Below are 568,563 nucleotides of genomic sequence, written 5' to 3'. Positions count from 1 at the left end.
TAACGCTTGACTTTAACAAAAAAAATGATTTATTAGATATGAGCTGTAAAATACATACTTGTTATTTATTAATAGGTATAAGTTTCAATTTACGATTAAATTGACGTACTTACCTGATTTGCATTTGTTAGTTTTATAAACAGATCAGTAAAATATCATAGAGCTAATATGTACAACTATTGTACAACTATTATTGTAGATATAGTGCTTTATAAATGTTGTATCAAATATTATTAGCGGATAATAGTTATAGACAATTTATGTATTTTGAAATGGCGAAATAAATTGTTTTGGCGAAAAAACTACGGTAGTACGTTTCCTTTTTAATTTTAAGTTTCCATTTCTAATTTTAAATGACAAAAAACAGTCAATTTTAGTGGAGTAAGTACAAAAATCAGATGAACCATCGATTTAAAGGTACTATGCACATTTCGTTTATTATACCAATACCATAAACAGAAGAAAAATTGCATTTTCAACCCTTGTATCCTTTTTATTTATTATAATAAGGCCTATGTCTAAATTACAAATCCTTATATTTAATTAAAATTAAAAAGGGGCACAGAACTTTTAAATATTTTTTCTGGATAGATGCGAACTTTTCCTTTTCTTACCCCGACTGTACCTTTTTTTATATAAGCATGAAATATTTATTACGCGGGTATAATAAATCTAAAAAAATGTAAGTTGCTCTTTCGTAGGTGCTCTTAGGTACGTGAATGCGGATCATTTAAAACAATACCATTTGAGCTGTAATGAATCGATCAATATGTTTTTAGAACAAACGATTTTAAATATATATATTGTATGCAATATAGTTGTTTCATAATTAATTATATTTTTTTAAATGCGGCTGTATCGCAACTTTCTTGATTGAAAAATTTGAGTGAAAAGCGTAAGATATTCCTTTTATCTTTTTTTAAGCAAAGTACTAGAAACAGTAAAACAAAATTCCATTAGAAAAGTTTTAAAATTAATAAATCAATCTATGTATTTCCTGTTCCCATCTACGAAGATTAGTCCAGTCATCTCATTTTATCTTCTACAATATTATAGTAGATACATGTAGCTAAACCTTACAGGAAATGTGATAATTGCAAAAAAATTGCATAAAGTCGATTTATATAATTAAACTGTACATGTCAATAGATGGCGCTAAATTTTTAAATCGTACTAAAAAAGTATTTGACACAATATAGAGGTAGTTTTTTAATATTTTTATTTAATGCACAAACCACTAATCTTGTTGAGGCGTAACTTTCGTTGAGATGTAACTGTAAAATTTTAATTTAGTCTATAGTTTCAGAACCGACAAAGGCTACCTACATATATACTAGTGTTGCATATCGATAGTCCACCTTAACTATCGATAGTTAAGGTGTAAGCGATATTATCGATATTCTATCGATAGTATTGTCACGTGTCAATACTATCGATAGTTTTCTATGAGCACACCATATTGACACTATCGATAGTTTTGCATAAACCTTTTAACCTAAACTATCGATAGTATCGATAGTTTTGTGCTATCGATAGCCAGTAATTTCCGATAGTATTACTTTCTCAAGATAAATCATTTAGTAGGCCAACTATAGTATATATTTAAATAAATTAAATTAAATTTACCGCAACAGTTGTCTTAAAAAAAAACATTTTGTGCGGAATAAGAAATAATGAAATATTTAATGTGAAAAATGTTGTCTAAATGTTTTGTGTTTGATTTATGAATAAACGTTATAAATAATCATAACATTAAAAAAACTTTTAGGAGGTCGGTGGCATTACAATGAAACTTTTTTGTAGTAATCTTGAGTCTAGCGATTAGAATACATTACTTACATTAAAAAACCAATACTATCAACAAATCGCTGGCTATCGATAGTCGAAAACTATCGATACTATCGATAGTAGCAATAGTATTGCTACTACCAATAGTATTGCTTACAGAGAACTAGCGATACTATCGACAGTATTGCTCACGAGGAGCTATCGATACTATCGATAGTATTGATCAAAACGATACTATCGATAGTACTATCGATATCCTGAATAGTTTTCGAGGTCAACTATCGATAGTCAAACTATCGATAGTTCTGCAATGCTGATATATACTATGTTAATATATTCTATATTATATTACAGTAACAGACATTATTTTGGCGTTCTAAGCGGTATTAAAGCAAATGCTGCCAAAATTATAACAGAAATACAAACACTTGGCTTAAGACAGGATTTGACATTGTTGTCAAATATTATATAGATAACTCACAGACACCATTAATGTTTATAATGTTTCAATTTGTAGATATAACTGGAGCAATATATATTACCAGACATTTAAATTTGATCGTTGAACCCATAAAGATTGTCATAGGTTATTCAAGAACTCGACCTAAATGATATGACGTTAACTCAATACCAGTTTCTTTTTAGATCAATTCACTCATGATCACATATGATACATTAGCAGCCTGTAAATTTTCCCACTGCTGGGCTAAAGGCCTCCTCTACCTTTGAGGAGAAGGTTTTGAGCATATTCCACCACGCTGCTCCAATGTGGGTTGGCGGAATACACATGTGGCAGAATTTCATTGAAATTAGACACATGCAGGTTTCATCACGATGTTTTCCTTCACCGCCGAGCATAAGATTATAAACACAAATTATACAGATATGATACAGATATCACGAAAATCAACTACTTTTAAAAGTCATTTATTTTTTATTGGCTACTTTTGTGAATTCAAATAAAATTATAAGAATTGAATATTCATTTAAACCTACTTTTTAAAAAAAGGGTTTTTATTTTATCAAAGAGTTTGCATTAGATTTTTAATAGTTAAAATGCATATTCTAAATAAGAAAATAATATAGTACTTTATAATAATTATAACAATATATTTAAGGAGTTTAATTTTATATTTGGGTCACATTGTGTATCTCGAAATTTATGATTAAAATAAAACAAAACTGTGCTGTAGTTCTTGATTTCTATTTAAGCACGAGCAACTAATACATAGTATAATTTATTGAAATAAAACTAAATTATTTATTGCTTCTTGGGGACAGCATGAATGTAAACAGTGTGGCCAATACCAACTAATCCAAGAATACACAGCAGCATTGTGAAACGGTACAAGATACCATCAAAGGGACCACCCTTCAGGAAAACTGGCACATCATCCTCTTTCTGAAACAAGAAAAAAAATAATGTTAAAAAAGAAGTTATCTTGTTATAGAACTATGTAAGAATGTGACAATTTTTTTTTATATTTTTTATTGATAGTGTCAGAATACAATATAACAGGTAAGTAGTGATTTTATAAGCCACTGATTAACAAAACAATAGAATAATTTAAAATCTATTAATAATTAAATTCAGATTAAAAATATAAAAAAAACCAATTGAAACAAATAAATTAAAAAAAAATGAAGATATTGTGCAAATAGCTAGAATGTGAAAATGCCTTAATTTAGCCACTTTATACTAATTTATATGCTATAGTTATAATTATTTTTTGTAAGAGAACTTAAGTCAGTTAATAGGATTACTAGATTATGTTATATCAATATTATGTTATGTTATGTGTTTGTACTGTTGCAACTTTTATTAATAAAGGAGAAAATAGTACAGTACATTTGTTTGAAATGAATTAATAAAAAAAAAACTTGCTGTGTATATCTAATGAGTATTAATATAAATCAATTTTAAATTATTATTTAGTGGTATTGATTATTTCTGTTTAAGAGTTTTGTCAAGTTACCTGGAAGAGTTCTTGGCGTTTCCTAATGGTCTCGCTAACAGGCGGATAGGGAGTGTTGGTGCCAGGCATGAGACGTCTGGATCCTGGGGCTGGGCAGGCTGAAGATTCAGTCACCGTTGACATTTGAGCAGTGTTGTACTGAATGACTGGAGGGTCCACTCGTTGGAGAGCAATGGGAGCCTTGTAATCATTATAAATATTAATCATAAAAATCAAAAGATAATCTTATCGAACAAGAAAAATATATGTATATATTGTTTACTTACAACTGGAAATAGTGGACTTTGTAGATTGGAAGTGGCGATCAGCCTGCCGGTAATTTTGCTTAGTTGGTGATACATTTTGCAATCCTTTGAATAGGAGCTATTATTTCTCAAATACTAATGTGCTTAGAATCCGACCTGTTACGAAACAAGTACTTATCGAATATGGATGACGTTCAGAAATTTCCAGAGTTACCCCGTTACAAATATTAAAGCTGTAATACATCAATATTCAAATTTTATTGAAAATAAGTAGTAATATAATTAATCATAACTTATAAGAAAAAATAATCATATTATTTTGTTATTGTATAAAGCAAAATAAATTATTTAATCAGATTTATCTTTATAAATCAGGAGTTTCAATGTTTTTAAACGTGTAAATAGTCGATATTTTTTTTTTTCGTTAATTGCTAATTTAACTTGGGTAATGGGTGAATATTATATATTATTCAATTTTTTATGTGCATGTAGGATTCAATGAGATATACTTAATAAATTGTGATACGGATCGATGTAGCATCTGAGATGAACTATTTTAAAAAAGTTTTTATGGAACCGTATTTTTTATGTATAATTTAATAATTAAAAAAATTGAATACCTTATTCGTTTAAGCTTACTTTTTTTTTGTATAGTCTGTGCCAGATTTTTGCTATTGACAAGTAGTCATTTATAATCTTTCTTTTTGGTGGTGTTTGACATTTCATCGAGCACATTTCGCGAAGGTTAGTATCAATATTTTATGAAAATTATTAATTTAAACCTTTTTGGTTGTATTTTTTACTGATTATTATACTTTTTAATAGGAAATTTTGTATAAGTATTTTAGTAACAGCAATGAGTTGTTATTAACATTCGATATTTGAAAATCCGCGTGGCATGTCGTCTTGACGAAGACGGCTTCATTTTGTTTTTTTCATTTCATGTTTCAAAACCAATCAAAATTTAAAAGCGCGTATTAAGTAAACTTAAACTATATTTTTCAGCTCACAATGCAGATCTTCGTCAAAACCCTTACGGGAAAAACCATCACTCTTGAGGTGGAAGCCTCTGACACTATCGAAAATGTGAAGGCTAAGATTCAGGACAAGGAAGGAATTCCGCCAGACCAGCAACGTTTGATCTTTGCAGGAAAACAATTAGAAGATGGGCGTACCTTGTCGGACTACAACATTCAGAAAGAGTCTACACTTCATCTTGTACTCAGGCTTCGTGGAGGTTAATTTTTCTTTTAAATATAATAAATATATATATCTGATGATTGATGAACATCTCTGTTGTGAATATGTAATTTCGTAATATTTTAGATACGGTTATGAAAACAGATTGTTTCACATAGTTTGTGTATTAGGTTATTTAGAAATTGTAAAAGAAAAAATGACAAGATAATAATTTGACTTATTTATATGCTGCTATTTACTACTATGCATAGTCACAAAAAAAAAAAGATTAACTTAAACTTAGCTAGTCTAAGAGCTAGGCTAAGCTAGCTTAAGAGGTACACTTAGCTAGTCACTGAGTATAACACTGCAAAAACAAACAATTATAATTTTTTTTTCTATAATAGTTTTGTTTATGATTACGGAGCTCCATAACATTGCTGCTCTGTATATAATGAATTGTAATATATAAATAAAACATTTTCAGGTACTATTGAACCCTCACTTCGTATCTTGGCCATGAAGTACAATTGTGAGAAAATGATATGCCGCAAATGTTACGCCCGTCTGCACCCCCGTGCAACCAATTGCCGCAAGACCAAATGTGGACACACCAACAACCTGCGTCCCAAGAAGAAGCTTAAGGATTAAATTAATATTCTTTTAACATCCTCAACTGTGGCTAATTTACAAGTATAATATAAAATGTAATAAAAAACGCAGAGTGTGGTTTTTTTTCTATATTTTATTTATTATATTAGTGTTTTTGTGTTTTATATTAAATTTGTCTATATAAAATATAATATATTGCAATTTATAGTCGGCTAGGTTAGGAAACCCTGAAAGTTTTGTTGAATTTGTATATTATTTCTTAGGATAAGGTCCTATTGAAAGAAAAGAATCATTTCCAAATATTCATTTACTTTAACATCTATATACAAAACTTGCGTTTAACGACGCTCTCGACGTTAAGGTCATACACCCTTTAAACTACGTTTGCGTCGAGAAATAACGACGCTGATTGGGTTCTATCGACTGTCACGGTCAATCGGTATCAAGTGCCCTTCCTACATATGCTGGCTCGCGATGTCATCGCCAACTTCGACAAACACTATCGCGCACGAAGAAATTAGGCAACTCTTCTCTTTGTCGCAGCGCCAAAAAATAGAATTATCTACCTGCACACGTTTCCCCTCCTCTTATACCTTTCTTTAAACGTATCGTTCAAGCGTGAAGAGGCATCTACCACTAACCAGTGGCGTAGCTATCGTAGGGCCAGGTGGTGCAGTGCACCAGGGCCCCTGAGCTCTGGGGGCTCTCTAACCTAAGCTATGAAAAGAGCTTTGAATAGAGATGAAGTATAAATTTAACTTACTAATGAAATGTTCAACTCACTGTATTCTGTATCCCATTCTTATTACTAACTATAATTTTGAATGCCTATATACGTTAAAGAGGGGGCGAGGGCCCGATTCTTTTTCTATGCACCGGGGCCCTTACCCAACTAGCTACGCCACTGCCACTAACCATCAGGTGGCGAAGAGTATGATTACCCAATTTATATAGATATAAAAAAAGAATTAAAGTCATGTCATTGTATTTATAAAATGTATATCTAATAAATCATAAGTAGATAATGTAGAGGGCTGGACCGTATGGGGACGTTCTTTTTACGTAGATTACAAATTTACTTGGTGGTCGGTGCAAGCTCCTCTGGGTAGGTACCACACAAGCATATAGTCTACCGACGTATAGCAATACTCTATATTGGTCGGTTCCAGTTTGACACAAGGGACAATATTTTTGTTCCCAAGTTTGATGGCACATTTGAGGAATGATTAATATTTTCTGATACCAATGTCTATGGGCAATGGTGACTACTTGAGGTGGCCCATTTAAATAACCATGAAACATGTATAACTATAAAATAATAATCGAATGGTATGGTCGTCAATCAGTGAGGCAGTACTGTGGTTGGTGTTTAATGTAAGAATTAATTAACTTATACTACACTACCTCGATGTAGGACAAATAAAAAAAAACCTCTTCATAAATATGATAACAAATATAATTTTTCAAATGAAATCACAAAATTTGGGTTCATGAAGCATTTCACATTTAAATCAAATTCAACTCTATGATCGTGGTGGCTGTTGTATTGTATGTATTCACCATTATCGTTAAGGCTCCATTTAAATCAGCGGCGAAGACGTTGTTTTTATATTAAAAAACATTCTAAAATATAAATACGTGTATTAGTTTACAAAGTTTTATTTATGTAAATTGTTTATTTTTATAATAAATTATATAAAATCAAATTTTATAATATTGTATTTTATAAAGGCTACTGACAATAATAATTATAACAATGATAACAAAATTAAAACATTACAGATACAGTTCATGCTTCAAATAAACAATAATTAAAAAATCACAATTACATATACATACAATAAGGAAAGTTTGTTTTTAAACATTTCTCACAAAGTATTTAAACTATTTTTAACCTAAAACCATGGTTAATATAGTTTAAGAGGTGGATATATGTCGTTGACATACTTCGATTGAACATTATCGATAAATATGCAGCATCATAATTTTACACCACCTGTTATTGGCGGCAAAGTGTTATGCCGGTTCCACGAGGTCATCCAATAGTCAAAATCTTTACGGGTAGAGGTAGTTTGTGAATGATTAACGATGTTGGATGGTGTTGGCACACGATCGCTGGCACCCATGTCGGTAAATAGTATCTAAATGAAAGAAGTTGGCTGACTCGCACGAACAAACCCATCAGTGTCAATTTATAAAATGATATGTGCTATAGCTGCGCTATAGCGCAGAAGCACATATCATTAACGTCCTCATTATTGAACGAGATTGAAATGTGTACTCTGTTTTGATCGATCGCGAGTTAAGAATATCCATATCGGAATCATATTGGAGTGTTGGACAATTGGATGATCGTGTGAAGCCATTGCAGATCCGTTAAGCACGTCTCCGCATCGATTTATTAGGTGACAGAGGGATTGCATCACTATTTACATGTATCGATTATGTAAACAATATTTAAAAATCGATAAAATGTAAAAAATAGTCGAGGGTTTCCGTAGTATTGTGTTATTAAATATTTTATTGTAAATAAAAAAATCTTGTAATAGGTAGCTTAGTAAAAAAAGAAGGAATTCAAATTAAGCTATAACACGTACCTATATCCACGCCTTAAGTGAAAAGCTTGCCGATAATAATATATTTCGAGGAAATAAATAATATATTATTTATATAATCCACAGAATCAACAGCCAAACCCTTCGTTCCTGTTTCAGTTAACCAAGACAAATTGACATATAGTCATATTATTCCGTTGGTTGAATTCAATAAAAATCTATTTCGAGTTAAATGCATTTGTCTAAGCCCGTTTGTCATGTGTCGGATTGTCCGTCTTATCGACCCGTTAGAGTTAGGAAATAGTGCTAATGACTTAGTACACTCCAGATCCTTCTGTTTTAGCCTGTTCTAAAAAGGGCCACATTATTCGAAATTTAGTAAGGAAAATAACCTTAAAAATAAATCTATATATTTTACCTGAGTTGGTTCATATGGCAACTCGGTGTAAATTACTTAATTCTTATATTTCCACAAAACCTATTCAGGCTAGATAACAACTGAAGACTGCTGGTTGAAGTTTACAAGAGGTATATTCTAGATATAATTATTCAAATTTAAACATCTAAAAAGATCTGGCACATTTTAATTAATTTATTTAGTTAATTCACAATTATAATTAATACAGTAATACTTATTTCATTAGGCTGTGACCGGAGAGACAGACACGAGACTGACTTTATAAGAAATCCGTTTTTTCACCAGGAGAATAAAACTCTAAAAATAGTAGATACTAAGTTTTTTTTACTTTAGTCGTTAACGATAGAATAAATCTTAAAAACCAAAAAGTTTACATGTGGTTAATGCACAGTAGACTGTGAAGTACAATCTGTAACATTATTGTAAAATAATTAAAATAAAAAAATAAACGAAGATCGATTTGATCATAATACTAGAAGAGGTAGTCACGGTGTAAACATTGATAGAAAATACATTTTTACTTTATACTTTATACATTTTAAACATATAGCTAATTTAAAGCTTATAGCAATAAATGGACGGAGTATTGAAGATAATTCATTAACATTATTGACATAACTACACCATGCCAAAATGGACGACTTTGATTTTTAACGGCTTCGTGGCGTTCTCTGTAATATAATAACATATGTTGTTTTTATTACACTATAAAAAATTAAATACAACTTGCTTCTAGGATTTTGTGAAGAGATAACTAATATTTAATTGTTGGTTTGTGTTATTAATGATGTTTTTTATTGCTATGTATAATTTGGTTTATATATTATATACCAGAAATAAGAGTGTCCATAAAGCATTACAAGATTGCTGATACGTTGATGAGAGTTCAAATGAACAAAATCAATCAATCAATAAATTTATGCGAAACTGAATAAACATTTGTGATTGAAAATATTATTTTTTATGACAACAATTATTCTATTAGTATATAGCTTTGCTGTTTTTGTACAAATTAACATGCTTATGACTTATGAAAGTGAAATTATTTTGTAATAATTAGATATATTATTACAAATAATAGGGTGCTAGAGGTGCAAAAAACCCGGGCGCCGCATGCTTTTGTCGCTCCGCCGTTAGTGGTCAAGTCGTGGATTATCGGCGAGCGTAACTAGCTCCCTTAAATATATTTTTCAGGGGCGTTGAGATCGATGGAATACTGCTTGCACCCGGGAATTTGTTGTGCTTATGACGGGTTTGCTATCTATAAACACAATAATTGTCCCAACGACAGACGACTAGTAAGCATTATTTATTTAAACACATTTAATTCACAAGTCAAGCCTTCCTATGATGACTGATGGATGAATTTTAAAGCTATTTTTTGTGAGATAAAGCTTTCATTTATTTTATTATTATTATATTAATTTGAAACTTCTAATGATCGTGCATTACAACGTGTAAAAGACTGCAGCTCGAATACAACATCCTTCTGAAAAATATGAGACGGATAGATTATACAATTATCGACTCAAATCATGCATACATGCACTAACTTACGAACACAACAAATAGTGAATAAGGGTGCAGTCGAAGGTGCGGGTTAACACAAACATGCGTCACACTTCGACGTAGTCGAGCGTAGTACCGGGCGGGGCGTGCGGCGGGGCGTGCGGCGGGGCGTGCGGCGGGGCGTGCGGCGCGGCGTGCGGCGGGGCGTGCGGCGCGGCGTGCGGCGGGGCGGCGGGCACCGCGGGCGGCGCGTGCGGCGCGAAGGCGGCGAGGTAGCGGTGTGGCGCGCACAGCGGCAAGCTGTCCGCCAGCTCGTGTGACGGGTCCGGTCCAGGCCTCTCCTGTGTTTGGTGTTTCTTATCGATTGGAAAATATGTCATTAAATTAACGTTGCATTTATATTTCAATTAAAATGCTAATAAATTATTAGAAATAATTCTACTATGAAAACTAATTAGTCATACAAGCTTTTACGTTATAAATTGACCCCTTTAAAATGATACAGTAAAAGTGTTACGAGAGAGCAACATTATTATGAATGAAAATGATGCTACTGATTGTAAATATTATGTTCTCACCGGGACGACGGTGACAGTAACTGTGTCTGAAAACTTCACTTTGTTCTTCTCGGGTTTAACACCCGTGCAAAAGTTATCTTGGCGATACCTTTCGTTGAAATTACTATTAGTTGATGGCACGTTGGAAGAAAATTGACCATTATTTGTGTCTTCTCTCAGTTCAGTTTGAAACAAATGTTTAAAGTGAGCTGATATTCTTTCGTCTTGTGAACGAGGTATAACCTCTAACATATTGTGAGCCTGGTTTACACGTAGAGTCCCATAGCTAGTGGAGTTTTTAAGTGTTCTTTGTATATTTAATACATTGTCCATACTGTTCCATCGCATATTTTGGGAATGAATAGGTTTTATTGGTTCTCGCTTGCTATTATTACTAATATAAGAGTCGTCTTGGACATTTTTACTCCAGATTGTACTGTCTCTTTCTAAATATTGGTGAAGGTTTGGTCGAATACTTGTGGTTGTATAAGTATCATTCTGGTTTATAGGCACTGTCAGTATTGAAGGGTGGGATGGTAACGGTACCCTTGGTAATGGTGGTGGGTTCGTTTTTATTGCTTTAGATGATGTACTGGATTCTTCTTCTGAGCCGGTATATGAATGCGAGCTGCACTGTGAACAGGATTCTGAACATTCTGAATCTGAAAATAGAGTAAATTTTTATTTGGTAAACACATACATATCAAGAATTATTTATTAATACTAAAAAGTACGTACGTAATGTAGAGTATAAATAGCGAGATTTTAAAAATGTATTTAATTCTTGTAATTAATTTTATACTGGTTGCACCTTGTTGCGGATTATATTGCTATAACATTAGTTGCATGTAACATCATGTGTACGGTACTGTGGATGTTATCGCTCCAATCCATATTTTGTTATATTTCAAAACAACTTAATGAATACTAACCGGGTCTATTTAATTTTGCATAATAAGCAGCACAATTAGCAGCTTCCTCAGCGAGATGTGACAGGTTCAGTCTCTTGGCAGCCCAGCGCGCGTCGGCGAAAAGGTCCCAAGCTTCCAAGTCCACAGCTAGACTGAGGGCTTTTTCTATGTGACCTCGCCTACGCAAATAAAAAGGATAGATCTTTTGGAAATATAATTTACATAGGATTACACGTGATAGAAAGTGTTTTTATTTTAATGGCAGGCGATGCCTGCTGTCTGCCAGAATGGTTGACGTTGTTTGGCGATGTTTCCTCAATAAACGGACATATAACGCTGGCAAAGAAAAGTGGGACTGGGAGGTTCTAAAGATTCAAACATAGAAACTCAACGTTATACTAAGAACAGAGGTATTCATGTCGAAGTCCCTCACCTCACCAAATGGTGGAAGAATTTCCTTGCCAGGTCGTGCACGGCGGGCGCGTACTTGTGCGCGGCGGCGGGCAGCGGCGCGCGCGGTGCCAGGTACGCGCCCAGCGCCAGCTGCGCGCCCGTCGCGCCGCCCGCCGCGCCCGCGCGCACCGCCGCCCGCGTCGCGCGCAGACACTCCGCGCCCGCCTCGTCCCACTCCAGCGCTCGCAGCAGAGCCACCGCGTTCGCGAAGCGCTTCGACCGTAGCCACGCCTGCGGAGTGAACGATGACAAACGTGACGCCCGGGAGCCTTGAGAATCTAATATTAATATATAACGGCGCCGTAGTTACGAAATGAATAACCACTGAAGCTTTTATTGTATTAAAGGCTCTACCTTTAAATAACTTTTTTTTCTATTCGAATGAGTCAGATAACCCATTTGCCAGTCGACCTACTTATTTGAAATGGAAAAAAGAATTTTTTGCTTCCACTTTTAGGAATGCATTAAAATCTCCAAAGATAAATAATCGTATTGTATGTGTATTAATTAAAATACCTACCGTTAGTAAACGCGGGTGTGTTATTCGCAACAGCACCAGCGGTCCTCCAGCGAGCGTCGCCAGAATAAGCGACCCTCCTCTACGACTCTGAGTCGCCAGTAGCTGCACGCGCTTTGACTCACTGAAACAATTATTGTATTACATATAATATTGTAATTGAAGCTCGCTAACTTACTTAAACATTTCTACGTTCTTGTCAAAACTTATATTATTTAAGATTCATTTTTATAGTAAGTACTGAAATGCCCTACAGTTATTAGGGCCTCGTATCGATTTAACAATTGGAATAATTTACACAATAATCTATAGACTGCAAGAAATGACAGGTGACGCACAAAGTCTTACACTGCATAAAATATATTTAAATTTGATAATAAGAAATAGTTATTGGTTAACCGCATGTAAGACGTGAGGTCGAGGCACTTAGAATGGTGATGCAGTAGAGATAGGGCGCGATCGAAACACTGCAGACGACCTGCCTCCTCAGCTGCCACTATCAGTTCGCCCGCCCACCGCACGTCTGTCGCTATCTGAAATATCAACTCGGACTTGAAGTGTGTGCGTGTGTGTGTGTGTATCTATGTACAATTGTATTTATGCTATATTCCTTAATGCTTAATATTTAATTGATCAATATAATCCAAAGATAATAGTTTATGAAATTTCCTTTACTCACAAAGCCAGCTTTTGTAGAATGAGTGAGCCCAGCAACGTTGTGTATCACGTGTATGGAAGCGTCTATACAAGCTACTAGAATTCTAATATCACACGGAGACCGCCTCGCTACGCGAGCAGGCGCGGGCAATGATACTTTTATCGTATTCTCATGAAGTGAAGATAGCTTCGTCATTCGATTGCTGCCCTGCGGTAGTTCGTATCTGTGCCACACTAAACTTGCTCCTGTCTAAAATAATAAATAAATTCAAAAAAATACTTTACTGCTATACATTTATATTGTAAGCGTTTTTTATTATTATTTTATTTTGATACTCATATCTTTACCTTGTGACACGCAATTTGTTCGACAATGTGAATGATGTGATCATGTTTATGTGAAAGTTCAGCAAATAACACTTCATTCTCTAGTTGGTGGTATGCTAATAGGGATACTTGATGCCTGAAATATATGTACAAGGATGTATCAGTGAACATTTGAGACCTTGCAAAAACAAGTCGTGTTACTAAGACATTTTGGTGAGGGTACTTTGGGGTGTGGTCCGTCGCATAGAATGCTCATCCCGCAATTTTCCGGGACCGGGATCCCTCAATTGTTTCTTACAACACCCTTGGAAATGGGGAAGTGATATTAATTCATAGGTCCTCCACGAATCTCCACTCTCTTGTATGTGCTTTGCGCAATAAATATATATAAACTCTTTTTTTTGTTTATTGGTTTTTATTAATAATAAATTATTTTAATGAACATCAATTTCGAAGTTTCACATATGTTAGGAGTCGCGGGACAATTTAACGGTATCAGTGGTTTTTAAGTTAAGAGCAGTCGTTTCTATTTCGAAAATTACGAAAATTGTTACCGGTCGCTTTTGTATTATACGCTTTGAATACAATTCTATTTTATATTATGTATACGTAAGAAAAACGAATGGGTTTTTGTATATAGTAGCTGGACATAATACATTTATTAATACATTATGTACTATGGCATATAAAATCGAAAATGACATAATCTGTACATAAATAAACACTCATATGGTTGTCTCTTATGTATCCATTTTATATTCATTCCTTTAGATTTTTTATGTGGTGCCCGTGAAATACTTTAATCTTACTAGATATAAATAATTTATAGAACTCTTCAAATAGAAATAACCACCTCTTTTAATATTTGGGAATCATTGCCTGTATTTTTCAGTTTTTATGCAGTGTTAGATGATTTAATAAAATACCAAAATATGTAATTATAAGATGGTTGAGAAACAGTAATTTCATAATGAGTAAGCAGATTTATTGACCCCAATTAAGCACTATTTGCTTCTGATTAAGATGCCGGGAACTTTCTTTATTTAGGAGTGAATTATTTATTATTTTTACAAAGAAACTGGAAAATTATTAGAAAACCAATTTTGGAGATGGCAAGTAATAGAAAATTTTAAGTGTTGTTAGTAATTAAAGTTTAAAAAGAAGATAAAATATTTAAACTAATGAATGAACATTGTCAATATTAATTTATTGAAAATCAGTAAAGATAGAAATGATTTCTATACAAAATGGGATTTAGTCATGGCAGTTTACAGCAATGTACAAAACATTGTTAAAAAAAATACAAGTTAAATTAAAAATGTCCAAAGACAGCTAGTTTTAAGTTCACGTGTATTCAATATAAAAGTTAATAAAGTTTTTAAGATTTTTGAGCGATTTCATAATAGAAAAATATAAAGGCTTTTTTACCCAACAATCTGGTATAAATGAAGATTAGCATGATCTTCAAGCACAGGACTCCACGGTGCTGGTTCCGATACAGTGGCTCCCCATATCAATACCCTCACATAATTAGAGCTCTCACACCAAGAAACTCTACGATCAACTTTTCTCACACATCCTCCAAGATCTAGTATCTAAAATAAAGTAAATAAACCAATTAAATTATGTACTGAAATTTTAACAGTCTTAAGCTATTTATTTTATATTCACCAAGTTATTTAAGTAACTTACTTGTAAGTGAGGATCTCTGTCTGATATCTGACATGGTGTATCATTGTCTATTGTCTTTCCGAATGTGATCAAAGTTGCCACTTTGTCCATGTGTATTAATAATAAGAGTTTCTTACATAAAACAACTGTAATGTTCATACAAATAATAGAAATGAGAGAAATCTTGTTAAATTATAGTAATAAAATTATACATACCACCAGTAACTGTTTGACTGTTTATTTTTCCTATACAATATCTATCAAAGAGTATTTGTGTTATATCTAAAGTACTATATTTGACTGTAATGAAGGCTATGACACCTGACGAAAATACAATTACGATAAGGGATTCATTAACCCATTCACAGTAAACTATATTTCGGTCACGAAGTTTTGACTCCAATTGTCGTAGTTGGCGCGGCCTCGGTGATCGCCAATAACCTCCGCGTCTCTCACAATAACTTCTTTTTCCCATATCATGTATAGATTCGTCAAGTTTCTTCTTACTTTCATATCTGCGCCGAATTCAAAGAATTATTATCTTATCTTACAAAATAAAAAACAAAACAAGTGAATTTCTATGAAACATACTTGTAACTTTTAAAGTCATTGTTTTTTAAATAAATTAAGTCGTCGCTTGTTAAAAACTTTACATCGTAAGTAAACATAATTTTAAACTTTATTAGTTTTATTTTCAAGTTATTTGTATATTTAACAGGCAAACATTACAATTGTTTAATCTTTTATTTACTTGTCTAACTTTAAGAGTTCGTGTGTCAAACTTCTGGTCAAAACTCATATGTCAATTCATAGTATGTACCTATTGTCAATTTGTATTTATTTAATAAATGTCCATTCAGTGCTGCCATATATATTTTTCGTCTGAAGCATTAAATGTTATTTAATAAAAATACTAATTATTTATTACTTTTTATTTCAATAAAATCGTTTTATGTAAAAAATATTTGATGACATAGGTTGGCGGACGAGCATATGGGACAAGTTATGGTAAGTGGTCACCACAGCCCATATCCCTTTCGCACCTGAGATTTTCGTTCCTTTGATTTGAAATGAAAACTGTAATATTTTGGCAAAGAAGTGGTAATTTTTATGTAAAAAATAGTAAAAAAAATCCAGCGTATACCAGGACTTTGGAAAGTCGATAGCACGATAGTGAGCTCTGGGGCTGACTTCCACCAACTCACGATCGTGAGTTTTTAAGTTTTGATGAGATTTTAATGCAATGATGGCGTCAGCTTTCCTAGAAATTATTTGTAATGAAATAAAAGGCATCTAGTTATTAGAAAGGACTTATTTAAACATTATAGTTTAGGTATAAAATTAAAGTCTTGTATTTTATTGTAATACAAATTATCTTTTGACAGACGACTTAGAAATTAAAAGAAAAGAACCAAAATTCAACGGTTTTACGAAATAAGCAAATTTAAATAAACTCATGTAACTTAGGAAACAAAAACTTAACAAAAAAAAAAACAAAGAAATAAACTCAAAAGCCTTTCTGACTGGAAAAAAATAATATTAAACTTAATACTTAGATAATCTTTGAAATATACTTCTAAATCACAGTGTTATCATAGGAAACGTTGTAAAATTAGTAGACTAGTTTCTTTGGTGATACAAATAAAAACAGTCTTTATCACGACTCATGCACAAGTAAACATCACATTTACGGCACCTAATTTTAGAGCGAGATGAACAAATCTCTGAGCGACATTTGCGAGGAGCTTTCAAGTCGTCAAATACAGGAAAATGTTCATATCCATCAAACCTCTTTCCCACAGACGGATGATTAGCGGGTTTGTATCTGTCCGAAGTTTGTGCCCGCGTTTCAAGTAATGGGGATGAATCGCGCCGATCTCTGCCAGGAGTGCAGATGAGAGTCTCAGCTACTTCAAATCTGAATGAAAGGAGATCTTGAATTCGACTTTTTGGATGCCTTTAGCCAATAAGTCAGATCTGTAGAGACGCCACGAATTTACCATTGCTAGGTCTATAAAGTGGAGTATGACCTTGAGAGTCCATTTTCGGGTCTTCATGAATGTACGGTAATATTCCATAGATTGGTCCAAAACATCCACTCCACCCATAAAAGAGTTGTAAGATGTTACAATTTTTGGAGCATCAACATCAACGTAGCATTTTTCTGATTTATTGTAACGCTTTACTATGTCGATTGTCGTACCCCCAGTACAATTTGATGCTGTCAATACCGCCTTGCTGTCCTTCCATTTGACCAAAACTACGTCGTTAGCCACTCTTTGTTCAATTTCTCCTCGTATCATTTTTTTGTCATCTTTGAACTTAAGCTGCTGTCGATCTGGTACACGGTTAAGCATAATTGTTCCTGTGCCATGATAGCCCAATTTCGTCAAATTTTCCAACAAGGGAACCGTTGTGAAATATCGGTCAAAAAAAATGCAGCTCCCGCGTGGAACACTTTGACTCAGGCGAAGAACTACAGCCGGTCCAAGCCCCAAAGGATGGGAAAGTGCGGAATTGTTGCCGTAATAAATTTCAAAATCCACCATTAGCCCTTCACTGGTAGTAACCACGAAATTCTTAAGACCCACTGGGCGAGGCTTGTTCTTTACTAGCTGGCGAAGATGACACTTGCCTGTGAAAGGTATCATTTGTTCATCAATTGAATACCTGCCCGGTGTCCTTTGAATTTTGTTGCAGCCTTCTCTCACAATCGCGATTATTGGCTGAACCTTCCAGAGAGGATTTATTGCTTCCGAGATGGGTGGAGAGTCGGAATCCACGACGTGCAAACTGTTTCTTAAAGTTGTCAGTCTATCTCTTGTCATTGCAGAAACAATCATGTCAACTTTAATACTTCTGCGCCAGTACATTGCAATCCTGGGATATGAAAGTATACCCATCAGTAGATGGATACCAATCAATTTTTTTATTTCCTGTTTGGTGGTATTTAAGACTCGTCCAGTTTTTCTTAAATAGTACAAGTTTGTACACAATGCCATGCGCTCGTAAAAATCATCATTATAATAATCATTATAATATTCCACCGGCGATCTTATTTCATTGGGTTGTGGATGACCTGAAAAGTTATGTAATTTATCGACGTAATCAATTTTCTTCCATAACCTTTGACGAGCAGGCAATTTCACTTTAATAGCCTTTGATTTTTTTGTTAATTTTGAACTAGGCGTCTGCTTTGACTTTTTCGAACAAGATAGGCCTGCTTCACTATCATCCATGTTTTTAGACGTAGACTTCCTTTTAGACACTTTACCTTTGTTTTTTTTCAATTGCCCAGTTGCCACTGATGGACGAGGCGAAGAGGATAACTCGACTTCACCTTCTTCATCATTTTCCAGCTGCGAAGGAATAAACTCTTCGTCGTCGTCTTCGAAGTCCAACTCGGAACAGTTACCATCATTGAGGATGCCCAAGATGAGATCGTCGTTCAATTGCACGTCTGTCGTTAAAAAAAAAATCGAAAAATAACTTAAAAATGAATGAACTCACGATAATGCGTTGGTACAATTGCAACCCATGTATCACGACAGTGAGCTAACAATTTTGTTGTAAATTAAGTCGGTATTTACAAGAAATATAGTGAAAACTTATAAATATTCATATGTGTCATATACTTAATAATGTAATACAATCAAAATATCAATGATTTCTTACAAAATTTGCAAAAAAATAAATATTACTTACGACGTCCAGTGACTGGGTCAAGAAACGCAGCCATCTTGCCGGCGCGCTCGCGGCTACTGATCGCGCTAGCCACCAAAACCGTTTCCTATTGGATAGATCGATGAGCGCACGACCATGCGAAGTCGGTTTGACGCGGAGAAACGAATTTCGCGCGAACATATAATATTTCAAACAAGAAACTCACGATCGTTTCATTCGGGTGCGAAAGGGATATACAATGGCGCTGTATGCAATGAAATATTAACCATTCCTTACATCCCCAATGCGCCACCAACCTTGTGAACTAAGATGTTATGTCCCTTGTGCCAGTAGTTACACTGGCTCACACAACAATACTGAGTACTGTTATTTGGCGGTAGAATATCTGATCAGACGGGCATGCACAAAGCCCTACCACGACATGTAATAGTGTAATTTAGCAAATGTATGATCGTTTTATAACTTAAGATCAAAATTTATACATTTTATCTGTAAAATAAAAGCTAGAGTTTTGACGGGCTTTTACAAATAATGTTAAGGAAAAGACTAAAATGGCGGGTTTTACATTAATATAAAATAAGAATTTATTGGCGAATTATTTAAATAATTATTGCCTTAAGGCAAGGTTTTTTTTTAAAACAAAACGGTCGATATATTTGTGTTTATACCACTTAATGATTAATAATTATATGTATGTATCTGTAGCACAACAATAAGCAGAATTTACAAATTGATGAATTTATTACCTAGTGATTAATTTTGAAGTAAAGTGATTATACTGAATTAAGGAGGGATAATAAGACAAAAGGCAAGCATATGACCAGTTAATAAAAACAAGGTTAGTGATATTTTTGAATATCTAGGGATTTGCCCTGTAATAATAATAGTCGAGGCAAGACCAATTAGTGTATTATTCCTAACACTAATTGGCCTCATATCTGAATAACTGAATTTTTAGTACAAGTAATTTCTGTTTTTATAATTTTTAATTCAGTGTTATATACAGTAGAAACTTGTATACAGTGTTTGTATGCTGATAAATTTTGCCGAATTAAAACATATATAATCACAACATAGTATATGGGACCAGCGTTTCCAGATTATTTTTCGAACAAAGACGGATTTTGTAACCTCGTGTGTTAAAAAAACCGGGTAAGTGCGAGTCGGACACGGGCACTGAGGGCTCTGTACCTACTTATTTACGGATTGCTTATTCATGTTTTTTTAAAAGTTTACATTGCACAGGATAATTCCAGGTTTAATTGTGTAACTAATTGGGTTTTCATGTTCTTAACTGTTCAAAAAGCTGGTGCCATTTATGAACAGTGGCATCGTTACAATTTTTCACTACTTTGTGTAAGGTTGATTAAAACAGATTAATTTCTTCGCATGTTATGTAATCCATTGAAACATAATTTACCAAGTTTAATACAGAATACAGCATTCTCAACCATTTAAAAACTAACAACTTTATTTGGTCGGCGGGGTTCCCTGTCTTTGTCCACGTTATAATTTAAGTCTGTCATAAATGTTAAAAAAAAATTAATAAATAATTTTAAGCCATGTGTGATGTAGGTATTATTAATATCTGAATCTGTCTCAACAAAAGTTTATGTACTATTTCACACAAAAATATAGGAATAGAAATATTGGAAATATTAAAGAAACAAATTCTGTATGTAGCCTGTATTTTATACTTACTAAAAAAAAAAAACACACGCGACGAAAAAATGAAAATATACGATAACATCCGTATCTAATATATACTGCTTTTTGCTTGAATAACTGCTTGTAATTTATGCCAATGCATGCTTTCCACAAGGTTGGGGAGTCGTTGCTCATCGATTTTATTCCAGATATCCATCGAGGTATCAAAAAGTTTTTCTTTATTTGTAACCTCACCCTTATCTATGTTACGGTCGTAAATAGAGTACAGATTCTAAATTGGATTTAAATCTGGTAATTGATCCGACCAATCCAGAAGTAGAATTCGTAAAGAAGACAAAAAAGCAGACGCTTTGCGAGTTCAGGTCATTGACTCGTTGAAAAATAAAACAATTGTGTAACACCGCATATATATTCATAATAATTAAAGTATAGTGCATGTTACGGATAATCGATAGTTTTCAGAGTTTTCGGGAATTTTGTTATGCATGCTTTAATTTTTCCATGAGATCGTTTCTGCCCTACTAAAAAACACTTTCGTTCAATCTATGTTAATGTTTTTAATAGACGACATAATAGTATGTAAATAAATATTAAATTCATAATTGTACCATACTAGGTTGGCTGGAACAGACCGTGAGTTTAGGGGGCCCTGGGCTAATACTACTTAGCCACCTATATGTATGTATACACCTGAATGTAGACTTGAATTAAATAAATTGAATGGGTTTAATTAATTGCAGGATTCGCAAGGCTGCAAACCATACGATCTATATAATTTAATAAAATTAGGTAATTGACTAAGCTGGGCCCTTGATCCACGGGGTACTGGGCTGAAGCCCAAAAAGCCATATGGCAGATCCGGCCCTGTAGGTTGAGGATATATATAACAGAGAAATATGTATATAATTTGGAATTAAATTAGAACGATTAAAATATACACTCGAAACTATTTGTCCGGATTCTGTAACTTGGTATTAGGGCTATGTGCAAGCCATTTCTAAATAGGTACCATCCACTGCGAATTCACGATAAAAGGAATATTTAATATTTCTTACAGAGCCAATCTCTATTGGCAATGGTGAAGACTTACAATCAGGTGGCCCATTTGCTCGTTCGTCTACACATATTATTACATATATATTACATAAATTATAAAGATATTTTTTTTTAAATAGATAGATTGATGCAAGAGGAAAGTTTATATGTATAATATATGCACAATATTTTAGAGAAACATTGATAATTTTAGAGGTTTCTGAAGTGATGTCGTAAATAAATACATTTTTTGCGCTTACATTGCAAACGCTGGCTGAACCATACGAGATAGATCAAAATAATACACTACAGTATTGTACACCTTTAAAAGATCTTCAAAAACTCGACAATGGTATATATATGTCTTTCTCTTCGGTGTTAACTCAGAATAACTATTTTTATCCTTTACTTTTTATGAGAAATAATGGCTTATTTTCGAATCGATTTTAAGCAATAGAGCATTAATCCTTATTCAATTAAGTAGTTAAATTTTGAATATAACCTAAAATATTGAATATAAAATAAAACGAAATATATTAATGGTATATTAAATAATAAGTAGGGATTTCTCTACTTAGTTTCTTACCAGAATTGTTAAGAGTAACAATATATTTTGTTTAAATTAATTCCATTTTCCATTTTATTGAAAACTAGGTATGGGCGGCAAAGTTCATGTATTACTTACCTAAAAATCTTGTTTCGATATGATTAAGTAAAGGAAATATAAAATATTTTCTAAATGATTTACGACCTTATATTTATAAGAGTAAGGTATAAATTACATTTATTACTTTTACGAAAAAGAATACAGACGATTACTGTTACGAAACGAAAATATGGACGGACTTACCTATAATAGCGTGGCAAGATTTGTAAAAAGTGACTCTATTTTAACCTTATTTGATAGGCAAGTGATTTTGTACTTTTGAAAATTTGCAATTAGTCCTTCCAAAAGAAACACGTATAACTTACAAGATAATAGACACTTACATATTCGAGAACTGAATTGATAAATTACATATGTACATACCTAATTTATTTTATTATTCACAACATTTAAGTGCTTTTAAATTCATTTTGAATTAGTATTTTCAATGAATATTAGTACTATGTAGTAAATTTTATTATTATATAATTTTAAAAATAAAGTAATAAAGAAAGGATGCATAGTTACACATAATACAGCGTATTTATATAAAGAGATTTCCAGAGTATCTAAACCTATTTCTCCTAGCGATTAACTGCAGCTGCAGACAAATATTCAGCTAAGCCACTGTTGCCTCAAGCCAAACCTGGAAGACGAATAGTATGATTCGAGTCGATATTTTTATACGGAATTTTTCAAACTAATAAATATATGGAATAAATAGCAAATTCAGATTGTAATGAAAACATAATAAATGTAAATAATATGACATAATAACAACACGGACGGTACGTCTGTGGAAAAATAAAGAATACATAAAAAAATGTTTTACGATAAAATAATAAATATGTCATAATTGTGATCTGACCCTAATATTATAATTTCTGCCTAGCAGAACTATCAGTAGGTAATGCCCGAAATATTATCAGTGAGTAATCCTCCAAACATATTTGTATATTGTGCGATACTGGCATTTATGAAGTTAGCATACTTTACGGGCTCATAGTAAAAAACTCTGTACCGCAATAAACTCTGTCATCGAACTTTCAGCAGTCTTATGTAACGTTCTATAGACACACTCGTACGATCATGAATCAAACGTCAATGTCATAATCAGTGGCTGTTTTTCCAGCAGTTTAAAAATATTAATAATTTGCCAAATTAAATTTGGCAAATTATTTGTATTTTTTTTAAACGAATTCAGACAGATGGACTTTCAACACATTTTTTTCTATTCCTCTTTCCTATTGCTTATACACACATTCAATGGCCAATGATAACGCAAACTTATGGTAGGTTTTAAATTTTTCCCTTTTAATTTTTATAAATCAACAATTTCTAAATATATAACGTTTATTGGGGTAAGAGCCACGTATAAAATTTACCCAGCCTATATTTGGAAAATTCGTAACCGACAGGCAGTGCTGCTCATCAATATTTAAATTCAACACCCGTACTTATGATGATGGCGATGATGATGCAGACATTTCATATATCAGTCCTGGTCAGCCTACTGATAAACATGGGCCTCTTCCATGTCACAACACAAAGCTTCGATTTTCAACTCTCTTCCTCAAAGCCCTTCCCACTACCAAGGGAATATCAACGCCTCACCTAGCTGCAGGCTACATGACGTTTTCCGACACACTAATTCCACTTAAAAGAACCACTCAGCTGCAACGGCCATGGATTCACTTGTGACCTGCCCATTGTCACAACAGCTTGCTAATCCACTGAACTTTGTTGGTAACTTTGTTGTTCTGACGAATAACTTCGTTCCAGATTTGAACCCTAAGTAAACTCCAAACATAGCTCTTATATCACTTCGCTTGTGTAGTCACGAAATGCAATAACGGCCGCAATTTGATTAAATTTTCATTGAATTTGCGAGAATCTGCAAAGTGTATGATATTAAATTATATAAATAAAGAACGTATATGGTTCGTTTTTAAATTTGGGGTTGTTCTGTTATTTAAGTGATGAAAAAATTTAAAGAATGTGTTTCTAAACTAACCCTTAATAATTATTCCTTTACCTTATAATCGTAAATAAAAATATCTGTAACAAATAACTTCCAGTTGATAATATTGGGAATGAAAAAAAATAGTCGTCTGTCCATGTATCTCTCCGATCAGAAGGCAGGGATTTGTAATCTATTTATGAATCAGCTGATCGTTGAGCTCAATAGCACGAATTTTGGGTGTGATATGTGTAGTGTACTCAATTAGCTTATATTTTAAAAGTTGATGATTTGGAGTGTGCCATGTGTACTACTTAGAACTTTATTTTATTTATTTCCACAATACATTTTGATAATTCGTTCTTAAGAAAATCGACATGGAATTTTAAAGCAAATTATATAATTATTTTATACGGGATACCACGACGTACGATTCTTTCATGAGATCTGGGAAAATGTTTATTAGCGTCGTACACGAAATTTTTCCCGTTTTTTTTTATATATTGTAATTTGAACCACATTCCTTTCGAATAAGGCTTAGTTTTATTAACTTAAAATAACTAAGGGTTGGTCTCTTAGTGTTTTTTTATGTATTTCTTTCGTCGTTTTTATTGGAAATCAATTCATTTTATCGTACCATCATGGTCGACCACATAATGGGCCGCTCATAGTCCGGCTGAGAATCATTTTTATTAAGAACATTTATAGAAGAATGTGTTAAAGAAGAACTGAGACTGAATTATAAAGATACAGAAAACTGTAAAGGTTGCAGCTTACATAAAACAAGACGTTACAAAAAATGTGAAAAAAAAGTTACAAATTCGAAAGGTTTCTAAATAGGATCGTCTATAAGTCTGTTAAGCTATCCAAAATTCGTGGCAATCGATGACTATTGTGGTTTAAAGGTCAGTTATCAAGTGTTCATTTGATGCAATTAATGAGTTCTTACGGTAAGCCTACTGTTTGTTGGCACGGATCCATTAGTTTACGAATCACACTCTGGTTTCAATCAATCCAAGATAAAGCATTTTGGAATTTAAAAAGGGTGTAGCAATTAAAATATATATATACGTCAGTTTACAAAGAAAAAATACGTACTACGTTTATACATGGTACTCTAACATTTCCGACAATTGAAACTTTCTCGACAGAAAACCCTATAACATTTCTTGACATGATGATTTCCAGTCGTATAAGCTATTAGACTAACCGGGAAATTACGTGCAGATATTATCTAAGTATATAATTATTTTATGCAAACAAATTTACGATACAAAATTCTACGCTAACTAATGTAGGTAATTGAGGACAATTTATTAGGTATCTTATGCACTTAGAATAGTAGTAATTAAATGTCCTAATTTCCTTTTGTGCTAATTAAGTAAGATATAAAGATACCTAAAGTGTAAGGACTTAGCACTGATTATATACAGTACATGAGATGTGTACATAGAAATTATAAACTTTTTACTCAAGAGTCAATAAATAATATTTATGAATTTCAAAGACTTAAATTTCCTACTAAAACATTGGACACAACCTATGAACTATGGAATTAACTATAACACTATATATATTATAAATAATGAAAATGAATAATAATAATGTTTTTTTTTTTTTAAATTATTTAAGTAAATTTACGCATAACGAATAACTCGCCCGGCTAATAACTAGTACTATAATAATATTAGTAAGCATATATGAGAAGTTTATATATTACTAAAACTATTTTTATTATAAACATTATTATCCTATAAGATAAAATATGAAGACTATAACTTTTAAAAATGAACTTAATATTTAAATTGGTACGATTATTTAATTATGTATAAAATAATTTATGAAAATTAGGATTCTATGAGACAAAAAGAAATAATGAGAGTCATCTGGTTTTAGGGACCGCCATAAGGGTCGACCCACTTCGTTACGATAAACTTTAATTATTATATTAACGCTTTCCGCAGGCCCTTCACATTTTTTTGATCTCGCTTTATCAGCGTGGTAGTATGTGGGACTTGACGTCGCCGAGTGCATCGGAATACCCACAATTAAATAGTGGTACCATCTCCGTATCTCCGGGATCGCATGGACATACAACCGTAACGGTCTAATGTGGCCCTTATTTTGAGTTGGCATTACAAAAAGAACTATTTTTTTCTCAAGGTACACCAACAATTCACAAATCTACTACAACATTTTAAATACATGCGAAAAATTCTGTTTAATGAACTTCTCAATTACAGGTAGGTACGTACAAATAAAAAAAAATTAAGGAGTACAAATTATTAAAGTTAAAACATCTGAATATATTTAAAATTAATAAATTGACGATAAAAAAATATGTAATAAATAAACTACCAGGATATAATAAAGTATGTAGTTTTGGAATACAAAAAATATCGCGAGTAAGCCCAAGAATTCAATTAAGTTTAATATGCCACGGATCAATGTTTGCCCCCCTATTTAATATTTTTTACCGAGTCTAAAAATGTTCATTGCTTCTTATATTTTTTTTCGTTTCTTAATACTTAAGAATTATGCGCGATGCGGATAAGAGCGTTAAAGATTGAAGTGATATTCTTGTACTGAATAATCGTATTAGGCCGATTCAACCATTCATGAAATTACATCGATATTTTTTGTGTACTAAATATATTTGGTGTCTATCCAAACACTCTGTTTGGAAAATGTAGATTTAAGAAAGAAATGTTGCCCTTCCTAATTATGTACAAGGTACACGTGGCAGTAAAGTTTTTTCAGTGTTCCAAGGAGTTATTACCAGTAAAATTTCACAGTCTTTATTTCTAGTCCGCTCTATATGGGTGCTGATGGTCCACGTAATTAAATATTCTTTGTACACGTTCATTTCAACTTTCATGTATATTATATAAGGATCAAATCCAATAGTAATTTGATATCAGTTGTTCAAAAACATAATTCCTTTAAAAATTAAGTATAATATTTTAATGTGATTCACGCAATCTATAGCAACTTGGATTTTATTAAAAAAATATTATTAATAAAAGTTTATAATTTTGTAGTCAATATAATGTCATTATTTTTACACTGTTATATGTATATATATGGTACCGGCAGTTTGACATGCGTTAAATTTGGAGTATAACTCCACCAGTTCACACAGTTCGCAATATTGCTTGTTGTTAATGGTTACTGTTTCGTTCTGTAAGGTCGCAGCTTGATTGGTATAGCCTCAATAAACGGACTATCTAACACAAAAAGAATTAATCAAATCGGATTCGTAGTATCTACGATTAGTTCGATAAACTATTCAACTATCTTGATGTAACAAAAGCTTCTTAATCTCAGTTACACAATAGTAATGTTTTTCAGTACTAGTACTATCTGTGCTACTGTCGTTTATAATTCCGTATTGAATTGAACCCTAAAAATGCGGCAGCGGTTCCGATTCTCAAATCCCTTTTATTTTCCTTTCAGCTGGTATAATGATACCTCACAAACATCTTATTGTAATTGAATAACTGAACAAATCGATTGTCATGCAAATTAAATCCAGTAAAAATGGGTATTACCGCCGTAGTTCGGAATGATATTGGGTAATATGTCTTAGGCTTTTCTGTCTTATATTGGTATTATATAACGATAAACTTTATTCAAATAAGCTCATACAGGAAGTTTTATAACGTACAAGATTAAATTTTGTTGTTTAAATCCTACTTCTTAAAATTTTATATATATATATTGTAAGTACCCGTTACAATGGTTGCCTGGAAGACATTGCTATGGCCATCTGGGATTGTAAATTCTACCCAGAACAATGGGTGAGAAACTCAAGACTTACATTTTTCGACCAATTTAATTCCGTAGCTAAGGTAATTATAAATTATAATTCGTAAGTACCATAGCTTGCATATGTTACTTTAAATATTATTTTTTATATTTTATATTTAATTAATGGGAATGTAAAAAATATTTTTATAATAATAGATGCGAATATTTTGATTACGGAAGTATGTTTTATTTTCTTGTATCATAACCCAGTTGGGTAGCATTAGTCAGCTTCTTGTTTATATATTGTGTATTTGCTGTTATATTTACCAGAAAATGTAATCTGAACTAAACTTTTCTATGATAATGGTCTTGATTTCACGAACTCTATAAACATACAAATTACAATTACAATTGCATATATGTAAATAATATGAATACTAGGTCGTATATTAATTACTAACAGTATTTAAAACGGGATATTTACCATGTTTTTTATTTTTATTTGTTGGAGCTCGATATTTCGACATTATCTACGAATGTCTTGTTCACGAGACTGGACTGAGACGTTTTAAATACTGTTAGTAATAAAAATAACCATGTTAATTTAAAATCGTATATTAATTGTTTGATATTAGTTATTCGTATCACTTATTATTTATTTATCGTATCATTCATTATTCACAAATATGTTTCAGTTTAGAAACTTTTGTTCCGGTGAATATTTGACGGATATCTATTAAGCATATAATATAATTGAATATAAGAAGTATTTTCAATTAGTGTTGTTATAAAGATTTTCGTTAAAAATATCTTTATGGGTATAAACCCACTAATTTAGGGAATAACGTCAAAAACCTTTTGGTTAACTTGCAACGTTTATTTTATTTCGGTTAAATCTGAAACTACTTCAGCCAATTATACGGACTTGAAATTTGATTCAGTTCCGATGACAATAAATTTTCTGTAAATGTATATAATAAAATTTAGAAATGTACTATTACTTGATTTTATTTTTAAAATTGTGTGTGTAGCTCACCCAGAAGTCATAAAAGAAAAATGAAAATAGGTAAGTTGCTTCTACAATAGCCGAATAATATATATTCATCTATACTTATATCATAAATGCGAAAGCAATTCTGTCTATCTGTTTGTCTGTCGCTCATTCACGGTCAAACCACTGAGCCGAATTTTTGGAAGTTAGGTATTGAACTCCAACTTTTTATGCCCTTCTTTTCCTAAGTGGTGTTGTAAAAGGTTATATTCATTTAATCTCCACAGACGATAGTCGATAGTGATCTACATTATTTCTTTGTATTGTTCTATTCCCATCTGTAGGGTAATTCAGCCAGTTATAATTACGGGTGGGTATAAGGGATTTGTGTAATTGGGACTGTAGGCTTATGTTATCTTTTTAGACACCATAGCTGCCGGGGCTTTTATGGTGATTTTTACTTCTTGCAGTATTTGTGTCTATGGGTGAATTTAATCACTTACCCACTCACTTTTATCACCATAAGGTGGCTTGCTCGGGTCGTATTTGTTTGAATCGGATTAAAATCTTACTCATCTACGTTAAAGTAGAAAGGCTCATATTTGTATATGTTTTTAAGTATATTATCAAACATTGGTATATAGGTCTTGGGGCTCTGGGATCTTGGACTAGAAGTGATGCTAGTGATAAAAATCACAAAATGCGATATATTAAAAAAAAAAACAATTAGCTATAAATAATTTCATTACTTTAATTGCTTCAGAAGGTTGAGGTCAACCAAGTACATTTTCTTTTTTTTAATGTACATAATTACAATGTAATTTTTTAATGTTTGCTCTTAAGTCTTATTGAGTTTGTCACTATATTGTACTTGGTAATAGGCCCTTGTATAAGCCCATCTGGGTAGGTACTCTCTCATCACATTATATATAGCCAAATAGTTATAGTCATATATAATAATAGTTATAGTCTGTAGAAAGGGTGAGTGAGCCAGTGTAACTGCAGGAATAAAGGATATAACATCTTAGATCCCAAGTTTGTTGGCGTATTGGAGTTGTAAGGAATAGTTAATATTTCTTACGATGCCAATGTTTATGAACGAGGGCGACCATTAACGAAAACGTGGCCCATTTTCCGTTCGCTTACCTAATATATATAAAAAAATGTAATTTACCGTAACAAATTATAAAGACATTACTCAATTTGCGGGTATTCTGTATACGGTATAGCGGATATTTCTGGGGGACCTTCCCTTTGATATAGTATGAACAAGATAATCGACCGATATTCTGGGTCAAAGAGTACGTTAAAGACATTATATCGGATATCCTCTTGTTTATGTCGCCGTTAAAGGAGACATTAAAATGATAAAATCTTCTTATTATTCTAAGAAAAACTATTTCCTTAAGTTTTACATTTGTCCTTAAGTAATGTCTCTCACGCTATGTTGAACTTTGCGCTGTTATGTGTGTTTAAAAAAGGATTCCGTTTTGTAGTGCTTCATTATACGTAAACTAAACATGGCATATTTAATTTTGTAGTATTATTCATACATCTAAATACCACATTAACTTCACCTATTCACACAAATACATACATATAATTTACAATTACATCTTCGTTCAGCAGTTTTTGCCTTGAATAGACTAAGAAGTTGGAACATAAAGAGAGATTTTGCATCCATTGAAAAAAAGTCTCAAATGAAAAATAAAAATAGTTATTTTTGTAAATCAGTAATGATTTTATGGTGATCGACTTGATTCATACCATGAACGGGCAAAAAAATAAATTTTGTGGGTAAAACCCAATATACAAGATTTCATTAAAATAGTTTTCCATAATTGGACATGATTTATTTTGAATGAAATAATTCTAATAATACACGATGGTGCGGGAGTTTTATTAGACGAGAAGGCTAATAAAAGCACCGCACAATCGTGTAAGAACAAAATTGGATTGAATGTGTGTCTATTTTATCACCTTACCAATATTAAAATGGTGTAAGTTTGTACGAATGTTACACAAACATTAGGTGGATTTAGATGTAATGTTGTTATAGATAAAGTTTACATGTCATGGTATTTATATGCAAATGAACATACATGTCGGCGTATACATGGGATTTGATACTAAAATTATAAATAAAAATTAATCAATAATATATAACAGTTGTAGAATTAACAATAACTATTGTAACTTGGTACTATATTTTATTGTGAATACTATGTTTAAAATTAAAATTTAAGCAGAATATTGCTCTGTTAAAAATGCAAGGGTAAAGTAATGTCATCTGTTTATTTTTGTAGTGTATCACTAGTGACTAGCTGACGGACGTGGGGAATGCAATCTTGAGAGATTTTTATTTACGAGCGTCCCGACTTTACTAATTTTATTTTTAAACTTAGTTTAATCAACATCAAGCGATGCGATGAAGTTTGTGTAAGATGCGTCTATGCAGTACCATATATGTACCTATGTAGTACGCACACATGGAAAGCACTTGCTATTATCCGGCGCAATTTGCTGCCAGCATATGTGGCGTATGTTAGTGAGATTAAACGCGTTCATTATTCGTTGCGTAAATTCGATAACTTTTAAATAAAGTATCGAGTTTGTTAAAGAAATCGACGAAATAGGTCCTTTTTATAATATTTAATATTACTTTAGGCAGGTACATATCTGTAATGTTTGTTTTTTTCACATTCTCTTCGTAATAAAACAAAAAAATAAGTAGTAGTTGGGTCGTCCGGTTGCGAATCAATGTCGAAACGTTGCAATTTAGCATTTTTTAATAATTTATAAAGTTGTGGTTTTGTTCCATAAAAAAACGCTTGCTTTGCTTTATTTTACACTATGATATTTGATTTAATTCATTTGATGTTTTCCGGCTTATTATTATAATGTTTACCGAAAGTTGAAATGGTTTTTTATTATTAATTTCGAGCGTATTTTCGAACTGCTAATATAATTTTAAGGTACTATATTAGGGTTTTTATTATTTCGACTTAAAATCTCACCTGCCTCAGAGGACGATATGACGCCAATATGCATCTACATAATCAATATTTCAAAATATAAATCTATATGTGTTAGGAAGTTTTATTTACAATGAGTCAATTTGCAGCTCTAACGTGCCTATTCACTATGTTAAATTATAAAGAGAGATCATGTTTTTCCGCTCAAAATAATTAAAAAAAAAAAGAAGAATAAATCAATCAAAGCGTAATCCAAGGTCCGACAAGATTTTCTTCAATGATACACGCCTCGCCGCCGGTAAGAGCCGTAACTCGAACATAAATCGATATAGAAGATGAATATTTTTGTACTATATTTGTTTCGTATATTTCTTATGATGAAGCTAAAACTGTAAAAAATGCTGAATTCCTCTAAAATAAAAATAAAATCTTGTAATAGATATTTTTTGTAATAAGTACTTAATTCAATAAAAATACAAACAAACACAGTAAATTTTAATCAACTAGACTCTTACAAACACTTTAAATCGACATTATACAAGATTAGTTCAACTTAAAGTTGCTACCTGTTTGGAATGTCAATAAGAAAGATTTAAAAAAAAACCGGTAAGAAAACGAAGTTACTCTAATATACAAATAACATTTACAATTTATTCGAGTTGAAATTACAAATAGCAAATTTATTTAATTATTTTCAATCCAATTTCAAAAGTCCTACTTGACGTGTCGCGTTGTACGACCGGGAGGGTAAACCCATTAATTATGTATTCTACGGATAAACAGCAATATTTAGTATTGTTCTGTTTCAGTTTGAAAGATGAGTGAACCAATGTAACTATCAATTCAAGGGACATAATATCGCAGTTCGCAAGGTTGGTGACACATCAGCGATGCTAGGAATAGTTAAGATTTCCTACGGCGTCAATATCTATAGGCCATTTATAGTGATGACCACCTTCCATCAGGTGGTTCATTTGCCAGTCCATCTATGCTATAAAAAACCTGTTTTCATAATACAAGTTTTAAAAATATAATCAACGCCCAGTGACAAATCGATAGTAATCCTGAAGAAAGGTACTTTAATACCACTTCATAAACGAAGATTAATAGCAATTAAAGGCCGAAGGCTCTACCTCCTCCAATACGGAAATGTCGTAATTGTTCAGTTTATGAACAATTAAGAATTAACTTAGATAAATTAAACCGTATAATGGACAAGGAAGTCTAGTTTTTTTCTATTACTATGTCTAGAATATTATTTTAGTTATTATTTATATAATTTGTATAAAAAATTAAATATAATTGTTTGTGGGTATTATAAATCGTGTTCGTGTTCAGTTCGTGTATGAATCAACACTGTTTGCTTATTATTGATGAATAAAGCGGATACTTACTTTATTAATTTATGGAAACCCAAATTAGTTTTTCATAACAACATGCAACTTCTACTTACTAACCTTATAATGTCTATTTTTTTCTGTACAACAATTTACTACGGACATGTCTGATATAACATTTTATCACAATTAAAGGGTTAGCTAATGATAAATACAGATTTTGGCCAAGGCAGCTACTCAGAAGAGACTACTTTGCAGGAGATATTATTGTGCATTGGTGGATTAGATTTTTAAGTGTTTGATGTTTATATTAAGAACTGTTTTATATTGGCGTCATATATAAGCCTAAGCATATAATATATACAATAATTGATATAAAAAGCTTCCAAAACATTAAAATTAAGCATTAATAGTTAAGAACAACCCACGATTCCAAGAATTAAAAATTAAATAGTTTTTACAATGTTTTATTAACCGTTGATGACGAAAATAAATATCTGATATAAAAATTTAAAGTAATGTTACATTGGTTTTTCCTTTTTTCATATGTTATTCATTTCTAATTAAGCATTCCAAACCGACCACGCTCAACCAACCGTGAAGTCTAAGATGATATGTGTATTCTACCTGTAATTAAAATGTTAGTCAGTTACCCTCAAAAACGGAATACAGCAATACTAACTTTGCCTGATGTGAGGCAAGAAAGTAAATGGTAGCCGTGGGAAGGTGTAACTCACCCATTCGGACTTGCATACCGTTCTACAAACTTGTGTTTATAAAAATATGGTTTGATCAAGGGTTGAGCTTAGAGCGAGCACTAATGAGTTTTCATGTATTTTATTTAGTTTAAATTAGCGTTCATTACTTTGCCTTGAAAGTAAATATTATGATGGAACCAGTACGTGCCAGATAAAATTCAACCTTTTACGTAACCTCTAATCCGAACTGGAGAACCGTGGTGGAATATAACCAGCTTTGAAACAGGTGCGTTATGCTTCTAAATTGTACATAATTATTACATAGTTTAAAACAAAGTCGCTCACCGCTGTCTGTCCTTATGTTTTGCTTAGATCTTTAAAATTACAAAAAGGATTTTGATGTGGTTTTTTTAAAATAGATAGATTGATTCAAGAGGAAGGTTTATTTGTATAATATATGCACAAACTTATTTGAGAAACTCTAGTAATTTTAGAAGTTTCTGAAGTGATGTCGTAAATAAACAATTTTTTTTCGCTTACATTGCAAACGCTGGCTGAACCCACGAGATAGAGCAAAATAAAGTACTAAAGTATTGTACACCTTAAAAAGGTCTTTCTTAAATTTTAGAATATTATTCTAAAATTATGTACTGCACTCTTTGTATTATATAATTATTATCTTATTTTATAATCAATCCATAAATAGTGTAGTGTTTAAAAGTTTACTTATTTCTAGGAAACTTGCATTGTCGGCGTTTATTTTAATTACTTAAAATAAATTTGCTTAATATATTTCCTCTACATGTTGTGTTACATGAATTTTTAGAAAATCTCAGCGTATTATTTCAAGTATACTTAATTACATGCTTTATCATAATTAAAATAATTTATTAGTCACTAAAATATTTTCATTAAACAAAAAATAAGATAATGAAGTATTCACATGGAGTATAATGTACTTCATTCAAATAAATTTTAATAAAATTTAACGAACAAAAATAGATGAAGAAGAGAAGAATAAGAGTGCGAATTAGGAGATTCAATTTTGGTTCAAGATCAATCCTATGTTCTTAATAGAACCTAGGATGCTTCTTGATTACTGAGTATTGTTTGACATTTAGTAACTATTCAAATACATAAACCATAACACTTAACAGTAACCTTTATAGTATAGTTAAAATTAGTAAAAATTAACTTTAACTGAACTTTATCGATATATTTTTTTTAAGTTATTTGTGACAGTTGATATCAGATGGAGTAAGGTCTGGTGGGTCACATAGAGTATTTGTAGTTGTGCGACGGACGTTTTGGTTTATTTTACAGGATCCACGGGATGTCAAAAGCATATAAAATGCCACTGTAGCAAAATTTAATTAATTATAATTTATTTCATCGCTATAGACTTTTTTCGTTAGTTAGCTCCAGAAATTATTGTTGAACGGATGCGATCAACTAGAAAAAGCGGCGTGCGTTCTCTTTTGGCACCTGATTCAAATACGTCCTTGATTTTGCGTGCCATCTGTGTCGCGTTGGTTGGCATCGATGACGGAATTTTTCTCGAAAATTACGCGCATTTTATATTTTTCCATAGTCGCAGCGATATCAAATAAAACCGAACGGTGGCAAAACAAATGAACAACTGATTTTTAAAACAAATTTAATATATATTTTATGAAATTTGTAATTTTAATATATATAAAGCCTTGTGTATATACCCTAGCTAAATTAACATTAAACATCGGCAATTTTATAGACAAGCAACTAATAAAAATGAGTTTAAATTTTATTGGCAATTAGCTTTAAACCAACAGACGTGAAATAATATGTATTGCTTACCTATAATTTAATCTATACGTGATCTGTGGGTACACATGACATGGCAATTTTTGTAAAACGGTATATGAAATATATTTCTTTCATTTTATTACAAAAAATAACTGCGAGGATTCTTAATGATTTATAAAAAACTATAAAGTACACTCAAATTATTGTCTGTCTCTCTGTAAATGGTTGGCTGCGTATCACATAAGTAACACGAACAATATGTTAATATAGTTTTAATTAATGTATTCCTTGAATATCAAAGTAACATATTTTTTGTTTTCAAAACCTACAAACGGTTTACGATAATAAGTTACATTATTTTAAAATGAGTGTTTTGTGTTCGTCATGTTGTAATTGGTTATGGGAAATCGAAAATCGTAATATACGCTTGAATTTTACGTGACCCGCATGTTTATCAAACGAGATCCCGCGAAATCCCGCGTGATAAGCGAGATTAGGTGTCAGGATTTTAAAGAGCAAGCTACCGTAACTACGTTTATCTCCTTATTATCGTCGCTTATGATAATCATCTAATGATCATTTCGATGATATAATATAATATTAAGTGATATAGACTATACAGTACCAGCTATGGTAACGTTGGTCGTCCAATCAAGCTAGATTATCAGTTGCGTTGTACCCATGACCTTTAATCAAATATTGTATAAGCTATTCCAATCATAGTCGAGTAAAAACAAATAAACAAATCTGACATTAAATTGACAGTCGAGATCTAGATGGTATTCAGAAAAAATGGCGCTTTGAATTCGATAACAATTGCGTCGTAATTGTTATCGAATCTTTGTTACTAAAATTAAAGTACTTTTATGGAATAGTTCTATTATAAACAACCCTATATTCAAGTCGCATGGATGTATAAATTTAAGGATTTTTTACTACTAGTTCTTCTGCAATTGGAATAGGTTATAGATAAATCTCATAAATAGATATTCGTTTTTATTAGACGAAGAAATAGAAGAGATTTAGGCTAGCACAATAAAATAGCCTAGCCTAAATAGTTTTGAGACTAAAACTAAAAAACACATATACTAAAACAAACATATATTTTATTATATACATATATATTTTGTTCAGGTATATTATCTTCAACTAATATACGATGTAATGGTTTGGATAAGTTTTTTCATTGAGCGCTAAGGTACCTTTTTTGTATAGTGATGTCTTTTTATGTTTTTTAATCTGCGTGTACTGCAAAAATAAATACAAAAAAATTTAATCAAGATAAAAGAACTAATGAAATATCGTTATTAATATTTATTGTATACTAACAGTCAAAATAAAAATACACTTTACACAGCTCTTACAACATCTAGAAGATATATTTTTTTAAATTAAATTTAAATTTACAAACGTGCTAATGAATCGATGAGTAATTTAGTCTTTTCCGCCAATTTAATTCATAGTCTAGTTCTTTTATATCAATTAAATATATATAATTACATTTAGTTTCAATCGAAATAAGATTTTTTTACATGACCATTATATTATTTATTTTAAGCTATTTGTTGAACTTTATCGTAAAAGCGAATGTCTTGTGCTAAGGAATGAATTGTGTTTGCGATATTGCGTATGCATTATCATATGTAGAACATTGGTGTAACAAGTTTTTATTTAATATCTCGTGTTTATCACCATAATTAAATCAGTGGGTACTAAATACAGAACAAAAAACAAACTTTAATTTTAAAAACTTTCTTCAAACCGATAGAGCAATTTTATTACTCTCTTGTCTGATGTTAACAAATGTTAGCACTATAAATTGTACATAATTATTACATAGTTTAAAACAAAGTCGCTTCCCGCTGTCTGTCCTTATGTATGCTTAGATCTTACAAAAAGAATTTTGATGTGGTTTTTTTAAAATAGATAGATTGATTCAAGAGGAAGGTTTATTTGTATAATATATGCACAAACTTATTCGAGAAACTCTAGTAATTTTATAGGTTTCTGAAGTGATTAGCACTATAAATTGTACATAATTATTACATAGTTTAAAACAAAGTCGTTTACCGCTGTCTGGATGTTAACAAATGTTAGCACTATTTTATATTTATTAGGACAACATACATAACAACATATATATTATTATTTTTCGTATTTTTATACAATATAAGGATTTATCAATTAACATATTAATAAAGCGCCACCGCTACATCGAAATGTTTTATGTTTTTATTGTAAAATTAGTGGATATAAAAAAGTTGAGCTTAATTATACCTATGTTTGTTTCAAGAAAGGTTAGTTTCGCGTATAATATGATGTAGTACTATTATTTATTTTGTGATATAACGTACAGATAACTATATTTTGAAGTACGAGTACGAGACGGGTACAACTTAAAAGGATAAAAGAGAGGTCTGCGGCTTACGACAATGTCTGTTAAAATCCATTTCAAATATATTTCCAAGTATTTTTGAAATGCGGATAAACTTAGAAAAAGAAAACTTAGTAGCTTTTAAAGGAAATAAAAATTTGTAACAATATGGCTAGAGGTTGATGTAGGCTTCTTATTTACATATGTAATAACTATTACGATTTATGAGCTCATTTATGCCGGTAACGTGCTAATTAAGGTATTAAAGAAAACTTGCAAAAATAGATTACGTTCTTCTTTTTTTTAAATAACCATCTTTTACTTTGAAAATGCCACCTACTTTGAGAACTAAGATGTTATGACCATCGTGTCTGTAGTTACACTGGCTCTTAATAGCAGCAGTCTTTATTGTAAGTCTTTATTTTAAGGTCTAGTGTATTGAGAAGAGTAGAAGATTTTAACGGACACACAAAACAAAAAATAGGTATAAAATACAATATACTATGTGTATGAAGATTTAAAAAAAAATGTGCACTCGGAGAGTGGTTTTAAAATGAAAATATCACAATTTCTCTCAAAAATATTATAGGAAGAAAATAGAAAAACAGTTGAGACTGGTGGTCAAAATCCATTGGCTACATTTCTTTTCTGGTCCCTCATTTGCAACATTCTAGTCATTCGGTTCTCGTTCATTTCATTGCTCTACACAATAAAAAATCACACGATAAAACACAATTAAGTAAGTGAAAAGACATATCATATTATATTTATATTTGTTACAAATATTTTCTACATCCTGTAAAATGCTTTTCCGATTCTGGAGTTGCGTCGCCATTGACGCTAGGTAAGACACGCCGAGCTCCGAGCGACTGAATGCGCGCCGTTTTAGTAGCGTGTTGACTGCGTATGGAAGTGCCGTTCTGTTTACACTCGAGCACGTTTCGGTACTGTTTAAATACGATATAAATGTAAACAACATTAAATTAATTAATTTAATAAAAGTTTCCGACACTTTATATTACGCGTGTGTGTAAAAATAAATGTGTGTGGTGTTACAATAAAATCAGTATTAAGCTTGATATTTGGTAGTAATGTTAAAATACCGATTATATACTATTACGCTATTTTGAGGTAAGTGTTAAATTAAAAAAGGAAAATAACATTTCATTGCGTATAATTTCTTGTATTATCTGCTGTTTGTCTGTGTGACATGTGTTTCAGCCTAATATATTTTTGCAACAAGTACACAAGTACATTAGTATGAAGTAAAATAAAAACATTTAGTGTGGAAGAATATATTTTTTTTTAAATAAATAATGATACTGGAACCATATTGGAATCATTCGAATACTATTCAACTCAAATGTCGAACACCTTCTTTACAAAACTTGTCCCTACAGAATAACATTCGAGTATTCGTTTTTTTTTAATACATTTTCTCACAGGGTAGGAAAGGTATTAATAACGATTGAGATTCACATATGTATGTTAAATGTTTCGTTACTTCTTTTATTTAAACGAAGAACGCGAAGAAGTATTTATTAAGAAATTAAGATTGTTAACTATTAAACTTCGAACCGATTTCAAGAGAATATAATGTAGAGTTCCATACCCTTTTTTGTTCATTCATTAAACTTAATTATCCTAATTTTCAAACTATCAATTAATGCAAGAGGATCTAATATAAATAAAATAGTCTACTTTATTTATAAATACCAGCTTAGAAAAATGCTTCAGAATAAATGCATCACAAGAACAAACGAAATCTAACGGACGAATAATATTGACATTCAATATCAGATTATCCACTATTGATGTTACGTATTTAGATACGATTTAGCCAATAGCTGCCAATTCCACTTGTTCTTGTCATGGTGAAAGTAAAATAACTAAATAATACCCTTTGAAGCACTACAGCTTGTACGAGAATATATAACGCGAGAATTAAAATTATAAACTAGTAGAAAGGATATGTTTCATCTATTATAATTTTATATTAAAATCGTTTTTGTATCTAAAATTCTAACGGTAAGAAATTTCCATAATTACTACTGTTTTTAAAAAATATTGACGCTTATGTTTTTTATAAATCTGCTTCAATGGTTTTTTTTGTATCGTTCTAATTATATATTTTTATGAGTGAGTGCAAACTCCTTTTGTTTCAATACGACGTGTAACGGCAAACGATCCGACGTGACTTCGCACTTACGAATAAACTTTTAACCTGAAATGTATCGTAATTCCAAACATTCATTAAAACTCGCTCTGTGATCTCTCCACCCATTCTCAGCTTGCTTATCCAAATTTACTCAACTCACCCTAATTTTTGGCTTTGTTTCAAATAATAATCCATTAATATCTCTCATATTGTTAGGAAAACAACAGACAGACAAACAGATTTTTCAGCAATGATTTATTTTAATACCAAGTGTGTCACAATTTTTTTATCAGTTCCTTATATAAAAAAAGGAATTGTTAAATAATTTAGGAATGGAACTTTCTAAACGAGTACATTAAATTACAATTAATTAATATTGTGTTAGAGACTAGCCCTAGCCCCCAATATGGTGTTATATCATTAATTATATTACATTATTATTATTATTATTACATATAATAAATATATACAATTATTGTTGTAATTAATTGATCAATAATTTGTACAACTTTAATTAATATTATTTTATATGGAAGAATTTAATACTGGCATGTAACACTATTTCTTATTTTAAAAATGATTGAGCTGTCATAAGGAAAACAATTGGATGATTGTGAAGGATTGTAAAGAAATATAGAGAGATTGAAACATCTTTGTAAAACATAATTTTATTTTGCCATCCCGAACTGCTGTTTTGTTGTTGTTGTGATTGTTATCAATCGCAATGTTAATGGACCAATCCACTTTCCTTTTCTCTTTAAAAATACGATACATCAATAAGGTTAGTATAGCAAACATCGGTAATACAGACCCAAAAGATATTTGTTATTAGTTAGGTACATATTGCATTCTGTCGTTGAGGTGTTTGTTAAAGACTGTGCCAAGTAACAAATCATTTTTTGATCTCGCTTTAGATAAATCACACAGAACGTCAATAGCATTCTGTGATTTCTGCAAGGCATCATAAATATGTTTCAATAGCGCTTTTCCTGCATGTAGAACCACGAATCTTTTGTTGTTAGTTGAAAATTCTATTAACGTTCAAATGCACAAGAAGACGCGTTGAAATTTTCTTAATGATGACATTACATAAATTGTTAGCTCATTACTAGGTTTCTTATTATTGCAGAATACAGTAAAGTTTTCTAAATTTTCTTTAAGTGTCAATACAATCTTATTTACAAAAAAAAAGATAAATAACATTAGAGATTTATAAACATATTAAAATAGTGTGGAATTAGTATTTATTAATTTTAATTGGTGGAAAAGAGTAACGAGTAGTTTATTTCCGGTTCTCAGTAGAATCTGATCTGATGGTAACTGTAAATATAATCTAACTTATTAAATGACGATTTACAAGTGTTCGTAGGAGCTTACACGAATAAAGTCTATTTTGATTTTGATTTTTTTAACTTATATTTTTATCTTAATTGGTTAATTGTATTATTAGGTAAGTGTATTAAAAGAGTAATAAAAGAATAGTGATCAAACTTATTAAGTTATTTTTTTTGATACAAAATATCACACGAATAAAAAACACTGCGAGAGTAACTTGACAAGCGATTAAAAAAAAAACTATCTTTACAATTTGCTGCATTCTTGTATACATATATATAACCTCTAAAATTTGTACGTAGTATTTTAAACAAGAACATGAAATTCACGCTTGTCATGTCAATAGTCTAAATTTATAGCGCGATACTGCGAAAAGCTGCTTCTAATATAATAACGTTATATACTAAAATATTCTCTTAATCGCTGCATCTTTTGGTAACAGATTTAAGTATATTATTTTAGTGGTTTTTTCTCTACTCTCATCTCCTCGTTTATTATGTACCTCTAGATATATAAATATACTATAAAACATTGAGAAATGGGAACAATTTTCATTGGCTACAGTAGAAGTACGAATAAAATATATCATTCTTAATTTTAATAATTTATATACTAATTTACATACAAATTTAAAACATAAAAGTTACACACCTTTGTGCCGTGTGTGTTTATTTCCATATTCATAAAAAAAGTATTATTATTATATAAAAATGAATATTAAAAGTGAAAAAAAAAGTATTAAACCTCGACAATTAAAACGATCATAAAAGTATAAATAAACTATTGCTATTTCAATGTAATGTTACCGATGTTTTTGTCACTATCAAGTCGTGTAATCATTTATATCTTATAGTATATGTTGTTTTGTATTTTCTATAGAAAAATATGTAGACCTATCTCTTAGTACGATCTAATCTATTGGTTGGTAGAAACACATACATTCAACTTTTTTATATAGATATTATATATGAGCCGAGATGGCCCAGTGGTTAGAACGCGTGCATCTTAACCGATGATTTCGGGTTCAAACCCAGGCAGGCACCACTGAAATTTCATGTGCTTAATTTGTGTTTATAATTCATCTCGTGCTCGGCGGTGAAGGAAAACATGCGTGAGGAAACCTGCATGTGTCTAATTTCAACGAAATTCTGCCACATGTGTATTCCGCCAACACGCATTGGAACAGCGTGGTGGAATATGCTCCAAACCTTCTCCTCAAAGGGAGAGGAAGCCTTTATCCCAGCAGTGGGACATTTACGGGCTGCTAATGCTAATGCTAAAAAAATATACATATATATTACTAGCTGCTCGTTTCGACTTCGCTTCGATTGTGCTTCTATCGGCCTACCACGATAAATGGGCTATCTAACAATAAAATAGTTATTCAAATCGCGCCAGTAGTTCTTGAGATTAGCGCGTTCAACTAAACAAACAAACTTCAGTTTTATTCAGTTTTATAATATTTTTATAGTTATATGTTATAATTCTAATTGCTGGTAAATATATTATTGGAATAAATAATTTCGGAGTTTAGCTGTTTGTATATATAATTTTTTCTGTATGTAACCCCTAAAAGCTACCGATTTCTATAAAAATTGTGTGTAGTTGGGTCCTGGATGGCTTAGGTTTAGTTGGTTGGACTCGGTGGTGCTCGGGGTAATGATCGGAGACTAAATACAATTCTAATTTCACTTGGACGAAGTCGGGACGGTAGCATGTTATATACTATAAAATTATTTATATAAAAAAAGTAAAAACGAGCAACAGTATAATATGCTGGTATTAATTTATACCAATAAAAAATAATAATACTTAGTACGCCTGTAATTTGAATGCATAGATAGTAATTTTAAAATTAATATAAATAATCGTTTAGGGTCTTTGGGCGTCTGTTATTTACTAAAGTTTAGAATACTTATAGATGTTAGTACATTTAGATTTAGATATATTCACTACCTAAGGCGCGCCCCTCCACGTTCAATCATTATCGAGGTGCATTAATATGACTGAGTGAAGCTCCTGCTTACAGGATGTCTTAGTGTGCGTGAGACGACTAAGAGTGAAAATAATAATAATAATAACAAAAAATTACAAATTAGATTATATTTCTTAACTTTCTTTTATTGAAATTAATTAATTTTGTGTATAGGCGCGCGCTTTCATGAGTGATTGGATCTGTAGTAGAATACCATATCCAGGATATTTGTAATATCAAAAATTAGAAGTGATAATGAAAATCTTCTTTCGCTACTTTTTCTCGATGACTAATAAAAATATATACTATTAATCACTTGAAGTAGGGCAAAACAATTAAAATTTTATTGCAGGTTACTTGCTGTATTTTGACTTGGTGGTAGGGATTTGTGCAAGCCCGTCTGGGTAGGTACCACCCACTCATTATATACTCTACCGCCAAGTAGCAATTCTTTGTAATGTTGTGTTCCGGTTGGAGGGGTGAGTGTGACAGTTTACCTGTACACACACGGGTTATAATAACGTAGTCCAACAAGACGTGGCGTATTGGCGATGTAAGAAATGGTGAAAAATTCTTACGGCAGCAATATTTATATATATGTATATATCAGGTGGTGACCATTTACTATCAGGTGGTCAACTATTTCATGAAAAAAATAATGACTTGTTGAGACTATTTGACTCGTGTGTTATAGTTATTTGACTTTTTTATGGTAAAAATAATTAACGACTTCTAAAAATGATTCTTTTCTAATTAATTCTGAGATATTTATTGTATTTCCTTTATCAATTATTAATTTAACTAATAGAAGATTTCACGGTATGTTTATATAGTGGTGTTTAATTTATCTTTTATTTTCTTACCTTTCATTAACTCATATAATTTGTACGGCCATTATTTTCATCTTTTATACGTACGTTTCGAATTCATACAAAACAATTATTCAATTATCAACACTGCGATTCAGTGCGAATTCACTTTGTATATTACTCGTGAAATATTAACACCCGACTTACGGTGATACCATTTGGATACGTATATATAAATAATTATTATAGTAAATGTCGAATATCAAATTTAGACAATTCACGCTAGTGTTCCACGGTGAGTTTAGAGTTTCTTCTTAGAGAATAACTATACCCAGAGGTCTGATAATGACACTGACCTGTTATACAAATTTCGCAGATCAAATGTTACAATTTTATGGAAATTATTTTAACAGATACACCAAGTTTCTATAATATTAATCGAAGTGCTTAAAAAATGTCACAATAAAAGTTGAAGTATGCTTACGATAAGCGATGCAATGTATGAGTCCCAATGGGAAACAGGCTGAATGCAAGCGATGGTTTGCATTCAGCCAGTTTTTTGGTGAAATATTGTTTAATATTTTGGGGAAATAATAGATGCAAATTAATGTACTCGTCGCTAGTGACTTCTACTGCTGCTAAAACAACGTTTTCACACGTGGCTTGACCAAATAAATAATAGCTACAAAGAGATTTACAGATAAACACACTTTCAGGAGATCCATTATTTAACATGGAGACGTATTTTTTTATATTTGTTGCAATTGTAGGTTTCATGAGTTTTTTCTATAAGGGATACACATAAATTGCAATGTACTGTTTATTTTTCTCGTTTTGCGTTTTTGTTTAAGATAAACATGCCGCCTTTGATGTTTTTGTAAATATTTTTAAGACATACTTACTCTCACCATTCATTCTATCTAAACCATATTTAAGCCCAAACAAAACATGAAATTTCTCTACTAGTAACAAATGTAAATCGATATTAAAAGTGCGAAAGTAACTGTCTGTTTGTTTGTTTGTTTAAATTTGGTATGAATCAAGCTTTAACTACACCAAATGTCATAGGCTACTTTTATGCTTAAACACCTAGTGATCAACTCCTAAAACGCGAGTGAAGCCGCGGCCCACTACTACTTTTTAAAAATATAAAAAGTCAAAGTCAAAACTCTTACTTCCATCGCTATTTGATCGAATAAAAACACTTGACAAACGATAAATTCTTTTAGGTGCATATCATAAATAAGTAAAACTGAACTGGCTGTTTATCAACCGGACAAATGTGTCTTTTGCTCTATGACATTCGGTCAGCTCGACATTATCAACCGTAAAATCAGGTTATACGTTTATACAAGTCCGATTTACAATTTGCTTTTGCATTTCAGTACGGCTTCACGAACATATTGCTGCTCAACTATAAATTCATTCGATTTGATCGCTTTCCGAAGCCTAGATTATAGACATTTTGGTATTCATGTTACCAATATCAGTGGAAATAATTTTAATTACGCCTTTAATGTTATAATAATAACAATTCATTGATTATTGAACAAAATGCACATTTAAATAAGTTGGAAGTAATTTTTAAAAGTAATTCGTAATGGCAGCTTCGGCTTTATTCTGAAACATAATTAAAGAATTAAAGGTAGCCTATAATTGCGTTGTCCTGGTAACCAGTTATCCGGCATATTGTGAAATCCTTTTTTGTTACTGTAGGCAAAAACATAACTTTTGTTTCATTTTTTATTAGTATTATTTACAGGAGGTAAATGCTTAAAAAATAACATTATTTTTTTATAAAAAAAGATAATGATATTATCTTTACCCAAATCATTATTTATAGTTTAATTATAGTCGTCACGTACAGACAAAAATAATGAAGTTTGTATATTAATTATTAGCAATTGATTATGCATTCAATTAGGATTATTAATATCTGTTGAGTGTTGTTATTGATGTACATATGTTGTATGATGATATAGTCAAGTGCATTTAATAAATTCAATAAAACTATTAAAAAGATATATGAATATAAACTGATTTGGCAGCGGGCAACTTCAATTTAATCGACGGCGTTGCTTATTAAGACAGTGGACTCCTTAGGCTGGTAACTTAAAGTTGCATATTTAAATGTGATCCGCACTATCTAGATGTCCGAAAATCCAAAACAGCGCGATTTTTAATACATTTTCGCACAACCGCTCTGTGGAACCAGCTTTCGCCGGCGGTTTATCCAAGCCGATACGACTTGGGAACCTTCAAGAAAAGAGCGTACTTCTTCCGGAATGGCCGGCAACCCTCCTGCAAGCCCCCCGGTGTTGCAGATGTCCCTGGGCGGTGGTAGTCACTTTCCACCAGGTGAGCCTCCTGCTCGTTTGCCACATATAAAATAAAAAAATATTTTGGAAATAAATCTATGCATTCTTGGTCAGTAAATCGTTATGCTGAGCAGATATTAACGACGGCGTCAATTTAAAATATAGAAAATTGGTAGCAAGCTTGGCAAATGGATCGGTGATGCTCTGTGGTCACCTTCATCCAAAGACAATTATTATTATACTGTAAGATATATTAATTAGATTATCAATGTACCACCAACATTGGGAACAATGATTTTATGTGCCCCTATCCTGGAACACAACAATTATAGATATTGCTGTTGGGCATATAATAAATTGTAATATTAATATGTTGAATAAAGCATACACAAAAAAATAATGATACACATTTAGGAACATAAAGAAGATATAACTTCTTACTAATAAACCTGTTCCTGCAGCTTCGGAAATTAGCGAGTTCGAATTTACAAATTATTCAGTTATTTGTCAAAACATATGAATTCGTTTCTTTTTATTTATATGGAATTGATTTGCTTGCATACCATGATTGAATCATTTAAGGAAGTTTTTCTTTTATATTCTTTGTAACAATCCAATAATCCTAATTTTGTGAGCCAATTGTGTTACTCGGAAACTGAACCCTTTTCTTTATGTTATTTTCAATTATATATTCTCGTAGTTTATTTGTTCCTAATAAATTAGAATAATTTTATTTAAATACAAAAATTTTATTAAATATAATAGGTATGACTTTGTTTAAGCTTGGCGGGACGAGTACTACTTGTATACCTACACTCATTCTACCACTGCATATATTTTCACAGACACAGCAATAACAAATACTACCGTTTGGATGTAGAATAGAACTGATAAATAGGTGGTACTTACAAATCGATACGGGCAAGCACATAGTCCTATTGGTATTTATTAATAAAATATTTCATTTTTAAGTGGTGTAACATCGGTTACATATTTGGAAAGTATAAGTTCATTTTTTTATTTTTCTAAATCAAGTGGTTCTTGGACGACATCTTGTAGGTTTATCATATGTATGTCAGAATTCAGACGCTATATTTTGTAAATGGCATCATCTCTCCTCCTTTCATGTGAATAATGCATCTAGAAGAAACTTAACAGTATTATTTAATCTTGGTAAGAACTATATAAGCCGTAAAATACGGCTATTATTATTATTGCTAACACTGTTACTTATGATATGGAAGCATAATGTTTATTAAATGTCTTATTACTAATATAAAAGACATATTCTCCGAAAGTATTTATAGGTAGATGCTTTTAATGGCGGATAGGGAATTGTGACAATATATCTGAATGTCCGTCATAAATAACCCCCATAAATCTCAACATGCTGCCATTGTTGAAAGTTATCGTAAAATATGACAGTAACCAACATGGCTTCCGGCGTCATTATGTCTATAATTATTTTATTACCTGTGTTTTATTAATACATTTAATTAATTGGTATTTAAATTAGAGGTGAAAATTACAATTATACTTATTATTACTTATGTCTTACAGAAATTTAGTAACTCAACTCAAATTCCTTTATTCCATATAGAAGCATTACACTTACTTATGGATGGTCAAATTAAACACTACCACCGGTTCGGAAAAAGGAACTCCCTGACCTGAGAAGAACCGGCGAAGGAAACTCAGCGGGTCTCACTTTTTTTTTGTCAAATTAATTATATACATAATTGTATATGAATAGAAATAGCCAGGAGGCGATCGTTTCATTCCCAAGGTGTGCTATCAAACATAAACTCACTAATTGTATTAGTAATCTTTAGCACACAAGCGTTCCTTAACATTTTTTTTTAATTTGGCAACAGAAGCATTTTGAACGGTTTCCGGGATCCTGTTGTAGAAGCGTATGTTTTGCCCCACAAAAGAGTTACTGACTCTATGCGGTCGAGTAACAGGAGTAACAAGATTGTGTTTGTTCCTTGTACCAATGTTATGAGAATCACATTTTCTCATAAAAACATTAATATTTTTCCGTACATACAAAACATTACAGAATATATATTGAGAAGCAACAGTTAATATCTTAATTTCTTTAAATTTATACCTCAATGATTCCTTGGCTCCTAGATTATAGATTGAGCGAATTGCCCTCTAATAGTATTTATTAAAGTAATTTTTGTAGGGCCTCTGGATTAAGTGTTCCCATTAGAACATACATAAAATTTTCAAGAATAGCAATTATTCTGAATTCTGATAAATCTGCTAACAATAAATAAAACAATTCTAATATTAAATGTATTAAAAAATATATTATATTGAGTCATACCTTAATTAATATAGTATATCTTATTACCATATTATAAACTTCTTGTATAAGTTATTTTAATACAAAATAATCGCAGAAATTTAGCATTCTATTTATTTCGAAAAGTCCAGCGAATTTTATGAAATAATTGTGTTTTAAATCATTTACTGTTCTTTTGAAATAAAATAAAATACTTTGAAACCTTGAAATTATTCATTATTGTGTATTCAAGGTCAGTTACAATGAGGTCTGACCTGAAGATCATTTAATTTTAAACGAAAATTAACAATTGTTTTGATACTTGAACATAATTATACTTATTTAGCGTAATCAGAGTAATTTTATCTATAAAATCATCATTAGTTTTAATAATAATAACTATCAATAAAGCGAAATATTTCATTAAGATTTATTTATTCATAAATTTCATATAGGTGATAAATTACAATTCCAGAATAAAATTATTTGAGTAAATCGTTAGTAAAATATGGCGTTAATTATGTCTGTTTCGAAACCACTAATTAAATTAATTTAAATTGGATATTGGATGAATAGATCATTTATAATATAAACATTTAATTTTTACACGATTTACGTTAACGTAACTGTATGAAACTTAATAAAACAATAGGTAATTTATGAATGTAATAGAATTTTGACGCACAATTTTAACCTATTTCAGTGCTGACAGAAAATTTTGTATGCATATTATACTTCGATGACCAATGTATAAATTAAAATTTTATTTATTTCGGCACAAAGACAGACAACGAATATAAAGTAGCGTTTTTTCTTACGGAAATGCTATTCACATAATTAATTTTGAGTTCATTAATACTTGTTTTCTAGTTGTATTTTAAAGCAAGACCATGAATAAGGATGAGATGAAGTATTTAGTATTATAATCGTTTTTGACCTTTTAGTCGACCTTTATGTTATATCAAACGCGTTAAATTAAATATGTTTCAAATTTTCATTGTATTTTATGCATTTTATACCTATTGAGGTAATTTTTGCTTTGCTTATTTCATTGTAATTCAATATTAGTTAAATATGAAGTATTTTCTTATGTACATATATATATACATAAGATATTTTCATTCTCTTTATATTTTTTTAATATTTAGTCTTGTTTTATAAGCATACGATTAATTTACTACTACCTACTACTAAATAATATTATGTGCGTATTAAGCACCTAAGCCATTGAACACGTCTTTACAACATAATACAAAAAATTATATTGAGTTCAAAACAATAACCAGTGTATTATTAATTTTTTTCTCTAGAATACACTACGCCGAGTAAAAAATGGTTATATACAAACTTTAATACATACTTTTATACAAGATTTAATGAGGATACATTTAAATTTAAAATAATTATTTAAACGCAGTTCAAAATCAATGTTATGGAGTTCAACATTTTTTATATTGAGGAGTTAATGAAGATAGAAGCCGCTGAATTTTACATTGAATCGTTGTTTTATTTTCTATGTACCCATTGGGTTCTTAAGAATATTCAACATGAAAAAAATCATTCTGCGAAAGCCTATCTCTGTAGGAGATATTTATTCGAGCCACCATGGAGTGTGAGTAATACGAGTTTGAAAATAAATTGTTACACATAGCAGCAGCCAAAATAGGCGTACAATATACTTAGCATTTTCGTGGAAAAATAATTTACATTTTATATATAAAGGCAAAATCAAATTAGACTTTATTCAAGAAGGCTCTTACAAGTACATGTGAAACGTCATTTTGCATTAGGTAATTGCCGAAAATACCCTGTAAATAAACAAATAAACATTTCTTTCTTTCTTTTTAAATTGCCCACTTCTGGGCCAAGGCCCCTTTTGAGGAGAAGGGTAGGAAGCACATTCCACTACGCTGCTTCAATACGGCTTGGTGGATTCACATGTGGCAGAATGTCGTTAAAATTAGATACACGGTTTCTTCACGATGTTTTCCTTCACCGCCGACTACGAGAGTTAAAATATAAAAAAAATAATTATATATATATATAAGTGAGTGTTATATATTATATAAAGTAAATTTACTTTTTTACTTATAAGTAAAGTGGGTATAGTACGATTCTTTTACAACCTATCGTCGTACAAAGTTAGCTGGAAATAGGTACGATCCACAATAATGTGGTTAAAAGTTCGCTGTTAATATATACATATATGCACATTCACCTTTGTTGTGGGCTATCTAATCGCCGTATAGTATCCTTAGTCTTACACTAAGACGTCTTATGGGCTTATATTATGAACAAGAGGCTCGTGGAAATGTATTCATTATAGACCTTGTTACATAGAGCCGTGACAAGGTTACCTCTATAAGTATACACGCAGTATATCAAACTAAAGGTGTTACATAATTGAGTTTTAATCTTTTAATCATCTCAAACAAATATATTTCATTCGAGATTATTAAAAAAAAAGGAAAGTAGCAAAATACAAGTAAATTGAATTTGTTTAGGTTTATTTTTTTAAATATTTTGCACTCTTCGCCCAAATAGTAATATTCTAAAACCTCTTGCATAGTGTGAAGTAATTTCGGCTACCCACATTCCCGGCCGTATGAAAATAACGAACCCTCTAGCTAGGACGACAATACGGTCTAAGTGTCATGTTTTTACACCCAGTCTTGGTATAATTGTCTCGGCACAGCGACCACGACTCGACGGTTCGTAAAGGAAAAGTCTCAATTCCATAAATGTGAAACATTCGAACGAATTTATTAAATAAGTTAGTCAATAAGAAGATTATTCCTTTTTCTTTTTATGACTTAGTAAGCATATTTCAATTCTTATATTTTGGTAAAATCCCGTTAACTGATGAACACAGGCTCTCTGTCCTCTTCAGCTGAACGATTAAATACAATCATAAGTGATAATACAAATGCGTCAGTGGCTTTGTTTGATACGCTTTCACGCTTAAATACTCAAGTTAATTTTTTGAAAAATACGGAAAAACATAGTGTACCTGACTCAATACTTCATATGAAGGCGATGCTGAGGGTGGGAATACTATAAATAAAATTTGATTAAAATTAATGTGACTATTGACATGTAGCAATTAACTGTTTATTTAGTTCAAATAAACATCTTTCATCATTGAATATTTAACAGTTTTTTATGCATAATTATATATATATGTCGCAGGCAAGTAGCTTCATTAGCCATCCAGTGAAACGCCTAGCCACTTTACTATACGGCGCTGTTCAATCGGTGGTCTGAATGTAACTCAACCTATTTCTATAATGGTTTCTATAATGGTACCGGGGTATAGGGAGAATAGAACATAGCCCCCCCCCCTCTACCTCTCCTCCTGCACTCGATTATTAAACCGCAACCATATAAATATTTTTATTTAGAGAGTTCCCCCTATTCTATGAATGGAAGATGTATTAGCCGGTGTCATTCAGGAGGCTGGTTGAACGGCGCCTTTTAGTAAAGTGCCTAGGCTGTCAATTAAATGGCTAATTTAACCAGTTGACTGCGACATATATAAATGAAAACGTTAAACTGGATTTACATTAATAAACTTTTATGTTATTGATTGAAGGTTATTATATATAATGATGTAGTTAGTTCAATATTTTTGTTTTGTACGCTATAAAAATGAATTTGCTTTGTTTTTTTTTAAATTTGTATAAATAAAAATGAATGCTTGTATGGGTGATATTTTTTCGAAAGCATTGGTCCGATTGTGATGAAAATTTGGTTTTCTGCGCACGCCCGGGAGAGCAAAAAATAATCTTTTAATATAAAGCCTTATTCTACCCGTGTGAAACTGGCACGGCTAGTTAGTTAATTTTAAATTATAATGATGTTGTACAAACTTAATGCACCCCGCTTCGACTTTTATCAAAATGTAATGAGTTATATTTAACTTTATTTTTATTTACAAAACATATTACGATTGCCGTATATAAAGTAGGTTGTAAAGTAAATTTGTTACATGCCAAAGGAGTGTAATGTTTAGTTACACAAAGATTTCATGTCAGTCAGATTTGCGTTGGTTGATATGACCCTTAAATTTATTTTACGAGTATGGACGCAGCTTTACTTACATTAACAAAATATTTCGTAATACTGATGCAACTTAGTTTAGTTTGTAAACAAGTTATACGACTTTTAATTTTATAAGAGGAATTCGGACTTTGGAATAAATTCCTTAAATGTATACAATTATAACCTTGGAGTAATAGTACAGAAATATATTTTAAAAGTATGTAGGTGCATCACCTTCCGTGGTGACAGGGGACTTGGTTCAATTTTTTGCCCAGGGAAATGGTATATTTTTATTTTTTATAGAAACTGAAATAGAGGAAAAAATATTAGAGCTCTGGAACTAAAACTTATATTATCAGTATTTTGTATTCATAATTTCCGGGTTCCACAAATGAGCTGACCAAAGTTCGTGGCATTCGATAAGATCAGATAAACAAAAATATTTAAAATATAGATAAAATTAGTTTAATTTTATGTTTGTTTTCGTCATTATAAATTATATAATTATTTTAGAAATAAGATAAAAATTACGCTTCCATTTATGATTGATCTGTAAAATGTACGCATTAAATCAGACAGCAATACAATACAACAATAATTTACTGAACGTCAATACAAGAGAAAAAGGATGAAGAAAAAATACAGAAAAAGTGTAATAACAAAAGCAATCTTATTGCTACGAGTAAAACAGCTAAGACCTTTATATAGACGATATCACATAGTCAAAATTTAAGCGGCTAGGGGGTGCACGATTTTAAACAATAAATAAATAAAAACCAGATACGTCTGTAACACATATACATAAATATCGGTATAGTACAGTACCATTAGAATAGTACAATTATAAGTACTACTGGTCGCCTAATAGCCCACCTATGCAGTAAGTACCTATTTGCAGTAATTAAAATGTTCTATCAATTGTTTTAAAACGATTCATAGAAATGTTTTAATAAGTTGAAATATTGTTATAAAAATTTCTTTGTTAAAAAAATATTAGTTGTTATATTTATTCGTTTAACATTAAAAAAGTTTATCAATACTACATTGGATTATTTGATTGTGAACTATTGTAGTATAAGAATTAACTGGGAGAAATGATTGACGGAACCCAAAACTCTTACATATAAATAAATATCGTCTTAGAAGGCAGAAGTTGCGAGAATTATTATTGTTAATAAGTTCATTGTCCTTTTCCACCACATTGGTCTTCGTGGTTCCCGAACAATCGTTAATAAATTCTATTCTTATATAATTCCGATTCACTGTATTTTTAGTTAGAATAAAATTGACATGTCCACCAGTAGCGAGCGTTCTTTTTGTTTTCTTTGAAAAGTGTCAGGGAGTAATTTGACACGCTTTTACCGGTGGCCACGTCCATGTACAAGCAACACATGACATGTGTCGATATTAAAAAAAAAATCTCAGAATTACTGGCGAACAAGCCCAATTAACGTAGGAAGTTAAATTATGATATTCAGACATACATATAGAAAAATGAATTATTGCTCTATAAGTATATATGTATTTAAAAAAGAATATAAGCACCTCGAGTGCATCCATGCGAAGTTACTTTATAAATTAAATTGATATCTCACTCTTTAAAACATTATTTCTTATTTAAATGTGCTTACTTTACTAAGACTGAATTAAATATAAAAAGCGGTTAAGGATCACGTGCTCTAAGCACTCGGCTATTTCAGTTCCATATAAAAAAAAAAACATTTACACGTTTTAGAAGTAAAACCTTTTTACTTTAATGACATATTTTAGGTTGCAATTAAATTTGACCTTGAGAACTCATTCATTAAACACAAAGGAGTCTAAATTCTCTTTATTCCAGGGGATCCGGAATTGTAATTGAAAATAGTGTTGGTTTGCAATCGGTATCTGAGTGGACGATTGCCATGTATCGATCCACAATATAAGTTATACGAGCACATATCTACTCGTAGCTAATGAAATCCGTCATGTATCATGTGGAATTCAAGCAAAGGCATTATTTTTATATTGATAAATTTTATATAAAATATTTAAGTATTTTAGTAATATTTCGTATAAATTAAACTTCAATGTTATTGTTTTATGAATTGCTTTTATAATTCCGAATAAAGCATTTTCATGCCTTTATTCGCCTGCCTCTTTACTATCGAAATATTATATAAGAAAACTTAGGGTATGCAGCCAAAACCGGTCATATAACATTACATAGTATTTAAATTATAGTACGCATATATGTAATTCATTATAAATATTATCATCACATTAACTACTTGAAGCGGACTAAGATTTTTTTAGTTAAGCGGATCCATCGATATAATTTACTTAGAACTAAGTGCAGGAAGCGAGATCAATTCGTCAGCAAAAAGCACAAATACGCCCAACCCCAATCAGAAATATTTAGTATCATCACCCAATGTCAGAAATATTTAGTAGCATAACAGAAAAGAATGAATATTTTTATAAATCAGTAAATATTGATTTAATTCTACATTGGTTTTAATAATGCCAATCATAACAAAGATATTATTGAGAACAATGTAATGGAATGTACAGGAGATGCCAATTACAACACTCTTAAGAAAACTTTGAAATTATAAAGGTACTCCTAAATTTAGTGTTGGTGTAAAAGGTGTCCTAAATTTATTCAAAACGGTTGTGGTTTTTAACAAATTAAAATAAATACATCTCAAATTTAACTCTATAGACAGAATGGAATCTTCACTGCATCAATTACTAAAAGTATCAATTAACAAACTTCGTTATAAATACTCATTTAAGTTATTGTACATTCACTAATATTATAAAAAGTTTATACGATCGAAGGGCAACGGATTTGTATACGTCATTAAATAAAGAAGCGTGTTTTCATCATTCGATTTTATCATAATACTTGCAAGCAATAATGTTGCCATTCCAAAAAATCCTCTTCATGGCATTTGCAAATCTTTAAAATAACAATCAAGTTGAAAACCAGTCAGTATTTTTATTAAATAAATAAATAAATATTGGACAACATCACATACATTACTCTGATCCCAATTTAAGTAGCTAAAGCACTTGTGTTATGGAAATCAGAAGTAACGACGGTACCACAAACACCCAGACCCAAGACAACATAGAAAACTAATGAATTTTTTCTACATCGACTCGGCCGGGAATCGAACCCGGGACCTCGGAGTGGCGTACCCATGAAAACCGGTGTACACGCTACTCGACCACGGAGGTCGTCATAATTTTTATTTTATTATCTACCAACAAGATTTATACTAAAACGAAAATATGTTTATTATCGATTTAACAAGATCGATAGGTTCCATTCCCATTCAAATTCAAATTATGGACTAACCACATAAAGGCATTCACTTTAAATAATAATTATTAAAAAGCCGGTTATGTGCGAGTCAAACTCGTGTGGAGTGGATTTCGTCCTTTTTTGATAAAAAATAAATAAAAACAGAGCGTAGGTCCTTATTCAAGAATATTGCTATAGAAAAAAAGAACATGACAACAAAGTTAAAATATAAATATAAAAAATAACAGCACAAGAAATGTGCAACGCTCAACGCGGATGCATAAGAATAAATGTACTTATATTAAATAACAAACTATACAAGTTTGACATTTAATAGTATCACTTTAATTTAAAGTGTATGCTGTTGTATAAGTAAGCGAAAACAGTAGCCACTAGATCAATTAATTTTGTTATTTCTTGTATAAAAGAATATTTTATGAGTTAAGATACTGCAGTTTAGGTTTCTTCATAAATTAAGTATGTATGTATATATTGCTATTAAACGATTATCTTTTATATATATATTTTTAAATATTTATTAAATTATGCAATTTATAGTTGAAAATATACATGTATAAAAATATTTCATAGCGAGCCCGTTCACTTGATGCCAAGTGATACTCTGGAATATTTTATTTACTCCATCAATTTCTCCTACTTATTTCTATTTTAACCTGAATTTATTTAATAACAGGTTTTTGTTGTGTCATCATCGTCATTTTAGTCAGACGTGTCCAATTCTGATAATTTTAAAAGATTAAATAGCTCTAAATTTGGTAGTAACACGTAACTTACTTTGGTATTACACGTGAAGCTACTATACGTTTAACTTAAAAAAAATGGTTTTAAGCAGCTCTTGATACAAGGACATTTACTTTTTGATTGTATTGTCAGTAGAGAAAACAATTTACTCGGTCGTCTTTAACTCGGTTGGATGGAGTTATACAAGTTTAAAATTCAATTGTAGGATTGGACGTACACACAGTCATAAGTGACATTTTATAAAGTTATAGATGGAATTCTTTCAAATATTTATAAACGAAATTCTCGACCTTAACAATTACAACAGGAAAGGCCGTGACAGCATCTATTTATAAATAAAAAATAGTAACTACTTGAATAAATAAAACTTTTGCGAATATTTAATGGTAACTTTAATTTGATATTTATAATTTATGTCGCAATGCTTATACATAAATAAAGCGTATTAAGGTGTAGTTTGATAACCCGGTCATATTTTTTAAATAATGTGAGAATTGCACCTACGGGTCGTAACTATGGATTTATTATTCATACATATCTAGTATAACCGTTGTGTACGAGCGATAAGATCGTTCAAAGGGACGATATTTGTAATTTTTTTACCTTAACCTTAACTATAATTTATGCAAAGCGTTATTTGTATATTTTTATGTTGTTTGACTAAATAGTTTTTATTGGGATTTAACTATTTATGTCTCTACTATGGAAGATATTCGAAGAGTCCCTTGGTAATATTAATGGCCTGGATGTAAGATTCATCGATTTTATCATTCAATCTATACGAAAGGAATTTAATCATCAGACTAAGAAGTAATCGTGAGATGTAGAATTTTTTTTAATATTTCAAAGCGCTTACCATTGTGCTTAGCGCAGCGCTAACTACCATGATGGCAGACTAGACTATTTTTAATATTTCTAAAGTTACATTTATCGGTATTAATAATTCAATTTAAGAAACTTTTGTTCTTTGGAAAGTAGGTTACAAATGAAATAGATTATTTGTGTTATTGAAAATATTATACGATGAATTGTTTAGATGCGGTTTAGATCGCAAGGATGTTTGTTCATGACAAAAAGTTTTTATTGCGCTTTCATTAGGCAAAACGTGATTGTAAAACTCTTTAAATTGAATCTAATTAGAGAGCTCTAATGAAATTTCGAGACTATTAGAATTTAGACTATTTTGTCTATCGAAAAATTGTAGTCGTTTAAGTAAAATATATATTGTAATAATTTATCACACAATTGTTGTAAGACAATTATAATGTGCATTGTTTTGTTCGTCTTATTTCATATAAAAATTAATAACTTACATTAAAATACCTTTTCATTCTATATATATTCATTATTTTGCTACTTATAGCATCTTTATCGATCTACAAGACTATAACTATCAAAGAAAATCTTTTCGTTGAAATTTGTACATTGGTGTATGATCATATATTTTTGTAGCGCCATTGAAAAACGTTTGGAGCCGCCAATTTCTAATCTATTATAGTATTTGGCACACAAAATAGTGTATTCAGTTCTAGTAGTATATTCAGCATAAAATTGAATATGAGCGCATAAAATGTCATATGCTGTAGGAACAGGAAATAGCTAAAATTATTTCATGAATGCTTAAACGTTTATCTATATACATATGTATATAAAAGCGAAATACCACTAAAAAAATGATTAATCATGAAATCTCAGAAACTATAACACCTACAAACTTGAAATTTGGCAGGTAGGTTTCCTTATAGGGGGTAGACATCCGCTAAGGGGTATAACGGGTAAATCGCTTTCGAGATTATTCGGTAACAAACAGACAAAAATTCTAAATATCATATTTAGGTGATATATTGCGTTAATAGATAATATTTTTTACCGAGTAGTGTAAATTATTTGGTCGCTTTGAAATCTTATTTTATAGTTTATTCTTTACATCTGTTTTATATGATATTTTTGTGTAGCAACATTATTTGGTGCCAATCACAATACTGCTGAACACTTATATTTATGTACGTTGTCGTCTAAATTTTCGTTGGTAGGGGTAGGACAGGTACCGTACCACTCACTCATCACATACTCTACCGAATATTTCACTATCAAGCCCTTTCTGAACAGCTTGATCCTTTGATTTTGCGTAGAGATGTTGTATCACTCTGTAAATATGCGTTAGAAGATACAGCTTTTTTCATGGTGAATGTTTCGAGGAATTGTTTTGGAATTTCACCTTTGTAGATATCGTCAATATTCGAAGTAACATCCGCACCACCAATATGGACATCTAGATGGTGCGGATGTTAATACACAACAGCGCGACTTTTAATGCATTTTCTGCCTTGCACAATCACTCTGTGGCACCAGCTTTCGCCGGCGGTTTTCCGAACCGATACGACTTAGGAACTTAAAATAAAGAGCTTACACATTTCTTAAAGGCTGGTAACAGACCTGCAAGTCGCCCGGTATTGCAGATGTACGTGGTTACCATCAGATGGCCCATTTGTCATACTACCTACCAATTCAAATAAAAAGTACTTTTATCGTTTTCTTTATCAAACAAATTCTTTAAAATTGTTTTGGAAATTTACCGACACACGTTTATTGGTGTCTTCTTAAATACTGTTGATAAATCATATACATAGCTTTACAAATAATTAAACTAAATAATTCCGAGTACTTACCCTGCTAGTTTTGTTTAATAATATTCTTGTTTATTATATCATAAGATTTTAGTTTTACAATTATTTATGTTTATTTTAATTAGAAGACATTTAGTTACTTTTATAATGTAAGTGTCGTTATTTCGGAATATACTAATATTACCTCTAAAAGAGGAAAACATAAAATCATATACGCTACTAGTGACTAAGTATGAGCCAAAAAATGCGACTACATAACGGACTTATGTTACAAAAGTTGTGTGAAGCTTTAAAATCGATTAATCACTGTCGTACCGCGCTTCAGTAAGCGACGAAACAGTATTCTTAAAGATATATTCTCAATTTATTTCCCATTGTTGAACGATTGACTGGTATGTGTAACTTGTGTATTTCAAAGCTGTTCTATTTAAATATAGTTTACTAAAAATATATATCCTTTTGTCTTGTAATTACGTTAATGAATTAACTTACTATGAACTCGCTTCAGGGAGTCGAAGGTTCTCGTAATTAAGAAAAATAGGGTTGAATTATTTACAAATTTATCTCCAATTGGGGTAAAAACTGGGGAAGTGTTGTATATTGTAGTGACGTAATTACAGGATAAGTTTTTGTTTTTATTTTGTTTAATTACGGTTACACGAATCATGTGTTAAAAATTGTATATCAAATTTCTGATTCCCGATATAAACTATAGGATATAATGTATTTATAGAAGAAATAATTGGTCGTTATATTTAGTAATTCATATTTAATAGGTTTAAAAAATAAACCCCCGTAATATGGTGAGCGTTGCACGTTTGGTTAAGGTTTATTAAATTTGTAGAATACTAAATAAGGAATACAATTTTTGAATCCCCAAATTTGTCTTTTAATAATCCAACTATCTAAAACATTGTCGTTTTTGGAATACACTTAAATAATTCACAAACGTTTTATTTTGTATATTTCATGCAAAAATTAGAGCTAAAAGAATATTACGGAATTACGTTGATCATTTCACGGAATTAGGTTATGGCCGGAGTTTTATCAGGAGGAGGAGTTTTATCGGAATTAGAGCCGTTTAGCTGAATTTGTAGGGAATTTATAATTCGTACTAAAATAATAATGTCTGCACGTAAAAATCTCTTAAATTTATATGAATGAATTAGTGCCATATTTTAAATGCGTCTAAATTTATCTATTATTTATCTTGTAATTTAAGGTATATTTTACCTTACTACCGTCTTGTACTAGCAAAACTAAATAAAATCAATATGGTCCTTTATAGCATGTATAAATATTTATTTGTAATAAATATTTTCGAAGATATTGCAGATTTAAAACGCATAGCGGTTTATCTAATGACTGGAAAACTGTGAACGTTGTAAGACATTCGAAGCGAAGACGTGCGAAGCCGGGGCGGTTCGCTAGTATATTATATTAGTAACTTTTACGAACGAGCCAACAACAGTTGTACGAACTTTCAACTCAATCGGATGAACAATATTCGAACGCATAGAATACGTGCACGTAATAACAAGATATTAATGTATTTTATTTAATTACTTATAATCTTATTAATCAATAGACATATATAAAATAATGTAAAAAAATCTATACGAAGCGTGCGATATGTTTTGTAAATATTGTTTATAAATATTTAATATTATGAATAAACACTGAGTGCAGACGGAGTCATAACTTGACGGTACACTGATTGTAATAAAATATTTATTTATATCTCTTTGTGTATAAAAATATTATATAGAGTTAAAAACGAAATGGTTTGTACGAAGTATAATATAGAGCTTTGGATATATGTAACGTGAATATTCATTATAAAGTAAATAATAAGCTATATTATTGTTAATGAAATCAGTAACGTGTTTTAGGCATATATATATATAATGAATTAACTCTAATTATTTTTAAACAAACTTAAATAATAAAACTTTTTATTGGATTAAACTTTTAATTTTGTTTCAGGTGCTACATTTTAGTGATATGAAAATGGAGTATGATGACGAAGAAATATATTTGCTGAACGGAACGAATGGAACTGACCAAACTTCCAGTTTCTCGGAGCCCGAATCTCTCAATGTGATCATTCCTCTCACAATTATTTACATCGTTATCTTTATTGCCGGCGTGTTAGGAAACATAAGCACTTGTGTAGTGATCGGTAGGAATCGATCGATGCATACAGCCACGAACTTCTACCTATTCAGTCTAGCAATTTCCGATCTACTTCTTTTATTGTGCGGATTGCCTCTAGAAGTATACCGCTTATGGAAACCACTCTCTTACCCTCTCGGTGAAGTGGTATGCATAACATTTGGACTTATATCCGAAACGTCTGCGAACGCAACAGTGTTAACAATAACAGCATTCACAGTGGAAAGATACATTGCAATATGTCGTCCTTTTATATCACACACGATGTCTAAATCGTCCAGAGCAGTGCGTTACATAATACTCATTTGTATTTGTGCTCTTTGTGCGGCTGTGCCTCAAGCTATGCAATTCGGTGTAGTGACATATAGTGAGAAAGGTCAAAATATTAGTGCCTGCACCGTGAAAGGTCATGGTGTGCATCAAGTGTTCGTTACGTCAAGTTTTGTGTTTTTCGTAGTACCGATGTCGTTGATCACAGTGCTGTACGCGTTGATTGGTGTCAAACTTCGTTCATCACATATCCTTCATATTGTGAAAAAACCTTCGGATGAGAGTAAGCGCTTTAATGGAGCGCCGCGGTTCAGAAATGGTGCATCGCAAAGAAAGGTCATTAGAATGTTAGGTAAGTAAACTTTGTATTTTTTTATTGTGTATGCAAATTGTAAATACAAAAGTAATGAAAAACAATTCGTATTTAATTGCAGATTACTCAATGTAACTTGGTGGTAGGGTTCTGTGCAAGTACGTCTGAGTAGGTACAAACCACTCATCATACCGCCGAACAACAACAAATAGTTGTTCTCCGGTTTGATGCGTGAGTGAGCCATTGTAACTACGATGAGAGAGCTGAGATAGAAAAATTATTAACATTTCTAAAAGTAAGCAGTGGTGATCACTTACCATTAGGTGGCTCAGTTGCCAATACGATTCTTTTTTAGTGATGTTAAGATAAATTAACAAGTGTCTTTGTTAGACAGTGGTACTGTCTAACAAAGACACTTGTAAATTTATTCCGGTGTAAAAGGTTAAGATGTCAATGTAATTTTGATAAATATATTTATTAGTTCTTCTTACAAGACTCACAACATATTTTTAAATATGTATCAGTGTTTATAACCAACTTCGTAAGAAGGTCGCTCTTGTTCTGATTTAGTTCTCGTGTTTAATGTAAATGAATATATTTTGAAATGAATACTAAACTTTTTTACATACGCTACATACGGCAGCTTAGACATTGACTAATACACTAGTATACACAATTAAAACGGAATCTTTTGATGGAATTAATAATATTTCTGGAAAGTATTTCAATTTTTATTTGAGATTGTAATAAAAAAAAATATCATAAACATTAAACAGCATGTGTACTATAAACTTTTATGCTCACTAATAAACGTTGAGTAGTGACTAGTTACTCACCGATATTTATCGTAGAGTTAAACTGTAAGAACAAATTCAATTACCAACTCATCGCGGAACACGAAAGAAAAGCGACCGAAAGACTTAGTGACATTAAATATAATAACTAGTGGGTCTTCGATCTTCAAAACTTTGCGTTTATTTAAAAGATTTTTTAGGAATTAATTTCGAAACCTATGACAGGTTTTATTTTGATTTCATTTCATTGTAAACTGCAAGTCTACATTTGGCGCAAAAATGATGAAAACTTTTTTAAATGTAATTTTTAATGTCAAATAATATACATTAGTTCAGTTAGATTTGGAGTTTGTCAATAACAATTTACTTTAATTTTGTATACGTTTTTAATTTTTTTTTCTTATACAGCCGCTCTCTGTTGTATCTGTATCGTCCCATAATCACTGGGACAAAAATCGGCTTAAATAAGATTACAACATTTAATACACACATCAAAATAACATTTCACGATTGAGAAACGAAGTGTCTTCTTATAGAATAGCACTGTTATCATCGTTAGGTATATTCTAAACTAGCATCCTTCTATTTTAAGCCTAAAATGGTGTTGATTTCTAAATATAAATTATTAGTAAACCTCCACACCATCTATAGAGCTTACTTCAAAAACATAGAACTTTCATACAAACTATCAACGACCGTTTTACCCCCTTAGGGGTGGAGTTTCGTAAAATTCGTAAATTCTTAGGGGGTGTCTACACCCTATAAGTAACCTAACTGCCAAATTCAAGTTTGAAGTTGTTATAGTTTCTGAGATTTCGTGATTAATCAGTGAGTCTTATTTCGCTTTTATTTATATAGATATATAAGAAGACGAAGTATAGTGAACAATCGCTATACTGTGTTATTTACAATAGTTGACACGCGTTGTATTTTTACTGCTTTGGCAACATTATTAAAAGCAATTAAGGGGAATAAAAAATGTAAACGGTTATAAACCACGCATACCTACTAACTTATAGGCCGATAACGTGCAGGAGCTCTTAATAGATATGACTATGTAATTTTGTATATCCAATAATCATTTCGTAATATATGTTTTTTGTACTAAAATATTTATGTTTAATTTCAGTTGCTGTGGCGCTATCATTTTTTCTCTGCTGGGCACCATTCCACGTGCAACGGCTGATAGCTATTTATGGAAAAAATTTAGAGCATCCGACTGATACATTTTATAAGGTATGGATTGTCTTTTTTATATAAAACAATATTATAAAATATTTAATAGCAGACAAGCATTTGATATTTATCCGATACGCTAGAATATGGGACAATAGCTGCACATAATCGATTATGGTTTCATTTTGAATAGCTCCAGCCATATGCAGAAATATAAAGAGGATTCTTTATTGCACAAAGAATTAAAACAAAATTAAAGTGATTTGTTATCGACAAACTCCAATTCTAACTGAAGTAATGTATACTATTTGACATTTTGGTTTCATCATTTTCAAATTTAGATAAGTAACTTGCAGTTACAAAGAAATTAAATCCAAATAAAACCTGTCATAGGTTTCGAAATTCCTACAAAATATTTTGAATAAACGCAAAGTTTCGAGAAAGACCCATTAGTGGTATATAAGTATACATTACAGTAAATACAGACGTAGACATATATTATTTGGTATGCTTCTGTTTCTATTATAAACGATCAGCTCGGCTTCGTCACATCACATCACATTAAATTTGCCACTGCTGGGCTAAGGTCTCCTCTCCCTTCGAGGAGAAGATTTGGAACATATTCCACCACGATGCTCTGATGCGTGTTGGTGGAATACACATGTGGCAGAATTTCATTGAAATTAGACACATGCAGGTTTCCTCACGATGTTTTCCTTCACCGCCGAGCACGAGATGAATTATAAACACAAATTAAGCACATGACAATTCAGTAGTGCTTGCTTGGTTGAACCCGAAATATTCGGTTAAGATGCACGTTCTAGCCACTGGGTCGCCGTATGAGCTTCGTATGAGAGCAATTTATTAATAAAGAAAATTATACGATATGAAGGTTGTTGTCCATATGAATACAATCTAATAAATACAAAAATAAATAAAATAACAATGTATTCATGCATGCAAAAAATATAATTAAAAAAATATACAATTTCTTATAGTACCTACAAATTTTGGTTGGCAATTATTTCTTAACTCAAAAGTAACATTCGAAATAAATAGTGTTTTTCAAAGCAGTAATCGACTGGAATAAAGTAACGCTTGAACTTAAATTTAATAGACCGATAGCAGTACATATAATAATGATGTTATATTAATTATGTAAATAACAATATCTACTAAGTACTTAAAATACAATTTGAAAGTAAGTTTAATTCAATGTTTATTATCGTAACTACTTTTAAATGAAAAACCAACGTCTGGAACGGAAATAAAACTCGTTTTCGGTTTTTATATAATTGTAAATATTATTGTAATTAAAATTAATAAAACATGACAAGAAATGGGGTCATCGGCTTAAACTTTACAATAAATACACAGAGTCATATGCTTCACATACAGCTTAGACATATACAGATAAATTATCCAAGTTCATAATGCTATTAAATACATCATTAAGGTAGACCGCCACCATTTAAGCAATATCTAAAAAGGATGGAATATACGAAAACTATCTCAAATCACATCTGACTAGGCCTTCTTGGATATAATATCAGTAAAACTCTCTGGTAAAGTTTTATACAAATATCATAAAGTTATTAAAATGATATCTTGACCGTTTTTTTTTTTCTCGCTGGAAAAACACTTTACGCGCTTCCCCCACGTGATGGTAAGTGGGGGGGTGTGTGGGACTCCCCGGAGCCCTGGACGCGGAGTGCGACAAGGTACGCCGGGTTTACCCACTAAAAAACCAGCGGTACCCTTTCCGTCTTTCGGCGGGCGCCACGGGATCGCTTACGCATGCTACCGTGACGCCCTGACGGTGATATCTTGACCTGAATTACTTAGCGGATTTATTTATTTAGAGTATTTCAAATTATACTTGAAGCAGAAAGTAGTTAGACTGACAGAACGGACGGACAGAAAGATAAATCAACTTTAAAAATCAAGACTAATTCTGTGAGCAAAACTTAGTCAATCCTACGTACTGCACCTGAGTGGGTTATTTTCAAATGTCAGAAAATTTGGGAATTTCGTCATCTCGACTGAAAAGTATTTGTTTATTTACGTACATCGAAAGGATAGCACAGGTAGAGCTTATTATACCATGGGAAACGAACATACCTAAAGACTATACAATAAAATTTAGTAAATACTACGACTTTTTTAAGATTCTATGTTAGAACGAATCTTATATATTGATAGCGTGAGCTGATTTTTGTCTCAGTGATTATGGGACGATAGCTGCACATGAAGATCGGCTATGGTTAAGACCATGCATTTTGAAGAGATTATTGATTGCGATTTACAAAATTTTTACGATTTAACTAAGAATTCATTTTATAGAGCAGAAATAAGGTACTGGATAGAAAGCGGCATTATGGCTCTATAAAAAACCAAATGTAATACGTGCGTCGTCAGTTTAAAATGAAGTTAAATCAAAACAAAAAGTGTCAAAGGTTTCGAAATTCCAAAAAATCAGTTAAATAAACGGGAAGTTACCACTAGTATCTCTAAAGAGGGCTACATGAACAGTTTAGGGCGGCTTTACACTCACCGACACCCATGTCGTTTCTCCCTCTGTCACACAATAGACTCGTCACCAGCACTGTGATTCTATGGAATGCTAAGAAGTTCCTCTGATTATGTTATTTATATTATCGTGACGACGTAACCTCTCACAGAATAATATTTAATACTATATGAATAATACTTAATATTTAGTTTTTCTTTTGAAAATATAGAGATAGTCCTACATGCATATATAAATGAATAATACGGAAAATGCAACAACGTAATTTTGAATTTCCTTTCTTATAAAGGAAAAGGAAGTTGGTTTTCTTTCTCGCACGTGTGTTCTCAACATAATATTATTTACTAACGACTCTCCCCGGCTTCGCACGGGTGCAATGCTGATACTAAAGACACTTACAACAGAATGTCTTTATAGACACCGTTCACAGCTTTTTCAGCCAGTTCAGGGCCATATTGATCTTTAAATACACAATGTATTCACAATTGGATAAGAATTAATGCTGTATTTCTTAAAATCGCTTCATAAATAAACCCCTATTTCTCGTAAAAAGTAAAGGGTAAAAAATATTTATAAGATATGCAATAAGAGATAGATAGATACGATATCGGACTTTTTGGTAGACATTTTTAAGGTGTGCAATACTATAGTACATTATTTTGATGTATCTCACAAGGTTCAGCCAGCGTTCGCAATGTAAGCGTAAAAAAAAAAATGTTTATTTATGACATTACATTAAAAACCTATAAATTTATCAATATTTATCTACTTTATTATGCATTATTACACATACACATAAACCTTCCTCTTGGATTACTCTATATTTTAGAAAAAGCCGCATCAAAATCTGTTGCGTAGTTTTAAGGATCTAAGCATAAATAGGAACAGACAGACAGCGACAACTTCAGAAAGACGTGCTCACTTTTTGAAATGCTTTATCACGAGGGTGCAAGGTGCTTATGGTGATTCGCTTGTTTTATAGTAACGCCGCCTGTCGTGGCAAAGATGGTAACAGCTGCTATAAGTACATTTATTTTAAGGTAATATTTTATATAAAAATATTTAAAATCTTTATGTTGTTGCGTGAAATAAAGTTAGACTTACGATATTGTTTCATAATGAATAAGTCAAGATAAGGATATAAATCCAAAGTACATAAGGCACGAACGCCAAGGAACATTTGAGCACTGTAAAAAATCAGAGCTGACCTCCTAGCATGGGCGGAGGAGGCACGCCTTGAGTCTAGGCGCGTCCACATTTGAGGAAACGGGCGAGATATCGGATGCGTACGCCTCTTAATAATTACTATTTTATTACACACAGACACACTATTTTATTATTGTAAAGACCGAGTACCCATTTATTGCTCGGTACTCGTTGTATAACATAAGACATAAAATTCCTCCACATCAACAAAACCATAGAACGATTACTGTAGTGATATGTTTTTGCATATTGAAGATTTTACCAAGACATATCAATTTTTTACTTAAAGTGTTTTCTAACATATTTAAATATTAGCAATGTAGCAATTAGGTTATTGTGATAAATACATTCTCTGTCGCAACTTTAAGTACAGTTTCCTATTATATTAAGTTATGCGAGTTAAATGTACAAAATATAGGACATATGGAATTATAGGTGGGGTTATTATGTGTCGCGTGAAATTACAAACTGATATAACTAAAATTGGTCCTTTATATTAATTCAATTAGAGACGATCGACAAAATTCCCTACAAAGTTATAAGTGATAAAGTTTTACTTGAATTGGCCCATCTGAGTTGGTATCACTCATCAGATATTCTACCGCACAGTCAGCACAATAACATATAGTCATTTGGAGTTTCGATTTGAAGATTAAGTGAGCCAGTGTAACTGGAGCTTACTTGCAGTGTAACCTAAAATGAACTTAACATTCAAGCATCATTGCACATTGACGATCTAAGGAATGGTTAATATTTTTTAGAATGAAGGTGGTGGTGACTTACCATCAGGTAGTCCATTTGCTCTCTTTTTATTCATATTTAATTAATTTTTATCCAATAAATTAATCGGATTGCTTTTGCATAAAGAAGCTTCAAGTTATCCTAACCGAACAACATTTGGTTCAAATAATAAATCTATTACATATTCATGTAAATTACATTTAATAACACACATTACAAATTGTAACCTTTCACTAAGTATATAAGTTTTATAATTCTTACCACTCAGTGAGAATGTATGGTCGGTCTCTTAAAATATTTTCGTAAAAAATATCGCAGTATATTTTCATTAGGTATACCTGAATGAAAACCATTAATTTATTAACCGTTGGTGATCTTAAAATTTATTCGATCGAAAAAGAAAAATAATTTGAGCTATCTCATATTAGTCTAATTCGTTGCCAACTTCTCTATTATTGCATTTGTAAAGAATCTCGACTACAGATAATTTTGCATAAGAACAAGAAAACATTTATTCGGGACAAACAAACATTGCAGTCATAAAGTTAATATCATTGTACTGACAAAATATAAATAAAATAACGTTAAATAATTAATTATTATCTAGTGAATATTCTTATATTCCATAGATAATTATAATATATAAGCAATATATATTAAATTATGTAGTAAATTATCGAATAAAAGACCATTTTATCAGACTTGAATATTTATTTCAGTAATTTATTCGTTTGTTTTATCTTAATACACGTTTTTGTTAACAGGTATACATTGTACTCACCTACCTGTCTGGAGTTCTCTATTTCCTCTCCACGGCGATTAACCCGTTTCTATACAACATCATGTCGAATAAGTTCAGGAACGCTTTCAAGGTGAGTTTTTAATGAATAAGCGCAGTTAGATTAGTTAATGTTTATTTAATTATTTTTGAACATTTTTTTGGTCGATTGCAAAAACCGAGATTACAATTTATTTTATTCGTTAGTTTTTGGATCGGTTTTAGAATTTTTTATTTGTTATTAAACAGACACCGAGGGCGATCTAATTGAAGTTTTAAGCTGCAAATCCAATAAAAAGTAGAATAAGGGTTTAAAAATAGACCCAAATTATATTTAGTAACATTTACAATTTTACAGTTTGAAAGGTGCATATACAAAAATACTGTCTTGACAAAATCTAATATAATAATAATTTAAAAAATTCCGAAAATTCTATATATCGAAAATATTAATTGATGTTATTATTTTCATAGCAATAGGGGAAGACTCGATTTGTTTTGAGGTAATATCTGAAAATAAATTATAAGGAAATCAATAGACTTCATAAAAAACTTACACCATACTTTGATCGCGCGCACTTCGCTGAACATTAAAAAAAAATGTCAGCGGAATTCAAAAAATTAAAAACGCATCTACGGATGAAAATGTCGCATATCGATACGGTTTTGGTCGTCATGTTATCGACGCACATAGAATATATTTATATATATAAATATATGTTTATTATATATAATACTGTACTAAAGCCACGTGCATTTAGGCCGAGTAAAGAAAATGCCGACAATGATTTTTTTGTGTTTAATGCACCCATTAATACCATCAGCGCTTAGCAACTCTAAAAACTCTAAGATGTCGGGAAACAAACCGCAAGCAAAAGCATTACCATTAAATTAAGTGGCTTGGCGGCAGGCAGGCGACCTGTTATAATCCGCTTACTTATTCCTGCAATTTTATAGAATACGGGAGACCAGCGAATGATTAATTGTATTTAAAAAATTATCAACCTTATTTTTTTATAATCAAATAAAACATTAATCCATCACGACATTTCTAAGTTTCGGTATAATTTAATATCATTAAAGATATATCAAATTATCTTTTGTTACTGATTCTCAATGACAAAGACGCAATTTATCTTAATTTGATTGAGGACTATCAATCTGGCTTATTTTCGGGCTCCGAAACGATGACCACATATTTATCATATTGCCTCTCAACATTCCAGTGACTTCACATTTATTTTCAGGAGTGAGAATAAACATGGCCGTGTTGGCAAGGAATTGGCAGTATTTACACTTTTGTTTGACAAAATAATGTAAAGGTACTCGTTCTAAATTTGATCTCGCCCTTGCCGAATCGCCACTGTAGCCAGAGTATAGTGCGCGAGTCATGGAATATTCGGATAAACTGATCTTCAGAAAATCTCAGTCACAAATAAACTATTTATATGAGAACATTTTATAAAAATCTATCAATGTGCCGGAAGAAAAATAAGATCAGAACATAATTTTCAAAAATTAAATTTCACTTAATATTTATAGGTATGGTTATCTTATTATTGCCGCAATGTTCTGCTATAAATATGTACGAGTAGATAAATGTAATTACAACACGGTATTATATAAACATTGTAATTACTCGGATAACCGAGCATGTTTCTGTATTTTTTAGTTATAAATTTGATATGTGTAACATTAATGACAATTAAGGGCTTAGAGATAAATTAATAATTTAAACATCTTCCTCTTATAGTGCGTAGTAGTATTACAGTACAATTAATACCTGTTCCTAGAATTGTACATCCATTATCACTTTAACATCAAGAATATACTATTAATATAAATTACAACACAAAAAATAGATACACGAACAAAGTACTCTTTAAATTATTATGATGACTAACGTGAGAATAAATAAACAATATAATTAAATTAAATTTAGGTATTTCTCAAAAGAAAAACGAACATGGAATAAAGACTGTGAAATACTACTATTTAATCGTTGCTATACGTAATTATTAAACATAATATAGTAGATCTTATCGTATTTGTCTGGGTTCACCTCAATTTGAAAAAAAACACTAGGCAGAATTTTACTCTTAACCGCCTTGAAAATGGTCATATTGTAGGGTTTTCCCGCCAATGTTTTGACGTTGACTTGATATGCTCTTGATCCGCTTAATAAAAATTCCATCAAAGTACTAAACTATAAGCTACTAAACTATTTTCCTCGGAAAGCACGTAAAGCCGTTGCTCCTGCGCCAGAACTCTTTCCCGTCCTATTGGATTATGAGAGTGCATCTGTGTTGGTGCAATTGTGCAATAGTATGTCTGGCGTCTCCTGGTCTCCCTTGAGATTGGCCGTACCAGGTACGAAATCGGTCAGGACGACATCATCATCTTCACATTATTTAAGATACGATTATTGCATTCAACCCTGTCGGAACGTATAAGGAATAGGCATTTTAGAGTATTATTTAATTGTTTAATGTAAATTGTATCAAAAAATCGTTATTGAGAGATTTATACTAATTCATTAGCATATTGTGAACAATAACCATTTTAGCTAATCTTAACTGCCGACCGACGGACAGACCTCCACTCTTTACGACCGCCTTAGTAACACATAACATTAGAATAATCTCTACCAAGAATTAAAGATTATCGCCTTATGTTAATACCAATGCTAAGACCAATCGTGTGAACTCATCTCCGAATAGATTTATACGACGATTGGCATGCAGGGAGGCGTTGCTTTAATCGCGTCTTAAAATACGAGTTTAGTTTATATAAAATTAAACAGTAAATCATCTGATTATATCGTTTATACTGGTCACATACATCGAGCCTATATATTTATAAAATAATCTTTAATGTACATGTAATTAAAGTATAATTTAGAGTTAAATCAAAATAGAGTTTAATCAAGAAGCAAGTAATTAATTCGTTGGGGTTTTTTTGAGTGCATGTTAGTGGATGTTATTGTTAAGCGATTTGAATCTTTTTTTTATTGAAAAAGATTTATCTAGAGATTTTATTTACGTTTATAGAACAGAAAAATCTTTAAGGTGGAAAAACTAGATAATTCTTGATTTGTCTCTTTTAAACGACGCCGTTTCCCGTATTCCTCCTAGCGACCCGTTCCAGTTTCGCACGGCTACAATTTATTGATAAAGAAAATAAAGCGTGCTCGAAGGAATAAAATATTTAGTAGATAGGTTTATTCATTTTATAACATTTATTAATTTATTAATTTATTAGTTTAATAAAGTATGTCATAAAAAAAATGTTAATTGATTTGAGTCGAAATTTCAATATGGATCAAAAACTTTCCACGCTGACTTAATCATAAGAGTTATTTCAAAACAATGTATTGGAAAATTGTAGGTCTTAAATAGGCTTTAAGAAAGGTTCAGAATAGCATGTGTTTACCTTTAAAGATACCCATTATAACTATTGTTAACTATAACACGTTAGTAAAAAACAACTGGGTTATTGGCGAAGCATTTTTTTTCTAATTAATTATTAATACTTATTCTGATCAATATGTTAGTTACCTTGGGTGTTTAATATAGATTAAAATAGTCTCATATGATTTATGGATACTTTGGAATAAATCACCGGTTCCAAATTATGTACAACCACAAAAAAAAATCACTACGAACTAACTATGACGATAAAGTTTTTCCCCCAAATTGTAATCTTTAAGTCATGAACAAATTTTGATCTATGTTTTACTATAAAATTACGACTCATACCAATTTTGGTATTATTTCATGTATCATTAACATTTTCCTGCTAAGCGCACTCTTTTCTTTATTAGTAAATTGCACCCGTGGGAAACTGGGCGGTATACGTACTACAAACCTTATTTGCCGATGTTATATGCCTGCAGTATGTACTTCAATAAAAAACATAAATAAGAATAATACTTTATTAGTTTAAATAAAAATAAAAGTATGAACAATTAATAACAATATTACTGTAATTTAAAATATATATAATTTATCCGGGGATTGGATATTGTAAATAAATATGTATAATGCTTTATAAAAAACAATCGACAAGCAGAGTACTAATAAGCTTTACTGTATTCAAGAACATATTATTAGATTTATTCTGTAGCCTTTTTATGAGATATGCACACATCTTACAAAACACCTGATGATAATGCCCCAGAATATATAACTCATTACACAATTATAATATTGTTATATCAAGACTACATATCGTCTTTCTGCAACTACGAGTATAATGATAATTACATCAAAGTTTGAAAGTTTCATTTTACTTGGATTCGCTCACGCGCTCGAATTCGCGGTACGCTGTTAGGTAAGTTAGACATTTAATGGACGTGGACATAATATGCTCGTTTAATATATTATTCAAATAAAAAAAAAAAAAATGTTCTGTAATAATAATAATTTAATAAAACAAATATTGTATGTAAAACTACTAAATTTTTTAATGTTGAAACATTATGCGATTTACTTCAATTTGTCGTTAGTAAATTATGACTTATTGTTCACTGTGGGTATTTACTGTTATTGTTTATAGAATAGCTTCAGTAATATATTCATAAGAGGTAATTTACTAGAAGTACGCATTAAAATAGTTGAACAATAAAAGCGTATTTTTTTATCTGCTTATCTGAAATATACACACGGTTGGTGATTCGCAATTTTTTTTTAAATAATTAACACATCAGTAATATATTTTTGTATGTATATGTATATAATATATGTAATTATTAGTAATAAACGGATTCTATTTTTTAAGTTTTTCGTGAAGGTCATAAGTTGTGTAGTTTGAACGTTAATTATTATTAATATGTTACTGGCTACCCGTCTCAGTTTCTTATGGGTTCCTCGCTGCTGGCAATCGGGCCCTCTTCCGGAAGCCGCAGAGGGTCATAGCGGTGAGAGATACCACACCCTGATTAAGTGTGCTGCGTGCGACGACTATGGGAGGAAACCTCTCGCTGCCAAACGTCACCAAAGCTATGCTTGGCAGTGAGGCGTGCTGGTCGGAAATGTGTTCCTTCTGTGAAAACGTCATGTCGCAAATGGAGGCAGCGGAACGGGAGCGGAAGGTTAACGCTGCTGCAGATCTGATCCGCCGAAGAAGACCGGGGAGGAGGAAATAACGTTTCCCACACCTTTTCTTCCCATCTCAATTGGCGCCGCAGACACTAGGGGGTTCTCAGTACCCTGAGAATTCCCCCCACATAGCCGTGAAGCCCTGACAGTCGACCCTGTCAGGGCTTCATGGTAGCATACGAAAGCGAACCTGTGGCGCTCACCGAAAAGACGGAAATGGTACCGCTGTTTTTTTAATGGGTATTCCGGTGAACAAAGGCACACTAGGCATCTTGGGAACCGGCGAGTCCCCCATACCCTCCCACTTCATGTAAGGGAAACGCAGAATTCCTTTTTTAAAGCGAGAAAAAAGGGATACACAGAAAAAACATTTCAAGGACAAAGATACAAAGATTAATGATATTTTTATTTAAGCTTTACTTTCCCGGGCGTATCTCGAATTTTCATTACAATTGGATCAATGTTTAAGGAGTTTATACAAAACATCCAAATGCCATTATGGATTGTTTAGTTTTTCACGATTTTGATTTCACTAGTAATCTAAAATTAATCTGCTAGTATCTGGTGTTGCGTTTATTCGCCCACTAAGTAATATTTGGATCAAATTAGGTGAATTTTTTCTATAGGTACATGATATAAGTTTGAAACATTGATTTTTGTAAAAGCCTACTGTTAAATCAACAAGAATAAGCATCCAACGTAGACAAAAACAATTTAATAAATACAAAGCTTACTTCCGCCACGACATTTATTGCATTTTGTGTTATTTCGCTACGCGGAATGACAGAGAAGTTTTTAATGGAACAAAAATGTCTTTCTCGGTCTATTATTTCGGTTAGTGATTATTATTATTATTAAGTACTTTGTGGGGTTTATTCGGTAAATTAGTGATTAATGTATTTTTTAAGGAGTAACAGTGCGTACATTTAGATTATATAAGATTAGGTTGCGATTACTGCTTCGTCCGTTTGTAAGGACTGGTTATGATGATCGGTTGAGCATAATAAATAAAAAATACATTCAGTTTTACAATATTAGCTAAGTAAGATAATACATACAAGAAATTATTGACAGATCAATACTATTGATAATGAACCTCCCTTTTATGTGTATGTACAGTCAGAGTAAGAAAACCTTCGACAGTTTTCAAATTCATTCCTTTATCAAGTCATAAACTCTTAGTACATTTTGAAACTAAAGCATTAAACAGAAAACTGCACATAAAATTAAACTAACATAGCATGATAACTAGGTTCAAAATAGTGTATATTGCGACGTAATATGTCTTACTCAATCGGCAAAGCAGATTATCGCGCATACTGAGCACACAAAAATAGACCTTAAGGTGATGAACCTTTTCTTACCCCGAGTGTACATATGTCTAATTTTTAAAAACTTTAATTTAAAACGAATGAATTCTATAAATAAAATGCTAAAGCTTATCTTGGACTTCGAATCCACTTCATGAATTAACAGACTAAATAAAATTCAGTTTAAATATTGCACTTTGTAGTTCGGATTAACGAAAATTTAAAAGTGAACTAAAAATATCTCGTTTAATTTATTCAGCTGGCTTAAAAGCTTATTTTTATTTTTGTCTCGAATACTTTACTAAAAATAATTGGTTTTCGTATAAACGTTGAATTCGGTCGTATGTAATATAATAAATAAAAAGCATACCCATTTTTGTTCTACGGGTGTATAGTACATATTCATAGATACAGAGAGAAATGAGTGCTATGTTCCAGTTTGATGGGTGCCAGCCAGGGGAACAATTCTACTAACAAATTGTCACTTTATCGCAATGAATTCGACATAATAGTTGCCATTTAGCTGTTTCTCTATTCAACTAACACAACGATCCAGTTGCGGTTCAGTCGAAGTTGGATCGAAGTAGAATCTGGAACGTATCGTACGTAACCGTTATAAATAAGTAGAATTCTTCCCAAGTGTAACGAGTTGAAACTGAAAGGAATAACGACTTCAACTATATTTTTCTTTTTATCATATGGCAAATTTATTAGATACTTAATTTAATTGTAATTGGCACAAAACAAGGGACAGACACCTCAGTTCCCAACATTGGTGATACATAGGTTATGTAATAAATGTCACCAATGCCTTTGGCCAGGGGTGACAACTTACCAAGTGGCCATCCGCTTATCTATGTCATAAAGAATAGAATATACGTTAGCGTCAATGCTTACCATCCCATATTATGATACACCTAACTATTAGCACAAGGGACAGACAATTCAGTTCCCAACGTTGGTGATGCATTGCTTATGTATGAAATAGTAAAAATTCCTGCCCCACCAATGTCTATAGGTAGTGGTGACCACTTTCCAAGAGGCCCATTTGCCCAACCTCTTACCTATGTCATAAAATATGCGGCGTCGTCAATGATTACCATCCCATGTAATTAAATACCAAGAGTGTATAGTACGAGTGTATCGTAAATTTTGAGTTCTAAAAGGACTGTCCTTGTATGTGGCTTGTAAATCTTTGACTATTGTTTATTTCTTTCAATTTACTACAATTTGCTCAACTCGAAGTAAAGTCTTGCCAATTTATTATTTTCTCGGATAAAATTGGTATTGGCCAACGTTGCTTAATGTTCACAAATAAATAATTATAAAATAATAAGTGAGCTTTTCGATAAAAAATTAAAAAATACAATTTTAGAATTATACGTATATATTTTGTAGTAACAACTCCACTAAGTTATTTTAAATCCTAGAGATTTAAATTAACGAAAAACGATAATCATTTACTTTATAATTTAAAAATAAAGACTGTTTTTTATCTAGGTATTAACTTCAGTTAAAAAAATAGCGGGAAGTGCTTAAATAGAAGTTTGAAAATTTAAATGTAAATATATTTTAATTTTAATTACGCAAGGAATTTATTTATCATTTTATTTAAGTTCATTCTAGTTGACTAGATATTATATAACATACTATGTGTCTTATAACACTTACTATGTGTCTAATTTGTTAGTAACTAATTAGACACATAGTAAGTGTTTCTTCGTCCAAGGAGACTTTCACTGTCACCTGGTATCAAAATCAAAATCTTTATTTAAGTAGGTTTTTATAACTTTTGTTGTTGATTCTCTAATCAATGCGTTGCTACTCACGGGATTTATTGTTCTCATTTATACATTTCTGGATCAAGGCTACCTCTCTCAATGAGGAGGTATGGAGCTTATTCCACCATGGTGCTCCAACGCGGGTTATTAGATTCATTAAAATTAGACACTTGCAGGATACATCTAGATGTTTTCTTTTAACAAAATTCATGGGTAATTGTAATGTGTAAAAAATTCAGTGATGCTTGTCTGGGTTTGAACCCGTATTCATCGGTTAAGATGCACGTGCTTTTACCACTACGCCATCTTAGCTTGATATGATTACGATATTATATAAGGATATTTTTCTCTTATATAATAATCGGATAGCAGAACTATTAATTAATTATGAGTGTGATGTACCCACTTAGATGAACATGTAATATTTTGACAGTCTGTTAAATGACGTAAATAGTAAGAAGATGACAATGACATTCGTACAATTATGTTATGAAATTTCAGTAGATCAGGATGACAATATAAATTCAAGCTTGATAATAATTCTCCAACAAATATATTTCTCAATCACTCGCAATCATCAACTCATTTATCGTGACAGATCAATCTTTTAAAATAAATAGAAGTAAGTATTTGTGCCGTCTTAAATAGAATAGTATTATTTAAAGTTTAACAAATTATTAAACAACTAATTTACATCATTACATTACATTAACAGCCTGTAAATTTCCCACTGCTGGGCTAAGACCTCCTCTCCCTTTGAGGAGAAGGTTTGGAGCATATTCCACCACGCTGCTCCAATGCGGGTTGGTGGAATACACATGTGGCAGAATATTGTTCAAATTAGACACATGCAGGTTTCCTCACGATGTTCTCCTTCACCGCCGAGCACGAGATGAATTATAAACACAAATTAAGCACATAAAAATTCAGTGGTGCCGGCCTGGGTTTGAACCCGCAATCATCGTTTGTGATGTACGCGTTTTAACCACTGGGCCATCTCGGCACACTAACAACGACTAATTACAACAATAATTTTATAATTACATAATAATATAAAATAAATAGTTTCGATTATAACCATTATATGTAATGTGATATTATTAATTATGATATAACACCGTATTGGAGGCTAGGGTTACTCGCTAACAGTTATTATTATAATGGCAAGGTTCAGAGCCAAAAATAATCTTTCTGTGTATGATTGCCTTATATAAATATATTAAATATATATATTATTTATGTTCTATGTAGACAATAAGTTAAACGAATTTTATTTGTAACTTGCTGTTTCCAGCGGCTTTGCTCGCGTGGAAATTGATTATATTATCTACAGAATAATATTACGTTAATATAAGACCTCTTTGTATACCATAAGACAATATTTGTGGTTCGACTTTTGTGGGCTAGACCAAACTGCTCGTAGAGCTCACTGTCGAACAGAATATTTAAAACTGTCCATGCGAAAAAAATCTTCTCTTAGGCCTACTCCTGCCTTTTTAAAGATTTGACCTTTTGCTTTATCAATTGTCATCACAAGCAGAGGTTAAGCACGAACTGTACTCTCTTGAGCTTAAAGAGTTATTCTGATGGTATCAAAGATATTCTTCCAGGTCTTAAATTCATCTGTATATATTCTTGGCGCGCCAATTTTCTAAGTTAAAAAATGATGTCAGGGCTAAAATATCCAGAAACGCTTAATTCTCCTCATTTTTAATAATATTCCCAAAAATAAAGTTTCATGTTTCTAACTTAAAAAATGACGAACTTCCATTCAAACTATAAACCCCTATTTCCCCCTTAGGGATAGAATTTACAAAAATGCTTTCTTAGTGGGTGTTACTCAATAAAACAATCCTACTCACCAAATTTCATAGCCCTAACTTTAATAGTTTACGCTCTGCGATGATTAATCAGTCAGTCAGGACATGTTATTTTATACATTTTTGTTACAGCTGCCATGATTATTTCCAGCATTATATATAGTCTATCATTTGCTCAATCCCATGTTCTTACTTTATACCAATTTTTAAAAGGATCGATTCAATCGTTCTTGAGTTATAGCGGGACTTACATACAAAAATTTGTAAAAATGGTAAAACTCATGTCAGTGAGTCATAAAACGAATATTTGTGACGAAATCGACAAAAAACTTGAGTGCACAGACAGACTCTACAGATTTATATAGTAGTAAGTATATATCGACATCGTTTTATGGCATGAGCGGGACCTATTGAACTCATTTCCTCTAGCGAAGGCCAACTATAAATCTGAACTATTTTTAGTAGGGAGGCTCTGACTTTGGGTCGTTTGGGTGAACAACTTGTTATGGAGTCTATTCTTTTGCTCATGAATAATATAAAACACATTGTGGTTATATATTTTTTTTTATTCGTTTGAATGACCAAATGAACTTTTAATATTTGTAAACAATAAATACAGATTTATTGTTGTATAAAGTTGTTTTTATACTCATGTGGTTTCTTAACTAGAGTTTTAATGCTTTTTTTAATTAATCTTTATGTTAATCAAATTAATGTTGCGAAACTTTTAATTGTTTTTTTTTTTAATATTTCGTTTAAAAACTTATTTAATTGCTACGTCTAACAAGATATAATTTTAATTTTGTAAATTAATCTGAATCAAAAAGATAAAAAAAATATTGTAAATGTATACACTGCTTTTTGTTGTAATTATTGGGTTTTGATGATATCATATATTTTTTTTATCTAGGTGACGTTGTCGAAGTGGTGTAGGCGAGGCGGCCCGCGGCTAGAAAGATCATACAGCGCTATATTAGCTTCTCAAAGGCATCGTGCTGCGATAAGAGCTGCACAGCGTCAAAGGCAACCTCCCAACTCCCGATTGCTCCGGCGTCTGTCCACCGCCTCCTCGCAACTGTACGACGCGCCACCCATAGCGCAGGTAAGGTCAGGCAAATAACATTCATTATAGCTTTGGGTTACAGCACAAAGCGCATCAGATGGTGTTGGTTTGCAAAATAAAATATACTTTTAGATGCAAAATGGAAAATTGTAGTGTAGTAGTGTATCTAAAAATTTGAATCACCCGCCGCGTCTCTTTTTATGATTATACCTATGTTTCCGCTATTTTTTTTTACTACTCCGAACATTTTAAATTTGTTTTAGTCTAGCGATATTTAAATGTTTTTTGCACTTTTATATAAATGGATGGATGGATAGACGTTACATGCGCTGCCCGTCTATCAGTAGGATTTATACTTTTATTTATGTTGTATTGGAGTCCTAAACTTTTTTCAGAGAAACATCTGTATTTAATCCGCGTTGTAACTAAAACAACATGACCCTATCGCAAAAATGATTGTAACGCCTTTGGCACTATTACAGTCAAAAACTTTGCCGTTAAGATTTGCTTTTAAATCACCGGTTAAAGAAAGTATATATAAATACGTATAGATTTTTTATGAAGAAGATTTTGTTTCGTTTTAGGTAGATGACGCGATTTATTCAACAATTGGCATACATAAAGCAGGTTTACATTAGCCGGATTTTGATAGATAAGATCAGATACTGTATTTTGACGACTAATATGACGGAAGGAGATAAATTTACTTGGTATTAAGTGTGTACCTTCACTCGTTTGATATTCCACCGCCCGATAGCAATGCAAGAATTGTTTTGTTCGATATATTTGAATGATTACACATACAGTTAAAAGGCAAAACTGCATCGTTTTTTGTTATTTACATTTGTTTTTGGCGATTATGAAGGCAATTTACTATTACGCATGTAATGTTAATATCTATAAGTGTTACTTATTATTGATAAGAAGTAGTAGGACGAAGAATACGTCCGCAGCAATCTCGGTATACGCGTAATTACATTGCAAGAGAGCGTGCAACGTCTGTATGTTACGTCTGTATTAGATTGGCAACAACATAAGTTGTTGCCAATCTAAACATCACAGGGTCTATACTCAGAGGGCGAATGAAGACAAATATAATGTTCGTAAAGTAACAAATATAGACTTATTGTAAAGTATTTTAATAATTCTAAGATAAAGTAATTGTATTTTATTGATTCTAAAGACCCAAAACTTTGTAAAAGTTGTCCAAAACTATTTTATATAGTTTAAAAATGATGCCTCGCCCAATAAAATCACAGCAAAATATTTTTTGTCACTAACAAACATCCACTAACCAAAAAGCAAGGAAACTTAATATACTTATAGGCAGTTCTGTAAACTCGAAATTAGCTTTAGATCCTTTTATAGATATTCATTTAAACGAGCACTTACAAAAAATAATCTCGAAGTGGGTCGCGGAGGTTTCAAAACAATAAATCCTAACTTCCCTTTTTATAACCTTTTTTAACTCTGTATCTCAAAGATTTGAAATTTGGAAGACATATTTGCGACTATTACTACACACGAGGGACACGATAATTTGCTTTTAAGTTGTAACAAAATCTCCTCCTTAACTTTTATTTATTGGCGGGTGCGATGAAAAGTGACATCATAATAAATATCTTCGACGTGAATATTTCAATGACAGAAAATTTGCTTTTTTTTATACTTCCTACCTCGAAAAAAGGTCGAGGGGCGGAAATGTCAATCCTTTAAACTAACTGCCGTTTCATATTTAAGGGTCGCATTTTATGCGCACATTAATTATAACGTGATTTATTTTATAAAGACCATTATCTGGTTTTAGTAACCTCAATATCCAATTGCAGGTTATTGGTTGCTGAAATTTCTATATTTTATTTAGGAGCTAACATGGCCCAGTGGGTAGAACACGGTATATCTTAACCAAAGATTAAAAAAACTCAGAAACTAATGTAATATTTGCAGGATTGTATTAGTTTGATTTAGCCAAAATAGTCATCGAAGAGTGTAGCATACTCGATAGTTAGAAATTACTAAGTAAATAGGTCATATTTCTGATTGAAAGCTTTTACAAATTATAGAAAAGGGCAGTTCGGGTGTGTGCCCTAGATTTTTCGTGAAAATCATAACATTAATCACTTCACATATTCAGGACAGGAATCGTCACGGGCATCATACCTAATTTTGCGAGCTAGAAGTGAGTCAGCACTGTCGTATCGCTGTTGGTATTAATAGTCTCCTGATACGCTTGCGTGTATAGTCTTTTAATGTCGGTATGATGTTTTTAATATTGGTAATAAGTCGAGTTAGTCGTAGTATATTAGGTATATCTGTCTCTTTCTCTAGCTTTATATTTTGGTGGTATAATAAGCATTAAGTCTTTAACTATATACAAATAAGATGTAAGAATGGTTTTAGAATAAATCATGACCGCAAAAAATGAACCAGCCCTCTTGTCTCCAGTGTAGGCATTAAGGCGAGGATATAATCATGTATTTACTACTTTCATGAAAAAAAAAATTCGTTTTACTGTAATAAAATTAAAACAGCAGCTTTAAATACCACACATATTTATGTCGTAATATATTTTTCATGCAGTAATTGTAATTGTATGAATGTACATAATATTAACAAAATTAATATTTATAAACCAAATGATATTAAGTAATTGTTAATTGTATAAGTTTTTTTGTTTTAATTTTTGTATAACTTTGAATATTTGCGTATGAATTAATAAATTAATTTCCGTTTTCCTGTTGCCAAATGATGGGTTTGTATTGCAGTACCTAATTAGGCATAATAATAATGTTCTGACTAAATAACACGGTCAATGATTTTATAACTGTCCATTAGATGATGCAGATAATGTGTTTATTTGTTCCCCTTTTGATTAGAGGAGTCTCTAGAAGTGGATGTTATGCTCCTTGCTCAACTTAAAACACAGATCACAATCAATTCAATTGTGAGATCCACTACAATTATATAATGTTAAACAATCATCACATGAAAAAAATATCAAGTCTAATGTAGTGCACGAGTGTGTGCGTAAACTCACACTAACACGATATGTGAGAGGAAATCAGCTGCTGAAAGGCTTTACGTATTTTGCAAAGCCAAACGTCTGGCTATATTTTTATCAAAATATAATAACTTTTATCGAACCTCGTTATCTCCACTGTTATTTTTGATTTCGTTTAACCATTTGACCACCGACAGAAGTCAGTCAAATAGTTAAGCTTTTACAATTTTATTGCATAATCATGTTTTTTCTAAAATCTTTTTAATATGGAGTTGTCATTGAATAAGTTTGCTTCGTAAATATGATACTTATGTGCCTACGGCATGTCATTGATAAGACAAGACAATGAAATGAAATGAAAAAAAATTCCACGTAGTAAAACTATTTATTTTTCAAATATTTCTTATAGTTTTGCATATTTCGCATAGTTGTGTCCATGGAACGACTCATATCGAGTAGGTCGTTCTATGCATAGAACTATGCGGGCCAATTATGTACATATGTGTATACAAGATATTTAGTTGCAATAAATTACATTTTTTATGTCAAAACGATTTTAAAAAAAAAAGAAATACCATACCTAATGTATTTGCAGTCAAATCTTAATCTTATCGCAAATAAGAATTGAAATAAAATTAGTAAGCTAACAACATTTTTGGTATTAAAGTAATAATATTTTGATATATAAATATTTTTGATCTAAGTGAATTTGTTAAGAAAGTCGCTCCTTGAACACGATTATGGATGGGGTTCAGAAGATTCAATAAAATATATTACGCGATAATAATCGACGATTGCTCTACATCAGTGTATTAGGATTAGAACGATGGTTGGAACTGAAAATATATCATAAGGAAAAGAAATCGTTAAAATGTTTTATGGTAACAAAGTCCATGAAAGTGGAAAATATTCCTCCATGCTCACAAATGTGAAAATAGTAGCGAATAGTCTGAATGTGTGAAGAAGTGGGTTAAGGAAAAGGAAAGAAATTCTGAAATAGACACCAAAAATAATACGTCAAATGGTTTTGCACAAGATTTGGCGCCACTCTGTTTTGTGATAGTCGTCATTGAGACTACTTAGTTTTACAAATATACAAAATATGCTTGATTCTGTTTAGTTTAAAGGACATAATCGAATATTGACTAGTATAAAAAATAATGTGCAAGAAAATGTTTAAGTGCATCTCATCAGAACCAGAAAGAAGCAAAAGAGTAAATGTCGCATTAAAAGTAGTAATTCTATTGATTTATAATTACTTTATGACATCTTGTTGCTGATTTAGGATGCCTTAGGAAGTTCGATCTCATATAGGAATAAGAATTTCGATTTCTGTTTATTACATTTTCATAAATCAATTTAATCGAATCGCTTTCGAATGATTTTAATCATATTTTTAGCATGTGAAATTATATGTTGGCATTATTATTAATTTTAAGTACTTTAAAACAGTTGTCAAATACGATATTATAATCTTAGTAATAAAATAAATTAAATAATAGTTGAATTATAGGTTATGTTAAAGCACCTTAAAAATGTTTCTCCCTTAACTTTTTTAAAAATAAACTTATTATGAGATTTTCTAAAGTGTGACATTGTTGTGTAACTTAAGTCAGATGCATTATTTTTCTTCGTTTTTATCATAAACCGAGGTTCCTCAAACAGATGAAATAATAAACTACATAATTCACATAGATTATTAACTTATAGACAGTATAATAACTCCGTTAACCTAGACAATTAACATTAACATTCGATAGCCACTTTTATGCCAACTTAAATATATATCAAACTAGCGACCCGCCCCGGCTTCGCACGGGTTCAATGCTGATACTAAATATACTGCGATTGTCTTAATATACAACCTCCACAGCTTTATTTTGTTTTGTTATTATATCTATCTCGTAGGGTTCAGCAAGTGTTTACAGTGTAAGCGAAAAAAAAAATTTTTTATTGCTACATTACTTTATAAACCTCTAAAGTTATCAATGTTTATACATATAAAACTTTCCCTTGAATCACTCCCACTTCTAAAACCGCATCGAAATCCGTTGCGTAGTTTTAAGGATTTAAGCATACATAGGTACGGAAGCGACTTTATATTATGTGTGGTATATTCTTGACATAAAGGACTAAATTTTGCTTTTAGCATGTAGTAGCATATAACTCTTTTCTGATATCACTACGAATTATATTTTGATTGAAATGTCAATTTGATTTTATATTATTAAGAAGAACAAAAAATATATTAAAACTGTAGCTAAACAAAAAACTAAACTAAACAGAAAAAAGTCCTTCATACTTTAATATTATAACATCAAGGTATACAAGACGTATGTGGTAAAGAGCACGAAGTAGAATTGTTAAAGGAATAAGGGCTTGTATGCTCTTGTGCATTACAAAACAATGGCTGTCATCTGTCAGTTTGCGTTATAAAGATATCTAATAGGATAAATACGTTATTTTTAATGTAAGTAGATGTGTTGAAGAAGCGTTGTTACGGGTTAGGTTGGTTTTATTCTTGCAATATAATTTAAAGCACACATGTACAAGTATGACATTAAAAAATTGAGTACAACATAAAATAATAACAGAGATATTAGCGAAAAAGTGTATGTAGTCTACATGTACAATAACTGTACAATAACTGTTTTAAAATGATAACAAAATTCGATATTTTGCAAGATTAAAGTTTACGGGGAAGATGGATTAAAACTTCATATAAAATTTCCGATGGTTGTAAGAAATGGAGTTGGTAACGCATTAGGAACACTGATTGATTGGTGCTCGAGCTGTCAAAAGTAAAATAAATGGTTGGACGGATAAAAACAGACTTAAAAAGATATTTAAATTATATTTTTTTGAGTTGCTTGTCCGATCTCTCCGGCAATATCTCTTAAAATGACTAAGCCTACTTGAATACTATTTATATTTAAATTTTTATTTTCGTTGTTTTTGGACGCTTTGATTTTGATGCAATTTATGAACAATCTAAAATGTGGCTCTATAGAAAATATAAAAATCGAAAAAATAATATATACTTCTACTAAATTTATATTTTGATAACCTACACGAATATATAAACGCTACATTTAACCATTGCAATTACGATAGATTTCTATAAATTTCTAAAAGTCCCTGATAAATTGTTACTGTATAAATCTTGACCGCGTGGAATGGTGGCAAGGATGTTAGCAGCATTTCCCCGTTGAATTATAATTAGAATATACGCTACTTCTAATATGATTTTCTACCTGGTAATAAAAATATGCAGACAGTCCCGTGAAGTGGAGACACAAATATAACAAACAATAATATACATATTTTTATATTATTTTTTGTTTATTAAGTAATAAATTTAATATAATACAAGTTATAAAAATATACATTAAATATTATTTTTATAACAAAAATAACCACACGAATGTGTCGTGAAAAAGAATAAAGTATTACAATACTTTAAATTAAAATACTACATTACGATTATAATTATGTACCTATGTTGTAGAAGCGGATTCCAAGATATATATACATATATGATATAATATATTATATTATTCTTAAACAATGTTTTATTCAATAAATTCCCAGCAACGTTGTATTTTGGGAATCAAAATGAATATAATTATGAATATTATATAAAAATGTGAGCAATAAGTACATGTTTGTTTTATGCGTTTTTTTATTTCAAGTTTTATATTCGCAAATTTTCTCATCCTTCATTTTAAATGTCAGAACACAATAAAATAATAGAGTAATTAAAATATGTTATATTACTTAATTTTATGAAGGTTTTTTGTTTTTTCTGACACTTGTTCAAATAAATATTTTCATTTATTATTATTAATTACAAGACTCATCTGTGTGCTATTCTCCGTAGTTCCCTGTTCCCATTTACACATGGGTTTTACTTCATAAAATTATTCCAACTATTTGTATTAGGCGGCTATGTCTACACAATTGGGAAAGGGATTGTATAGAAGTGTGTGCATAAACCCAAATGAAAGTATCTTCACTCTCTTTATCTTCACTCTCATAATCTGAAAGGACAGTAATCCGATATGACTGGAAAGTGTTGACGGGAAAACGCAAAAACTTTTTACTTTTTAGCTTTTATAGCTGGCTAACTATAAGACTAGCTATTCAACCAACGGGAAGTCAATTACATGAATACTACTTCTACTCCTAACTTGATAGTTCATTTGTATTCAATGGAAGTAGATATTCGTATTCCTAAGCTGAAAGGTGAAAGGTAGAGAAAATTATGACCGGAACAGTTTTACTACAAATATAATCCATGGGACGTCGAGTGCAAGATTCTTAAAATAAAGAAAGAGAAAAAGTTTTTCTAAAAGTGCCATAACATTATCATTATATTTGGGAGTTATTGAGGCATTTGAATTAGCGTAGCGAATAGTAATACGGTTATTTCATAGATTTGATTAGTAAAATAACTTGTCGTTTATTTCTAAATCGCAGTAAAAGAACAAAAAAGAAAACAAAACTGTATTTTCCAAACCACGTCATCGTTAAGTAAATCGGAGCAAGCGTACGACTCTGTTATATAACTTATCTTTGCGTTCTCTTTTGTTGCGATTTTTTGTTTCAAGGAACGCTAATCTTACTTGGCTTTTACGTCAAGTTTGTTCTTAAAAGTAGAGAGCATTCGTTCATTTCATGCAGGACATATAATTATTTTATTTTATTCAAGCTATGCAATTTCATTATTGGAAAAGAGTAACTACTGTGTTTTTAGCTGGTTCGATAGAATCTACATTGCGAACTGTCGATGGCTTTGAATGCATCTTGTAAAATGATCATTCAATATTCCTCGCAAGGACCTACTTGAATTAAGCATATTTTATATAAACGGAGATTGTTGTGCGTGTGCAAATGCCAGTTATGATATGTAGTAATGTTTTAATTATTAAAGTGTAATAAGAGAATTACACTTTCAATAAACTAATCTTTAATTATTTTTATTTTCAGTCCTATCATCGGTCCGATCTCACCATCGTAAAGGAGGTTCCAGACGTCAGTTGGATTTGGAAGCAACATCTACCTGAGAGATCAGATTCCTGCACTTCACCACGGAGCATTTCAAATTCCAGTCTTCATGAACTCGATCAGGAGCTAAGTAGAGAGGAGTTAGCAACCTTCATGTACCAAGTTAACTGCAATATTGGCGCAATTACCTGAGACACGTCAGTTTAGGGTGCTCGATAGACCATCCTAAACTTATTTTTGAAGGAAAATCTGAAATGAAATCAGTAACTAGCTAATACCCGGCATGGGCCGCAATGCCGCTTTAAATTGTTTTGTAAACAGTCATTCGATACGACACGCGCGCAACTTATGGTATTAAACCCGAATCAGGACAAATAAAAATACATTAATTTTTACATATATAAATAAACGAGATACTGGGTGTCTGTTTTATGTATAATGCGAATGAAAAAAAGAGTTTCATGTTGGTAATACATTATTTTGTGTCGTCTAATGGTATGAGAGCTAGCAAAGTGTTCGGTAATCTTTTTAGTCAACTGATTTCCTGTTCTTATTAAAGCTCGGGGATGCTGCCCATCTGGCTGTTGGGACCGGTCGCGTTTCCCTGTGCGTATCCCATTTGTACAGTTGCTAATTACTAATTTTTAAATAATTTTGCTGTCGATTTTTAATTTCATCATATTTTTTTGTGATTCTTTTAGTAATACAAAGTTAAATGGCCAGACAATTTTGACTCTGCTAACTCCGGAGCACTGGAGCTCCGATGTTAGTAACGGTAAACGATTTTTGTTCGCGACTTTGCTAGGTGTTATACCATAACGCCCGGTTACTATTTTCGGAGACAATTTGTTTGGCTTATGGAAGTACGTTTACGAGACGTAAGTTAAATTCAGCTTCCATTGCGTTGCGACTTACGGATGGTGCGGTAAATGTTAAATATATCAGTGTATAAATAACAAAAAAATCGACGTCAATTAGATAAATTTATTACCCATAAGCGTAACAAATATTATTTGAATAAAGTAACCGGGCTTAAATGTGATGTACTTTGATATATAATATTAAGGTGTTTATATAAGAAGTGGTAGTGCAATATAAGTAATTATATTTTTAGGCAAAAAGGAATATATATTATATTTTGATATTAATGTGTAAGTGTTATGTTTGTGTTTATGCGTGAAATGTGATATAAAATAATTATAAGATTAATAAGGTACATTTTATTTAGCAGTTTTGTTTGCGGACATTGAACATGAAAATACAATTTTTATATGAACGAAGAACGCTTTCATTTTCCAGTGTGATATTACCAAATAAAATAAAAATAATATTGACTCCATATCAGATATAGTTACATTGAATAATATGAACATACGTCACGTTAATTCCATTCCAGAAGGGGTGCAGCTAGATCCAGAGAGAAGATATATTCAAACATTAAATTAATAAGAACATTTATTTATTTAATTTACTATTAATTTCAGTTTTAAGTTATATGAATGTGTTAGGAAGTCCTATTTTTATGAGAATAAAAATACGTAATATATCTGTTTGAGATATGACTATATATGACCGATTAATAATAATATTTATAAATAACTAAATCATTAACACAGTACAACAAAAACTATTGTATACTGTTGTCAAAATATATAAATAGTCCAATGTATATATAATTTTTTAAATTTTAATATATATATTAAAATACAAGATATTTTGAGTATTTTATCTGACATTGCATACTCTTTAATGCGAAAAATGTAAATATTTTTAACTTAATAAGTTTTGTTTCAATAGTTTGCTACACGGTTTGACTGCCAGTGGCCACTAGAGGGCGCTGCAACAGATCAACTCTACGATTAATATTACGATTAATATTGGATTCAACTGATCTAGTGACTAGAAAATTACTTTACCTCTTGCTCTGTGGTCAAGGAAAATATCAGTAGAAAACCTGGATATGTCAGATGGAACTATCTATCTACAAAAAAGGAGATAAGGCGTTTCTTAAGCCGTGGGCACTTACCAACCGTTACTTTACTTTATTTATCAAAGCAGTTTTATTTTACTATTTTAACATTGCAGAGAGACAGTTACCTAAATGTACATAAACTTTCTATGGAAGATTGCCTTTGAAAGATGGAAAAACGATGTAAGTAAATCATGAAAACAAAGCAGCGCTACCGGATCACCTCTTATAAATGAACTGAACCACGAAGAACTATTATATTTACAATCTCACAACAAGTTTCTTAAGCTTTTGTTTAAAAGTTTTTTTATATAATGAAAGAGCTGGGTTTTACATAGATTAGCAGTTAAGAAAGGTAGTTTTCTGCGTACAAAGTCACAATAATCTTTTGGACGGCGTGTATTTTCTTTAGAATAAAATATAACAAAAAATATTAAAATTTTATTCTTAATACTGTGATGATATTTAAATTTTAGGGTTCATCTAGTATCTAGTATCAGTTCTACAAAGCATGTGGTAGCGGAATAAGGGCTACTTTTACGATGACGGTGAACGACTTTTATACATGACGATAAGCTTTTATTTATGCATACACTCGTATGTAGTTTGTTTGAAATTAGTAATTTATTGTTTAAAAAAAATGGGTTTTTCCGATCAGGTGAAATAATATTTCTGGGTACTTACCGCTGACCATGGGATAAGGCGTAAAATGTATTTTGTTAGTGTGGTTATAAATATGTGTTCACTTTTGTCTTAATTATTGCTTCAAGTTTTGGTTTTGTTATTTTTTTGTTATCATTGTATCGCTTATTCTTGGAATCGATTTTTTGTCTGGTTTACATTATGAGCACCATGTGAAGTCTATTCAAATCATGATCTATTGCAAAAGAATGGTTGGTACTGTAAAAGAAAGTTATTTGTTAATTAATTGCTGCTAGTTATTTGTACGGCGTAATTATATGAGTTGTATGTATCACTCTCGAAATTAATTAATAAAGGTTTTCTTTATTTGTCAAGTTAATCAATGAATGTAAAACAATACAGTGATGTAAGATAATGTTATAACAATGTTAACGGTTCCAGCATATCCAGAAGAGATCTTAAATTTCCCGCCAATGTTTTCTTTTTTTTTAATGCTGCCCGCTTCAAAAATTGTAGCAACAACATCTGCCGGTTTATTATTTTTCCAAGTAAATCTCTTTTTTTAATTTAATCAATATTATAAATGAAAGTAGTTAACACCTAAAATCTCATTAATAGGACATGAAATGGCTTACATATATTGAATACATAAATTTGTACAAGGTGTTGTAAGGAATGGTTAATATTTCTTACGGTGCAAATGTCTAGGTTACCAATTACAACCAGGTGGCTCATTTGCCAGTCCGTCTAACTATATAGTAAAAAAAAAATGTTATTTTGATTTTTTCATTTATTTTATAAAGGTCTACCAATCAGATTTTTTATAAGGTTTTCAGCAATGGACGTACTGATTTATGAGGAACGTAGGTGTATAATTTATTAAGGTTTTGTGTAAATTCACTGAGATAGACTGACCAATAAAGATATGTATGATATATCGTATGGAGTATAACTCAACTGCTATGTTGATAATTTATATTTAATGGAAGTTTGTCATCATGTGTACCTACGTTTTTTTGCATTTTCTTTCTATGGAGCATAATTAGTGATAATAATAGAGTTGGAGTTCTCATAACACCAGATCAGCAGCTCGTAACATCGAATCAGGATTTTGTTAGAAAAATATCTTTCAACCGTTTAAGTTATTTAAATAATTTACTGTAAAATTAATTTCAAACTCTCATATGTATATAAATAAACACTAATCGTAATCAGTAATCTTTGAATTTATTTTACAAATTCGAAGGCCACCATTTTTATAGCTGTCAGTGCATCTTTATCGTAAAAGCCCGCCAAAAATATCAATATTTTTTTCGACGGATAATAAAATCATAATTTCGGTCATATTAGCAAAACGAACATTCGATTACAAAAGGTATTATTAAATTTTGTTCTCGCATATAAAGTAATTAATATTTATTATTTATAAAATACAATATCACAGATTATCATTAGCTTAAATATTGTTTGCTTTCAAGTATTAGGACTGACTGTTTGGAAATTATTTGCCAATGGACAGGTTACATAGCACCGTAATGTTGGTTGAACGCTTACGTACTCGGAAGATTAATGCGGTTAGCATAAATTTCCTTACTTGGCTCTTACGGCACCCACAGATTTAAGGGTACTACTCTAGCGAAACCATGCTGTATGATAAGTGTATGTGTGAGATTTTTATTTAATTAACGCTACCGGTTTGGAAAAAATATAGATTCTATAGAGAAGACGGGAACCAATAAAATATATGTATGTTAAATATATAGAATGCTATTTATATGTTCGGTATGAAAGCTGAAAGCTGGTTACACAGAGTCGTTGTGCGAGGCAGAAAATGTCTTAGAAAGCGCGCTTTTGAGGATTTTCGGACATCTAGGTGATGCGGGTGATATTTGGATTTTGATGAGATGTCCGAAAGTGAAATTCAGCAGCCGGGATTAATCCTAACAATTCTTCGGAACATTCCCCGTAAAAATTTCGGTAGAAGATGCAGAGTGATCCAACATTATTTATATGATATTGTTGTATGGTAAAGGAAGTATTTATAGTGGTAATTATACATATACATAGTAAAATAGTTACCATAAAATATGATATTGTGAATATATCTAAAATTTATAAATCTGGAATAATATTGGGTTGATGTGGTTTTAAATGTCTTTATAGTAAAAGCTACGAAAGAAAATATTAGAAAATGTTTTTGCAATTTTACAGAGGTGGATTTATCCCAGAAACAGAGAAACAATCCGGTGAGGGGAGATGACCCCGTGGATAGAATGCGAGATAACCTGAACCGATTATTGCGGGTTCTCACCCACACAAGAACTACTGAATTTTTATGTGCTTAAAAACCTGTAATTATAATTCATTTCATGCTAGGAGGTGAAGGAAAACATTGTGATCAAGCCTGCATGTGTCTAAATACAATGAAATTCTGCCAATGCCTACACTCTACCTGTTGGTAAATGGTAGTGAAGTTGGTATGATAGAACGCGAAGACGGCCGTTAGGGAAAATGAATTGCACCAGTCGCCCCCGCCACGCCTCGTTTGAAGAAACCCAAGTTATAAAAGGAATAAGCTTCAAACCTCCTCAAAGGAAGAGGACTTAGCCCATCAGTGGGAAATCTAAAGGCTATTACTTTACTTTTTTTAATTTACTAACCGAGAGGGGGATTAATCGATAAGGTATAAGGCATAACACATCGCGTCCAAACCTATAGAAAACTTTTGGTTACTAAAAAATTAATGCAAAATAACTGTACCATGTAATTTCACTATAATCACTCGGGTGGGATTGCAACATTTTAGAACTGCAATACGCGATATTTTGTTTGATGCTCGCGAGATGATGTTACTTTTTTTTTTTTTTCGCTGCAAAAACGCATTACGCGTTTCCCCCACGTGGAAGTGGGGGGGTATGTGGGACTCGCCGGTGCCCAAGATGTTAGCGGCACACCGTAATACCCACTAAAAAACCAGCGGTACCCTCTCCGTCTCATCGGTAGGCGCCACGGGATCGCTTTCGCATACTACCGTGACGCCCTGACGGTCAGCCCACCAATACGGGCCTCCAATTCCTAGGGGGGATTCCCGGGGTAAGATGTTGTTACTTAGGTATTTGTTAGTGTGGACTTTTGTTTGTGATTTATTACTCTTTTATTTCAGAAAATATTTTTAACGCTTATTCATTTGATTACTCTTATTTTCGATATACTTTGATATAGTTCCATACCAAACTCATATCATTCGCAGAATTATAAAAATAAAAATATATGTGATGTATGAATATAACAAATTAGCTTATACCTAGATACATAATCAATCATTTTGCAATGTTCACTTTAAATATGCTGAAGAACATAAATTGCTAAGAAAAAATGGATATAAATAAACGTAAGAAAAGTTAATTTTCTCTTTTGATATCTCAGCGGACAGTTAGTAATAGAACATTGTTCTTGTAATAAGTTTAAGTAAAACATTATTAATAACAATAACACAGTTGCCTTCGCGTCATTGGACAAAGTAGCGCACTCATATAATAATACCAGAAAGTTTTGATTGCGAGTTGTTTGCGATAGTAGGAGAATGCTAGTTAATGTTAGTAACAACAACGAATGTAATTATGATAGTTATCTCTTTCAACTTAGCATTATCTTAGCTTAGGGCTATCTAAACCAGATCTAACTAATCTAGATTTTTTATTTTTTTATTTAATTTATTGAAAAAGTTACAAGATCAACTTATCACTAAGCACTTAAAATTAATATCTGATGTGGGTTACATTCAAAGTGATATATAAAATATTAAATCAAATTTTAATAACAATAATAATTGAAATTAACACAACGAAGATAAAATACCGTACTGAGGAATATAAATCCAAATTAGAAAATTTTAAAACGGGAAAACAAAACTTAAATATATTACTCATAAGGTATGAGATCGAACAATGAGATCTTTAGAATGTTTAACAAAATTAGTTTTATTATTATGAAAGATGTCAATATTATGAAATCTTACTTAAAACAGAGTTTCGATTGATATTACTTATATGTAATATGATAAACATTTATTTACTTAATAATTATTTACATTAAAACCTTAATAATATACAAATAAATATTAAAAATAGGTACTGTATAAATCATGATCTCGTGGAATGGTGGGATGAATTTCTACGTGGAATAGCCATTCCGATCCTCTGGGCAGAAAATGAACCGGCCGTTATGTGTAAAATAAGGCCGGCAATAAGGCGAGGTGTTATATTTTAATGAAGGTTATAATAAAATTAATACCCTTTGTTGTATCGAGACAAAACAATTCATTAAAAGCAATAAAATAAAATAGGAAAGAAGCGGACCTATAGCTAAAGAGATATATATGTCTTTCAGGTAATCTTAGAGCAATAGTCTGTTAGCGATTCGATGACACATATGTACGAGAGTTACATAACGATTTGAGATTTGTCCATTTCATTTGTTTCTTTTCATCGCTGTCGTCATAGTTTCATATTACTCGGTGAAGTCTATAGTCATATACATTGATCATATGTGTTATATGCAGGATATATGTATTTTTTCCTTATATATATTGGACAACATCACATACATTATTCTGATCCCAATGTAAGTAGCTAAAGCACTTGTGTTATGGAAAATCAGAAATAACGACGGTACCTCAAACACCCAGATCCAATACAATACATAGAAAACTAATGAGCTTTTTCTACATTGACTCAGCCAGGAATGGCGTACTCATGAAAACTTGTGTACACACTACTCGACCACGGAGGTCGTCAAAAGGAGATAGAGATAGAGTTTCCTCGATTATTAAAGCAATGGTCGTACAATGGAAATGTTAATCGACACGGTTACAGGTTCTCTTTCCTATCGCCGACCAAAGCTTCTCTCTAAATATTAGACGGTCCGTAGGTTGTCTAGTTGATTACGCCTATATTATAGCTAACAAACTAAACTAATATTATTATAAACTTATATTAAAAATAGACTTATTAGTATAACTATGTTGAGAATTTAAAGTAAGTAAGTATTAATAAATAGTATAGATAATTCAATATTTCCTTTAAATAATTTTATTTAGTGGCTTTGTATGTAAATCTTCTATAATCTAAATATGTGTATATTTTTCCTTAACGGTGATGATGTCTGGTGATTTGATAATATAATAATATATTTTTTACTATAGATACACTCATTAAAACTATGAACCTAAATGAAGTAGGAAGGCAGGTTTGAACGTTGCATCAGCTAGCGTTATAATAGTTGTTTTTGATTTATATATTTAATTTAGTTTATTAACAAACACAAATTGGGGTGAATTTCACATCTTGGTTGTCTCTGGTTATGTAAGGTTGGCGCGCTCTACCCCCACGAATGTAAAGCACGAATATTTAATGACGTACAAGAATTATAAATAAGTACTGATGCTTACTGGCACTACCACTTGGCAATGTTTAATTAATGTTTTTTACAGTGCTAATAGTCTAGTCTAGTCCTAATGCTATTGATAACCACTTATCATTAAGTCGCCCATTTGCCAGAAAGCCTGCCTATTTGAAATGAAAATAAAATATAACTGACTAATGCCCCACATTCGTTTTTCGGCGCTAGTTGCAATATCTCATAAATTGTAAGCAATTATCCGGTACGACTAGCGCGACTATTATTGCATGTATAGTGATGTTACTATGCCCGAGACTAACACGTTATTGTCAACAACAACTGTACAAACTCAATCGGTCGAATATTATACGAACGCAACGCACAGGACAAACAAAGAAACTTTTATTTTTATACATTGAGATAAATATCAACGTTAGTCTGAATGGATATTTGTTACAAGCTTAATAAACTACATTCCTATTCTGTGGGAACGAACTCGAAATTCATCGCAGAAAACGATCATAAAGTGATCTGAGACACTCACTGTAATAATTATAGCAATTAAACGAGACACCTAATAATATAACGTATGACCAAACTAAATTACGCCCGTAATGATAAATATAAGTCGGTTTTCAACTTTGCACGAGTAGAGTGAGAAGATAAGAAGTTTTTATAAAATAACCTTGCTAGCCGAATTTGAATGTTAAATTTAAATTTAGAATATTACGTTTTATTTGAATTTTAAATTTAGAATGGAATTAAGCTAGTTCGTAACCGAAGATAGGATAACTTATCATTTTTTTATTTTCATTTAATTAACCCAAATACTACTTACATAAAAACAAAAATATTTATCGGTAAAACATAATGTAATGTACGTAAGGGTGACTTTCTTATTCGCCTTTTCTTTTATATAGTTCTTGATATCTGTAAAAAGCGAATTTACAACTTTTCTTAATGGTGGAAAGGATTTGTGTACTCTAGTCTGGGTAAGCACCACCCACTCTGCAATAACTCCAACGTCAAACAGAATGCAAATTTCCTATTACTGGTTATAGTTTGAAGGTCAAGTGAGCCAGTAATTAATTGTCATTAAGTTATTACACGTAAAGCATAACTCCCTTAAAGACGCATTGAAGTTGACTTACAATCACGTGGCACATTTCATGGTTTGAAATATTGTAAAATAATTATTATAATACATAATTTTTATTAAAAATTAAAAAAAAACTATTTTCTTTCAATATTATAACGACTTCCTATGATGGAATTTTAGATTTCATAGTTACGGTATTCAAATCAAATCAAATATATTTTATTCAAGTATACTTTATAATAAAGCAATTTTGAATCGTCGACATTTCAACACGACCACCCACTTTATGATTTTTTTATGGCATAGTTTGGCGAACGAGCGTATAGGCTACCTGATGGTAAGTCACCGCCCATAGACAATGACGCTGTAATAAATATTAACCATTCCTTACATCACCAATGCGCCACCTACCTTGAGAACTAAGTTGTTATGCCTTATGCCTGTTGTTATACTGGCTCACTCACCCTTCAAAACGGAATACATCAATACTGAGTACTGTTGTTTGGTGGTAGAATATATAATATATAAGCCAGACGGGTTTGTACAAAGCTCTACCTACATTACATATAGTATTGGATTAATATCCTGGGGGGTTATTTAATGTAATATTCACTTTTATTAACATCAAGCAACACTGCTATATCAATTATGTCTCGGCGTTTTTACCTTTTAGATAAACATTAAACTTTTAATTTACAAGTGTAAATAAAATTTTAATGTTTTGTAATGTTTTGTACACTACAAAATATGGTCCAATACCGACTTTGTGAGATCTAAATTATTTTAACTATAGTTAGTTGATTGCGTGGGAGCACGGTGTGGGAGGGATGTCAAATGAAGAGTCGTCAGGTTTTATTTCAGAAGGGTCGAAATAATAACCTTTTGGTTCGACACAAATGCGATTTCAAGATGACGCAAATGAAAAAACTATTGATAATGCCTCACGTAGCTGTCATTAAGGAGATAGTCGTAGTGCGCAATGTTATAATATTAAACTATGACGCAAATAAGGAAATGTAAATATGTTATTTTCCATTTGCGATACTTTATACTTTTGACCCCTTGGTTCCAGTAATTTCGAGAGTCATATGCCAATATTGTACGAACTAAATGAGCAACTTTTTTTCTTTTACTATTTAAAAAATTATACTTGTAAGCATAATTTTAAATTAAATTAAATTATTGTTTATAATTATGCAAAGTGTGTAGTAATGTATTAGTTATAATTAAGTTTTAGTTGGTTCGCTGGCGCTTTTCTGCTCTTTGAACTCTAATAAGGCTCAGGTATTTTAGGTAAACAAGTTCGATCCATTTTTGGGGTCAGAAATATGGAACAGTTTTGAAGAAAGTAAAGTAAAACAAACGGTACAGCCTGTACAAGTCCCACTCCTGGGCTAAGTCCTCTTCTCCCTTTTGGAAGAAGGTTTGTAGCTAATTCCAACACAGCTCTGTAATATTAGTTGCTAGATGAACAAGTGGCCCATTTTTGTTGAAATAAGACACAGACGCAGGTTTTCTCAAGTTGTTTTTTTTTTTATCGCCGAGCGGGATGAAATATAAACGCTAATTAAGAGCATGGAAATTCAGTAGTGCTTGCCTGGGTTTGATACCAGTATTTGGCCATCTAACCATCGGCTCTTTGAAATTTATTTTATTAATTTTAATGGTACTGATGACCACGGCTCTGTAATTTCAGAAATTCGGCCTATTTTCAGTGGACCAAATCGTATCGCTGCGTTTTATATGACAGCGCTTTAAAATTGTAATCATAACAAAGGTCACACAATCACAAACACAATCTGCTTAAATTTTTCTGTCTTTACGACTGATGTTCCAATTAATCCTAAAAACATCAGACGTGATACCAAGTGTGATACAGGAAGTCTCCTGTTTTATTATGCGCTGCTAGGTGTGTTTTCTCAAGGAACATAATTAAAATAGTTCAAATTTTGTAATTAAGATTTGTGTTCATTTATAATATAAATGAGTTATACATATATAATTGTGTTAAAAATACCTAAAAAGTTGATAAATCACACCTTAATAACAATGCACTGTATACAATTATATAGTATAAAATATATGACAAAATATTTCGAATATGGGTCATAATCGTTAATTAAATAAAACCTTGTATGATTTTGTGTTTATATAAGAAACGACAATATGTAAATAACAAATTATATAACAAGTTTGTTTGATATATTAAAAATGTATAGTTACATCCTTTAAATTATCTCGTATAATATGTTAAAACTTATTATAAACATTAATGGTTTCAAATGATTAATGATTAATGATTAATATTAAATGATTATTTGTGTACAAATATCATTCAAATTTCAGGTAATGAAAAAATACAAATATTCAGTATGTTTAGTATATATTCGACCAGTAAGTAAGTGTGTATTGTAGCAAAACAATACTTCAATCGAAAGTCTAAAATTTCAACAATTTTGTTTCATGAGCTTATTGGCCAGCTCTTGATAACCAAACGTCAGTTAACCTTTTTATCGTTTTGGAGATAGGATATATTTTTTTAAATTTATTTTCATTGTATTTAATGTAAACTTTAAATTTGTTAAATGGCAAAATGAGAAAATGCGTGCTAGCATAAGAATTGATATATCAGAAAGAAGATATTAACTTTTCTGAGTTGGCCGGGGCGTGGTGTTATAAGTTTATCTTTATTTTCAATGTTTGTACAATGTCTGTATCTATCGAAATAATCAATATTATTGTGATATATATTATGGTCGTAAGTATATTGTGACGCAACTATAACATGTGATTTGTTGTGCTTTGATTAAAACATATGTAATTTCAATATTATAAATATATTTTGAATGGTTTAGACTTGTAGAATATACTTTGTTTAAGTATGATGAATTCAATGTTATACGCAATAAGACAATATCCTGAAAATTATTCCTAATCGGGAAGTATAAATTAAGTTCGTTCTCTATGTTTTCTAACTTTGTATGCCTAGATAAGCTGATATTCTAATTACGAAAAGTATAATTTGACTACTTGCGACGAGGGCTAGCGGTGTGTTAAAAAAATAACAATCGTCCGCCGCACCCCTACGACGCTAACGATGTTGTTTGTTTAAGCTCTATGTCACAAAATATACCGAGCAGAAAAGCGTATAAATTTTATATTTTTTTGTTTTTCGTTCTTAAACACGGTATTTAAAAAAATAATTATAGGCTGGTGGAAGGGCAAAATAATGGGCTATTTGATGTTAAATGATCACCGTTGATGATAGATATTGGCATTGTAGGAAATATGTATAACCCCCTTCTTTACATGCGTTACCAATCTTGCGAACTCAACAAGGTTAGCTCGTTAGTGATGTTTAGTGACGAGTTTGTACAAAGCCTTACCACCAAATAGATCAATATTTGAAAATCTAAAAAATCATAGGTGTGAAATACAGGTTCCGAGTCTCAATAAGGTTATTAATTTTTGCAATTAATAAATTATAAGTAACGATGTGTACGAAACATGTGAGATTTTTCGGTTAACACAATGCAATCATTTTTCAAATGATCAAAACGTGAACATAAAATTTTTTATCGAATAATTATGGTATCAAACCAGTTTAAATCATAGTTAAACAATAACGTTTTATTTCAGTTGAATTTAATTTTTAAAAAAAGTTGGATTTCATACGTCACTCTTGAATTAAATAAATAAATTATCCGATAATAATAGTTTTCTTAGATTTAATTTTCTAGACCTTAATTAAAATAATACACAATTTGCACTTTCGATGTATATTTACAAATCTGGCACACATATAATATATATATATATAGTGACAAAGGGTGTACATATATAAAATAGCTTTTGCCGTGCACAATTATTAGTACTAAGCGTTTTTACCTTCTATTTTCATGTTCTATGTTTGTGTAATAAAGAAAGTTTTTCTTGGGGTATATAATTCAACTGTTTGTTCTCCTGACTATATCACCCACAGTGATAACATCGAACGTGTACAAAAAACGTTTATTTGTTTCTTATGTAATAAATTGGGTTTATAAAGGAAGTCAAAGCTATATGACGACAGTATGCTTACACTTAAACAAAGACATTACACAAAAAAAACACTCCAAAATAGATTCTTCTGCCTTGTTATCATATATTCATTTTAACAAAAAATTTAGATCTCGTCGTGCACACTTGAATAGTTTCGTACTCAGTGTTCACAGTAATAATACATCATATTACAAATCAATTGTTAGATTTTGTCGTACTTACAACGATTTACTTTTAAAACACAGTGAAATATTCAATCCCAATGTCCCAAAATTTAAAATCCTTGTAAGGTTAAATTATATCAACGATTCAATGATTGACTGTAAATACTTAATAACTTAATAACGGATATAGAAATAATAATTAAATACATTAATTCAGAAGAATTTATGAATTTAAATTTTTTTTATCTATAAATATTCAATGTTATTTAGTTGTTATTTAGGTATTAATGTTACATTATTTTGATTTATTTTTTAATTCTATATATTTACTGTAATTTATTAATGTTTGATTATTATAGAAAAGAGCACCAGACTGTTTTAATATAATTGTTACGAACATGCCGTGTACACATGCTTAGGAATGTAATCTAACTCAAATTTTGTAAGGCCGTAATTTTAATGTATGTTCTGATTGTATTATGTTTTTGTTTCATACTAGCAATACGAAATGATGACGAGATATATGCATATTGTTGTCATTAAATTATTACTGTATTAAAGTATTGACAACTGCAGAAAAAATATCTACAATTATAAGCGTTTTTTTTACACAATTTAAGAAACATTTTTTTACAAATTTTCCAATATTTATATAAATATAGTATGTTAATAATTTCGCTCAGAGGCCCAATGCCGTTCCATGCCCTTATGCGCCTAGTTTCGACATTGAATTAAACAATCGTTCCCAGGCCGTTGTGGTAGATTTGACAATCAATAAGCAAGTGTCATACTAGTATGTTAAATAAATATTTAAATTTGATTTGAATATGTTGGTTTCTTGGAATAATTATTTGAAACGATGCATATTCAATTTACTATCAAAGTTTAAACGAAGTAATTATGACCATTTGTTTTATAAAATGCATATTAAGCGTATTTATTTAAATCGTATCACCGCCAAAAAATAGTAAAATAAATAAAATATTTTTTAAATTAACATGGTTATTTTTATTTCTATAAGTATAGTCTCGTGAACAAGACATTCGTAGATAATGTCGAAATATCGAGCTCCGCCAAATAAAAATAAAAAACACGGTAAATATCCCGTTTCAAATACTTATAGAAATAAACTATTGTTCTTTGATAAATTTTAAATAAATTATATATAAGTTATCTACACAGAAAAATAAAACTGACCTTTTTTAAATAAATAATTAACTATAATTATTTACTGGCTAACATATTTTGTACTTACATACTCTAAACTGTTGTGTTGAACTGAGTTGAAGTCGAAATAATATAAAAATAACTTAAAACATTCATATTGTTTTTTTTATGTTCATCATAATAACTATTATTAATGATTATAACTTTTTTGTAATAGTTTATTTCTTACGCTAATATTACGTTTTATATTTATATAATATATAATATTTTAAAAAGGGAGCTTCTATTAAATGACTTATTTAATAAAATAATAAGTATATTATTTGTTTTTTATCAATATCCGGAATCGGATACTTGTTAATGCTCAAATATGGAACTTTTTGGCAAAAAAATCGAAATGTGCATTGTTCACGGTTACTGAATTCTTTCCCATCAATATCTTCTCATCTTTTTTGTGGGATGACATCACTGACAATAGATGTATCATTGTTTTGGCTGTCTGAGCTCGATGAAGAACTTAATCATTTTTGGGATGTATTATCTTCGATGAAGGCTATTAGTTCCTAATATTCATTTCAACAGAGACGCTGATTATAGCCTTAAATACTTTATTTAATGTAGTAAAGTATACTTTACATAAATTTTAAGGACTGACTTATGACAGCGTGAAATAAGTGACGCTATAATGACAAAACGTCACCTAGAAACAAGTTTAAAGAAAGCAAGGGCTCACTATTAACGGAGAGGAAATACGAAAAGCTGATTTTAGGCAAAAAGATCGGAGCTTGACTCAAGATGGATTCTGTGGTGTGGATTCAAGACATCTCATCTGTGGTATCTTAGAAAAGTGTGGTAAAGAATCAACAATAGAAAGAGTGTACAAATAATAAATTTGCATTTTGCCTAGTAGGATTTTATTTATTTTTTCTTATATTTAGGTTAAACTAGACTAGATTACTCAAATCATGTAATTCTCTTAAAACAATTTTTACAATTAAATAATTCAAATTGCATTTGCAAGAATCAATCGTATTATACATTAAAGTCTCCGCCACATCTGTCTGGTTTCGCGCTAATCGTAGGCGCTGCTATGGGAATTTACACTCCGTTTTCACAAACAGATTTATTCAAGAGGTAGATAGGTATATCATTTAAGAGTATTCTGTTCAGATATATTCAATGAGAATGATGAACATGAGCCGGATCAATTTACAAATAAAGACTAAAGAAAGAAGTATTTGGGAAAAGGTCTATAGAAAAGACTTTAAGAATTTAGTTATAAAAGGATAATTATTGTTGTAGTGATTGGTGGCATGTTAGTTTGACAATATGTTAGACAATATGTTATGTTAGTTCAATTTATTATATCTTTTTAAAGATTATTCACAGTTTTTTTTTGTGGTGAAAATCATATAGATGTAGTGTTTATTTTCGAACCATCTCTTTGAGCTTTAAGGTGTCCGTTTGCTCCAGTTTGGTTTGATATCTTTCTTCCCTTCAGAAAATCCTAAAACAAAAGAGACAAAATATCAAGAAATTTAAAACGATAACGTTATAAGCAATAATATTAGATATATGCATACATCTTTGATATGTCGTTTCGTAGTTTATTATCATAATCCAATGTTTTATTAATTTTAATTTAATTAACAGCTTTTACATTTTTTGGAATACAGCCAGATCAGTACATGAATGTGGATGGATATAGAGGTAGGGGACGACCCAAGAAACGATGGATGGATTGTGTGCAAGACGTTATGGTTAAAAAGAATGTTACTTGTGAGATGACATCTGACAGAGAAGTATGGAAGAAGAAGACATGCTGCGCCGACCCCAAGTAAATTGTGATAAGGGTTGGAGGATGATGAGCCAGATCAGTACATTTTATATAAATATAGCTCATTTTAGCATTTAAAAAAAAAATGTACGTAAACATTTTATATAAATATAGCTCACAGAAGACATATTATATTTGTACAGTCATATTACATAGCAAATGTAATAAAAATAGTCACAAGTTTTATTTTAAATAAGAAAAAACGAAACAAAGTTAATATGTATGTCGTTATTTCAAAGTTTAGTTAGTTTTAATTTATAATAAAAATAAAATAAGAATAATTCTACATAACTTGTAGGTTTCAGTTTTAATTATTTAGTGTTGCTAATAATACACATCGACTCTTTAAAAAAAATTGTCTTTTGATCTTTAACAATATCGTGTTAGGAGTTTTTTTATATTTCAGTTCGTGGTATTCAGCTGGTTTTATTTTTATTTTATGTTAGATTTAAATGCGAGCAATTTTATTTTAAATATAAAATACATTTATTTATAACATACATGATAAGTTAGCCTGTAAGAGTTGATGTACATTGTAATATTTCTAAGACTTGATCTATATTTAGAATTAGATACTTGGTATATCAAGTTGGCTTCTCAAATAAATTAATAAATATTTACATACAAAAAATTGTCTTTAAAAAAGAGCACTCACCTTAAAAGCTTGTCCAAATTTTTGTGACATAAGTGTATACAGTATAGGATTGACTGCTGTTGACAGGTAACTGTTTATAGAGCTCAGGTATATCACTACACGCCATAGCTGAAATCATTTTTTATTTATTAAAAAACTAGTATACACAAAGAAAGAGGTGAATATCTCCTAAGGAGAGGTTTTCTTTATGGTAAAGCCTTGTGCAAGCCCGTCTTAGTACCACTCAGTCATAATATATTCTATTTCCAAAAAGCAATTAATATTTTTGTCTTCCTTTCCTTTCTTTGAAGAGTGAGTGACCCAGTTTAATTACAGGCACAAGGGACCTAACATCTCAGTTCCCAAGACGGTGGTGGTGGCGTATTGGTTATGTAAGAAATTGTTAAAATTTCACTCGGCGCTAAAGTCTATGGACAGTCTTGAACACTCACCACCAGAATCAAAACGAAACTACGTCACGCTCAATTATTCGTCCACGTTTTTCTGCATTACGAAAAGAATTATAAAAATACTGAGGTAATTATTTATTTGATGTTGTTCATTATTATAATTTATTTATTTAACAACTTTATAACATTTCATTTGATACAAATTTTGTATGAAATCTAAAATCAAACATTCTTTATTTTAGAAGCACGTTCATAAAAGCACTTTTAAATCGTCATAAATTGAATGTTACCACCGGTTCGGAAACCGTAAACTTCACTACTACTTCACTAGAATGTATTAAATCAATCAGTATAATTCGAAATAATTCACTTAAAAAGAAATTATGATATTCAAAATTAATTCGACTACCTTTTCATTCTTTCAAAAAATACTATATTAGTAAGTTAACTAAACTGAAATACTAATGGTGCCTGTGGTATATTTTAAATTTTATGTGTTTTTTCATATCAGTTTCACTTGAAACAATTAAATATCTGCAAGTTTTGATCTTATGTGACTTTGGTAGTTTTGGCAGTCTTCTTTATTTTTTGTACATACGTATGTAATTTATCTAAATTTAAACACCATTTCAATTTAAGCGCGTATTTCTTATTTTTAGACATTCCGAGTATTTATGTCTTATTTTTGCGGTATACGAGGCATTATTACGTTTAATCCTCGTAGGCCTCAGCATCTTAAGTATGATTTTTTTTAGTTTATTCACATTAGAAAAAGTTTTATAAGAAAATAAAATACTTACGGTGTGATGATTTTCATATTTCATATTTGGAATTACTATCATGAGACGTAAAATTGCATATGGCGACCAACAAATAAAAAACGAAGCAGCCACCGCAGCTGGAAATCAGAAACTTGCTTAAAACTCCTTCGTAGATAATTTTAAATAATATAATATCTAAATTTTCTATTATTAGCTTTTTCTGTTATTGTTATTTTTATTTTATTTAATCTGTTCTTCGTAAATCCGCTCGTATCAAATATAATTTTGATATTTTTGGATACGTATGCAGATAGCACATGTCATATCATTACAATAGGTTCAGTGGTTGTTGATAAGGTAACAAACAAACAGACAGAGTTACATTCGCACTTTTAATATTACTTTGATAATATTCAAATATTAAATTTTATATTTATTCAGTCATAATTTGTAGACTAACCCAACATTTTGACGGCTTTGTCTCTATTTTTCTTTCCGGAGACTGGGTTAGGTCTGGACTTCGATTTGGTAGACTTCAGCTTTAGCGCCATCATCAGATAGAGAACGGATATCACTGTCATTGGTAGTACGAAGAAAACTAACAACTCCGCAGCCACTAGATAAGCTTTATCCTTATCGGAAACAGTGAAAAAACAATAAACATTTTGTTTTCTTTCAACAAAATAAACAAAGAGTACACTTGGGAATGAGAAAAAACACGAAACCATCCAGATAACAGTGACTATCCTCAAGACGCGCGAGTTTAAGACGAGTCTTTGTCGTAGAAACGGTTTCGAGATGACCAGATAACGCTCGATCGTTATCGCTGTTATTGTCAGAACACTGCAATTACTTCCCATATCCCATAGAAGGAAATGTATTCGACATCCTTCCTTTCCCAATGGATAAAAATCTGGTACCCAAATTATGTATATTTCAACGGGGACAAAGACGGTTATCGTGAGATCTGTAATCGCAAGGTTGAGGAGGTAGAAGTTGGTTGGAGTTCTCATACTCTTATCGCGAGCAATCACCGCACATATGCAAACATTTCCTAACAAACTAATTACCATCGTGGTTGCGAGGAAAACGCTAAGTAAAATTTTAATTAAATCTTTTTCTTCATAAGTTATTTTTTCGTCATAGAACGACAAACCAATTCCGTACGACGAATAAGTATTGTTTTCTTCTATACTGTTATTGGGTATCATTTTTTGTGTCTTTTTTTATTTCTGAACAGACGTCCAGCAAACCGAACAGCGCGAGGGTGACACTATTTACGCTTACTAGCTTTTCGTGAAAACAGTTAACTCTACAGGGTGGACTAAAATCATTTTCATATAACAACACACATTCATAATAAAAAATATATTTGTAACAAATATATACTTGTAATTTTAATTATAACTGATAATAGTCTTAAGAAATACATTAAATTGAAATATATTCTGTCTAAGTCTTTAATGTAGATGTAAAAAATAGTAATAAGTGCCTCGTTGGACTAGAACAAAACTTAAGATAAGAGTCCGGGGTTAATAGTTATTTGGTTCTACCATCAAGAAATTCAGTAAAAGTCTGAAGTCGTTTGGATTGGACTGCGAATTTAGCTGATAGTGCACTGGTTTTTGCACACACATTTTTGCACTATAATTTATCCTGTGCAATTGGTAACGGTGTTAAGATTGGCCGCTGTGGCTGAAATTTGTTAGAATAATTTCATATTCATATTCATCATTTAATGAAGTTTGAGAGCCGAGATGGCCCAGTGGTTAGGACGTGCTTAACCGATAATTTCGGGTTCAAACCCAGACAAGCACTACTGAATTTTCATGTGCTTAATTTGTATTTATAATTCATCTCGTGCTCGGCGGTGAAGGAAAACATCGTGAGGAAACCTGCATGTGTTTAATTTCTGAAACGAAATTCTGCTACATGTGTATTCCACCAACCCGCATTGGAGCAGCGTGATGGAATATGCTCCAAGCCTTCTCCTCAAAGGGAGAGGAGGCCTTAGCCCAGCAGTGGGAAATGTACAGGCTGTCAATGTAATGTATGTGAATAAAGTTTCTGAAAAATATTATGAGAACACCATGGATAAACGTAATTGGCTGTACCCAAACAAGCACTTAATTTGAAAGCAGCCATAGCGAGGCCGCAGCGCCTAATTGAAATTGCAATGTAGGGTACGGTTCTCAGTATTGTATGAGGCCACGAGGCCGACGATGCAAAGAAAAAAAAATTAACAAGGAGGATTAGGATAAAGGAAATATAATTTACTCCTAATATTTTATTTTCTAACAAACTAATAGTCTTCTAACTCCATATAAACATTTAATAAATACAAAATGAAAACGTTTATCTTACAATAAATATTTATCACAAATCATTCACTGTTTATCTAATACAAAGCGTGTTGGCTGTGAGATAAAGAACTAAGCAAGTGAAAAAGATTACTATATGAGCAAATACCCATCCCTAATATTTGGTATTCTTCAACTAGTTTTTTAAATTTAATCCTGACTAATTTTGGTTTGTGACGAGTCGTTAAGTTCTTCGTAGCCCCATTCCTTGTGTGAGCCGTCGCCTGTTCTTTTGACTCTTTTCATTATGACGTCACTCGACACGGTTTTTAGGTCGTATGCCCAGCCGATTATAGACATTGTGTCAATGAATAACTTCGATAAGTTTAACGAATATTCACCAAGTTCAGCGGTTTTGTAGTCCCATGGGAATGTGTGGTGGTAGTTATGGAAACCTTCTCCGAGTACTACTAATGACACCGATTTCGTTTCAACAGGGTTGATGTTCTTGTCGTAAGGCTTGCTTCCCCATTTGTGAGCCGCGGAGTTGACTAGCCAAGTTACATTTAAAACGTAAACGTATCGGAAGATAGCACACACGAAGTATCCGTTCCATAACGATTCTCCCCAAAGCGTAGGAATGATTGAAGGTAAAATGAAGCACGCCAACGGCATCAGGATCAGATAGTACCTAGAATGATATATTTTTTAATTATAAGCATTTTGAACTGAAATAATGTATTAACCTAATTTATTATTTATTTCTTGTTAAAATATTACGATGTAAGTGGAAAACTAAGAATATCATATTTTTTTTTGCGTTTTGGTGAGGACGCCTAATTCTAGATTAAATTTTATATTTACATTATTCATGTTTTACACTCTGTCTTTCGAATAATTGAAATATCGGTTTTTTATTCTAAATGATAATCTAATACTTTCCATTGAATAGTGTCGATAAAATCTTAAGAGTTATTGATTTTGTAATACATTTTAAACTCTGATCAAAATTTGTCAAAGGAAATTTGAAATCTGAAAAAAAATCTACTTAAGTAGAAGCCCTCTTCTATATCATTCTCAAATCCTTCTATAAATTAATATCTTATACGAATATTGTATAATTTTTCCTGCAACCGTCATAAACTACGTAGGTATTTAGGTTTGATTTATTTTGAGCCCAGATAAAAATAAATAACAAGACGCAACAACGGGATAGGCCCATAATTCTTTCTTAATACATTGTTCAGCACCGCAATGAGAATAAAATACTAACTTTTTCTGGAACCGTAGAACAGGATCAGCCTTCAGATCACTCATGTCGATGGTGTGGCCTTTCTCTTTGATTTCCCTATGTTTCCTGACAAGCAGCCATCCAACATGCGAGAAGAAGAAACCACGTGTCGCATTATGTGGATCTGCGTCGGTTTCGGAGTATTTGTGGTGCATTCTGTGGTCTCTGGCCCAGTCCAGTACGGAGTCCTAGTAAAAAATATATATATGTTAAAATGAAATATAATCTGAATATTTTTAGGGTTAAGTAACAATTTTTATAACAAATTTTCTAAAAATCAAGTTTTTTTAATAATTAACATTAATATGCTTAGTCCCGTAGTTCAAGTAAAAAAAAAACTATTTGTGCTGTTTCGGCGTATACATTTATATCAATGATAAAACTAAAATAATCTGTATTTTAAATAATGCCAAATACCTATTCGTTCTGTTTGGCTATTTATTTTATTCATATCTGTAAATAATTAATGAACATGGTTGTGATTTTACTTATAAACGTGAAAATGTATTTCTTGGTAGAGAAAGTAATAGATTTTGGGCCGAAGAGGTGGTGGAACAGACCACGTTTTTTTCGAAGAGTTAGCTGCGAGAAGAAAATAAGCTTTTAGATAGATAACATTCTCCTACATATAGATTAGAGTTGTTTAAGCTACAGTACACTTGGCTTGGGATCATTTTAGCCACTGATAGTGAGTTGGACATAGTCTACATTTTTAAGAAAATTGAGAACATCATGATCTTTAGAATTTCCTGATTAATAAATAAATAATAATAAATAAATATTGGACAACATCACATACATTACTCTGATCCCAATGTAAGTAGCTAAAGCACTTGTGTTATGGAAAATCAGAAGTAACGACGGTACCACATACACCCAGACCCAAGACAACATAGAAAATTAATGAACTTTTTCTACATTGACTCGGCCGGGAATCGAACCCGGGACCTCAGAGTAGCGTACCCATGAAAACCGGTGTACACACTACCCGACCACGGAGGTCGTCAAATTTATGGGCTTAATACTAGACCCTTAAGTTTGGATATCCTCTGATCTGAAGCGGCCCGTCTGGCTGAGGTATCTCTCATGGTGGATCGGATCGGCATGCCGGATTTGAGAGTCTCTGTCACAAAAACAGAGGCAATCTTATTCTATGGCCCAAGTCCCCGACTTGGGCCATAGAATAAGATTGATTGATTGCCCGATCCAGGGATATGTATCACCGTTTGTGGAACGATTATTATGGTGCAGGCCATATGCGTCCTAACTGGGGGCCTAGAAGCTCATGAACGCAGCTGCTGCCGCGGCTGTTATCTTCACTGCATCGCTTTTACGCCTTCATATCACTCGTACCCATTTTGGTGGATACTCTTTTCATTCAAAACAAGGATCTCTAACTTAAGTATATATTATTTATTTAATTTTAATTCAAAACATATATCACAAGTAGGTACATAAAATAATGCGCATAAAATACTTAAAGTAATCGATATCCGATAGTATCATAATCTTTGATTATTTATTGGGTTAATTTATGTTGTCAACAACTTTATTTATGACACGTTAGAGTCAAAGAGTATCATAATATTATTAAAATTAATGATTAATAAACAAATACAATAATTTCTAGATAAAATTTGACATTGAAATTGACATTGGCCGGAAACATTCGGAGAGTTGTGACACGACATGTATCACGCGTCGATTAATCACGACCGACGTGCTTTACATGAGATTGCATAAGTGTGCAGAAATCAAATAGCTTATCTTATTCCTCATTAAATGTTTCAAGTCCTGCAAAGGTGAATGACCTATCATTGTTTATTTATTTTTTTTATTTCTGAAATTATATCGATCATCATATAATATAGCGTACCTAGTAATAAATATGAATTATTTTAAAGCCGTCAATGGGCTCAAATCATGGGAATTATATAATGTATCCTTTGTCTATGTTTATAGGGTAGACCTATTCACTCTGGGCAAAACAAAACATTGGTATTTAGCATTGCAATAAATGATGAGAATGTGTTACTCACACTGACATTCACAAATCAGTCTAACTGTATAAATAAAAGGGAACTTGCATTTGTTTTAACATATGTACCAGTATTCAAGTAACTTATGATTATAATTTTCCTTCTTAATAACGCTTGTGTTACGATAGGGTGTATTAATTCAAGGATATGGAAATGGTTGCTCGTGTTTTAGGTCACGTGATAAACAGATTAAAAATTACGACTTTTAATTTTAATATAATAAATCAATAATGTGCTTATTGATTTAAAATGAGAATATTTAAATATTTTTCTACATTATTTTTAATTTTTATCAAATTTCATAATTTATTTTACACCACCGAAAGTGCCTTATTCAATTCGTATATTCTCCATACTACGTGACATTGGCGTAATAATCTATGCGCTGTTGTACAGCTCAAATCCATTATGCTAAATATTTAATTGAATTACATGATGACAACCTCTTAACCTTTTTTATCTTACTTACCAATTAATCTGTTTTACTTTTATATTGAATTACAGTTATCAACAAGTGTTGGTCATGTCTTGTGGAAGGAATAGACTTATAGTCTATTCCAACTACAAGGGAACAAAAGCCATAAACGACATTCGACTCGAGACAAACTTTGTTCGCGAGCTGGAATATTCTATGATACTCGGTATGGATTTTCGAAAAAATACATTTTGAACGTCGACGAAGCTGTTACCGGCACATTGGAAGTGAAATTAGAATGGATATAAGTTGTTTAGTGGAATAATGTTGAATAACCAGATATATTAATCAAGAACGGTTAGTAGCGCTCAATATAGCTGTGCCATTAGCTAGTCGCATGTAATACGTAATTCTAATGTTTGTTTATCTTCATTCCTATTTGAATAGGATATATCTGTTATATCAACCAATACCTGTTTACTATGGTTAAATGCAAATGTAATCTTCTTTATGATTATTTAATACTAGCTACTCATCTTAGCTTCGCACGGGTAGAATAAGGGTCTATATAGAACGTTTATATTGAAGTAAAAGATACAGATGAATTCTTAATTCTTTTTTTATATAGGCTAATCCCTTCACAGGAACTGACAAATATTTCATCTCATTCGAGTGAATGGAGAGCATACAGGACAAACAAACACACATTATGTTGATGTTTATATTTTAGATAGATTATTACAAACGCACTATTGAAATAGTGTTTATTATAATTGTTTAAGAGTATTTACTCAATTATCATAACCTTATATAATTAAATGCTCGCCTAACGAAAAAGTAACAAGTAAGTTCCATTGCCATGAGAAAATTACATTATATATTATTTTTTATTATTAAATTACTTCTAACTAATTTTTCTTTGGCCATACCACAATATCCGTATCACCCTGCTTACAAAAAATATCTGCAATTAATTTACGATAATATTCCTAAAATACTTCACGGTATATTTTGAGTCCAGATCTGGAAGTCAACCCGTTAAAAACTAAGTTATGGAAACTGCTAGAAAAACTAACTACAATTCAAGCTTTTTATTTAAGTAAATATAATATAATATACTTTTTATTTAGGGAAATATTTAATCAAATGATAAATGAAACACTATTTAAGATAAGTATATTAGTTTCAATTTTGACATCACAATTACTTTCGTATATATATATATAGATAAAAACCCGGGTATATACTCTGTACCAAATTTATCTTGAATGCGTGATTAAGAAGCACACAAGTTTTCGCGCCATTTTTTGACGTTAGGCTCTAAAAAATGGACTCAGCAGTAACGAAACTTGAACTATGCGTTTTAAAAAAAATCGTTTTATTTAATTTTAACAATTCGATCAAAAATTTAAAATAAATTACGGCGATATAATTTCTGTAATCCAATATCGACATGTTCCACGTTTTTAATTTGATAAATATCTAACATCCATACAAACTTTCATCCCTCATTTAACCTTTTAAGGCAATTAATATATTTTACTTTAAACTGAAAGTGTGGAAGACATAAATGCTGATTTTCGTGTATCTAACATGAAATTAATGAAAATAATGAAATAAATTATTCATCCATTCTTTTACCCCTTAGGAGATGAATTATAAAAAATCCTTCCTCCACGTTCCATAAGGAAATTCTGGGTAAAATTTCATCTTGTTAGAATTAAACGCCCCCCGCGTTGCCAGTCAGTAATTTTAAAGTGTTATAAAGTACATAATATTTCATTTTATATTTAGTTTATACAATAATATATATCGCGTGTGAATATACGGATTGCAAAAGTTGCTTGTTAGGAATTACCTAATAAGCGTTGAGTCTGACTTTAATTAATGCGATAATTATGTCTCTACGTAGTATAAAAAAAATCTCTTCCCGCCCTATGTCGCTTAGATCTTTTAAGCTACGCCACGGATTTTAATTCGGTTATCGTCAATAGAGTGATTCAAAAGAAAGTTTAATACATGCTTATATTAGTAAAAAAAATCCGGGAATGTCAACTTTTCTAGCCGCAAAAATGTTGAATTTTACTTTTTATGTTCTTCAATCTAAAATTTATATAGAAACCTACAGATTATTGGATTCGTGTAAAGCTGGAATGGGTAGCTATAACAACAAATAATTAATAATACCGAAAGGAAAAAAAATGACAGACAAAACTAAAAATCGTAAAAAAGACAGATATTAGATTTCCATTATAAAGTAAGTTGCCCAAACGAGAAAATTTAAAAACAAAAGCACGAGGGTAAATTTGGTATACCAATATTGTAAAAAAAAATTTACAGTAACAAATTATATTGCAGCTATTTATTTCATATATTCAAATACAAATGCATGCTATTGATTTTTTCATTGCTATACCTTTTCATTATTTTAAAAGATGTTTAGATGAAGTAACATCTCAACATAATCTACAAAACGTGTATGGAATATATCTGGTGGAAGCTTAAATTTTGAATTGTAACTCACCTGAAAAGCTATTGTGTTGAAAATAGTCAGTAGTATACGCAAGGGAAGTTTAGCTTTGTAAGACTTGTGGGCCCATAGTCTGTGCGCGCCCGCTGTGATACCAAGGCCGGAACATAGGTAAAGTATCACCGCTGCAAGGAAGTCATATAATTAGTAAATAAATTCTCAAATTGCCTGTTCGTCCGAATGATGTAATATTATATATAACTATTCATTGTAAATTCAATTTAATGCTAATATATTAAGTAATAAAAAAGGTACATAATTTGTAATGTGGCATCGTAAGTTCACATTGCTTTTTATATATAGATTTGTTAAATATAGTTTTTGCGTGAAATAACAATAGAATTCGCGCATTTAAAATATATTTAATCAAATGTTATGTAATATTAATATTAATGACACGCTTAAACTTTTAAAATGTAAGAATAATTGTAACTTTTAAACATACCAAATAGACGAGTAGTCCACATTGCTTTTGTTAGAAAGAGATAGCCCCCATAGACTCCTCCTATATGGAGAAAGACGAAAAGTATTACATTTCTCCAAACAATCTCCCATTTCCTCTTCTCAGCCGAAGGTGGGACGATCGGCGTGGTGGCGTCTTTGTTCAAATCCGACTCGAATAGAACCCATGATCCCGTCTGTTGCCCTTGAGGAGGCATTTTGTTCTATAAATAAAACAGTAATTGTTTAAATAAATAAAAATCATAGTAAATTCGTACTTACTTTAAAGTTTCTAAACGGAAATTAAAAATATATATTTTTTAAAATACTGTCGATAATATTTATTATATAATATAAATACTAAATTAATCTAGCTGATGAATACTATTTGTACTGGCTTAAAAATAACATTTTTATATCAAACAAAATAATTACCAAATCAAAAATATATTATTTAAAAATATGTTAATCAGTGAATCACGTCATTGCAATTATTATTTTAACTATTTAGTTTAACTTTTTTACAAAATCAATTCTTTAAAATAAAACATTGTCTTTCGTTTTAACACTATTTCAAAATAAAACTTATTTGTATTTTGAAGAATTTAATTTACTTTTTATGTTGCAACCTTTGTACTCGTCATAATAATCGTCAATAATAAATTAATTATTTTTTAATAAAATAAACTTAATAAATATTATCGAATTTCTATTTTTTAGCTGTCTTTACGTTTTCGTATTTTTTGTAGTCGTCTCACGTACACTAAGACATCTTGGAATTACGTGCGTTACTCGCTCGTGCTAAAGCATTCCGATAGAGGGTTAATATGGAAGGGCACGCCTTTGTGGGTAAATAGATCTGATTAAAGCCCACATGGTTGATTTTTTACATCACTGTCAATATTATTCAACATTTGAGTATGTGTTTTTGTTATAAGAATCGTTGATTCATATAAATCTTTATGTATTCGTATGCTAATGACTTTGTGGCTAATTTTATATCACTAATCGCGAATTTTTTTTTTGTGTTTTGTAGTTTGTTTATGAGATTTTTTTTGTTTACATTTGTAATATAAATAGCTTGGGAAAGACTGTTGTTATTAGTTGCTTACACATTTATTAGATTAAAGATGTGACAATAGATTTAAGTCATTTATTAAACATGTATTTTTTATTCATTTTCGTTATGCTTGTAATGAGCATTATTTATGTTTATATTTCATCTTTCGGACAAAATTCCAGTCATATGGCTATCAATCAACTCAAAGTGGCGGCATAAGCTAAAAGCCTTTTCCAAACAAAAGCTGACTTTTTACAAACATAAACGACCGACCTTATGTCTGACTAAACAAATGGGATTGAAAAATTAGGTTTTGTGATATAATAATATTTGAAAGATTTTTTTTTCTTTTTTCTGTACCCAATGGATCTTTCTAAGAAGCTTATAGTTTCAGGACGACCATATTCATTGAATTGAAAAGAAAATTGTAAATCTGACACGAGGTTTATACAAAAATATGTAAACAAAGTTTTTATATTGAATACTGCGCAAATTATATCATCTATATATTTGGTCAATATTATTAAGAAAAATTATTACTTTAGCTTCAAATACGAGGTTAATGATAATTAATTGCTTGATTTAAACCTGTATCCTGTATCCCTACGGAGTAATAGCCAATAAGACTAAGATATCCTATCGAAATAATAAACAATCCAAAACTTGTAAGATTCAATTTTATGACTTCTTTTATTTTAACAAGAAGGCAAGTGGGCTATATAGTAATTGTATTGTCACTTCTGCCCAAGATATATCCAGTGTTGGAAATAAAAAAAATACAAATATATTAATGATATACACGACCAATGCCGCCAATTGTGCTATCTGAAATTATTACTCTATAAATTGTACTAATTTTGTAAAAAGGTGAGTTTTGCTTGTCGGTTTTCTTTGGATTGATTGTTAACTTTTGGAAGTCGGAAAGAAAATTGGCTGTCCGGCCTCTTTCCAAGCGCTCGCTATTAAAGACAAAGAAGACCGCGGAGTTTACTACGCGGGATCTTCTCAGGTCTGAGATATTTATTTTCGAACTGATGGTAGAATATTGACGATCAATAAAAAAGTGTAATGCTTCTATGATCAATAATCAAAGTTGAATTTGAATATATTACTTACTAGTACAGCTAGTTACTAATTTTTATGTTTAAAAAACAATTGATAACTTTAATTTTATATTTATTTTATTCTTTTTTTATGAACATTTGGTGTTTAAACGTTGATGAAAACACGTGTAACGGAATTTCATCCGACTCCCGCTGGTTTGCTCATGATGTTTTTTATCCTCGACGTTGAAACGAACTATTATTATACAAATAAAGCACTTTTAAAAATGCTTTAACAGGGATTTTTTTAATTAGCTTATTAACGTATTCTTATTTTTTAATGAACGTATTCTGTCTGAGACTAATGTGTATTAGTTGTTATGGTTAGGTTAAAATAGTGTTATCAATCATACGCACCACGTCAATGTGATATCTAAGCACGTATAACGCGGTAGTGCATATCTTCGGACTGCGATTTAAAATTACTATAAACTATTTTCATTGTTGTTTCAAGAATTGCAGCGATTTCGTGAAATTGTACGTAATTTACAACGTTTATTTGAGTAATTCAGTCTTGATCAATTTATGAATTAAACCAAATTAGTCATAAGTGACGTTAAAACGTAGATAGACGTAGACGTGTGAATAATTAAAATAAAACTTTTTATTTATTTATTTATTTATTAATTTTCGAAACACCATCGGCATATTCACAAAATATTTAAGAAAAAGTAAGAAATACATTCTTGTACGGTGTGATACACCACTACAGGCGTTTACATTTTACACATCAAATAACAAAGTAATAACAAAACATTACACTCTTACATTAATAAATCTTTAAAATAACAACAAAAATATGAAAGATATGAAGTAACAAAAAGGAAACCAAAACAATAATAAATTACTCCAAATTAAAAGAAATAAAAGCAAAAACTAAAAAAATACAAAATCTTGACACAAATTGAGCAAACAGTCTAATTTTTTCTTAAAACTATTGCTGTTATGGCTAAATATATCAATCTCATGAGAAGTGATATTATTGTAACGACTCATATATCGGATAATAGGCGAAAACTTTCCTACATTTGTACGGAATCTAGGAATAGCGAAGGTGTTTTGTATTGGGTGACGCGGAATCGTTCTTGGGACATTTATATAGATTTGTGAAAGTAATTTTTGCGAGTCTATTGAACCATGGATTAATTTATGCAGAAACATTAAGTCATGATTGCACCTACGTTTCTCCAATGTGGCAAGTTTGAAGTATTTCAGTCGTGTATTATAGTCTGCGCGATATGGACAGCTTCTATCTTTATATGCCAAAAACTTTGTAAATCCTTTTTGAATTCTTTCAAGGCGATTAATGTGAATTTTATAAGATGGATTCCATGCAGGTGAAGCATATTCAATAATACTACGGCTTAGTGAAAAATATAAAGTTAGAATGGCATTTACGTTTTTAAAATCATGACATGTTCTTTTAATAAATCCTATCATTTTCAAGCATTTTTTTAAGATTGTATCTATGTGATCTTTTAATTGTATTCTTTTATCTATAATTACACCTAAATCTCGTAACTTTTCAACTTCGGATATTAATTGATTATCTATGTAGTAAGTTGATGGTATGAAGTTTTTCTTTTTTTTACTAAATTTGATATGCTGACATTTATTAATATTTAGTACCATTTTATTATGAATACACCAAGTTTGCACAGCACTCAAATCTTGCTGCAGTAGTACTGTATCATTAACAGTTTCAATAGGCCTATACAGCTTTAGATCATCAGCAAATATTAAACACTCACTGTGATTTATGTAGTCCGTAATGTCATTTATAAAAAACAGAAATAGTATAGGACCAAGATGGGAACCTTGCGGAACGCCCGAATATGCAGTATAAGTCTGTGAATTATAACCTTTGACTACTACTTGTTGCAGTCTGTCTTTTAAGTAAGATTCTAACCATCGCAGTAGCTCCCCGTGTATTCCATAATATTTTAGCTTGCGTAACAAAATTAAGTGATCAACTTTGTCAAAAGCGTTAGTAAAGTCTGTGTAGATGGAGTCTACCTGAATACCGCTATCAACGCAATTGGAGATATCTGTAACATAACTTACAAGATTGCTAATAGTAGACTTATTTTTACAGAAACCGTGTTGTTTTGTTGAGATAACTTTTGAGCTATATTTTGATAATGATTGACAAATAATGAATTCAAATACTTTAGCAAAATGATTTAGTATGGATATCGGTCTGTAATTATCGACTAAGTCTTTATCACCTTTTTTATAAATAGGAATAACATTAGCTATTTTCCATACTGACGGAAATACCCCGGTCTTAAACGAAGTTTCAAAAATTAATTTTAGTGGCAAAGTTAGATTGTTGTGAGTTTTTTTAATGAATATGGAAGGTATTCCATCAGGGCCAGCTCCTTTACAAGGATCAATTGATTTTAAAATTTTATGAATGGAACGTTCACTAAAGTATACAGAGCTTAGAGAAAATTGGGGATATGTATTATGTGAAGAAAATATGTTGGTATTTTTGATAGTCTTATCTTGAGTAAAAATGGATTCAAATTTTAATTTAAAAAGATTGCATATTTCTTCGCCAGTTTTAGCAATATTTTTGCAATCAGACTTCCTCATTTCTTTTGGAATATTAGAAGAGCTCCCACGAGTAGTTTTAATAAAAGACCAAAATTTTTTCGGATTTTTAGTAACGGTTCCCTCAACACCTTCCCTATAACTAGTATAACAACTACTTGATACTCTTGTAATACGGGAATTTAACATTTGGAGTTGTAAAGCGTCTCTAGGATTACCATACTTTTTATATTTTAATCTAGTTTTCTCTTTTTCGGCTATAATCTTCAATAAAGCTAAGGAGTACCAAGCAGGATATTTTCGATTTCTAAGTTTAGTTTTAGGTACATTATTATTGATAATTAATTTTAATACATTGTAAAAAATAGACACCATATCATCCACATTGTCGGCAGCTGATCGAAATTCCGATTCCCAATTAATAGCTTTGAGTTTCGCATTTACAAGCTCATAGTTAGCTTTTTTAAAATTATGAGTAGCAAAAGGTTTTTCAGTTAACATACAAGGTTCGAAAAATTTTAAATTAATTTCCAAAGGTGGATGGTGCGGGTCAACCCTTGTTAGTATGTGTGGGCTATTATTAACCGTAATACCTGGAAAATTTCCGAAAACTAAGTCTAGAGTTCTATTATTGCTATTTTTAACATTATTGTATTGTAAAAAATTATTTAATGCCATGAAATCTTCTAAAATATATCCTAAATTTTTGGTATTATTGTCAGGTAAATAATCTCGTCTAGGACCAGGTTTCCAGTCTATGAAACCCAAATTAAAATCACCGATAATTATAGTTTCACATAAGTTGCTATCCATAACACCATTTATGTTATTGAAGATATTATCCAGTACGTTAGACGCTACTGGTGGAGATAAGTACACTACACAAAACAAAATATTTTTGGTTATACCACTTTCACTTAAACGAACAGAAATCCATAAATCTTCATTGTCACTCTCAAGATGTTTTACTCGTTTTGAGTGCAGACTATTGGATACTGCAAATAAGACGCCGCCACCCTTTCTTTCTTTTAATGAAGTCGTGCATCGATCTCTCCTGTATATCGTATAATTATTATTCAATATTTCATTGTCATCTATTGAGTCATCCAGCCAAGTTTCAGTTGCAGCTATAATATCGTGATTGTTATTCAAAGATGCAAGTCTTAATTCCTGTAATTTGGTTTTTAAACCGCGGACATTTTGATAGTATACATTGAATTTACATATAGTGATATACGGACTTATATTCCATATTGGAAAATTTAAATTTTTCCTAATGTTTCAATGTGACGTATCTGTTTGGCTGGAGATGTATCATTTTTACGAATAAATATGCGTCCGTTTCTAATCCACACGTATGCAATGCCCTTTTCACGAGCTGTTTGTCTTGTTCGGGCGTATAAATATTTACTGTGAGGAGATAGATGTTCAGAAACGTAGATAGGTGTTTTCTTTGTGCCGAAACCAAGATGACCGCTATGTAATTTATTTTCCTTGTTTGATTTATTAAACTTAGAAACAGCGGCTAGTACCTCGTCTCTGGCTCTGGTGGAAGTAAGCTTTACGATTATGGACCGAGGCTTGTTACTTGTTTCATCCATTTTTTTCACTCTTACACAGTGTACTATATCCGTGTCTTTTAAAGGAGCGGAGACGGTAGAAGCTAGCTGCTTTACTATTGAAACTAAATTTTCAGTTTTATTTTCGGGAACACCGTTGACTTCAATGTTATTTTCTCGGGAATGTTGTTCCAATAAAGCAACCCGATTAGATAGGTCGAAAATAGTATCGGATAGTCTCTTGTTATCCTGAGACAATTCTATCACCCTACTCTCACATGTTTTCAGATCTACCTTAACTTTATCATAGTCTGCGCTAATGAATTCAATCGTAGATTTTAATTCTTTTAATGTAGTTAGCTCGTTTTTTATTAAATCGAACTCTTTTGAAAAGTAAATGGATACAGCATTTTGAACAGCTTCGGCAACTGCACTTTGAATTTCTTTTCTAAGTAAAGGCATTAATTTGTCGGTCGAGGAAGGTGAAAGCATTAAACTTAGATCCTCTGTTGCAATTTCCGAGTTGATAGATTTCGAGTTTATTTTTCGCGTAGTTATATTATTACATACGTTGTCTTCATATGAAGATTGAGATGATTTTATAGGGGTTATGTTATCCGCTTTCGGTGGTTTATTCCCACATTTTTGACACTTCCATTGTTTCTTTTTGTCAGACTCCATATGCGTAAAAGATTTCTCAGACATTTTTGAACATGTAATATCAAAAATATGAGAACATAATATGCAGCGTAAAAATCTACCATCTTTAATGCTTTTCTGACAACCTGTACAAGTTTTAGTAGAAGATGCCATTTCACGATGTTTTAATGTGGTCAAAAAGTTATTTTGTATAATATAACTAAGTACTATAAAATTAAATAATTTCTTGTAATCCAATTAGAATAACATAAACCAAGCTGTGCAATACAAACGTACAACAAAAAGCGTACAGCGCTTTTGCATTACAGCCAATTGTTAGACTGACACAGTATCCAACAGTGCAGCGCTTCAAAGTTGTAAGACACGGTTCGGCTTAGGAATGTTAGTTTTATAATACATCAAGCGTTGACAGTACTTGCATTCATAGCTTTAGTGTTAGATCCAATAACGGGGTAGTGCTGAAGCGCCACAATTACGCGGCGCGCTTCGATGCGTTGTTTATTGCGTAGGTCAGGAATTTGTCAGTTAATGGTTTAATTATAATTTGTTTACCTTGATTTCTTAAGAAGGACTTGTAGTTTTGTAGGATATTTTACATAATTAGGATGCACTTTCTTCGGGAAAAAAACTGATGTAACAATTAAAACTTTTAGTTAACTTTATACCACTTAATATCAATAAAACTACGGAGCGTAATGTAATGTGCACGGGCGTCGCGCGTCGTCGTAATTCTAGACTGATATAAAATATTTAATCTTGAATTATTTTATGTTGAAAACGTTTCGACATTTTGATTTGTGTTATATGATAAAGATCAGCTTCAGAGAATCTCAAATATAATTTTATTATATTTTGTTATATAATATTGTGTATACAAAATTATCAACGAGAAAAATATATTTTTTAAGCTGACTTTAATAGTTTCTATGCAGGCTCACGGTATTTCTTTTGAAATCGGTGATGTAGATTTTTGACATTACAGAATGGTCTTTAATGTAATGGTCTTTGTACATCTAGAATAGGAGATTTAACTTTATTTTTTACAATTCAATTCAAGTTATTGTGTTAGATTTCTTGTATATTTTATATATATATCATTATTTTAGCACGAAGGAAATTATCGATACTTTTCATCTACGATCATAAAACGTTATAAACGGACTATGTATCCTCTCCTTTAGATTATATAGCTTGTCCACGGCTCCTATAATAACATTTGAGTAGTTTTAACTACCGAGGCCAAAATGTCATTGTTACTGTTAAGTGATTTTATACTGTTTGTATGGATATTGAACATTATACAAATGAATGTAATAATAAAACGGTTCTCGCCAAGCCATGTAATATTTCTGATCATACTGTACTATGCTATTAATATGATAATAATAATAATTTTACCGTTACCCCCATGTTTTATTTATACTTAATATACCTAGTGATATCTGTCAAACTACTGGGCCAAAATAGTAAATGCAATACTATCAAAAACATCAGTTCAGTATCAGTTTACAAACTCAAATTAAGTTTAGAGAGCCGAGATGGCCCAGTGGTTAGAACGCGTGCATCTTATCCGATAAATCATCGGATAAGATGCACGCGTTCCATCATCCGATAAATGATGGTTTGAAACCGAAATCGGTTTCAAACCCAGGCAGGCACCACTGAATTTTCAAGTGCTTAATTTGTGTTTATAATTCATCTCGTGCTCGGAGTTGAAGGAAAACATCGTGAGGAAACCTGCATATGACTAATTTCAACGAAATTCTGTACATCTGTGTTCCACCAGCCCGCATTGGAGCAGCGTGGTGGAATATGCTCCAAGCCTTCTCCTCAAAGGGAGAGGAGGCCTTAGCCCAGCAGTGGGAAGTTTACAGGCTGCTAATGTATGTAAAATGTAAAATTAAGTTAATTTATGATAAAAGTTATCAGCACTACAGAAACATTTATAGGTTCAACATGATTATTCTCCGAGATATTATCTAACTAACGGAAAGAAGCAAAAACTGTTTTTGTTTTATACTATATATTTTTTTTCATTGGATAATATTCTTCTGTTTTTTCAATTCTTAATGTTCCCTTAGTCCATTAATCGTTTAAATTGGTGCTACCGTTCAGAAGAAGTGTAAATTATGTTCAGAGAATGAAATATACATCGCCTATATAGCTTAAATTAACTAATTTCCTAGACTACATTCGGACCCTTTCTAATAATCTCTGGAGTTCCGTGTTGATCTTTATAAGTCCAGTCTTGACACTATCTGTGGTATCGTAATCTGTTAATTTAGGCCATAAATGTAACCCCACTGTTATCACTTTCCAATGATAACGAAAGTGACCCTCTTAACAATTTAAAACTATCAATATAAAGTAGAGATTTTAATAATCAGATGTAGTAATATTCGAGGCAATTCCGGGAAATCATCGATCCTAAGAAACTTTGAAATTGAATCTTTTATTTTATATATCTCTTATTTGTATATTATTAAAGAAATAAATCCCTCTTTTTTATTTCCTACTCGTTAAATAAATTATCAGCTAAAGTAATCGCTAAATAATTTACTACATTTCGAAGTGACATTGTGATTTAAAGTAAATTCAAAATTACAAATATGTTTTTCGCGAACTGCGTCATTGTTTTGTTTTCAAATAGAAATATGAATACATTGAACATAAAACTTTGATCAGACCGATTATTAATATTTAATGTTTATAAAAATAAAACGTGTGGCGCAAAAGTGTATTTTGTTCTCTTACGTTGCCATGAATGATAAAATACATAATCGAAAATATATTTATTTATATAACACATAATATCACGGGCTCCGGCCTAGGGGCCTTAGTAGTTTAGTGGTAGTAGATTATCTAAAAAGCGAATCTTCATGTCTGACAGCCTAATAATATTTGAACTATTTTATGCATTGTTTATGGAATGACCCAAAACTTTATACATTAGAGCTGTTCTGCGAGAATAAACTCGAAATTTATCGCAGAGTACAATCGTGAAATTCCAGGAAGTGATATGTGACTAAAATACGATATTTAAAGGACATTTCACTATATTAGGCTCGTATAATAAAAGTACCACCACCATCACCAATCCATCAACATTTCCTATCCAATCTAAATTCAATATCTGATCTAATACTTGATAGTAGGTCTATATCCGGAATAATACGGGATAGCAAGGTAAATTCAGGTACATGGCATCAAATCCACATACGAGTACCTACCGTGAGCATAGACAGCTTATGAGTCCGAATTTACTACCTAATAATTTTATGTCAAAATAACATTTATAATGTTTAATGTAGTGATATCAGAAACAACATAATTTAAGTGTGTAATTATGCTTTTTCTAGGTTTTACAAACAGGTTTAATAGTCTTATTTATGGAATGGTCGACGTTTCTATTTTTTACTTTTAGCTTAAACCTTAAATAGCCGTATAATTTAAATCAATACAGATAATTTAGCGAAATCAAAACAGCTGATTTATATTAAATATTAATCGAAAAGCGCGCTTAAAAGCGTTAACAAAACCACAACATGTATGTATGTACATGAAAATTTTATGTAAGTTTTGGGGATCTACGAATTGTCTACAAACAAATTGATAAAATATTTATAGATAATTTCGAGAAAAAATAAAATATAGTACGATAACTTTAGCCCAATCTATTTGTCACTCGTATTATATTAATTCTTATCAAAATAAATAAATTAAGGCTATCTTCCATGTATAATAATTGCTGATTATACTTTGAAATATTAAGATGACGTTTTAGAGATAGATAATATTTGAATAAACATGTGAAAAATAGCGGAAGGCATGCGATATGGTGTTTGTTTTCGGTAGAGGCGCGTAGATCGCTTGGCGCGGTGTTTATTGTATTTTAATAATATTTGTTTTTGTCTCATTATTGAAAAAATATCACTGAGCGAAACCGTAATGTTAGCCTTGAATGTTGACATAGACGATCTTTAGATTTATTTACATTTTCAGTTGTCTTTTCTTTTCTTGGTGGTCGGACCAGATATTTTTCTGTTCGAATTGTGTTAGGTTGAATTTGAAAGGTATGAATGTAGGCTCAACCCGAAGCTTTGGTGCGCTTCGGGAGAGGTCTAAGTCCCAGTGGATGACGACTGGTTGCCGACGTTTTTGAAAGCATTAGCTTGTAAGTATGAAAAACAGAACCGAACTTATATACACTATATATATTCTTAAATAGAGAAACAAGGTCATGGTATTTGAGTTTAAACGTATGTAGGTAAGTCAAAGTCCGATATTTTAATTTTGAAATGCAAGCTACATCATTTTTATTAAAACTTAGACTGGAATTAAGATTTATTTTAAAATATTTCTACTTGTAGCAATATCATTGTAATATACTAAAATAATTATTAAAGTTTATATAAAAAATAACCTTGAGTATAATTTATATGTATATTTAGTATTATAATTATATGTATAGTTTTGTTTTAAAGTGCGTTAAAACAAAACTATACATTCAGCCGTCGGTTTCTCGTGGGTATTTTTTTAAGATTTTCATGTATTAGAAATGTGTTAAGAGATACAACAACAAACTTTCGCGATGTACATAATCCATTATATTTTATCAATGGGTACAATGATCATATCTTGAGACGTTTAAAAAAAATGATTTCAGTGTTACATCAGTAAGTTAATTTTAATTGTGATTAGAAAATAATTTACCTTGTCGTAAAAAATATTCCGCACATCTGAAGTCCTAACTGTGTATATTTTATTCATTCGACGATTTAAATCATCGATTATCAATATGAGTATTAATTAAAGTTAAGAAAGGAAAGTTAACACGAATAACTATCGTTAGTCGGAGTTAACGATGTATTGCACATTCTGCTACTATTCCATGTTTCTGTGACTCATGACCACGGTGGCGTGATCGCGATGTGGACAATCAACAGCAATCATCTCAAATTGATAAATTATATGACAGTTCGCAAGTTCACAACAAGTTTTGATACTTGAATTTTTATTTTATTATTTATTTTTAAATATTTATATTTAAATTTTTAATATTCGCATGCGAACTCTAGACGCGATGGCGATTTTGGAAAACATTTCTGATACATTCATACAAAAGGGAAGAGAACTTTGCTATTTGTTTAATTATGCGCCTTGACATAAAAAAAAAATAGTTTTTCTATATTAAAAGCCGGTTCTCTATAGTCGATGGTTTATAGCTCCGCCAAATGTAATACTGTAAATCTCATTTAATGGGAATTTTAAAACAAATCAAATTAAAAGGAACGTTTTTTTATGTAATTTTATAAATTACCTAAATAGTATTGAAATATTTATAAAGTATAAAAATAGATGTATTTAGTTATTGCTGTATAAAATTCCGCCTTTTACTTTAATCCTGTATCTTTCATGAGATGTTTGCAGATAAATACAATATTTTTATATCACGTAAAATAATTTCTTTTTAATTTGAATTTTGATTATTTTTTTTATATTACATTTATGTGTATTTGTTTTTAACGATAATTTATTTTACTGAAGTTTCGTAGCACTTTAATTATTCTTATTAAGTATCAAAAAAATAATCTTATAACGACTTAATCAGTATAATTAGTTTATTTTCGTTGCAAAAATTGAGTAATATAATTTTTTTTTTAAATTACTTATATGGCATATCCATGTATTATGTACAAAAAAAAACAAGTTTATATTAATTATAAAAAAAAACAAAAATAATTTAAAATAATCCGAAATAAAACACGATACTCACTTTAATTTACTTCAAGGAATAGCACTGTAACTTATTTCACCAAAATGGTTTATTCAGTTAGCACTTAGCGGGTTGCGGTCGGATTTAGACGTCTCGTAAGACTGCAAAGAGAATTTTGTTAACAGCGACTATATATCTACAGTCATTAGGATACACTTTGACATGTCACGTTGTCGCACGTAGCGTCTAACTTGGCCCTACGATTTACCACAAAATAATCTATAGACACAACACGGTAAAGAACCTTATCTATAAAAAAGGTTATATAAAAATGAGGTTATATATTTACTCAATTAAATATGCGTACGTGCGAATGATTTTTACGTCGTATTTAAAAATGGCAGATCTATACGTCGTGAAAACAACATAACGATTGACATTCAGTAATTGTTATCAATAAGTTTTATAGATGTAGATTGTTTATTAATTAGGTAATCGAATAACGAATTCTGTGAAATATGTAAAGTAAACGCTTTTGTTCATCATTTAATGTTAGACTTATTTATAATTTATAAATGAAATCTAATTTAAATAATTGTAATAGTTACGGATTTCAATATTACTTGTCAAGTTCGAGAGAATTATAATGAATTAAAGAAACTAGAGTATGTTCTGGAAGTTTGTATATATTTTACTTTAATACGGTTATTGTTGGTAAAAATTACGTAGCGATATTTTATAAATTTTATCTTTATTGATTATTTTTTTAGGATTGTTATTTGCAGTGATTATATTGCTATCATTCGTGCCTTATATTATTATACAGTGGGTTCTTTTTCTGTCATAGACAAATATTTATATTGGAGTTGCAGATATTCCTCATACTGGTTGCCAGCTTTGTTTATGGTTATAAACATAAGTCGTTATCTTCCAAAGAGGAAAATTTATCTGATCCAATGTATCATTGTTTCGCCAGTGAGTTTATAGAACATATTTAGCAATAGGTTTGCGGCAGAAATATTGTAAGTTTGTAACATATATTACAAGTAATCTTACTCAACGCGCCTGGAGATAAAAACATGCAGCTATATAAAAATGAGGTATTTTTAACAATGGAATCTAGAAGATACACCAAAGGTACAGTGGAAAAGTCAGGATTTTTGTTTAAAAAAATCGTCAGATAGAATACTTTGATTAAGAAAAACTTCAACATACAAACATTAACAGCCTGTAAATTTCCCACTGCTTGGCTAAGGCCTCCTCTCCCTTTGAGGAGAAGGCTTGGAGCATATTCCACCACTCTGGTGCAATACGTGTTGGTGAAATACACATGTGGTAGAATTTCATTGAAATTAGACACATGCAGGTTTCCTCGCGCTGTTTTCCTGCACCGCCGAGCACGATATAAATTATAAACACAAATTAAGCAAATGAAAATCAGTGGTACTTGTCTGGGTTTGAACCCGAAATCATCGGTTAAGATGCACGCGTTCTAACCACTGGGCCATCTCGGCTATTATTATAAGAAAAACTTCAGTAATCAACTATCCATGTTAAATTGATCCCTATTTTTAGGTGTGGTAGAAATTGCTAATTAACCATAAAACTATAAGTACACATTTCAATAATTAATTAATTTTTCTGACTATGTTATTTAAAGATAAAATATTTATTTGGCTATCGTAAACCTGAAATGATAATAGATAACAAAGGCCGGCAACGCACCTGCAACCCTCCTGGTGTTGCAGATGTCCATGGGCGGTGGTAATCACTTTCCATCAGGTGAGCCTCCTGCTCGTTTGCCCCTATAACATATAAAAAAAAGGAAAATTTAAAATAAATACATTTTAAATTACCAACAAAATTGACTGCTAAAAACAAACAATTATATCGTGTTTAAATTCAAATGTAAATAGTAAAACATATTCATTATAAGTTTTTTTTTTACTTGCAATGTTTGTTTGTTCAGGTCAAATCTTGCAAGTCAAATTAGAACCTTTTCCTCCACCTTTCTTTTCGATGCCATTTTTATGGTAAGCATAGTTTGATTCTACATCCAGAACGTGTTGAAGATAATGTAGATTTGAGCTCAAATTCATAGATATGAAACTTCGAGCACGCGATGGATAGTGAACACAAATAAAACACATCAAAAGTCAATGGTCCTTATATAGATTTCAACTCACAGACATCTATTAAAGTTTGAATTTTTCATCCAATAAGCCATCTTGTTTTTACCTATTTATAAAGCAAGATCTAGGTGCGATCGATGCGTAGAAGTATTATTTCCCTTCAGCCCAATTGAAAGTATTATACTACAATATTTGATCTACACGCTAGAACAATTGTTATCTCAAATACAATAATAACACTCTTGGGCAATATTATACAAGTCCAAATAAATTTAATAACAATAACAATAGTGTATATAAAAAGCCTTAAGTATTATATATACTTTTAAAATACGCGAATGTTACTAGTTGAAATAAACCAAATATTGTTTGCATAATTTCTCATAGGGCCACGTTTATCCTTAATACATAAATGATATTGGTAAATTGGGACTTATGGGAAAATATATGTATGCTAATGTATATTCTATTTTGGAGATTAACGTCTCAAAATAACTTCAGACGTTATAATAGTTACTATATATTAACTAAATGTATCGTTGCTAATCTTCGCCAATGCTGTTTGCTACTAATTGCTCTTAAATCAAAGCACTGAATTATCGCGTTACAGGAATTAATTGAATGTTATACCGAAAGTATCTCCATTTGTTACTCGAGTTAATGAAGGCTTTTGCTACCGTCTTTAAAATCTGAAAAGCTGTACAAGTAGCAAGGCAAGGTCATCACTACTATTTTTTTGATCACGAGCTGGCCGGTCGTTACATAAAATATTATAGTTTTTGGATAATATTTAAGTTTTCAGGTCACAGAAACACATTGATATCTCACTTTCAGTCGTCATTGATTTGACATTCAAAAGAAGAAGACGGCTATTTTTAATTAATTACCCCCAAAATAAGATTTATACGTAAAGCGTTGATTCTTATCCTGAATATTATAATCATTTTTGTTAATTGTTAAAATTTTATTCGTGATATTTTAGTGATGCTCTTTCATGATTAGTTTATTTTTAAATTTAAATACATATGTAATCTCGTGAAAACGTTTCAATAACGTTATTCGAGGTTGTGCGAATAGATAAATTGGAGATCGTGCCATTGTATTGTTGCCATCAATTGCGTAATAGTCTATATCCTTGTCCTGGCGGAGTGTCTGTGCAGTATAACATATAACTACATAAAATAAGAAATCATCCTTTGAATTCTATATTTAGAAGAAATTGTTTAAATATTTTTTTGATGTGTTTTTCGTTTTTATCTTATAATTTGCTTAATATGTTCAATATATTCAGGTGGGCCTTAAGTAGGAGTTCGTTAGTCTTCCATTATTAGGCAAAGAGCTCAGTCTTCTCTTGGGCCGTGTGCCCCAGTGCGGTGGTGGGCACAAGGTTTACAGAATTTAATCCGATACATGTAAGATGTCTTAACAATGTTTCTGAACCGCTAAATACTTCTATTATTAAAAGTAAAAGTCAGCGTTCCTACCCTATGTTAGACACTGTGATGTCTGTGTGTTATGCATCGAGCCTTAAGGCATTCGTGAATTAAATAAACTATAGATAAATAAATTTTTAAGAATTAAAAAAAAACTTTTTTTTAAGAACATCTATAACCAATATCAATATTTTGTAGATGCATTAAGACGAAACAAAAAGTTGATTTTAATGGAAATATTAGTCGAGAAATGTTGATCCAATGAAATCCGGAGATACGTGCGAAACGCAATCTAGATAGTTACGATACTAGTGGAAAGTTTCAAACGAAGGTCTGTCACGTGAAAATCATTCTATGAAAGACTGCAACATGACCCCTTATCTCTCAATGTCTCAAGGTGATGATACAAACTTGTGAACTTTGCTGTAAGTAAACTGTTGCTATTATAGCAGTTGCACAGTAAGAATCAAAACGATTGAATCAGAAAATATTCCATTAATACTTATACTTATTAGGCAGAAATTAATCATATCAAAGCATTCTATGTATATTCCAGTAATTTCTACTATAAATATAAAAAAATAGTAATGCATTTGTTACTTGTCGGCGGCAAGAAAATTAGATCATTTTAAAGAATATGTTCTTTTTTTAAAAATCTTAAAAATTATTTATTTTTTTGACTATATCCTTCACAAGTTCGCTTGACCTTTTTGTCAGACGGGCTAGTGATGGGAAACAGAAAATATCTAGTAGTGCAAAAAATAACGTTTTAAAATACTTGTAACTGTGACGAGATGGTGTGGTGGTATTATGTGTGAAATTCTTTATTGAACTAGACATATAAAACATCGGGTTGAGAAGCAACGATGGGTCAATATTCATAATAAGTATACCTATTTAATATTACAGTAACAGTTACTGCTTGTTATTCGTGACCCATCCCATCCGTCCCACCGATGTAACATTTTACAAGTGTCTATTATTTTCAGTTCCTATTTAAATTTTACTTTGAAGCAATAAAATAAAGATTATCAATTCAATTCATTCGAAAAATAAAGAATTTCATTTGTGCTCAATTCATGTTTAATTCATATTTTCAATAATTACATTGTGTAATATGATAATGCATGGTGAGACTGTATGTAGTAGAACTTTTGCCTTTTTTATTTTGGATGTGATATTGTATCTACTGTTGGCTGTCCTAATGAAAATAAAATAAAAAGACTCAAAATTTTCGGATAATGTTTAAAACTTTTGTGAATTTTGTGTTATATGTATTTTTTAAATATTTTAACAATTTTTGAAATCATTAAATTAAGAAAATAATATGTTCGTCATTGCAAAGTTATGTCGATCAGAAAAAATTCTCATCAACAACATCTGTCAAAATGATCAAGCTAACTTGTACAGAGTATAACTATATTTTATTTATTTATTTATTAACTTTATTGACTACCACAAAGTAAATGGAACAAAAGGCGGACTTAATGCCTTACGGCATGTCAGTCAACCTTTAGATCTACAAATCAAATTAGTCTTTAGTTAAAATATGTGCATTGTAGATTTCATGAGAACTAGGGGTTTTTTGGAAATACATTGATTTGTTGAAACAAAAGGCGAACTTCACTTGAAGGTATTCTCCGTATTCTCGAATCAATCTTTAACCAAATCAAAAACATGAAGGCAGTATTATAACTGACAAATTCCCATATACTCATATGAGCTGAATATGAATATAATTGTACTAGCTACTTAGCTAACTACTCCCGACTTCGTAAATGTAAAATAAAGATTTTATCTCGTGCTATTTTCATTTAACCAATGCGATACATAAACATTCGCCAACCGATCTATTCGCCCGTACTGAGTTTATGTACCCTTACTTCGTACAGAACCTGCTGACCATTTCTAAAATTATTGGTTCGAATTGAATCCTAACTTTTCTTTTTTTTTAAACAAATGCTCACTGTATATTGTCTATAAAACAGAGTTAGTGTTTCTGACGTTTTATAGACATTTATAGATTTACGAATCTTCCGAACATAGTTTTCGTGTAATTTGGACAGCGTTCGCATTACAAGCGCCCGGAGCGACAATTTTCTCTTTGACTAGGTTGTCCTAGTGAGTCTCGAAAAACTTACACCATAAAATAAGAAACATAGTCTATCTCCATAAAAAATATCTTAATTGTATAAAATAATATGATAGTTGCATATCAATCCGATTATTGTAAAACCGGATAAAACTAATTTAAATACTAGTACCATAAGATATAAAAATTCGCTAACCGATCTATTCGCGCGTTGTACTGATCCATTGTACAATATGACATTCATATTTTTTCACGCGTTTATTTACATATTTGTGTTAAAGATAATATTTATCAATTCAGAACCGCCACATCAATGCGCTACCTGGAAGTTAAGATTTGATGTCACTTGTGCCTGTTACACTGGCTTACTCACCCTTGTTGCATGCCGTTTGGTGGTAGAAAAGCTGATGAGTACCTGGCTAGGAAGTCCATCTGGGTGGATGGATTTGCACAAAGTTCTTTTACCGAATGTTTTTTTCTATATTTTTAAACATAGAAAACTGAACATATCCTGACACTGTATTTTTTGCAGAAATTTTAGAAACCTAAAAATATGTTATCTTTAATGTTTGTGTATCGGTTATATTTTTGGCAACATTCGCTTCGAAATCGCCGCCAATTGCTCTGCAAATTCGTCGGTATATTAAGCTATATCTCACGTAATATAAAACGAATTAAGATACCACATAGCCCCTGACCTCTGACTATAAACTAAAATAATAAAAAAGTCGAATAGTCCATATGAATCGGATTAAATTTTGCATGAAATCTGAAACAAACAAACAACGATGATGAAACTAATATTATTAAAATTTTATATTTTATTTATATCAGAAGTATGCAACGCTAATATACGTTTTCTTTGATAAAAGAGTTTCATGTTAATAGGCTAACGAATTGACAAAGTTGTTAGGCAACACGCTGATTAAAAAAAATATATATATAAAAAAATTAAACCGACATCCATAATTAAAAAAAGCCAATGAACTAAAAATAAGAAAAAATATATTTTTTAGAACTCATAAAAAGGAAAACAAAATTCAAAAACGGACTTGTCTAAGATATACCTAATTCAAATCAGTACACACCGATTTTTTTTTATGTCGGTGCCAGCACCGCCAGCCAGCAGCAGACTCGTGTTAATATTAAGTATTATTATTTGTTATTTTACCTTTTCAATTTTTGTTTTATTTGTTCTTTAAATAAGACAAACAAACAAACATACACTTACGAAATTAAGCACACATGCTTGGAAGCCTAAATGGATCATCATATTCAAATATTATTCAATTCTTACAATGTTACATACATACATGTCGAATTGATAACCTCCTTTTTTGAAGGCGACAAAGAAAGAAAGAAAAGAGTTCCTATTGCTTAAAAAAAACTTGTTCGACTTAGGGTATAATTACAGACAGCTAAAGATAATTTTTAGTATGATAGTGCAAATACTATTATTATTAATATTCTCGTAACATTAAGTACTTGTAAAACACACGTAGACAACGCTACACCAACGGTTGCAATTGAGAACAATCACATAAAAATCTCACACTACAATAATTCTGTTATAAGGCGTAACAACCATCTTAGCTGTGATAACCTTACAAAATTACATAGCCTGCGAAACTGTTTGCTTAATTTTATAAGTAACAAGGGCGTGTGATTTTTCGAATTAAATAGTAATAATCAGAGTTCTAATATATTGGTGGAAAAACATAAATTCTGTACGCAGAAAGCAAATAAAACGCAAAAAAAAAACGCTGACGATCGGTTAATATCATGTTTAAATTAAAGACTTATGTTACTTTAAACATATTGTGAGGATTATTAATAAATTATTTAAATTGTATTGGGTTACGTTGTTACATTATTTTACAATGTGAAATTTTAATATTTAAAAAAAGTGTGCGAAAAAATTCTTATTTCCATAAAATATAATTTAAAGTAAGTTTGTAATGTTAAATTACCCAATGATAAATTTTACTACGTAATTAATAAATATAATAATTAATTATTATAATATAACAGATCATTGCTAAGACTGTAGAAGTTTACTAGATATGAAACCTCTTCGGTTTATATGACTCCGTCAATGTATTTCACAATAAATTATTATTGATTGCGTAGAAAATTATTCAACTTCAAAACATGCTTTGTAGCGCCTAGGTCTAAATTATAGCATTGATTGTTCAATAATATAATCCATCTGATGGTACCAGCTGATAGACATAGATAGATGGCTCTATAAGAAATATTAACTAAGCCTTACATCGCCAATTTGGCACCGACCTTGGGAACTAAGATCCCTTGTTTGCAGTACCCAGTAATGTTTTTACAATACTAGTTACGCTGTTTGGCGGTTATAATGAGTGGGTGGTACCTACCCAGACGGTCTAGCACAAAGCCCTACAATTAAGTTACATATTCTGTTACAAATATTTGTCTTAGTTTGTCAACATGTATTTAAAATAAACAAATATTTAATGTTACGAAATTTGCTATTGTTCGTTCGCTCCACTCGACATAAATTAAATATTTACTTCTTTTTAATATAGCAATTACTTTTTCCAGAATAATTAAGGAAAATATCCTACGTCTCGTCCTTCAGTAGGTGTATTAAGGTGTAATTAATTCTGGTTCGTAAATTTCAGTTTATCGAGCATCAAGAGCATCATAGCAAACTTGCATTTATTGGAACATTTTTAATTTACATAATATTGAATTATATTATTGACCTATTATATGATCGCGCAGTCCTATTCACGGCACTAGGAGGAGACGTAGCGCTTCCGGCCTTAATAAGAAGGATGGACGCTAGTGAAGAGGCATGGGCGGCAATATGTGACTTTAGCGAACACGTAATGTCCGCAAAGGAGGAGGCAGAACGGCAGCGGGAGGACGACAACAACTCCCTCCCGCTTCGCAGGTCGAGCGCTGCCGCATTAACACGGCCTGAAGAGTTGTTGGTTGCGAAGCAAGTTACCTGATCTACTGCGGGGCGTCGGCCCCAGCCTCCAGTGGCGGATTCGGGGGAGTCCGGGAAATTTTCCACCTCGTAAAACAAAAGTTGTGATAGACTTATGAAATGGCCTATCATTTCATGAGGGTTAATTAGTAACGTCTGCTTACCTGCTTGGACCTGGCAACTTCGTAGTTGTATTAAAAGAAAAGAAAGCAAACTATATTTTTCCAATTACTAGTGTTACATACTCTCGACTAATGCTCTATTGAAGCGGCCAAGGGCTTTCAGACAGTCGACACTGCAAAAAAAGCCATTTAATGTATAATTTAGATAATCGTTATGCATAATTTGTGTAACGCCGATAAAGCTAATTAACTAGATTGTTTTACATAAAACCAATAACATTAGAAGCAGAAAAACAAACTGTAAGTATGTATATTGAAGATCTGGGCTAAATAGGAAATATTTGTTTTACTGAGTAAAAATTACGTAGGTAGCTAATTCAATTGTATTCCCATTGAACTCGTACTAAAAACATTTTACAATTAATAAATAAGAAAATATAATGTGCTCTTAGCAAGAAAATATTAAATAAGTATATTTATTTTATAACGTTTATTAATGTATATAACCATGATATAAATGAGATCTATTAATGATATAAAAATTGGTTTTTGTTGAAATATATATCAAAATTTGTCCACGACTTCATGATGTCACAATAATTCATATTTGTATAAATCCCATCCATTTCGACGCGAACCCTTTTTTTCGTTGCACGGAATTTGAAGTTGAAGGTTAAGTATTAATTCGAATGATAATGTGTAAAAACAATTTTAATCTATATTAGATACCCAAGATACTAAAATATTTATCTGAATAAGGATTAATAATAATGAATTGGTGAAAATGACTTTGCAAATAACCTATCGTTTTTTAATAATCTTTAATAAATGAAAATATGTGTGTATTTTTAAAGATACTCTCGATATCGTGGATACCTTATTATGGAATATATTGTTTGATGTATCTCTTAAGGTTTAGTCATGAAGGTTAGAAGATATGGTGCGCCGACCCCAAATAAAATTGGGATAAGGGCAGGAGGATTATGACTTAATAATAAAAAAAATATAGACGTTACTCTATATGAAGAATCGTAATTTAAATGAACTATCAAACAAAACACGTTATTTGTAAGTTGGGAAATGTGCTAAGAATACGATACAAGTAAAGGGAAGTTTTGCATTAACATAGGAATTGTTTTTATAATAGAAAAGTTCCGTGTGGGTAAGAGACATTTTATTAAAGAAGATAATCTAACTTTTTAATTAAATGTTTACAATATCTTATATTATATTTTTAATACTACTCGTTCCATCTTCCAAGGTTTAAATAAGTTTTTTTATCCATGATAACTGTTGAAATAATCAATTATAACAAAAATTACAAGGCAATAAAATCGGTCCATTGACTATGGATATGGATGAGGTTGATAAAAAAATTATAACCAATGACAATTATTGTGTATGTTTTAGATAAAGGTTAAGATTTTAGACATTGCCTGAAATTTGGTGCTGAGGACATTATCGAGACAAGCGATCAAAAAATCCATAGTGTATTAATATATTACTGCACATCTAACTTTTTTAATCATGCTTCATTTATTAAGCTACTGGTTTAAATTACAGTGTATCTGTAATTATTATGGCAGCGTTTTTTTATAGCACCCAAACCGACTATTTTAGCTTCGACTAAGTTGTCTTAATAAGCTATTTCAATATTTAATTTAATTTATTCACATTGAACTTGTAATTGACCTTAAAGAGAATATTGATTTAATCTATAAAATTATACTTTATTATACAAACTAACAACTCTAAGTTTTACCTACTGTTTATAAGAGTACAATTTATTAATTTTCGCACGTGTCATTGGCGAAATAATCTGTATGCCGTTGGTAAAAAAGAAAAAGGCATAAAAAACTGTTAAAATCGATGATATTACATATTATTATACAAAATTACTATACTATTTAAATAAGTGGAATACTAATTTAAAAAAAGTAACGATAGAGTTTAAATACTACTTCTTGTAAATCTTGCGCACGCCTATTATTACAGAATTATAATTTATAATTTGCACATATAGTAATGACTTATGAATTTATCGCTTGGTGTGCCTTTAAATAAATTTATTATATGACCTACGTCTGAGAGTCCATATAAATAGGATTAGTTGTTTTTGTGGAAAATCGGAAAAAAAACAAACATACAAAACCGATCTTTTTATTTAATTAAAAACATATTAAACACGACATCATTGTACATTAAATAGTCGAATTATATAAAGTTACGTTGATGCGACAGATTGTTTGCTATTGAGAGTTTTTAGTTTGTTTAAATGATTGAGGCGGATTGGCTCGGGTGTGACGGGCCACGGCTCACGGCCTCACGATCAAACTACCTGTTTTGGATATTTAACCTAAGTTATGGAAAAAAAATATTGTACAGTACGAAAAAAATGTCACAGATTCTTTCGTAACTTAAGCGCACTAATATATATTATTTAATCTTATATATTTCCATTCTTATAAATAGAAATGTTTATTTTTTAAGAATTTCATTCACTGTCTAACGCCGAGTCCATAATTATAATCCACGCTATGTACTATTACACCGCATACGCCGTGTTTCATTCCTTACCCATATTACTTGTTTACAAGCTTTTTATAAAATGTGGTAGTCTTGAATTTTAAACTAGTGTCACCTTAGCGATTAAGTACATGTTTCGCACAACCTTGGTTGCTGGTTAAAAAAAATAATGAATACTGATTATTATTGTTCGTCTGTGTGCCAATAGTAATTAAAAAACTTTAATTATTTTTATTTTATGAATGTTATAAATTAAATAAAATAAAAATAAAAAATTATTAAATTTATTATTTATTTAAATTACTTTATTTTTTTTTTTTCACGCATATGACGTAGTATTTACTTATATAGTTTAAAAAAAAATAACGTTAACTGTAGCGTAGTTTATATGTTTCCGCCGGAGACCATTCTTCTGTTTTAATATAAAAATACAATTATTCCCCTTGCGAAAGATCATTTAGACTATCTATTATTCGATATAATTAGCTTCGTATAATTAGCTTCGATGTAATTAGCTCTGACCAACCACACAAAGAGTATGACTGTTACCTTCAAATCTAATGGATTAGGATTAGCTATTGACTATATAGAATTTGTTATATTATGGATATTTGTTACTAAATGAAAACATTAATAACATTAACATTAATTATTTCCAAGCATTTTTGTTCGATTATACGTATAAATATAATTATAATATGTTGGTTTTGAAGATAAAAATAAATCATGTTTCAAATAAGAAATATGTTCTCCGTCCTTCATATTAAACAGATTATAAATTGCTCCTAATTCAAATAAAAGAACTATAAAAAATATATCAAAGCGTTTACGGTCATGTATCACGTATCAGTTAAAATCCGCGTTTCATTTCAATGAACTAAACGTGACAAAGTTATTACTTGATTCATGTAATTAATAGCATGTCGTCCTACGGCGGTGTCCAAAATATATATAAGCAGGAACATAGTTGGCTTCTCAGAAGTACTAGTTGTAATTCCGATCTCTACGCACTTAAAAATGGTAAGTTTTTTTAAATAATTTCATACCAAACTAGGTGGCCCGCATGGTTTCGACCATGTTTAACGTGGTGCTCTGATCCGTTAGTTCCAGTTAGGTTGTGGGTCGTAGCGTAATGTTGTATAGTCTTTTTTTCTCAATAATTTTACTATCAAATCTAAAGATAGATGTTTCTTTCAAATCCAACTGATAGATTAGTACGTTCGTAGAAATAAAGACACAAATATTTAATACCAGAACCAATTTCAGATATCAGAATCTTGCTAGATGTTTTAATAATATTATAAGAACATTAAATTCATGTTTGTCAATTATTTCATAACTGTGAAGCCCAGTTGATACTACAATCATCTCTAAACGTACTAAAGGAACATCCTGTAAATGTCCCACAGTTGGGCTAAGGCCTTCTCTCCCTTTTTGGAGTATGTTTGGAGATATTTCTACCAAACTGCTCTAATGCGGGTTACTGGATATACATGTGGAAGAATTTAATTGAAATGAGATACATGAATTTTAATCGCTAAGCATGAGATTAATTATTAATAAAAATTAAGCACACGAACGTGATGTCATAGGTACGGGAGGGGTAGGCTACGGGAGAGGGATTAAATTCCGAAAAATAAAATGCAATTGTATTCAAATTCACTTGCCAGGCAGCTTGCCAACTAAGTTGTCTCTTTGTGTCCGTTCGGCTTACACCACTGTCTACTAAATGTATTTTATACAGTTTGCTAAATACTCGACAATGAAGAGAATGCTTTTATTTATAAACTGGCTGTAAATGTTGTTATACAAACTTACAAACCTAATTTAGACTGTTGCTATTAGAATCGAATTATTTATATGACACGTAAAAATAATTATATAAAAAAATTAAATGTAATGAATGAAAGATTTGTATTATGAGTGTGATTTAGAATGGAATGAGAAAAAGGAAATAATTTCAATTTATTTTTCAGCCAAAATATGTATGTGCAGAATAATATGTATTTATGTCTTTAGCTATATATAATATAGGCATAATATATCTTTTCGTCATAATTTAATTCACATTCAAAAGAAGAACCCAGCCTTGTTTAACTAATCATTCCATATTCTTGTTGTGTTCTTAAGCAACAAATATAGCCTAAATCATCTACTGTTAATTTTTATTACACATTTTTTATCATTTTGCAGTTGAAGTTATTCCTTATCCTCTTCATCGCCGCCACCGCGATGGCAGATTTCGAAAACATTCGCAGAGTTCGCTCTCCAGGTAAATAATAATTACAATACGATAAAACAAACTTAGACATATGTTATGAATCAAATACTGTCACACAAAAAAGAACTATTCTATTATATCTATTTTATTATAAATAAATCGATTGTATGATTAAAGTGAATCAATATATTTGTTTAAATTAAGGTGGCAATGGTTGGCAAGGAAGCAACTACAGTCCGCTATCCGGTGGACTGACCCGATCTGCTGGAAGCTGGAATAGTGCATCTGGTTTTGGACGCTCTACAGGGGGTTGGGGAAATTCTGACGGTTACGGTGCGAGATCGAGTTACAACTCTAACGGGCACAATTCCAATGGCATCTCGAGTAGATCTGGTTACGGTTCTGAAAATATTCGTAATTCAAATACTTGGGATGATTCTGGAGCCGACCTTTACTCCTGGTGAAATTATTATATAAAATATTAATGATTTGTATCGAGACAGAATTATATACTTATATACTATGTTCCAATATTAATGATATGATGATTATTTTAGGATAAATAATAAAATTGCACCTTTTCATTATGAATACCTTTTATTTTAATGACCTGTTAAATACGCGCTACCGATGAAAACAATGAGGAAATATTTATTTTTTGTCTTTCTTGACTACGTATCCGGTCTGCATGGATGTTCTATGATATTAGCTTAAAGAAGCAAATATTACAATATAACTCCTAGTATTGACCAAGAGGTCTACCGACTGAATCGTTATACACCTTACATTTAAAAATATCATTCCAAAATATCTTAATACCTATGTCAAAAACTTATTTGTTTGAAAAATTCCCGGAGATAACATTAACGTTAACTTATTATCCAAAACATATATATGGTCCATCCTTTTAAATTGATTACAGTATTGAATTAAATATTACGCTGTCACCGGTTCCGAAAGTGGATTCCAAAATATAAAAATCAAAAACTAAATCCACGCTTTTTTCACAGTAATATAATATTCTATTGAGCAATATGTTTTCTTTTAATATTAAATAGAATTAGTCTTGCCTTTAAGATTGTTTTTGTAAACACCCTTGTAAAGTACCTATTATGCTAAGCTAATTCATGACAACAGCTTGTATTGACACAGACCGTTAATTAATTGGTTGATAGTTTAACGTTTACTCAATTTAACGGTTGTTTGCGAACACGGAAAGGGCTGGTTTCGTAAAACAATACTTTAATAATTTTATGAGTTAATTGCGTAGCTTAGTAGTCAATGCATAGTACCCATTATGGTTTTAGAATAATAACATTATGAAACACTTGATTTCTATTTAATACAAATAAAAAGTATTTCATTATTTGTTTATATATGAACTTACAGTTTTTCCTTTAAATATTATAAAGAGCCGATTAGCTAAACAATTTCCAGTTTCACACAGGTTCAATAAGGGTTTATACACAACATTTAGACAGAAGAAGAAACATGAAAAGAAAAATTATTGTCATTTTCCGACTAGGAACGTTAAAATTATTGCCTTTTCTCTACTATATTATGCGTGTTTTATACAAATAAACCTTCCTCTTGATTCATTCTGTTTATTAATGAAAGCCGCGTTAAAATCCGTTGCGTAGACTTTGATTTATACAATGTAGATTTTACAGCATTCGGGAAATCACCGTTTTACTAAACATTCGATAAACAACTTTTATAGAAAATCACTCAAATCTTATTGGGTATAAACAAATTGTTCAAAAAGCCAGACCTAAGGCGTAATGAGTATTCATAGTCGGATAATGTAATAATCGAATATTGTCGGAGACAATATTAATTATTATTACGCTGCGGCAAAAATGTGTCACTTTTCCCTCGTCTTCCGCTGCTCTGACTAAGTTCTCTTAGCCATTTTTTAAACTTACAATGACTGAACTGTTCAGACTTGTTGAAGGCCCTGTCGCTCGCTATATTTTAAGTTGAATATAAATTATGCAAATGATTTTCTTAAGCGTAATGAAAATTTTCCGATGTGGATTAGAACGCTTGCTGTTTTTAATCACCGAAATTTTTAAAAATACTTTTTTATGTAGTTATATAATATCATATATTTAATAAATAAATATTTTGTTCCTGTATTTTATTTAAAAGAAGACATGTACAATGTTCCCGCTGTTAATTATAATTTAGAAATTTAATTACTGTCATCGAATTAATTGGGAACAAAAGGCGGAATTAATCTCCGTAGGTGTAAATGTGTGTAACATAATTATCTATTAGGCAATCTTTGAGTAAGTAAGAAATTCAAGAAGGTGGTATTACACCGACAAAAACAATGCGTAAATAAATAACACTCATAAATATATATGTATATTTAAAGAATGTATAATGCCGTTTTTTGTTAACCAACTAATATCATAATAATGACGAGGCCGTGTTTAGAGTAGGTAATAATTACTAAAAATTCAAGTACAATTTAACAAGTTTCAATTTATTGCTACTTTTGCTTAGAAATACAAACTTTAAAATTACTTCATGTTATGTTAGTTAATTAAGGACCTTTAATTAGAAGTACTGGAAGTTTGTTAATTATAATCAAGACTATAAGATATTTTTTTAGTTAAAGTTTTGCTGCGGTTTGCGTTATAAAATTAAGAATATTATTTTACATTTTTAAATATATTCATTTATATAAGAATTATTTACATTAAGTCCTTATATACAAATAAAAATAGCTACTGTACAAGTAATGACCGCGTAGAAAGGCAAGAATGATAATATTTTCTCGTTTTATAGCAATTCCGATCATGTGGACGAAAAATGAACCAGCCGTCCTGTGTGTGTGTGTGTATGTTTACATATGCTTAAATACCTATTAACTATATGCTAGTATAAAATTTTAGATTTGGTTTTGACTTAAATTTAATTTAGTAGTTTATATTACGTTTTTATCAGCTTACCTTTTGACGGAATAAAAAAATACTGAATTCAGAGTTTAACTACGACATTAAAGAAAATTAAGTCAAATGGGGCTATAATTATCCGCAATTTCTAGTTTATTGTTCATTTGTATACTAACACGGTGTTTATTACATTTACTCTCTAGCCGTTGCATAAATAGTATCAAAACTATAGCACCAAAGGTAACAGGTAAAATTTCAGTTAATAGATCTGTGTATAACTTTGGTATTTATTAATTGATTTACCATTTTTATAGGATAAAATGAGTTGGCTAACAAATTTTTTGAGAGATGTCTTTTCGCCACAGTGTAAAGGAGTTAACTTCAAGAAAATTGTTGAAGGACGTATTCGCGACGCTGGTCTTTGGCACGACCGTGACGCTTATGGTATTCACCGAATAGCGAAAATATCCATAGTTTGTTTTCTAAGTACAAATTTGACACAAATAGTAGCGCTTTTGTTGGCCAAAGATGATCCTAAGGCACTTTTTGCTGGCATTAGCGTTTTGTCATTTTGCATGATGGGTTTCTTAAAATTGTGGTCACTCTTAAGTAACGAGAAAAGATGGCGCTCTATTATTAACCAAGCATTGTCATTGGAAAATGAACAATTAAATAACTATTCCCCTTGTGACTATGAATCTGATGATGACGAAAAACACAGTTTTACTAAGCACATCGATTCTTATACGAGAGATATATTTTTGATTTCATGTAATTTAACACGAATCTATAGCTTCACAGCAGTGGTATACATTGTGTCTCCGTTCCTTGAATACGCAATATACATGAAGACTGGGCGAGATATTAGTAGCATGCCACATATATTGCCGGAATGGTCGCCTTTAGATTCTTACACAGTCGGATACATTGTGACGATTTTAGTAGAAGTAGTGGCAGCCCTCTATTGTGTTAAAGTACATATAGCTTTTGATTTGACTGCTGTGGGTTTGATGATTTTCATTCGCGGGCAGTTCTCTTGCCTACACAAATACAGCGAGCTAATAGGGGGACAAGGAAAGTCGTCTAATTTGGAGGAAAAGAGAGATAAACGAGCTTACTACAGGATAATTAAATGTCATAGCATTAATGTTTTATTAATAAAGTAAGGTTTAATAATTTGTAATATGTTTTTTTATGAATGAACAGCAAATGGTAATCGACATAACATTTTTTTAGTACTGTTCATGAACTTGAAATACTACTTCGAAACATTTTGGGCATATATTTCTTCGTGGCGACACTAACGCTCTGCTCTGTTGCAGTACAGTTGAATGAGGTAAGATACGCTGAGTAAAATACTATAATGAAATACCTATTCACTTTTACCAATGCCTAGGCCTAGTGCAAGTATACAAAGCGGTTTGACTGGAGAGTACCAGACAAACCAAAGTCCGCATTTGGTTGTTAAAAACCTTAAATGTATCCGTATGGAATTGAGAAGTAGCTAATTTTATTATTAACAGAATTAAATTATAAACTTTCAAATAATAAATCAATTGTGTAAACTGCTGGAACTCGTTGAATTCTAATTTTATGATACGTTTTTAGTATGGCTTCTAATATAAAATTTGATAAGAATAAAACTAAGGAAATGCATTTTTCAGGACCAGGTTAGCACGACGCAATTGATATCTCTTTTACAGTACATGGGCGCGACATTAACGCAGCTGTTCCTGTTCTGTCGTTATGGGGACGCAGTATTAAATGAGGTGTGATCATTGATAGGGTATCAATATAATGGCTGCACTTCTTTTTTAACATTAAATATTAAGCTTAAGGCTTAAATTGTGATGCTGTCTGGTAATAAAAATAAACAGGCACATTAAATTACAAATACAAATTAAAAATAAGATACACTAAAGGCACGAATAATATATCTTTGGAGATACAAATATTGAAATATATTTTTATTCGATCTAATAATAGCAATAATATACCGAAAAATAAAAGTAAAGCATAGAATTTAAAAAACAAGTTTTCTTTTCTGGGTTTAGTCTTCATATGTATCTTACTAATATATTTTTATTAGGTTCTTTATTTACATAAGAATTATTAACATTGAGTCCTTTCTATATACTTACAAATAAAAATTAAAAATAGTTTTTGTACAAATCACTAGTGCGTGGAATGATGGTAACAATGCTAGCTTTTCCTCTGGTCAAAAAATTAACCAGTTGAAAAGCCAAAAAAATAATTATTCGCTTCAGTCCTGTCACAACGTTTTTAAAGAAGGTTTTTGCACTATTAATAAGGTCCAAGTGTTTCAACTGCAATTATTATGTTCGACTTCATATATTCGCGATCATCTTAATTTTATGAACAATTACGCTATAATCACTTTCATTTACAGATTTCTGTTGGACAAGGCCAAGGTCCATTTTGCTCAGCAAGGTGGTGCCTCAGCCCAAAGGTTCATCAAGAGATAGCCATACTTGGAGCGGGAATGTCTCGTCCTTACAGACTACGCGCTGGGCCTTTTAATTCACTCGATTTACCATCGTTTATTCAGGTTCAGAGGTTTTATTTATTTACAATAAATATTTGATTGGGTTAACTTTGATAGATGTGTACCGACAGGTTAAGGATAGGTAAAGTTAAAGGTTTATTTTAAGCAGGTTTTAGGAATTTTCGATAAACCATGATAATAAGACAGCAGCGTAGGTTTGTTTTTATGCCCAGAAAAATTATTATTTTTCTTCTAATTGTCGATGTTATTTTCAGATTATTCGCACAGCCTACAGTTACTACGCGTTTTTACGTCAAACATAAAAAGAAAATTATTTAAACTACTTCGCACTTAAGCTTCGTAGTCATGCTAATTTTACTGTTAGTAATGCTCTTCTAAATATCTTTACATAAGTAATTATCATCCATAATATTTAAGCAGTTTCCACGAGTGCCCGTTTCTGTTATTATTATTTTATTTTACATTTATAAAATCTTTTATAATATTTAAGCTATTTAAGGAATTTTATTGAAATATTTTATTTTATTGAAATATTTTATTTTGGCTTTTTATATATTTATTGTTTAGTTAGATAATTTATAAAACATAAAATAAATATCTTTAAAAATTCAAATGAATTTTTAAAGATACTTCTTACGAAAGCATTAAATAATTTGTATCATCTTGCATTTTTATTATGATTATTATCGAGAGCGAGTATTATCCCTTAATCCTTTATCATCATGATGGAATTTTCAATAGAAAAAATGAAACAAATGCTATAATTTGTAGACCATAGTATAGTATTGTGGTTTAGATGTCGAGTAATAACTTTACTTATAACTTAAAATAAGGTTAAATAAAAAAAGAAATACATAATTTTACATAAATACAAGTGACGACGTAGATGATGAGTTTGTCATGATGACTTCTCTTTAAGACGAATCCAGTTTGTCGTGACTGGTCTCTGCTGTTTATCAATAATGTTTTCAACCTCCTCAACGATAAAAAGTACGCTCTAGTGTTGCCGTCGACGCTACCTTTTCACGAGTATTGCGAGTAGCTTGTGATTCATAGGTAACGTTACAAATTACAGTTGTTCAGAGCTTTAGTGATAATGGTTTAGTGAAACATAACAGGGCGTCGTAGCTATTTTTGGCCACTTCGCAGGCCACACAATAAACTCCCCTTCAAAATTTATAACGACACGGAGAATATAAGTGTAAAATTAGACTGCTCATTAGGTCACAGGTGCTGGCTATAAACTTCTGTGACGTCAGTAATGATAATGTCCCTTAATTACTTATTACTGTCTTGTGAGTAGCGAAACGTAGTAATACGGTCTATAACCGGGGTAAATGAAGCGCGTCTGTAATTTTCCGCGGCAGTGCCAGCAGCTACGTTGCCTCTGTGTTGTTGGCGCCCCACTCACCGTTGGGAATACTTAGCAATTTAGTTGCTTTGCCTGATTCTCAGTTCTCTTATAATAAAATGTATAATGAGAAATTTGCCTCAACAGTACCTACCTAATTACAACGGCGACGTGATCACATGCTGTTGCGAGATCACATTTCACATCTTGTAAGTATTTACAAACATAACTACTGAAAAAATCATCATTCAAATTGTTGACAAATAGTCAATCAGTGCTGATAAAACTGACATTCCCCAAACTGGGCGTTTTTAAGAAATTTTCGCATATATGTATTTATAATTTAATTTTGAACAGAAGTATTTGCCTATTGAGCATTGCTGACACTTTACAAATGCGACTTCATCTTCTGCATCGAATCTGAATCACAAGAGGGCACGAAATGTACCCTCTTGTATGTGTAATGTCATTCACCTATTTTTTGCCCCAAATATTTCCAAAATCGCATGTGCCGCGAAAGGTTTCTTTAGGACCGCAAAAAATCGGCACGTGCTCCAATCTCGTCGGGCGCGATGCGTAAGAATGGATGAAATGAAAATAATATAATGATTCTATTGACTTTATCTATTACCAATACATTATTACACATTGGTTTACTCATACCAAAAAATGGGGAAACCAACTATAGTGTTATAAATCGGAAAAGATTCGGTAAGCTTAAAATATAAAATTAAAACAAATACATTATATTAAAAAACTATTAAGTTACTTTAGAAGAATAATAATAAATGAATTAGTATTTTTTTATAATTCTGGTTTAAACTGTATGATTTTCTATAGCTCATTATACTTAGTTTATGACTTAAATTCAGAAAATTGTTTAATTCTTCATTAATTTAAAGTTTACGAGTAGTGGTAGCAATAGTAATATCCTTAGATTGATTCAGTATAGTTTGTCATAACTACTATAATGTCAAAGATATTTATTACTTTAACCTCGCCTAACGGCTAGACGCATTAACTTTTTTGAAGATGCAAAAAAAAGACATATATATATATTGTTAGTTTCATTAACACCTAATATTTTTTGTCAGCACGATAACCATGATTCTTCTTTACTAAGCGTAATAATTTCGAGGTTTGGAGACCTAAAACACCCCTTGCCTACGACTATGTATGTATTTGATAGTACATACACCAAATTGTCCCGGGAGACGAAAAGAAACTTTTTTTTGCTTAAACAAGTCTTTATTACAAAAAGTTATGTTATGAAATAATTCAATTAAAATTATTTTATATTACACAAAAATCAGGAGTGGGGGTGGTTTGCCGACGTTGATGGTATCTGGTCATGAATAATCAGAAGATTATTACTACAGTAGGACTATGTAGTAAAAAATAATAATCAGACAAGACAAGACTAAGAACTCAATAGTGAAAAAATTATACATAGGTATGTGAAAGTTGGTAACACGCACAAAGGTTGGTAATTTATCAGACTGAGCGTTTGGTTGCCGAGCGTCACAGCTCCAGCTTAGACTGACAGCAGCAACAAGGGCTGAGGACTTGGACGTTCCCGCAACGACTGTTGTTTACAGTGAGGTTCGCGTATCACAGGAGATACCAATGGGATGATATGATATTTTTCAAGCAAATTGAGCGAATGATATCACTCTATTAATTCGACGTCTTATATGGAAAGGATATTATATGAAATAGAAATGAAATAGCATATTTATACTCGTTATAATTTAGCGCAAACAACTACTGCTTTTAAAGGATGTCTGTCTGATGCCTTCAGTGGCGGACGCGGGGAAGTCCGTCACAGTACAGACGTAGACAGAGTCATGCACACTCTAACATCTTGGCGCGCATAAGCGAGTGTTTCCGTAACCCTGGCGTCCTTCCGTAACCGTGCGGTGAGGCGGAATTCCGGGGAGGTTTTAGGCCTATTACACCGGCAGCCATAAGGCATACCCGTCCCGGTCCCCCCCGACCGGGCGGGATGTGTCAATGCATTTCTTTCCAGAAAGCAAAAAAACAATGGGTTATTAAGTATTTATTTATCATCGTTAAGTCTTACAATATTTATGAACACATTATTTAAGGCTTTTATTATAATTCATTGACTTTTTCTTCCAACCACGCTGAGACAGCGCTCTGGTGTGTGTTTGTCCACTTTATGTTGTTTCGTACATTTTCAAGTGCGCGAATACGGGATGACTCACCGGCCCCAGCATCAGGGTACTGCGCGAAAAATGCCTCCATCTGAAAATTATTTATTGATTTAATCATTTTTAGATATAACGAACATTTTCAAACATATTCCGCCAGTTTACACAAAAGTAAACGTGACGCCTATTAATTCTAACGATATGCATTGCTTATGTATAGAATATAATGACAATAATTATTCTGCATGATAGTTACTTGGTGGTAGGACTTTTTGCCCGTCTGAGAAGGTCCCACTCATCAAATATTCTTGCAGCAATATCGTTATGTTCCGGTTTAAACAAGGGACATACCATCATGGTTCCCAAGGTTGGTGGTGTATTGGCGGATACGATGGTTAATATTTCTTACCACATCAATATGTATGAGCGGTGGTGACCACTTACCAGAATAGCCCCCTGTAAATCTACCTTCACAGATGAAAAACGAAACTGTTTCACTTAATTTTAAATTAAACATAGTTACCTCTTGAAGCCTGAGCTCCGAGTTGAAGGTGTCCGTGATGCCCGGTATGAGGCTACCCAGATATCTGCTGTTGAGCGTGAACCGCTCCACCAGCCGCGGCCAGCTCGCCCGCACGTGCTGCCACACGAGCGCCGAGCCGGACGGGTTCGAGCTGATCGCGTTTAACACGCTCAGGTAGTCTTGGCTTCTTATATATTTTTCATCCCATGCCAATGTAAGGTATCTAAAATTTTAAAATGGATTAGTATTTAAGATTATATTTTGAATATTTGCTTCGATCATAAATTTCCTTCATTTACTAACTGTAACTATAATATATAATAATCATAACAATAGATTTACGTTTGTAAAGTTAGGACAAAAAAAAATAATAATATTATACCTTTTCAATATATTTATGTCTCGAGGAGCAGATAAGGCGTTCCGCAGTTTCGCCTGCTCTTGCACGTCTTCTTCATTCAAATAAATTTCCCATAACTTGTCCCATTCCTTTTGCGACGCCGCTTTCATTCCTATTCAAGGTCAAAACATATTAAATATAAAAAACTAACAAATTCTGGTCATATTATACTAATTATTATCATTATGATTTAGACAGCTAGTTTAGTAGCTCAATCATTTAGTTGATATTGAATTGGATCAATGAGTAGTTACTATACAATTGGGAATTGAAGCTAAAATAAAGTTCTTTCAATATCATTATTTATTTTTATTACTAATAAGGTTAGGTTAGAGTAACCAGAGTTTTATATCATCTTGATTAACATCATCCTCATATCAAAGGAAAGTTATGACACCGGGACTAACTTCTGTTATAAGCACTTATAGATTTAAGTAGGAAAATATATATATCTATATATATATAGATAGCCTTGATATCATTTGTTATTGATCATTTTAAATAAAGTATTTCGATCAGTAATATTGTCAAAAAGAGTTGAATACAATTAAATACAAATTGTAATTATGTGGTGGCTTTTGCTTTTTCAAGTCTTTACAACTTTTTTTAGAGTGCTTTCGTTTTGTTACATTTCCGCACATAAAGATGATGATATGAAATTGGCGTGTAAATGATGGCGAAGTTTTATCGGAATTTTTGAAGTAAATTAGAGTGGATATATATATATTTATGTATATATTAATTAAGAATTGTCTGTAGAGCATAATATATCAGAGCTGGAAGCAAATCGCATGGTATATGTTTTTCTTTTCGGTTGGGATAGGGTATATTATCTCATATTCACCAAAATAATAGACGAAATCTCTCAGGTCCGGCTCGATTGTTGTCTCGTTCGGTGCATTTAGCCACGTTAGGAATATATTCCTAACCTTGTCTTCGGCATCAGACATTTGATAAGTCGTGGATAGTGATAAAATTCGCGTTCTTAATAAGCTACGGAAAAAAAAAAATTAAGAAAAAATAAATAAGTTTCATTGTAAAATCGACAAGCCCTTATTTAATTACAAATATAAACATTTTTGCAATCTTCAACTATTTTTTAGAATTTAAATGAAGGAATTTAGCTATTTTTATACAAGTGATATGTCGTTTACAAGGATGGACGACATGGGAGGCTCAGTTTTGAACACGTGTTTTCACATTACAAGAGAGCCCGTATGCCACTTAGCTGTCTAAGCAAATATTTAGTACCTTTGCTACTATTATACAATCAAAAGGTACATTCAATCATTAAATTTACATATAACGGACGTAAATGAGGACCCTTGCTATTCAGATTCGCTCATTGTGATGACACATCGTAGCAAACTCAATTAATATTGTAACTCTCTTAAAATCGTTTATTCCCTTTTTACATATATTTTTTAATAATTCTTTTATTTTTCTACTGACGTCCGTCAACCTATGAACGATAATCAACAACCAAATCCAGTCGCCGCCGCTTCATCTATCTCACTCCACCATAGGTACTAAAGTCGATTGTATAACTATTTTAAGAGTAAAAAAAAATAATGTCGAAGTCAAAGTCGACGTTGTCGCCTAGTATAGAGTTACAACAAAGTGGATGCATATTATAAAAAATCTCTATGAAATAGCATCCACTTTCATGGTGATAACCAATCATTATAACAACAGTGTCGAAGTCTACTCATCTCGAACATAATGTATACAAATATACTTTTTTATTTATAACATAACCGATATAGATCTGTTTATACACCCCCCCCCCCCATAATTTAGCGTGGAGGGACCGTACCGTCTTGAGTGAATACATATATACAAATGATAGGTCATATAAATATGTTTGACACAGTCTCGTTACTTGCGCTAATTTAAATAATAACAAACTCTAAATTTTACCTTTCGATAACGCCTAGCTTCGTTTTCTCCCAAGTTTGCATCAAGTATAAGGGCTTTACTAAATGTTGTACATATTTCTGAAACAAGTAATATATTTATATATAACTTTTTATTGTTGAGCTTAGGCAAACTCGCAAGTGTGCTATCCGATGGTTAGTGATCCCCACCTTTATATTGCCAAGGCGTTATCAACCTCGGGAACTAAGAAGTCATATCCCTCGTGCCTCTAGTTAAACTGGTTCACACCCTTCAAACCGGAACAAACAATGCTAAATATTGCTTTTTGGCGATATACATGAGTGGTATCTACAAGTCACGAAGCCCTACCACCAAATGATCTATGTAATCAAATGTACTTATATGGCAAAGTTTCAAAGTAGCCTTTACGTAAATTTGAACATTCAAATATGTAATTATAAAATATAATCATAATCATAGAATTAATATATAATCGTAGAATTGAACATACCTGTAGATTATCATGAGCAGTTGTATTCAAAAGTTTTTCGGAAAGTATAGCGAAGATTGAGGTAGCGGTTTCCCATGGTACAAAATCTTTTTCAACTATTAGGTAGGTGGATAGATTCAGAGCCGTTTGATACGGTATCACTTGAGCTTCTGCTAGAGCGAAAACGTCATCAAGGAGGTGTGATCGATCTGAGATTGTAAACTGAAAACGAAAAATAGTATGAAGCAATAGGTGGTATTACTGCAATTATACCCAACAAACTTATCATCAATTACTTCCTATAAACATTTAGGGGTGTTATAGTATGCATACACGATAGTAATTAATGTTTAATTATCAAGCTAAATAATTATTAAATGATGTAATAAATGTTCCATTTTAACAAAAGTCATTCAACGAGATATGCTGATGTTGTTTGATTGATTTACGAATTTGTCGATCTGCTCTTTAATGTACGGATATTTCATGAAACATACGATAAGTAGACATTGTGGCGCTGTGGCTTCTAAGAAGTACATTGCCAATGAGCCTAACTACTAGCTACTAACCTTGAGAACTGAGATGTTCCTTGTGCCTGTAGTTACACCAGCCCACTCCTTCATACCGAAACACAACAATACAAAGTATTGCGTTGTCGTGGTAGAATGTATGAGGAGTGGAATACCCAATGGCGAATCTTTATCGTACATCGGTAACCGATTATGAGTTACGAGTTAAAGTCGTCCCTATACATCACATACATACTTCGAAACTTACGAAACATTTTTAATAGGGACGCTTTTGTAATATGCCTCGTAGAAAATTATATCATCCGTAAGGAAACGAATCGTTTCTTTAATATAATACATACCTGTTCGGTTTTATTCTTAAGTTGTTCTGTTAAACCTCGCCACATATCATCCGGGTAATTTACTCTGTAATATCCGACTTGATTGTTATTTATCTTCAACCAATCTTCTCCCTCTTCCAAAGTCAGCGTAACTGGTAATGAACAAATCATACAATATTTAAAACCACTACCCCAAGTGTAACAGATCAATTGTAGATCAGTGGATAGTATTTGAGGGCTTCGTATTACTTCTTAACTTTTTAAGAATATGTGGCATATTGGTAACAGTCACAGGCAAATTTGAACAGCATTAGACAGCAGACAATGTCTTTATTTTAACGGTTTAATTAGAACCGTTCGCTGTTATCTTACAATGTGAACCATCTAAAGGATGTGAAAAGACAGAGCCACAAGCGACAAGAACGCAGATAATATCATATAGCAAACCTACAAGAATTTTGACAAAGTATATGGAAAATAACAGATCTCGAGCGAAGGAACTTTAGCAACGATTTTAGAAAAAATAATTGTTTATCAATTGTTCAGCTCTGGGATAGCCAAAAGGGAAAAAATAGCACGTTATGAAAGCTGTTTGTGTGTATATATGTTTAACTGCAGGAATTATTTCGTATGATTGATGTTTTAAAATGTTATCTCTCTTTCTACTTATATTATATTTGTTATACCCCCACCACTCTCCACTTCTCCCACTTCCCATCCTTGAATGGAAAATGTAAAAAAAATCTTCATATGCTGAAAGACTGCTTTTAAAGAAATATTACATCACATTTTGACCGCAATTGATGGATTTAGTTGGGGACAAATCAAAAGGCATTAATAAGTTATGTCATCGGTACTCACCACTGTCAACATTATCCGGGAACCACAGTATGTTTTCTTTCGGACCTTGTTTAGTGGCATATGTGACCGGAACAAACCAACGATATCTAAAATGATAGCGATTATTTTATTATTAGTATTATATTATTAGTGTTATACTTTTTTAAAAATTGTTAATTTAAATACATAAGAAACTTTGAAGAAAATATATCAATAAGTAAGTGTAATGCTTCTATGTTGAATAAAGGAATTTGAGTTTGAGTTGAGTTTTGAGTTTTTTATATATATAAAGTTTAACCTCCTCAATAAACAAAACAATAATAATAAACTGTTTTGTATTTGCTTCATTACAAAGTAAAGTTTAGACATTATTAATTAGATTAATTATAAATTATAGATATAAATATTCATATTATAGTCTATGGGTGAAGGCAGTGAATAGCCACTTCCGATCAAAGAGTCAATAAGCTACTGTAATAAATTAGCCACAGAAATAAATTATAAAAATATTATTGTTACACTCTTGAAATTTTGTCTGACAGTATTTTGTGTCCAATTGGATTTTCTTCATAATATATATAATATAATATTTAATCAACAAATAAAACGCTCATTTAATAATAAATTTTATTTAATAATAAATGAGCGTTTTATTTGTTGATTAACTGAAAATATTACTCAATAAATACACATAAAAATTATCTGTGATGATACGACGAGGTTTGGAGAAGGTTTTAGTGTATAATATTAATTATACAAGTAGCTGCGCTTCACAGTTTCACTTGCTTTCAATTTAGACGATAGACGTGACAAGCATGATTTTTATATTCTTTTAATATATAAATGCAATATAGTGCCTTACTTATAGCTCGAATCTTGTTTGACAACAGCCTCTGGGTCAATGAGGAATCGCTTTTGTGTGATGACGTAAGTATTAGTTTCGTCACCCGGTGTTACAGTTAGCAGCGGGTAACCCATTTGCCTCGTCCACGTGTCCATTATATACCTAAAATATTACAACACTGATAATATAAATTGATTATTTTTTATTTAAATTATGCATGAATTATTGTTAATTTATTTCAATGTGTATGTAAGTTTTTGTATTATATATTTTTTACTGGAACGCAAAATTAATAAGGGTACTCAGAATGGTAATAGTTTCCACGCAATCTTTGGCCAAGAGACTGGTTATAAAATACTGAGTGAAGCATAATCATTAATAAATATCTAAATAAATGTTTAAATAACCATACATTTATAAAAATATCAAACGCACAATACATATCGCTGCTACTAAGTAGGTAAGTTATCTTTGTTAATTTTTTTCGCATTGACGGGAAATTTTCTTAACTGAAAGGGATTAGGTGTAGGGTATATGGTAATATAGTTTTAGAAAAAAAATGGTAGATCCTGATATTAGCACAATCGATAAAAAAATATGGTAACATTTTAATACTTTCTGAAAGAAGGCAATACTTACATTAGATTTAAACCAGGATTGTTATTATTAAAATACGGTTCTAGGGATGTAAGTAGATCCTTCGTAATGGTGTTGCCAAACTCATATTTCTTTAAATAGTCTGACACTCCCTTTCGGAAATTTTCTTCTCCAATAAATCCTTCTAACATCCTTAAAATAGACGCACCCTGGAAAAGGGCTATTTAGTCAATGAAATTTTACACACCTTACTTACTATAAAATAAAGTAATAAGCTAAAAGTGTCCCACTGTTGGGATAAGACTGTCACTATTTCTGCGATTTGGAGCTAACACACTGTTCCGTGTGAAGCATTTAACAGAATTACATCCACATCATGCTTTCCTTACGATCAATACATATTAAGCACATGAAAATTTCGAAGCCCTTAGTTACTATGCAATCTTTGGTTCGTGTATTGTAACCTCTGTGTCATCTCTCATCGTGCACTGTAATATCTTACGTATACATATTACATTATATTAGCAGTCTATAAATTTCCCACTGCTGGGCTTAGGCCTCCTCTCCCTTTAAGGAGAAGGTTTGGAGCATATTCCACCACGCTGCTTCAAAGCGGGTTGGTGGAATACACATGTGGCAGAATTTCGTTGAAATTAGACACATGCAGGTTTCCTCACGATGTTTAACTTCACCGCCGAGCACGAGATTACACATAAACACAAAATGCGCACATGAAATTTCAGTGGTGCCTGCCTGAGTTTGAACTCGAAATCATCGGTTAAGATGCACGAGTTCTAACCACTGGGCCATCTCGGCTCTCTATGTACATATGACTAGTCTTTAAAATCGGCGTCATTATTGCTGTGGTAGAAAATCAGTTTGAAAGTATTATTGTTATTATTTAATAACGTCGCGGCGGGAAAGGGCAAAACGGCAACTACAAAGGAGATTCTGGACAAAAAACTTAATGAGACGATATATAATCGAGGCCACATACCGTCAACTAATTAAATAATTGGCCTAGGAAACTAGAATCCTACTAAGATTAATAACACAAGGAAGACACAACAAGAAAAAAGAATTATAATCCTAAAATTTTGATTGTGATACTTCCAGGAGATAAAAACATGCGCAATATGGTACTTTAGAATGTAAGTAAGATTATCGAACAAGCATAGTATATTTTCTTACCTTGTTATAAGATATGGAATCAAATATGGAAGTAATTTCATCTGGAGTCTCAACAGTTTGAACAATAGGATGACTTGAAAGTTTGGCGTCGATCACTAGCACTGAGTGTAATGTCCTGGTTAGAAATTGGTCCAACTGAAATATTAAAATATTTCATTAAAATATTATTGATTAAAAATTTACAGCCTTATGTATAAACATTGCTTAGCAAGTTATTAGTTAAAAACACTTTTTCTTCTATCATTGATTTGACATTGGAAATAAAAAGATGTGGCATTGTTTAACTAACCATCCTTTAAGAACATTTATAATTAAAGCCTTAATTTATTAAGTAATTATTATATACCATTGTCCATGAAGGTTCTATAGCATTTAAAGATTTCACTTGCATATATGATGCAAAACCTTCATTCAACCAGACTTCATCCCACCATTTCATAGTAACTAAAACAAAAAATAAAACAAAAGAAAATAAAGATTATATATAATATAGCTTTTCACTAGCTTGTGCCTGCAGCAATATATCAGGTAGCCTATATTTTAAGTGAAAGTTGGAATTGAGATGATTTATCCTAAGTTATCTCTATTCCAAATTGGACTTTTCCACTTGTCCTCTACTAAATCTTACCTAAATTTCCAAACCACATGTGAGCTAGTTCATGAGCAACAGTGTTAGCAACACCGATTTTGTTTCTAGATGATGCAGTCGCCTCATCAATCAAAAATGAGGTTTCTCTGTATGTGATCAAGCCCCAGTGTTCGGTGGCACCTGACACATAATCAGGAATAGCAATCATATCTGTAATGAAAAATTTTTATATTGTTTAATTAATTCTATCATGAAAAGGCATCTTGAAAATGTTGTATAGTCCATCATCGGCCAAATATGTATCTACTCATGTAAAGAAAGTTATCAATAAGCAAGTGTAAACACTTCTATATTGAATAAAGATTTTTGACTTTGACTTTAATTTAATAGTTCCAGGTTTTTGCCATAGATTCTTCGGATCAACATTCTGAATGAATGGTATTTACATTCTATTTAATCCTATAATATGACAATTCAAAAATGCTTTATTAGGTAACTTAAATTAAGATTTTCTTTTGTGTAAGGCATAGTCATTGAAAGTAGTAAAATTGTCTGTGGAAAATTCTCACTGTCTTTGATTAGATTATTTGTATCTATTATACATATTTGATAGTATGTCAGAATGACATGAATGACTAGGATTTTATGTTATAGTTATTAATACATATATTAACAACACTAATACCTCAATAGTGATAAATAAATAAAATTTTATTGACTTTAATAATTATATTCCTATTTATGAAATAAAATTTAAATTTGGAATTGTGGTATCATTATTAAAATAAGCATAGAGTTTTATACTTACCCAATTTAGGAAGTGGAAAAGGTACCTCATAGTATTTGATATAAAACTCGGTTACTCTCTTTCCAATATCTTGGGCAAAATCAATCTTGTGAGTTTGATCCTTTTGTGCAAATGATCTCAATTTAAAATTATTTCCAATACCATTAGCAATGATTTCAGCTTCTTTGTGATCAAAGTTACAAATGACAAAGCAGGCTAGATACGTTGACATTGGAACGCTGGTCGCAAAAGTGACTAACTCAGTGTTAGTAGAAGAATCTGTCTCTTTAGATATTTCCTATAAACAAACATATAGTTTAATATTTTTACATATATTCATTTATATATAAGAGATATGTTAACATACTTGATATGTCAAGTTATCTGTAGTCTTGATAGTGATTGACATATTTTGTTTTTGTGCTGATAATATTGAAACAATGTCAGTCAAATTACTGTTATGCTATTTATTTGTAAATTCGTGATTTTATATTTTTCTGTGTATCTTAAAAACAAGGAAATTGTATATATTCTCAAGAATTTTATAAACTAAAATAAATGTTATTTTAGACTGCACTGAATATTAAGAACTATAAAAATATATAAATTAAAGAATTTGCATGTTATTTCATGTTGAAATAATGAGCTTCTTTTGTGAATTTAAGTGGATGATTTATCTATTATCATATCTATGACAGACATATAGATAGACAAGAGTGACATAAAAGATGTTACCTTTTTTTAAATCAGAATACTGTTTTTTCAAATGTAATAACTGTTAATCTACAGTGTGTAGTCAATTATTATCTATGGCTTCTGTGTATGTTTTAACAATTACATAAAAATATTTTATTTTTCCTATATTATACTTCAATAAACTACCTTTTCTTTATATTTTACAAGTTCAGTTAATCTTCTTTTGAATTAATTTATCATGACTGGAATTCATCTTAGAAACTCAGATATGCTTCACAAGCTTTTGTTAAATATATATGCAATGAATAAAAAGAAATGTAAAAATAATTAATATTAGATACAAGAGTGTATTTCGTTTATTTTATTACTAGAATTACCTGTAGAAATTTATCTTACATTCATATTAGAAAGTGCCATATAGTCCACAGGTTTCACCAATGTAATATCATATGTGGCTTTGAATTCTGGCTCATCAAAGCAAGGGTATGCTTGGCGAGCATAAGTCGGTTGGAATTTACTTGCTACCATAGTGCTGAAATACAAATTCATTAATTATAACATGTGACATATTATCATATGTTTCATTACATATCATATCACAAAGTACAGATTATACTTTTTACCTTTTATCTTTTAGGCGGGATAAATAAAATCCGACTATATTGCGAGTTAAGTTACCATTAAATTGAATATTTAAATTATATTTTCCCGGATCGAGATTTTTATCAAATTGAATTAACAATTGTTCCAGAGATTTAACTTCTAAATATTTTGCAACAGAAATTTCTGTTATATCTTTATAAACCTTCACATCACTGATGTCTAAAAATTTTGTATGCAGGGATAAAAAGTTCCTTTCGTGTTCTAGATTTACATCTATTTTGACATTCCCTTGAAAAATACCAGTTTTCAAATCTGGCTTTAGAAGTAGTTGATAATGTAAAGGGCGAACAGACGACGACAGTCTCTCAGAGAGTTTTATTTTATAAGAATTTTCCATTGCATCGAAACAATTTACAGATTTCAACCGGCAAAATTGTTTAGTCACTCTAAACCTCAAAATATATCTAACACTTATGAGACTATATGCAAGTTTTGTAGTCATCTATTTGAAAAAAGGATGATTTATTTTTTTACTATCCTACTATAAACTATCAAATAACACAATGGTTAAAAAAAAATACAAATAAGGATTGCGGGCAATTTCTAATTTATTTAGTACACTTATGTCAAATTGATTAATTTACTGACACTGACAGTTGAGCCTATGAATGTTGCCAACGGGCAAGTATAAGTATTCTCTTAATCCCTAAATAAAAATAAAGATTAAATAGAGATCCAATGGTACCATTTTCATAACAGATCTGAGTTTTGCATGTTTTATTATTATTAAAAACAAAAGTAAAGTTTTACGTTATGTATTTTATTACTATGACCATTGTCAAAAAGGGAATAACTGTTCAGACCGTTGGATACTGAACAGGATATAATAATCACACCAAACATAACTATTATTATATTATGTGCTATTAATCTGTCTATTTTATTACCTCCTTATGGTACATAATAGGTATCTAACGTTAAGTAAATTGTCTATAAAGGGATCTAGGTTAGATATTGTGAACAAGCTACCTCGTCAACATTGATTGGGCTGGCAAAGACCTAAGTTTAATTTAGGTATTCTTTTTTTTATTGGATTAAAAAAAATTGTACTTAATAATTAAACTCGAAAAATTAAACAACAACTTAATGAAATTAGGTTGTTCGGTGGAAATAAATCCTTTAATCGGCGTATCAAAAATTTTCTTTTCAATAATAGCCTAGGCACATGTTAGATTTTGGGGATGACTGAAACGATAAAAATATTATGCCTAATCAATGGTTTTTTCTCTTTCCTAAATTTACTTTTATTCATTCATTATTCATTCATGTATAATTTTACCGCCAAGCAGGAATTCTTAGTAGGTATGTCTATGTTTCAATTGATAGGAGAGTGAGTTAGTTTAATTATGGCACACGGTTTTAGATTTAATTAAACTTCATACCATTCCAATCCTATTAGACAGGCAATTGTCATTTTTTTATTTACTGGATTTGAAACCCATAAATATCTTAATTTCGATCCATTATCATTCTATATAGGTTTTATACAGTTGTCCGAGAAAATGATGGATCATTTACTTTGTAATATTTCTTTTAATAGTTGAAATTCCATATAATATTGGGTACTTACTCTCCATTTTTCATTGTACTTTCATAAAATCCTACGATTCCTTTGTCTAATCTTCCAGAAAACATAATGTCAAGCTTATAATTCGCATTAGGTTTTATTTCACTTTGCAAATTCACCTGAAGAACTTCTGCAGTATTTAATATATTAGTAGACGTAACTAATATAGTTTCGTTGTAGAAGTTTTTCAATTTAACTTCAAGTACGTTTAAATCCTTAGCGTGCAAATATATTAAATCCGTAGATTTTAAAACATTAAGCGAGATTGTAACATTGCCTTCAAAAGTTTTATTTTTAATATCAGGCCATAGTTTTAAAATATAATTGGTAGGTATTACATATTTTGAAAGTCTGGTACTCTGAAAAAAAAAAATAATTGTACACTAGGTACATTTTTAAAGGCCTAAAATTTAAGTAGTTATGTAGCCTGGCAGCAAGAGTATTTCGGAACATATTATTAGAATCAAATACTACAGCCTATCAAAGGTGCTTGTTTAAATGAAAATGCAACTTTTTACGTTTTTTCTATTTATTATACTATTTTTGAAAATGCTATAAAGTTGCTTCTTTTCTAAGTACAAAGTTATGGGTAGGTAAGAAATTTAGGACAATGATGTCGCATCGAATTAAAACTTATGGTTATTAGGGTTACAATAATTTGGTCGAAGAGCGGGCTTGGAGCTATATTCCACCAGGAAATTAATAATAAGCACAAAGTAAGCATATGAAAATAGAGATCTGCTTGCCCGAGTTTAAGCCACCGATGTTCGGTTAAGATTTAGTATAGTATCTTATCTATAAGTATCTTTTCATGTGTTACCTCTGTGCTATCTCGGTGATATGTACATATCTCCATACTTAAACTAATTTAATTTTGAAATGATCAAAACGTTTTAATGATCTTGTACTAACCTCTGGCATACTCGTATTTATTCGTTCAAGTATTTTTCTATTCGTTTTTTGACCGATGACCTGACTGTTGAGTCGTATTGATCTTTTAAGGTTTCTATTTTGTATTGACAAAACTAAAGTAGAAATTAATAGGCAAAATGCTACCGTCGCTAACAATATAAGAAGTTTGTTATTGAACACCCACTTGTAGATTCGAGGGCCCATCTGAAAATAATATAACAACATCAATTAATTAGTAATTAATTTACCCTGAAATATGTGTACATTTTATACCGTGTATATTATTATCACAATTAACAAATAGTCTATATTATTTAAATATATTAATCGCATTAAAACTGTTGACAGACGTTATCAGACATCTAATATGTATGTACTTAAACTTTCTTCGAAACGCGTTGATACGACTGGTAAAGGTTTTATGTATTGGTTTGGCATTTTTTAGTATTTTATACTATCAATATTATCAACTTAAATATTGATTGATAATTTTGATAGGAAGTGCTCTTCCAAGCATACGCATCCTGTGTGGGGCTAGGTATTCATTTCTATAATGAAACCCTGCGGGATATTTTGAATTAATTTATCATCTAATTGTGTATTGTGAATTTGGTAAATAGAACTACAGCAACGCATTACATTATGTCGCATCAAACCCTTTCTGGTCGTTTTGGATTTGCTGTTCCATCGGATTATAAGACTGCATGAATAAAGTCTACCTGTGTTTGTTTCTCTTAAGATTAGCTATCCTGACCAAAATCGGTGAGGACGGCGATACGAGAGCCAAAAATGCAGTTTCATGACGCAATTGCGAGATCGTCGTACACCATAAACTATATTATTTTTTCTAGAGATAACAATAAAACAGGCTCTAAATTACATGTTTAGTGGACCAACTTAAATTAAATCTACCATCATACATATATGGCATATATAACCTCCAACTTGTATAAGATTACATTAAGTTTATGATATCGTTATTTTGTTAGCTAAATTGTCAACTTTAAATGTGTTGTGATACGTGTTATGGCTCATTGGGGTTACCAAACCAGATGTGGATTAATACAAATTATAAGATTCGGTTTGATTAGAACCTAAAACCTTCAGTTCTGATAAACCTGTTCCAACTAGCTATCGAGGCGATGTCATGAGACTTATAAGGCTAATTATTATTTATTATATTATGTAAAATACCTCTTTTTTACGGATTACGACTACTTACTTTCGTATTTATTTTATTAGCTTTTTGTCTATGTATCTTTCTGTTGTTTAGTAATTTAGAATGTTATTTTAACTTTGTCCATGTTTTTTTTTTTTAATTTAGTCGACTATTTTATTATTTTTGCTACATTTTTTTAAATTAAATTATCATATTAATCATAGGTTAAGTTATCATTATGTTCAACTGTATGTGGAATTGCATTTATAGACCATTTTATACATATTTTCTTGTAGTAATGCTACTTTTGAAAATAAATTAACCATAAACAAATAAAAAGTACAATTCTGTTTTCTTTTTACGAAAACCACGCTGAGGCGACACTCTACATGTCCTTGTAATTAACACGAAATGAATTGAAACACAAATGAGTCATCAAACGTAGCATGCATTATTTTTTTTATGGCATTGGTTGGCGGACGAGCATATGGGCCATCTGATGGTAAGTGGTCACCACCGCCCACAGACAAAGGCGCTGTAAAAAATATTAAACATTCCTTACATCACCTATGCGCCACGATAAGATATACATACATAAGATGTTATGTCCCTTGTGTCTGTGATTACACTGGCTCACTCACCCTTCTAGCCGGAACACAACAATACACAGTACTGTTATTTGGCGGTAGAATATCTGATGAGTGGGTGGTACCTACCCAGACGGGCTTGCACAAAGTCCTACCACCAAGTACCATGACTTGCATCTGTATTTTCAGTTAAGAGCGTAAATAGCTTAGCGGTTTTAAAACGGTTTTCTTTTAATGTTTTCGGTAAAATATTCTGAATATTTTATCAAAAAATTTTAAAAATACTAAATGAGACTATGATCTCTTGTCAAAAGTTTAAAGAAACTGTAAATTAATAAATTTGTAAAAAAGAATTATAAAAAAGTTATTACTTAATAAATGCCTTGAACCCATCTGTAATTTCTTTCGTAGAAGATTTAACTCACGTTTGGTTCGAGTGTGTTTCTGTTAACTGGATAAAATTCTTATCTTGATTTATTATGATGACGTATTATACTTAGATATGTTTTAGTCACTATCGATTCAATGTCGATATCTAATTGAAAATCGATCTTAGGAGATTAGAGTTAAGTTAGAGTTAAGTAAAGTTAAGGATATTACCATTTAAGTGATTATAATCTATTTAAACAAATAATCGATAGTAAATTATACACCAGTGCCTCCATAGGCACGTTAGTGAACACATAATCAGATAACCAATTAATTTTCCGGAATAAAGTAAAATATTAGCCTGTAAATAATCTTTTCTATAATAATTCTAATAATAATAATTCTTCACTTTGTTTCACTTCAGTTCCAGTGTGAGTTGATAGCGTATGCCTACAATAAAATACCTATTAGTATTACTTAAATATTAATTTTACATAAAAAAATATTTCGGCAAAATAAACACGACTTGGTTATATGCGTCAGACCATAGCGGCTCGTGTTAACGTGATACAGACAATAAATTACGAATTTTAACATGATAAAAAAATAATCTGTTTTTATGACTCAAAATCAGAATATTTAATTATATTTCTACATATATTAATTTTTATCAATATTCATACTTTATTTTTATATCATATTTATTTTTCACTAACGAAAGTAGCCTATTGAAGCCTCACGACCTTCAATTCAGATTCATGATTTTTACCCACCGGGTAATTTTAACGCTGTCATAATACTTATCGCGGATGTCGAATAATATCTCAATACGATAATGTTACTTTGGTTACCGATTAAGAATATTTTATGACATGCAGGCATGTCAATAAGAAAATATTGCGCATGCGCTGACATACGTTATTTCCTAACGTAGCTGCATGAAAGTATAAAAATGGTTTAATCTATTTTTGTAGTACTACAGCGGCCTTTAACGGGAAATTTACTTATTCTTCTGAACAACCCAATTAAAAACGCATATTTTATATTAAATTTAAGTACACGGTGTAGTTATTGATTTAAATACAGTCTGCATACTGACAACTAAATTAATTAAGTAAAGAATATTTTAGAAGTATTTTTTAAGTGAAGACTAATGTGAAATCATAATATGTACTTACACTTAATACTTAATAAATAATTATTAGTTAGTGGTAGGGCTTAGTGCTAGTCCGTCTGGGAAGGTACCACCCACTCATCAGATATTCTACCGCCAAACAGCAGTACCCAGTGTTTTTGTGTTCCGGTTAGAAGCGTGAATGTGCGTGTACTACAGGCACAAGGGACATAACATCTTAGTTCCCAAGGTTGGTGGCACATTGGTGATGTAAGGAATGATTAATATTTCTCACAGCGCCGTTGTCTATGGGCTGTGGTGACCATTTACCATCAGGTGGCCCATTTGCTCGTCCACATACCTATATCATAATAAAAGCAATGATGATCTTATCATTTTATAAGATATTCTTTTTTGTTTATATATTTATATTATGCATAAAAGAATTACTCGTACAAGAGTGATACAAGCGTAACTTTACTTTAGAAACTGCCTACCCATGATCTTAGTTTAGTTGCGTAACCTGTATGCAAAGTATAAAAACGATTTAAAGGAAAATAAGGTAATTATTACTGTTAACGTACTGTGACCTGAACTGTACCTACTATAATAGTTTTTTTTTAGTAAAATTATTCAGTTTTTATTAGATATTTAGACAATTCTCGTGTAACTTTTTTCAGTCATGAAACAAAAATAAAAGAAGAAAAAAATAGGTGATCGAGATAGTCTCAGTTTGACTAACAGGAATTTAGCCTTAGAATTAAATTTGCCTTATCAGTCAGCTACACAGTTGCATAAATCAGTGTTTTGATATTTTATACTTTGTCCCAAACTTGTGCGATATTTCAGGTCTAAGGCATCGAAAAGTTTTTTTTTTACAAATATATAATACTCAAAATTATATTATTATAAAGAACAGTCATTTGTAGAGCTTGATGCTCTACAAATGACTGTTTGGGTCTAATGCTCTCTTAATTAGGCACAAATTCGTTTTCGGTAATCACTTAAACGAAAAACTATTCAACAATAGATGTAAATGTATTAGTTCCCTAAGAGTTTTACTATATTATACCATAAGGTAATCTTGGCCTGTAGAAGATTACGTCAAGTTTATGAAGTTAAAATATTACCTTGTTTTTTATGTTTAATGCTAAATCAATGTAAATATTACTAAGCGAGTAAATTCATTTTAAACATAATTAAAATGGCCCAGTTAGGCGATTCTGTAACCCGTATTTTCGATTGCACAAATAGAGTTTTTAATTAAAAAAAGTTTTTGGTATTCAGCTACTCGAATCAAATCTACGCTAAAGTAATACGAATTAATTTACAATGAGAACTGTTTGGTTTGACATTTATTAGCATTCCATTTCGAAACTAAAAAATGAAACTAATTTCGACTTAATACGGCAAATAAAGAGTTGATAAAATTCTAGTGAAAACTGAAAATAAATGTGATCTATTCAAAACGTGTCTGTTAAAACTACTAAGTACTATCACTCGTAAGATAGTTTCACAAGAGAGTCACAAATATGTGTGTAGCGATGTAAATAATAATTTTGATCTTCTTAAACAACATTTTTATCAAAAATTTGATTACAAAAAATATTTATTGTCATAAGAGTACAAAAGTTCTTCTTAATTGTGCATAAAAGCTAAGAAATCTTTTTTAATTTTTTAGATACCTTTTGTTTATATACTTATATATATATAAGTTATCATGTAACCATTCAAACAGAACTATGTTATCCTTATAATTATTTAGCGTACGAACCTTAGTGAGATCACTTTTAAAAAATCAATTTTGTATTTAACACGTACACTTTATTCCACTCTGTAACGTTTTTAGCTGCACTGAATGTCATTAGGGCCGTGATAAAGATATAATGTAAAAGAAACTGACTACTATGCGCAATAGTTAAGTTACGAAATAATCTTTTCACTCGCGAACTCGACAGTTGATTGTGCGATGGCAGTGAACAGACTGGTGGTAGGCGTCCTACGTTTATTACAAACGTAAATATACTTACGTTTTAGTTATCAATATCACTTCAATGGCTGTTAACATTGAAATATAAAGATATCGCTAGAGTCACTTGAGAAGACTCTTAAAACTGACGAGTTCAGATACCTGACCTTTTTTCTTTAGTTGATAAGAGAACTCAGATAACATTTGGTTTATAATGGGCGTTGAAATCTGAGCGATATATTTTCATAAATAAATAATTAAATCTTTGTTGTTTTTTATATAATTATTGTTGTTTTGACGGCATCATTATAAACGTCCTTTATTGTGTTTTCTTAAAGTAAGATATAAGAAAGTTGCATTACATAAGCTTAAAAAGATTTGAAAGCAAAATTTCTTATTTATCATTATGTAACTATCTCTGGAGCAACTAGTACCTTCGTACTTGTACTGTACTTGTACATTGTTATTTTATTGGATTAACTGTTCTCGGATGTAATATTTATACCATAGGAGCTAACAGACGCCAAAAGTATAACGAATAGTAAGTAGTTGGTAAATATGTAACAGCAGCGTTGGACTCGAATGAGCACGTAACATCGAATTATATTCGAAATATTGTTATTTAATTCTGCGAAAGAACCGTCTTTTACTTGCTTCATTCTTTATGCTACACTCCACGTATTAGTAACGGTGCAATAACATATTACGAATAAATATATATTCTGTCAAAATCTTTATTCGTTCAAACGACGCCAAAGTTGAGTAGGGTCTATGTGAGGAAATTCTATTATAACAATAAGTGTATTGTAAATAAAAAGTTAGGCAAGACTTATATATTTAATAGTGATAATAGTACATATATACACATGTGTATATTATTTATTAAGTATATTAAAATTTGTAGGCAGAAGTGAAACATTAACAATCAGTCAAACTCTAATTGACCGAACAATAAGTCAGAGTTCACAGCCACTAAGCAATCATAAAACATACAATTTTATCTTCGTATAATTATGATTGTATTTATTGTTTGTCTATTTATATTCTTTTTCTATTTTATTTTTATTCCGTATAAGGTTTCACGTTGTGTGAGTCACGTTGTGTGAGTTTGACCTCTGAACTCTCGTTAACTTGGAATGCATAAGTGCCACAAAGTTATTTTGAAAATGCGAGTTTCTTTTTATATGTCTTTTTTAGATTATTTGAATTACATTGCTTATTGTGAAGAACGCCTATGAAAGTTAATTTAAACTGACCAATGAGCTTGCTTTTGTATATTCTCATTAATCCATCTATTTCCTATTTTGCTTATCAATCATATGACTTTATAGCCTTAAGATATACAGTTATGAGCGACACGCTTGTGTGAAGATCATGAATGCAGCATGTTTTAATTAATACAAAAAAAAAAGTTCATGAGCTACATATACAGACAGAGAAGCAGTGTTTTATTCAAAAATGTGATATTGGTATGGATACACGAATATCAACAAACGTAGGATACTGTGAATAACGAGGAAATTTATTGTTACTATTAATTAGTACTCATTCAATTATTGGAATATAGCGACACGGGTAAATAAATAGAGTCAAATGCATTCGTCCTCTTCATCAAATCGAATCAATCGGTTTTGCATTGAAAAGCATGTTAAGCCGTAGTTTCGGAACTATTCTCTTGGTTGTAAGGTTTTGTACAAGCCCGACAATGTAAGAAACACCTCACGTATAGCCAAAAGTCAGAGTTCCAAGTATAGCCAAAAAGCAATACTTATTTTCGTTTTCCAGATTAAAGGGTAAGTGAGGCAGTGTCTGGTACAAGTAACAGATTAATTGCGTATTTCTTGATTATTAAAAATAAAACCTTGTAAGCTAATTAATTAATTAAGAAAATATTAGTACGCGCAAATGAATTCGCTCATTTTATTAAATTCTTTATCGAAGTTTATTTTATAACCGCATTGTAATTTTATACAATTCGCATCTTTGTCTATTTTTCTTCTAAATTTAAGTAAATAATTAATCTTATCTTGGAAGGATAGTAATGTTTGCTCACCTTTAATATTTAAAATAAAACGACGTTATTTAGTATATGACGTTGTGAAAAATGCAATTCATGAAATATTGCCTTCGTATATTGTTTCTTTAGTAAATAAACAAATTGAATTCAAAATGTCGAACATATGTTTACATAAACTAAAAAAGGTCATCTTTTATTCAAAAATATAATTTCGCTGAAAACAGACATTCGTTAAAGGACTGTATTTAATGTGTAATTATGTATATGTATATCCCATCAAAAACATAAATGTAAAAATGAGAGCCAAGTCCAATATATATACCTTGGTTGTTGACTTCAACGACAAAAGAAGTGAGATGTAAATGGGTGCCAAGTACAATGGTCCTTCCTGAAATTTATTTATAACTACATAAAATATCATTTCTTCTTATAACTTAGGATAACATATTGTAGCCTAAGGTCTATCTTGGCTAGTTCTTATATGTTCATAAACACAAATTGTAGTTTGTGTTTATAATAACAAATTATAATTCAGAACATCTAAGAAGAATGGAGGACAGCTTAGTATTGCTTAGTTAGTATTAACGTACATTAAGAGCTGCGATGGTCCAGTCACTAGAAAACATGAATCTTAACCAGATATTGGGAGTTCATATCCAGACAAATACAGTATCCATTGAATTTTTGCGTGCTTAATTTGTGTTTATATTTCATTTGTGACAGGCTTAGAACTTGCGAAGGCTATATATTAATTCCTATATGAGAACTATCCAAGTTCCTGTTCCTAATAGACCCAATAAAATGAAAAATTATAATAAAATGATAAAATTTTTCCAGTTTCAGATTTTTTCCTTTGGATTGGCCTAATTATCTAGCTGCATGCCAAATTTTAACTTTCTAGGTCACCTGGAAGTAGGTTATAGTTTTGATCTATAGGTCAGTCAGTGATAAAAATGACAATTTTTAGACGTTAATATCTAAATAACCGTTTGAGATGCGCTTATGAAATTTGAAACACATATGTATATCGCAAGTCTCAATATATGAGCCAATTTTGACACGTTTATGTCAAAAAGTTTTTGAGTTATGAGGAGGTCAAAAGTGGCTCCAAATGGTTTGTGTAATATTACACACGGTGCTGCTCGCCAGTTCTGTTACTTGTACTTGGCTGACACGCTACCGCGTGTCTAGATAACGAATATAGGCATTCGACACATACTGAGCGTCTTTATATAAAGCTTGTATATGTCTACTTTAACGTACTAAAATTTTAGTGGTTTATCATATGGCTCCCAATTAAGTAGTTAAGCAATATGCTACGCCATTCAAGCATTCTTAGCTCAAATATTTTTTTTAATTTAAACATTAAAATCAATAAGATACTGAACATTGAGTTTCCTCGAGCTACAATTGAATCGGCTCCTGATTCTAAAATAATAAGTTTATATATTACGGCTGGACTTGGATCTTGAATAATCACCGCCTGAAAGGTTTCAGTCTCCTTAAATCTCCAACTTCAATTTAGTCATCATGAACCTTGAAAATGTTATTTTTAATCTACGAAATGATTAAGTAGTAAATATTACCTATATTTGGTTTTCTCATTCGTGGTCTAATGTCACAACGACCTCCAAGATGTAAGAAAGATAACCATTATTTGGTCAATGCATTAAAATTCGGTGCAGATGTTAGGTATCTGACGGTCTTTCTGTATCCCTGACAACTTATATGGAAAATTACAAACAAACTTACATACATAGATTATGGCTACATTTGGATACAATTACAGCTTTATGTTAAATATTTAATATGTTTAATATTTAACACACATAGGTACTTGTGAATAGAAATAACCAAAAGTAAATTACCAACATCTTAACACTCCCCCAGGAAAAGCAAGAGGGCGGTGAAGGGTGGAATTGCGTAAACGTATTCCATTCCAGATTAATCTGACAGTCGTTTAAAATTTTTCGTAAAACTAATAAATAAATAGGTACCAGTTTTAACGATTTTTTTTATAAATACGGTATTCGGCTTTTGAAAATTGCCACCTGGTGGTAAATAGCTATCACCACTCTTGGCATTGCACTGTAAGACATATTCTCCATTCCTTGTATCACCATGTTATATACCTTGTATCTGTACTTAAAGTTGCTTACTCCCTGTGACATACACATGGTCTGGATAAAAGGGGACCTAACAACTGAACCCCAATCTCACATACGGGGAAACCACGAATATAAACTAATATATTCATCAATAAAATGTTTTTGCTAATTTACGGGTAGCAATGGCAGAATAAATACTCATGAACTGAGAAGAACAGACATGACGTGAACAACCTCAACGGGATTTTATATTTTTTTCGTCGTTATTATTTGTTTCCAGTAATTTGTGATTATTTGAAACTGCCTGGATCGTTTCATCGCCCAAGATGTTTCATCAAGATCATCAAGAAAGTTGTTAGGTATGTAATAACATTTAGCGTGTTTTATGTCTTTTTTATCTTCATCCTGTTGTATAGACGCCTATGCTTTGTCCTACAAGTGTACCACCTTCTATTATTCAATAGAGGTACCTACCAAGTTTGATTATTATGGTACAGTATGAGTACTATACTGAACTGAGCATAACTGCCTGCGCGAAAAATATAAAACTTTACATATGCCACACATATATACATATCCTCAGCCCCCATTTTATCCTCTCGAGAAAGAAAATTAAAAGTAGTATATGCCCTTCCCCGGGACTCAAACTATCTTAATATCAAATCTCATCGGCTTAGCGGTTTAAACTTAAAGGGTACGTAGTTTCTAAAAGTATCTTTTGGAGATATGTCATAGTAATTATTCTTAATAATTAAATGGAAAAAAAAGTATACTTATTCAAATGACATTTTGCAAATTGGACAAGTAGTACAAAACATTAACGATTTTTCAGAATTAATAGAAAATGTATGAATTAACTTTTAATAGTTTTAATACTTTGCGATAATTATATTAAGCTAAGATTGCCGTTGATATTTGTACATTTATTCTAAAAGATAGAAATGTGTATTGTGATTTATTTATAAAATATAGCTATATGCCGTCGTTGCCATTTATAGACCTACATATAAATCTCTCATACAAAGCCTTTGAGCTAGATCTCAAAATAAAGTATTTGTCTTTGCGTTTGAAATTATAGACTGAAATAAAATGAACGTATACAACGTTCATTTTATATCAGTCTATAGTTTCATACAGTTACATTTTTTGCGTAAATTTAGAAAAATACAAACAAAGAAACAAATTTTACATCTTTCACATTATAATATTTATTTAAATAATTAATTTCGTAAATTAAGTTCATTTTTTTATTGCGAAGTCGGATTGAAGTAAATTATTTAATATATCTATCAATAGCATAAAACTTTCTTCTCTAAACTCCTTAACGCATTATTATGTGATTTTTACTAATAGAACGAGTGATGGCTGAAATAATTATAAAATAAAATTATTTTATAAGAAATTGCTTTCCTTTGGTTACACAAATAACTTGCTGGTAATAAATCTTGAGATATAAATTTAAAAGAAAAAAAAAACAAAAAAGAAAATAATCTTCTAAAAACTATATTTTAATTAAAATTAATTATTATTTTTAATTAAAATTTTGGTTACGCTACAAAAATCAAATGAATACTTTACAAGATTGCTTCGTTTCCAAATTACGTGTAACGACAAAAAAACGTTCGCTGCAAAACGGGTGGTCGGCATTACCTGGGCGCAATTCTACTATCTTATAACGGTAATAATACGTTCCCGATTCTACTTCGATCCAACTTCGATTATTCTTAATAAAAATAAAACTCAGCCTAATCGTAACTGAGGACCAATTGTACTCATTTATATCGGTTACGATACGATCCCGATCTTATACCGATAACTTCGACCGAACTGCAACTGGATCGTTGGACTTTCCTTAAAAAAAACATACCTACTTAAAATACTTATGATTTTCTTGCTAAGCGCACTCATTTTCTTTATTAATAAATTGTATATTTGCGAAACCGGGGCGGCTTGCTAGTAATATAGTATAGAGAAAACAATTTTTTTTCAAAAAGTAAAACAAAATGCTTGTTTTTAATTTTATGTCTGATATTAAAATTTATTTGTAAGCAGTCAGCTTTAAGTAATGAAAATTACATTCCGGTATAGTTACGAGTATCGTGAACAAAGATTATGATAAACTTGGATTGAAAATTATTATGCTTCAATATAGGCAGAATTATATTTCGACATACATTGATTAATTTATGAAGCTTTCCATTTTATTAAATTCTAAATAAACTTGAAATAAGTTTTCTACTACAGTTTACTAAGTTTGAACAATCACCATTCTTATATAAATTTAGTTAAAATTTATAGCAGTTTTGGAAATATTATCGTGGTATATTGATATGTTACATTAACCGCCTCACTGGTCTAGTGATTTATAAGTTAGCAGTGTGCGAGGTCCTCGATTCAAATCTCTGGTCGTTCTGGTAAAGACGTATTGGGTTTCTGTCAAGAAATTTCAGTAGCAGATGAGCATTTGGAAGCAGCTAGTATTTACTTATTTGCCTCAGAAAAGTCGTACAGCCGACGATTCTGCGCCTTGACTCATGGAGTTATCACAGTGCACTTATCACCAGGTATGCGTATGTTATGTTTACTTATATGGGTTAACAGTGAGTGTGTCAAAACAGTCATAAATCCCTCAACGAAAGGATCTATTTAAGTCCGCATCACATGAAGATGAGGTACTTAAAAATATGAGTATTTGGCGGTGAATCTGTTACACACTGTCACATATACAAAATTTTACTTTACTTTACTGTATATAAAGAGTTAAGTAAAGTGTACGCTTTTATCGTGTTTAATATTTGCGAATGTTATATACGAATTTGTTGATTACGTTTACAGCAATACGAAATAATTACAAACAATCACTTGTTATTAATTTATCTCTAAATATAAATTTCATCGAATTATGATACCTAAGTAAAAAGGGGGGCTTAAATTTTAGCAAAAAAAATATTAGATCAAGTATAAATGTTTCCTCCTATGATTCAGACAGATTAGATTCTAAACACGAAAATATCTAATTTGCTCCAGGTTGATTTATATACTAGTTGATTTTATATTTATAACTAGAATTTTAATATGATATAAATAGAATATTTTATTTTGTAACAGCAAATTGAATTCATTGTAGAGCTTGAATTACTTAGTTCGACGTCGTTTACCTACTTGAAACGAAATAGAAATCATTCGCAAAATTATATCCGTTATATGTCAATATCAAAATAAAATGGTACGAAGCGCTCGTAGAATCAATCTGGGTAGATAGATTTTAAGCTGTTGAAAAAATTGATTGGATATTTGTGAAGGCATTCAAATCGAATATATGCTAGCTTATAATCTTTTCGGTTATAATATAAAAGATAGATATGGGTATTGAATGGGAAAATTCGGTTTGGTTCGTGAAAAGACTCGTGAGTTTATAACAAATACAACATGGTCCGTTATATTACAACAGTAAGCGCCGTTCAAAATATTTCGAAAGCTTATAATCTAGCTAGATCATACAGCTTATTAGAGGTCCTTACAAATTCTAGATAACATATGTAATAGAATAACTGTATCAGTCTAAGCGCCGAGATGGCCCATTGGTTAGAACGCGTGCATCTTAACAAATGATTGCGGCTTCCAAACCAGGCTAGTACCACTGTTTTTTCATGTGCTTAATTTGTGCTTATAATTCAATTCGGGCTCGGCGGTGAAGAAAAACATCGTGAGAAAACCTGCATGTGTCTAATTTCAAATTCTGCCACATGTGTATTCCACCAACCCGCATTAGCTCAGCAGTGGAAATTTAAAAGGCTGTTAATGTAATGTTAACTGTATCAGTCGTAATAAGCATATGAATACATAAATCAGTTTCGCATGGATTGCAGCCGCTTTGTAAAAAAATGGAAAGCACGAAATTTAGGTTTAATAATTACATTTTATGCTTCTTACATTTATTCTACGTTTCCGTTTCGTTTTGCATCGTATAAGTGAAATGTGAGCAATTAAAACTAACTTCCTTGCTTCATTTCGAATAGCCGACACACAGAGTTTACCTATTATATTTCCTTATTATGTTATTTATTGATTTCATGTTACGTACTAACTAGGAAATATGTAATTTGTTTCCCAAGTTTTCATGTTACAGAATAATATAAATAAAATTTTATATATCCACTATATTTATTATATTTATTCGTTATTATTATTATTGGCTATAAATTATGTTTTTCAGGCAAAACTTTCACAAAATTTTAACAGAGCACTCGACTTCATCATTAAACTGACACGTACATAGCCCGCAATGCGTTGTTTAATTTAAATTACACTTACAATTTATTATCTTTTGTCGTGTGCACGTACACGTAAATGTTTGCTTGTCGGCCTTTTCTTTGTATTTTAAATATAAATAAATTACTTAATTATAATGAAGTATAACTTAAAAGATTGGTACAGTTGCTTATTGTTATTGAGTATGAATATTTTTTAAATCTTTGGCCATCTGCAATTTGTTGAAGGAACAACTTCTAAAATATCTGGTAATCTCACGAGTTGAAATATGATCCGTATTCATCCATCCCGTGTCCATGGTAACCGTAATGTATTTTAGCTATATCTTCGTCCTGCCTTCCTTTGAAAGAGTTGCTGTTCTTGAAGGCGTTTATTATAATTAGAACCAAAGCCAACTTTCCGATCATCAAGGATTTGAATAGCATGAACTTGAGCACTCCAAGGAATAAGGGTACGATGGTAGACTGAAGTACAAACGGCATGATAAAGAGAGGCAGCAGCTTCTGCATCAACTTCTTTTGTTTACCGCGACCTGAAAATAATAGATCACTTATTTAAATACGTAAACACTATTTAAAGGAATCAAATTATTCGTGTAGGTACAGATCTAGTCATTCAGTTTACTTGAGCTTGTTAGTCAAGTAATATACGTAAAAAATGTGTTATATTTATTATAAATTAGGTTTTCGAGAGCCGAGATGACCCAGTGATGAGAACCCGTACATCTTAATTCTTAGCTGATGATTGCGGGTTCAAATCATTTGTGTTTATAATTCATCTCGTGCTCGGCGATGAAGGAAAATTTCGCGAGGAAACCTGCATGTGTCTCATTTCAACGAAATTCTGCTACACGTGAATCCACCATGTATATGAGTAGCATGGTTTACACCATGCTACTCATATAGATATTGAAATACTATTTATTCTGCAGAAAAGACCTATCTGAACTATTTCCAATATAAGCTCTAGGACATCATTACGCGAAAAATTTAAAGAAATAGGTGTATTAACGGCTGCATCACAATATATTTATGATAATATAATGTTATAAATTAATCTTGGTGGTAGGGTTTTGTGCAAGCCCGTCTGGGTAGGTACCACCCACTCATCAGATATTCTACCGCCAAATAACAGTATACTGTATTGTTGTATTCCGGTTAGAAGGGTGAGTAAGCCAGTGTAATCACAGGCACAAGGGACTTAACATCTTAGTTCCCAAGGTTGGTGGCGCATAGGTGATGTAAGGAATGGTTAATATTTCTTACAGTGCCTTTGTCTATGGGCGGTGGTGACCACTTACCATCAGGTGGCCCATATGCTCGTCCGCCAACCAATACCATAAAAAAAAAAAAAAAGTTTATACAGAAGAATATACAAAAGTATTCTATAAAAGCTGATATACATACTATTAATACAAGAAATAAGAATAAACTTGTAACTTTCCGTTTGCATACGGTACAGAGAAATGTAACCAATTTACCATTTACAAAATTTAAAAAGTTAATGAAGACTAAATTAATAAATAAGTCTTATTATCCATTAAAAGAGTACTTTTTAGAAAAAAACCCCTGGATTTAGGCTCGGGTTCCATCACGGGACACTAATTATTGTAAAAAACAACATTGTAAATCTGTTTATTTGAAAAGAGCAACTATGCGAGTTTCTTGCCGTTTCTTCTCGCTGGAGACTGCTTTTCGAAACGGTGGTAGTATTTTAATACCGACGAATCAAAAACGCTTCATTGTGAAGTTTACTTGAATAAAATTGATTTGATTTATGCTCCTAAATTTCTCCTCCTCCTAATGGAAAATTTACAGGCTATACATGTAATGAGGTTTTTGAGATATTATAAAAAAATTAAACACAATTTGAGAATGTAATAAACTATCAATAACAACTTTGCAATCGTTTTTGTCGTTTGTGTGTCATTTTACTAAATGGTATCTTGAAACGAATCAGCCATTGCTTATTTTATGATTGTATGTAAATAATGCGTTTTTCAATGTTTAATCTAGCACGATATATAAATATTCATACAAATAATGACTCTCATAATGTTTTGGTTAAATTCGGTACGGATTTTGCTACGTTCGCACAAAAACTTTTGCATTTTAAGTTCAACGAAATAGTTTTAGATTGTTACTATTTATATTAGTTTGTTTCTAAAATGTCATATGAAACACGCGAGATAGCAAATGTTTCAACAAATATAATAGGAAAATTCAATGGACAGAATTAATTTTAACCTTTACAACGATACCAGTTGTACCAAGGAAACCTTTTTAGTGTTGATATTTCGATATTAAACGATTGAAAACTCCATTTGCCGAAATTATTTGATGATTCCAAACGTCATCTTAACTTTATAAATTATAATATTAAGCTTTAAAAATAACATATAGGTAGGTTTTTTTCTTGATTAGTAGAACTAAAAACTACTTACCCGATTAGTTTAAAATTTACTGATTACGAGAGATTTTATTACTAAAAATATACCACAATATGAGATTAGAATGAAGTGACAAAATGACTGATCATTTTGATGATATAAATTATGCGATATATTGACCAAAGTTTATTTACTATGGTACAAAAAATCATGCCTTTAGTAATCTGGATATCTGATTAGCGAAACATGACTCATGGAATAAAATTAATACCAAAAAGTATTTATATGGGTGAAGAGTGTTATATGAAATTTTCGCTGTGGAATATAAGTAACTATCATTACTCACACAAACTTGAGATAGTGTGAATATTATACGACTACTATGTGGTGATTTACTTACTACTTATTTGCACATATTAGGGCACAAATGCAAGTGAATGTTGTTTTTTAATTGTGTTTTGTTTTTTTTTTTGGGTAAACTAATTGCAACTTTTTCATAGCATATATATGTACAGTACAAAAATTCCAAGCCTTCTTCTTAAGCACATAAGGCCTACGCAGTTACTTTTATTACTACGTTTATAACTGATATTTAAAACGCGTGTATCTAAAACATGTTGATTATCCAAAATGATTTCGTATCTAAAACCGGTAAAATATTACCATATATCCGTGTCTATATCCAGAACCGAAATTACATTTCTACAACAACCCTAATTTATAGTGTAAACTATCAATTATATTTTATTCAACACTCTAGTAATTATTGTAAATATTATGGATTTATCACAAGCGTCGCTCTCTACATTGATATAAAAATGAAGAATAAGCTGTTTAGATTGAAATTCCAACGATTATATCTCGATGGAAATTGTATATTGCTTTTCAATATGCGCTTTTCTATTTAAATTGCAGAGATAACGTTAAAAATACTCATTCAACATTACTCGATATCGATCATAACGATTAGTGTAAACGAAAACGTTTTGAATGGCGGCGATGTTTTAATCGGAATTTTGAAAGCGATTATAGGTAAGTTGGACGGAATAATTGTATAATCTTCTGAAGAATTAACTATCATCCGTTAAAAAAATATTTTTTTTACGTTTTATTGGCGAAATCACATTACTTCTTTGGAGGAAACATTTGTTTTGTTATACGATAGGAATTTAAAGGAAAATAATCGAAATAAAGATCTTTCGAACTGATCAAAGTTTAAAGAGTATTTCGTTTCAACAAATAATTACTGTATATCTATGCATAAAAAAATATTTTTTTTGGGATTTTTTGTAGTTGTTGATGTTGAGTCTCAACTATAACTAGATTATAAATAAAATAAATATTACAAACATTTACATAAAATAAATAACTTATAATATGTTTCTGTGATGTGCTTACAATTTTTAAATATTTTCTATGTACGGTCTCTGCGCTCGTCACGCCGTAACGCGTAAACGATTGGTGTGACATGAAACTCTTGAGCAATTGAATTTCCTAATTTTTATTTGCTGAGAAAATAAATCAACTCTCTCTTTAATAAAAATAAATTTAAAAAAAATTTCTCGAATAACATCACCCCGTGAACAGATAGTGTTAGTTCAGAAGATTAGTGTTATCAAATGGAAATCTATCAAGACTAGCACAAGGTAGTTTAGCTGGAACTAAATTGTGACGGTTATCTTGAAAACGTTTTGTATATCTTGACAAGAAAGTAATCAAATGTGCTTTAACTTATCATATAGAAATAGATTCGTCTCAAATATATACATTGTTATCTAAAAAGTTTTGAATGTAATATAATGAAAATTTCATCTCAATAAAAAAATAAAATTTAACCACGAAATTTATTTCTAACGCTACCTGGAGAGTTATGCATCAGCTATCAAAGAGCAAAATTAAAATGCTGAATTTAATTGACCTTTTTGATGTTGAACTTGATTAAAAAGGGTTCATCCAAAATCCTTTTTCCGGTTTTTCAAGCACAGCTTGGTTACTATATACTAGTACGTTCTATTTATATATATATATCTATATTACTTTTCGTCTAAGATTTATTAATTCTATGTAAAATAAAATACAAATCAATCACAAAACTCGAAATGTATTTGTATGATCGTGTGTTTGACTGAAAAAGGGGCAAGATCAAAGTCGATTAGAACATTTGTGGCTCTGGATCGTATACACTGGACCCGTTGGCACATTAAAAAAAATATATTATATCACCTGAACGAGTAGTTAGTAAGTACATATATAACTCAAGAAGTATACAGTTACTATTTTTAATTCAAGGAATTAACGTTAATAGTTCTTATGTAAATATATTTTGGTAATAATTTTTTCTTTTAACTTCAGTCAACAAACAAAAGAAAGTCACGGTAATTTTTCTCTTCAATGAAACAGATAAGAAGAGGTAAAATTTACTAACTTATATCGAATACGATTCATTTTCGATTCTCATCCGATCCGCCTATTCATCACAAAAATAAATCTCGGCTGAATCGTTTACTGATTCAACTAGTTTATAACGGTTACGATACATTCATGCTCCGTTTCATATATTTCCATAGGTTGTAGCGTGATGGTAAATATTCTAGACACTAACTAAAAAAATTGGACTATTGAATGCAAAAATAATTTGTCAAATCTGACTGGAAAAAACAAACAAACTTTATTATATTAATAATAAAATGTATTTGTTTCTCTATACTACTCTATATATATACTATGTTTTTCTACAATAATGTAAAGATTGTGGCAAATAGATCGTTTTATTAATACATAAAATAGGGGCTTACCTGTTTCTTCATTCCTGTTTGCGTTGATTTCAAGGGAGATAATTTTATTATTAACGTCATTCTTTTCCGGTATTGTCACGTACACACCATCATATATTTCATATTTATTCACATCTGACGAGTTTTTTATATTCGATTCTTCTGTGCTCGAAAGGGTTGCGAATGTAAGGAAGTAAATAAAACAAAGTAAGCTCGGTGCGTTCATTCTGACGGTCACTTAGTCAATGCACTGCGCTCGCGCCCCTCCTTGAAACTGAATAATGCATCATCCTGATCGAGATCAACGACTTACTTGTAATGTTTTCTCTCTAACTTCCATTTCGTCTACTTTTACAATAAAACAGTTAAAAGGAAAAGTAATTTCGTTCGGTTTATTTCAACATGTTTGCTTTATTTCAAAATATATTTTCACGTTGAGCGCTAGATTTTCCAAACCCATAATTTTTTTTTCAATTTCATTTTTTTTGCTTAGATTTTTTTTTTAATTTCAGTTTATTGAAAAATAAACAACATGCGAATATAATATTTTTACCTTAATGGCTCAAAGGTATGCGGTCCGTGTAGTGATGTGAAAGTCGCAGATTCGATCCTGACCTCTTGAGCTAATGTGGTACTAACTCCTAACATAAGCTTCACGCTTAACTGGAGAAGAAAATCGATATAAAAGTGATTCCTCGAAACCTGGCCTTTCTAGTATTCTATTATTATTATTTTTTTCAAATTAAGTCACTACGGTAACTATATTTGAAAAGAGAATTCTCTGATATGGGGTCTACAAATATTTTTTTTTTATTTAAAAAAAAAGAAAAATCTATAAAACCTTTTTTAGTATAAATATTCTCTAATGGTTTTCTAGCTACTCAGTCGCTTATGCTTTAGAAAAAAGTACCGATTTAAGGGATAGGTTATCATTATAGGTCTTGTATAGAACTGGTTAGAAACCAGCCGCTTGACTGGTTTATATCACGTGACCTCTATCAACGGTCTTACGAATGGGATTTCGTAGTACCAACATATTTAGTTACGCTTGCGTTTGTTATACGTGATCGGAACATTTATAATCAACTTATCAGAATAATGTATGTGAAAGCAACGAATGGTTATGAATTAAAAAAATTGACGGTCATACAATGTTGCGCTACAGGAAGTCAGTAATAGCACTAATAACCTATATACTATTAATGTTATAGAAAATCTAATTAAAGAGTTTTCTTTTTGTATGCACCATGTAAAAACATCAAGATATTTTAAATTATATTGATAACTTATCCAGCAGGTAAAAGATAAAAGTAAACTTATTTAATAAATAGCATACGAGTTTAATTTAAATAATAATTATTATATTTATAAAAATTCTTAGAGTTTGATCAGCACTTGAGATACCGCACGCTCAACGGATCGTAAAGTGATACGCCAACGATACGCTTTAAATGAATATTATATGTTCTTTCTTAAATAAATAGCGTACCACTGAGTACCGTATCGGCTACTTCTTATTATAACGCTGTATATTTATTTGTTTAAAACGATTACATTCAAGTATATCTTTAAAAAGCTATATTTAAATGTGTAACTATAAATCGGTGTGTCTGTATGTAATAGTCTTCTGGTGACACTAATAGTTTTGACAGTAAAACGTCGATTGGAAAACGTCTTCTTTGAAATAATGGACTGTATCTAAATATATATATGCATATAAGCGTGTTACATAGTTTGGTTGGTTGTCCTGAACATCTTAACTAATATTTCTACTTAAACTAGTACAAATATTTCTTTAGAAATTTTCTTTGATTAGTAATTTGGTAAGTATCATTTATTATTAATTTTTAATATAATGTAATGATTGTAGTATGTAAATTTAATGTTGAAATGTGTTAATATTTAATTTTGATGTTTGAAACCTATTTAATTTTAGAGCAAAGTATTTAAGTAAATTTTAAAATTAAGTGCAGTTTGTACTACGAATACTGATCGTTCATGTTTTATAGGTTCTTTTTTGGCAATTTTATTTTAATCTAAAATAAATAAATACCTTGGCATAATACAAAAAATATATATGTTGCTGTTCTCGACGACTCAGTGGATATGACTTAGATTTAATATAATTTAATAATTTTTGGGTGTTCTTAATTTCCAGGAAAGATAAATGCACAGGAAGAATAAAATAAAAAACAAAACTTCATTGAAAATTTTTAATGTTTCTTTCACTTATGATATAAATAAATAAATAATACTACCCTTAAGTCGTCGTCTGTCTTTCACAAATATTGTGGTTCGCGAGAGACAGACGAAGGTTGCACTTATACACTGCATTGTGCTGTAAAAACTGTAAAGACATGCTTTAAAGTCTAATAAATGCAAGAAATATACAAACAAAAATTGTATAGATTCTTTTTTTTTCGACATTTTTCGCTCTATTTTCGTGTATCTCTAATCAGATATAGGTGCGTCGTCAGATCTGCCCCAAGGGGAGAGGAGTGGTCCAGATGCAGGCCATGGGGCTGGTAATGCAGGCGCGGGTAGAATTTCAGCTCGTGGATGGAACACGAGAGGGGCAGGAGCTACTCCAGCCGAGAATAACCTTGATACGGCCTAAAATTAAAGTATTAAGTGATTACCGATATATAATTAAGGTCACCTACACGTTGTAGATTGATTTTATGGAAATTTGGAATATTATTTTTGATGCAGAATTCAATGTAATTTTGTTAACTCCGTGATTCGTTTATTACGTTAGTGCATGCATCAAAAAGTAAAAGTAATTATAACGGAACTAAACATTTTAAGAAAAGTTATATATAATGTCTAATTTCTAATTTTTTTTTTTAATAAAAGTCTGACGGAATGTGAATTAATTAAATTGGTTCTAGTAAGAGCATTAATATATTTAATATTATATGCTTAATTGTATGGAGTTATTACCTGGCTAATAGATACAATGAGAAGGATGACTCCAATTGCGAGATTCTTTACGGATATTATAGCCAAAGCCATGAGTAGTGTAGATATTACTCCCAGTGTGAACATCACTGGTAAGAAGATGAAGGAGAGTCGCTTCAAAGCATTGTGCCCAAATGTACGGCCGACATTTACATCTGAAACAAAGTTTATATAATTCAAATAATGAGCAATCAGGTTTAACTATACAAGTACGCTCTATCACAGTATTGTTGTTCAGATGTGATTGTGGTAGTCACATCGTCTATACAATGTTAAATTCGTATAAAAGTCCTGACTCCCGACATGCTTATCTATCCGGTAACGATTACGTTAAATTTTGTACGATTTTTACTTGAGATACATTTGTTGCTAAAGTTTTTCAAAAGCTTTAAAAACATGTTTTATCTACCTTATCTAACTAATCAGTTAAGTCTGCTTTTTTATAAATTTAAAAATCGTTCCTTTTTGAAATTTTTATCGTATATTTTCTATAACTAAGCTATTTCTGAAATCAACTGAAGTTATTATTATGAAGACTTGTAGTTACATATTATAAATTATAAAATAATTATGATAAATAAATATACAATCATTTTATATAATTAAGCAACTAAAGTTTCTGAAATTTGAAGCAAAATAAATACTGGTATCCTTAAGATATTTCCCACCAAAGCTAGGCTTAAGCTAAGCTGGCTTATAATTAAAAAAATAAAAAAACAAATGATTCAAATTACCGTCACGTCATTGTCATTAAATGTAAACAAATCCCATTTTACACTAGACTTAACGTTGTATCTAATAATCACGAAACGAATACCGTCGTTAATTAATAACTGCTTTGAATAAGTAACATGATAAATGACAAGTAAATTCGATTAAAATGCCGATGTTTTTAATGATCTCGTCAAGAGAAAATGGAATTTAATAATAATTGAATCACACAATATATGATTTGAATTATTTTTATGTTAATTTTTTTATATTAAATGTTTTGGTAAAATCAGATAGCATTGTTCAATAAGTTTTTTTATGTTTTTATAATTATTAGTGGTATGTATTTTCATCTAAAAGATACATGCTGTCTAATTTAATTTATCATTTTTGGTTGACATTTATGGTGACTCCTGCTCAGGGTGAAGTAAACCTGCCGTCCTAAATTACCGGAATAATGTTACAAAAAATATCTTTCAAGCCGGACTGGGCTTAGATCTGAGTTTCTTCGAATAGCTTGTTCAAAATACCACCTATTCAATACATGTCATTTTGTATCAGATGTGAAAAAGTTTTAATTAGGAAGATCTTAATATATGTATTTAGGTTTAAGTTTAAACATGACAAGGAGCTGACTAAGTCAGGTTGTTATCACGACGAATGCAACCGTTAAAATTATTAAAAAGATATGATCGCGGTGAAAAGTCGAATTTAATTAAAAAGGGTAACATAAAATGCGATAGTTCAAAGTTTATAAAAATATTGCAAATACACTAGACAGGAAGCAATTAACCAGTTGGACTATGATATTTTAGAACAAAAAGCTTAGGCTAGAAATGCGCATACGGTTATTGTGCGTAATAACTTCATTTTAATAAAATAGGTAGGCGAACGGGAAAATGTCCATATACAGGATTGATTGTAAGAAATATTAAGCATTCCTTACATATACTGGCTCACGCACCCTTCATATCGTAACTTAACAGTACTAAAGATTGCTGTTAGCAATAGAATATGATGAGTGGTTGGCGCCGACTTCGAGGGACTTGCAGAAAGCACTAGCACCAATTAAAAGTAACAGTCATAACGTTTTTTTTCAGACGGGAAGATCTCGAGGACCTTAACTTCAGGTATCTTAACTTATAAAGCGCGACTAGCTTTAATTACTAACAAAGAATGATTACTATCAAAATCACATAATACTTTATTCATATAGGATTTTGCGAGCACGTTTGAATTGTCATTACACAAGATTAAATTAATTTTAAAATACTTTGTTATATTAAATGTAAGAAAAGTGTTTCGCGAGACAACGAGAGACAAACGCCCATTGAGTCTTAATTCGTAAAAAATAATACCTTTGCTTTGAAAATCCAAGTTAATGTTCGATACATCTTCTTCACAATGCACCAAAGTTAACATAAATATAGCAACATAGGCTAGAGACATCACTGCGAAATTTTTGCACATTTTGGAAGAATATTGAAAAATCACCGAAAAAAAAGATGATAGCTGAACGCCTGCTCGAGTTAGACTGGTGTCGATATGATCGATTGCCAGGATATAAAGTATCCTACGGAAGACAATAGTCGGCAAGACCAAACAACGAAAAGAAAGTGCAGGACAACGTGAGCGTGTCGTGGAAATATCGACCCAGATATTGACCACCGCTTAAGGACTAATACCGCATCATTAACGGACACGCTCCCCTCGGACATGAGAACTTCCTTAGATCCCTATCGGTAGAGCGTGTGTGAAAGTCACTATTGAAAACGTACGTCAATAGCTTAGTATATTCAATTAGGAAGAAAGGTGACCTTAGAAGGTCATCATATTTCACGGTATCGTAGACGTTGTGTGAAACTAGTGGTGTAGCTTGGCACTGTTCGAATCATTTAGATCAGTTAATAGAAAAAAATATATACAAAAATTAGCAACTTCTACTATATAACAAATATTGATTAGGCGTATGTACGTATTAAATGTGAAAAAATTGAAGTATAACTATACATAGCATAAAAAATATTTTTTATAAAAAACGTTACATGAATTATGTTTATAAGAATTGTTCTAGAACATTTACTATTGCTATTACTATATAAATAATAAATTTAAGCATAGAACATATTTGTTATTTCAGCAATACAGAGCCTCACCCATCAAGAAAAAACTCTAAAAACGTGTGTGAATATGGACTTTCAAACTAACAGTCATTAAGAATGCCATTATAAAATAAAATACAAACATTTGTAATGTTTCAATTTCTATGTTTGTAATAGTTATTGAGAATCTCGACAGTACAGGGCATACACTTTATTTCTGTAGAAATGGCTTCAATTAACTGAATTTCTAAATTTCTCCCGACAATATTGAAATTAATTATACTTATAATCCAATCATCGCATAACACATATTCATGTCCCATGTAACAAACAAAGAGTTTCTTGATAGCGTATAATCCGACAGTTTATGAGAACCACAATACGTGTGAATGCCGCTTATGACTACATTTTCATAATTACCGTTTATACTTTTCATTTCGTTTTATTTTTTTACACTTTGAATAAATCGCCTTAGAAATTATGTCTTGCGTGTGTTGTCGTATAATTAAACAAACGTATCAAGCACTCTGCGCACGTAATTATGTCGTGGTGAAACTATGGGGCGATGACACGAGGCGTTCGTCGTCAGTCTGTGACCGAGCATATGCAAATGGCATGCATTTGGTAATAATATAGGCCATTTCCTGCCAACACGGAATGCAGAAAAAAAAACTTTCGCCCAATATTTGGAATCATTCTATTGATCACTGGAAACGACTTTGTACATGCAACTTTACTTAAGTTTGGTTTACTTTTGATTGTTGTGCTTCGAATGGCTTATGTTGGGCTTTTCGAAGTGATCTCCTTCTTACCCTGTCCTTCCAATCAATCCTTTACCAAAGGCTGTCTAGAAGAGATCGTTGTCTTAACTACGAGACCACCTTTTATATATAGCATTAATTTTATTGTTATTTACCTATAATTGTGTTTTTTTTACAATAAAACATATTCTCTTATAGTTGAAGGTAATATTTGTTTCAATCAATTCATTAGTCATCTTAGGATAATTTTACGTATCGTTCGAGTCTGAGCCAATAAGGCATACTAATTAGAATACATTCATCATAATCTTAGACTGCGGGGTTAAGCCCTGTCTAGCAGTATTTAGGTTTCAAGGGCATAAATGTATTTATAATTAACCTCGTGCTCAGGGGTGAAGGAAAACGTCGTCAAAAAACTTGCATATATAAAAATCATATCATATGAAATATGTGTATCCACCAATCTGCATTGAAGCAGCATGCTGCAAGCCCTTACAAAGGGAGAAAGGCCTTGCCAACCGGTATGATGTTTACAATCTATTACTTCTTAGGTAGTTTTAAAACCGTCTAATTAGGATGAGCAGTTTAGTAAAATTAATTTTGCAGAAGTCAGATGGAGGGCATTTTATTTAATTTCGATTTGAAGATAATGTGTAAGGATAAAATTTTAAATTAAAAAATTGATTTATTGGTTAACGCAAATGAGTACGTCATAAATATATTAAATCTTGTAGGAAATGAAAATTTATGAAATATATTGTAGTATTAGGTATATAACAACAGCAATAAATATGTCTTATTTTATTATGTTCCATGCTGCCAGTGTGTATTATTGTTTAAACAAACTGTCTATTTTGTGCGTTAGTTATTGTAGCATAACGAAATTGTTAACGACAACGTCCTTTCTAACGTTATAGCGCAGGCGCAGTGAGCGCTGCCAACTCAGTCAGCTTGCAGCGATGCGCGCATGCGCCGCCATCCTCATATTCTCGGCGTGGCCATGTTTTATTCAAACGTTAAATACGCGTACAAATCGCGAAACCAGTTCAAATTTCGCGGATACAAGTGATAATGTAATTCACCAAATTTCTACGTGTGTCAATAAATTGGGGCTCACGAAATGCATCGGGGCTTACGGTAACTGGCGAGCAGAAGGAGCTCTCGATAATGAAGTTCGACCGCTCAAAGATTATCGGGAAACGTTCCCATGGCAGCTATATAGAAATATTTCCAATGAAGAACTTCAAGCAAAACTATGTGACAGTACAATAAAGCTCCTCGAACAAAGAAGCCTTAAGCTTAGTTTGTCTCAAAGCTATGCTCTAGCACTTGGAGGCAAAGGCAATGGATCTCTCAGCGTCGATATCCTCAAATGTAATTATTTTTTACAATTATATTTGAAAGGTTATTGTTATCTAGAAACAAATTTTCGATCATATTTTTAAAGAAAAATGGTATTATATTCTCTATTTCCATTTCACATTGGTTTAATGAATTTGAGTATATATTATATATGTATTTTATTTTTTGAAGCTATCAAGTGTACATACAATGTACATAGAATCTCATTGTCACAGTCAGCCTTTAATAAACACCAATAAATTTAGCTTAAGACATTTCTATGTATTACTTTAGATTACTTAATGCGATTTTCTTGGAACTATTTCAAATACACAGATGTGATATTTTTCTCTTTTATACGGATTTTATAAATCTATCGAAGATTTTAAGTTGTTGTCTTTTACGATTTCAGCAGACTGAATTTTATTTTAATAGTATCTTCCTAACGGTATGTGACTAATGTAAAAAAAAAACAATATTAATTTTCCACGATTATTGTCATCAGATATGTATGTATATTAAAAATATATATTTTCAATTATTTTCAGGCGACGATGAATTCGTTGGACGGGGCAGTATGAAGAAACTTCGAAAACATTTTTATAATATGATGCCATTTTTATTAATACCTGGTCTCATAATGTCCGCCGTCTTGCCTTTCTTCTTGCCTTCATTGAAAATGATGACTTTAGTAGCGGGTATGCTAAACAATATGGCTCTCACGGGAGCAGTGTTCACACTTCTCAGGAACAATGCGTTCAATGATAAATATGAAAAGAAAATAATTTATATAAATGACGGTTATTATAATGATAAATACGAACCTCTTGCCGACACACCGTCTCAAGTTATAGTCGATGGAAATTTTGATAATAAATACAACGGTTTCGATAATCACGACCTTAAACAGTTTAATTTCATCGAAAAACAACCCATCGATAACGACTATCAATTAAATTCAGAGTGGCTGAAGGGGCTTACTGGAGGAAAAGTGAGAAATGTTAAAATTATACCGGAAAAATTTAACACAAACAACGACTGGAGGAAGCAGGATGATATCGACAAAACCGTCGAAGTACCCGAAGAAAATAAAATTAATTGAGCATTTGTGAAATTCTTTGTGTTCTTTAGTATAAATTGCTACTGCTTTATTATATTCAAGTGCGGTAGTAGATCTGTCTATGTGTTACGTTTTTACGACTTAACTTATTAATATAAAATTCGCCATGGGTATTCTTAAATCCACTCTACGAGGGAAAAATATGAAAAAGAAATTCTTGGCGATCAAATCGCGGAAAAAAACTGGTTTATATACAAGGTGAAAGTGAAATCAGTGAAACGTTATTATATTACCTGAAATATTCATTATTTTAAAAATGGGTTATTACACAAGCTTTAATTTATTATTTTATATTTTAATTGTACTTTTTTTTAATGGTGACCCAATAAAATTTTATTGTTATGGACGAGTAATCACTTCCAAAATTGCATAAAAACAACATGTCACTAAAAAAAAAAAAAAAATTCGTAGCGAGCTGTTTAAATCAATATAAATTTGATTTTGTTCTTCATAATGATTACAGAAAAACAAAAACGAAATTAAGTTATTGTAATATTTTTAAAGCAACGAATACTTTATTAAATATAAACCTATTTTATTGCTTATTAATAATTAAATAAATATTTTTTGTTTCTTATTTTAAAATATTCTTACCTAATTTTCATTCCTAAGACATCAAATACTTGCGATGGTATATTATTAAGCTATATTTGAAAGATAACGTCTCTCTTCTTTTAATAGTTTTAACTCTCAGGATTCAAATCCAAGTATACATAATAGACGTTGAATCAATTTCAGAACTTATACCGGTAGTTACGGTACACTTTAATAGGTTGTAATATTTAATATTTATTAAATAAGCTGTATTTAAAAATTTTGGTCGCTTAAAACTATTGACGCTATAAGCGTGAATATCGTGTACGTGACATTATAGTAAGATGTAAAAGACCGTTTTTTTTATTAATTAAATAATCAATAATTAATACACCCATAACATCTTATTGAAATATATAACATGTAATGTTTCTATCTTTTTGGATTGGATTTATTGGATTTGGAAAGCATGATGATGCGTTCTAAATCCTTTCGACTCAGTTAATTAACTTTCATCCGATGAAAGTTAGTTAATTGTTGCATGCTTATACTCCAAAACAAAAACTTTATACAACGCGCAAGATATTTCACCAAAAGACCAGGAGAACTAAGTCGCAGGCAATATGCTAGATTTCATATATTCTTGTAACTCATAGTTTTAGAAAATTAAAGTTGTCCCAATACAACAATTCATTTACGAGACTATTATGAGTTAGTACAATGAATCATTTAAAAAAAATACAAGATTACGTGAGACGTTTAATCAAAAGACCAGGCGACCTAATTTAATAATAGGCAATTAAAGTACCCTCTAATATCTTCTTTTTTTGCTTTTTAATTTTGGCTTAGAGGGCCCAGATTATTACGCCAAGCCATCTATTGTAAACGAGGTTATTGCTGGCTGATTCTGAGAACATGTTATTAATAAAATAATTAACCTTTAGAAAGTATTTTTAAATATTCTTACCCCTTTAAAACATAGTAGTTATAAATGTAGTTTTTTTTGGCTTTTATTTGTGCCTAAAAGGTCCAGATTATTTGGCCAATGTCACTTGCGAATAAATAATTCTGCCACATGTGTATTCCGCCAACCCGCATTGGAGCAGCGTGGTGGAATATGCTCCAAACCTTCTCCTCAAAGGGAGAGGAGGCCTTTATCCCAGCAGTGGGACATTTACGGGCTGCTAATGCTACTTGCGAATAAAGGTAGCTATTTAATTCCTATGAATGTCAAATTGCCGATGACAAACAGATAAACTCTTGTGCTACTATTCAATAGCCATACATCGTTTATCAGTAAAACCGTTAATGTATTGGTATTTTGTATACAGTTGCAATGGCGTTTAAGTGTGACGTATGTATATATTCATCAAGCTTTGTAAATCGAAACAGCAGTATTTTTCTATAAGTACTCACTTCGTATATCACTCGTGAAATGTTAAAATCTGACTTGCGGGGAAACGTAATTTGTATTATTCTAAATATATAATTATAATTCAAGTATAAAATAAGAATTATGTGTATAATTACTATATATCACAGGCGTATCATGATCGATTTTCGTATTTAATTAATATATTTTCAGTGTGAATTATATATTGTAGCAAAAGCGAAAGCGAAGCAACGTAATTGTGCTTGTTAAAATAGGCGAGATGGCCCAGTGGTTAGAACGCGTGCATCTTAACTGATGATTTCGGGTTCAAACCCAGGCAGGCACCACTGAAATTTCATGTGTTTAATTTGTGTTTATAATTCATCTCGTGCTCGGTATCCGTATTCTCGTGTATTCCGCCAACCCGCATTGGAGCAGCGTGGTGGAATATGCTCCAAACCTTCTCCTCAAAGGGAGAGGAGGCCTTTATCCCAGCAGTGGAACATTTACGGGCTGCTAATGTAAAATAGATAAAAATAGTGATATAATCTGCTTGCAATTTTGTACAGAACTTACGTAATAAAATATTACACTAATGGCAGTGTACAATATAAGTAATGTATTTGTATGTAAATATAAACAATTATGAATTGAAAAAAAAAATACACAATAAACATATTTTATAAATAAAAAATAACAGAAATCCATAATGTCCGTATGTATGAACGATATTTCTTCAAAGACTTAAAGAATAACATTAGTATAAACTGACATATTTATTATAATACACAGAAATGGTGCCTATATCACTTTTAGCTTTGCCAATTAATAAATCTTTTGATCGATAAGGCATATTACTTGACAATATATACTAAAAAAGTGTCAAGTTCATTGATTTTATTGTAAGTACAATTATTTAATTGCATTTGTTAGGAATATATCAAATTAGTAAAATGTAGTATAATTATCTGTTTCTAGATATAGTTGTCTTTGATTTACTCTATTAATCAGGCCGGAGGATTAATAATTAGTACATACTGTCATTAGTAGTAAAATAATAAAAAAAAACTTAATAATGATAAAAGGTACACAGTATTTAATTAAAATACGCATGTATATTAATTGGTAAATTAAATTTATGTAAAAGAAAGTTATTTGTTAATTAATTGCTGATAGTTATTTGTACGGCGTATTTATATGAGTCGTGGGTATCACTCTCGAAATTAATTAATAAAGGTTTTCTTTATTGGTTAAGTTAATCAATGAATGTAAAACAATACATTGATGTAAGATAATGTTATAACAATGTCCCGGTTCCAGCGTATCCAGAAGAGAGCTTATCTTTCCCGCCAATGTTTTCTTTTTTTTTAATGTTGCCCGCTTCAAAAATCGTAGCGACAACATTTAATTATGTTAAATGACGATTCAAATGTGCTCATCGGAGCCTAATTCAATAAAGTATAATATTTTGAATCGATTTGATATAAAAAAACTATTTTAAAAAGGTTGGACCCATATTGACGCCGTTAGAAATATTAAGTTAATTACTTGCAACAAAGCACAACTAACTTTGGACAATAAGATAAATAATAATAATAAATATTTATTTGTTTGGCGGTAAGTGAACGGTACCTACCTAGACTTTCGCAAAGCCCTACCAACAAGTGATAATCATTTTTTTTTAAACAAAGCCGTTCCTTTCATTTAATTAACATTAAAATTGGTTGTCATTAGACTATTATACGTTAGATCGCGTGATTATTGATTACTGATATTAATTTTAATCAATCAAAATCGCAATCAAATCAATTCTAAGAAACGGAAAATAATGAAAGATATAAAGAGAAAATGTAAACAGAATAATATAAATAAAATTATTAAATAGTGAGCAAAAATCATGGATGTTCACCAAAATGTTTATTTTGAACCCAATTTTGAACAGTAGAATTGACCGTTCAAGGAGGGTTTGATTAGATAACGGGGTGTGGGAGCTCAAATCCTAGATCTGGGGTATCTCGGGTACGGTTAATTTCTGTAGCATGAGAATATACTAGTCACTAAAGAAACGATAGGCAATAACAACAACTAAGTATATTAAATATATTTTTTGTTATTAATCTTTTATATTTTTTCAACCCTCTTATATTTTACCGCCTTGTTGATAGCAACAGGTCGCAATAGAACGACGTTATATCGTTATATCGGTTGCAATGGGCGACAGTCTCTTTTACATAATAATGAGTAACGTTCGGAAAATAATGGCTTGGTTTGGCTCGGCTTGGCTTGGCTAACCTTGGTTTAGCATACATAGAAATTTAGGAATTCAAAGTATTATATAACATAAAATAATGTTCCAAATTTCAGATTTCAAGACTCACCAATTTTGCCTATGCGTCGATTCCACAAGTATAGATTTTTTGTAATATCTACAATTTACCGTTAGGTAATATTCATACTGACAACATTTAAATAAAATATCAATATTGGAACTGGTGGATTGATATCATACTAAAATGTTTCGTAGGTATAAAGATACGTACACTTTTTGACATATATTTATTCAATTTAGCCAGCTGTTGCCTGGCTGTTCTGAAAGAGCAAACTCGATAATCGCAGAATTCGATAGTGAAATATCAAAAGGTTCGCACAAACCAACACACTAGTGTGTGTGCGTGTAACCGTAAATTTTACGGTGCTTAGGATTTCTTGAGGAATTTTATTATCATTTTTTGCCGTCAAAACTTGTAGTCTACGTGTTGTATCATGTATGATAACACAATATTGCCCTAACCTTTAACAACACTGGTAGTCTAAATATAAATGGCAACTAAATTATGAGATCATAAATAAATATAATAAATTAAAGACATTACGGTTTTTTTTTTTAATTTAAGGTGGTAAGGCAAAGTATATAATAAATGCGTGGTACCTGGATCTGAATAAACAAAAATACAAAATACAATTGAATTGAGAACCTACTTTTTTTGAAGTCATTCCTCCTTTTGAGAGCGCTCGGCGCGGTATACCAATTTACGCGATGCGTTTTAATGTTATAAAAATAATGAATCGTAATGTTTATCAAAACAATATTTTTTTTAAATACAAATTTATAATTGCGTAAGTATTTCTTCGTTTATCGATATATTTTTGTAAAATGATATGAAGTTTGAAGTTTAATTTTTTCGCAAAAAATTGTGTTGTTTTTTTTATTAATACATTCTAGAGAAGACAAATTACTCGTGTATGCTTAAAGAAATAACTCAGAATTCATTTTAATAGGTTCAAATAGACAACGTTCAATTTACACTGAAATGTAGTAATTTTTAAAAACTTGAATTTTTAACAAAAAAATTGTCAAATATCAGTACTGTTTATTAAGGATTTTTTCTAAAGATTCTATTAAAAACGAAACTTTGGTACATAATTTTTTGTTCAAGTAACTGGTAAATATTTGGCTCACAATCAAGTGTCAGTGTCGTGAAAACGACTAATCCGGCTAATAAGTGCTCTTACTGCATTGTGCAGCATCCTTAGGCTCTAGTGAGGTAATTGATCACTAGCTATAAATTAATATTATTACAACATTAAACATAAAACGTGGATCGGGCGGGGAAATCGCTATGCGATATTAATATTCGTTTATGTATAAATATATTTATTTAATAATAAAAGTGGATTTCCTCAATCGAAACCGTGAAAAAAAATTGGTAACAACGATTTGATTAATTTCTGCACCAAATTCATATCTTAATACAGGTAATGAGAAAGTGAGAAATTTCATATTTTTTTTGCCTTCCCTGATCCCTCAAGATTACGATAAACCATATACTTAAAAGCAAAGTATTATAGGAATTTGAAAATATACACAGATGAAAACAAATGTTTGCGTTTAATAAAACACTATTACTATTTCACAAAGTTATCTCTTAACATCTCATAATCTAAATTCACTGAAAATAAATAAAACTTAAACAAAAATTTGACTTCTTTATGAAATAAATTAATGTAAATACTTAAGTACTTATATAATAATATTTATACATAATTGTTTCAATCCTTACCTAAATATTATCTAAAACAATAACGAATTATTATTATAAATTTAATTTTATATAACCAGTATAAGTAGAGACGTGATTTAAAAAAACCTACATATATATCTAAGGATTTTTTTCGGTTTAACTTTTGTTGCGACTTTTGGAGATTATATTATATTTGAGTTGTATAATTTAAATATACTCTCGCAATAATTGGCAAGCTTTTTATGTGTGTTTGTATGATACGAGATTTGTACTTTTAAAATAATTAATCGAGTTATATTAGAAATTGACCCATTTAGGAGTACCCCTCGAAAGTTTATGCTACAAACTTTGGTTAGTCTTATATATTAAAAATAGTTTACGAAGATATTATAGGAAAATAATTACATATATATTTATCAGTCGATAGAGAACACAAAAAGTACCATAAACCAATACACCATTAGAACCATCTAAAAATGGCCTCAAATTTGTTTTAATGTGAATACTCTAAAAAAATATTTCTTAACTATCCCAATTTGTGAGCAATTTCAGCTAATTTCCTTTCCTCTTCGGACATATCTTTGTCGTCCCAGCCCCAAACTGGATTTTCGGGGTGATTGTGATCATCGTCGGAGTCTTTGACTTTCTTGTCGGAGGGGTGGCTACCATCGCCCGTCCTCGCTATTCGCTTGCGGATCATTTCAAGGGATACTGTTTTGAGATCGTAGGCTAACCCTGTTACAAAAATATATATATAATTAATAATGTTTTATCAGAATCTTAGTTAGTTAAGACATAAAAGGTAGTAAAGTCAACGTATTTAAGTCTACATTTTTTAAATTATTAATTAATGATTCTTCTTATTTTTTTTTATAAGATGTTAAGGTGGAAAGGCTAAAGGCCTACATGATTGCAAGTGATCACCAATAACCATAGACATTACATTTAAGAAATATTAACCATCCCTTACGTCGCCAATCAGCCACCAATCTTGGGAAGTAAGATGTTATGTCCCTTATGCCTGTTGTTACACTGGCTCACTTATTGCTGATTGGCAATAGAATATCTAATGAGTGGGTGGTAGCTACCAGACTTACATAAAGCCCGCAAGAAGTAAATCTCTGATCTCTATATAATATTTAAACGATGACGCAATAATATGAACTATCTGGTAACATCATAAATACAAAATAAATATTTCAGACAAATCGGTCAAGCAGTTTGGAGAAAGGAACAATTAAGAACGCTCAGCGGAATGTTATCTACCTACATACCTATATAGATTTTTATTGAAGATAAACATTGGTTTGACAATTTATATAACTCATAAATAAAATTTAATAAAATATTATTTATATAAATATCTTACCATACTTAGCGGCAACATCAATCAAAGCTGTTGAAAAATTTGTACTGTAATTGCCAAGTTCAGCCGCTTTGTAGTCCCATGGAAAGACGTGGTGGTAATTATGCCAGCCCTCGCCAAACGCACAGATCGCCACAGCTTTGTTATCTGTAGCGCCAATGTATCTGTAATTGTAACATTATAATATTAAGTATACATTTGTTTGAAGTTAGTAAAATCAGTGGAGAACCCGTGGATTTTAACTGGACAATTCTACTTATATTAATGAATGATCCACTTGAGTTATAACCGAGATCGTGTCATAACCGATATAAATTAGTAGAATTGTCCCTCAGTTATGACTTAGCTGTGTTTTACTTTTGTAAGGAATTGTCGAAGTTGGATCGAAATAGAATTGGTAACGTATAGCAACCGTTATTTGTTAGTAGAACTGTCCCCCTGAAGATTGCGGGTTCAAGTCTGAGCAAACACCATTGAGTTTTTTGCCAGTCATACGTGCTTATAACGGGGTCAGTGACCGGCACTTGTGACGAGTACCTTAATCATTACAACTTTCACTTAATAGCGAAGTGCACGCTTTTTGGACATTAATAGTAACACAAATACCTTTACATATCATTATTTAATGTAGTGTGCGTGCTTTCTCTATTATCTGAAGGAGCCACACGCCTGTACTATATACTTAAATATATACGTATAAATATAATAAATAATAGTATAATAAATATAAGTGTATACTTAATATCATACATAAGAACATTTGTTTATTTGCAATCGCTAAACTGATCTTACGAAATTTATCATAATAATTATATCACCATTATAAGGCTTCTTTATATAAAAATACCAACGTATACATTTTATTATACATGTACGTATATGTGTACTCTTATAGATACATATTGAATTCCATACAGGCGAATTCGTAGGCATAATATTAAAAAATATTTATTAAGCGTTGTGGAATACTTAAATAGAAATAATATTATACGTCTAACAGTAATTATAATTCATTGTTGTTTATGCCGTATATTTAACGCAAATAAAAAAATAATAATTGATAACCGTCGATCAAAAGTACCTGTTACACTTTTCTTTATTATTTAGTTACACATATAATGTAAAAAAAAAAAAAAATATATATATATATATATATATAAAGACATGTTGCCATGAAACCTGTGTAATAAGTAACGTGAAACGTTAACTAAAATTATTTTGGCCGTCTCTTTTGTGAAACCTTTCAAAGACATCAAAAGGTTTTAGTAGAGCTTCGTTATAGGAAAGTTTATCTATTAAAGCTTGTTTATTTAAATGTACAGTAGCGATACCCCAAATTAATTAAGAAATTACTAATATTAACCCCTCTTTTTAAGCTTATCACCTGTGTTAGGATTGGATACGACAATAGTCCAAGCGGTCAGGATCGATCCTGCGACTTTTTACATCGCTAGGCGGTCCATAAACCATTGCTCTATTAACGCTTAAATGTATATAACAACTGAATAACTTATCATAATAACTTTATACATTTAGATGTATATACAAGTAATCATTATAATATGCGACCTTATAATTTTTCAAGCTTAGAATGTTTCTAAATCCTATAAAAAGCGTATAGAAGTCCAAACTTTGCACTAGAGAGATGTAGGTATCGTATCCTTTATTACTCTTTTAATAGTAAAGGATATATTAAATAAAGCAAATATTATCGAGCATATTTTACCCTATAGTATATTCCAATCACCGGAGGACAAATAAACAACAATTGACATAGAGTTAACGCGATATCATTGGTCAAGAGTTGGATTAATCTTGATATTCATTACGGATTGGCGAAAAATTAGCGTTTTCAACGTAGACGAATGTGCTATCGGAACTTTAGAAGTGAAATTAAAGTGGATATAAGTATTTAAGTTGAATCTATTGTGTGTCGTATTATAAATAAAGATACATTATTCAATAATTAATCATGATACAGCTGAGCCATTAGTAAGTTGCATGGAATACGTAATTGTAAGGTTTGTATATATTCCTTCCTTCGATTGGTAAGGGCTGTAGAGATTTCGTTGGTCTTTTTAAATTATAATATTCAGATATGCTTACTTGTCATAAGGTCTATTGCCCCAAATGTGTGCAGCGGAATTGACGAGCCAAGTAAAGTGGAGAGAAACAGTGTACCGCAGCATGGAGGCCACGTACCAGGAAGTCCAAGGGCTTTCGTTCCACAATACCACTGGTATCCAAGAGGGTACGAGGAAGCACAAAAGCGGCATCACTACCAAATAAGTTCTGTAACGAATTAATAATTATATGTTAAATATTTTATACATCCGGAACACGATTTGAGAAAATATTAATTACAGTCGAACGGTAAAGTGATTATATTTTAATAAATTAGAAGCCCTTGACACAATAATTATTTTTAATTCTTATTTGTTTCTAGTTCAGGACTTAATTTAATTAATTCCCATAATAATATATAACTTTTTATATTGCAAATCACAGTTACATATCATAATAAGTAGAGATATTTGTTTAAATTTTAGCTTTTTTTTTATTTATCTACTCAATGTTGTTTTTTTTAGTTTTTATTAATATTAAACAAAACCGTTATATAGTAAGTGGAGTCATTATTAAGATACTGACGACAAGTGGAATACTATTATACTAATTTGAAAATTGAAAACCCGGCAGACGTTGCCTGTCTGTGGCAATCGGTTGAACGGTATATAACTATATTGCGGCACCATCTAGCGACGAGTTACAGAAAGTAGATATAATAAAAAAAACTTATTAATGTAATTTATGTATGCAGAAATCTACGGACAAAGTGCATATATCGGGAATGTCCGTTTACATGCATGTATAACTTCTAGTGAAGTTAGTCCTTAAATTCTAGACTAACGAAACATTCAGTAGCGTAATATTATATAACTTCTTCGTCTTCCGTCCGGACTTCGCAAGAATGTTTATATTGAATTTCGAATTTACGCCAAAACCCACAAAAGAGTCATCACTACCGGATAAATAGTTTAGGAACTGCACAAACACTCAAATCACTTTTTATTTATATAGAAATAAAACGATACTTTTAATTAATAAACGTTACGTTACGGTACGTTAATTCGAGATAACTAATACATAATAATATACATACCAAGTAGACAAAATAGTTATTGGCTCATGTTTATGGCTACAGTAAACGATCTTAACCTTTACATCGATTAAGTTTGATGATATATCCAATAGAATTCACAGATAACAAATTGGCCCAGTAAGAAACAGTCCACAATCAATTTAATTATACCTATATATTTTTAAATATCAATTTCAGTTAGCGAAACTAATGGATTATCTTCTTTACCACATTAGTGTTATCAGTCTGTCTGTCAAACAGTCATTTAAGAAACCACTAAACCATAATTTTCTAACATAAATCGTTAAAGTTAAGAAACAAAGTGCAGCGGTAACATTTTTTCAAGTAAAATTAATTAAGGAAATAAGTATTTCGGAAATTATATAAAAATAAAAGGGTCCATCCATCATCCTTAAGGTGCTTAGATTTTTGACGCCCTATATCGAGTTTTATTCCTAGGAAATTGTGAAAGCGTTTTTTATAGGTCCAAATTTAATATGAATTCGTATCTATTTCATTATTTTAATTTTTTCAGTAGATAGATAATAACTATCATTGTGTTACAGAGATTTTAAGATTTGTTAAATATTGTAACATTATTTACAGATTTTATATATTAATCATAGTGAAATGTGTTACTCATGATAACGAATATTTTTTTTTTAATTTTTGGTATGAAAGTAACAAAATGTAAACAAATGAGAACCTGTAAGCATTAGTTAAGTTTAAATTAAGAACAAGCAAAAAATAAAGATCGCCATTCTTTTTTAAAATTAACTTACTTTTAAAAAAAATATATAAGTAAATTATAAGGCACAAAAATAAGGATAACAAACCGAATCAAGACAATAAACTGATGTATGATCCGCGCGATTGCCTACGTGACCAGATACACATAGCTTTACGTAATTTTCCACCTACATTATACATTTTGAAACTTTCAACTATTCACTTATTTTGTTGTAAAATATTTCCTTACGCAATTGCACATTTTTACGATTCATTTACATGTTGATATTTAATTACATCCTCTCTTTTCATTGTTTAATTCTTTTATAATATTGACTAAAACCATTTATTATTTATTTTAAATAATCAATCATAGTGTTTAACGTTCAATTAATATGTTTGTCTTTTAGTTGTGTTGTCTTGTAATCCATGTTTTTTTTTAACTTAACACAGACACGAATCTGTTAAAAAGGTCACAATGTGTCATCCAATAATTTACCTGTTATTGATTTTGTTGGAATAAATATTTTTTTATTACATTGTTGCTACTCATGTTGCAGTTTGATCCAAAATTATTTTGATTGTTTTCTTATTAACTCAAATTAAATCATAATTTATTAGTCCACCGAGTTTATACCTACTGGAGAATTGTTAAGATCGAACATTTTAATATGTATGAACGTCTGAAATCTGAATTGTGAATAAAAGTGGAACCAGTTCCACTTTTAGAACTACTTAGACAACCTTTTTTTTCTTCAGTGACTTTTGGAAAGGTCAAGGCAAAAAAAGTATCTGCGTTATTGCTATAATGTAATGTCAGTAGGTACCCATAACAACTTCTATAATAACGCCTAAGCATTTTAATAATCTTTTCTGTTTTATAAATAGTATAAAGTCCCATTTTATTTTTAAATTTGCAACCAAACAGTCTCTTGCGTATCTTTTCTATTATATTATGTGAGAATGGCAGAATATTTTGTTTGTAATTGACGTAGATACGTTATAAGGAAAAAAAAAATATTCCCAAATTTTTAGTATTTCACACGTTCGACACAATCACGGTACGATTTATTATTATTAATTGTTCTTTTTAATATCACTTATTATTTTGACGGCCTCCGTGGTCGAGTAGTGTGTACACCAGTTTTCATGGGTACGCCACTCCGAGGTCCCGGGTTCGATTCCTGGCCGAGTCGATGTAGAAAAAGTTCAGTAGTTTTCTATGTTGTCTTGGGTCTGGGTGTATGTGGTACCGTCGTTACTTCTGATTTTCCATAACACAAGTGCTTTAGCTACTTACATTGGGATCAGAGTAATGTATGTGATGTTGTCCAATATATATTTTTTTAAGAAGGCCAAAGTTTTGAATTGTTTCGAATTATTTATATTAACTTTAGATATTTAGTGACGAATAAGAACTAGTTGTTATTGAATCCTTTTTTATATCTTTACATTATTGAATTGAAGTAAAAGGAAATTGAAAAGAATATACATGTAACAAGGATTTCATGGTCTATATGGGAATCAAATAATAAGTAACAATTAAGTTGATATCGAACTTACTTCTTCTGAAACATGACGATGGGGTCTTTTTCGAGATCAGACATATCGACAGACGCTCCCTTTTCGAATACGTCTTTATGCTTCCTGACCATCAGCCAACCTATGTGGGAGAAGAAGAAACCTCGGCGAGCATTGTGCGGATCTGCGTCTGTTTCCGTAAACTTGTGATGGACTCTAGATAAAATAATTATAATAATGTTCAAGTAAGACTGATTTAAGATTAGCTTGGGAAAATTTAGATAAAAAATTATAAGTAAGCCCATCATTTAATACAATGGACATTTGATAATGACGTTGTTTGCTTTATTTGACCTTGATCTTTGAACTTCTTAATTAAAATTAATTACCTGTGATCGCGCACCCATTCATAGATATGATTTTGAAATGCCATCGTTTGCATAAGGGCTAAAAACAACCTCAGGGGCCAGCGTGCCTTGTAAGCTCGATGAGCCCACAATCTGTGCGCTCCCGCCGTCACGCCCATCGCTGACATAATCGCGAACACTACAGCTGGAAACATTGTTATAGATAACATTTGAAATAAAGTACCAATGAAATAAAGAAAAAATAAAAAAACAATGTTTAGTTAATTTTTTTGCTTATGTTAATATGATAGGAGTCCTTAAGATATAGTTAAGTGGATAAATAATATTATCATAAAGCTATAAGGCCCTAACATGAAGGGCCATGAATCTAACAGCGCCAATGTCTATGGGCGGTGGTGACCACTTACCATCAGGTGGCCCATTTGACGGTCCGCCTACCTATTACATAAACAAAAAGCAGATCAAGTGCTCTTCGAAAGAATTTGCTACGGGCCCTGCGCTTAATTAATCCGGCACTGATTTAAATAGTTTCAAATGCTATCAACTACATTCCAATGAAGTATATTATTATTATTATATTGGTAAAATGTATTCAATATATTGTAATGTTTTTCCAACGTATATTATTATCGTAATAATAGGAAAAAAGTAATAATAGTTTTGCGGAAAAATCGAAAAATTGTTGTGGAGTTTAACACGTTAAAAACATGTTTTGAAAGCATTCACAATCTGTGGTTGTTGTGATTAATAGAGTGCTATTTCTTAAAAACCGGACCTCATTAATTTTAAAAATTAACTAAACAAAATATTTATTGTCCACCAAGAACGTCTGAAATTAATAAAGTAAACAACAGCATAGTATGGTAAACAAGTCCGCACTCCGTAATCCGGGTAAAAGTTAATATCTTAAGAATAAATTGATAAATTTTCAACGGAAATATGTAGATCGCAGGTTTATATACGATCGAGAACAATGGAATTTGCATGTGTATTGAAAATTCTTGGGAAACCTGTATGTAGGTTTATTATTAATATAACTCTACATATTTCACACAATCGACTTTAAAATAATAATAATATTTAAAAAAAATATATAAATATAAATTATACTTACCAAATAATATAGTAAATATCTTTGTTCTTCCTGTAAATATAAGATAAAAGCCATAGAATGTAGCAATATGTAGATAAATAAACGCCAGCACGTTTCTCCACACTATTTGCCATCTGAAAATTTAACTATTACGTAGTACATGCTTTCTAACATTTTCATGTAGTATTTGTATCAACACGATACCGAACGAGAAGTATTTGTAAACATAAAAGTAGAAACTAGTCACATTAATAGTTTTTATTCCATTTGCGACTAAATAAGTAAACCCATCACTTAAGTTTGTACTTTAATCAAACAAATAAAAACTACTATAATGTTTTATGAAGTTACTTAAGTAACATTTGTAAATTTACTTAAACGTATGGCGTATCACCGTAGGTCGGTTGTCGAACAATTCTGACGAGTGATACGAAGCGAATTCTTACAGAATGGACTATCTCAGTGGAGAATAATTGGGAGAACAACTTCGTCGTCATATTGATATATTAACATTGACATCCATTTTTGGCCAAACACCTTTAAAGTATATTTCATTAAATTAATTTACTTTATTTAAAAATGTTTTGCTTAAAGTCTGTCTTGATTTTAATTTGAACTAAATAGACCGAAACAAAAATCGTGCAACTTCAATTAGGTGAATATAACTCGGTATTACTTTTTTAAGGTTCCGTGCGCAGGGTTTAAAACCCTTTTACTAAGTTTATGTTCTCTTTTTGGCTGTATTTTTTATTACATAGGTAGACCGACCGGAAAATGATGGTAAGTGGTCACCACTACCCATTGACATTGACAACTTTGGGAATAGATATGTTATGTCTCTCGACCCATAATTATACTGGTTAACCCACTCTCTCTCATTCTTTAAGCCAGAACTCAATCGCCAAGACACTAGGTATTGCTGCTTGGCGGTAGGATATAAAATGAGGTGGTGGCACCTACCTACCATTTTTTATTACTTTAATTTAGTTACTGTCTTCTCTTTAAACAATAATTAGTGGCGTTACAAACACCGGGGACATAACATCTTAGAGCCTATTTTTGACGGCATAAGCAATACTTAACAATTTTTAGTTTTAATGCTTTTGGTGATGTCCCAATGGCCCAACTGCATTCCTTTTTTGAATTAATAATATAAGTGTTTTAGAAATAATTACACATGCCTGCATCTATATATAATAAAGGAGGATCTATATATATAAAACTTACTCATAATCTCTCCTCTTTCCTTGTGAAATAACTGTAGGTGTATTGCAGTCTGCGTTCTTTGTAAACGTTGCGTCTACACATAGGAACGCCGGCGCTGTCATTGTGAATACAGTTTTCCTTTCCTGTAAATAAAAACTATAATAAGTAATGTTCTATTAAATGCTGCAACTAATATAAGTGAATTATTACTAGATAAGTACGTATACACATATACACGTAAATTGGACACGTTGTGCTGGTAGGCCTTAGCAGAACTCCGTCTGGTTCGATACAACTTATGGCTAAAGATATTCTTTTCAATGCTTAGTATTATTGTGTTCGGGTTTGGAGGTTGAGTGAGCCAGCGTAATTACAGGAATGCATGTAAGGAATGGTTAATAATTTTTACAGCGACAATGCGGTGGTGGTGATCACTGACCATTAGGTGGGTTACTCACCAGTCCGCCTACAAATTTATTTGTTTGAAAATATTTTATTCAACTGCGCAAGACGAATTATTTTATTTATTAACTTATTTAAAGATTTCTAACATGAGATACACCCTAACTATTATTAGTAAAAAAATAGTTCTAAAGCATAATTAAAAGATGTGTTCCTTAAATTACAGGAAACCACAGATTGCACAAGAAAGTTAGAATAACAACAAAACATTAAGCAACAAGAGTGCACAAGTATGGGTGTCAACACAGCTGTGCACTCTCTTTTCTCTCAATCATACTCGTAATTCAATGGGACTTCAAATCCAATACAACCGGAAATAATTTATGCGCAATTTCGACTACTACTTCAATGAAATTACTACGCACGAGAACATTTTAGACTCCGGGCTGGAGAATTTTTCAATCGAAAAATCTTGGGGTTTGAAGTTACGACCTCGGGACTTTATATCTAGTCTTTAGACCAACGTGTCATTTAATCGTTATATATAGCCCAAGACCCAGATAGTTTTGTTGCTTAGATTCAATGATATGATAGATAACATCATAAGTTCCTTTTGCATTTCTTACTTAAGTGCAACAAACAAATTCAAGTTCAGTTTCTTATCAATTCCGTTGGAGCTCTTTGATTGCACTGAATAGAAGTGCTATTTTTGTTGACCTTATTTAAATTAACTTAACGGTAATTGGATAATTAACTATATCTATGTGTGTCATATTAATGATGATTAATTAAATTTTATTTGGATTATTCTAACGGCTTCACGCGGGAGCGGTGGGTTAGTCTACTATAATATTCATTAGAAATGTATATTTTAATTTTTCTTAATATTTAATTAATAAAGAATATGATGAGTCAAATAACCCATATTTTTACTTATCTATAATAGATATAAAAATTATTAATATGACTGTATCATATATAAACGATATCGTGATCTTTTCTATAGGTCTTTGTAAGACCTAAAACTTTCTTTACATCATATTGCTGTATCTCCTTAAGTTTAGCCAGATTTAGCTATGTAAGCGTACGAAGCTATTTTGTATGAAATGTTTACATATAAACAAATCCTCTTTGTTCATCGTTCTTTCTATTCATTAAAACCTTATCGAAGTCTTTTGTGTGGTTAAGAAGAAAGCGTATATACAGAGAGTAACAAAAAGTGACTTTGTCTTATACTATTTATAGATAAAAAATGATGGAAACATTGTAATAATAATAAATAAATGTATATAATACTTTATATATTTTTAATTCATTTTAGCACGGCAGTTGACCAAATCTATCGGTTTATGTATACCTAATTAGATATAGACACATATAACCACTCGAACTAAAAAGTCTTATAAACCATTTCTTACACCGTCAATGTGCCACCAATCAATTTAAGATATCTACTTTAAGCCTGTGATTATAATAACTCGCACGCACTCTAAAACTGAAGACTATAAAAATTAATGATGATTAGTTGGGGAATAACTAATGAATTGTACCCACAAAGATAGACCGTCACGTAGCTCGTCAAAGCGTATTAAAATCTATTGATATATTTTACGAAATATTTTACGAATCTAAATTTAATTACGAATTAAAATTATTAAATAAATAAATAAAATTTAATTATTTAATAATTATTATTAATTTAATTTAATTACGAAATATTTTACGAATTTAAATTTTATCTATGGATATATTTTACGAAATATTGCCCAAATATTTCGTAAAATATATCCAAGAAACATGTCCACACTACACACACGTATATATTAGGAAGACTCCAGACAAAGGTTCATAACGTCAGCGTGATAGGAACCTGTGCCTGGAGATATATATTAGATGCAGTGTAGAAAGTACTGCTTTATTATACAATTTTTGTTATGTTGGATTGTTTATTCTATTTACCGTAAGAGAAAGTCGTGACTCGCCAAAATATTTGTAACTAACCGATGTATTATTTATACAATGATAACAACCTACTTATGAATTATCTAAATATACATTTTTAGCTGTGCCAATCAATATCAAATTCAAATATAATGTTTAACAAACACCAACTAAAATATATAACTCAATACAAGATTATACAGATGATAAAATTATAAATGAGAATATATATATTTAATTGATTTTCCGGCAGAAATTAAATTCCGAAGCGGAAGTAGCATTATATTTAATTTAATCATTTATCTAGGGTAGTGAGAGCAGAGCATTTAAAAGAACTAATAAACCTTGACAAAATCCAACTCTTATATTTAAAAAAAATATATATTAAATTTCGAAAGTTCGAGTCTCATTTGTTTTGAAATAAAAATCTTTAGTTTAACACATTTATTTATTCCTACGTTTATAGCATTAAACGATATGAAAGAAAGCATGGCTTTGAAGAGCACACAGACACAGCATACACACACAGACATGCTAAATATAAAACAGAAATTAAATGTTTAAGAAAATGAAATAAACTTAATTATTTAATTTAGCGTTTGATAATAATTGACATGATCTAAATAGCTAATCTACTCTTCGTCAATATGGTTTAGTAGGTTGAAACTTTTCGATTGGAAACGAGTTTTTTTTTTCAAATGTTTCCGGAACTTATTTATAGAGATAATTAATGATTTTATATGTACACTATCACAAACTTGATAGATTTGATAAAGGTAACAAATTAATCGGATTATTATTGGTAAAATGCTAATAAAAATTACAACCATGAAATACCTAAATTAAATCTACTATATTAAGTTTAAATTAAAAACCCCTTAATGTACCACAGTTGTCCACTCCTGTCCTCCTGAGAAGATTGGAGCTTGCAATATGTTGTTCCAATACGCCTATGTGGATATCATACTATTTATTTTACTAACAAAAGAATATTACTTTTTCTTCTTTTTCGACGAGATCTTTTTTATAAAAACTCTCATAGTTACTAGCAAATAAAATATATTACATTTACAATAATTTGTTTTTTATTACCGTGCATGCGTTTAAGAATGTGTAATAAGGTTACTTCAAATACCAACATCTCGTCTAAAAAGATACTTTAATTTGACGCATCAATGACTTTCGATTTGTTTGAAGAGATTCTAAATATAATCACTAAGTAGCGATTGTTATGAAATTTAAGTGTTACCGGTTTTCAACATGTTATAAATTATATAAATTAATATTTGTGTTTATAATTCATCTCTTGTTCGGCGGTGAAGGAAAACATCGTGTGCAAGCCTGCATGTGTCTAATTTAATTGATATGTGTCTAATTTAATTATATTGATATGATAATGTCACATGTGTAACCACCAACCCGCATCGGAACAGCGTGGTGTAATAACCGCTAAGCCTTCTCCTCAAAAGAAGATGAGTCCTTAGTCCAACATTGTTTCATTTATAGGCTGTTTCTTTAATTTTATTGCAATAAAAATTATAAACACATGTACGAAAAGGTCACAAGCTTCATATCCTTATCCGTTTCATTTAGAAATATTGTAGAGGTTTCAGTAAAGAAAACAAATCTTGATTAGCTTTATAAAATATCTTTCGCATTTCCGCACAGCTTTAAAAAATATTGAACGTAAGGTAGTTTCGAAAAATGCCATCTTTTCTTTATTAGTTAGCATAAAAATATATCCATCGTTTATGTGTAATTGTTCACTTGATTCGCAGTTAAACCTTTCTTTTGTAAACGCAGCATCTTTTAACATCTAACTGTCAGATAATTGTTACTACCGTTAGTTTATAATAAGTCTAGCGAAATTGTAACTGAGTGTTTAATATTATTTTAGGTAACGTTTGATATAATGTAATTATAATCGGTGATAAAGAAATGATGAATTTAAATTGCAACAAAGCCACCAAAACTTTAAACAATTGTGGCAATCAAATATTTTGTACAAAAACGGAAGTAGCTGTAAATGTCATAATGTAGAAGCCTCTTTTCTTAAGAAGAAATTCCAGTCCGCTGCGCTGGAGAGGGTTCGTTGATGCACATGATATATCATTTTATACGACACGAAGTTTATCTCACTATATCTTCCACAACTGCCGTAACCTAATAAATTTAAACGAAAATTAAATTAATTTGAACTGTATTTAAACTCGGATATTCTAAAACACAGTTTCTATCAACAGCACGTGAAGTGGTTATCTTAATGAACACTTTAAACATTGAGCTATCATAAACCGAATCGATGTCAGTGGAACTTTCAAACGACACCATTTTTTACGTTTAACCTTCAGAATGAAGAGACATTCGGACGCAAAGGTCTCAAGACTCCTTCTGAAAGAAAAGTAAAATAACGAAACCTGTTCCGTGGTTAACCTCGGCAGTGGCAGTGAGTCCATCACTTTCACCGCGACATCACTGACTCGACACTAAGACCGGAACATAACGAAGATGCAAAGAATTTACCGTGACTTTTTACAGTTAATTCAAACGAACAACGCTTTCGAATGCTTGTAACGATGTTACATTAAGAATACGTGTATACATCTGTAATTACATTAAATTTTAATTTCATTCCGCTCTTAACTAATGATAACCTTTAAATTTAATTTATATATATATTTATTTATCTTACAAATGTAATCATATGTATATATGGTTAGGGCCAATAATTAATTATCATTAATTTCATATTCATTTATCATCAGATTTAAGCATTAATTATACTTAAATTATATTTATAAAATATAAAAGTATTAATTTTTAATTTTACTGAATGTTAGCTTATCTAAAAATAATAAACTTGGGATGTAAATTGGTAAAACGCATTACATACCTTGATGCAGCCGCGTGCGTTTGATGGTGGTCTTTACCACTTTCAAGATCACATCGTAAACTCGTTTTACTTCACTTTCGATCATGGCTTTATTATCTACGTTTCGTATTAGTTTTCTCTTATTTAATTCAATGATATATTTATGACAAAATAGTTGATTTATCTATTTCAAATTATTTTAAATCACTCAAAAATATACTAAACGAATAATATTATTTAATATTTTACTAAGCCTTATAAAAAATTTATATACAAATGTAATTGTATCATATGATAATAAACAATGAAAAAAGTGGATAACCAGATTTGAAGGCACAGAACATTTTCTGCCAATCAATATTAATAATTACATTTATTTATTAATAGTAATTGTTACTGTTATTGATACATAAGCAAACGTTTAAGAATTTTAAACAAACGATCAATGAATTATAAAATACTTTTAGAATAATTATTACGAATTTCTCTTTTGTAATTTGCTAAGGTAGAGCATTTATAAGTAGGATTTCGGAAACTAAGGAGTCAAGCTTATGATATTTATAATAAGCCGTTTTACAACTGACTCGTGGCAAAAAGATAATTTGTTAGTGAAAGGATGAACATATTGATAGAATTCACTAGGTCATTACATACAAAAAGTAGAAAGGAATTTTAAATGATCCGATGAATGAATGAACAAATTTTAGACAAGATTGACTAAGAAAATAAACAGAGGCTTAACAATTAATATATATTATAAAATAATTTGAACATGTATATCGAGTTTTGATATTGAGAATCGTAAAGATAATATACATTAACTGAACGTAGCTTAAACTTTATCGAAAACTAGCTGCCCGTCCTGACTCCGTACAAGTAAATTTATATAAAACACCATTCCCAGTTTTCAAACTTAAAAATGTTAAAAAAAGTCCTTTCTCAGCGAGTGTATACGTTACAAAATCAAAATATGTTCTGCATTTCTGAATTCCAGACTCAGTAGTTTTACTTTGCTTACTTACTTACTTACTTACTTTGTAATTGATAACAGTCAAACAAACGACTTTACTTAATATACATATGTATGTCATATACATATGTATATCATACTATGAAAGTGAGGTCTGTGTGATCATATTTGTTATTTATAATACCTTCTGAGCATCTCAGTCAAAAACAGACAGACCGTAAACGCCGAAATTCGGTCAGTCGGATATTTTTTAAGCAAACAGGTTATTATTATTTTAATTATGATAAACGATATTTATATTGGATTTTTTTATATGTATTACATATATTTTAATAAATTTACAGGTAGTGAATTGATTACGAGTGCATATTTTGTTCTTAAATTTTCTGTCCTAATTTATTTGACCGCGGGCACACTTCAAAATTGCTGGACTAATTTTAATGTAGTTCAGCGTATTGACGATTCGTGCTTTAGATCGACAAGCAATATTTTTATGCCGGCAAATATCTAATTGGATAACAAAGTACCATACATATTTAGTATTCGTTAAAAAATGTGAAACTACGTTAAACTAACATAATTATTGTTAACCTTAACACACGTCAAAATATACTTCATAGTTTATATTATAATATGTGTGTACGATTTCTCTGGTTTTTTTTTCTTTAATCTCGATATTGATCTTAAGTTTGATTTAGGAATAGTATTTACGTACAAAGTACGAACGTCGTTTGTTTTGAACATATAAATTCAATTGGTTTATTTGAAATAATAATAATTTTGTTCGGCATATTACATTTACGAAAGACAATCACATGACTACAGCTTTTAACTTAATTTAGCATAAATTTCTTCGATCTTATTAAACAACAACATCTTATAAACTTGGTTATATTTTCATAACAAACTTGTCAACATCAAAGTCCTCTCAAACTGTAAGTGGATTTTCTCTGAGTACCTAAAACACATGAAATATTGACACTACTTAACAATATAGTCCGGTTTTAGATTTTACACAGAAAACTTCAGAATAGTCTGATTAAAAATTATCTATTTTTTTTCTAAGCTCCTCCGGGTAGATGGCACAACATATTTCGTATGGAAATGTGAGTCGCAGAGAGAAGACACACGTAACTAAAAGAGTGATGAGCATGATTGTAGGGAGGGGAAGAGGACGACCTAAGAGTAGATGGATACGAATATACGACCTAAGAGTACATGACGACGAATAATAGAAGAGAATGGGAGAGATATGCTGCGCCGACAACAAATAGATTGGGACACGCGCAGGGAAAATAAAAGAAAAGCACTACACTACTATAACTGGCACTGGCTCATATATAACTACAGGCACAAGGAAGAAAACTTCTTACTTCCCAATATTAATGGCGTATCGGCGATGTCAGTAGTAAACACTTAACACGTGGCCTATTTGCCAGTTCACCTACTTATCATTTTAAGAAAAGAAATATTTATTTAACTTATGTTAATAGTTTGAAGTGTCAAAAACTATTGAGGTTTCTTTCAATTTAACGGTTATGTGTGACAATAGTTAGCGTAACGGAAGTTCATATCAATACTTGTTTATTTTTACATTCACTTGGTATTTTTTCGTTGTTATATTTGCTATACTAATTTTTTTAGACTTTTACGATGGTATGTGGTTACCTATAATCATTACAACCTACAATCTTCAATGCATTAAAGTACATGGAATCCAGAATTTATGTATGGATCAAAAACGTAGCGCCACCATTGAACGCGCCGAAAACTATTTCGGCTTATACCGAAGCATCGTTAAAATCTTTCCAGACTCAGAATCATCGTAAGAGAAACTTCTAATACTAGTGTAATCACAGGTCGTGTAACATTAACATTCTCACGAGAGCACGATATTTTTTCTTACAATGTCCCCAAGTCCAATTAAAGTCTAGAAGAAGGCGGTGATTACGCATAACCACCTCCAGACTCCGGCCTGCTACTGAGAATTTAACAAAAATAATTCCGTTTTTATCAGTCCAACCCGAATTGAACTTAGATTCTCGGGGTCTGCGGCCGTATTAGCTCGCCACTAAACCAACGCGGCAGATGTTTGAACATATACTAAATAGCTTAAACGAGCGTTTAGCATTCAAAACGCTTATGCAAGCTTACTATACAATAGCACTTGTGCGACAGTAATGATTGTTGTAATGCTTTTAAAATCTCTTGAAATTCGACTTTGTTTCTATTTTACAGCTCATCCGTCCTAGATAAATCAGTCATAAAATTTATTCAACAATAAAGAGTTCTATGTGAAAATGTTTTCGTTTAGTAGCTTGGTCATAAAGAAGTTTTTAAGTTACCGTTTACTTTGCTGTCATTATAGAAAATACTAATTCTAGGATTATCATAATGTATTTGATTAGTTCAGTGTGCGATATTTTAACTGGAAGCATATTTATGAAAGAACAATTAACAGTCAGTAATAGTCACAGTGCTGTGGCAGATTTCACCAAATACGTTAATATATACTATTGAAGTCGGTTTTTTTTGTCACTTTTTATGATCGCCACCTTAACGGTAAGAAGTAAATGATTGCTTTCTATAGAAAAGTCGAGAGCCTAAAAAAATCCATGGCGACGAATCAAATCGATAAAATGTTGAGAATTAATTTTATAGCAGAATACGTCACACGTATACGTATTTTATTAAATAAACAGGAAGTTTTGTTCTAGATTGATTTCAAATCTATAATTTAAAAGTTCCGATAGCTTAAATTTCACAAACAACATAAGAAAAATTAATATATAATGATGATTTAATCTATACAAATATTATAAATGTGAAAGTAACTCTGTCTGTCTGTCGGTCTGTCTGTCGCTCTTTCACTACCAAACCAATGATAAATGATAATTGTTATTATTAGTAGCTTTTATAATTATTTTGACTTATTCGTCCAATACAAATATATTTCGTTGTGGGCTTTTCTGTTGAAATATTTAGATTTAGTTCAGTAGTTAAAGTAAATATTCATGTCATGGGTATTCATATCTTATAGTTAAGATAGCGTAAGAATGTAAGCGCCCGAAATCGTTTTTATCGATGAAAGAACATTAACTTAGATGAATTTAATTAGAATCTTAATCTTAAAAAATATTATACTTTTAGAACTTTCGGACCACATTCTCTCCATGAAAGCGGAAGCAACTTCTTATAAAAAATCCACATTCTGCGCGCAAAAATCACATTTGTAACTATATATTTTTTTTAAATAATAGGTGGCAAACGCGCAGGAGATTCGCCTGTTGGAAAGTGACTACCACCGCCTGCCTACCAGCTGGTTCCACAGGTTGGTTGTGCGAGACAGAAAATGTCTTAAAAATCGCGCTGTTGTGGATTTTCGGACATCTAGGTGGTGCGAGTGAAACTTGGAATTTTGACGAGATGTCTGATGACGATGAGATTTATTTATTTACGACAACCGGCTATTAATGAAATATATATATATATATATTAATATGTACATATATATATATAATATACATATAAGTACCTTGTGATTACAATTGAAAAATAGAAAATTAACTGAATCACTCACGACGTTTGCTTTCACCGACGAGCAGGAGATAGTTAAGCGCAACTTACATTGCAGGGGTTTCTTGTCCTTTGGAGAAGGTTAATGTATGTGTCCATACAAATTATTTACAAAAAAGAGTACGTATATAAAACAAAATTAGCTGTTAAATTTCAAAAGGTTTCGAATTTCGAATTTATATTAACAGAATAGACCTGAAGATCACAAAACCTCAAGTGACCCTGTAACGGTTAGGAATCTAAAAATGGTTTGTACAGTTTCACGACTTAATAGAGTTCTAAGTAGTTTTGATATTTGCTTAAATATTATTTTATTACCACGACATAACCGAATAAAATGATGTAGGTTATTTTTATCGGTAGTATCTATATCACAATGTTAATTTATACTTTATATTTTACGTACAATAAAATGTATGTGGTACAGTTTACCAAAATTGTTGATTATTTAATATTAATCAGAGAAAATAATATTACTCTTGGTTCTCGGCAAACATCCCATTATCCGAGAACTTATATGTTTCATTTCCAATTTTAGATGAACGTGGCGTTTATTTTAATGTACTTTATACTTATTTTATCATGATTAACCACAATAATTTCTTCGAAAGTTGACAATCTCGGTTGGTTGACATCTGTGATGGTTAAGTTAATAAGCTAACTGATAATAAAAATATTATACGGAAAATGTAAGGTGCTTCCAACACGCGACGCAAGTAAGCTCATTCGTGTTTTTTTTTACTCTTATAAAAATCTTAAGCTAGTTAATATTAAGAAACAAATATATTAAAAAATATTAAAGATGCGTGCAACTTGTAAAATGCGATTTCGCTTCTTTAATTTTAATAATTAAGATATAAAGAAACAGCGTAAATAGATTTCCCGACGGGTACAAATTAATATATATATAATTATTTTATGATTGTATTGTATTCTATAAAGAAAAAAAAGTAAAATATTACCTTTTTTTTGAAGACACTAAACGATGATGTTTATTAAGGTCTATAAAATACAGACAAGTATAAAAATCTAGTTTCCGCAAAATCCCTCAAACCTAATGAGGGGTGTGGTCAGGTCTTAGGGATCCAAGTCCTTTGCTGTATTTCTCCCAACGTGTATACAAAATTTCACGATGATCGGTTGAGTTGTTACGAAGTGAAAGCGTAACAAATAAATTCACTTTCGCATAGGATAGATTTTACCTATATTATATTTTATTGTATAACTGGCTGTCGCCCGGCTTCGCTCGAGTTTTAGGGATTGGTTGTCAGGTATTAGGCACTTATGTCCTTCTTTGGAATCTAAACTTGCTTCATGCCGAATTTTATCGAATTCGGTTCATTGGTATAGCCGTGAAAGAGCAACAGACAGACAGACAGACATATAACGTTACTTTCGCATTCATAATATTGATACAGAAGTATAGATTAGTATAGATGAAAGAACACTGGAACACGAACTTTAACTTAACTTTAACTTTAACGATTCCTTGTCATGACTATACGTTTTTGTTTGTGTATTGTTTGTTGTTTTAATTTATTTTATATGGTTTTTATAAATCAAAGTTCTAGAATGAACTCGTCATATTTATTTACTAAACTAATTACAAATATGCTAAAAGTAGGCATCACAATGATGAAGCACAATTCTTATCACATTAAACGAATTTAAACCTTAAATATGAATCTTTGTATAATATTTAAATTATTATTTTGTTTTCATCACTATGTAGCAGTCTATACTAATTTTCCCACATAGACCGCTCAAAGTCATTCTCAGCATTGAAAACGAACGCCAATAAAAAATGTCCAGCCTTGTAATAATAATAATATTATTATTACAATAAATAAAAACGCAACAATATTAAAAACAAAAATTTTGATTATGAATATTATTTATCTTTTCAGCTATTATTTATCTCAGTGTAATCGACGGCGCATCGATGATTTAAAAAGTGATTTATATAGCTCAGTGTACCAGTGTCATAGAAGAAAGTATTTACCATCATGTGATCGCCGTTATACAAACATATATTATTATAAAAAAATATTATAATATATTTTACCTTAAACTCGTATGTTTTATCTCGCTACAACTATATATATAATAATCTTCTAATAAAATATATATTATGTATTTAATGAATAGAAAATGCGGCCTCTAAAATCAACAAAATTTTATTGCCTCTTGAGAAACAAAAAATCTTTATTTTCGCAACTGTTTTTAAATTTCGAATATCGAATGTATACATCGTAAGCAGCTGCCAGGACTCAGTCGAGTTTTGTTGTTGTTATTAATCTCATTATTGTGCACAAATTATCATACCAGCTATAAACTTAAGAATATGAAAGCGTGCAAAGGTACTCAGTGAGAGATCTGCATCGAGCAAATATTTAATACTCAAATATTTGATATTCAAGAGTAGCTTAAACATTTAACTAGGTAACTTTTACCCGAGAATTATGACGATAGTTTATCTTCGTACTCGGGACTCAGTAATACTTGATACATACTCATATTATTATTATTTTTTATGATGTCAGTAGGCGGACGAGCAAATGGGCCACCTGATGGTAAGTGGTCACCACCGCCTATAGATAATGGCGCTTCAAGAAATATTAACCATTGCTTATATCACCAATGCGTCACCAACCTTGGGAACTAAGATGTTATGTCCCTTGTGCCTGTAGTTACACTTGTTCGCTCATCCTTCAAAACGGAACACAACAATACTGAGTACTGCTGTTTGGTGGTAGAATATCTGATGAGTGGGTGATACCTACCCACACGGGCTTGCACAAAACCCTACCACCAAGAGATATTATTACAAATATTGCTCGTTCAATATTACTATCACTTACGGGCGATAATCAAACCTTTGACAATCAACACTGAGGGCAAATTTCTTTAATTATTTTTCTAAGTATTTAAATAATTACATTTATCACTCCACTATTCCATCTCATAACAATCTGATTTATTTTGCTTTTTCGCTCTCAGATTTTCTAACTTCTACGTACAGATCGCATATTTTATCTGCACTCCGCACATTTAAATCTCGGCCAAATGCGTTCTCTTTTCACTCGCCACTCGTGTTTAGTGGCCCAACACTCTAATTCATTATAAGAAAAACAGCGTTGAATATATTTTAACTTTTGATTTTCATTTATGGCTATACTTGATAAGCTAAGGAAAGAAAATTTAAATGTATTTGATGAGCATTATCCTCTTTGTAACGAGTTGTGAAAACATTAATATTTACTCAGCGAGTCTCAAAGTTTGTTTGTCGTAGTGTACAAACTGTTCGTGCAGTACTTAATGTTGCTCACATTTCTGTGGTCACATCTTCATTGATAGTTTCTGGCTACATCGGCCTTCATTTCTTGGGTTGAAGTTGCAAAATATCAATTTTTTCAGTATGAAAACTAGTTTCGTAACGTCAGAGACATTCGGCAGGCAACGTTCCTAGATTCCCTAAATTAAAAAATGACGTCATCAATTCGAAAACAATTAAAAAATATAAAATATGCATAAGTTTATTTTTAAATATATTGTATATAGTTATCATAATTTAAAAAAATTAAACTATTTATATAATATCAACATTCATATTTAAGTTGTCTAGATATCTTAAATTATTGATTTTCTGTCAACTCTGTGTTCAACTCAAGCAATTAAAAGTTGTCGTGTTTCTGTTTAACATAATTTGATTACAATAATCTAGTTGCAGTTGTTGTCATAATAAATTGCTGCTCCTTTCAAATATATTACTGTAAATATAAAAGTATCCGTTAATTATATGTAGATAAGTTCTTCAAATATAATTTCAAATGCTTTTGTTAAACGCAAATGATACTTTAATTTCCTATGTATTCGTAGAAAAAGTGTTCAAAATTTATAATTTAGACCTTATACGTAGATTAAAAAAAAATATTCTTTTCATTTTTATTTCAAATGACATTAAAAAGTTGCGGTGAGAAATATAATTTATTTATTAACTAACTGTGAAAGCCAAATCTACGAACGACAAACTTAATGCATTTTTTTCACAACAAAAAAGTATTCATGTCCCCTTAGACGTGCTTCGTTTTTTTCTATCATTTGGATTACCGTTATTTTTGATGTGCATGTTTGTTTCCATTTCCAAGCAGAATCACACTCGCTTTATGCTAAACGGATTGATTAACATTCAATTTTAATTTATGTATTAATATGATAAATAGGCCGGCAAATGGAATGGATGGATGGATGGAACCTTATTGAATACATATTGATGTTGTACGAAATATTAGGCATTATTTACACAGGCCTCACCAACCTTGGGAATAAAAAAGCTATGCCCCTTGTGCCTCCAATAAAACTAGCGTATTCACCCTTCAAATCAGAACAAAACAATAATAACAGGAGCTATTAGCGGTAGAAGTGTCAAGTGAGTGGTATACAGCCCTTCCAAAAGGTGATTATCTTACAACATTTTTATAGTAGTCAATATATTAAAAAACTCATTAATACCCGTAATTGCACCTCAAGCCGGGGCGGGTCGCTAGTGCAATACATTGCTAATGCACACACATGCGAGTACGTCTCGTGCTTGTAATTACTTCACCTTTGCATAATATTTATGAAACTCAAGCGTTTGGATTTGTCGGCAGAATATCGTTTCTCCCGGCAATCTTCGGGTAGTCTCTGCACAAACGAGATTTATTAGTTATATCAGTTTATTTTGTCATGACGCTCCCTATCTTGTATGAGATGTTTTTGTATTATTTATAAAATACATTGATGCGTATTATTCTTTTTATTTATAATCGTATCTCCAATATTTTCGAGTACCATTTCTTGCTAAATTGATGGCAGCCATTATATAATTATATCCCATCTAGACTCACGGTAGCGTGACCTTAGGCTACAATATAACCTCCTAAGTTATAAGAAGAAATGATATTTTATGTAGTTATAAATAAATTTCAGGACTGACCATTGAACTTGGCACCCATTTAGATCTCACACTTTTTGTCGTTGAAGTCAACAACCAAAGCATATATCATAATATTGAATTTGGCTCTCATTTTACATTTATGTTTTGATGGGATATTGTTTTTATCTTAAACAATAATATATACTAATCACATAATCTCTCGCTGCGTAGTAACTTGACACCCAAATTCATGGTTATAAATACAGTTGGAAACAATCAAACATTCATTGGTTTTTCACACAGCATAGAATGTAGGTACTTGTACTTAGGTAATTATTATCTTCTATACGTGCCGAAGCATACCTACATATATTTTGACATTATGTTTGTGCATAATTATATTTGCAATATGCATAATGAACAATGATTGCAATATCATGAATTCCATTAATAAAAAAAATACCTTTTTTACTAAATTCTCAAAGTTCTGAGCATCAAATTTTAGTATATCAGTGCTTTAAAGAATTTATTTATAATGAAAATAAACTTTATTAAACGAGGTCTTAACAAGCATCATTGAATCGTCAATTAACAAAATTAAAAATTATGGATATACAGACAATTAACCTAAGTCTACTACGATATATTGAGTTTTGGTTGGTTTAAAAAACAACTATAAATAAAATAAATTAAAATAATGGGACGAGCGTTTGGAGAGCGGCAGCGAAGAGAAGGAAACCGCATATAAAAGAACGACATGCCATTTACTGTCACCGTATACGAGTCAGGCTCAACTCCAAGGCGGGCCAAAAGTGTTTCAAATTAAAGAACCTGCTACACGTCACTTACGTATCGGCAAGATTAATATGTAACGATTTTATTTCTTTATGCATCAATTATGTGAAATCTACTGAACGTATCGGTATAAGATCAGCTGACGTGAAGTCTTCCGCAGATGGTTAGAAGCTATTGATTAATTGAATTCCGTTGCGAAGCAGGTTTATAACAGACAGTTTCTTTATAAAAAGAATTGAAGAAGATTTTCAAACACATTAATAATTATCGTTCCACTCGACAGCACTGAAGAACAATGTACTAATAAATAGTGAGGAAATAATTATTTATTGTTAAAAATATAAAGGTTTTTTAATTCAAAAAAAGCATGAGAATTTTAAAAATTCATTGTTACTTTTGAGAGATAAGGTTGGTCGTTTGAATATAAAAATTAAAATACTTACGTTTTTAAATAATAGGACAATGAGGGGTAATAAGACGCTTATCTTTTTTCTTTTTTTGCACACCACAGTCATAGATAACCTCCTTCGTTATTATAACATTATTTATTCAAATTGGCTCATTAAAATCAATTTTGAATCATGTCATGTTTTTAGTATTGATTTAAATGTACCACAAACATCGTTTTTCAATGTAGATTCTACCAAGAAGATCAGGACAACAAAACCAATAGTTACTCTCTTTTAATTTGCATAGTTAATGAAATACAGCACATTATATTAATATGTTAAGTTTTTTGGCATTTAAGCGTTTCTTAAGTTCTACTGACGATATAGTAATTATTATACCTCGTCAATTTGTAGTGAAAATTTGGAAAATGCAACAATTATTCTGGATAGAAATCCTAGTAAAGCACGTCCTAATAACTTTGTACAGTTTTACGAGGATAATCTGATTCCATTTTGTGTGTGATGATTTACACAATGTTGTTGTTTTTTATTCAAATCAAACATATCTAAGCATCTATAATATCTAGTCATCATTTACCGAAAGAGAGAAAACAATGTTTAAATAAGTACCCGCTAAACACTATTTTTTTTAGAAGGCAGTTACAACATTGCATATTAAAACACATTAAATAAAATAAAATTCAGTGTAATATTTTTATCTTCCCGTTAAGTTAACTCTCGTGCTCATACGCGACGTTAGCTCAAACGTAAATGAACCATTTATAATATATTCTCATGAATATTTTATTTCTAAATTACAAACTATAATAATAATTACAAATTTGGTTTCCCTGAAAGATTGAAAAAACACATAGTGTAGTCGGTGTTCTTTTAATCTATCACAATAACCACACACCTCGGGAAATTGTTTATGTTTAAAAAAAAAAAGCTTTAATTGAAAATATTAGCTCAAAATTAATTGAAATTGTCAAATTCGGTTATTTAGATGGATTTGGTGTAATACTAAAATAGCACTGAAAAAATATTCCAAATAAAATGTATATATTTTTTACGTTTTATGTAGTAAGTAGGTATTTTTTTTTTTGTGTATGATAACTTGTTATTTTTGTGTAATATAAAGCGAAAAAATAAAAAAGCAAAATATTTTTCCCCTCATAAGTGTTCATGTATGGAACTCCTCTTCCCTTAAGGGGATGGCTTGGAATTTATTCTACCACACTGAGGATTGTTAGATATTCATGTGGTATAATTTTGTTGAACACGTGCCACGATGTTTTCCTTTTCGCGGACAACGAAATAAACATTAATAAATACAAATCAATCACATGAAAATTCAGTGGCCGAAGCCTGGATTCGAACCAGTGTATTCATTACACTTTCTCGGTTTTATTTCTATACATTTCAGTGGCAAATTAAATATTATTAATTTTATTTATAATATAATAAATACTATTATTTATTAATAATAAAACACCAAGGACCGTATTTTTTGCTAATGTCTATGGTGAAAGACATCGTCGGTAAACAACGGAATTAAACTTTTTGTCACCTATATTTCCACTATTTACTAGTTTTTGCATGATTTAGACATACGACAGTCAACGGATAATCACATACAAATCCTTAAAGTTGCATTTTCAATGAAAATGTTATAAAATAACAATTGTTAATATGGTATTAGGTGAATCACTATTTTAAGTGTAACGACGTATCGAAATATTGGAAATCTATTGATACTGTTCGGCCTTGCATTTAAGTTGTTACTATAATTATATAACAACACTCGCTGCACCGACGTTTGTTCATTTTAAAACATTCACGTATTTTAATTAGCACGTGTGTTCTATTTCATAATTAACATTATCATACGACAATTATTTTGGGTTAAACGGCGGAAAACGTGACTTTGGATAGAGTTCGATCGTGATCGTTGATTTTATGATGATGTTTTGTTATTAATATTTTGAAAAGTCACAAGTTTATTTATAATATGATCATTGTAATGATACAATATATTTTATTCAATTAATCATGCTTATAAACTTAGATTAGAGAATTAATTCACAATATTACTTAACACTTTCGTTTTATTCGTAATAATATACTCTAAAAATCTGTTAGTAAACAGAATCTGTTAGTAAAGTTCGTCTAAATGAATTTACATTTTTTAATTTGTTATTTATTGTAATATGTAAATTGAATAATAAAAATAATAATTAACTTTGACAATTAAAATAAAACGATAAGTAAGTAGTACGTACTATGAATTTATTTTGATAATTTTATAAATAAATATATTAAGCATGTCTAAAATAACTGCTGACATAAATTCGTGTATAATTAAATACTTTAGAAATAAAGAAGGTGGTCTATCTTATGCATCTCATAAATAACTATGGAAATAATTTACTTTGTGTGATCTAAATTCAAAATAAAAATATTTTCCATACAAGTATAATTTAACTGAAGTAAATGTTATTAGTTACAATTGTAGAAAACGCTGTATTGTTTCTCATGTTCAAAAAAATTTAAATCACATTATGAAATATAGCTGAAAAGTCTGTATCGTTTAATAAGGCAATAAATATATCTCAAAACAACCGCAGGAGCAATAATTATCAATCGATAATTAAAAAATTTTGAAAACTCGTTTGTTTTATACAAGCTATTTAATTATATTTTATTTATAAAATATTTATTTAAATTTAATTTTATATATATTTTTAATTAATTATAAATTAAATTAAAATATTTACCTTTAAAAGCTGCCAAAAAGCACGTTGCACTTAAGCGACACTCACTATCATATCACTAATGAAGCCGTTCTATGTGTGGTGTGCTATAAAGACTTGGTTATATTTTAACACCACGCGTGCACGCATCACTTGAGGCTGTGGACCGCGCGCCGTCACTGCCTCTTACTTATAGTTTCAGGTGCACCGCGTAACACTTTCCCCACCCAACAGCTAATAATTGATTTTCTCTTTTAAGATCTTCCTCAGATCTTGACATCTATCTGCTTTTGATAAATTGCTATTGTTTGTGTTAATATCAGTAAAGTGACCAGCAGAATCGTTTTTAGATCACGTGTTATTCCTAGTCTCGTACTAATGTTCCTATCTGAAGGCCGTATTTACTATTTGAGCTTCATCTGTGCACATCTACATCTACATCTACACTACTATTGTAAAGAGGAAAACATTGGATTTTTGTGTGCGTGTGTGTATATTTGTAATGAATAAACTCAAAAACTACTATGCCGATTTCAAAAATTCTTTTACCAATTGAAAGCTACATTTACCTCGAGTAACATAGGCTATATTTATTGCTAGAAAAGATTAGGGATCCCTAAAACTTAAATAACGTAACCCAAGGTGTCAAAAAGTGCCCTAAAACGTCTTTCGTCGCATGCGCTGCTGAAAATATTGATGATAGAACAAAAGTATGTTCTACAATAATAAAGAATATATCAATATTTGCAAAAAACTTTGGGACACCATATGCTCAATTATTATCGTTATTTCACAATAATCACTTTTTACATTTTAAAAGTTAATAGAAATACCGACCAAAATTAGACCATGTCATTCGAATTTGTTTAAATACTTATCCAAATAAATAATATTGTTTTCAAGACTGTTTCAATCCATATAGATCACTTTTTGAGTCGTTCAAATCGGCTATTCCATTCAATAGATATTACGAATTTAATAAGTCATAGGAATAGAAAAAAAAATAAACGCTGTCGCGTTGCGCATGCTATTCATACCTTTTCATTAATCCGTATCCAAATAAATTGATTCGATACCTATAGATTACTTTTTGCATTTTTCAAAAGTAAAAATAAAGCAAAAATGTCGACCTCCGTGGTCGAGTAGTGTGTACACCGGTTTTCATGGGTACGCCACTCCGAGGTCCCGGGTTCGATTCCCGGCCGAGTCGATGTAGAAAAAATTCATTAGTTTTCTATGTTGTCTTGGGTCTGGGTGTTTATGGTACCGTCGTTACTTCTGATTTCCATAACACAAGTGCTTTAGCTACTTACATTGGGATCAGAGTAATGTATGTGATGTTGTCCAATATTTATTAAAATTTATTATTATTAAAGCAAACAATAAAAAAATATAAATAAAAAATGTAAATATATAAAAAACTTAGGAAATTTAATTAGGTAGGATCAGATAAAAATGTAAAATGTTGTAAAAATGTAAATTAAAAAAAAAGATCAATAATCTCTCTCCCTTCAGATTAAATACGTTACTTTAATAAAAAAACGACGAACAAATTCGGATTGTAAGTATGAATAGATAATATGGTACTGCGTTTAAAAAAAAAAACATAAAAATAAAACAACAAAAAAATATAAATAAAAGGTAAAAATATAAAAAAATATTATGTCCACCCGCTAGTATATTATAAAGACATTATTTTTTAATATTTTTTCTATAGTGTGTAATTAGGTCAATTGTGGGTTTAAGTCTAGAAGACTGTACGTATCAGATGAAAATCTGCATTATTTGTGTTTATATATCTTCTCTGCTAGAAGGGATTACGCCTTAGCTTAGCAGAGTTAGAGTAAAGTAACAACCAGTATATATGTACATACTGGCTGTTACTTTACTCAAACTATTAAATAAATTAAATATACAGGATATGTAATAAATAAGTAAGCTTATTAAGCGTTAATAACGTCCGTCAATTACCGAATAAGCTACAATTCTTTATAACAACTTTGGACTCCACGTTCATGTTTCATAGACCCGATGAAGTCTTCGATTTTCCAACTTAATTGACGTTTATGGTTTTTGTTCCAGCCGTAAAGTTAAGTTATACCTTTGTCAATAAACAAACTCTCTAATCCAGAAAAAATATTGTTATTATATTTTTTTTAAATAAACATATGCTTTATAAATGTATTAATATTCAATTATCAGTACCAAAAAGTTATAATTAGATACATCATAAGTTTCTACAAATAATTACACAACTTTTTCATAAAGATCTTGTTAAATTCAATATATATATAATAGCTGCTACCCGCGGCTTTGCTCGCGTAGAATATGAATATATTTACAAATAACTTAAAATATTACGTTAACGTAAGACATCTTTGTATACATTGGTGTGTATTTCAGCCCTTAGGGTAAAATATCCAGAAAAGATTTAATGCGAATAAACTCATTTTTATTATTATTTATTTATTCTGTATACGAAATTTTTATATTCTTTAAAAAATTATTATATTCTGTATACGAAATGACAACCCCTACTTTTTCCCTTTAGGCGTAAAATATCAATAAACACTTAAATACCTACTTCCTGTTTCTAACTTAAAAAATGACAGACTTCCAGACTAACCTGTATACGGAATGTTAGCCCAATTTCCCTCCTGAGGCGTAACTTGGTAATCGCAAGTTTCATTTAAAACCTTTTAAAATTATTTATTCATGGAGTCTAGACTAGTAAATATTGTGTACTCTTGATATTACATAATGTGTTTATCAGCACATGGTTTTGCTCGTGCCTAGGTCATAAGATTGCAGATCATGCAATCTTATGACCTACACCATCAGTCATGCATCGGCAGACATGAACACGTAATATATAACTTGTTACGTGTTATCATATTTTGTATTATGCAAAAAAATCACAATATACAACCGACATAACCTATCCTTGCAAGAGAGGGCCAAACCAAAAAGGTATGTATACAATAGATACGCAAAAACTTAGAGTAAATAAAAAATAACGGACAGTTATTGCCAGTAAACATTGTCTCGATTCATAAAAAGCTACGGTTGCAGTCAAGAGGTCGGCTATCGGGCCTCATCATAATAGGGTCGACGTTACGCTGTCCTTTAATGTCCTTTAAATCATTATTAAATAAAATAATAAAATATTGTAAATTAAAAAAAAAAAAGATCAATAATCTCTCTCCCTTAAGATTAAATACGTTACTTCAATAAAAAAAAGAAGAACAAATTCGGATTGTAAGTATGAATAGATAATATGGTACTGCGTTTAAAAAAACTTAAAAATAAAACAACAAAAAATATAAATAAAAGGTAAAAGTATAAAAAAATATTATGTCCACCCGCTAGTATATTATAAAGACATTTTTTTAAAATATTTTTTCTATATTTTCTGAGTGTAAATGGGTCAATTGTGTAAAGTAAATAAAAAATAACGGACAGTTATTGCCAGTAAACATTGTCTCGATTCATAAAAAGCTACGGTTGCAGTCAAGAGGTCGGCTATCAGGCCTTATCATAATAGGGTCGACGTTATGCTGTCCTTTAATGTCCTTAAAATCATTATTTAATTTATTAAATTTTTAGCAATTTAAAACATATGAATAAACAAAATTAAAAATATATAAAAATATTAGATGACCTGTCAATACACCTCCCTCAGAGGTAATCTACCTAGCAGACTCAGGCGACCTATGCACGTCCTGAACGACAACGACGATAGCTTTACTATCGCAAACACGCCATTAGTAGTAGGGAAAACCACCACACTACACAACTCACACTCACAGCGCTTCCGCCGGCGGAAACGAGGACCCAGACTAGCTGCGTCTCGGAGGCGGCCGTGACGTCAGTAAATTCTATCAGCGCTTAAATTCACACCCCACCGACTACGTTCTGAGCCGAGGTGCAATCTCATAGGAGACACCCTCCAGACACACGGACACAGGAGGACGAACGTCACTCTCGAGCCCAAAAGGGTTCACCTTAAGGCAGAGTTTTAACACTCGCCTAAATTCTAACACTTGCCTTTAACGTTCGGTGACGCTGTAAAGGCCAGTAGAGCCAACAGCAATACTCAATCAAGATACAAAAAAAAACCAATTACATATGAAATTAGCGTTTTGTCGCACCGACCACTTTAATCTGAAATATCTCCTCTTTAGTTAAGAATTCCAAATTCAAATTTATAAATTCATTTAGCTGGTACATTTGAGTTTTGAAAACAGTCATTCATTTGTTTCTTCCTTGTTATATTCTTTTTTCATTAATCCTTCGTGCTGCAGAAGCAGCTCAAAGGATTAATGAAAAGCACGGTACGTAATTGGTTTCCACGTTTTCGTTCTGGAAATTTCGACCTTCAGAACCAACCCCGTGGACGGCCTGGACAAAAGTGGAAAATTAAGAATTAAAAGCTATTGTGGATACGGATCCATCACAAAGTACTTCAGAGATACTGCTGACTTCAAGGTAAGTGATAAAACCACTTGAAGCAAATCGGCAAAGTAAAAAAACTTTAACGATGGTTACCTCATGAATTAATCATTAGTAGATTTGAGCTGCATCGTGTAATCAATTCTAGTTTTATGTATTACTAGCGACCCGCCCCGGCTTAGCACGGGTGCAATGCTGATACTAAATATACTACAGAATGTCACACAACTTTCACAGTTTTTCAGGCATTAGACAATACAAACCGCTATGTCCTTGCGTTTTAAATCTGTAATATTTACGTAAATATTCATTTAAATTACATGCCGTAAACGGCTATATTAATCTACATTAAATACACAATGTAATTATATAAAGTAATTGGATAAAGATTAATGTTGTCTTGCTTAAAATCGCTTCGAAAATTAGTCATTATTTCTCGTAAAAAATGGTCATTGTGGGTTATCCCTAAGAGATAGATATATACCATTGCGGATTTTTTTTAAGATCCTTTTAAGGTGTACAATACTGTAGTACATTATTTTAATCTATCTAGTAGGATTTGGCCAGAGTTTGCAATGTAAACGCAAAAATTTGTTCAATTACGACATCACTTTAGAAACCCCTTAAATTATCAGTGTTTCTCAATATTGTGCATGTATTATACATATAAACCTTCCTCTTGAATCAATCTATCTATTAAAAAACTGTATCAAAATCCGCTGTGTAATTTTAAAGATCTAAGCATACATAGGGATAGACAGCGGTAAGCGACTTTGTTTTATACACTTTTTGGACTATATACTATTTATTGTATATTTACTTAGTCGTATATTGTCAGGTTATTTTTTTGTTCGAAACATTTTTCACTTTATAGATCTCTATTATTACGTCCTTATTGTTGGAATGTATTAAATTAACGCTTAAGATTATTTTTATTCTATAATAAAATGATACTTTTTCATACTAATGATCATAATAATTGTGTACGTTAATAAAAAAAAAACTTGACACTGATTTTAGAAATGTTATACATAAAACTTTTTAATAACACCAAATGGAATTGTAAGTACTTTTTTGTCACTCAAGTCTACTTAAGTCGGTTTCAAATTTATTACAGATCACATATTTAAGTCAATAATGACAAATGCTTGTTAATTGTTGAACGATTAAAGTGCTATAAATCACTGTATAACAAAACGTATTTGGATCTCTGCCATTCCTTTCTTTGATTCCTTACCAAATCTTACAGTATAAATAAATATTATTATGAACAGTGAACATTCACAGCGTCGAGAGCCGTTAGCTTTTGGTGTGCAAACAAAGCTTCCTGTAATCTGTTCCAAGCAAAGGATTCTCAAGAGAAGCAAGAGCTCTTTTGGTACAAGCAGATTAAACAACTTCGAAATTGAATTGAAGCGATATCATTGGCCGACATCTTGATCTCATTTTGGATTCACGAGAAAAAATACGTTATGAATGTCACGAAGCTGTTATTAAAATTTTGGGAATATAATATAAATATTAAGTGAATGAAGTGAAATTGTACTTTCAATATATTTAGAGATATATGTATTTATCAATAATATGTGGAACTATGAACAAATTGTGTAGAGTATTTAAATATAATCTTTGTCTACCTTTATTCATTCTTCGATTAGAATTAGATATTTTGTTGATTGTACGCATTGTTAAATTGGTTTTATAGCTACCTTATAAGACTGTAGATCCTAGATTCAAACTCGGGTTGCGCTAAAAGAACGTTATTAGGGTTTTTCTATTATGTATAATGTCGTACATATAACGCAAATACATTAGTTTTAAACACATTTTAGATATGAATCATTTATATTCTTCAATCTCATAGAATACTAGGAAAGCCTTAATTGGAAAATATACTAAAATATCACTCAATTTTGGCTTTCAAATTATTAAAGTTACGCTCTATTATCTAGGTCTGTATTATACCCATAGTCCGACCATCAACAATCTGACACGAACGAAAAAAGACCAATGACATAGCATAATTTAAAAGACGCGGAAATGATTCTAATGCTTATTTCTATCTCAGAGTAACTATCAGCTAAAATTTCTATACAGAAAACCCTTGTAGTTTTTATCGGTACGATCTTTGAAACCACAATTTCAAAATAACTTTGATATTAATACTGAGCCTTATAAACTTATGAACATTTAACGTTTGAATATAGAAGAATGTGTTTTTAAGGTTTTGTAGGTCAACTTTTTACTAGGACAGATAGATTACTAATTTTGATTACGCTAAGCAGCGATTATAATAATGGCGCAAAACCATACAAAGAAATATACAGAAAAACTACATTATTAAAATAAAAGATTTTGCACTACCTATTGAGTATTTCTTTGTATATTTAATGTACTTGTACGTTACGTGAAGACGAAACGATAAATACATTACAAAATAATTAAAATACTAACCTAGGAAATAAGTTTTTATTGTTAACAAAATGAGTCTTTGTGTTACTTGATAAAATATAATAATATAAAATAATAAATAAATAAAGCTAAATTAAGTAAAAAATATATTAAAGAATATGTTTGAATTTAAAAATAGAACGTTTTTTTTCGAAGGCTAAATTTGGAATTTATCGAGTATCATTTTAGAAATTTTCCATAGTTTTTGTAACTTATTCATATTTCCGTATTTCTTTATAAATAATTGAATTATTTATATGTGGTATAAGTATGTATTTTGAAATTTTTTCACTAAAACATTTCTAGTTTAGTTTTAATGTGAGTATGTGTTTTTATTGAACTGAAATATTTTTTATTTAGTTTTGCATATTATCCAATAAAAAATTATACAGATGATAAAAATGTGTGGAGCTAATGCTTGTTTTATGCAATGCAAACTTATAAAAGTTGTCGGTCATTAATTGACAACTAGTCAAAAAACAATTGGACATAAAATATATCCTGAGGTTTATTATCTTATGTTACAGGAACAAATAGATTGGTTTAACGGAAACATGACCAATTATGTTAAGAAAAACATTTTTTCGTTGGAAATGAGTCTTACGATGTAAAAAATAAACTGCCAGACTCATAAACTGTATCAATGTTCAAGACGCTTTTGAAAACAAAATTTTAACCAAGTATTCAAACTTTTTATACAAATTAAAATTGTAAACTATACTTTGGTTCATTTTTTATCAATCAAAATATACTTTATTCAAGTAGGCTTTAACAAGCACTTTTAAATCGTCATTTAACAAACTATATTAAGTAAACCACCGTATTAGCTTCATAACAACATAGTTTTATATCCTTAATCACGAAAGTAATCCTCAAATTTGATGCAGTTTATGAGTCCATCAATGCAAACTAATTTGTTATTTTAAAATACATTTGGTTATGCAATAGTATGCACCGGAAGCCAATATATGCGTATACACACAGAAACCAACACAAACAGCAATATGTACAGCACTGTGGTCTTTCTTCGGCAACTCGCATCCAGCTCCTGCCAACCGTCTTGCGCAAATCGTCACTCCACCGTGCCTGAGGACGTCCTACGTTTGCCGAGACGCCGTCTCCACTCTAGAACACGTTTTCCCCAACGGTTATAGGTTCTACTATAAATATGGCCGGCCCACTGCTACTTCAGCTTACTAATCCATTGGGCTATGTCGATGACTTTGGTTCTCAGACGGATCACCTCATTTCTGATGCGATCCCTCAGAGAGACTTCGAGCATATCCCTTTCCATAGGACGCTGAGCGACTTTAACCCGGTGGACCAGCTTAGACATAACTTACAGAAGCAAAATCTATGGGTAAGGGAGACCATGAGCCATTTGCGAGTCCTCCTCCCTATGACATAAAAAAGGCAAATGAATATCGTATGCCTTTAGTGAAATTTTAATTACATCATAGTATACAGTAACAGTAACAACTTGTAAATGTCCCACTGTTGGGCTACGGCCTCTTCTCCGTTTAAGTAGTAGCTTATTCCACGTCGCTGCTCCACACGGTGAACGCACATGTGGAATAATTTAATCGAAAATAGACACATTTCACAGGTTTCCTGGCGAGGTTTTTCTGAGTCGCCGAGCTTGAGATGAGATATAAACACAAATTAAAAACATGGAAATACAGTGATGCTTGTCTGGGATTGAATCATTGAAACCGAAAAGATTTACTGGTGATGCACAATATCAAACTGACATACGCCCAAGCCGAGAAGCCGCCAGGGGTCTGGGTCAGGTACAGATAACTGGGCTGCACATCCTAACCATACACGGAGCACAAGGACGGACTTATGATACAGTGGTAACTGTTTGATCTGTATTAACATAGCAAAGTTTCCCACACGTCATCTGCTTCTATGACATCACACGAACAGTTGTAGGTACATATGACACGGATGATGTTGAAGACGATATTATTTTTGTTGTTTGTTGATTGAATCGATTAATTCATCGAAAAAACGTCAGCCACAAATAGCGAGATTAGAAATTACACCATAAAAATAGCAATACGTGACCGAAACGTGATGGACGCGCTTACTGGGACCGAGTGGAGTGAATTTGATAATTGAAGAAAAAGCAATGAAATAATTGGCTGCAATTCTTAAAGCTTTTATATTTCTGTTTTTACATTAATTTTTTTGTTAGTATGTATTTTTTCTCAGGTGATTGAGCGTATCACAAAAATATTGGACTGCAATATGTGAAAAAAATATTGCAGAAAAACAATATGCATGATTACTAGTTTATACACTCACGATCCAAAAGCCACTTCTGTATTTCCGGTTGACACTTAACTAGTAATTAATGGTGGCACCATTAATATAATTGCAATAAAACACAAAGTTTCCAATATGCCAACATTATTTATTCATTGTCGAGAATTGAGATATATACCAATCCAAACGCTAGCGCTATTCAGAAACCAACCCCATCATACGAATTTTCAGTACAGTCGGTTTAACATTATTAAAGCAAAAATCACAGTTTTTTTACTATAGGTACAATATAATATAATATATATAATGTTTGCTTTGTAATACCTAATGTCGTATATTTAATTTATTATATCTGTATTTTATTTTGATGCAAGATATTATTAGCATTTTTATACGAGTTCATTTTAGCATGTGTGATTTATACAAGTTAAAATAGGTTCCGTTGAAAATCACATACGGAATAAAACACAACACATACAAGGCAAAGACTTACTAGGTAATTTTATATTAAATACTCTTCATATAAATTTTGGATATATTTTTTTTAATCCATATTAATTATATTTAAATTATTTAGGCAAATATACAATGGGAATTTTATAAAAAGTTTACTTAAAGAAGGCCTCAAATAATTTTAATTCTTAGAATATTAATATGAGAATATATCAGATAGTTTTTTTTTTTTTTTTTAATTTAAAAGATTGGCTCAGATTACTGAGCACAATAATTAGAGATTATTTTTTCATTGTCATTCCCAGCACATATAATGTGACTGACTATGTCCAATGTTATAATCTTCTACTTTTCTTCACAGACTTAACTATGTCTAATAATAAACTATACGTTCTTGACATTGTATGATGATTATTATTAATTAAATTACATTTCTCCCCGGGTGTTCGTACAATACACATTATAATAAAGGTGCATCTTTGATGTTTGACAATCGTAAGATTGAACGATAATATATTTTATACATATAGCATCAGAAACCCTGTTTTATTACTTACTATAATACAGCCAATATATTAAGCCATTATAGTACAGACTATACAAAGTAACTTTTAAAAAATATTTATTTATTTTTTTGTATAATGTAATATATCACCCGAAAGTGTTGCCAGTCTCCCTCGCTCACGATATCTCTGAGGAATTAGGATGTTCTTCCCGGATTATGGGTCATTATTACTTACCCCTGATGTCGTTGGTTTATAAAGGTTGACGAAATTCTTAAATAAATATGACTTAACTAAAGTTTCCATCGTCAGGACAAAAAACTATACCTCACTTTTATGAGAACAATGCAACAAAGACAAAATATCCAGCCTACCTCAATAGCGAATATGTATAAATAGCTTCTTTTATTTGCCTGTATTTTCTTAAGAGTGATTTGTAATAACGTAATTTGAAAGATTGGTGTTGAATGCGTCTGGAGTGAGCATTCTTCATTTCACATTTCATTTATGTTCTGTCAGAGGTTAGTGAATTCGAGTATTATTTTTAATTTACTACTTCTAATACAAAAAACCCTGGCCAAGTCCAAAACTACGGAAAGCATCCGTATCACCATCGAAAGCACCCGTAACACTGTTAAACTTTTTTGAACATATATTATGTTACCTACGTTATGTACATGGTTTTAGATGTTTTACAGAATCAAAAATTTCCCTCTGTTTATTAAATGATTTTATTTTTTTGATATTTTTAAAGGAATAAATTAAAAAAAAATACAAAAAATAGTTAACTCGAAACATGTAAATTCCTACAATTGTGATTTGCTATAATACCATATGTGTTAGTTACACAACTCTTGTTCATCTCAAAATACTTTCCACAGCGTACTTTGAGAGAGTTAAACAGCATAGCAACCCGTTGATAGCACGAGCAAGTCAATACACCTCCCTCAGAGGTAATCGGTCAAACAGACTCAGGCGACGACGAAGACGATAGCTTCACAAACGCGCCATTCGTAGGGAAAAATACACTACATAACTCACACTCACGGCGTTTCCGCCGGCGGAAACGAGTAGCCAGGTTAGTGACGTCACGGAGGCAGCCCTGACGTCAATTACACCCCTCCGACTACGTTCTAAGGTGCGATCTCATAGGAGACACCCTCAGGACGAACGTCACTATCGAGCTCGAAAGGGTTCAATTTCAAGGTTTTCAAATTTCAAGGCCAACAATACTACTTCAAACATGATTTAAAAAAAAACAACTCTTGTTCAAAACAGTACATAGCACATACACGTATCAGCAGCAGTGATATATATAAAATCGCAAAACTACATAACCGCAACTATGTACCTAAGTATAATATAATGAAGTTCTCCAAATACTGATAGGTTTACAAATACCCTAACAATAATGAATATAAATCTCATAGTAAAAACCAACCAAATATTTATTCCGACTAGTTGTTCTATAAAATATTTATAATATATATGTGCTATTTATTGTATGCCAATATAACAGTTGGTTGCACTGTATAAATTTTTTTAGTTAGCAATTGATGATTTTCTTGTAAGATACTTAAATAATTATTCAATTGTTTTTAATCAGCATACTTGTGTTTCTTTTTTTTATTCGCTTTTTATTTAATGAAAAAATATCCATTATATTTTTTAGGGAAATATTGTAAACACACTCATTTGAGTGTTACAGATCATCTAACGTCGTCAACAATCATTGGTCACGAATAAAATGAATTTCAATAATAAACTTTTTTTGTGGCTTTTATTTGTGAATAATAAAATTATACTACGTAACATAAATTTTAAACTTAATGCGGGTAGGCAAATATACAAATAATGATTAAGACGGACGTTACTTTTTAAGAGTAAAAGCTGCGCTCTTTCCGGCTGTTCGGTGACATAGGAGAATGCTAATTCTTGATATTGGTTTATCTTGCGCTCGTAAATAAAAATAATACAATAATTATTTTCTTTATTTTTCTACGCGTCTACCTGTCGGATAGTTTGTTAAACCGCTGATTTTTAATATGAGATAAAATAATTATAATATTGATCAAATGAAGGCCCGAAATAATTTCAATTCGTCGAATTAAGTGTTGAAATTAGTTCCAGATTATACTGATATAATATAATAATAGATGTTATGTCCAATGTACATTCGTATTTTGTGACATGTAAAGTAATTTTAAATTAATTTACAATTATAGAATATAGGAAATTCGAAAGAAAATACGTTAAATCGTAGTTTGTTTATAGCTAACATAATTGATTGGTTTAATTGATTTGAATTCCGAGATAATTTTTAATTAAAAATCAAGAATATCAACCACTACTCTCTATAACAACATGCTGTCCGGTCAGATCGGCCATTATGTTATTCATTGTTTGTTTTAATCACTAATGAGTTATTCGTACTTTACTCTACCCTCAAGCAAATACATACATACATACATTAGCAGCCTGTAAATGCTGGGCTAATGGCCTCCTCTCCCTTTGAGGAGAAGGTTTGGAGCATATTCCACCACGCTGCTCAAATATATGATATAAAAAATATTTTTATTTTAAATTAATAACATAAGCGTGTAAATGTATTATCGACTCGAATTATTCGTATTTATTGTAACTATTGTTTTGTCAGATACGTTGGTTTAAACGTAACAAATAAAACTCAAAATTAATCGTAATATCTAATATGAATAATATCACTATTTTAATATTAATATTACCTTGGATTCGAAGATTTCTATAAAATTCTCATTTTGTCATGCCTCACAACATGTACATATTATGAAAAATATCTTGATGGCAAATTGTGTTACAAAGTATATTCAAAACGATATTTTCGTTTACAAAATAACTATTAGAAATATAATTAAAAAGCAAATGATAATCCACTTAATATGTAAATATAATACGGATTACATAAATAAAATAACACGTAAATTAATATTTTGGCAAATGGAAATAACCAGTAATTGCTATTATTTTTAATAAGGCGTTATACAAACATATTATAAAATGAAAATATTGTTAACAGGTTGAGATCTTAAACTCGATTAAGAATTAGAGTTAAAAAGTATATCTATAGTACTTGAGGTTAATTTAAGCTTGAATATTACAGTATTTTTCATTAAGGGCATAACACATTGTCCGTAGTTAAAGTTTGCATTTTAGTATCACTGACCATGATGTCAAATACGAGCTGGACGAGGTCACTGATACTCTCAAAGTGGTCACCACCATAACCGACCGTGACGTGCCAAGAACACGGACAAAGAAAACTCGTGATGGACGCAAGGAGGACCTAGTCAGACCATGACGAAACAATTGACAAATTACAAAAAATAGATTTGGAAGATACTACCGCAGTTAAAACCTGAATATAATTATTAATAAATAAATATTTATATGTATATGATTGATATTACGTATATTCATTGTGTTTATTACGTTGCATGCAGAGTGAATTTATATTAAATCTCATGAATTAGTATTTACAGCGGAAAGTTTACCTAATCGCAGGTAATGCGTATGTGTCTTTCATATGACAACTATTTCAGAATTTTACAAGTGAAACTATTTTAGTTTATAACTCATTACGTATTAATTTTACATAAGTTCTCATAATATTTTATATTTATTATTTTTTCTATTTAAAATATAATTTATATTACAATATTCATGTATTTAATATACTATTCTTCATAAAAGGCAAGCACGAGGGTGATATGATATTAAATATTTTCCCTTCATGTTAGTTACTATGAAATAAATTTAATATTTTCGTCGATATTGATCTTTACCTGAAATTAAAAAGTTAATAATTCATAAAATGCCGTCAATGGTCAAAAAATGGTTTCGAATATTGCATGTTAATTTAAATTTTAAAGGTTTCTCTTATGTTCACTCATATGTTGTGCAAAAAAGTATTTAAATAGAATAAAATAAATTGTTATGTACGATGTAACTAATAACCAATTTTGGAGTGGAAAAAAGTTACTAGCCGGTTAGAGAGAGATGCTATAAAAAACCTACCTACCTACTACGACATAGTTACTCGTTCTTTGTTTTGTGTTTTAATAAAAAATAACTTTAAAGAATGTGTAGTCAATGGTGATGGAGTTCCAATACCACGACAGTTAATGAAGGCGTTTATATCGAAACAAGTAAGTATTATTTTGTCGCTACTGACGTGAAAAGATTTTGGATGTGGTTCTCGCTGATGTACTGAAGTTACCCTAAGTAACATAATATAGCGTTGGTTTTATTAAAATCGGGATATTTTGGAACCAGGCCCGATGAGGCTTAAAGCTTTTTAAAGGGTTCCATTGGTATTATATCATTTCTTTACATTTATAAAATAAATAAAGACATATAGACAGACGCAAGATACACAGATATATCAATCGTATAATACTAATGGTATTATTACTTAGGGCTTTCGAGGCACAAATAACAGTACACTGTATTGTTGTGTTCCGGTTAGAAGGGTGAATGAGCCAGTGTAATCACAGGCACAAGGGACATAACATCTTATTTCCCAAGGTTAGTGGCGCATAGGTGATGTAAGGAATGGTTAATATTTCTTACAGCGCCTTTGTCTATGGGCGGTGGAGACCACTTACCATCAGGTGGCCCATATGCTCGTCCGCCAACCAATGCCATAAAAAAAGGCGAACGGAGTCGCGTGACTTTAAGTTAACAAGCACCAGCTAGTGCCTAATAAAATTAGACAGCACAACTTCGCACTGTCCTTTACGTCATTGGGGGCTAACTAGGTGCCACCTCCCAGATTCTAGCCTTACTGCTTCCGTGTACAAGGTCCTGTCTACCACGTAATTTCAGACACATCTGATCAGGGTCTACCGCAATTTGGACAATTATACATATGTATATACTTGACTATGACGACATGGTCCATTATCGCTCGAGCCGTAACAAGAATCTCAACCAAGATCTTTTACGGCGGTTCTGTCATGAAATTGAACGCGTTAATCATTTTGCGCAAAAAAATGTGTATAAATCAATGATTACAATATAAGCCTTATAAACAAAATTAAAGTAACTTAAGCTTAACTTAACTTAAATATTGTACTTTATGTACTAGAAAACTATTTAGCAATAAAAATTTCACGTTAATTTTATTATAGAAACGGATAACTTTATAATATCAACCCAAAGATAAATTTATTGACTTTTCTGAGTCGGAAACTTGGCGTTATATTCTTAACGTCTCGTGTACATACAATGATTACCACTGATTCTATCAAAGTGATCAATGTTACTGTGAATGTACATAATATTGTTGTAAATAAAACATAAACTAATAACTTCACGGAAATAGTTTTAATGTATTAACTAGTAGTAGTTTCAATCTCGTAATAAGACATGCAATATAACTGAAAGAAAAAAACGCTGGAAACCGATTACTTTATTCTGTTAAGTTCTGTGGTCATAATAAATTTGTAACATCTACGAAACTATTTAGACCAAAAAATGCTTGTATTGTCGATCGATCCTTTAGTGAAAAAAAATATTGGATATCGCCAACAGCGGACTGCAACTGAGTTAGTAGGTAATTGAGAGAGTTGCATATTGCACACGATAGCCGCACTTGCAGGAAACGTACAATAATTATATTTTGTGCAAATATAAAGACGTTGACAGTATGATGGAATGGCTCGGCTTAAAGTCAAACCTATAACATTTCTAGATATAATTTTTTTGAGAAATGAAATTGTATTATGTGTAAAATTACTGATTTGTTTTTTTTTTTTATCCACGATTTGGTTTGTTTGGATTGATGAGATAAAAATAATAACCGATTTGATTAAACTATAATTACTAGAGTTGGGTATATATTTAAATTTCTAACTTATATAGCACACACCTATATTTTAAACATATTGAATTGGAAATTAAAGGGCTCAGATTAGGTAAGATCCTTGACAACATGAAAATTTAATGATAATCAGTTGAGTAGGTATACTATGTTCTAAGTGCCATCGTGACATAGCCATTGCACTTAGGTTTGACAGGGTGGGGCAGGGTAGGGTTAAACATTTCCGATGACGGACTACAAACTGCTTAACGAACAAAAGTACAGACATAAAAAATTGTATTACAAATTATTTTTGATACCACGTTCTAAACTCTGGCATAACAATGATAGTATTCACATTATTTAGTCTAAATTTCTGGAATTATCGACGAAATATAATCACGGCGTTGCTGACCGTATAATGTTACAAATTATATTACGCCGGGCTTGCACGGTACACAAAATGCAGGGTATTATTGTCGACCACAGATTTGTCATTTTAGGCTCAAAGCGCTTCGGTGTTTTTTTTCCTTTGTTGCAGCCTCTTTTCTTTTAAGTACGGTTAAATCACAATGTATCCTTATTAAAGAACCAAATTGTAGTAAATTAACAGGCGAGCCACTGAAAAGCAATGTTATATTAATTGAATTGATAAATGTCGAAAACTGAAAATGAAATAAATATATCGAGAGTAAAACAACATTTTTTAAATCAAGCTTTTATTTCATGTTGTCAATATGAGAAATAAATTTTGAAACGATAGTTAGTTAGCTAACTAAATTGAATAACTGTTAAAGGATGAATTTTCAAAAAAACTTTAATAAATCTATAACTAAATAATAGAAGCCTATAAACTTATTTTCATATTTATAATATTATTATTATTTATTACTATTAACATGACGAAAATCCATATAAACTTTGATTAATCTGCTTATTTATTTAACACCCTAGGAGTTTAATTTTGTATATTCAATAGGAATTATTGTGCAAAACTTCTATCCGCTAGACCCATTGGTTGAGGCCATGCATTGTATGTTAGTCAGATTTTGTCAATAGTTTCATAAATGAAAACTGTCATACAAGTGATGGCTGACAAGACCCTATTTTCCCGCTTGACTCAACGCAATAAATAAACAGGTGGTCTTAATACTTCAGATACGGATGACACATCAGAATTACCGTGAATATTGTTTCAATAATCAAAAATTACGAGATAGCGAAAACGATACCTGTAGAGAAAATAGGGCCGCAAGCGTTATTAAAACATTTTCTTTATAATACGAAGACTCGACTTTCTAACGCTGTGAGGGTTTTACGGCCATTTAATGTTTTTCCATCGTGCTTTTTTCTGTGTACGAATAATGGCTAAAATAATAAATTATAAATGACTTTAGTTGCGAATTAGATTAGAATTAACTATATACCTATAATGTTATTTGAATTTATATTTTGGGACACTGTACATTGGTAGTCTTATAAATATGTAAGTATATAGCACAAACAAAATTCGTATACGTAATACATGTTACAACTGTTATATTTTGTCGATTATACCAAAAATTTTGAGTAAATAACCTGAATGCTATCATTGTTATGCCAGACTTTAGAACGTGGTATTAAAATATAATTCGTATACAAAATTTTATGTCTGCACTTTTGATCGCTATGCAGTTTTGTTAACTTACAACCATCGATTTTTAACCCTCAAGAACTAGAATGGGTTTTATACTTAAGACGGAAAGGTTTTATTTTTTATGTATTGAATTCTGGCACGTATAATAAACTGTTAAATAAATAGGGGTTGATATGTATTGTATGAGAAAAAGTAATAGTAAAATTTCTAGTTTTTATTTCTAAGTTATTGTATCCCTGGAAGCAGAGCCCTTATAATATACGTGCGTAGGCCGTTACCGCCGCGCCTCGCTGCCGCCTGGTGACGCATCGGCGCTTGTCTCTGCATAACTTTCTGAAGATATATCCCAGCATTAATTTTACAGAATATCTTTTTTTTTTGAGTTCATAGATCAAACAACCCGCACGTTCGAACCCACAATCTTTAGTTAAGATACACGTGTTCTTCCGTTTGGGATTTCTAGGCTCTAAATAATTACTTTTATTTCCTTAATATAGAATAATTAACATAACACAACTTTACATCACTAAAAAAGATATATTGTACAATATTACTATTTGAATAACATAAAGAAATGTAATTGACGCTTTTGTCATATATTTATACAAAGTGTTTAGAAATAATGACATAAGATCATATCTCCGGACATTAGCGCCTTGTGTATGGTTTTTAAGACGTGTTAACTATTATAGGTAGGTATGCAATGTTTGAATGGCCCCGTCCCCATCCCATCAGTGCTATCCAAAGCTACAAACCACCTCACTAGTTCACTATAGCATGTCGCGCGCGCCGGTATTGTTCGGCCCATTGCATTATAAGGCCGTTAACTACTTCGCTAGAATGACTAATTCAGTCCGTAATTTTCCTTGAATTTTGTTACACGATAAAATTGAAAATTGCTATTAGGTACCTACGCTGTTCCTACATTTTATTTGAAATTTTAAACATTTTCAATTTCAACAGTTTGTTTTGTCACGTGCGTAAACAGTTTTGTGTGTGTCAAGGTTGGATGATACTAGTTTCAATACAACGACGCTCATGAATTGTTCAGGAGTCTGAAAATCTACTTGGTATGTATAAACTATTACAATAAACGGAAAATACATTGAATTATATAAATATTTAAACGTGATTCTTAAAAAATATTAAATTATGCAATAAATATATTTAAATGTCTTAAATCTTAATATTTCAATGTAACTTGCGATGTTTTGCTTCTGTTATCAGTAGAGTAAATAAAAACAACAACATACATTACCTTTTATTGTACACTGATACATTTTACAACAATTATCGCTCTAACAGCGATTTCTTTTAGGCAACGGAGCATAGTATTACGAGTTAATCGACATACTTATTTTTATAACTATTCATGTTATATTGACGCCTACGCTTATAATTACGAAAGAGTTTTAACATACATCTATACTTTACAAATATAAATAAACGTAACTTTAATTGAGTTTGATAAATAAAAGTACTTGATTATGAATATCGCAAGACAAATATTTTTTATGAAACATTTTCCTTACTTTGCATAAGAAATGTGTTTTTCATTTAAACCTCGAAACGACGGCCTTGGGCGTGTGACAATACAATGATATCATTCGAGTATTTCGAGTCAGTAACTAGGTACATACTATAAATTCTATCAATGTCTAACAATAACGGACTAATTGAGAGGAGACATTACGTAATGCAAAAACCCATAATTTAATAGCTCTCCAGACTTAGTTTGCCTCACATAAATTATAGTTATAAGGTAAATGTTATTTTAAATGATCAGTTACTTGTTTATTTTTAAGTTTGTATTAAAAAATATTACTTGACATTTAGATATTTTTTTTAATTTAACCAATAGTTTCTTCTTCAAACCGATTAAGTATTTTCTTCAATTTATTACGGTAAATATTGAGATAGAAACATTTTATTTTGATGCGAAACATCTACTGACGAATGCCAAATTAATCCTTTTTCCATTAAACAAAAAATTGTGACTTATACATTGAAGATATTTCTGATTCTGATCTTGTTGATGACTTTTCTACAACTGATTAGAGATTTCCAAATCTCTTGTAAATTAATCGGTTAATAAGTCATTATTTTAACGGAGTTTACCTTGAAACGTTAACGGATATAATTTTCTTTTCAAATACGATGACGTAATGATTATCTGAAAAAGGTATACAATGTGTATGCATACTATAATATATATAAATGTGAAACTGTTATGAAAGTTAAACTTGGAACAGTTTGTAAGTGCCAGCTCTTTTTAAGCGATTTCAAAAAAAGGAGGTTATCAATTCAACAGGTATATTAACATGTAACATTGTTAGAATTGAATTATATTTGAGTATGATGATCCATTTAGGCTTCCAAGCATTTGTGCTTAATTTCGTAAGTGTATGTTTGTATAAATATCCACGAATTTCTCGAAAACTAAAAGTCGTATCGAGATGATCATTTTTAATTAGAATTAGGTACACTTCAACTTAGGGAACAATATAAGTTTCATTAAAATCGGTCCAGTATTTTCAGAGACCTCAAAATATATTGTCAGCATGTGTACTGAATTAGGTATAACTTAGGTATAAATTTTGTTTTCCTTTCTAAGAGTTCTAAAAATATTATTTTTAGTTCACTATCTGTTTTTAATTTGGAAGTTGGTTTAATTATTTTATATTTTTTTTAAGGAAATGCTTTCGAGCTTTTTCCAACACACCGCACCAATACCGGTTGATACAAACACATGCACATGTGTCAGAATTTAATTCGATACATGAAGATTTTATGAGGCATTCATTCACCAATAATGGATGAATTATAAATACACTCGAGGCACTTTTAAAATTCAATAGTGATTGATTGATTGAGATTCGCGTGTTCTAACCACTCTTGAATCTACCAAAATTTATACATATTCATATCATTAGTATAAACACTTTAATACAATTACTATCATGCTAAATTATAGCTCTGCTAAAATCATTACAAGAAGTTTGGAATGCCTAGTACATCTTTTACAAATACTTTTCGTGTACCTAACTGTTTTGGCCGCCTTAGTTTTGCGCCTCAATCAGCATCAAATCTGTACAAGATATCCGCATAAAAACAACGTATATTAATGTGAATGTTCCTTATATGAACTGGAGCACTAGAAGTTTTTAATCAAAAAAATATACAATACTTTACCTGTGTATGATATTATATCGTTGAATGATTTATACCACACTTTGAAATAGAACATTTTTTTGTTCATTTTTTTCCTATTTTTATTTTTAAATATATGTAATTGTAAAGGTAAAAATCTACTGATATATTCAGGAAATTCTGAGTTTTCGCCTTGATAAACGGGGAATTTACCAAAATCACAAAGAGTTTTATCATTTTGTTTATGGCTTAGGGTAAATACTCTTACATTATTCTTGACAAGAACGCATAATGACAGCACAAAGTTACCAATTTTCCTTTGTGTGGAGGCGATCGGGATTGATGATATTCACCTGACCGATTTCAGTCACGGCCACTACTCTCAACGGAAACTAGTCAACTGCGCAGCTAGCGCAGTAGATATCATTGTGTATAATTGTGCGCGAAGACACAGGTTTCTCTATTCTCTCACACTCATTATGTAATGGCAAGTCGAAACGACAAGCGACCTCAGGACCAATAATTTAACGTGCGTTCCGAATACGTTAGGGCGTGAGAAACTAAATTCCAAACTCGCGTAATACCGCGAATCGTTGGACAGAAAAAGTCTAAATACCATTTATCCCTATCCGGAATGTGAACCCATGATGAACATGTGACCCTTATAAGCTAGTCCCTATACCAACGAAGCAGATACATAACTGTATGTTTAATCTACTCAGTCTAATATTAAAATGTCTGACTGACTGACAACCTAAGGCAGTGAATTTTTCACAGGAATTTCTCAAGGAACGTAGATAATAATAATGATTTGTTAAAATATATGTACTTATATAGAAGATTGCCAGTTTTGGTAGCCTTCTGAATAATGTTTAACGATTTGCGATCCGATCAGGTAGTTCTGCATAGAAATAATAATTCATTTCATAGTTTCCACTAATAACTATTTAAATCAGTCTTATTTTATGGGACATATTATCGCTGCAGAACTGTCTCGCACGTGCATAATGCAGGCATGAGTAAACGTTTCTCGATAAGATAAGATAAGTTACCTTTTATATGATTTTATATGATGTGGTGAGGATAACTTAAAATAGGGAAATATTTATATGATATATATATGTAGTCGATTATTATATATAACCTCTTTGGTGATTCATTTTCGAAAAACGCTATATCAGCTGTAAATATATATGTATGTATATTCACTGCTAAACGAAAACTTAAAGATCGATTTTAATAAATCAAATGTCAATATTACTATAAAAAAACACATTTTACATTTTTTTTTCTTTACAATAAAAAAATATTGAATCGTCAATATTTCAACTCTAGCACCGTTTCGCAATCGACCTTCACCAAGAAGAAACAGCAAGAAACTCGCATAGTTGTTCTTTCAAAAACCCATATTAACAATTATGTTAGTATTCACAATCGTTTAATAAGTACTGTGTTGAAGCCGATTTATCTAGATTTATTGATTAAATTTGTCTTAATATAATATTAAAACAATTCTGGGTTCATAATTCATTCTATAATAAAAAAATCTGGTGTGTTTTTGTCCAGGATTGACCCAACCTTCAGATTTATCTCCTCAATATTAAAAATAATAATATTGGCGTGTCTGATAAATAAATTTCAATAATCAAACTAAAAGTACTGAGTCAAACTACTGACTAAAAGTATGTACAATATTGGTAATTTCTATTAAATTGTATTAATGATAAAATTTAGGTAAATATATTTGTGATATATTTATAAATTAGATAGATTTACTTTTTTTTCTGAAGCGTGGCATTAATTACTGACACGGTACTGAAATAGTGTATACGTAATTATCAGGTATTAATTGGTTAGTAGTTAAATCGCTCTCTGAATTATTCCTCGTCATCGAATGGGTTGTTTTTGTCCTTGCCAAATATTCAATTTACATACTTTGTGAGTCCCAACTTCTTAAAGAACTGTAAACAGTTACGACTTAACTGAGACAATTTCTAACGATTTTTTATTCATCTATTGCTGTTGGTAAATAATAAACAAGACAAGACTATTATGCCTAGCAGTCATGCTGTTTCGAATTTAGGTAGTTTGGTATTCCGTTGTCGGGTCGAACCGTCACATTTGTTCCGCCCTTTTGTTATGCAGTTGTCATTTATAACTGTTATACAACTACTAAATTTTCAACCGGTTTTTGTGGCCTTTTTTATAAGCACAGACACAGGTATTATGAAACAATTTGTAAGAATATACCAAAGTGTTATATATTTTACGTCTTTTATTTTATATTTTTTTTTTTTTTTTTTTTTTTTTGATATCGGTAGACGGACGGTTATATCGGACGAGCAAATGGGCTACCTGATGGTAAATGGTCACTACCGCCCATAGAGAATAGCGTTGTAAGAAATATTAACCATTCCTTATCTCACCAATCCACCACCAACCTTGGGAACTAAGATGTTACGTCCCTTGTGCCTGTAGTTACACTGGCTCACGTACCCTTCAAACCGGAACACAACAATACTGAGTACTGCTGTTTTGAGGTATAATATCTGATGAGTGGGTGGCACAAAGCCCTATCTCCAAGTAATATGTGGACGGTGTATTTGTATTTACATTTTAGAATCGTGTGAAAAGTCTTGCAACTCTGTGTTAATTTCATACAGGCCAAACTACACTTTTTATAGACGTTTTATTTTAGAATACATGAAAGCTTTTATTTAATTACGATACATTTTTCTTCTTTCACTATTGTTTAAAAAATACTAAGCGACCTTCAATTGTGCATTACTTTGAAATGATTATATAGTACAATTTTTATTGCCGTGATTAAGCCAAGTTTATAGTCGCAATACAATATCTCAGATTAAACAATGAGCACTGATGTTACCTAGGTATATGTATATATATTTTTGTTCATTTTTTTACACAAACCAATTAGTATGCGTACATCTAATAACTCAGTTGGTAATGATAATAATCAAGTGAATGTCAAATATAAAAATTAAACAAATATTTATAGGCAATATTAATGTATGTAGGTATGCTTATAATAAAAGCAAAAACGTTAGATATTTTCTCAGTAATTCATTTATCGATTCGTACAAATATCATCATAGACATTTTTGCTCCTCCGACCTAGCGTGCCCGAAGTTTGTATTACGCACAAATTTGACGCGCCATATTTAACTTGTGTTCGTACAATTATATTCTTATAAACTGTAAAACTCATCTAGGGTAGTAAATCAAGTTATGGAAGTATTACCAATCATCGGTTAGTAATTTTTTTGCTCAAATGACTGTAATAAATTGTAAATTCGTTTATTGTAATGTTCAAGTGTGACTGGGGTTACGCCATCTTAGGTGTAAAAAAGACGACTTGGTCGGTTTTCAAAAATAAAATCAAAATAATCTTTATTGAAGTAAGCTCTTTTTACAGACTATTTAAGACGGGGTAAATGTTTTTTTTTTTCAATTATTTTTTCCGCTATATTATACAATTCTGGGTATAAAAAATTCACTTGTAAACATCGAACAGTTAAGCGCATGTTTATTATTAATATACACTAGGTCAGACATGCACCTGATTGCAATGGTTGATTACACCCAGTAATTATGTTTCAAGTTAATAGGTTGAATATTACATATTTTAAACACTTTTATATAATCACTTTCATATTGTTTGTTTCTTTAGTTTTTTGCTCACGAGGAATTCAATAATCTACTTTTACTTGGTGGTAGGGCTTTGTGCAAGCCTATCTGGGTAGGTTGCACTCACTCATCAGATATTCTACCGCCATACAGTAGTACTCAATTTTGTTGTGTTCCGGTTTGAAGGGTAAGTGAGCCAGTCTAACTACAGGCACAAGGGTCGTACCAAGGTTGATAGCGCATTGATGATGTAAGGAATGGTTAATATTTCTTACAACGCCATTTTCTATGGGCGGTGGTGACCACGCACCATCAGGTGGCCCATTTGCTCGTCCACCTACCGATATTACAAAATAAGAGTTTATTTAATCTTCCATAGCAAACGAGGACATAAATGAAAATATAGATATTTATATGTCACGACGTCAAGACGATCGCGGTTATTCGAGACACTGAAAACTAACATATATGTATAACAAATTGCCCATAACCCTTTACCTCTATCAGCTGGTCCGAAAATTTGATTTATTTAGGTTTGCTTTCAAAACCAGCCTGTATATTTTGTAATAAAGAGACTACACTTTTGCATGAAAACAGTCCTGTAATAATAGAAATAAATCAATGGTGGAACTAGAAAATGCTTTAAACTATGTTCGTTTCAAACTATTTTTTATGTTTTATTATTTTTAAGTGTTTTCAGTGTAAGTCCAATAAAATCGTGATCAAAAATTTGAATATACAAATATGTTTTGCATCAAGATAAACAAATAAAACGGTTGCAAGTGTGTTTCCTACGTGAAACATAGGAACGATATTTACCTCATCGTTGTTTCAAATAGTTATCCGATATTTACTGGTGAAGTTTTACCATTAATCGTTTAAAAAAATATAGCACGATCAATATTATCAAGAGTCTTCTTAAAATAGATTAAAACGTCATCCATATTTTTGATAAATGTACAAAATACAGTAATGACTTTCTTAAAGTTTTCCGAGTAAGCACAGTTTGCTTATGCTTATGCAACATGTTGCAATGCTTATAAATATTAAAGATCTTATAGAATAATTTCATAATTATTTTTTATAACAGAAATATCAACAACAGGGACGGTCAGGGACAAAAAAAAAACAAGTGAAAATATACAGTTAACGCTAAATAAATAGTATTGTCTGTTTTTCGTCTGTTATTCGTTTTATCATTATTGTTGCTATTGTTATGTTTCAATTGTGTTGCACCAGAAAAAATATGTATTAAAATCAAAATTGTACACCAATAAACACATACTTTAGTCACGTTCAAGGAATATGCACAAAAGGCGGCCTTAACGCTAAAACAGCGATCTCTTCCACGCAACCTTAGTACCTTATCTAAATTGTTGTATTTATTTAAAAATTTAGATAATAGATCTTAGTGATAAATTCGAATTTCTTAATTCAAATGATTTAATTTAAATTGGTTTTTCTGGAATATGTTTCGCAAAAAGAACAACTAGAATTATTGTATTTAAAAAATATATATAAAGTAAAATTAATGGATAAATGTATTTTACTAACATCCTAAAAAGGAGTAGATATCTTAGGATTGAAAATTAATATTAATTTTGTCGAAAAAAATATAAATATTTACCCAATTTTCTTTTCCCAGTCATTCAAGTGTCATTTAATAATAGCTATAATACATTTTTGATATATTTGTTTAGAAAAATATCTTAATTGTAATTTATATTAGGAATTAAAAAAAAACATAATACTATTAAAATAATATAATTAAAAAAAAAAATAATTTATTGCTTTATTTTTTCCATTTTAATTATTTGAGTTAAATAAAAACATCAAAGAAAAAACTAAAAGCTATGTGACAATGATGCAAGGAGCATTTCTTTGCAATTAAGATTTTAAGTGCAGCAACAAGACAAGGTGTATTTGTATTATTACTTCAAACTAAAAGTGTTTCAACTGCAAACGACACAACGATATAAAAATAGAAAAAAAGACCAATATTTGTGCTGTTTGCGCGTTTCAGCAATGTCGCCCTTTGCACTGTGTCCGCAATATGGAATGAAACCATTAACACCTGTTGGCGTATGTGGCGTCCCATAATGCAATTATTGTAATAATAAAAGTTTATTTAGTTTCCCAATTGTGTTCAATTTCCACTATATTTCGCTTAAAATTTAAATAATTAGTAATTATGTATATAAATAAATATACATATATATACATATATGAATATTTAAATCATATTTTTAAATAATTTTATCAATAGAACAAATACTTTTAAACTCCGTAAATACATGGGCGCCTAGTCCATGCTTATTATGGTGCCACCAGATATACAAAACAGTGAATATAATTTTCTTTGTTAAAATGCTTTAAAAGGATATAATATAAGGCCTCAGATAATAAGGTGATGGAATCAAATCCATTAATGCTGTTGGTTTTTCTAAAAAAATTAGTAGCTACCCAAAATTAAAAGATAGACCTTGCAATCCTTTGTTCCAGACAACACGTAACGTACAGTTGGTCTTATACCTGAAATGTCCTTTCAATTCTCAGTAGTCTTTAATTTTTTTTTTTTTTACAATAAGTTTGTTAGATCCAAAATTTTGAAAAAGTGAACCAAACAACATTCAACTTAAAATACATTAAAAAATTAATTTGGAACAAATATTTTAATTCTTAAGAATATATTGGAATTCTATGAAGAGTATGTTCTTAAATAATAAAATAAATGTTCCAAAACGATTTCTTATCACTAGTAACTTAAAATACGACTATTTTATTTTTAATTTATTTCAAGATAACAATATCTAGTTTTATGAATAATATTGCGTGTATTACAATATGAGAATACATGTTAATAATTATTTCATAGTCTATAACAATTGACATACCTAATAAATAAAGTCATTTTCTGCCTCTGTCTGTTCATCCGCTTACGTCTTTTAAACCACTCTACGGATCTTTATAAGATATCCACTAATAGAAAAAGCGGCAAACAAGAAAGTTTTATTTTTTAATTTGGACATATTTTGCCCGAAATGGCTGAAATATGACTCACTTTATCCAAAAATATGTTTTGGTAAGCTTACATTGCGAACGTTTACTAAGCTTTACATCAAAACAATGCACCAAAAATTGTTGATCTTAAAAAGACCTACAGAACAATTACGTAACATGTGTTTATTTAAGGTACATTCATATTAATCTTGTCATTTTTATATCTGTTACAGATTAATAAAAAACATATAGGTACGTTAAAAGTCTCTCTGTCTAAATTTTCTCCAATTTATTATTAGACCATATTCATATAACATGTTACCTTGGGCATTTAAAATTGATTTAATTTATTTTTTATACTAAATCATTCGAATTACACCTCACAAGATACACATTGCCGATTTCGTTAAACTAAAATGTAATGAAATATTACAAGTGCCTAATATGAAAAACGGCAACTATTAGTAATTTTGTTCTGTTCCTTCCCGGAACGTAACACAATTAAAACAGTCGCTATCGCATCGTGTCACGCACGTATTGTCGTGATCGCGGCTGCTTATAATTATGTGTTTTGCGTTATTGACATTTACCTGGGCACACAACAACTGGCCCACGATATAATGCCAATATAACTATGCCAAAATATGTTCACAACTGACCTGTAACTGCTTTAATGAAGACGGTTATTATTGACCGCTCTGTGGCGAAATGGACTGATATTTACGCTGTAAAATTTATATCTGTCATGTAGTTAAAAAAAAGTTTTATAATATTTTCGCAAATGTATCAATAATTCGAATAAATAGGAAAGTGTGGATGGATGTGTGTAAATCAATCACACCAGAGCAGCTGATCGGATCTGAATAAAATTCGGTTATTTTTATCCCGGAAAATATTCATATATGTATATAACATCTGTCTCCTTCCACCCCCTTCACAAATGCGGGGGAAGCCCCGAAAACTCGCGCCTATAATCGTTCTATATCGAACTTATTTGGCAATTCAATTCAGTTCTCTTCTGATTCCATGTACATTGCGTGGATATGTTAGTTTATCTACTTCATCAATATAAATTAAAATGATTGCTGCTATGTTTGTATTTTATGCAATCCTAAATTATTGATATGATTGTGATGAATCTTTTGCGTAGCCCGAAAAGGTTTCTTGTCCAAAAGACAAGATTTTATTTTTTGTTTGTGTTTCAATAAAAACGTTTTGTGTAGGCCCTTTTTCCACCCGAAGCCGAGACGGGTAGCTAGGTACTTACAAAAAATAAATGAATAGTTTTGTATGACTAGTAGTTTTTTTTACTATATTTACAAGTATGTAATTATAAAAATATTAAGCGAGCCAAGTTTAAGTGCATTCGTCGTAAAATATTCCAATAACACACTTAGTATTTTATAAGACACATTTAATTTCTTATTTTATATGGTACGTATAATATGTATTTTTACAATATCTCGTTGTGTATAGCACTGTTATCGATCTGCTTTGGCCATTAGTCACTTATTGCAGGCTTCGTGACGGCGTCTATTAAAAACATTTTATCGACTTAAATATTCTGAAAAACATTATGTATTCGTTAAGTACAGAGTTTTAAAATCAATTAATTATTCAGCATTTACATACAATATCTATGATATTACCCTATGTATTGAATTCAAAAAGTTATTTATAACTAGGATAAAACAATTACAGTATTACATTACTAGTTTCTGCTCCAGAATTTAGAAGATCTATGAGCACAATACAATATGTGCATAGATATTATCTTATATATTTTATATATACCATAATCTATCTCGTAGAAAGTAAGAAAAACATAAATTGTTACCCAATTTTTCTGGAAGTAATGGCTAGTAAGCGATATAACTATATAAAATATCTTACCGGTTGTAAGCCTTTTAGTTTAGTAAATTTATTTTAGTTCACATACCTTACATATAATAGTCACAATAATCATTTTAATGATTTTTAATCTTTTTTCACAGATACCGAAAATTGTTATCTGCTAAATGAAACGGCTGACAAGATTCGACGCGAACCATTCAAACTTTCTAAATCTCTCTGTGTAAAGCAGTGACATCGTTTAGATAGAAAAAATTGTCAACAGTATGGCACCGACAGTTCAACATTATAAAATGATCACCATGGATTTGAATAAAGAACTTCACTTTATGGACAACGACTACAAATTAGACGACGATAAAACGCTTGAAAATAATAATACATTACTAAGAAAAGATACTAGTGATGATATAAATAGTGATACAAACTTTGACATCGTTAAATATGAAGCGATGGAATTCAAATCACGAATAAAGTGGCCTGATTTATTAGCGCAAACATCATTACACTTAGTGACGATTTATGGAGCGTATCTTATTTTAACTAATAGAGTGAAATTCCTTACAATAATATTTGGTAAGTATTTTGAAATATTGGCTTGAGTTAGTCAACATATAAATGAGCATTTCTGGGCTAATCTCTCCTTACTTCTTTTGAAGATTTGAACCATGTTCCATCACGCTTTTTCAATGAGAGTTAGTTATGGTGTTGGAATCATACAGGTTTTATCACGATGTTTTCCTTCACCACCGTACAGTAAATGAAATATAAGAACGTGAAAATATTTGGTATTTGCCCGGGTTTGAATCCGCAATCTTTTATTAATATTTATGCGTTCTAACTATCGTGGCATTATTTACATAAATATTTATCGAAATATAGGTGTTTGCAAACTTTTGAGTAAAAGTATTGCTAATCTCTGACTTACAGGGTGAGAAAACCAGCATTATTACAGGCACATAAAATCCAAGGTCTCGTTGGCGACGCTTTGGTGATGTAATATGTGTACTTAGGTGAAAGTAACCAAAAAAAAGACGATTGTATTTCTCTGTAATTTATGGAAAAAACATAGAATTTCCTTCTTTAATAAAGATGACCGCAATAATAATTGTACCGTCTTTATTTTATTTTCCGAAATACAGATTATGTACGAAGGATAAAATATGTGAGCTATGAGTCTGGGCACGTAACAATACATAAATACTTTTTTGATATTTGTAAAAGTTAAGGAATACTGTACTCATTGATACCATTTCGTTAAAGTTTTCAGTATTTAATTAAATTCCTAAAATCAATTATTTAAAAATAAATATTGCGTTTATCCGCTCGAAATTTTTTCTCAAATAAAATGACTACCCTTTATTTGCATTTTTTTTCAAAAAATGATCAATATGATGTAAGTTTTAATATTCATATACCCGGTTTTTTTATGTTTTTATTTTAAGTAATACGATATGGACAACAATTGTCATACAACCAGCATTGCGTACATTTTACCGTTCGCCTCAAATTTAATATCTTGTAATATATCTAAGTGGTCTTAATTTTAAAATATTTACTTTTATTTTCCCTTTGTTTAAACATAATACTTATTGTAACTTTTATTTTTCTAGAAATTTTATTTTTTCTGACCTTACTCACTTTTACCTGGATAACGCCCAAGCCGACAATTTTGAAGTTGCGTTCATATAATAGTCCAAGAATACAGGGCCGCCATACGTTACTTAATGTCTTAGTAATAAAATGTGTCAGGTTGAGTAATATCGGTACATACTTTGAAGGAACCTATACCTGCTAGATTGGGTCGCCGGTCAGTTTACAGGTAGCTGATGCTAAAGGTACACAAATAAAACAATCTCCTTTTTAAAATCAGTGGTTCGTTTTTATGTATGTTTGATATTAAATATATAATCGATTTTACGAGACACTTTCCGTTGGTAGTGATTTCCGTCAAAATAAACAAAAATACCGTAAATTTACTTATACATATATAGTTTAACTATACTTTAAGTCCTCATTTTTTTTAAGAAAAGCAATTTACTTCTACATATATATATGTATAGGTGGTTACATCTTGATGATTGAATGCGAACCCTAAACAAAGTATAAATCCGAAATAAGTTTTGTTTAATATGCACCCAAATTCCCGTTACAGACTACACAGTCCCTAGTATTTCCCGCTAAAACCTTAAGATACCGCCTGGACCCTGTTCAAGGGGTATCCGTATGATGCAATATTACTATAGGTGTTTTTTACTGATACAAAGAAAATACTCTTAAAATTATCCAGAAATTAATTTGTTGTAAATAAATGGTGTAGATGATAAAAGGCTTAATCTTGCGGGCCGGCAGGGCGAGGGGAGTGCAGCTTTTTTATGTTATAGCTGGTAAACGAGCAGGAAACTCACCTGATGGAAAGTGACCACCGTCCATGGACATGTGCAACACACACAATAACACGTCCACTTACCATCTGGCGGAGTGGAGTCATATGTCTACCCGGACAATATGAAAAACAAAAATCGATACTGACACTACTTCCAACGTAAACGAAGAATTTACTCGGAACAGTGTTCAAACTTTTAAGCGAGCGACTTACCCCGTGTAACACTGAGCTTCGACAGCAGTTTCTGCGAGCAAATTACATTGCTAGTCTCTGGAATATTGCTTATATGGAGTTTATATGGTGCTTATACTTTCAGTCTTGAAAATAATGGATGGAAGTTACAAGACAAACAGTATCAATTCAACTAGTAGGAAGGGAACCAAATACAGGTTTTCGTCAGTGAATCGCTTACTTCTTAACAACTATTCTAGTACTATTTTTTGCTTTAACTTAAATTTTTGTTATTTTGTTAGCTACAAATGACATAACTTTTAATTGGACCATTCGTTTTAACAATGGCAGCAACTAATTACGATTACGAATTATCAAATGTCAAGGATGACGAAAAGTCAAAACTATCTTTAAATTATTAGTTTTTTAATAAGACAATGAAAATAAACCTTTATTTGATAAGATTAAGTGTCATGGATGGAAGTAAATGAGCCTGAATTTTGTTATTATATTTATTTTCATTAACATTCGAATTATTATATAAAACTTTCCTCTATAAGTCAATATTTTTACCATACTGTAATTACTGTTCTGAATGAGACCTAGATTATGGTTTAATTATTATTGAAAACTTTTATTAGACAATAAAAATGATAAGATTAATTGCTTATATTATAAAATCTTCCGATTAAAAAGAAAACAAACAAATGGCGGAAATCGCTAGGAATCGTCTGGCTGCTTATAAATATTATTGGGAATAGTTGTTAAATAACGTTTAAACGTTTAAATAACGTTTGTATTTATTTCCATTTAATCAAAGTAGTCAACAGAACACAAGTCTAGTAATAGCTAAGGTTAAAAAAAACGACGAAACGCTTCGAGAAATGTAGGTAGTGCCCTTGCGCTTCGCTTGGCTTGTCACGGGGCACTATCGTGCCCCAAATAAATATTTCAAATTATTGGTAATTTGAAGTATTTATAGAACATTCTCAATTCTTACATAATCGAAATCTCTATGATAGCTTTAAATAATTTATTGCGTATTTTTAAACCATTAATTTAAACAATATCGTATACATATTATTTATAATTAATATTTTAATGAGATATCTTAACTTTTGTACCCCTAAAACGAAACCGCATACTTATAGCATGTTTGAAATCCTAAGAAACCTTCTCGAAGAAAATTAATGAATATTTATGTTAATGCTGTTGTTGCTAGTGATTGCAAAATACCTGCTATTGTATTTTCATATGTTTGTAGAATTTTTTTATTATTATTGTCCCACGGAGAAAACGTATGATCAGACTTACTTAATACAAACAGGAATTCATTACACACAGACAATCCAGACAATTTCACGCATAAATGTTAAAAAATATAATGATGTTGACAAAACGGAAAAACAAGAAAACACGCATGAAGAAACATCCGATCACATCAGATAACGAGAACTAACAGCAATAGAAAATAGACGCTTCGATAATACTAAGCTTAATGTTGAGAAGATTATTGTTAAATCAATCAAATTTTATTTCGGGTCTACAAAATCTTGTATATAAATTATTAGTAGGTACTTATTAGTAACAAAATTAATACCAATTTACGGGATATATTTTTTTTTTATACGTTCTTATTTTTCTTGTAGATACCTCTGAAATTTTCAAGTGAATTGCCCATTCAGTGTCCGGATTTCTTTTACGCGTTTTCTGTTTGTACTTAATTTGGCCAAGTAGGGGTGGTATAACATGCGCAGACGGTTGTATTCTACAATAGAGCTCTCTTGTGTCTTGATTTGACTTGGACCTAAATTGATAAGATGTACTCCATCTAAGATTTTAACTCTGGAGAGGCCAACGTAAGCCCGCTTACTTAATATAGAGGAGGCTATGTCGAAAAGAGCACCGTCAAGGCGAAGGCCTTGTGATTTGTGTATAGTAGTAGAATATGCTAAGCAAATAGAGAATTGTTTCCTTTGAACATATATGTACATTACTTAATATCTGTAACTTGGTTTTGACTTCTAGTTCGCAAATTAAATTATGTTTAAATTGAATTGTTATTTTACGTGCGCTATTGCTGTTGTCGACGTCCCAATGTACCTTCCCTATTTTTCCATTGGACCCATTCACCAGTCCTTTGATGACATCAGCATGCTTGCTCGATACTGTTCTTCCAAGCAATAAGGATCCCCGTTTGTAGCGTTAGAGTACAAACTTAAATCATTCCAGTTACGATATACATACTCTACTACAGTTTCACGAAACCTATTTTTTTATTGTATACTTGTATACTCAAACAAAAAATATGCTGTCAAATAGACTAGGCAGCTTCCATCGGAAGGCATTGAAATAATTCTTATGAGCGCAGTTGCCACTCGCTCAGACACGTCCGCGTTAAGGTTTAATCGCAACGCTCCTATCCCGCTGCTCCGGCGTCGCGTCGCGCGCCGTGTACCGAAATGCCAATATATTTTTTTTTTTAAGTATAATGATTTTGCACCATTGATGTGCGCTAAATAATAGTTAATAACGTAATAAATACGAAATTCGGCTATACTCATAAGTAATAAAACGGAAATATTTGGATTTAAAAAACTTAAGGGTGGTATTCAACTTGTTATATATTTACGTGAAGACCTTAAAATCTACATTAAGACCGGCTGTCATAAGTTTTGATTGCTGGTTCCTACATCATTTTTTTTTATTACAGTTATTACACTAACTAAGTATATAAGTATTCCTAATAGACCCAATAAAATGAAAAATTATAATAAAATGATAAAATATTCCAGTTTCAGATTTATTCCTTTATTTTGGCCTAATTCTACCTGCATGCCAAATTTGAACTTTCTAGGTCACCTGGAAGTAGGTTATAGTTTTGATCTATAGGTCAGTCAGTGATAAAAATGACGATTTTTAGACGTTAATATCTAAATAACCATTTGAGATGTGTTTATCAAATTTGGAACACATATGTATCTCGCGAGTCTCAATATATGAGCCAAATTTGACACATTTATGTCAAATAGTTTTTGAGTTATGAGGAGGTCAAAAGTGGCTCCAAATGGTTCGTGTAATATAACACACGGTGCGGCTCGCCAGTTCTGTTACTAGAACTTGGCTGACACGCTACCGCGTGTCTAGATCGCCAGTTCTGTTACTAGAACTTGGCTGACACGCTACCGCGTGTCTAGATATTCATAATTTGGTACAGATCTACGGTAGACCCTATCGAAAAATATCCACAATTATAAATCGTTAAAAAACAATGATTTTTTAGTCGATATCATATACATGTTATCACACAATATTAGTATAATTCACCGGGCGGCCATGTGTGACGTTTACGGGTGCTAATTATTTTTATGTTTACAGAAAGCGTTTTCCGTTTATTTAATTTGTTTCTATTCGGACGTTAATAAACTTTCAGAATTCAAAAATCATTATATAAGGATGGTTATAATCAATGGTATATATTCTAATCGGTGATATATGATATAATATAGTATCACAAATAAACAGAAATAATATACTTGATTGTAGGGTAGGTACTCGGTAGATACTACCCACTCATAACACATTCTAGCGCTCAACAGCAATTCATAGGATAGTTGTGTTTCAGTTTGAAGGGTTAGTGAGCTAGTGTAACTACAGGCACATGGGACATAACATGTTAGTTCCTCTGGTTGGAGGAGCATTGGTGATGTAAGGAATGGTTAATATTTTTAGCAGCGTCAAAATGTATGGGCGATGAAGATCACAGGTAGCCCATTTGTCCGTCCGCCAACATATTTTATAAAAAAATAATAACAGTGAGAAATATGTATAAGATATTTAGAAATAAGGTATTTTTTGTCAATTAGACCGTAATAGTCAGGGTTTAATAATTATTTCATTCATAGGAAATAAAAACTTTTAGTACAACACTAAGCTGTGAATAGTTAATATAATAAAATACTTTATATGGAATTTAGTAATGAAATGAATATCATTGAATGAAAATTAAAGAAGCAATATCATTTATTCATTGTATTGTAATAAACTTAAATACTAAAAATATGAATCGTAAAATTATTTCCCTTTCATAAAAGATCTATTAAAACGACTTCAGAAAGAAGTTTCTCCCGGTGACGGTCTATTAAAAAGAAAATCGTCTTCTAGAAACATTTCTAACGAAATGCAAATCTCATTTGCGTAATGAAATTGTACTTAGTATATTTACAACGCTGCTTTATGTGATCAATTCAGGTAATGTATTAAGTGCGTTTTTCCATTTACCAAATTATTCTATCTCACAAATGTACTGGGGACATTATTGTACTATAATTGTCATAAATATGCAGTAAATCTAGCATGTTATATAGTAAAAATGTTATCCAATACAACTCAATAATATTAATGCGTCTGTATATTTTCTATTCGCCGAATAAATAAAACTTTCTGAAAAAAAATCTTCTGTTTATTTACTTGATGGTTACTCGATAAAAGTCGGAATCAAACTGTGTCTGGCAATACAAAGTACCCTTTATAAAAATCTTTTTTCAGCCCGGTTTCCCTTGATACTGGCGAAGAATTATCCCGGCTAAAGAAACACGAACCCAGATTGGCTATTGGTCGGTCAGAAAGAACCCGATCTCTCATATTAAAAAAATAATAATATATGTGCTACTTCTATGTGTATTATATAAACTAGTTTATCTTATGCATAACAACTAATCAATCTTATTTATAACTATCATGAGCTTTGTAATTTATATTGAATACTTTATATGATTACTTGGCTCAATCACTACTGTTGTATATTTTCAAATACTTAGATTATCAAGTTACATCTTTGCTAACCCGCATAATTAACAATAGGTTTTTATTTTTATTAATAGTAGTTGTGCGGACTAGCTAATGGCCACCTGTCAGTAAGTGTTTACCACCGTTCATAGACATTAGCTCTGTATGAAATATATATATATATATATAATTTTTTTTTTAAAATTAAATAATCAATAACATGTAAAGGTATATGCCGTCAAACATATGTATAAACGACTTTAATCGTTAGTGTCGTTCAAATTAACCATTTTTGTATGTATGGTTATATTCTTGGTGATAATTTGTGTTATTTTAATTCACGCAGCTTTTGGCACAATATATACATCGGGTTTTGGAATAACCGCAGGCGTTCACAGGCTTTGGTCTCACAGAGCGTACAAAGCACGGCTGCCGTTCAGGATTTTACTTGCCATACTTTTTACAATAACAGGACAAGTGAGTATAGTTTGTTGTACCTTTGATTAACCGTCCACATTAAAAATTATTTTTAACATATACTTATTAAGAAAATACTGCTGACAGTACTTTCGTTGTCATATGTATTTGACTGGTCATATCCAATTGATATCAAAGCGATTATATAATCGTCGGCGCCTTTTATCGCTTAGTCTAGTCGTAATTTTTAATTTCCATTTGAATTTGAGCTTATTTTGGTTTTAAAGATAAGGTGAGGTATCACTAAAATATACATCTGAAGAATAAAGATTGGGAGAAGTTTTTTAAGTTTTTTTCTTTTATAATAAAATAATACCACAGCTTTAGATAAAATTATATAAGAAGACATGGTACTTATTAAACAGGGTTTCGAATATTGGAGTCAATTGTACGAATTGACCTCTTATCATTGTAGAGCGTACTCGAATGATGTAAATGTGTTGAAGACCGTCGAGCTCTATTTATTATACTATGTTACGAAACTCTTATGCAAAACAACAAGAAAGAATTCCAATCTTCAAATAAATTCAGTAAATATTGATTGCTTCCTACTAGTTAGAATTTGATTTGCGCCTCGTTTTTGTTTTACTTCAATAGGATGTTTAATTATTCGTTAGCGTAATGTGTTCGATGTTTAAATCAAAAGTTAAACTTATGCAGCTTATCATTTCCATTCACAATATTTGATATTTTATCACAAACTACATCAACGTTGAAATAAAATTTAACTCCCCAGGGTAATCTTTTAAATAAATTCCTATTATCCAGATCAATTGTCAGTGGATTTTAAGCATGATACGATATTAAAATTATAACACAAATTCTCAGAATGTTTACAATATTACAGTTCATTCAATTATTATAGTAGATTCAAATTAAAGTGAATTAAAATTGCTTATAAATAGTACATTTTTGATTATTAATTTACCGTATTATCTTGTCTAAAGAGTATAACCCGCAACATACTGCTTACATTTAACAGATTAATAATTAGTAAGACATTATAATCTATCGAACTACATTTCAGTTAAATTATAAAAACTATAACAAAAACATAATACTATACGTTAAATTGTTAGTTGAACAATCGGTCACAATTTTTCGACAAAATATACATTTTTAATAACTAGTGAGAATTTTATTCGGCAATTCACTTTTAATTGAGTATAAATGTGCTATATGAATTTAAAACATGCATATAATGAGTGGGGTTAAATTACCCTCTATGCCTACATAACCTACCTACCTAAAAAGTCCAACAAGGAATTTGGTTTTAGTTTTAATTAAAATAACTCTGTTTAACAAAACAATTATTAGGATTTGTGTATAAAGGAGTGAATATATGTAATGAAAGAACTATTTGAATTACCTTTTTCCTCGGTAATTGTTATAAGATAATTGGATTGCAAAAATTTGCAATGAGGAAAACCTCATTGTTTAAAAATAATTTCATGCAATAGAAATAAATAATCTTTTTGCTCTTAAATTTTTATCACGATAATATTTTATTTTTATACAAATATATTAAATGGTAAAAAACCAGGGGAGCATTCGGATTTGCAATTTTTGATGAGGGCAAATCGCGTTGTAACTTCTCTTTCGCCTGATAAATACAAACAAAAAAATATATTATTTGAGGCAAAGACACGCCCAATCGAGCGAGGTCACCGACGTACATTACATCCACCTCTTAAGTGTATAAAATGTACGAGGTCGTAGTGAAAATAAGTGAAAATTATTACTCGATTTATAAAAGATATGAATATAACAGCCAGAGGTTTTATTTTTTTTTATTTGTTCAGAAAGACATCTACACGTGGGCATTAGACCACAGAGTACATCACAAGTACTCCGAGACAGTGGCGGACCCGCACGATGTGCGAAGAGGGTTCTGGTTTGCTCATGTCGGTTGGTTAGTCCTGACGCCTCATCCAGCGGTAGAAGACAGACGAGTTGCCTTAAGAAAAATCTCTACAGATCTCATGGATGACCCCGTAGTTAGATTACAAAGGCAGTATGTATTAACTTAATATATCTTACAATAATTAACCTGAAACTTGTGAATTTGTTTCTAAGATATATATTATTTGACATGACATCAATTAGTATACCTCGCCTTTTGTAAGGGCATATATTTTTAATATTAGTAAATTGTAAAATTTTTAATTTTAATTATTTTCTTTTTTCTTCATTCACAGATTCTTCATACCTTTATTTATATTACTCAATGTTATGCTACCCATTGTAATACCAATGTACTTTTGGGAAGAAACGCTTCTGAACAGTTTTGTTGTGAGCTTCGTTACGAGGTTTACGGTGACACTTAACATCGCTTTCTGCGTCAACAGTTTCGCACATCTATGCGGGAATAAGCCGTATGACAGGTTAAACTTTTAATTTGTATCATTATTAAATATTTTTATGTTAACCATATATATATACATATTGTAATTTTGGACATAGTATCCGCTGTTATAATAATAATAATATAATATAATATTATACGAAAATATAACCTAATGACAAACAGGTAATTTAACTACTATGAATAATTTCCTAGTTCCCACAGTAATTTCGCTTAATATATGTATATTTTTTTAGTTTCACGATCTGTAATTTTAAAAAGTTAAGCAATACGCGTAATATTTACTACATTATAGCATTTATAACATTTATGGAATAAGACAATTTTAATTCATAACAATATAAGAGAAGTCAGTTCTAGACAGTTAGACGGCATTCTAGATAGTTTATATTTTGTTATTCCTTAATTACTTATTCCTTTAAGAAACAGAACTAAAGGACACTCAAATAAAGTTTTAATTGCCAATCGAAATATCTTAAAGTATCATCAGAAGCCTTTTGAAATCGTTAGTTTAATGTAGCTATCACCGTTAAGGTAGCAAACCCTAATGTTCCCATCTCATAATTCCGTTTCGTATAAATTAAATCCCTTGAGCTCAAAATATTTTCGATTTTCTCAGATTTATCAAATCAGTTGAGAACTCAATGGTGAGCTTGGCAGCGCTCGGGGAGGGGTGGCATAATTACCACCATGTCTTCCCATGGGACTACAGGACGTCGGAGCTAGGAAGACTAAACTTGTCAACTAAGTTCATCGATTTTTTCGCTAAGATTGGTTGGGCATATGATTGTAAGAAATATTTTTGTAATTTCATTAAATAAGATCTATCTTTATCTGATGAAGATAATGAAGTTATTCGATTATGAATTAATGATTTTGGAAGTCTTGGTATGAATATATGAGCGGGGTAAATGGGCAAAAGACGAGGAATATTACGACGTAACAAGAAGAGAGTAAATAAAATTAAATACAAAGAAGAAAGGAAGAAAACCGCTGACCACTAATTAGAAAAAATGTTAAATAATAAGAAAACTGATTCAAACACTGAACACACACGACGTAGAATTAATATATGTTGTAACAACTATTTTCAATACTTTTAGTTAATAATTTGAAACAACCTATCTAAATTTACTAATCAGTAAATTTTAAGGCAGTGTAGTGACAATGGTACAATATTATGAAGTATTTTAAGTTCAAACTCGAATCAATGTTGAAGTTCGTCCTTATCAATTAATTCTTTATACGTTTCAGTAAAAGCTGCTACACCGTCTATGATCCTTAAGAGAGTGAATCGAAGTGGGGACGGCAGTTTCGATGGTATGGAAGAACCTGATCCGACTTCCAGTATAAATTGTAAAGCAACAGACTAACTCATTGTGTATAAAAATGGACGACGCTTTTGATGTTTCCACGACCACTGACTGTACCCCATATTTTTAAATTTAAACTTACTATTACTTAAACTTGAACTTTAAACTTATATGAATTTTACTGTCAATAAAAACAAATGTATTAAAATAAAACAAGCCTCAGTGTAATTAAATTTTGCAATGGAATTCTATTTTTTCAATTACGCCTTAATTTTACCCAGAATATACTTTAATTTTTAGATATATTATAAAATAATTTATAATATAACATTAAATTGTGTAAATTAATTTAAAATAGTTCTTGTATATCTTATATATAAAAATAAGTGGCATTTTTCGTTGTCACTTTATAACTCAAGAACGTGCTCATCTATCCAAACCAAATTTTCAGGGTTTGTTCTGACTATTTAGTAGACGGTTTATATGAAGTTTGCACAAAATCAGTCAAGTGGTTCTTCATTTATCACATTTTTTGTAACAAATGATTTCAATAAATGCCGGGTCATTTTGTTAATGGAGATTTTTTAGACGGGGAATTGTCTGTCTAATTAAATATAAGTATCAATTAAAAATGAGTACACTCATCCACCAGTTTCAATAGGTAATACGTCTTAATTCAATTTATTATTTCCAAATAACCCATGGCATAACAGTATATACTGACATGTAACACAATTTCTTATTTTAAAAATGATTGAGCTGTGATTAGAAATAATACAAAAATCAGTTAGAACATCGAATCATTTCTTGAAAAAATATGTTACTTAATTGCTAGCTATTTAAAAACTCATTTAAATATTTATTTACGTTTGTCATTGTTTTCATGTAGTTAGCAGACTTTATTTGAATTAAATCGTCAAACGCATTTACACAAACGGGTAAATACGGGTTTTGAACTGTTGAAGTGATTACATGTATGTGTGTTTCTTAATTAAAAACAAAAAAACATATTGCTCTGTATTTTATTATTTTGTAATGGATTATTTTATTGACATTTTTTTATATATTGACAACGAATGCAGTTATATAGGGACAAGGTGAAATTTTGTTGGTTGTTTTCCCGCAAAGAATTGATTTAGTAGTCAATACCTACTCCTTTTGTATTTTCATTTTTACGCGAAACTGAATCGATATCTTGCGGGAAAATAACCACCAATATTTCATCCCGTACATTTCCAGACACAATTGTATAAATACTGATACACCACTATTAATGTAGCAATTTGTTTTCAATTTAATTTTTTCTTTTGTATATGAAGGATGAAGGATCAATGCCACGAGCCAGACGAGCCAATATAGGTCGGCGAACGCGTAATACAAATTATGTGACATCACAAAGACGATCACAGACTGCAGATGAACACACACAAGCTAATGCATCGCAGTGTGAACGTAGTGCACGAAATAGATCTGCTGACCCTGTGCCTGTACTGAATCTTCCACGGCGATCACTATATACACGCGAATACGTCGTGCTACTTTGACTGAAACGATGTGTGCTACTTTTAATTACAACAGTCAGATTGATTTTAGTATGTACGGATACATTGGAATGATGGACGTAATATGTCCACATTGTGATGCGGCAAAATTTTCAGGTGAAACGCCCGGCATGTGTTGTGCTAATGGCAAAGTTAGAAATTCCACCCGAACCATTACATTCATTAATATTTGGGACATCTCAATCATCGAAGCATTTTTTGAGTCATATTCAACAATACAATTCGGCATTTCAAATTACTTCTTTCGGTGCTACTAAAATTATTAGAGATAATTTCATGCTGACGTTTAAGGTTGGATCGATGTTCTAACTCATTTTTGTATTATATCACTTTATACGTAGCGAAGTACGTACCGGGCCGCTAGTGATTTATAAAGGAATAAAACACTGAAATAAATACATTAAATATATTGTAATTAATAGAAATCAATTGTTATAACGAATCTTAATAAAGAATTAAAAAATTAATCGTAGGGAAAAAATGGTGAATTCTCAAACCAATTCACATATGTATGTTATCTCTCTGCATATTACTTGCGACTACAATTAAAAATTTTTCAACGAATATAATTTTAAAGTTTAAATATTATGACTTATTATAATTTTTTAAGAAATTCAGTTACAAGTTAGAGTAAAACTAGCATTCAATGATATGTAGATTATACGTAAATAAATCTACTCGTTTAAAAAAAATATATAGGTATTTTCACATTAAAATAAACTGGGCAACGGCGGATAATGATTAGGCAACTAAATGAGATATTATTTTGGTTGGAAATGTTTTATAAGGATCAAATTTCAAATAAGGGCCCTTCAATCCAGGTCTTAATTAATGAAAAAAAAAAGTAAAAATAGACTTAATATACAATTAAGTCTATTTCATTCAGTCCTTATTAACAAAATTAAATCCACTTTTTAATTGATTTTGAACAGTCCAATATTTTTAAATAAATGTAACGAAGCTTAAACTTAAATCGCTTATAAGTGAAATATCTTTATGTCTTTAATAAATAAAATAACATCGGGTTAGTAGCATCTTTTAAAAATTAGGAACGGCTGATCCGATTTTCATGATCTTTGATCTGTCGAAGTCTTCGCCCCGCACAGCAGAATAACCATAAAACGCGTAATTTAGAATTTGTTAGAAGTCTAGATCACCGCTATCTTTAGCAATTGACAGCTCACGTCACGACTAGACAAGCTAATTATAATTGTATCACAGTGACGAAATATCGAAAAAAAAGTGGAAGAAGTTAATTCAGTGATTAAGCCGAAACGATCGCGCAGATGTGTCACAATAGCTTTTATCTTTTTCTGTTCGTCTCTGAGAATATTATAGCGAAAATATTTGATTCGATACTGGTCATGATTGTAATTGTATTTAGTGGTTTCGACAATCATTATATAAACATATGGTCAATGTAACGGAATTAGGTTTGAACCGCATCAAAATCCGTTGTGTAATTTTAAAGATCTAAGTATACAGCATACATCCTAGGGACAGACAGCGGTAAGTGACTTTTTGTTTTATACTATGTAATTATTATACGAGTTTTATTATGAACAATGCCGCGGCCTAGAAATTCGAGTCTTCCCCGAAAAAGGTGCAAGGTGGACCATGTTGTGAGGAAGGTCTTGAGCATGGACGTGGATGAATATAGAGGTACGGAAAGGAAGAAAAGAAGAAGATATGCTGCGCCGACCCCAAATAAAATTGGAATAAGGGTAGGAAGATGAGGATGAGATATAAATTAAATTTTTTATACTATTATACTTTTCATACAAGAATAAAAATTACATTTTCGATATTTGAAATAGCCAGAAGGCGATCATCTCATTCTCAAGGTGTGCATTCTAGTTAAAAGTCATTAGTTTTGTAATATTTTCGTCCAGTTTTCACAGGCAAACATTTTTAAATTACTACAAAATTTCTAATGTTACTGTATTATCTCGTTGTGTTATTTAAAAACTATTCTTGCACCAAAGCTACTTACTTACTTAATAAGTAAAAAAGTAATGTTTGGATAATGCTGCAGTTTAGTGGATTCTCATGAGGATTTTCTTAAAATATATACTTTTTATAACTATAATATAAAAACATATAAGTTTTATCTAAATCTTCATCATGTTCTAAAACAGCATTTCATTTCGTTAAAAAAAACACAATTAAAAATAATAGACTTAAATACGCTGTTTCCTCTGAATTTGTTTTTCTTTTTTTTAATATGTCTATCAAACATTTTTCTATTTAAATCATAATATTAAGTAAGGGAATATTTGGCTTATTTATAGAAAAAGCATATTTATATTTTTTCTCATAATCGATACGCTTAAATCGCGATTAAACACCTTTGTACGCCTACAAAGTGTGGGATGAGACACTGTGCTGAAATACTTGTATCACTTTTCTTAAAAAATAAAAGGGGTGTAAGCAGGTCAACGATGTATCCTTTATCCACCTTTTAAGTCAGTTAACCCATTCTAAATCTATTTTTATTAAAACCAGTTTCTTCCGCGAATGCCAAATACGTAAATATTGTTTCCATTCTATTTCTGGAATATCCACTCCTTTTAAGCTCTTGACGTATTTCGTTTTTCCACAGATTTCTTTGCCGCGCGCCTTTTTGTTGAGTTTACACTAATAAAATTTGTATTTCATTTAGTTTTCAATTTTGACATATATAACAACCAGATTCTTTACCTACTGTAATATATTTGCCGCTTTACTGTTACAATTATTTGCTAATTTATCTGAATTTATGTTTTAAAACGAAACTTAATTACTTATTAATAAATATATTTTAAAATGTTGTTTATTATTAAAAAGATTGAAAGAGAAAACTACTTCTTATACTACTTGTAATATATATATCGGATCGTGGTTACTTTGGCTGTTGATTTGGATAATTAATGAATCGCGTAGTTGGCAATAATGCTTGATGGCTGATTTACTTTTAAGAGCGGGTCACCCCGAATGTAGTTGTAAGTGTCATGGCAACGCAAGTCATTAAGTTTTGACAGGCGATTCGAATGCGATGGTTGCTTGCAAACCCATTTGCTCTTAATCGAGATGAATTATTGTAATCCTTTGATATTATTGTGGTGTACGATTTATTGAATCAATTAATACAATGATCAGACGATATTAAATACGTTTTATTTTGTGAATATCTCCATTGCATGCCCACATAGTCTTACAAATGTAAGATCAATCCCCGAACCCAACTGTTCGGCATCCTGCTCCTCCGACATATATATGTAAAAATATTTATTATCTGTATTAAAAAAAAAATCTTTAGTTCTGAATATATACACGAGCGAATAATCGTTGCTCTTATTCGTGTCTATCCACTAACAAAGTATAATGTAACTAGTACAATTAATAATAATTCAATACTTAATTTATAAACATACTATTATAATAATTTTTCCATTTGATAAATCGATTATGTTCAAATTGTTTTGTTAGTTAATGAATATTAAAATCGAACACACTTGTTTATTTAAGTATTTCATAATACATACTTCTAAATAGAAAAAAAAAAACAAATAAAACTTACCTGATTATTTATACTTACTACTTAATAATATAGGCTAAGCCACTGAGCTTATTTTGATGAAGTTGGAATCCTGAGGATGAGGATAGGACGTAGGCTTAAATCAGTCTTCTAGGCGGATACACTTAGGTATGAAATGTTGTTGTGAATGTTCTTCAGTTGTGAAGTTAAAAATGTAAAAATATTTATGTAGGGTATTGAAAAAAGTTACAAGTTACAAAATATGAGATATAAAGGATGAAACATAGTAGGCCTCCATATGGTGTTGTCATAGTTTGAAAATATATAAATACTAAATCTGATATTCACTTGCACAAATAACTAACAGTTGCATAAGGGTTTTTTTTTCAGAATTAGCCCTAATCCGTTAAATAGGAATGGGATGAAATTAAATGAAACAAAAAAAAAAATTTTGATGATCGTATCGTATTGTTCAATTATTAGTTATTACTTATGCTAGTTAATTCATTTATTTAGGTAAGTAATTAATTTATAAATTATAATTATTTATTGAGTATATCAGCAATTCTGAACACAGGCCTCTTGTCAGTCTTGTATCTATTCAAATTAGTATGTTAGTAAATAAGTATCGAGCCGAGATGGCCCAGTGGTTAGAACGCGTGCATCTAAACCGATGATTTCGGGTTCAAACCCAGGCAAGCACCACTGAATATTCATGTGCTTAATTTGTGTTTATAATTCATCTCGTGCTCGGCGGTGAAGGAAAACATCGTGAGGAAACCTGCATGTGTCTAATTTCAACGAAATTCAGCCACATGTGTATTCCGCCAACCCGCATTGGAGCAGCGTGGTGGAATATGCTCCAAACCTTCTCCTCAAAGGGAGAGGAGGCCTTAGCCCAATAGTGGGAAATTAACAGGCTGCTAATGTGAAAATGAATGTGAAAATAAGTATCAATATAATAATCAATAATGACCTAAAGCTGAAACTATCAGCTTAATGGTCGAGAACTAAGTAAAGAAAAGAATTATAGTTTGGGCTGATTGAGAAAGATTCACCAACGGACAACACATTTGATCAGATTTGACAGTATAAATTAAAACGTGGTTTAATTTGATAATATTTATCGATTAAAATATAAATTAAAAAAGGTAAGAAAGCCATCAATTAATAATTACCTTTCAATATGAAACTTTTTATGAAAGACTGAATTAGATTTTATAACGTGTTCATAAATATTTTAAAGCAATAGTTCGAAAAGTGCTACCAAGTTATAAATAGTGCGTGGAAGAAAATCGGGCACGTCCAAGTTTGTCGATCAGGCTGATCTTGTAAAACTAAGTTCTGGTGAATATTTTAGTGATTATATTGAATACATAAATAACTTAAAAACCAATAGACTATTGTAGAGAATATCTGTATAAATAGGTATTGGTAGGTACCACCCACTTACCACATATTCTGCAACTAAACAGCAATACTTAATATTGTTGACTCTGGTTTGATTGATTGTGCCAATGTAACTTTGTAGATACATTGGCATTGGGCCTGTGCACAATAGACATCTTAGTTCCCTAGGTCGGTGTAATGTAAGGCATGGTTAATATTCCTACCACCGGTAATATCAATGGGCGATCGTGCAACTTACCATGGCGCATTATTATCGGGAACTAATGGGCCATGGCCAGTCACACCAGCTGCCTATTTTATAAAAAAAATGATGATAACCATTGGTACTAGACAACTTCTGGCACTTTTCCAGACAGTAAAAAGATTCAGAACATAATTATTTGTTAAGAATAAAAAACAAAATCAGAACTACAATGAATTTGATAGAATGTGTTACTTTAGCCGAAGAATATGAGTTCGAGCCCGAGCAGGCACCACTGAAGTTCACGTGCTTGACTTATGTGTCATCTCGTGCTTGGCGGTGAAGAAAAACATGTTAAGAAAATGATCTGATCATAGTGTTCCTTATAGATATTGTATTCCACGTCAACCCGTTTGGTCTAGTGGCTAAGAATAAAGCTGCAGATTTTGAAGTCCTGTATTAAAAATCGAAGAAAAATTTAATTAGGGTTTTCAACCGAATTCCATAGACTTCCTTGAGATTAGCTGCCTTGGTCCAAATCGCTCAGTAGGACTTAATCTATGCAACAATTGAGTTATGTGTGAGATTTTATATATAAATATTTAATACCTAATTGCTTATTATGTAATACAATTATAGTATATAATTATATATTTCTTGTCATCTTGTTTTCTTAAGGAAAATAATGTAAGAAAATTTCAAAGCAATGATGAAACATAATAAGAACAGTAATGAGGGAACAATTAGTATTTCCCACAATGTTAAACATAATTAAAAACTAATTAGAATTGGGATGAAGTAGCAATTATTTAGTTATTCTATATATCTGAGAATGTTCTAAGAAATTACTAGAAACACAGCGCAGTGAGATATACAAATATAATGTTTTATTACAAACAAGTACATGACTTTCAAACTTGTCACGCCAAAAATCTAAATTTAAAGGCCTTCGCACATTAGGCAGGCTCGATACCAAACAAACACTAAAACATTCGGTTGAGCATCGTCAAAGAGTCGTCGACAAGACTACTAACTCGACGGTCACAATTTGACAGCATAGTGACAGTGAATGGGAAGCTTTCTGTTAGAGACGACACGTTGGCAATTTCACACTACGCTTATTTCTGTGTCTCTTTATTAAGGATCAACAAAATACAAAGGATACAGAGATCATAATTAGACAATCCTTCAATTATCATCATCATTCTACTTTTAGCAAGATAAGTTAGAAAATGATATTTGATACCTATCAATATACAGAATGTCTTACAACGTTCACAGTTTTTCAGTCATTAAACAATACAAACCGATATGTATTGACATATCGGTTTGTATTGTTTAATGACTGAATTATTGCGTATTGAATCTGTAATATATTCGGAAATATTCATTTAAATTACAAGCTGTAAAAGGTCATATTGATCTACATATATTACATAAATACACGATGTATTTAAGATACTTAATTAGATAAGGATTAATGCTGTATTGTTTAAATTCTTGTTGTACATTATTTTGATCTATCGATCACTTTAGAAACCTCTAAAATTATCAATGTATCATCTAGTACATGTATTATCTAGGCTTAAAACCTTCCTCTTGGCCTCAGCCTATCTATTAAAAAACGCATCAATATCGTTTGTGTAATTTTAAAGATCTAAGCATACACAGGGACATACAAACAGCGGTAAGCTACTTTGTTTTATACTATGTAATGATTGAAAATACTAACAAAATAATTACAGAATAAACGTCGCATTTCAATGTATTAGTGTGTAGATAATTGAAAATCCATTTGGCATCGAAACTACGAAGCGCAGTTAATTATATAATAGTATTATTTTATAAAATCATCATGCATTTACTGTTATAATTTATTGTTTAGTAGTTTATTCTATAATGGAAAAACATCCTCTCATTTATTAGTATAGGAGTTAATTGGATCTCAAATCATTTAGCACAGAAATCATGTACTATACGAAATTTGAACTCTCATAAAAGGGTCACATATAGGACGATATTTTTTTCTTTTTTGTTATGATATAACGTTGCTGATAGCCGAGAGTATTCTTTTTCATATTAAATAAAATGTTTATATATTTAAAACATTATATTTTAGATCAAGAATAATAGTGAACCAGGTAGAAAAAAGGCAAAGTTAGTTGATAATTTACAAATATAATTATGCACCCATATTATAATCAAATTATGTTTATAAAATGTGTTTCTTTACTTTCTGTCAAAATACGTTTGTAAAAAATTATTAAAAATGGACGGAATGATTCATGAGAAAGGTCAATATCTACCCATGCGAAGACAACGGGTAGCTAGTGGATATACAAATATGAAGGGTTTGGGTAATCAGCTAGTAGCCAAAGTTTCATATTATTAGGAAAGAACAACACAAAGCGATCAAAAGTTATCATTAAATTTATATTTCTCTAAGCCATATCCGAACAAAGATCTTCCTTTGTATATCAATAATATTGTTATTTTCTATTACACTTGATATGATATTTAATATACCAAATGTATTCCCTTGAAGCGATCTGGACGAATGGAAGACAGCCGTCATGATGTCGTACTACGGCGATCGGTCAACCACGACACGCGGTAAATCCTTCGTTGGCGCAAAGTCGCCGGCTCCCCTAACAATAAAAATGAACACCAGCTAACTTCGAGCGAACGATACCAGAGTAATAACTATGTATGCCTGCGGTCGATCGAAATTAAATGGTAGATTGAAAATCCAATTCCAGGAATTTCGGTCTCACAATTTTAATGTTGCTACAAGCCATCTGCTTGAAGAATTATTAAATGAATTTAAGAAACTTTGGCCTCACCATAGGCTACAAGAAAAAATAATTTGTTGACCTCAAGATAGTAGAATCCTAAAAACATTGACGGGATTGAATTATTTCACTGAACTCGATCCCAACATTTATCTAGGCGGATATATTACGTATAAATATATAATGTATTATATACAGAGAACGAGGCGTGATATTGGGTATCATTAAGGATCTATTGTTGGGTAACGAACCTAAAGCTGCAATCCCGAATCGCGGTATATGGAATGGGCTAAGCATCAAAACAATATTACTCCACTGTCACAATTCATATACCTTATTTTATTATTCGACATGGGATTGAGAAGGAAATCTACAATACAGTGAGAGCATTTTTATTTAACGTAATAACTTAAATTGTTTGTAACAAGTTCTGTTTAGAACCTGCCATATAATTCTAACTCAATATATAATATTCAAATTTTGAATAGTTACTTACCTGCTTTTCATCATTAGACCTTTAGATTCCACAAAAAAATAAACCATAGTAAATATATTTTGTTACGTTCGTCACGCTAAGCATCGGTTTAGTATTTTTTGTAACTATAAGCATTTTTAAACTATTTATAGAGAATAAAGAATTTATAGAACAACAAATAACGCATTCTTGTTGAAAGCTTTTGTATAATATTTGCAATATTTATTTTTGGGTTCAGTATTTAATACCAATATTGTTACAACCTAGTCATAGTTGATGTACATGTGTGTGGACGATTAATAAAACTGTTGAATTAATCCTTTGCCACACCAAAGTATTACAATCTATCAGTGACAGTATAAAACAAACACTAGATAGCAAACTTCCGCTGACATGGCGCATCTGTCTCGTTCCGATTTCTTCTTAATCAAAATGGCTGCCTCTACCAGACACGATGAATGCCAGTAACAAGTCGCCCTTTTCATAATTCGTACCTATGCAAGCCTTAATAGCTATTCATTTGAATTTAATATAATAAAAAATATGATATATGCAAGCTTTACTGAATGGTAAGTGGTCACCATCGCCCATAGACAATGGCACTGTAAGAAATATTAACCACTCTTTACATCGCCATTGCGCCACCAACCTTAGGAACTAAGATGTTATGTCTCTTGTGCATGTAGTTAAACTGCCTCATTCACCGGAACAAAACGGAACACAACAATACTGAGTACTGTTGTTTGGCGGTAGAATATCTAATGTACCGACCCAGACGGGCTTGCACAAAGTCTTACCACCAAGTAAACTTATGATACGATGACTGACAAAAGAATGCCGCCCTGAGTGCTGCTGGTCGACGCTTTATACGCTGTCCTACGATATAATTATAAATAAACAAATTGAGAAGAACAAAAACGAATATAAGCGATATAGCTTTACGCATCTCAGAGGTATGTCTGAGCTTCTTTGACGTAGGTGCGACAACTTAGGCGAACACAATCACGCTATCGCATGTCACTTTTGGTTAAAGTCTTTATCCCTCTGAAGCAATTCTATGAAGCTCAAACCAACTACTATACAATAATACATAGTATGAGAAAGCCTAGTTAATTAAAACGAAATGACCGAGTACTTATTCTTGTATTATTTGACTCAACACGAACTCACCCTATTCACGTCAATAACATATATCAATAATCGTAAAGACATATTTCTATGTATGACAAACATCTTATTGTATAGTGTACCAAATAAAACTTCATAACGCTTTTCTTAACAATTTCATTGCACTTTAAAACAAAATCCAAAAATTTATACCATATACATATGCATACTGTTTACTATTTTACTGTAATATTATAAATGCGAAAGTAACTGTGTATGATTGTCAGACTAATATATCACTAAACCGATTTTGATGAAATTTGGTACGAGGTACGCTTGAATCCCAAGGACGGGCATAGGTTACTTTCTTTTTTTAATTTACCCTTCTAGTGGGATTAATATATATGGGTACGTAGGTCCCGGTGGATTTTCGTACAAAAAAATACTTACACGTACCCCGGACGCTGAGATGTGTACTTACAATGAAAATGAAACTGTATGAATCCCAATCTCATCCGTAAATCATATTATCCCGTGGCAGACTCCTACTCTATCGACTTACAGCAAAAATGTTGAATAAACAGCGTTAGATGTTGATGTGAGACTTGTATCCATTTTAGACCCAGAAAGATAAAGTAGCACCCCATATAAGATAGATAGAAATGTCAACACTAATATTTAAGATACATAATGTTCGGTTTCGTAGGTATCGGTTTTTGAAGAATTAGTCGAGCTTTGAATAGGGATTGCATATCAAACTCAACAAGTTAAGTAATTTTAATTTTTGGAGAGAGATATGTAAATTTATTTATTTAAGTATCTAAGTAGATATTATTTAAACATAGTGATTTAAACGATAAACTTTCCCCTAAAATGATTTAGAGGTTGTGAGCCAATATGAGTTTCATTCGTTTTTGAAGATATAAATTTAAACCATTATTATTATTTTTTATTTTAACAAAATATTATAAAAATTAAATATAGCTGCAATTTGGTGTTTCTTCTCAGTATTGAAAAAGTGAGCCCATGGTCTACCACGCTGGCCATTCAACAGTTGTGTTCAAGCGTGGATAAGACTTGACTTACGCTATTTCTCATCGAGAATGACACTTTATGTCTGTCTGTTTGATTATATTTAGTATGAAGTAAGCTTGAACCCGAAGACATAGAATTACTATTTTAATGCCTGACATCTAACACCTAGTAATTTATTTTTTATTGTCAATAATTAAAATATGGATGAATACTGAATAACAACTAATGAATAAGGATGAATATTATAAAAGGACCTAAACGTTAAAATAGCCCGAAGACGATGGATTTTCACGATAAGCTGAATTCCACGCAGATGCAGCCGTAAATTTAGATGAACGTCATATAATAATTACAGAACAAAAACTAATATAAGCGATATAAGCGATATATGTCGTGTGGCATCCTGCTCTGCGGTAATGCAGCTGACATTAATACTATTTTTGTACTGCAGAAGAGGGCTATTCGTGCAATTTATAACCTGGGCCCAAAAGATTCGTTAAGAGGTAAATTTAAAGAAATTAAAATAATGACTGTCGCTTCTCAAATTGTTTTTGATAATGTTTTGTATGTACGCAAAAACATAAATGATTTTCCCAGAAATGGTGACGTACATTTTATTAACACTAGGAACAAGAATAAACTTGTTACTCCATCATACATCAAAGAAATAATTAAGGAATAATTATTTAATTTAATAAATATAAGTCAACATAAATCGGTTATAATAAATATCCAACAATTTTCATACAAATATTAACCTTTACGTTGGATTGCAGCTAATAAATTGATCTAAAACCATAATGACTTCCAAACAAATGCAGCAAACAAATTAGAAAATAAATGGGCTAGCAACACCGATATATGGGAAGTAGGAAATGCAAACGGCACGGATTTAAGAGAAGACCTTATTCCCTTAATTCCGTGCCGTTAGTCCATATCTTCTTCTTCTTCTATTCCTTATTAAGGAGGCCTTATACCATTGTATCAAAACTCCGAAAGACCTACCTAATAGTATTACTTAGAATAGAACACCAGACATTAATATAAATACAGAAAACAAAGAACTTATATTTGGATTTAATACATTTTTACCTACTGTTCACATTTCCCATAGATCATAAATAATAATCTATTTACGAGATGTAAGCGTATAAATACTATTATTGGATAGTGCTTTATTTATTCGTCTTACGATGATAGTATATTTTGATACGAGTATTCTTGAATAATTGCCTTATCTCATATATAACTTTTTGACATTTCACGTTCGTATCCTGCTATGTGTATAAGGTTTGAAGTCACAATAAATAAATAAACAAAGAACCTTAAGCTTAACCATTTTACAAATCAACATGAAAATCGCTACACAATTATATAATATCTGTTATTTGTACAAACATCCTCCGTAGTCGTCACTAACAAGCTAAAATCCCCAATACGTGGGCGGTACACATAGACGTGATATAAATAGTTTAACAATACATTTGATAGAGATAGCTGCAGTGTATTTTAGAAATATTAGTTACAGGGCGCGGTTTCGCTTGTGTATGAGGAGAGGTAGAGAGCTGTTGCAGGCATAAAAAGTAACCTATGTGATATTTCAGACTGTAATCTGTCTTTACGCCTTTTATTTTCAGATCCGTGCAGCCGTTCTGGCGTGATTGAGTAAAACATCAATCCATCCAAACTTTGGCATTTATAATGTAAAAGAAAAAGTAAGATATAGTAACATATATGTAAATTATTGCTTATGAATATCAATGAGACTGCGCGAATCGCATACAATCCCCAGAACTTTGATAAAATTCACTTAAAAATATTTGTAGGTACTTAACGCTAATTAATATATGCATATAAATACGTTTCGATTTATTTTTTATATATGTAGTATTATATATATATATTTCATATAGAAAATACAATTGGTACTTACGTACTTAATAAAGGTATTACGTACTTAAATATTGGTCCTAGTAAGCTAGTTTCGTTACAATAAATATATTATTGATCTTGAAGGAATACACACAAAACAAGTTGTAAACACTATGCGGCTGAGACAAGCTTATTGATCTATTATGGCTGTTATTTTATTAACGTTTACGATTTCGGACGATCTACCGAGAAAAATATATGACCAAAGTCTTCTATTTACATTAAACGTAACAATTTCCTGAGTGTAACAAACACAATCCAATAAACTATACACGTACAACATTTAATAAAGATTTGTGTATTTACTCGTAGATAAAATAGATTGTTATTCTTACTTTTCATCTAACTTTGACTATTTATACTGTGAGAAAATTATATTTTATGAAGCGAGTAACAACTGAAGTAAGTAAAACTTACACAAATACCAAAAGGAGAAAAAAATAACATTAATTAAAAGAGAAATCAGAACTGAAGAAAATCTTTAACAGTCAGAAGTTCACAGTTAAAAATTAAATATTATCTTAACTTTAGGAGCGCATATTCCAATTGCCGCCTTTCATGATCTTTAATTTTTAAGCTTGTGTGCGTGTAACTGCGTATGTGGTATAAGCACAACTACTATACTAATAACCGCTAACCGACTTAAAACATCGTGATGCTACTACGTTATTTATTCCATATATATATTTTATGAGTTTTATTTTCAATTGTATAGAAAATATGAAGACATATGAATCAAAATAAATTATTGAAACAATTATAATATTATATTGGATTTACACATGGTTACATATAAAAAATCAAAACATTGAGTGAAATATTAAAATCGATTATCACTTTTAGTAAATTTACGGAATTTACGGTGCTTACGAATATTGAGTAATTTTATTATTAATTTTTTTGTCGCCAATACTTGTAGTCAACTTGTTTATGATATGCAAATTCTACATAAAAAATATTTATTACATCAAACCGTTATCGATACTGGTAGTCTAAATATAAGTGGCAACTAAACTATGAGTTCATAAATGATTACGGTAAATTAAAGACTATAAGGGGTTTTTTTAATTGAAGGTTGGTGGTAAGTTCATGTACCTAATAATGCGTGGTACCTGCTTCTGAACAAACAATAATACAAAATGCAATTCAATTGAGAACTTCCTTGATTTCAATTCGGTTAAAATTTATTTTCATCAGTAAGTTAAAATAAATACTTCAGACCAAAACGTCTTTTCCGCTCTATAACTGTCCCGAGAGGCAGTTTACGTACAAAATAGCTATGTGTATGTGAAGACGAGCGATACGTCCTCCCTCTGTAAGCGCTCCGCGCGGAATGCCAATTTGGGATTTGCCTTACAATGTTGATAGGTAATTTTGAAAAAAAAATTGTAATTAAAATAAAAAAATATATTTTTCCGTAAAAATAGACTTAAACTTTATAATTGTACTCGCGACCCGCCCCGTCTTCGCACGTGTGCAATACTGTTACTAAATATACTACAGTATGTCTTTATATACAACGTTCTCAGCTTTTATTTCATTAGACAATATAAACCACTATGTCCCTGCGTTTTAAATCTGTAATATCATTGAAAATATTTATTTAAATTACATGCTGTATAGGATCATAGTGATGTATATTTAATGCACAATGTATTACGGTACTTATTGTATAACGATTAATGCTGTATTGCTTAAAATCGGTTCGTTAATATGCCAATTTTCTCTTAAAAAGTAAAGAATTAAAAAATAGTTATTGTGGGTTATCCCTAAAAGATAGATATATACCATTGAGGACTTTTTTAGACCTTTTTAAGATGTGTAATACTGTTGTGCATTATTTTGGTTTAACCAGCGTTTGCAAAACAATGTGTTTATTTATAACATCACATTAGAAACCTCTAAAACCATCAGTGTTTCTCTACTATATTATGCATGTATTATACAGGTTTATAACCTTCTCGAATCTGTCTATCTATTAAATAAAAACGCATCAAAATCTGTTACGTATTTTAAAGATCTAAGCATACACAGAGACAGACAGACAGCGGGAAGCGATTTTGTTTTATACTATGTAGTCATAAGTATTTGTTCGGTTAACAATGTTTGTAGAAATAACATGAAGCATGAATCTTAATATTTAGCTTAGTTTTCACTCCTTCCACAGAACTATCCTTGACTAAGACTTGCTCCAAGTTTTTAACGTATGAATATAGTTTTTATGTCTGAAATATTAAATTAAAATAATGAAACATAGCACTGGTACTATGAATATAACAATAATTGTGTTGAGCTAAGTAAGGAATATAATAATTGAGAACTCCACTGGAACTTTAAATCTTAAGTAATTCTACTACTAACGGGACATAAAATCGGTCATAGTTTTTTTTTAAAAATTGGACCAAAAATGATCAATGATTGGTAAAATTAACCAATAGCTGACTTCAATTATGAGTTTTTGCAGTGATGTTGCAGCAGCCACTTTTGCAAATCATTTTATTTAAAAACGACCTTACGAATAATTTAGTTTCAACAATAGACATGTTTCACCACTAATTCCATCGTAGAATCGTTCACAGTTACAGCTTGTGTACAGATAAAGCCAAATTTACTAGAATATACAGTATACTAGTCTATTTAATATGCATAACGAACATCGGTGGTGTGTCGTGGGCGCAACCCCCACGTAACACGACGTGAGTCTTTTCACGTTTAATGCATTGACATTTTAAATTAACATGTAATTAAGCCGGAAATCATTGAAGAAACATTAACTAGTGCGTGGTGTTACGTTGTTGAAGTGGAGTTGAATCTAGAAGATGTACATAACTGTATACTTACTCGCTAAATTATACTACGCAAAAGATGATGTCCCAATACATTTTTAAGGCGATGTTCGTACGTACTTAATAGAACTTTTGAAGAGCCAAGAAGATCAAGGCTAGATTACTGTGGCTGTCAAAAAGATCTGACATCGCTAGATTTTTACCCATAGAGTGAAATAAGAAACCTCGATTACCCGTGTACAAGTTATTCAAGGGACTAATTGAAGAATAAAATTACCCGAAATAGCAGAATTTGAAAATCTTTAGTGTTGGTCAAAGTGAATGTCAATCTAAGCCGTGGAAAGAAGTGTTGATTCTTTTAAATACTGATAACTAAATTATTTTAAATACGACATTACATTTGACAAAATAATTTTGAGTTTGAGTATTCGGTAAAAATTCAGTAAAATCACAATAGTTACTTGGAATTGGTTAAATTAAATAAACCCAGTCTGAGCTTCATCGAATTACCTAACCACTGTTTCAACTTGAATGAGTGATTAATTATTTTTGTTCTAAGCCAATAAAGTATGGAGAGAATATTGGAATAAGAAAATTCATTGAGTAATAATAATCAGCTGTTTCGACGCGAACGGGCGTTACGGTCGTCGCATTAAAAATCGAAAACGCATTAATTGCTCGTAATTGTACGAGCAATTGTCGAAAATTTACTATACATAAGGGACTAAAAAACTTTTTACTAGTATTGGCTTAGAAGTAACCAAACTGGTTCAATCTCCCACAAACGCCAGGTCAATTCACTTTTTATAACACCATTTACAGCGTTAAACGGTTCTTGTATTCTGTCGTCCGATTTTACTTTTATTTATCCGTTTTCAGACGTGCGGAGTGCGGTACGAGAGCGCAATTGCTTTCTTTTTGCTTTCTCTTATTTTATTCTTCGACTTAGGGTAGGTTAGGATATTTGTATATTAAGTAATATTTCAATTATAAAAGTGCCAGCAGAGAATGCCTGCTAGAAATCCTAATTAAATATAAGCAATGATTAAAAACGTTTCGTGTTGGAAATAAGAACAAAGTTTAATAAAAATGATAAAAATATTATAACGGAAAAATGTTTAGCAACGGTTTAAAACGGCAATCATCGGCTAAGATGCACACGTTCTAACCACTCGGCCATCTCGGCTTGGTTAAATTTTCAAACGCTTAATTTCTGTTTATAATTCATTTCGCGCTCGGCGGAGTAGATAAACATCGCAAGGAAACTTGTATGTGTCTAATTTCACTGAAATCCTGATAAAATTTGTATCCCGCATTGGAGCAGCGGTTTAGAAAAAGCTCCACGCCTTCTCCTCAAGGGGAGAGGAGGCCTTCGCACAACAGTGGGGCATAAACAGGCTGTTGTATTTTACTTTATAAAGCAACGAATTATATTGTATCCAAATATTGGCCAAGTGGGGAATGAAAGGATAAGAAAGTGTTATGTTATTTGCCGCCATATGAGTCGGTCTTGCTCACAAGGCACGTCAATAGATATATCACATTAAAAATATATATTTTATAAGATGCACCCCTTAGACCTGTTAAACCTGCCTACTGAAGTTCTAATTAGTAACGTTATTAGTATCTAATTGTGAACAGGAGGATTCGCTAACTGTCTGTCTGTTAACTATTAACCTTAATCATTAAAAGTATTTTGTTATTTTATTTTACTTATTGATAGTTTAATTTTAATTAAAATAACAAAAATAATATTCCAACATAATTTGTTTCTTTATAATTGACACGCCTACAAACCAATCATTCTATAATATGTAGGTTTATCGTATATATTTTAACCTTTTTTATGATATATATACGGACGGGCAAATGGGCCACCTGATGGTAAGTGATCACCACTGCCCATAAACAATGGTGCTACAAGAAATATTAACCGCCAACCTTGGAAATTAAGCAGTTATGTCCCTTGTGCCTGTACTTACACTGGCCCTTCAAACCGGAACACAACAATACTGGGTACTGCTATTTGGCGGTAGAATATATAATGAGTGGGTGACACCTACCCAACTCTAGCATAAGGCCTACCACCAAGTTTTAACTACCGTTATGTAAAAGAATAAAGTTAAAAAAAAATGTTACCTATTTATTAAACTTTAAGACACACCACGAATGAAAGATCGAGCTGAAAACGCATAACAATCTCACACATTATGTATCTATATTAGTAACTAACCTATATAGTCAACATGGAGGGAAATTCGAGGATCGATTTTTGCCACCATTCCAATATAATTAATGCAATAGTTAAGTTGAATTAATATTAATTTTGCTTTTATATGACTTACGTTAAGTTTTCATAATATCAATAGGCAGTCGATAACGGGATTAAAATGACACTGACTCACTCAACAATTTAAACCGAAACAAAGTAATACAAATAAATTTATTATGAAAATAGATTACCTAGTGAATAGATTTTACCCACCCAAACCGTCCTACACATATATAAGGCCAATACAAAGCCTCATCATTTTAAATCGAAGCATTTTATTTTAAAAAATATTGGAATGTTTTCAAGATTCGACACATTTTAATTTAAAGAATTAATAGTTGATAAAATTGTGTTTTTCATATTACACAACTCCGTAGTAACTGAAGTCGTTTTTCATTTTATCCAATTTTGCGATTCACCAGTATACGAATTTCAAGCTTTTCACGTCAATAGACTGAATAGAAACGAGTTTAACTGCGAAACGCAGCTACATACATAATAATATTAAATACTTAAATAATTAAACCTTCTCTGATACGCTCTGCATCTTCTGGTGTAAGTTTAGTATATTTTTCTTTTATTAGATCTAATAAAAAACATTTTATTTATCAGAATAGATTCGAACAAACATGCCTTCTTTGTTTTTAATGTAAATAAGAAAACAATAGCAATGATTCGCATATCGTATAGTAAAGCCATTGGCCCTGCTCTTAGTAAGACTAGATTCCGGACAGTTAATGAGAATTTTTTGACGGAAAACTTTTTACCGGCCCGATATATATACCTATATATATATTATAGACTACATGGCGTGAATTTTATATTACTATCTATGAATAGGTACTATATATCCAATTAATTGATTCTAATCGAGCGTACCTACAAGCACCTAGGACATAACGTCTTAGTTCCTAATTACGATTATTACCATTCCAATAGCCCATTTGGCATAGCGCCCACCTATTTATAAGGAAATAAAGGTATAATTTTCCACCGATTAAATTATTTACTATTCTCCGTAGAATTTACATATCCGCAACCCGTGGTAACTTTAATAAAGTAACTATTCCAAGTACAGTCAAAGTAAGAAAACCTTCGTCAGTTTTCAAATTCATTCCTTTATCATGTCGCAAACTCTTAGTACCTTTTGAAACTAAAGCACTAAACAGACAACTGCATATAAAATTAAACTAACATCGTATGATAACTTGGTTCAAAATAGCGTAACATCTTTGGACTACGTCTAGTGTCATATCAACATGAACCTAATTAGTCATTACAAGATTTAAATTAGATATTATATCTTCTACTGAATTGTCAAAGTCTGTCACTGTCATGTATTTTCTTGCAATATCTTGCAATTTTACAACAATTAGATTAAAAATCTTGTAATATTATTCGGCCGTTATTTTGAGTGACGGTTAATATAATGTCGTGACGTGTGTTGAGTGGTTCCATCGGCACTGGGAAGTGGTGGTGATTCCTTGGCCTGTAAAAGCGGCGGATATAAACACTATCGAAAATCTATGGGGTTTGATGGTACAGCGGTGGATAAATAATAATGACAGAACCAAAGCAGCTGTCTTAGAACATTGCCGAAGTGTTTGGGAGAGCTTCAGAGGAACCAACATATGCTCTCGCCTTGTTAGATCAATGCGACAGCGACTACAGCTGTGATTGATACGAACGGCGGATATACTCGTTTTTAATAAAATAAATAAAATTTATTTAAATGAATAAATTTTACCATAATTACTATTTATTTTTACTATTTTATTTACTACTTCCGTCCTGCGGTTTCACCCACGTTCCCGAAAGATTTTATGTTTTCCCGGAACAAAAAGCGTCCAATATATTATTCCAGTACATATTCTATCTGTTTGCAAAATTTTATCCAAATCTGTTCAGTAATTTTTACGTGAAAGAGTAACAAACATTCATCCATAGCTCAGAGAAATCAGCCAGATGCATACACACAAACTTTCGCGCTTATAATATTAGTAGGAAATAGGAATACTACTACGCACTCTCTTTTATAAGAGACAAGATAATGTCCTAATCTCCGATGTTACACGAGCATTCACGAAGAGCTATGAGGTTTCGTGAAAAGTTGGTAATTGTCATCCCGTTTGACGGCTTCTTCTTATTATTATTATAGCTTTTAAACGCTATTTTACTCTTTGCTAGATGCGACTTATATTGACATTGCGACGCAATATGTCATACTCAATCGGTAAAGCAGGTTATCGCTCATACTGAGCACACGAAAATAGATCTTAAGGTGACGACCTTTTCTTACTCCGACTGTACATTTAAATTACTTGTAATTTCATTTTATAAAATAGGTTGCTTTCCTGTAATCTATGCGAGAAATTTGCTAAAAAAGGGTTGGAAATGTCTAGCAGTAATACTCCAAACGTAGACGGTGAGCCGAGGTCCCGCCTCAAAAGAGGGACTCGTAGGACGCGCGTAATCTGAGTTCTTAAGTGAGTTCTCAACACACAGGCTTGAATATTTTAACTCGCCTCCCTGCTCGGTGACGCTGACCATTAGAGACCGTTAAAAAAATAGTAAGTCAAGGCGAAGTGCAGTATTTGATTTGAGCATTGAGCGCATTCGGTACTAGAGTTAGCCGTCAGATGGAACCAACTCTGGTAACAACTCTGGTAATCTGGTACCAACTCATTTTGCAAGAGGATCTGATGTTAATGTTACTTATTCCCGAGGTGAGATGTTCGATTTTCATATGCGACTACTATGAGACTTGTTTTTTAATGCTCTACGACTTTATAATTTAAATAGTGCTTTCAAGGGCATATTTACAAAAAGCTAATTAGATTTTATATTTTGCCTTTATGATATCAGATTATCACATTTTCAGTAAACTAAATCTTCGTCGTTTCATCTTTTCAGTCTTAAGGTTCTGACCATTTTAATCTCATCCGACAATCAAATGGTCTGCCCACTCGCCGATTCGCTTCTCTAGGTCGACACTCCACGATTTCATTTATTAATTAATAATTTATAATATTTTAAACACTAAAGATAAAAAATATAGGGAAACTAGCAGCGTGTTTATGTCCCAAAAGTGGACAACGACCAGCAGTGGTACTTGCCCGGTTAAGATTCACTTTTAGTCATTGGGCCATCCAGGCTTATATAATACAGCTAAGTTTTAATTTATACCAAGTGCAAAATCCTGTTATTCCTATAGGCAATCAAGAGAACTACTCGAGAACTTATAGGCCCGGTGCAGCTTAGGGCTTCAATAAGACGCTCCTTTGTACAAGGCTTAAGGAATCATTTAAAAAAAATACTGTACGTTATTTTATTAAAGCCATGATACATATTTTTTTCTAATCCAAGGAAAGGTGAACCCCGAAACTAACTTTGCCAAATTTTCTGTGTCTAATCCGATCACTAGAAAAGTAAAAACAGTAATATGTTTGTCTTAATAAATGCTCCCCGTGACGCCGGCATAACCTAAGACAAAAAAATACAGTTTAAATATTACTTACATAAATAAGAATACTTAATAAACAAATAAGAAGTCATATATATTCGTATTTTGTAAGCAATATTGAGATTGATAAAAGAAAACAATTTTCTCTGACCAGTAGCCACTTCCCGATGTCAGTAAGCGCCACGATTTCACGGAAAACGGACGACTGTTTGTCTATTTGTGAAGTGAGATGTGTTTTAAAGACGGATTAATAAAAAGTCCAGAAGTTTTCTAATATATATAGTTAAGTATTGTGTTTATTGTTATATATTTATTGGATTTCATTGGATGCCATGAATGGCTCAAGGTAAGCAGTTTGAATAACATTATAATTTTTGCAACTATATTTATTTCTATAACGATAATATTTTAATTTAATCGTGCACAGTAATAATATACTGCAATTAATGCATAATATAAAATTGACTAGAAACCTGGATTTTGTTTATAATAATAATAAAAAAAAGCGTTTAGGTATTTTATTTAAATTGCGTAATGAATGCGTCTATCAACAAATAATTCATTTCATTTAATTTAATTCAATATCAACTTACATATTGGAAATAGAAATCCGGTAAATTTCTGATCGAATATTGATTAGTTTTGGCAATGATTGCGACTATTTGTTTTTATAAGTGTTTGATACAATTTGTTATTAATATGGCTTCCAGTCATCGACATAGCAATGACTAAGCGAAAATATTTTTTTCAAAACATATACCTACTTAACATTATTCATTTTATTAAAAATAATAATAAACATTTACATTGGAAATGATACCGAATTATTTACTAAAATGAAATAATGAATTACCTATTTTAAAAAGGTTTTCATTGATTCATTGAATATGTTAATAATTAGTTTTCGCTTAACACAATGTAATGTACTTACATATATATTTTAAAGTAGTAAACTTTTTGTGATTGTAATAAATTTCATAATATATATTTTATAACTCACGATACAATCACAATAATTATAATGTACCTGTAATATTATTGAGATTTTTTTTTTCTAGCCTCGACTGCGCACGCCTTTGTCTAATACATCATTTTTTTTTTAATTCAATTAATTAATTTTACAATAAAATAAGCTGTCTAAATTTAAACGAGTTAATTCTCCGTGAATACAGTTTTCCTTTTATGACAACTCACTAACTACCTATTTGAAAATTAATGAATTAGCCAATATTATTATTGCCCTTGCCATGTCACAAATAACTTACTTTTATCTTGATTAATAATGTCATATTTGGTCTGTGTACGATTCACATAATAATAGATTAAATAACAAAAATATATCTTGGCGAATATTGCCTCAAATGGTGCAAATTGAATATTTTACTTCATAGAAAATATTGAAGGTAAACGTGTGATAAAAATAGTTATTCAATGGTATTCTATTTTTAACTGCCCTAAAAAGAAAGCTTTTGAATGTATATATATAAATATATGTGTGTGTGTGTGTGTGTATGTATATGTGTTTTACTCAATAATTACCAATTTTAAAAATTAACTTTTAAATATTTTAACTAAGTATTATAGTTACTCCTGCGAAGTTTATACATTTTCTTGCTGAAATCTTATTTTTAAACCTAGTTGCTATTAGGTATATATAAATATTTAGGTATAAAAGCAAACGTTAAACAAATTGAGTTTTATTTCAACCATAGAAATGTAAGCGTTCTTTGTATCGATATAATTATTAACAAATTAATTTTGGAAAAGCTCTACTACTAACAAATTATATTAATTTGTGAGTAGTAGGGCTTTTCCAAAACATCACTACTACAATAAACTGATATTCTCTCATTGCTGCTCTGTAATTGATAAAATTGTCTAAAAAGTTTTCATTTGTCACAAATCACACATTATGGTTTTAATGTATGTATAATAGGTAAGCTGACAAATTTGCCACGTAATGTGAAATTATCATCACGTGGTAAGAAAGTTCGAAGGATATTACTAGCTATAATTTGAATAGTGGAAAATATAAATGGTATCACGGGTTATAAATATTCCTTAACGTTAATATCGCTGACGGGTGATACTTACAAAGTTTTAGGGTACAATAAACAAGTTATCATATAGATATGAACGGAGCATCAAAGTCGTCGATTCGTAAATTCTGGTATTCCACTAGGACGCGTGCTATCTCCTTTCACCGCTTTGCAGACGATCACGATGTATATTTCTTGGAAACGTCGACGAGAAACATATCAAACTTGCGTCTGTAACGAGTCTTTGTTAACCAATATTACCCAAATTTAATCAATATTTTTTATTCATTAAGACCATGATATATTCATTTATTTAACTTAGTTTTACGCGGAGTAAGATTAAATTAACCAACGAACATTCAATATTAATCACATTGTCCATGTTCTTTGTAGACATTTTGTTTCTATGATTCCTTAAGCAAATACATACATAAGTAAGCTATAAATAATAAGCCTTTTTGATTTTTTGTTTTTAATTAATAAATTGGCAATCGTTTTATATATACTGTTTCTACCTTGCCCAAAAACATACTATTTCGCATTAATGTATGTATAATCTTTGGAGACGGACTTACTTATGTTATATATTAAAATAATCAAAATCATATTAGATATACCTGATGATAGTATAAATATAATTTAATTGTAAGCATTTCTGTTTTCTTAAAATAAATCCGAATGGAACTTTGCTAGAAGTCCGAGGAACTAATTTATTACGTCAGTTAGTCTTACTTTTCTATCCGCAATGAGCAATACTACTTTTAGGGTTGATTATATAAAGAAAAGTATTTGTTGTATCGGTAAAATATTAGTTAGAAAATAATTATTTGTATTTTCTTATTACTTACAACAATATGACAAACTTATTATAATATTATTATAAATTTAATCGTTTCTTGAATTAGGATAGGCTTAGGATTGAATTACTAGTGTGACAGCGTTACAGATAGAAAAGCCAAGCACTTTTTCATTTCGCAAACCACATTTACACATTCATGCGCCTCGCCGCTCACGAGACGAACAAGTATTTACGCGTTCACTTATTCGTTAATTTTATAGCGAAAACCCTTTTATGCAAACATCACAAAATGGACTGGATCAACAACAACGTTATATATATATAACGTATACGTAACGTACGTACGTACGTACGTAACGTAGCTTTACCGAAGTCAACCAGTCATTTGGAATCTGAGGCATGCTTATCATAAGATTAAAGCAGAAAGTATTTAATACTATGAGTATATCAAAAGTAACTAGTAAGCAAATAATAAATGTAGCAATAGTAAAAAAAACCTGTAAATCTAAATAATAATTATAATTACTTTGCAAATGCAATGCAATGATAACGTTGTCAATTTTGTCAAGTTGAATTAGAATACAAATTAACAGCCTGTAAATTTTTCACTGCTAGGCTATGTCAAAGTCAAAGTCAAGTCAAAGTCAAAAATCTTTATTCAATATAGCAGTGTTTACACTTGCTTATTGATAGTCAAAAATCTACCACCGGTTCGGAATTTAACACCTCGGACCTGAGAAGAACCGGCAAAAGAAACTCAGCAGGATATGTTTTTTTTCCATTTTGCATGTACAATAATAATTATATTTTAGTTATTTGAAACAGCCTGGAGGCGATCATTTCATTCACAAGGTGAGCAGTCAACTAAAAAGTCATTAGTGTTGTAATATCCTTTAGCACAAACGCTCTTTAACGATTCTTTTGAATTTTATAATTGAATAATTTTGAACGTTTTCTGGGATCCTGTTGTAAAAACGTATACATTGCCCCAAAAAAGAGTTACTAATCCTGTGTAATCGGGTACTTGGAGTAACAATTAAATTAATTAAAAATTAAAATTAAATTAAAATTAAAAAATTAAAATTGTTTATTTCTGTAACTTATACCTAGATACAACAGATACAGCTAGGGAGCTCCTTTTAAGTAATGGAATTAACTTGTGTTAGGAGTCCCCGCTCTTCCACAAACGGAAACAAGTACATCAAGGTAAAAACAAGGAAAAATAACATTATTATACAAATTAAGAATCGTTTAAACAGGTAACATATAACTTCAACGTAGTTATATTCGTATAACGCCCGTGTAGGTTTGTGTGTGTGTGTGTGTGTGTGTGTGTGTGTGTGTGTGTGTGTGTGTGTGTATGTGTGTGTGTGCGTGTGTGTTGTGTGATAGTCAGTTGTACTATTAGTTTTTAAATAATTATGTAATTATTTCCATTAATTTTTCAGTTTCATAGTAATCCAATTTTTTTTAACCAGTCTTTTAACGTTTTTTTGCAATTATATGTGTTCATACCATAAATTTTCACTTTACGGTTTATTTTAGTGTATAGATAAGTAGCTTGTCTTCTAAATTGTTTTCTAGTAAAACTAGATTTTGCAGGGGGAAATGTGCAGAGCAATTTAATATCCTTACGTCTTTTAGTTAATACTTTAGGGTCAAATTTAATGGACTTGTGTAATTTTATGATGGAGAGTAAGATATATAGTTTTCTCACTGACAGAAGGTTTCCATATTCGTAAAGATCGGTAGTTGGGAATCTGTAGGACTTAAAGTACATCACCTTTAAAAGAGATCTTTGCACTCTTTCCAGTTCCAAAAATTTTGTTTTTGAAGTCCCACCCCAAATCGGAATACAATAGGATAAGACTGATTGTGCCAAGGCCATATATACTTTATTTAACAACTCCTTATTAGCAACGTGTCGTAATTTCTTAAAAACCCAGGTAAGTTTTCGCATTCTGTTAGACACTAAATTAAGTTGAGCATACCAGTTTAAATTTTGATCGACCATAATACCAAGATACTTTGTTTTATCTATCTTAGATATAAGCGGACATTTACAAGGTAGAGAAAGTTTATAATATATAGTAACAATTTTATTCTTGTTCCTAGTGTTAATAGAATGTACGTCACAAATTCTGGGAAAATCATTTATGTTTTTGCCTACATACATAACATTATCAAAAACAAATTGAGAAGCGACAGTCATTATTTTAATTTCTTTAATGGCCTCCTCTCCCTTTGAGGAGAAAGTATGGAGCATATTCCACCACGCTGCTCCAATGCGGCTTAGTGGAATACACATGTGGCAAAATTTCGTTGAAATTAGATACATGCAGATTTGTGTTGTTGTGATGTTTTCCTTTACCGCCGAGCACAAGATTAATTATAAACACAAATTAAGCACATGAAAATTCAGTGGTGCTTGCCTGGGTTTGAACCCGAAATAATTGGTTAAGATGCACGCGTTCTAACCACTGGGTCATCTCGGCTCTTAGAATACACGCGAATATATAATCGGTCACTCTCGTAAATCTAAAAATGTCGATGAAAACACAAATATCTGGCAAAGCTATTAATTGAACGGCGACGCGAATCATGAACACGTATGTGTAAATACGGTATTAAACTGACAAATCTCCGCCGACGTGTTGTCTGCGCCTCTCGCGTGGCGAGAGTTTTATTATTTTGATTGATTGTAGTAGTTCTATTTATTTTTTTCCAATGTGCTAAAGGTAACCTACTAAACTGGTTATGGTGAAATATTAGTATATTACGCTAGTCACTATTAATTAGTTACTGCAAGTATTACGAAGTTTATGATGATGTATATTAAATTGCATAATGCATCAAGAATTTTTAAAAACTAAAAACACAAAGCTCTCTTAAGACGCTGGTATTTTGAGAATAATGAAGATCATTTTCCAATGCAGCTACACGTAACACGATATTTTGGCTGGATAATTTTAGTAAAAATTAATTTATAGTAAAATTGTTGAAAAATATTTCGTACAATGTAGGTACAATAAATTTTGACAATGCACTGTATTATACTTCGACAAAGCGCTCAAATACTTTTTTTAATTAGTCGCTGTGAATAAAAGAGTGAAATTGTCGCTATTAATAAATACCACAACGTAGGTTATAAAAACGATTTAAAATTTATTACATATTTTTGTGAACTATTGACAATAGCGTATTTTTTTTTAAATTTTATTTTTACTTTGAGCCTTAAAATCAGTTTTACCTATTATGTTTAATTATTAATATTTTGTATATCTATTTTTTTCTATAAAATATTTAATATAAATCTGATCTAGGACCGGCTATACTCAGTTCTGTAGAGAAACCCGAAAAATAAAGTCGAGATGGTCCAATCGATAGACTTGTGGATCTAATTAAGTTCAGAAGTTCAAAGGGAGGTAAGCACCATTCGGTTTCCACGTGGTTAATTTCTGTCTATAACATTGAGCGCGGTGTAGGTACTGTTCATGTACCAAATTAAATTCTGTTACATGTGTATCCATAAACGAAGCGTAGTAGATTTTTTATTTTCGTATAAAAGCAACGTTCGTTAAAAGCAATCTATTCAGTATTCATAACTTAACTTTAGTTCATTGACGATCAACGACCATCCGCGACCATACGCGTGCCTTTATAGATCCCATAGCAGTAATGCCAAAACCGACCGACTGGTTGAGCACGTCTAAATGGCTACAGATTCCGTGCTGCAGCAGATCCCATACGCAGAGATCATAATTCTTGGCGATTTAAATACCCACCTTGCCGAATAGCTTGTATCACGCACTAACGACACTACCTTGTGTCTTGCGTACAATGCCACAGGACAATCTTACGAACGGCGTATTTCTCCTATAATTTTTATAACAGGTCTGTAAAGTTTTATTCATTTATTTTCATTTTATTTCATTTTTAACTAAGGTATAAATAAGTAATATATTAGACTCTTTTACCACACCGATTTAAATATAATGTGGTCCAAAAAAATAAATATGTTTCATGAAAGTAAGAAATATAAACCAATCCTTGCGCCTGTAGTGACACTGACTCGATCAATCTTCAAACCAGAACGCAACATTACTATAAATTATTGACTATTGGTGTTTGGAGGAAGAATATTCCCAACCAGACGGGCTTGCACAAAGCCCTACTACCAAGCTCCAAATGTGGATATCACAGTGTTGGTCCACCTTTGCCCAGCAGTTGTCTAGCCTCTCTTAAAAAGGCCAAAATGGCCTCGTGGGACATTCCTACATAATAATCGACACCTTAAATTGTAATATAATAACTATTTACAACATCATATAATAGTAAAATACATAATTATATATTGGTTCTTAACGAAGCATTTTATGATTGAGAATGGATCATTAAACAAAGTTATAAAAACCGTCACTGTTTAAAAAAAACATTGACAAATACCATATGTAACACAAAGTATTTAATTTCATTAGTAATTACTTTCAGAGATATAAGTCATTACTGTCAGCGATCTTTATACAATATTACATTACGTCGAGTCATTCTTAAATAAATTGCTCACGTTTTTTTTTTTTTAGTCTGAATTAAGTAACAGTTGCTTGCTATGAATAAAGTATTTAATTGATACATTTACTAATTTATTTTATGTCAAGTTTTTTCGCAGGCCCAACGTATGATTCCTTTGCCATTAAACTAACAACAGCAATTTTTTCTCATTTGAATTGTCACTTAGTATTTTGTAATAGTACACTATCTACTTAACTGCATTTAAAATGACTGTTCCTCATACAGAAATGAAATATAAAAAGAGGGTTCAATGGGTGATGAAATTTCCATACCTTGTATGGAAATTTGTTATTTCTGACGTTAGAAATATGAAAATCGGTGTTCAGGCTTATGTTTTAACAAAACACAGATGGTTAAACATTGTTGAAAATTCAATATCAAGAGTGTCAAAAAGAGGATAGTGCAGTGGAATAAACCACAAATCTTCTCCTCAAAAGAAGAGGAGGTATTAGCCCAGCAGTGGGATATCTACAGGTAGTTTATTTTCTTTTGTGCTACAAATATAAGTAGAACTAATTATACATACATTTCTAAGAAACATCCTTGGTCCACTTTAGTACTATAATAATGAATATTATTTCTTCATTCGTATAGTTTTTTTATGTTTATGTAGTGTGTAACTGATTGAAACATTTAATATGACGTATTGTTATTCAGTTCCGTACTTTTATTAAATAAATATTTAAATTATTTTTATGTCAAATTATGTTCTTGTCATCTTGACACATGACAAAAATCAGTAGGGCTATTCTGTAACAAGAAACTCGCCGCAGCACACGAGTGTGAAATGTCGGAATGTGATATGTGTTGTTGTATTGACTATAATAATTATAAAATGTATAGGATACTCGGATCAAAATGGCGTATCACTGTAAGTCAGTTATCAACATTTCACGAGTGACATACGAAGATCTTATAGAATCGCATTGCAGTACCAAAAATAGCCATTTTATAAAAACTACAGTCAACGACGTCACGCTATACGCTATCACGTGTCAACCCCGTCTACTTAAAACTGAATCGCCCCTGCCCGCTATGCTATCGCACCGCTGGGCGCTGACTACAACAATATGAATTTGAAAATACCTGTGACTGACCACCACGATAATATTATAATTATTTACATTGCGGGACCGTTTTCATTTTAAGATAACTCCAAAGATATTAATTTAAATTATTATTATGTAAAGTAAAATTGTTTTATAAATTAAACAATTAAGATAATAAAACTATGCTATATTATTACTAACACTAGTAGTTAAAAAAGTCAGGTAATTTGTTTTATTCGAAATTTAAAAGATTAAATTATTACAGTGAGTTATCCTTAAAAGACACTAATACCGGATTGTTTTTAAGGACTTTTCATGAGCAATAATATGTGTTATGGTTCCTTAGTTTGCGTTCCGCATATAAATGAAACACATTTTTTAGCGTTGTTTTTCATTCTGGAGCCTTTATTGAGTATCTCTATGAAAGCTTTATTTTTAGAATGTTTCCTCACGTTTAATTTATTATGAATACGAGTTTTTTCTATATATTTTAAATACCTTATATAAATTGACAGCGACATTTCTTTTTGTCTCTTTAATTATGAAAAATCCTCGACGTTTATATTACAAGGTAATAAAGTTGAAGCGAAAAAATAACGATACACAAAAAGCTCGACCATATAATATTTTTATTTTTTGTATCTGAGCGCGAGAATCTCTCAGGTAAGCTACCGTACTTGTACGTATATAATCAGGAAATCATTATATACAAGTTCCGTGAGCTGTTAGTCTTTCCTCGTTTATACGTTTGCCGGTATTTATAGTAATTCTCGTTGATTTTTTGCAATCGATAGACGCCATAGAATGCGGCCGTGTTTATTAAAATTAACTGATTTCTGCTAAGGTCAAATTGTTTCCGATACAATATCTGTCGTTAGTGGTAGTCTGGATAACACCAACTTTTAAGCTAAGATTAATGATTTTCACTTGTTAATTTTATTCTTTAGTTAAAGTATGTAGACCAACTGCTCGAGTGGACCACCTAATGGAAAGTGGTCCATCACCGCCCCTATAGTTCCTATTAAAATAGCATCTATAAAAGCCTTTAAACATTAACGCCTTGTTTAAAAATATAGACAATTGTATTAATGTGATATTAATATTTTATTAATATTCGTTAAAAATTTTCGACATATTTAAATTTACAGGAATAATCAACGCAAACTTTACAAACATATTTCATGTTACATGTAACGTAAAAAAAACTTAGTATATTTTACTATAACAAATTTTAAATACAAATAATTTATTACATTCGAACCATACATCTCGAGCGAAAAATTTATGATGAAAAAATTAACGGTAATATAGAATTTTAAAAATTTGAATTCAATGTTGTACGAACGATTTCAATTAGAGATTTATAAACACCGATGAGATTATGACCGCCACACACAGAGCAAAAACTCAAACAAAAGACAACTAGAGACAGATGCTTGAACTTGGCGCTGAATAAGGCAAAAGTTAAATCTGCTTGCAAAGTATATTGTAATGAGAAAATATTTTTGGTGATTAATTCTTTCCAAAAGGAGAAACAATATCTGATGTATTTATGAAAAAAAGGCAAAGTTAACCATGTAATAAATAAATCCCTCATTCAGACAACTGGTTTAAGCATGCATCATTTTTATAACAAAATTTAACGCTATACATAACAGTTTACTTCACCATCCATCTTATTCGCCAGATCTTGCACTGTCAGTCTTACCCCTATTTCCTAAGCTAAAAAACTTTTTATGGGGCCATAAATTTAAGACGGCGACTGTAAGTCTGCCAGAGCCTACTATTTATAAGACAGATATAAGACTTGGTGGTAGGTGCAAGCTCGTCTGGGTAGGTACCACCCACTCATCAGATATTCTACCGCCAAATAGCAGTTCTCAGTATTGTTGTGTTCCGGTTTGAGTTAACCAGTGTAACTACAGGGACAAGGGACATAACATCTTAGTTCCCAAGGTTGATGGCGCAGTGGTGATGTGAGCAATGTTTAATATTTCTTACAGCGACACTGGCTATGGGCGGTGGTGGTCATTTACCATCAGGTGGCCCATTTGCTCGTCCGCCTACCGATACCATAAAAAAAAGATGAAACTCGATTCGAGGATGATGGTACGATTATAAATTAAAATGGTCATTAAAACATGTTCCCAAGTATGCTCCCATCACTCTACTACAATCTACCTAACAATTACAAAATTTAACTGAAATGCCTAACATTATATTAGGATATCATACCAATATGATTGGATTGATTATTGAGTCAAAAGCGGATAAAATTAATTATATTTACTCAATCTATGGCTGATATTAATAATTTTTTGTAATTAATTTTCGACCTATATTTATTTCTATAAAAATCTATTAGCGCTTGCTACAATTTGTTTTTACGAAAACTCTGCCTAAAAAATAAATCTGTTCCTGTCGATGTCACTGGTAGTTTATTCCGACCACGAGAACACAAAAGCCAAATAAACAACATTTAATATCAAATTTAAGCTATATCATACGTCGTGAGTTTAAATGATCTATGAGCTTGAATAATCATTTCTAAATGGCGTTCAAAACGCCATTTTTTTATCATGTATATAATTAGTTAAGTTTTGTATTATAAATACCGATGTATTATTAATCAAGAACTGTTAGCAGTGCACAGTGTTGCAGAGCTATTAACAAACCCCATCGAATACGTAAATCTAATGCTTCTTCATATTCATTGCTTCTTCTATTGGAATATACTACAAACCGTTAAATTAACTACACCTTTATAAAGTTAACTTAACAATTATAATTGTTCTTTTTCTTTCATTTATACTCTTTAGTCGTTTCACGCACCCTAAGACATCTTGTAATCACGAGGGTCACTCACGCATACTTTTACACGCCAATAAAAAGTTAACATAGAGAAGCGCGCCTTTGTGAATGAATAGATCTATCAGTATATATAAATTAGTCTCTACCACTCCGTTAAAACGAGAGGACTACGAAGAAATTGCTTTGTAATCATTATCATATTCTAGTTAAAAGAACCCTTTGAAATTATTTGAATACTGATTTGAATACCGGTGAACATTGGAAATTGATTCAATATAAAGAGAGATAAGATCGCCTATTGCTACCTGTGAGAGGAATTGAGATCCATGTTATAAGTCCCATCGCGGTGGCTGCTACATTTATACTGCCATGCCATTGTACTAAGCAGCATGAAAATATATATAATTTATAAATGATATTCTTTCTTAATACATATATTTTTAATACCTTACGAACCCATTATAAACTTTTGATAGTTCAATGTTTGTTATCAGATGTATTAGAACTCCCGAAGAATCCCCGAGACAACGTTAATATAATTTAAGTGCGGATGAAATATGCAATTTTAGTGAATTTATATGCGCCTTTAAGCGTTAAGCTTGCGCTCGGACTGGTTACGACAATATTCTTGCGACGCTAACATCGCTAAGTGGTCCATCAGCTTTTGCGCAATTAGCACTTCTAAAGCAATTTATAATTAATAAAAAAAATATATTGCAGTGTAAATGCTTATAACTATGGCGACTGCTTAATATTCAAAATAAAAATCAATATATTTTTATTCAAGTAAACTCAAAAGCACTTTCGAATCGTCATGTTAAAGTGTTGCATTAAATTGTAATCTACTACTGGTTCGGAGAATAACCGGCAAGAAACTCAGTAGTTACTCTTTCCCAACATTTTAATTACAGAATATCTCTTTAAAGTACAATTAAATTGTTATATACCTCGCCTTCTATGTAAGAAAGATACCAAGTCCATGTTTTTTATCTTTAATATAATCGTGTAATTAGTAATATGCCTTATTTATCAATATTTTTCTGACATGAGCCTTAAAATAAAAATAAATGTGGAATCTCATTATTGAAAGAATACCGAGCCTCGGGGAGGATTTATTAACTTTGCGATGTCGGAAACTAGGTGTTATTAGTTTACCTTAGCTCCTCGTTGCTATACAATTATAGTCACCGTTTATTAAAAAAAAAAAACAGATCTATATTAGTGTAAATATACATAATATGTTTGTAAACATACTGTGAAGCAATGAATGAATGTAATTATTATTAAAAACATTCAGAAGGGAGTCCTGGGCTCAAAGATGGACCGGACTGCTCTATTTTGCAGGATGAAAACAGATTCAATAAATGAAGCTTTAACCCAAAATACCATAACATAACAAAATAACTAAAGAGCAGTATATATACTAATTGATATATACTAATTGAGTATATACTAATTGAGCAGTATCAACATCAGTTAGTCGAACTTTTTTAACCGCATAAGCTGCGGACCTGAATTTCCCTGTCAGGGACGATAAATGGGGATTCCCCTGAAATTTTGAGTGAAGTGATTTCTAGTATCAGTTATATTTAGATCATTATTGTTTAAAGCTAACTAGAAATTTTGCTTTTTAGATTACGTAAGGCAAATAGTACGAATTTTGTCTTTTTATTTTTATTTTTGTTTAAATCACTTTGTATCAGTGATAATGCATTGAGTGAGCCATTTGGCTGTCTGCCTTCCAGTGATAAATTAAAAGAAAAATCATTTCCTTATACTTTTGTACATAAATGTATAAAGTAAAAAAAAGAAGTAAGATCTAAATATAAAAAAGAAGAAAAATCTAAAATTTTCCACTGCTAGAGAAAGGGTTCCTCTCCCTTAGCTATAGCACAACGCTGTTTCAATGTGGGTTGGTGGACAACGTGGCAGATTTTCATGTATCACAAATGAAGGTGAACAATAGTAAATCAATGTAATACAATAATGTACTGTATGCAATTACAAATTTTATTTATACATAACAAGTTACTAACAGTCGCTTTTCACCTTTGAGTTATTTTTTTTTATTAGAATAAATTAAATATACAATATATTTTTCTCGTATGTAAATTTCGTAAATATTCAAGTCGTAAATAGATTTTGTACAAATTGGCATGTCTACTCAAACATAACATAGCATTAAATAATTTTTTTGGCTCGTGGTTTCGTTTTTTTTTAATTTCATTACAAAAAATGCAATTGCGTTTTACTGTGTGAGTTCATAAATATAACCATTTAACAATAATTAATTTTATTCAATAAGAACCAATATCAACAACTGTAACCTTCGCATTTATACATTTCCTATTTGTAATTTAAAGTAAGAAGGTTATAATTTCTTATTTCCTACAGACGCCAGTAATTATTTGTATGTGTCACAGCTTGGATACGTATACACAAAAGTGTGTCAAGACGGGATTGCACAAAGCCAGACGGACAGGCTTTATAATTAGTTAATGTTGAATATTATGTGACAAACACATTAATACGTAGAAAGAGAGTAAGAAAGAGTAAAGAGAAAATTATCAGTCGAGGCGCTTTTGAATGAACGCTGCTTTGAACTTTGAAATCCATGAAAACCTTTCGATCAGAGATTTATAAGTCTCTAAAATATCTACGGTAACTTCAGTGATACCTCGTATTGTGTACACCATCTATTGTTTTATAATTAAGACAACTATGTCTTATTTTTTCTTATTATTAATATTCTTATTATTAATAACTATGTCTTATTTTGTCTTATTTTTTTGTCGTTATTTTTGTTTTATTTTATTTTGCATTTTTCAATTGTCTAAATTCAATGGCGATCAACATCGACTCCCAACTTTAGCCACCATCTTGGTTTTAAGAGTAAACTTTTTTCATTAGTTACTTGGGCATTTTCAATTTTTGAGAAAAAGTTGATCATTATTCGATTCTCTGCATTTAGTGCCTTGCTCATTATTCTGTCCGACCGATATTATTAGCATTAAGCGGTTCAAGACGGAGAAATGCAATTATTGGAAAATTTCATTCATAATTGACTATAGAATTCCAATGATGTTCATTGTAGAATCGGCTGGATTATCGATGATGTCGGAATCTTCGGAAGTTGAGCTGATTTAGTTCTACAACATTATCGTAGGTCTCACTACTGCAGCTCTTTCTGAGTAGATGTAATGCAGCAATCTCCATGTTGCTTCTAAATATTGACTTCTACATTTTGCAATTCGACCTTCTAGTTTTAAAAAAAATACGCAATGTTTAGATAAATGTGTGAATCGATAAGTGGGAGATATTTGAACGAAGCTTTAGCAACAACAGACCGATCTGATGGTTGAGGTTTTTTGTCTTTGGTTAAAAAATATCTCAGTAAATATCCTTATTTATTATTTCTATTTCTATTCATATAATATCATCATCATTTCATCCTCCTGCCCTTATCCCAATTTTACTTGGGGTCGGCGCAGCATGTCTTCTTCTTCCATACTTCTCTGTCAGACGTCATCTCACAAGTAACATTCTTTCTAACCATATCGTCTTTCACACAATCCATCCATCGTTTCTTGGGTCGTCCCCTACCTCTATATCCATCCACATCCATACTCAAAACCTTTCTCACAACATGGTCCTCATTCCTCCGCATAACATGCCCATACCAAGACAGCCGGTTTCCAGATAGCTTCTCGGTTACTGGTGCCATTTTCAAACTTCCTCTTATGTACTCATTCCTTACTCTATCCATTCGCGTAACACCACACATTGCTCTCAGCATTCTCATCTCCGCCACATGCAATTGTCTTTCAGTCATCCCTTTTATAGCCCAACACTCTGATCCATATAGAATAGCAGGTCTGATCATGGTCTTATAGATCTTCCCCTTAAGTCTAAGGGGAATACGGACTATTCTATATATTTATTTATATATTTTTTTCTATATATTTTATATTCTATTCATATAATATATATGTATTTAATTAGTTTTACACAAAAATAAGACCCGCTGAGTTTCTTTCGCCGGTTCTTCTCAGGTTAGGGTGTTTTCTTTTTCGAACCGGTGGTAGTGTTTAATTTGAATATATTTAATATGAATTGAATATACTTCTATATTGAATAAAGGAATTTGAGTTTATTTCAACCGTGACGTTGGAGTAACTAATTTAAAGAAACTTCTAAGAGTAATATTTAATACATTGAAGTCTGACGCACTAGAAACTGAAGAAGCTCTACGATCTAGTATACTATTGCAAATACTAAACCAAATATAGACACTACGTCAGCCAAAAAAAATCGAAGTTCAGTCTATAGTATTTGTTTTTGTGCACTTTTTTTTTAATTGTGTTACCATAAAAAAAAACTAGTAAAAAAATATACATCTCAACCTATATGTATTATGTTGTAGCTTTACTGATATTTTAGTTTTTATTTTGACTGAAGTAAGAATCGTGGTAGAAAATAGTCGGAAGATTATCATCGTCCATTAATAATGTTAACATGGTCGGAGTGACATACTTTCACCATCCACTCATCAGATATTCTACCGCCAAACAGCAGTATTCAGTATTGTTGTAATCCAGTTTAAAGTGAACCAGCGTCAATTACAGGAACAAGGAACATAACTTCTGAATTCACAAGGTTGCTGGTTGTGGCTCGTCCACCGACCAATGAAAAAAAAATAACCGGATGCCTACATAGTTAAAAAAAATAATACAAAAGTGCCATGTTAAGGAATTAGTATTTTTTGCTTGAAACCGGAAAAATCAGACACAACTTACAAAAATCATTATAAGGATGTTAATTTAAATTCTGATTTGGTTATGAATAAAAAATCTAAATTACAAGGCACGAACTTATGACATAAGGCACTTTGCTTATGTTAATATCTAAGTGTATATTATGTCGATAATTTCATCCTCGTGATTGATGCAAATGTTAATTACAAAATAAAAATAAATCATTAGGAAGTATAAAAAGTACACTCAATTTTGTTTTTCTATATTAAAAAAAAATACCAGGTTAACGCTCGTACTATATAGAATATATTATATACATAGTAACTAAACGCATCCATATTATTTATAACAATATATATAAGACAAACTTTTATTATATGTAAACATAAGTTTTTGACAAACTATATGTAAAATACCGAAATAGTTTTCTTAAAAACTATTTCGGTATTTTACAATAAATAAATAAAAAAGATACATAATTTTTTCTATTTTAAAAATACTTATTATGATATTTTCATATACAGAAACATTATAATAAAACTAAAAAAATACGTGAAACAATATTTGATTGATTTAATACATTAAGCGTAGTAGGTACGAGTATATGTATTTCATTTTTTCGTAATTGTCAGGTAAGGTCAGATAACTTAAGCGGTTACAACGTTCCTAACCGGTTATAGCTTCTTATTATTCAAAAGTACTTTAAATAGGTATATGTGGTTTATTTATTGACTGCAATCACATGGATACATTTGTAGTTAGTAAAAAAATACTTATATTAAAAAACATTGTAAAACCTAAATTAAGTAACGGTCTGCGATGTTTCCTTTTCTGGGTATATTTTATGAGGCTTTATAATTGATCATGATGTTCCAAATAAAAAGAAGTCGAACCAAAGAGGTACATACTATATCAACTATTTTGTGATTATTATTTAGAATTAATTATGTATCCTTTTTACATTAAAAAAAAAAATAACCATCTTATTGCTCAATATAATCCATCTTATTGCTCAATCGGTATCAGGAGCGTAGGTTCATCTTTTGTCCAGAGTAACAATTATGATTCGGATACTCGGGTACGGATAAATGCTATATACATTCTTGCGATTGTTCCACACAGCCATGATTAGTAAAGTAACTCCTATTAATTTTGGTCTATATATAAGAAACTGCTTATTGTAAGTACTTCGTATTGCACCATAAGTCTGTCATTGTCACCTCCATCTACCGAAAATAATAAATAAACGTCAAACAAGTCAAGTATGTATTGAGAGCCGAGATGGTCAGAGCGCATGCAAACGTGCATTCTAACCGATGATTGCGGGTTCAAACCCAGGCAAACACAACTGAATTTCCATGTGCTTAATTTAATAAAGGAAAATATCGTAAGAAAATTTGCATGTGTCTAATTTTAATGAAATTCTGCTACATGTTTATCCATCGATCCACATTGAAGTAGCATGGCGAAATAAACTCCAAACCTTCTCCTTATAAGGAGACTCCTCTTCTTAGCCCAGCGGTGGGACATTTTCAAGCTGTTACCTTAATATTAATAACTATATACCTATATGTGAACGCTTTAGTAGAAATATTAGTAGAACGCTTGATAAAACGATCATAGGTACAATTAGTAAATATAATTCAGCTTATCTTATAACATGACGATTTAAGTGTTTACAAGGAGCTTGAATAACGTATCTCTACTCTTCTTTTGTTTTTTTTTCTTCTTTTAAAATATTCATATCAAGTCAGGAAGTTGAAGTGTATGCACTCGGAAAGCACGTGCAGCCGTTAGTCCTGCTCCTGAAATATTTCCGGTCGCTTCGGAATTTCCTTCACATCGGATTTCAAGTGTGAGGGAATAGAGAGCTCTTTGAGAATAGCCGCCTTGTTTGAAATCGGTCACGATAACATAAAGGTTATAAAAGTCAATAACATATAAATACATAGTAAATATGTACACACTACCTCAAAATATTCCTCAGCTTAAAATTAACAGTGATTGATACGTTTCTTGCCGCTCTTGATATGAGAAGTATGTTATATATTCAGTGAAATGTATTAATATAAGTGTATAACCTATCTATGAAATGGCAAAACGAAGCGAAATTTAAGTCGTAATAAAAAATATCGGCTCATGTGAGCCGAGATGGCCCAGTGGTTATAACGCGTGCATCTTAACCGATGATTTCGGGTTCAAACCCAAGTAAGCACCACTGAATTTGCATGTGCTTAATTTGTGTTTATAATTCATCTCGTGCTCGGCGGTGAAGGAAACATCGTGAGGAAACCTGCATGTGTCCAATTTCAACGAAATTCTGCCATATATTCTACCAACCCGCATTGGAGCAGCGTGGAATATGATCCAAACTTTCTCCTCATAGGGAGAGGAGGCCTTAGCCCAGCAATGGGAAATTGACAGGCTTCTAATATAAAAAATATCACGTCAGCTGAACCAAATGGTTTCGCAAATTACAAGATCAGTCTTTTTATCTGTTGCAGCAATCTGTCTTACTCAATTTTTGATATGATTTGTCTTAATAATTTGAGATACTAATAAGGTTTTTGTTAATTGCATCGGAACCCTAAAAAGACGGAAATAACCTTTGACTAAACGTTCATAAATCAATAATACTTCATTTGAATACAATTTAAAATAACAATGAAATTTTAAACATAAGGTTAGTTATTTCAATGTCGTAAGTTCACCAGCTATTGTTGTATTTAATTATTTTTGTTGCTCATGATTTACAAATTATTCTGAAGATAATTCAATAAACTGTGTCGATAATTTTTACAAAGCTATCTCCTCTTAGTCCCCTTTTTTTTCGCTGGAAAAGCGTATGTAAGATATGTCATAGTCCTCTTGCCTCAACATATAAGTATTTAGGAATCAAATGATATGTTATGTTTGAAGTACAGACGATATGCTACTGATTATTTTGCTAAAAGCAAACATAGTAAAAGCTCAAAGCTTTTCGTCGTTATAAAAATAAAAATAAACTCACAAATAATATCATAACTTATTAAACATATATTAAATCTTACCAATAAACTTAAAGCATAATTTTTTACTAGCTGTTAACAACCATGGCAATCAAGAACATATAACGTTATTGTACAGAATAAATATAATACGCGTTTATAAGCGCTGGTAAACTTAACGTACCCAGAGTCACTAACTACTTTTAAGACAGAACCCTGAAAAAACATATTCCATACTTTCATAATGATCTACCAGCTAACATATTGTATGAAAAGAAAGAAAAATATATATAAGGCTAAACTAAGAAAATACAACTTAAGTTTACTTGATGTCTAAGCCCTAGAAGGTGTTTGTTGTATATATTTTATTTATCTCTAATATAGTAAGTAATATGTGTTAAAATATTAATTACATTATTATTACTTAATTAGAGTATTATATATTCATAATAAGCATGTAAACACTAAATTATGTAATATGATACCCAATTATCGATCTCGCAACCAGACACTTAGTTTTGTGGGACTGTAATCACATACTCTTTAAATATCAAAGACACAATAAATTTTTAAAAAAACTACCTTAAGTCGAAAGCTTGGTGAAAATAGTCAGCTCCATAAAAAATAGATTGCTCAACATGTATTCGTTGGACAAATAAGTGTCACAGGCGCGTTATATCAAGATTTGTTTAATTCACTCTATTAACCTCTGCTTCGCACGAGTAGTAGAGCATATTCTGCCGACATGTTTTTTTCCTTCGAAGGGTCCTATCAGCTTGTTCTGATGAATGTAACATATGTCTACACTGCTTGAAGTACGTTAATGTATTCTATAATGTGGGTAAATATACATAAAAACAAACTAAAATATTTCTTTATATTGCTTACATTTGCCTCATTTAGCGAAATACTAATATTATGTTTAGGAGTTACCCATGACCGGGCAACATTGCAATAGCATTGAGTGGTCAATTCAAAACTTGATTAAATTTTAATTCAATTCAGTGCAAATACGTGCCCGTTGTCGCTCGGCTTATATGTCAACAGTGGGCGAAAACGAGGGCGCGGCGCGGTGTGAGCTATACCCGTGGTCACGTTGGTGCGAAACCACAATAATTTTTTTTCGCGTGTGGTTTTTTTGTTTTATTATTTATCCACAGACTCCTGTGTGCTGTCCGTTCTGTTCATAAGTCAGATTATATACAGTAACCTTAAAAATATTACACTCCCTTCTGATTAGTGATGTAAAAATGATACTTTAATTCAACAGTTGTTACACTAACTATTTACCCAAATTTTTTACTACTTACCGGGTATTCTCGGGTCTACCAGATTATCTAAGCCAGTGATAGCTTTAAATTACTATTTTTTCTAGAATTTGTGTAAGTTAAGTAATTATGATGTACACAAAAAGTTATTTAAAAAATAAATAGTCATAGATACTAATTCTCGCCCAGCAGCTTCCAATTATCTACCATTGACGATTAGTCAGCATGAGCTCGCTCATCTCGATTCAAAAAGATCAGGACATTCTAAGCAGCAAAAAAATTATCTGAGTAATTTTGACCATTTTCGAGGTTTCTCTAAGTCTATGTGCCAAACAAAATCACCTGCTGAACTTCCGAAGATACCGTTTTTGCTTCAACGCGTTCGTATTGTATCTTACGGAGACCAAATTATTGAACCGTATTCAACTATCCGTCCGACAAGACTGTAGCATAGTATAGTAGGAACATATTGTAGATTTCTCAATTCAATTATTGCTGAAATTGTTGCCTTATTAGTATTAGTTTATTTATTTATTTAATAATTAGGAACACAAGCAAAAGTACATTCAGTTTTAGAAAGATATATTTCACATATCAAAGATACATACACACAAGGGTACGACGCATATTAGAATACTGTTTAACCGTGTGGTCATTAATTCATAGAACACATTTTGTCAGACTGGAGTCAGTTCAACGTGGCTTTGTAAGTACTTTATGCACTAGACAGGGCCTAAGAAGCAGTAGTCCATTATGTACCATGATAAACTAACCAAATTCAATATTAAAAGTTAGTTCAGATGTTTGCACTCTGCAAATTGCAAATGGCTCTTTGACAACGAACAACTTAGATCTAAAATTTTTTTTTTTGTAAAAATCTCAGCCCGTGGTTTGGAAGGTGCATGTGTGTACAATCTCTTAGCGCAAAATGCCTACACTTTTTCCTGTCGTATCGGATTTTTCGCCTCATCCTATTTTGAAAATAAATGTAGGTACACACTCTCTATCTTTTGAACAAACACTTGTGCACTATAGTATGTCTTACGTAGAAGATTGATCTTCCTTGAGATTGGTTACAGTACTCGAAATTGGTCAGGATGATGTCACCATCATACTTAAATATAAATGTCCCAATAAAGTCTGTACGCAATCCTCAACTCTTTAGCATAAAACAATCCCATAATCAGAATGTCTTAGACCCATCACATAACGACATTAATTTAATTTTAAAACTTAATTGATGTGCTGCTTTATTTTAGAATGATTTTTTTGAAGCGAAATTCATTGAGTAGTATCTGTGGAGATGTCTTTTGGAGATCGTGGCTCAAGCATTAATATTTTGATGTTAGTACGAGCTGTCAAGAGCACTCTTGAGAATAGTTTTAAGTATACTGAGTTATATATTATGCAAATTGAAGTATATGACATTCTATTGAAATGTTATTTTGTTATTAACATTAATTTATACATACATATATGATTTTTTCATTTTGTTAATTACATTTTCTTGTTCTTTGAACTGAGGAATTTTATTACGTTTTTTTGAAAATACTTAAAAATAAATTACTACTAAAAAAAATACTTAAAGAAAAATTGTAAAAGAGAAGTTACTCAACTCAAGACAATGGAAATAACAAATCGATACTTGAATTTAATTTCAACTGAGAAGAAATTAAAACGCTTTTAAAAATATATATTTTTTAGCAGCACTTTAAAGTAGTTTAGCGTGATCAGAGTTTAATCTTAAATTAAATTAGAGCTTAAAACAAGGATATATTTTTTATTAAATTAGCAATAAATTGTATTTAATTTTGGGAATTCACCTGCGTTTGTGGAGAACACAGCATACACGAGAAAAGTATCAATAACATTAATTAAAATTAATTAATAAAACTAAACCTAACAAAACTTAATTATATATCACATTAATAATGAGGTGATACTTAATAACAATTATGTAAAATAATAATCATAACTGCTTAATTTTTGAAAAATATTTAATTGTATAGAAAGCATAATATTGCTTTCTAAAGACGTTAAAATTGTATTTTCTTAAAATGAGTCAATGACCCCAACTGACGTAGTAATGAACGAGTTGTTGAATAAAAATGATTGGCGCCACATCAATCAAACTGTTTACAGGAAATTATATTTTTGTCGCCGTTTATTTCTGCACGTAACCGCATGTAGATAAACATTTGAAATTAGAAAATCTTATAGTAATGCTGAATGTGGATAAAATAGTAGAGTCCAAATTTATGATGATATGATGAAAAAAATATATAACTTTTCAAAATTTAACATCTATTTATGGTTTGATATTTAGTTATACTTCTAACCCCTTTTTTATTACAAACTCTTTCGGCTGGTGAATTAATGGTTGTTTGTACAATTTTTCCAATTCCAAAGGTAAAATTGATTCATAGATTTTTCTTAAAAAAAAAATAATAATAGAGCGGTTCAATTATTATCAAATAGCGCTTCAATTTTTCGATATTACTTATAGTTTCTGATTTACCCAAGTACGTACATTAAAAAAAAAAACTCTTACATGATGACGGCGTCGGCGACAAATCTCAATAGAGACTTGCATTTGCGCAGAAATAGTAGCGCACAGGTGTGTCCGCAAACACAAGAGCAAATTATATTCCTCACTCTCGTAATCATATGAGGCTGCCTCATGGCCGGACATGGCCAATAATTAATTTAGACGCAAAACTGCTACTGAGTATTGAGTGACAGAAAATGCGAAAAAATGTCAGTAAATTCTTATTGTCTAGACTAGGGGCTTAAAACCCAGGATTTTAAGTAATACATTCCCATTAGCTACCAAGAAGCCGCTCGAGAAACTGATTGATATAAACAATCACTTGGTGGTAAGGCTTTGTGCAAGCCCGTCTGAGTAGGTAACACCCACTTATCAGATTTTCGACCGCCAAACAGCAGTACTCAGTATTGTTGTATTGCGGTTTGAAGGTTGAGTGAGCCAGTGTAACTACAGGCACAAGGGACGTAACATCTTAGCTCCCAAGGTTAGTGGCGCATTGGTGATGTAAGGAATGGTTAATAACTCTTACAACGCCATTGTCTCTGGGCGGTGATGACCACTTACCATCAGAGGGCCCATTTGCTCGTTCGCATAAAAAAAAAACACTATCAAACAGTTTCAAGTACCTTTTTTAATTTTTATGCACAAATAATGAATATTGCAAGGTTACTAACACTTTGACATGACATAAATAGCTATTTAGGAAGCTGTTACAATTTATTATACATAAAACAAACTGAGTCCAAGAACATTATCATCTGACATCATTTTATGGGAGTAGGGAACAATAAAAAGTGGAGCAGGTTTCCGATAGCATCTGCTTTATACAACATCAATTTGTAGCTTTATTTCATTGTGCAAATATAGTGACAAATGTGTTATATTGAATCGTATGAGCGCTTCGGACTAATTTGCTGCGTTGTCCACAACAAGTTAATTTGCATAGGTCTATGTTTATTAACCTGAACACAACGATTCTAAATATGAACAGCTTTACTTAGTATTGTTGATTCCGGTTTTGAGGGTATGACGACCTCCGGGGTCGAGTAGTGTCTACACTGGTTTTCATGTCACGGATTCGATTCCCAGCCGAGTCGATGTAGAAAATGTTCATTAGTTTTATATGTTGTGTTGGGTCTGGGTGTTTGTGGTACCGTCGTTACTTCTGATTTTCCATAACACAAGTGCTTTAGCTACTTACATTGGGATCAGAGTAATGTATGTGATGTTGTCTAATATTTATTATTTTATTTATTTATGTGAGGCAGCGTAACTACAGGCACGAGCACATCTTAGTTCCGAAGGATAATTTGGCGATGTAATGTCTAATTATTATTTCTTGCAGCACCAATGTCTATAGGCGGAAGTGACCACAGTAAGTGTACTCTAGCAGACTTATCTGTATAATATTTTATAGATATATCCTTTTCACAAAATGTTATTATATTATAATTATATTATAAAATATTGAATGCATTCTAACTCACTATAACTTGCTTACTTTACTGCTCACTGACCCGGAAGCTCGATGAACATAAATATAATTAACAATAAAACTGAATATATTTCCACATACCAAGTTGCTCCATCGTCTTTTTCTTACAAAACGACTTACATTTTTAGAAAGAGAGAATAATGTTTGGAATGCTTGTCATCGGAACACAATAATACAATTATTGTTGCTTGGCGGTAGAATATTTGATGACGGTAGAGAGGCAGACAGGTTTGCACAAAGGTAGGTAGTAGGAGTAGGTATACCATTATTATACGGATAATACTTTAACTATAAACAACGCCTACACACGGTTTAAAAATTTATTTGGTTAACAATTTGTATTAGTTCTAAATTCATTACTTCATAATCAAATATATTTTTCTATATTACCTATCACCAACGCAATAATCAATCTTGTATTGGTGATTTCATCACCGTAAACATTATGTAAATAGGAAAGGACTTAAAGTTGATCCTTGTAGCACTCCTATCTTAGTATTCAGAGGATTTTATCGGGTTGACGGATACGCTGTTTCTTTTCTAGCTAATTGTTCATCTTCTTGTTGTCGCATTGTTTGTCATTAGTATATTATATGTGTCGCAACAATTGTTCTTTGGAAAATTTCAATAACGGCAGTGAATGTTTCTGACAATGATCTTATCCAAAAAATAGATTTTTCATACTTGTTATTATAACATTTTATGGTTGCATGAATGATAAGTAAAAATGAATCCAAACATTTTGTACCGTGCCATTCATTTATTTAGAATATATATTCATTTGTAAATCTAAGAACGATACAGACATCTATGTTATGTCAGATAGCATTAGGTGAGATGTCTGTTTCGTTGGAAATATTTTGTAATACAACGTTATACTAGATCGGCGATAAAAGTAAATAAACTCAGTAACTCAAGTATTATGACCTGCTGCAATGGTCATAATGCTTTTCATCTTGCGAAAATAATATGCGTTGTAAATTGTAACGATATCTCATAGGATCCCGTTGATGCCCAAGTGAAAAAAATATCGGACCTAAAAAAACAAATACAAACTACACACATGAAATCAAACCAAAATATACTTTATTCAAGTAAGCTTTTAAAAGCACTTTTGAATCGTCATTTAACCAAATATATTAAGGAAAGATACCACCGGTTCGGAATGTAGATTCTACCGAAAAGAGCCGGCAAGAAAATCAGTAGTTACTCTTTTTCAACGTCTAAAAATATAGTCATGTTAGTTAAATACAATTATATATGTATGTAATGTACACAGAGAGCAGTTGATTTATTGTTTAATTACTATGGTCATTTTGGCAAAACATTCATATTTTATCAAATAGATTATAATAAATATAATAACGTCCTTCAATTAGATACGTTTTGTAGCATAAAGCTAAAATTCAAAAGTATAATTAGTTTTAGCGCAATATTTACTGTTGAATCATGTATTAAAATCCATAAAGAATGTTTTCAAATAAAAACTCTTTCAAATCAGTTTTTGTTTGGAACGTACAAATAAATACACCGGCATTCACACGAAAAATAGGAAATTTAACCGGGGTCAAATAAACTCAATTTTAGTATCTTTTGTAGCGAAGCCTTTACGGGTGTGAACCCGTATTTATTTTTAAATGTTTTTTTTTTTTTGTGAATTGATCTTTGTTGAACACGCAATGAATGCGGTGGGGCAGAATCAGGCATCAATTATTATTATTTTTCTTTTTTAGGGCATAGATAGACTAGGTAGGACGGGCAAATGGGATATTAAGTGATCACTGTCGTGGTATTGGTTCCAGAAGAAATAGCAACCATTCCTTACATCGTCAATGCGCCACCAACCTTGGGAGCTAGGGTTTATGTTCATTGTGCCTCTATTCAAGAGTCAAACCAAAACAAAACAATACTAAATATTACTGTTTGACGATAGAATATATAATGAGCGGGTGGTACTCAGGCAGACATGCACCAAGCCCTATGTTAGCTATGATTTATTATATGGTCTGTGTCGTTTTCTTTCTCGGTTGTCAACCCTAACGTCAAACGAAACGTTTTGGAATCTAAAAAAAAAGAACGTCATCCTCCTCTCGAAAAATGCGGGTTTTTATAACGGTAGTAATTTGATTGAGTTTATGTGATTTATTGAGATAATACACGGTTCTAAAGAAGTATTGTGCAGTTAGGAGTATTATTTTAACCTACCACCTAGTAATTGTTTAAATCCATCTATAAAAGTCCGCTAAGACAATAATACAAAATCAAAACGCTCATATAAATCCCAAGTACCTACTGAATAAATCTGAAGTGTAGCAAAAAGTTTATTATATAATATTATAATTAGCTATCGAACAGTAATATTAATGTATTACATACTTTTTTATACTGTACTGCACTTACCATTTTTTTGATAACTGGAATAACTAATCTCAATCACAAAAGTATTCATCGAAAATGATTTTTTGATATCACATTATTGTTTATCTGTATATGCAATCGAAGAAAAAGTTTCGGTGTGCGCGTTATCGTGATGATTTTTGATTATATTTATAGGGCTATACGGGCTTGCACAAAGCCCTACCAGGGCTTTGTGCAAGCCCGTATGGGTAGGTACCACACACTCATCTGATATTCTACCGCCAAACAGCAGTACTCAGTATTGATGTGTTCTGGTTTGAAAGGTGAATGAGCCATTGTACTTACAAGCACAAGGGACATATCATCTTAGTTCCAAAGTTGGTGGCGCATTGGCGATGTAAAGTATGATTAATATTTTAACACAGCCATTGTCTATTACCTATGGTGACCACTTCCCATCAAATGGCCCATTGGCTCGTCTGCAACCCATATCATAAAAAAAAAAAAAAAAAATTGTAATTATTATATCAACAAGTGTGAAAAATTTATTAAGAGAGTCAAATGGATTTAATATAATTATGTATGAAGTAGACATTTAACACAAACATTGTGTAAGTTTTTTTAAAAATTTTAAAAAATTAATAAAGTTTCAAACTGCTTGTTCATACATTTTTGTAAGTTTATTTGTTTATCCTCGAGTAACTAGCTAGTTATATATATACTCAATCACACACAAAAACTACTTAAACTTTATTAACATATTCTACGTGTTAATGAAGTCTGCAGTGCACTTTGGAAGTTTAAGTAGCAACTTTTTATTTTATTTACTCGATAAAAAACTAATGTTAGTATAGATAAATGTTTTGTAACACAATTTGTCATACTTATACCGACCTTTAATAGCCATATATATACATTTTCAATAATGATACGATTTGTTCGATATATATTACGTAATGGACACAGCTTTAAATTCATCTATACTTATAATATAAATACGAAAGTAACTGTCGGTATGTCCGTATGTTGGTCTTTCATGGCCAAACCACTAATAGTCCAGTCATTTCGTCCGAAAAAAAGGCAAATAAAAGAAAATGAATTTGCCCTTCTAATTTTTTAATATGTTGTAGGGGATACCTAGAAAAGCTTAACTTGAGATTGTCGACCAAGCTTTCCTAGGTGCTTTCGCCGCCATGTTGAAAAAAGGGGTAAAATTTGTTTCTCGGCAATAACTCGGCTATCCGATGAGATTTCGAAAATTTTTGTAGGACACTTTTTGTAGCTTTCTTTGTGCTCTACAATAACGCTTGAATCATTTTTAGCGTATCATGCATCGTTATCGAGATATCGATCGATAAAGTCAAAAATTTAGGACACAATTTTTGTTTTTTGCTTTTTTTTTCTTTGGGTCTTAATAAACATGAAAAATTGTGGAATTCAAACTTGTAGAGCATATTCAGACCTACAATTTCCTTCTTGGATTTTGTTATGTTGGACAAAAATTACGATCTCCAGCGCGCCGCAAAGTCGGTGAATCCACGCTCAGCGTCGAGCGCGCTCAAGTTAGTATCGTGTTGAGTTTTTGCTGTGCGTAGTGTAAATCGAGGGTTCCGATATTCTGGGCAAAAATTTCGATATCTAGTTGGCTGTAAACTCGTTATAACGGAGTGCCCGCATAGAGCGTCCGTTGGAGTTGGAGGGGTCAGGTATAAAGGGACCCTTTTGTTAGGGTCTACGTGTTGAAACGTGTTCTTCTTTTCGTAGCATCTCGGTTAGTTGCCTCGAGCCTTTCGAAGTGAGCACACGTGTTTCAACAATTTTGTGACCATGGGAGACTGTTTTATTTGTAAAAAAGCATTAATCGACGACATTTATGTTGCTAAAAAAAGAGCTGTTCGAACTCTCTTGACGGTGAGTGAGAAAAGAGGACACGTGGACCATCAACGCATGCTAGAAAGTGTCGAATCTGTGAGTGTGCATAGGGCGTGTTACAAGAATTATGCGAACGAAAGACTCGCGTCGTTTGTCGCTCGTCGAAAAAAATCAGTCTCGGAAGAACAGGAACCTGAACCTGAACCGAAACCCGAACAACAACAGCAGCTCGTACTCGCCGCACAGTTTCAAACACAAGTCACTTCTGGAGCACATTCTTTTCATTCACGCTTTTAGCGGTTGCGACACGACATCATCTTTCTATAACATAGGCAAGTCGAAGTTCATTAACACTCTCGAGAAAAATCCAGAGCTACGGTCATCGGTGGAATTATTCAAACAAGAAAAGGCCGATCCGGAGGTTCTCACTTGCGCGGGAGAGCAATTCCTTATCGCCCTATATGGTGGTGATAAGCACGAGAAGTCCATAAATATTTTGCGATTCCATCGCTTCGAAAAATTAATGACAGCGAATAAAGCGAATCACCTCTCACTACTCCCGCCAACCAAAAGCGCTGTGCGTCAACACATTTTCCGGACGTATCTCCAAGTTCAAACCTGGCTCGGATTTAACGATCCACAAGGATGGGGTTGGCGACAGACCAATCGAGGGCTCGAACCAATCATCAGCACCGCCGAACCCGCTCCGCCTGAACTATTAAAGCTCATTTCCTGTAAGTGTAAAGGAAATTGTGAGGCCGCCTGTGGGTGCAGAAAAGCGGGAATCAGTTGCTCCGTTATCTGCAGTGGGCAAACAGCAGTAACGTCGCCAGAGTCGACATTTTGCTTGACGACGACGACGATGTCTGTAACGATGATGATGACGATGCTCTCATCGAATCAGCATCATTTCCAACGTTTCAACAGACACAACAACTCGAAGAGTTTACGGAGGACGAAGAAGCCTGGACCATCCAAGCGAAAAAAGACATGAAAAAAGTCCATCGTTCGTGTCTCGAGTGCAGAAAAAAAAATTTTTCTTTCCGTTTATTTTGTATTGTAAAAAAATATTTTTTTTTACTGCACAAACAAATTATTTGTTTAATAAATTACTATTGTGTGATCCTTAATTTGTTGCTCTATGTACTTATTTTTTATCCCATCAATTTCCTGAACAATTTCCCATTCGATTCGACATCCAGACACAACCGAGCGAGCAGCTCGCTCGACGCTGAGTATGGATTCACCGACTTTGCGGCGCGCTGGAGATCGTAATTTTTGTCCAACATAAAAAAATCCAAGAAGGAAATTGTAGGTCTGAATATGCTCTACAAGTTTGAATTCCACAATTTTTCATGTTTATTAAGACCCAAAGAAAAAAAAAGCAAAAAACAAAAATTGTGTCCTAAATTTTTGACTTTATCGATCGATATCTCGATAACGATGCATGATACGCTAAAAATGATTCAAGCGTTATTGTAGAGCACAAAGAAAGCTACAAAAAGTGTCCTACAAAAATTTTCGAAATCTCATCGGATAGCCGAGTTATTGCCGAGAAACAAATTTTACCCCTTTTTTCAACATGGCGGCGAAAGCACCTAGGAAAGCTTGGTCGACAATCTCAAGTTAAGCTTTTCTAGGTATCCCCTACAACATATTAAAAAATTAGAAGCGCAAATTCATTTTCTTTTTTGAATGTACGTAATGACTGGACTATAAACCGAATTTAAGAAAGTATACCAATACTTTCTTAAATTCGGTTTAGCGGTTTAGTGGTTTATACCAATAAAGCAGGCTTCAACCGATGCGACGGTCACAGGCTACTTTCTTATGCTTTACATCTGACGACCAACCCCTAAAACATGTGCGACGCCGCGGGAGTCAACTAATTTGTTGACATATTTATTTTGTTAAGGTATGTTCGCTATACATATTATATTTCAATATAATTAGATAATAATAATAATGAATAGCAAAGAGCCGAGATGGCCACATAACACAAGTCGACCATAACAAAGTATCGCTGGTTCAAATCCAGACAAGTGCTACAGAAAATTCATGATTTATATCGAAGAATAATTTCATCACAAGAGGAAACTCTATAAAATTATGTCAATTGTCTGTACTTGAGTTGCATGATGAAATCCGAATCCAAAAGAATCTATTTTTTCCTTTTTCCTATTTTAAATTGAAAAAAAATATATCAGTGTGGACCATGTCTTCCAAGAAGACGACAAGCTCGAAGTCCAGCGAAGATCTGCTGATGTTCAATAAAAATATATAATAACGCCAAAATTTATAAAAATAAAATGTAAAAAAGTCACGGGCAACTGTGAGCCCGTGGATGTTGTAAAATAAAAAAAAAAAAACTAAGAAAATTTTGCACCATCGAGTTATTTATTAACCTAAATTTTTTTCTTGGATTGTAAGAGACAAGAGGTCAAATACGATTTTGCAAATTTTTATTCTGTTCATAATATCCCCATATTATCACTACGAATCTACACATAAATTAATATTTTCGAACTAATTAAAACAAAATATACGTAAATTTAACCGGGGAAGTAATTATTTTAAATCATTGAAAAAAAAATACAATGTTTTAATTTAATTACAACACACTTTAACCGTGTGAAAGGCGAAAATCTATTTGATATTTTTTGTCAAATGGTTTAGTTTAACATGTCAATACAAAATAAAACCAGTGTTGCTCAATGTCACCTGTTATAAAGTTTTGCCACAACTACGTCATTCCAAAACAAAAAATTGCTGCTCTATGTCACCTTTTTAAGCTAGGAACTCGAAAATAAAATTCATCAAATATTTAAAATAAATAATCTTTCATTTTGACCGCAACATGTAAGTTGAGATTACCCGAAATAAAATGCAACCATTACATGACATTATTGATCTCATTTGTTAGTTTAGTTACAGGATAACTAAACTAACAAATGAGATCAATAACTTATTACCATTATCTGAACTTTGTCTACATGAACTCTACAAGGTTGTTCCAAATGAAACGACAGAAAATTTTGTTAGTACTGCTTATTCCTGAGATATACCGACTGAGAAAATTAAGGAATTACGTAATTATAATGTCAGAAAAAAATATCTACTAAGTAACTTGCCACATCTCTTAGATAGAATCTACGTTCCGAACCGGTGGTAACATAAATTTCCAAATAATCTTTTAAACATCACCTCATAATTAGTAGTCTAAGCCTACTAGAATAACTTGTATTTTCATCTGGTTTGAAATTATTCACAAATTTAGAAAATTACCTGATGCTTACCTACATATTAAGCACTTTGTATATAATAAGCAAGCATAGACACGGATATAAACTAGTTAATATATAATAATAGTAAATTACGTTGATTTATTATTGAAAGATAATTACACTTATTGAACACGTGTTAAAGGCTGCTATTATTGCAATAATCTCATGGTCGTAATTGTTTTACCTGCTTATTTCATTTTGTTTTTTCACCGTTAATTATATTGAAATAGATTTTATAATAACAAATAAATATATCAAGAAAAATATAATAAATTACATCAAAAACAAAATATTCATCTTTATTGTGCGGTTTTTTATAATTCTAAACTCATAACTACGTTAAACAGACGTAATTGTCATATACTATGCTATATTTTAACCGATACGTATGTTCGGTGATAATTTTTATCATTTTGCTTATAAAAACGATTTTTTATAGATTGTTGAGATTAATAGCCGTCAACACTGTTACATTTGTCACCATAAAAAAATTAAAAGAGAAGGTTTTTAGTGTCCTCTTTTACCGCCGCTAGAGGGCGATGCAGCACGTCAACTTCGGTAATGTTGAATCTTTATACATACTTACATATATTTGTAATTACTATACGAGTGGAAATTATGTTTTGAATTTCATCCCACTGATTTTCTATCGAAAAGAAATTCTTATTAGCAGACTCGAAATAGATGACTTTAATGCATAAATAATTAGATTCACGATCATACACATCATTATTTTCCCAACGCTACATGACAAGTGCAATCTAAGCTGCTAGAATGTGAGTTCTTTTGCAACGCTCAGATTATTCTATCTATGTAGGTACACGCACACTAACATATGTACATATATGACAGAAGAGATTCATCGACTTGTAGTTGTATTCTCTACTAAATATTTCCGTTTTCAAATAATGATGTTATTTATAAAATGTGTAATATTCAGTATTGTTGTCTTCCAACAAACATTAATTTGTAATAAAAGTATTGCGAAAGATTTTTACAATTTATTGCACCACATTTTAGCACAGTATAAAAGTAAAACATTATGCAAATAAAATATTTAAATGAATTAGTATATAGGTATATAAATATATATTTAAATGGCAGATAAAATACTGTATTTTTATATACATATTCAATTTTAGTCTGTTGTCATTTGTTAAAAAGTTCGATGAAAATGACATTTGTAATAAAACTAAAATCAAATTATATTTCAAATACTGCCTACTTCTATTTTTAAGCGTGCCGACTTTTATAGGCGCAAATGTCAACGTTTACTTTATCAAAGGCTTCTTTTAAAATAGAAGCTATTCAAATATAGCTTGATCAACATTACATTACTCCCTGTTTTTGAGATTAAGTTCCGAGTGATAGTTAGTGGTAATGAAAGACTACTAGTGCATCTTTCGAAAGATTGAGCGCAATAGTACCCTTTAACCATTTAAGGTATTTTAAAAATCATAAACCAATATAATAATAAGAGAAACTTTCTGAGATGACTCGATACCGGGAACAACGAGAATTGTTCTAGCCAAGGACACCAAGTCGCGGTCGTCCCATGGTTAATTCGCTCATGTTGAGCTTCCCGCTCCCCGCATTTTTGTGTCTTTGAAAATTGACCTGACTTTGCCGCGACGTGTTGCAATGCCGAGCCTCGAAAATGCATTAAATCGTGAATATTTGGAAAATCACTTTACAAATATTCACGATTTAATCGTCGTTAACTAAAAAAAACTAAAAAAATATTATGTTAATCTACAACATTCATAGCATTCAAAAACAAAACAAAAACCTGAAATAATAGAAATAGACGAGCAATATTTATAATATATATAATATACATATATGTATATATATATTATATACGCGGGAGATATTAGACACCGTTAAAAACGGCAAGGAAGACCGAATTTGAGCAAGGAGATATTCGATGCAGAAGATAATACATTACAGTATTTTGTTTTTGTATAGATATGACTATATTATATTACGTATATATAATAAATAATTATTTTCAATAAGGCAATTCCCGTTACTATACTTTTAGACTATATCTTTTGGAGTGTACACTATGAGGCTGACTATTTTTCATATCTATATAATAATTTTAAAATTTAAATTTTATACAAAAAATATCAGTTTCTATCAATCGAATGAGCAGTAATTACGCATTTTCGGTGATACTGGCAATAAATAGTATTAATAATAAAACACTACTGTACACAAAATAAAATGAAAAACGATGCCAAATCTGTAATAAATATTTTATGTTTAAAAACAGAAATACTTTTTATGCAACTACTTATTTTTTTACTATATTTATTTTGTTTTAAATGAACGATAAATTTTATAACAAAGGTAATGAGTAGTGGCACTTGGCAGCTATAAATCAGTTAATTCTCACAATAGTTTTAAATATTTGATTTGGTTTAGTTATACGTGATACGTGAACTAAAAATCAATTTCAAATTTTTAAGTAACTAACTAAACGCCAATGACTACTCGTAAAACCTGCTTGTTTCATTCGCGTATAAAATCAAAATCTAAACCTTAAAAACTAAATACTATTTAATTTGCATTTTAAAATATTAATCTAGGCGATATAGGTGACACACCCATAGGAACAACGATAACTAGACCTTGAAAGCCTTCCTTATCCAAAATAAATTACCTGCTAAATGAAATCGTTTTATTAATGACACATATACCTAAATATATAAGTTCGTTGGTTAGGAATGTAAGACGTTAAAACAAAATGGTTGTCGGAGGAAGACATTTGTCAATGGTACTACCACGAGTTCTGCTATCAATAATATTTTGTGTCTTATGTATCTTTACTAAAAATAGGAAGTTTTTTTTTTTTGTTTAACAGAAAATAACTACAAAACCGCATACACTTTGCTTGACATTTATGTTCATTTATTTATTTATTTGAAACACCATCGACATATTCACAAAAACCACTACAGGTATTTACAGCACTATTGAATTAAATTAAATTAATAATAAAAAACTGAAACTAGCATACGTTTTTGTTTCCTTCCTGAAAGGCTGGCAACGCACCTGCAAACCCCCTGGTGTTGCAGATGTCCATGGGCGGTAGTAGTCACTTACCTTACTAACATAAAAAAACGTACATACATACATACACATGTATATGCTAAGAAATAGTTGAATATTTTTTTTTTTAATTTACACTGACTTAATTTTAGTTTAATTTACACTGACAAGTCTATCGTCAAAAATAAACTCATATTTCTACAATTAATTCTACGCATTTACTTTCAAATAAAAAACAATTTTCAAACTATAAGCGATTTGTAATTAAACAACTGTCAAAACGCTACAATTAGAACCAATTAAAAAGGTACGGTGTGATGCGATGCGAATAAATGGAAAAATCTGTATAACCGATTTTAGAATCGGTTAAAATCTAATATATTTAGATATATTACAATCTTTTATTTATATAAAAATATTTAAAAAAAAACAACATTTTAAAAATTAAATTAATCTTAACAGAAAAACATAATAATAAATGACTTATAATGTTCAAATAATTAAACAAAAAACTTATTTGAAAAAAATATGAAATATAAAGCTAATCACCTTGCCACACTGACCACGATAGCCGAGTGGTTAGAACACGTAAAACTAAACTGATAATTGCTATTCAAAATCTCCAAAAACACCACTAAATTGTATGTGTATAAATTATATTATATAAACTTAATCAGTGTCGACGACCAGCGCGCCCATCTCATACTCACAGGAGCTCTGAACATAAGCCAAGACGAAACGACATAGGAACATCAAAGCTCCGATGGATGCGCAGACAGGGCTCCCTTCTTGAAAAATAGCTGATCATTAAATGATAATATAATATGATATTATAATCTGATTTATGTCATTAAACAAGGCAAGATTCCGGAAAGTTGGAGCAAGAGTGAGGTGGTACTATACTTCAAGAAAGAAAAACCAAAGAGTCTCCTGAGCCAAGTATATAAGCTGTTCTAAAGAGTTAGCATGAACTATCTCGCCAGACGACTTGTCAAGTTTCAGCACTCAGAACAAGCCGGCTTTCAATAAGGCTACAACACCATTATAAACCACATCTGGATTGCTTGGCAAATTCTGCAGAAGACCAAAGAGTATGATCAACCGCTGCATATGATTATGTGGATTATACGACTATTATGAGACTTTGATACTATCGAAACCGGGTAATTCTTGAAGACTGCTGAGATATCATATCGATAGGAGATATATCGAGTACATCACACACTTTCGATTTACCGACGTGTTAATCTCTGTATGAATAAGACAAGACCAAGGTGTATCATTATTTTGATAAATTGACAAGGAACATCAACTATTCCTAATTTAACATAAACATTAATAATGCTTCCAATAAATCGAGACACAACTTGTGACCTATTTCGAACATTTACTGTTAGCCCAGTTGAGTTAAATTTTCAAATAGCGAAAACTTTCTCGAACGTTCTAAAAGAACAAATATAAGGGACGATTTCTGTCTCACCTCATCATTATTGTATCTCATCCTATTGTTGACCGACGATTTTACCATTCAAAAAATACTTTAATTAGCAAATAATCAATCGCATTGAATATAAAAATAAAGGCTGTATAATTATATATTCTACCACCAGCAATACTAAGTATCGTTGTGTGCCGGTTTGAATGGTGAGTGAGCCAGTTTATTTACAGACACAAGGGACATAACATTTCAGTTCCCAAATAATAGCGCGTTTATATTTCTTACAGCGCCAATGTTAACCTTATTTTATAAAAAAGTATAGTAATTTTAGAAAAATATATATGCGAAATAAGATATTTTATCAAGATTTTAATGAGATCGTATAGCAAAAATAATAACACGACCTATTCCAATGAGACAAAGAGTAAACACACCTAGAATTATACATTCCATTAATTCACTAGTGTAAACCCAATAAATTTATATTGGTTTGAAAACCTCGATATCTGCGGCCTGATAAACTGACCACTAGACCGACGCAGCAATCGTATACCAATTGTCATGGCAGTTGGTTAACCGCTTTAAGAGCCAGTGTGCTACAGAGCCGTGAGAATAATTAAGTTTCATCAACATAAAGTATAAATTCGAAATGTATAAATCACATAAAGATGTACTAACAATCATCAATACATAATATAAAACAAAGTCGCTTTCTGCTGTCTGTCTGTCAATATGCATGCTTAGATCTTTAAAATTACGTCATGGATTTTGATGCGGTTTATTTTAATAGATAGAGTAATACAAGAGGATGGTTTGTATGTATAATACATACATAATATAGTAGAGAAACACTGATAATTTTAGAGGTTTCTAAACACTTTTTTTGCGCTAACATTACAAACGCTAGCTGAACTCTACAAGATAGATCAAAATGATGTACTGTAGTAGTGTACACCTTAAGAAGGGCTACAAAAATGTCCGCGACGGTATATATCTATCCATTTGTTAGGGATAACCCACAATAACCATTTCTTATCCTTAGTACGAGAAATAATGGCTTATTTATGAAGCAATTTTAAGCAATGCAGTATTAATCCTTATCCAATTCATTAAATTGTTAATATTGATCCATATGGGCTAAAAATGACTAAAAAAACTATGAACGTCGTATACAAAGACAATATGTAGTATATTTAGTATCAGCATTGCACCCTTGTGAAGCCAGGAGGGGTCGCTAGTCTTAAAATATAACATTAAATATTTTAAAATATTATAAAAAGTCATTTAGTAAAAATAAATCGTTCCACATTTAAATACAAATATGTTAATAAAACCAGAAAGCTTTATACAAACAAGACATAATAATAATTATGTATTCATCATGTTCAAGTGAAAAGTTTTCTAATATAGAACAAAGTAATCCAATTATTCCATTTAATTCTGAATAGTATATTATTCTATTTAAACGTTTCATCTTCCTTGTAAGTTATTGTTTTGAAATATTATCTGAGAGCTTTAAGGATAGATCTTCACTGAGTGGAATTGCTCATTGAATTCCTGCCAAGCAGAATTGAGATTTTATGTACACTTCAAATGTTGTAAAAAAATATTAGTGAAATTTTTCGTACATTCATTATTTATAAAAGATTATTTTATGTATAAATGTATCTGACACTTAAAATACAATATCGTCTTTAGTACGCTGGAGTGAAGTAGATGAAGCGGGGGCGACTGAATTTGCGTCGGTCACGGGTTGCCAGCCGTCATTGAAAAATAAATAAAAAAATAAACGATTTTAAAAGAGTAAATTATTATTTGAGTTTGATACGATGTATCATCCATCTAATTACGAATCTGATAAAGAAGTCCTCATTTACCTTCGTTATATATATAATTAGTAAATGGACAGGCAAATGGAGCACCTGATACGTGGTCAGCATCGACAATAAAAATTAGTACTGGAAGAAATATTAACCATTCCTTACATTGACGATGGGCTACCAATCATGGGAAATAAGATGGCCCTTTGTCTGAATTTACACTGGCTCACTCCCCTTTAAATCGGACAACAATACTGATTATTGCTGGTTGGTGGTAATATATTTGTGGAGTGGATTGTATCTACCCAGACGTTCTGGCACAAAGCCCTACCACCCAGGGAGCACTTTAAAACGTTTAATATTAAATATAACCATTTTAATATAAGTAAATACATAATGCATATAATTTCTAAATACATGTTTACTCCGTAATTCAAATTTAAGCATGAATATATGAATAGAAACAATTAATTAGAATGAAATCGTTTCTGAGGTGGAAAAATACCAGCGTAAATGTCTTTTAAGTAGTGAATCGTGTACGATAAAATACATACATAAAATATGAATTGAGATACGGTGTTAGCAGGATTACTCATCTTTTGCAAAAGTTTTCTGTCTAACCCTCGAGTATTTGGAAATTATTCACGTTATTCGTGAATAATTCGCATCACCTGTACAAAAATAATAACGGAATTGTAAGCATTCAATAGCAAAATAAGAGTTACAACATAATGTCTGCCAAAACATATTAAATAATAGATCAATTTAAAATTTAAAATGTTTATACTTTAGAAAATGTCTAACTGTTTTTAAATTTATCTTTCAAAGTTTATTGCTATTTTCTTACAGTAAGTTACTTAGGTACGTAGATTTGTAATGTAAATTACAAATTTTAAAATTACATTTAAAATTAATCTAGATAAATTTATATTCGTCGTAAAAGTAAAAATGATGAACTTAATAAGTGTTAATTAACTTTCTATTTTTTTCATAATTGAATTCTATGGTATATCCTTTACTCAAAATATCCTTTTATTATTTACCCGACTTTCATATCTTTCTACTTGATGAAAAGTGGTCACCACTTATACATTGAGACTGTAAAGAAATCTACATCTATACTACTATACTGTAATATTATAAATGTGAAAGTAACTCTGTCTGTCTGTCTGTCGCTCTTTCACTGCCAAACCAATGAACTGAAATGAAGCCGCGGGCGACAACTAGTATTAACTAAATCCTATCATCCTATCCATCGCCAATGCGCAACTAACGTTGGGAATCCATTAGGGTCCCTCGTGCCTATAGTTACACTAGCTCACTCATACTTCAATGTTTAGCGGTAGAATAGACATGTATTTATATTAATTATAACACATTATTGTATATATTATATATACGACAAAAAATAAACAGTTTTGATAGAGCCACTTGCGAATATTAATAGTTCGATTTTCAATACCATTAAATATATTACCATCCATTAGTGCTGTCTTAATTCCATTACTGATTTGATTTCTTATAGCAATCGACTTTATTTAAGTATATAATAAGTTTTATTCGTTCCTCGCAGTAAGGTTTATACTTATAAAATTCGAATTGGACTTAAAAGGCAAGGGCTTGTAAGCAGCGTCGTGATTGTTTTGAAAAGAATGAACCGGTAGGCCGTAGTGACGTAGTGGCGAGTACAAATAACCAAAGAAATCCACGTCAGCAATGGCATAGAACTTATCTTTGCTAAGAAATAAAAGTGCGATTCTTTAAGAATTCACTTCGTATCTCATTCTTGAAATGTTGACGATCGATATACGGTCATACGCCATTTTAATACGTGTAACCTTTAGATATTTTTTAAATTTTCGCTTTCTTTTCTGCCAAGAGGGCACAGATTATTTCGCCAATGTCACGTGCGATGGAGACCTATAGATTTAATTATTATTATAATCAATGTCAAATATAAGAATTTGATATTTCACGCTCGTTTTCTTCGGAGATATTCGGAGTTTCTTGTTATAGAATAGCCCAACATACCCGTAAAGTGACAGCAGTTGACAGTTAAACGCTGGCGCTATTCACATATATGTATACAACAAACGCGTAAGAAAAGAGAATCAACAATACAAATCCAATAGAATCTTTAAAAAATAATGGGTAATTCCGCCGTTGGGTAAATTAATAGATAATTCGATCTGGCAAAGTTATTAATATAAATTGGTTTCCTATTGATAAATGTTTTATAAGAAAAACATTACTTTATTTCATGGCGATAGTGATAAGCGAACAAAAATAGTGGTTGAGTGCCGGTCGATTTCACAGCTAAAACTTGGCTCTATGTGAATCATACGCAGACGTTAAACAAGAATGTCTCATGACACAGTAGTGGTAGCAACACCACTACTAGGAAATAGTTAAACATAGAATAATATGAACATATTACTAAACTGACAGGTCGCGGTAACTACTTAACAGTATAGAGTCAACCACTTAAGGATTCTATACTTTTATCTATCTAAACTTATAGATAGATAAAAGATATCTCTATTTACTTTTAAGTATTAGATTACTATTTTAAATTAGTATAGTAATCTAAATTTTATATTTAAAATAATTCTGATTAAAGGAATAATGGTCTAATACATTTTTAATTTGCATTAGTAGTTTTATATTTGAAAAATGTTCTAGGACTAATTCATTTATTGTATTGAATAATCTGCATTACTGATCGTCGGAAAATAATAACTACTAAGGTCCTTGTCAGTTCTTCTCAGTGGAATATAAATTCCGAAGCAGTAGTGTAAAAAAACACACAGAAGTGCTCGCAAGAACCTCTTTGAATAAAGTTTATTTTGATTTGATTTGAACAATGATTAGATATGATAAGATGTCCTAGCACTAGAAAGCAATCTTAAAACGTGCACCTGTATTGCTAGACATAAAGGTGATCGTTAAAAGTGTTTATAGCGTTTTAAATATATATATTATGTAAATGACCTCATATAAAGTGCGAAGCCTTGAAATCCCATCCAACTATCTCTAGTTATATGCATTTAAGTCATATCGAATATTGCTAATATTGTTAACTTTTATCGTTAAATTTCGTAAAATAACAATTCAAACGTGCTTGCAACATTCTTTCTGAATAATGTAAATTTTGAATGCGCTTAAAGGTTGTTACTAAACTTTATATTTAACAATTTTGGGTTGGTGATGCAAGCTGATAATTATACCATATAATTGTACAGAATTATATTAAATGGAAGCTGCCAAATTCGTAACGTGTATTCTTTAGAGAAGACCCTGAAGGGACTTAATTATTTAAATGTGCAACTATTGAAAATATTTTAATGGAATAATATTAAGATAAAATCATTAATATCTATAATATAGCAATATTTTCTCAAGAAAATAGTAACGACACTAAAATATATATACAACAAGGATGTTTCCAACATTTATTCGAGAATAAGAGTATATAAAGATCCATATTTATGATAATTTATTAATAAACTAAATTCCAATTCAGTCATGTATATTAAAACGGAATACTATTTCTTTGATTGTAGTATAAAATAAAAGTTATTGTTCCAGGTACACGTAGTTCCGGAGGAAAGTGAGAATGTAAACACGTAATAAAACAGTCATGACTTCTATAGATGAGATCACAAATGTGACAAAAGCAATCCTGAATGAATCGCAGGTTGTAGATTCCACCCTTATTTTCGGTCCTCAACGAGATTCAATGTTTATAGTGGTCCCTATAACGATCATTTATACTCTTATTTTCATCACAGGCTTATTCGGAAACTTATTTACATGTGTGGTAATAATTCGCAACAAAAGCATGCACACAGCCACAAACTACTATTTGTTTAGTTTAGCAATATCCGATCTTCTGTTACTAGTAAGTGGTATGCCCCAAGAGATGTACTCTATCTGGTCGAAATGGCCTTATATCTTCGGACACATTTTTTGTGTTCTACGCGGCTTGGCGGCGGAGACGTCGACAAACGCTAGTGTCCTGACGATCACTCTATTTACTGTCGAGAGATACTTAGCCATATGTCATCCCTTTGCTACTCACAAAATGTCGAAGTTATCACGAGCGGTAAAACATATCATAATTCTGTGGGTAGTATCTTTTGGACTGGCCTTACCGCAAGCCCTTCAATTTGGGATAAGAATCCATAAAGGAGTCACAATGTGCCTACAAACAAGGGTAATTATCGAGCACTCGTTTGAGATCTCTACTTTCTTTTTCTTCTTTGCACCAATGATCATGATAACTGTATTATACTCCCTCATAGGACTAAGATTAAATAAATCGTATTTGAGTGAAGATTTACAAGACGAAGAAGAAGCTAGAAGGAATTCAAGTGTAGTGAAAAATATACATCGAAAAAATAACACTAAATCAACAAAAAGAGTTATTAAAATGTTAGGTTAGTAGCCTTTTCTGATATCTTTATATAATATATGTGTTTAATCCAATTGTTGTCAATACATTTATCGTTATTCGCAGTCGTTTGTTTTGCACACAAATGCATTATTCGCTTAACAAAACGAGTTGTTTTGTATACTTATTGTATATAAATCTGTTTTAGGAATTCTATTCTTAATTGAATAACCAATATTCATTTAATTTAAACATAATAAAAAGACAAAAACTAATTAAAAAAAATATAGGTATATTGCGTATTAAAAATCGAATTTCGATTGAATGAAAAGATTAACTGATTAATTTATAAAGTAATGTTTATCAATAAGGTAAAGTAAGGAGTATAATCGAGACAGCCATACTTAAATATATCATTAAAAAAAGAGGCATTACCCAAATTAATTATTTATCTTATAATTTAGAAAAAGTGATGTGCCCAATTATTAATAAACATTAACATTAAAAGTATTTAATACATAATGATAGAGAAATAAGTAATGTCACTATGTAATAACGCATGTGTGGGTGGGTGTACCACCCACGTAAAAACAGCAGAGGCAAAATTGTGTATCGCTTTGTTTTGATCTGAATGAAACTTTATTTTCATTTAAAAAATGTTGGTCATCCCAGGACGCCCGGCAGATGTGCAACATCGAAATTGTTGTTTATTGAAATAATTTGTAATACCAGAAGTACAAATGAAGTAAATAAATAAAAAATATACAGTTTTATTTGTAAAATAAATATTTTTTTGTTATTGTAGTATTATAAAGTAAACGTGCCACGCAAACAAGACAGTAGAAAGCAACAATCGAAAGGGGACACGACGGCACAAGAGAACATCATGCCAAATATTACAATTTATTATAATTTTGTTATACGTTTTTTTGGTGTTACCTGATTTTAAAAACTATAGAGGTACGTCTGTAGTGCAAATTAAAAAAAAAAAACCATTAATTCCAAACATACCGATGACAACTATTTTTAGTAAACAGTAGGCGGTTTCGCGATAAGGATTGAATGTCCTAATCTCTTGCCATAACTCTCGGTAGTCACGGCACCTCTTGAAAAATGTAATTTTCTACATACAATTATTATCAGAAGAACACTAAAATCGATTTACTTATTTTAGTTAAAATTAAATATTAATTCATAAGTATAATAATAATTAATCTAAATATAATGGAAGTACACAAATGATGGATTTAAAGAAGTTTTTATGAAAAAGCAACAACGTTATAAGAAAACTAATGGAATATATTACATTAACTATTTTTTTATTGGAGAGTTCGAAATCAATGCAATATTGAAAAAAAATAGGAATATGAAACTCTGAATATGTCACTCCACTTGATATTATTATCGTTTAATTATTACAAATATAATCCAATTTGTATTTTTCAGCTACCTTTGCTGTACTATAAAGTATGCCGATAATTTATCATGATTACGCAGCCGAATAGTACAACAAAAATTTTAGTGATGTGCTATAAAAGCCTTGATGTCCTTGCCTAATCTTACTATTACTATTTATTTTTCTAAAATAACTCACCCATAACTCTTTGTACAGCACTATTTAGCTATACACAAAAAAGTATACAGTATTCAGAAAATAACTCCACAAAATAAGTCACAGATACAGGAACAGCATAAAGCTGAAATTATTCTATTTTAAAAATGAAACTTTTTTTGATGGTCAACGTTTATTCATATAATCCCTTAGAAATTCTAAGTAACTTACGTAACTTTTTTTGGATTTCTTTTATTTCAACTATTTATAATTATAATAGAACTATTTATAATTATAAATATGAATCGAAATATTATTTATTTATATAAGAATTATTAACATTAAAGCCTCTACTATATACAAATAAGAACTAAAATAGTTAGTGTATAATGATGAACGCGTGGAATAGTGACAAGAATGCCAACAGCATTTCCCCGTGGAATAGCAATTTCGACCCTATTGGCAAAAAATGAAGCACCCCTCCTGTCACCAGGTGAAGGCAATAAGGCGAGGTGTAATACATTTAAGGTCTTTGCACTACTACTCAAAGTTCCGAGTGTTTCAACAGCAAATGGGACAAAAACATAATTTCGACATATCATATTTATCAAGCAAAATCACAATATAATAGTTATAAATATAATAGTTTTGAAATCCTATTAAATCATATTTTAAAAAGCAGTAAAATAATTACATTTTCCATTTTGAGCTAGTAAGCTACAAATCGTAGGTCGCGTAGAAATTGCTGTCCCAACGGATTATAAAAGTGAAGGAAAACAAAGTGATCCTGTGTTGTATTGTAGGTATAGCCTATTTGCGTAACTTTCCTGTTTGCACACACAATTATAGACTATATCTCTCAAAAGCATAAATAACTGAACCTTTTAAAAAGTTCTCCTTAAAAGTTTTGTATTTTGCAGTCGCAGTCGTCATAGCATTTTTCGTTTGCTGGGCACCATTCCACGCGCAACGGCTAGTTGCTATCTATGGAACCTCAGAGGACCACCTCGCCAAGTCGCCAGTTCTACTCTCCGTATACTACTTCTTGACCTACTTGTCCGGAGTTTTCTACTACATATCTACATGTATAAATCCTATATTCTATCACATTATGTCCAACAAGTTCAGGGACGCTTTTAAGGTATGTATGTATTACATATTTTTTTATATTAATATATATTACATAATACATAATTAAAATTAATATCAATCTATTTACAAAAAACAAGTATATTAAAAGTTATTAATCTATTTAAAATTTCGTGATTATTAATAAACGTGTATGTATGCGTGATCAGATACATCATTTATTATTTTCTCTATAAATTAGTTTAAACCATTCGTACACCGTAATAATAAGTTTTGGCGTAATTTTCAATTAATATAAATAATATATAAAAAAGGAATATGTTTATATTGTATATGATATAAACAAACTATTAGACAAAAGTTAACATATTCGAGTATCAATGTTGTGTCACTATATTAAGCTAAAGCGGAAATTCTCTAGGTGTTTAAGTAGGTTTAATATGAAGTCTTACTTCCAGAACACAATAATACGGTGCTGTTGCCCAAGTAAAAACCTTCCCATCGTGCAGCGTTGTTCCTACACAACCGTACCATTGTCCCGACATGTGAATTCATTGAAACCCGCACACAGAGGTAAATGATCGAAACGTTACAATTGAAAAACATACTATAAAATTAGCTTTCAGTAATGCAATCAATAAATAATTAATTATGGTTAGTTTTTCAATCAAGGTAATCTATTCTATTAACTTTTATGAAAAAGAAAAACTTAACTTATTAAATTAATTTTTAATTAACAATCGTCCTTATTTATTTTATGACATGATAAATGATGGACGCGACACCTGTGTAAATGTACCTTGAGTGGTCACTACAGTGAAAAATATTAACTATTGCTAACGCGCCACCACCCTTAAGAACAAAAATATTATGCTTTATGTCCCTTACACTGGCTCACTTGTCCTTCAAACCTGTCCAAAGCCCTACCACTAAGTACGAGTTATAAACTTTATTTAGGGGATTTGTTGAGCACTGATTATCTCTTTCTGTCCTCATTGTTTTGGCATTTCAAAGAAAAAGACAATGTTCTAATGAATTACTCGCTGTAATTGTATATTGTTTAGTATGTATAATAGTTTTTATAGAAGTATTTGCATATAATTATATTCTATGGAATGTTGTAAGTTATGTATGTATATTGTATGTAAGTTTAGTATTAAATATATTTTACATAACCATTATAAAGCTTAACATTTTTGAATTCAACATTCAATTTTTTTTTCAGAAAATAAAGAAAAAATGAAACGAGACTGCATTAGACGGGACAACAATTAGCAGTCAATCCGATCGCGGAATTGTAATAATAAGGATAAAAACAGTCAGAATTTTATCTTCAAGACTGCGCACTTAACTCCAGTCAAACGTACATTTTAAAACTATGTTAAATTAAAAACATATAAGTTTTTAACTTTTTTTATTAAGTCGTCTATTTAAGGCTCCGTTCCTTTACATAACGAATCATTATTGTACTAGCCGACTGTTTTTGATTTACGGGTAAATATAAGTTAAAGCGTTTCTTCTATGTTTTTACGTAACATATTTGTACATGCGATTTAAAAAAAACGCCTCGTAGACAATTTACCATACCATAGCGCCGAATATTAGCTTTACTAAATTAAAATCTATTCAATATTTATTAGCTGGGAAAAAACTGTATAATTAATATTTTTTTGTTAGCGGTTTAACAATTTACCACCAGATTTATGTCTAATATGTACAAAGGTAACACAAATATAAAAACTCATTCTCATGTTAAGCTGAAACCAATTTTGATGGACATGACGGGCTCCTCCTACAGGCGTGTGCGCTTCCGACAGCACACGTTACAATACGTTACTTACAAATTAGGCCATGGGAAGCCTACTTTATACGTATACATATTCATTTTTTTACATTTATAAATAGAACACATTTTTTTACCTATTCTTAAACTTTTTTTACATAATGTTTATATATCCCGATTTTATTGTGGCAATTTAAATAAACAATGTATTTAAAAAGATTGTTCCGATTTTACTTAACTTAAGTCATTACACGTAAAATAGGGAAATCCGTTGATATTAAAAAAAAATCGGAATATTTTTAACATTATATTTTCTATACGTTATATCTGTGTTATTTTGCATGAGACAATAGTTTGTAAAAATTTTACGTGAATTGTTTGGTGACGAATAGGTTTGAAGCTCACCCAACTCATAGTTTATAAGTTTTTTTTTGGGTATACAGGTCTAGACGTAACTATAAAGATGTGTCGCTTGCAAACATGTGTTGTTTGTTTTAAAATATAATAATATATTTATATTGTATATATAAATGTATGTATATACTCAAATTACAACGTTTAATCAAAACATTTACATATTAATTGTAGGCATAACGACCAGTCAATATATTTTTTAGTATTGTTAATAGTGGCTTTCTTAAATCTATACTAGATGATATTTATAAACGGTACAAACAACTAAATAAACATAAATTTTCCTAGCCAATTTTTTTTAGCAGATTTAAATTTAGTAGCCTGTAAATAAAAATATCGATTTTTACTCAGTGTCAATATTTAAAATCGATATTTAGCTTACGATGTTTTTTTTTTTTTGTAAACTAGTATTTGTCTGAATCCGAATGAGACGGCGTTAATGAATAATATAAATATAATCGACAGAAGTACTGAGTTAATAATTTTAATTACGCGTATTAATAATATAATTTTAATATAGTAATTTCTAATAAAATATGTGTTTGGCAGGGTATTAATTTTTTTTATTATCTGATAATATGTTCGTAAGTTTTAAAGTGGGTATGTTTGATTATTTAATTTATTAATAATAAGATTAGTTACATGTGTATATACTAGTTACGATTATTGTAATAAGTAAAAATATGGTACTATGGATGAAAACGCGCACTCGTTAAATCCTCAAGAATTAGATTTTAGCAAATATCTAAGTATGTAATATAGCATTTGGTTGAATGTTGTAAAAAAATATTTATAAATACGTAAACTCCGAATTTTAACAAGTACCTTAAATATATAAATTTATATGTAATGTCGTTAAGGTCATTACTTTTATTAATATAATTTTATTAGCGAAATATATTTTATAAGGGTGTATTTGTGTTATGTATTACCAATATATTATTTATATGATCAACGCCAACTAAATTATAATTTAAAGGTTTGTAGTATTACAAATTTGTAAGTTTGTATCAATACATTTTCCAGGTAATAATTATTACGCGCTTTCAGAATAGAATGGAATTTTGACAATTAAATTTCGAAATTCTCGAATAAAGGTCCGTTAGCGATGGATTTCTGAACAATAAAATTATCCGATTGGCAAAACGAAAACGGAGTAATGATTTTAGCGTATTAATTCTATGTAAATATGTATATAAAAGTGCCATTTATGTCCATATTACTAAATGTATTTGATTTCTCAAAATGTTACCTGTTCCCGGTTTTAGATAAATAATTCATATTTAATTATTGTAATCACTAAAATAATCGATTGCTCGAATGTTGAAAATGCTTAAAAATAATCCTGTAACAAATCACGAGCATGAAAAACATTGCAACATATGTACTAATAACATTCGCATCGATACGAAGTCGCCGAAACTAGCACCACCGGGCGGCCACGCGTATCTCAGTTGTAAAAGGTCGCATCCCATTCTGTTGGCGTGCGTATTATGTATGTATACCGGACATTTAAGAGTTCTTAAGCTTTTCTTAAAAAAGGTTACTATTTGCAAATTTTATCGTATGTAATAATATATATTTTTAATTTTTGAATATGTTTAAGGATAACAATTAAATAAGATAAGAAATGTAATGGTATTTTTTGTACTATTTATGCGATATACGAAAATTTGAAAAATAAAAAATGTGACCTCAGTTGCCCTTTTAATACCTTAAGACTTATCCCTTCATCGACTCGTTTATGTGTGTACCACTAATCAATTAATCTACTGCCAAAAACTAAACTTAAACTTGTAATGCTTTGTGCTTCTGGAACACCATGACGACATTTCAGGAGCAAGCAGTGTTTTAGTCGTTTATTGTTTACTTCTTCCAGAGCCAATGCCTCTTGGCAAAGTTTTCTCACTTTTTTCTTTTATGTAATAAGCAGGTGGACGAGTAAATAGGCAGTGCCAGTACTAATAGGTGATGGTATGTGGTAAACACCACCCATCGACTGGCGCCGTAAGAAATATTAACCTTTATTAACATCACCAATGCCCCACTTACCTTGGGAACTAAGTCATCATGTCCCTTTTGCCTGTGATTATACTGGCTCACTCACCCTTCAAACTGGAACACAACAATACAAAATATTGATGATACAGTACATGATGAGTGGGTATCTAACCAAACGGGCTAGCACAAAGCCCGACAAGCGAGTATCACTATCATGTTTGCCATAATTAATCGTCTCCTAAAATAGGTAATTAGAGTAGGTAGTAGGTAGATAGTGTCAAATACAATTGCTTACAAAGTTTTAAATGGAGCTCGCTCAAACCTTATCAAGTTTCGTCACTCCATTGTAATTAAATAAAACGAAAGTTAGTGGGTCCATTTGTCGAAGCTATGAAATAAAATGTCAAAGGCGTAATTATTTCGATGCTTCAGGCTATTGGTCCTTTGTTGCAGTTTCAAAATATTTTAGCCGTAAGCTTAAGTAAAAATCAAACAGCCAAGCAAGTTGCTGTTTATAAAAATTAACCGCTAATTATTTCTGATAGTCAACATCTTTTGACAACTTTTGTGTAATAGTGTAAGTGATTTATTTAAACGGGTCACTAACTTACCTTATTTCAAATAATTATTGCAAAACACTTCTTAACGAACGTTATAATATTTTTATCATTATACAATATTAACTAATTACATACATTGAAATTACTTTGTAGCTTAAAAATATATTTGCTACTAGCTGGAACTGCGGCTCTACCCGCGCGAAATTTATAAAACTTCCAACCTCCGTTTACCCCGTTAGGAGTGGAGTTTCGTGAAATCCGTTCTTAGCGAATATCTACACCTATAAATGTAACTTTTTAACATTACAAGATTATCTTCATCTTCTATACAAATAATAAAATTATAACTGATCGAAATCTGTACATGGAAGATATTTGAGAAAAAATAGTACTGGGGGTATTTATTAACGCAATAGATCACAAAAATATGATTAAAAATATATGCTTTAATCCCCGACGGCACTACGTGTAATATACATTGCGCAGTTAGACAAATACATCACAACTTTTTTAATATTACAAGAATAAATTATAAATTTAAAACGTTCGGTTGTTAGTGAATTGATTTTTATCGATGAAAAAGCACTCAAATAGAGTATGTCCATCCATTTGGGAACTAAAATACCACAACAGACGCAAAGGTACACAAATATGTCAATCATATAATATCCCTACTTTTGAGGCTTAAAGTCACGCGAATGGAATCGCAGGCACCAGCTAGTTATTAATATATCTTGCGTGACGCTATTCAATTCAAATATGAAATTGAAATTAATTAGAATATGATTTAATATCATATCTATATACAAATATCGTTTTTTTTAACTTTCATCACGCAAAACCGACAAATATTTTGACACGAAATTGGTACCACTATATTGAGCGTGTTTCAGAGAATGTTTGAAGCTAAACAAACTGGTATTCTACCTAATACAAAATAATTCTACGTATAACGAAGCCACAACCCACCGGCCATAAGCTAACTAAACAAATTACTTTAGATCGGAATGCTACAACATAACTAAAATATATTTTTGTTGACATTCCTATTTCTAAAATTAAATAGCTTATCTCTCCTCCTGATATCGCAATTTCACTACTTGAGAAAAATTTCGAAGAATGTGATATTGTCTTTTAAATGAGATACTTACCTTCCTTCTAAAGATGCCTGTGTATTCGACTTTTACAAAACTTATCAATCGAGCTTGTTTTTTTATAAGTAAGAAAGCGCAGGTTAAATTGTTCAATATAAACATGTGACTAAAACCATTAGCTCCGATATCGGTTTTATTTGTAAAAAATATTGTAACAACGCCAAAGTTTCTACTTTAAAAGAAGTTAGTCAGATCCTTAATCTATAACAATATTATAAATGCCAAAGCAACTTTGTCTATCAGTTTGTCTGTCTACTGCTCCTTCACATCCAAACCTTTGAACCAAATTTGACGCGATTGGGTACGAAGGACATTTTTTTATCAGCATTAGCAGCCTGTAAATTTTCCTACTGCTGGGCTAAAGGCCTCCTCTCCCTTTGAGGAGAAGGTTTGGAGCATATTCCACCACGCTGCTCCAATGCGGGTTGGCGGAATACACATGTGAAAGAATTTCGTTGAAATCAGACACATGCAGATTTCCTCGCGATGTTCTCCTTCACCGCCGAGCACGAGATCAATTATAAACACAAATTAAGCACATGAAAATTCAGTGGTGCCTGCCTGGTTTGAACACGAAATCATCGGTTAAGATGCACGCGTTCTAACCACTGGGCCATCTCGGCTTGGCCATTGGCTACTTTTTATTACTTACGCCTGACGACTAACCCCTAAAACGTGCTTGAAACCGCGCGCGATCACTTCTATACATAATAATTAAAATATTATTAAATGCATAGGAAGTATTTATAAATCAATAGATTTAATATTATCAGAACATAAAGCTCTCTGCGCAGAACATAAGAGAGCGTGAATTTGTATTACCTTTAAAACCAATATTTTGAATTTTCAACTGCATTATTATTGTTACGTGAAAAGTGTCATGGAACGTTAGTGAAAATTGTATATTTTGACAAAGTGAACGTATCGGATATTGAACATCCAATTTTGCCGTAGGAAGTTACTATAATATTTGCTGTTTTTTTGGCATTACTTTCATAAAAAAGAAAACTCACGTAGAAAATATATCGACATGTTCTTGTCCGATTTGCTACAATCGTTAAGAGAAAACGCACAAAATATAATATGCTATTATTTTTTATAAGGATTGATATTGAATTAACAAATAAATTGAAGAATCTAATTTTTGTATACTTAATCCCATTTTTTCAAACATAAATGGCAGTTTAGGTATGTATGTATAAATAATATATGGATAGAATAGTAGCATCGACTATGAGCCAGCCAGTCAGCTACGTTATATATTTTTATCATAATTATAATGTTTAAAACATACACGCATAAAAATAGCGCAACACTGCAAGTCGGCTTTCAACATTTCACTTGTGACATATGACGTGAATTCTTATAGAATAGCGCTGCATTACAGCTTTTGGCATCGGTCGAATTTTGAGGCTGTAAGCAATCATAATATAAATTTCTATACTGTATATAGTGTTTGCGTGAAAACCGACAAAAAAATTGACTTGCTTCGTTATTATACTATTGTACCGTATTCGTTACATTCGTTATTTTTCTTTTATTTGAAACTGAATAAACACAATCGTTATCATTAAATCCTGTAAATTATGCAATATAGTATGGGCTATTTATATCTTAAACTCTGGAACCATCATACAAAATATAGACTCACGACTAAATAAAATTACCAGTTTACTTAGATACATAGAAATACATATTTCTATTAAGTCTCGAGGGATATACTGGACCTCCTTGCCCAACTGAACTATACTATCCAAGTCTATCAGCAATCAGCATCGCTTTCTACATCATGGTTGCAAACAGTGGCGTAGTACAGGTGGTGCAGTGCACCAGGGCGCCGGAGTACAGGGGACCCTAGAATCTAAGCTTTGAAAAGAGCGGGTTAGCCAACTCTTCAGCTCCTAAAGCTAGAAAACATACCTGTATCTCTGAGTAATTCTTGCACTGCGCAATTTTATTGCACAGTATAATGACCCTAAGAAAACACATGAATATGGCGCCAAATCGAATGCCTGTGTTATAGATTCAGATGTAGGAGTTGAAGCGACGTTACGTTAAAAAAAATCTACCACAACTTGAACGATAAAAAAAAAAGCGCGCGGACAGTTAGATCGCAGTATTGGTGTCAACGGAACAACAAAATTAAAAACCAAATAATGTATGAACTTATTGAGGTATAAAGAAGTATATATTTGTATGCGAGTCCGTTGACTTTTTAACCGTCGTGTTTAATTTATACTTGTATCAAATTAAAAGTTCGTATAAAGACCAAACTAAATTATAACAAACCAATTTAAAATAGTAATATTGACTAACTTATTTAGTTACTCAAATTACTATTTTAACTTTGTGGTAGTGCTTTGTGCAAGCCTGTCTGGGTATACATACATACATACTCTATCCCCAATCAGCAATACTTACTAAGTATAGTTGTGACTTGTTTTGAAGATTGATTGAAAGAATCTTTAAAATTTCTTGCAGCGGCGATGTCTATGGGCTGTGGTTAACACTTACCATCTGATGACTCAATTTTATGTAAATAAAAATATTGGTATAGAATATTTGTTGATACCTTATATTTGTACAATACTAGAAAATGTTTAGAGCTCAAGAACGATAGCGAAACCCCAAAACTCATCGAAACAAGTAATCTATATTATTATCATAATCTATTATTATAGTATTTGGTGATCCAAAATTTTGTAAGTCATTTATATATATTATAGCACCGCTTGTAGTGTAATTATTGCCTTATTTTTAATTATAAATATTTATTAGGTAATACTGACGACTTTTGTACCAGTCATTGTTTTCCTATTCGAGTGACAGAAACAGAAAACGCGGACGCGTTCGACGGTGCCTAAGACGGGTGCCTGGGTATGGGTAAGTAAATAACATTTATTTTTTTTACTAAATTTGAAGTAAATAACTAAAATTCCTGGGTATGGGTAAGTAAATAACATTTATTTTTTTTACTAAATTTGAAGTAAATAACTAAAATGCCTGGGTATGGGTAAGTAAATAACATTTATTTTTTTTACTAAATTTGAAGTAAATAACTAAAATGCCTGGGTATGGGTAAGTAAATAACATTTATTTTTTTTACTAAATTTGAAGTAAATAACTAAAATACTTAAATGTTCTCTTAAACCAAAATTATCTTAATTCAAAAGTAAATAATGCATATGAATTACTAACTTATAATTTCAAGGATAATATTATGTACAAAAAATTAAATATTATCTATTTTTTTATATGGATATTTTTAGTATATTATATTTTATTTGTTTAAAAATTTATGATATTAAAACAATCTAATTAACGGACTAAGCTAGCGAGCACCTCTGGATTTACCAAGGGTTTATTGGTGCTTATATTAACATCATGCTTATCAGGGAAGGAGATGTTTTCCTTCTGTGAGGTAACTTGTATCTGATGATATTCTGCTATATATGACACAGTTAGAATAAACTCCGAGCCTTAAGAACCCTCTTAGGAGTACTTTCCAAGCAGTGAGACATTTAAAGGATATTGATTTCTTCAAGTTACTATATTTTATTAAACCGTATAATATTATTTTGGTAAGTTTTCATCTATTAATCGTCGTTGATAATTTTTCATCACTTTTGCATCGATCGTATTGTCTTTTAATTAAAATACACTATGTAATGTTATTGAACTTTCAATATTTACTCTTAATGACCTTTGGATAGCGTCACCCGTGATAGAAAAAAGGCTAAAGGCTAATTAAGCTATTGTATTTAAATAAGGTGTTTGGTTGGAATAACTTTAACTAAAATCCAGTTACAATTTCATAAGTATATAGTCGCATATCGTAACTAATCATTTTAAAATATAAATATTGGATAAAAAATAATTCGAAAATAAAATATATAAAAAAATAAATGATAACTAGCAAAAACTACAAATATGACCACATGACAATAACGTTTTGCTATTAAATATAGTCGAATATTGTGACTGGCACAAAAATCTTTAAAATCTTTGTTCGCAAAACATCTACCCTATCTGCAATAACGCACATAGGGGTCTTGAAGAGCAGCTTTGAGAGCGGTGATAGCACTATCAGTATTAATTCTTGTGGACTGCCAGAACAAGACATATTTGGTAAAAGCGTCTACCAAAACAAAAATGTATTCTTTTTCATCATTTTTGCCATTGAATTTACCTGTGAAGTCGATGTGGATTGTAAGCCAAGGAATATTAGCTTTTGGTATGGGGTGTAATTCTATCTGTTGTTTTTCACTTCGCGATTTAGCTACTCTACATAATGCAATTTGCAACAAATTTTCTGACGTATTTTGACAAATTAGGAAACCAATAATTTTGATTTGCCTTTCTAAAGTTTTATCCCATCCCAAATGAAGAATTGCTCCAAAGAGCTCTAGGTACAATTGATAGCCAAACGTTAACATGGTTTCTTTGACTTTTTCTGTAGAGTATTAGAGTATACATATATATATATACCACCAGTGCGATTCTGTAAGAATTCACTTCTTATCTCACTCCTGAAACGTCGACAACCGAATTTCGGTGACTGTACGTGTAACCTATAAATTTAGTAATTGTTTTAGTCAATGTCGCATATCGCGTTCTGATAATGGAAGTTCTCGTTCTCCGGTGGATTTCGAGTTTCTTCTTGCAAAATTCATCTACAAACGACCTTTTTTTGCGACTATATGCAATAATAATTGATTATTGTTATTTTTCATAACTTAAATTTAATCTTTAAATTTTCGCTTTTTGCTCAAAATTTAATCTAAAAAATGATTTATTTTGCTTCTAGTTACTGGCCCCAAATTTGTACGGGCAAAATAAAGATAAAAATTGTAATTTTTCTATTATCATACAACCAAATCTTTCATATAGTTGACTATTTCTCCCCATAAACATGAAATAGTACTACTATTGGTATACTATAGTATACTATAGTATTGGTATATGAACGAGAGATTGTAAATTTAAATTAAAGAAGAAGGAGAATTCAGAAGAAAGATATCACAAGTATCTCATCAATATATATTTTTTGAAAATAACTGAGAAACTTCGCAATTTTGCATCGTAAAACAAGTGACTTATGAATTGTTATAACAAACAAAGTTATTACAATTCATAAGTCCATAATAAGTTAAATATTATATTTTTGTTAATTTGCCGTTTATTAAAAAAACATCGTTATGATGCAAATCTGTATAATTAAACCAACTAATTAAATAAACCAATTAGTTTTATAGACGCTCGTTATTTTTCGTCGCTGAGTATTATCGCCTACAATTATATTGTTATACGAATTATCTACACTAACATTATAGAGTGGGTAAATTTGTTTGTTTGTAATCGATAAACTAAACGTGTTTAAATAATTATTTCAATATTAGTAGCTTGTTAATCCAGAAGTAATAAACTCTATATAATTTTTTCAATAGTAATAACATTCTTCACTTTGCAAAATGATTTCACGCGGGCTCAGCTCAGATCAATAATAGTATAGAACAAAGTCTCTTTCTGCCTTTTACTGTATCTCTGCTAACTTCTTCTAAGTCACTCAACGGATTTTCGCATTTAAATTATTGAAAAATCTATAAACGAGGTTTGGTATTTATAAAATATATTCAACAAAATGGCTAAACTATGACAGTATTATATTTAAAAAAAAAAAAACAGTTTTCTTATACTCACATGACTAACGGTATCTACATATATTCTAGATTTATACAAACAACTACAATTATCTAGAAAATTGTATGCCTCAAAAAAGTCTACGAATCTGCGACAGCGCCTCTATCTACAAAGGGAAATTCATAATATTGTATCTATTTTTGTCTATCACAGATGACACGCTATAGGGTATTTGCGAAGCCAATTTCTTCAATAATTATTATTCTTATTCAGCTAAACAGTTAAGTTACCTTGAGTATTTAATATAGATTAAAGTTGTCTTTAACACAATAATTATCTTTCGAATGAATACTTAAGAAAATATATCGCCGATTCGAAATTACGCGCAACCAAAGTAAACCAAATAGTTTGTTGCGAAACGAATGGTCTAAACTGGCTATAATAAAATCAATTTTTATATGATTCATAATTCTCATTTGTGACATACTTTAATAATTTATTTCTTGTTGTATGAAACAAGAAATAAATTAATAAGAGTTATAAAATAAAATATAATACCTATTTAATATTTTATATATATAAATAAATTGTACCGGTGTGAAGCTGGGGCGGATCGCTAGTAATATTATAATCGTTTTACACGTGGCTCATTTATTTCCAAAAGTTATTATTATTCGCTATCAAAACTTTTGGATCACATATCATATTCACCATTGAGCCTTTAGTCAAACTATGTGATGGATTATCATAATTTAAGTATTTTTGGTTGTTTCCGGAAGACTTAATTATTTAATACAAATTTAATATTTGTATAATTACAAATACTACACAATAAAAAAAAAATAACACAAGGAAATGAATGTATCAACTCGTTAAACTACACCTCTAAGCGGTATAATAACACTCGGTGCCTAAACCTTAAGAACGGCATCAATGTTCCACAGAATCGTAATATCTCTGTGATTTATAGACAAGTCACAGTTACCATATTTAATTTTACGGTAAGATAGATACAATATAAATAACACCGTCCAAGTAAATAGTTATCATATGGTAATTAATACCTTCATAACAATTTAGTAGTGAACAAAATACTTAATACTTTTGTATTTGTAAAATCAGCGTAAATAAAAACTCACTCAAGAAAAGATCCACCGTTGCATAATACAATGCTTGAATATAACAACCTAACGACACATACATACGTATACATAAAAGTCAATTGCGATACCTACGACAAATTAGTGCTTTGCTACAGTTGCACACATCCACACGCGACTCAGACAGTCGACCTGCTTGTGTTCGACACAAATATATTTCTCACTGAATCGATATCGATTGATAAACTTTTTCTTGTGTTATGTACTTAAGTCGAGTAATTGTAATGAGTTGAATAATATAAAGTGCTTTCGCGTCTTGCATGTAAGTACTAATCAATTATTATACAAAGGTCAATTTATTGCAACGTATCGTTACAATTTGCCCGTCACAAGAATTAATCACAAGTAGGTATACAAAATACCTTTGTACACTAACGTTACATTGTGATTTATTTATACAATATTCATTTTCAATAAAGAAATATGGTTTTATTTCTAGCCGTAAGGCCAAAGGGAATCACATATTTATCGAAACAATTATTATGTTTTTCAAATGATCTAATCTCTATCTTTCTTTGGTTTTAATTAACGTTATTTCATGTTGATATTTCCAGTCAACGACACTTTGTAAATTTTAGGATTAGTAATGGCATTTTCTTGATAGGCCTTGTGCGAGACCGTCATCAAATATTCACCGCCAAACAGCAATACTGAGTATTAAAGTGTTGCGGTTAGAAAAAAATACTGATGTTTATACAAATTGTGACATTTTGTTAGCTGTAAGCCTACATCTTGTATTATTAACAGTATTACAATTAAAATATTATAATATATGTATAAATGAAGTCCAGAAAATACAAATCAAGGTAGTGATCAATTGATTTGCGTGTGCACCTACATGACGTGGGTATTTTTAAGACTTGAATTTTGTATTGTAATATTTCATACAACCTCTGAAATTTTACTGACAATGCGTAAAAAGTTTAGCATATATTTAGTATTTCAATGGAATTATCATTGACACGGCATTCTTGTTTTTACGTAACGTTATTCATTAACAACAGAATACTCTGTAGGCATTATTGTCATATACTTATAACGGAAAAGATTGGTTTTGTCGGTGTGTGTTCTTTAGATTGACACCAAAATAACGTAACCAATCGATATGGAATAAAGTTATATATGTCTTGTAATATCGGGACGGATATCTTTTTAATTAAATAGTTTGGCGCAAAATTGGGCCACCTGATGTTAAATACTCACCCGAAGACATCAGGGCTATAAGAAATAGCCATTCCTTACATCACCATTGCACCACCAACCTTGGGAACTAAGATGTTCCTATAATTACACTGGCTCATTTTTACCCTTCAAATCGGAACACAACAGTACTGCTGTTTGGCGATAGAGTATCTGTTGAGTGGGTGATACCTATCCAGACGGGCTAGTACAAAGCCACTACCACTTGGTTACACTAGATATCTCAGCCTTGAAGCCGGAACAGAACAATACTTACTTACTAATTATTGCTGTTTGATACATTCTCGCAATATTTAGTTAAATCAAAATTACTAAAAAGCAAAACATAAGCTATTTAAGTTATTTACTATAAGCCGTTTATAATTTACAAGAACACGAATTTCTCACCTGTCGCATCAATAGTCTTAAAGCGTGTAATATAACTGCGAAGCGGAGCTACTTACATCTTTCAACTTTCATCTCGTATAAATTTTATGTATTTTAAGTATAGTATTTTGTATAATGTATATTATATTGTATGATCCAGGGATGTGCTAGATATTTTGTAATTGACCACGCAGAATATTAAGATTTAATTAATTAGGTATGGTTTGAATACTATTCCGCGTCATCCCTTGGTCAACTCGATAATCTTTGCGCCGACGGTAAAATTGATACCAAATTATATACTAAAAAAAATGTTGTACGTTAACCGTACATATTTATAGTTCTTTGAGTTAGGTATTCAGAAAATATCTTCGTCTTTTATTAGATAGCGGGATTTAACCAGCTACTCTATGGCTGTTTCTAACAAAATTTTATTTTACAACAGTTTCAGATACACCGTTAACAATGACTGCAACATCAACAGAGGATCTGTCGAAGCTGAGTAAAGCCAAAGAACCCAATTGGCCGGCGGTACTTTTCTTCATACACATACACCTTCTCTCTTTATATGGCATTTGGTGTTTTTTCTTCGAAGCGAAACTACTTACCGTCATATTCTGTAAGTGTCATTTCACTATCGTTACAAATTTATTTTTACTAGAAAATCTATTAAATTGTATCCTGTAAGATAACAACATTATCGATACTCTCTAATACAGAGAACTCATACACAATGCATAATCAAAGTTTCACTTGTTTATTATCTTCTAACTATAGAATACATAAGTCTTCCCACGATGCGTTGAAGCATTCTCAATTAAATTGTTCTGCACTATAAATGCATATTTTAAATAAAGATTAATAAAGAAGAAACATTACATTTAATTATTACGAATGCAACAATTTATTTTTATAAATAATTCGGGCTTTTAGACGTTCAAACTAAATTGACACACTTGGTAGTGTTCTGTTAAGCGATGATTTCTCTCTATCGTCATAAATTTGACATCCGTAAAAAGAAGATATTTTTAATTTATAAGATCACGATATTTAAGTATCAAAATTAAATTTAAATTAGTAATTTCCGTATCTTATTCTCCTGTCATATTATCTCCTCTGACCAGCCAGACTCTCATTCTTAAGTATAGCTTCAATAGAACTATATAAATTCGTGTAATTTATTATTATGACAGTATCGCAATACATTTCACATTTAACAATAACTTGACAATAATTATATTTATTTTCAGTGGTATTTCTTACATTAATACCTATATTAGGCGTAACGGCGGGTGCACATAGGCTATGGGCTCATCGGACATATAATGCCAGCGTAGAGCTGCGAATCGTACTTATGATTTGTCAAACTATGGCCGGACTAGTAAGTTGCATATATGTTGTTTACTTTAGTAACTGTCGTTTATATTGTATTTAACATTGAAAGTTCTGTTACTATATGCATAAACATTATCACATTTTTGTTTCGATATCGATCATCATTTTTGAACTGAGTCAGTAAATTTCCAATGTTCAATCTCAATGTCATTGCTACTAGTCTTAGTTAAATTATTGCTTAAAAAAATATATTTAATACATTCAAATTTGCGTACCTATTTAACTTTAGTAAAAATAAAATAATTTACTAAGAAATTAAATTCTAAAACTATGTTGTAATACGTACGATGTGCCTTAACAACGCGTTTTTTATTTTACAGGGTCCCATATACAATTGGGTACAAAATCATAGATTTCATCATGCATATTTTAAGACAGATTCAGACCCCTATGACACAACAAAGGGATTTTTCCACGCACATTTCGCTACAAGAATAAGATCAATTAGCCAATACGGAGCCGCATTGAAGAACTCTATCGATATGTCAGACCTTGAAGAAGACTCAGTTGTCATGTTCCAAAAAAGGTAAATATAATGTTTATATCAATTCGTATATGGCCATGTACTCCACTATTCTTAAATTAGTCGCAAGTAATCCTCTGACTTTATTTGAAGTTTAAAACATACTGGCTCTTAAAGGCGGGCACAAAGCGTGATTGCAAATGACTGACACGGTTACGCATGTTAAAATCCAGTTCAAAGTCAGAAACAAAATATTTTATGGTAAACTAAATACAACCAATATCCAAAACATAAAATATGAATATTTTCTTGATGAGAAATATCCCAAGCTGTAGTCAATTTTTTTTATTTTTATTTATACTTTTAATGCCATATCGTACGCTAGTACTAATTGTAATTGTTGGGAGAAAGACCAGATAATTGATTGTACTGACTCATAATGGAGGGCTGACTTTAGAAATTTTGTAAATTCCCTTTGAATTATATTTATTCTGAAAAAATGCTTAATATCTGTCGCAAGTCACTGGTATTTCTAACATACATATATGTATGTATCTTAAATAAGTTGATCCATTGAGACGAGAGAAGAACGAAAATAACTCTGATTACGTTATATAATAATTCATAGTACATAATCTTATTAAAATTAACTTTCTTTACAATAATTTCTGAAGTACAAAATACAAAACTGGTCGTTGTCTAGATACAATCAGCATAGAAATGAGATCTCGTACTAAGAGGAACGTGTAAGGGACGTGCGGGTGAAATATGAAATTATTCTGGCTTTTCTGATCTTAACTAATAACCATAGTATGAATTGTAATGTATTAATATATTATATTCCACAATAAAAAAAAAACAAGTCTATATAAATTTTAACTGTATACATAAAATCAAAGAGCGCTTATTCCAAATGCCACTTCTCAGTTTCTATCATTTTTAAGCTTGTGTGAGTATGTGTGTATGCACAACTACTACAGTCAAGCCAATCGATATAAAGCATCGTGATGCTATTACATTATTCATTCCATTTTGATTTTCATTTATATAGAAAATAAATAACATGCGAATTATAATAAATAACTGAAATAATTATAATACATATATAGACAGACAGTCAATAGATAAAAAATAAAAACTGTGTAAATTATTAAAATCCATTGTCACTCATAGTAACTGCAAATTTAAAGTTAAACATAACTTTTAGTCCAAATGTTGTATGACACGAAAATTTCACAAAAATAATTATTACCCTAACCTCTAAGGGAACTGGTCTCATTATAATCATTCATCAGTTCATCAATGAATACAATAAATTAAAGACAATAAGGTTTCCTCTTTTTAATTTAAGGTTAAAGTAAAATGTGTGTTACCTGGTTCTGAACAATAATACAATATAAAATACAATTGAATTGATGCCCTCCTTTTTATGAATTCAGTTATAATGTATTGTCATCAAAAAAATATCATTTTTTATCGTTGAATAAGTTTAATATAAATTAAAATAAATTTGTCAATACTTCAGATCAAACTTATTTGCCGTGCTATAATTGTAACCACGTATAACCTCGTGACTGATTTCGTCGATACGTCCTCTCTTGGTGAGCGCTCGGCGCGGTATGCTAATATGGGCATTACGTTTCAATGTGAATGGGTAGTTTTAAGATAATAAATAAAATATAATTAAAACTAATTTAAATAAAAAAGTGATCAAAAACTTAAACTTTATAATTGAATAAGTACCTATTTATATGGTTAACGATGTCGTTTTGTAGAAATGACATGAAGTTTGAAGCTTAAGACTTTGCATTTAGCCTGGTTCTCGTTCCTTTTTATCTCAAAATTTATACAGGAAGACATCTCTACATTTTAAAGAAGGCAACCTGCTCGTTAATGTATTATTTACAGAAATAACTTACAACTCATTACATGTCTTTTTAAAAAATAATTTGTCAAATATCAGTAATGTATATTTAGGATTTTTTCAAATGATACTATTAAAATGAGATTAAAATTTTGTGCAGTATTTTTTATTTATTTGATAAATATTTGGATCACAACTTTCATGAAAACGGCAAATAATTAATTTATTTTTATAAAAAATATTTAATTAAAAAAAGAGCGAAACTTTTTTCATTAAAACTTCAATGTTTTATGCATTTTTTTTTTTAATAACGTTAGATTAATTTAAATCGTTCACTACAATTTGTAATTGATTATACAGCTGTGGTACTACCTAATTCAGATAAAAATTTCATAAGATATATTTTACATAATGGACGATAAACTACTATTTTTATTTGATAACAAATTTAAAATTTCAAGTACAACGGAAAATTAGAAATGGTATAACAATTAGTTAATTTCAGATTCTATTGGGTACTATACGGGATCTTCTTTCTGCTCCTTCCTCTGAATGCGCCGCTAGAATACTGGGATGAAACAGTTTTAAGTACAGTATTCGTGATAGGCTTCCTCCGATATGCACTTTTGCTACACGGCTCTTGGCTATTGGAGAGCGGTGTTTGCCTTTGGGGACTAAAAGAAGGCGAAAAGTATGATTGATGTTCTTATTTACTTTCCTTATCATTGATATATTTTGTATTTTTTTGAATTACAATAATTAATACGAATGATAAAAATTTACGTAATGTGATATAAAAACATACTAAATTTTGAAATAATTTTCCAGGTACCCACCAGACTCAAACACGGTGTTCTTACTAAATAGAACGTTCTGGCCTGAATATCATTATATTTTTCCCCACGATTACAAATCAGGGGAATACGGAACCTATGGTGAGATAATACAAATCCCAAAAATAGTGATGGATAAAACATTTTCTCTCCTTGTGACATGGTCTTGAAATTTTTGCCACCACATTGCACAGCGGATATAAAAGTGGCAGATTTTTATTCGTCCCAGTCCCATGCGGGCTTCATCACGATGTTTTCTTTCACCGCCCAGCTACATATTGAGCGATGCTCGCCGGGCTTCAACAAAGAATCTTCGCTTAAGATTCACCTGTTAAACCCACTGAGCCATTTTATTTCATCATGAAATCAGTTTTTCACTATTCAATCATAACAATATATTTTAGTAAACAATTATCGCTTTACTAACAATATTGATTTTATTTTTACTTTTTATTATTTTTATTGCACATAATTCATGCCCGATATTTACCTTATTCTTCTTTAATTAACATACTTCAATTAATCTAGGTTATTTTATTTCAGGTTCTGGATGTACGACTGCTTTCATCCGCGTGTTCGCAGCTCTAGGCTATGCTACAAACCTTTCAACCATGAAATCAAATACATTACAGAAGGCACTAGCCGAGTTTGCAAAAACAAAGCGACCAATAAAAGAATGTTTTAAAGATGCTATTTCTAAGCAAAGTCTAGCAGAAGATCATTTTCTATTAAATTAAATAATTATTAAATTATCTGAGTTGTTTTTTTTTTATGTTTATAAAATAAATATGACTTAAAAGTTAGAACTTTATAAACCACATAATAGATATATATCATAATAGATACACATAACTATAGATGAAAAAAAAGTTTGTTCTGTTTTATCTTTTAACTTACAGTAAGTTAAAACTAAAAAAATATATAAAATATATATAATTATAAAATATATAATACTATTATGAGTGTAGTCGCGGTCAATGCCCGTAAACTTTTCACTATCTATCAAATTGCTCAATATTTTTGCTTTTATATAGAATACTAGTTGTAACCCGCGGCGTCGCTCACGTTTTAAGGGTTGAACGTCAGGTATTTGACATATAAAGTTGCCTATGTCCTTCCTTGTAAGCTTGGTTCATACTAAGTTTAATCAAATTCGTATCAGTGGTTTCGCCATTAAAGAATAACAGACAGAGTTACTTACGCATTTATAATATTATATAGAAATAAATATATAGTGACGAACTACATGTGCTTACTACAAGTACTTAACTTATCTAACGTATTCTATTAGCGACATCGCTTTATTTGACAAATTATTAGTGAATTTGCAAATATTATAAGCACATGATCTACACATGGACTACAGTAAAATAAAAATGAAGGTAAGAGCGGTGCAATGCTACCGATAACCGAGTATTTAGTATATCAAGTGACGGTCGACGAAAATATTTGGTTATCATGGTATGTCAGTAATATCCGATAATAATATTACATAATATTTAAATTCATAATAACTGTATAATATTAAGATATTTATTTATTCATAATATATGATCATTTTGTTTAAAAAATCCCGAATATAAAATAAATTCTTTTTCTAGGATAAATAATTACATATTTAAATGGGACGGGAAATATTCTATCCATACAAAAAAAAAAATATCAAATATTCAAATCAGTTCATAAATGAGGAGTCCTGAGTTAATATTTCCTTAGTTATTGGCCTTTTTATAAGTCGGTAAAAAGTCCTACCTACATATTTAATTTTTTTTAATATATCAATTCGAACAGAATTTTAAAATCCTGTTCGATCATGATTTTGTAAACAATTAATCTTTACAAATGTGTTCTATAATATATATTAATATTGCTCATTATTATTATTTAGTCCGATTTACAATTACGATGCTGAATGCCAATACTTTTTAATTGCGTTTTAATTTGTAGTCCTAAATGCTAGACTTATGTGCGAATTTATGTTCGATGATATTTATGGTATATATGTTTACCAAATTTTCAACAAACAACAACAAATCAACCGTGAGTGTCTGCTATTGAAGAGATGAATTTTTGTTGACAATGTGATCTTTAGAATTGAAAATCTGTCGCCAGCGTCGCCTCAAGTGTCGTTTTATATCCTTTCGATTTTCCCACAAATATTCAGCGATACCTGCAAAATAATATCGAGGGTAAATATAATATTGAACAAAATTTCAAAATATTCACATCCATATATACATACACTAAACATATTGTTTAATTTTATTAAAATATCGAATAAAAATTTGTATTTGTAGATGAATTTTTAAATTATAACGAACCTCTTTTTAATAATACGAACTATAATTTAACAAAATGTAACTAAGAGTAATAATTTTATTTAGGATTAGACCGAAATTCTAAAAACAAAATTTATATCTAATAAAATTATTATTAAAAATACCATGAATATAACAGAAAATCAAAAAAATATTTATTCGCGAATCCGCCTTAGGGTAAAATTAGTCCTTCTTTATACATCACAATTTTATTTAAAAAAAATGTTGACATAGTACTAATACAAAAATAGTAATTAGCTTTCGACTGTTCTTATTTTATTAAACAAAGTACATATATTATATTATATTATTAACAAAATGTCTGTTATTAAAAAAATATTTATAAATTATGATGGTGATGTTCCCCTGACCGTTTTTGTTAGACATGTTACAATGCACAATAGTGTGTGCGCTAGCACAAAGACGCTCACTACTCCCTCCTGTTTATAATAAGAACTGCTGGCATAACCGGATAGAAATGAACCTAGGACCTCGGGATCTATTCTAAACCAACGGGGCAATCAATAAATTATCATATAATTTCATGAAACAAGTTAATTATAAAAATAAATATGGAGCTTGTAATCTCTGGTTATGACGACTGTACAATTGTCGAACAATGTTCCCTTTTCAATCGACAAGTACCCAAAGAAGCTTACCTATAAGAATCGCAATAACGTATCCTGTAAGGATGACAAAGAGTGCTGTCTTAACGTCAGCAGCGCGGGCGGAAGCGAAACCTGAAGATGGTTCACACTGGGGCATACTCGGAACCAAAGCTGCCTCGAGCCGTGCTAAAATACCTCCGCTTCGTAACTGTAGTAAACTAAAAACTCAACAATTGATTAATTAATAACGAAGACCATGATATAATAAACATTATCAGCTGCAGCAGCAGTTTAAAAAAATGTAACTTTTTTAGTAAACAATTACAGCTACTACGTGACATAAACAAATAACTTCTACCTAATAAGCACAGGTCTTGCATATGGCGAGCCACTAGGAAGAGGAAAAGCCACCTGCGCACGCGTCGACAACACTGGCAACTCACGTAGCGCACAACGACCACGCGCTTGGCTCAAAGACCTATCTCATAAAATACAATAATTTACATTACTTCCATTAAATATATCATTACAAATCACAATCAACGAATAATTAATCATTTAAATACCGAATAGTAGTTCGAGCCGCTCGCTGGCCTGAAAAAAATGCATAATCTTGAATCGCAGCGCGAACTAATCCTTCCTCGGTTGACGACACTAAGTTCTCGGCTTCAGAATAACCACGGATATAGAATGCGTTAAGCTGTACATCTTTTGTTGACTGAAATTTAAAATAAAATAATATATTATTTTAATTTTACAATTGCTTTGCTGAGGCAACAAAAAAGTGCAATATGTCAGTTCAAGCTGGAACTGGAACAGGAGTATAACTGCCAGATTTACAATGTAAAACCTGCACCTCTTGAAGATTAGGACCAATAATAAAGGATATTAAAATGCGCTATAAAGGTATCACCTAAACACAATATAGAATTATAGATTTTACAATTTTCCCGATAGACAGTTAATCCTTTTAGTTTTTTTATGGTATGGTATGGTAATAAATAATATATAATAATAAATTGCTTGATTTATCAATCAGTGTTAGTACAACACTGATAGAGTTCACTTGTTAGATTTTTTATAGGTTAGTATAAAAAACATATATATATATATATATATATACATGTTTTTTACATTTAATTTTTCTTATTTTATATTCTATTTATTATAATTACTAAATAAATCTGTAAGTATATTAGTCTCATTAAGTGTTTAGTATCATCGTTCTATATATTTTTTTTATCTATGAATAGAAAACCTTTCGCCAAAAAATGTCTTTGGATTTGGATATTTCCAACCGAATCATTTTATCGAATAAGTGCAAAAAAACTTAAAAATGTAAGCAAAAGAGCCAACATCAAACATAAACTATCTTTTATCTCAAATCGTTGTGACGGTAGAATCGTCAATATTTAAACAACATCACCATTTCGAAGCCCAAAAACGTTCTTTGTGTCTTATGTGCCTTATGTAAGCGTAGAGAAGCGGTTACAAATTTATATTTATTTCCTTTATTAATATTGTACACGTCAGGTTTTATGTAATATTTTTGTATGTTCTATAAGCAGCCGTTAATACATTTATTATTTTTTCATTATAGTAAAAATAATGCATCATCGTAGTTCATCACGATTCTAATTTCTCACGTCGTTCTCATATTCCAGGTAGTTTAGTGACTGGATCATTGGATAGATAGGGAGTTAAATAGATAATTGTTTTATAGCAAAGTAAAGATTATATGCAGATGCAGATCTATGCAGATGTAAAGAAATAATATAATAAATAAATAACACTCTTGAATTCAAGTTGGGTATAATAATAGTAAAGTTTTTAGGGTAACTAATTTTCAATATAAATATATTCGATTCTTAATTATAATCATCCGATTTTCAATTACAAATAATTGGACTAAGTTTTTTAGGTATGTGGTATTTGCTTCCGAAAAGATACATTTTCGACAAAAAACAGCCGCTTTTATATTGGTAATTAAGCATAGTTAATTCTATGGAATTAGCATCGCCTTCAAAGAGCTTTGCAGTACATTAAATCCCTTTGATTAAAAAATCCTGTTTAGTTATATGACTACTCCCTTTTAACGTATATCCTACTGTTTTTGATTTTTTTAGAGTAGAATAACCATTAATAAATAGAATATTTTCCGTTCGAAATGGTGTAAGGCTAAAAACTTTTGTAATTAATGTTTACAGGTCGTTATTTATTTTACTTTTAAATTAAAGTTATATTGTGATTGCGTTGATGATCTGTACTGTTCTTCATTGTATCTATTAATGCATTAAATCATGTTCACATACCATTAAATACATTTGGTCGGCTCCATTTCTCACGTATCCGATTTTTATGTTAGATGACTGCAGTACGTCTGCTAACGACGCTACAGTAGCGACGCGAACCGAGAGCACAGACGTTATAAATGCAGCGTATGCATTATATATCACCAATGCGAATAATAAACTGACTATTAATACAACACTCGCCGCTGCATTACTTGGTCTCCAAGAACTACCTGAAAAAAAGTTACCTGTTTTAAATATCTGGGACTAACAAAACAAATATATATCCATAACACAAGTGCTTTAGCTACTTACATTGGGATCAGAGTAATGTATGTGATGTTGTCCAATATTTATTTAATATTTATTTATTTATTAAATATTATTTTTTCAATACGAAAATGTATTTATTCAATGAATAAAGATTTTCGGGTCTAATGGAAAACACCCGTGACTAAAGGGGAAACTGGAGAGGGAAGTAGAAACGGCACAACAGCCGCAAAATATAAGGCAACCAGGACAAAAAGAACCATAGAAAGGAACCTGCCCCTTTTCCCTATTCCCTAACTCATTAAGAGCAACCAATTAGATTGGTGCTGTCTTAGAGACGATAAAACAGAGAAGGAAGCTTCTTCTTCTCCTTATCAGTAGACGACCGTCCTTGCTGCTTTTAAGTATCAGATTGTAGATCGCAGAAGGCCAATAATAAATTTGATTTGTTTGGGCTTTTTTGCAAATAGGTCTAATGAAAACTGTAAATTTGTAGACCTTTTTTCGTAGGTACAAATAAACATGTATAATATATGTTTTGATGGCACATTATTGAATAAATATTTTATATGTAATGTAATTTACCTACTTACCTTGCTGACAGAGAATACCCATGGACCAAATAATAGCATCAGTAAAGCTCATATATCTAGCCGTAAGACATGTTTTGCTTATTATCATCATTGTTATGGAAGCTACCAAAGCCACACAAACGGCACAGGCTATTAATTGAGGGCTGAATGGAGCTAAGAAAATATCCCGTACAGCAGACGTTTCTTGGTGACGAATATATATGTTGCACCTGAACAATTACAAAATATAAAACACCTCACAACCGCTCCTCTACAAATAAACCAGTAACATTATTAACGTTATTATAAATATTAAAATATTTTCTGAAACGATAACGAAAATATACATATTTTTTTTTCATTTAAAGATTGTCATATGATTTTTCCATTTAAATATAAATCGTCATCTTCACTGATAGACATTAGCACTGCAAATTCGGTACATCAAAATTTTGAATCCAATCGTGAATGTTATTATGCAGGCTCACCATTCAAACCAGAGCAGATACCAGAGTATTGGATATGTTTAGCAGTAATCACTAAGTAACTAATAAATGAATATAACCTATCCAGCCAGACCAGCATAAAGCTCTCACCGGTAGTTAGTTTAACTGAGTAAAATATCAATTTTATATTTTTTCTTTTTAAATTTTTGTTTATAAATAATTAAATGCTGTAATAATTAAATCGTTGTATCATTGAGTGAAACGACAGGAACGTAAAGATATGAATGATAACATTCGTTTGTTTTATTTTATTACTTACATTGTTCTTGTAATGGGAAATATGAAATCCATATCAGATTGTCGCGATGTTACAGCAGTTACTGGCTCGAGAGCTATATCCACTGAGTGTTCCATCAGGGCCCCGAGAAGTCCAGTCCAAGCGCCTTCATATGACCGGTAACCCAGTTTAACGTAGTATCGAGATAGTGATCTAGTATTGTAAAATAATTCAAATAGATTAAGCGCATCAGCGCCTTCAAAATTTTCAAAAACGAGCCCGAAAACTAAGTGTCGTTACAATGCTGCTTTCGCGCTGCTATTGGTGGTTTCGAGAGTAGAGTGTATGCACATCCAGTTTATGTTGGATTCCGACTAAGAAACTTCTACTAACTGTTCTTAGAGTTACTCTTGAAACAATTGTTTTTCTATTTGATTTTATTGCGTTCCTTATCGGATCTCGAATGCAATATAACTGGACGACTCTCAACTTCATCAACAATATTTTCAATCTGAATTTAATTTTTGTTTAGATCGATTTACTAGTTGATCTATGAACCGACTTGCGTGTAGCGCTGTACTCGTTTTTTATTTAAATGTAAATGTAACAAAGCAGTGCACCCGTAATGCTGCAGCCACTTTACTGAATGTAGCATTTTGCCCCAAATTTAAGATATTCTATATGTATGGAACATTTCAGTATCACATATGTAAACCATACAATAATTGTATTATATAGTTTATAACCTCATATACGTCATAAACGTAATTATGCCACATCCATGCTATAACGATGTTAAAACATAAATACATTAATCATTTCAATTTATAAATAACATAACAGAAATCGAATCGAATAAATATAATATCATGTACACATCATTCAGATTTATTCAGTCATTAATCAATTAATAGAACAATTTGTCTGTTTGTGGCACCACTTTCGAATGGCTAGCCTTTATAATATAATATTTGAAATAGGGATTTGCGGTATTAAAGTTTCAATTATCATAATACATATTAATCAATGCAATCTGGGCACGTTACGTTTGCGCAGAGATAATTGAAGAGTTCCGATAAAAATACTTAAATATATATTACGTTGCATTTAAGCGCTGCGTCAGAAAGTCCAAAACGTTATCTAATAATTCTGGTGTTGAAGAAGCCTCTTCGTCAGATACAGTTGAGCCGTCCTTAGAAGAATTACATCTACCAACGATAAAAATCTCGCCCATCAAGTTGCGAGCCTCAACTGGATAAGGAGCGTTGACAGAACGCATCGATTGCTTTTGATTCCATTCACCTAAAATCATTCAGGTTACAATTTATCTTGATACAGCCAGTAAGCTACAGTAGCCATAGCAATAAAAAACTTTTGTCGAAATGCAAAGTAAAAATTATTCGCCGATATTTCTTAAATCGTCGCCCTAAGCGTCTGTAATTAGTCATCGTATTATAGCCAAATAAAAATAAAACTAAATAGGTAGGAGTCGCTAAACAAAGCTACTGAAATACATTTAAATTAATACTCAAGTAGATTTTTCAAAAATTCTATTGCTGATCTACACCTGAGTGTTTATATAAAATTAAAATAACAGTAATAGAAAAAACTAAAGCAATAAAATATATATTTAATTTCACCATTTAAAAAGCCTACACCTGGTCGAATATTTTTGTTTTTTTAATAATAGATTTTTAAGCAAAATAATTCAGCTATGCCATCGACCTGTTACCCAATAGATAATTATATGAGTTAATGTACATTTCTGAATTTATTGTGTTTAACAAAAACCCGTCATAAATTTAATATTTTGAATAAACTATAAGAGCCAGAAATATTGTAAGACAAAGTTACTCTGTGTTACAATAAAAGTGTAAATTCATTTTGCGATTACTGACTGATTAGTAACGGTATATATTATCAATTTAATTCTTACTCAAATGACTTTTATTCTATTTCGCCATATCACGTAGGGAGTATACTAGTTTTCTCTACAATCAACTCACTATAATCAATCTTACCTAAAAAAGCCACTAATAGAGTTGAATTCAGTCGCATTTTAAAAACTTGAATAACATAAATATTAAAATAAGCATTGTGTAAATTCATTTGATTTTGAAATTCCTTTGCAAATATCTCGGTTTCCATTACTCGAAATTTTCTCGACAAATTGTAATTAAGAATACTTGATCTCCATAGCGGAAGTGTAACCTCGATCTCTGTCCTTTGGTACGTATTGAATTTCCTGTATCTTGCAATATTTGTAAATCGTCCTGTGCTTCGATAGTAACTTGTTTCGTATTTAGTTTGATTACAATTATTATAAGCATATTTATTATTTCGCCCAGAGCTCGATTGACATTTACTATCCATGTTCTGTGATCTATGAATTCTGCTGATTTTATTTTTATTGTAATTGAAGTTATGGTCACACAAACCCAGATTTCCTTTCTTTCGCCACCCATGATCAGGAAAAGCTACAACAATATTCTGATCAAATCGTACATTAATTGCGTTTAGCGATTCACTTAAAGCCTTAAGACCTTTTATTGATTTGGCCATAATCAACCAATCAAAAGGCGCTTCATTCATTTCAAATTCTGTAATCTAAAACATATTTTTATTACTTTTAAAATATAAAATATATTTTTTAAAATAACGATAAATCATAAGTTTATTTCAAGTAAATCTAAATAACGGTTATAAATTTATAAAAGTATTGTACCTGATTGACAGTCGCTATAAACCGGCTTGTAGCATTCGATCTGAGAGTGCGTTGAAACATCACAATACCGAGATGTGTTTTTAGTTTTGCTCTTTCCTTTACATTCAAAGCAGAAGCTATTCCGTTTATACCAAGACATTTGACCAAACTTAGTATGCTCCACTTACAATCTATAAGCAAAATGTGTATTTGAGATTTTAAATAATATAATAAATTTAAACCACTGTCAAACATAGGAATTAAACTAAAATATTTTGCCAAATTTGCCTGTAGTTACAAATATGAAGCTCCACAAAGCCTATTTGTGGACAAGCCTACCATTAAGCGTTACTAGTTACGTATAACAATACTGTTTTAGTGTGTAATTTGTCTAAGTGCCGTGTTAAAATTTATAAGATACCGTATCGTAACAATTCTGTTGGAGCTTATACGAGTCTCAATTTTCACTGTAATTCGATGGACTGGAAAATATGAAATAAAGTTACTGTTAATGCCAAAATTTGTATGGATTTTTTTAAAAACAGAATCTAGTACTTCTAAAAATATTTTTTGACTGTAATTTTATTTTCATATTATACACAAAAATATAGATATGGTATAATTTTAGTAAATAAAATCTCTATTAATATTATAAATGCGAAAGTAACTTTGTCTGTATGTCTCCGTGTTACACTTTCACCGCCAAACCAATGAACCGAATTTGATATGAAGCAAATTTGGTACGAAGCAATGTTGAAGGAAATAGGCTACTTTTTTATGCCTACCAACTGATGACCAAGCCCTAGAACTACCTACCTAGAAATATATCATATAATTCTTAGAAATTCATATCGCTCTTCTTCATCATTCTATGATTAACATTGACAAAGGAAAAAGATAATAACTGGTTTTATGCTCTGTTTTCAATAAAACTGGGCATTCGACCTCTTTCTCTATCAGTACTGTAGTACTACAGTACAGTATTTCCGATGTAATTTAAGAACTTTGAAAAATCATACAATACCAAATTATCAGACACATGCCTCCAATATTCATTATTGAGAGCGCTTATTCCAATTGCCGCTTCTCATTTTCTGTAATTTTCAAGCTTGTGTGCGTGTAGCTTCGTATGTGTGTATAAGCACAACTACTATAGTCAAGCCAATCGATATAAAACATCGTGATACTTGTACATTATTTGTTCCGTTTACATTTTCTATGAGTTTTATTTTCAATTGTATAGATAATAAAAAATATACGAATCATAATAAATAACTGAAATAATTATAATATGTGGGAGATACACACAGTTCATATTTACTAAAATATTAAAATCATCAAATAATTAAATAGTATATGTAAATTTTACGGTGCTTAAGATTTCTGAAGTAATTTTATTATCAAATTTTGTCGTCAAAGTTTGTAGTCCGTACGAAAATTCTACAAAAATAAATATTACCATAACCATTAAGGACGATGATAGTCAATAATAAATGGTAACAAAATTATGCGTTAATAAACGAATACAATAAATTAAAGACACTAAGGTTGTATTTACCTATTTTATTTGCATGAAGGTGGTAGGTATGTAAAAGTACCTAATATGTGTGTGGTATTTGATTCTGAACAAACAATGATATAAACACAATTAAATTAAAAAAAACTCCATTTTTGAAGTCGTTAATATTGACAATAAAAAATATCAATATCCTTATCGTTGAAAAAGTTTAATATATCTAAGTTAAAATAAATACAGAAATACTTCAGATCAAAACGTGTTAAACGCGCTTTACCTGTAGGTACTGATTACATTAAGTTTGAAGCTTAATATTGTGCATTTAGCCTGGTTTTCAAAATTTTTTTCTCAAAAATTGTATAGGAATAAATTTTTATCTATCACTCATCTGCATCTGCGTATTTATGTAGTGTTGTACAGAAATAACTTACAACTCATTTTTATAGGTAAAACAGCGTTCCATTTACACTGATATGTAGACATTTTTGAAAACATGAATTTATAACAAAAAAATTGTCAAATATCAGTAATGTTTATTTTTTCTATAGATTCTATGAAAAAGGACTTAACTTTTATACAGTATTTTTGTTCGAGTAACTGACAAATATTTGGCTCCGAATCGCTATAAAAAAGTGTCGTGAAACCGGCTAATCCGGCATAAGCGCTCTTAAGTGAGTATCATAATACGATATACAACTTGATGTAATCTTTTAAAGGGTGTTTGATAAGAAAATCAAAAAGTTGTAGATATAAATTTCCTCTGTATTATAAAATAATTTGTTCTGATTCACAATATTGAGATAATTCACACAGTCAAAACTATAATGCCCTTTAATGGGCAAGCATGCGCACCTAAAAATAAATGGATGGAGAGTATGAAGAAGGACTATGAGAGAGATGGATGTGAACGATCAGATGATGAATAATCGAGGAGGATTGAAGAAAAAGTCATTCTGAGCCGACCTCTAATTGTTAGGGACAAGGGCAGATAACAGATGAACAATAAGAGTTCAGGGCGAGCAGCTAGACATTATGTACTTCCCTATTTGGGAGTATATAACACTAAATATATATCCAAATTAATATTTGGATATATATTTAGAGTTCCATATAAGAATACAGTATTCTAAAGTACTTCAAACGTAGCAGTAGTAAAGTAATTTTATGATCACATCAGAAAAGGATTTCGAGACTCTTAAAACAACACAAGGATTTTTGTAACCTCTGTATCTCCCAGTAGGTCAACCATAGGTCGAGATATATTAAGAATGTTAATTTGCTGAGTACATACACCAATATATTTAACAGAATACGCGTTTAAAAAAATTTTCTATTAAAATTAAACGCTTTATTTTATTGCTTTGAATGCAATATGTTTTGAAAAATACATATTATGTAAAAAATCAAATATGCACTTCATTACATCTTGTGTGACAGATATTTTGAGCCTTTTGCGGGCACGCCATTTTACCCTACAATAATGTAGTTTGGTCGCCAATTACTCTACCCTTTGCTAAAATCTGTTCCGTCGAGAAACGCATCCAAACATTATTATTTTAGGATGGCCATGGCTGAAATTTAGTCCAGCTTATGCTTTGCTTTTATTAAAATATCGAATATTTTCTAGTTGTGTATTTGAAATTTAAAATTCATTTAGAACCTTTGACTCCAATTAATTATCGAAATTCCCTTGACGACGACTTCGTTTTGCATGATAAAATTTTGCTTATGAAAATTTGGAATATGGTACAAGTACATATCATAAAATTTTACAACAGTTAAATTTTCCAAAATAAACAACTTTTTAAAATTTGTCGATAGCAGATTAATTGCTTATTCAACTTATTTAGTTAAATTTCATTAATTATAAATAATTTAATAAGATGAATGAATTTATTTATGTAAGAATGTATTTTGAAGCCTGATTATCTGAAACTCTAATTACAAATTTAATTTTAGGAAGTAATTGGAATACGAATACTAAATACGTATTTTGAATTTCAATTTCATGTAATTCAAGCCTGCACATCCCTGAGAATGGCATCAGATACATTTACCTGAATTGACAACTATACAAGTTTCATAGAAATATCAATTAATACACATAGATACACAAACTAACTATTCATTTTTATTTTCATTGTTATTGATATCCTAAATCTTCCAACACAATTAGATGGCCCTCGTTTATTTTTATTTTTTATTTTGGTAAAGTTTTTTTTAGAAATAAGCTTATTCCTTTATGCTACATTTTACATAACGATAATGTAAGGTTTTTCTCATCTACAAAACGACTCTATTGATTAATGATAAATAAATACATTATTTGATCACTACTATATATGTAGTTGTAGAAACTATAAATCTTAATTGAGTGGAAGCTAATCTTCAAGCTCAGAAACTCACTTGATATTAAGTGTTGTGTCATACTGAGTAATTCGTATCTTATCGCTCTATAATCTGAGACAGTTGATTCATAGACCTCAACGGATCACGACTTTGTGTTTATAGTCATAAGATTGCTTCCTAGCGTAACAGAATCGGAACTGGAATTTCTATCAGCCTATTGAGCAATTTTTTCGCTAATACTCTCTGCATATTGACGTTGGAGTTTGATAATTTCTTTGCTGATTATTTCGTAAATCATAAGTAGACAGTAACCCCGATCACCAGTAGTAGACGACTTAATAGATCTTTCTAGAAAAGTTACATGTTAATTTAAAATTAATATTTTGAAGTAGGCTCATAAAATAATCTCATGTTACAGTATTGAATAAAATTAAATGTAACCAACTACCACCGGTTTTGAATGTAGATTCTACAGAGAACAGCTAAGAACTCAGTATTTTCTCTCGTTGTCTGACTGGGCTGGGAGGGCTCGATTGTATCCTTAGCAACCCATTATTTATGAATATATTTTTGAAATTTAAATTTATGAATCCAACTTTAATATCCATACTTCCATTCTATTCTAATATTATAAATGCGGAAGTAACTCTGTCTGTCCGTCTGTCTGTCTCGCTTTCACGCCAAAATTACTGGACCGATTTAAATGAAATTTGGTACACAAATAGTCTAGAGCCTGAGAAATGACATAAGCTACTTTTTATTTGGAAAAAAATGATGTAAAGGGTTGAAAATGGGGATGAAAGGTTGTAAGTTCTTGAAAGTATTGTCATTTTTAGAACTAGAAGCATAAAACTTATATTTTAGGATGTACACTTATAAACTAACATATCATGACACCCACTAAGGAGTGAATTTTGGAAATTCTATCCCTAAAGGGGTGAAATAGGGGTTGAACGTTTGTATAGAAGTCCGTAATTTTTTAAGTTAGCAACATGAAACTTTATTTTTGGGATACTGATTAAAAAGGAGCAGATACTTATTTAAGTGTTTTTGCATATTCTACCCAAACGGGGGTGAAATAAGGGTTGAAAGTTTGTATAGAAGTCCGTCATTTTTTAAGATAGAAACATGCATTTTTTGGGATACTGATTAAAAATTAGTAGATACGTATTTAAGCGTTTCTGGATATTTTACGTCTAAAGGCAGAAATAGGGGTTGACATTTTGTATAGGGATTAGTCTGGAAGTCGTCATTTTTAAAGTTACAAGCATGAAACTCTATTTTTGGGCTACCGATTAAAAATAAGTTGATTCACATTTAAGCGTTTCTAGATATTCTACCCTAAAGGCTGAAATACACACCAATGTGGTATACAAAGATATCTTACATTAACGTAATATTTTAAGTTAATTTGTAAATATAATGTAATTCTACGCGAGCAAAGCCGCGGGTAACAGTAACATTTTTATTGCATGTATTGTAATTATTCATGTTTTTATTTATTTACTTATAAATAAATAAAAACATTTTTTTGACTCCAAGTCAGTCGTGTAAATAATAATTGCCTGATGCCATCCGCGCCAAACTGCTTGTTCAACTATATATCCCATAGATGACAGCACGGGCGCCGGGCATTTCGCCTTTGTAAATGACGACAAGTAAAACAACATAGAAATAGTCCATATTTTAATTTTAGTATTACATGGCAACCTTATAATTAATGTTAGTAAAAAGAAATTATAATAATAAAAGCAAACAAAACAAAATATTAACAAACACAAAAACAATAATCGTCATTCTTAGACAGCATGTATCCGTATCCAGTGGCGCAGTATTTCCGAGTCTCAACGGTCAGCCAGTGCACACAGAATGCCGTTCGAGCTAGTTCGTAACCTCTGAAGCGCAGATGCACTCCTCTTGCGAATAACAGCATAAAAGCTATCAACACGCCTCTCAACAAACATTTCGGAGGCGCTACAGTAGCGCGGCAATCCGAACGGCACTCTGAATGCATTGTTGTACTGAACTCTCAGAGCGCTGTACGCGCGCTGCGTATACTTAACCCAACTATTAAATGAAAAACTTTGCGTATTTAATTTAAAAAAAGCTTTATATTAAAGTTAGCCGTACATTACGATTATATACTATATTTTTTACCGACGAAAACAATAGAAGCAGGTTCTAAATTAGACTTATAAATTACAAATGTTATTACACCGAGCTCTGATATTAGTAATTAAACTACAGTGAGAATAATTTATTATGACATATTAAAATCATTTACTAGTTGACCACGGACCGATTCTGTCAGCATATTAAATAAGAACGACATTACTTGGCTTAAACTCTAAATATGCTTCCGATTTCACAATAGTCTTACACAGCATTTAAACCGCATATAATAAAGCATTTACATGCTTAATTATATGCGGTTGAAAAAACTTTTTATTGTTTCTTGTTTCTACAGTTTATATTGTTCTATATATTGCTTTTGCTTTAATTCATTAAACAATATATATTGAAAGACATGTTTTGATTTGTACAATTAATCAATAATACTCACATATATTTGCAAATAATAAAACAATCTAGAACTTTATTTGTAGTAAGTCCCACAAACCTTAGGCATTAAACTTGTTTATCGACTTTGTTTCAATAACTAGGGGAACATATTTTACCTTTTTTTATTCTTGTTGGAAAAATACATTTTCGCTTTTCACGCATGGATGGGCCAAAAAAAACGGCACTCCGCCTTAATCAGTGACTACAATAAATGATCGATCATATCCTTCAATATTTAAAATTATCATGCATAGAATCATAACAGGTTATATTTTAGATCTTAAACTTTTTCAATTTTCACACAAAAATTGGGTGATCTTTTCCTTTAAGATTTGATTTTTCTGCAAAATTGGCCACGTTCTAAACATCGCAAGAATGCAATGTAAATAACTTTAACATTACCTAAACGTACTGAAATTAGAGTCCAAATTTTTTTGAATATAAATGCACGTGTATCATTTTAAATTAAGAGATAAATAATAGTTAAGTTTTTAATAGTTATGTCAGTGTCTATGTACGCTGACAGTCACCTAACGCGGCATGGCACATAAGCCAATCCGATTACCTATTATAAATGAAAAAAATAGCAGATTCTCATTGATGCCTCACACTTCACATCTCTTCACGTTATGTTTTTTAACGGTAACTTAAAATATTATGTAACTGCCTTGTTTTAATAAATAACAAGGATTACAACTTACATTTGAGCAACTTTCGTTTCCTAACTGTATATGATGAAATGTTTTTTGAGAATAAAGCCTTAAGTGATAATCATACTGCCGTTTGTTAGTTTTTTGTACGGTCTATAATTTTTATTATAAATGTTACTTACAATATTTATTCTTAATTGAGTAAACAAATTTAAAATAACAAAAATGGCACAATACCTCACGATTAGGAGATTAATAACAATTTAAATTATGGTGAATGGTGTATTTATTTATACTAGGTAAATATCTTACTGCTGAGCTGACTTCCTCTCCCTTTGAGGAGAAGGTATAGAACTAATTCCAACACGGACTCCAATGCGGGTTGATAAATAAAAATGTAGCAAAATTTCATTCCAATTAGACACATACAGGTTTTCTCACGATGTTTTCCTTTACCGTCCAACACGAGATGGATTATAAACATTAATTAAGCCCCTGCAATTTCAGTGGTTCTTGTCTGGGCTGACCCGCAATTATCGATTAAGAAGCACGCGTCTAAACCACTGGGCCATCTCAGCTCAATCAATATATATTATGTCATTAATAAACTATTATTTAAATTTGAATACCTGACTCCAAGTCAGTCGTGTAAATAATTGCCTGATGCCATCCGCGCCAAACTGCATGTTCAACTATATATCCCATAGATAACAGCACGGGCGTTGGGCATTTCGCCTTTGTAAATGACGACAAGTAAAATAACATAGCAAAAAATATAATTTTCAACTTCATTGCTATAGAAGGAAGTAACTATTCTCTCCAATTTTCGAGCTACAAATGACTTTCACCCATAAATTTTCCAATTCAAAGACAAACAGATTAATAATAAAATAACCTGGAAGATTTATTATTTTGATTAATTACAAACAGACTTGCCTTTTATTGAAATATATTACAGACCGACACAAAGCCCTGCCCTGCCAATAACCCATGACAACACAATGATTCATAAATATATTATGCTATTACCAAGTTCATTCGTAATAATAAATCTATGAAAATATTTTCAAAAATACTAGAAAATTTTACGAATACATAAATAACGCTTATAGTGTTAACGTGTTTATATATTCACCGGTTATTATTAAAAAAAGTTCTTTAACATCAACAATTTAAATTAAACTGAGAAAGAATAAACAAAAACTTATACGACAAATAAATAGTAATTAAAAAGTACAATCAAATTTATTAGATACATAAAAAGAAAAGTCTTTCGTGAGTTATTTTGTAAATGATTATGGAAATGCTACATTGCTTCAGCCGATGACTCAATGGTCAGAATACATGCATCTTAACCGATGCTTACGAGTCAAACCCAGTCAGGCAGGCAGACTGAACTTTCATGTGCTTAATATATTATAAATCTCTTTGTTATAATTTGTTATACCTTTCCTTAACGGGAAAGGAGTCTTAGCTCAGCGGTGGAACATTTACAAGCTTTAACTTTACTTTACTTTAACAACGCAATAAACGTAGATATTGACAGAAATTTTGCGCTAGGATGGAATAAATATTGGTTGTGCAAAGTAATTTTAAAAAATGACATACCCACTCCTCTAAAGAAAAAGGTATATACTCAATAATCTACGGATGTCAATGTTGGCCCTTAACACAAACTTTTGCTCAAAAAATGAGATCACTCTAGAGAGCATTTGAGAGATCAATGCCTCAAACTTAATGACAGAATGCAGACTAAAGTGAAGAATGGCAGGACACACCGCTAGAACCAACGACAGATGATGAAGCGAAAGGATCCTAAACTACCTAAGGTACCCTCGAGATGGAAAACGAACTCGCGGAAGACAGATAACATGGCAGCGGATAGAGAGCGACAGACAAAAATGGAAAGACATGGAGGACCTTTGCCTATGGGCAACCTGAGGTTCGTTTTTATAATAACATTAAAAAAACAATTACTATTTATATATCTTTAGAATTTCTGGCATTAAACAGATTGACGCTCGATTAATCTAATTAATTTTATTTTATTACTATTGTATAATTTGACGAAGATAGGAAAACAATATGTAAATTAAAAATGTAGATATAGGGTATTTTATTTTACTTTACTGTCTAGTCACATTGCTACAAAAAACCAAGAGTAAGTAATTTAATCAATTAGAAGGTGCATAGTCAACTATTCATACAAACTTATATGCTTAAAAATAAAGACTCATTAGGAAAATTACTTTTGTTACACAGTACAATACTTTTTAATGGTTTTATTGAAGCTGCACAGACGTCCTGTCCGTGTCGTTGTTTAATCTTATTTATGCTATTTTGATGTACTTGTATGTTACAAAGTATTAAGAGCGCTCAGATTATAAAAAAACAAAAGTCAGATGGAGCGTAGAAAGCATTAAAGTGAAGCAACAAAAGCGAGTATTTGAAGTACTATGACGGATTTATTTCGTCTTACATAGGCCAGCTTTGGTCAAGGGTGCATGGGGTCCGAAAAGCCAGGCACCGCAGACCCTTGCCAATGATGGTCAAATCTTGGATCATCGTTGAGGCGCCCCAGATAGTATCTTAGCCATTTTTTGTAAAGGAGATCGAAAAATCTTGACAGATTTGTACTTACGGTAATGATGATGATGATATTGTCCGGCCTGCGCCAACTGCGCAGGACATCTTATGTATACGTATTAATAGCGTAAGCCGGTTTATTTTCGAAATAATATTTGCCACTCGGACCAGGTATACGACAGTATTTTGACGGTTATACAATTTATCAGCATTACCTGACAACTTTGGTAAAGCAAAATGTAAAATATGAGATACACTTTATCCGAATATTTTTGCACCTTTGATAGCCATAAATCTAATTCCGACTATAAGCTGTTATTATGTGTTAAACTAGGCTTTTTAATGTTTGAACAGATTTAGCAAAATCGCTAAAGCTAAAGAGAGTAATCTCCAGTCTGTAACTCACTTTCACCGTTAACGCTATCTCGTTCAGTCGCAGAATGGAGTCTTGGAGTCGCAGGATCTCATCCGGTTGCAACTTCCATCTTGTCTCATTGCATAACTGTTTTCAATCAAATTGATGTAGATAATGTTCTCCAGTCGCTGAAGCTATGGTTCTATAGCATTGGCTGATATGTAATACTACGTATATATTATAATACTAGACGTGCTGTTCAGAAATAGGATTTTGTGCTCTAAGTAATGGTCAATTAACCAGTGGCGTAGCTATCGTAGGGGCCAGGTGGTGCAGTGCACCAGGGCCCCGGAGCTCAGTGGGCCCTCTAGCCTAAGCTAATGATAAGTTCAACTCGATCCTGTGTCCTATTCTTATTCCTAGTTATAATTTTGAAGGGCAATATAAAGTTAAAGATGGAGTGGAAAGGGGGCGTGAGGGCCCAATGATTTTCTATGCACCGGGGCCCTTGCCCACCTAGCTACGCCACTGCAATTAACCACAACTCATTCAATCGAATTCGAGCGACCGAGAGGAACGGAAGGAAATTATTGTTGACATCAGCGATTTATTCTTATTCTTAATAAATTCAGACAATGTTCGTGTAGTGGATCATAAAACGACATTTATATTTAATATTTATCTAAGGTAAATTATTTCGTATTTTCTTGTAAATAAATTATATGTACGACAGACATCTTGAATTGCCATTTTACCTACTCGTTACTAAATTTACATTAGAAGGAATAGTACAGCCGATATGCCGATATGCCAACATAGATTACGGAACACAGATATGACAAAAGAGAAAGGAATAAAAAAATTATTATGAATTTTGGATATTAAATATCGGACGGTAAAAGTACAATTGTCACGATATATAAATACACGTATTTACTTAGTTTGAAAATTTTAATAAATAAAATTATTCAGATCAAACTATTTACTTTACTTGTTTATCTACACGAGTGAATCTCACAACAAGCTTTTATATCATACAAATTGTGTCGAATATGCCGAATGCGAAATGACGTTATAAGTTAACAGTAAAAGTTTTTGTGCAAAAGGTTATTTTTTACTTTTTAGTAATTAAATTCGCATTCGTATTCTCGGTGAGTCCTTTCATTTGATATGCATATTATAGGCAAAAACTAAAAACTTACTCCGCCGTATTGGTTTACAGTAACGTCACTTTATTCTTTGACTTATTCCCAGCAAGCTCTTTCATTTGATACCCATATTGTAAGAATGCATTAAATAAAATTATCCACCATCTTGGATATTCCGCCATGCAGGATTTAGAATGACGTTACATAGTTTACCATGCATTGTCTTCCAAACTGAACGTGTCTACAAAATTTCAGAATTGTTTTCTAAGTCGTTTAAATATATCTGCTTCTAAATTGAGTTGCAAGATTTCACCCGTACGTATGTACTTATATTACAAGTTGAATAAAAACTTGTAAATTCATCTTGTGTTTAGCGGTACAAACATCGTGAACAAACTTGAACGTGACAGATATATATTTTGAACAGACATTTTGAAGTTATTCCTTGAGATGAAACGCCTGTACTAAGAATATGACGATAAAAAATTAAGGCTCTTTGTTAACATTTCTATCATTCATCCTTACTTAATAATATAATGTTAATAAACATAATATATTTAAAAACTCTTGTCAGCCGTTTTGGAGGCACGTTATTGTAGTCATCATTGGCGATTGATGACACGTATTATTTAATTTTATTGTTTCAAATTTGGTTCACTCCTATAAATTATAATCACAACGATTACGTATAAGAAAGCAAAGTTTTAAAGTATCGAGGTTATAATTTTTCTTATTATACCTTTATAATATTATCATTATATAAATTAGCGTTGATGCGTCTTTTAGTGATAGTTTGAATTCTTAACGAAGTCATATTCACACAGTATATAATATAATTAACAAATTATGGGTAGGAATTTTGTCAAAGCGACTGTTCAAAGACTAACTAATAAAGTTAGAATCAGCTATATTTTGATGTAAATTAAATAACTATAAATATATTTATGGGTTAGAATGAGTCATATTCACACATAATATATCTAGTTTCGCGAAAAAACAGAGCCACAAAGAAAATAGCTTCAATTATTTCATATGATAAAATACAAAAGTAATTACAATCAATGCCGAAATTTCGTTCGTGCAAATATATATTTTACATGAATGTTCAGTATAAAATCGTTGGTACGTGATTAAATAAATCTGTTTGAAAATTCATATGAAATAATTACTTAACACGTTTCTATAAACTAACGTGACCGTTTCGAACAATTTGAGCATACACCAGAATCCGCACGAGCGCGGCTGAACGGACGTACCTAAATGCTAAGTGCAATTTGTGTCAACATAGAGAATAAGTGAATATTATATTATGTTTCAATATAATGTAAGTATTTCAGAGAATATAAATTTTAATACATAATATATTTTAGTAGTAACTTTAGTATAACTAACCACTATATATTTTTTACAATAATATAAAACGTCTCTTTCTGTTTTTCTAAATTATTATTTTTTTCCAATCACTCATCGGGTTATGGTACAGTTTTCGCTGCTAGAAAAAAATACACGACCTAGGTTTTTATTGATAATTTGAATAGATTTAATAGTAAAATACTGAACTATTACATAAAAATAATGAAATAGAAAATAGTAGACAAGGTAAAATAAGTAGACAAAACTTAAACAGGCCGAAAGGAAATTTCATCTTCCTTCACCAACAAGTGCAATATAAATTACAACATCTAATTAACCACTTCGAAACTCATTACTTGCGATACTTGCTCGGATTCGAACATGCCAACTTCGGTTAAGATTCACCTGTGCTATGATTCTAAATGTTATTAATATAACCCCCGAGGGTTATAAACACAGATAGGTACAGTTTATATATAAAATATACTTTATTCAAGTAAGCTTTTCCAAGTAAATTTTACAGAATTTTTCACTTTAATTTTTTTTGGTATAAGTATTTCTTCTACGCTCTTTAATTATATCAGGTGTTGAATAATAGGGCGCTTTAATTAATGTTTTGAATTACAATAATGCCAATAATGTTATGTTAATAACCATTATTTCCCAGTTGAATTACGACTCTCTGGGTATTAAAAATGAACCTATTACTAACACCTAGACTACCTACATATATATATAATGTTCTGTTCCTAAATACCGTTTGATCGTAATAAAACTTGTAAGATTGGAAGCTATCGAAAAATTATTAACGGAACATATAATTTACAATAAAACACAAAAAGTTTCGACAGTTAATAATATTTTATGTTAGTAGGTATTATTTCAATTAATAATTCAACAGAAGTGGGTTGTAATATTCTAAATTGAATCTTTCACAATTTTTCAATTGCGCTAGAGTCCATACAAAATAAAAGTTTTTTAATACGAAACAAAAATATTTACGCTATTATAATCGGAATTTTGAGATTATTTAGGTATGGTTTATTATGTGTTTTAAAATATTCAATATGCTAATAAATGAGGAAAAGTACTGAATCAGAATAAATGGAGCGTGTTTCTTTTTGACAACTTTAACATCATTGTAGTATTTTTCATATTATTAATAAATCAGATACTCTTTTAAAATACGTCGATGGGACGTCGGATAACAAAAGATATTTCCATTTATAACTTAAACTTTTGTAGGCGGTTTACCATCTGGATAAAGCTGGATAAAATCGTCTTTTATTTTAGCTTAGCATTTCTTGAATATCGATAATTTATATTTGGATTCAATTAAAAATATATAAAACATCTACTGTACACACCATGACGACGTGATAGTAATAAAAATGCTCGTATAAGAAAGTAACAGTCCTCCTGTAACCAGCAGAACCAATTTATTTAATCACTATGAATATATGTAATGTGTTGTTTGTAAGTTACGTTAGATTGTAATAAAACTTTTAAGACTGGAAGTTGTCGAAAAAATGTAAACGGAATATTACATAAAACTTTTTAGTAAAATTACCTGTGATCTTGCTTCCTAAATGCTTTTACACAATTTTTGGGCCGAGTAAATCTCGCTCGATTTATTACAATATGAGAGGTGCTTCTATATGAAATAAAATGAAAATAGTGCAAAAGACATAAATTGTGGTATTCAAAAGAAATTAAGCGTAAATGAGGGCGAGTCTCAGCACAAGTAGGTACAATAGCTACGTAGAGCAAGACTGAGATTTTTTGGTAGAATCTATGGGAGGCCTATATTAAAAGCCAGATTATCGAATTTTACATTTGTCTTACTTCAATACTGTATAGAAACAATGTCATTTTATAATTATCACTATTGAGTTTTTAGTCAGGTTTATTCACAATTTGCACTACAAGCTGATTATTACTACAGAACTAATCAAAGACAATGAGATTTAAACATAGATAGTTCAGAAACACATATTTTTACTAATTTGATATATTCGTAGCAGACATATCGTCAATAAAGCAGATAAACAATAATAAAATAATATATATTTAATGTAAAAATTATATAAGTAACATCGCGTCTTAATATTCATTTTAACTTATTATTTTTGACAGAAAAAAAAATATGATTTATTTTTTAGATGATGCCGTCTTCGATCATTACTGTGACGAAGAAAAGATTCGATAATGGGGAAAGTATTGAATGCAGCCTACAAGCCAAGCAACAGGACAAAATGGACATAAATATGGCGTACAAAATTAATGATTATTATGACGAAGCTTTGCCGAAAAATGAATTTAAATTAATGGCACCAATAAGGCGATGGGAAAAGCGTATGGGGTTCGTAACCCCTATTCGCTGGACGAGTTCTACGATCATGACGTTATTTCATATTGTAGTAGTCCTTTATAGTCTACATGCGATTACTTTAGATGGGGCTCCTATTTGGAAAACTGTAATATTTTGTAAGTTTCAAAAACGTTTATTTATTTATTATTTATTTAATAGCTTAAAATCACAAAAAATAATATTTTATATACACCCAAAAAGATCCCATGTACACAATTTCGTTGCTGAATTGTTTATATATTAATCAGAGTCAGCGATTCAAAAAATTACCTATATATAGTATATTTGCGCATTTTTTGAAATAGAATTAATACGTTTTAGTCATTTAATCGTCTTTTGAATTTATTTATAAATATCAATACAAATCAAAACCATGTATACTATTTAAATGGAATAAAACATTTTATAGATTATATATGGAAGCAATAATGATTTATATTTTATAAAATTGATGACAACACAATCAATACGAGTACAAATTAATTGAGGATATTTTTAACATAAACAAAATAACAACTCGCTTAACACACGTATGCATATAATGTACACGTACATATCAATTACACAGCATTTTATGTAAATCATAACAAAAAATGAAAAAAATCCAGATTACGACTTAGACATTGGACTTTAACTTTGGGACTTGGTATAATTCTATTATATAATTAAATGATTACCTAAAAGTACTTTGGTATTATTCAATTTTACTTCTTATTTAGAGAACATAATACCTTAATAGACAAAAAATACACAAAAAGGAGACCGAATTATACACACGAATTAATTTTATCAATGTTCGTGATTTACATTACTTTGTGACTTTGTTCAATATTTACCGTTTATATACATCTCTCAGTATTTGCAATATTATAAACTGTAAAAATGATATATATGTCGTACCCAACTTCTTCACGTTGACTGCTTCATGATTTGGCCGAGCATATCATGAAATGGTTGTATTTCATGACATGGCCAGTTGTAACTCTCTCCGGTGGATAATGCAATTATTTTAAGCGAGCAGGAGGCTCACCTGATGGAAAGTAACTACCGCCGCCCATGGACATCTGCAACACCGGAGGGCTTGCAGATGCGTTGCCGGAAACGTTTGCCCTCCCCTAAATCCGGCCCTGGCCAGACCATATCATGAAATAAAATGATTTCATTAAATGTTCAGCCACATTACTATTCAATTCTAAGATGAGACATATATAATATACAACAGTTTAATTATGGTATTTGATTTTAAATGATTTGGTTAATTTTCTTTAGCATTATTTTGCGGAGGTGTTAGCGGCTTCGGTGTAACTGCAGGTGCGCATCGATACTGGACGCACCGGTCATTTAAAGCTAAAATTCCTCTGCAAATTATAATGATGATATGTTTTTCACACGCTGGACAGGTATATTTGATTTTTATTACTTAATGTAACTCTAAATATCTATACTCTAAATATTGCTGGGCTAAGACCTTATTTCCCGTTAAGGAGAAGTATTTTCACTATTACACATATCGATGAACATTAAACATTTTTTTTAATATATTTGTTTAATAATCTCACTCCTAAATTTAGTGTCCCATAGCACAATATTACTTTTTTTGATAAAGTGATAATCAGAATAGTAATTCCAAACAGAACAATATTCCCAATTGGGTGCGGGATCACCGTCTACATCACAAAATGTCAGAGACTTCTGCGGATCCGCACGACGCCAACAGAGGGTTCTTCTTCGCACACATGGGATGGCTTATGATGAAAAAGCATCCACATGTGATTAGAGAAGGCAAAAAAATTTACATGAGTGACATTCTGAACGATCCATTAGTCAAATTTCATACAAAGTAAGTTGTAAAAAACGATACCCGTAACAATACACATTACTTTTTTAATACAATGGGAGTTAGCCTGGTTCTGTTGTAGTCAGGAAGCAAAGAGAGGTTATGTGTGAGGCCATCGGCTTTAAGGTATCTTTCAAGACACAAGAATGTTACATTATAAAAAATTTCTCGACAGAAAAAATCAATAACCTTTAGTAACTCAAATCTGGGTTTTAGACTAAAAGAGTCTTTTAGTTTTGAGACTATTAGAAAAGAGGTAAATAGTATATTAATAGCATAGGTTCATTTTTTTTTTATAAGCAAAGAACAAAATATAAATTTGTTCCATTTTGCAAGTTTTTTTTTTTGTTTTAATCTTAAGTATATTGTTTATTTTAATATGTTCTTTAAAAAATATATATATATTATTTAAAATATTTTTTCAGATACTTCAACGTTTTGAAATTTCTATTATGTTTTATACTGCCAACACTCATATCAATATTTCTTTGGGGCGAAACGATAAAAATAGCCGTGGGAAGCACATTGATACGATATTTGCTTAGCTTACATTTTACATGGTCAGTTAATAGTTTTGCCCATTTATGGGGAAATAAGCCATACGATGTGTGAGTACAGTATATTACTTATTTATCATATTATCAAATAATAACCGTATATGTATAATACCTAAGAGTAAAATTATTTAAAATAATATTCATACTATTTTAAATATTCATTATTAGACATAAAAATTAAATTAATGGTTTGTTATAACACCAGCTGTTCACTTTCGTGTACAAGCACAGAATTATTCTTTGAATGTTGTCAGGCTTTAAAAACGAAAATTTCATAGAATATAAAGTATAAGAAATGGAAGTACGTTTTTAAATCTCACATCACTTGAATAATATTCGATGTATCCTCGCTCACATCGCAAGTGACACATTACACTCAGTTATAATATAACGATTTAATTAGGCCTTTTGTCAATGAGAAAGACCTAATAAAACCCGACGAAATCAGACACATAAAAATTAGCCCGGACACGGCCGTAAAAAAGCCGAACATAATCCGGATTTAACCGACAACGATAATTAAATCCGACATAAATAAACCAATACGAAATTGTTGATCATCATTCTTTTGTTAATTTTTAATTATTTTTGAAATAGACGATCTTGATTACTACCATTGAAATTAGAGTTGATTTTTTTTCGATCTAAATTGATATATTTTCTTATCTGAAATATGACAATCACAAGCTATGTTCCTCCCCTTTATAGTTTTCTCTGCTCTTCTACAATCTGCTACTTTGCTTCCAATGATTTATCACTTAAATACTCTTAACATGGAAATAAATCAAATTATTCAAATCGGTTACTTACCACCTCTTTGATTGTATTACAGCAAAATAATGCCAGCGGAAAATTGGAAAGTGTCATTAGTAGCGATGGGCGAAGGCTGGCACAATTATCATCACAGCTTCCCATGGGATTACAAAGCGGCAGAGCTCGCCTACTTTTTGAACTTGACGACATTTTATATCGACTGTTTCGCATCAATTGGTTGGGCGTACGACTTGAAGAGAGCATCGCCATTATTTATAAAAGCTGTAATAAATAGTCGAGGTCCTAAAGAACATAATCATTGATTATGATGTAAATCATGGAACCTTAAAATGTGATGCTCCGAATCCTAGGGTTGATAATATTTAAGATTAGACCACGATCTGTACGGTATAAATTATATAATATAATTATATTTGTTTCGGATTTTTCTGACGATATTTTGTCCCACTGTAATGGATGAATTTAAAAAGAAATTAAATCACAAATGCATGTCATTATTACTTATTCGGATAAAATTCGGATAAATTGGGATAAACACATGTACGCTTTTATTACTTTCTTTCCTCATAATATTTAAGTTTTATTTAAATGTAAGTTTAACTTATTTTGTATTAAATTTTGCTATAAAAGAATGTTTAACTTATTTTGTATCTAAATAAAGAATTATTGTTATGTATATTTTGTATATATTTATATTCTTCTACCTACTTCCATTATTTTTAGCAAACGATTGGCCGCCTGTCTTGGTCTACAATTACTTGGACCCGGCTAATATGCCAATGAAAATATTGAAGTATATATATTATAATCTATCATTCATCAAAATATTGAAAAATATACACAAGTACTCATTAGTTAACAAAGTTATAATAATATTCTAGAAAATGACAAAAACATTAAGGACTATTCAATTCTATCTCTTATGTCAACTAAATATGGCTGCCTCGCCGCGTGTGTCATATATTTTCTTATGCCACGTCGTCTGTCCGGTGACGTCACTTCCCAAGCCACGTCACTCAGTCTGCGTTCAACACGGCCTCTCCTGACATGAGAACGTCCTCGTTCTCTTTTGTTGAATGTGTCTGTACTTCTCTGCTAGGCCCCGCTTCTGACGAGGTATTAGGTTGAACATCTTCAGTTCCAGCAACTTGATCTCGAATGGCCTCATCATTTGATGAGTCTGCACCTACCAAAAAAAAACATAAAACATCTTAGAAGATAAATTACGCTATGAAGCTATTAACAAGTGAGATAGAGGCACAACGTGAAGCATATCTCATAGTTTGTGACATAAGGGAGGAAGCACGACGTGAGGCTATCCCAAATGTACGAGATAGAGGCACGACGTGAAGCATATCTCACAAACTAAACATAAGGGAGGAAGCACGACGTGAGGCTATCCCAAATGTACGAGATAGAGGCACGACGTGAAGCATATCTCAAAAACCAAACATAAGGGAGGAAGCACGACGTGAGGCTATCCCAAATGTACGAGATAGAGGCACGACGTGAAGCATATCTCAAAAACCAAACATAAGGGAGGAAGCACGACGTGAGGCTATCCCAAATGTACGAGATAGAGGCACGACGTGAAGCATATCTCAAAAACCAAACATAAGGGAGGAAGCACGACGTGAGGCTATCCCAAATGTACGAGATAGAGGCACGACGTGAAGCATATCTCAGGTATATAAGACAGAGGCACGACGTGAAGCATGTCTTTTACTTACTCTCACATTATGCAGCATAGGCTTCATCAGTTCACTCGCCTCGTCAAGGTACCACAGATCCCTCTGTATGCTCGGCTGTTCCTGACATAACTTATTGTACACACTTCTTGTTGATTGAAAGAACGCTTTCATAAAGTTATGGAAAATCGGACATCAGTTTAAATTTTCAACACTTACATTTAGTAGTAAACCTGTCTTTAATCATGTTACTCAAAATATCATAGAAAAGGACTTTACCAGATTCGACGGGGTGACGGTGTTTGTTAAAAATTATCCACTGTTCAACAATCAGAGGGGGTAAAAGTTGCTCGCGAAAATCAATGCACATACGATGCGTGCCGTCTTTTTTCGTGGCTAAATGGATTCTCTTGCAATCTTTATGTTGAGGAATTCGCTGACACTTACCTCTACCTAAGAAAGGCGATACGTTCGAATATTTACTGATTGACATAATACTTTTTTTCTGTTGAAGTTACCGTTATAAAATATCCTGAAAACTTACGAATAACTTCGTGTAAATGTTGTAAATTATCATCAATAACTTTGGTTTTTAAGAGTATATTTCTATGAGACTCAACCGTAAACACATCAGTCACCTCATTGGAAACATGTTTTAAATATTGACGATCACGTACGAACGTATGTAGCTCATTCACGGCTAAGTACATCAGTGCCTATAATTACAGGACTGTTCATAAGTTCTGATGAAACTACGAATAATTCTACCTCTAATGTAATTTCATCAAACTCAATCGGTAAAGTGACATATTGAGTGATTTCTATTTCTTGTCCTCCTATACCTCTTAAAACAAGAAAACATGGTTTCCGAACACAATCAAAATGTTTCAGTAAGGACAAGGAAATTAGAGAAATAGTAGAAGCGCTGTCAATTAAAATGTCTACAGGTACACCACATATAGCTGCTACTACCACATCATTATCGCTTGTATCTTTTTTTTCCTTACAGAAGTTAACATTTTCCCTCTTTCTTGTTTCTGACTTCAATTTAGCAAAACAAGTATCAACGCTATGACCAGACTTTTGCAAAAAGAACAGGGCTCAGTTATCGTAACAGATTTTGAATTAGAACCATTCACATTAAACGAAGAACCTAGTTGACCTGACCTATCCACTTTGGCTTTCTTTTTACAAAAAGCCTGCCTATGTCCTGCATGGCCACAAGAAAAACATCTACCATCACCAAATTGACGTTTTCTAAAATTAGTGTTACCACTATTAATTTTAACAAAATCATTTCTATTATGCGACACGGAAGCGTTTAGAGAAATCAGGTTTCACATATATAGAAACGAATTCTAACAAATAATTAAGCATCAATTTCGCGTTAGTCGCTGCAGTGCGTATCTGTGGATCTGTGACACCACGAATAATTATTGTAGACATTAATTCATCACTTAACCCCCGAACGATTCGGAGACGAAGTAACGCACGACGTATATAATCTGCATAGGTGGGATAATTATTTGAATCCGTATTCATGACATCACATAAAATATTTGCAGCGTCGGGTTTTTTGGACATAGTGGCTTAAATTCTCTCTTAAAATTACTCCAACTACGATCTGTTGTAACCCACTCATTAAGCCATAATCTAGCGTCACCTTTAAGACAATTCCCTATACGAGGGAGGCATTCATTATCACTCCATTTGTTAATAGCTATCGCGCGATCTACCTCACCGCACCAAACATCAATGTCATGAACACTGGGATCAAAGTGAGAAATATAAAATGAATGATTTACCAAAGTATTTATAGAACGAAATGCATCTACAATTCGCTCAGTGGTGGTCATTTCTGCATCAGTGATACCACTCACAGATTGAGTCCTCGAGGAAGACCCTGCGCCTGCCCCTTCCACATTCTTTGTCACCTGCGGCGTCCGTGTGCCAAGGTCCGAAGGTACCCGTGTAGTCGCGGCTTCCGACGTTGGCGATTGTTGCACATTATTACCTTCTAATTTATTTAGACGTTCAAGAATCAAATCCATCTGACGTCTAACATTACTAGAGGACTTGTCACGATGCCGGCCATGTCGACTTCGTCCTCTTTCTCGGCTACGTCTTTCACGCTTTTGGTCAAACATTATTAACAAAATACTAACAACGTTAGTATAACCATATAGCATAAAATCTGAAATCAAAAAATCAAAGTAATCATCACGCCTTTAAAGATAAAAAATTTAAAAACGTTAAATTCAAAAAAATATATGGAGGCTATGAGCGTCCATGCGTGAGAAATATAAGAAAATGTCAGAAGGCGAGTCGGATAGGGCATAAACCCAATCCCACTTCTGATATAATCTATCATTCATCAAAATATTGAAAAATATACACAAGTACTCATTAGTTAACAAAGTTATAATAATATTCTAGAAAATGACAAAAACATTAAGGACTATTCAATTCTATCTCTTATGTCAACTAAATATGGCTGCCTCGCCGCGTGTGTCATATATTTTCTTATGCCACGTCGTCTGTCCGGTGACGTCACTTCCCAAGCCACGTCACTCAGTCTGCGTTCAACAATATATATATCTTGTTACATTTGGAACATTTGTTTTTTTGTATCATTAATCTGTTATGTTCGTAATAAGTTTATGTACAAAATGCTGACTTTGAATGAATGGTTAAAATTGACCCGAATATAAAATACATAGTTTTTATAGTCTGAATCAACTAACAAAATAATGAATGTATTGTTGAATTTTTGAGAAACGACATAATAAATACAATGTACAATGGCTAGTTCTATTTTGTTAGCTAACGCCATTTTACCTTTCTTCCAGTCTAAACATGGTTTAAATGCCAACAAAAAATATATCATATTTTATACGGTGGGAGATCAAATTGACTCAATGTAAGTATTGGTTGCGCATTCAAAATTTACTTATTAATATTTATAGAACATTTTATAACGCGAAAGTTCATGTTACAAAATAATCATTACAAAACATATTGGCGTTATTCACAACTATTATATTTAATTACACATAATTGCTTTTGAATATATAATTGCAAGATGCAGCATTGCATCTCGAATTTTTTAGAATTAAAAATAGTAGGGTATCATGATTCCACCGTCATATATATTTTTACGACATATTACGTATGTAATTATGCAAAAATGGCAAAAATTAGGCAATTTAGGTTGTAAATTTCGCATACAATTTACAGACTGGTGAAATGTAACATTTCAATACGTCGTATATTACATTGCAAGTAATCATACAACTTTAAATAGAATAAAATAATTTCTAACTTTATTTAACGATCCTGCTGATGTTCATCTCGTCTCTTAATGTTCGACTCAAAGTGGTCTATCACCAAGCATATTATTTAACGTTATATTCTAGTAACTGTTAAGAGCCCGTGTAATTAAGGACACAAGACCCGTAACAACGTATTACCCAAGGTTGGTTGCGCATCGATGTGATGGTGATGTAGGGGATGGTTAATATTTCTTACTGTTCCAACGTCTATCGACAGTGGTGATCACGTACCATCAAGTGGCAGGCGAATCTAGTCAAGCATTATATATTATAAATTGTGATGCTGTCTGGTAATAAAAACATAACATTACATAAACTTAAATAAAAGATACACCAAAGATACGGGCAGTATGACAGCATTAATAATTAACATTATTGGTAATTCGACGTATTTCCCTTTAAGAGGTAATTGGACGGATATTTGCGATAATTTTAACTTCCATATGCAAAAGTGAACCATTTTGAGTTATTACGTTTTTTGGCTTTTTTTAAAACAAGTCAAAAATGTTTTTTTCCACAAATCTATACTTATAAGATAACATGTACTGACTGACTGACTCATCATCGAAATTTGGTGAGTAGGATCGATCAAAATCGTTAGGATTTTGGAAAATCTATCCTTAAGGGGGTGAAATAGAGGTTGACATTTCGTATATAGGTTAGTCTGGAAGTCCGTTAATTATCAAGTTAAAAGCATGAATGTTTATGGTTGAGCTACTGATTAAAAATGAGTATGTATATAAATATATCAGATATTACCGCCAAACAACAGTACACAATATTGTTTTCAAATATTATTAATTCTATTCAAAAGCCGCGGGCAAACAGCAAGTCCTGTATAACAATTAAAAAAGAAGAACACAAATATCGAATGTAAATCGGAACAATTACTTATTTTACCAAATAATAACTTACTCCTGGATATAGGACAAAAATTGCAATGCCCAATTGTAATAATTGGTTGTTTTCAAAGCATATTGAATAAATTATAAAGTAATAAAGACAATAAAATTGTCATGGAGGTAGACGAAAACAAACTCGTGTAGCAACCTCGCAGAGCGCGCGTTATCGCCTGTCAGAGCATTACCGCATGCAATTCTGACGAAAAAGTTCTAGTATAGTAAAAGTATCTACCAGATTACATACTCGTAAAATAAGGATTTTATTCCATGTTCCACCATTCCTTTCCTCAACTTATATATTTACCAATCTATATACTTAAAACTTAAATAATCTTGTATTTATTTCGATAACAATGTTTGTTGTTATTAAATTAAACTTAAGTTTTTGGTCATCTTTTTTATAGAAATGATAGTAATAATTTTAATGACACTCTCTAAAAATAATATTCACTATGGATTTGCGAAAAAATGGCGTTTGGAACATCGACGAAACTATTATCGGAGTTTTGGAAGTAAAATTAAAGTGTAAATAAGTAGTTAAATGTAATAGTGTTGTATTATAAATAAAGATATATTAATCACAAACTCTTAGTATCGCACAATATAGCTGAGTTATTAGCAAATCGCATGAAACATGTAAACCTAAGGTTAGTTTATCTTTTTTCCTACTTCCATTGGAATAGGCTATATATATTGTATTATTTGTCATAGATTATTTGAATGTCTAGATGGACTTTCAAAGCTGAGAACGCGTCAAATAGTGGCCAACTCTTGACCATTAATACACGCACTAGTTTAATAGAATTAAATTTTGCGAGTGTCAAACGTAGCTAACCCGCACACTTAGATTACAAAGCTGGCCCGTTTATATTTTTGTAAGGTTTTTGTATATTTTACCTATAGTTTTGACAGCGATTGGAGCCGAGGACTATCTCTCCAATTTGTTTAGAAATAATTTTAAAAGAAATTTTTCTATTTAGATTATTTTTTAATTGTCATTTTTTTTTCAAATGTAAACATTCCTTTATTATTACTTCAGGATAACTGTCCTAGGAAATAAATCACCTAAAAATTAATAAAAAAAAACGTTTTTTTAATGTAGGTACCTCATATTCAAAACTTTATATTCTAATTTGCTTAATCTTAAAACTTTGGTTACTTTATTATTTATTTTATAATCTAAACATACACTTTTATTATATTAACGTTTATAATATTCTAAGGTAGCAAGTTGTATCAAAACATCAGAGTTCTTTTTATGAAAGGATTGTGACAATAATTAATGTTTGATAGAACTTATGCATCTTTATTACTTTTTTTTTAATAAAACTTTTAGCCTAAGACCACAGAATTATTTATATATATAGAGACCGATACTATAATGCATAAAATTGTATAAAAACCAGTGTCTTAGCTAGACGGATGAAATCGGTGCGGCGTTGCATTGACATAAAACACTGCAGAAACCTAGCTTTGAAATATAATATAGTTTTATAAATAAATCTTAAAATTATCAGCTCACCTTAGAGGTCGTGCCTGATGCACCGCAACGCCTTGCCCTATAATACCTACGCCATTGAGCCCACTAATGAAAACCATAATAATATCATGAATTAGTTAAAGTAGGCGGCTTAAACCAGTTCCGTGTTGAAAACACATTACGTCGTTCATCCTTTCTGTTCTAGCTAAGCTAACTTCATCAAACTGTATCCAACATATCTTGTGCTATATGTTGGTGTAAAGCTAATCTTATTTCGACATTTTTATTATATTATCGATTTTCGTTCGAGTATCGAAAAAATAAGAATACAGTAACGGCTCTTAAAAATAATAACTTTATTTAAAGATCACAAAGCACATTTTTTAGCCAAAAATTAATATAAAGTGTAAACTCCATGTAACGTCACTCGATTTAACGACAAACTTCCTAAACCGTCGAAATCACTCGACTTTGGTTCATCTTGTCTTCCATACAATGATACACTCTATATAGCGTTACACCCAGTCTCAATAACGACACATTAAAGAATAAAAAGTTATTTTTAGTTGCCAAAATTATAGTTATATATATATTATAGTTGTACGTTCTTTTGTCGCTTTTTTGTCCTAACCCGTAATAAACTGTAGAGATCATACCGAATTTTCTAAGAAAACCATTCTTTAGTTTACAAATTTTGATTGCTTGCGCGCATAAACAAGCTATGGAAGCAACAAAGTCGCACTTAAATAAAAAAAAAAAAAATACAACAAAACTACTGGTGCAACAGAAGACGTCAAAAGCGTTCAAATAAGTTTTTTTTTAATTACTATTGTATTTAATTACTAACACTAGTCTGAAATAAACTTTTTCTTTTTCTAATACAGATCTTTCTTATGATACAAGTCTACTCTATAACGTCCAAATTCACACAGTCCCTTGAGTGTCGTTATATAGTTTACACTGTATTATGTACCTGCTGGTTTCAAGATCGATCATTCATAGTGTATCAACACTGTCTACAGCAATATTGGATACGTTGGATAAAATAAAAAAATTACATGTAACACACACCGCACGTGAAATCAAACACGATATTTTCAAATATATTCATTTACATTGCGTGTTAAAAAAACACGCCAAATTTAGTGTGTTGAGTAAAAGCTGCAATGGATACAGAACTTAATTGCTCATTGATGATAGTAGAACCGAAACGAAACACTTCGATATAAAAAAATAATTTCTTTTATATCAAATTCCAGGTATTTTTATAACAATTTACTGTCTAGCTACAATTCTCTGAACGAGGTTTTGCAGTTTACTGTAAATTCTGCCTGACATGTTAATGTAAAGCCAATACTGTCTGTTTACCAAATTGTGCATTGCAGAAGTGTACATCGCGTTTCTAACGTACATGCTTTATCTATCTCTATAAATATCACAAAAAATAAATATTCTTTTTTTTTTACGATCACCTAAACTAGTATAATTGATAAATGAAATAAATAATTTGTGCAAATACTATTTACATTTTGCTTCTTTTATGAGCAATATAAATTCTAAATCATTGCTACAAATTTTATTTATGAGTATGTTGTCAAAGACAGTTCAATTTTATAAATGATCAGTATTTGCATAAGGTGTGTTATTATGTAAAAAAATTCTATTTAACATTTTCAGTCATCAACTATTGAATAAATATCAACTTTTAAATTATTTTCATCATCAGACCTTTGTATTTCATGTATGACTTTGGCTTCTTTGATTGGCCTAATATTTTCATCCTTTTGTAGTTTACGCTTTAAGCTTAATCCTTTTTTAATACATGTATCCGTCTGATCAGTATTTGATACCCTTCTTTTCTTGGATTTGGTGATCACACAGTCAAAGTCTGATGAGTCATCATCATAATCAGCATACAGTGGAACAGAACGACCACTTCTTGTTGATCTATGGGGCTGTATTCTAGTTGACTCAACAATTTGGATGGGCGGAGACCAAGCAGTCATATTTGATGACTGCCTTGCTTGGCGGTATGAATTTATTGACATTAACTTTATATATACAGCAAGAGTTCTAGCTTTTTCGGCCGGTGCTAAAGTATGAGGAATAAGGCTCCAAGGCATGCGTCTGTCTCTCACATTTAAATATCGTCTTGTCATCATTTTGGGTGGAGTGATGCTGGATTTTTCCTCCTTCTACATAAATTAAACAAATAATATAACTATTTATAATAATACATATACATTAAGAACAAAAATTAAAATAATACAAATTATTTGTTTTACCTCTTTTTGTGGTGGTTGATCTGGTTGAACTGTTGCCTTTGAATAATTAAGTGCCTTAAGTATATCCATCATTTCTTCTTTACTTAAATTATCTTCATCCAGACCAAATTCTATAAAAAAAAACCCACATTATTTTACTTGTATTTCGTCAATATATTTTCTTGTTTTAGTAAATAATAATTTTAACGATAGTAATATTTGCAGAATATTAAATAAATAAATTATTAATAATTACACTAACCGTTCAACTGATTTTTTAAGCTCTTTAAATCATGATCACAGCTATCGTCTGATGACAAAACTGAGTCCATAATAAAATCTTTATAAAAAAAATCGTTTGTTAAAATTTATTTTTATCTTTTCTGGTATAAAATCTAATCTAGTTGAATGAAATAAAAAAGTAAATCTTATCCATTTAAATTATATCCACTCTAATTAGAAATCAGTGTCTATTTCTAGCAAATTTTTGGCTTTAAACATTTCAATTAAGCATAATTTATTCTGGAAATCTCATAACATTTTAACCGCTATCAACACATAAACAACAACTATTTTATTTACGATATCTCGCTTGTCAGTGTCAAAACGTTTTTAAAACAAAAAATAAGAAACAAATAAGGCATACCCTATACAGCCACATATTTTATAAAATATTTTCCTAAGAGTTACATGAGTAAAATGAAAATAATTCACTATGTTCCAATACAAATATTAATAAAACAATTTTAGTGTACTTATTTGGTCATATGCAAGCTGTTTTGCACTCCTAGCTCGATTAAATGATAATACTTCATAACGAGATTCTTTAAGTTAAATATATTTATTCCCACGCAATATTTTAATCATTTATTTGTCTAACATATTTGCTGTTAATATGGCATTGCTTACAATCTGTACCTGCAAGTAATAACCATTAAGACTTTGCACATAACCATTATGGAATCTTTTACCTGTGATAGCAAATATAACAAAAAAAAGTAACTATAGGAAGTTTTTTTTAAGTCTATTCTTAATTCCTTAGGTGGATATAAAAATAAGTAACAAAATAAAATAGGAATATATTCAATTATCTAATATCTACCATTATTAAATACATATGTACGTCTGTGCTTTGATTGATTGAGTAGATAATTTATTGTCTGTGCCTTTGTGGCTGCAGGTGAACTTAATGTTTCGCTTTTGTATTTTTTAATATTATTTATTTACTATGTTTACGACTATACAGACTACAGTGATTTGAAATGTGAACATCTAAGTAAAAATGCAGTACAATAATGTTTTATTTAATTTAGTAAATTATTTTTTATACCTGAAAGAGTACTTATATTAATATCCAATTTATTTAAGTTATACGATCGAAAATGGAAGAAGAATTGAGATGTTTTATATGTAAAGAATTCTATAGAGAACCTGTTCTTCTCCCTTGTGGCCATGCTTTGTGTCGTATTTGTGCTGTCGGCTTACAAACTCATGTCCATGAAACAGACAATACATCGACTGTGACGACTGATTATCAGGAAGCTGATAAAGCATCTGTTTCGAGTGAAACCGATAGTGGTGTTGTTTGTGGATCAAGACCCAATAGTTACGCAGGTGCTACCGCTGCCACTGCGTACTCTTCAGCGGCATTTAGCATTACCTGTCCACTTTGTAATAAGCAAGTATACTTAGATGATAATGGAGCAGAAGGCCTTCCACCGTTTCGTGTTATGCGAACCATTGTAGAACGTTTTGGCGGAATCAGTGTGACACCTCCTGCAGAAGAAGCATGTCAAATGTGTGAAGGAGAAAGAAGGGCAGCTATAGTGCGTTGTGAGCAGTGTTCCGTTCGGTATTGTGCAAGCTGCAGAGACGCCTGGCATCCCACGAGAGGGCCTCTTGCACAACATGAGTTGAGAGCATTAGGAACTACATGTAACGACCATGGCTCTACACCTATCCTTTATTGCAATACCTGTTTGGTTCCAATTTGCCAAAGTTGTGTTGCAGAGAGACATTCATCACATGAGACACAGCAATTATCCAGTGCAGCTAGGGCACATAAGGTAGACATCGTAATAATTATGCTTCTTAGATTTATCAAAAATCCAATTGTCATACCAATTATTTTAATGTTGGATAATGAAATTTAATTCCTTTGCATCAACTAGTTCATAAGCACAGATGTGTTTATATAATATATATAATGGAATATCACTTTTTGTGATATTCCATTAGACAAACAATTTTGACAAAACAATATCTTCAATTTTTATTATTGACTGCTTACACAACTGATAGTGTCTGATATAATTAATTACCATCATCTCATATCATTCCTGATATCAGTGTTTTTGTTATGTATTTATTTATTTACATAGATAAGATTCTTTATTTTGATCAATGTAATGCTTATTTTTGCAATAGAAACACAACAAATAATTAAATAGTATAACTCATTATCTGTTGTTAAGGCTTTAAGTATTTAAAAATACTTTGAGAATAAAAATACATATAATAAAAAAAAAAATTGAATTTACCACCGAGAAAGATAAACTAGGATAGTCCAACGATAGTAGACCAATGGGTAGGAGTAAATAGGTAGACTAGTAGTATGGTAGGGTAAATTCTACTTATATTAATGTTTTTGAAAAATTTAATCCCATAAAAGCATTATATGTACAATGTACTAAATTACTTTGGACAAATTTAATTTCACACTCAGTTATGTGAAAAGAGCTTTACAATGTGTATAAAAATTTCATCTAAGATATGTTTTTTGTTTTTTATTTCAAATGGAAGCAAAGGTCAGACTCTTCAGCCAGTTATTCTATAATCTTATTTTATTACAGGCATTTGTTAGACCATTGTTTTGTACCATGCTAAGCAATAATGTATCTAGCCATACTAAGTCTTATAAAAATAATTGTAAATTATTAATTTAATATTTAATTTGTTTTAGACTGAATTATCACAAACACTACATCAGCTGTCTGAAGAAGCTAAGGCTATGACTGAATACATTCAACTAGTCAAAGGATCAGGAGATAAAATTAATGTAAGTAAAACAAAACAAAATGATTATTATATAATACATAATATTAATTGAACATACATTTTACTATCCTCAAATAAATAATTGCTAGATTGTATACTACAATAATTTTTAAAATTACCTAGAATTTTTTCTATTTCATACTACTTAAACGGTTAAAAGACCCAATGAATAGAATCATAATCGAAGTTCCAAGACAAAATCGATTCAAAAATTTTTTTTTATATTAAGAAATTATTATAATTATGTAATATATTACATGAAGAAAAGCAATGTAGAAAATTAATTCAGTCACATACATAAATTAACAGCTTGGTATTCTTTTGTTTATGTATGTGAGCTGTTTCTTTGTTTTATTAAAATACCTATGATTTGATACTACATATAGTTTAATTAAAATTAGGAGTCATGCGAGGAACTGGAAGTGCAAATAGATCAAGCGTGCGCAGAAATTACCCGAGCAATAGAAAGAAGACGGGATGAGCTAATAAGAGCAGCCCGTAACACAAGATCTCAAGCCGTCACCAACATGCGCTCACTGACATCACAAGCCGCGCAAAAACTGCGCGAAGCGACCGCGTTACTACATTTCTCGATAGAGGCCTTGAAGGAATCAGATCATGCAGCATTTCTTCAAGTAAGATCTTAATAATAGTGATATATTTTTTTAAGGCGTTTTTTTGTAAACAGTCATTGCTGTTACCCTGTCTGACGTATGTGTCCCCCCAGACGGGAGACGCCTCCCACCATTTCCTAACCTTTTTTAAAAGGACTATGCCACCAGTAAATCGTAATTATATTAGTTTGAGTGGTTTTTCAAGGCTTGGCCAAGAACTTTTATCTTAGAACAATTGGCAATTTTCTCTTTTATTTTATTGGTTTCTTTCGGATCAACTTATTTGGTTAATTATTTAACTTATAGATACATATATATTCTCTTAATGAGATCAAAATTGAAATGCGTTCCATCCCACGGACATTTTTTTTACTATTATCCAATCTACTTATTATTGAAAATAATTAATATACTACAGATGCAACACATTTTCAGATATTAAATTTGTAATAAGTATACAAATTTAATTAGGCTATTTTATCGGTTTCGTGCCCGTAGGTGGGTAGGATTCTGTCTGCGCGTGCGCAGGACACCACGTCGGGCCTGCGGTCGTCGTTGGACGCCCCGCCAGCTCCATCCGCGCTCACACTGGACATCGAGCCAGTACTACGCACTGTAAAGACGATGAACTTCATAGAATGTATACGTGAGTTGGTCCAAAGAAATATTTTTACTTTATAACACGAAGACGAAGATTGCAAGAATATTTATTTTATATAAATGTTTTTATTCTCGCTAACATTTGGACTGCAGCTCCAGAGAAGGAAATGAAAACAGCAGGTAAAATAGTCATAACATTACAATTACTTAAAAACAACTTTTCCTACATTATTAACGCTTTAGACAAGCATCTGATAAGATTAAGTTAAGTATGTCTAACTACCATCGTAAACAATTAGGAAAAATAACAAAATGAAAAATATCACAAAATCCTTATCTTCGGTCTTATCCGTCGTATATAAAAAAATGTAGTCTACGTCCTTCCTTGGGCCAAGTATTATTAAACTTAACAGACAGACAGACACATAGAGTTACTTTCACATTTATAATATAAGTGTAGGTAAACATAAGGGTCATCTACCTTGCAGGCGAATTGTCAAACAGGTATGATTTAACAAATCATATAGATGAAATTCATACTAAATTTATCCCTAAAGTGAGGTATAGGCGTTAGGTACATATATTAATCAATACAATAATAAAGCAATATGATAATAATGATTCACAAACTGTACCCACAGTTATCAGTAAGTGTATTTCGATAAACTGGAAAAATTTATGACATCCAAGCACTATCTTTAACACACACCCTATTTATACAACGTACTTTGCGTGTAATCTGTAATTGTTTTTATTTTTATAAAGTGAACATATATATTATTTATTTATGTTTTTTTGGGAATGCATACAAGTAGATAATTATGTCACGTGATGATAAGATCCCTCTCCTCATAGACACTGTCACTGCAAGGAGTACGAACCACTCCTAACACTGTCCCGCCAATGGGAAATTCCATAATTCAGAAATACTTAAAAAAAAATGTACATTCGTTTCGAATTTAAGTTAAGATTTCATAGTCAAAAGGGGGGAAATCCTGATCATCGTGATCGGTCGCCTCAGCCGAAAGCGGTCAGGAGGACACGACAGAGAACGCTAGTATAGAGATGTGTGTCGCAGCGCCGGGCGCGCCGGAGATGGCGGTGGAGGCGTGCGCGGCGCGCGGCTGCTCGTGCACGCTGGCGTGGCGCGCGCCGCACGCCCCGCGCGCCGTGCGCGGGTACGTGCTCGAGCTGGACGACGGGCTGGGGGGGCCCTTCCGGGTGAGCTCCTATTATTATACCGATTATTATTTTTACATTGTAATACATATATTGCAGTTGGGCTAAGCTAACAAGCGAGGCATGACTTTGGTTTTAGGAATTACTAACTTTTGAAATATTACAATTAATGCGCTATCTCATCCAATCGCAAATCACCCTACGTAATATTACTCGTGTTTGTTATTCGTAATGACACTAGCTCACCTAGCAATTAAATCAGAACACAGCATTGCCCTGTTTTCATAAACCTTTTATCGCTTCCAGGAGGTATACTGCGGTCGGGAGACGGTGTGCACAATTGACGGTCTACATTATGCGTCGCTGTACAGTGCACGTGTGAAGGCGTTTAATGGAGCAGGGGAGGGACCGTACAGCGAAGTTATAGGCTTACAGACATCACCTGGTGAGTGAGATACGGAACACAGTCTAAGCTTTGCACGTTGAATATAGTTAATGGGACTTAAGATGTACCTCGGGCCCTTTAATTACACTGACTCACTCATCATATATCAAACCGAAACATAGCGATAGGAAGTATTTTTATTGGGTGGGAAAACAAATTATAAGTTCTGTCTGGGCAGACGCGTCAATATTCTAACACGGACCTCATAAAATGTGAAGATTAAAATAAAGAAATCATAGTTTACTACATAGGTTTAACTATGTCACTTTCCCAGCATGATTGAAAAGTGAAAATTATTTATGTACTTTTAGAAATTGAGCACACAGCAAACTGTGATTATTTCAACCCTTGCTCTCTTAACGATTTAGCACGGAATATTAAAAAGATCTCCTTTTTAGTGGCGTGGTTCACCTGGGACGCCCGATGTGCCAGTGCCGAGGGTGGCCTGGCCATCGGCGCAGACGGACTCGTGGCGCGCGCCAGCGGCTGGCAGCCGCGAGTGGCGCTGGCCGACCAGCCGCTGGCTCGGGGACTGCACTACTGGCGCCTACGCATCGACGAGTACGACGGCGACGCCGACCCCGCCTTCGGGATCGCGCGAGCCGACGTCGCCCGGGACAAGATGCTCGGTGAGTGGGCCCCGCACACTGTAGATCTGTACTAATGCGGCTCGATAGAGCACCACTCACCACTCCCGCACCCGCGCCCGCAGGCAGCGACGCGCTAGGCTGGGCCATGTACATCGACGGCGTGCGCTCGTGGTTCGTGCACGGCGGCGCGCACGGCGGGCGCGCGGCGGGCGGCATCGCGCGCGGCTGCACGGTGGGCGTGCTGCTGGACCTGACGCGCGGCACGCTGCGCTTCGCCGTGGACGACGTGCCGCAGGGCGACGTGGCCTTCACGGGGCTGCGCGGCGCGCTGTACCCCGCCGTGTCGCTCAACCGCGGCGTGGCCGTCACGCTGCAGCCCGGCCTGCCGCCGCCGCCCGCGCTGCTGGCCGACGCGCTGGCCGACGACTAGCTGGCCGCCGCCTTGTATCCGTGCAAACTGAGCGCACCCGTCTATCGGCCGGTTCCATGATGCATTGCTTCTTTCTTTCCTCTGTTTGTACTTAAGCAACGCACGTGTCGCCGTTGAGGAAATCACCGAAACCTGCCCAGTAATGAGCCCATTAATATGGATTCCTGTGCTCACCTGGACTCAAATGTTCATTATTACAAATAGTCCAATTCACTGCCTTCCCACTGAGTGGGCTTTGGGACTGTGCTGAAAAATGCCTGAATCGAAAGACAATAAAAACCCGAAAATATAAACCGACTTAAAACGTACACGTAAACTAAACTGGACTCGTTTGACTGACTTTTATTTGTTTTAGTTTCCATTTCCATATATAATTTTCTTCACAAAGTCAACACAGTGAAATTCTCGTGATTATTCTATTAAACCCGCCATATTGACTTTTTGGGAGGTCAGTGACCAAATAGAGCGCATATTCTTGTAAATAATTCATGTAGGTAAAACAATATTAGCAGTGAAACAGTCTTTTCTGACAGCATCTATTTATATTATGTCAAATATATATAATCGTATGTATTATATTTTGATTGAACATTCGTTACTTGCCACTCGCATATCATTCGTCATATAACATATTGTATATTTAAAAAGTTATTGTTAGTGAAAATATTTCGCCTACGAAGAGTAATATAAAGTAATGAATGTATCAGCTCTGTTATTAGTAGCCTGGACTCGTTTGACTGCCTCTTTGCTCTAGCGGCTAACTCATAAGACTGCATAACCCTAGGTCCTTGGTTTAAAACCATGATGAGCCAGTACAATAAATAAAACTAATGAGTTTTTCCGTACAGAAAATCTGAGTAAGTAAGTCTTTTATATTAGTAAAAACTGTTAGTCCTTTGCCTGTCTATTCCTTCGAGTGAGATTGTCGTCCCATGTCGATTAGGAGAGTGAAGGAACACAGTGTGTTCTCACACAGTTGCGCACTCTAAACTTGTGCCCTGTAATAAATATTGTACGAAAGAGTGACGAAAATTAATCAGAAAGATGTCGTCATAATAATAAGTATTAAAACATTTGTGTTTTCTAGTGTATCACTTTAACTTTTAACATTGACAAAGTATATTTAAAGGAAATTTCTGTTGAAATAATTGCTAACAAACAATACAATAAATTGATCAGATTCAGCGTCAAGGCTAATTAGTTATTGTACTAATATTATGTATTTAATAAAATAAGTAAATATCACAGCTGCATGTAACGAAATATAGTTATAATATAATACATTTATTCCGATAATATTAACTAAGTAAATTCAATTTATGACCTTTTTGAAGAAGGAGCGAAGTTGTAATAAATACGGAAAAACTGTATTTAATGGCCGTGTATAATCGAAATGTATCGAGCGAGAAACCGCGTGGTACAGCGTATGTTATGATTCCGTTCGTAAAACATGTAAATATCCGTCTTTGATATAAAAATAGACAATATTATATTGATAGTATTTAGTTTACATTGGCGTTGCAGTTATTCGAATACTAAATGAAAAGTCGCAAATAAAAAGAGAATCGAAAGGTGTCCCACGACAGAACGAACGAAGTTGTTTTCACTATGTATTAAATATAAAATAACACAAACAGACACGATAAAATTAATGAACAACGTTTGAGAATATTTAAATGAAGATGTCAAAATTGTTATTAAAAATCAAGTGTGATTTAAAACAATAACAAAAAAGAAAACCCAATTTTTTTAATATTTAAAAACGGACAGCTCGCCTTGAGTGCGCATAATGATTTTTTTCCCTTAGTAACGATTTCTGACATTTCACTCTACTGTGAACCGCGTAAAAAATATTCGTTCCAAATATTACCGAATCTTAAAATGGCCTATTGTTTATATATTCATTTTTGCCTCGATAAAATTAAATATACATAACTGACTGCTTTTAACTTTTTATTATATAGTATTTTGAATGATTTCCTGTCAGTCGTCCAGCCATGCCAATGTACTTAATGTAATATATTATTCGATGTTGTTATACATAAGATAATGGCTTGTCAAGTCTACATGAATGTAATGTATTTTAGATAGTTTTAGCAACAAATTGTAATGTTATCCAAGAATTTAAAATGACAATGAATTTAACATTTCATGACTTAATTAAATATTGATAATATATATTAGAGTAATTCGTGTTAATGGTTTATTTATATATATTATTATTATATTATTTAACTTATAGAAATAGGTGTGGACGCTTAAAAATTCAAAAATACTTTCAGAATAAGTATGGATAAATAAAACTACAACTACAAAGTAAAACACTAAACTTGGCATCTACAAATCCATAGATATCTGAGAGCTACGTCATAATTACGTATTAGTTCTGCTTTTTAAGTAAAAGGTACGTAAATTGGCATATGAGCCACCTAATGGTAAGTGGTCTACACCGCCCTTAGACATTGGCGCTGTAAGAAACATTAACCGTTCCGTACATCCACACCAATGCGCCTTGTGTCTGCAGTTATACTGGCTCACTCATCCATCAAACCGGCACATAAGAATACTATGTCTTACTGATTTACGATATAATAACTAATGACCAGTCCAGGTTCGCACCAAGCCCTACCAACAAGTAAAATTTTCTCGCCCAAATACCATTGCATAAGACAAATGCAGGTACATGACCGACACTCATTTAAAAATATTCACACAACATTGAAAAAATGTCCTAGGCATACAAAATGACATTTCTACCTTGTCCGCATTCCATGGCATATCCATTGATATCCGCGTACAAAGCCCTCCCACAGAACCTACTATATATATATATATATATACACACACATAGTTCTTCATTCGTTGGTTAAATTGCTAAGTCATACCTTCATTTTAAGGAGTTTGTATTTTTATTTAATAGTTAATTTTAAGCAATTTTTCATGTACTTTAGGAATCAATTTAATGTTTGTATACTTTGTGTTTTTATTTAATTATATATATAAATACTGACAATGTTTAATAAACTTGAAATTTCTTGTCACAAATTTAGGGGACCTGACAACGCAACATAAATATTCCATTTCCCACCTCTTAACCTTAAATTATATTTGGGCTAGTTTAATTTTAAGTACCTAAGTCATTTTTTTATAATTTCAAACTTATATATTTTATTTTCAGTATTCAAAAATATATATATAATATATTTAAATATGTATAATAACTTTCTTTACGGATTTTTAGTTTATATTGTTGCGTTTGCGTATTTCGCGGTAGCAATTAATTTCGAATAAAAATCATTAACGTGGGTATTTTCGTAAATTTACGTACTGTTGTAATTAAAATGACGTGAATATAAGATTAATTTTCTTTTAATTATATTAATAACATGTCGTACAGCGCTGAAAAATTCTAATAGCTACTAAACTTTCATGTTCATAAATAAACCTATAATTATTAATGAGGTTATTAAGTAAAATATATGTACAAGGAATTGTGTGCAAATTTCTAAAAATTATAATTACGAACCGCAGCTTTATTTTATTTAACAATGCTGTACGTTGACGCCATTTGACTCAAAATGTAAAGACTTGTAATAAAGCCCAAAAATATTTATATTTAGATTTGTTTTTAATTTTGTATTATTATATTGCTTTTTAACTGAAATTACTGAGTTCCACAAAAAAATACTAACCTGTACTTAATTAAATCGCTTATATTATAAGTGCGAATAAAATAGATCACAGTCGCCGTTTTCCGGCAGTTTGACTTAAGTATTTTGATGAATTTATATGATTTTATAAATATTAATAAGAAAAGGCTTAATAAATATCTTATATTTATTTAGAACGTGTTTTCATTCCATTTCCAAAAATAAAACACTGAAGGAAACTGCAGTAAAATATAAAATTATAGGCGGGAGATTAAAATGCGTGCCGTCTCAAATTCGTGTCTTATTACAGTAAAGTTAGAAATTAATTCTTTTTTTTTTTCATTTACAATTTAAATGTTTGTTACCAATAATAGTATTGACTATTAGTCTTTTAAATTCAAAAAAAGTTTTGTGACTATAAATATGAATACTTCGTTCGAACAAGCCGCTCAAATTGTGGCATTCGTGCGGAAAGGCTTGGATCAACGAACAGTTGCTAGAAATTTAAATTTAAACCAGTCTACGGTTTCTAGAGTATATTGAAGGTCTGTAGCGGCAGGTTCTTAGAAAAGGAGCCTGGTACCGGCAGAACTCGAGCAACCACCAGTCGTGACGACCGATTGCTTAGATTGTTTCAACTTCCCTACGATAGAATTTCCTCACATCAGTAAACATCAAAAGAGAGCTGAATGAGGTGCGTGGACTAAACGTGAGTGTAAGAACAATAAGGAAGCGGTAATTACCCCTTTTAGACCAGCAAAACGTCTAAAGCTATCTATAGTTCATGGACAAGCTCGTTTAAGATTTGCGTGTGAACTGTGAACATCTTAACTGGACTAAAGCCTCCATATTGTTCACCGATTAGTGAACTTCGACTGGCTAACTCTATAAGTGTTTAGTTAGCCTATTCTAACAAATAAAAAAAAATATCATTAGATTAATTGTATGATAATCTAGTCTATTCCAATCGAAGAAGGAATAAAGAAAAACAAACCTTCGATTTACGTATGCCACGCGATTTGCTAATAAATTAACAATATTATGAGTACTATAGTGTAAATACTAAGAGTTCTTGACTATTGAATCAATACTGTACTGTTTATTTCAGTCCTTCGGCATAAATCTTATTCCTAGTCTTCTGCACGTACTGTCAAATATTATAATATACTAACTCATCGAAAACAGAGTTACGACATGGAAAATTGTTGTGTTCTTTACAGTATTAATAGATAAATAAGCTATAGGGACATGAGTACATATTGGATTCAATTTGTATGATTAAAATTATGTTATTTCAAAATTCGAATTAAAACAAAAACATTATGTGAAGAGTTTATTTTTGGCCCATTTTTTTTAACAAAAATATATTTATGATATTACAAACATTTTTGCACATGACGTAGAGCATGTGTAAATATTTCCATTTCCACATTTCTCGTAAATTCACTATGCATTTAAACGAATGTGAGAAAAAATCAACATCTTGAAATATATAATTGGATGAAATGCAAAGGTTAGCTTGAAGTTTTATGGTATATATATTTAAGACTGAGTATTGGAAGTTTTGAAGAATTTTTCTTGTAATGTAAACAATATCAAAACAATTTTAGTTAACTTGTTAATGACATTTTAATTCAATTGATGTGCTCAATAAAAATAGGATTTACTTTTATGATATATTCTTGTATAGTTTTTAGGTTTTAAGTTCATGATTTATTGTTTGAAATAGATTTTTATAAAAATATCTATGATATGCTGCCTTTTTTCACTTGGCAAACAGATGAGACGTCTAAAATGTAAGTTATTCCATTCTTAAGACAATCCAAAACACTAATATTTTTGTACTAATCGAATATCACTATTAAGAATAAGACGATTTATATTAACTATAGCACATTTGTCACTTTGTTTTTAAATAGAAATTAACTACTTTACCCCAATTAATTTAAAGAGTAATCGGAAGACAAAATTAAGATAAAACATCTCATCTCATTACCATATTTGTATAACCTGGTGATGAATTTGATATCACAGTTACAGATATTTCAACAATCTTGACACTTCTCTCTCTAACAATTGCTTTGTTTTTAAAATGAAAATCTGTTAAATATTTATAAGATTAAAACAAGGCAATACAGAGAAATATTTTAAGATAAATTAAACAATGATGTCAAACAATGGCAGTATACAATTAATGTGTTTATAGAACATATTTTTTTATAAATATAATATGCATTTAGATTTACCTTGACTGTGACCAATTATATAACTCTTCACGAGACATCCCAAATTTTTAAACCCCGAGAGCTCATCATTTTTAAATTTAATTGAACACAAATGGCTCTCATTATAACCCCTCAAGAAGCAGAGCAATATTCATAATGCAAGCCGTTAAACATAATGAATGTATTCCCCTGCTTTGTTAGCTTGTCACAAGTGAACTTTTCAATTGTAATCTTTGATTTGAGAAAAGGGCTGTCAGTAGGCAGACTGTTGTTGTTCTTTAAAATGCCCCCATATGCCAATATCATCTTTTGAAAATTACTGAACAACCCATTCTCTAGATCAAGACCTTACATTTTTTCTTTTTACATTGTGACTTTTACCGCTTTAAATTAACAATAAAATATAAGAACTGCAAAATCAAGTTAATGCAACAATGACTCTATATCCAAATAAATAATCACATCACAGGTAATTCTAGTTCTTTTTTTGTGACTTTTAGCTTATTTAAAATCTTGTGTCAATTTGCTGCTTTAACCTGATTTCAAATAGGAACGGCTCGAAGTAAATGCATTGTTTCAAGCGGCCAGAAACAACAACTATGACGCTGATATATTCAATGAATTATTTTTCGATATGTTTCATTTGAGCTAGTCTTATTACCTACCCATACGCGGATAAATATAAATGTTAATTTATGTGAAGTTTCAAATTAAATATGCGCTAGCTCAAATTTTTTCATAAGTATGGGTAGGTAGAGTTGCACAAGTTAAAAGTCTACCACAATTTATGTTTTGATCACTGACAAATTTAGATAGACTCTCACAAAGTAGGATAATCAGATAAATATTTTACTTTTTAACAATCGCAGGAAACCGCGCACAGAATCCAATATGGACAAAGAGCTCAAGGTGCCTTTCGTAAGTTCCGATGTTTATTATATACACTTTTAAAAAATTAACCTTTTCTAGGTTCAAGTCTTATTTCACGATAAACTATATACACGCACATATCGTTACAATAAATTCATTACACTTTTTACAAATAAGTTTTTTGTTTTTGTAATTTTATCCTAATTCCATTCACCAGTCAGTAAGTCCAGGAGGCGAAGGGGCCGGCGGCGTTACTTGCCGACGTCGTCCTCGTCCGCGCGTGCCACGTACAGCGCCGGGTCGATCACCTTCGGGATCGGCTTGATCTCCGTGCCCAGCTCCTGCTCGATGCGGTGCAGTGCGAACCGGTCGTCGTACGTGATCAGATTGATCGCTATACCGAGGTGCCCGAACCGTCCCGAGCGGCCGATGCGGTGGAGGTAGGTCTCCGCCATGCGCGGAAAGTCAAAGTTGATGACCACGTTCACCGCCTGCACGTCTATACCTCTGGTGAACAGATCCGAGCACACTAAGTTGCGACAGAGGCCCGCGCGGAAATCGTGGAACACTCGATTACGATGCGCTTGAGCCATGCGCGCGTGGATGTAATAGCAGCAGTAACCCAATTCGGTTATTTTCTTTGCGAGCAACTCCACACGTTGCGTTGAATTGCAAAATATAATGGACTGGTTTATTTGCAGCTGTAAAAATATAATACACAAAACTTTTATGATATATCGTAAATGAGAATAAAAAGGAAAAATCTTTACATTGATGTAATTCAGTACTAGTCATTAAGGCTTTGTGTGGATTGAAAACCACTAAAAATATATTAAATCCTAAAATGTATATACATATATTAATGCTGAACTAAAATCCGTGAACTTTAGGGTTAAGATTATTTAGTGATGGCGAAAGTTGAACATAGGATAAATACTACAAGTATTGTGCTAAATGCATAAATAACATTATTCAAAATTGCATTTTAATTGTTGTCAACCATTTATCTTAACAGTACTATAATAAACAACTTTTTATCTTATTCATGTATGTTTTTATACTAAATTTATTTTTTTTATACAAAGATAATATCTCATTCAATTTATCCGATAATTAAAATAAAAAAATATTTTGGTCTATGAATAGATTATTGATAACATTAAAAATCTAATTATAAAAATAAATAATTTTATCATAAAGAGCTGAATGTTAATTATATATATATATTTATTATTTGCTCTTTGTCGTTAATTGTTTTAGAATTAATTATGAAAATGAATAATATTATTATTCAATATTTTTATTTACTTGTATATTATAATTAACCCTAATTCAATTCAGATAAGTTAATATTTATATTGTTTAGTGAGTGAACTCAGCACTAAATGAAACTTTGTTGTTGTTACAATAATGTTATCAAAAGTTCGAAAATAACCTAATTTATGTTCACAAAAATAATTTATTGGCCAGATAAGAAACAAGTGTATTACAGGCCTGTTTATCCATTCAATTGACGTTCAAAGCATAATAATACCAGATTCGTAAATTAAAGCTATCTTGCTTTAATTGTGAATATCTTCACCATGTTTGATTTTGTATTTTTTTAATCTAATTGGGACACTGCTATCCTGGCTTATACTATAAATCTCAATATTTCCAATTTAATCATGAGCACAAAACAAAGTTTTTAGAATTCAATAACCATGTCATGAGGTATGCACCACATATACATCTTTTTTTTTTAATCTTAAATTTATACATTTATTTAATTATTGCACACAGCATGCTACAAAACAAATAACAGTTTAAATATAAAGTATGCATTTATCTCTTGAGACTTCTTGCAAACCATAATTCGAAAAGCAAGGGAAGCACAAAATGCACATTTGGTTATAGTGCACATTAACAAATTAGTGCACATTAACAAATTAAGTCTACATATCTTAAATAATATCAGATTATCGGATTTTCATGCAGGATAAATATAATTGTATATTATTTATTTGTAGACAAATATTAACTGCTGAGTTTTTTGTAATATTCAATTTGATTCAATCTTAATAAAATTACTAAAACATATTATTTTGACTTTTATGTGTTGTTTTAAATAATTAAGTTAATAAATGATAAATTTATAATTTATTAACAAATATGTATAAAACTATGTATGACTCCATCTATCCATCACTAATAGCAACAAAATTGGTTAAGGACCTCTGCAACTTGAAGCAACTAAGGGAGGATATTATTAGCTATAACCCAAACTTTAAAGATTGGAAAAAGTTAATTACAGAAAACAGGAGGAATAATGGGAGCACATATTTGGACCGATTGTGCAAGTGGCAATATTAATGTAATTACACAGAGTGCAATTCAGTTGCATGCAGAGCTTACAGTGAAAGCAAGGCAAGGCACCATGTTATACATGATATTGAGTTATGGACATGAGCAAAAGGTCCAGCTTAATAAACAAATATAATTCTAATTAGAAGCAGTGTATAAATCATGGTATTACTTAAGCCCACTACAAATAACTAAGCCATCAGGAAGCACAACATTATTGTAAAAATTAAATGCTAATAAAAAAACACCATTTTTCAATACAATAGAACTTTACCTTTCTTTGGTGTGAACATTGAGATATGTGAAAAGGCTTTTTACAAATTAGTAAGAAATTTGGTCAAATAAATTGATTCAGAAAAGAACATAGAAAATATATTTTATATTATATACTTTTTTATCACTATAACATGTGTTGCATAATATTACTTTTAATAAAAACATATTTCATTTACTTTCTTTCCTATTTCAAGTGTCAAAAAAATGTATTGCAGACTTAATAAAACTATTTTTTTTTTTTAATTATACATTTCCTAGTCTTTTGCTTATTGATTGTAAGGTATTAAGGACAAACGCATAGATTATCATTACTATAAAACTTTTAACTTTTGAAAAATAATTTTATTTCACTTAAATAATTATCATATTAAAAATATTGAATAGTTAGACAGCCTTACCTTTGAAAACAGTGTATTTAAACAGTGCACTTTCTGTCTCTCTTGCACAAATGCATAGTACTGTGTTACACCTTTCAATGTTAATTCCTCCATGAGATTAATCTCATATGGCTCTTTTAAATGTTTCTCCATAAACTGTTTAACACTCAGCGGAAAAGTTGCTGAGAATAACAATATTTGACGTTCTTTTGGTAGTCTAAAAAATTTTTAAACAAATTAATACAAATTTACGAAAAATATAATAGGAAATTTGCAAAACAAACATTGAATAGTTTAACCTTGAAATAACTGTATCCAGCATGCCTTTGAAGTCCTGAGAAAGAAGTTTATCTGCCTCATCAAGAACCAACATCCTGCAGTTTTCCATCTTTGCAACTTGCTTATCCATGAGATCAATCATACGCCCTGGTGTGGCAATTATTACTTGAACTGAAAGTATATTGCAAAAATTATATGGCTAGTTTGATATTTGTTAGATGATGATCAAGTTTAAGACTCTTCCAAATACACACAGAAGTAGTAAAGACCAATAAACTATATTAACATTAAATTGACATGACCATTATCATTATATTCCATATCAGTCAAGATCTTATATAATCTTTGTTATTTAAAAAGGACTCATAAAAAAAATGCACCTTAATTGTTGGCAATGTTTATATATAACCATTGCAATTAAAACTAAAGTGCATATTAGTAGCTAAGTGGAATATTGTTGTATTATAAATATCTATTAATCAAGAACTGTTTGTAGTGCACAATATAGAGCTAGAGCAAATAGCATGATATATATAAATCTATGGTTTGTTTATTGCTACTTAAGGATTGTCTATAGCAATTAATGGGTTAAACATGGGTTTATATTATGACCAATTAACATTGTTTTTATTCAAACCACTATTACCATTTTGGTAAATGCGCATTATGTCATCTCGCAGGTTTGTTCCTCCCGTGGTTACCATTACACGAATGTCTGTGTGTTTTGCTAGCTCAATGCATATTTGTGATGTTTGTAGAGCTAATTCTCTTGTAGGTACCACAACTAAGGCTTGTATAGTATCTTTTTTTGGATCAACCTACAACCAAGACACACCAAATAAGAAACAAATAAAATTGAAATACTATTCAAAAGAATTATGAAAATGTCATAATCAGAACTGTTTTTTCTCACTTATCAACAAGTGAAGGGGAATCCAAAAGTATCATCATTTCTTAAAAGAGACATGTTTGATTCAGGTTTGAAAAATTAAAAATTATTTTTTACCTGTTCTAAAACCGGAATACAATATGCCCCTGTTTTACCAGTGCCGTTCTTGGCCCTCGCTAACACATCTTTACCACTAAGTGCGATGGGAATTGAAGCCTCTTGAATAGGAGATGGTTTCTCCCAACCTTTTTCAAAAATGCCCATCAGTATTTCCCTTTTAAGACAAAATTCTTCAAACTCATTTCCTCTTGTGTCTGTCACATCCTGTTGGAACAATTATTAAATAATTTAATCATGTAACTTAATAAAACTTAAAATAAAATTTTGTTTTTTTTAAATGTGGGTACTTTGTAAACTTACACTGGTTTTGATTCTTCTGTCTTTAGGCGGTAGTTTTAATTTTGATTTCCACCCAATATCTTCCACAGTTTTATCAACATCTCTGTAATAATTATAGAAGAATGTTAGAGAAAGTCGGTTGTACAAAACAAAGAAAAAAAAATATATTCCTACCCTTTCTGACTGCTCATGTTTCCGACGTGATTACTTGAACTAATTCTATTTTCGGTCATCATTTTACCAAATAAGCCCTCTATGGGTGACTAAAATTAGAAACTTATCAAATCTTTATTCGAGTCCAACACTAAACAAATTTCACGATAAGTCACTTTTAAATACATATGCTACTTTAGAAGTTTATCACGTTAACCAACTTAGTCCGGAAATATCTGTAACAAACAAAAAGCAAATTAGACAGATTTACCAACTTAGACCGAAAATATTTGCAACAAACAGTAAGCAAATTACAAAATTCATTCAAAGTACGCTTCCATCAAAGACATTTGAGACGCGTCAACAAGCAATGTATACCATCAACTTATACGACATAATATACGTTTACTAAACTGGAGCTACTATATATGAAAACAATAATAAAAATGTACATAACTAAAACTTTAGTCTTTAACAAAAAGTTACGTATCTTAATTACCAAAACTATTTAATCGAGATTGGCAATCGATCAAGAAGATTTGCTGCGATGAATTTTACAAAAGAACTTCTATATTTAATATGGCCGCCATATAAACTATTAAATAGAAACAGTTAAATGAAGGTGAAAATTTTTGCACCGAATATTTAGTTTCAGTTATAGAAACTTGTAAGGCGAATATTTAATAGTAAAATATCATTAATAAAACAAAAATCACCTTGATAAAACTTTAAAAAAGACGACGACACTCGATACTCGAAGACGACATCACAAAGTAAGCAAGCAGTTGTGTTGCTATATGTTAAAACCAAACAATCATAGATATTTTAAACTTTTATTGTACCCACTGCGAAGTATTTTAATGTATATTTTTACCACACATAAAGTAGTTAATAATTGATTTAGTCGTCTAAAGGTTTTTCTTCGAGTTTAACTTATAAATAATATATATATATACGAAAAATATTAGTAAATATATTTTTTCTAATGTAAATTATATTTAAAATATAATACGATTTTTAAAATTAATATGTCAATTAAAGCCTTAAATATGATATTGATGTCTATACGCACTTGTATTGCTGAGTTGAGAGTTCTAAGTTCCAACTTAAAGGTTTAGTGACCCACTGTTATTGATTGAGGGTTCAATAATAATTATAATTACGCAGTTCCTTTTTTTATTGACAATTATCATGCTGAAACTTCAACACTAGTATTTCAATAAGACGAAACGTCTAACTTTTGCCACTACGGAAATTTACGATATTGGTAAACAAAATGGAGGGATAAAAGAGAACATGCTAATACGGTGTTTATGTAAAACGGATTAACAGGTTGTTTTGCAATTTAAATAAGACTTCATTTTAAGTAAAACTTATTTAATATTCTGCGTTCTTTATAATAATAATTAAATATATATTCAATCATTTATTTATACATGTTTATAAAGATTATTTAACATAATATAAGATACCTGCAAACTGAAGTTTTTTTTATTACACAATGATAACATCGTTTAATTCACATCGTGTAGCTAGAATTTATAATTATGTGCATTTATTTCATTATTAGAAGAATTAGAAGAATCTGTTATATTTTCTTTGTATCTGTTGGATGGTTTGACCTGTATATATATACTCTGTAATATCTAACTAAGGTTGATGAATGAACTGTCAAAAAGTGACATTACTTCTACAACTTCATAAGTTAATTTCAATTATTAATTATTGTATTTTATATTTTTCAGTCCTATTAGTAAATAGTTTACTTAACAATTGCAATTGTAATTATTTAACATGTAAGTAAACCTAATAATATAATTATTCTTGATGGAACAAACAATTGTCAAATATTTAACGTGTATTCAAATTTTTAATATTATTGTGTTTTTTGTATCATTTAAGGACTACATACTGGAAATCGCAGGATCGTAAATATTGCGAATTTTGCAAATGCTGGTTTGCTGACAATAAAGTTGTAAGTATTTCTTCCGTAAACAAGTCTTCGACCATTGTTGATATTAATTAATAAAAAATCTTTTTAGTCTGTATCATTCCATGAAAATGGTAAAAAGCACAAAGAAAGTGTTAAGAAGCATATTAATCAACTGAGTAAAAGAAGTGCAAAGGAATTTAAACAGAAGGAGAAAATCGAAGATGATATTAAAAAAATGGAAGCCGCTGCGATGACTGCCTACTTGAAAGACATACAGAATAATGCTGACCTAACTTCACAAGTAAATATTGATTATATTTAATTACACCTCTTGAATAATTGTATGTATGGGTTACTAATATGATTATAAACGAACATACCATTCTTGACAACAATTTAGTGTAATTATAATGTAAATACAATTAGCAAATTTGCTATTATTACTAATTTATTAGTTTTACTCAAGATAATATTATTTTATCTTATAGAGCATCAATGAAATGTTGGAAGTAAGTGGAAACAATAGTAAAGATATTGTGGTATCCAATAACATTAGCACAAAAGAAACACCCTTATGGAAAGAAGTTAAAAATGAAGAGAAAGATGGTACATACTTCTGGAATACTCAAACAAATGGTAAAAACTGTCAATATAATAAAGATGATTCCATAAAAAACATATTTTAAATTTAGTAAATCAAAACTTTTGACCATAGAATATGACTTAACTAAGCTAATATCCTTATGCTGTGTATTTTGTATGAGTTTGTTCATTGTTTAAAAAATATTTCACAAAGGGTTATGACCATCCCTCTGTCCGAATATTGCCCTATATAAATTGTTGGCACTCTTGTACTCTGCAACTGAAACTACACTTAGCTCCATAAAATAAACTTTAAACAAGTAATCAATAATGGACTTACTAATCTTACCCCTTTTTTATTATCTACTAGGATTTATATTGTCATTTATATTCGTAACTGAAGAAATCATATACTCTGTGTATATCTCTATTTCAGAGACAACCTGGGACCCTCCAGATAGTTATATATCATTGGCACAGCAAGAAGAAAAGGAGAAGGAGACACAGAAGCGTGAGAAGAGAATAAAGTAATAATTAATGTTTATGTTGGTATAAGTAATATTTGAATACAAAGCTCTAAGGTGAAGGAATTACGAAAAGAGTAATAATAAAAAATTCTGAAAATGTATTTTTAATATAGTTTTACAAGAAAAACTAAATTACATGTAATTAAATAAGCAACAACTTTTTATACTATGTACGATTCTAATTTCATAAAATAATCCTTAAAGAATGAATTAAGGTTATTATAATTTGTAACATATGCAGCTAAAATAGTAGCATCCTGGCCATTTAAAAAAAAATGAAACATTATTATAATAATAAATTAAAATAAAAAGAAAGATACAATTGAGTTTCTTCCACTGCTTCTTTGGTCTGAAGTATTTTTTTTATAATGCCTTTATAATTAGTAAAAAATATTTTCCTTAGAAAACAGAAGCAAAAAGAAGCTATAATGGAAGTTAAAGCTCATATGTCAAGAGAAAGCATGAGAGAGTTAGCTGTTGATAAAGACAAGCCTCCACCATGTCGGACTGTACATTTTGGACCAGCACCTATCAGTAAACCTTATGGGTCTTGGAAACCGATTGTGAAAGAGTGAGTAAATTATAATATTAGATTTATAAAAAATACAGTTTGTTAAGAACAAACAATAAATTATGCACAAATTACAATAAAATATTAGATTAAACAAACCTAGTGATGTTGCTGTGAAAATAGCCCACTCCAATCGAAGTAGGAATAAAGATAAACAAATCTGACATTTACGTATTTCATGTGATTTGCTAATAACTTTGCTATATTTTGCTCTTCTAAGAGTTTTGATTAATATATCTTTATTTATAATATATTACTATTACACTTAACTACTCATCCAACTTAATTTTACTTCCAAAATTCCGATTACAGTTTCGTCGACGTTTAAGACGCCATTTTTTCGCCAAGAGTATCATAGATTAAAAAAGCTCTCGACCAATGATATCGCGTCAATTTGATGTCAAAAGTTTGTTTTGCTTTTCTCCTATTAAGGTCGCAATAGATTAGACATATCATAATTATGTATCTACCAAAATGCATTGGTGGAATAAATCAAACTTGCTCAAAAGAAGAGGAGGCCCTAGCCCAGCAGTGGGACATTTGTAGGCTTACTTTTACTTTTATCAAATGGACTTCTTGTTGGTCAAACAGTCACCTCTGTTCCTTAATATATAAATTGTAAGAAATACAAATTATTCCTTACTCATCATCCGCATAACCAACCATAATGTTAAATGTAACCTTTTATTGCCCCGGCTCACTCAACCTTTACTATAACTTATCAACTTGAATGAAATGATGGCGTTTGTTATTAGAACTTTCGAAGTTAAATTGAAGTGGATTTTAGTAGCTGCAATATAAATAAAGAAATATGATTCTATAACTATATGAGCTGTTTGTAGTGTATAATATAGCAGAATTGTTCGCATATCGCATGGAATAAGTCATCAGTGTTTATAAAATTATTACTTTTATTTACAACATCTCTGTTTTCAGACCAGAGGTGAAAATCGACTTGCAATTACCAAAATCGCAAAAGGAAATTATTCCGCCACCCGTAGTGATGGAACCAGAGATTATACAATTCAAAGAAAAGCGCATAGAGTCACTGGGTGAGGGTCCAGTTGAATTTAAGAAGAGAAAATTAAATAAGCGCAACGCGAGACAAAAATTAGACGACGATTAAAACAATATATGATTTAAATAATTGTTTTTATTTTTATTGATATAACAAGTAAATTAAATGTACCTATATATTTTTTTAAAAGTTCTACCAATGAAGAACAAAGAGTATTGTCATATCTGCTTAAAAATATTTTATTTCCCCAAAAAAAGCTCGTGGCTCTCGGAACATACCTGGACTTATGTGTTCAGGAGAATAACTAGTTAAACTAACCAAAGGAATTAAAATAAAGTAATAGTTTAATCATTTGCTACAAAATTTCATATTTTAATTCAATATGTTGAGTACATGTTTATTATAAATGTGAAAACGATATAACTTCTTAAATAAACAACTTTTTACTGTACTTTATCACTATTATGTTTATAAGTCTTGCTTAACTATTATAGTTTATACCCTACTGGTAGTCCTTGCTATCCGTCTTGGCATTTTAGATTGAAGAACAAAAATAAACTAGAAAAGTTGAAATTTTTCTCTACTAAAATATGCACGTGTTATGCATATATATCTTCGTTTTGAATTACACTGTTTATTGATGAAAGCCACATTAAAATCCGTTTTGCGTAGCTTAAAATATCTTAGGGAAATAATTATAAGGGAAGTGACGTTTTTGACTCTAAATATTAACAGCGAAAGTTCGGACATTATGTACACTATCCAAACATTATATATAAAATCTACTTTTTATAAAGTAATAAGTGAGCACAGAATGAATAAGATTATCTAGCTGATTTACAAGTACGTATAAGGTTTTTATTACAATTTCCTTTATCTACAAATATAAATGTTGTTATTTGAAGTAGTAAAATCATAGTAGTAATAATCATAATTTTCAAAATATTATAATTAACATTGTCATAGGTAGACTAAACGTTAACAAAAAAGTAAGTTGAAACTTGAAAGCTCAATAACCATAAACGAAAATAAAAAATTAAAAAAACAAATCAATACGAGCATTTGGTATCACTCTTGAACTTCTACGGTCATAAAATATTTGAAAATAATTGAAATGGTTAATAATATTAGAAACATTGCAAGAAAACTTTTATAGGTGCTCATGAGATTATAGTTTTTCTTTTTTTTTGGTATCGGTAGGCTTACGAGCCACCTGATGATAAATCACCACTACCCATAGACATTACAGCCTTATGAATTGTTAACTATTTCTTACAAAACCAATGCGCCACTAACCTTAGGAAAATTAATAAATTAAAATCATTTATTAGGAATTACTTTTTATATTGTTTTATAGAAATCTTAGTGAAGTTGTCGTATTTAATTTTTCTAAATACAAAATGACTTTCTAAAATTGAGAATTTCATTATTTGGTAGGCTAAAGAATAATTACGCTATGATGTAAAGCCTAAGGTTTTTAAAATATTTAATTGAATAGGCAAACATTACGAACTAGCCTATTAAATATTGTATGCCTTTTTTATCGCATTTAATATCTGACCTGACGGACTGTGACTCGATCAAGTTTTTATTAATTACTTTGATTAACTTAGATCTGCTATTATAATATATCAGGTTTCTAGGATATAGGTAGGCGGATAAGCACATGGGCCACCTGATGGTAAGCGGTTACCACCGCTCATAGACAATGTCACCAATGTCCCACAAAATTTTATATGCTTTTTTTTGTCTGTAGTTACACTGGCTCACTCACTCTTCGAACTAGAAAACAGATATACTAAATATTGAAGTTTGGCAGTAGAGTATCTGTTTATTAATCAACGTTATTTTTAACATGGGACTCATTTTAAAATAACTTATTGAGAAGGGTAAGAATGTTCAAGCGATGCCCATAGTAATTTAATATCAGTTACCTACTTAAAAAAACTCAACATGATCTATTACCATTGAAACGCAACGCTCAAATTGGCATGACGCACCGACCACTCACGCCGAGGACGTAATGAAAATGAGGTTCTCAATTAAATTGAATTTGTAATATTGTTTGTTTAGAAGCAGGAACCCCGCATTTATTAGGTACTTTAACTTACCTCAAATTAACAAATAAAAAACCTTGTTGTCTTTAATTTGTTGTATTCATTATTTATGAACTCATAATTTAATTGCCATTTATAATTAGATCAGTGTCCTTAAAGAGAAATATTTTTTTTGTAGAATTTGCCTATCATACAAAAGTTTTACGACAAAATTTTATATTAAAATTACTCAACAAATCGCAAGAATCGTAATATTTACGGTACTATGAGTGAAAATCAATTTTAATATTTTACACAAAGTTTTTATTTTTTTTACTTATATTAGTGTGTATTTCCGATATATTATAATTATTCCTATAATTTATTATAATTGGTATGCCTTTTTATTTTCTATACAATATGAAATAAATGAATATGTAAATATAACCCATAGAAAATATATACGGAAAAAATAATGTAATAGCATCACGATGCTTTGTACCGATTGGCTTGACTATACTAATTGTGCTTATACACGCATACGCTGTTACACGCACACAAGCTTAAAAATGACAGAAACTGAAACAACAACAACTTGATGCCAACAAAAGGTTGTTTTGCAGAAACATTTGGAAAACAAAAAGCTTATAATTTTCTACATCTTCGTCGGTAGTGACGTAATCGACAAGGGATTAGCTACTAGGTAATAAATTTGCTACTATCCAAATGAAAATAACATGATAGTTATTACAATAATAATATATGTCCAAAACTAAATATAATAAATTACCGTACATTTTACAATAGAATTTATAACAAATGAATGTTTATTAAAGGCTCAGGTGAAAATCAAAAGTTAAATACAAATACTTTTTCTGCAAAGAGAGAGCCCTAGGTATTAATTATTCTATCTTCAAAACCTTTAAGTCACATTGAAGGTTTTAGGCACATGGGTAGTCTTAAATGAACGCATACTTAATTGGCCTCAATTAGTAGGACGTGTGTAGAAATTCATTATCGTATTAGGATATGTCAGTTAATATAACTATACCATATGAATGATAGCAGAGGTTACTTGTTTGTGATGAAGTGAAATATCTGGGAGATTGTGTAATGAATACCTACTTATGTAATATAAATATTTCATCAACCTGGTAACATAAATATCTTAGGAAAAACATCGGATTTATTACATACACATGTACATCCACTCAAAATAATAGTTAAATTATGGTAGGTACCTATATTTAGATACGTATATTTTATTAGTCATATAGTAAAAATCGTTATTAATTTAAAAAAAATGTCGTCATCAAAAATTAAAATTTTTAATGGGAGGAAACTGACGTAACTGCGGCGCGAGGGCTGCGAGGGCGCGCCGTACTCGACAGTATATGGTCATTGCAGCGTAACTTTATTATTATTTCATATAAAAGTCTAGCTTAAGTTAATCCTTATTACATCAGCTATCTAACAGTGAAAGTCCCGTCAAACTCCAGACAAACAGAACAATTGTAAAAAATGTTATTTTGGTATAAGAACCGTGTATACAAATGGCATATGTATGCGTGTGTGAACGCATACATATTAAGATAAAGAAAATGAGGAGGGCGCTTAGCAAAAAAGTGTTAAGTTATAAGAAATATTTATATTATAAAGTAAATATACTTTATAATATAAATATTTTATAAATAAGAAATATGAATAGTAATTTTATTGTCTTCGGTATCTTCGAATCATCCAATCAGGATTAAAAATTAATTGGAGAAAATAGCTTCGCAAACAACCTATATTTTTTTATTAATTTGTAATAGACAGTTAGTTGTAGTACTTAGACAGAAAAAAGTTATAATGAGTTGACCTAAAGAGATAGATAGATACTATCGCGGACTTTTGTGTAGGCGTTTTAAAGACCTACGATTTTCTACATTTTTTTTAGTTATATATATCTCCTAAGGTTAAACGAACTTTAGCGATATATTTATAGATATATTATCGATTCTTTACAAGTAATTTAATGATGGTTGATTACACCGTAATGTAAACACGGCAGCTTCTGCTCCTATGTACTAGTTAAAAAATATTTGCTACAACAATATTTAATACTAATTAGATATAAAGCAACCCTAAACAGATTAAATTTGATCTATCCATTGTAATGTGTATATTTAAAGTTGTTTCAATGTTTACCAGAAGTTTTTAGTAGGTACTGTACTCACACTTCGAAGTAACACTACTACGAAATGTGTACCTACTGAAGACATTTGGTATAAGGATAGTAAAAACCTTGCTATATTATTTTTATACAAAATGAAAATGTAGTTTAAGTATTGATTTAATTTAAGTATTTTTCTTTATTACAATTTCATTGCTAGGTCTTATTCAAACTTTAATATATTTTATATTAGTTCATAAAAAAATTAAAAAAGAAACCCGCTCCTAACATTGTAATTAACCCACCCTTGTAGGACTTCGCACTCACAAAATTGGCGGCGAGCGCTTAAAATAATTCAAAGCTTCTTACTTGTCAGAATTTTCATCTATTACACTCCTGCGGCATCGTCGTCCTATTAAATAAAACATTTTATACATTGAAAGTATGTTAAATTTTAGTTAGCTATTTACTGATTTATAAAAATTAACGGATGAAAAAAAAATACCTTATATTTATTAAATTTAGAATACTTTTAATATATTTCACTAGCTTCCCGTCTCGACACAAAGATGCAAAGTTACGCTTCTCATTTCCAAACCGTTTGAAATTGAAATATGCAAAAATCCTTTTTTAGTAACCGTTTTAAGTCGTGATATGACTAACAATGCTATATCTAGACACGCGGTAGCGTGTCAGCCAAGTTCTAGTAACAGAACTGGCGAGCAGCACCGTGTGTAATATTACACGAACCATTTGGATTGGAGCCACTTCTGACCTCCTCATAACTCAAAAACTATTTGACATAAATGTGTCAAATGGCTCATATATTGAGACTCGCGAAATACATATGTGTTCTAAATTTCATAAACGCATCTCAAATGGTTATTTAGATATTAACGTCTAAAAATCGTCATTTTTATCACTGACTGACCTATAGATCAAACCTATAACCTACTTCCAGGTGACCTACAAAGTTGAAATTTGGCATGCAGGTAGATAATTAGGCCAATATAAAGGTAAAGACCTTAGGCAACAATATATTACCCCAAGTTATAAGAAGAAATGATATTTTATGTAGTTATAAATAAATTTCAGAAAGGACTATTTAACTTGGCACAAATTTAGATCTCACTTCTTTTGACGTTGAAGACAACAACCAAGGTATAATATATATCATAATATTTAACTTGGCTCTCATTTTTACATTTATGTTTTTGATGGGATACCAAGACAAGCACATCTATAATTTCTGAGATATCGTCAGTCAGTCAGAGTCAGTGGTATTTCGCTTCTACACACAATATATTTATTTATTTAAAGATTATTATTTTATGCCTGTCTAATACGCGTAATCCTTTATTTCAGACACTAAAATTGTGTGTAATACGAGTGAGTTCAAGAACTTAAAAAGAGAACTAAGTACATATATCATATTATTTTAGGTAGAAGTTGAGAAGGCTAGGTGTGACTGATAATAACTGCTTTTAAATTTTATACAATGAGTTATTTTTTATATAAACTGTAGACTCATTACTGGCCATTTGACTCTATTGTTTACTATTTATATTTATATAAAACGTACAAAATCTGCCTGTACATTTATAGCTTATATGCCAACTTCGAATATATATATATATATATAATAATGAACTTGAATCAATCTGGTAATCTTATTTCTTTTTTCTTTAATTAATATAAAAATGTTAAGCCATAAAAGTTGTAATGTAAAAACCCGATACGTTTCAAGGTTGCCACTGACAATAGCATTGTTTTATTCTGAGGATTTGTTTTCATTCCAAATTGACATAAATATGTATATTGATAAGATTGTAGATATGATAAATGGATTCTGAAATTAAATGAACTACGTGAAACCCTTTTATATTACTAAAAGTAAAACTGTTGGTTGACTTTGTCTGCCATGAATTATGCAACTTTTTCCGAAACGCACTGCTTTTTCTGCTGTAAGTTTTATGAATATTGATGCAGTATTTTTTATTAAGGTCAAACTAAAACACTTTCTAATTCATTAATATAAATGTATAAACTAAGTGCTTCTGCTATAAAAAATAAAATAAAAGGTATAATAAGAATAAGCTTATAAAAGATAAGGTATTTTGGTTTCAGACTCAACTGAGTCTTCATATCTTTTAGTAATAAATTTTGTTACAATCACGACAGTACGGAGTACATACGTACTAACAGACAATATAAGAAGCGTAAGTAACGTACAACAAACTTACATACATATTATATATTTATTGTCCATGTTCCTTGTTTGCTCGAATAAAATAAATGTCTTTTGAGTCCTTCACGTAGGCATATCTATTGTTACGGTGATCCGGGTTGAATATGGAAATGACATAGTTCTCTTAACGTTTAATGTGACATTGTGTATAGTAGGTAGATGTCCGGTATCATTGAACGTCCAAGACGGTGTGGTGATTAGTTTTTCCAATCACGGACGGGACATTGTTCTTCGTATATATAAGAATTGGGATTAGGATCAAACAGTATTATAGTCACAGCAGCTGACAACATTCCTGTCTAGTGTCTCTAGATTCGACGTTGTTGTTTTAACGAAACGGATTTTGAATACATTTCAACATGTTCAAACTGGTAAGAATTTTTATTTTGATTGTTTTTAGATTAAATAATTAACAAATTAAATTTTCAAAAACATTTTGCGTTATTAGTTAATGGAATGAAAGTGGTGACTTTATAGGTGAAAAGGACATTTGTTTCAGTTGATTTTCATACAAAACTAGATATTGAACGCCACTATGGTTGGAATTGTTAATTTTTAACCGGCTTCAAAAAAAGGCGGAGGTTTTTTTATGTTTATTAGATATACATTACCTCTCTTATACGTATAATATGTTTGTTTAGAAGGGTACTTTTCACGTTTGGTTTCTATTAAATTTGAAGAATCAAATTTACATGAATATAATATATGATAAAATTAAAAAGTTTTCCAGGAAAATTATGGCTAAACCATTTGAGTCAACTTTGGGCTTAGAGTTACTTCTTTAAATAAACTAAAAAAAAATAAACTAAAAGTGAACTATTTCTCTTCGTGTTTTGTTTAATGGAATCGCCTTGGTAGATTGCGCCTCATTAAAACTATAATAATAAAATCATAATCAAAATATACCTAGTAGATGCAGATGGTTATATCTGCATCTACTAGGTATATTTTGATAGAAGAATTCAATTGAATGTAATTCCGGTGTGGAAATAAAATTCTACCGATGATAAAACTGGCAAGAAAATCAATATAATCTTTTTCTCAAACTAAAATATACAATCAGTAAATAAAACTTTCATAATAATCAACTATATTATCTCTACACCTATAATTTGCTATAATATTGTATTGAGTATTACGAATCGTTATTTTAGATCAGTAACGAATCGTTTTGCGCAACGAGAGAGTAATGTTGTTCCTATACGTCACATACATGCACCTTCGAAAGTCAAGAAAGAGTTTTTAAAAGGTCATTTTTCAATTACGTCATGTAGACAAATATATCAGACCGTACCGTAATATACAAGACAAATCATTTTTTGAAAATAGAAACCGGAAATTATTTATTAAATAAAATGTATTTAAGTACTTACAAAATTACTTTTTCTTCGTAGATGTTGCTTTTCATCGCCGCGGCAATGCTCTTTGTAGCACCAGTTTCCGCAAAGCCTCAAGTTCTCGTCGACTACGGATACTACGCGCCTGCCTACGTCGCATCCTATAACACTCCCTTGGCCTACTCGTACCCATACGCCTACGCTTACCCTTATTCCTACCCGTTAGCGTATTACTAATTTACGATTTTTATAAACGATTTTATTTAATCGCCATCGTTATGCAACAATTGTGTTTGTTTAGTAGTAATTTCATTTCTCATGGACCAAGTCGAAACGTAGCTTTAGGCTGTGGGTGATATGATTATATTTTAAAACATAATAATACACACAATATAGTTTTATAAATATTATCAGTGTTTATTTTGCGCTAATAATAATAATGAAAAAAAAATGTGATGTCGAGAAAGAAATCTAAATATTATTTATTTATTCTTCAAGATATAAATATAATATATAATTAAATAAATAGAGGTTTTTATTTCTTATTATTTAACACCTTTTATTTTAATAATATATAAATTTTAAATTGATTAATAGATTGGAATCCTTAATTAAAGCATTGTCAGTCCTTATGGCACTTTATGCTTTCAATTAAATTCATTACAAAAACCTTGACATGGCTGTTTGACAAAGGAGGTATTAAATAAATTCGCACTGCATCATGATAAAATAATAATAATTATGATCTCATTATTGCACACTTCATACGCGAAAATGCGTGATAACTTTCAGTGATCTATTATTTATGATGATGATGTCGTCCTGACCACAAGAGCAATGAGGCAGTCATTTAAATATATTCTGATTGTATACATTATATACAAACATATAAATAAGTTTGGTTGGACATTTTATAAATCGACAATTACGAATAAAGCATTTATTTTGTTATTCTGTATTTAAATAAACGATGGTGATATAAACTTTATGCTGATGATCGATTATTTTAAAACTTACATATTTCGAACAATAGTACTGTTTTGGCTGGTGATAAATGATCTAAGATAGATTATTACAACTACATTTAATATGAATGTATTAATTCTGCTTATTAAACTCCGCTATTTTTCTAATATTTATCAAATTACCTTTTATGTATTTTTTGTGATACATTAATACTTGTTTGGTATATATAATATATATCAAGTGTAGTCTATAATAATTGTATCATAGCTACTCAAAAGGGTAAGCACGCAAAAGTCTGTAAATGAAGAAAAATATAATAAATTTAGTCTAAACCTTATATCGACTAAAAATTTAGTAAAATTTTTATTTATTTAGTTTTTTTTAAGCCGCACAAGATCTGAGAATTTAACTACGGTTGTTACTTATGTAGTTCTGATGGCATAAAGTCGGATGTTAATGTTATTAGTTAATACTGTCGAAGATAATCGCTCATCATTACTATTTGAGGATCATGACACAATACAGTCCGTTACTGAATAATAATTGTATGTACAAGGTCACGCAGCCAATCGTGGTCTTCCCCATCATTTGTATGCAGGGATCAGACTGATTTGACAGTGTCAGTGTGATTGATATGTGAAGTTACATGGAAATATTATTTAATATATCAACTTATGTAATTTAGTGTTCCAATATATTTTGTATTAGAGCATATTTTCCTTATGATATCGTTTTAAAGAGTCAGTAGATAACCCAGTGGCTAGGTCACTTGAATTATAACAGAAGATAAAAGGCTCAAATCCGAGCAAGCACCTTCTGTTTTTATTTTCTTCATTTATGTTTTTAATTCATCATGCATCAGATAAAATTCTGACGCACAGGCATCCACAATTTGTGTTAGGACAGCGTGGTACAATAAGCAGCAAAATGAAACGTGCAAATTTGTGTGAAAAAATTTTTCTCCAGCAGTGAGACAAATACGGAGTGTTACTTTTTACTTAACTTATGGACCTAAAAAAATGTGGACACAAACTTTATAATTAATAATAAGAGCTACTAAATACTCGAACATTCTAAAATATACTCGAATTTTAAAATGCAGGTACCTAATTTCTTCATATAACCAACTGAATATTTTTTAAGAAGATTAATATATTCATTTGGGAATCAACAAGAACATCTAGACAAGGAAGAAAGAAGGAAGCATTGTATGATAGTATATAATAGAAAAAACTAATCTCTGAATTATTATAAAAATATTAATCAGGATATCATTTATTTATTTTGTGTATTTTATAGATTAAAAAATCAATTTTCCTTTGTGAATATGCTAGCGACTAAAACGACATCGGAAATATTAATGCATGCATTTATACGCAGTATTTACGAGTTTTTATTACTTTTGTTATTTAGTTTTTAGTCATTATAAGTATAACTATTTATTCGCCAAATAAACCAATTATATTAAAGTTTTTCCCAATTATCTATTAAATGGTGTATTATTCGTCAATATATATTCCTATATCTTAACTTTAGAAACTGCGGAACCTACCTAAACAGTATATAATTTAAATCCATCAATTCCATCCGTGTCTAGTAACCGGTGAACATACATCAAACCAAATATACCTGTCAAATATAGAACCTCATCATTTCGATGTAAGTTAACAATACAGTAATTTATTTTATTTTGCTGACATTTTCTAATATTAAATTTCATGCATTACTAATAAATGAAGGCAATCGCTTACGGTTTATACTGTAATTGTTTTTAAATTACGATCATGCTTAGTCAGACACTTTCTGATAGCGCGATATTCGTTTTTCTCTACAGTTCCAGATTTCTTCCAGAATGAATTATCTGTCGAGCAAATACTCGTAAGTTAATGAAGTAAGGAGCTTAAAATGTAATTCATATACAAACAATGAGTTCGCAATTAGAATGGTACTAAACAAGTAATCCTATCCCACACCATCCCCTCCAATCCGTGAACTTTTGTTCTTCCCCTTTCATATGCAATTAGGTTCTTGTGTATTATACGTTCTATTCTATTATTATTTATTATATTATATTATTAGGGTCCACTTTGCAATTCCTATTTAACTTTAATCTAACTCGATTGGCATTTCAACAGCTTTTGTGTAATATACTTTTTAATTTCTGTTCTTCTGATAAACTGATAAAATTTTATAAATTTCGTTGCTGAATGGTTACGGTATACTTATTTGATAAAAAAACCCAGCTCAATCCATGGCTGCAGAGAGCTGATAAACAGAAAATATTTTATTTTGTGGTAATCGCACGTCCTAAAGTCTTAACAACATAACAACCAACCTAATTTTAAAGCATTCCCAAGTGGGTTTCTAAAAAAGTTTGTATCCTATTTTTTCCAGTTTCATCCCAAGTGAATGGAATCAGTGCGAACGAATAACAAATACTTACTTATGAAATGTATTACGATATAAACGCCCTGTACTTGCAATTTATTTTATTTTTTAACCAACTAAGCAATTTATTGAATATTATTTTATATTAGAGTTCAACGCGTCGACCAGTATAGTATAGCTAATCCGAAAGAAACAAACTTCACAATCGATGTTCAACCCGAATTAACGTATCATACATTAAGCTAATTGAAGAATTAGAGGTCCCGAAACATGTGTTAACTGAAAAAACTGTTAAGCCAATATGCAAAAAAATATAGCAGAAAAATGATTTACTGTGTAATATATGACAAAAAACATCGCTCTGGTATGAAATAAAAGTCGAATCGCATTATGCCAATTTGCGATTGAGTTTTAGTTAGTTACGGAATTTTTCAACTCTTTTCTGATCGACTTGTGTATTAAGTACATTAAGTACTTAAATGTTCTACTGGCACTATTGAAATCCAAAATCATTTTAATTTATTTGATTTGCGTGTTACAAATAAACTTATTTTATTAGTAACAGTACAAGTGTTTAATATTTTTTCTTTAAAAGAACTATTCTTTTATTTTTTTTTTTATTTTAAATAAGACTTTTGCGTTAGCACTTTAAACTAATTTTTTTCTGGAATAAGGCCATCAAAGTACAACTAACGCGAAAGTAATAACAAATAAAATTAATTATACTGTTAGTGTATAAATCCGCAAAATAAAACAAATCCTAATGAAAAACGTTCACTCTTATTGATTATTTATTTATTATTTTAGAATATATTGCCAATAGTAAGGTATATTTCATAGATTCTTATTGCATGAAGCGGGTAGTTGATATAATGTTATGACCAATAAAAATGTATCTCTACTTGAACTTACTTTAGACAAAAATAGACAAATATTGACGCTTTTTTGCACACCTCAATCACGTTTTATTTTATAAATTAGGTACACGTGTTTTCCTCAGTACTTTGTATAATACAATACCACTTCTTTTAAAAGTAAATTATCCTCATAGGATTAGAGTAAAACGTATTGTATACTGTTTTTAGAGTGACTTTCCAAAAACATGATTCATTAGAATTTTACGTAATAGCTTCAAATCTTTGAAAAAGAGAAGTTAATTGAGATAAATATCTAAAAAGCAATTATTTGACATTCATGATTCAACATTAATGTATATTCAGATGTAATGTTATATTTCTAACTAGAATACGAGTGACTGAGGTGAGCAATTTTCTTGTACTGGGCATATTACTTAAAGAAAAAATCAGTGACTTAAACTTTTTTTGCCTTGAAAATAAATGTGATACAACACAAATCCAGATGTAATTTCACAATAGCATCAAATATAAGTTTGGAAACGAAGAGATGAGACAAATACAATTAAATATATGGGTATGGTACCTACCACTTACATATCAAGATGCAAGAAGAAATATACAACTTAGAATATATTTATTATATTACAATTTCAAGACATCAAAGCTTGCGATACGAGTAGATAGGTACTTGTCCATTTAACTAGATACATTTACACTACAATCATAAAATAACTTATAAATATATATCTATAGATACACTCTAGACGATACAAGAATTTTATTAATCTAATTAATTTAATTATATAACAATAATTACTTCAGTAATCAAAATGTTATTATTACGAAGTCATGTTGAGTCCTTATTGCTAAACGTTTGTGCACTTCGTTTTAAAGTATTTTTCCATATTTAAATATGGCGATTTTATTAATGACACCGATTCACTTCCAAAGACTTGCACTTTTATGTTCACTCTATGTTTTAATACTAGCACTTAAGCGACTTCCAGATCAGAGTCCTCGGAATCGTCGGTGTAAGGACGAGGTGTGGGCGGCGCAGGGGGTAGTCGAGAAGGCGGCGAGAGGCGCGCTCGCGCTGACACCATCGCGCGGCTGCAAGCGCGCTCCTCTTGCAATTTACGAAGTCGCTCCTGTTCCTCCCGCTTCTGTTTACGCCATTTCGCACGTCGGTTCTTAAACCAAACCTGCAAATTTCAGAGTAAACATATACTTTTATATAAAATTATTCGTCAGAAATGTAATTATTTATAGCATAATTTAGGCAGGGATTGCATCGAATGCACAATGCATCGACCATTAATTTTAAAATACAATTTTAGATTACATCAAGATTATAGAATTAACAAGAAAATGCAAACTTTTAATAAAAATATTCAAAATTTATTTAAATTAAGCTTGTGTCTAGGCCTATACTAAGCTAGCAAAATTGTTGTTTTTTTTTTAAGTGAATGTATTTTCAGTCTTGTATGTTTTGCGGTAAAATTTCGATATACAGCTATTTACAATAATATATATATAAATATATACTGTATTTGACAGTTTAAAATCGCGCCCACGCCACGCATGAATCTATCGGTGGTGATCAAGATTTTATTTGCACGATCTAGTTCTATCACACCGGTATTTTTCATAAATGTCTTACCATTGCTTCCAAACTAAATTTTATTAACTAGATATCACTCAGTGGTTGTAATTCGACCATAAACATTGTTGAACATTTAAGGAAAATAAAAGAACACACTTTCTAACTCTCATTTCACTTTTTTTATTGACGGAGGAGAAAGATTATCTATAGATAAATCATAAAAACGCACATAATTACCAGCTATACATATTATAAGAAAATGTTTGTACTAAAAATATTAAAACATATTTCTTATTGCTTGTATCTTAACACAAATGTTAGTTAATTATGTTAAGAAAATATATAATATGTGTATATATTATTGGTTTTGTATTGATTTTAAGAATACGGGTAAACCTATGCGGTAATCATAATATAATTGGTGCATATTTAACTTCTCATATAATTTACAATACAATCCATAAATTTCTGTATAAAAATCCATATATTTTTTTTATTTTCAAATAATTAAATAATAAATAGTATTAATTAACTTCAGCACAAAAGAAAACACAGTAATATTCCTATTAAAGTATTTACATTCAGATAATATAATAGAATATATAACAATGTTCTATGAACATTCTCGTTACAATGAAAAAACTAAAAATATTCAATTTAAATATCATATTTACAAAATAATTCAAGTGTGAAGTACACAGCGTATACATTTCAATGGCTCTTTCAAATATGAAATGCATTCAAACGCAAGTAAAATTCATTCGTATGTTGTGATCAATAATACATTTTAATGTGGTGTGTGATCCATGGACAATTGTATGACCCAGTTTTACACAGCATTGACCGCGCTACTGAACTAACACCGGGAGTAAAAAAAATTTTTTGTTTGCTGGAATCAATGATGTTTCTCAGTACGTCTTGGTCGCTTCCACTCGACTTGCCACTCACAAGTGTCGTTGGGATCCGGACTGCGGGTGGTCGCGGCGGCTTAGTCAGACGTCACAACAGTGAAGGCCTTAAATTTTCTTCATTCATGACTATGGAATATAGCAATACTTTTATTGTAATGTACTACAGCTTAGCGAAAATACTTCTTTATATTCCATTGAAGATATATGTAGGTATCTGTTTATTTTTGTTTTAATCGAAATTAATTCCTATACATTCTTAACCGATATATAATATTAAATTTTTAATTTTTAAATAAATAATTATATAGACGGTAACAAAAGAGTACCTATTATTGAATTAGTAATCTTTTTTTAACAGCAGGTAACTGCATCAGGCAGACAATACACAGAGTAGGATAATATTCAATTGAAATACTTAGTCATAAAATAACCCAAATGAGATTGAGAAAACATCACTTTCTAAATGTATATATAAAAAATAATAAATTATAACAAAAGCGGCAAAGAGCAATCCCAAAGTGTGCCGAATTTTATCGAAGCTGGGAGCTTAAAATTAATTCGTTAACGATACCACCATTGTAGGAGTTAATTGCATTACAAGTGTCGGTGGGTAGCCCAACAATAGCCCTATTAACTTTCGGTAAATGAGTGAGATGCTCTAGCACTTATCGGGTGCTCTGACATTGTGCGGCGTTCATGCGGCAAATATGGCGGCTGCCATCGCCAGACCCGAGGGCGGCTCCTCACTCGGCACGGTGCATGATTTCAGCTTATCTCATTTCTCGTGTTTTGTCGATGCCTTCCCGCAACAAGATTAACTAACCCACGTCTTTTGAACGCCATTCATATACTAGTCGATGTTAATGCTCATTGTTTATTTTCATTGAATATCAATTTATAAAACCAACGCCTCCCCCCCATTCTGTTCATACAACGGTTTATTACATAGGGCGGATGAATTAATAATTAATTTATAAAAGTCTCGTATATTATTATCAAGTCTTATATGTGATTTTGTATGAGTTATTGTATATTCTTCAGTTTTCAGGTTTAAGGATAATAGAGACCAATGTCGCTATTGTTTCATGTCCAAGATATACTAAATTCCATTATGGCGCTGCAGTGATTCTGATATTCATACCTACCTTAATATGTTATTAATAGCTCGTACTATACCAGAGGCAAACATTGCTTTATTGAAACTTTAAACTGCATAGTAAATGTGTATAAGTTTCACCTTTGTTCCGGTTTAACGAGATTGTGTCGTAAGCATTTAACCTGCCTAGGCTCCAAATGCTTTAAGCCTATAAATACAATATTTTAGAAGTATTTCACTATTAATATATTTATTTATTTTTAGAAAATGTATTACTTAAAACAAATATTTTTTTTATTTTTTATTGATGCAATAATAATTATATTTTATGAAATAACTTTGCACGAGTATGATAATTAATTGTGCATGTTGTGTCGGGATGACCTATTGGATAAAACACGTGCTCTTGGAACACATCCGGTGTTCCAAAGCCGTGCAAATGAACAAATAAAACTGATTTAATGTGCTACCTGTCAAACCTAACGGTGCGGGAAAGAGTAGTCAGAAAAGTGGGATGTTTGAAAAGAAAGCCTAGCCTATTTTTTGCCAATCATTGTGGTAGAATTAGCTACAAATAAAATAAGCAAAAATTTTCAGGCTACACTTTTCTTTAAACAATTACGTATACATATGTTTTGCATGGCATTGACGATTTTGAATCTTTTAAATTAATTATTATTCTATTGTAATTTTCAAGAAAATTATGCTTTGTGATTTTTATCAGGATGACAATACAAATGTATCTATGAGGTACGAGAAGGCAACATATGTAAACAAATTATCCATATCTTTTAATTATAGTATTGTAAGTTTATCACTTATACCTTGTATGTTATTCGATTTGCTTTAAAAATAATATGTTTTTATAAAAAATACACATCGCAAGTCTCTCTAAATGTAAAGAAGATATGTTTTACTAAATTTCAATTAATTAAGAATTGATTATAGACGGTGTAAGAAATTATTAACGTGACCTATGGTCAAAGCTCCATAATGATAAAAACTTGTTTTACTTAGAACGATTTACTTATATGTAAATTTATTAAATAAACATAAAATTAACTTTACATATCAATAGTCAAAATCTAAAAGCCAGTCAAAGGATGTTCGGTAACAATATAAATATTTAATCATATTTTTACATTGAGAGCAATTCATCATATACATTAGCTATGATCAATTGCTCTCAATGTTAAAATATTAAAATTTGTTGGCAACACCTCGATATATTAAAAATAAAGTATTAATGTTTAACTTTAACAATTGCTACCGACTACGTAATCGCAGATAAATAATGTATAAAAACAATTATCATCTGCAATTTAAAACAAAAACATTATGTAAAACTAATGACTTTATAGATTATAAAACATCGTAGGAATGCAAAGACCATATCCATACAGTTTCAAATATCAAAATTTATTATATCGTAAGCAATATATTATGTATTAGACGAAAATAAAAAAATAATAATCCTCAACCGAATTATCTTAATGATAACGCATAGTTATAAATTGTCAATCGTTATTAGAGAAAACAAAGAATACGAACCGTTAAGAAACCTAAGATTTAAATGAGATAATTTTAAATTTATTACTTGTTCAGATTAAATTATTATTAAATTAACCTTATTAAAAAAAAACTCAATTCTTAATTAAAAGAATATATAGTTAAAAAATTTATAACGCTTTTACCATAACACAACAAATAGAAAATTATACCTTTTACAATTAATGTTGGTACCTCCATTTTACCTCCTAAAAATCAGAAATTTTATTAAGTATTATTTGTACTATTAGTATTGAATTATAGCGATTTGCTTTTGGGTTTTAATTAAATTGGTACATGTGTTATTGTTGTTGTATACCTATAATATCGTATGTTTATTTTAAATTAAAGTTTTTGAGTACTTATTGTCTCTGGGCCAGAGTTCAACCCCCCTATCAAATTTTATGAATATCGGCAAGACATGATGATTTTATTTATTTATGTAATTTGAAATGGTTAGTGTATGTGGTATGGGAAGAAACGCAGATGATGTCGGAGAATCGGACTTCGCCCTCGGCTATGCGCTCCACGCATCGACGCCTAGCTCCTGTCGTCTGAATATCTACAAAACGCCGGCGGCGTCTATACTAAAACCATCATTAGATTTCTAAGCTTGTTTTGAATTTCCTTTAATGGAGGAAATGCTGTGTTGTTGATATCAATAGAATGTGGTTTGATACAATTTAAATTGGAAATATTGAAATCACACCGAAATAAACTAACAAACATAGAATATTCATTATAGAACACATTATTTATTTTTAAGGTAGTATTAATAGATGGCATAAAGTAGATTAACGCTTGCTGGACAATACCTTTAAATTTTTTATTTCCAGTAAAGAATGGGAATTCTGTGATCTGTTATTAAAGAGAAAATGATTATGATAAGATAGTTCTTAAGTTTGTGTTTAGGTAAGGTTGGATCATAAAATGAGATGAACGTTAAGCAATATAGTCGTAAGAGAGCATCGTGTGAACCACGCGGTGAGGTTGAGTGGCGGACGGGCGCCGCGGCGAACCGAACCCGAACTTATTGTAATAATGTTGTTAGAACAAACATTGCCGCTCCCTCCGCAAGCCTTGTTTGAGATTACAATTACGGTTTTAGCGAACTGATTTATTAATGGACCACCTGATCCGCCTCTGATACTTTAATGTCGATTTAATTTACATTCACCGCTTATTTTGGTCATCGGGCTTTAGTTTATGAAAAAAAAATTTTCGACATTGTTATTCAAATATGTAAATGTATAATTATTAATAAATTTACTCCTTCGTATAAAATATATAAGTATGAATCGAACATTAAGTAAATCAAAGAGCTTCGTAATGACAAAATGCGAAATGCGAAAATAAAAAACAAAGAAAACTCAATTTAATTGAAGACATTTAATAATAAAACTAATAAAGCTTAACGCTATTTCTATTGAAAAATCACCTTCTAAGCCACTGCAAAGCTCTCACACCTGTCGTATTTCGACTCCCCATTAGCTGTGAAATGCATTAGTCAATATTAAATATGCCATCCGCGAGTATAATTCCACAAAGGGCACTTCAAATCACACCCATCTCCTTTCGGTTAACGTCAAAACATTACTCCTCTTCGCGGCCGGAGGCTGAAAAAGTAACCCCCAGTGTCTGTCACTTCATATCAATTACCGCACGCAAACAACCGTGCCAGCATCTCTTTGCTGCCATAAAGACCTATCTGCACACAATGCGCCAACCAAATCGAAATTCAGTTGTCAAAAGATTGCATTAATAGTACCTCAGTTCTATCGTAAATCAAAAAAGTATTTTATCATTTCTATTATGAAGTAAAATAAAACTTACAGTCAAAGTTATAAGGGTGATCTTCGTCGAGCTGTGACATAGCTTGGGGTACCCCGGAGGGTCGTTTTACAAACATCGAGCTCCCCTAAACGTTATACTTTGAAAACAATAATTTGTATTGCGTATCGAACGCGCCTATAAATAATAGAGTGATACTTCAGCCAGAGCCGAACCCAAGAGTCCTACATTTCTACGATTATTATTAAATTAACACTCACTTAACTTACAATAATGTATATGATAACATAGAACTTTTAATAACTTTGTTTATTTATTTTATTTCTTAGTATAGTCTCATAAATAAATGTATCTAACAGTTGCGAATTTGATCAGAGTCGCTTTGGAAATACATATCTATATCGAGAAAACATTAACTATAGTTTAATGTTTGTTTAAATTCAATCGATAACAATTCTGACAAGTTATGGAATAGACTTTACAGTAGTTGTGTAGCTATTAAAATTTAAAACTATAGGAGCGCGATTTTTGATATTTCGTATTTCGCTCGTGAAATGTTGACAACCGACTTAAGAGTCTTAAGAGTTGTCAACATTTTATACGTCATTTTTAATATGTGTATCCTATAAATTTTAAAATTATTATTGTCAATGTCGCATATCAAATTCTGACATTTCACGCTCGTGTTCTACGGTGAGTTTCGAGTTTGTGCGTAAGGAACAGCTCTACTGGAAACAAAGTTTTTTTGTTCGCTTATATTCAAGTTTTCAGTTAGCTGATTTTACCAGTTGATTAGTTAGGATCAACTGGCAACAACGAGTAAAAGGATAAGATGAAATTAGAAGTTCGACGAGAGATTTCCTAAACCAATATTCCATAATAATTCTATTGCGTTACTTTATATCGTTTTAAAAGGAATGTCCGTATTTTTTTTTAATTTCAAAATTTAACTATACAGAGAGCCGGACATCGAAGTATACGGATTCTTATTTTTATTTCAACGTATGAAGCCTTAAAAAATCAAATAGGGATATAAAGCGTACTCTAACGTACGAGCAACTACGCGTCCGCATGGATGATGACTTTAATTAATCTAAGCAAAATATGTGTAACTACGTATATGACGAAATAACTGGGATGTACGATATGAATCTTCTTTTTTATTTGTTTATATTAGGTAAGCGGACTGGCAAATAGGCTACCTGATGGTAAGTGCTGGTCACCACCGGTCATTGGCAGTCTAAGAAACATTATCTAAGTACTTGGCAATGTTATGTCCCTTGTGTTTGTAATTACACTTGCATGCTTTCTGAAACTCAAAAGTGCTAATTGCCAGCTTCGAAACCTGTTGATAATTATTTTATTAGAATATTTTTGTCATACTTATAATAAAGAGGTCAATTTTGTTTATTTCTTAGTATTTTTTGTTTTATAAGTTGTAATTTTAGAGTGTAGCCACTTAAAATTGTCATTGCTAATTAGGTATCCTAATTACTCAGAAATTTACAGTCCTCAACATTAGCATAGTATATTTAAATTAATTGTATATTTTTGACATAGACGTAATCTAGGAGACTCTAAAATATCATTCAGGCCGCTCGTTGTCCGGTGCCGTATACTAAAATTGCTGTGCTGTTAATTAAAAGGCTAATTAAACTAGTTGGCTGCGACGTGTATAAGTTAAACCCAATTATATCAATTACGTATATTCGATGGTTTTGAAGTCAAATTTCTCTGGTTAAATCCTAATCAAATCAGATATCACCATAGTTTTATTGGTTAAATAAAATAATATAATTAAGTTAATATTGTAATTTAAAATCATTTATATCGCATAAAATGATGTAATCTACCAAAACAATTGAAAGTTAGATCGTATCGTTTGACATTCAGGTATGGCCAACAGGCGTAAAATGAACTGAAACAAACTCTTTGATCAGCGACGTCGGATCACTGCTCAGCTCATAAAAGCGTTATTGCTTTGAGTCGACGCGGAAGCAAAAGACAAAATGGCGCCGCTTTATTACTTAGTAACACATTGCGAGCGTATCTCTTTTATAGCTAGAAGATAATTCCTGCCGGAGGGAGGCTGCATGCGACTAGGAAGCGACGTTGGGCCGCTTGCTACTGGGCGGAGCGACACGCCCACTTTTTCTTGTTCATTGCTATCTGGGGATGTGCTTTGTCATTCAGTTGTACTTGTTTCCATGTTTTTTTATATTATTTCAGGTTTTAAAAAAATATATATTCATATACAATGAAACGGTACGGTTTTTATTTTGTCACGTAAATACATTTCAACAATAAGTATATTTTTTATTATTAAGTAATCGTTACTGCTTAATACAAATATTAATAAATTGCGGAATATTTATGAGAATAATATTCGTAAAATAATTATTATATTGAAATGTACCTAAATAATTTCATTTCATTGTTACCATCAACGTTCTTATAAGCTATAAACATACACAACTTTCAACATATAATTAAAAACGTGTTTTTATTTAACAATTCTAACATGACGTTTGTCTTCCATAGAACGAGTATTGCATAAATAGATAATTTCATTACAATAACGTATTTTGCAAAGAGTCATAATGTGAGTATACGCTTTCGATTTAATCAGACAGTTCTCAAAGTAAAGATCAACAGTGACTCCACGTAGTCGTACCTTATGCTCGGGGCGATGGCGGCTGAGACCGCCGAGATTATGTGTCTCTTTAATTATTAATTATGTAAAGAGTTGAAATGCAATGATTGAGTCTCAAACAAAGCAATGCCACCCCTTCATTGTCTTTCGTTTGCACAGCGTTGTTCATCATCTTATAAAACAAAGAAATTAAAAATGTCCTCGTTCTACTGTTATTACCTCGGTATTTGCCTACTTGGAGCAACAGAAGCTGTCCTGATGATATGAAAAAAATATAGTTTTACCAGATTATTAATATCGTCGTGTTATTGTTAGTGTGATAGCTTATTATTGTAAGTGACTATAATTTGTAATGTTTTCCATACTTGCAATTACGTAAATTTTAGATTAAAAATTAAATCACAATCAGAGGCTGCAGAGTACATTGTTGATAGACTGTATCATGTCGTCTTATAAATCATAATTAGGAACCGACATTACTCAATGTAAACCTGGGCATCTAAACCAAAGAATGCGTAATGAATATACAGGCTAGCTTTGTAGAAAACATTGTTAGGAAACCTGCTTGTGTCAAATGAAATTCTACCTCGCGTAGGTCCGTTGCAGAGCAACTTCATTCAAACCTTCTATAGGCTACTTTTTATTTTTTGCATTATGAGAAGAAGGTACCTATATTTCTTTTTGACTCTAAATTATAATTTCAATGAAAGTTATAACCTGTAACTTCGAATTTATCGAATTTTAAATATATATATATATATATATATATATATTATTCTGAAATTTTATAAACTTAGGTACATTCAAATTATAGACGTGATCACTATTGACGTGCAAAGATAGATAGTTATTATATAGATTAGATATTTATCTGAGAGGTTCATGCCCTGTCCTAAACTAAACTTACTAAAGATTTCAATTTAGAATTTGAAAGCAGTTAAATTCGATCACGTTAAAAAAAGTTAAGATATGTTTTAAATAATTCAGAACAATGAAACAAAGCACTCGGCTGTGAGGGTAAACTCGATTTTCAGTAAGTGTTGTGATGCCTAAACAAAAGCGTTTTAATAATGCAGTTTCCAATTGCCGCTGCGCAAATAGCGGGGAAACAACGCTCTGCAACTGCGGAAACAAGCATTTTTAAAATACCTCGCTGTATAAATATCGAATATCCAAAAAAGTTATGTTTTTTAATACGTGGCTTGTATGGTTTGTTTTACGTACTTTAGTACAGGTTTACCGTTAACACTTTAAGCTCTACGGTGGGTACGTACGACCGTTTAATTTTATTATTGAATTAATCGGGGATCATAAAAGTAATCGTAACTAATAATTAACTTATACATTTTTGTATTTTATTTTTACAAACCCATACTATTATTTCTATTTTTAATAAATAGATAGATATGTTAAATCACTTTGAACAAGTAGGTAAAAGTTTCATTGGCCTATATTTTTAACTGTATGTACTGTTTGAGCTTTATGCAAATAATGTGAAATAAAGTTTTAATTGTTTTATTAACTTAAGAATTAATAAAATTAAGTGCTTAAATATATATAAACATAAAGTATAATTATACTTTATAAGTATAAGTCTTGGTTAGTGGTAGTATCTAGACTTCTTAAGGCTTTGAAACGGTAATTTTCATATGGGTTTCTTTTAAACTATACCCTAGTGCAGTTTTTATTCAAGTTCCTCTTGTAGTGTGTGATATAACTTGCGATACGAATAATCGGAATCGTAAGACTATATACGTCACTTAAAAAAACTGAATGCTGGTTATATTTATAAAGAAAACAAAACTTACTGTAAAACGTAGACATTTTTATGTGGTTATATGAAAAATTAGATTCCGCCTTCAGCGACTTCGGCGCGTTTAAAGGGACTTTGCAGGTGATTGGTACATTTTTCCGGAATAAAAAGCCTATGTGCCAAACAATAATTTATCTTTGTGCCAAATTTCATTCAGATTCCTTTTATTTCAATCTAATTAACATGCATGAAATAAATTTATTTTAAAATAATATTAAGCTCTTTTTGCTAGTTCATCATTCGTTAGTAAAAAATACTATATAAATAGTCAGACATTCTGTGGCATGGCAAGTGTTAAAGGACACAAGGTCACGCACAAACACTTTTGCTTACGCGAACCCCATCTAGCTTGTATTGATCTTAGCATATAGTGATTATATACAGTATACAATTATACCTTTTATTTCTCGCTGGAAAAACGCATTACACCTTTACCCCAGTAAAGAGAGGGGGTATGTGGGACTCACCGGTGCCCAGGACTTACGCTAATTACACCGGAATACCCACTGAAAAACCAGCAGTACCCTCTCCGTCTTTTCAGGGGACTCCACAGGATCGCATGCTACTGTGACGATACAATTATACCCTACATAGTAGTATAACGTAATGATCCAAGCTAAGTGCGATTTTTATGGAATCAAAATATTCTTTATTTAAGTTGGCCCATAAAACCACATTTTGTAGGTCAATTTACAGTATTGAAAAGAACCGGCATGATACTCAGTAGTTACTCTTTTCCACCATTTTAATAACAGAGTTTATGACAATAAATTACAACCAAGTTTATATTTTTTCTGCCTGGAAATCAACAAATACTAAGTACTTTCCTCGCTTTTTTATCATCTTATCTTGTATTTAGTAACATGCCTTAAATACAAATGTTTTTATGACAGATATTTAAATTAAATTGAAGGTCAACCACATCCAAATATTATATAAAAATATATAACATTAAAAAGAGTCGAAAAGATTTGAAGGATTTGCAGAAATTATGTTGTTTTATTATACGACGCAAAAGGTTTCACACAAAGGTTATATTTCATCGATAAATTGAGTCACGAGTTACGCAAATCGGAAAAACACAGTTATCCTCTGAAAAGCCTTATAAGTGACCCTCATTAGCCTCATTGTTGTACTTTTATCGTTCCCGGCGCCCTCAGCTCAGTCTAACATAAATAAATCAAATTTAATTAACTCAGATTAATTTTCGCGGCGCCGCTTCACCCGCCGTCGAACGTCCCTTTTTATTTGCCCCGAGGTAAAATTCTTAGCTCTCCATTCGACTCGCGGTGATTTTATAAGGATTCTTTAATAAAAAGTTTACATTTAACAAATTATACTTGTCGCCCAATACTTTTTAGCCGAGAAGCCGTATAAATAAGATTAAATTTATCACATTGATCTTTTTAACCATATTCAAGTAAAAATAAACTTTAATTAATTGTGGAGTTTAAATGTGATCCTTAAAGTGTGCGGGTTACAAAATGTAATTTACCTACACTGACTACAGTTATAATTTTGATTCACTCCAAGAGATGTTTATGTCTTTATAAAAAGATTTAAGCCAATATTATCCTACATTTTCGGTGTAAATGATCGCTCTGCCTGAGTAGTTATGAACACTGTCACCTAGATCTTATCGCAATCCATAGGCCATTTTCTATTACCTATGTGTCTATGTATGGTAACGTTGTAAATTAAACTTCTTTGGGCGTAAATCGTACATAACTTTTGCGTATATGATATTAAAGAAAAAAACGTTTTTGAAGCAAAGGGTTTCATTTCTGTCACGTGTTCCTATTGAATAGCGAGAGATTTTAATTTTTATTTACTCAACTGTTTAAAGCAATATATTTTTATACAAATTAAAATTATTTTTAACTACTGTTAGAAGGATCATAGGCAGTTGAGCGATCTACAAACCTGTTTTTCAAATTTTTAGTAAGTATATTTCTGTGTAGAGTTGTATTAGCCTTTACCACAACAATGAGATAGATATGTTTCTTTCACTATTTATAGCACAATCTCTACAATATCACAGTATTGTCTATCTATGCCTATGAGACTGTCCGTCCTTTAAGTCCTCATCAAGTAGATCGGATTTTAGCCAGAAACTTCAGATGGGGCTATAAATATGAATGTACGTAATGTCCATACGTGATCTTAATGTGTCTGTTTTATAGCAATAAACATTTTGAATTCTATTTTTTGTTTAGGTGTAATATATTAATACATTTGGTACCTGAACACATTTTAAGATGCTCTTTAGATAAATGAACTTTACATTAATCTTAAAACGGGCTAAGTTTTCTTTGTTTTATTTTCTATATTCATAAAAAACTATTCATCTAATAGTAATAAATATACTATTCCTGTGATTTTATTATAATTTTTTATACTAAGAACTTATTATATTATATACAAATAAAAAATAAAATGACTACTTTACAAATCACAACCACGTTGGGTCGCAATTCCGATCCCCTGATTCATATTGTAATAGTTTATAGTCTCAACAGACATATTATGTATGATATGATGCATATTCTTTGAGATATAGGTTGTTATGTCAATTCAGTGGGAAAAATATTGTCTGTCTGTATTGTCTGTTGGTGAAAAAATGTGAAAGATATTTTATATAAAATTTCCATCCTATATTAAAATTTTTGTTTCCTTCAAATGTCATGTCTTCCGCCACTTCTGTCTGTACTCAAAAACGACTACTAATTTATATAATAATAAAGTGGAAAGAAAAGTTCAAGTGTAAAATTCACTAATGTCTTTTGTAAAAATGTGTGAAGACGTCGAAAAGTATGATGCTGACTGTGGGCAATAATGGCGTGCGCCGCGTAAACCAATAAAGATATTTATATATGTATGTACGTCTAACAGTATAAACGTTTTATTTAGACTCTTCTACCCTTATTATAAAATAAGTCATAGTGAGCATTTTAATGTTTATAAAAACAAAACGTAATAAATGATAAATTTAGTTCAGCAACAAAAATGGTTACATTTTAAATAACGTAGTACGTGTTATCGCTGCAGAATTAACCAATTTTATTTATTTTATCAGAGTGAAGTCGTGTTATATCTGTTCATGTAATTTCTCTAAAATATTTGCTAGTTCCATTGAATAAAAATACATTTTTATTTTTCGCTCTCATGACAATACAAAATTATAAAATGTTTCGTTAAAAAAAGAAATAACTTAAATAAATAGTTTTTTATGAAACAAGTAATTCGTATATTTTATTACCTACCTATCACAAGTAACATGTAGAAACTGAACGGATATGAACGGCCGTCGGCCGAGCAAAACGTGGGTGGTGACGACTTTATGGTAGCTGATTATAAATTGTATCGGTTAATAAAACTCAGTACCATATCGACAGAAACGCTAGTGGTTCAAGTATTATTATAAATATATATGTAATTGAATTAAACAAATAGCTTATTAAACAGCATAAAAATATAATTAAATTTGCGTAAAAGTAGTAAAAATGCGGGCATGTAAACAACCGCTGAATCGCTGTCTGGGTGGCGATGAAGAAGTGGAGTGGACGGCACACACTCCAGCAACACCGGTAGCCCGCAAACATCTCTCGCTTACAACCGATGGCCCAAATACTGACCGGACAGTTAAGCTACATAAACACACTGTGTAACAGTTTACTTAAGGCATTGAAAACCAACAACTGGTAACGAAACCGTAGATATTCTATTTCGTAATATTTTTTAAATTAAATTAATATAATTTAATTTTACTTTATATTTAAAACAATTAAATGTTTTTTTTCTTATTCTGTTTTGTGATCCATGACTCATAAACTTACATCAATGTTGAAGATAGGTGGTTTAACATTAGATACATTTATTCCTAGAAATTAGAACTCTTAACTAGGTAACTTGTGATAATACTGCAAATGGTCAATGTTCGAATAAAATTATGTATTTACATTCGTGAATAATATTATCCTCAAAAGTATTTTTTATAAGTATTACTACTTTTTAACTTTGAAAACAAATTAGAGATTACAACTAAATAGGGTACTTTAAATGGGATTTATTTTTTTGGTACAGGCCACCCACATAATGTTGGCACACGAAATGCCGCGTCAGCTTTATTGACACTTAAGACCGACCCTTTCACTTCTTCTAAACTTTGCGCTTTGCTTCCCGATAGAAGAAAAACGAAGCTAATCTAAGCTTTTTTAAAAATAAAATGAAACTAATTTTAAATTAAAAAAAATGTTTGTTTTTACATCCAAATGTAAGTGTAATTAAAAGTCTTAAAGCTACCTCATTTTATGCCAATATAATTTCATATAAAATTGAAAATGTAATCGTATCTACACTTATATTATAAAGCTGAAGAGTTTATTTGGACGACCTAATTTCAAGATCTAATAGTCCGATTTACTTTGATTTTTTGCTCTGACTTTAGAGAGCCCATTTATTGAGAAATGTTTAAAGGATATAATGTAATATTACGTTACGTTTAATGTAGGTGAAATCACTCAGAGCTATTTATAATTTATACTAATGTTATAAATGATAAAGTACCTCTGTTTGTCTGTTACGTTTTAACGACCGAACCACTGAACCAAATTTCATGAAATTTAGTATGGAGCAAGTTTGAACTCCAAGGGTCCTTTGAGATTACTTTTTTATACCTAACATCTGACGACCAACCACAAAAACGAGCAAAGACGCGGAGTACAGCTACTTATGCCATAACTAACTTATTTCAGGAAAAGCTTGGATGCCAGTGCCAATATAAGGAAAAAAATTAATTTAATAAAGTAAAGTATTAGACAAAAACGCAAAAAAAATATATCTAAATAATGTAACACACTCGACTGGTGATCGCCAGTCAGATTCATTGTTGGTCCAGATAATCTGAACTGCGGTCATGATGTAAAGTTGTGAACAGTTCTTATTTTTTAAGCAACATCAAATATAATAAATATTCAAAATAAAATCGAAACTAAATAACATTTACGGATTTAAAATACATAATGTTTTTGATACCCATTAAGCTTTAGGCGATTTGCTTATAGGACGTTTTGCTGTAATTACAAAATAAATAAAAAATGAATTGTTATATTTTAAGGTTGTATACATTTTTGAAGCAAATTATTACGGTTTAGACGGATATAAAATATCCTATTGTTTGGTATTTTTTTACGACTAGAATTCGTGGAAGTGCATTTCGGCCTACGTCACCAAAGTTTGCTCTTTTTATTTAAACAATTAAAAAATTGTAAGACTACCAAATGACGAATGCAGTATGAATTTATAGATATTGAGGGTATATGTACGTTTTATTTAGATATTGGATTTAGGTATATTGATATATAATTAATTAAATACTATTATTACATACCTCAACTCGTTCCTCCTTTAAGTCGACTCTTAACGCCAGTTGCTCTCTTAGAACAACATCAGGATAATGTGTCTTGTCGAAGGTGCTCTCCAACTGTTCCAGTTGTTCTTCTGTGAAGATGGTACGGTGTCGGCGCTTGCGTTTAGGCGGAGGACCCGAAAGTCCAGCTAAAGCCGCTGCCGCGTAACCTCCGTACAAACCCGCATAGCCGCCGGCTGATGTCACCACATTCCCTACACCTGTGCAATTTATAAATATTTTAGTAATGTTTTCTTTCGCCAAATATTGATAATATATATATATATTAAAAAATTGATCAAAAGTATATATTTATTGATACTGTTATTTGTTTTTTGATATTAGTCTTCACGGACCAATATTTTAGTCATGAACGTCGACGTTTTGGCCATTGTTTTAGGTTAAGAGGGTTTATAGTTAAAGTTAAAAATGGATAGTAAAATCAATAATACGCTACACAATCCCCCTGCCGACACAAATACTAAATTCTCAACGCACCGCCACCTCTACTTTGTTTTTATTCTATTAATATATTTTTATTACTGTTCCGTGATTAGTGGAGTATTACACATTGAGAGTAAGAACTATTTAAGGCTCTTACTATAAAACTATTTTATCTATAGGACAGAGGCTGGCATGTTTTTCATCATAATTATTGTCATTCAACTCTTTGAATGCTGTGATTACATTAATATAAGTAGTTATATTTAATTTTGATCTTAATATCCAAAAAATTGTGTAACCGAACGCTTACTATAACAGATTAGGTACTCATTTTTTTTATAATTCTTTAAACTACAGAGATTTCACATAAATACAAACGTAATGTATATAAGTATAATTAGTATGTAAGTACTTTTAATAAATGAGTAGACGTATTTTTTGTACGCGTCACTGAAAAACCCTACTATAATAAAATGTACACAAAACTTGCACCAGCTGCAACCAAATGCAGCGCCTTTCGGAGAAGGTTTTTAAATATAATCATCAATATTGTTCTATTAGTAGCTGCTCTTCGCAATTTCAACCGCTTTTAATTTAGTCTAACGATGTGACAAACAGATATTTCATCTTCTTAGTCTTTTATCTGATTTAAAGATAGTCAGATTAATATAGTTCAATAAGATCACAGCTTAAATAATATGAGATACGAGTTATCTACATAGTATAGAACAAAGTTGTTCTTTACGTCTGTACGCTTAGATCTTTTAAACTACTCAACGAATATTAATGCGACTTTCATCAATTAATAGAGTGATTCAATAGTACGTATGGCAGGATATCGTAGCACAGGTAAACAAAAAAAATTGTTCAATCAAAAGTTGTATATGGACCCTTATTGTATTCGTGTGAAGACGAGTGTGATAGGTAGGTAAGAAATACCTATAGATCGTCATGTGTTATTTCAGGGTGACAAGAATTATAAGTATACAAGTAGAAGCCATTGAACTGAGAATTTAATCGAAGATTATATGTACATGATATGATATTATGATAAATCACATATGTAGGTAGGTATGTGTTGTCTAGCTACATCACGAAAATGTTGAAGTTAATATTAACTTTAATTAAGCTTTTTTGATCAATTTCCCCGATTTGTTCTTGATGAAAATCGAGCATTTATCGAGATAAAGAATAGGAGAATTATAAATTTACCTTGATTGCCTTGTCAACGGTGTACCATTTCTATGATATTTTAGGTTTTAAAAAAATTAAATTAACAAATAATGAAATAAGGTTATATATTTGTCTTATCATCATCTTAGACTAAAATAATAAAAAAAAAATAAAAAAAAAAATCACAGATAATGAATTTTTTTCGTCACATTGAAATGGTAAAACATAGTAGTAGGTATATCTGGTGGGTGGGGTAAATGGGTATGTTGGTCCAAACAAAAAAAGACTTTTTCAAATCGATTTATAGATGACGGAGTTCTGATATGTTAAATATTAAAAAAATGCAACCACATTCAATATCAATCAAAATATAATTCGAGTAGGCTTTTAGAAGAATAATACTAAAAGTAAAGCTACCACCGGTTCGGAATGTAAATTCTTCCGAGAAGAACCGGAAAGATATTGAGTATTTTCTCTTTTTCAACATTGAAATACAACCTTATTCTTTTTTTGAAGTCAGTTAACAAATACTTTCGAGTTTTCGCAAGGATTTATATTTTTAAATTATAGCCCGAAATGCTTATTAACATGAAAATAGTTGTAATATCCAATCCAGAATCTTTGCGGAGAATGATTTCCATTAAACCAATTTTTAGAGTATCTAATTGTGACTTTGCAATAGTTTAAAATTTCATATAAATTTACCGATTGGTCCAATTGATACCAGTGGTATAAGAGTAAATTAAAAATTACAAAAACAAATATACTAGCGTACTATATACAGGCTTTCCGATTTACATGAATAAGATGAGGATGTACCTACCCATTTTTTCTCGTGTTCTTTTTCATTATTGTGCCGTTATAAATAGAGTTATAGATTATTTATTTTACTTAAGTAAGTGGGATGGCTTATATACATATATATATAGATCTTTATGTAAAGTTGCTATTTTTTAAATTCAATTGACTCAATTTGATTCAACTGACTCCTTCATAACAGTGCCGTAAGTAAACACGAGTAAGACTCCGCTATGTCCATACATAGTATTATAAGTTTTTAGAATCACTAGTTTACTTTAATGCACCTCAAGGTGGAGGTGAAGCTTGAATATTTTTTTATAATAAAAATGTTCCCGTCTACTACAACAGGTACCTTATATATTTGGTTATATAAAATGTGGGACTGACTATGTTTGACTAGAAATAACGGAGGGGCGTACAAGGGATACAATTAACTCAAACTAATATCGGTATTAATATAAAACACATATCTGGTTCAACCATAAATGGAAACCAAATTTTAATATTTAAAAAGCTAACCAGACAGACGTCCTGACTTTTTGAAGAGAAAATTGCTTTCAAAAACGTATTGTTTATTATTATTATTCTTTATAATACACGACATTATTACTTTCATTTTTAGCGCGTATTTGAATAGTTTTGTTGGTTTTACGACACGGCTACATACAACTGGCCATGCAAAAACGCGGATTTTCAAGATTTATGCCACAAACACTAGGGCGACTGCCCTGCGAATTTATTGCGGGACATTGCAAATGCTAGCCGGCTATGAAAAATGCACTCAGAAATCGTAAATTAATTATTTACTTACTATATTTCCGACCGATGCATCTGTTAGGTATAAACGATATTTGCAATGCGCATTCTGTCAATTGCACCAACTGTTAAAAAACTGACAGTTATATAAAACGGTTACATCAACGGTGGTTATATTAGAAAAGTTAATATGATAGTTAAGGTTTCTTTAATTTTTTAATGTTGAGAGCAACTTACTTATTTTTTTCTTTTATAAGAACCTACTCTTAATTACTCATCTACCAAATTATTTATCGAGTTTTTCATGATTTCCGAAATAGCAGAAATATTAAGGGAAAAAAATTGTATATAAAGAATATTTATATTTAAAGAATAAGGATGTTGCATATAGCTTTACAATCGTAGATTCAATTATTATTTTTTTATCTGTGATCGTTTATTTTTCTTTTAGTTATGCATTTTTTGTTTCGTTTAATATTATCATGATAGACCGAACAAAATAAGGGAAAATTAGTTACTATTTAATAACAGAGAGATACAAATTTTGTTATTGTTTATCATACATAACATAAAGCATGTTTTATATTTAATATTTATATTTAATAAATATATTCCTTGTTCCTTCTCTCTCTAGAATTTAAGCATTTGAGGTGATTGTTATTGCGAAGCAATTACGAATGTTAGGAGGTTTACTTGTAGTTCTATCAATTCATCCAATTAATCAAACCAATTTATCTTTAACTTGTAGTACCTAACTACAGTTCTGGTAGCTGAAATTCTGAACTGTAGATTAATTATTATGTGAACACTATACAGATATTGTTCAAAGATAGTTAACGATCTAAGGCGCTCCGTAGTATTGAATGGAGCGCTTTAAGTAGCTAACTGTTAAATGTCTATAGTTATCTATATAAATAACTAAAAAATATGGACACTACATAAAATTAAATAATGATTTTTATTTGTACATGAATTGTTTCCAACAACTATCTACAACATCAATGAATCAGATTAAAAATTGAAAATAATTGAAATTTAATACTTATTGAAATTATTTAAAATATGTATTTTCCAGTACAACAGCCGTAGATTCAGTGGGTATGACACCTTATACTTAATACATATATACTATGATATCATAAAGATGGAGAGTTTATTTATATAAAATATTCACGTTAAATAATCCTAAACCAGATTAATAATGCTTAAGAAAGTATATATAACCTTTCATTACTTATGTATCTTCTCGCTACGAATCTAAAGACAGACACCTAACTATAGACGTGGTAAACTTAGCAAATAAAGCAAAGCAAGTATAGCCGATTTCAAATGCAGTAAGAGAAGAGAGACAACCCTATGTGTACGAGTAGATTCAATACCATATATTTATTGCTCTATTAACTGATAATTTCTTCATATTTATAGTATAACACTGTTCCACTTAACTTCTTCTGAATATTAGCTTTTATTACTTATAAAAAATCCGATAACTACTTCGCCGACATTAAAAACGCCATTTATTCACGAATCCATAATGAAAACCATAGACTATTGTAACTTCAATGATATCAGATGAATTCCTTTTCAGTTGTTTATTTGTCTCCAGTTATTGGAATAGGTTATAAGTACGCGAAACATGAAGAACGACGACGGGTGTTCATTTTTCCATTTAGTTAATGAGATTACATACCTATATCCCATATACATATAAAAATAGCATAAATAAAAAATAACGATGGTAGAGCCGTTGGCATTATTATTAGCTAATGCGGTGATAAAATTGCAAAATTACCGTATAAAATTGAACAGTTCAATGCTAAATCTTTAATACAACACATCAAATTAAGCTTTACGTTTTTTTTTCTGTGTTGCACCACAAAAAACAATCTGTTTTTGAATACAATAGTACTGTCCACTCTAACGTATGCGTGGGTATTTAAAAACATATTTTAGTTTCGATCTGTTTACTTAAAACGCTTATGTTTATAGAAATACTCTAAATATACTTGAATTAATATCGCACACTATGCCTACCAAAATTATCAAATCGGACTAGTTGCCGGAAATTAAGTCGTTCTAAAAATCTTTTCAACTTAAAATATTAATACAATAGCAAAAGTAAAGATACTCTTAAGACAAGAACGTTTTTATCTTATTATATCGCCAATCAGTAATACATAGTGTTTGTTCCAATTTGAAGAGCGAGTGAGCCAGTGTAATGGCACATCATCATTTTACTTGTTAGATTGGCGGTGCTTTGGCCATGTAAAGAATTGTTAACAATTCTTAGAGCGCCAATGTCTACGGGTAGTGCTTACCATCAAGTGGCCCATTTGTCCGTCAACATATAATATAAACAAAACCTTTTTTAAACGCCGAACTGTCAGTAAATGAGAACATCTTATCATATATCTGCGCGTCGCGAATTAATTACATATTTAATAAGGATAATAATTAGGTAGACAAAAATATAGAACGTGTGGTAGAGAGTCGGGAACTTTTAAGTTATTACTGCCGTAAGTACTGAAACTAATTTCGTTTAAAAATCAAAAATAAAAATACGTTCTATTCACGTAGGCTTTTATAAGCAAGTTTAAATCGTTCATTTTACAGAATATAAAATTAAACACAGCTAAAAACATTCGCAATATGATTAAATAATCACAAGCCGCCAATAAAAAATTAAAACAAATAATACCAATTGTTCTTTAAACACGCATATTTTTTTAAAGCACCATGTACAAAATAAACATCGAAATTTAAATACAAAATAAAAATATTAGGTTGAAGACGTCGTGGGCGATTAGAATTAACCGAACAGCAAAGCAGTCGACCCGTGAATATCTGAGCTTAAGGACATATAAGCGCTCCCTAGACGCGGTTGAAACTGCCTGACTGATTCCAAATACAACGCTATAAAGAAAAATTCAATATTTTTGCATGCTTCCGGCGTCGCTGGGGTATTACAATGTATTATTTTTGATAAAATGTAAAAGCTTTTAAGGCCGCCAGCGTATTTCTAAGGTACTATCGATGGTTTTTGACTCACCGTCTTCACATTTATACGAGAGCGCGCCCGTCTAAGCAGTATTGATTTAAAAATACTAGGCTACTTGTAACATGATGCGAGTCGACGTATTAGGGATTGTTTCTGTACTTCGTTTTGCATCTACTTATTATTGGAAGTATAACGTTTTGTATGTGTGTGTTTAAAGATTCACGAAAAGAATCATACAATTGATTTGCATGAAAACTTTTTATCATTACAGCTTCTAAATTATAATTTGTTGTTGTTGTTTGAAACATTCATAAACATATAAGTATTTTGTTTGTAAAAATATATCGTAATAATAAAAACAAAAAATCTAGTTTTTTGTTTTATTTAAGTAAAACACATAAATTTGTGAGTAATAAACATGTTTCGACCGCTTTTTTATCTTCCTTCATATTAATATCATTTTCTTTCAGCTATAATAATTATTTAAAACATAACTATCACTGTGCTTTTTAATTATAGATAATTTAATTAACCTTAAGTATTCTTAAGGTTAATTTAAGTACTAACCAATTATATTATCGTTTATCGCTATTATCTCTGAGAAGGACATTTGTCGAATGTAAAATCGTAAAATTTTCTTAGAGTGAAAGTCGTATATACATGAGATAACTCTATATGAAGTGGAGAAACTGCACATTTATGCATTATCATTAGCTTTTTTTTTACATGATTTATGTTTAAACGTAAAGAAAAATAAAAATCCTGTAATTGTCATTTTCAAGTTTACGAATATAATTCACATAATACTACTTATTATTTATCAATTCCAGCAATTGGCTATGAATTTACGTAAAGTTTACCGAATGTTCTGCCAGTATTTAGCTGTTATGTCTAATATTCTTACTAGATTTACAGTATGAATAGCAAGAGCAACTATGTAAACCAGCTAATGTTAGGCATCAAGAAAATAAAATGATTATATGGTATTGTAGTCATTTTAATAATATATTAAATTTTTCTATATGGATTTTATGCTTATCTTGTTAAAGATTTATCTTAATGTTGAAGTTGAAATGGATAAACTTTATTAAATAACAAGATTGATTAACGGCTGCTAATGTTTAGCCGGACTCTTTCACAGAAGGCTCTATCTAACAAGGAACCTTATGTTGCAAAAACATCTGCAAACTTCCATAGGAAAGCACAAATACAAAACCCTATACATATTTTATTAAAATATATCTTTAGAATACTTACAAATTATTTAAATGGAAGTAAAGGTATAAATAAGCGTAAAATGCTAATTATATTATAATAATGGTGTTTTATTGCGTTAATAATAATTATGATATTCCTTCACGTTCCTTCCTACTCGCATGGATACTTAAACATATCCTTTGTGGTCGAAATTCACCCAATATTTGAAAACCAAAACCTTGACGTATTTATTTAAATAACTAATAAACAATAGCAGTTATTATTATTATTGCTGTTGTATTGATTTGCTTGTTTCCCCTATAAATAATAATTTAGAATGTTCTGTTGTAAGGGATATAAAAAAAAAAAGAATAAAAATTTTAACCATAAATGTTTTTTTTTGTGGTTGCGATTTATAAAAGCCCGAAGATATTTTTCAAATTTTAAATACTTTTCCAGAGAAAGAAAGACTTTAATTGGGATAAACCCTGTCTTCACCCCACGATCCCTCTCGCCACGGATAGCCCGAGGCAACTTATGCGCGCTACTTAGCTTAAATGTGAATATACTTAATATTCTATTACTTAAAATAAACTTTAAAGTAATGCTTAAAGTTGTAAAAAATCTTGGAAATTTAATAAAAAACTTAAGAAACTCTTTATTATAATGTCATTTTAATAGATAGATTATTTATAGAATAATGAATGGTTGGTTTATTAAAGTTTAAATTAAATACTAACATTTATATATATTATAGACAAGCTTAAATTATGTAACTTGCATAATTTTGTAAGTTAAAATACATTAAGAAGTATAAGTAGCAGGAGGTGTAGCCAGTTATTATGTATCTAATAACTGGCTACACCTGACTACCTAACTAATTAAATTAAATACCGTTATAGATTTCTTGTTAATATTGTATATGTATTGTTTTGAGATATTATCTACTGTACCTACTTGATACGTCATACATAGTACAATATTAATTATTTAAATTTATACGTACTTATGTATGTATTTTTATTATATATATATAATATATTCGGAAATTCACAAAAAATACTTAAATTTTCAGTGAAAATATATTTCTACTTGGATGGGATAAGCGAAGTGTCAAAGTGTGATCTCCGCTCGCTGAATTTACAATAAACTATAAGTACATGTAAATAAGTTGACTAGGAATCTATATACTGTAGGAACTAGACTGGGACAAAAAGAACCAAGGGGATAAATATAAAAGAAAATCATTCTTAATTTAATCCGAAACCATTTATATAATTATAGATTGTAAATAAATTTAGGGATATCAGTATCCCTACTAAGAGTTTGTGATTAAACTAAGGGTCCGGTATACAATTAACATTTATTTACATACCAGTTATTTTTTAAGTAATTGATAGACGGTTCTTTATTTACTTCACCAATCGGTAGCCGTAGTGTAGCTTAGTTGCGATCTAAAACCCCACTTAGTACCAACTCAATTTTCACTTATTTCAATTATTTATTCGTAGCGTGCAAGTTTATAAATAAAGAAATAAAAGTGTTCATATAATAGTATAAAATGGCCAGTAAGTTCTAAGGCCACTTTTGCTCACAGGAATTTGCTAAGATAATTAAATAATCTCTACAAAAATAAATGACTCTTTTTTGTTAGTTCTTTTACTCGTCTACAATTATGACAATTTCACTTGTAACTAAAAGTATAATCTGTGCCTACGTCTGATATATTAATTATTTTAAAAATTACTTCCTTTCAAAATTAGTTAAATATATTTTACACATTTCAGATATTCATATAACATGCTATAAAAATATAGTCAAATATCTAGACGTACCAAAAATATCGTGAGCTCTGTGGAAAGGTGAATGGGCTAGATGATGCAGCTGCAGCGGCGGCATCGGTGGCTGCGGCCTCGGCGCCAGGATGCTGTCGATGGTGAATAGCGGCGGCGGCGGGCGGTCGACCAACGAGGCCCCACCGCCCGCGCCGCCCAGCAGCAGCGCCGTGCTGAGCAGCGCGGGCGCGTCGCGTGGCCAGCCACCCGGCCCGCCCATGCTCTCGCACTCTCGCTGGCTGCTCGCACCTTCCGCCACGCTGCCTCACCGTCCTAGCCGTGGCGCGCACCACTCCGCACAGGATATCCTCTCGTATACACCACACCTCATCATACTCCTTTCGCTCTACTTACGACCATTTTTCGATATCCGATCACGACAACACAGAGTTCTTAAGTATATAATTACGCTCAAGGGCTTAATATATTATTCGATATAAAAAAAACTGTAGTTACAAGGAAAGCTTTTTCGTGATATGTACGCGAAACCGGAAACTCACTGATTACTATAACCGAAATGATAAGATAATAGGGTGAACGCGTGATGCGATTGCGAGCAAATCGTTTTAGTGAGATGTCGCGTTGAGATTCGAGTGGTGGCCCGGAGCGGTGCGCGGCGCGGCGTGGGGTGGCAGCCGCCCGGGGGCGTGCGCCGGGGCGTGCCGCGGCCCCGCCCTCCGTGCAACTTAATGGATGTGACAATACGACGCTCCCAAATACTAATAATAGTAATCTGTATCCCTCCCTTTTGATAATACTTATATCTGTTGTGCGCTTTTGACATGCCCGGAGTTTGTTAGCAATGAAGTTAATATTATATTGTTAGACTTGACAAACATTTGTATGTCAATTGCTTTTTTAATAAAAGTATAATACACGAGAAATAATATATTTAAGTATTAAATTATTTAAATTAAAAAAAATACCTTTTATTTAATTTTTTTTTGTTAGTAAAGCTACTTGGTACCAATAAAGTTTCTTGCTTTATATCAAATACGAATCGGGTATCTTGACCTTTAAGAAACAAAGTAAGTATTGTTTACAATTTTAAAAATTTGGAATGTAATGATTTGAATATAAAGTTTAGAATTTGAATTATAAGTTGGTAAAATGTAAATGTTCCGTGCATAAATTTATAATAGGGATTATTATATTAAATAAGTACAATACAATAAGTCTTTAGGTACAAACTTAGCTGCCTAGGTCATGATAATATAACCTTAATTAATTGTACCTTAATTAATAAAATATATTTTTACAGACTTATTACAAGCTTATCTTTTCAGTGATTTTTTTTTAATAATAACCTGCAAGGTGCTTCTTTTGTATTGAAGATAATCTTAGAACAACCAGCAATGTACAACCAACAAAAAAAATACAATGCGAGCACGAGATAGGTATATGAGTAATTTAGTAACAGTAATTTTGAGGGCAATTTACTATTTTGAAATCACCAAACCTTATGAGAATTAATAATTATTATGAAGAAATAGAAATCAATTATATGAGCAATTATAAAATAATTGCTGCAAATTAAAAAAATATTAGACTAATTTATTAGACTAACAAAAAAGTTATGACCATTTTCAATGACCATCGATACAATATATCCGTTTTAATTCTAAATAATTTTAATACTAATTTATTAAGATTAATTATTTTTTGACATCGAAAAGTTTAAAATAATATATACTTATTTATTTATCTGCTGAATCTAATAAATTCCATATTAAAAACTGTCTATAAAATCGTTAAAGACTATTCAATTACACAATCTGAGCTACCAATCACATTACATTATCTGAATCAGTCTTCGCCACACACAGGGCTCATTGTAAGACGCGAGGATTAACATCATCTAACAGCCAACAAATTGAGCGAAGGCTTAGTTGCTGAATGTTGCGCCCCCGGCCTTCACGACGTGTTCGCCTTTTTGCAGCTTACAAAACAACAATATATAATACAGACATACCTACATGTCAATAAACGACACATGTCCTTTTTAACAAACAAAAAATGTAGAAACATGCCTCAAGGATTAATGTAAAAAAGTTTATACAAAAATAAACTGGCAACACTTCAAATTATTTTTTTAAAATCAAACGAAACGAATGCAAGTTACTACCATATTTTACTTATTCCTTTTTTAGTTACTCTCGAGCTAAATAAATATGGGCACATACTAAATTTATGTTACTTAATATATCTTTTGACAAAGCTAAAAAAAACGGGCATTTAAAATTCTATTTTTTAAACAAAGTTACGCTAGAGGACGATTATATTATATTTTTTTACGTATGTTACCAAAGCATTGAGTATATAGTTAGAGTGAAAACCTGTTACATACCGAAAATACAATTTTTATGATAATATTTATAATATTTGTTTGGGTGGAAACCCTCAAAACTCGTAACGGTTCCTTTAGGTTTTCCTCATAAAACATTTGGAAATTGTAATATACTTACTTAGTTCATATTGTTAGTGACTCCCAATTTAACGCTAATTAATATAACTCATTAAATAAGAGTAAGGTTAAATTATATTAGACTTTCCTTGCGGATTTTTGTCTATTTCAGATTTATTAGATTATGCACAAAATAAAAGAAAAAAAAAACACATTAAAAAAGGCTAAGTATGTACCAGGTACATGTAGACATTATTTTAAAAAAATATCATCATTTTATATAATAAACTAGCAAACCTTGTACCAACTTTTAATGTAATGATATTACTGGAAGATAATGGATTCTCTGATTTGCAGAATGATGTACGTGCCTTTACCTACCTGTTTTTTTCCTCATAATTAAAAAAAAATCAACTTCAAACCAATATCATCTAATGCATAATAGCATAAAGAACACGTGAATCATGTGATAAATTTTGCTGTTTTTATTTATAATTATTATATAAACCCAGATAATCTGGGAGCAGAATTTTCTATCTTATTGTGACAAGCGATGTTGAGTCAAATCTAATTCAAATAGGTATATCTATGCTTTACTTACGTGGGTCCTTTAAAACACTTTTGAATTGTCATTTTACAAGATTATAGTGAAGATAAAGTTTTAGTAAAGGTAAACCACTGTTTATCGAGAAGAACCTGCTAGAGACTCGGTAGTTACTCTTTTCAAAAACTTAAATGACTATATTAACTTATAATTATGCTTGGAAATTCGTGAAGACTATCAAGAGTCTGATGTGCCTCGATCGTTTTAGCCAGAAGCAAACATTCATTGAGTGAGCAAAAGCTGTTATTGTAAAAATCTCGCGTCCGCGGAGTAGAGTGGAGCGGAGGCGGCGACGGGCGGCGCAACTCTTCGCAAATATTGACAAAGGTGGGAGCCAGAAACCCGAGCGCGCTTCTGTTTGCCTATAATTGATGTAATTAGTCGTGTCGACCAGCTGCTGACGATAAAACCTCACATTTAATGTTTAAATAGTTAATACGATACTTTCACGAACCGGAAACATCTTTACGGTGTCCTGTTCTAGCAAATATTGGTCACACTCGTTGATGCGTGACGACCATTGGCTTTAGATTTGACATTCTACAGGTGTATAAAGAAAAAATAATATGAAACATAACAAGTAAACATGTAGCCTTACCCGCATTCTAACCTTGTTCAAATTATTCAATATATAATTTGTACCATTCAATTGTAAATCATTTTTAAGATTAAGAGTTTTCGAAATTATATGTTCCAGAATCACGAGCGTTCGAATGCATAATATAAATGAATAATTTTCTCTCACCGAAAAATTAAAATTAATATGAATTAATATCGATTTCATTTTGTTGACAAAATGTAATATTATGTACATAATGTAGCTATAACGTGTATAGATGTCAACGATTTGTGTCGCTAAACGGGCAGCTGCCAATCCCGTTGATACCGGCAATGCAAAATTAACTGCGTATAATACGACGATTATCCACGTATAACTTAATACGGCCGTTCGCATAAAGAGCATAAGTATTAAAATATCTAACAATAGAAGGGATTATCCCGGCTAACCTCCCAGCGCCACAATGTACATATTCCCTCACCACTTTCATCAATGTGAATAGAGAATTTGTTCAGTTTATTCATATGAGATAACCTATATTAAAAATATTTTAGAGGCACATAGTTAACTTTATTTATATTCTTTCATGTGTGGGACAAATCATGCAACTGAATTTAAAACAAGTTCAAAATTGATTCAAATGAAATTTCGCAAGCTCAAGTAAATACAAAAATGCTGATTATGTGCCCTCTGAATAAAACCATTTGCCGGTTCAATTTTAACGCGGTCTTCAGCTGGTCGTTAGAGACATCCTGTCCTTCTTTTTTCAAGTTGTAGAATTCCATTCCAGGACTTTTCTCTCCCTCCCGCAATCAGTCCTTTGAAGCACGTGGCCTGGCCATTGGCATTTCAGCTTGCTCCCTCGGTGAGCTATGTGGGTAAACTTCATTCGTTTAGGTGCGCTTATCGATTTACTCATAATTATTTCAGTCTCGTAGTTTTTATTTAATTTATTAGTTCAACTATTATTAGATATTGATTAACAGCTAGATAACAATGCGTGTCAAAAATAACGACAAGAAGACTGTATTGCATATAAAGGTAAATATTTACCTTTACACAATACATACACACATATGAATATAGGTGTAATCAATTTACTGAATAAAATTTGAAAAGTCTAAATAAAATTAAATAAAGGATGAAAGTTTGTTTGTTTACCGAACCGGTGGAGATTCCTAAGTAACAATAAGGAAGTGCAACGCTTCAATATTGAATAAAGATTTTTTAGACATATAGTAATTCGTCATTTCTTAGAGATAGTTCGGTATTCTGTATATAGGCTTCAACTTATGAGTTAAAGGGATGAACGTTTGTGTGCACGTTCGTCGCTACAAAGCCTGTGAAGAGAACTCAAATTAGATTCGGTGGTTTTCCGAATTATGTTTCATGGGATATCCAATCGGGTACACGGCTAGTAAATTATAATTTTGATAATTTGCCAATCATTTAATCCGCTCACGTGATCTATCGAATTTCAAAGGATGTGTGATATGTACTTATTACAAATGCATATCACACACATGTAAAAAAAGTATTTATCGTGGGTATATTGTGATGCAATTTAAATGTAATATCTAAAACCGATAAGCCGTTTGTAATCCGTATGAAAAAATCGCTTAGTATTTAATTATAAGCTTTATTTACATTTTTATTTTCATTAAATTTAGGCATTCATTGAATGATAAAAGTCTATAAATATTTATAAATATTTTGTGTAATTCTGAATAAATATAAAAACGGTTGTATATTAAATTTTATAAATAAGTCTTTTAACATCACACATAGGCTTTCTTGTTATATAAAATATAAATATCAATATTATATAAATTGTTAGTTTAAAGATATTTTTTTATAAACACTACTCTAGTCGAATCTATTGTTCTTTCAGAAATAAAAAATATTTATAACCTCAATATCGTATTCTGATCAACGAATGATTGTTTTTTTTTAATCAACATAAAAAATGGCTCAATATCCAGCTCTTTTGTCTCTATTTAAGATGCCTAAGAATTATCGAAAACGTAGACAACCAAAAATACTATGAACTGGCTTTGTACACCAACTAGCTTTTTAAAAGGGGTATGGACACATCAGTTATTCTACTGTTAAACATTAATACAATACGTACATCACCGTGTTCCGGTTTGGGTAGGTTTAAGCGAGTGTAACATAGTATATTGTCTAAGGACGGTGAGAAATGAGGAGCGGGGGCCATTTAACATTTTTTGACCCATTTTTCTGTTTTCTTTTTTTTTTTTTTTAAATATTGGACAACATCACATACATTACACTGATCCCAATGTAAGTAGCTAAAGCACTTGTGTTATGGAAATCAGAAGTAACGACGGTACCACAAACACCCAGACCCAAGACAACATAGAAAACTTTTTCTACATCGTTCGGCCGGGAATCGAACCCGGGACCTCGGAGTGGCGTACCCATGAAAACCGGTGTACACACTATTCGACCACGGAGGTCGTTTTCTTTCCTACATTAAATAAATATTAAAACACATAAAAAAGGCAGAGTCTTCAGTGATGTTTCAATAGATATGTTGACCTATTGTAATTTTATTTCAAAGTTAATATAGGTATATATATATATATATATATATATATGTATATGTATATATATATATATACATGAAATATATATACTATGAAAATAAATTATATCAGTTAGAGGTACATGTATGCAATTTATTGAATTTTATATCTTGAAATAAAAATATGTTAATAAAATTGCACGTAGGGTAGGTAGGTTAAGGTACATTTATTTGAGAAAATAATATCTTTAGTTAAATCGAGTGATGTTCATCTAGCGATATGTTGAACTTTATTTCGGCCTATGAATATTGTCAGTACATCGTTACGCATAGTTCCTTTTATTAATAATGATTTATTTTATTAATCGCCGCGCACATGCATCGGTATATACATAAATAAAACGAACATTTTACGGTATTGTCCGTCTAATTTTAACAGTTGACTTTTATAAAATCAATAAATTAGACGACATATCTGGATGTAGTCCGCGAAGAATACGATACGATTTAAGGTCACGAATTCCAACGTTTTAAACGAGATCGTTTATTTTAAAAAGACTTCGACATGATGTGCCCTTAAGTATTGTTCAACGAATATTATCGTGAAACATTGGCATCGACGTGTGAAAAAAGTATGAAACGAATGAAAAATAATTATTTTTTCGTATATAATGATTATTAAATAAAAAAAGAGTTTGAAAAACGATCGTTTTTATATACAATAAAATTATATATACTAAATGAACACACTGTATCTTTTAAAAACTTCGCGTGTAGCAATTCTCCTGTGGTCACACGTCGCACATCAACTACAGTATATCTACAGGCTTTTATGAGGATAGATTGTAGGGAACGCAACAACTTCGATAAGAAGCGCGTAAGACGAAGACATAAACGTGCCTCCGTCGATCGCCATATATTTACAGAACAAAAAGAATCTTTTACCATGTGTATCGCTATGCACATGGTAAAAGATTCTTTTCGTGCCACGTTTTAATATGACAAAGCATATAAACGCTAAAGCGACGACGACGACGACGACAAGTCAAGACGCGACTCTCTCCGTGAATAAATTAGTGTTGAATAAAAAAGGCGCACCCTGCATATAATACCATCTAGTAGTTATGTAAGAGCAAAAATGTCCGTCAGATATAACTTACATCTTAGAAATAATCTAAGACTATCTAATTTACATTGATTATTATCGACATAAAGAGCCGAGTTGGCTCAGTGATTAGAGTACGTGACTGTTGAACGAAACTTACGGGTTCAAAGCCGGACATGAACATGAGTTTTCATGTGCTTAATTATGTGTACACGATGTGTGTATATTAAGTACACGAAATAAATAATGATAAGGCCGTTTGAGGAAAATATCGTGAGAAAACCCCCACCACATAAGTATGCCACCAACCCGCGTTGAGATAGTATCGTGGATTAAGCTCCAAGCCATCTCAAAAAAGAGATGAAGCCTTAACCCAACAATAGCACGTTTACAATATTACTATCGATATTAATCGCCATACTAAAGTATATTTTTTATTTTATTAAACTTACATGAACTAAATCACTCACAGTCTACGACTAGTTTTTGCGTAAGTTTTACTGAGCCAAGTTATACTAATTACAAAATAAAGAAAAAATATTATCCAATATTACAAACGTAATAGTATTATCGTGGTTAGTCTAACAGGATTTAGCGATATAGTAGGCTAGGCTTCTTAACTATCTACTTGGTATTACGCATAAGCATGACGCCCTCGATGCTAGGTATAAGAGTATTAGTATTTAGTACAGGACTTTGTTAAAACTAGGTCTTGTTTGAATTATCGACGCGAATTAAACAACAATAGCGTTAAAAATAAATCGGTTGCATTTCGAATAACTGTCATAAATTCTTCCGAAACCAAAAAATCATTATTGTCCATGAAGACATAAAAATGTATAAAAAAAAACTCTTACAATAACCTTGAGAACAGTACGTCTAATGAAAGCGAGCCTTTAGAAAAGCACTCAGTGAAGCGTGTCGATCGTGAACTTATTCAGTTGTGTAACTGCATCAGCGAGCTGTCTCATGTCCAATATTAAATTAACAAACTCGTTAAATGAGTAGAATATAACATAATAATCAGCATTATGAAACGTTTTGTAAATCAAACTATCAATTTATCGATACTATTTTAAAAATACATATAAACATACAAAATAATGTCCAGTGTTGGAGCATAAATTCGTTGTGATGAAATATATTGAAGTATCTAAACAATTATGTTGTACTGAAAGTTACAAAATTGGCCTAGATTCGATAGTTTTTATTTAATAACTTTTTTGTCGACCATCATTCATATATTATTAAATAAAATAAATCTTTATCACCAAATCTTCGAGCCAAGATAGCCCAGCAGCTAAAACACATGAATCTCAGTCAAGGTTCAAATGTTCCAGCTAGCCAGCCAGAGTTCAAATCCTGGAAAGCACTACTGAATTTTCATGTGCTTAATAATTTTAACAGCACGTATCGCATGAAAATAATATATATTGTTTTCGTTAAATTATTTTTAATTTTTCATACGTTATGTAATATTAATTATAAATTTAGCAAAGAGCTGATGCCTATTCCATAGCTTGATATAATAAAAATTAATATTTATAAACATTTACATGCTGACAATTTATTAAAATTTTGTACGTCATAAATCATATAGGACATCGACTATAACTTAATAAACGAAAGAAAAAAACACATCGTACTTACAATTTGTTTTTTTTTCAATATGTATCCTGTCATAATCTTTTACCTATTTTAAAAAATCACTCTGATAGACTCAAAGGCGTGTATAATCGAAGTGAATGTACAAACAGAGAGATAATGTAGAGGACGTATGCAGGAAGGGAGTACATTAAACAAGTTTAGTCGCTCGGAAGAATTGTTTAACGCTAACCAAATAGCGGCCTTTCAAAGAATCCACTAAGCAGATAATTTACGATTGGTTCGGGATTATGCGCCTTCAATCAACTAGCATGAATCGAGACCTACGAACATGGTTGACTTTATAGAAACATTTCGTATATAATACCTTACATTCATAATAGATATAAAATTCAAAGAAACTATAATCTGTGAATTACAGTGTAAAGTTATGAACACGTTTAGTTAGGTAAAATGATTTGTAAAATATAAATGAAATAACAATAATAAACATTAATACTTCATTGCCCCCAAACTGCAGTGATTAATATTGTTGTTTTACGGTTTATGGAATAAGTGAGCATAAGGGAAATAATTTTAAAATAAAAGATTGTTGACGCAGGAGATTGATATTTCTTATAGATCATGGCGTTATCCAGTTTGCCTACTTTTTTAAAATATAAATATTTCAAAATTTCTTCAATATTTAATTTAATAAAAGATCAAAAGTATTGTTGCTTAACCTTATTGTCTCAGATTTAATATTAGGTACTTGTTGTGTGCACTTTATATGTTTTTTTAATGCAACATGCTTCGACGTGTTACGAAATCACTCTTCAAGGGTTTTAGTTTTTTAAACTATTGGTTTATAATTAAATACAATTACAGCGGTAGCTAAAAAGCGTCCCTGAACCAGTAGTACCGATAAAACTGTTGCGGAATATTTATGTTTCTCCACCGCAGTAGATCACTTGCTAATATAAAATAGGCAATCTGTGTTTCAAACGTCAGTTACAACCGGACTTCCGATAGAGAGTCACAATAACTCTCTATCATGAGGGTGTTAATACTTTTAGTAGTGCTATGTGTAGCAGTGGCGTGCACCGCTCATGAAGCGGAGGACCAGGCCGTGGCCGCCAGCAAGGGCCATAAACACGAACACGGTGGAGGCCATCACCACCACGAACATCACCATCACGAACACGGTGGTAAGGGACACAAGGGTCACAAGGGACATCACCATCACCACAAGGGTGATGAGGGGCATCATGGCAAACACCATCATGAGGGACACCACCATGAGCATGGCGGCGGTCACAAGAAACATTGGGATGAGCATGATCACCATGGCGAACATCACGAACATGGTCACCACCACAAAGGTGAAAAACATGGTCACCACGAACATCATGATAAAGGTGAACATGTCGATGGATACCATAAGAAACACCACAAGGACCACTTCCACAAGGATCATCACTTCCACGACGGGCACCACCACGAAGGCAAACATCATAAGCATGGACATCATCATGGACACCACGAAAAGCACGGCGGAGACCACAAGAAGGGTGGTCATCATCACTCCGGTCACCATGAAGATCACTATGGCAAACATGGACACCATGACAAGCATCACTATGACGAAGACCATCACGGCCACAAGGGTCATCACGGACACGATGAACACCACCACCATCATCATGACCATGGCAAGAAGGGCGGCCATGAAGACCACAAGCACTGGGGATTCCATCATGGAAAGCATTAATATTATACTTAACCGTAATTATTGTTATGAATTTTTGTTGCCAATTATGAAATTTGTTATCGTTGATTTTTCTATGTTTTATACAGCAAATAAATATAGCTGAAGTTATACTGTTGAGTAATTATTAAAGTTTTCGTAGTAGATCACTTTTTATTTATAATTAATAGTAAATAATAATTCTTCGAAAATAAAAATTATCATTATATTGTTTCGACGACGAAAGATATATTCGACGACGTCTTGTATATACGCCCAATAGATAAGATTAGACCATAACTAAAGGACGAAGGTTCAAATTTTGCTCAAAGTGTTTACCTATACATATAAGTATAGCCTGTTTTGATATAATATAGATATACATATATATACATATTGTGAAAAAAATGGCTGTGACAGAAGGATAGACATACCTACACGTTAGTTAAAAAAATATATGCAACGCATAAAAATGTACACGAATATTATAAATGCGAAAGTGGGTCTGCTTATTTGTTTGTTACGCTTTCACGTCTTAAATACTCAAACGATCGCGTTGCAACTCCCTCAATTCATACGCTCGTAAAGCCGCGGGCGAAAACTATTACTACTACTATTATATAAACCTACATCCATCTTAAAACTATATCGTTATATGAAATTCACTTTACAATCTGTAATTTCCAAAATGCATTATAATTTAACACCAACCTGTATCACCTGCAGCTAACCTGTGCAGCTATGGCCGATACGGGTTGGTGTAAAATCTCCATATATTTTCTAGTAAAGAGAACAGGCTGATGTTTTAATTTAATTTTAAACTAACTTACTAATTAGATATTACACCCTGGAGAACCGGCATGAATTAAGTATAAGATTTATTTTATTAGCTTGAATTTCAAATTGATGAAAATAATATTAATATTCGCCGTCATTTATACAAAAATGTTCATCGAAATTGGATAAATTATTAAGGACCGCTTATGGGACCAAGTAAAGACATTATTTTTTTAATACTCGTAAGTGTCCGAGCGAAGGTCGATTTCCGAACGATGCTGAAGTCGATCAATCTGCTATCGATACAACCTTGGGCCAAAACCGAAGCTGAAGGTTCGGTTCAACACATAACAAAACAGTTTTATATAATATTCCTATTTATTAACACTAAAGTTGAATAAGTAATTAATTAATTAAGATTAATATATTATTACTGTTCAACATTGATCAATAACGAAATATGATGGTGATGATGTCGTCCTGACCGATTTTCATCATAATCTCAATGGAAACCGATCAACTACGCAGGACACATTACAATGTCCAAGTGCGTGCGCGCAAACACAGGCGCACTAATTCCTTCATTCTCATAATCCGATAAGACAACGAAAGGAAAGAATTCAGAAGAATGCGGAACCACTGGCTTTACATGCTTTTCGAGGCACGGGAACACTTTCTTCCAACTTCCAAAAGACTGAGAATTTTTTTACAGAAAAGCCCAAAAAATTTTATCAGCCCGATCTAGGTTTTAAACCTAGAACCTCGGGATCTGTGACCTTATATTTAGCAAATAAATCAATGAGGCAGTCAACGAAATATTAATGGTACATGGTCTACGTTGCTATTATAATTGTGTAGGAGGAAGTACAAATCTTACATCACAAGTATCTGTGATAAATTAACATAGTTTATTATATATTATAAATATAACAAAAATAATAATGACTGAATTGTTCCCAGTAGAAGTAATTTTATTAAAAAGTTTTTATTGAGTCATTATAGCACACGAAAATAGCAGATAGACATCTTCGATGAAGTTATCCTGCGCTGATTAAGTCCATGAGGTCAACTATAAGCTGTCTGATACTGGGTGCTATTTACGGCTGGTGTGGAGTTTTGTTTTATCAAAAAATAAGGTTACAAATGATTCTTGAATAATTATAAACAGATAAGCTACACAAAAATTAAACCTACACACAGTCAGGGGTCACCACTGCCCATAGACATAGGGCGCCGCGAGAAATTTTAACGATTCCTTACATCAGCTTGTGCTCCACCACACTTGGGATGTCCTTCGTGCCTGTAGTTACAATGGCTCATTAAAACTGGAACACAACATTCCCGAGTAGTGCTGCTTGGCGATAGAATATATGATGAACCCACTCTTCATATAGAGCTTTGTACAAGCCTATCAAGCCTATCACCATGTAAAAATGTATTTCATGTAGCAATTCCATAATTATTCCATTTTACCATCTTTATGTGACATCAAATAACTAAATTCAATTATTTACTTTTACAATTACTGTTACAGTTACTACCTACAGCTGTAGATCGTGAGGTCCCATCCTACACTGGTCTAAAAGTAGCAGTCGATGAGAATCGGACTTTGAGGTAAGTAAGGGAACAAAAAGTGCATCGATTAATTAATTCACACACACTGCGATCCAAATTTTTTCGCGCTCACGAAAGATACATTTTACGAGAATATAGAGAGAACAAGTCAGATAAATTTTTATTTATAAAAATTCAAATGTTAGAAGAAGCGATTAATTAGTACTCTTATTGTTTTATTAACATTTTTATTTTCTGCTCACACTTGTGATATTATACATCGTTGTTGCTACTTGTCTCCGTAAAGAATGGGTACTTTGACAGAAATGCTTGGAACGACATCTTCAAAATTATTTTATTGCCACGTGCAATGAAATTTATTTCTCACCCTGACTAATCAGAGTTTAAAACAAATCGTATAAGTAAATCAATAACCAAAATAATAAATAAATCAGATATAAGACCTACCTAATGACGACAATATATATTATGCATATCTACAATAATAGAATAAATATATAAATCAAATATTCAAATGCTAAATAACAGTCATAAATATATAACAGTCATAAACATTACATTTGTCAAAATAAATCGTATGAACCCATAATTAAGAAATTTACTAGACCCATTTTAAGTCTACTAATCTCACTTGTACCATAGTTTTCATTCGGTCGATATTAGGTACAATAAATGAATCTTCATTCGAATTACTAAATTACACAAAAACCTTGCAAAGTTTCAAATCGATGAGAATTGTATAGAATTTCACCAGATTCATTTAAACGGCATACAAAGAATCTAATTATCTCTAGGTACTGCTACTCAATTACAAAATTTATTCATTGTACAATCTATTGCAATGTATCGTATTATATAATTTGTTTATCGATAAACTTTAAGAACAAATAAAATATTTTATCGGGATATTTTTTATAATATTCGAACATCAACTCTAGATAACTATCAATAAAAAAGCTATATCTTCAAACGTTAAGGTCTTCTGCATACTAATTTGTAAACATAAATAAGTCTACTAATTAAATAAAACTTGTATCTATTTATATTGTTTTTGTACGGCGCAACCTAGTAGTAGTTAATAAATTTATTGTTTTAAAACAACAAAACAATTTGAACTAAACAATTTACTTACCTATTTAAAACTAGCAATGTAGGCTTAGCCCCTATAAATTTTAGTTTGTGACTGTAAGAGTACATACACATACATGCATACACGCACGCGGATAAATACCTCGGCAGCACTTTTTCTTCTGACTTGCTTTACATAAACAGTATAGATAAACTTTTATTACTAATTACATATGCATTCAAAAAATATGTATTAAATGATTATAAAGTGCGTTGATGTAATGTTGTAATAAACAAATGGCACGGGCGTAACGGTTGCTCCGACGTCCTTGCCCGGTAATTTCACCAGCTGCAATCAGCTACTTTAATGATTTATATAAATGCCCTGTCGAGCGGTTGTAAAGTCAGTTGAGTCCCAGTGGTAAAACCATAAGCTTAGTTATCTAAAATACTCGTAACAATGAGGACGCTTGTCGCCCTTACCTTATTGGGATGCGCCTTAGTTGTTTGCTCCGGCCGCGAGATCGGCAAGGAGGAATCTGACTTGGTGGCTGCAGCTAGCCATCATAAAGGCCATCATCACGAAGAAGGTGGTGGTAAAGAGCACCACGGTCATCATCATCACGAACATGGTGAAAAGGGTCACAAAGGTCACAAAGGTCACCATCACCATCACAAAGGTGAACATGATGAACATCACAAACATCATCATGCAGGCCATCACCATGAAGATGGCGGTGGACATAAAAAGCACTGGGATGAACATGATCATCACGGCAAACATCACGAACATGGACATCATCACAAGGGCGGTAAACACCACCACAAAAAACATCATGATAAGGGTGAAGAAGTTGAAGGTTACCATAAGAAGTACCATAAGGACGAATACCACAAGGACCATCACTTCTATGATGACCACCACAAAGAAGGAAAACATCACAAGCATGGCAAGCACCACGGTCATCATGAAAAACATGGAGGTCATCACAAAAAGGGCGGCCATCATCATTCCGGACATGACGAACATCATCATGGCAAAAAGGGCCATCATGATAAGCATCATTATGATGAAGATCACAAGGGTCACAAAGGACATCATGGACATGAGGAACATCATCACCACCACGAGGATCACGGAAAGAAGGGCGGTCACGAAGATCACAAGCACTGGGGATTCCATCATGGGAAACACTAAACTTTCTAAAATTACGTTTAAAATAAATTATATAATTTTTTTACTTACATTTTGTTATGCCAATAGTTTTGTAAATAAATAATTATTGTTATTATTTTAAGGGAAGTTTTATTTTTATTCTACAAATAAAAATGTTATAATAATAAATCAATCTAATAATATAATAGGCACTGTAACGGAACTAATTTTGTTTAACCGTAAACTACTGATGTCGTCACCTTAACCGTCGGAATCAGTCGTCCAGAAATATACAGCAATGTGATTGCTAAAGATCACTCTGTAATCGACAACAGATGAAAGCGACTTTATCAATATAAATGCAAACTATTGCAACGACTACACCACAACGAGCCCAGCTCAGCAAGCCTTCATATCTTCTGGTAAGACAATTTCAAGTACAATAATTATTACCTTATGCGAAAAAAAAATAACACTTAAATCTTTTTACAGTAAACATGAAGGCTTTATTCTTTCTCGTGGTGCTAGTTTGCAGTGCGTTACTGGCAAACGCTCGTCATCTTGAAAATGAAGAAAACCCAGAAGCATCCGAGTCCTTAGACCAAGTGCTCGCAGGAACGGAAAAGAAAGAGGCAAAGAGCAGCCACAAAGAAGAGGGCGGTGGGAAAGAACACCATGCTCATCACCACAAGGAAGAAGGGGAAAAGGGTGAAAAGGGATATAAGTCTCACCATCATCATGATAAAGGAGAACATGGTAAACACGGCAAACATCATCATGAAGGTCACCACGACGAACATGGTGGACACAAAAAGAAACACCACGACGAACATGACCACCATGGCGAACATCATGAGGCAGAACATGGTCATAAGGGTGGCAAGTTTGGTCATAAAAAAGGTCACAAAAAGGGTTCAAAGACCACTGGATTCCATCACAAATCTCACAAAGATGAATATCATAAGGAACATAAGTTTTATGATGACTTCCATAAGGGTGGTCATCACCACAAGCATGGAGACTTCCATGGCCATCATGACAATAAAGAAGGGCATCATAAGAAGGGCGGTCATCATGAGAAAGGTCATCACGAAAAACATCATGGTAAGAAAGGAAAACATGACAAAGGACATTATGATGAAGACCATAAAGGACACAAAGGTCATCATGGACATGAAGAGCACCATGCCCATCATCATGACCATGGTAAGAAGGGCGGCCATGCAGGAGGAAAGGAGTTTGGGTACAGTCATGGAAAGAAAGCATAAAAATGTTTTTACACAGAAAGTTATACTTTATACATTGTTATATTATTTTATTATATCAAGTCATTTTTGAAATTTGTTATTTAAAATTTTATAAAATAATAAAAATATATTTTAAAATTTTAGTCTTTTATTGACTGTATTTCAGTAAATAAAATTATGAAACTGATCCATCTGTTTTAATTATGTTTATTTTTCTGGCGATTCATAAATATTACTTTTCTATTTAACATTCTCTAAAATTTAAAAATTCTAAAACATATGCACATATTTATTTTAAAATGTTAAGATAATTTAATTCACTATAACATAATAAATAAAAAAAAAACGCATAGTAAGTTAAGAATATTTAATCTTAATTAAAGTAAACTGTGCAATGTAGATTAACACAAATTGACAATATTTATTTTCAATCAAATATTCTTTACAAAATAGCCATCAATGGAGCTAGGTGTTCGAATTCAATTTTCTCAGTAATATTCTTGGTCTTGATGTTTTCATCTTGATTTGCTATAAAGATAAGATCTCCTTCATCACGCCAACCATATTTTTTTACCCAATGTTTCAAAGTAATGTCTGGAAATAATTTAATATTAAAATTATTCATTCTGATTGGTCACATGAAAAACAGAAAGTTCATAGTTTCTGTTTTTTTTCTAATATTACTTAATGATCATCTTTATACTAACCATCAATGCCTCCTAAAAGATTTGCAAGATTATTCTTATCGATGGTTTGGAAGGTGATGCCTACAACGTGGCAAACAAACTTGCGAATGGAGTCATAAAAGCTGCTGATGCGATTGCAAAGCTCTGGCATCTGATGAACTCTGTTCCAAAACTGAGCGAAATCACATTGCTCTAAAATGTCAGCCAAATATTTAATTTGAGATATTGTTTCATTTTCTACCTGAAAGTTAATAAATTTGTCAAGGTTTTAGAATAAAAATTTGATTACAGTAAAAAACAAATATATATAATATTATTTTAGCACTTACAACTGACTCGAGAAGCAAACACTTGCACAAAGTAAAATCGGTGTGAGGAAAATTTGTAAGCGCTTTTAGTAGAATTTGACACGTTATATCAGGGTTAAACTTTTCAGGATTAAATTGGTAAAGTTTGAGCACGGCTAAATTTGCTTCCAAATCATAAGTATTCTCCTTTGATTGCATTTCAACGTAGCGTTCTAACGTGTGAAGATTAGCTGGGTTATACCTTTCTATACTTTTTAATATTGTAGCAACTGTTTGTCTCATTGTCTCGGCCATTTTAAACTTTTAATTTTTTTTGATACAATTTTAAATGAGACTTTTTTTTAAAGTATTTCAGCAGATACTAGACTAGACAAAACTTACGCGTGGTAAAGAGAACTATTTGAGATCTATTTGACACTTCAACAGTCAATAGCACAGACAATTATTGCTCGATGGCATAGATAAATATTGAAATATGTTTATTATATACATCTTTAATGTAATATCAGGTATCGATTAAATGTAAGTATAACAATTATATCATATGCAGATTTTTAAAATTACTCACAAACAGTAAGATATAAGAATAGAGTGCTTTATTAAGACCAAAGTGATTAAAACAGATTTAGGACTATCTGATTGAAGCTTAAAATTTTTATTACGTTAATTTTCAAATATTAAATATCAATCTGCTTCTAGAATTAGTATCACCATCACGACTATTTTGTTAGCTTTTAATATTTCATAGTAGTACTAGTTATAGTATTATTTTATTCCTACTATATTCTGTATCAATTTGATATTGTTGTTTTATTATTAGCACTTGTACTTATTCCTGAGAATAGAATCTATGACCTATTTTAATAAAATAAATTCAAAAGTTATTAAATCTTATACTGTGCAGATCATTCAGTACCATAATTTCTATGTCAAATAAAAAGAATCGATGAAATTAATGATGTCGATGATTTTTTTTGTTGGTTCTTGGATGATTTACCCGATCCTGGTACTTAGTACGTGGTGCTGCGATCGAGTACATAAAATTTTTATTTCATTTGAACATGATTGGGACAGGACTTAGATATTATTACTATTTTTTTTCTAATATTACTTTTTTTTTATGTCAAAAGGTGGCAAACGAGCAGTAGGCTCATCTGATGGAAAGTGACTACGACCGCCCATGGACATCTGCAACACCGGGGGGCTTGCAGGTGCGTTGCCGGCCTTTCAGGAAAGAGTACGCTCTTTTCTTGAAGGTTCCCAAGTCGTGTCGTTTCGGAAAAACCGCCGGCGAAAGCTGGATCCACAGAGTGGTTATACGAGGCAGAAAATGTCTTAAAAATCGCGCTGTTGTGGATTTTCGGACATCTAGGTGGTGCGGGTGATATTTGGAATTTTGACGAGATGTCCGAAGGTGAAATTTTTTTCCCGTGATTAATTCTGTAGAAGATGCAGAGCGATCCAAAATCTCTACGCAAAGCCAAAGGATCAAGCAGATCGGAAAGGGCTTGATCGTCGATAATTCGAGCCGCTCTACGTTGGATACGGTCAAATGGAAGGAGCTGGTACTGGGGAGCACCCGCCCAGAGGTGAGAGCAGTATTCCATGTGTGGCCGAACTTAATGATCATATTTATACATCATCATCAATGTCTCCTAAAAGATTTGCAAGATTATTCTTATCGATGGTTTGGAAGGTGATGCCTACAACGTAGCAAACAAACTTTCGAATGGAGTCATAAAGTTTCAATTTATGTAGCTATCCATGTATGAACGTCACATAGCTAAATTTTAAAACTTTTAAATTATTGAAGTTATCACAAAACTATTTTTACAGTAGGTGCGTATCGAAATAACGATTAAAACGGCATAAATAATATAAATTAAAAAATACATAGCAACTTTTGCAGGCACAACGACGATATATAATAATTAATTTTAAATATGTTTTTAATTTTATCACTATATTTTTCTAAATGATCTTAAGCTTAACCTTATCCAAGAATTTAAAAACCTAAATCCTATGAATGTACATCACTATTCACTAACACTATTGCTATTTGCTAATTGCTATGCGGTATGCCAAATGTCAAATAAATAATTTTTTTCGTTTCAAATTCTTATATTGGGTTTAATTTATTTAAAACTACTTTTTGCTTTAATCATTTATCCCGAGATTTTTAATATTGATTTTCTTCTTACAAAGAAATCATTCAAATGATTATAATTTGTGTATAATCATAATCAAATATATATTATTTATATAGACAGCAACCAACGTAATTTTATATCTTATTCATAAAAAATGGTATGTGACGGCCCAGATCCACCTGACGACTCTCCACAAAACTTAATACCTCCTCCTAGACACGATTTGATGGCCAATGGTAATCACGAAGACAGTGATGATGAACATAATGATCATTTTGGTTACGAGCCCTTGCCACAAGGTCCTGAATTAGTACTTTCGGATCGAGAAAGTGAAGAGGAACCAGATGTAAATGATAATGTTTTCTTTGTGACATATCAAGCAATTATTGTAATATTTATTAATACATGCATATTTTTTAGAGCAATGAGCACAATGCAACTCCACCTAGCAATGTACCACCTATAGAGCCAATGGAAAATGCTTTAACGAGAGAAGTTTGGAGTGAGCCTCGCCACAGTGATCCAATTGAAATGGATAATGCGAGAGCACAGCAGGTATTTCAAAAAATTTATTAAAACATTTAACATTAAAATGTTAATCTACATATGACATCTGACAATAATTTATGCTCGTTTTTGTAATGTGATGTTTCACAATTCCAGGTTGACAAATATAATGACAAAGACAAACTTTTCAAAAAATATATTTCATTAAAAAATTCACATACAGAATGTTAAGTTATATGTGTTGGTACATATACTTTTATGTAACTATAGGGCAAAAGGACTAGATTATATGACATTACTTGTGCAGAAAAGGAATAATTCAGTATATGACTAGAGGTATAGTTTAATACAAGCAAAAAAAACACTGCACTAAATTCAAAATGATTGAAGGGCAAATGAGTAATGATTTACAAAGACATTTTGAATTTGCACAGACCGTTCAATAATCCTGTCTTACAAAGGATCTTGAGTGTGTTGTGTATATTATTCCATGTTTTACTCATCAAATTACATACAAATTATTAACAATAGCAATTTTGTTACATTTAATAATATGCCAGGCATACATTGGAATTCTAAATTTTGAAGTGAGAGAAGTGGAAACAGTCATGTGATGTGATATGAGTTAGGCATAACATGTGCTCACTCATATCTATTGTACTGTGATGGCATTAGGAAACCTACATATAAAAAACATTCATTTTTTAATATAAAGCTGATCTTTTTCAGGTCATGTCATTGATGGCCAACTTTGCATTACCTCAAGATTCCATACCAGATTGGGCACAGAGTATTTCAGAAGAACAGTGGAAACAGACTCTTAATGACAGGATAGAAAAGCTACGCAGCAATAGGTAATCATTTAATTTTATAAATGATACAAGTTTTAAATCAATGTAAATCTAGTTCTATAAAATTAACATAATCATTTTCAACACATTATAATAGTAAAAAACTAGACATAAAATAAATATTTTTTAATTATCATACACTATTAATTATCTGTATAATAAACTTATTTGAATATTATACATGGATGTATTATTATATTATTTAATAAATTCAATGCTATAACAATTTTAACAAGTGGGATCAAATATAACAGCACTGAACGTAACAAGTTTAGTTTTGTCATTTCTTATAAACATATAAAATGGTGAATCTGCGTAAAACATTTCAGCTGATCTACTCAATATTCCAATAGTTGCTGCAACTGCTTCTGTTCCATATTCTGTAAAGCACAAAGTAACATCAGTTATAGTAAATGAAACACAAAGATAATAAATGGTGATTGCAGATTTTAATTCAGACAATAACCATTGATTCTGCCATGTGTACCAAATTTTTGAAAGAAGCACCCAACTTTTTTGTACCTTTATTTATATACTTTTTTTGTATCTAATATCTAATGTAATATTGTTTGCTTGTAAGCAAACAGAATTATCTAAAAAGTTTTTTTAAGACAGACAATGAATCAAAAAATATTTTAATGTATGTGTCTGTATTTATGTTATGTTTAAATATAATTTTGTTTTAAGCTATACAGTGATAACTTTGAAATCATTAGCATCTTTTTAAAATAATAATCCTCTATACTAAATTCTTTTGAATGGAAATAACAACAATGCTAATGCAGAAAGTACAATTTTGAGAAAATTTAAACCCTTTGATTATGGTTTCAAATAAATAACAAGATGTAAAAATTGGTACCATAAAAACTTTAAGTATCAAAATTGTTCAAACATAGTATACAAAATTGTGCCTCCTACAACGTATACTGAATAAAACAAATAAATGGCACCTTCATAGACAAGGCTATGCCACACCTAAGGTCGCGCCTTAAAGGCCTATCTCGCGATAAATTAAGTTCACTTGAGTATAACATTCAGGCTTTTCGTTTTTAGCTGATGAAGACTGGATGAGCCTATAATGATAGGAGTCATGAGTTCAAATTTCCAACCTGATTTAAAATTTAATATTTAAGTGAAACCATTTAAAATTAATTATTGTTTTTAATGCTTTATTTTGTCCATAATTATTTTACTAAGCTATTTTTCATGTAATAAGCCGGTAAATTGTAAAAGGAATGTTGATATAAGAAAAGACGTTATTGTTAACTGTCAGCTGTTTTTAGTGCAAAAGCGTGTGTCGCAAGGTCAAGGTCACGCGCGTCAACTCTTTATTAATGAAAAACTTTAAAGTTTAGTCCTTTTTTTATAAGAACTGACTTCGTAGAGTTTTTAAAACCGACTTATGTCGATTATTTGTTTGGGAGTGTGTATATGATTCTTTAAATATTATAATAATTATTTAGAGTCGATACAGAATCATTTTCAGTCAGTTCACAATCGTGTTTTGTATTCTTTAAATAACACGACTAGCTATACTTTGCTCACTTATTATTTATTTGGATTTTTGACGTGATTAAACTATAAAATAATTTAGAATAGTTTCAAATATTCAGTAACGTAAGTAGAACAATAAGGCTTAATGAATGCTAATGATTTTAAATTCTCATTCCTGTGTACAATATTCTATATTTATAAAATGCAAAACTTATTCTTGTATGTTTACTGTCTGATTCAAATGTAGGTGTACAAATATACAGTGTTATCTCATACTGATTAACATTTATAAAACGTTTATATTCATTAACGACGTCTATATAACACCTTTTACATTGATTTAACGATGAAACGATCTGTTAGAACGGTTGATAAAATTTGGTCATCTTCCTAAGTGCTAATTGTACACACAAAAACTATTCTCAAAGACTTTTAGAATAGTTTTAGTGGAAGAATAAATAATGTACGCTATTATATTATCGGGATTATCATTTTTGTAGAGTAAAAAAAAATGTTCATAGTAATTTGTAATTTTGTCTATGTAAGTGGATGCATAAAAAGGGCTTTGGTATATATAATAGTTTTTTTTTTAAATCTCTACGTTTCTTATTATGTGTCGTATTATGAGTCACATCCAGTTTCTGAAAAGCCGATCACCCATTGGTCGATGGCAGCCATCAAAACAATACGCGACCAATAGGTGTTCAGTATTAAGTCAGATTAGTCAATCTGACTTTGACATTTTAGAAACTGCCTGTTAATTTTATGGAACAGATGTAATTAAAAAAAAATGTTAACTTTACTAATAAGTGAAATAAAGAGATATGTATGTACAATATTAAATTACTTTTTTGTAGCACTCACCATCTATCGTTATTCTTACATCATGTAGTATAGAATCCACGTAAACACCAGGATTGGGTAGATCATCAATGATATTCCTCAAGTTTAGGTCGAAATCTTTAGAATCATTTATTCTTGCAATTAATTCATTCTCAGTCTTGTTTAAGGCATTAGTACTGTCAATCATAAGAGCAAAGTTTGCTTTCCCGGGTATAAAAATAGATTTAATTCCTAATGCTTTTAGTGGATCTTCTAAATTGGCACTAAAGTTTAGGTCCATTTTCGGGAACCTAATGATTATCTTTTTACTTTGCATTTTATTGATAAGATTGTCGATCTTTGTGTAGTTTAAATTGTTCATGAGTTCTGTTAGGTTCTGCTTATGAGGTTTTCGCGGTTTGAGTGCATATAACGTTGTGCCGTCATTGTAAGGAATCGCTACCATGTGAACATCTGAATAAGAAATAATGGTGTTAACTGGATTATCAGAGTGTTCCAATCCAAGGGTACTTACTTTTCCTAAGAAAGCACCTGCTTAAAAATTGACATTTATTGTTGAGTTACTCAAATAAAGTTTATCTATAATTGTATATAATTAAATAAATATTATTCAAAAAGCATTTTGAAATGGATAACAAAATCTGGTTCTGTAATTAACATCAATAACACATTAAAACCTAATTCACAATCTTTTATATTATTTCATTATTTTAAGTAAAAAAGTGCTATTGGAAAAAACAATTGTTGTTGTTGTTAAGGAACATTTTAAAGGCTCACCATCTTCCACCGAGTAAATGCTATCAAAATTTCCCATGTTCATCATCAGGTCTGTCATTACTACTCCATTACTTTTCTTAAACGGGAATCTATAATATAAGATATTACAAACAATAAGATATTAAATACTGCACTGGTCAGTAATGTATCTACAAACAACATGACTGATTGGTAGAGTATTGAAACGAGATAGTAACAATATAATAAATAAATTTAGATTTTAAGACTGTTTATAGTTTCAGTTAAATCGAGATATTTCGTTTCCGTTTTGAAGCCATTCTTTAAAAAAAAAGATGACTAAGTGAATACGTATTTCTAACTATCTAATATTTTATTAATGACCATCAATTCCGGCAGTTCAAAAAGATACCTTTCGATGATAAGATGATTTCAAGATTTAGTAATTATGAGACCTTACTACAACTAGATTTTATATTTTAGTTGGAACTCTATCCTGTCCAACCGCGCTCTTTCTTTAACATTCATTAAACTTGTTTTGAAATATGTTGAGAACTTACTTCATCGTGTATTCTTGAAAGAACGGTGATTTCCATTGTCCACTAAAATATAAGGCACTCATTAAGACTGCTTTGGTGTCGCCTCGAAGTGGTTCTTTTAAAAAGTCGGAAATTTTTCCATTTGTGTGATTACTCACCCACCTAGAATGAATCATTTTAATTTAATAATATGTGAAGAAAGTTTTAAAGAATGTATTCAGTCCGAGTCTAATCTTTACATTTAAAACAATACAATAACAATAACCCATTTTGTCGTCTAAGTCAAATCAATTTCTTTTACATTTTTCAATAATAAACCCGTGACATCAATTGTTCATGTCGCTCATGGTATATTAGTCAACAATGTCTTTACTCATGAGTGAAATTACTTGAAATGGAGACAAGTACAATTGAATTGACTCACTCGTTTATTTCCATTTTAACGGTATCTCTGTCGGTGAAGTCAACTGCTCTTGCTTCGCCATCGTAAACAGTTTTCAAGTATGTTCGGAACGCTTCTCGAAGCTTTGACTTAGAATCAATGAAAAGTGCGTCGGCGTACATCGTTTTGGTTGTTGTATCATTTGAATTCAAACTCTTTAATAGATCGCCAAAGTTTTCGTGATATTGACGATTCATTATTATGTCTGTAAAATATATATATATATATATAAATAAATGTATATTTACGGTAATATAGCGTATACATCGACTAATCGAAGATAGTGAGGTTTGGTTGCTTTATTTCGTTTTGAAACATTTTACCACTATTCTATACGGTACTTAATCTTAATAAAATAAAATATATGTCAAATATAAATCTAACAAAGTATCAAGGAAGTTATAATTATACGATTGTCAATTATTATTCATAAGCAAATTAACGTCCAAATTAAATATAAAACTAGCGTAACATTTGTTGCGGAAAACCACACCAAATACCCATGTTTCCGCGAAATATAATTAAGATGTATATACGTTCTAGCTATGGCTGTTTGAAAATGTATATATAGGTATATAACATATTTAAATAATTGACACATAATCTCAATTATTGACTTAGCAATTGGTAAACGAATCATGTCAAACGTTTTAGTGCTTTTGCGATATTTTTTTATTTACTTTTCACATATTGGACGAAAGGCATAATTTATGATGATTACGAGATTTCAATCGATTATGTGATGATAATATAGGGAACTTAAAATTAGAAAATGATTTGGATTTTAATCAAAAACAAAGTTAGGACAAAATATTAACAATAAAAAAAAACACGATCGTCTTAATTCTTTTTATTGCTAGTTTTCGGGGACAGGTTCTAGGTACTACTTATATCCAATTCTGTATCTGCTGCAACTTACATATATACAAAATTTCATGTTGATCAGTTAAGTAGTAAAGAATATAAGCATAACGAACAAACTAACTTACGTATCCTATTCATATTAGACAGTAATAAACACAAAGTGGCTGAGAAGCTGCGACCATCTGACTTTAAGGAAAAAAATTACCTATTTTTTTATTCTAGTTTTTAGTACAATTTTACAGTAAAATTTACAATATTTTCTATTATAAACTATATCGAGATTGTAGGTACTTATTTAATTTGAATTTCGACAAAGTGTAAGTGGCATGCGGAGAATTATCCTATTCAGTTAACAAATCCTTTATTTTAGTATGTACCATGTCCACGCAATAAAGTTATTTATAGTGTCGGCACAGGCTTACCTTGAGAAAACCCGAGCGTCTCGGCCAGCTCATCGTATGACTTTCCGGCACTACCCAAAAGAGTCATTGCCAGCAATCCTGAAATAAACCAATTTATTTATGTATTTATTGTTTACTTTGCGATGCATTTTTCATAAGGTTAATTGATCAAATCAATCCAAAGACAAAGGCATAATTACGTTATACCATCCCGAAAGCAAAACGGTCTTACCAGTTGTTAATATGTAAAACTAAATCGGGTTGCGGATTTTAACCCTGGCAAGCACCAATAAATTTTTATCAATGTAATTCATTTCATGTTCGGTCGTAAATGTAAATATTATGAGGAAACCTGCATGTGTGGGACAAAAATCTCCCGAATCCACCACCATCAACCCGCATTTGGATCTACGTGGAACTACGTCGTGGAAGAATCTTCAAACCTTCTATGACTTTAACAAATTATACACACCTACCTAACTTACATAAAAAATATTGAATAATTATTTTAATAAGCTGTTTATGGTTATAAATACTAACTACTAATTAGTATAAAAAATATTCAAGAAAAAATTAGGCTTTATTGTTGTTAAACAATAATTAATTATTATTGTAATGACATTTTTATTCATCTTTACAATTTTTTCTATATAGTTAGTTGAGTTTTTTTTATATATGTTCTTAGTTGGGTAACGTTTCAGTTGTGTTCTGGGCGACTCTCCTATTTATATGCTGTACAAATATATACGCAATATGTTATGTATTTATTTATTCGATTCGATCATTTATGTATTGATCCTGTTCTCCAGGCTATACCTACAAGCTAATAAAACATCTATCGATTGAAAAACATCATATACAAAATGATCAAATTAGCCAGAAATTCAATTAATATTAATATTGTAGTTTTTTTATTACCGATTTCTTTGGCTCTTTTTTTTGCACAATTTCTTAACTTCCCATTAAATTACATGTAAATATTACCTTATCAATTATCGTGATGACAATGATAAAATCAATTGTGAAAAGGTTTTTCCCTGTGTGTATTTAATAAACAGTAATATTAGTCGGATTAACCAATGAGTAGGAAAAGGTAGGAGATCCGTTTGAAGGGCAGATTAATGAGGATTACAAATTACAAACATTACAATAAGTGCTGAACGAAGTTCTTTAAAAATTAATGTAATGTATGTGTATGTGTTTTTTGTAGTGTTCATTGTTATATTGTCCTTTTGTTTTAATAAAATTATTACATAGGTATATACTCTTGTACTGTATAACTAAAGCAGAATAGAAAAGCTGCCAAGAACATGTTCTTTGCACATGTGTCGAACAATTAACAAATTCTTAAGGTATGCCATTTATTATACTTATTATCAACAACCCAACTTTTTTAGCCTTGTTACAAACATTCAAACGTTTTTCGACATCAAAGTTCAGCAATATTTAAATTCCGTTAACGCAATTCTTACCTGCAATTCCCACTGGAGATATTATAATATTTTTATCGATTTCTGCACTCATCATATTTTTCATAATTTTATATCCAACATTATTAATGACATTCGCCATATCATCTTTGTCGATACTTTCTGGCGTTACTGTTGTAGTCCTAAAAATATTTAGTAGTCCTAATTCAGTTAAATAAATATTTCAATCAAAATTATTTAATATATCTAAGTTAAATGTTGCCACTAATTATATATCAGCTAAATATATAATTTTACATTTAAATAATATCATTAAATGATCAACTACTCCCTAACGGCGTTCAGGATTTAGATTAAGACAAGTAACTTTTCAAATTATATTTAAATTAATTTATGGCTTTTTTTCAATAATTCACGAGACTGTTTTTTTACATTCACGTGTATGTTTGTTTGGCAAGAATATGAGTTCGAGCGTAGTAGCCACGAACATCATAATAATATAGTATTTGACTTACCCATTTAGGTCTTCAGTTCGCACTTGTCCACAAACAGCAAATAAGCAAATAAGACTCAGATTAAAAAATGTTTTTACCTTCAAGCTCATTTTTAAATTCCCACTGAAAATTCAAATAACGTATTACAATAATATTGCGAATAAAACCAAACCTCAGCGTTGTTATTGCTACAAATAATGTAACACGTAAGTTGGTGATTGCATTCGCAGGTACAACAATTTACATGTTGGTTATTTATTAAAATGTAGAATAAATGAATGTTCAAAATGGAACCGCGGTTGAAATAAAATTAGCCTTAGGTAAAAAATCCAAGGAAAATAAGTAAAAAAAGACAAGGAAAGACACAATGTTGTTATATTGATTGCAATACATTTTTATATATTATTATTTTATCAATCAATCTAATTTAAAATATATAAAAATATGGTAAATTACTTTTGAAACACGGATATCTTTTTTGGAATATGAGACCGGCTAGTGGGTCACCTGGTGGTTCATGGTCGCCTGATCGTAAGTGGTTACTACCACCATTATATACTACCATTATAAGATATACTAAGTATTGCTATTTGGCGGTAGAATATCTGATGGTACCTATTCAGACGAGCTTACACAAAGATCTAAAACCATGTAACAATGTTGAATAATCGCTTCAATGAACAATAAACAAGTGAAAATAATCGTAATTTTAAATATGTTAACGAAATTAAATTTAAAAATACGAAAACTACTAATTAATAGTTTTTTGTCATTTTGTTCGATTATGCTTAGAATTTACTGCTTTTTGAGTAATTAATTTTCGTTTTCTTTTTGTCATTTTCGTCATATTAAAACGGTACCTTAAAACATGAGTAAATTTTTACGTTTTGTTTTCAATATTTAATCTTAGCTAATTTAATAATTAAAGAGTAAATTATGGATGCTTGATATTGTGATGATAATATTTATTTTGATTTATACTTAATAAAACCTAAAAATGGACACCTATTCGTGTAAAGGTAAAATAACAAAAAAATAGTAAAATACTAAATATTTACTCTGAATTAAACTTGTTTCACATTTTTTATTATTTATTTAAAAATGTTCAATTTAATACCATAAGCCGGGCCTGATTATCCATTAGGCAGTGAGGGCAACTATATAGGGCCTAGGTACTCCGCGTGGACTAGGGGACTCGGCGACAGGCCAACAATTGCGAAATTTTAAAAATAAAACATTGATATCATAAATAAAATTGCATTGTGGTAGAAATAATATATTTTAGAAAATTATTAATAAAAAATAAATTATCCTCTAAGTGCATTACCTAGAGGCCCCGACATGGTTAATTCGGCCCTGACCATTATACTACATACATATATATTTATAATCACGTAGAAGTGTTAAATAAAAGTAATAAGTGAAATATTAAATAGTAGTAATTTAAATACCTAAATATTTATTTTACTATGTATCTATATTCAGAAAAAAATATATTAAATCATTATTAACGTTACATAGTGTGTATATTAACTGCTTATCGTCTAAAAATTTTTTTAAGGCTGAATGGCACCCCGTTGACCTCATTATCTTAAAATCATATCATCATAATCATGTGTTTGATGTATATTTATATAACTTCTAATATAAAAAAACATCTACTCTTTTAACGTAACCCGCACAAAAAAGTAATGCATACGAAATTACATTTGTTTATTGGCACATCCATTTGTTTTAGGTATATACTAACTTAAATCAGAGAAAAATTGTCAACTTACCAAAAAAATATTTTTCAAAATAAATTATTTTACAAAATTAAAATATTTGATATATTTAATCACAGTGTTAAATTCAAAACGTAATAATTGTATCTGGTTATTGACTAGATATTACACTTCGAAACGGTCAGTTCATCACGACAACTTTAAAGCAACTAAACTTAACTAACCTTGAGACTTGACTGTATAAGAGGAGTGAGGCTACTGCCAGAGGACGTAACGGATTACGGAAACAACAAACGTAGTATTATACCATACTATATATACCATATAGCTACTATCTAAAATCTCTTTATTCAGTATTCAACACTGCATTGCATACACATAATATTTTGAACCTAAAGTATTAAGTTAGTATATGTACATAGTTATAAAATATTTCAAGCTAATGGTGCGTATCGTTTGATACGATATACTAATACAAGAAATAACAATTTTTTGTCTTTTTTTCCCGGATTCATACTAAAACTACAAATACAATTGATATTACACAAGTTGAGATTTTTTCAGGATACCATAGAGAGTATTAAATATAATATGTGCTAGGAATATGTATAACGATTGGTAAAATTGTCTATGTCAAAATCTCATTGTCTACTTTTAGTTCTTTCGTTCGTTTAACTAATATTTGACAGTATGCTAGAAGACTTTCTTAGAGTAGGTTCTGTGACGAAGGGCTCTTTTATAATAATTAGTATATTGTATAATTAGTAATTAAACAATACATTAACTCATTCGTGATAATAAACCACTATGTTTATGAGTTGTTCTCTTTCAAAGATATTTCTTGTTATTTTATGTGACGGCACAATATACTTATTTAATCTATTTTAAGTTATTTAGTATTAATCCTCTTCAAAATGAATTTTAAAATAACACAATACAATTTGGACTAGTAGTTTTATGTATATGGAATATAAAAAGACAATTTTAAATACCTAATACTAAAGAAAAGGTGAAGATATTGTAATTAATTACTATTAAGACTGATAGATAGCTCGGCTCCATTTGGTAAAGATAATATAACAGCTTTTGAATACAGCGAGATTACGGGTTGACTCTCCTTTTCAAGCTAAAGTTTAAAGCTGATTCACCACTCTACGCTAATCCAATATGCGTTGGTAGATACTAGATATACGTGGTAGAACTCCACCCGATTATTTACTTATTGACAACATTTCTTATTCCAAAATTCGTGAAAATTAAGACACATCAGTGTACATTGTAGTGTATGATGATCTTCTGCGTTGGGTTAAATCCTATTTGTGTAACAAAATCCAGGCAGTTTCAATTAAAGGTTTATGGTCATATTTTCATTTTTTGCCGTCCAGGTAAATTTTGGGTGCCACAAGGGTCGCATTTGGGACAATTATTGTTTAATATTTATATAAACGATATAATTTAGTTTTAAGCGCTTACCGTTTTTATAGAATGCTGATGACAGTGAGATATATAAAATAATCATAAAACCGGAAGACTGGTAACATTGAATGAAAAAAATATACCGAAACGACTTGGGAACCTTAAAGAAAAGAGCGTACACATTTCTTATAGGCCAGCAACGCACGTGCAAACGCCACTAGTCACTTTCCATCAGGTAAAAAACCTACCCACTAATTACATAATCCTCGGGACACCTATTTCTCATCTCAAAAAGGTACCTAATATATATAATAAATCTATATTTTGTCTTATTGTGCATAAGAAATGGTATAAAAAGAGTCGAATTAAATTGAATATTAAGGGTACGCTTTTATGCGTCGTGTATCATGTTTTAATGCGCCTTTATGTTAACAAAACGAAGTACCTATGTATAAATGACGTTAAGCTAATCCCGTAGACATTTACCACTTTATATTTTATATATTAACTGCCCGTCCTGAATAAAAATGAATGAATATGAAGTATGCAATCATTACCTATCGAGATGACCCATTGGCTACACGTGAATAAGATTGCGGGGTTAAACCCGAGCGAACACATCAAGCATTGATTGCGCCTGAAGAAACGTGGTCGTCCGCGACATCAACTTTGCGAGGCCACTTTCATTTTACAGTCAAGAAATGTACGTTTAAATATTCATTTAAATCAAAAATATTCATCAGTTTTTAATTCGTTTATTTTATAACTTTTACACTGTAGCTAGACGATGCTGCGACTCTGGACTCTGGATAAATACTACTCACGTGTACCTAAATAATTACGATGGAATCGATGATTAAATGGAACGAATGATAGGATTTTGTATAAAGGAGTACGTACCTATTTATTTTAATAAATGTTTCATTCGTTAAAAAATTTAAATAAATTACAAACAAATGTATATGACCATTATGAGGGCTTTACGTGACCTTTCCTGTACAAATATTCTTAAAAAAAAATATCTTACAATCTCGTAATAATTATGAACATAATTTATTACGCTTTTTGTATGGTTTTAATTTAGTTTAATTACACAAATAAAAATCGATTCCTACAAACGAAATATACTTACGTACGAAAACCAGTTAAGCCACATTAATTAAGGTAGTTTATAAATTGAATTCGTCAGGATGCTATAAAAGTTATATTCCTGCCAAATCAATTTCCAATTTGAATATTTTTTCAAATCCAAATCGGAAACATATGTAGTACACCTGTCTTAGTAATATTAATATCATAATTATACTTTAGGAATAATTATGTTATTAATATTACCTTTATCAATATATTATCTTTATCATCAAACTGCATAAAGTGTCTTATAAGAGATCTATTAAAAATTTGGATGGTAGAAAAGAGATAGTAGAGAAAAGATATTTGGATGGTAACATGATGAATATATACTTGCATATTATAAAAATGATTTATTATTTATTGTTGTACAAATGTTGATTCTATTGTTCTAAGTTGTATTAATAATAATCGCCTAAAGGGATCACAGACTTTACCTCATAGGTGGCAGGGAAAACATTCAGAAATAAATAAGTGAAATTGTAGGGATTCAAATTTTTTTTTCGAAATAAGAGTTGTCGCTACGATTTTTGAAGCGGGCAATATTAAAAAAAAAAGAAAACATTGACGGGAAATTTAAGCTATCTTCTGAATAGTGGATACGCTGGAAGCAGGAACGTTGTTATAACATTATTTTACATTACTGTATTGTTTTACTTTAATTCTTAACTTAACCAATAAAGAGAAAAACTTTATTAAATTATTTCAAGAGTGATACATACAACTTATATAATTATACCGTACAAATAACTTGCAGCAGTTAATTAACAAATAACTTTCTATTACATAAGTATTACAATAAAAACAAAACATAAAAGTAAGATAAACAACATGTTGTATTAACCGGGTTGTCATGAGCATTGACGAACACGGTCAAATTTTGAACGTAACAGCGTTTTAAATTCAGGAAAATCATCGTGTATCCTCTACAAAATTGATTTGATATAATTTTTTGGTAAAATGAATAGAAAAAAAGTTATTACGCAAAACTGGAAATTTTTGATGAAGTTTTTAGTCATAGTTTTTTTTAATTTTTGATTTTATACAAAAAATTACATAAACATAATTGTAATTGCAAAGCGAGTTTCTATAAATAGATCTTTATAAACTTTTTGTAAGATTGATAGTTATATCGCGAAAAACGTGTTTATACCATTTTTCCAAAATGGCCGCCCTTGTCCCCCAAGGGCAGCAACCCTACAAAATTGGGGTTAAGCTTGTATTGACGCCCCATACATGTTCCATAAGCAAAATTCTTATTTTAATTTACGGTCGACGCCACATCTAAAAAAAGCGATCCATTTAGATCTAATCATTGTTGGGAGTATAATAGAATAGATCATATTAAGAATAAATGGTCCACATATAATAGGTACTATGCCAGTCATTGCGACACATTAGAAAGTGTACAAAATAGTTATTAATCATCGAAAAAATCATATGCCGTATTTCACTGACCTGAATTTTAAATATTTATCGGGAGCTTGGCAAACCTTAACTTGTAATTGTCAGCCAATGTTTATTCCCAGATTTAAGTCGAAAATATATTTATTTAATACTTTTAGATAGGTCTATTCTAATGGAGTAGGTATGTCATCGTCTCCAACAACCCTATGGTGGCAAGAAATAAATCCAACGTGAACCGAGTAGGCATTTCCTTCCTTGGGAATGCCAGCACAAGTACTAAAAGTGACTTAGGCGATATTACCACATCTGGCACTAGGGAAATAAAATTCAACAAATACAAAAGTAAAGTACTTTTATAGTATTGGTAGAGATACTACCCACTGCTGAGCAAAGATCCTATCCGCTCAACATTTGGAACTTATTACACCACGCTGCTGCAGTGCTGGTTAGAAGTATATTTAGGTAGTATAAATGGTACAATTACAATACACAGGTCTCACAATGTTTTCTGACACTGTAGAGCAATATCCTATTAAAAATCAAATTAGCCAATAAGCAAATCAATGGTGCCTCCGCGGGTTCAGCCCCGCAATCTTCGCTTAAGATCCATCGAATATATCTAAAACAAATCCCAATAAGCACACATTTGAGTCATATTTTTAGATCTATCAAATTAGTGTTGTTGTCACAAAACCGAACCGTACAGCTCAATCACCAATAATCGGCTAAGAAAATCGATGGATACGAAAGATGATTTTTTTTTTACTTTATTCCACTAATAAGATTTCGATCGTACAGATAATTTAATCAATAGTTACATTGTGATCAATCATACTACCAATTATTATTGCACACATTTTAATTACATAAACCCTATTATTTTTGCGACATTATTTAAGATTAAAGGAAGAAAATCTGTTCAATTCGAATCTCACATTGATCTTTGTCTGCTGAACTAAGATCAAAAGCAATTAAAATGTTAGTATTTTTGTTCGGTACAGGTAAACAAATGAAACACAATAATATCAATATTTTATAAATATTCGTAAATGTAGGTCAAATGTGATACAATTAAAATCAGAGGAAATATTTTTACCATCTTCATATCAAAAAGGAAACATTCATGCGTAGTTTTCTACACTTTATCGTTAATATCCTTATTACGAGCTGTAAAAAATATTGATCATAACTATCTATGTATAGGAACTTGAGTCAATTAGAGATTGGATGAAAATATATTACAATGCGCCTATAACTACATAGAATATTTATTTATAATAAAAGCAGGTGGTTTAGGATTACAAACTGTACACTAAAATTTACTATTTCACCCCATCTCTAATTACAAAATGACTCTTCAAACTGATTTATATGTTCTTTAACATAATCAATTATATTTTAACCGAATACTAATTTAAAAATGCATAAAAAATTGTATGTATTATGGAATTTATTAAATTGCTATTACAATATTCATTTCTAACAATAAAGAACATGAGATAGAGTGTAGAAAATGTATTAAGTTTTGATTGACAACAAAAACTTTATACCTATATTTATTTATTTTAATACAATAGCACTATTCAATATATTTATTTTCGCAAATATAGACATGATCTAAATGTAGTAATTATGAAATAATTTTATTTAAGATGATAAAACGTTTAATCGTTTTCGAGGGCGCAGAAACAAAGCTGTAATGAATATACTGAAGATTACGATTTACAAACTAATTAATAAGAAATAACCATTTTAATACTTTAAGACATAAATAATAACACATTTTAAACAATTTAACTTGCTTTCTTTGACTTAAAATCTCTTAACACCTAGATACTTTGACTACACTAATAGTATAACCAAGTCCGTTATGTTACATTCTTTTATTATCCTATACTGACATAATGTAAAAGGCGGTAGGCAGACAACTCCTTACAACTAGGGACTCAGAAACAGAGTGTGTAAATTAGTTCTAAAGATCTCGTTTAATTAACAGCAGAGATAAAAAAATATTATAAGAAAGTCACATTTCATTATCATATTATGTAATTAGTATCTTAGTTTATTTACATAAAAATAACTACATTATCTGATCAATGAATATGTTTTCTTATTAAAAAACACTGGTTTGTTATGCTTACTCTGCAATTAACTAAAGTACTGTCCCTAATAATTCAAGGTAAGAAACACATGCAAAAATAAATTACAATCAGTCATGGAACAAAAAAGCTTATTTATGAAAACTAACAGAGTTAGAGAGATTCTAAATTTATTTATTATTTTCAATAATTTTATTTACCTATAACATTGACTCAATTATTGCTAGCTCATAATTAAGAATCTCAGATAAATCTGTCAGTTTAAAACCTACTAAAGACTTCAGCATCACTATATCATACACACATATAAATTATTACATAATTAAAAATGCACACATTCACACAAACATGACCAGTATGGTGGATCGAACTAGCGTAACTTAATAATGAATTAATGATCAGTCTTAATAAATTCAATGATCCAATATCTAGGATCACGGCACTATTTTTCATATAATACATTGTATATCACTCTGTTGCTGAGTCAAATTAAAAATATCAAACATACTAAAGAAAATATTAACAAAAAGCACTGCTGGTTAGATTTTAACAAAAAGTTCAGCACATCAAACCAAATGATAAAATTACTTTTAAATATATAAAAATTACTAGTTATGGCAATCCATAACTGGTACATATCCCACAACATAGAAAAAAAAAACAAATAGATGATATTTATTTCACCTTATATTAGGACAGATCACACTTGATTTTTAAATAGATATTTTGTCTTTGTGTAACCAAATTGCAAAACAGCTCAGACCCGCTATATAGCTGTTTGCAATAAATTCTTTAGCAATGTAAATTGCAAGCATACATCTCATCTCATTGAGATTCTATTATGAATTAAAAAAAAAAACTGTTTTTTGTTACATACAAAAAATAATATTAATATGGCTACCTATTAAACCAAATATTTTAAGAATGTTCAAAGGCAATTATATATAGTCTTTATACACAAAATCTAACCAGATTAATTCATACATAACCTACATTTTGTAAGTATATTTACTTATAAAGCGAGACTTGAATCACTTGGAATGCTTTACTAAAGGTTGACAATAGCCACTAATAATAACCTACTAATATCAAATTTAAAGTAAGCACTGGAATTTATTTTAAAGAGGACATACACTGGACAAGAAAATTTGATTTTATAAATTTCAAGTTAATTTTGGCATGACATTACCTTAACTATCTAAGGTAAACCTTTAAACCAAATTGCATTAAGAATTAGTAAATGGTTGCTTTTTTAATTTAAAAAAATGATTTGTACGATAAGCACAAAACATAACAAACTTAAGTGTAACAGAGATAATAAATCCAATGTTACTGTTGTTAACAAAGTAAAACATTAGAAATCCATTTTACATACTAGACATCCTGATATATGACTAAATATTCCAATCTTGTAAATAATTAAGTAACCAGTTATTATTGCTTTTCTACTGCTAACAACCATCTATCATCTATTTTTTTATTGCTTTTTACACAGATCCAATGCTATTTATAGTTAAAAAGAAAAAAAAGATTATAATTTTTCCAGTTTCAATTTGATTTAAATATTGCTTATTAGCCTTTACATACAGAATGACAAATATAGCAATACAATTGCTAAAATAAAAAAAAAAAAACACAAAGTTACATTTGACAAATTTAAATTAAAAATAATATTTACAACAATTCAAATTAATTTTATCAGTATTACTTGTAAAAAGATATCGGCAAGTGACATGCTACCCTTTTTACCAATTCTTACTCAACTTCAGACATTCTTCGGTCCATTTACTTATCTAAAATAAGCCTGAGTAAATTAATAATCATTCATCATAGTAATATTTGAGACTAAACTAAGCACAGCGCCAATAGACTTATGTCACATATCATGCATCTAACATTAATATTTTATTCAACTTAACTTCAATATGTTAAAATAAACAAAACGCAGACTTATCAATTTGTCACTTTGGAAAGACAACTATACAACTAAAATTACAAAACTATATTCGAGGAGGGTCAGGAGGGATCTTTCAACAGAAGCCTTTTATTGAGCTGAAAGTCCGAGACTAGTTCAATGCAATCACGAATGCTTCACTACAATAACTCCAGGTCTTTGAGGGGGCGCACGATCAACCTTTTTGGTCAATGCAAGTGGTGCATCACCTGTTTCCTCTCTGAATAAGTGATCTCCCTCTAGATGACGGATGGCCTCTACTATTGTTTCTAAATTCTGACGGCTAGTACTAGCAAGATACAAGCGTGACGAAGCATCATGAGCAGCATCTGGTAGTACTTCTACTTCAACTCTTGGTTCAGCTTTAATTGCTGCTTCTAATAGAGGAGCGGCAACTGGTGCTTCCACTAGCTTTGTTTCACCCTCTTCTTTTTCCAACTTACACTCAGCAATGTCAGTTTCTTCATAGTGTACCACCGGTGCAGGAAGCTCTTTATCAGATTCAGTGTACACTTGTGTCTCCAAAGTATGGAGTCTCTCTTCCAATAAACGACGCAATCGCTGCTCACGTTCAAGCTGCACACGTAATTCACTATTTTCTGGTTCTTTTTTCTGAGACATATTTGATACTGTTATTACTGCAACTGGTTCCGGCGATATTGAACTTGTAAGAGTATCATCAGTTGAGTCAGGAATTATCGATGGAACATGAACAGGTATAACTTCATTTTTTCTTTTCTTAATTGGTATTTCGCCTCCTTCATGTTGGTTCAGCAATCTCTTTAATTGACAGTTTTGTGAAAGAAGTCTCGTCTTCTCTTGCTCAAGAGAATAAATGTATTCAGCAGTTTGTTGTAATATGGCAGCCTTAAAAAGAAGAAAATTTTAATATTAATTAGTTTATAATTGAATGTATCAATACTATATAGGATTAAGGAGGGTTATATTTTTAAAAAAATACTTATAACTATAAATACATACAACTATAAAATTACAATAGGATTTCATGAATGAATACTTTACTACTTGTTTAACATTCTTAATTAAAACCAAAATATCCAATCAAACAGGCTATGTATTCTAAAGACCATATCCAATATATTATTTATGTGACTAATGAAATGGCATGTTTTTAAATCATCACACTCTCCAACTTTTACATGTAGTAGAAAATAGAATATCAACCTAAAATATTTTTATTTTTTATTAATAACAATGAGTAAGCATACTTACTTTACTAAGTTTTTCTCCCTCATGGCGCGGTAGCAAAGTGCGCAAAGCTTGAAAGCCTGCATTTATACTCTGCATTCTTCTACGTTCATTGCTATTAGCAATTTCACGCCGAATCCTCTTTTCCGCCTCCATAGTTTTACTTCCTGGTGAAGAATTTTTTTCACTTCTGTAACCAATTTTATTCAACAATAAATAACACAGTTTTAACTACAATCCTTAATGTAAACATTAAAATATCATGAAATACATTTTCTTTTTTCATTCTTTGACAATTTTGTTTTTGTTATATTGGAATATGCATCAATTTATTCCTATAGTTATTAAAGAATAAGACCATAACTGAGATACAAAATGTAAAATATTTATTTTTAACATTATATAGGTAATGTCATGTGTTTGTACAATACTTAAAGGCAATAATAAAAGAGAAATAACCAATATTTACAAAGATAATGAGTGTAATTCATGTGTTTAGTAAGAAATACGCGGTATTTTCATAAAAACTAAAAAGATTTTTGCATAAATAATATTTTGAGTTAAGGATGAGTACAATAATTTGTAATAATATGTACAGCGTTTACTACGCCTATTTCATCCGTCCAAACATGGCGGCTCAACAGCTGACTACAGACCGGCACGGGCGGGAGCAACCACAAATGACCTCACTATCATGTGTATAACATAAACATAAGAAATTAATGTTAATATACAGGAACTTATTACTCTCAAACTCAATTAAAGGACCATGTTTAAGGCATGACAAAAAATCTATAACCACGCCGGTTACACCTACCTTGAACTAGCGTGATCAGATGCTTCTTCTTCGTATAAGTTATAGTCTTCTATTTCTAATAAACAAACGTCATTACCGTGCAATGACATAACTCAGCCACTAAATAACACAAATTAATGATTCTGCATCTAAACTGTTCTAAGATAGCAGAAAATCGAAATTAGTTTTAGCAACCACAATGGCGGGAAATGACAATGAGCTCAGTCAGGTGACGCTATACGATTTCAGCACTTCACAACAATTATAACCACGTCAATCACATGAAAACACTTGTTACTGTTAAACAAAATCTATTCAATTAAACTTTGTCTAGATTATTACGATTTTTTAAAAAAAAAACAGTAATTTTATGGATGGACTCAAGGGCAACACGAGCAACGCGACATATCGATGGCCGATGTATCACCATAGATAACAGATAGAGACTATAGACATTGCATGTTTCGATTTTATTTTTGCGGCAAAGATGTTATTTCTTAAGAAGGAAGGTACATTATATTTTTATAAAAAAACAAAAGTAGTATATCATTTAAAGATAAAAATAAGCTAATTTTATTGAATGGTTTCTCACTTATTTTTATACTACAAATATTTTTAATAATTTATATTTAAAAAGTATCACGTACATTAAACATATCAATTTATTTTATTGTGAAAGAAGGAATTTGTCCAGACGTAGTACATTAATTAATTTTATATAATATTTAACCTTTACTTCTTTTATTTGTAAAAGTAAAGTATTTTACATCTTAGCATAATTAAGTATTATATTGAGTAAAATTAAATTTTTTAATGTTTTATAAATGTACTATGTATACAATTTCGAATTTAATTACATATTTATTACGTGTATTATTTAAATTTTGGAAAACTGTTAAGTGTAATTGAATTCTAAAGTAATGATCAAATTTTAATGTGTGTAGGGGAAAATGATAAATTAATTATTAAGCACTCTTATTTACAAAACTTATTAGTCTTATTATAACTTAGATCCTTAGATTACTGAATGACCTATTTATTGTAATAACTATTTCTATCGAATGTAATCTATAATATAGCGAATGTAGAATTAGTATCATTATTATAAATTAAGATATAATTATAACAAGCTAATATTAATATTTTGAACGCATTACTTATTTTTTCAATATTGTCAGTATGTAAGAATCATGTTGGCTATACTGAAGCGTCTTAATTCTACCGACCAATAGAAGACTTTCAATTTTGAATTTGTTCTCAGTGGGTGGAGATTTCGTCCTGTCGCCATATTGTGAATGCCTGTGAGTGCTGGAAGTGAATAAATTTGATAATTTAAGTGTAAATTCTTTGTCTTCATATTTTGGATTAAAAAGTCTAAAGGTAAGAATAAAATAAGGTTAAGTTTTTGTCATAAGTTTAAAAAATTTGATAGTTAAAATAATATTTTATGAATGATGCCGGCGGTTTGATATAGTCGAACGTTGATTTAAAATAATATGTTTTAGGCATTTTATTAAATAACACACAGTCTTCAGTATTTAAAACGAAAATTAAATTTTATTTAAAATAATAGATTATCAGATATTATATGAATTATTGAATAAAAGTACCTAATTATGCTTTAAAACACGCTTCACTACTTTACATTTTAAATTGCTTTATGATATACAAAAATTAAATCGATAAATGTATAAGTAACCTATTTTTTAAGTCACCTAGACAATTTTATGACGATCAATATTCTTTCATTTCACACCAAATGCATTTTTCCGGGTAACCCATTCTTCGTGCATTCACTAATCGAATCCAACGATGAATCATCAATGTAAGTGAACCGACAATCTCTAAACAAAGGTTTTTGTTGCTATTCCTTCATAAATAAGGTATTTATTTTATTCGTGACATTAAAATTAAGGAATACATTTTAATTTAACGGTATGGTTGTTTAAAATTTTTGGTACAAAAAAATGATTTTATTTAATGGATTTTTAAATCAATTGTATTTTTCTAGCGATGGGGAATGTGACATATTTGTTATATGTTTATTGCACAAAGAGAAAAATATTACAACCATTGCTTCCTTTTTAAATTTGAAGGGGTTTCGGGTCTTTCAAAGATAACAGGTTACTATTATTATAAAATCGCCGAACACATGTGGACCACATATGACATAGACACACCCATTCCACTCATTCCATTATAAATGGTACACTGTGACACTAAATATTTCACGTTTTTTAATTTTTAACTTGTATTGACTTTAGAAATATAGTGTAAAAGTTTTTTTATTGTAATATTTCACCAAACATAATATATAGAATACTAGTTCACAAAAAACTAGTATTCATTATTTTTTTTAAAACTAGTTTTGAATGAAATAATATTTTTAAAGTGGTATAGTCTAGTAGTAGCATCTAAATCAAATCATATTAATTTAGATTTCTTCAAATTTTAGATAAGGAATATTTTATGCTTATTTTTCCATAATCTATAACTGCCAAGCTAATTTTAGAGCCTTTACAAAGGCTTTCTGTAAGCTGTGCACAAAGGCTGATAATTGTAGACTTTTTACGAAAACTACGTGATAATTCTAAAACTTCATACACTATCTTAATTTATTAACATTTTTTGAATTTCTAAAATTCGCAATGGTATGGATCGGGACACGATGAAAGATATTTATAAGGAGTTGCAGTTTTATGACCACGATTTATTTATATTTTAATTTTGTAAAATAATTTGCGTTATATTTTCTTTATACGATAACCAAAACTAGTAACGGTCGGGATAGAATTGTACGGAACTGAATATTCGATAATATTTAGAGCGCTGTGCACATTATAATATTGCATTTTGCAAATTTACATTTTTCACGTATGATGCGTCATGCTTTAAATGGCGAAAAACAAAGACTGTTGAAAAGAGGTCAAACATTTAGTCATTTTTCGTATAAACAACATGTGCTGTTACGGTCTTTTAAAGAGATTAATACGACACGGTTTTGGAAGGAAAGGTTCTACTGCGAGCAAGCACGTAAATATATGTATATCTTTACACTTATCTTGTCACTTAAGTAAGGTAAATAAATATGTATGGCTGGATTAAAAAAATTATAATCATCATCTAAAATATTGACAACTTTTGACATGTATATTTCCAAAAATGAATATTCGTTAGGGCTTAATTTATGTACATATTTGATAATACAACTGAATGTCGAATATAACACGTATGTTCGAACCGTCACTATTATAAATACAGCTTCACCCATAAACTTTGTAAGGGGCTGATTAGTTAAGCAATGTTGTCTTCTTCTTTCGAATGTTAAATCAATGATGAGTGAAAGAGAGAAATCAGTGTTTACTAAACATGCGATATACAAAGTAAGGAAGGCATTTTTAAACAATTGTAACGATTTCATGAGTATAAATGTCTATTTTGATGCCAAGTTTAAAGTTTGTAAATTATGTTTTAAATATTAACTCTATTTATCGACTTAAATATAATTCATAGATGGCTTACGATGTATTCAAAATGAATACTGTCACTACTTATACCTAGTTCGTTACTATAATTGCAAAATCCATAGCGTCTGCGAGCAAAATGTATTCTTGTTATTATTTAAAATGAGTTTATGAAGGGAGATAAGACCATATTATCCGTCTAAGGGCCTAGCCTTAAAGATTGTCTTCGGGCGCATGTTTATATCGCTCTTAAATATAATCACGGCCGAGTAGTTGAGTTGTTGACCTTGAATAGGTTGGAGTCAAGGTCGTAGTCCAGCACTGGTGAAGTTAAATAAAAAATAAATAACTAGCCTAAGTGCCTCCTATTGTTACATAGACGATAGGTTCGGGATGACGACAAAAAGTTACATTAGAGAGGGAAGGACGGAGGTCGTTCACCCAGTAGCGTGAAGTTAGTTGATATGATGTAGTGGCTTTACAGTCGGTCATGTTAAACAAACGCTATACTACTATTTGAGATTTTTTATTGAGAAACAACACTTCAAGTTGCGCTTTGTTTACTTACGTGTGTTCTATATATTGTAATGTAAACAATATATTACATAATGTTAGCAGGCAAATAATGTATCTCATTGCGTAAATATATGTCTTTGTTGTTTCTGTTTATTTTTGTTGAACGTCTAGCAAATATTATTGACAGCAACAATTTTGTTTAAGCAATCAAGTGTGTAATGAAACATCTGAAACAAAAAAACTATGATAATGATTTAATATTGTGCGAACGGGAACGTTAATTCTGTACATAAAATTATACTAAGTAGCAATATGTGTAATGTTTTAATTGTTAACTTGCAATGTGGATCATAAAATAGTTTCGTCGTTTTGTGTATTTAAATATTTAACAAATATGTTTCATTAATTTAAGGAATATGCTTCATTCAATCATAGAAAGAAAAAAATTACAACTTACCACGTGAAACAAATAATGACAATTAAAGATATTTTCATCGTGAATCTTTGAGTCGTAAATAATCTTTATATAAATATAATTTACCGTAAAAGTGCTTCAAAGGTCGCTTTCTATATACGTTTTCATGTCTTACTTACCTAAATGAATGGCCGTGTAAAATAATACCCTCGGTGCTTCGTTTTTTGGCTGTTATTACGCCATTTTATTTTATTTGCGGTTATAATCATCAAGTCGTGATTTAAATTGCTAAAAACAATGAGTTGAAGAAAGATAAAAGAATGTATTTTTCAAGATGAAGCTGAAACGAATGAATGAAAATGTCTGTGACAGTAGTTATTTCCCGACGCGATGAATCACATAATGATAAAAATAATCATTTATTGGCGTTTTTTGAGGCTTAGTAATTATTTTTTAAGTAAAAAAACATTCTTTTACAACATACATTTATTGTATTAAAACGTAATGTTAGTTAGTTATATTTAAGTTATAATATTTTTTAGTAGTTAGTTAATATAAGCTGATTGAGTCCCCTTTATTTAATCATCTTTCAATAGATGTATATTTCACAGAAAAAATAACGAATGATACTCGATGTATCAATTTAAGAGGCAGAATATCATAACAATAAAAAGATCACAATTCTTTTCCAAATATCTAATTTGGTTTCAGAGTGTCAAAAAAAGTATGGGGACCATTTTTTTTTCTAAACAAGTAATCGAAAATAACGTAATGTAATGGCTATCTATTGAAAACTCAAAATATCGTAACAATAAGAACGATCTCAATTGTCAAAAAGTGTACAACTTCTTTCTCCATATCTAATTTGGTTTGAGAATGAGAAATAAATTATGATTACGGGTCCCCAACTTAAATGTTTATTTTCTAAGTTTCCTTAAGTTTATATAATATAAAACCTGACTACAAAAAGCACGAGACATTATTATAATTTTATAAATTCGGTCAGACTCGAAGCATTTGGAGTTTAATTGTTGCTTGGCGTACTGTGCAAGTCATATCGGCCATTTTGGATTTAACTTCAGACATCATAAACCCTAAGACACGCGAGTCTCTTGAGACGAAGCTAACGACACCTCATTTGTCAGAAAAGGTATTTATCGTTTAAGCTACACGGAGACAGATACTACAGATGAATGCACTAACATACATACATGCATTCATTTCTTTTAAAAAGTAAAACAATAGTCTTGACTAACTCACAAAAATCATTTGTTGTAGGCGCATCTAGCGCTCGTATGCTAAGGGACATTAAAGCGAGCGAGTTGCATCTTGATACTATTTCGGTCGTTAACATTTATTTTGAGTTTTGTTCCCAGCACCCTGACCTATTGACGATTCTATAATCGGCTATATTAGCTCTTCTTCTGCTGCATCTATTTCCATCTATCGAGGATATCGTTAACATTTGTTTTTATATTATAAACACGATTGGAACACGGTTTTTCTACCTCAAAAAGTAGGAAACAAAGATTTCGATATTATTTTTTTTTCTTAGAAAATAGTTTTTCACTCTTGAGTAGTTTAGTGTGTTGCAAAGTTCATGTCTTAAGATAAAATCATAAATTTAATTCCCTATGTGCCGGTAATTACATAGATTCTTTCACCCTTTAAACCGGAACACAGCGACACGCTAGAACATGATACAGAGTTATGTTTGACGATTTGGAATAATTGACAAGTGGGTGACCTAACATGACCTCAACCTGACGGGACTGCGCTAAAGGTAGCTGCCAATTTACGCTGTGATGTTGGGATATTGTTACGGATTGTTAAGTTAGTAGTAATAGTATAGTCGCTTTAAAAGAAAGTAATGAGTGAAGATTATTTTAGGGGTCATTAGTAAAGTAATGCTGTCTTATTCTTCCATTGTGTTATCAATGCTTACAAAAAGAAGGAAACTTAGTGTTCAACTGAACACTCGATGAACGTTGGTCATAATAAGACAGTAACATTTTATAAAAAATTTTACGTGATCTTAAAAAAAAATTGTACCTACTTTGAACATTTTATTACAAAATAAGTCGTTAAAAGCCCCGAACATATTATTTACTGTGTGTTGCATAAGCTGTATTATTTTTTACTTTTATTATTGTCCGTTTGTTATTAAGAACTACAATAGCCGTTCATATTGATAACCCCGTATTATTCATATTTATTAGACTGCGGTGTATATTACATTTGAAATATAAGTCATGCGGTTAGTCAGTGATATTAGTCGTGTTGGATTTAATAAAAACGCTATACACATTACATATTGCCTTTCAAATCAGATCAGGGTAGTTTAATTGTAGGTGAAGATTGATAAAGTAGATATTTGTGTTTTAAACCAGGCTATCAGCTAGTATGGGTGCTAAGCAGAGCAAGCGCTCGGTGGACATTAGTGGTAAGGAGGCAGAAGGAGCCGGGGAGGTGGCGGCGGCGGGCGCGGGCGGCGAGGGGCGCGTCGAGCAGCTCGCCGACGCAGATGCGTTGAAGCCGCAGCTCAACGGCGATGCACACATACACGAGCCTTCGGTTAGTTCGCCACTATATGCATGTTTACCTTATAACGGAGAGAGTCGCGGCCTCGCGACCTGTTTCGATAATCGAATACATATTGATACGTATATGCCAGGCCAATGTTGAATATTATTATTAACATAAAAAATGAAGTCACCGAAACTAAACCTGTATAGATAATCATTATGTTTAAATTATAATACGATATGACAATGTAACTAGCATGAATTACCATTTCGACTAAAAAGACTCATCCGAATAGAATACAATTCGTAAATTGAGTGCATCTCAGTGCATTTAAATTGTCGCTCATCAACAATGTGCTGTGTACACAACACAAGCCATTAACCATAACAATTAAACCATGGGGGCCACCTAAATATCACAATTGAAAATTTATTGTTCGACAATACACTGACCCGCATATAAAGTCGCACAAATTGAAGCTTGTTCCATCAGACCCTAAAAATAATCATGGAAGAATTTAGTTATTAGTATTACTTCTCGTGGCATTGTTACAGAATAGATAAGGGTGTGTTATATTGGTAATGGAATGCGTCGTTTACCTTTTTGAGATCGCAATAACGGAATGTTAAGTAAGACATACCGAACTCGTCACTACATCCGGTCGATGGATATTGTTAAAATGGTTATCTACATTTTATATTGTATTATAGGACAAAGAAAAGCAACTCGATAGTGGAACACCGGAAAACGAAAAGGACGCGACTACTGAAAAAGAGGGTAAAGAACAAGAGGAAGAGAAAGAGAAAGAATCGTCGCCCGTAACAAATGGAGACGCCGAGCAGAAGGAAGAGAACGGAGAGTCCACCCCATCGCCAGATGACGGCAAGAAACCCAAGAAGGAAAAGGTAACGGTCACGTTGTGTCATGTTGTGTATGAGCGGTGTGGAGGAGCCTGTTTGAAATAAAGCTAAAAATACTCGTGTTAAAACATATAACGTCAAACATGATAAAATTAACCAGAGCTTGTCGATTCCATATTTTACCAACATCTCCAGCTATTAAGTTATTCTGTAAAAAGTTTTTCCTCCAAGGCAATGAAACTCGTTACGTTATTATTTTAGCATCATTAATAAGAATAGCCGATACTGATTATACTAAACGAGTTCTATTGTAACACGCCTTTTTTCGTTTTAAAGATCATATATGGTTCAAAGTATGACCATGTTGTCTTCACAGCCTACCGCTTGGTTTAACGTGTAACACGACTCTGTCTCATATTTATAATCTGCAATTTTAATTCTATATGACAGTTATTGCTTTAGAATGGTAGAGAATGTCTTCTAAAATATAATACTACTAGTGTAGTGTATTAGAGATCGTTGTTTAAAATAAAATACAAAAAATATATTTTGTAAGCACGTAAACAATTATTTATGTCAATAAAACATTACAGCTGTAAGTCTTAACAAGTAATATATATTAATGTTGCTATTAATAATCTTATAATTTTCTATAGATGACATTTATAAATATTACTAGCTGTTAATTCTTCTTCTCTTTCGCTTCGCTAGGTATTTAATAAAAAAAGCGGAAAGGATCAATGGACTTGAAAAAATTTATAGCCATTAACAGCCATATATAACCATCTAAGGGCAATTCCGCCTCGATTGGACATAGTCTCATACCGATACGTTCAGTAGTTACCACGTGATTGAAAAAAAAATCTCTATGAATATAGAGATAAACGAATTGGATGTTTTGTAGCGAAAAATTTATGTGAATTAATTGATGTAACTTAAATGCTTAAACAATGTCAAATAGAAAAAAGGCTTATCCGTATATCCATATCACGAGCACGACCTATTGATATTAATTAAAAACTCTTTTAACAATTTGAACCATTTTAACTTTTAATTATTTTTGTTTGGCATTTGGCCTTTCAGTCGGGCGCAGCCGTTATTCGTTGATTTATTTGTGTGCGGCTCTAAGCTCGTGTTTCCTATTACAAGCATTTCAATATTAGATTACTTATAGATTACTTTTAGCAATCGCTTATTTAAAACGGAATTATTAAAATTATTAATTACTTATAGCACGCGATTCATAAATTAGGTTTACCGTAACTGGATATGTTAGAATGACCAGTGGCTAGAACTCTTGCATATTGACCGATGATCGTGGATTCAAATTCCGGCCAAAACTAACAAACTTTTACTTATTTTTTAACCGACTTCAACACAAGAAGGATTATCAATTCGGTTATACTGTTTGTTTTTTTTTTGCACGAATGCTTCTCATGGGATCTTTGCCCAGCGGTGGGACGTTAATAAATTGTAACTGTATTGTAACGGTGTGTATGAAATTAACAGGTCAAGAAGAAATGGTCGTTGAGATCGATTAGTTTCAGCCGAAAGGACAAACCGAAACAGGAGAAGAAACAGAAAGAGGAAGAGCCCAAAACGAACGGTGAACCCGAAAAAGTACCCGAGGAGGTGAGTTATGCTAACAAAGTTGTAAATTTTAAGATTAGTGATTGTTGTATTTTATTAGTAGGTTCAAACTTCAAAATCAAAGAGGTAGTTAAGATAAAGAAACCTTTATACAACTTAACTCAGTACTTATATCCACTTTAATTTTACTGCCAATGTTCCGAAAATCCGTTTACATTTAAGAAGCCAATTTTTCGTGAAACTATTATAAATTTCATAGATTGTTCATATTCTCGACCAATGACATCGCGTTAATTCGATACCTATCTGTCTGTCGTTTATTTGGGTTTCACTCCTCTGGTGATGTGAAATGACGACGTCGACTGCTAAAGTACCGCTCGTCACGAGAATCTGATCTTATTAAAGTAGTTCTACAGCTAAAAAAACGTCTTGGAAAGACGTAATCGTACTCAGTTTAATACTGAAGATTAAATTCCTTCTTCCTTGTGATGGCGATGTCTGGAACAAATGGCCAATAACCCTGAGTACATTGAGAAAGGCTCGCTTTTAACGACCAGTATTGATCAGTGACTGTCAATGATTATAGTATAATCAATAACTTTCTACTTCGTACTACATCTTATTCGTATTCCGTCAACGCGGTCCGCACACAATGCGGCGAAGGCGGTGAACACTCGCCCCTCGGTTGCCGACCATCCATTATTGTACTCACTTGGCCTACTTTCGACGTGCGAACTCTGTTTATACTCTGATGTGTTGTTGTATATTTTAATTGTTAGCATGTGGTCGTAATTGAACCTTAAAATTGTTTGGATAATTATTCGAGTCATCGACCTAGCCGGAGAAACTCCGAGACGATGTGCGTTGTGAAATCACTTATTGCAACTATTCAACGCACTTTACGGATATTTATTTACAAACAAAAACGATTCCTGAAGAGATTGTTTGATTAATAAATATTTCGCAATACAATTTAATTGTGATCGCGTTAATATTTGTCGTTTCGGTTCAACCTTGCGGCTTGACCGGCTAGGAACCGGCGATTTCTATGACAAGTATCTATTGCGACGTAGCTAGTGCATTGCACCCAAACCGGAGCGACGCGAAGAACAATGCACATTATAATTCAAAGTGGTGCTATATCCGCGCTCACCAAACGTGAGCCGACATTGTCTACCGGCTATCGACGTATCATGCCATTGTAGATACTAATTCATTGATGACAAACGACTACCCATACCATATAACATACCCAACTTATTATGCTTGCGTTCTTTATTGGAATTCAGACAACACAGCTGACTAATTCATTATTGAAATTTACAAATCAAATTAACGAGTAAAATTCTAGAAGGATCTGTCAAGACAATTATCAAGGTTTTTTTTTATTAAATTTGGATGTGAATACTAAATGGGTCATCACATTATGACAAGTGGTCATATAACGACCACTGCTCGATAAATTGTCTCTTTATAATAAAGTGACTAATCCATACACCATCAAAGTGCCGGCAATCATGTGAGCCTTGTGTTTAATTACACTGGCTCACTAAACCTTCAACCCGTTAAACATTATACAAGGTATACTACATATACACTGAATGGCGATAGAATAACTTATGAGTGGGCGGAGCCTACCCAGACGAGCTTACACAAAGCGCTTCCAGCTCTGCAAAAGTTCAAATTTAATTTGGTTATAAGAATTGACTATTAAGCTATATGTATTATTATATGAATGACACAAAGGGTAAATATAATTACTGCTCAGCATTTTAGCCTCAATCTTCTAGAGACCAATCAAGCGCACCACGTGTTTGTTGTAGGGTCATTAACTCTGATCTCCCACCACGAGATTTTGATACTTTCATCAATAAGTAATCTTTACAGTTAGACTATATTTAGACAAAATAAACTGTTGGTTTGATTTCTCCTAACTTATTTATTCGTATGATATTGCAATGAAATATAATATTACTTTATAGGATATAACATGGTTGTCCGGAGTAAATCGGTTCCTTGCTTAGCATTCAAACTTGTTTGTGCAAAATAAAATTAGTAGTCCGTGGCAGGTTTTCCGAGGCCTGCAGTGGGCGCTTGAACCGAAGGCCGCCTCTTAGATTGGTTAACATTATGACTTTTTTATAACTTTTTCAGTTTTCATTATTACTGAACATGTTTATATTATTACATGAGAAATGAAAAAAAAAAACATGATTCGAAAAAAAACCGTTACATAGAAGTGTCACATCTGTTTAGTTTCGCTAAATATATTTAAAAAAACCCACCACCACATTCGTTCATTAGGCATTCTTAATGGCATTAAATACCTAATGTCAGCGATCAAAAAAAACACCAGAGCGATATCTATAAATGGAACCAGTTTATATCGAGTCAGTGCGTATATAGTATCGTGTAGACAATGGTATGCTTGTATTTGTAACGAATACTTGTATCAAAACTCGCTACCGGCAAAGTAACTTGAAGAGCGAAGAGTTCATGTTGCATGTTTACCAAATGGCCGACAGTACATCTATCGTATTTTGATAATACTGTCGCTGAATAGAGCTTTGGAATAACAAGGAAGGATTTCATTTCCATTTAATACATGCTTTATGTTCTTGTGAGAATGTCGAGCTCTATCGTCTTGTTTATTGTTCTAAATTGATAATTCTGATATATCGTCTCATTACCAAGTAAATATAAAAGGCTTAATGACAGTCGAAGTGATATTTTAAGTACCTTTATCTGTTAATTATACATAAACATCCAATTAACTTAATATACATTTATTGAACCGGACAGGATACTCTAAGAATAAGATTCTTTCTTTTTGATATTTCATTTAAATACTTTCAGCAACATCATATTCAATAACTATGTTATAAATTGTGCCCGTAATAAATATCCGGTTCCACATAAACTAGTTATACTGAACTGATTTTAATCGTTTTTTTTTTAATAATTGAATCTCGACTTTAGTGAACTTATGTAACGAAACTTTATATAGCTTAACATTTATTTAGCTGAATGAATTTAACCGAAGTCGGGTCGAGTGGCAGTTGTTATTATTTATAAAGGTCTAGTCTTTACGAAGTGAAGGTAACTGGATACGCATTCAGAGCGATTGGTGTAATCGGTGCCAAGACAGGGCGACAACCTCTGATAGCGAACTCGGACAACTATGAGTTACATGATAGTGCGCCCGAGCCGGCCGAGATGCTACTGCTATCTCCACCGTTATTTATTGCCTATGCAAATTATACCCGTCCGCCGGTCACACGACGCTGTCTGCAATATGACCACTTATGTCGTTAATATCATTTCTAAGGTTTCTTGTTAGGTTCGGAGTAAGCTCACATTTATTCATGTACCTACGTATATACATACGTGGATGATTAACATCCGAAATTTGTTCAAAGGAGCACCCTTACACGGGCCCGATTATATTTAGCATCTTGTTTATTATTAATGTTGGGTACTGCTTCGCGTCTTCGTGAATACATGATTGTGTGTAGAAAATTTAACATCAATGTTTGTTTGAAAGTGTATTTAAAATTATTAATCGTATTAGTGTATTTTATTTATTACTTGCATTCTGTCGTGGCTTCGTTGCTTAGAAAAAGTTGCCGAACTGTTGGAGAAAACAGACGTCATTTGATGATTTTCGTGTTATGAGTGGACTGTCGGCCCGTGACCACGACAGGTGCAACTCTGTAAAAACGTCGGGTAAAATAATACAAGGAAGGCATCATCGAAACCACGGTATTTATATAGCTTCGAAAATTGGCTTTATTTTATTACTTAATATAATTTACCACAGTTTGAGCCTTGCCCGTGTTTATTGAAAATAGATTTTTGCAAAATTATCAGACAAGATACTCAGCTAGATCAGACTTTTCAAAAATGTAATAACTATATTTCTATAGTTATCAAAATAGAGACTGTTTGTATACAAAAAAAATAGCAATGCCTTAAATTTATTAAAGAATTATTAATTTTCACATTTACCCCTCCATTTAAGCTTAAAGCTTGTGTTAATGTGGGACCGACAATAGCCCAAGGTGTCAGGATCGATGCTGCGACTTTTTACATCGCTTAAACCATTACATTATTGACGCTTTTGAATTTATGTTTTGGGTAAACTTAGTTTTTTTTTGTTTAGATTTCGGAATACTACAGTGATTTTTATTATTCGTTATTTCTTAATATTATAAAATGTTTTTTTCTATATTCGCCGTTCTATTATGATATTGCTGACTCACTAACAGTTTACCGTTATCGGAAAAGTTACCGCTCATTTGGAACATTGAATACTGAAATTAGCAAACATTTTCTCATTGTGACTCGCTACATTCACGGTACACAATGCATGTCAATTATCTAGAGTAGTTATGAGCCGTTTTTAAATGTTAAACATTTATTTGTGTCACTTAAAACGATCATTTCAGTTCTTAGAAAAACTGTTATCTGAAACTAAATTGAAGGTCGAACTGCATAATTTGCATATTTCGTTAAAATAAAAGACATAAATTACGTTATCGGAACTTCATTGTTGTTTTATTTCAATATGAAAGTGACTGGTCGTTCTTGAAACGTAAGAACATCAGAGAGGACACACCGATGTCAAAAATATAATATCTTACCGATAATAATAAATACGATCGCCTTTCCATGATGGTGTGCAGCAAACTTTCACTATCCGTTTCCTACTATACAGCAATAAGTAATTGCTAATTACATCTTTAGTATTTCTTAAACTAGGAACTTAGTTTGAAATATTATTTCATTGGGTAACTATTGAGTTACGAATAGATGAACGGAGTTTTTCTTTTTAAATTAGCTAACTATCCACTAACATTATGCATCAGAGAGATTGAGTGTAATAACAATTTGTCACTGATCGTCATGTAAGTGCTTGGGGAGGCGGTTTTTTCAGACTATATTTAATAATAATATCTCAATATGAACAAAATACAACGTATTGGTATGAATGTTCTATAAAACATAAGAAATTATGTTCTATTTTCAACATACATATGATGTTTGTAAATATTACTAACCGCCGTTATAATTTTAAAACAATGTCGTGATAATGACCGAAGCAGTTTGAGCGACCAGTGATATAGAATAAAAAAAAAAAAAAACAATTTATGTACATGAATCTGTTCAACAATGCCAGGTAGCTAGCTTCCTGTGCGTGCCGTTCGGATGTTTGCCGTACATATTGTGTTCGTCTCGGACACTGATTTCGTTCATCGTTTCGACCTTTATTGTACAGTTTGCCCGGTTAAAAGTAATTAATTATTATAGATAGTTAAACAACCGTCAAAATAAATAACACTTCAATTAGCTTTTAATATTTATTATTATTTTAACAATTATTAACATTATCTAATTGGAAACGGCTTTTTCTTTGAGTAGTAAATTAGTTAAGTGAATATTAATTATCTAACAAATTGTTACACTTAATGGTATTTATATATATATGCCCCGGAAATATCATTTAAATGCGATTGTACTAAAAACTTTTCCGTTCCGATTGGCGCGTTGACAACTGTACAGGAAATCCTAGTTTGGGAATGTGTGGATATATTTATTTAATTGAGCCGCTGCGAAGGTTCCCGCGACACCCGCATAATCTTCATTGAGTTAATTCGTACGAAATAACTTTAGCAATTCGATATTTCTTGAACTCATTGAAATAAACTATAAGTGATGTTTCTTAATAATTTATGTATAAAATATGGTTTTCTATCAATTGTTTATCGAAAAAGGACCGATTCACATTGGGAAAAAAATGAAACGAATATAAAAAAAACTTAATTTTAATTAAATTTTTCACATGTTTTTGCGTTTATATTAATGAAACATATAGCAAGTTATGAAACCGGCATGATTCATTCGATGTCCATACACAAAGTGTAACTAATAAGCTAGCTAGCTACCGTTTTGTATACCGACATGTAGGTACGTAGGAACGACGAACCACCGTAATCTATTGTTATTTAAGGATCTCGGTAAATGTATGATACGAGAATACAAAATAGGGGTAAATGAAATGAGTCCTACAATTACTATTCAGATAACACAGTAAACGGTTGTTATATTTAAAAGTAAACTTATAGAGAGAAAACGGAATATTTTTCTTATTAATAAGTTATTTACGGTGGAAGAATTGCTCGTCATCTAGACTATCGCTCAAACACGGAAACTAATTTATTATATATCACCTTTCATATTAAAGACATTAAACATATCTAACAGTTAATGAAATATATTTAGAAGATTACATCGTCAACAAATCAAACAGCAATACTTAGTATTGTGTTCCGGTTTGAAGGGTGAATGAGTCGGTGTTACCACGGGCACAAGGGCACTTACATAGTTCCCTAGTTTGGTGGTGCACTAGCGATGTAAGAAAGGGTTACTATTAGTAACTAACTAAACTAACATTGTAAATGGACACAGTGGCGATACCAGTAGTGACCAAATGTTAGGTTCCCCATTTGACCGTCCCCCTAATTTAATTACTTAAAAAACAACAGTATTGTATATGGTTATAGTCACATAATTAATATATATAGCAATGTACATGCAATGTGCATATTAGTTTATATATACGTTTACGAAAGCAATCATTCTTACTTAGCAATTTTATATTTTAAAATATATACAAACGGCATATGTCCAGTAACGCTAAAATGTATTTTGGCAAGTTTAAATTTGTTAGAATTTAGTTTCTGTGTGCTTATCAGTAAATAAAAAGTTGTATATATTATTACTGACAAAGAGTTAACTATTTTTAAGATTTGGTGAAACTTGTTCAAATATGCTTTTAAAAGTATTTTGATAATTATTCAGTTCGTATTTTTCGATGTCCTAGGTAGCAATTTTGAAAGAGTTTTTTTTTTTTGTAAATAATTATATATTTTTATCGAAAATGCTGCAATATTAAATGCAATACAGCGGACGGCCACCCGAAAAAGACAACCGCCACTAAACATCGCTTAATAAAACAGTTAATAGCGGATGATGTCCGAAAAACTGCCGTGCAAATTAATAATGAGTTACAAGAAAGTTTTGGCTTAAACATTCACGTTTCACCTTTCACGTTCAGGATGGTCGTGGTGTGATCGAAGAAAATGTAATTTAGTTTAATCTGATGGAATACGGTATGCAAGACGTCCTATTAATTGAAGATTAGTTCTTCGTTTTGGATGTTGACCAAACAAGATATTTGGGTAATGCAGGTGTTAATATTATTATTTTTTGAGGATGTTTTTCGAACCACGAAATTGGCGCTTTAGTTATAATAATAGGGACTATGGATCGTTTCTTGTATGCATATACATTAAATAATAATAACTTTCGAGTAAATATCAAGTTACTAATCTGAGCTTGTAACGAACTTCATGAATTTTGGAAAATTGGCTTCACGTATCACTATCAAACTTTTAGATTGACCAAGCCAAAGTGCCAATTTAAACACCATAGAACATTTTTTTTTTGTAATAATGTACACCTACCTTTTTTATTTTGTATAATGTAATGAAGTATACTTGTCAATACTTTAGAGCGTTACTTGTGTATGCTGTTTAGGAGGTGATAGGTTAAATGTTATCTATGTTATCTTCTTCTCGAATGTCAAATTAAAGAAAGAGGGAAATCAGTGTTTCACTGAACCGCTAAACAACTTTTATATGTAAGGTCGGTAACCACTAAGTAAACAAATATTAACTATATTTGATCTGTAGTTAATAATAAGCAATTACAGTTTTACAGTCACATAAATTTAAGAGTCATACATATACACAGTCAACATAAGAACGTAATACATAACGTGATTCACTTGTCAATGACTAATTTCCTAGAATTTTTTCTTAGTCATGACCTATGTGGGAAATGCTTATAGAAAAAAAAACTGTGACCGTATTAAATTAGGAATTACCGTCCATTTCTGTGTAGCTTTTATAATTTCGATATTTTTAATGATATAATATTTATAACGATATATACAATGGCAGGAAAATGTCGTGAGTGAACGCGCGCAAAAGCAAAACTTAAGCCGATCTTGGATACTATATCAAGTAAATATAACCTTGTATAGATCTGTGCATTTGTGCAAGCCGCAACGCTGTGGTTACGCGTGTAATAAAATAAATATGAAATTGTATGCCTTATATAGAAAAGTTACATAGAGAAATTGTTAGTATACAATTAATCTCGTTTAATTTGGGAATGATTGATATTGTTTAGGTTAACGCATCCAAACGAATTATAATTTTATAACAAAAGCTTAGGTATATATTTTTTAGTGAAAATGAGACAACAATTATCCTCCTAAGATATCCTCGAAATAAAATGTACCTAAGTACTTAATTAGAATAAAACCAATGATAACGTAAGGTATAAAAAATGTTTGAATATTTTTATATTAGGGCGATAGAATCACAGACAGACCAAAATTTTTTGACTGCACAACAACCCCTTTCTCACTTTTTAATTTGTCCTTCACCTCATTTCATACATAGTTATATAGTTCTGTTTTATAAATTGTTTTTTAATAATTATAATATTCGAAGGAATTGCAAGATAGTGTCAACCCTTATTGTCTGTAAGATAATATCATAGTCATTGAAGGGTGAACGTATGTAAGTCTCTGGTTACCAAACCTAGCGATATAAATGTTCTGGTCAAATTGATTACGTCCTCAGTCATAAAGTAAACTCTGTAAAGTATTGTAATTGTATGTTTACATTAATTTTTAAATAAATATATCATTTACGTAAAATTATAATGGCAGACGATAAGGTATTAACTATTTTAATATTATTTGTACATAACATAACATAAGCAGCCCGTAAATGTCCCACTGCTGGGATAAAGGCCTCCTCTCCCTTTGAGGAGAAGGTTTGGAGCATATTCCACCACGCTGCTCCAATGCGGGTTGGCGGAATACACATGTGGCAGAATTTCGTTGAAATTAGACACATGCAGGTTTCCTCACGATGTTTTCCTTCACCGCCGAGCACGAGATGAATTATAAACACAAATTAAGCACATGAAAATTCAGTGGTGCCTGCCTGGGTTTGAACCCGAAATCATCGGTTAAGATGCACGCGTTCTAACCACTGGGCCATCTCGGCTTATTATTATTATATTATTTGTACTTATGTTTATTAATTTTAAAATTTCAAGCTTATTAAACCTTTGCCATTCTCTCTTTATCATTAGTGGAGCATAATTTGACTAAATTACTTGAGATCTTATAAACTTTTATAATTTGAATATATTATACTAACCTGTAATTATTATGTTCATGCTGGAAATAATTGCCATTATCCTCAAATTATACCATAATATATCTAATAATGTTCTCCTGATTCTATATGCATCTAAACTAAACTCGTTTCGGTCTTTACTTATTAGACAAATACTGCCTGAAATAACTGACAATAAATGTATTTATTCTATTTTCAGATTGCCGAGACACCTGACACAGAAAAAGTTGATATTGTCCAAGAAGATAAAGCTGAAACAGAGACCAAAGAAGAAAGAACCCCTGAAACACCAGTAACCGAGCCCATTACAAATGGCAGCAGCACTCCTGAAACACCAAAGGAAGAATCTCCTACTGTTGATGAGCCAATTGCCACAGTAACTGAAGAAAATGATAGGCCAGAGCTACCTAAAGTTGAAGTAACAACGGAGAAACCCTCTGTCAATGGTCTCATCGCAGAAGAATCTAAAATCGAAACTCCTGTAGCAGTAGAAAGTGAGAATAGCAAACCCGAGGAACCAACTATCGAAAAGACTGAACCCGTTCCAGCTACTGAAATTCCTGTCATAAATGAGGTTTGTGTTGAAAAAATGCCTTTAATAGAGCCTACGCCTCCACCACTCCCCGCAAATCCTCCCCCTTCTTCGGTGGTTTCCTTTGCCGCGACCACTATGGCACCGGAATTGACAGATGCTTCGCTCGCTAATAATGCCGATATAATTTCAAATGCAGCTCACAATGAGACATCCGACACTAACACAGAAAAAACGGAAGCAATTCCTTCCGACATTGAAGTCGAGTCCCAACAAAATTTAACGAACGTAGTGGAAACTGTCGAGACATCAATACAAATTACAGATTCTTCAAATGAAACACTTTTAAATGCTCCTTCATCAGACGTCCAGTTTGAAAAGACGGAAGAAATTATTTCAAACGACATTTCTCATGAATCAGACCATGCTGAAACAAATGTTCAAACTTCGTCAATATCTGACACTGACATTACAAATGATGCTCCAGTTGAAATTGATGATTCCGTTCAGAAAGACACAGATAAAGTGCTTAGTGAGAATCAAACCGATCTTGTACTTGACGTACAAGTAGATAGTGATAAAACTAGCGCAAATGAGGAAAACGTAGAAAAAAGTGAAGAAGTCATAAAAAATGAAATTATTCCTGAAAATATGGTAACAGATTCAAATGTAGAAAATCTTAAAGAAAATGATGAAATTGAAAAGGAGAATCTTTTAAATGAATCGAAAACTTCCTTAGGGAAATTGGAAACAGTCGAAACTAACGACGATGAAAAGGTCATCATGAACGGTGACTCGAAATCAGTAATCGAGGATACTGCGGAATCGGTTAAACCGATAGTAACACCAGAAGACTCCATGCCTCCTTCACTGTCGGAAGCGATGGAGTCGTTGCCGCAGGGTGGCGGAGACGCGGCCAGTAATGACGCGTCAGAGTCGTTCCCGCTCCCGCCCAGTGAGCTCTGCCGCTCGGAGTCGGACATGTCGCCGCCCGACACGCCCGAGCCGCCCGCGCACACGCATCAGGTGAATACCGCCGGATAGTCTTGCTCTAGTAGAAGATTAGTATCTTATTTAAGGAGGTTTTGACATTCCGTTGAAAAATGTTGTAATTTAGTTAATATCCAATTTTTCCAGCATGTGTGAAATATCAATAACTGAAGAATATCTGGATCATGACCGTGTCGATGTAGAGACTGCCGTCTTGATTTGCAGCTCGTCACCGCGCTCGTTGCTTTCCTTTCCTTTTCCTGTCTCTCGATATGCTTTTTTTTATAAACCCTTGCATGTAAACTAGCTTGTGCTAATATTAATTTAGATTCATTAATTCAGATCTGATTGTAATAAAATATAAATTTCTTATGTTAAACTCAGAGTGATAATATATTTAGCGTTTGTTTTTTTCATAATTAATAAAAAAGTGCTTAATGAATTTTATAAGATCAGTTATTGATCTTAGTTTTTTTTGTAAATATTGTCACCGTCATTATGGCGTCGTATTCAATGAATAAATTTAAGTAATATAAAAATCTATCATAATTACAGGAAGTTATTTCAACATCTGATAAGATGAAGGAACTAATCCCAGAGGTCCCCACCATACCAGAGCTAAAAACCGAAATGGTAAGATTTTGATCCTTTGAGTTGAATATAATATAATATGAAACTAGTAATTGTATTAATTGCGTGTACTTTGTTACAGGAGACGACGACCGATGTGGCGGTAGCTAATTAATAGCCCCGCAAAGAGTTTCACATACAGCAGTCCACAAGACGTATGTCTAAAAATGAGCCTTTAATTTATTTCCATTAAGTATCGCGGTGTGATATCGAACTAAGTTCGATTACAATTTCTTACGTCAAATATGAGAATTTCAATTTTGAATAAGACCTTACATCTAGAACGAGTATAGTTTAAGTTTAGCGTGCTTTGCTTTGTTAAATTAAGGTTTTATATATATTTTAATTCGCTAGAATGATCTTTTACGATTTTATACAATAACAAAGTTATATAGGCAGTATACGGTGCGATAAGTTGGTGCCATTATTACAGGGGTATTAGTTATGTCGTCTGGCGTGTGACTCGCTCCTTAAGAACTTCGCAATTTCTATTTGCTCTTAGAAAATTTTTGAACATTTTGTAATATTCGTATGATAATTGGCATTCAGTAGCATAAAAATTTTACTAGTACGTATAAATAAAATTATCTAGTATTTAATCATACGAGTTACAACAATACTTATTACATTTCAATGTAGTTTCCACGAAGGATTTTGAATATACCGTTAATCGATGTGAATGTATGCATTTGTTGTATAATAAAATATCGATATATAACAAATACATGTTTACTTGCCTCACAGTTTCGATCATGTTACAGCTTTTACAATGAGGAAAGCTTGAAACATTACATATTAAATACAAATATTGATAATTAAAAAAGCGTTACTCGAAAAATATAAAAATATTATAGGTTTTAATAATGAGACACTATTATGTATATACGAATAATTACGTTTTCATAAACTTATTTTTCTTAAATTCTATCGTCGAATTAAAGTTGAAATTTGCATTTGTATATTGTTATAAGTGATATAAAAAATTAATTTCATTTAATTCTTTAAGTATATTTTATGCACCTATGTTATTATTCTACTCCTTTAATTATAAGTTGTGTAAATTTGGATCTGAGCTCTCTTTCTAAAGCGCACGTGTGAAATTCAACTCCAGTATATTTAAGTCGCTCTTTCGCCTAGTGAGATACGGTAAGATGTTAGGCATTTCGTGAAGAAATTGTGTTACTTTATACATTTAGGCGTGGATATTTTTAAATAAAATTGGACTTAATATTCAGTGGCCAAGTTTTCGATTTATCTATACATTTTTATGCATATACAAACCTACAATCAATTATATGTACTATTTAGATGTGTAGTATTTGTAACGATTTAGAGAAAGCAGTGGGTATTGCTGCTATTAGTAGTGTATTATTTCACACTTATACATACGATTAGACTATACCTATGTAAGGTTTTATATTACTGTCGTTTGTCGATTTGTGTCCAACAAAATGATTTCCTAAACATTTTTGTAATTTTATACATTTTTTATAAAATTTGAAGTGACACATCTGCATGAATGGAGGACGGAAATACTTCCTAACATATTAGCAGTTAATACGAGTGAGACATTCCATATCAAATGTATTTCCAAATAATTCCTGAACCTATCGTAGACTGAACATTTTAATATCTTCGAATCCGCTAATTTATATATAAAAAAAAAATTAATTGTTTCGGTTACATTCCTTGTTAATTGACTGATCATAAAGACGAAATGATTTTTATAGGCTTACTGGTAGTTAACGTATTATTATTAATAAGTGACTAGTTTTTAGAATTTATAAAAACTAACCTATAGAGTATTTTTTAGAAATTACGTTCGCTCAAAATTATTAATAGTAAGTTAGCGGAAAGCACAAACCCTAAAAAAACAATCCCATCGAACTGCTTCATTCACCTAATACATGAAATTTATATATATATATAATGCAGAAGTGCCAATTCGAAGTATGTATATTTTATTATAATGCTGAAATATTATTTGTATGTTGTCTGCTCATGTTACTATAACTGTACCTAAAATAAATAGGAATTTAAAATTTGTATTCATTGAACATTTTTATATAAATATTTTTAAGTTCTATTTTACCGAAATTTAATCTTGATGTGTGAATGTCTCTAATCAATAAAATTTAAAAATACATATCCGATTTTTATTTACCTCAACTTCCTTTTCTTTTCCTGTAACGTATCGACTCCTCAGATTATTAGATTACCTTATCGAAAAAAACGACTTATCAGGAGAACCAAAAATGAAACAAATGGAGTTTATTTCAACACAAAATATTGATGAGTGGACACACGGAAAATAGTCATTTCAACATATGCAGGTTTCCTGACGATGTTGCCTTTCGACATACAAAGTATAGGTAATCGCGATTTTTATTTAATATATCGGTTAAAAAATAAACTAAATTTTAAAATGTATGACCGTTTGTTTATTATAATTTCGATTAGGAGTGCTTTATAAATTCAGTCTAATAATGTAGTTACGCTCGTTTAGGTATCTAAATTGAAAAGTATATAATTTTTAACAATATTTGTTAACCCAAAGCAACAATTTGTTAGTGTTAATTACGTAACGATCCGATATCCCATTTCTGTTGACATACAACTAAATACCATTTTTATCCTAAGAATGAATTACATTTTGAGATATACCTACGTTGCAAATAAAGGATTCCATATTGGGTGACATGTGGTGGAAGCGCATATCTGAAGATATGAGTAGGTAGGGAAGAGATGAATGTGTGAGTATCATAACTCTTTACCAAAATGGCAATTGAAAGAAAGAAAGTAGGTGTATACTCTTTTATTATATATCGTTAGACTTGAAGTGATAAGATGAATGCCGATTCCGTTGTTGTTTTGGCAAAAAAGTAAATGGTTTTTTTTTTTTCAAAATATCTTAGTTGTAATAGTAGTCTTCTGGTCTTGTTGAATTTACGCATCATAAGTGAGAGTTCACTTGTGAGAAGATGTAACAAATGTGTAGTATAATTAAACGTAGTAGTTTTATTCGCCTCTGCTTTGATTAGCCTCTTGACGTTTGACGCCGTGCCCGAATTCATTAAGGACATCGTCACGGTCCGCATTTATGAATTAATTGTTATTAAAAGGAAATTAATGTATAATGATTATTTATAACCATTATAATTTTTTAACTTTAATACTGATATATCAGAATTTATAACACTTACATTGAAACAATATATTTGTTACATAAGCAATTACATAGAGTAGACATTATTTATTTATTTATTTTTTTGAAACACCATCGGCATATACACAAAAACAATTCAATCAAAAGTACACGGACCAATGCAGTGTGATACACCACTACAGATATTTACAGCATTAAAACACATTCATCGGTAATACCTCATTAAAACAAAAATTTTAATACATTTTGTTAGATGTTTGATTATAATAAAAATAATATATCTCTACAATGATTGTTAAATATATATTGAGTACTGAGGCAAGAAATTTTTGATTAAGTAAAAAAAAGATAAAATAACAAACTGTAAATGCTGGCCTTGCTGGTCTTCCACCACGCAAATACATGGCTTACATTAACAGCCTGTAAATTTCCCACTGCTGGGCTAAGGCCTCTTCTCCCTTCGAGGAGAAGGTATGGAGCAGCGGCGGCCTTAGAGGGTGGCGAACGGGGCAATCGCCCAGGGCCTCGCTCTTGCAGGGGCCTCGTGCAAAAATCCAAGCAAAATTGAAATAGATGATTTATTTAAAACTTTTGTATTTGATCCCTAATTATTTATTAAGATTATAAAATAACAGTAAATTAAAATAAATTTGTTAACTAATTCATTCATTCAGAACATAATATATCGCACTTCGAAACACTTGAAGATCGGTTTTTTAATCGCATAGTACTCGGCCAATGCTTTAATTAAAGATTTTAGTCTAAGGAAGACGACAAAAACATCAATTTAAAAAATTATAATTTCTTTATTTGTTAATTTTGTTCGATATAAAATATTATAAAAGTACACAAATTTTATTTATTTGTATTACTTTACCATCACTCGTCAAACATAACAAACACCTAACCAAACAACCAGACCTATTTTCGAATCACATACATACATTTCACCGAGGACAAGGGGCCTAGCAAAGACCTACCGCCCGGAGCCTCGCAATGGGTAAGGCCGCCGCTGGTATGGAGCATATTCCACCACGGTGCTCCAATGCGGGTTGGTGGAATACACAGAATTCAAATTATAAACACAAATTAAGCACATGAAAATTCTGTGATGCTTGCCTGGGTTTGAACCAGAAATTATCAGTTAAGGTGCACATGTTCTAACTACTGAGCCATCTCGGCTCTAACATAGCTTGATGGTTGTTGAAATAGATCCGAACCAACATCTTCAATATTTTAAAATTCAAATAAAAAACAAAATGGTTAATTCATTTTAAATATTATATAACATTCTGATTACTTCTTAATCAATATTTTCCAAGACATTAATTATTTTTATTAACATATCTTTACTAATATCATAGTTTCTTTGTTGACATTTTCCATCATTGACCGTTGTCAGTGCCAGTTGGAGCAATGGATATTTTAGATTTTTGAGCTCACTTGTGCCATAAACCAACTTCAAAATCCAATCAAATTTTGCTACTGTTTCACCATAAGAACTATTGAGATTAACTAATGTTAAATAAAGCAATTCATCTCTTCGGTTTTGAATTAAAGAAGAAAAAGTATGAATTCTTTCTTCATTATAACCTTTTGATAACAATAATTCTTGGATCTTCTGGTTGTTGAAATTGCTTTTAATAAGTAATTCTTTAATTTCTTTTTTAGCTGTTGCAATAATTTGCTCATTTAATATAGTAGAGTTAATTTTCTTAACATATAAATGTTCCATTGTGTCTTCAATAACCTTAAAATAAATGATTACTTTTATAAACAAATAAATATATTGGCAAATGAAAACAGTATACAATACATACGGTTCTAAATTTATCTTCTAAATCAACTTTAAATATAATATCCATTATTGCTTATAAACAAAGTATTTTAATATATAATTGTTTGTATTTAATTTTCTTTTCTAATTCTTTTTTTTTACTATGATTGTCTTTAAATTATCTATGCAAGTTTTCCTTTTTCTTATTTACAAAATATGATTAATATTTACATACATAATACGCTTAAGTTACTGAATAGTGAATACTGAATTATGACAGCTGGTCAGCTGATGGCCGTTAGGATGTCATTGTCAATCTAGAATCTAAGTTTCTTTGCATTTGTTGCAAGCTTTTATGTGTTTGAGTCCGTAACGTAATCAAAGTATTGTTTATTACTCACCAACACTATACTATAAGATTAAATTGTAACGTTTTAATTTAAAAAACAGAAATTTGTAAATTTTGAATTTTCCAAACACAACGAACAAAATTGTAAATCTGGGTAGCACATACTAGTACGCTAGCGTTCTCAGCGATTATTAAAGGATATAAAAATGCTTTTATGTCAAAAAATTTTGCATACTAGTAGATTGACACATTGCGATTATAAAACGAAAAGCATATGGAGCACGTATAATGTACATTGTGTTTCAAGAAATTTACTGTGTTCGTGCTTCCAAAGTGCGCATAGGGCTACAAAATTAATTAAAAACATTCCACATTTTTTAATGAAATCGTATTATTTATTATATTCTAATCAAGTAATTTTGGAAATTACTGTCTTAGATTAAACTTTAAAAAAGGAATTGTTTTTTTAATTATTGAAATAAATATATAATTATGTAAACAATAATAAATATATAAATAAGGGTTTCTACTTATAACTAAAGTACCAAGACCATTAATAGATTGGGAAAATAGATTTAAATAATAGGTTTTGTACAAAAAGATAAAATAACTATGAGAAATAGAATTTTGACAACGGAGGATATTTAAGCTATTATAGTCAGTATATATTCGTAACATTAACACGTCTTGTCATGGGGCAAAAAAAAATTAGATAGACGAGAAAAACGATAAATTACATATCATTTTTCGTTGAATAATTAGAAAAACTTTTTAGGGGGACTTTCAGGTAGTTCACTGAAATACCTGTGCCTAATTTCATGACGAAATTCAGTTTCCGGTTTCGGCAAATTAAGAGAATAATAAAGATGAATAAATTGTTCATGTATAATATATAAAAAGAGGAAAACAAAATAAATCAAATTCTATATTACAATTTTTTTATTCCTGTATTGTAATTATTTGATTAAACAAACAAAGAAACTTAAATTTTTGAAGTTGCTTGCTAAAGACTTATTGTTAAATAAAGAAAAAATTTGGTAAATCTTGAAAAAAATATTTATTGACCGAAATTTAACTGTATAATTGCTCCTAGAAGAATGTTTTATTGTTAGGAATTTTCATATCATTACAGTTATTTACAATTAACTCTTATGTTATAAAATATAAAAATTACACAATTTAACATTAAGTTTACGTTCTTTTTTTCATTACGTATTTAATTAAAAAAAAGAAACAGTATAGGCAAGATACAATACATAATTAATTTCAGCTGCGAATCAACCTATGACATATATATATAAAATCGAATGTACATACATACATATCTAGGTAAGTAATTTGTTACTTTTCACACTTTTTATTATTTTAATAAGTACAAGTTGAGCCCTAAAAATACCAGAATGAAGTACTTTCATCGATGCATGTTAAAGTTTCACATGTTTATTAAGTAAAATTGACTTAATTGACTAAATTTGTTGCACTTTTATCAATGTAGATGTATTGCAAACAAAGACAGTTAGGTTACCATGTTAATGAGCATTATAATGAAAAAATAAAAGCGAAAAATGACATAACTTAGATATTCTATTATAAACGATTACAAAACTAAGTAAATCCTTAATGTCTCAGACACAAAATCTTATACGTTTAATTTGCATTTTTGCTTTTATCATTAAAATAATAATATTAACACTATTTGTCCAGTTAACAGTTAAGGTAACTAAAACAAAGTTTTTTGTAAATAATTTGTAACATCTTACGACGAAAATAATATTAGTACGTATTTATTTAAGTTAACAAGTTCGAGGTTTGAATCAAAATGCTCTGTTCATACGTCTATCTTTTGTAAGAGGTACAAAGACTTTTAATCCTAATGAAATAGTAATATAACTACAGGCATGGCATATCTTAACAAAAGTTAAATTATAATAGAAATCTATTGTAACCTCCTGTATCTGAAACGCAGATCAAAGTTAGATTAACTAATTGACTTTAGTCTAATTGTACATTGGTCAATAACAAACAGACAAGATAAAGTAATACCCGACCAATGAGCGTTCATCTCATCATTTCAGAAACAGGCGGTTAGTTGAGGGTTTTGTGCTATAAATTCTGATTAAAATACATATTTAGTTATTCGAATTCGTAAAATATCTGTACTTTCTAAACTTGTAAGTTAGTATGAACACGATTTACTATAAATTAAATTAAAACCTTCAACAAGGCATATAAACAACAATATGTGGATTACACCTGTTAATTGTACAATAAAACTATCAGCATATCGATCGGTTGTAACAAATAATAGCTAACTGGCAAAAGTTTAATTTTATCTGGCAGTGCTTTAAGAGTTAAACAGATTTGTTTTATTATAGTGGAGAAACCGAGATAAAAAAATTACAAATGCTAAGATTTTGTTAAGTAAATATTAATTAATTCTTTATTTATGAATTTTACAGTCTCACACTTTTCAGAGGTCTTTTAAAGACAAATAAATTCGAGGATTTTAATTTAAAGTCTATGTAAGATCTCAGCCCATGACCATTTTTATATAAGAGCAATTGTTCTTCTACAATGTAATCTAATATACTATTCGGTGTAATTAAAGCACTTAACAATTAAAAAAATCTTAGTTTCCAATAAGTACGCATTTTTTCAACAAACAGGTACGAAATAATCAAATGAATATTATAATTCTATTATTATAAACTAATTAGCAACATTTAATAAAATCTCGTGTATGATGGCTGACATTGGCACACACTACGAAAACAAAAAATACTGAAATGATTAATTATGAATTCTGTTAACAATATTTTCATTAAAATTTTATATAATATAAATAGTATAAAAAACGGGTTGTATATTTAATGTCATCCTCGATTTAACGGGATATTAATAATTAAATTACTTAAAAATAAGTACTAATGTGAAGGTATATAAAATATAAATAATTAAGTAATGGGCGGCCTGGAGTGGTAACTATACATGAGTAATTATTGCTACTGTTTAGAGCAGATCAATTAAATGTGAAGTATATAAAATGTCTTGAGTTTTGAAAGATATATTAATAAAATTATTTATAGAGGTTTCTTCATAACACCAGAGGTAATGCATCCATCATGTCAAACACGACACTTATTGTTAATGTACATCGCCCCTTCATCGTGCTTATTGTAGATTAAGTATTTGCTAGTGACATTTCGAGAAAACCGGTTAGATAGTAAAATATGTTCTAAAGTAAATTATAAAGCTATTCAGGATACATTTTTCATATTAAGAAAACAATTTTTAAGTATATTTGTGACATACTTCGGCCTTATCGGATTAATCGTCATGTCAGTAACAAATATCAAATTGAACACGTGTTTATATAAATGCATAATTATAAAACTCAGTTAACAAGACCGGCGTCTTTAGCCATGCCGTAGAAAATAGAATTTTTGTCTTGCAATAGCTGTTCCGGTGGTGCGTACTCCACTAGCTGTCCTTTGTCCAGTACCATGACTTTAGTGGAGTCCATGATAGTGTTGAGACGATGTGCGATGGTCAGGACCGTGCAAGATGCGAATTCCGATCTTATTGTTTTCTGTAATAGTGAATAGGGCAATATGCATTATTTAGGCGTTTCGTTTAGCTACTTAATCCGATCAATACCTATCCGACATTAAACAATATTTTTTATGTAAAGAACTGTTTACCTGTATGAGGTCGTCGGTCTCCAAGTCGACGGCAGCCGTGGCCTCGTCCAGCACCAGCAGCGGCGTCTTACGCAGCAACGCGCGCGCCAGACACACCAGCTGCCTCTGACCCACCGAGAGATTCTCTCCACCCTCCGAGATCTCATGCAGAAGTCCCGCTTGTAGACCTGCGGGAGAGCGAAAGTCGACCGAATCGTTTAAATTAATACCTCTAGTACAAAATCGTTACGGCAATGTCTATCTTTAGCATCTCACCTTGCACAAACGATTTAAGATGCGCGTGCTCCAGAGACCGCCAAATCTCCTCGTCGGTGTAGACGCCGAACGGATCTAGGTTCATCCGCAGGGAACCCGAGAAAAGCACGGGGTCCTGCGGGATGATGGTGATGCGCGACCGAAGCTGATGCAGGCCAATCGTCGATATATCGATACCGTCGATGAGTATCCTGCCGCTCATCGCCTCCACAATTCTGCAACGACAACGTCAAGCATGAGGCGGGAGGGGGCGGGTGGTGTCGGCGTACAGGGGCGCGGAGGGTACCTGAAGAGGCCGAGCGTGAGCGTGGACTTGCCGGCGCCGGTGCGGCCCACGATGCCCAGCTTGTCGCGGGGCGCCACGGTGCAGGTGAGGTCCCGCAGCGCCGGCTCGCCCGAGCGGTACCCCAGCGACAGGCGCTCCAGCTGCAGCGCGCCCGTCTCGGGCCACGTGGAGCCGGGGCCCTTCGCCACCGTCCACGCCGCTTCCTGCGCACGGAACGATTCTCATAGAACTGGACGTGTCTAAACGGTGATCGCTTTAGTTGCCGGCAGTCGTGAGTATGGCTGTATTTGTTCGGCCGTATATTTACCTGAGTCGTCTCTGCGTATTCTTTTATTCTCTCTACGGCTACGATGTTAGTTTCCACTTCGGAGGTCATTCTCACGAGCCAGTTTAATGTTTGAGTTATCTAGCAAAATTATATATAGTAGTTAGAATTAAATCATATTAACAAAATTTGTAAAATTGACTATGTAACCATGTCTTTGATAAGAAAAACGAAAAGAACTTTTTATCTTTTACTGACAAATTTTGTGTTATGTCAAAACAATAACTACACTAATTTGTACTTTAAGAAAAAAAAAACAATTACAAAATCACTAATTTTTTTTCATTCTTCATTTCTTGTTTCTTAGTTTATTTTCATTTCGTGAGGTAAATTCTCATTCAATCGTTCTTTAAACTTATGGAACATGAAATGCAAATATGCAATATAATAGTTGTGTTTTATGAAGGCAACCGTACTACGGACCTGCAAGGCATAGCTGACGGAGAGGCCGACGAGACCCGGGTTGATGGTGTCTCTGCCCAGCACGGCGAAGAGAGCCGCGAAGAATATGATGAGGTTGCCGATCATCTCGAGTCGCACGGCGAGCCAGCGGTTGGCGATGCAGCTCGGGTAGTAGCACGACTGGTTGTGGTCCACGCCGCGCTCGGACTCCTCCACGAACCTGCGGCCAGAGACTATGAGAACCGGTCGAGTTGATCGCAGCATTGAGTTCTAAGATCATTTAAAGTAACGCAATTGGCATCTAGCTGCTACGATTGTTTATTTATAAATAATTTAGAAATCTCTTAAAGTATTTTTTTCGTCTATAAAAAACAGGAAATATTAGATATTGTATTATTAACCGATATGAGCTTCAGAAAGTGCTTAAAAATATAGCTTGTAAGTTATTACAATATATGTATATACATACACAAATTATGTATGTGTATTATTTTTTAAAAAACAAACCTTTTAGTGACTCCATACGCTCGAATCGTAGTCGCTCCGGTTATACTTTCCCCAAAGTGCGAGTATATGGGGGACCTCGACACGGATTCGAGTCGTTTCAACTGACGCGAAGTGGCCACGTAGAAACGCTGTATGACGTAGTAGACGACGCCGATGGGCAGGATCACAGCCATGAATATCGGTGTCGAAAAACTAATAACGAATAGAGTCCCCAGTACCTACATGAAACATTTAAACAATAATTTAACAAATTCATGGAGAAGATTTTTTAAAACAGAGTATTCCAAAAATACAGTTTGATTTCTTAGAAAAATATTTAACTTATCTTAAGCATAAAAACCACTATTTTGAATACTATACCTACTTATTAAAAGCATATAATACCTTAGTATTGCGTATGCTCGTAGCTGTATAATAAAATTTTGCGTAAATATCCTTTTCATACAGAGGAGTTTTCGCAAGCTCGAATTTATAAACATACCTTGGGATCAGTTTATAATTGATATTATTACACGTGGTAATATAAATGTTGGCAGGTATCACGTTATTCGATGCAAATATGATGAAAGGCGAGATCATGAAGGCAAATAAGCAATTTATACAGATAATAGAAAGTAAACGTTACAAGTGTACATTGTAATGCCGTGTACAGTAAGAAACAAATACCGAATTGATATTTAAAGTGTGTGTAGTACATTTTACCCTCTAATTGTGCAATTTGTTATCAATAACGAAAAGCTAAACATTAATTTTAAGCAAAGTTAATAAAGTATACCAAATAAAAAAAATATTGCAGACTTTACTAGATCAAGGTGGCCTGATTACCTCAAACGCGCAATATATAACGTCCGAGGCTTGCGAGGGGAGCGACGTGTCCACAACGTCCATGTCTTTAGAAAACCTAGAAAGTATCCGGCCAACGGGGGTCACTTCGAAGAATTGTAAAGGAGCTTTTAGTACATTGTCCAACAAAAGCTCATGCAGAATCCGCGCAGCCCGCCAGCACGCCAAATATGGCATTAAGTCCGTGAAAAATGACGATAAGGCTGTAAAAACGTCCACGAAATATATTAACCTATCCCGATAAAATCTTAAATTGGCATTAGTCAACAAATAATGAATACATCGTTTACGGCGTTCGTCGAAAAGTCGGATCGGAGCTATCTAGTGTCGACTGTCGCTACCGGTCGATCGAAACGAAGAAATTTTTGAAGTGCATAATCGAACTTGGCAGAGTGCGCTAGATTTTCTATAAAAACATGCTCTAAGGTTTAATAAAATAACTGAAAACTAAGCAAGCCAGAGTGAGATGAGAGACCGATACAGTACATAGAAAAGGGCCAACGAAATGGAATCTGTTCACGAACGTCATCAGCGGAGGTCAACGCCCGCATAGCAATAAACTGATCCCAAACGCATCTACGGATCGAACGAATCTCCGAGGGTGAGGGGGGCTCGGGGCCTACCGCAAAGAAGCAGGAGGTCCAGCCGCGCAGCGTCATGGGCAGCACGTTGTCGAGCACGTCCACGTCCTTGCTGAAGCGGTTGAGCACGCGGCCCACGGGCGTGCAGTCGAAGAAGCCGATGCTGGGCGCGCGCAGCACGCCCGCCAGCAGCCCCGCGTGCAGCGCGCGCGCCGCCGCCAGCGTGCCCAGGTACAGCACCAGCGACGACACCGACACCGACGCCACTGCGCACCACGCTTACACTCGCACCGCCGCCCGCCGCGCTCCGCCCGCTCATTCTCGGACATTTACGGCTGAGGTTCGTGTGTACGGTAATAAAGAGGAAAGACTTCTCGTTCGCTCTCTTCCAGCTACACATTCACAGATATGCATTCATCACTCATTCGTACATAACCGGATATATTTTCGCCCATACGAACCTCTGATGTCTTGTTGAAATCAAGTAATTGTACCCTCTGTATTACGTTATTGTAGTACGTATGATACCCGTTGTTGGCTTGTCGGTTCATTTGCATTCGACTAATGTTTTTCAAATCACAATTTGGTGTTTGTGTCGATGAGCCGTAAACTTGATTCAATCAGTTGAACTTTGGATATCAAGTAAGTGTATTTAATCAATTATAAATAAATATATACTAGTTAACATGAAACCTAATGATTTGCCCACAGAGATTCTGAGCAAAATCGACCTGAATATCTTATCGATGTTCGAACTATTTTGTGAAAAGGAGCACCAGCATAAATAGACGTGATGGTGCTCCTTTTAATGCCAGCTTGATGACATTTTATTTATATAACCTTAATAAACTATAAACTTTCTTGATAACTATACTATTTAAATTAAAATATTTTTACAAATCGAACTGTTAGATCTTGAGATTAGCGCGTTAAAACAAACACATAAACTCTTCAGATATACAATATTAGTAGAGTTATACAAATAGCCTACTAATTATAGTATGAATTATTTGTTATATAGACGTTCTCTTTAATCGTATATCACGTCATTTCAAAAATGCTCATAAGAGCCACTTGAATAAAATGTTTCGATTTTATTTATACGGGTACAATAAATGGTAAATATTTGTAAATAAATTAATTTACAGATAAATACAATGTTATATAGTATGAGGGGGGTACTTAATATTAAATTCTTAGAGACCATGCAAATTGTAAATGTAATTAATATACAACAAGTACACAATTAAAATAAAAAAGTAACGTGTGTAAATAATGCATGCAAGCTTAAATTTAACTTCAAGATAATTTATTTTAAATGACGCATGCGATAATAAAATACAACAAGTGATAATAAATAAATATTAGAAATAGGTTTTTTTAAAATATTTCCATGAAGAGCCCTTAAAGAATGTATTCATTATTTAATTGACGAAATATAAAAATTTAATTATTATAATAAATCTTATTAAATATCAATACAAGTGTTAGGATTTCAAACCACAACCATATTTATGTTAATAAAAAAAATTAAGATAATATTTGTACGTGATACAATATTATAGTTATTATTATTAGTATGAATATAATTTTGTCAAGAGTTAATCGAAATCGTTAGACCGTCACCATTTAAGTAATATAAAATAGATATCCAAATTGCGATAAAACTTTTCTAAATGCTTAGAGCCGTGCCTGTGAGTCTCGATCAAGATATCGTAGAGGTGCAGATGCATTTCTCGTGTTCCAGTTAAAGTTGGTTTCTCGAAATATGAAGCAATTTTTGTTTATTTGTTATTTGAGCTCATCAGAATTTAAATACGTAAAAGTAGAACTTGGTTGTCTATCCTACGCCCTATAAGGGACTTATTTTAAGCAAACAATAAAATAAAAATTTGCTTGTGTTATAAAATTTAAAAACTGTTCCGAGCTATAAGATGTCAGTTGTGTTCCGAACACCGAAACCATTAATAATCACCGGGTTATACTTTAAGTATATGACATTTAACGCTTCGAATGGCAAACTTCATATTTAATTTGTTATGATAATATTAGTTTGAGTAGCTTGGTGGTGACACTAAGTGCAGAGCGTTTACGTTTTATTTATATCCAATAATTGATCACTGTATTATATACAGTCTTTCCTCGTGAAGCCCTATTTGCTAAACTTACCTTGTCCAATGCCGAGTCCGCCGTAAACGCCGAGATACAGATCACGCCTGCTTTTGTCTACGGTACCGTTAACCAGCTGTAATTTTAAAATTATTATTTAAAATTTTGCTATTGAAAAAAATAAAAAAAAACCTGCTATGATTTTTTTATATAATGATTTGTATTGTGTTCGTTTGTCACTTGTTAAATCAAAGAAAATGGTGCCCTCACGTTGAGACTGTAGCGTTATTCGGCTAGTTACTATTTTAATAAAGTTGAAGAAGATAGACCTTGCGTATTATAATGGATCTCAAAGGAGGGAGAAAAATGTCGAAAAGAGAGAACAGTCACCATGGAGTCGTCGTTGGACCACTGCGCCAGCCAGTAGTTGGAGCCGACCTGGAACAGCTGCAGCACGAGGTTCATGAGCACGGTGACGGCGGACGCGGTCACGCCCACGCTCGTCAGGTAGTGCTTGTACACGCTCCACTTCACCTGCACGTCACGCGATATTAGCACCCACACTCTCGGAGACTACCCTACTCACGGGTCGCGCGAATGTATAAGCTGTCCAAGTTAGGTTTGTGTCGAGCAAACGATGTTACAGTAAATTAAATGTAAGCTATCAAAAGACCAGTTTACAAATTCAAGAACTACTACCGAGTAACTTGACTCATATAAAAAAATATATATATAAAATCATGCTTTAGACACGCAGAATCTAATAGCGTTCACATAATAATGTATAAGTTAACCTATCCGCACGACACTCCGTAACGACCAAAAAATGAATACAAATATCATATAAATATACAATATATTATATTTGTATGAAATAATTTCAATGGATATAAAATGTCGAGTGCTTCCGTGTTAAATAAAAATGTTCATAGAAGCGATATCAACACCGATGGGACAGTATTATTATTCCATTGAGCAACTTAAATGACGTTAATGGCTAACTCACGCTGCCAGTTTCAGTTTTTTCCGCTTCGATTAATTTATTCTTTTCTTTCAATTCATTAGGCGTAGCTTCAGGTGTACGTCTCTTTACGCTGCTGCCCCGACGGTCTCCTAGGATAAGGATAAGAATTATTTACCATAAATGAATGTCATAATTGAAGTGTTTATTGTATTTATGTGTTTATCTGAAGTTAAACTTACCAGCGGCTGGTTGTTCCGATTCTGAGGTGCTTTCCGAAAGTGAACGAGCTCTTTGCAGTTTATTTTGGAACTCTGACCCAAGTTTACTTTCCAGATCTTGCTTTAGTTCGTTCAATTCTATAATATAAAAACGAAGAAATATATTAATATAAAGTGTACAATTTTAGCACACATATGTATGTACTAAAAATACATAAATTTTGAAGTACCGCTCTGTGTGTTTGTATATAAAAATGGAAATCCAAGTTAAGATACTTTTTATTAATAATAGGGAATACAAAATTTAATAGATGTTTTCTTCTACCTTCAGGAGAAGTACGTTCTGCGTCACTCAAGTGATGCAGAAGGAATTCAGCGAAAGCGCCTTTTTTCTCCAGCAACTGTTGGTACGTGCCAGCTTCGGAGACTTCTCCATCGCGCAGAACTAAGATATGGTCGGTTTGCGCCAAGTACGACACGTTGTGAGTGACCCACACACGAGTTTTATTTTTCAGTAAACCATTTGGACCAATAACCTGCAATATGTAAAGCCATGGAATAAATGTCTCAAAACTAAAATATATCAGTTAGTTCAAACATAAAATTCAATTATTTTCTCTCCTAACATCTAAGTGATGACTTCTGAGATAAGGGCGTGTAAGCACGGCCAACTCCGGGCCTTTTACACAATCACACAATTACTTTTTCGGGCCTAGTCTGGGAGTGTTTTGGATTGTAGGGATCTGCAGCCAAATAAGCTAACTTAAAAAGGCAAAATATTCGTTGACAAAACGGCATAATCGTTGAATTATTTAAAAAGACTTATTAATATTTAAAGACAAAATTAGGTTAACTTTTAAGATCTTTATTAATAATCTACGCAAGGGCAAAACTTAATAAATATACAATAATTCTAAACATAATCAATCAATAAATCAAACAAGCTTTTTGTTTAAAAATCCGTGTGAATGGGTAAAAATAATTAAAAGTGAATGTGCATTAATTAATGATTTAAATGATTATTTAAATCTTTTTGTAATATTTATAACATTCATTGAAGCCCGTTTTTTCCCATTAGCGGTGTGTTATTAAAAGTTATATAAATGACTACAACACAATAAACTATATTGTATCATCATTGAATTACAATTTAAATAAAGCCAAATCGGTTCAATGTTTCTTGAGTGTATGTATTTACCAATTAACAGCATTTTATCTGTACGGTTTCTGCTATAGAATCGAAATGAGCTATTTTTTGAGGATTGATTTAAGAAAATAACAATCTCCTCAAAATGTGGGAAATGCTTCAAGCATAACATATTATCTATGAACTATGAACCTATAGAATGTATAATATCCTTGATTATTTATTCATAAAGCCACTAAAAATTCATTCTGTTAGGAGATAATTTTACTTGTCGTCCCGTCTAGGTCGACCGCCGACGCATCACATATTCTACCGCCAAACAGCAAAAAAAAAGGTTTATCATGTTTCAGTTGGAAGGGTGAGTCAGCCAGTGTAATTACAGGCACAAAGTATAACATCTTAGTTCTTAAGATTGTTGTTACTTTGGCGATTTCAGAAATAGTTAATGGATACGGTCGTGACCTGTTAATGATTTGGACCTCATAAAATCAGGTGGGAATCTGCGTATTTATTTTATATAAAAATCATAATAAATTATATCAATTTGATATCGCCAATGTATGCATGTTAAATATGTTACTTTGAGATATTTAAATCAGGATGTTTACCGATATTTTTAACTTTACTTAATACATTTTTTACGGCTTTTATTTGTGCCAAAAAGGCACAGATTATTTCGCCAATGTCACGTGCGATGGAGAAGACACGATAGACAATTAAATATTATATTCGTTGACAATAACACTACGGATATATTTAATTGTACATATATATTTGACTATAAATTTAATTTAAGAAAAATAATAACTATTGAGTTTCTTATTTCTTGATAGAATCTACATTCGGTACCGGTGTAAGCTGCATCCTGTTAAATCCTCTGACATAACATACCAAAAATTAATATAAGAGCCTAATTGGATAAAGAATATGTACTTTGATTTCGATTGTGTTAAAATACAAAATACTAACACTTCGCGATAAATTGTCTCGTGATCTATTCCCAACTCAAGTATACTTTCAATGACCCAATTAAGAATACTAGTGTTCGTTCAATGGTCTAAAGTCACTTATAATCAGTATAGATATTGATATTTCCAAAATGTTATTGCGAATAACAGTAAAGAAAAAAAAAAAAATTTGACAAACAGAGGAGAAAATATACTGGACTATTTTGACTTAACCTATTTATTTATAGATGAAGTGAAACTGCGTATAATATAATGCAAATATCATCTAAAGGCGACACGAGTGCCCTCGAGTCGCGACACACACTAACCGGTCGGTCCTGATCAGTTTTCGAGTTGCGTCACAGAGGACCAGCAGCGATCGTAAATGTTTGTTGACTCTTACTCAGCTTGAAAGTATCTTATTTCTATTAAATTTGACCATAATACTAATATTATAAATGAGAAAGTGAGTTTTAGATGTTGAAAAAGAGTAACTACTGAGTTTCTTGCCGGTTCTTCTCGGTAGAATCTACATTCCGAACCGGTGGTAGCTTTACTTAAAATATTTTGTTAAATGACGGTTCAAAAGTGCTTGTAAAAGCCTTCTTGAATGAAGTATATTTTGATGTGTCAAGCTATTACTTCAGCGGTACAGAAGAGGACAAAGGGTCCCTAATCCACCTCGTTTTGGGCCCTTCTGGCTAAGATCCTGTCCTGTATGATGTGACCTAACACCTGTCGCCAAAGTGGGCGGAGCTGCAGTCGGAATATCAATATAATATAAGTACCTTATCGAAAATGTGCTTGCCGACGTGCGAGTCGACCGCGCTCAGCGGGTCGTCGAGGAAGTAGTTGTCTGCGTCGTAGTACACCGCTCTGGCCAGAGACACCCTCTGTTTCTGACCACCCGATAGATTTATTCCTGGAAAATTAAGGATATTTATGCTCGTGGTAATATAAAAATAAAATAAGAATACAAAACTTTGATTCGTGTAGATAGGACATTTCGGAAATAACATCTCAATAGTAACTGCTCCTTGTTTTACCTTTTTCTCCGATTTCTGTCTGATCACCACCGGGCAGAACATCGAAGTCCGGTTTGAGTGCACACACGTTGATGACGTTGTTGTACTTGCTCTTATCGAGTGACTTGCCAAAGATAATATTGTCTTGCAGCGTCGCATTTTGAATCCACGCTTGTTGAGACACATACGCTATATTACCTGTACAAAATATATTATTAGTAGCTTACATACAGTAAACCAACTATCGTAGACAGGCAGAGCATCATTAAACAATTATAAAGTTAAATAAAATTAAATTAATGAACAACAAAAAAAACAATCTGTACACATACACATTTCGAAGTTAAAGACATATGGTCGTTTAAAAACATACGTTTGTCTTTTAATGCTTTATAAAAACAGCGAATAGATTTACCACCTGAAGACAAGTTTCAGCTTTCACTATGGACACTAACACTACAAGAACTGCGCCGACAACCATGGAATGTGTGATATATCTCTTGTGCCCGTACTGGCTCACTAATCGTCCGAAGGGTAGCATAGTAATTATGTTTGGCGGTAAAGTGGCTGATGGATTAAAGTATTAGGACTTTGAGTCAGCCGGGTCCGTTTCGGTAAAAACATAATAAAAAAAGCTATCCCCTGCAGGGCTGTTAATTAAAATTAATTGAATCATAGTAAATCGTTTACCGGTAGTGTTAACGCGGCCAGAGATCTTGTTCATTTCCCCCAGCAGCGCGGAGAGCAGCGAGCTCTTCCCGGAGCCCACGCTGCCCACCACGGCCACGAGGTTGCCGCTCGGGATGTGCACGTTGATGTTCTTCAGCACGGGCTCGGAGTCGTCGCCCCACGTGAAGTGACCGTTCTCGATCACCAGGGGGTTCGCTGACGATCGAAAGTTACGTTTCATTCGACATCCTAAACGTCACAACTGGTCGATATTGCCTCTACGTCGCTTTCAACTTACGTTCTTTCGGGTCGTGTTCCACGGAGCTTACGTTCAGTTCGTCGCAGTTCATGAATTTATTTAATCGTTTAATACCCACAGATGTCTACAAAATAAATTAACAGCTATAAATCGTAATTATTATGTCACATTTTACAGATCATCAACGGAGGAAAAACAAAGCTTTGATTGATTGTGCCAAAAAATGTAATATTGTTTATTATATTAGATTTATTTGCATAATATGTATTTTTTGTTTAAGGATAAATATTTTACCTCCGTTGAATTATATATATTTATATCCATTCACCGGACATGCGTTAGAATTAAGTGAAAGTGAAACATTAATGAAACCAACGATGTGATTTTTTAACGTCTAGATCTATTCGACTATCGTTAACATGAACTTACTTGTACTACATTCGATATAACGTTAGGCAGCATTGATAGTGGGAAACGTAGTATGTTGAAAAGAGACAACGCAACGAAAGCGCGTTTAGAGTCCAGCACTTCCTTATCATTCACCAGAACAAAGCACCCAAATGACATCAGCGATACCTACGACCATTCCAGGAAATAAAGTGGATTAAAGTAACGACCATGACGGTGTTATGTGAACTGCTGCTAAATAAAATTACTATAAATATTTAAGTAATTCGCGATAGATTCGATGGGTAAGCACGAAGCCCAATTTGAACTTGAATAGCAGCCTTATATGAACCTTAGACGCAGCTGTGAATGTTAGAAATGATATGACAGTGTCGCAGTTTGGACACTACGCAAAAGTACAAGAAAATAGGATTTTTTGTTATATACCTAATAACGCAGCGTTTCATTTCGTGTAAATTAACTTCCCTATAATCTACCTTTGTACGAATATTACTATAATAAAATTAATTTAAAATCATTCAGACTTTTAGGTATTGTTTATTTGGGCTTATTGTGCTTTCACATTTGTAATGTTAAGTAATATCATTATGTATAAAGTCTGACACTTGGCATCAATCATATTTATGTTCGTCATCATAACGCCCGTAACATAATTGATAACGAATAAAAATTCTTATCATATAATACAGTTTTTATCTTCGAGAATTTTCACACGTTGTAAACTCAAATATATTCAAAGTTAAATTAGTGAGTGTTAGTATGATTTATTCCAAAGAGAACCACAGCCTCTTATGACTAAAGTTGAGATGATTTACGCTTGAGGCTCTACCTCTATAATTGAGACGATGATGAGTGGGAGCAAGCCTAAGGGCAAATGCATAATATAGAACAGGGACATCGACACGAAAATCTTATCAGGTTGCAGAATATGGTTGTCGGAGTCAGACATCACATAAGTGAAGAAAGTTAGGAACGTTACCTTAAAAAAAAAAACAAAACATAGATTTATTTTTGTTAGTAATTAGGGTATATATTTTTTGTTTCTGAAATGTAAAAATCATAATCTTAACGCTGATATAAATGTATTTTATTTTGAAATATTTTAACATGTAACCTTCGAATGAGAAAACCGCCAAAATGTTACAAAACCGGATTTTAAAGCACCTTAAAATTCGGTCAATAACCTAAAAATACCACAAAGGTGCCATATAGAGTAAGATAAAAATCAAATAAAAAAAAAACATAAAGAAATTATGTTTTGAACATCGAATAGTAATTTCCCAATTAGAAAAGAATAACAAAATGTCGTATTTACTGCAATGTTGATAACTTTGACCTTGGAGTTGTGCAACAATGGCCGTATAGTTTGGCCTTTACAATCGGTAGTTACGGGATTGTTGAAAATTGAATTTAATTCTATTTCAAACTACAATGTATACATTATACGTAAGAAATTTAATTAAATTATTTTTAACATACTTCAAAAAGAGACGGCTATCAATGCAATTTAAGTTTTTTTTTTAATTTTTGCTGCCTCAGAACTCCATCATTTATGAACCGATCTGTCACATTTCAGTTTGAAGAAAGAAGTTAAAAATAGTTTCATGTTAGAAACTTTACTTTCAAAAACATAAGAAATCGTAACGGGGTAGTAAACATCCAACAGGTATAAATGAATACTAATGTATAAGTTGAAGCGTATACATTATAAAATTTATAAACTACATAAATAGAATTATACATACTCCGAAAGAGATAAAGCGAGTTCTATTATTAACATATATTATATTATAATCGTAGCGAAAAGTAGGACGAACAAAGATACACAATTTCGTATCTATTTTATGTATTGGCTTAATTATTATTTTATTCAACATGGCGAAGGTTTGAAGGTTTATAAATACAAAATACAGTACAGATGTCAACTATAATTTTGTAGGTGTCAATTCGGGCAAATACTCCTTGTTCGAACTTTGCGAGCTTAGTTTATGTTTATTGTTAACCGACTACAAAAAAAATGCTATTAAATCGGTTGTATTTTTATGGTCATTACATCATAGCTTCGTTATTTATGAACTGATTTGGATTTATTTTTTTGTTTGAGAGAAAATACTTCCCACTTAAATTTTATAAAAACATTGAAGTCTATTTTATTTTTGTTGTATATATAGTTCTTGATAATTTTTTGAACAGAATTTTATTTTTGACTATTACTGATTTTACTATATATTTTTAATAAGAAATCCAAATCAAAGTAACTTAACATCAATATTCTAAGTATCTTATCGGGAATTATTACTTAATACTAATCAATCCTGATCTAGTAATAGATTATATCTAAAGGAAAAAGTTACACACTCTTAACCCTTAATCGGGCACAAAGTACTATTTTACCACCCTCCCAAGCCAGCTAAATTCCAAAATTTTGAAATGGCAACTTTTTAGGTTGTTTACACAAAAAATATTTTAGATAAATACATTTCATTATTTTCAGTTTAAATAATTTATACATTATTTTATATACACTGATATTAGATTTTTAGTTCTGCCCGATTAAGGGTCAAAAGTATTTGACACATTGGATAACTATTTTTTACATATTATATACTTATTAAACACGCTTTAATTTAGAAAGGTAATTGTCTAAAAAACATAAACAACTTTGTAATAAATTAACTGCATCGAATAAGGGATGGGAGGTTCCCGATCGCGCGCTGACGATAATCACTCTAGCCTATTGCAATAGGAGTTAATATAGACAACTTAGACCTTGAATTGACATGACGTGATTACTCGAGGTATAAAATAATCTACGGTATTCAAAATGTATTCGTGAATTAATGGCAAAATAATAAATAAAGATTTATTTAAAAAAAAATAAAGATATAGAAATAAAGTAGTTCTGGTATTAAACTCTTAGATAAATACGAAATAAAAACGATAACCAACGAAAGATAATTTCGGAAGGACGGCTGTTATCGTTATCAATTAAACAATTATTTGTATTGTTTATTGACGTTTAATAACGGTATTAATGTTATCTTAAGACTTTTATAAAACGATTATTGCATTGATTTTTTAAACAATCAATCCAAACAATCTACCTCTCGATATTTACTAATGCGATAAGCAATTATATAGACATTGTCTTGTGTTGCTAAAGAAGAGATCTCGCCCTGTGATAGGACAGATAGTATGACCGCCCCGGCTTCGCACGGGTGAAATCTGATACTAAATATACTACAGAATTTCTTTATATGCGACGTTCACAGCTTTTTTGTCGTTATTAGACAATACCAACCGCTATGACCCTGCATTTTAAATCTGTTATATCTTCGAAAACATTCATTGAAATTACATTGTGTAATGGGCCATGTAGATCTATATTAAATGCACAATGTATTTAAGAAATTTAATTGGATAAGAATTAATGATTGCTTAAAATCGCGTCGTAAATAATCCTTTAGCTCTCGTAAAAAGTAAAGGATAAAAAATAGTAATTGTGGGTTATTCCTTAGAAATAGACATAGGGCTTTTTAAGGTAGACTATACTGCAGTACATTATTTTGATCTATGTCGTAGGGTTCAGCCAGCGTTTGGAATGTAAGCATTGTCTTTACGACATCACATTAGAAACCTCTCAAATTATTATCAGTGTTTCTCTTCTATATTAAGCATGCATTATACATATATATACCTTCGTCTTGAATCACTCTTATCTCTATAAAGTTATATACATAGGGATAGACAGACACCGGGAAGCGACTTTGTTTTATACTATGTAGTGAAGTCTCAGTGGGTTGAAACATTTCTGCACAATACGGTCCAATTAATTACGCGATCAGAGGTGATCGAAAACATCCTAAGGTCACTGGCTGGAATCGCGTGAAATTCTGCCATCTTTAACTTCTATTGCCTCATTGACTTCTATCGTTATACTAAATCTACAAATGTTCTATAATGCTTAAGAGTTTTTTTTAATGTGCTAATATCAAAAGCCTAGCAAAGATATTTCAATTTTTTTTTTCTATTTATTGATAAATGTTTTTATGATCGGCGGAGGCAAACATTTTAATGAAAATATTTGGTAAAAATATAAGAGATCTTAAGGATGATAGTGAATAATATAAGATGAGCGTTTTTCCCCGTGCTCTAACACTCGTTCACCTTGATACAACCATGCCATTATGTTGTATTTATTTTAATATTACATTCGTGTTTGATGGTAACGGAAGGCTTTAATTTGTTTGTATTTAAGTACTATTGTCAATAGACCCGCCATCCTTCACTGGACCGTTGTGGCTCATATTAGTGTTGCATATCGATAGTCCACTATCGATAGTATTGCAAAAACCTTTACTTTTAACATAAACTATTAAACCTAAACTAACTATAGTCTCGATACCATCGATAGTACTATCGATATCCTGAATAGTTTTCGAGGTCAACTATCGATAGTCAAACTATCGATATTTCTGCAACGCTGGCTCATATTATACGTAAAAGTGCAAAAATCACGATGATAAGATTTAATTTACAATTCCAAAGCACGTTTTTAACGTTTTTTGGAATTATCATCGGGTGAGATCGAAAATTTTGGGATACATTTTATTGAACACCGGCTACAAAATTACATTAACAGTTTTATAATATAAAAAACAGTTAACACGTCCATTATACATACTCATGATTGTTTTTAAACGAAGAACGTTATTTTTATCATTAAATAAAATAAATAATTAAATAATATTATCATTCCTTTGTATGCTTTACAAATCCTATTGAACTGTACATATGTATTTCAGAAACAATTCGTTCGATATTGATCCTTATACGAAGGATACTAAAATGCTAATTATATTTTAAAGCTATTTATAATGATGAAACATTTGTCATGAAAAACACTTCATAATTTCTATTTTCTTAATACTTTACGTAAATTAATAAAGATTTGTTTAATTTTATGTATTTATATAAATAATTCGTGTGTGTTGTATGTTAGTAATTCTTTTAACAGATTTCAATTATTATTTTTTTACTTATTAATTCAACTTATTGCTTCTTAGTTATAATTAATTGAACCTGGTAGGTTCTCTTCCTGAGAATTTTCCTTTTATATATTTTTTTCTCACAAAAAAAGACATCATACTTAATCAATATATATCATTCTTTGAACTACTTAGTTGACCCATGCGAAGCCGGGACAGATAGCTAGTATCATATCAATTCAAACTTCACTGTAGTAATGTTGATTTTTCGTATTGTTTATCAGATTACTTGAAACGTGTACTTATCTCGCAACTGATTCTTAATATAATACAACGTAGGTTAAATTTTTATTACATATCATTTATAATAAATGATTTTAAAGTTATTTATCTTGAACTTTATATCATAATGGAAAATATATTAAGCAGGTTCTTTTACAGACATAAAAATCAGGAGTTACTTATTATTACTAATCACGAATAATGTATTAATTAACTTAATACTTACATCTCATTATATGTTTTCGTACATATTTAATTTTTCATTCGCTGGAAAACTTTCTTTTTGTATTTGTAATAAGTTATTGATAAACAAAATACTCTTGGATATACACTTGGATTAAAGTGAACGATTTATGTGCGAGCATATCATTTACCATCAAACTTTTAGAGATTCTCCATAAAAGATAATTAAAATATATATACATATTATATTGTTATACAAAGAAAATGTCGAGGCATTTTCATATTTATCCTTCGGAAAAATTATATTCAATATACTGATCCAGGTTTTAAACAATAGTTTAACAAAGTTTTCTACGTGGTATTCGCTCGATACGTCTCGGATCTCAGTCAATAATTATTAATAAACAATAAAAAATTGTCAACAATATTGTATGCATATATTACTTACCAAGAAAGGTGCGCAAGACCATATAAAAGACGTGGCAGAGTTTAAATAGGCGGTTTGTTTTAAGACTTTCATTTCTTCATTCCTTATTTTAAGTATTTGATCTTCGAAACTAGGTTCCCAGGCATACATTTTAAGTACCTAAAATATATTTGTTAAGTATTAACTCAAACTTAATATAACATTTTTGTATAATTATTCTCGTTATTTTGTAATGTAGTCGAACTACAGGTGAAGCGGCAACATACATTAAATGTTTGTAGTTTGCACAGTTGGTTTCATCCAAGACCATGCATGTAATTTTATTCATTTACTATCTACTAGAGAACACATGACGAAATATTGCCAGCAAGGCATGCAAATCTCACGTCTTCGATTTAAAGTCTACTAGCATGCTACCTACTAGCAACCTCATAACACAGGCTACTAGAAGACTCGCTTTAAACATGCTACTAGCACTTCTGGCATGTGTATCACAGGCTTAATTGTTATGAAAAACTTCTAAAACTTAAAATATCAACTGATCTGTTTCATAATTCATCAACGAAAGTCGTTCTCTGGTAACTTGTTTTAAAGCATATTTAGAATAGTTATCATTTCGAATAATATGCGAAATTTTCAATACAACTGCCTCAGAGATATAGTAGAGATACAACATAGATAACCGATGATAACGCACTAAACCTTGAAAATTAGTTTCGTATCGTTAACAGTAATATTTCGAATATATGTAATCAGTGAATGCAGAGATTGTTTCAATATGTTACAGTTCGATAGTAAAATGTTTTATGTAACTAACTTTAATTTTAAATGTATGATTTTTTCTATTTAATACAATGCATGAATATTTTTTATTTTTAAATCAGTTTTCGCTGTCTGTGCATCTGTTTTATTAAGTATTCCTATACAGGTTTATTTTATATTCACGCCTTCTCATAGTCATATGGACTGGAAATGCATCGCATTATAACAATGAGGTAGCTTCACTCAATGTAGTTTTGTAAAATGACGATTCAAAAGCCTACTGGAATAAAGTATATTTTGATTTTGAGGCAAGGGTTAAGGTTTATTTAGTATCATATTGTGCATTTATTAACGAAATTACAAAAGTAATCCCCTTAATATCCGTCCCACCAGTGATTTAAATCCCAGACTTGAAGATTTGCAGCCTTATAAACTAGCCATTAATCGAACAAGTAATTAGAATGGCATAAATACCAATGGGCATAAATAAAATACAGTTATATTTGTATCAGTTCATTTGCTGATGGCCGTGATATTTTCTTGATTAGAGCAACTTCAGAGTTTAAAATATATTTGATATTATCTAGAATCTTCATTTTTAACACCTGATCGATAATCTTTAAGCTAAACATTTTACTAACAATTTTCGCAATACGTCATTATATTGCGTAATTTAAAAAAAAAATCTTACCTTAATTCCATTCAATACTTCATTCATCAGCTTGACTCTTTCGTCTTTGTATTTCATTTGTCTTATCTGTAAAGTTTTAACCCTGTTCGCAATCAACCCGTTAACAGGTATAAGTACTATCATCACCGCTAGACCTGCTAATACAGAGGGGCCTAGAATGCCCCAGAGGAAGTACAGAGCCAATGCAATCTGGAGAGGAGCTGACCATATCATATTTAAGTAGGCTGTTAGCTCGACGAACCTAAAATTAATATTAAGCATTTTATCTTTGGTTGGAGAGCAGAGATGGCTCTGTAGTTAATCTTGGTCTAAAATGAAGGTAGCGGTGTCAAATCAAATTTTCTAATTAGTCTGATCTAAAGCCTTTGGATATAAGATCAGAAATGTAATCCACATATACAGTAAAGCGTGCCAGTGATCAATCATTTGATAAATCAATCAATTAACATAATAATATTTCTTTTACAAGATATATTTGAATGTGGGGTAGATTAGATATAAGTTTTTGTATAAATATTATTTAAGACTGTCGACAAAAAATACTGACAGTTTATGCATGTCGAAAATGTATCGATTTTGACAAACTGAAACTATTTGGATCACACATTTTTAATATATATTAATATTTTTAATTATAAAAATATTTCTTTGTGCTGAAAAAAATGTGTTTGGAATTTAACTGTATTAAAATAATTAATAATTTTCAATTTAAGTTATAAATAATAAAAATATAGATGCTACTACGATATCATAACCTGAAAGCAAAGAACAAGAAAGGGTATCGTAGATGGAAAATCGATGTATCGAATGGTTAATATGGAAAATCGATTTAAGGCTCGCACTATAGACATAATATGCATCTCGATCGGTAATAAATTTTTGACAGTTAATTTCATAATAACAGTAAAATATGTTGGTAATTAAGTCTGAGACATACATAAATCGATATACACTCTAGTGAAGGCTAGATAGTGGAATAAGTTTTGAATATTTTTTATTAAGACATTACCTCGGAGACATTTACGATTGTAATAAATTGCTAGAGCTCATTTCAAATTTAACAATAAAACATTTATAATAATTTCACAATATTAATAGAATTGTGTAATAATTGACGTCACTGTGCCGGTTATATATGACAATGGACGATATCGCTTGCAGAATAATGAGCAAATGGTTGGAAATGGCATAATAATCAATAATTCACGAATTTAAAATGACGTATGCAATTTTTAATTAAACTATCTATTTGTCTGATATTATTTCTAAATGGTCTTTCGACAGCTTTTTATATAAAATTCTAGAATAAAAAACTACTTCTAAGCGACTTCCATATATTTTGCTATTGTCAGCGCTATGAAGAAATCGATAGTGAAATCGAAGTTTGTAATAACTTCGTAATTTACAAAACGCATTTCGCATGTTTGCTTAGCCATCTAGTCATTTGAGTCTCGGCATTTTTTTATTTACCTTTGCGCGTCGACAGACATGAGATTTACAATTTCTCCGACCGTCGACTCTTTCCTTGCCGAGTTGGATATCCGAAGCGATTTCCTGTAGATGGCGCTCGTGAGTGCCGTCCTTATTCTCATTCCCACGAGGTACATTCTTGTGAAATAATGTGCAAGTAGCATCGTCTGTGCAGTCGCACAGGCGACCAGACCCAACGCATACAGATAGCCCTTCCACACGGCTTCTTTACTTTCGACGAATCCTATAAGAAGTCTAAAAGAAAGGTACAAAAGGACATTAAATACAACAAATGGCGTGTCAATATATATTAATTTTATCGTCTAAAAAATGACATTTATCTCTCCTTACTCACGAGCTGGTGTTTTTATGTAACTTGCAACTTACATTTGTAAGAATATTAGTTTTAATAACCGGATTTCACTTAGACCTTGACCTCTATGATCACGAATTATAAAGTCACAATTAAGTAACACGTATTATGATTGATGTTAACCTTTTGATATTTAATTTATATATACTCTTATATTCGACAATATATATTTTCCCGTTTGATATTTTTTTAAATAATTCTGATCGTGACGCATCGTTTATATCAACCACTAGCGTTAATACGTTTATATTTTCAACTGATATACCAAATTCCAGTCTTAACTAAACTATAATTACATAAGTATGTTTTTATATAGGTCTTACTTGAGCAGCTGTGGCGACAGGAACATGAGTGTGTCGTTGATAAGTTTGAGGAGAGCTCCGAAGAGAAATTGACCTCCAAAGGCGAGACACAGCGCGCCCAATATGGACGCCGGTTTCCGTTCCTTGTCGGGCTTGAAGTTCACGCTGGCTGATGTCTTACTATATGTTGCTTTTGGACCGCTCGCGCTAAGATAAATTGCTTAGCTAGTGAACACATTCTTATCGTCTAATATTTCAAAGCGATATTCAATTCATGTATTTTCGTTTTTAAATTACATGTGGAACGTTCATGCAATAACAGGCAAAATCACATTATATTTATGAACGTAATGAATAATGTCTAATTTCAGGATATTTTGATCGTGAAAATATATAAGGTATACATACATTTCTTTTTTCTTCAATGTTCTCTCCCAAAACTTATCGAACCTTGGAACAACCTCCTTCGACGAATCCGGAGGATTCAAAGCCCAGAGGTCACTTTCAGTCAAACTTCTACGGAACCCGGTGAGTGCCAGTGGATCGAACCAACTGAAAGTCAAGCGGCTCGGGAAACCGGAAGCACTTTCCGGACATTGGTTCTAAAATAGATTATTTCATATAAATATGCACTCTATTGGTAATAAAATTTAAATGTTGGTAAAGACTAAATACTTTACCTTTTCAAATTTGTAAGGCGAATCCCTCGGCGGTAAATCCGCGAAGCAATTTAGTATAAACATCACTATTATCAACGGATAGTATATCATATAGCTAACAAAATTATATTGTACATTCTCATCTTCGGTTAAATTATAATGCAACAATACTTCAGATCTAAGCTGAGGTAGCCCCGATAAAACTAAAAGCAACCAGAAGAAAAACAGCACCCCCGAGGCTCTCATACCATATTTCCTGTTGTAAAACAATAATGTTGCCGATAATATCTGGAAGATAAAAATTCAGTAAGGCGTGTGATACTTTTTAATTATATAAAATTTCAATTTATATGAATCAAATGTATCAATTATTTATCTAGAAAATGAAACCGAAGAAGCTTACATCACGCGTACATATATAAAGTATGACTAATCTCTATCCAAGTATTATTTTTTTCTTATAAAAAAAACTACAAACAGTTTTAACGTTCTAATGGTCTTGAACAAAAATAATTGTTCAAATATTGAAGAAAAAAAAAACGATTACGGTTCTTCATAATTATTTTGATTTTAAAGAATACATTTTACAAAATCAATCGCTTGATCTGTACTCAAATATACAGAAACAAATAGACGGTAGGTACCCATAATCATCAGTTATTCTACCGTCAAACATGTTATGTGTTCCGATTTAATGCATTGTTACAGACACAAAGGACATACAATCATAAATACATGTTAGCAGTGCATTTGATAACGATTTCTTAGTAGGTTACACTTGGCGAAAATATTTCTAAGGCGGTTTTTTATTTTACGACCCTTGATGTTAATTTCGTAACACACATTCGTATACTACAGAAGTTTAATGAAAAGTAAATGCAGGTGATAATAATAACAAAATGCATAACTTATATATTTGTAATTAATCATATTTTATTTTATTTTTACCTTTGTAAGAACTACCTACATAAGCGACGATTTGGTTCAGGCGTTACATTTGCAAATCTACCTTGGGTCGTGTACGGAATAGTTTGTTTCAAGGTCGATATGCACCATTTAGACGTATGACTTCTTATTAATATTAAAATACTTTTTATTAAAAAATTTAAAGCTCATGTCAATAAAATATTGAATTTCTCGTCGGTTCTTCTCGGTAGAATCTACTTTCCCAACCGGTGGTTGCTTTATATTTACTTCAATACTACAGTGAAAAGTGTTCAAAATTGCTTTTATAAGCCTACTTGAAATAAAGAATATTTAGATTTTGAATAAAAAGCCTTTCATAACTCTTCGTATAACCTACAAACTTACACATTGTATAATTACAACATTTAATTAAGAACAAACAAGATAATACATTTGAACACGTGCAAGGCCCGTACGGTGCAGACAGGTATAAATTCAAGAATGTGTAAAATAAATTAAAATTAGTTATCGTTGTAATGTTGAATAATTTGTCTTCTAATAGTTAACAATATCCCGTGGCCATTGAGATAAGTATCACGCTACAATCGTCATGGGGTCATCATATGGACGTATTTGGTAGGATCGTAATGTGCCGTGTCATAAGGTTTCAATCACCCTAAGCATTCATTATACCGGAACAAGAAAATTAGAAGCATCATCGCTTGGCTCGATTGGAGTGATGTTACGTAACCGACCCGGTCTTTACAAGGCCTTAGCATCACCAAAAACAACGAATTATTTTGATGTAAAATTTATATAATAATATACGATATCTATTTTTATAGAACGTAAAAAACTGAAATTAATAAACAAGCGGTACACCTTGATTTTAAATAATTATGTGTTAAAAGATCCGCTTCTCGGACTGATTCCATAGACTAAACTATATTCAAATCTATTCTACAAATTTGTTTTGCGTTTATGCATAAATTATTGTTTTGTAACATCATGCAAGCTTAATAATATTCGACAGTTATAAATTTTGTTATTTGTATTAAGACTTTATATGTGAGTAACAGCCTGCAAATGTCCCACTGCTGGGCTAAGAGCTCCTCCCCTTTGAGAAGGGAAACTTTATTGCGAGGACAAAAAAGGAAGTTTACTAATAATTATTACAGAATATCATTTAAATACGTAGCTGGTCACGATGACGTAACTGTAAAATACGAAAGCTCAATGTTAAATAAACGTCTTCTAATTACTCGCTGCCCGCCCCGACTGCTTACGTTTAAAACAAGGATTTTATTCACAGATACTTTTTAAACAACGCATTAATGTACTATTTAGTTTATATCCAACTTGAAACTAAAATAATATGTAAGTCCCATAATAATCGGATTAGTAATATTTGCGTGAAACCAGGTAAAACATACAAAACTATGTTTTTATAATATTAGTATGATATTTTCGATACCCGTGACTAAATGCGACTACATTGAGATGACATTTTTAAATTATATTATTTATACAAATAGCTTATAATGTTTTCATGAGTATTAATATTATGTGGCAAATTAATTGACTTATATTATCAAAGCTTTTTTTTCTGAGCATAATTTTAGCAGCATACCCTTGAAAAACAACACGAGCGACAATTTTCTACTATTTAATATGTCGTCGCTGTCTCAAACGTAATCATAAAGCTTGTTTGTTATTAAGCTATACGCTATTATACCATGCATGTTAAACATCAATCGGTTAGTGTTAGTTATTTATGTAGTTAAGTTATTTTACGTGAAAAAACCCGAATAGAGAAAACAAATGAACAAAACTTATTTCTTTAAAGTATTACTATTATGTGCGATTATTACACGTCAAGAACAAGTTACGTAAATTATTTATAAACAAATGTTATCATAGAACTATATTAAATTAAATGTCTGTGTGCTGTGTACTGCCTATATACTGCCTACTACAAGAAGATAGAAGCAAAAAAATAGATAAAGAAACAAAGCTACACTAAAAAGTTAATTACCTAATATTACAAATACAATATCTTTATTGACTAGCTGAATATCATGTTCATTTAAAATATAAAATGAAAAAATATAGAACCGGATAAAATTATAATTGTTAATGATAATAATGAATGCAATAGAATTTAACACAATGAAATAAAGACAATAGCAGTGAAATGAAGGTAGACGAAGAAAATTCGGGTCGCCGTCAGGGCAATCCAATGGGCGGAGTCAGCCATGACCACGACCGATGCAACATTAACACGCAACAAAACTCGAAACTTCGAATCGAAAAGTAAACAATATGAATTATTGTTCTATGAAGTGCCACTATGCAATTGACAATTTGTATATATAAATTTTAATAGCACTGTAGACTTAAAAGCTTATAAGGCATTAAAGATCAATATGATCAATGTAATAAACAAAATAAAATTATAAAAATGTTTATAAAAAGATTTTTATTTTTTATATCCAAGTAACAAATACAATAATTATTTGTTTACTTATAATGAATATAGTTTTGTATTATATTTATTATTATTTTTTTAGGTTAGCCATAAAATGATTATTCAAAGTGAAATTGGTCCTGGAACTTTTCAGTGAGCACTGTGGAAACTATACATACGTGCAAGAAAACTTTTTTAAGTGTTGTACATCTCCAAAATGATTACAAATTAGTACACCAACACATATATTGTCTAATTTTAATAAAAAGTTATACTGATCATTTAGTTTTTTTAAACTTAAATGGTTACAAAGAAAAAAAATAAAAAAAAACAATTATTTTAATTATTTACTGTACGTAAAAAAATGACATTAACAAAAATATTGAAACCAAAAACGGTAATGACATGGTTCAGATGTTATGATTAAATAGCTAATAATTATCCATTTGAAATCTAATACGCAAGACATGATAGGATTACTGTTTTACGAAAAAAATACAGATGTTGTTTTAAATTAGGTCAGAACTTTAATTGTGATGTGATTAATATTCTCACATATTAAATATGTAAGCCAGTTCATGTAGCTTTATGCAATGATATTTCATAATTATATGACCCTAATTTGTAATAACCAACAATGCATACCCAATTAGTAACATTTTATTTTATTAACATTCTATTGGAAAAGGACTGTGATTGACTGCTTCTCATAGAAATAGTTGTTGACACAATTTACATCAATGCACTGCCATCGGTTTAAAGTTATGTCAGTTGCATATATAAGTGTCACTCATTCTTAACACTGATCAGAATAATTGGTAGAATAATTGTTGAAACAACAGCCTAGTAGTCCAATAGTCCAATAGTAGTCCAATAGTCCTAATAGTCCAATCTCAGGAGGGGTAAATTAATACAATATTTTGACATCGAATCTATAAGATTCTCATATGGTTAATATGATTTTCAGTATGGATTTGTGAAAATGGCAGCAAGTTCTTACCTGAACTTTAGAAGTCAAATTTAAGTGGATATGACTGATGAAATGTTGTAATATTGCATTATAAATAAATATATATTAATTAAGAACATTTTGTAGTATACATATGATATGTTGTGACATAATATACAAAATTGCATGGCATGTATAATTCAATAGTTTGGTTTTCATTAATCCTTCTTCAATTGGAATAGGCTATGGATGGATGTCAGTAGTGAACATTGGTAATAATATAAATAATACTTACAAATGTTAAAATCTTCACTATTGGGCTGTAATAGTCTGCATTAAATACATATTCCTCTTCTTTTGATGACTTATGGACAGTAACACCCAAATCCACAAACTTTAACACTATTAGAAGGCATGTTATCACTAGTTTCATTATATTTAATATGTTCCATGGTATATTTCGCTCTTTACTATTAAAAATGTAGTAGGCATCCAGTAGAGCTGCCACCCACAGGAAAAGGCATGGTATCCATACTAATACAGTTTTTTCAAAGCATGGTGTGAACTCGGGATTCTCAGTATACCATGTCAAATTACTGTCCTAAAATCATATTACAACATTAATATATTTATTTACAACAAGATTTATTTTATTTAATTCCTAGTCATTGCCAAAGAAAGAATCACTTTAAAATTTAAACCACTTACACAAACATATTTTTTGTCCTTAATAATTCTCAATTACTTAGTCTTAGTATTTGATGAAATAGGAAGTGAAACAATTTTTAGTCATGGACAATATCTCATGTTTTTTTAATTATAGTCATACTGCCTTTAAAAGCCAATTTTATTTAGATTACCTACTTATTAAATAATTTACTATGAAAAACTTTATGTAGAATTATTTAAAAACTTGTTGTTATAAAAAAGAAAAAAGTAGGTACTTGAAATATTTTAAGGTGAAAAAACAAAAAACTGGTTACATCCTTGACCACAATACTTTATTAGACATAAAATGTCTGGGTTCATGTCATTTATAGTGCACAAAATGGAAATTGTACAAAGGCAATAATAATAATTTGAATAATTATATGACTAGTACTTAATTACATCTTTACATTTAGGAACAGAAGTTTTTGGATATTTAATATTGTGTACTAAAAACATATATAATTAATGGTAATATTCAATTATTCAGTAATGATAAATTTGGTATTTTTACACCACTTTTATCATTACGAAAAATATTTTTTTATGAATTGAGTAAACAATACTTTTTTTTTTGTTTGTAGAACTTTTTGAACATTTGTCAGATATTATTAAATTTTGATGGCAGTTATGCCAGGGTCAAAGACCTACTTAGTACTTACCCAAAATTTTGATCCACAGAAATCGTCGAGTGTGGAATTATAAGACATCATAAAAAATTAGGTACACAATTTAGCCTTGCCATGCAACGTGTTACGTTTTTCACCGTGTTTGTAATTAAAAAGCCCTTAGCAACAATTTTCGATCACTTCTCTTAAAATATTATTACCATTCGCTATTTATTATAATTACACAATTGTTTTGTAATTTAAACCGATTGTATGAACACTTATTCACAATATACCTGTTAACAAAAACAATTTATTGTAATTTTATAATCATAACTAAGTCCAACGGCAACGTTGCATTGAATTTCCAAAGAATTATTGCTTCTAACCATAAACACGTTGACTTAACTCTCCATCAAATGATCAAAGTACTCAACTACTCGCAGTTTCACAGTCACAATTCACAAAATCACGATTTCGAATTCCGAATCACAGATTACTGTAAATGTTTCTAATGTTGCCAATTAAAAAAACAGTCGAAGCCAACTGTTTTGACGTATGAACGTCAAAAAATGTTTTGATATAATTATTTAGCTTTTATGATTGATATAAAGATCATTTTCGCGAGTTTTTTAATATTTGCGCACACCTGTACATGTTTACTAAGTATTTAATTAAACTTATAAATTTCTCACTCCATTCTATCATTACTTTCGAATCCTCGAAGTTCTTACAATAATCTCAAATCGATTAATCGTTTTTCTATAACGAGCATTTAATGTGACTTCAAAAAACAGAAATGTAACCATGTGCAATCTTTCTTTGATATCATTTATTTATGTATTCATATATAAAACGAAGTGATTGTATACTGTTTGTTCACATATTAATACTATTGTATATAATAAGCACTAAGCTTGTTTCAAATACAGCTTTTGATAACATTATCTACCTTCTAATTTATTTGTAGGAAATTTTGTTAAATGTAATTTGCTGCATTTATAAGTAGGTTAAATAAAGCTAATAGCTTTTCGATGAAAGTCTTTGACCAAATGATGAAGTTGATATTAATGAAAGTTATTATGGCTATTGGCTGGTAGCTGTGGTTTCATTTTGTTGTATATAATAAACAACATGTATATGTATAAAAATGTTCAATTTAACAATAATATAATCTGTGGATAGTGAAGTATCTTGGATCGCCACCCTCCCCCGCCCCAGTCAGCTTTCGAGGTCAGTGATGCCTACTTGGGGATTTTCGCCCTAATACTGGGGGGAATCAAGATGCACGAGGAATTTAGGGGAGAATTCTATTTTGGGGAGAAAATTAACAAAACAAAATATATTAAAGCTAAAAATAATGAAACAAGAAAATAGCGAAGAAAAAAAGAGAAACGTTAAAAAAAACTAAATTTGAGGAAATAAATGTTAGGAAATAAAAAATGTTTAATTTCATTGTTATTATTAGATCTTAAATTAATATATGTACATGTGTAAAATACACCATCATAAATAGATTAGCTCTTTTTTTATTACTTGTATCTTTTATATTTATATTTGAACTCAAGCTAAATACAAAAGTTTTTAATCGACATTTAGGAGAACTTAAAGTTGTTTCAATGGGGAAAATTCTGTAGGAGGTGGCATCACTGTCTGAGTCCCGACGCTGGCATTAATGGCCGTAATGGCGAATGTGAAATTAAGTAAATAGTTTTTAGTTCCAATTTGATTGAAGTAGATTATATGGTTTAAAAGTTATTGATATGAGTTACTTATGTTCGATTATATGTGGAATTGAATCATTTATTGTTATTTAAGACAAACTCATATTAATATTAAGACAAATTTGTATGTTGTTATAATTTTACTAACATGGCCGAGTATTTGGCGGCTATATTTGGTACTGAAAAAGACAAGTAAGTAGTTGTATTACAAAATTACTAACTAAACTGCAAACCTTTTGAGATTTAATTAATCAAAGATATTGATTTAATGTTTTTCGGCACCTAGTTTCCATTGTTGTCTTTAAGGTTATGTTGTTTTTAGTAAAGATGTCGAGAACACTATATTAAATACGTTATTATTTATCTTTAAGTTAATATTGTTATAAAATGTTTTGTTAACAGAGTCAATTGCTCCTTTTACTTTAAAATTGGAGCTTGTCGACATGGGGATCGGTGTTCAAGAATTCATAATAAGCCAACTTTCTCTCAAACAGTTTTGTTACAAAATTTGTATGTGAATCCTCAAAATTCTGCTAAATCTGCGGATGGTAGTCACTGTAAGTATCTTTTTTTAGTTTCCTTACACAGTAATCTTATTGTAAAAAAATATTTTTATTACATACAATATTTCTCATAGACTTTTCCAAGAGATCTTCTTTATCCAAAGCTATGAACTTTTACTCACATCATTTATATTTTTAGAATATTTTTTTTTTCATAGTTTTATTTTATTATAATAGATTATGCAATGTGTTTGGCTAAAAAATAAATATGTTTTAGTGGTTGTGGCAAATGTGTCCGACGAGGAGATGCAAGAGCATTATGATAATTTCTTTGAAGACGTATTTGTGGAGTGTGAAGATAAATATGGTGAAATAGAAGAAATGAATGTTTGTGACAATCTTGGAGATCACCTAGTTGGAAATGTTTACATTAAGGTAAAATGATATTATCAAGTTATTAATTGAAAGGATAAAATCATAAACAATTCTCAACATTTCTTTTAGATTATTTGATAGTAAATAGTTTTTTTTTTTATTTAAAATGTTGTTTCTATAAATAAATAACCTTAAAAAAAAAATGTTATTTTAAAAGTGTTCCATAATTTTGTAGTGGTGGCAATCATTTACTTATTGGTATATAAATAATATACACACAAATCCAAACACACTTGTGCAATCATGGTTTGGATTAATTTAAAGTTAGAAAATGATTTGGAAATCTATGATTAGTATAGACTATACTTCAGAAAATAGGACTGTAATGCTGTATGTAATATATAAAAACTGTTTTGGAATAAAGTTTTATTATTGTTAAATGATTTCAGTTTCGCCGGGAAGAAGATGCAGAGAAGGCTGTTAATGATCTTAACAACCGTTGGTTTGGTGGTCGGCCTGTATATGCAGAGCTTTCACCTGTGACAGATTTCCGTGAGGCATGCTGCCGCCAGTATGAGATGGGAGAGTGTACACGGAGTGGTTTTTGCAATTTTATGCACCTTAAACCTATTTCAAGGGAGCTTCGGAGGTAATGATACTAAAATTTTATAACATTGAATTGGTTAAAGATTATTTGATGATGATGAGAGATCAGATGATTCTGATAATCCATAATAATTGGTCTTTTTGAAATTGCTGTATTTTGTTTGATGAATCTCAATGTACCTGTGTTGGCATCAAAACAATATTGGTCTATTTGTGTCAATTTGGCAAGGTAAGAAAGCTTGACAAATTGAAAGGTGCCCCATGAAGTCAATGACTGCTAGCGAGACAAGAATTACTGATCTGCAGTGATCAGATGTGATGTGAACAACTGAATACAATTATGGAGAACCTCGCACATCACTAATCTGTTTTGGTCAATCACTCTTGACAACATGTGACCTATGCACAGCAGACTGTAACCAAGAGCTCGAGTAGAAGATGTCCATCACGCGTGACACTCTACAGTCCTTGTGCCTACAGACTGTTACTTTTCAGAATTAGGATAACTTCTTGGCATGAAAAAAAAAATTTGAGAGGCAATAAAAATTAGTTGCCTCCTGTCCAAACTAATTTCTTCAAGAAAGTGCCACCAATAAACTGCTACTGTGTTGGCATCCATGCAGAGTGCTTCTGTGATTGTTAGAAATAAATAATATATAGGAAAAATGACATTAACCTATTTCATAAAAACGGCTTTTTCATACATATAGACCTAATACTATGAGAATAGAATATGTTTTCGAATACTTCACTTCTGGAAGGCAAAGGAAATATGAATAAACTCTGTTTTTCAGATACCTGTACGCGCGACGCAAAGGAGGGCGCCGCTCGCGCAGCCGCTCGCGCGACCGCCGCCGCCGCTCGCGCTCGCGTGAGCGCCGCCGCGAGCCGCCGCGCAACTCGCGCTCCGGACGATACTAATTCAATACATCTGATAACTTGTGCGCTTTTCCTATCATAGCTCTTTAGATATTTACATGTATAACGGGAATCCTATTGTGAACACGTTTATTGCATTGTACTGATGTATCTAAGTATATAGATTATAGAGGTAATTCTAAAAGTTATGTCCAACAGGTTAAAGCGCACAATTAACACGACGATTTGTATTCAGTGTTTACCCATAGGTGAAATTCTTTACAAATTTTTTGATTATAAACATTTAAAATTTTGAAATGTTTCAAGTAAGATTGTTTGTATGCAGAAAATTTTTATTCTTCCGTTAGCGATGTTGGGTTGATGTATATGTATACTGCAATATCCTTAAAGAAGCCGAATAGTGAATTAAAAATTTATAATAGTAACTATCAGTGAAAAAACCAAGAATAGAGCAAGAGTTCTTTGGTTCGCTTTGAGGCGTGCAAAATGATCTTGATATTATAAATTTAGGAGAAAAATAGATATGTATGTTTTCGTATAACACTTTTATTTACTTGTTTCAAAACAGAATAACTTAAAATCATAGAAATAAATTATTCACAAATTTCATTAAGATTACGGTTTTGCAGTACACACTATAATATCATACAATTTAACAGCTATTAAAACAACTACAATGTATTAAGTTCATTATAAGTATATTCCACTAAAGGGTATTTTTTTTTTAATTCAAGTATAATGTAAGATATAAAATGATTTGTTAATATGTCAATAAAAATTAGATGATGGTTTTCATATTACCACTTGAATCATTATTACATTACAAGCATTTTATTAGATTTAAAAACAAATTCAAAGCAATCCAGTTTCTTCGAAAATATTTTCCCATAAATTCATATTCTCTGCATCAATATTCAAAATACATTTTAGTGTCTTGTCTATGATGAGGCACTGTCGTTCTTTATCCGTAAACTGTTTCCACTCAACGCCAACGTTTGTTGATGTTGGATTTCTAGAAGAAAATAAAAGATATATATGTTTCTGTGATGTATGTAGTGTACATAACAAAAGTACTTGTATCGGACACGTACCCCGTTGAAGCAAAGTTATACCATAATTGGACGAATTGTTCTACAACACGTTTCGATTCCTTTGTCAATGGAATATCAAAACAGGTAATGTGAAAAAGGTACGGGAGGTCGTCTGCGTGACAAACTCCAGGTATAAATTCCATTTTATATACTTTTTTAGTAAAATTTCGTTCCGTTTCAACCGTCATTTTATATAAATACACGGGCATAGAGGTGAAAAATTTGTAATAACGTGCGAATCTAGTAACATTGTACGCGAACAGCTTGTCCGTTTCCAAATTAACTACCTCTTTAATCATGTCTGCATTTAGTTGTTTGCCCTTAAAATAAAAGTTGCGAATTTTATCATCAGCGTCCTTTAATTTTTCTGTATCGAATTTTAGTTTTAGTTCTCTCGGTACCACAGCGCCTAAAGTTGTTAGAAAATCTAAAGTTGCAGGAAAACTTTTTCCTAACTCTATTCCTTCTCCCGAGGTATACCCAACAATTAGAGGTACTTTTGCGAAACTTCCTCTTTTAACAAGATCAATTGGAGATTCAGTGATAAATTTTTCAACTTTCAGATCAGATTTTTCAATAACAGGCGCGAAAAATATGCTGTCTGTGATATCTCTGTGATTAGTTTCGACCAAGGGCAATTTAATATTGACTAATGAAGACACTGGGACATTTCTTAAGAATTCCAATAACTCTGTCGTATCTTCGGTGTCTTTACCTAACAATCTCCCTAGTTGAAACGCTCGCTGAAGACCGTATATACTGTAGGCCCAGTCATTAAGACAAACGCCGCTTTGACATATTGCTTTGTTGAACAATCCATTGCTCATTTTAGAAATTAAATGAAATGAAACCGATGCAGCGCCAGCACTGCAGCCGAAGATCGTAATGTTATTTGTATCACCTCCAAACGCACTTATGTTATTTTTAACCCATCGCAGCGCAGCCACTTGATCTTTTAAACCTGCGTTACCAGGTACCTCTTCATTATCAAGACATAAAAATCCAAGGACTTCCAATCGGTAATTAAATGTTACCAGGATAACGTCATGCTTCATAAAAAAATCAGGGCCATAGAAATCAGAGTTTCCAGATCCCGTGTAATAAGCTCCTCCGTGAATCCATACCATCACGGGCATGGGAGAAGTGGGTCGGACTGATTTAGAATATACATTAAGGTAAAGACAATCTTCGCTGCCAGTCTCGATACTTTGTAAACGTTCGTTAAATTGAGGGCACACAGGTCCATGCTCTGATGCGTCCCGAATACCTTTCCATGACTCTGGGGGTTGCGGAGCCTGTTATATACGATAAAAAATATATTTACGGGTTATATGAAAATAAAACTTAAAATAAAGTGTGGATAACTATTGTTGTGTGTTGAAAGTTCGATAAACGAGGACGGAAACAGGTACGTAAGTACTTATATTATATAATATTATATGTACTTTATAAACATTAATAAGCTATATGCTTAGATATGATATACAATTGAATAACAACATCGTCAAAACACGTTCTTATTTATATTAATATATATTTATAAAGAGGTAAAATTTATTTGTTTTTATGTAGAGTTAATCATTTCTAAAAAAATGACACTCGTAGAATTTATTTTTAACATTATCGTTTTCTTTCATCAATAAATTGCAGCGGGTGAGCCGGGGCGAGTCGCTAGTTATTGATAATTAGGTCTCGGATTCGGCGCCCTATTAATTAAAAGCATATTTAATAGCGATATATTAAGTACAATATAAAATATTGTAATTTGAAAATATTAATTATTACTTAAATAAAGCATTAAATTAATTAGGTAGGGTCAAAATGGTTATGGTATATTATTATATATACATTTCGTATTAGGTAATATCTTGAATAGGTCACATCCGAAGTTGGGCTGTATGGTTAGGTTAAAAACAAATTAGTGGTGTGTCTCGAATCCATAAATGATAAATCAACTATCGAATGTTGATGTTTTGTTATGAATACTGGCATACCTTGAATCTTAATGGTCCGAGCGGCGGCTTTGCATATGGAATTCCTTTAAACGCATAGTATGTGCCATTTTTACTGTCACACAGAACTCCTTTTATCTTTCCTTGTTCAATTGTTGTAACTGCCATTTTTAGAATTATTCTGTAACATTTAATGTTTTAAGCAATTATATCACCAGTTACCATAATTTGGTCTGTTGCCAAACAAACCATTTTGATAACCTTGCAAGTTTTATATACTGACAATTTATGTATCTATGTCGCAAGTGAGCAATCGATCAAATAATCTTTATATTTCCATATGTTTAGATATAATACCAGTTTCTTATCATTTAGCGCGAGCAGAAGCAAAATGACTTTTTATTTATAAGGAAATTAATTTTGAAAACAGTTTTAATGCGCAGCATTTGACTTGTAATGGTAATAAAAAAAAATACACGATTATAAATTGATATTATTAGTCTCATTAATCTTATAATTTGAATATACCTCTAACCTATCGTATTACCACCATTCAGGTAAATTTAAAACTTTATAAAGATACAACAGCTGCCTCCTCCATCAGTGCATGCGGAGCGTCGTGCGAACAGAACATCCCGAGCCAGAACACTCCTCGGGGGAGAAGAGAGACGAGAATCAAGTCAAGGGTCCCAGGCGGCTCCTTATCCCCTATAAGAGGAGAAGTTCGAATCAACTCGTTCGAAATCGGTGGGACTCCCCTTAGGGGTAGAGAGCGATCTGAATCCTACCGAGCCAGATCGTTGTCGCAGCAGCGCGAACTTGAGCACATATGTTAGGAGGGTGCTACCTTTTTGTCTGTTCAATTTACCTAAATATTAATCTATCTAATATACATACTTTAATCCGATACCTAATTTTTTCAATGATGTAAATGAACAGAAAATCGAACAATTATCCATACATGCTGTTATGATAAACCAGTACATCCTTGAATCAGGATTTGATAGATTTACGGCCTAAGGTCCACTTTCCTCGGCAATGCTAGTGCTGGTGCAGTTTTTCGCTAACATAAGAGTTATTAACACCCTGATAGCATTCTTAGTCAGCTCCTTTGACACATACGAGTTGGGTAGGCTATATTTTATTCTGCCAGGAACCAAAAGCGAAGGCAAGGAGAAGCATGTTACATATAAACATATACTGATTAGCTTAACCTATTAATACCTAAGTCAATCACTAATATGTCTACAGAAAATGTTACCGTGTCGTATATGTGTGTATAATTATAATTAACAGCAGTAATTGGATTAAATTAACGGTAAGTTTAGCTCGATTTATTTTTGATAGTGTGTTATTGCTTTTTTATCAAAATTTAATTTCTATCATCAAAATTGTCAATGATCGCTATCATTTATTACCATTTATACATACACTGAACCGGCACTTTCGTATATGTAGGTAATAAAGAACAAATAAGATAATAAAGTATTTTTTTACAATAAAATACAATAATTTGCATGAGCTATCTAATATTTACGTTCTTCTTTCTATAAGAATATTCTAATTTTGGCTTGCAATAAGACCTACAAATACGTCTTTTTGCAAGCCCGTCTGGCTTGCAAATTGACGTTGAATTGACGTTGTTGTTGTAGTTGTAGGGTAGGAACTAATCATCATATATCCAAACAGAAATACTTAGTATTGTTGTATTCCGGTTTGTGTTGACTGAGACAGTTTAATGTCTATTGCCGGTAGCGAGAACTTACCTTTACCATTTAGACAATTTTTGTGTTACATGATATGTATGTGTGGTTCACACACACCCACACATGTATTGTGTATGTGAAGTCAGATTTAGTCAACCCAACAACTACATCTTGGGATCGGAATACGCTGTGGTACAGCATATTTAACTGACTAAAGTGTGTTCGACTGATCTCAGTTTTGAACAGTGTAACATGGCTTTCACATCCTCTTAGTTTTTTTTCCAAATTAATTTCCTAACGGGCATAGAACTTGTACCATGAAAGCCTTTGATCGTATGTTATGACTAGATAAAATAGTTAGTGCTAGTTAGTTAATTGTTAGTAATTGCGATATTAATGTTAGGGTAAGAATACACTTAGTGAAACAAATAAGATTTGTTGTTATGTTTAGGGTTAGATTAGTTGCAAGTTCTCTTTGCAGTTTTAGAACGCTGTTCCAAGTTTTACCAGCAAAGACAACAACATTATCAGCACATCAGCAGCAGAATATTGCAGATATATATATATGGGCGCCATCGAACTTCATATTGCTGAAACTATTAATATAAACGAGCAATAAACTGACTGAAGATACTTCCTTCTCCGACTCCAAACGTTACCATTTCCTCTGATTTGCTGACTTTACCTATTTTAACTACGTGCGTAAGTTCACTGGGGCATGCCCTTTACTCCAATATCTTCTAGCCTCTGTAGAAAGGCGGTTACAGAGTCGAAAGCTTTTTTTAAGTTAAAAAAATACTGCTAGGTCGTCACTATTAAATTTTTCGGTGACAATGAAAGCAAGCGCCAAAATAGTCCTCTGTGGACCCAGTCTAAAAGTATTCTAATAATAATAGCATTACTTATTAATTTTGCTAGACAGATATGTGTAGTTGTAAAAAAATATTTCTAAGATTATTATTAATATGTAAATCAGAAAATGAACAAAATCGTTTTACTAATAGGTAGTTTTATGGTTGCTCTACATCCGTATTTACACTGATTACCTACCTTTATACAGTAGTTGCCTTAATTATGCTCATACCTATTGCAGTGCTATTTATGTACCTGAGCCAATTTATTTATAAGGATTCGAATATTTTATCGAATAAACAGAAAGTGATCTTCCAGAGCTCTAGTTAATAAAGAATTCACCCAGGAATCTATTCTTAATCTATTTATTTTCTTCATATATATAAATGATATGCATTATCTTAACAAAATCAAAATAGTATTGTATGACAATGACACTCCATGAATTCTGAACTTCAATGGGGCTCTCCTATTAATAGATTTGCGAGACACGACTTCGCAGTATTCAGGGTAAACAAAATGAGACAAAACCGAGTTAGACACGGCTCGCTTAAAATACATTCAATTATTTCCACTGTGTTATATCCAATAGTCTTTTACCCTGGGGTCATACCCCTGATATAAATAATAAGATTTCATCATGCAGAAGAGAGCTATCTCCGCATATCAACTGGGGCTTAAACATTCATTAACATGTAAAGATATAAAAAAATGACAATCGCTTTTCGATATAAATTTAATATTGTTTACCTTTGTATGTTCGTAAAACGTTAAAATATTTCTCAAAAACTGTAATCTGTAACATACCAACATCCATAAGTTTAATAAACACAAATCAGGAACGTATACCATATATATTATAACTTGTGATGTCTATTACTTGATTAAGTAATAGACTAGACTGGATTAGTAATGTTACTATAATAAAATGGGTTAGTTAGTTCATGTGGTAGTCAAATATTATTACTATATATTTTTTGTTATTATATACCAAAGTTTTTAATATGAAAACCATAAATATAATCCAGCTGACTTTTTCTCGTACATTATTTCTAGGTCTGAGGTATTCTTTTCCGAGGTAGCATATTTTTGATAATAATTAAGCAAGTGTAAAGCGCTTAATTATTTAGTAGACTTTAGCTTTGATAATGTATTCGTTAAATTAACGAGCGAGCTTACCATGTTTTTATTTTTGGATATTATTTTCCGATTTTGGAATTAAGAAGTGACTTCATACTTATTTTCCGATTTTGGAATTAAGAAGTAACATACCAACATCCATAAGTTTAATAAACACAAATCAGGAACGTATACCATATATATTATAACTTGTGATGTCTATTACTTGATTAAGTAATAGACTAGACTGGATTAGTAATGTTACTATAATAAAATGGGTTAGTTAGTTCATGTGGTAGTCAAATATTATTACTATATATTTTTTGTTATTATATACCAAAGTTTTTAATATGAAAACCATAAATATAATCCAGCTGACTTTTTATCGTACATTATTTCTAGGTCTGAGGTATTCTTTTCCGAGGTAGCATATTTTTGATACTAATTAAGCAAGTGTAAAGCGCTTAATTATTTAGTAGACTTTGGCTTTGATAATGTATTCGTTAAATTAACGAGCGAGCTTACCATGTTTTTATTTTTGGATATTATTTTCCGATTTTGGAATTAAGAAGTGACTTCATACGAAAACGCGAGAACGGTTTGCCATTAAAAAGAAAAAAAAAACTATTTGTCTAAGTAGTACAGTTACTTATAGACATAAAATTGTTCATGTCGTCAGAGTACCTTAGTCGTGATAGTTGCCTTATTTATTTAAAAACAACGGTATTGATAGTCTTATTTCACGCCTAAAACTACTTCCAATATATACATATGTTACAAACCAAACCGTTGGTATGTTTTAGGTCTTCTCATCATCTGATATTATAAGCTTAATGTATTTATAATATTAAGTTTTTTTCAGTAAGGAAATATAAAAAAAAGGTTTCGTTTCTTATTAGCACACATTGTGAGACAAAAATCTTTTTACGACCGTATTCTGCTAACTTCAAAAGAGGATTAGCCTATGCGCAGCAGCTATTATAATTTATATCATTTTACTCAGCCTCATATAATATAAATAAAAAAAATATTTTTTATAATAATGAATTAAGTACTTACTTTGAGATTATCACAATACTGAATTAGCTAATACTGACTAAAATTATACTGAAACCATATAATGGCGAGGTACATTTTATCTTATAATCTAGGAAGATAATTTATGCTATCTGCAGTAGTGCTGCTATCTGCTTTAGTGTGTCTATAAAATTAATTTGTGACTAGTGATGGACTGATTATGAATTTTACCGAATACGACTATCAAATCTACAGATTGGTTGTGCGAGTCAAAAAACGCCTTTAAAATCGCACTTTTGTGGATTTGCCGACATCTAGGTGGTGTGGGTGAAATAAGAAATTTTGACGCGATATCTGAAGGTGAAATTCTGCCGGTGGGATTAATCTAAACAATCCCTCGGAACATTCTTCATGAAAAATGCGGTAGAAGATGCCGAGTAATCCAATACCTCTATGCAAAGCCAAGCCAATCAAGCAGGACGGAAAGATCTTGATCGTTGATAATTCAACCGATGTATAAGGTATTTACGGCTGTCGTCTGTATAGCAGTGAATGTTGCTGATTTTCATTAGGGGCTCAAATCGTAGTCGCATATTTAAATACGATGAGCGGATCCATATTCTATCTATTCTAGTTTAACTATCTAAACATATTGCTTAAAGAAATGTTCAATTTATTTGGAAATTATTTTTTTGTCCCAGGGCATTCAGGCCTCTAAATCTGACTACTACGGAGGCATAATTTTGTTCCATTTGATTATCCAGAGTCAGTATTTGATGATTATATACTCTATTGTTAAATTATTTGATTATACAAAGGGTGGACTTAACTGTATTGCATTCTATCAATTCCAGCCTATGACACTTTATTTTTATACATACTGGGAAAACAACCACTCAGTATTGTTAAATGTACGTACAGCTGAAAATATAACCGAATTGATAATAAAATTATTTTATTGAAGTCGATATTTATATCGACTTTATTAAATTAATTTGTATAAAATTTCTATTACAGCGATACTAGTAACAAAGAGAAGACAAATCCTACACGAGATGATGTCACCTCTTTGTAGTTTCAGCAACTCTCCCATCCTATGGGAACGGGTTATATTATATTCTACTCAATGTGTCAACTGGTTAGCTTTTTTCGAATACAACATAATAATCATAAGAGAGGGAAAATTATTTCTGTATAATGCCTCTATGACCTTTATTACTAAATAAATTATAACATCGTTATGAACATATCAATTTATTAAAGACTTGTCAAATTCTCTGTACGAAAATCTCTTTAGCTTGATCTATTATATTAACAGTACGCCAGAAGGTATTTGTAGGACCAATAACGAATAAGTTTGTATAATAATTATGAATTGAGGGAATCAATAAGTTAATAAAACTAAATAATTAATTATACGTAGCCTAATAATGATAATAAATAATTCATAACTGAAAATAAATGATTCTGATGTAAGGAATAAAATCAATTTAAGCCGAAGTGAAGAAGACCCTAATTATTACCTAATACATTTTGTAACGAATACCGATGATCAATTGTGATATACTCCTGACGGATTTCGGTCACGGCGGATTCGCAACGGAGAACAGCTATAAATATTATAGTGCTAAAGTGTACTATAATAGTTCCAAACATTTAGTTACATTGCACGAGTGCTCCTCTGTTATCCTCTTCCTCCTCATAATCTCGTGTCTAATTATACGTTAGCGGGGCATGATTTATTTTTATTTATTTATATAATACATCAATTACACAGATAGCTGTTATGATATATTTGTTTACCAGAAATTTATATGATTGTGCGCTACGACCTATTTTTCTGACAAAATAAAGCTAGCTATATCGTTACGTACAGTCTCTTAATATCAGCCAATACTTTGGATGTAACTCATAACAGTCGTAACTTGTATTCTGAGGTCTAATCTTTGTTGCCCCGTACTACTCAGCCACGACGACACCACTAATATTAGAATGACTTAGGTAAGTCAAGTCACCGAAATATATATAACTTGTTATATTAATTCTATGCGTCAAGCACTACCGGCTATTTTGACGTTTTGGTTCCTCAAGACTATGTTCTAGCTCAATAGTAGGACCTAATTGGCAAGACATCACAGCTGCAACTCGAGTTTGGAAACTGGTTTGACAGGCGATCCTGTTCGATAACTAGATATAATTTGAATTGAATATGTTTCGACTCTGTCAACTTCAAAAATTTTATCGATTGTTGTCCATATACTTTGCAGGATAATTATTAGTATTGGAATAAAATCATTTCTAAACCTATGCATATTTTAGGTAAGTAGACAAATTGGCATAAAAGGTCGTAATTTTGAAACGGCGTCACTGAAAATTGTATTATTTATTGATTAGTGGTAGTATATCTAAATTTCTTTGTAGTGTTTAATTTGACAATCAATAAGTAAGTGAAATGCTTCTATATTGAATGTAGGAATTTGTTGAGATTTGATTGATATATTTAACACTATATTTCTAATGTATTTCATCTGTCCATAATCCATTTTTATGAATGTTTCATAGCTTAAAGTGTTTTCTTTTAGCTACGAAAATATTACAAATAAATTATATAGCTTTTTCGAAAATAACTGATTTTTAATAAATTTTGATTTAAATTTTCAGTGCAGTATTAATTTAAATTTTTAATTTAATGCTTTAAATAAATCGAGTATTTAGAGCATGGTGGATAGCCTATTTAATTGAATTGAAATATTTGTGAATAAATTAAGGGTATAGGTATTGTGAATAAATTATAATTTATTAAAGAGGAATACGCTAAGAGTATAATTTTTTATAGATTGCTGTTTCTTTTTCCGCTATGTGTACTCAAATATGCTACTTTCATGTCTTCGTTAGATCACACATCAAACTAAGTAGGAGGAAAAAATAGAAAAGGCATATATATTCATATATATTCAGTTTTAAAAATTCGTATAGATTTTTCAACCGGATAAGCTAAAATTTTACTTTCCTAGATTCAGCCGTTAGCTTTCTCATGATTCGTATAGAACGTACTCGTAAATTGGGCCTTAAGTATCTGGTTGTGTCGAATTTGCCAAACCGTCGGATTATGATTTGCGCATCTACTTCAGCGGCGGGGAAAATCGGTCAGGTCGGACATGTTTAGATTAATAAAATAATAATTAGGACACAGACTGACTATCTCGGACTATTGGACTTTAACACCGGCACAATGGATGACGCGTTCTTGGAGAATTCAACGGGCTCAATGACTTTTCGTGCAATAACCGGTTTATTTATTCATCTATTTTATCCTTCTATGCAAATAAAACGAAACTAGCATTTAACAATATTGGTTTTGCATCTTATTTTATTACAGTTTATTTAAATATGGACATTTAATTGATATTTTATTTTATCATATAATATGTTATGTCAATGAAATTATATATTTGTATTAATATTATAAATTTTAGTATTTTAATTCAGAAATTGAGGTGGTATGTTTTTAATTGTATGTTTTTTTAGGTTATCTCTTTAAGATATCAGTAGATATTATTTAAGGGTATGAATGTTTTATTTCTATTTAGTATATTTTTGTCAAACTTGTGCAAAACAACGACTTTATCGATATTCATATGAAACATACAAATTATGAGAGCCAACCAGTGGTAGGACCACCTGAATTTTACGAAGACTAAGATAATAATTAATCTCGTGTTCGGCGTTGAAGGAAACCATTGTGAGGAAATATGCATTTCGGATGAAAATTAGCCACATGTGTTTTCACCGAGTTGTGTGGTAGAATGAGATCCATCCAAACCATTTGAACAACCAAGCAGTTGAACAATAACAGGGTGTTACGTTGTATTATTTATGATTTCGTGTAGTTTAAGAAAGTTGACTGTTATGTAGTTAAATTTTTATTTTAAGAATAAAGAATAAAGTGTATTTAAATAGTTGTCACTTTTATAAATTAAAGGACAATTTAAGAAAGATACCTTTTTCAAACAACAACAACAACTTAATAGACCCTAACCCTTATGGAAAAATGGTAACAAAAGTCATAATATATAATCACGTCATACATGACGTCCTTCATTAATTTTTATAACATTTTCTTTTGAAGTACACTATAAGTGTGTCGGTATTTTGCTTTCTAGCTGAACACGCATAGAAAACCACTACTGTTGTGAATACGCAAGCATGTGTCAAGCGAACTTTGGCATAAATCTAACAGAATGTTATTAAAATGTTTACAGAAACTTAAGTAATGTTTAAAAATTAGGAAATATAGTAATTTAGGTCGATTTATTCGTCATCAAGTCTGTTACGACTTCTCTATCTTTGTAAATAACACTTTTCGAAATGAACTAAAACTAAAAAATATGATCAAGGGAAGGCCAAAGTAATTGTCAAATAAAAAAATATAAGTAAAAAAGTTATCATACAATTTTCTACAACATCATATATGAACATTAGCGTAACTAGAGACATTAAAATACTACAGAAGCGTAGCACCTCTGGTAGTCAGCGTAGCGCTTAATATATTCATATTTTTACTATATAATTTACGCCTAATCAAAGAGATTAAAATCACAGAAAAAGAATTTTAGACATAAACATTTTTACTACTTTTTATTAATATTAATAGTTCTTAAGTTACATATTAATTCACTTTAAAAAAGTGTTTAACTAACTCCTTTTTTTAAGAAGTACTTAAAACGAATACTTTCACTTTTAGAGTTTGCCATTTTTATGTAATTTAGCTTTATTGTATTTTAATTTATCCTTTTCTTAGAACATTACGACCGCTTAAAAATCTGCTGTATGTAGATAAATGTTTACTTAAAAAAACAATTTGCTTTGAAGGGGAAAAGAAAGGGGAGCGAACCCTCGTCCTTGCGGCAAAAAAGAGTCTTGCAAATAGTATATGGAATTCCTTAGGGACACAGGGGAGTTAGAAATTGAAACTGGTGATGTGAAAGTGCTTTTATTACATCTTATACGATGCCGCAGGCAATTCATATGTTGCATTTCTATGATAATGTTTTTTGGGGTACGAGAATTTTATTGTTTACGCTCTGTGGGAGTTGTTAGAAATATATTTCGGCTCATTGATTTCCTGATGATGTTTTTCTTTTATCAATTTTCTGTTTAGTAAAATACATTATTATATGTATGTATGATGTATATAAATAATATAATATGCACATATAGTACCCATAAGATATAATGTGTTAATAACATACGCCTATTACGTGATTATCTATAATTTTATCTTCACTCAATTTAAAAGATGGGCCCGAAAAATACTTGCCGTAAGAGTAAAACTGTAGAAGCTTGCCTTTTAAATATCAATTTACGATCTGCTTAATGTTTGTTTTGACTCCGTATTTTACTTTTTGAGGCATCACTCCTTCTACTAGTCATACGCTTCGTACTTTATTTCTTACATGCCATACCTCCCACAGTCTATACACCTGGAATTAATGAGTCTGTCTGTCTCTTATCATTGATGTGACATTCGAAAGAAGAAATACAAATTGTGTAACTAATCAACCATAGACAACATTTTTGGTAACGCTGCTTGTCATTAATTAATTAAATTAAATTAAATTCTTAGTTTAGTGGCTTTTGTTGTGCCGACAGGAGGAAGCTGGTTGGGGCCATTGTGAAGGATGGAGAATAATTGAAATAAGTCTTGAGCAACTTGGACGGTAAGGGGATATTATTAATTACATGTTAAGATAATACTAAGAAGTAAGCATATTATAGTTGTGATTTTTATTAAGAGGAGCACTTTGGTTGCGAGCACAACCATTAGGAGCAGCAGAGGGACAAATGCTAATGATAGATTCATGGGCTTGCTTATCATACCCTTTCCCAAGAGGAGATCTTGGGCGAGGAGTACTGATAATGGTCTTGCGATAGGACCTGTTAGGTGTAGGAATGGATTGACTTGGGATAATTGGAGAGTATATGGGAGGGGTAAACATCTCTTTTGCAATCTCAGCATAAGATATTCGTGCAGGAGGGAACCGAGAGGATGTTTCAATACGATATATCATCCTGAGACATAACTATTTTGATTGATTTTTGGCGAGAAAACTCAGGACAGATCCTTGTCTGTTGTAAAATGGGTAAAAGAGCAATGTAAGTAAGTGGCGTTATCCTTACTTACATTGTAAGACTCACCTATGTGGGATTTGAAGCACTTATAAAACATCTAGGTTGAGATTTAATATGACCATAACGGCAGCAATTGGATTGTGGGAAGTTTATAAGTTTCTACTGGAAGGGAAGTATGGTAAGAATATATTTTTAAAGGAAGCATTTGACCTCTAAATGTAATTCCAACAGATTTGGAAGGAACCCATGTACTTACACTTTCAATAATTGTTTTTTTTTCTGTTATACGAATTTCTGTTATGCAAACGAGCAGGAGGCTCACCTGATGGAAAGTGATTACCACCGCCCATGGACATCTGCAACACCAGGGTTGCATGTGCGTTGCCGACCTTTTAAGAGGGAATACGCTCTTTTTTTAAAGGTTCCCAAGTCGTATCGGTTCGGAAAAACCGCCGGCGAAAGCTGGTTCCACAGAGCGGTTGTGCGAGGCAGAAAATGTCTTAAAAATCGCGCTATTGTGGATTTTCGGACATATAGGTGGTGCGGGTGAAATTTAGAATATTGAAGAGATGTCCGAATGTGAAATTCAGCTGCCGGGATTAATCCAAACAATTCCTCGGAACATTCCCCGTGGAAAATTCGGTAGAAGATGCAGAGTGATCCAACATCTCTACGCAGAGCCAAAGGATCGGCAGATCAGAAAGGGCTTGATCGTCGATGATTCGAGCTGCTCTACGTTGGATACGGTCAAATGGAAGAAGCTGGTACTGGGGAGCACCCGCCCAGAGGTGAGAGCAGTACTCCAAGTGAGGCCGAACTTGCGCCTTGTATAGTCTTAGGCGAAATCGCCTCGTATAGTCTTGCGCCTTGTATAGTTTTCTATTAAGACGTCTTATTTTCGCAACTTCACCACACCCAGTGGGAAGCTGTGTGACGTTGCAAGTTCTTCCATCGTCCAGTCCACGGGAATACCCTTAATCAAACCCAATCTAGTTACATTAAATGTCGGTACAGTAACTTTATACTTGCACATGTCAACAATAGGGTTTGCTAAAAACAAGTTTGCTGCTTGGGCTTATGAAAATTCAACTGAAATTTTGTTACGGCCTATGTTCTTAACTCGAGCTGAGCCGAGATGGTAAAGTGGTTAGAACGCGTGCATCTTAACCGATGATTTCGTTTTCAAACCCAGGCAAGCACCACTGAAATTCGTGTGCTTAATTTGTGTTTATAATTCATCTCGTGCTCGGCGGTGAAGGAAAACATCCTGAAGAAGCCTGCATGTGTCAAATTTCAACGAAATTCTTCCACAAGTGTATTCCACCAACCCGCTATGAGCAGTGTGGTAGAATATGCTCCAAGCCATCTCCTCAAAGGGAGAGGAGGCCTTGGCCTTAGGCCCAGCAGTGGGAAATTTGCAGGCTGTTAATGTTCTTAACACCAGCGTTAATAATACTCTTAATTTTATGAGTGTGCAGGAATTGTCCAAATTTAATTGCCCGTATAGTAGTTCCTGAAGCTGGATCAGATACTTCCCGGGACACATGAACGATGAAAGGACCCTTGTCATCGTCGGAATAGATTTTTGGGCCTTCAGAGAAGGATGGAGTGAAATCGTTTGAATTGAGGAATTTGCTGAATTATGATGAATTATGTTTTTTTAACAGTGGAGTCGGAATTAATCGAATCATTACCTAGGCAACGTTTAAACAGGAACAGAGGGAGGAGAAAAAGTATCGATAACTGATTCTATTGAGCTACCTGGATCAGATGGTTCAGGATGAGGATCAACCTCCATTATAAAACTTAGAAGCTAAAAAATATTAAGATACGATATATACTCACAAGATTTACAAATATTAGTAACACCACTTAACCCTAGTTGGGTTAAGTGGTGTTACTAATATTTGTAAATAAAGCACTATTAACAGTAAAATATACTACATAACTAAACGAAAACACTCAGAATCTCTTAACACGTGTGTTAACCACGACATAATTAATTTATACGAAGTATATACCATTTGTTTCAATATTCTGCATAGTATTTTGAATCATTCAAATATTTGCTTAAGGACTTTAATTTATCACTATCACTATCACTATCACTATCACTATCACTATCACTATCACTATCGTTCTGTACCTACTTACCAATATATAAAATGCATCGGGTAAGGAGGTCTTCAAAATATTATTTCTGCTCATGTTATTATCAGATAAAAGTACTTCGAAATCTGATGATGATGATGAATAACATTATTTAAGAAATATCGATATATTTTCTAACAACATAAAATTAGTACATTGTTTATTTCATTTCATTAAAGTTTCCATGAAAAGTAAAATAACCTTCTACTTTGAACTCAAAACTCGTTAACTTTCTTTTTTGTTCATTAGTCATATAAATGCATTTTTATACCTATATTTTTAACATAAAATAAATAAATATCAAAAATCTATATATCCCTACAGAGTTACACTTTATAATTATTCAAATATAAGCACCCCTATAATGATGACATTTGTTGTATTATTTGGTTTAGGGTAAGCAGTTGGCCAATTTGACACGGAGTATCGCAAGGGAGATTGTTAAACTACAAGAGGGTTCGTGTCGGGAATATGCCCGTGGAGAAATAATCCATCCCACGCAATAATCTTAATTGTGCAACCATTCCAACCCCTTATGAAACATAGATATTATGCTTTTATTAAAATTACTAACCAGCAAAAGGGAAGCTCTAAATTCAATTACGCCTCCATTATGGACGTGCAGAGCTAGTCATTAATTTCTCAGTTTTTGATTATACCATCCATAATAATGGGAGATGTTTCTTAATTAAATAAACTGTACAGGAATGGAGACAAGATCTTTTGTTGAGAAAAAAAAACAAAACATAAAACATAAGAAGTAGTACTGTCGCTCGTAGCTGTCAACTTACGTATTATTGAATTCTAAT

At 31.3% G+C, this 568,563-nt stretch overlaps 35 protein-coding genes and 1 long non-coding RNA gene across 50 annotated transcripts; 16 read left to right on the top strand and 20 right to left on the bottom strand.

Moving 5' to 3' along the window:
* Positions 1-2,973: 2,973 nt before the first annotated feature.
* On the bottom strand, positions 2,974-4,192 carry LOC125066589. Its single transcript, XM_047674722.1, has 3 exons — positions 4,031-4,192; positions 3,765-3,944; positions 2,974-3,190 (listed from the first exon to the last, which is right to left on the bottom strand). Exons 1-3 carry the CDS (start codon positions 4,103-4,105, stop codon positions 3,050-3,052), a joined length of 396 nt encoding a protein of 131 aa, XP_047530678.1. The 5' UTR covers positions 4,106-4,192; the 3' UTR covers positions 2,974-3,049.
* Positions 4,193-4,612: 420 nt separating this feature from the next.
* On the top strand, positions 4,613-5,910 carry LOC125066590 (ubiquitin-60S ribosomal protein L40). The gene is made up of 3 exons (XM_047674723.1): positions 4,613-4,753; positions 5,015-5,246; positions 5,676-5,910. The coding sequence occupies exons 2-3, from the start codon at positions 5,021-5,023 to the stop codon at positions 5,837-5,839; spliced, it is 390 nt and encodes a 129-aa protein (XP_047530679.1). The 5' UTR covers positions 4,613-4,753; positions 5,015-5,020; the 3' UTR covers positions 5,840-5,910.
* Positions 5,911-7,591: 1,681 nt separating this feature from the next.
* LOC125066543 (WD repeat-containing and planar cell polarity effector protein fritz) lies at positions 7,592-16,141 on the bottom strand. Of its 2 annotated transcripts, none has more exons than XM_047674655.1 (12): positions 15,967-16,141; positions 15,592-15,890; positions 15,397-15,521; positions 15,133-15,299; positions 13,726-13,840; positions 13,400-13,627; positions 13,120-13,253; positions 12,724-12,844; positions 12,184-12,434; positions 11,772-11,929; positions 10,861-11,501; positions 7,592-10,638 (listed from the first exon to the last, which is right to left on the bottom strand). In XM_047674655.1, the coding sequence occupies exons 1-12, from the start codon at positions 16,041-16,043 to the stop codon at positions 10,390-10,392; spliced, it is 2,565 nt and encodes an 854-aa protein (XP_047530611.1). In that variant the 5' UTR covers positions 16,044-16,141; the 3' UTR covers positions 7,592-10,389. The 2 variants fall into 2 exon arrangements, with proteins under 2 accessions (XP_047530611.1, XP_047530612.1); XM_047674656.1 differs by having other exon boundaries at positions 7,592-10,623.
* Positions 16,142-39,284: 23,143 nt separating this feature from the next.
* On the top strand, positions 39,285-89,227 carry LOC125066556 (pyrokinin-1 receptor-like). 2 transcript variants are annotated; one of them, XM_047674680.1, is made up of 6 exons: positions 39,285-39,409; positions 61,875-62,685; positions 64,570-64,676; positions 69,858-69,965; positions 80,792-80,983; positions 88,935-89,227. In XM_047674680.1, the coding sequence occupies exons 2-6, from the start codon at positions 61,893-61,895 to the stop codon at positions 89,142-89,144; spliced, it is 1,410 nt and encodes a 469-aa protein (XP_047530636.1). In that variant the 5' UTR covers positions 39,285-39,409; positions 61,875-61,892; the 3' UTR covers positions 89,145-89,227. The 2 variants fall into 2 exon arrangements, with proteins under 2 accessions (XP_047530636.1, XP_047530637.1); XM_047674681.1 differs by having other exon boundaries at positions 80,792-80,988; positions 88,935-89,008.
* Positions 89,228-104,456: 15,229 nt separating this feature from the next.
* On the bottom strand, positions 104,457-108,896 carry LOC125066569 (neuromedin-U receptor 2-like). The gene is made up of 4 exons (XM_047674698.1): positions 107,537-108,896; positions 107,116-107,213; positions 105,927-106,034; positions 104,457-104,941 (listed from the first exon to the last, which is right to left on the bottom strand). The coding sequence occupies exons 1-4, from the start codon at positions 108,285-108,287 to the stop codon at positions 104,843-104,845; spliced, it is 1,056 nt and encodes a 351-aa protein (XP_047530654.1). The 5' UTR covers positions 108,288-108,896; the 3' UTR covers positions 104,457-104,842.
* Positions 108,897-109,348: 452 nt separating this feature from the next.
* LOC125066570 (acyl-CoA Delta-9 desaturase-like) lies at positions 109,349-129,179 on the bottom strand. 2 transcript variants are annotated; one of them, XM_047674699.1, is made up of 6 exons: positions 129,114-129,179; positions 128,807-128,907; positions 116,097-116,316; positions 115,646-115,776; positions 110,650-110,855; positions 109,349-110,067 (listed from the first exon to the last, which is right to left on the bottom strand). In XM_047674699.1, the coding sequence occupies exons 3-6, from the start codon at positions 116,308-116,310 to the stop codon at positions 109,587-109,589; spliced, it is 1,032 nt and encodes a 343-aa protein (XP_047530655.1). In that variant the 5' UTR covers positions 116,311-116,316; positions 128,807-128,907; positions 129,114-129,179; the 3' UTR covers positions 109,349-109,586. The 2 variants fall into 2 exon arrangements, with proteins under 2 accessions (XP_047530655.1, XP_047530656.1); XM_047674700.1 differs by having other exon boundaries at positions 129,096-129,143.
* Positions 122,074-123,075, bottom strand: LOC125066409. The gene has a single exon (XM_047674474.1). It carries the CDS (start codon positions 123,073-123,075, stop codon positions 122,074-122,076), a length of 1,002 nt encoding a protein of 333 aa, XP_047530430.1.
* Positions 129,180-132,680: 3,501 nt separating the features above from the next.
* On the top strand, positions 132,681-147,972 carry LOC125066407. The gene is made up of 9 exons (XM_047674472.1): positions 132,681-132,708; positions 137,213-137,264; positions 144,810-144,859; positions 145,037-145,080; positions 145,458-146,305; positions 146,380-146,479; positions 146,808-146,912; positions 147,554-147,712; positions 147,925-147,972. The coding sequence occupies exons 1-9, from the start codon at positions 132,681-132,683 to the stop codon at positions 147,970-147,972; spliced, it is 1,434 nt and encodes a 477-aa protein (XP_047530428.1).
* A 3,099-nt stretch (positions 147,973-151,071) lies between these two features.
* On the bottom strand, positions 151,072-169,223 carry LOC125066541 (glutamyl aminopeptidase). 2 transcript variants are annotated; one of them, XM_047674652.1, is made up of 18 exons: positions 169,026-169,223; positions 164,023-164,226; positions 163,114-163,469; positions 161,277-161,412; positions 160,206-160,482; positions 159,437-159,607; positions 159,155-159,252; positions 158,809-158,943; positions 157,660-157,826; positions 157,039-157,182; positions 156,198-156,283; positions 155,358-155,488; positions 154,508-154,708; positions 154,039-154,115; positions 152,963-153,111; positions 152,101-152,230; positions 151,719-151,941; positions 151,072-151,289 (listed from the first exon to the last, which is right to left on the bottom strand). In XM_047674652.1, exons 2-18 carry the CDS (start codon positions 164,224-164,226, stop codon positions 151,137-151,139), a joined length of 2,838 nt encoding a protein of 945 aa, XP_047530608.1. In that variant the 5' UTR covers positions 169,026-169,223; the 3' UTR covers positions 151,072-151,136. The 2 variants fall into 2 exon arrangements, with proteins under 2 accessions (XP_047530608.1, XP_047530609.1); XM_047674653.1 differs by lacking the exons at positions 163,114-163,469; positions 164,023-164,226; positions 169,026-169,223 and adding an exon at positions 161,504-162,094.
* Positions 169,224-177,785: 8,562 nt separating this feature from the next.
* Positions 177,786-183,006, bottom strand: LOC125066406. The gene is made up of 2 exons (XM_047674471.1): positions 182,802-183,006; positions 177,786-178,149 (listed from the first exon to the last, which is right to left on the bottom strand). The coding sequence occupies exons 1-2, from the start codon at positions 183,004-183,006 to the stop codon at positions 177,872-177,874; spliced, it is 483 nt and encodes a 160-aa protein (XP_047530427.1). The 3' UTR covers positions 177,786-177,871.
* Positions 183,007-185,231: 2,225 nt separating this feature from the next.
* LOC125066588 (protein apnoia) lies at positions 185,232-187,922 on the bottom strand. The gene is made up of 3 exons (XM_047674721.1): positions 187,811-187,922; positions 185,724-185,896; positions 185,232-185,393 (listed from the first exon to the last, which is right to left on the bottom strand). The coding sequence occupies exons 1-3, from the start codon at positions 187,920-187,922 to the stop codon at positions 185,232-185,234; spliced, it is 447 nt and encodes a 148-aa protein (XP_047530677.1).
* A 2,352-nt stretch (positions 187,923-190,274) lies between these two features.
* LOC125066575 lies at positions 190,275-191,978 on the top strand. The gene is made up of 2 exons (XM_047674707.1): positions 190,275-190,689; positions 191,205-191,978. Exons 1-2 carry the CDS (start codon positions 190,275-190,277, stop codon positions 191,756-191,758), a joined length of 969 nt encoding a protein of 322 aa, XP_047530663.1. The 3' UTR covers positions 191,759-191,978.
* A 5,842-nt stretch (positions 191,979-197,820) lies between these two features.
* LOC125066566 (acyl-CoA Delta-9 desaturase-like) lies at positions 197,821-225,898 on the bottom strand. Its single transcript, XM_047674695.1, has 8 exons — positions 225,767-225,898; positions 207,148-207,269; positions 205,942-206,054; positions 204,849-205,011; positions 204,502-204,675; positions 201,177-201,362; positions 199,074-199,234; positions 197,821-198,439 (listed from the first exon to the last, which is right to left on the bottom strand). The coding sequence occupies exons 2-8, from the start codon at positions 207,246-207,248 to the stop codon at positions 198,231-198,233; spliced, it is 1,107 nt and encodes a 368-aa protein (XP_047530651.1). The 5' UTR covers positions 207,249-207,269; positions 225,767-225,898; the 3' UTR covers positions 197,821-198,230.
* Positions 225,899-243,546: 17,648 nt separating this feature from the next.
* LOC125066593 lies at positions 243,547-246,864 on the bottom strand. The gene is made up of 2 exons (XR_007119684.1): positions 246,807-246,864; positions 243,547-243,680 (listed from the first exon to the last, which is right to left on the bottom strand). It is a non-coding gene; the product is annotated as an uncharacterized LOC125066593 (long non-coding RNA).
* On the top strand, positions 244,104-266,758 carry LOC125066565 (acyl-CoA Delta-9 desaturase). The gene is made up of 7 exons (XM_047674694.1): positions 244,104-244,417; positions 255,140-255,572; positions 262,688-262,818; positions 264,621-264,832; positions 265,017-265,202; positions 265,803-265,972; positions 266,438-266,758. Exons 2-7 carry the CDS (start codon positions 255,263-255,265, stop codon positions 266,554-266,556), a joined length of 1,128 nt encoding a protein of 375 aa, XP_047530650.1. The 5' UTR covers positions 244,104-244,417; positions 255,140-255,262; the 3' UTR covers positions 266,557-266,758.
* A 22,446-nt stretch (positions 266,759-289,204) lies between these two features.
* LOC125066564 (pyrokinin-1 receptor-like) lies at positions 289,205-335,762 on the top strand. 2 transcript variants are annotated; one of them, XM_047674693.1, is made up of 5 exons: positions 289,205-289,310; positions 330,768-331,618; positions 334,045-334,265; positions 334,672-334,786; positions 335,439-335,762. In XM_047674693.1, exons 2-5 carry the CDS (start codon positions 330,820-330,822, stop codon positions 335,486-335,488), a joined length of 1,185 nt encoding a protein of 394 aa, XP_047530649.1. In that variant the 5' UTR covers positions 289,205-289,310; positions 330,768-330,819; the 3' UTR covers positions 335,489-335,762. The 2 variants fall into 2 exon arrangements, with proteins under 2 accessions (XP_047530649.1, XP_047530648.1); XM_047674692.1 differs by having other exon boundaries at positions 289,211-289,374.
* Positions 335,763-342,933: 7,171 nt separating this feature from the next.
* LOC125066571 (acyl-CoA Delta-9 desaturase) lies at positions 342,934-353,798 on the top strand. Of its 2 annotated transcripts, none has more exons than XM_047674701.1 (7): positions 342,934-343,008; positions 348,937-349,110; positions 349,742-349,872; positions 350,207-350,412; positions 352,719-352,904; positions 353,042-353,148; positions 353,590-353,798. In XM_047674701.1, exons 1-7 carry the CDS (start codon positions 343,005-343,007, stop codon positions 353,781-353,783), a joined length of 1,002 nt encoding a protein of 333 aa, XP_047530657.1. In that variant the 5' UTR covers positions 342,934-343,004; the 3' UTR covers positions 353,784-353,798. The 2 variants fall into 2 exon arrangements, with proteins under 2 accessions (XP_047530657.1, XP_047530658.1); XM_047674702.1 differs by lacking the exon at positions 342,934-343,008 and adding an exon at positions 347,005-347,187.
* Positions 353,799-355,097: 1,299 nt separating this feature from the next.
* Positions 355,098-368,411, bottom strand: LOC125066405 (probable glutamate receptor). The gene is made up of 11 exons (XM_047674470.1): positions 368,175-368,411; positions 362,267-362,435; positions 361,850-361,912; positions 360,929-361,130; positions 359,871-360,041; positions 359,127-359,335; positions 358,285-358,496; positions 356,539-356,690; positions 356,331-356,450; positions 356,024-356,190; positions 355,098-355,216 (listed from the first exon to the last, which is right to left on the bottom strand). The coding sequence occupies exons 1-11, from the start codon at positions 368,409-368,411 to the stop codon at positions 355,098-355,100; spliced, it is 1,821 nt and encodes a 606-aa protein (XP_047530426.1).
* A 6,466-nt stretch (positions 368,412-374,877) lies between these two features.
* Positions 374,878-381,266, top strand: LOC125066567 (acyl-CoA Delta(11) desaturase-like). The gene is made up of 6 exons (XM_047674696.1): positions 374,878-375,022; positions 377,214-377,538; positions 378,692-378,822; positions 379,057-379,262; positions 379,685-379,867; positions 380,649-381,266. The coding sequence occupies exons 1-6, from the start codon at positions 375,008-375,010 to the stop codon at positions 380,890-380,892; spliced, it is 1,104 nt and encodes a 367-aa protein (XP_047530652.1). The 5' UTR covers positions 374,878-375,007; the 3' UTR covers positions 380,893-381,266.
* An 8,285-nt stretch (positions 381,267-389,551) lies between these two features.
* On the bottom strand, positions 389,552-390,833 carry LOC125066581. The gene is made up of 3 exons (XM_047674713.1): positions 390,519-390,833; positions 390,278-390,387; positions 389,552-390,187 (listed from the first exon to the last, which is right to left on the bottom strand). Exons 1-3 carry the CDS (start codon positions 390,586-390,588, stop codon positions 389,666-389,668), a joined length of 702 nt encoding a protein of 233 aa, XP_047530669.1. The 5' UTR covers positions 390,589-390,833; the 3' UTR covers positions 389,552-389,665.
* Positions 390,834-391,431: 598 nt separating this feature from the next.
* Positions 391,432-400,982, top strand: LOC125066548 (E3 ubiquitin-protein ligase TRIM9). The gene is made up of 8 exons (XM_047674666.1): positions 391,432-392,322; positions 393,219-393,314; positions 393,715-393,948; positions 394,426-394,573; positions 395,606-395,748; positions 396,013-396,151; positions 396,550-396,780; positions 396,864-400,982. Exons 1-8 carry the CDS (start codon positions 391,639-391,641, stop codon positions 397,169-397,171), a joined length of 1,983 nt encoding a protein of 660 aa, XP_047530622.1. The 5' UTR covers positions 391,432-391,638; the 3' UTR covers positions 397,172-400,982.
* A 1,159-nt stretch (positions 400,983-402,141) lies between these two features.
* Positions 402,142-409,445, bottom strand: LOC125066559 (ATP-dependent RNA helicase me31b). 2 transcript variants are annotated; one of them, XM_047674686.1, is made up of 8 exons: positions 409,349-409,445; positions 408,654-408,868; positions 408,501-408,582; positions 408,198-408,404; positions 407,838-408,009; positions 407,212-407,362; positions 406,934-407,129; positions 402,142-404,617 (listed from the first exon to the last, which is right to left on the bottom strand). In XM_047674686.1, exons 2-8 carry the CDS (start codon positions 408,713-408,715, stop codon positions 404,168-404,170), a joined length of 1,320 nt encoding a protein of 439 aa, XP_047530642.1. In that variant the 5' UTR covers positions 408,716-408,868; positions 409,349-409,445; the 3' UTR covers positions 402,142-404,167. The 2 variants fall into 2 exon arrangements, with proteins under 2 accessions (XP_047530642.1, XP_047530641.1); XM_047674685.1 differs by lacking the exon at positions 409,349-409,445 and adding an exon at positions 409,132-409,266.
* An 852-nt stretch (positions 409,446-410,297) lies between these two features.
* On the top strand, positions 410,298-413,382 carry LOC125066576 (WW domain-binding protein 4). The gene is made up of 7 exons (XM_047674708.1): positions 410,298-410,428; positions 410,535-410,607; positions 410,675-410,866; positions 411,054-411,201; positions 411,584-411,674; positions 412,078-412,245; positions 413,182-413,382. Coding segments are annotated over exons 1-7 (864 nt in total). The 5' UTR covers positions 410,298-410,426; the 3' UTR covers positions 413,372-413,382.
* A 12,720-nt stretch (positions 413,383-426,102) lies between these two features.
* On the bottom strand, positions 426,103-451,828 carry LOC125066583 (homeobox protein goosecoid-like). Its single transcript, XM_047674715.1, has 3 exons — positions 451,277-451,828; positions 442,055-442,293; positions 426,103-426,452 (listed from the first exon to the last, which is right to left on the bottom strand). The coding sequence occupies exons 1-3, from the start codon at positions 451,494-451,496 to the stop codon at positions 426,243-426,245; spliced, it is 669 nt and encodes a 222-aa protein (XP_047530671.1). The 5' UTR covers positions 451,497-451,828; the 3' UTR covers positions 426,103-426,242.
* Positions 451,829-461,134: 9,306 nt separating this feature from the next.
* On the top strand, positions 461,135-461,851 carry LOC125066580 (histidine-rich glycoprotein-like). Its single transcript, XM_047674711.1, has one exon. It carries the CDS (start codon positions 461,135-461,137, stop codon positions 461,849-461,851), a length of 717 nt encoding a protein of 238 aa, XP_047530667.1.
* Positions 461,852-465,707: 3,856 nt separating this feature from the next.
* LOC125066579 (histidine-rich glycoprotein-like) lies at positions 465,708-466,445 on the top strand. The gene has a single exon (XM_047674710.1). It carries the CDS (start codon positions 465,708-465,710, stop codon positions 466,443-466,445), a length of 738 nt encoding a protein of 245 aa, XP_047530666.1.
* Positions 466,446-466,698: 253 nt separating this feature from the next.
* LOC125066578 (histidine-rich glycoprotein-like) lies at positions 466,699-467,671 on the top strand. Its single transcript, XM_047674709.1, has 2 exons — positions 466,699-466,825; positions 466,896-467,671. The coding sequence occupies exon 2, from the start codon at positions 466,901-466,903 to the stop codon at positions 467,669-467,671; it is 771 nt and encodes a 256-aa protein (XP_047530665.1). The 5' UTR covers positions 466,699-466,825; positions 466,896-466,900.
* Positions 467,672-468,002: 331 nt separating this feature from the next.
* LOC125066584 (eukaryotic translation initiation factor 3 subunit K) lies at positions 468,003-469,067 on the bottom strand. The gene is made up of 3 exons (XM_047674716.1): positions 468,666-469,067; positions 468,358-468,577; positions 468,003-468,244 (listed from the first exon to the last, which is right to left on the bottom strand). Exons 1-3 carry the CDS (start codon positions 468,936-468,938, stop codon positions 468,093-468,095), a joined length of 645 nt encoding a protein of 214 aa, XP_047530672.1. The 5' UTR covers positions 468,939-469,067; the 3' UTR covers positions 468,003-468,092.
* A 1,701-nt stretch (positions 469,068-470,768) lies between these two features.
* On the top strand, positions 470,769-474,489 carry LOC125066586. The gene is made up of 4 exons (XM_047674718.1): positions 470,769-471,140; positions 471,215-471,349; positions 472,031-472,155; positions 472,482-474,489. The coding sequence occupies exons 1-4, from the start codon at positions 470,949-470,951 to the stop codon at positions 472,483-472,485; spliced, it is 456 nt and encodes a 151-aa protein (XP_047530674.1). The 5' UTR covers positions 470,769-470,948; the 3' UTR covers positions 472,486-474,489.
* LOC125066558 (plasminogen activator inhibitor 1-like) lies at positions 472,289-481,396 on the bottom strand. Of its 2 annotated transcripts, none has more exons than XM_047674684.1 (9): positions 481,343-481,396; positions 479,416-479,517; positions 478,943-479,082; positions 477,492-477,569; positions 476,188-476,410; positions 475,785-475,925; positions 475,267-475,355; positions 474,511-474,942; positions 472,289-472,532 (listed from the first exon to the last, which is right to left on the bottom strand). In XM_047674684.1, exons 2-9 carry the CDS (start codon positions 479,502-479,504, stop codon positions 472,381-472,383), a joined length of 1,344 nt encoding a protein of 447 aa, XP_047530640.1. In that variant the 5' UTR covers positions 479,505-479,517; positions 481,343-481,396; the 3' UTR covers positions 472,289-472,380. The 2 variants fall into 2 exon arrangements, with proteins under 2 accessions (XP_047530640.1, XP_047530639.1); XM_047674683.1 differs by having other exon boundaries at positions 481,173-481,377.
* A 4,709-nt stretch (positions 481,397-486,105) lies between these two features.
* Positions 486,106-491,537, bottom strand: LOC125066573 (transcription factor AP-4). The gene is made up of 3 exons (XM_047674705.1): positions 491,152-491,537; positions 490,359-490,524; positions 486,106-489,992 (listed from the first exon to the last, which is right to left on the bottom strand). The coding sequence occupies exons 1-3, from the start codon at positions 491,238-491,240 to the stop codon at positions 489,252-489,254; spliced, it is 996 nt and encodes a 331-aa protein (XP_047530661.1). The 5' UTR covers positions 491,241-491,537; the 3' UTR covers positions 486,106-489,251.
* An 834-nt stretch (positions 491,538-492,371) lies between these two features.
* On the top strand, positions 492,372-513,661 carry LOC125066574 (A-kinase anchor protein 200). The gene is made up of 7 exons (XM_047674706.1): positions 492,372-492,510; positions 497,916-498,099; positions 498,762-498,956; positions 500,421-500,543; positions 509,982-510,356; positions 511,860-511,937; positions 512,017-513,661. The coding sequence occupies exons 2-7, from the start codon at positions 497,929-497,931 to the stop codon at positions 512,047-512,049; spliced, it is 975 nt and encodes a 324-aa protein (XP_047530662.1). The 5' UTR covers positions 492,372-492,510; positions 497,916-497,928; the 3' UTR covers positions 512,050-513,661.
* Positions 513,662-515,927: 2,266 nt separating this feature from the next.
* Positions 515,928-517,066, bottom strand: LOC125066585. Its single transcript, XM_047674717.1, has 2 exons — positions 516,921-517,066; positions 515,928-516,850 (listed from the first exon to the last, which is right to left on the bottom strand). Exons 1-2 carry the CDS (start codon positions 516,963-516,965, stop codon positions 516,404-516,406), a joined length of 492 nt encoding a protein of 163 aa, XP_047530673.1. The 5' UTR covers positions 516,966-517,066; the 3' UTR covers positions 515,928-516,403.
* Positions 517,067-518,266: 1,200 nt separating this feature from the next.
* Positions 518,267-548,128, bottom strand: LOC125066535 (multidrug resistance-associated protein 1). 4 transcript variants are annotated; one of them, XM_047674638.1, is made up of 27 exons: positions 548,037-548,128; positions 547,702-547,943; positions 546,627-546,932; positions 542,031-542,297; positions 541,759-541,952; positions 541,372-541,557; positions 540,676-540,930; positions 539,206-539,446; positions 537,774-537,911; positions 532,702-532,851; positions 531,504-531,588; positions 531,227-531,421; positions 530,558-530,734; positions 530,300-530,433; positions 527,743-527,953; positions 527,439-527,555; positions 527,242-527,348; positions 526,626-526,769; positions 526,296-526,371; positions 524,169-524,392; positions 522,703-522,920; positions 522,217-522,415; positions 521,776-521,874; positions 521,469-521,671; positions 521,183-521,397; positions 520,928-521,094; positions 518,267-520,815 (listed from the first exon to the last, which is right to left on the bottom strand). In XM_047674638.1, the coding sequence occupies exons 2-27, from the start codon at positions 547,750-547,752 to the stop codon at positions 520,621-520,623; spliced, it is 4,554 nt and encodes a 1,517-aa protein (XP_047530594.1). In that variant the 5' UTR covers positions 547,753-547,943; positions 548,037-548,128; the 3' UTR covers positions 518,267-520,620. The 4 variants fall into 4 exon arrangements, with proteins under 4 accessions (XP_047530594.1, XP_047530596.1, XP_047530595.1 ...); XM_047674640.1 differs by lacking the exon at positions 524,169-524,392 and adding an exon at positions 523,528-523,748; XM_047674639.1 differs by lacking the exon at positions 532,702-532,851 and adding an exon at positions 531,894-532,040.
* Positions 548,129-549,308: 1,180 nt separating this feature from the next.
* Positions 549,309-552,534, top strand: LOC125066582 (splicing factor U2af 38 kDa subunit). The gene is made up of 5 exons (XM_047674714.1): positions 549,309-549,563; positions 549,774-549,928; positions 550,152-550,309; positions 550,699-550,898; positions 551,650-552,534. Exons 1-5 carry the CDS (start codon positions 549,520-549,522, stop codon positions 551,774-551,776), a joined length of 684 nt encoding a protein of 227 aa, XP_047530670.1. The 5' UTR covers positions 549,309-549,519; the 3' UTR covers positions 551,777-552,534.
* LOC125066554 (juvenile hormone esterase-like) lies at positions 552,470-559,579 on the bottom strand. Of its 4 annotated transcripts, none has more exons than XM_047674675.1 (5): positions 559,514-559,579; positions 555,306-555,485; positions 554,820-554,958; positions 552,826-554,120; positions 552,470-552,746 (listed from the first exon to the last, which is right to left on the bottom strand). In XM_047674675.1, exons 3-5 carry the CDS (start codon positions 554,943-554,945, stop codon positions 552,587-552,589), a joined length of 1,581 nt encoding a protein of 526 aa, XP_047530631.1. In that variant the 5' UTR covers positions 554,946-554,958; positions 555,306-555,485; positions 559,514-559,579; the 3' UTR covers positions 552,470-552,586. The 4 variants fall into 4 exon arrangements, with proteins under 4 accessions (XP_047530631.1, XP_047530629.1, XP_047530630.1 ...); XM_047674673.1 differs by having other exon boundaries at positions 555,313-555,485; XM_047674674.1 differs by lacking the exon at positions 559,514-559,579 and having other exon boundaries at positions 555,313-555,492.
* Positions 559,580-568,563: the final 8,984 nt, after the last annotated feature.

The sequence above is a fragment of the Vanessa atalanta genome, chromosome 9, assembly GCF_905147765.1.
Source record: "Vanessa atalanta chromosome 9, ilVanAtal1.2, whole genome shotgun sequence".
In the NCBI taxonomy this organism is placed as follows: domain Eukaryota; kingdom Metazoa; phylum Arthropoda; class Insecta; order Lepidoptera; family Nymphalidae; genus Vanessa; species Vanessa atalanta.
This window is presented reverse-complemented; position numbering and strand designations above follow the sequence as displayed.

Coding starts and splice junctions, on each gene's coding strand:
- LOC125066589 (XM_047674722.1), bottom strand. CDS start 4,105: ATGTATCACCAACTAAGCAAAATTACCGGCAGGCTGATCGCCACTTCC. Junction 3,945..4,030: donor AAAGTCCACTATTTCCAGTT/GTAAGTAAACAA, acceptor AATGATTACAAG/GCTCCCATTGCTCTCCAACG. Junction 3,191..3,764: donor AACGCCAAGAACTCTTCCAG/GTAACTTGACAA, acceptor TTCTTGTTTCAG/AAAGAGGATGATGTGCCAGT.
- LOC125066590 (XM_047674723.1), top strand. CDS start 5,021: ATGCAGATCTTCGTCAAAACCCTTACGGGAAAAACCATCACTCTTGAG. Junction 5,247..5,675: donor TGTACTCAGGCTTCGTGGAG/GTTAATTTTTCT, acceptor AAACATTTTCAG/GTACTATTGAACCCTCACTT.
- LOC125066543 (XM_047674655.1), bottom strand. CDS start 16,043: ATGTTTACTTACGATGTAAAGTTTTTAACAAGCGACGACTTAATTTAT. Junction 13,628..13,725: donor AACAAATTGCGTGTCACAAG/GTAAAGATATGA, acceptor TTATTATTTTAG/ACAGGAGCAAGTTTAGTGTG. Junction 11,502..11,771: donor TGCAAAATTAAATAGACCCG/GTTAGTATTCAT, acceptor CTCTATTTTCAG/ATTCAGAATGTTCAGAATCC.
- LOC125066556 (XM_047674680.1), top strand. CDS start 61,893: ATGAAAATGGAGTATGATGACGAAGAAATATATTTGCTGAACGGAACG. Junction 62,686..64,569: donor AAAGGTCATTAGAATGTTAG/GTAAGTAAACTT, acceptor GTTTAATTTCAG/TTGCTGTGGCGCTATCATTT. Junction 69,966..80,791: donor AGTTCAGGAACGCTTTCAAG/GTGAGTTTTTAA, acceptor TTTTTTATCTAG/GTGACGTTGTCGAAGTGGTG.
- LOC125066569 (XM_047674698.1), bottom strand. CDS start 108,287: ATGATACCCAATAACAGTATAGAAGAAAACAATACTTATTCGTCGTAC. Junction 106,035..107,115: donor AATATGAAAATCATCACACC/GTAAGTATTTTA, acceptor AAATGATTTCAG/CTATGGCGTGTAGTGATATA. Junction 104,942..105,926: donor AATTTGGACAAGCTTTTAAG/GTGAGTGCTCTT, acceptor CTTTTGTTTTAG/GATTTTCTGAAGGGAAGAAA.
- LOC125066570 (XM_047674699.1), bottom strand. CDS start 116,310: ATGCCTCCTCAAGGGCAACAGACGGGATCATGGGTTCTATTCGAGTCG. Junction 110,856..115,645: donor TCAACACAATAGCTTTTCAG/GTGAGTTACAAT, acceptor ATTTTTTACTAG/GACTCCGTACTGGACTGGGC. Junction 110,068..110,649: donor GTTCTACGGTTCCAGAAAAA/GTTAGTATTTTA, acceptor ATATCATTCTAG/GTACTATCTGATCCTGATGC.
- LOC125066409 (XM_047674474.1), bottom strand. CDS start 123,075: ATGTCTGAGAAATCTTTTACGCATATGGAGTCTGACAAAAAGAAACAA.
- LOC125066407 (XM_047674472.1), top strand. CDS start 132,681: ATGACCCCTTATCTCTCAATGTCTCAAG. Junction 145,081..145,457: donor ATGAACCAGCCGTCCTGTGT/GTGTGTGTGTAT, acceptor CCATTTTTATAG/GATAAAATGAGTTGGCTAAC. Junction 147,713..147,924: donor ATTTACCATCGTTTATTCAG/GTTCAGAGGTTT, acceptor TGTTATTTTCAG/ATTATTCGCACAGCCTACAG.
- LOC125066541 (XM_047674652.1), bottom strand. CDS start 164,226: ATGGGCCCTCGAATCTACAAGTGGGTGTTCAATAACAAACTTCTTATA. Junction 153,112..154,038: donor AAGCTAGGCGTTATCGAAAG/GTAAAATTTAGA, acceptor TTTTTTCCGTAG/CTTATTAAGAACGCGAATTT. Junction 151,942..152,100: donor GACATAAATATATTGAAAAG/GTATAATATTAT, acceptor TTAAAATTTTAG/ATACCTTACATTGGCATGGG.
- LOC125066406 (XM_047674471.1), bottom strand. CDS start 183,006: ATGAACGCACCGAGCTTACTTTGTTTTATTTACTTCCTTACATTCGCA. Junction 178,150..182,801: donor AAACAGGAATGAAGAAACAG/GTAAGCCCCTAT, acceptor TATTATTTTCAG/GTCGCGGTAAACAAAAGAAG.
- LOC125066588 (XM_047674721.1), bottom strand. CDS start 187,922: ATGTGCAAAAATTTCGCAGTGATGTCTCTAGCCTATGTTGCTATATTT. Junction 185,897..187,810: donor CTTGGATTTTCAAAGCAAAG/GTATTATTTTTT, acceptor ACTTTGTTTCAG/ATGTAAATGTCGGCCGTACA. Junction 185,394..185,723: donor TCATTGTATCTATTAGCCAG/GTAATAACTCCA, acceptor CTTTAATTTTAG/GCCGTATCAAGGTTATTCTC.
- LOC125066575 (XM_047674707.1), top strand. CDS start 190,275: ATGCGCGCATGCGCCGCCATCCTCATATTCTCGGCGTGGCCATGTTTT. Junction 190,690..191,204: donor CAGCGTCGATATCCTCAAAT/GTAATTATTTTT, acceptor AATTATTTTCAG/GCGACGATGAATTCGTTGGA.
- LOC125066566 (XM_047674695.1), bottom strand. CDS start 207,248: ATGACAGCGCCGGCGTTCCTATGTGTAGACGCAACGTTTACAAAGAAC. Junction 201,363..204,501: donor ATCGTCATGTTTCAGAAGAA/GTAAGTTCGATA, acceptor AATTCGTTACAG/AACTTATTTGGTAGTGATGC. Junction 198,440..199,073: donor TGATGTTGCCGCTAAGTATG/GTAAGATATTTA, acceptor TTTTTGTAACAG/GGTTAGCCTACGATCTCAAA.
- LOC125066565 (XM_047674694.1), top strand. CDS start 255,263: ATGGCACCGACAGTTCAACATTATAAAATGATCACCATGGATTTGAAT. Junction 255,573..262,687: donor ATTCCTTACAATAATATTTG/GTAAGTATTTTG, acceptor TAATTCACGCAG/CTTTTGGCACAATATATACA. Junction 265,203..265,802: donor GGGAATAAGCCGTATGACAG/GTTAAACTTTTA, acceptor CGATTTTCTCAG/ATTTATCAAATCAGTTGAGA.
- LOC125066564 (XM_047674693.1), top strand. CDS start 330,820: ATGACTTCTATAGATGAGATCACAAATGTGACAAAAGCAATCCTGAAT. Junction 331,619..334,044: donor AAGAGTTATTAAAATGTTAG/GTTAGTAGCCTT, acceptor TGTATTTTGCAG/TCGCAGTCGTCATAGCATTT. Junction 334,266..334,671: donor AGTTCAGGGACGCTTTTAAG/GTATGTATGTAT, acceptor TCTTACTTCCAG/AACACAATAATACGGTGCTG.
- LOC125066571 (XM_047674701.1), top strand. Junction 349,873..350,206: donor GTCAAACTATGGCCGGACTA/GTAAGTTGCATA, acceptor TTTATTTTACAG/GGTCCCATATACAATTGGGT. Junction 350,413..352,718: donor GTTGTCATGTTCCAAAAAAG/GTAAATATAATG, acceptor AGTTAATTTCAG/ATTCTATTGGGTACTATACG.
- LOC125066405 (XM_047674470.1), bottom strand. CDS start 368,411: ATGCATTCAGAGTGCCGTTCGGATTGCCGCGCTACTGTAGCGCCTCCG. Junction 361,131..361,849: donor TCTATTAGTGGCTTTTTTAG/GTAAGATTGATT, acceptor GAATGATTTTAG/GTGAATGGAATCAAAAGCAA. Junction 356,451..356,538: donor GCGGCTCGAACTACTATTCG/GTATTTAAATGA, acceptor TTTATGAGATAG/GTCTTTGAGCCAAGCGCGTG.
- LOC125066567 (XM_047674696.1), top strand. Junction 379,263..379,684: donor TTAGTCAAATTTCATACAAA/GTAAGTTGTAAA, acceptor ATATTTTTTCAG/ATACTTCAACGTTTTGAAAT. Junction 379,868..380,648: donor GGAAATAAGCCATACGATGT/GTGAGTACAGTA, acceptor ATTGTATTACAG/CAAAATAATGCCAGCGGAAA.
- LOC125066581 (XM_047674713.1), bottom strand. CDS start 390,588: ATGGACTCAGTTTTGTCATCAGACGATAGCTGTGATCATGATTTAAAG. Junction 390,388..390,518: donor CTTAAAAAATCAGTTGAACG/GTTAGTGTAATT, acceptor TTTTTTTTATAG/AATTTGGTCTGGATGAAGAT. Junction 390,188..390,277: donor ATCAACCACCACAAAAAGAG/GTAAAACAAATA, acceptor TAATTTATGTAG/AAGGAGGAAAAATCCAGCAT.
- LOC125066548 (XM_047674666.1), top strand. CDS start 391,639: ATGGAAGAAGAATTGAGATGTTTTATATGTAAAGAATTCTATAGAGAA. Junction 393,949..394,425: donor ATCATGCAGCATTTCTTCAA/GTAAGATCTTAA, acceptor TCGTGCCCGTAG/GTGGGTAGGATTCTGTCTGC. Junction 396,152..396,549: donor AGGCTTACAGACATCACCTG/GTGAGTGAGATA, acceptor TCTCCTTTTTAG/TGGCGTGGTTCACCTGGGAC.
- LOC125066559 (XM_047674686.1), bottom strand. CDS start 408,715: ATGATGACCGAAAATAGAATTAGTTCAAGTAATCACGTCGGAAACATG. Junction 408,583..408,653: donor AACATGAGCAGTCAGAAAGG/GTAGGAATATAT, acceptor TAATTATTACAG/AGATGTTGATAAAACTGTGG. Junction 407,130..407,211: donor CTGGATACAGTTATTTCAAG/GTTAAACTATTC, acceptor AAAATTTTTTAG/ACTACCAAAAGAACGTCAAA.
- LOC125066576 (XM_047674708.1), top strand. Junction 411,202..411,583: donor CTGGAATACTCAAACAAATG/GTAAAAACTGTC, acceptor TCTCTATTTCAG/AGACAACCTGGGACCCTCCA. Junction 412,246..413,181: donor TGGAAACCGATTGTGAAAGA/GTGAGTAAATTA, acceptor CTCTGTTTTCAG/ACCAGAGGTGAAAATCGACT.
- LOC125066583 (XM_047674715.1), bottom strand. CDS start 451,496: ATGGGCGGGCCGGGTGGCTGGCCACGCGACGCGCCCGCGCTGCTCAGC. Junction 442,294..451,276: donor CAGAGCTCACGATATTTTTG/GTACGTCTAGAT, acceptor TAAATTGCACAG/GTGTAGGGAATGTGGTGACA. Junction 426,453..442,054: donor TAAAGGAGGAACGAGTTGAG/GTATGTAATAAT, acceptor TGAAATTTGCAG/GTTTGGTTTAAGAACCGACG.
- LOC125066580 (XM_047674711.1), top strand. CDS start 461,135: ATGAGGGTGTTAATACTTTTAGTAGTGCTATGTGTAGCAGTGGCGTGC.
- LOC125066579 (XM_047674710.1), top strand. CDS start 465,708: ATGAGGACGCTTGTCGCCCTTACCTTATTGGGATGCGCCTTAGTTGTT.
- LOC125066578 (XM_047674709.1), top strand. CDS start 466,901: ATGAAGGCTTTATTCTTTCTCGTGGTGCTAGTTTGCAGTGCGTTACTG.
- LOC125066584 (XM_047674716.1), bottom strand. CDS start 468,938: ATGGCCGAGACAATGAGACAAACAGTTGCTACAATATTAAAAAGTATA. Junction 468,578..468,665: donor GTTTGCTTCTCGAGTCAGTT/GTAAGTGCTAAA, acceptor ATTAACTTTCAG/GTAGAAAATGAAACAATATC. Junction 468,245..468,357: donor TCTTTTAGGAGGCATTGATG/GTTAGTATAAAG, acceptor AATTATTTCCAG/ACATTACTTTGAAACATTGG.
- LOC125066586 (XM_047674718.1), top strand. CDS start 470,949: ATGGTATGTGACGGCCCAGATCCACCTGACGACTCTCCACAAAACTTA. Junction 471,141..471,214: donor AAAGTGAAGAGGAACCAGAT/GTAAATGATAAT, acceptor CATATTTTTTAG/AGCAATGAGCACAATGCAAC. Junction 471,350..472,030: donor ATAATGCGAGAGCACAGCAG/GTATTTCAAAAA, acceptor GATCTTTTTCAG/GTCATGTCATTGATGGCCAA.
- LOC125066558 (XM_047674684.1), bottom strand. CDS start 479,504: ATGAGCTTGAAGGTAAAAACATTTTTTAATCTGAGTCTTATTTGCTTA. Junction 479,083..479,415: donor CGAACTGAAGACCTAAATGG/GTAAGTCAAATA, acceptor AAATATTTTTAG/GACTACAACAGTAACGCCAG. Junction 475,926..476,187: donor GTTAAAATGGAAATAAACGA/GTGAGTCAATTC, acceptor GATTCATTCTAG/GTGGGTGAGTAATCACACAA.
- LOC125066573 (XM_047674705.1), bottom strand. CDS start 491,240: ATGTCATTGCACGGTAATGACGTTTGTTTATTAGAAATAGAAGACTAT. Junction 490,525..491,151: donor TCTGATCACGCTAGTTCAAG/GTAGGTGTAACC, acceptor AATTGGTTACAG/AAGTGAAAAAAATTCTTCAC. Junction 489,993..490,358: donor AGGGAGAAAAACTTAGTAAA/GTAAGTATGCTT, acceptor CTTCTTTTTAAG/GCTGCCATATTACAACAAAC.
- LOC125066574 (XM_047674706.1), top strand. CDS start 497,929: ATGGGTGCTAAGCAGAGCAAGCGCTCGGTGGACATTAGTGGTAAGGAG. Junction 498,957..500,420: donor AGAAACCCAAGAAGGAAAAG/GTAACGGTCACG, acceptor TGAAATTAACAG/GTCAAGAAGAAATGGTCGTT. Junction 510,357..511,859: donor AAATTCCTGTCATAAATGAG/GTTTGTGTTGAA, acceptor TCATAATTACAG/GAAGTTATTTCAACATCTGA.
- LOC125066585 (XM_047674717.1), bottom strand. CDS start 516,965: ATGGATATTATATTTAAAGTTGATTTAGAAGATAAATTTAGAACC. Junction 516,851..516,920: donor TAGAAGATAAATTTAGAACC/GTATGTATTGTA, acceptor ATTTATTTTAAG/GTTATTGAAGACACAATGGA.
- LOC125066535 (XM_047674638.1), bottom strand. CDS start 547,752: ATGATGTCTTATAATTCCACACTCGACGATTTCTGTGGATCAAAATTT. Junction 539,447..540,675: donor ATGTCTGTCGACGCGCAAAG/GTAAATAAAAAA, acceptor TATTAATTTTAG/GTTCGTCGAGCTAACAGCCT. Junction 530,434..530,557: donor GACAGAAATCGGAGAAAAAG/GTAAAACAAGGA, acceptor TTAATTTTCCAG/GAATAAATCTATCGGGTGGT.
- LOC125066582 (XM_047674714.1), top strand. CDS start 549,520: ATGGCCGAGTATTTGGCGGCTATATTTGGTACTGAAAAAGACAA. Junction 549,564..549,773: donor TTTGGTACTGAAAAAGACAA/GTAAGTAGTTGT, acceptor TTTTGTTAACAG/AGTCAATTGCTCCTTTTACT. Junction 550,310..550,698: donor TTGGAAATGTTTACATTAAG/GTAAAATGATAT, acceptor AAATGATTTCAG/TTTCGCCGGGAAGAAGATGC.
- LOC125066554 (XM_047674675.1), bottom strand. CDS start 554,945: ATGGCAGTTACAACAATTGAACAAGGAAAGATAAAAGGAGTTCTGTGT. Junction 554,121..554,819: donor TCGGACCATTAAGATTCAAG/GTATGCCAGTAT, acceptor CGTATATAACAG/GCTCCGCAACCCCCAGAGTC. Junction 552,747..552,825: donor TATAACTTTGCTTCAACGGG/GTACGTGTCCGA, acceptor ATTTTCTTCTAG/AAATCCAACATCAACAAACG.